The sequence below is a fragment of the Vicugna pacos genome, chromosome 7 (genome assembly GCF_048564905.1).
Source record: "Vicugna pacos chromosome 7, VicPac4, whole genome shotgun sequence".
Lineage (NCBI taxonomy): Eukaryota > Metazoa > Chordata > Mammalia > Artiodactyla > Camelidae > Vicugna > Vicugna pacos.
In genome coordinates this window covers 60,560,085-61,131,172 of record NC_132993.1, presented here as the reverse complement: position 1 = coordinate 61,131,172, position 571,088 = coordinate 60,560,085, and the positions used below count along the sequence as shown (strand labels likewise).

General features: G+C 36.4%; 7 protein-coding genes, 1 long non-coding RNA gene and 1 other non-coding gene across 32 annotated transcripts; 5 read left to right on the top strand and 4 right to left on the bottom strand.

The window, feature by feature from the left end:
- Nucleotides 1-13,514: 13,514 nt before the first annotated feature.
- SGCE (sarcoglycan epsilon) lies at nt 13,515-140,844 on the bottom strand. 9 transcript variants are annotated; one of them, XM_072964977.1, is made up of 14 exons: nt 140,604-140,844; nt 114,429-114,575; nt 107,994-108,091; nt 87,299-87,401; nt 52,048-52,170; nt 50,225-50,382; nt 44,586-44,658; nt 40,096-40,294; nt 30,813-30,975; nt 28,245-28,456; nt 27,275-27,301; nt 26,348-26,536; nt 16,601-16,644; nt 13,515-13,805 (listed from the first exon to the last, which is right to left on the bottom strand). In XM_072964977.1, the coding sequence occupies exons 4-14, from the start codon at nt 87,309-87,311 to the stop codon at nt 13,789-13,791; spliced, it is 1,218 nt and encodes a 405-aa protein (XP_072821078.1). In that variant the 5' UTR covers nt 87,312-87,401; nt 107,994-108,091; nt 114,429-114,575; nt 140,604-140,844; the 3' UTR covers nt 13,515-13,788. The 9 variants fall into 9 exon arrangements, with proteins under 9 accessions (XP_072821078.1, XP_072821077.1, XP_072821076.1 ...); XM_072964976.1 differs by lacking the exon at nt 140,604-140,844 and adding an exon at nt 117,253-117,336; XM_072964975.1 differs by lacking the exons at nt 87,299-87,401; nt 107,994-108,091; nt 114,429-114,575; nt 140,604-140,844 and adding an exon at nt 78,042-78,223 and having other exon boundaries at nt 52,048-52,116.
- Nucleotides 78,441-91,400, top strand: PEG10 (paternally expressed 10). Of its 2 annotated transcripts, none has more exon segments than NM_001291337.1 (2): nt 78,441-78,662; nt 85,035-91,400. In NM_001291337.1, coding segments are annotated over 2 exon segments (2,379 nt in total). In that variant the 5' UTR covers nt 78,441-78,657; the 3' UTR covers nt 87,408-91,400.
- On the top strand, nt 110,490-110,596 carry LOC116281370 (U6 spliceosomal RNA). Its single transcript, XR_004190817.1, has one exon. It is a non-coding gene; the product is annotated as a U6 spliceosomal RNA (small nuclear RNA).
- LOC102544246 (NTF2-related export protein 1-like) lies at nt 140,733-141,032 on the top strand. The gene has a single exon (XM_072964030.1). The coding sequence runs from the start codon at nt 140,733-140,735 to the stop codon at nt 141,030-141,032; it is 300 nt and encodes a 99-aa protein (XP_072820131.1).
- Nucleotides 141,033-173,527: 32,495 nt separating this feature from the next.
- On the top strand, nt 173,528-433,144 carry PPP1R9A (protein phosphatase 1 regulatory subunit 9A). 5 transcript variants are annotated; one of them, XM_072964969.1, is made up of 19 exons: nt 173,528-173,601; nt 175,791-177,405; nt 311,570-311,702; nt 319,711-319,831; nt 332,873-332,977; nt 348,390-348,525; nt 371,371-371,526; nt 385,919-385,972; nt 387,958-388,187; nt 389,705-389,801; nt 389,921-390,092; nt 406,761-406,918; nt 407,468-407,708; nt 414,969-415,056; nt 415,153-415,236; nt 421,245-421,443; nt 423,414-423,533; nt 425,437-425,619; nt 426,991-433,144. In XM_072964969.1, the coding sequence occupies exons 2-19, from the start codon at nt 176,011-176,013 to the stop codon at nt 427,189-427,191; spliced, it is 3,873 nt and encodes a 1,290-aa protein (XP_072821070.1). In that variant the 5' UTR covers nt 173,528-173,601; nt 175,791-176,010; the 3' UTR covers nt 427,192-433,144. The 5 variants fall into 5 exon arrangements, 4 of the variants coding, with proteins under 4 accessions (XP_072821070.1, XP_072821069.1, XP_072821071.1 ...); XM_072964968.1 differs by having other exon boundaries at nt 407,414-407,708; XM_072964970.1 differs by lacking the exon at nt 426,991-433,144 and adding an exon at nt 426,461-426,541 and having other exon boundaries at nt 407,414-407,708.
- Nucleotides 433,145-435,066: 1,922 nt separating this feature from the next.
- On the bottom strand, nt 435,067-461,390 carry PON1 (paraoxonase 1). The gene is made up of 9 exons (XM_006207622.4): nt 461,261-461,390; nt 453,164-453,234; nt 451,628-451,683; nt 450,187-450,355; nt 447,050-447,176; nt 443,784-443,984; nt 442,405-442,486; nt 438,467-438,595; nt 435,067-435,466 (listed from the first exon to the last, which is right to left on the bottom strand). The coding sequence occupies exons 1-9, from the start codon at nt 461,332-461,334 to the stop codon at nt 435,308-435,310; spliced, it is 1,068 nt and encodes a 355-aa protein (XP_006207684.1). The 5' UTR covers nt 461,335-461,390; the 3' UTR covers nt 435,067-435,307.
- A 4,086-nt stretch (nt 461,391-465,476) lies between these two features.
- On the bottom strand, nt 465,477-501,858 carry PON3 (paraoxonase 3). 11 transcript variants are annotated; one of them, XM_072964964.1, is made up of 12 exons: nt 501,447-501,587; nt 499,934-500,004; nt 492,939-492,994; nt 487,961-488,126; nt 483,209-483,335; nt 479,838-480,038; nt 478,800-478,881; nt 478,419-478,547; nt 473,591-473,698; nt 472,161-472,220; nt 465,921-465,994; nt 465,477-465,576 (listed from the first exon to the last, which is right to left on the bottom strand). In XM_072964964.1, exons 1-11 carry the CDS (start codon nt 501,518-501,520, stop codon nt 465,959-465,961), a joined length of 1,110 nt encoding a protein of 369 aa, XP_072821065.1. In that variant the 5' UTR covers nt 501,521-501,587; the 3' UTR covers nt 465,477-465,576; nt 465,921-465,958. The 11 variants fall into 11 exon arrangements, 7 of the variants coding, with proteins under 7 accessions (XP_072821065.1, XP_072821064.1, XP_072821067.1 ...); XM_072964963.1 differs by having other exon boundaries at nt 465,921-465,990; XR_012074484.1 differs by lacking the exon at nt 465,477-465,576 and having other exon boundaries at nt 472,161-472,218; nt 473,597-473,698.
- On the top strand, nt 501,816-570,184 carry LOC116281285 (uncharacterized). The gene is made up of 8 exons (XR_012074486.1): nt 501,816-501,949; nt 502,386-502,509; nt 527,739-527,810; nt 529,948-530,097; nt 535,799-535,890; nt 543,444-543,626; nt 567,551-567,595; nt 569,250-570,184. It is a non-coding gene; the product is annotated as an uncharacterized lncRNA (long non-coding RNA).
- On the bottom strand, nt 514,619-539,903 carry PON2 (paraoxonase 2). The gene is made up of 9 exons (XM_006207619.4): nt 539,713-539,903; nt 531,126-531,196; nt 525,290-525,345; nt 521,688-521,853; nt 521,021-521,147; nt 519,362-519,562; nt 516,706-516,787; nt 515,853-515,981; nt 514,619-515,234 (listed from the first exon to the last, which is right to left on the bottom strand). Exons 1-9 carry the CDS (start codon nt 539,784-539,786, stop codon nt 515,076-515,078), a joined length of 1,065 nt encoding a protein of 354 aa, XP_006207681.1. The 5' UTR covers nt 539,787-539,903; the 3' UTR covers nt 514,619-515,075.
- Nucleotides 570,185-571,088: the final 904 nt, after the last annotated feature.

The window sequence follows — 571,088 nt, the reverse complement described above, 5'->3', positions numbered from 1 at the left end:
ATATAGCAGTTAGTATCTGCTGTACACCAGAAATTGACACAACATTGTAAACTGACTATACTTCAACAAATTTATATATATATATACACACACACATATGAAAAAAAGTGGAGTTACAAAGAAAAATTGCAGTAATACTGGTTCTTAAATTTGCCCATGTATTTACCTTTACTGGACATCTTTATTTCTTTATATGACTTTGAGTTACTGTTCAGTGTCCTTTCATTTCAACCTGAAGAACTCTCTTTAGCATTCTTGCAAGGCATATCTAATGGTCAAAAACTCCCTCAGCTTTTGTTTATCTGGAAAGGTCTTAATTATATCCTCATTCTGAAGGACAGTTTTACTGGATATAGAATCCTGTTGGTGGATTTTGTCCCCCTCCAGTGCCCCGCAGGCTGGAAGCATCATGAGGAAAATGATAGGAAAAGCCTAAACTGCCTGGAACTGATTTTTAGTAGAAATATGGATTCTAAGGATGCTGTTGGTAAGGGCTCAAAAGAAAGTAAGAAATCAATTATATGAAATTGTAGGAAGAGAGAGTCTTACTGTGTAGTGGCAGAAAGCTTAGAGAAATTATTTTCTGCAGTAATGAGGAAAATAGGACTCATAAGTAATAAATCTGCACATATAAATAAGGTATTTTTCAAGGAAAATTGTCAAAGATACTCCTAGTTTGCTTACAGTTAAACGTAGGAGGAAAGAGAGAAATTGAGGGAAGAAATTTTACACAAGATATACAAAAAGTTAACTTTTAAAATTCTAGCCTCTCTAGGTGGCAAAATAAGCCTCGAGTTAGAAATGGCTACGAAAGGCGTGGTGTAAAGAAAAGGCTGTTACCAAAGGGGAAAGGGAGTGGGAGGGATAAATTAAGAGTTTGGGATTAACAGATATACATTACTATATATAAAATAAACAAGGTCGTACTGTATAGTACAGGGAACTATATTCAATATCTTGTAGTAACCTATAATGGAAGAGAATCTGAAAAAGGATATATATAAGTACATTTATATATATATATATATATATAATAATCACTTTGTTGTATACCTGAAACTAACATAACACTGTAAATCAACTATACTTCAATTTTTTAAAAAAGAAATAACTACATTTTATAGTAATGACAAAAAGATTCGATCAGTGTCCCAGTTGGAAAGCAGATGGCACACTGAAAATGGACCTGTGAAGAGAGTTCAATAAAGGGACTATTTACTAAAGAAAGGAAGGAAGGAAGGAAGAAAGGAAGGCAGGCAGGCTGGGCATATGGACTGTACAAATTTTAGCTAAAACCTCAAAATAATCAAAAGGTCAGATTCTCTGTGTGTCTCTGATTGACACAATTGGTCCTCTGAAGTTGGCATTATTGGTTTATCCTCTTGTCCTTCAGATATGAAGGCTGAGGGCACATAGCTAATATGTGGTTGAGCTGGGATTTGAACTCAGGGAAATCAGGTCCCAGAGTCTATACTCTTAACCACTACATGACACTCATACTCCCTCCCCACCCCAGAGGGTGTTCATCCTGCCCTTTTTACAGTTGAGGAGACAAGAGTCCCACAACCTATTGCATAGTAGCTCACACAGCTAGACAAGGGGGCAGAAACAAAATGAGTTAAACCTACGGGTCTACTTGCAAGCCTTGAGCTCTTCTACATGTTATACCATCTCCCTTTGCTATCCTAAAAAATATAAACTAATCAAAATTTTATTTAGTCACATAAATGGTCATTGCAAGAAATTAAGGGTGTGCCTCCCAGATCTTCCCAATCAAACCAGAGGGCCTCTAAGAAACATAAAGGTGCCTCCGTCATCTCAGCAGGAGGCAAAGATAGAGAAGGTGCTATCTCAAAGAAAATCTAGGGCTGTGGCTTTTGTCTACTGACGTTGATTTCCATGAAATCCACAGAAGGCCCATAAAGTTCTTGAGAAAATCATTCCAGTGGAAACACTGCCAGCTTGGACCGAAAGAGAGAGCAAAAGTACAGATTAAAGGAAGTTTCCAATACTTCTCACCCACCTCCAAATTCTACAGGCAGGAATCAGGCTGATAAAACTACTCAGCTGTAGATACACGCTACCTTTCCTGAAAAAGAAAGAACAACTCAGAGGATGGAACCAAGGGTCACAGAAGATTATTCAAGGCCTTGAAGCCTAATCCAGGTAAAAACATCAGCCCGATGGGGTTTCAGAGCTGTTATAGACCAGCGTTTCCTTTTTATCTGCCATTTCCCCCACCTTTGGAGCCAGACTGTTTGTAACTGTTGTCCTATACTTCTCTCACTGTCGTATGCAGGATGTGTTGAGGAAAAATAACTTGTCTCTTTAGTTTTGCAGGTCCACAGGTTAAGAGAAATCAAACTTCAAGAACTGCACTTAATAGATGACATCTAGGAGCCTTATCTGCACCAGATTTAAATAATGTTGCAAATGAGATTTTGGACTTGAAGCTGATGAGATAATGACATTTAAACTTAGATGATGAGATTTTCTTTTTTTTATTTGAACAGATGCCATACTAGGATGATACTGTCAGGGGCACTGGGAAAGGGACAAATGTTTGGGAAGGACATGAATCTTTGGGAACCACAGGGAAGACGGTGATAGGCAGCATTCTAACATAGCTCCCAATATTCATACTTGTGGTATCATTATGCCCTGTATAATCCCCTCTCGTTGAGTATAGATGGGACCAAGAAATAGAGTGTGATTAGGTTTCTAATTAGTTGACTTGAACAACTACGTAAGGGGCTACATGGCAAGAAACTAAGAGCAACATCTAGGAGGTGAGAGTGGTCTCCAACCTACAGAAGCCAAGAGAGCAGGGACTTCAGTACTATAACCAAAAGGAACTGAATTCTTCCAACAGTCAGTAAGCCTGGGAGAGGACTCTGAGTCTCAAATGAGATTACAGCCCAGGATAACACCCTGATCTCAGCCCAGTGGGATCCTGAGCAGAGAACTCACCAAATCCATACCCAGACTCTTGATCCATGGAAACTGTGAGATTATACATTTGTGTTGTTCTAAGCTGCTAAGTTTGTGATGATTTCTGTATAGCATTTGGAAACAAATCAATAACTGTTCTGTACCTCCAATGAATCCCTCTTTTAAAAAGAAGTATCTATTGTGTTTATCAAGTCCCTGTCTCACCATTCTATATGGAATTGGGGAAGCAAGGCAGATTACTCACAGTTTAGTACTTGTCTCCTTATCATGAGGGGCTACAACCAAGGAGAAGCATCTGAACCTGATGCAGATCATAAAATCTTCTACTTTAAGTTTGTTGCCATGTTTAGATGAGAATGGGGAGTCTTAAAAGGGGTTTAGTGTGTTCTGCACATGGGAGGAACATAAACAGACTGTGGTAGACTGATTGCATTAATGGCCCCAGTTAATAACTGCCCCATATTCAGTATGCCCTGTAATCTTACATCCTTCTCCTACTCTGATTTAGGACTCAGTCAATTTACTTAATAGCAACTATGTCACAAAGAGTGGCTTGAAAGAAGATGTACATTTCCTGCTAACCCTTTTGTGTTTCTGCCATGCTATGAGAATATGTCCATGCCAACCCAATTAAATAAAATAATCTTGGGGGAAACCATGTTTTCCCACCATACCAACTGAGGCCATTCTTGATCAGTCTGTAGTTAGCCATTTCCAGGACAAATGAGGAAATTTAGCTAAGACTGGAAGAAACTTCTAATCAAACCCAGCCTAAATAGTTGACCCACGGTGAGCTAAAAAATGCTTATTATCTTGGGGGCAATTTGTTACACAGCAGAATTATAGCAGTAGATAAATGACATATCAAGAAATAAGCTACATGGCATAATCTTGCTGAAGGCTACAACTTCCATCCCATTTTTAAAATTTTTATGAACTTGGCATTTCTCATAAAATAGACTATTTCTCTCAAATAGGCTTGTGAGTTACTCTGAAGCAGAGTTTGTAGACATGATAGATCCAAGCTCTTTTAAGAGTGATCTTACACGTTTAATCCATGATTATCAGCTATTAATTTATGTCATCAATGGCATTGCTATGTCTCACCAGAAATTCCATGTACAGTCAATAAAGAACTCTTCTATCACAACGACCCTCACTGCTTGGCTTGGCTTGGGAGTTCATGATCTTAACACCCAGATCACTGAACACAAAGAGGAAGCAATTTTAATTATTCATTTTAATACTCCAATAATTTTCAGACATGAGGAATCACCACAGATAAATTAGGCCATAACTCTATTTACTTTTGAAACATGTTTGTTCCTCTTTAGGTTTGTCTAAGATAGCCCTGTGTTACACATTCACCTGAAACAAGAACCCTGGACTTCATTATCTGTATCCACGAGAGAACCTTTGAACACTGTGCACTGATACAGACATCACCTAGCATCAGTATACATGCCTTGTTAACGTTTTACTATCTGTTGTAGCCAATGAAATTTGTTTCAGAGACTTACCACAAACTTATATACACAAAAATTTGGCAAGTGGCACTGAAAATTCCTGAGATGGCACGTCCACCCTGCTCTTTGCCCTTTTAGTAAAAGTGGGCCTTTGTAACTACACAAAAAAACTTCTAAACTAAACTCTTGCTTTTATCCTTGGTATGTATACTTTGCTCAGCTTTCTCAAAGTCAGTAAATAGATCAAAAATATGCACAAGAACTAAGGCCATAACTCGAAATCATTTTCTTTCCTCCTTTCCCCACATTTCCAAGCCATCAGCAAATCCCATCAATTCTATACACAAAATAATTCTCAAAGACACATAGATCTATCCATTTCTTCTGCCTAATTCTATTCCTTAAAACTGGTCTTCTTTCTTCTGCATTACTCTTTGCCCTTTTATGCATTCTTAATATTTTAGTTATAGTGCTATTTTTAAGAATTTAATTTTGGGGGAGTGAGGGATAAATTAGGAATTTGGGATTAGCAGATACAAACTACTATATATAAAATAGGTAAACGACAAAGTCCTCCTGTACAGCACAGGGAACTATATTCAATAGCTTGTAATAACCTACACTGAAAAAGAATCTGAAAAAGAATATGTATCTGTATAACTGAATCACTATGCTGCACACCAGAAACGAACACAAAATTGTAAATCAACTATACTTCAATTGAAAAAATTATTTTTAGGTAATTTCAGATTTGCCAAACATTTTAAATATAGTACAACTATTACCATATACTCAGATTTACCAAATGTTAATATTTTACCACACTTGATTTTTCATTTCTCTATCTGTATATCCACCCATCTATCTATACAATTCATTTTCTAAAAGAGCTGAGAATTCCAGCTCAAGATGACACATTGCATTTGCAATGTCTTTTTAGTCTCTTTTAATCTGGAGTTTCTCAGTCTGTATCTCCATGAGCTGGATATTTTTGATGTCAAAGCAGGACATTGAAGAAATATTTACACACCCATGTTCACTGCTCTATTATTTACAATAGTCAAGAGGTAGAAGCAACTGAAATGTCTATCAGCAGATGAATGGATAAAGAAGATGTGATATGGATTTACAATGAAATATTATGCCACCTTATAAAAAGAAGGAAATCCTGTCATATGCTACAGCATGGATGAACCTCAAAGGTATTAACTGAAATAAGCCATTCATAAAAGAGCAGATAGTATATGATTCCACTCATATGGAGTAGCTAAAGTATTCAAAATCAGGGAAAAAGAAAGTAGAAAGGTACTCACCAGTGGCTGAGATGAAAGTGAGAAGAAATTAGTGTTTAATAGGTATACAGTTTCAATTTTGCAAGATGACAAAGTTCTAGAGATCTGTTGCACAACAATGTGAATATGGTTAATATTACTGCAAACTTAAAAATGGTTAAGATGGTAAATTTGATGTTATGCTTGTTTGTTTGTTTTATTACAGTAAAAGAAAAAGGAAAATGGCCAGAACACTAGGTAAAAAGTGTTCATCCTCAAAGGTACTCAAAGAAATACTGATTAGAACCAGTAATGGCAATAAATATTATTTTTGTCATCTTTCCCAACCCATCTTGGCACAGATTTTCGCCTTCTTAAAGCATTTTGGCAATAAATACATGAAACATAGGGAAGTAAAAGGCTATGTTGAAGTCCAAACTGCCAGTACCTCAGAATGTGAATTTGTTTGGAAATAGGGTTGTTATCAGTGTAATAGTTAAGAAGTCACACTGAAATAGAGTCAGGCCTTAATCCAATTTGACCAGTGTCCTTATGAGAAGAATAGAAGAGACACAGATACACAGGGAGAGAATGCCAGGTGATGACACAGATTGGAGGGCTGCCATTGCAAGCCAAGGAATGCCAAAGACAGCCAGCAAACCACCAGAAACTAGGAAAAGGCAAGGAAGGATTCTCCCCTAAGCTTTTCGAGGGAGCATGGCCCTGCTGACATGTTGATTTAGACTGCTGGCCTCCAGAACTGTGAGACAATATATTCTGCTGTTTTAAGCCACCCAGATTATGATACTTTATTACAGCAGCCCTAGGAAACTAGTACAGAAATTAATGATTACATTGTCTGGAGATATTTTGAGACTATGTAAATGTCCTATTTTACTATAGAGATAGATAGATGCACGTGTGTGTGTGTGTGTGTGTGTATACATATATACACACATACTGCTGTATATTTGCTAGTTCTGTTTGTTGGAAGGACTTAGAAGCAATGACACCCCAGAATGTCTAGAACTCAGGTCTTGGTTTCTACTTATCTATTTATGGTTCTTGAGTTAATCAGTTATCTCTGTGGTGGTTGCAAAATGATGACTTTTCTACCTCCATCATATCTTCTACATTATATGGCATTCTACTATGAGGAAGCACTCATTCATTCATTCATTAATGCATTCATTCATTTATATCAGTAGAGATTCAGGAACTCTAATTTTATGTAGAGTTTATAATGTATTACTACACTTAATTTGTTAATCAAGTTGTTCTATCCTTGGGCAGTGTGAGCCCCTTCTAGCTGGCTCCTGAATTCTTTTGATAAACCTCCATTATTTGAGCATTTACAAATTTTCTGGCAAGAGAAGATGTTCTGGGTCTATGCTCATGCTCTTTCATCTGACAAAATCCCTAAGTGTGACTGGCATGTGATCATTTTTCCAATTTTGCCTTAAGTGTTTTCTCATAAGATAGACCTAGTTTGATCATTTAATTGAAGCAGCTCCCTTTCCCAGTCCCTATTACAACACTCCTTCAACTTTCATAGTGTTTACTTATTGACATTAGATTAACTCCCTCAACAAATATTTATTTAGCACCAACTAGTGCCAGACAGTGTACTAGACTTTATTTATTGTCTTTCATAACACATTATGTCCATTTTATTTACTGAGCATAATTCAATGCCTAGAACATAACAGGCTCTAAGTAAATATTCACTGAACGAACGAATGAAGCGACCGGATACTACATCCAACAAGATATTTTGAGGTGGTTTGGAAAAGAAAAAAAAAAGAACAGGGATATATTATTCTGTTAGACCAGTTTATCTCAAACTTGCCTCATTGTTTTACCACTTAATTTGCTTTGGGCACACACATGGACCCCCAAATTTAGGTAATAAAAAGAAGCTTGTCATATAAAAGTCATTACATATTTTTTTTAAAATGACTAGTATAAGTCCATACTACATTACTGGAAACTCTTGGGACCAGGTATATTTTAATATTCAATCATTTGAAGATCTGTAAGTGCAATTATTATAAGGTATGTTCCTTTTATTATGTAACACATTCAGTAGGGTAAGGGCAATACCCTGTAATAAATATTAAACTTTATGTAGCAAAATCTCACACCAAGTGGGATTAGGAAAGACAAAATATGCATCCTCCTTTTTGTTCAGGTCAAGTTCTATCATTAAATGGATATTCTATGAAGCTATGAAAGAAACTGAGATCTCTGGATATGGAAATTGCAGATAAGGGACCAGGAACTTAAAATCATGTATTTTTCTATAAGAATTTAATGCAGTATTTCCCCAAAATGTGTTTACCTAGCTTGATTACTATACTGAGGCAGTTTCTTTCTTGTTTTTATTTCCACTGACTTAAAAACTCTGACAAATTAGGTCACTGGGGATGATAGAACTACTGATTTGCATAATTATGTCCTTCATTTTAATATCAGCTATTAGTCTGCAGGCACTGATCACATGTTTTGTCCAGTCCACACCTGTGGCAAAGATAATGCTTGTGTTTACCACATCATTTCCTCTTCCCAAGTACACAGGAATACTACATTTCTCATGTCTGCAGCAATTATGTTGGGGTAATAGGACATTATCAGCCAACTGAACATAAATGAAAGTGAGAAAAGCTATTTCAAAGCCCATCTCTTAAAAACATCCCACACGACCTTTCAGCTTTAATTTCCTTTTTGCATAGAAATCCTGCGTATCATGTGTCCCGAATCACATAGCATACAAGATGGAGGAAGGCTGACATAATTGCACTGGACTGCGATATGAGTGAGCAGTAAACTTACTGTGTTAAGCCACTGTGATTTCAGGGTATATCTGTCACACCTACACAGCTCACAAAACAGTTTCTCCCTAATGCAAATCAATCCTCCCATGGCATGAGACTCCAATGATGGAGCAAAAGACTCATCAAGCACTTCTCCCTTACACAGGAATCTCACGTATATCACAAGTTGACTTGTATGCTGTGCATCAATGATTTTATCTCACTGCAGACTGAAACGTCAACTAGTAAGTACAAGTGATAGCAACTGCCTTCTAACATTGTATGCCGATAATACTATACAGAAGCCAGCAGTGTCCCCGGATCAAGACATTCTGCTAGTAGCTTATTCAACTTTCTTTCTCAGTTTCTCACCTCAAGTTGTCCACAGTATCTCTCAGATTCTCAGCCCTGGGCTTGTCTCCAGGACACCAGGATCCCTCTCATTCTACTCACAACCAGAGCCCACAAGTGCAGGAGGGTCAATGCCCCCAGGGCAACTCTCAGCTACAGGATGGAGAGTCAGTGAGTGAAAGTCTAAACCTCCTGTCACTTGGAGGTTTATTCTACACAGTTATTTAGAGGATCCCCAGTAGGACTGAGCTCTGCTTTCCAGAATGATAGCCAGATCAACGGCATTCCCTCTGTGGTCTTTCCTCCTAACCTCTCCACTCATTCTGTTTCTACCCTCTGGCTTCCCGGAAGCATGTCCCAAACGAATGACCTGTTTTGGGGGTAACCAAACTAATTCAATACTCCCGTGGCAATGCTACCTTTCGTGAATTTATCTAGCAATTTCATTTCCAATTGGTTTATTAAAAAGGAATTGCACAGTTTGAAAATGATGCAAAAACAAACAATAAACTGAGCTACTGAGGTATGAGTGAACAGATTTCTGATCCAATAAAATCCACTGTTAAGATTGGTACTTTTCTGTTTTGGCTTCTTTTATGTAAAACTCTAACCAAAAATCATGTATTCTAGTACAAAGAGACTTATAGTCTATATTTGTATGCAGCCCTAATCACTCCTTATGTTCACAGCACTATTTGGAATTCCAGTATGTGTACCTGTTGGCATAGTGTGTTTATTTTTTTAATCACTTTTATCCTTCAGTGAACCATTTTTGAACCATCGATCCACATTTGTGACTGGGAATGTAAAGCGATACTGAAAGGATCAGCTGGGTCCTCTGGAAAGCAGATGCTGAAATGCAATTGGAAGTGCACAGGTCTATTGGGGGAAACAACTGTGAGAGAGGAGACAGGGATGGATGCAGGGTTGGGCAAGGAAAACCTTCAATCCATCATGGAGACCTGACGTCTCGGAATGGAGACAGGGAGGAAGCAGGACTGGGCAAGGAGGTCATCCGACCATGATGCACACATGACAAAGACACAGCCAACCCGACAGAAAGCTCCAGAGGAAAGACTGCCCATCAGAGGAGTCCCGGGCCCTAGCAGCCAGACCATGCTCCATCACAACTGGAGGTGGCTGTCCAGGAAAAGCGTCCCTCTGCTCAGAGGCCAAGGCAGGTCCCGAAGTTGCGAACAACTGGAAGCTGTCAGTTAACCATGCTCCTCACAGCTGAATGGCAAATTCCTTCTGAAAGAAGATCCAAGCAGCAAGCCAACGTGGCTGCCACAGTTTTAACAACTATAAATACCAATATGAAAAATACATGATAAATTACCTAAGATGAACTGCAGCCTATTAATGAAATGTAAAGGGAGACAATCCAACCACAGAAATCCCTGTAGCCACGTACAACCTCCATTAATAAAGTAGTAAAGTTGCAGTAAAAACATAAGTAATATTACATTTTAATTTTGTGAAATATAAATAAAACATCATCCCTGCCTTTCTCTGCACATTAGATTCTGGCAAATACCCAACTTTCTGTATCCTACCCTTTTTGCTAGCCACTGTAGGAATAACTGTACCACAAACTGTGGCTTATTCATTGAGCGTTCTGGTGACATACCAAGGACCAGATTTCTCATCAACTTTCAAGGCTTCAATGAACATCTAAACTCAGATGACTTACCAATCATATCCCCAGTCCAAACCTCACTTTGAGCTTCAAATCCATGTACCCAACCGCCTACTTCTCTTGGTTTTCTCAAAGGCACTTCAAGCTTACCTCACACACAACTGGACTCATACTGCTTTCCTCAATCCTGGTCCTTATCTGCTATCTTCTATCACAATGGACAGCATGACCATATGCCCAGCCCCCCAGCCCCCACCAGAATCAGCCCCTTTCTTTCCCGTAACATCATTTCCAAAGTGTCAGTGTACCCACAACTGCTGATTTTCACCTCCTGAATAGCTCTTCAATCTGTCCATTTTTCTCCATGTCTTCCACCCCTAATCAAAGATATTTCTCTAACTGCATCTACAACAGCCTCTTAACTAGTCTATCCACACTCTGCTCATCTACCCTATCTCTTCTCTATGTTATAGCTGGCTGGATTGTATAAAAATGCAAAATATGACATCACATCCTTTGTTCTTAAAATGCTTTAGACTTCATGTTTCTGCCTTGAAAGTCACGCATGGTTTGATCCTACCTATCTCTTGGGTCTCACCTTCCTTCACACTTTCCCAATACCCCTTCCCTATACTCTGTTCTCTTGCTGCACTGGAATTTTTGATAGAACCCTAAACTCATTAGAAACTCTTCTCTCAAAATAACTTAGCAATACTCTTCTCTCTGCCTCAAATTTTCTTTCTTACTCCAATTTATCTTATCAGCTTTTATGCATCCTTTTGGTATCAGAGCAAACTTCCTTAAGAAATCTTCTCTGACCCTGCTGACGAGGTCAATTCCTCCTATGGTAAGCTTTTATAGCACTAATTACTTTCTCTTATAGCATTTATCACAATTGCCATTTGACATTTATTTGTTTTACTACTTGATTAATATCTGTCTTTCCTAATATAATGTAAACTGCACAAGGGCAGAGCCTGTGTTCTATTTGGCCCACCACAGTGTCCTCAGAACAGGACTTTACTCATATTAACATATTGGGCATGCAATAGATAAGCAGCTAATAGAGTGTTCCACAGGAAATTCCAAAATATGTATTTGTGAAGCTGCTTCGTCTTAGAGCAGTTTGCTTGAAAGTTTTCATACATCCCCTCAGTTGGGTATAGTTAAGACATGGGAAGTGATAGCTCAAATCTTGGACAATGAATCCCAGAGGTCACACATCCTACCCACTTGCTATATTTGTTCCTGGAGGCTCCAGACTCAATGTTGTTTTCTACTTAATTATCTTCTAAGTATTCTCTTAGTCTGAAATTTAGCCTTAACATTTTTACTGAACGCTCTTTTCTACTAGCAGTGTTGACCTACAGATGTGAACTTCCCCAAAGAGAGGTCATAAATTACTGGGTAGCCATACCTCAGAGGAAAGAAAAGTCACAAAATTTAGGGGATATCTGGAATCTAGATCTGAGTTTTCTTGAGTTCCTGAAGGTACAGACAACCAGATGTTTTTTAGGGAAATGGCTTACTGAAAAAGGGTGTTCTAATTTCAGTTCACCATTGGGACCCCAAACTCACCATGCACTTACCTGCCTACTATGAAGGTACTTAGTTGGGAAAGAAATTCTCAGCATGAGGCAGAATCTTCACACTTTTTAACCCATAAAGTAAGGACTATTAAGGTAGCAACAACCACTGAGAAAACTATTTGGACCTTCTTTCCCACCAAAATATTAAGTCAGAGGCAAGATCACTTTTTTTAGAAGGAACTGCAGAGATTAAGGCAATTATCGAAGAGCTGTGAGATGCTGGCCAATGATCTTTATCCCCATTCAATTCCTTAAAGTGGGCAGTGTGAAACTAAGGCTAACTCCACTGCATTTCCCAATCACCATAGCAGTCTCTTTTCTAGAACAGGTGAAGAAAGTTTCTGATCCCTGATCTGCAGCTCCTGCTTTGTGGATCCTGTATTACTTTGTTCTACTCATGTGGACTACCAGGCACCATCTGACTTCACCTGGCAGGAGCAACATCTTGTTAACTCTCCACCCTGTGCCACAATCTAGTCGTCTGGAGTTGTGGCAAACTTTCCTTCCTCCTAGCTCATCGTCCTGACACAATACATTTACAACCTCAAGCTGATCAGTTCTGGAGAACAGCAAGTGGCAGCAGTGCCCTAGTTGTCTTGGAAAGGAATATGAGATAAATCTTCAAGAAATCAAAAAACCTACATCCTCCATTAAGTTCTAGGAAAGAGTGTGGTTGGAAGTGGGAGTTTCAATGTCAAGGACATGATAGAGTATTCGCCCCAAGAGGAAGACAAGTTGCTGCACACAATACTAACAGGGAATCTTTTTGGATTCTGGAATCATATTTAGACAGCACTTGTGTACCCTCTGGCCAATTAACAAGTAACACAGAAATCTGCCCAAAGCAAAGTCAAAGGAGGTTTTCCAGATGGTTGAGTCTGTAACAAAAGTGGCTTGCTAGTTGCCTGATGGCCACATTCATCTGATAGTGTCCAAGAAGCATGAGACGGACCAACATGGGCTAAGGAGACTCGGCTAAGCCTTGAAAGCAGTGTTACCACCAGGAAGCCTGGGGGTTTAGAGCTAATCACGTTGCCATCAGCAGGTAACTATTCTCTTTTTGAGTAACAACTCCTGACATGCTTCTAAAACCAAATATCTGTGTATAGAGTCAAGTTCAGTGTGCTGCCTGGGCTGCCCTTCATGAACTGGGGATCATTGGCTCCACAATCCAGAAAACCGGGTTTACCCTAAAACACTCCAAGAAGTGTTATATAAAAGAACAAGCTTTATAGGTCACAAGGATAAAAGTATGTAAATAGATTGCTCACCTGCAACAAAGAAGCACAGACAGTTTATATATTATAAGAAATGCTTAATAAAATCTTATTGAATAAAGGATGAACCACGTGAACCTCTTCCTAGCAACGAAAGATGCCTGCTATCTGGGAGGCAATCCAATAAACTTTCTCAAGTAAATTTTGCCAGACATCAGGCTTCATTAATAATATTTATTTTAAAGATCACTTTTCATTGTAACAAATATAAAGTCATCAATGTTTTACAAATTGTCAAAAATGCCTTAAGTACAAAAAAAATACATTAGTAAAATGAATGTTATATTGTATTATTTGGCATATACTTAATACTGTCGACATGCATGCCATATGTCAGAAAAGCTCATGCATTATTGGAAGAGAGGAAAAATAAGATATAAGTGCTATACTGTCTGATTACAAATTCATTGCTTCGGTCAGTTTTCTTTCTTCAGGGATACCATTTACCTGCAATGTGTAAGAATGAATATGGGCATGAGTTAGGGCATGGACACTTTGAGTTTGTGAGCAAACAAATTAAGGCAAGGTGTAATTTTCTCTCTTCTTAGCATAATTTAAAATAATTATGTTGCATTATTTCTCTGCATTTGGTTTTCAAAAACAAAAAAAAGTAAATTCTAAATTAGTCCTCTCCTTCTAGGGCCAAGGCTATAATGTATTGTATTTCTCAAAAGGTACGCCCTGAAAATTCCTCCCACAATGAACAAAAGGAGTGAGTCTGACTGTGGGATGTATGACTGTGCTTTTTAATCGTGGCTCTTTAGAAAATACCATGTGGGTTGGAAGGGCAGAGAAAATGAGACAACCTGAAGAGCATCCAACCGAACGGCTTGGGCCTGGGCCAAAAGGTAGTACTACCGTCAGCTTGTAACTGCTCTATTAGCTCAGCTAGCGCTTCAGTTCAGGATTACAACACCAGCAGCTAGGTCACTTCTCCAACTTTGGATGATCATTCAAAAGAAAACAACTAACTAAATAAAACAAACTTCAAGACATACTCTCTCTTGACAAATTCCATATAGGAAGCTACCAGTAAAATTACTTGATATCCACGGGAAAAACTCTGTACTTAAATTACCTTCATAAAGAAAACTGTGGCACTAGCATAGAGCTTTGAGGTACTCGGAAAATGCAAATTCTGATAATGATGCACAAATGCTGTTGCCTCTTCGTGACATGAGAATAACCAGGATGGAGGAACCATGAAAACACATACACAGCACTGAATCCAAGCATGCGCAGACAGAAGAGAATACCTTACAGATCAAGAAACAAACTTTACTTTTTCATTCAAATGAATTGAACGGGAATAAAGAATGTAACCTGCCCATTTAGATCTTCTCTCCAGGAGGCACGGCTCTACTTCAGAATTTATCAGAGGCAGAAACACAACAATATATCATAATTACATGAAATATGAGGGTGGTCTCTCTCCCTTTGCACTTAACTACTTTGGGGGCTCACCGAAAACAAGAACAAGGAGAAAACAACCAAGATGAGAGAGAGTGCACTTTTGTCAAAAATATACTCCATATTACAGAAAAATGTAAGAAAACAAGAAGGTAATAGGCTGTAGTGTTAACTAAAAGGAGATCAAAGCTTTCCTAACTTGAGCAAAATGCTCCCCAAAACCTGTTCTAGAAAAATAACTTAGAAAATGAGGTTGAACAACCTAAAGTCCCCCTATGGAAATTCCTGGCTCTTATAACATTTGCTCAGGCATAAATTGTCCCTGTATTTGGAAATGCCACCTATTACTAAAATGCAGCACACTAATGAAGTCTACCTGCGGCAAATTTATACAACTATCAGGTAAATCTCCCTAAGATCATCTACTTAGGTTTCCTTATTTCCCCCAATGGGAGAGGGAAGAAGTAAAACCTGGATTTTTAAAGTATTTTTCTTAAAATATATTTACTATTTTTCTAGATACTGTCTTTCTTCACCTCTTTTCTGAAATAATTAAGAATCAGAGGAAAGATTATTTTAGGAGAGAGAGAAATCTCTGAGGTTAAGGAGGAAGAAGTTCCAGCATTTCCATTGTAGAAATATTCTTTAAATACTTTTCCTCTTTAACGAAAAGTCATGAAATTAGTGGTAGCAGGGATTCATTTATTTCTTTGCTCTTTAGATAACACAAATTTATAACAGTTTTTTCCTTCATCAATCTCCTGAAGGCAAACACATAGCACCACCGCATCAATATATGGAACAGTCTTGTTGAAACATGTTAGCATTTAATTAAAACAAGCAATCAAAATTGTGGGGGAAAATTCTTACAAACGTTATCTTGTAACTAAAATCTGATGAACAACTTCATTATACTTGCCTCAAATCTTTGAAAAGTTGTCAAACGAAAATCTCCTTAAGTTCCCGAAAGCAGTAATAGAGAAGATAATTTTTTGAATGAAAACATGTAATAATTTTCTATATGTGCCTAAAGTTTTAAAGAGACTTACTTAATAGCTTCCCTACCACAATACCACTATTCATACTCAGAATTCCACATCCAACTTACATTTTTAGAACTGCTCTTGCTTTTCCAAAAGAGCTACAAAGGCATTACTGGTTGCTCGGCAATTAGAACCAGGAATCAACCACTAATTAGAAGACAATCATGAATAAGTCATCTACTCAGTGGTGAGATGAATGAAATAATTGGCTGTGGAAATTTTTAAGGAACACTTGAAAGAAATAGATTTAAAGAAAGCAAGTCTTAGGGACATAGAATAGTCCAGGGAGAATTGTGCGCCATCTTGTTGTCACTGGTCATGTTATAACAGCTTTTTAAAGTGGCATTAAAACCAGGCCAACCATTTCTCATTTAGTCCCCTGAAGCCTCAGTGATTAGTCACAATGGTTTCCTTTTGTAAGAGTCAGTTTCAAGCTGCTCACTTACTGAGACAAATCCTGGAAGCATCCAAGCTAAGAATCTTTCATACCAAGGGGAAGAATGGGGAGCTTCACTGAAGGAAGGGGATTTTATTCAGCCCTCCTTAATTAGACAGGACCTCCATGGATGCTTTTGCTCTAAGATCATTTACTCTGTGTTTATCACACTGACACCAATGTATGCAATAATCTAAGCTATTATTCTGAGGTTCTAACTCTGATTAAGAAATGACACAACTGTTTTGCCTTACTTGGTGAAGCTACAGCTTCATAAACTATATAGCACTATAATTATCTTTTAATCTATTAGCTTCACCCATAAACTTCGACGTATTACTTTTAGTACTCACCTGTAGTCTGCTGTTGGGGAATCTGAGTCTGATGTGGCAAGTTCCTGGAAATGATTAACATTTTTAGTAAAAGTATGTTTGTCCATGCACATGTAAACACAGAGCAGGCACAGTAGGATGAAAAACTTTGCAGCTAGAAAGGACCCCAGAAATCACCTAATCCAGCACAAGCATGCCCCACCCCCATTCCTCATAAGTTTATGGATGAGGAAACCGAGGTTTGAGGAAGGTGAATTATCAACAGTTGATAATATTCAGAGTTCCTGCTACACCTACAACAACACTAGGAGGCAGGTATTATTTTCCCCAATTTACAGATGAGGAAACAGGCTTAGAGGTCTGAGGCTACATAACCAGGAAGTGGTGAATAAAGATGTGAACACAGGGGCTCCAGGGCTGTGTTTATAATCTGCACACTGTCAGATCCAGGTCTACACACATATACACACTCACAGAACAACATATATCACCATCTTCATTCACAGTTCCAAACCTGTGCTCCTCCATCCCCATCCGAGGGAATGACACTGGCTATCCACCCAGATGCACCAGTCAAAATATAGAAGTCATCACTGATCCTTCTCTCTCTTTCAGTCCTCACATCCAGTCACTTGGGAACTCGTGACAATGCTCCTCAATCTCTTTAATATGTTTTCATCTTCCCCATCTCCACTGCTACTTGGCTGAAGCCATCATCATTTCTCACTTGGAACTTTGCAACTGATCTGAATTGTTTCCTCATCCCCATTCTTCCTCCCTTATAATCCACTATACACATTGCTGTCAGATGATCTTCTAAGACACAAACCTGATTATGTCCTTCAAATGAACATGTTTCATTTTTTCCCTTTATCTCCCTGCAAGGTAGGTTTCAAGTTTCTTAGTGTAGCCTAGAAGGCCATCGATAGATCTGGTCTGTACCTGGAGCTGTCTCTGAACTGCCTGAAACAACCACCACCACCACCTTGGCCACTACCATCTCTTGCATCCAACCAGCTCCCATCTGTCCTTGCAAACTCAACTCAAAAATGGTTATAGTGGACTCGATTACTTCTGCGATTTAAAACTATCCCACAAGGAATGTTAATTAAACATTAACTTAACTTAAAGTTAATTAACTTCTTATTTTTAATTAAAAAAGTAACATCTCAAGTACCAACTGTTCTATGCCTCCTCACTCTCTAAGCACCCCTTCCTCAAACAGTTACCATTTAGCATGCTTTCACACACATACTGACTGTCATTGCATTTCTCCTCATACAAGGTTTAATTACCCCAAAGTGTCTTAACAGTAAAATCATCCTATTTTGTTTAGTATCCCCAGTAGTAAGCATGCAGTAAATATTTCTTGAATGGGTACATGCAAAAATGACGATATTTACGAAGATTCACATAACACACACATGTTTATTAACACTCACATACACCCATTTAGTTTCAAATTTGGATGTTAAAATTAGGATACAAACATGGACAGTATATATTCTGTGCAGAAGAAATTCTAAGAGCCAGCCCCTTGCTACAGAACAGGGCTTGATCCAAGCCAGGGATTTTCAAGGTTTTTTGTTTCTCTTCAGCAATAGAATTCCTTTTAATTGAAATCCTAAGCAGAACTCTTGATGTACAAAAGAGATAAATGTGAGTTGCCCGGGTTGAAACCAGGGAGCTAGGAATCCAGCCTGCTTTGTTTCCTTTGCCTCACATGCTGGCCCCTAAGGCATTTCTAAGAAACCTCCAAGAAACAGAGTTTGAAAACCACTGATCTGAATCATTTCAGCCAGGCAAATATTATGTTCCAAATACAACGATCTAAACTGGAAAACAGTACATGCTAGTTAAATACTGTTTAAACGCTAGAACTAATCCATAGGAATGTTAATGACTCCAAGTGATTAAATTAAAAAATCCGTTCCATTTTAAATATACAGTTAAGGAAATAAAAGCAATTCTAATTCAATTGGAGGAAGTTACTTAATAATTCATCTCAATAATTACATTCTTTTCTTGCTATTACCTTTCAGTCCTACTTATCCTTGTGTGGTCTCTAGGAGTATTTTTCTTGGTTTGTTTATTCTTTCAGTATTTCAGACAGTGTATTTATAGGTGGTTTCGATCATGAAAGTAAAAAGAGTTATTTATAAACCACAAAAAGGAAATTAAGTTATAGATTTAAAGATTGGAAAACAAACATCTGTACTACCAAAGTCAAAATGCAATTTCATGGGTATTTGGAGGGGGAGATGAATTTTGTTTTAACTTCTCAGATACAACTACTTTGGGTCTATTCTACATTAGCAATAAATGCAGCATACATACACACGCCCACACACATTTCCTCATTTCCTGTCATCCTAGCTCTACCTAGTCTATTAATGGATTAAATCAATACATTTTGACAAAATAAAGATACCAGAGAGGACAAAGAAAGCCCTTCGAAAGCCCTCGACAAGGATAACCAAATTCAAAATCAATATGTGCATGAAGTAGCTGGAACCCCCTCTCCCGTTGGCTAGTCCAGCTTTCCCTTCTATGCAACACACCTTTAAAAACCACTGATCAAAGTCGAGCTCATCTATGCCCTGTCATTTCTTCCCTAGCCTTTGTTTTTTTTCCCTCTCCTGCTGAAACCGCTGAACTTTCTAAATAGCAATGGGTTTCCTTAGGTTCAAAGAGAAATGGTTGGTTGAGAAAATACCACACATAAACTAGCAAGAAATTTGGAGGAGATACATGAGCAATTGTGTGTATTACACTGGTTTAGGGATTTAAAAATATCTGCAACATGTATCCCAGCTGGTTAAGTCTGAACGACATTGCTCTTTGCAACTTCAATGGAAACTTAGATGAATTACATACAAGTGCTATGTGTACAAAAAGGTGCTCAACAAAAAAATATGGGGAGATTCAACAACCCCATAGTGTCCAAGGTGTGCACACATAACTCTGATTTTGTGGTTGCCCAAACCAGTGTCTACATGTGAGCCTGCGAGTGTCAGAGTGTTAATATATCTATGATGAGCATATTTAAAGTGTGTATTTCATTTAAAAGTTGAAGGGAGGCATCTCATAAGAGCGTTGCTTCAGGCATAGTGGAAAAATGCCTACAACTGACTTTGCTACAGTTAAGGAGGGAATGCAATAAGAAAACGGAAACATTTCCATCTTTGGTTGAAAGCAGGCTGCTGAAGGCAATTAGACAAGAAAGTGGGGGTTGACTTCAAATAGAAGTCTTATAATCCTTCAAAGAAAGGACCTTTATAAAGTCATAGAACTACCTACAATAATTAAGTCATTAACGAACTAACTGAAAGATTATTATGTGTAAACCACATTATGTTGAAAAAAAGGTTTACGAAAACTGCAAATTCTCTAAATTATTAGCATTAATTATTTTCTAATTTTACTACCATTAATTACAGGCATTTAAGTAGAAAATTATGTGAATTAGCCATTGCACAAACTCTACCCTTTAAGAAAGCAAAGGTAATAACTTGCAAATTAATAAATAAGTGATTTGGAGGGAGTACACAATTATTTATTATTTGTACAACCATTTTAAGGTAATTCGACATTCCTGCATCTCCTGTAGAGTAATGCTATGAGTAAGGTTGATGATTATCAACTCATTATATTCCTACTTGCTTGAAGAGTCAAAAGCAAAGAGAGGTTAAGTGACTTCTATAAGGCCACAAAATCTGTGCCAGAGTTAAAAACAAATGACATTAGTTTAGTCATATGGAATACAAAACACTCCCTTTTGAATTTGTATGGATTCATTTAACAATGTGAAACAGTACTAGCTTTGTGGAATTTCCCAATTATCAGCAAAATTGATTACCCAAATCTTGAATTTTCTACAGATTTTTTTCTACAAAAATGCTGATTTGGACCCTATGACTACTTTTAGTAAGGAACCAGGCCATTATTTGGGCCAAGGAAGGAAGGACACAAAGAAACTGGAAACATCACCATAATTTTAAATTTCAAAATCTAATTTTAATTAAAATCAATGTAGAATATATAGAGAATATAAAGAAGAAAAGAGACATTCATTTCTTTCTTTTAGTTTTTTCCCCTACCTTTATAAAGCCAAAAGCAAACCTACCACAGCTCTAAACTGAAGTCCTAACCTCCAAGACTAAACTCCATCAGAGATATTCCATCTATCGCTTTTAGTGTATGCTCGCTGATTTTTTTTTTAAAGTCAATGGCTCCAAAATCTTTGGCTGCTTGACACTTCTTGTCAATAGTAAATCATTATCGGGGCAGGGGGTGGGAAGGGATAGACTGGGATTTCAAAATGCAGAATAGATAAACAAAATTACACTGTATAGCACAGGGAAATATATACAAGATCTTATGGTAGCTCACAGAGAAAAAAGTGTGACAATGAATATATGTATGTTCATGTATAACTGAAAAATTGTGCTCTACACTGGAATTTGACACAACATTGTAAAATTATTATAAACCAATAAAAAATGTTAAAAAAAAAACCCAGTAAATCATTATCTGATCCCCTGCAACATTGTCTTCAACTGTTACTAACTTTTATTGAAACTTAATTTTTTATTTATGGAATTTTACCATGAAGTTGGTTCTCACTAGTACCCAAGGGAAGACAAATGGAAAAATACTTTAGATAAAAGCTAAAATGATTAATTACTAAATATCTATAATTAGAAGACTTAGTTCTACTTTTATACACCTTAATTTGTGAAAGATTAAACATGACCTACCTCCTGTTTTGAGGGAGACCCAATCTCCCTGGGTTAAGTACTATTTTTAGTATAATGAATAAAGAAAATTTTTGTGAAGCCAATTAAAATCTTCCTAGAAAATGTCTCGGTACTTTCCCCTATTATTCCTCATATAAATTCCTCTATGAAGATGCTTCCCATTCAGGAAAAATCAACTGATATTGATGTCGGTATAAGAAAAGAATAATGAGGCAGATCTACCTCCTAAAAGACCATACTATACATTACAAATTTAAGAATAAATTGTTTTTTTAGAAAACTAAGTATTTAGGAATCTGCCAGTCAATGCCTCCCATAAAATTGCAAAATGAGTACAATTTTGGGGTGGTTTTTCGCTTTTCATTTTTCTGTCCCATTCAGACATTACTCTCTAATCAGCACTAATCTCTTACTTCTCCACCCATCCTCCTCCAGCAGTTTAGGAAAGTGTGAAAGTCTAGAGGCTGACAAGCAGAAACACACAAGCAGACCTAGCACTCTGGACTGCCCCCTTTCACATTTTATTCTGCACAGATTCCTCAGGGGGAATTAGGAGAAACCGGTCCCCCTTTAAAACTCTACGGGGAGGAGAATGAATAACAATCCTTTCTCCACCTCCATCCCCAGCAGAAATGCCAGAAATACTGAATCCTAAAACGCAGGTCCTTTAATTTATTTAGATCTGGGATTTCCAACCTTTTTTCCTGCTCCCCCATTATACATATATCCACCAGCTCCCAAACCCTCCGAAGCAGGGCCCTGGGATCTGGATTGCAAAAGCCTTACAGGTGAATGCGACCCACAACTTGGTTTGACCTACAACCAGACTAGATCATCTCTTGACATTCCTTTTAGGACCTCAAATGCTACACCTTGGAATTTGATTTTCTTAATTTACATCATTACAAAGGCTTATCTCTGAAGTACTTCAGTCAAATATGTAATATATTTTTGATGTTAAGTCTTTGGTCAAAAACATAACCCCTAATCACAACAATGATTCTTTCGGCAAAGCAAATTTACTTTTAAGAATTACTTTAGAATGTGATTTTTAGCAATGAATTGTAATAAATCAGGGGACTGAATAGAGGAACAAATTTACTTCCTATTAATGGTAACATTTATTCTCTGAGCTGCAAAGATAACTGATTAAGTATAGACGCAGAAAGCCTGACTATTCTGTGGGATGGGGGACATCCTACAGGAGACATGACTAGTGCTCCTCAAGACTATCAAGGTCATGGGAAACAAGGTCATAAGAAACTGCTTAGACCAGAGTAGACTGAAGAGCTATATGCCAATTATTATGTCCTGGACAGAATCCTGGAGCAAAAGAAGGACATTTGGAGAAAAACTAGTGAAATCTATTAAAAAAAAAAAAGTGTGGTGAATATTAAAGCACCAATGCTGGTTTCTTCGTTGTGACAAATACACCGCAGCACTGTAAGATGTTAACTATGGGAGAAACAGGGTGAGGAACACCTGGGAACCCTGTATTATCTTTGTAACTTTTCTATACCTTGAAAATCATTCCAAAATAAAAAGTTCATTAAACAATAAATACATTAGCAAAGAGTAAACTAAATTTACCTTTTATTTCTATACTATGTGATAATTTTAAAAGCTTGTTTATATTGTCTCTGTAATCTACAAGTAGAAAGAACACTGCACAAAATGAAATCCCTCCTTTCTAGCAGGTGTTCTGTCTCCCAGGTCTACTCCAGTTTCCCTTTCCACTATCTGTTCATCCACTTTGCCTGTAACCTGAATCAGAAATCCTTCGGGGTCAATGACCACATTATCTATCTGACTTGATATCAAGACAGGTAAACAATCTAGTCTCAGTTTTGACTAATTTAGCTTTGTTTCTTATCCATGTCGGAATTTTATTAATTGCAAATGATTAAACACTTTTTTACTGTCTAATTGAAGGTGCCAGTCTGGAGTCCTATGAAGCATTCTACCAAAAAGAAAATACTACTGTCAAATTGACTAATAACTATGGCAGTCTCCCGTTACACAACTGTTCTGCATTCTCTTCTCTGACCCTCACTGTTGTGAGGTTCACTATTCCTCGTGGATCAACCTGTTTAAAAGACCCAAACAAGTTTCTATGCAGCTGTTAAAGAAAGCTTTGAATGTTCTTGAGTCTTGCCTAGAAGCCAACATAAACTTTCAGCCGTATCATTACGCCTGCATATTTCTGATGTCAAGTCTGAGGAATAAACACCAACTGATGCAACTAGCCAAATTATTTATGAATGACAAATTCAGTACAGTTTGTATAAATAAGTGAAGATGAAATGCATGCCCTTTTAGGAAGGGTTAATTAATAAATGCCAGGCAACACTAGCCAAAAATACACCTGGTTATCAGGTACTATGATGTCTCATCAAATAAAATATCTCACTTTAACACTGAGAATTCAGTTTGATCCAAATGACCAAAATATTTACATTATATGTGTACTTGGTGCTGAAATAAACCTTTAAAAACAGGTAAGGAGTAGAAGTTGAATTTGCGTAAAGGACAGCGGTGATGAACCTGATACAATAAATTCCCTATTATCTGGTATGGCTGGAAAATGAGGTTAATCACACATTCTGGCTTATAGGGAGGGGAGTTATAATAGAGACCATGCACATATTATCTGTTTCCAAGAATAAAAGATAATACACACTCAACACTGAAACTACATCAAATGTAATTTAATTTTCCTCTGATGATTCAGATGCACTTGATGATCTTGCAGTGCCTCAGAATAATCATTGTGAACATCATCAATTATCTATGTACCCTATTTATATAGAAGTGCTAGTTAATGGACTTTTTCCATTAGCAGAAATCTGAATAATATAAAGGTTCTCTGGACTTAAAAATACATATATGGTCAAATTGTTGCAATTCTATAAAATAACCTATTGCATTTGCAAATAGAGAGATCTGATCAACACAATGATAGTCTTGATGGCGTTATGGAGGGACCAGGAAGATGCATTTGGTTATAAACTAGAGAGGAAATTTTATTTCCCTTGTATATTAGTAGCAACATTGCAAAATCCTAGCCACAGAGAATCAAAATAAATTTTAAGGAGTAATTTTTAATATATATGGTTAGAAAGCATATCTAAAAAATGACCCAGCCTTTTTTCTTCCCTTAAACTTCACAAGCAATAAAATTTTACTGACTTAAAAATGCATTCAAGTTACCCTACTTATTATAATAAATATTTCTCTTTTCTAAAATTGGATAACATTGTCATTTTGTCAACAGAAGCATTTCCCAAACTATGTTCTTTAAATAGAGTTATCTCTTCTGAACTTTTCCTGTGGATTCACAAAGCATGTCAACACACTAAAGGATCTGAGAACCCTTATAGTTTAAAAAAACAAAAACAAAAAAGTCCTGTTTCTCACATGTATTTGACCATTTCACTTTTGAGGATATATATCAAAATTTGAAGAATATGTATCATCATTTCACTAGCAATCTTGAGTAAAAAATAAAGGAAATGGTAGCCTTAAAGGATTCTTTAATTCTTTTCATTTTGAAAATGAATGATAAGGCTATTCATAATTTACATCTAAAAAAGACAAGGCAGATTGCTAAACTGTATAATACTCTTGAAATTTTCCTCATTTTTCTCATCAGTATCTCATTCTGGTAAAGTGGGTTTTACAATGACCCACTCACTAACCATCAAACAACATAGAAATCCATCCGTTCCATTCAGTACAACTAAATTTTGTGAGACTTTCATATTTACATCCCTGACAGAATATTAATGTTTCTAAAACTCAAAATTTTAAATGTATGCAATTTTCCCCACTGCTAATAGAATTTGATTTAATTACTCACACACACATACAAACACATACCTTGGCCTATGCAACAATAAGTAAATGATGTTAGAGGACTTCAGGAAAATATTCATAATATTTTTAGATTACCAAATTATTTTGGGCAAATTTATAATCTGACTGTCCATACTATTTATATTAATTACTGTTTAATCTTCAAATTACCACATGCATTTTGCACGGTTACAAAATAAGCATTTGCAATAGGAAAATGTTTGCACTCAATATGGTTTCCACATAAATGTTTAATCAGTAAGAGGCTACTCATATCCCATCCTATTTGTTTGGGGGGAGGTGGGGAGGCATGATAGAATTTTCTGTATATCCATTACTTACAGAAGTAAAGTGAAAAAGAGGAGGATCTCAAAAGCAAATCTGTGACTTCTTCAGGGAAAATGAATTTAATCCATTTCAACATATGGTTAAAAAACAAAAAAAGAGCCATGTTCTTTGAAACAAATGACAGTTTTCCCTACAATTTCCTTGTATCAAAACCAAGCTTCTGGACATATAACATGGGTTCTCAAGAGGAACTTCTTAACCCGTCTCCCGCATACCAACCCCTGACAAAAGCCTCTTCCAGGCTTCTTGATCATAGTCCTTCCAGCACTCCAGAGAAAGTCGGCACTCATAAACTGTGCTTATAGCCAAAATTGGAACTACTCATTCTGATACACAAGCAAATCACAAAAAACAACCTAAAAATCCTGAAGCAAAAAATTTAGATTAAATAGATCTATGGCACTAACATTCAAAAAATAGCTTAACAGAACCAAGTAATTCTAATAGTAGCCCTAAAAAATAATCAATTTGTTATGCTTTAGGATATGCTTCTCTTTTCACAATGAAGTCATCCTTGAGCAAACATATGTTAGTTTACCAGCAGCGCCAATTTCTTAAATATTAAGGTGAATGTCATCTTCTTTGGATCAGTGAAGGAAAAAAAAGTATTTCCTGAAAGTAATTCTATCTATTTGGATCAGCAAAGTGGGGCTGGGATCTACACTTTCAGTGTTCTTTCGGTATTTTTTTTTTTCAGTTATAAACAAACAAACAAACAAATGCAATAGTGAGGAACTCTGGTCTTTATAGACATTAAGTAGATATATTCATGCATTAACAGTTATGGTTCCAAGTGGATACTTACTGCTGGGTTTGCATCAATGGCATGTTAGTGCTCTCATAATTGTCTGCATGTAGAGGTGGTATGATTTCCCCAGTCACAGGGTGAAATACAGGAAGTGTTGACAGGGGCCATGCTATCTCTCTATTCTTGGACATGTCACGAAGTTCTTTGGTAGACTTCTGAATAGCACTATGATGGACCAGTTGGATGCTAGGTCAAAAAGAAATAAGACAACATATATTTAAAATCATACATTAGTCCCATGAGTCATCAGTTTGAAAAAGTAATGAAACCTTTTTTCCTTTTTAAAATAAGAAGACATTATTGCACTTTGGGCATTCTACAGGTTAACCCAGAAAAAGATACATTTCATATACTTTTGACATAGCAAAACTGAAAATTATAAAGTAATTTTTTAATAAGTGTGTCTCTCATTAAACTAAGCTATAAAGCACTGTGTTAATATTACAGCCCTAGGTAAGAAACTAGTATTCTATTTAATTGCTATGATTAAGATAGAACTACCATAGCTTTTATATTGTTGCTTCTGACGGGGCATTTATAAATACTCACAGAAATTTCATTTTATGGTAGGTTATTACTGTAGAGTCAGGAAAACGTGTATGAAAGATCTTTTCATCTGTTCTCTGGTTTATAGAAATGCAGATTGGGAAATCACATAATATAAATGGCAAGTTAATATTCTGAATCTAAAATATTTTAGGTTTAATTTTTATCTTTATAATTTTAGTTTTCAAACCCTTTTTAGTTTTAGTTTCTACCCCTCCTAAATATTTCTATTTAGAAAGCAGCTTTCACATTTATGAGATAAACTATGAAAGATGATGAACGGGGGAAAAAAAGCATGACAAACATGTATGGAGCATGATGAGCAACTGAGAAGTGAAAACAAATGATAAAGAAAATAACAGGAAAGAAGACACTTACTCTGGTGTTTGCATGTTTCTCTTTTCCCTAGAAACAAAACAAAATTTATGAATTAAATAATAGCATTGATATTTGGAACATTAAGACTATATGCGCATGGATCTTGCATGAGGTGGAAATGCTGACATTGCTACTATTAATGCAACCAGGAAGCATTTGCCACCAGGTTTATGACATTACTTGGATGAGTATACATACAGAGATGGAATACTGATGAGAAACACAGAAAAAAATGAAAAAGAAGTGGAGATTAAGAATCAAGCTCTTGGAAATAAATTCTATGACATAATGAAATTAGGCTACATGTAAAAAATGGAAGAATCTGTTACTTGCTGCTTTATTAATTTTTTATCCTTTGCTTTGTTCCCCTGACTTCCAGATAATCTTGGGAGATTGTTTTAATTGACATAGATGCCCCAGAAGTTCTATTCACAAAGTGAAGACTCATTACGCAAATTATCATCTTATTTTCATTAATTTACTCCTAAGTGTTTATATATCTATCTGTACATATATTTAAAAACATTTAGATTGCATCATCCTGTTTAACGACAGAACAATTTCAAGAAGAATTCTGACACTTGTTTCTGATCAAACTGACTGAGATAATTTATTTATTTAAAGTGCAATTACCATGTCAATAGATTCTGCAGTCTCTACTTACACGAGATGACTTGTACAACCGAAATATCTAGCCTCAATTATTCTTGGGGCTGTTTTGCCAGCATGAATTTACATCTAGCCTTTAGAACTTTTGAATGAAGTAACTATATCCCCTAATTTGATTTCCTAGACTCGAAACTATTTTAATTCATTTAAAGAAACAAAGTGCTGTAGTTTGACTTGCACATGATTTCAGTTCATTTATAAAGTGTTTTATGAACTAAATGAAACTTGGCTTTTAATGGAATCTTATATGTTGTTATCTTAGTAGGCTCTATAATTTTTATTAGTGTTTTAAAGTACTCACACTCCTTCCCGTCGGCAGCACATGATATAAGCAAGTATTAGAAAAAGGACCAATGCTACTGCCGAGGGCACAGCCAGTGTAATTAGGAAATCCGTGTAATAGTCTCTGCTTTTCAAAGAATCGGAAGGGGGTTTGTACTCTCCACCATCAGGTAAAATCCCCTCTCCACGAATCACTTCCTGATAGGTGGACACTTGCTTTGTTTTATCAACCTGATACAAAAGAAGACAATTACACATCAGATTAATAGCTGCAAACATTATGAAACTTTAAAATTTAGACATCAAGACAGTCTTTGACACATTTCTAAATAGCAACTTTTTCCAATTACTTTATAACCTTGATCTTGCAATTTCTGGAAGGTAGGAAGAAATAATGAATAAAAGCAATAAATTAAAGAGTTTATACCGACCTACTTTCTATGTCCCTCCCACAACATATATGCATACACAAAGGTATACACACATAAGAAATATGCATGCATGTGTGTGTGTGGAGTTGTTCTTTTTCAGTTTACTTCCCCAAAGCAGAAGCCCTTCATACTACCATGGAAATTTCTTATTTCCTAGTGATAAACCTATGGTGCAGATATTAAACAACCGTGAACTGGCTGGCTGATAACCAGTATGCAGGCATAGTTTCTAAGGTTAGCAAAACAGAAAAGAAGAAAAGAGAATTTCTAAATGAGTACAACCTTAATCTTTCTGCCATCCAGCTGACAGTAGTTGTTTTTTGGAAAGACAATATAAGAAACAAGTAATCCATCCAATTCTATAGTTTTATTAAACGCTATCCTGGGCTCAAAAAAATGTACAACACTTGCACTATATCAATTTACTTCCACATTAACTGAACTGCTTTCACTGAGTTGCATTTAATTATGCCATGATTTGTATTGAAGGGCACTACAAAAATAGCCACGTGAAATACGTCATTACATTTGCTCCCTCCTTAAACAAATGCTGGGGAGAATTATTTGTGGCATTTCTCAGTAATCCTCTCCCATAAAACTCCACCTAAAGAATTTTGTTCACAATATAGTGCTAGTAAAAACTTTATTTTCTGCCAAAGAATTGATGTTCCTTTAAAAATGAAAACTAAGTAACAGTTGAGTTTCCTCATTTAATCCTGGACATTGTGGGGCTTGTTGTCAAACTTGACCTTAGGTTTATTTTGGGGTACAGTTCAGGTCCTGATTTTCCATTTCTTTTATATTTAATATATTATGTTCACTGACCCTTTTATTTAAGCCTCCTGAAATACTCAGTGGTAAGATGTGACCTATAAATAAATACATGTAAAAGAAAAAATGAAAATTCCCAACATTTCTACTTAGGAAGTCTCACCACCAAAAATAAAATCTTCAAAGCATAAGTCATTTTTAGACCTTGAGAAATTAGGTAATATTCCTAAACACGAATGCTGGACAGCACAAGTAAAATGGCGTGGTCAGGGCCCACTGTCTGCTGGCTCTGGTGAGTATCTACATTTATCTACGTTGTGACTTAGCCATTCAGACTTTTGCACCCTTGTACGCTTAGCACCATGACTGAAATACTGAGCTCTGCAAATTCAACATTAATCTGTAATACACATCCACCACCGCATTTAAATGATTTTACTCGATTTAAGAAGACAAAGAAAGAGCATCATTTTTCTAAGACACAAGCGACATGGAAAGAGGAGTCTGGGGCCAAGGGCCACAGGTGCTAAGTGCTACAGTGTGAGCAGTATGTTCTCCCGTCCTGGATCCGGGAAAGGTGCCTGCAGCTGGTTCTCTAAGACATGAAGTGACAGTTGTGTTTATGTGTCAATAACTTTGTTCAAATGTCAACTTTAAACTTAGACCTGATTCACTCACCACCAATCATCAAGAGTTGACAGAAGTTAAATCTAAAGGTCACTAAAGGAATAAAATAACTTCCTATCTTACAAAAAGTAGGAACAAAAATATAATATTTTATATAAAATTATACATATGTATATATTACATATATATAAAATCTTACCCACATTTTATGTTTTTGAGTATGCTAATTAAGAGGTAATTTAGAAAGAAATATTTAATATTTATTGGGCTGTCAGTAAGATTCTGACTTTCCTCTTCTTTTCTTTGATTCCTTGATCTTTGCCTACAACTTGAGTTTCCAGGGCATTGAATCAGAGTACAACATTGCTTTATTTTCTGATTTATTATTGCAGTCCAGTCTCCTTCCAAAGTGGAATAGTAGCAGCATATTTGAGGCTTCCTTGCACACGTCACACTGACTCCAAAATCTATCTGGACTTAGCAGCCACCTGGATGTCCAGGGCGATCACTTGGACCACCTGCAAAGCTAATCTGGCCCCAACAACTAATCAAGGGTGGACTGAGTACAAAAGTGGAGGTACTATTTCTTAAATGGATGCACTGTCAATGAGCTTGCTAAATCCTTAAAGGCAAGGGAAGTCAGTTGCAGTTAACAAAGTAAACCCAGGATTTGTTCCTAAAAGCAATTCAAGATAGCAAATGCTATCTCCAGCCACATGACTTTTAATTACATTTGCAAAAACAAAATAAAAACTCACCAGTGAAATTTTGCACCAGTCAATGTAAAATTGAGTACGAAATTTTTTATCACATGTTATTACAGGCTCCATCTCTTGACTGCATCTCAATTGATTCTGTGGATTTTCAACTTCTCGTAAACAAGAAGAAAATGGGACGTCGGCACCAACCATGACATAAACGCTGCAAAAATGTGAAACTCTCAGGTTATCCTTTAAGAAAATTGGAAGCACTGAAAAACAATCTACCCTGAAAGCAGGATTTATCCTTTTGAATTGAGGGATTATCTAGAATCATCCCTAAGGTAGGGGCCTGGGCTTTAAAAGCAGTGATTCATGTAGGGGCTTCTTTTCATTCTTTCCTTTATTCAACCAATATTTACTGAGTGCTCTGGTGCACCAGACACTCTCTTGAGACTCTGTTAATTTCTAAAAATTCTTTTCACCTTATTTAATTCAAAATAATCATGTATCATATTTTGAGAGCCTATTTCCATTCAAAAATTAATCTTAAATTGTTTATAAAATAACATTATCACCAAAATATTACCAAAATAAATCTTCATCTGACTGCATTTTAATAAGTTTGTGGTATTACATCCTGGAGGTGTGGAGCTTTAGGCAGACTTATCTATTCTACCTAAGAGTTCTGTCTGCCAGCTTTTCTACTGCACAAACCCCTACTGTTAGTCTCTCATTATAAGGTCTCTCAATTTTTATCTAAGAAGTTAATGTAAGAGAAAAACTATTGTTTGGTAAATACAAATTAGGCAAACAAAATTTATTTTCTTGATGTGTATCTTAGCAATAGGGGGAAAGAACTCTACAATTGGCCAATAAGATTTTCACAATAAAAGAGAAGATGGTGATAATAGTATTTAAATCATCTTGGAGCAGCTTGGGAAAGTAGGAATTTCATGGGTTTTTCAAAAGAAAAGGGAAAACCAGGAAATTACTCTAAATAACTATTTTTTTCTTTTTCCTAATGACAATTATATAATTACTTACAAAATGGAATATAGCCAACAAAATTCCAGCTGCCTTTTTTGCAGAAATTGACAAACTGATCCTAAAATTCACATGGAAATTCAAGGGACCCCCAAACAGCCACACGCACACAAAATTCTTGAAGAAGAAAAACTTGTAAGACTCACCATGCCCAATTTCAAAACTTACTATAAAGCAATATTAATCAAGATAATGTGGAACTAGCATAAGGCTAAGCATGTAGATCAAAGGAATATAATTCAGAGCACAGAAATAAAATCTTTTAGTAAGTTGATTTTGCCACAGGTGCCAAGATAATTTAATGGGGGAAAGAATCAGTCTTTACAACCAATGGTACAGGGACAACTGGATATCCACATGCAAAAGAAGTTGGACCCCTACCTCACACCATATAAAAACTTACTCAAAATAAATCAAAGACTTACATGTAAGAGCTAAAACTATTACACTTTGAGAAGAAAAGAGGCATACATTTTCATCACCTTGGATTAGGCAATGGTTTCTTAGATATGATACCAATAGTTTCAGAATTAAAAGAAAAAAAATAAATTGGACTTTATCAAAATTTAAAACTTCGTGATCCAAAGGACACCATCAGGAAAGTGAAAAGGCAACTCACAGAATGAAAGAAAATACTTGCAAATCATATATTTAATAAGGGACTAGACATAGATATTTCTCCAAAGAAGATACACTAATGTCCAATAAGTGTATGAAATGATGCTCAACATCATTAGCCATCAGCAAAGTAGAAATCAAAACCACAATGAGATACCACTTCATACCCATCAGGATGGCTATAATGAAAATAATAGCTAACAGAAAGAGCTGGAGACGATGTGGAAAAATTGGCACTCTCCTACTCTGCTGGTGGGAATGTAAAATGGTGTAACTGCTTTTGAAAACAGTCTGGTAGTTCCTCAAAAGGTTAAATACAGAGTTACCATATGACCCAGTAATTTCACTCCTAAGTAAGTGCCCTAAGAGAAATTTAAACATATGCCTATAAAAAACTTTGCACATAAATGTTCTTAGCAACATTATTTGTAACATCAAAAAATGGAAACCACCTAAATGCTCATCAACTAATGAATGGATAAAAGATGGAGGATCCATACAATAGAATATTACTCGACCATAAAAATGAGTGAAGTACCAGTACATGCTACAACATGGTTGGAACTTAAAAACAATACGCTAAGTGAAAGAAGCTGGTCACAAAAGACCACATACTGTATGATTCCACTAACATGAAATGTCCAGGACAGGCAAATTTAGAGACAACAAGTAAATAAATTGTGGTTGCCTAGGGCTGGGGGTAGTGGTGGTGGTGACTGCTAAAGGGTATGGGAAGGGAGTGCTGGGAGGATAAAAATGTTCTAAAACTGACTATGGTAATGACTGCACAACTTTGTCAATAAATTAAAATCCATTGAGCTCCATATACTTCAAATAGGTGAACTGTATAATATGTGAAATATAGCTCATTAAGCTGTTTTTTAAATGAAATGAAATAGAAGTGTGGCATAAAAATTCAAAGCTGTGTTAATGTAAGTACGAAGTCACACTGTGAGGTGACAACTGTGTCCCAGAGTACGATTACACAAATTTATTTGGTTCTTTATGTCAAATTTATATTAGGACTTACAATTCATTTGAAAGACAATTTTTTAAAAAATTTAAAAAATGGTGTCTTTGGGAGATAAAAAGTGTATAAGAGACTGAAATTTAAAATCAGGTTAAAAATTTTAAAGTTCAGAACAAAAGTAGATGTAAGAAATCATTGGTAAATAATTTAGATGATTAGTGAACAGATACATATTTCTTTTATAACAATTTACTTGTAAGCTTCAAGTAAAGCCAATTTCTATCTCCTTATTAACTGCCTAGCAAAGACCATATTTTTCCTTGATAATTATGAAATACACTTTGTAAATATAGAAACGAAATATTTAAAAAACTGTTAAAAGTCCTCTTGCTTTTACATAACATTGATTTGCATTTATAATTAGTAAGATTTTAAGTTAATTCACTTCAAGATAATATAAATGTGCATAAGTTTTAGGTGTTTTGAAATGCTTTATTTTTTTCTCAAATTATAAAAGCAATATGAAAACATTACATAAAACCTGGGATATTAAAAACAATTAATTTCTATTACCAAGATCACGATTTTAATTTTCCAATGTACCTTGCAGAATATTTTTCAAGTGCATATATTTTAACCTAATTGCAATCATCTCTAAAATACAATTTTGCACCTGCTTTTTCACTTAATGTGCCATAAGCATTTTCCATATTGTACAGTCTTTGTAATTACAGTTTCATAGCAATATAATTTTTAAGTACACATGATTTAGTCAGTAATTATTTCAGAGTTGGACATGTAAGTTGCTTGCAATTTTCTGATGTTATAAATAATATCGTAAGGACTATCTCTGTGGATATTCCTTAATGTTACTATCTTAAAAGAGATGCCTAGAAGTGGAAACATTTTTATGACAGTTGACACATACTGCCAAATTACTTTCATCTCTACTTGGATGATCCAGAAGCTTCACAAACTTAATATGTTCCGAACTGAGCTCATCATCACCCCACCCCACCTCCACCTGTTACTCCTTCGATCTTCTTCTCTCTCGGTGATTGGCATGGCCAGATGCTCAAGCACCATCATCTTTGACTCCTGTCCTTTTCCCTACATATTCAAACCATCATCAGTCTCTGACGTTTACCCTGAAAGAACTCTCAAACACACCTTTCCACTCTTTTCCATCCCACTGCCACCACCCCAGTGCTGGTCACCATCACTTCCCACAGAGAGTGAAGCAACAGCCCCTAACTGTTCTTGAAACCAGTCTCTCTCGCTATCCTCAGGGAACCTGTTTACAGAATGAAAGTCAGTTTAAAAACAGAAACAACTGTATATTCAAAAGTTGCTAAGAGAGTAGTTCTTAAAAGTTCTCATCACAAGAATAAAAACTGTTAACTATGTAAAGTGATGGATGTTAACTAAACTTATTGTAGTCACCACTTCACAATATATACTTATATCAAATCATCATGCTGTACACATTAAACTTATCCAATGTTATCACAATAAAAAGGGGAAAATAAATAAGTTAATAAAATGCAACCAGATTACTCAAGAGAAGCTGGTACTGGACTTGCCTTGTAAATCAAAAAAAATGTGTATTTTTCTTGTTAGCCAGTAAGTTTCAACATGTTGTCTTTTAATTTGTATGAGGTTATATATAACAGTAATAATTCTATGCTATACATGCTAAAATTGCATTTTTCATAATCTACTGTTTTCATATGCAGCTTTTTTTATCTGCTGCTATTTTTATAGGCTAGCTTTCTGATATGCAGAAATTTCAAAATTTTATGAGTGAAAGGAAGATTATCTTTTACCTTTATGACCTTACCACATGTTTTCAAACTTTTAAATATACTCAAAGAGATGAAATGGGAGTGTATTATCAAGTACAAGGCTCTCAAGCAATGTTAACAAAACATGATAACTCAAAATCTTGGGAATTGAGTACACTGAATAAAACATGTTCCTTATAAAGGATTTTTTTTCTTCCAATTTGAACAACTCACTTTCCTTTAAGATAAAACACATTTACTGAGGCCTTTACTCATACAATGTGGAGAATCAAGTAACAGGTAAAAAAATTTAAGTCAAAACTCTGCTTTTTTCAGCAACAGCCAGAAAGATCCAATGATCATATTTTTTACCTCATTTTCCAAGTAATGAATGCATTTTATTATTTTGTGTAAATAGGAGATAAAGGACAGTTTAGACAAGAAAGTGTCCATACATGTTACACATTTTCTCAGAACTCTTGAGCTCTATATAAAAATGCTTCATGACTCTTGCCCGTAGCCCATCGCGCTTCTGAATATCAATCAAAAAAAAGATGAAAAATAAAGAATAAACAAAACTAAATAGATAATCTAATTCAGAGTAAAAAATAAAATAAAGAATAAAGGTCGCTTCTAGCTCTAGTTCTCCTGCTTGTCGCTCCTCTTTCCAGAAGAAAGGATGAATTATCAGAAGAGGGAACTGGCGCACAGAGCTCAGATGCCTGTAGGTTTTTGCGGGGGCAGTTTTCCTGCCTGCAGAAAGAAGGCATTTGGGTTTGGTCCACTCTTTCAACCATGTGGTGGGGCTTTGCAGGCCTACTCGAGAAAATGAAAATTTTTTTCTGCAAAAGTCCCTAATACTTCCAAAAGATATAAGCCCAACAGTTCTTCCTGGTGCCCAAGGCTTTACATGGTGTGGTCTTTGCCTCCTTGGTCATTATCACTCCTGAATCCCTCCCATTTCTACAAAAAATAGGTTCTCAAATCAACCAAGCTTCCCCCCACCTATGGCTTTTGCCCTAGATGTTCCCTCTGCCTAGACTCTCCCGTTCTCATTTTTTCAGCAGGTTGCTTTGTATTCATATTGTAAACTCAGATCAGGCTTCATCTCCTCTGTGACACTGTTGGTGTGGAGCAGAAGTAGGGGAGGAGCCCTCTCCATGAATATCTCAACTGTGATAAGGACAATACTGTTTTTTAATTATCTGATTACTTGCCTGGTCCCTAACAGACTGGGAGCATAGATTATATTCTTTAAGTCACTGTATCCTAGAGATTAATAAATTGTTTCCCTATAGAAATACTTAATAAGTGCTGAATAAATGAAAGAAAAAATGAATCTATGAACAGAACCAAGAACAGATACTAAAGACATACAGTTTAGATATATAGTTGCATTGATTTTATTTATTTATTTTCATACTTAAAAAAGTGGAGTTATACTGGTTTCCAATTTTTATTTTATTAAAGGCTTTTTCCAAAAATTCCAATCTCATATCATGGCCATTTCCTAAATGACAGAAGATTTGCATAAAAAATATAGGAGGCATGTTATTAAGAATAAAGGACTACCTTGTAAATCACCAAACATGGGGGCAGATTCAGCACAGCACTACAGACTGGCCTAGAACTATGACCTTGCATCAGAGCAGTCTTTGGCAGCCACTGACTTACATTCTCTTCCTGAAATGTAACTTCTCACCAAGGCCTTTACAGGGCAAAAAGCAGACAATTAAATTAGAAGGAGCACTCTGTGAGACTGTCTAGAGAATAAACTGGGATTCTCTGTTGCTGATTGAGGCTAGATCCACAGGCTTTGGTAACCAGAGGAAATAGTGGTAGGTTTGACAATCTCTTATGAAAAGTGAGCATATTCTTTAATCCTCACACCCCATCATTCCCTTCACAACTACCATTTACACCACATCACTCACCCTGGGCTGGCAGCTCTGCCATGGCCAGAATGAAATATGAACCTGCTCTTCTTTCCACCAGCTTTATCCCAGGCTAAATGCATCCACAAGTCCTTAGCCTCTGGCTCAGTGTCAGGAGCAAAAGCGGCCCGGCCACCATGCCCAGAGACAGCACCGTTACCCTGGGGTTACAGGTCTGGAAAGTGAAAGGGAATCTTTTCAGGAGGCTCACCCTTCCTTTGCAGAGGCTTACTCACTTTGAAGTAAATCTTTATAATTATTTTCTGTTAGATTCAGAAGCAGTTTGAAAGTTGTCAGTGAGGTCTGAAAAGATGAAGAAAATAAGCAGATCAAGAAGGATGAGGAAGGAGCTGGGGTGCTGCAGATGGGGCTCTTGATGATTGACACAATGGTGCTTTGGGCTGTGGAAGGGCCGCAGGTTTACTCTGAGGTCTACTACTGAGAGCTCTTGGTCATCTGCTGTTGGTTTGACTAATACGGAAAAATCTGCAGTTAGTAAACTATGGCTGCCATGTGTATTAGGAAATAATTTCATGGAGATTTTTTTTTTAATCAGAGATTAAGACTTACACTAAGTATTAAGTAGAACATAGTTATTAGGTGTTTAATTAATACTTCCAAAGTGTATGAATATAGTTTTAAATACAATTTTAGAAAAGAAAGGGATGCAATTCCTTTGCCATCTCTAACCCTTCCTCTCGATCTTTTCAATATTTCATTTTTAAAGGGATTTATAGTCTATGTTATTTTCAAAAGAAAGTACAGAGTCAAAAAGTTTAATAAGCGAATTAAGAATCACAGTTTACACCATTAAAAAGAAAGGAAGCCACAAGAGATGAGTTAAGTACTGGATTTATTTCTAAATTTAAGGCAATCGAGTAAAAAAAAAAAACCCTATTTTTGTTACCATGACATTATACAACAACTAAGGAAAATACGCAAAATCATCCCCAGGGACAAATTTTTCTTCTGGAACTATACTCAAGTAGGATCTTACTTCACTGCTGCTTGTATAAGGATATTGGAGTAATAGAGTTGGCATTGGGTACAATTTATAGAAATTCTATTTTAAAAGACTTATCATATAAATAGTTTGTAAAGGTTACAGCTTAACATTAAATTAAAACTCACGGAAAGCATTTCAAGTTGGGAAGGGATCTGAGACAACAGGGTCCAAATAAATGCCACGGGACTGACTCTCTCAAATATCTGACAGCACATGCCACCCACTAGCAGGTGTTGGGGGTCACTCAGCTAATGACTGAATTCTCTAACAAGTACTTGTAGGACAAAAATTCTGTTCTTAATTTAGAGTCACATACTCAAGCCCAGCCTTAGACTCAAAGATCCAGAATCTCTAGGGGGAATCAGAGGACAGGAACCTAGCTACATTTTTAATAAAGCTCTACTGGTAATTCTCAGGCTAGACATACTTGGGCAGCACTGTCTTAGGACAAAGTTTGGTTTAGAGAGTTATTAGTTCAATTTAGTTTAGTTATTTCTAAAAGTGCCTCTACTGGTGATGCCTACACTACTGATTAGGGAAGGGGTGAGCCCAGGAGAAAGCACAACTACGGAAAACTCTACCAATGCTTGGCTTTCACGTTGCTTCCTCCAACATCTTCTGACCACTGTTTTAACAGTCATTGTGGAACACATTACTTTAAGTACCATTGGAAACATTCCTTACTTTTCAGGGGTGATACCCCTGTTCATCTCTTTCCATGGTTCTACTTTAATTACTGACTGGGAAAGAGAACCACGTTGTACTTGTGAAGTAAAATTTTAAGCTCCAGAATTATGTTTTCATAGAGAAAGCCAATCAGCAGATGGTCAAGAGATAAAGCAACGATTTTCCTCGAAGCACTTCTATGTGTGCTTGACTGACTTCAAAATCCATTACTGTACCATACAAGGTATAGTTTAATTCTGAAATTTGTAAGTTGGACTTTACAGCTCACTGCTTATCCCTTATCCCCATTCTGCCCGCTCCCTCATATGTCATCCATGCTATTTGTGATCTTTTCCATTATTTCCAACAAAGTCCTCCGTTAAAGGTGCCCTTAAACTTAATTCTTATTAATCCAGGTATTTTAGTTAATCTCAGATATCATCTGTATAAAAATGTTACTGAGACCATGGACAGAGGAGGAGATGGAAAGAGGTATGTGATACAAAATGTAATTTATCCTGTATCTCATACATTTATGGGATTGGTTAAAAAAGAAAGAAAAAAAAGGCAAAGCTGCCTCAACTTACAGATTAAAAATTAAAGAGTAAAATTTAATTTGACAGGTTCATACAATCTATCAGTTTACCCAGGCATAAGGAGTGTTTCTTAACCTCTTCAAGGGTGTAAATCATACTTCACATCTGTAAGTCTTGAGAATAGACAAGTCCCTTTCAAATGCATGGTATCATTTATCATTATAACAACCCTGGGGAAGACTCCCGTCCCCATTGGAGCAGATGAGGAAGTTGAGGCCCAGAGAGGTACAGCATTTTGCCCAATGTCACCCAGCTTGTGAGTGACAAGGCCAGACTTTAGGAATGGATTTCAAATCCACCCCAGCCATCAATCACCGCCACATGGTGGAAAGAATGTTAAAGGCAAAGAAATACTTTCCTAGAATAAAGTTACAGAAGTCTGCATGTCCTGCAGCTGATAACTGGGGCATCAATTTCCTTTGAAATTCAGGGCCCTAAATAAGCAGCTTCTCTATGGAAGGTACAAAAGATTTAGTGCTATAATTTATGATGCTGATCCTGATCTACAATTAGATTTCACAGCCTGGAACATCAGATATAAAGAGCCATTAATGTAACCTCTTTGTCAATATAGAAAATTGCTAGTTTTTTCACGTCTTTACAATACCTATTTCTTATTAAAAAGAAAAATGCAACAGGCCACCTTCCATCTATAATAAGTTTGATAAGATCATCATACTTAAAAATCCATATTGAAGGCAACAAGATAAAGGTCTGCTTACCCCTCCTTCATGTCATTAATGGGAAGTGGAACCCTGCCACCCCTGTCCAGGGCCGACGTGATGTTTATGGCGTTCAGACGCTCAGGCTGCCACACATTTTTCACTGCCCCAAGAAAGTCTCCAAGAACCTCGCTGGCCAACATTTCTTCTACATTCATATTTTTAATGAAGAATTCTGCTTGGTATGGTAACGGGAAGTCTAATTTTGGTGAAAAAGGGTATGCATATCTTTAATGAAATAGTTTTTTGAAAGGGAAACAAAAGAATAATTTGAGATTTATTGATTTCTGTCACAATCCTGGCTCTGAGGAACAGTATTATTACTGACTTTAAAGGCTTTTCTATATAACAGAGGATGCATCTAAAAACATAACATATATTTGACCCAGAATTTTATCTACAATATAATCAAATCCAGCAAACAGCAGGGCAATACACAGTTAAGGAAAAAAAGCAAAAAGAAAAGATGCCCTATCTGTCTCTTTCATCTGCTGGCCTCTTGACTCTGCCAATGCACCCAGGTAGAAGGTGCACTTCTAGAACTTAGAAAAATATTTTGTATTTGTAGTGTTTTAAAACTCACAGATCTTTTTCAAATACATCATAAATTTAATCATTACAATCCTTGGTACTGCTATTTCCATTTAGACAGGGGAGCAAGCTGAGGCACAGAGCAACATCCTTTCCAAACAGAGAACACATTATAAAATATCTGTACTTTCTTGTGGGTTGTTTACACATGATATGAAATACTGTATTTTTACAACATGCAGTATTATTGATCTTTTGGGGTATGCTAAAACATTACATTTTACTAAAATAATTATTGATCATATTTTCATTAACAACTCTGAAATCACAGCAATTTCACTCTTTTCATCACTCCATAATTAAATATTTTAGAGAAATCAATTTAAATTTCTCATGAAATTCTGTATCTCATGTTGTTAGAGATTTAGTTAGCTTTTTTCCCCTCAATGTCTCATCATTTCCCTCTAAAGATTCCAGAAATAATACTGTAAGCCAACTCGAAGTCCAATTCAGATTCTCAATATAAGAAGCTCTAAATAAGTATAATTTATTTTACTTTCTCAAATATTACTTTTGAATTACAAACTATAATTTCCTATATTCTGGTTGTCCAGAATATAGGAAAATATTATGACGAAAAATAGTTTTCTTTTTGTTTAATAGTATTTCTGTAATAATAAAGGCAACATTTTTGGAATGCTTACTATGAGACAGGCCAAGCTAAGAGACTGAGGTAAATTACTATATTTAATACTCGCAACCACTAGATGAGCAGGTACTTGTACATTTCTTCATACTTTCAGAAGCAGAAGCTGATCTCTAGATCATTTGAACTTACCTCATATGACTTTTATTTAAGCTAAAAGAGACTGTATTTATAAAGAGCTCAGTGGAGCTCCCAATATAGAGTAAGAACTCAGAAAATATTAAACGTTAACAATTATTGTAATAATATGCACAGGTTGATTACTTGGATTCTGCCCTATAAAGAAAAAACATTTCTGGACCATACACAGATTTAACGTCCCCAACAGTAATTACACTATATTATATATATATATATATATATGTATGTATACACACACACACACATACTCTGATTTATTTCATTAAAACTCATGTACTATCTGTAAAGTACTCCACTCTTATTTAATAAATGAAAAATAAAAGTTATATAGTGAGTAACTGAAATCTTGATGACCTCATTTATTATGAAGCTCCTTTAATATTAAAGGACATTGGATGCCAGAGTTGAAGTTAGGGAGATATTCTGGCTTTCGAGTTTTCAGAAGAGTTTCTAGAGTGTGGTGTCTCTTCCCAGAGATGAAGTTTTTTAAAGCCCTAATGACAGAAGGTTCTTTACTCATCTCCTACACTGTAACTTATTCTTCTTATGATTTTGTTAGATTTGTTTGATGTATAGCCCATCTGCAATCTTCTAAAATATGATGTTTATTCTTTTATGTGGATAAGTTTCCTGTTTTATACAGACACATTTCCTGCTTTAAACAGATAAACAGCAGCTTAATCATGCTACATTTTCCCCCATACTGAAAAATAGTTATGCAAAAAAATGTCATGAAGAACAGTTTCTTGACAGTAAATAATATTTATAAATAATACCAAATAGCTTTTGAGTATGCTAGAAATCTATCATCTATTACTGTCATTCAGTGTTTTTCTATCTACTTTTTCTAAGAAAGCGTGCAAAACTTTTTCCTTATTACCAATGCTATTCTTTGGAGAACTGTTTTTTGGCTTCCCTAATCCATGTGAGCCCCCCCTTCACGGCTCCTTTCTGAGACCCGCTGCCGCCACACCCCTTCGAGGCTCCAGGCTGTGCAGCTGCCTGCCGTCTACCCAGCCAAGTGCTGCTGCCAGGTCTCCCCGAGATGACTCACAGTAGCTTTCTAACTTTGGGGAAATCCCATGCCTGCTATATTTGGACATCACAGAGGCCAAGGGAACAGTAGGCCAACAGATTGGTGGCAGGCCTCTGAGGCACTAAACCCAATTTAGAGAATCACTCTATGTACTTTCCTTGAGCTCCATGCTGTGTGATTCTACACGACTGATTTCCCATTAGGTCTCCCAGAGCAGGAGGCAGCTGGGCAGGGAGTTGGACTGAGCATGGCTATCCTAATATTCAACTCTTGTTACTTCTTTTCCTAACCTTATCTGGGAGAAACAACATGGGTAGGCCATGCTCAAAGATTTACATCCTACTGCTCATATAATTCCATCTACACGAGCAAGAAAAAATGCCTCCCATTTTGGTTCACTGCTTTTCAGAGTTTTGGCCACTGACCCCTATGTGAAAGGAGGCTTTCAGAACCCGTGTATTCATCCTTCCTCACCTCTCATTTAGATAAATAGCCCCTAATACCAACTTACAGTCATCTAGCAGTCTTCCATTAGTATCTGCTTGAACATGGGTCCCCACATGTCAGTATCTCCTGTTAGGATGCCTACGTACGCTGTATCAATAGGACTGAGACCAGACTTGACAGGGAAGAGGTTCAAACTGCACACCAGGCTACCTTTCAGTTTGTACGGACTTCCATACTTGACATAGGGTTTTGAGTCCCCCTGAGAGCATAATACTGAGGTAGTGGTCCAAGCCCACTGTAATGGAAGCATATAATCATACTGGAAGATTCTCAAGGAGAAAGGAAATTTCATAGCCATTCTGCTCACTAAGGGTATTTCAATTCTATAAGAACAGCTTGGACTAGATGCAGGTATCCAATTACAACTGGAGACAAGAATAAAAATCTCCATGATCCAAACATGGATACCTACCAAAAGTCCTTAGGAGGTGGAAAAGTGGGTCTTCCATCCAGGCCAATGGGACAGGTACTTGAATTTTCTTTTCATATATGAAGGTCACTCTAAATTTTAAATTAGCACATTTGTTGTCTGCAATTTATACAGCTAAAATGTCTGGGGAAAATCTCATTTTAAGGGGTTCAAAAGCTTCACGCATTCTCCCCAATTATGTGTTGTGTCATCAATTCTACAGAAATTGCTTTCTTTCATATAGTGTAAAGGCAGTTTTTAACCCAGCCTTTCCTAAGTCACTATGAATTCCAAATTAGCAGGCTCTGATAAAATGTGTTGTATTCATTCATTTGTTTTTAATTGTACTAGTAAATAGAAGTGAGAATTTTCCTATCCAGGATGCATGATTGTGTTCTTGTATTTTGGGGGGTAAATGCTGTACTAGTTCTTCTCCTGTTACCCTAATAAATGATATCTGGTATAGTATTCCATGATCTATAAATTTTAACTACAAAGTTTTTAGTGGTATGTACTTTTCCCAATCAAATGCCAAAATAGGGTCAGAATATTTAAGAGTGTAATTCTTGGAGCATCTTCTGTGTCCTTAACCTTTTACATCTTGGTCATCACTTACAGTTTGGGTATATGTAAGTCTAAACCGCTGATGGACTCCAGCAATTATTGATGCATGATTAGCTATTCTGAAAGGAGCTTGCAGCCCAAGTTGTGGTTTATTTCTGTCTGTGAACAACTCTGTCTTGTCACATACAATTGGACCACCTATGCAAGTATTAAAGTAAAATAATATCGATCACGTGTTGCATGTTCAGCCCTCTGTTAAGCACATTTTGAATCTTAACTGATGGAATCCTGATCCTAGACTTATGAGAGAAATGGCACTCTTAGTCCCATTTTACAGATGATGCAATCATGATCTGGAAATAAGTGACATAGATATTTGGCTCCCCATCCTGAGCTTTTCAGCACCATAATACATCATGATACTTTATAATGAATTAAATATTGCTTAGTTTCTTTTCTATATTTTACTATTTCATTAGTTATAGCAGGTTTGTGGTACTTTAAAATCCTTCACTATGTTTTACATACATATAAAACATAATGAAATACTTCTTACAAATAAGGAAACAATCAGTGACGTATTTTTCCATACCTACCTTCTGCTGACATTATATTAATTATCAAATTATGCCTTGCAGTCTCAAAAGTACGCCTATTGTAGGCAGTTATCTATTGGAAAAAGAAAATCATATTAAAGAAGTGAAATGTTATTTGGAAAATGAAATTCATTAAGGAGAAAATGAAAACAAATTGTCCTTCTCTCCATTTTCATTATTTGTTTATTATACTTACAAAATATTCCTTCTCTGAGCAACAAGGACTCAGAGCTTTTAGCAATATTATGGGAAAATAGATAATTAGTCAGGTCTATTTAACATGCTAAACAACAAGTTAAAATCAGAAAAATCCTTTTATAGAAGACTGTTAAGTGCTAGTAGTAATGCAGATGCATCATTAGTAAATGGATTAACCATTATGAATCACTTACCAGTGCCATTCTAAAATCTCAAAAAAAAACCAAACAATATATTTGTGTACTTTTAAATGGAACTTAAGGATTATACCAGAAAGTACACTTTGAAACAAGCACATCTTTGTGTCGTTTGCATTCAGTACTAAACTGCACACCAACCACTCAAAAAATGTCATAAAATAACAGTTTGGAAATCATATCTCAAAATGGAAATAAAGCAGGAGGAATCACAATCTATGCAGCTTATGGCACATGCTCAAAACAAAAATCAATCCCTTTGCAGAGTCCAATATTAGTAAATGTTTGCAGAGCCAATGAACTTACATCAAAGTCAACTCAGAAACAGCCACTGCAAACAACAAACAAAGCAAAGGCCAACAACAAGATATGGCTTAAAAAAAAAATCAAGGAATGATTAACTTAAAACAGGTATTAAATCATTCATTCAGACCTTCAGTACCTCAAAAAAAAAACCAAACCAAGAAAAACAAATTGATTGTGTAAAAGTCTTAGCATCCCAGCACTAGCCTTCTGGCAGTCATTGCAGCTGTAGTTTGACACTGAGACGAGAGTGCAGGACAAAACTGATTGCAACTAAAAAAGAAATATCTTGCATATTTAAGAACAAGTATCAAAGACCTTAATAGCATCACATATGAGCTTTAAATAAAATACATTACAGCCATCAGAAATATTATTTGAGAGAAGAGTGAAAAATCTGAATTTTGGAATAAAAAATCCAAACTTTAACAATATTTAAAAGTATATATTCTGAAAAACATATTATTCCACAAAATTAAAAGACCTCTCTCCATAATCTGTCAAATTTCTTTTGATTTTAAGGACTTCTTTGCTGCTCTCTGTTGGGACACATTATCAATTAGGTTCTCACTGAACACTAAAATTAAGACTAGCCACTAAAATCAACTAGGCACTATTGCTCACAAAGAGCAAAAGAAAAAAAATGCAGAAAACATTTGGGAATTTTCATGATTTTAGAAGTTTACCCTGGAAAAAACTTAATAATATTCTCTACGGAAAAAAAAAATACTAGATACTATTTGAAGTAATATCTCAAAGTTAATGCTCAGAAAGATTAGGTATTTTCAAATTAATGGTAATATTTTTATGGTGAGCCTTCCCATGATTATCACAAATTTCATTATTATAAATTTCATAAATTCTAATAAACTTTTTTTTTTAAATCACAGGCTACACAAGAGAGTGAAGAACCTTTCATAAATCAGGAGGAAGAATTTTATTATCTGAATTTATAGTTAATGTTTAATTTTAACAGCTATAACAGAATGCAATCCTTCTATCACTTCTAATGAGATATTTAAATACTGTAATATCCTCAATCAAATTTTACTTGTCGTCATGACGTGAAGCCCTTCACAGCAGAGGAGTGCATGCATATGTGCTTTTTTTGATCCCCTATTTCTAAAATAGTGGCTGATCTTTTTTAGATGTTTAATAAATATCTACTGAACAAATTGTGGATTTATTTGAATAAATGTATTTATAATTGTGGATTTATATAATTAAAATCTTTTAATTATATTATTAATGGAATACTTTTAAATACTGAAAACATTATTATACATGGATGTAGAAATCAGTTATTTACAGATAAATCACTACTTGTGTTAGATGAAAGATATGTAAGTTTTCATCATCATCTCTTTAGCATACTACTTGATACATATTCATAATATTCTATGTTGGTATTTAGATGTAATGAACCACAGTGAATCCTGGCTCAATACATATGTTTCTCTTTTATCCTAGCCCCTTGACTCTCTCCAACCAGAGCAGCCATTTTGGATTTTGTGTTTATCATCCCAGCCATTTAAAATATAGTTTTATTATAAATGCATGTATGCTTAAAATATATTGTTCAGTTAGCTGGGTTTTGAGCTCTGTCAAAATGGTAACTGTTATGTAGTCTTCTGGGAATTTTTTTTTCAACATTCCATTAAAAACATTCGTTCATGCTGCCAGGCACACTTAGGTTCATTGTTGCTATGAATGTTCACTGTGTGAATACTCCACAACATAGACTTAGAGACTCCTGGGTCTCAAATGCTTTGTGGGTTTCCAGTGCTTTGCCATACAAACATTGCTCAATGAACATGACTGTGCATGCCTTCAGGTGGACATTTGCAAGTGTTTCTTTTACGTGTATACCTAGAAGTGGGGCTGCTCAATCACAGGGTACAGTGATACTCAGCTATGTGAAATACTCAGTTTTTCCGAAATGGTTATGCCAATTCCCACGTCCACGGTAATGAATTTTACTGTTGTAAAATTCTCACTGCAGTCTTAATTTGAATATTCCTCATTACTGATGAAAGTAAGTGTTTTTACTTAATTGGCATTTAAGTCTCCTTTTCAGTGAAATATCTATTCATGTCTTTTTCTTATTGAAACTGTAGGAGTCCTCTTTTATATTTTACATACTTATAATTAGTCAGCTATATATATTTAAAATATCACCTTCCAGCTTGTGGGTTTTTTTTTTTAATGTTTTCTTTTGATGAACAGAAGTCCAGAAGTTTAATATGGTAAAATTTATCAATCTCTTCTCTTAAATAAAAATATTTAGATGTTATTTAAGAAATCCTTCCCTATTCTCAAACTCAGAAAGATATTCTTCTACATTTTCATAGAATAGTTTAAAATTTTGCTAAATCCTTAACCTACCTAGACTTGAGTTTTGTATTTACTGTGAAATAAGAATTTAATTTTATGTTTGCCATATGGCTGAGCACCAGCCAATGAACAGACCTTATTTTCCCTAATCTGTGATCGGTGGCACTATCTCTTTAGACATATGTCATTACTTTTTATGTAGATGGATCTGTTTCTGGGCTCTCTATTTTATTCACTGGTTAATTTGTTTATCCCTCTTTCAATACAACCTTAAGATTAATTACTACAGATTTATAATAAATCTTGATTTCTGGAGAGGAAAGAAATCTTTCCCCTCGTTTTTCTTCTTTAGGAGTGTCTTGATTTTTCTAAGCCATTACCTACTTTATAAATTTTAGAATTAGTTGTCAAGTTTCATGAAAAACTTATTGAGATTTTTGTTGAAATTGCATTGAATCTACAGATCAATTTGGGGAGAGTGATGCCTTTATGATTTTGAGTCTTCATATCCCTGAACCAATAATCTTTTCATTTACATAGGAATTCTTTAATATCAATAAAGTTTTATAATTTTCCCCATACAGACCTTGAGTATCTTCTGTTAGATTTATTCTAAGTATACTGTAATTTTTGTTGCTATTAAAAATAGCATCTTTTAAAAACATGTATTTTCTCAATACTTGTTATTCTGGTGTAGAAATGTAACTAAATTTTTATATTGATGCTATATTTTACTGCTAGGCTTTCTGAAGGTTTTAATAATCTATGGACTCTTCATATCATTTACTATTCTATTTCTTCCTTTCAAAAACTTTTTTTTAATTTTTATTTTTTTTAATTTTTAAGAATTTTAAAAAATTTCTTTTTCTTTCTTTACTGCCTTGGATAGGACTTCTAATATATTCTGTAACAGATGTTGTAGAGGGGGTCACTCTTGTTTTGTTCCTGAATTTAAATGGAATTCTTCTAGAGTTTTTTCCCATTAAAAATGGTATTTGCTATTATTTTTGGTAAATAACCTATCAGGTTAAGGAAGTTCAGCTCTATTCCTAGTTTGCTAAGAGTTGTTTTTTTCTTATCAAGAATAGGTGTTGAATTTTATTAAATGCTTTCTCTGCATCTTTCAGGGTGATTGTGCTATTTTTCTTTTTTAATCTAGCAGTGTGATGACTTACATTTATATATTCCTTTTATAACTTCCTGAATATTTTTAACAATCATTTTGACAATAACTCAAAATAACTTTTTTCTTATAGCTACACATATTTATATCTTAAAAAAACAGATTTATAGACAGAAATCATTGAAAAGTCACATTAATACAAACTTCAGCTCAAAGGAAGAAACACCATCTTCTCTTAGCCAATATGGAAGCTCATATCCACAATCCATGACTGATTAAGACTTTGGAGAAAACCTCAAAGGATGTAATCCCTTGAGAGTTTTTATCAGGTAGAAAACATGCCATATAGGACCTGTACAAACTCTCGACAATTTCACTAACAGTTCCTATGCTGCTGTCCTGGTCAGTACCAGGAAATCCTTATGGAATTGAACAGCTAAATTCCAATTTAAGATCCTGAAGCATCCGGGCCTAAAACTATAGTAGGACTCTCCTGTCATTAATCGCCATTATAATTCTGATTTTGCTGGATATAGTAAAGAGTGAAACATTTTTAGCTTTTATATTCATTCATTTTTTAAAAAGATTAATTCTCATTAAAGGGTCAATGTCATCATCGCCTTTGTTGTTGTTTTAATTTCTAATATCTTCCAAGTATGATACCAGGTACTGATAAAAATCTGATTACTTATTAACAACACCATCATTTCCAAAATAAAGGTTAAACACGCAGCATGGCTTACAGAGCCCTCAAAGATCTGCCCCTATCAACACTGACACCTCTGTTCCCATCACTTGCCCTCTGGAGTGCATCCTGTCCTCTAGCCACACTTGGAGTTCCCTAAGATCGTCTGGTTTTGTTTATGCCTCCAAGATTTTGATGTGCTGTATCTTCTGCCTAAAATAGCCTTCCTTCTACTTTGTGAATTTCTATTTACCCTCTTACAACTCTGCATCAAACAGCACCTTCTTATTATAACAGTTATGTCAGTGTTGGCTAAGTGTGGCTTTCCATTCCAGTGCTTCAACCCCTGGACTGAAGACATGACAGGACACAGCTACCATTCATCTTTCTCCTACCATCACCTGTCATAAAGCTTAGCACATCGGAGGGGATCATTAGATGTCTGCTTAGTGACTGTATTTGAATGAACATGACATAGGACATTAAAATTCCGTGGGAATCAGTTTTTAAGTTTGTATTCATTTTCTTCAATAGAATTTGTATTATAGTAATCTGTTTCTTTTAAATGTCTCAGTTGTTTTTTTCACTAATTTAGCCCCTTTTTATATAAAAGCTGAAACAAAAAAACTTTGTAGATGAATAGAAAGGGATGGTACATTTCCAAATGTTATCTAGTGTGTTTCCATGCAAAAATACTGACTCTCACTGCCACATAACTGTAATTACAACATTTGAAACTCAAATTAATATATATAATATATACACATTTATATAATTTTGCTCTTTCTAAGTAAATTACCTCAATGACTGTTGGTTTCCCCACATTTTCAGCTGTTGGAGACCCATATAGGACTCCATCACTATATGGTGTCCTTTGGATATATCGAAGCCATCCAGGCCGGTCTGGGTAACCCATTAAATTTGTGTTAAATGTTATGGGATCATTACTAATCTCACCTAGACAAGAAACACAGAAGTAAGTTATGAGACAGTTGTTTTCACATGTTGCTTTGATAGTTCCAATAAAAATACGTCTGTCTAAATTTTTTTCTTATATTCGTAGCAAATTAAATACACACCAAAATAAAATCCATCTGGGAATTTAGATTAGGGCCTCATGTAAAGAAAACAATCCTTTTGGTTGTTTAGTTTGTCTAGAAATCTGATGAAACAAAGAAAAGTATATTCATACAATTTTCCTTCCTTTTCTCTCTTTCTTTCCTCTTCTTCTTTTTTTTTGGGGGGGGGTCACATAGTAGTGAAAAAGTTCTGACAATAAGACAATTACCTTTCAGGAAAATCTCCCAGTCATTCTGGTATATTCATTCTTTTGAGAAATCTTCCTTTCATGAAACTCTGAACACTAGCAAACTAATCTTAAAGGATATCTCAAAATTTTTAAAGTGTCACCAAAACAAAAATAATGCAATTTAAAAACATTGGAGGATGAGTTGAAAAAGATGTTACAAATTCAGAAGAACTGTAATAATATGACATTTATTAATAATAAACAATAATAACAGCATCATTTGACTAGCATGTGCCTGGCCCTGTTATTGTGCCTGGCCTCTACAGGCCTTATTTCATCTGATTTTCAAATATATCAATAAAAGTAGTACTATTATTAGCCTTGATTTTATTAATGAAATACGTAATTTTCCATGTTAATTCTTCATGGTCTTATTAAGTGCTGAAATAGAATTTAATCTTGGCTAACTCCAGAAACTATGCTCTTAACTACATGTTTTCTTCTCCAATGTTGAAACAGCTGCTCAAAAAGTTTAGCTGTATAGTTTTGCAAACATAGAACGCCTCACGAGGAAACAGTTTTTAAATAATTGATGAAAAGACCACCTTTTTTTCTTGAGTGCTGCTGAGAACATGCTTAACTATATTTTATGAGTGTTGTTAGGTATGCTATTCATCATCTAATCCATAAAAATAATCTTTATATTAATTCTAATGCTATAATTTTCAAAAATTCACTTTTATTTGTTACTTAAATAAGAGTTATAATAACAATATATTTTTCTCTTGTTATCCTTTCTATATCCTCATTAATTTGTTGGCTTTTGTGACAATCCAACATAACATAATTTAAACCAATAGTAAATTAAATAAGACTTCATAATTGCTATTACTTTGAAGAAAAATTAATCTCCATTATACTATTATTTAGTTGTATAAAATTATCTCACATTGTAAAAGCTTTCTTGAGAACCCTTTCTTAATATCATATTTCATAATCTTCTACAACATACGTAGTTTCCTAAAAATCAAAGTACTATGTAAGACTCTAAGTCTTAATATGTAAAAATCACAATTGTACAGCTACAATTATTTCTATGAGACTATAGGTAGATCATTTGTCAGAAGCACAAAACTCAAGACTGGGAAATCAGAAATATGCTTTTTTTAAAGTTCAAAAATGAATTATTTTCTTCTGTAATTAAATTTCTAATTTTAAATTGGAAAATATCCTGCAACAACCAGTTTATCACACATCCAGACCATTTCAATTAATGCTACAAGTATCTGATCATGTATCATCTAGATGATGCACACTGAACAAAAAGAAAATTTAGTACATTAACCACTTTTTTTTCCCCACCAAGAACATACCAGGCTTTGGGTAAGGTGGAAATTCCCCCTTAAAATACTCTCTTTCCAAAACATGAACAAAGAGGACACCTGCAGATGGGTAGACATTCCGGTCAGAGTGCACCCTGGAGAAAATAGTGTACACTGAAAACAAGAGGGAAGATAAGAGACAGAAAGACAAATAATGAGATCTGCTTTTGATAATCCACTTACACTCTGAAGAAAGGTTTCACTATGTAGAAATTTCTGGGAAAACTGAAGCAACATGCAAAATATTGTTAAGAAGTTTGTTTTAAAGGGAAGTGGTTTTAAGACAAAACATGGAACAACTCTCTGTGTTTATAGACTTTTCAAATACTGTGTAAGCAGAATTAGGCATATTTAATATTTTTAATTGTTATTATATAATAAAGACATCCATCATATCTTTTTTGGTAAGTTTTTATGGAAATTATTACCAACAAAATACCTCATGAGAACTGACCAACTATATGATTGCTACAGTGTATTTTTTTTCCTTTTTTCAAAGCAAGGTATAAAGAGTACTTTTTAAACGGTAATAACCTCCACTGTGTTTAACTGTTTGCCAGACAAAGCACATCAGACTTTAAACCACCACTGATTTATGTAAGGTGAATTTCATATATTCTTATAAAAATGCACTGGATACTCTTTTGTTGAGTATTATTCCTCATCGCTCTCCTAGAAGTGATTTTTTCCACTCTACCTGATCTTGACAATTAACAATTCACACATATAATCTAGTCTATAATGCTACTTCCTAAATAAGCAATAACAGTTACATAATAAAATTCAGTGCAAATCATTTCTTCAAGTGAAATGGGGCAGATTTCATGATTCACTGGTTACTTAAGATATATGATGTGAGTACATTAAAATGACCAAATTGGTTTGATTAGTTTCAACCTATTGTTTTTCCTCTGATATCATCATCTCCACCAACACATTACTGCCATTACCCTTGCCACTTCTACAATCTCTTTTCGGTTTTCTATCTTCCTGTTTGGCTAGTGGCTGCAATTTTTAAACAGATAAACTCTAGCAGGCAAGTTCTTTCTCTTAGTCACTGATGGATTTGTAAATGTAGTCATTAACCTTAAGAACTCAAGGTTGCTCACTCCAAGCTCACGACTAGCTAAAAGCCCTGGATGGCAAAATCACTGACAGTAAATTTTTCAGCATAAAAATAGGAACTCCCACAAAACGTTTCTTTATCTGTGAAAACTTGTCCCTGCAGTTCTGTGGATGGCTGCCAAAAATGGGAAATGGAACTAAAATATTTGGCTTGGAGCTTCACATAACCATAGCTTTACTACTAAAAACACAACTTCAAAGGCTCTGTAGCAGAGGAAAGGAAGCCGCAAGTTAGGTTTAAACCAGGTATGCAGGGAGACTCGTTCTTTCCTGACTTGTTTTGTACTAGCATCTGAAAGCAATCTTCCTATGGCATTTGGAGTACCCAGCTTCTACCTTAGAACAACTTACTCACCTGTGAAAATGGTCCCATTCAAGAATGAACGGATCATAGGAAAATAGTAAGGATGAGAATTGGAGATTTTTCACCAGTTGGGTTCCATGGCATCCCCTAAACGCTAGGTGCTGTGGAGAATGTGAAGATGAAGGAGACCCAATCCCTGTCTTTCATGAGTTCACCATCTGGTTTGGGAGGCCAACGCCTACCTAACTAGGTATGATCCCAGGGATACAAACTGCTCTGGCAGTACCTGCAGAGATGGGGAGAAGCAATGGAGGCTGGAAAGATCTGGAAAACGAAGTAGAATTCAACAAGGCTTTTAAAGTACTAGCAGGATTCTGAAATGCAGAGATGGGCAATTTCACTGGTGAAATACATGCAAGATTCAATCATGGGATCCTGTCGAGCCCTTTCAAGAAAGGGAATTAAGTCAGTGATGCTTGACACTGGGCTGTATTTAAGGTAGGGGGAGGAAAATTGGGAAGAAGAGTCAAATTATGGAGCACTGTGAACTCCTGCTGAGAAGTTATTTCATTCTATACATAATCATGTTTAAATTCTAGATCACAACCCTACAACCAAAGCACAGGAATATTTTGAATAATGTAAAGGAAACTCTTCGGAGCTTATCTAATTTACTCTTTCTAGGGTTTATTAAAAACACCTTGAAGTCCAGCACTAAACTTTATTTACTTCTGTTTATTTCCTTGGCACCTAAAAGGTGTTTGGCATCTGTGAATAATTTTATAAATGCCTACTGAATGGATGAATACATTCTAGTACAAAGCACTGGAGAAGGAAACACAGCTCTCATGTTTGAGGACTAAATATATATAATACTTAGCTTCAATTTCAGTTTTGTAACTTAAATTAATTCTCATATGTGTGTAGCAGTTTCTGGGTTATCCTCTATTTACATTATAAATTACTAACAGTCTCCCTTCATTTTTGCTGCCATAAGGTAGTAACAGCTAGCTTATAAATCAAAAAGAAACGTTGTTCATATTAAATAATATTGAAATGATTTTATTTTCTATACGGCCCATAGCAGGGCTGATATGGAACCAAAAAAAGGTACGTGTCACTGCTTATCACCTCACTTCAAGGACTAGCATAGAACATCTCACTTTCTGTTTTTATAAAGAAAAATTTCTACTATCTACAGAGCCAAACCACAGTCTACCATGGCCCTCCTGGGCTTTAAGATGACATGCACATTTCTTCATTCATGTGTACTCAATTGCCTTTCTGCAATCTGCTGAACTGCATACTTGCTGGTCAGTTACCTTGGCAACTCCACAGTAAAGCCTGCTTCGCTTTAAGTATAGTATGCTATTCACTTTAAGAAAAACATGATACAGATGTATGACACGTTCATCATCTAGAAATGGAAAATGACTAAGCCACTATGTTTTGTTTGTGAAAATAATATTTCCTTTCTGCAGCATCAGTTTAAATTATAAGCACCCACACAACATTTTAGAGAAGTACCCTTTGCCTTACCTTTCCCATTTGTTACTTGGAAAACAAATAGTTCTTCCACAGCGGCTATTTGGGCAGTATTTCCACCTAGCTTCCTTTTGAAAACAACAAATGCCAGAGAATTCAAAGTTATAGGCTCTTGTTCTAAACATGAGTTATATAAATAATACTAATAAGTTTGCACTAACACCAACAAAGGCTGATACTAAACAGAGAACACGTGTTGCACTCACATGTGTCTAAGTAGTATTCACAAACAGTAAGCTTGAAGCATATTGCTTTCCCTAAAAGCAAGTCTTGAAAATCAAATTTAAACACTCTAAAAATCTCTGAAATACATATCTCTGAAACAGTCTCTGAAATATACATGTGTACATCACCATGCTAATCAAGCTGAGGTCACATTGTCTGGCAGCTCTGTGCATCACATGGCTCTGCAATCGTCTACGGCTGCAAATCCATTACCTCTGCAAATACATGCCACTGGATACAAATGAAACTGGAAACCAGTGTGTGGCTAAATCCGTGAAAATCCATCACCATTAATGGGCAAAACAATTAAACCAAAAAGTCCGACCCACAGGGGGTCAAAGACATCATCTTCAAACCACAAGGGTAGCTAGATTTGCAAAGATTAAAAACTGCAGACAGGTAGTCATAAATAACAGAATTTTTAAGGAAAAATTATATATCTGAGTTGAGAACAGCAAAAGGGTATGTGGGCAAGTGGCAAGGAAAATATTTCACCCTCCCTAAATGCAGCTCCAATGCTCGTTACCATGCTACCAAAATCTTTTCGCAAAACTGTTCTCTCCATGTTTTAGTCATAAGGCATAAAAACTGCAGACCATTTCAACGATGTACATTATGTGACAGCAGAGAGCCAAGAACCAAGTAACAGACGGTGATGGCTGTGCAATAAAATCGGACCTCATGCTAGCTAAATAGCATCCTATCTTGCTTTATTAATATTCCATTTGAAGTCTCCTCCCTATGGGAGATGAAAATATGAGGGTGTGCATTTGTATGCTTATTTATAATTACTTAAAAACAAAACCAAATCTGGATGTATTTAGTAAACATCAAATTTTGAAAGGATTGTGGTGGTGCATTGCTAATGAGTCTATAGCATATCACATCACAATTACTACAATGATTATTTTTAATGGCATACGGACGTGCACAGGCACATACAGTCCACTCTCTACAAAAAAGTCCAGAGAACACTTACCAGCCCTTTTTCTGCATCAGCAAGAACAAGTACATGACTATAAAGATACACTGGTTGCTGAGTGTGAGACCCTGCAGGTCTCAGCTAGACTTATATCTTAAAGCCTTCCTCCTCTGAAATCTTTTAAGTCATGAAGTATTGTCGGTATTCACGTCAAGGGGACCTTTACTAGGTACCTATAATGTGTATCTCTCTCTCATAGATGCTTTATCAACAAATTAATCACTTTAAAAGATCTACTAATATCATCATCTTCTAATTTTTGAGATTTAAGAGTATACAGTAAAATCTTAATTTACTAGGAAGCCCAAGGAAGGAAACATTTCAGAAAGCTTAGTTTTCTAAAGTACTCAGCGGTCGATCCTTTTTCATGATGGTTTAAGATCATCGTTTGGCATACCAATTATTGCACCCTGCTCTATTATACAGTGAAGCCCTTATGGACTGTTTGGTCGCCTTGTCTTTTACCGATCATAGTAGCGCTAGCAGGTCGCCGTCTGCTAACGCTTTTTAAGGTTGTGTGTTTTATAGATTTTCTGTTTTCTCATCTGTAGATAACTTGTCAGCTGTCATTTCTCATCGCTATCAGTATGTTTCCTCTAACAGCTTCTCTTTCCCTTCTAATTTGCTGCTATTAATCTGCTTCAGGTTTAGAAATGAGACTACCAAATGAGGTAGACTGGCATGTTAAAGTAAGAACAAATCTGTGCCGTCTTAATGCATGCAAGGCTCTGCTAGATGTGAAGAACAGAAGCCTACATTTGCCACATCTATTTTGGCTACCCAGAGACCCTCTTGTATCATATTTTCTGATTCCTAGTTGACACAGTGTACTTCTGAAACGATGATCTTACTATAACTGGGAGACAGCCGTTACTTGAAGAGATGGCAGCATAAGCTGTGTATGAAACACATTCAGAAATAAATAAGTGTACCATGGAAAGTCTTATTAACTTAACCCATATGTTATATGGATTGTCAAATCAAAATGAATAGATTTAATGTGTTGTGTAAAACAATTTCTAACATATTTCATGTATGGGAAATATACTGCATAATTTAAACAAAGAGATCTATGGACTAAGAGATCTACTACCCTCAGCAATAGCTATATCAGCCTAAGAATAAACACACTAAAATAAGTAATTCATTAATAAGAAATTGAAGCCTATTTCTAAAAGCATTTCAATTTTGTTAATTTGCCTCTTATGTTCAGAGTTTTAAGACGTAAGCTACTCATTGGGAAACGTGACAACGGTGCTTTAAATGAGGGCAAATTACTTAAATAAGATAGTGCATTATTTCCCAAATGTTCATAGTACTGCCTTAATAAGTATTATATGAAAAAAATTTTTGGATAAGAATGATGAAGTAGACTTTTAAATATGTTTAAGATATAAAGACAATACTGAATAGCCACTTACCTGGTACAGCTTTTAAAACAAACTTTGGCCTAAGCAACTAGATATCCCCACTCCTTAACATCCTACTTACAGAAGAGACATCATCCCTCTGCTAAAGTTAAGAACTGAACTATTATTAAAAAGAAAGTTACACAAAAAATACAATTGCTGAAAATTTATTTTACTATGTGATTATCGCTGATCATTAAAAATTGTTAGTACTGACAGGAAAAATAAGACTTGTCTTTTCTTTTATAGTTTTAACAGCTAAAAACTCATTATGAGTCTCGGAGCCCCTGCATATAGAACACTCCAAGAATCTGCTACCGATTCATCAGAATTGATTACAAGAGATAAATCCCATTTGCTACCTCTGCATCAAGAGAACACATTTCAGGGTTTTCAGAGCCTGATATATTTATGGTTTCCTTCCTAATTTATTTTTCAATGTGTTACTTCTGTAGTCTAATTGAAATTTAATTACTAAACCAGATAATGGCTATAGAAAAATATTTTGAGACATCAATATCCAGCCAGGTATAGAACCTGTGTTGGATTTTTTTTTCCTAAGATTTATCTTTTTATCAATTCAGCTTTATAAATCTTGGCTTAGAATCAAAAGCTTTTCTCAGCAGTCTGCCCTTCACCCTTGAGTTTACTCAACATCAAAGTACTGAGGGCCATTCATTTAGCAATGGTCAGCTATTGTTTTTATTTCAGTCACAGACAGTCCACACCAGGGCTGTAGAATTCATCCCAGGGAAAGCATTAAATTGCCTTTTAAAACTTCATTCCTCTAAGAGATAGGACCACTTTTCTTTACATGAGGTAAAAGAAAAGCCACTACTTGGATCTTTTTCTACAAAAACCAGAAAGGCTTCTTCGTGAGCCCCCCCCCCCCAACTAAAGCCACTTACTAAAACCATTTTTCTAAAGTGAAGGTAAATATCGTGATTTTCCATCGAATGATCACATGTTTGTTTTGTTTTGTTCTTTTCTTAAATGTCAGTTGGAAAGTGGTTGCAAACCATTGTTTACTGGTAATCAATTGGTCTCATAGAACTCTACAATTGAAAACGGCTTTAGATGCCATCCTGTCGGGGCATGCCAAGTAAGTTTCTCTGCTAAGAGACAGATCACTGCATTACTTCCTGCTTGGATATGGTCTCAGCAATCTACTCAACTCAGGATTCCTGACAGATAATACCAATCCAAGTTGGCATGCATTTGTTTTCCTGGAGGGTTCAGTCCTTTGTTTTACAGATAACAAAATTGAACCAAGAGAGACTAAGTGAACCTACAGGACTAGTAAGTAGAAGAGCTAGGACTTTAAGCGAGGATAGTCATATATTTTGTTGATTGAGGTTATATATTTGGTGGCTGTCCATTATTTATTATAATCCACTATAGTAAACACATTACATTGCATAACACCATAACTTTCTTAATTATCTCTCTTGTTTTACGATGAACCAGAGCTTGACTAGATAATCTTATTATTTCATGAAGTTATCTTAATTATACTGCACAACTGGAAGAAGTGAGTTAACAATCACGACGTTAAGAAAGAAACCAACCAGAAGTTTCTTTAAAGAAAGAAACAAACCCAAAGCTTAGAAGGAGACATTTCAGCCTTCATAGCCAGAGTCTAGGAGGAGAAACTCACAGCTCTGGTAGATAGTCTTTTTGAAGTCCTGGAACTCTATGGTCCTTCCTCCTGACTTTGCCACCTTTCAGAGGCCAAGAAGAATACATATTTTCAGCCTTATGGGCACTTCCTGCTCATCTCCAACAACAGAGGAAAGGAAATCATCTAGAGAGACATTTCTGTCTTCGATCTATGCAGTCCCTTGACCATCAGTAAGCTAAGAAAGAGCCTCCTTTGAGACGGCAGAAGAGAGTTGAAGTTGAAAATAATTAGGAAATCTGGTCACAATCATTTATACTTTCTCTTTGTTTCTCAGAAAAAAAAAAACAAAACAATGAAAGCTTATCAGTAGACCTAAGGCTGACCCATTTTAGAACATGAGTTGTCTTAAGTAAGAAAGGAGAATTTGAGGATGTTTATCTAAGTGAAGTATATAAATAAATAATATGAAAGCTTATTCTTTTTCTATTTAAATTATTCCAGGGGTAAATTTTAAGTTCTTCTACTTTTACCTGAGTAAAAAGAGAAGGGAATGCATATTTAGCCTGCTCTTTATGATTTTTGTAATCACTTAACGCATGTTGAGGTAGAATGATGCCAAATGTGTTGATCTGAAAGATTCAAAATTCCTCAAAATACCATTTCTAGAAGAGACACCATCTCACTGCTAAAGCTAAAAACTAGAATATTATTTTAAAAGAAAGTTACACAAAAAATACAACCGCTAAAGTTATTTTACTATAGAAATGCTCTTAAAATATTTTGTGCTCTCTTGAAATTATTGAAAAGAGAAGACTGAGATTCATGGCCAAGAATATTTCAAAAAACATTTAATATCTAAGATAGCATTTTAAATGGCCTTGCTATATAAGCCACTAGAAATAATTCTCTTCATACAGTTGATGAAATGTTATCACTCTGTATGAGATATTTTAATAATGCAGAACTATAATGATAGGATTTAAATTGGATGAGGAGACCAGGCAAGGAAAAACTAAAGGATGAGTTCAACAGAAACTGAGGCAACAAGAGAACATGGTAACCTGAAATGATTACCTCATTAGATTCAAGATGTATTACTGATCATTTCTATTTTGAGAGCTATATGTATTGCTCAGGATCCAAGGAGAAAATCACTTTGAGGTCCAGTGGGAATCTGAACTAGGGAGAGACAAGTGTCTCTTGGAGAGCCTAGAGAAAGCTGTTAAAGGACTTGGAGCTGTGCATTTCACTAAGAACAGCACCATAGTAGATGACTCCACTGGGCTTAACCACTGGTTAGAGAGAACCTTTATGGAAAACCAAATAGGAAATGGAGGGACGTGCTCAAAGAGGACAGAGGTCTAGGAACTAAAGGTAAGGAGAAGACCGAAGAAAAGGGAAAGAATGACTGCAGTTTAGTGCAAAATGGCATGACGTCCAGAGGAAGAGTCTTTAGTGATCTTATGTGAGGCTGCAGGAATCAGAGCAGGTCCCAAATCCTTGGGTGATGACAGAACAGAAGTACATTGCAGATGGTAACACTGAGGGCCATCTGGGGCCATAACCAGAAAGATTAGAAAACAGGAAGAGTGGATATGCCAAAGCAGCTGAAAGCCCTCAGCTTAATTAAAGAACCAGCCAGATGAGGTAGGCAGGGGTGATTCTCCTGAAGGAACTCGTAAGAATATCTGAGGAACCTTGAGAAAGGACTACACAATGATGGGCTTAGAGCCTAGAATAAGTATGTCAAAAATTTTTGTGTTCTTTTCTTGGGAAGTCATTGCTATAAAACTTCACTTTCTTAAAAATATTAGTGATGAAAATTCCTTAAAAATGCAATGATGTTTGTGGGTTTGTTTCAAAGACAGCAGAGTAGAAGGGATGTCGGTCTTGATCCTACTGTGAAACAGATCTGGGAGCAGAAGATTCCAGCTGACGAATAATTTGGTGCTAGCTGGAAAAAATTTAGTGACTCCAACTCAGGAATGTATGAAGAAAATGAGGTAAGCAAGGAATCACTCCTAGAAGGGACCTAGAAAGTTTTATCTGGCAATGAGGCCATTTTAGCACATCAAATTATTGTTCTTTTAAAAATATTTTTCAACTGCTATTATTTTTATGGACACTTTGGTTACCTCAAAGTTATAGAAACTAGGTTACTATTCTACTAATGCTCATGACCACATACAACCAAAATTGTGTACGTTGTGGGTGGGGCAGTTAAGAGGGATTGTAAAGACAAAAATAATCCAGAAATATTAAGTGAAGTTCATGATGATAATTGATATTTTTAAAACAACTAATCTTTCGGTTATTAAGTTTTTTTCTGCCTGATGAAATGCATTATTTCAAGGGTCCTGACACATTGCTAATGGACACATTAAAGATAGGGAAGAAAAATTTAGAAGGACAATCAATCATTCAAGGGTCAGGTCATCTTTCAATTGAAAATGAGTGCCATTAATTATCTAATAGCAAAACATATCAATTTGGTTTTTCAACAAAAATCATTCAAAAAATCATCCACAATTAGCCCAAATATTTTATGACCATTTTCCTAAGGTTATGTAAAAACTGTTTTTAAATGATTTATGTTAAATGTACTTCTTAATGTGTTTCAATATTACAAGCAAATTGTTACAATAACCACACTGGGACAATTTTTATAAGTGGCAAGCTAGTGACTGGATAAGGGCAACGATAGGTTAAAAACGAGAATTATTTTTTAGTTAAAAAAAGAGGCAAAACTACAGCAAAGAAAAACACCTGGAAAATAATGAATTAAGAACATGGAAGATCAGAAGTTTTAGAAGATTAGGAAAACAAAATTTGATTTTTTTCCAGATTGATTTATCAAAAAATCCACACACACAACTGAAAAAGCAAAAGGAATACTGGAAGCGAACATTTAATCGACTCCCCCAAAGGGAGTTAGAGTTACAACCTAAACTCACCATCTTTCTTCCCAGCAGTCATTTTTCTGCTGATAATAAAATTGTTGGCCTGTTTGGTCTTCCAGTTAACTGTTCCATTTATGCCATCAGCACAGCTTAATAATAAAGCTTTTCAGAATAAAACAAATGCACAAAAAACGAAATTAATGTCAAATTAAATGACTATCGCAGATCACCTACTACATTAACTGGGATCAGATTCCTTCCAGCCAAGCTAGCTGTTTAATTACATTCAATAAATATTTGTTGCATGTCAATACGAGGAATATATGGGGATATAAGGTAAACAGGACACAGTTCCTGCCCTCTAAGGAGCTTACAATCTTAGGGATTGATAATTCATGTACAGAAAAAGATATATGTAAAATACAAAATAGTGTATTTATAATAATTAAACATATACACCCAATGGTAGAAGATATAATGCTACAATAACACAGAGGGGAAGCAATTTTCCCCAGCTAGGAATGTGATAAGTTCAGTGTCTTTTAAATTCACAGTTGTTTTGGAAACATTACACTGGCAGCAAGGAACAGAACTGGGGTTAGGAGATACTAAATAGGGGGCTACCTCTGGAGTATAGGGTATCATTCAGCCCATAAATCAGGGGTTGAAGCAAAAGGAAAGTAAAGGTTGGGCCAGCTACAAGACAATACTGACAATACTTTTCTAATTACTGGATGTGGGCTAAAAAAAGAATCAACAATGGCTTTGAATTTCTGATCCAGAATGACACAGAACAGTGATATATTAGGAACCCCCAAAAGAGTCCATTCCAGAAGAAAGATGATAAATTTAATATTAGATATATTACATTTGGGGTACCAGCTGGATATCCACATGAAACCATCTAAAAGGAAGATGGAAATATAGCTCTGGTTCATAAGAGAATCTAATGCAGGCTTCACATGCAGATTTGAAGTTCATACCCAGAGAAATGATTGTGGAAGCCAAAGCCTCAGTCCATTTCCTTAAAGAAATCATACTTTCGGGGAGCATGCATTAGACTCTCAGGTACAAAATGATCTGGAGAAGATACACATTCATATTCTTGACCATCACACAAACTACTAATCTTACTGCTTACTCTCCCATTTTTGATCCTTCACCTTCCAGGCGTAATATCTGGGTACCATTTCCCTAACTACAACACTGGGTCTCCATCTCATTCTCCCTTCCTCTAGCCACTTCAGGTATGCTCCCTTTGGGTTCACCTCAATCCAAAAATTCTCCAGGGTATACCCCATAGTTTTTTCCTGGGTCTTGGAGCTGAAATACAGCAAGAAGGAAAACACAAAAGTGGGTGGAACAACAAAGACAGGAAAACATGTTAATAAATACATTTAAATAGCCAAAGCAGAGAAATAAGAGACATGGCAATCAGAAGGGTTGGACAACAGAGCCTAAAGTGTCTCATATATATATATATACATATGTCATATATATCATATACATATATATGTGTGTATATATATATATATATATATATATATGTCAATGGAAGTGATGTCAAAAGAGAGAGTGTGATCAACATCTTCACTTACTGCAAAAAGGTCAAAAAGAATGAGAGCTTAGAAAAGATTGTTAGATGTGAAAAGTGAGAAGTTTCTGTGACTCCTTGAAAGTGAAGTTCCAATAAAGTGATAAGAGTAGATGCCAGACAGCAAAAGGTCAAGATGCAGATGCAAGAAATACAGTTAATCTTTCAAGAACATTGGCCAGAATTGTGACACAAAGAGATAAAATGATATGGCAGACTGATGAGTAGCAAGGAGAGAAAGGTTGGTTATTTTAGTGTGGGGAAACAGATTTGGCTTATAAGCCAAGGAAAAGGCATCAGAAGAGAGAAAGAGACTAAGTATAAAGAAAAGGAGCACAGCTGATGAGACACAATCCCAGAAAAACTACAATGAGTGGGCCCAAGCATATACAAGTAAATACTTCATGAGTCAGAAAGTAAGGACAGGTGAAGACAGAAACATTTGTTGGGTTACATGAAACTTAATGTTGAAAGGGCTACTCACCCTAGTGAATCAGAGATGAAATGCTTATTTCCTTTTCAAACTGAATTTTGAGTAAAATTCTAAACTTAAACTAAATTATGAGAAATATCAAGTCCCCTTCCAAAATGCGAAAAAATACAATTCAGAACCCAAGTTATTAAAAACAAATAAAGAAGCAAATAAAGCCTCAGGATCATTTCAGTGATACCTGGGAGTGGAAATCAAAGGCCCTACCACCCCAAGCAAATAAATGACTTGGTTGGTAATCAATTTTTAAAAGTAAACTTAAATATACTACTTTTATGTCTATTAAAAGACCAGTCTTATTGATGATTCACCTAATAAATGGTTGATTCACTTGAGAACTGAAATTATATGCTTTTAAATTCTAGCTGGAAAATACAGTAGTCATTTCCTAAATAATTAAAGCTAACATAGGATCAAAAATGTTCCTAGTCTCTTACAGCAAAATACCCCATCCTCCAGGTTTCTCCTAAATGATGGATTCCAAAGACAACATTCTGATTATATATGTAAGAATCACTCAGGCAGTTCTCTGAAAATACATATTCACATACCCCCCCAAAAAATAATAAAAAACTTAAAACACATATTCATGACTCCACAATGGACAATCTAGGTAGGTGGGTTACACAGTTTCATCAGGTGATTCTCATGCACAAATATGAACTCCGGAAGACCAACAAGAAGACTTCCAGAACCCAAGGAATATGGGATATTCAACCGAATCACATCATGTGTGTCAAATGTAGCGCAGACCTTACAACTGAAAACCTCACCCACTCCTACCTCCAACAGGCCCACTGGTGCAGACTTTCTGCAAGAATATGTAAGTCTCTGCTGGACAGTGGGAAATCTCAACCTAGAAAGACAGGAAGCAGGTAGCCAAATTCTTCTCCATAACTGTTCAAAGAACAATGTATATATGCAAACCTGACAAGTAATATTTACATTTAAATCCACTACATCACCTGTTCCTGAGAAAGGTGCTTTCATGTAGATTGTCTAGTTCAATCCTTATAAAACCAAACCACCCTATTCACGTGTCTGAAGATTACAGAGGCTTGATCCTACAGCAGAATGGAGTAAATCCTGCAGGCAAGTAGGCACTCTTTAGAATTCTCCACTTTTCCACGGACTGAGGAGTTTCCATAAAGAAAGAATGGTCTGAGTGTCCAGACAGCACCCCTTTTGTTCCTTTATTCTAGCCCAGTGGTTCTCAGACTATGTTGAGCATAAGAATTATTGTTCAGAGTTATATACACAAAACTATATGTACTGTACTTCATGGGTGATTTAAAGGACTTCCTAGAATAATTTAAGTCTACGGAATTTTATGTCTTACACTCTGGCTTTTAGAACCTCACTAACCCAGCATAAGATCTAATGCTACTGCACGTCCTTACCGAGAGAACCACCGTATCACTGCTCATACTTTCTAGATCTGATATAAGGGTGGTCTAGTTGGCTTCTACAGACAAATTTCAATATTCAAAAGTCAAATCTGATTGGTGCTTCAATTGTTAAAAACTAAGCAGGGCAAAATAGTTTAAACACATCCCACATATATAGCTCTGTTTTAAGGTTGGCAATGCTTTGAGTATACCATTTCTTTAAATTTCATACTAATCCATCCTACTAAAGTCCTACTTGACCACAGAAGACCACAGTCCAATGAATCTAAATAAAAAGACAACTTTTTATGGCTCTACTCACCAGACAATGTCAATAAAGGCACAACATAACACCACAGATAATGTGTCTGCTTAAACATTCAAGCCCCACATCTTGAGGGAGAAATCTAAAAAATGTGGATATAACTATCTGCTTGTGTGCCCAAGATCATGGATCCATTCAACTAACTTCTTGTATAGAAAATCTGTACAATGTAATCTGTACAATGTGTAGTAATCTGTACAATGACAAATGCAGAATACTCACTGGAAAAAGCTAGTATTTTAAAGTTTGGTTTTCATTAGAATTTTTTATATGAGAACAAAGTTCCTTAGGATGGGAAAATTGACTCAATTTTAAAAATATTTATTCAATACGTAACTTTTCAAGATTAAATCTAGTGTGTGAAAAAAACACACGTCAACCTGTATAGACTGGTTCTTGGACTCTTTCCAAAGACAATGGACCATCCTCAGAAATCTTGAAAGGAACTCCACTGTGCTCACGGGGCTCGTGATAATCTATCTACAATTGTACCTGGATGTGAGTTTTGCTCTAATTCATAAACACAAAAGCAAAGAATAACAGCACCTTGTGTTTACAGAGCCCAAATTAAGAAGACATTCATAGAATTAGCTAGCATAGCAAGGTATACAGTTTAACCAGTTCCTCAATGCTTCCTCTCAAAAATCGTCAAAGCCTGAGTTAATTCAATGTTGGCTGCCATGCCCTTAAATTCCCTAGAAACCATTCAATACTTAAAGTTTGTCTTAAGATTCCATGATTCACCCAGAGTCTTGTAGCAGCATGACGACATGTCATCTGGCCTGGGGCAAACACTCTCTGAAGAGACATTACTCTTTCCCAAATCTGAATAATTTGCTGACTCGGGGAGGAGGGGGTTGCTATTTAATAAAAGCAATTGAAGAGCTGTGAATAGTGACTGATCACTGATGAGCTAATTGGAATGTCAAGAGATAGAAATAATAAATAATAACTTAGTCTGACATCACTGTCCAAGTAAACAGCAGGACATGCCAAATAAAATTTAATCTGATTAACACATTCAACTTAGAACTAAACTGTTGTCTTTCTCTGTCCACTGTTTCATCTGTCTCTTTTCCTACCTTACTCAAAGGGGACACAGACTTTGTTTTCATAAACCAGACAGAAGGCTCATGTCCTCTACATCTCTTCCCTTCTCACCACCCTCCATGTCATTATGTTGCTCCTTTGTCTTCTACATTTTTTTGGCTGCCTGCAAGTCACTGTCATCTACTCACCAATGCCACCCTCAAAATGGTTACATGGGAAAGCAATTTGTAAACTATGTATTTCTAATGTAATCTGAGGTGTTATTATTATTACTAGTAGGTCAATATTATTATTATTACTAGTAGGTTCTCTTCAGCTTCTTCTTCTTTCTAGAAAAAGATAAGTTTCCTCTAACTGCCAGATTAGAAGTAGCTAGCAATGAGGCAACGACCATGGAAATTAGTCCTATGTATTATGTACACACACACACACACACACACACAAACACACAATTGTTAAAAGAGGAAAGCTAAAATGTTAGTTGGAACCCATGGTAAAAAAAAAAAAATGGCTTTACTGAGGAGGACTGTCCAGCCCAACCTGGAAGGGAGTCAGGGAAAGATATTCTTGAGAGAAGTGTAACAGCAAGACTTTAAACCATGACCATGAATGCCAGAATAAGAAGTCTCTAAACTTCATTAAAACAAAAGAGCCTAGCAGGGTAGAACATAAATAATTATTTATGTTAAAATTATTATAATTGTATAATTTTAGCACAAGTTAGGTAAGATTTTACACTTGAGAGTGAAATAAAAATTGGAGTAGGTGGTATTTAAATCAGAGTTTCTGGAGGCAGGCTACTGGGGTTCAAAATCCAAGCTTTCGTCCACTGGGCAAGTTACTCAATGTCTCCGTACCTCAGTCTCCTCATTTGGTAGTGACAGAACGTTGCCCACTTCATAGAGACACTGTGAATATTAAATGAGATAATGCACTTAAAACCCTTAGAAGAGTGCTTACCACATACTGGTGTTCTCAAAAAATAGAACTATTAAAAAAATAGAGCTATTATTACATTGAATCTTCAATTAATATGAAGGAAATTTTAGATTTCTTTAAATGTAATTTTTTTAGAAAATAGATGTTCAAATGAAAAAAACACTGTCACTACGGTTGGCATTATAGAATACAGCACTCTTTTTTTTTTCTTCACGGTCATGAGATAAATGAAAAATGGTATTTCTATGGCAGAGTGAAGTAAAGGCTAAAGGCTGCTCACCAGAGGCTCCAACCACCCCAAACTCCACATGGCCTCCCAGGGGGCTGAGAAGGTGACATCTTAGCAAGTCTTCTTTCCCAGCACCGGCCAAGGCAGGCATACTGGTTAAGAGCTGCAGTTTAACCCTTTTGAGGAAAACCAGATGTAATAAGAAGCAGGTTGTACTGATATGTGTACTCTCTGGCTCTCAGACACTCTTAGGTATTTATTCTGAGGAAATCATGTAACAAAAGCAAAAACTGTATGGGCACAAGATTCAACTTTGTATTATACATATCAAAATTGGAGGAAAAATTAAATGTCCAATAAAAGAAGCATGGGTTTAAGAAAGATAGTTCATGGAAAAGGAAAGGTTATCTATTTGTGTTTGTAGTTTTACTCCTTTGCTCAAATAGCCCAACTAAAGGATGTACTGGTTTTCCCTGCCTGGAGACAGTACTCCCTGTATTCTATCTCAGAAATACTAGGTGAATAAGGAGCACCAGTGGGACCCTTAAAAAATAGGATACATAATATAAGTAGAACTTATATGCACCATTACAATTTAATGTCTTCATCTGCAAAATGTTGGACTGTTCTGAAATTAATAAGATTAGTGAAAAGTAGAATACAAAATAGTACGGAGACTGTGAAATCTAGCGGAATAGTGCAATCTAGTGGGAAAGGATTAACAGGCAAAGCAGTAAGAGCTACCGGGTTAGGGAAGGAAAACTGCAGAAAAAATTCTGTTCCAGATAAAATACATAATAATCATGTAATAATGGGTATTAACTTGAAACTGTCATTAATTTTCTTTATTATAGAAGCCATATATTTTCACTGTAATACATTCAAATATATTGTACCCCAGAAGAGTGTACAATATAAAAGCTCCCTCTCACATTATCTATTGTCGTCCCTCCAATGCCACTGCCGAGGGTATTTAGTCTTAATAGTCTTTGCATCTTCCCGTATTCTATGCACACAAACATGTTTGTACACGTACACATATGAACACACATACACCATGCTCTTCTTTACATGTGATCACACTTTTTTCCCTTAGCATGCATCTTGAACATGTTTATATGGTATCACATTTTAAGACTGCTTTGCTTTATACTGTGTGGGTCAATCATAATTTATCATCACCTTGTACGTACTCAGCCTGTCCAAATGAGGACTCCTGATCTTCCCATAAAGTCTGGTCCTCCTCCAGCATCCCGAGAACGGCACCAACGGTCAGCCCCATGAATATGACGGAAAGCTAGAAATCATCCTTGACATCTCCTGCACCCTAAATTCAATCCATGATCCACTCCTGTTGCTGTTTACCCCTCAAACTGTCCCTCTGAGCTTCATCTCCCCATTGCGACCCCAGCCCAGGAAGTCACCACCTCTGTTTCGAGGTACTAGAGTAGCCTTGGCACTGCTGCAGCAGTCTGTTCAGACCCTTCCAATCCTTCCATCACAAAGCAGTCAAAGTGCTCTTTTTGAAATGCAAATCTGATCTTGTCCTGCTTAAACCCCTCCAAAGACTTCCCGTAGGTTTTAGGATGAAGATTACACTCTTTCAGGCAGTCTAACAGGTCCTGCAAAATTTGCTCCCTGACCTCCTATCTAGCCTCCTTTCACATTGTGCTCCCTCTTCTCTCTCGGCTCCAACCTCACTGGATTCTTTCCAGCACCCTCTATTTGCCAGGGCATCCTACCCCAGGCCCTCTATAAAGCTCTTCCTTTTACCTCAAATATACCTTTCCTCTTCACCTCACTAACAGTTACTCATCCTTCAGATCCAAGTACCTTTGCAGAAAAGCCTTCCTTAATCCTCCGGTCTGGCCAAATCCCTAGTAGTGTTTGTAGCACTTATTAAGGGCACATTCATATGTGTGATTAATTGATTAATCTATGTCAAACCACAAGTGTAAAAGTTCCCTACAGCTGGGACAGTTTTTTTACCAGCATCTAACACGGAGACTCAAAACCAGTCAATACTCAAAAAATAAATGAGTAAAAGAAATATTAGTTAGTAAGATGACCACTATTTTTTTTCCAGCTTTTCACTGTCACAATTAATACTATAACATATATCCTTATACTTTTACCTTTCATCATTTAAATGAGTATATTTGTAAGCTAAATTCCTAGAACTAAAACGGCTAGATAAAAAATAATGCACACTGAAAATTTTGATATGCACATGCAGTAACCTGTTCTGCTTCCACTTCCGCAGCAGTTGCCTTCGATCGGAATCAACTCCATATAACTACAGAAAATAAAATGTTAAAGGTGCTACATTGATTAACTATTTCATAGGAGAGAAAAATCAGTGTCATTTTTACTGCACAGCGAGAAACACCAATTTGTTAAGATAAAAAAAAAATCCTTAGGGCTCATTATTTCCTCTTCTGGGTTAGGGAAGGAAAACTACAGGAAAAAATTCTGTTCAAGATAAAATACATAATAATCATGTAATAATGGGTATTAACTTGAAACTGTCATTAATTTTATTATAAAACCCACACATTTTCACTGTAATACATTCAAATAGTGTAACCAGGAGGGTGTAAAAAATAAAAGCTCTCTCTCACATTATCTATTGTCCCTCCAATGCCACTGCCGAGGGTATTTAGTCTTAATAGTCTTTGCATCTTCCCATAATCTACGCATACACAAACATGTTTGTACACATACACATATGAACACACCACACTCTTCTTTACATGTGAAACATCCTAGGAAAAAAGATCAACTTTACTTCTATGCCTGTTGCAAAAGAAATCAGGAACTAAAATATTTCACTTTAACTGCTATAGGAAAATTAACTGTGGTCCCTTCTTTCAAATTCACAGTGAACTCCAAATCTCCATAATAATCAAAGTGGTGACCAGATGAATGAATGAAAAGCAAAAGAATGGGAAAGAATTTACACCGGAGTTGCCTAACTCCTAAACATTTTTGAAATGAATGGCTTCATTTGTTAGAAAAGAAGTCTACCTTCCATGTCACAACATATGCTGTGGCGATACCCGTGGTCCAGAATGCCAAAAAGCTATTTCTAAAAATCTGATTAGTCTGAAGCAATTAGGTAGAAAATGAGATGTGCTAAAGATGAGTGCTTTTTAAGTGATAAAACACATTTAAACCACTATTACATAAGAATTCTTAAATGAGGATACAAAAAAACAAAAATTCTACCATAGTGACCCAAGAAGAAAACAACACTTGAGCTTTACTAACATGTTAATTTTTTCAAGAATACAATTAATAAGCATGCCAGCAACTCGTACTTCAAGGCTACTTATTTACTCCCTAAGATAACTTTCTGAAGTTTAAAATTTAAACATTGGGCATTATTTACTTCTCAAACCCAGAAACAACAGGAGCGAGTATTGCATTCAAGGAATTGCAAGTAGCCGCCTGCAGATCAGGTGAGCGAGCGTTGACAAGCCAGAAGCTCATCTTTGAGCATTTCTCTCTCGGAAATATGAGCTCAGCTCAGGAACGCCTGTGGCATCTTCAACAACTGGGAACCCAGCCATCACAAGTAGCCCGGTACTTTATTACAATCCCACAAAAGTGCATGACACTTTTATAAAAGATAGAGAAAATAAGCAGAGGAGAAACTTGCTCAACATTAAAAATACACCTCACACAGTCAGAGTTAGAAAGACCATTTTTCTGAGCTAACAATGAGTGGAGGAGAAAGTTCTGCATATGGGGAGATGAGGCAGGAGAAAAGAAGCAGGAAAAAGTTGGTTTAAAAAGATAATTGAAGAATATTCTCTTCTTTCTTCACTTCTCTCATCAGAGTCCCCTTAGTTTCTAAGGGTCAGAGGCATAAAAATAGTTTCTGTGTAGTCAGATGTGTTACGGGTTATCACTTCTTAGAAGTGGGGTTCTGTGTGCGTACTCCACAAATTAATTTTGAGCAATCACATTTTCAAAGTTAGAGATGGTAATCAAAACAAACAATCAATAGGCAGATGGAGAGAGGAAAGAAAAATCTGCCCCAACACATGTTTCAGACACTAAGACCGTGCCACTGAGGCAGTCAGAAACCAGCCTAACTTGAAGTGAAGAGAAGTTAAAAGAGTACATGGTCAGCAGTTACTTTTGATTGAAAGGTTTTATCTTCTATTGAAAAACTATAAAAATTGTAACGCTAAGGATTACGAGGACATAGAAGTGGGGGCGGGGGGGGGGCAGGTACTAGAGAAGGGCGAATAGCTCACATTCCCCTTGTAGGGTAAGAGGCTCCAGCAGCCTAGGACTGAGCTGTCCTGGACCAGCAGCTGAGGGAGTCTGCTCCCCCTGAACCCAGGGTGCCCCCAGTATCTGCAGCCACTCTGCCTGAGAAGCCTGTTCTCGGCGAGCAAGAAATCCCAGGAAAGGAACAACTCTAGGAAGCAAGATAAAGCCAGGATACTTTGCAGGGGAAAAAAAAAAACTTTACTTCTCAGATTCTCATGTTTGAAATGGAATGAGAAGGGAGGAAAGAATGTGTTAAAACTGTCCTGTTGTGAGCTATTTTCGAGTTGTAAGAAAATCAACCTGCAACAAACACACAGGACTATTATTTTTAGACAGTTTATCAGAAAAAAATTAAATGTTTCCATCACAAGTATCTTTGCTGTCCTACACTAAAATGTTACCATGGCCTTCAAATTAAAGTCATTGCAATAAAGGTGAATATTCCTGATACTTTAAAAGAATAGACCAAGTAAAGGTATAAAGTTGATTTCCTTGCTGAGCTGCACAGTTAGAAATGTCTCAAGTTGAAATCCATCTCTACCTTTCACCCAGCGAAGCTTTCTGAAGCAAACAGAAGAGAGTTTATGTCTACTTTTAGCCTTCAAGCTAAATATTTCCAGACCCTCTGAGGATACCTCCTATGACAGGTTTGCCAGACCCCTCACCATCCCCATGGACTGTTCTGGAAGTTGTCTAATTTGTCAGTATCTCTCTTTCAATGTGACAGCCAGAAATGAACACAATACTACAGATGTGGTTAATTAGAGCAGGGTACTATTAATTTTTGTGACATATGGACACTATACTATTACCGGAGTCTAAATTTGTTTTTTTTTACAGTCATATCATGCCGCTGGTTCATATTAACTGTCTTTTTCCTCAAAAATTGCCACCATATAAAGTCACCTCTTTCCTTACACATCAATGAATAATGATGCATTTACTGCTATAAAATATCTTTTAAATTGGCACTGCAGCCTACTTAAACACTGTTAACTCTAAATTCTGTCATCTATGTGTAACAGTTGTCCCTTTTCCAAGTCATCCACGGATTTTAAAGCAAGCATCTTAGATCTACATCCAAGTTATTCATAAAAATGTTGAAGCAGAGAAGACCCAGGTCTTGTGATCCTTCACCAAGGACCACTTCCTGACCTAAAGCCCGTAATCCACACACCTGGCGGGTGCTGGTGCAGCCTGCCTCAGGATCACAAAGCAATCCTGCTAGTCAACACAGCATCTCATACACAAGAGCATTCTAAAGCCTTGACAAATGCTTCACAGAAAGCAAGATTCACTTATCTTTCAAAACAAAGTGTAAAAAAACTACATGTATTAAAATTACAGTCATGTAAAAATATATATGCACACAGAACAAAGATTAGAAGGGAAGGAACATCAATGGAAATGTTTGTTCTAGTGTCAGACTGTGGAAATTGTTTTTTATTCAATACTGTCTTTACTACAGTTACATTGTTTAAAAAATTGAAGACACCAGAATTTTGCTTAGAGAGAATTTTGCTTGGAAGCAGTTAATGTGAAATAACTTTAAGAGCACTGAGACTATCTGATTCTAACAACCTGAAAACCCCAAAAGGAAAAACAGTCATTTGAAAAGACTTGTTGATCTTTAGAACCACTTTTTAATGTTTTGCATTGTTGCTTTTGACTTAATACTTCTAGAGATCAGGGAGATAGCAAACTGGAGAACTGGATCCTGAAGTTTACACAAAGTCTCATGTTATGCATGTGTGTGCACGCACATGTCTGTCTCTCTGTCCATCTGTCTGTCTATCTTTCTGTCATGTCTGTCTCTCCGTCTCTGCTGGAGAGGTTAAAAAGGATCAAAAGAAAAAAAAAATTGTGTTAATGTTTCTGTGAAGCTCTGGACTAAAACAGAGTTCCAGCCCAAGAATCTCTAATGGACACAGAAACCCATATCATCTCTTCACCTAGAGTCCTTTTTCACACCAAGAGTAGGAAATAAGATAAACAGCAAAATTTAGACTTTGATGCTTAGAACTGAAGTAAGGGTAAGTTTTCAGAAAAGGAATCAGAGTAAGTGTGGACAGTTAGTGAAAAAGAAAAAGAAACAAAGTAGCTGGTTATTTTGGAGAAAATGTGACCCACAAATACCGCACTTACTACAACTCCAGACGTTCTGAATATTTGTGAATTTTTTACCCTGCCAGTGTTTCTTCACTGCTTCATCATTTTGTCTGGAGTATGGTTTTTTTTTATCAGTGAAAACCAGTGCTAGAAACTGGATATGTGTTACCTTTCTCTCTCATCAGTTTTCTCTGTTGCTGTCCCTTGCTAATTTTCAGTAACTGAGAGAAGAGAAAATTCCACTTTGCTTAGAAATACAATTTTTCCACTAGAATTTAAGCTAAATATAAGAGGTAAATCAACAGTTTTCAGATTTATGGCAAAACTCTTATAACAAATGGATAAAATGGTCAAGTACTAAGTCCAATTAATATTTGGCAACTGAAAATTTTACTTTACTTAGAAATAAATTTTTCCTACCATACTAAAAGTTAAGTCAAATGAATGTGGTAAATCAGCAGGTTCATAGATCTATAGCAAATTGTCATTTAAAATAGGCAAAATGTCCAACTAGAAAGTCCAGTTATTATTTAACAAGTGAAATTCCACTTTGTTTCGAAAGACAATTTTCCCACCACCCTAGAAATTAAGCTAAATATATAAGGTAAATCAACAGCTTCATAGATACACGGTAATTTGTCTTAAATAAGTAAAAGTGTCCAATTATAAATTCTATTATTTGACAAGTGAAAATCCCACTTTGTTTTGAAATACAATTTTCCCACTACACTAGAAGTTAAATACAGGTGGTAAATCAACAGCTTCATAGATCCGCAGAAAATTCTTATAACAATTGGTTAAAATGTTCAAATACAATAGGCAGTTACAACTGATAAAGTAAATAATGCACATTAGCACCTTTTTTGCTTTGTGGGAAATCTTGTCAAAAAGGGTAAGAAACAGTCAACACTAGAAACAAATACCTAAGAAAATCCAAAATTCACTTATGATATTAAATGTCAAAAAAGTGTTTTAAAATTCTTGTCTGTTAATTTGAGGGATGGTTTTTTAATATTGTTTTGTTGTTTTAGGTAACACAAAAATGTCATCTAAAGTATTTATCCATTAACATTGAATCTTTGTTTTTATTTCTAATGCTATTTTGTTGCTTTAGGTTAAAAAGTTCTATCAAAACTACTTATCTATTGATGTTTTTTCCTTAGGAAAATCTAAGCAAAGTAAAAATTATTTCACATGTATGTAGAGGAGTGAAAACGCAAGGAAATATACTAAATGATTACTATGTGTATGTTAGCATAATGAGATCAGAGGAAATTCTCAATTCTTCGGTTTTAAATGTTTATGTACTAACATTGTCCATTTAAAACTTTCATTAGAAAAAGGCATTAATATTATTTCCTTTAAAAAGAACCCTACAAATATAATGTTATTTTGATAGCTAAGGCTCCTCAGAAAGAAAATAATGGAGGAAATTAATTTGATCACATTTTTAATTTTTAGAAATTATGTGCAACTCTATGAAAAAATATATTATTTAGGCACATATATATGCATAGAGAAAGTAGAGTTCATAAATGTTACTGGGGTTATCTCAGGATGAAGAGGTTACAGGTGATCTTGATTTTCTTGTCGATTTTTCTTCCAGTTCTCTGGAGTTTTTTCCTCTAAATTTTGCACAATGAATAGGAATTTTACTTTTATTATGATAAAGATAACACTAAAGCTATTCCAGTCCCTCCCCTCTGCCCCCAATCCTGGCTAACATTTTGAAATAAAAATTCAAATAGGTTCAAACTTGTTCAAACTTTAAGTCTTGGGATAGATTTTTAAGCCTGAATTTTCTCTATCATCTATGCTGTTTTCTTAATCTCACTTCATTCAGTCAACAAACAACTAGATGAAGTAATTTTCCTGAATTTAAAAAAATGCTAAGAATTTGACAGTCCGACGGTTACTAGAACAGTTCTCTAGCTAACATAAGAAATTCTGAAATTATTCTATCTTGCAGAAAAGGGTGAACATTCTAAACATTAAAAGGCACTAGGTACTTCTAAAGAGTATATTGTGCTCACCCAACTTCCTAGAAAAATACCTTTCAGTGTTGGAAATCTGCACTTCATGTATCTAATGGTCAACACTTTATTTCTGACAAAAAGCAGAATCTCAGTAAATGTGCTACAGTCTTGTTTATTCCTAGAAAGGCTCGCGTTAAGTGCGATCCCTGCCACCCTGTCATCTACAATGGGTCAAATTCTTATTTATCCTCTCTATATAAAATAATCTGTAGCAATGTTACCTAACTATGCACAATTTTAGCCTTCAAATACAAATGTGTCCCAACTGTATATCATGAATCTCACTCAGCTGTAGACAATTGGTTTTTCACTTTAACCTAAACTTCTTTTATTAAGATCATCAACAGATTGTCCGTTTTCTCAGTGCCTAACACTTTGTGGCGCTTAAATTGAAATCCACGCTATGACTTTTTTTTTTTAGCATCCTTTCTCATCATTATTTTAGTCTTACAACTCATTGCAATTTTCTCTAACCTAAAATGTATGTTTATACGTTTAAATATGCACAAACATTTGTGACCGAATCTCCGCAACACGCTTCAAGGATTAAACGTGCGGTTACGGTAACTAAATGTTTTCATTCACCCTACAAGATTTAGAAAAATGTAACGTTGCAGGGAGAGCTAGGTCTCTGCGTAAACCTCGTAATCACCACCAAAAGGCCGTAGCTGGGAGCCTCCAAAGCCCGCCAGATACATAGAAGGCATCCACAGCTGTTTTTAATTGTTTTTGCTTTCTCAAAATTGTGCACATGGTGGGGCAAACCGTTCTGTTTTGGCGCCTCTGGCCCCTAGCCGGGGTTAACCCTGACCTGAACGCCTTGTTTAGCTCCTAGCATTTCATGATTCCGTTTCCCTACTCCGTAAAACCTAAGAAAAACGAGATTTCCGCCGCTAAGAAATTCGCTTAGGAAGAGAGAATTAGGCGTTTCAAATACACATTTTTGTGTTCTCTCCAGATGGGATTCAAGAAAAGGAGAAAAAGATGTGTTTGTGTAGAGGGGGGCGCAGCCTCACACATTTCCTACGGCTCGCCTCTGAGCCGCAGAGGCCCACTCACGGGATAACGCCCCCCCCACCCAAATGGGCAAGACCCCCCAGCTCTTTGCTGCAGGGATCGGGAGATGTCCACCCAGGGCTGGCGTGGGGTTGGGGGTGGGAATGGAAACTGGAGATGGAATTTCGGCGCCTCTGGGCAGGGAGGGGCCCGCGGGGGCGCGGAGGAAAAAGGCCAAGGGTCAAGCCTGGTAAGGAACGCAAAGGCCCGGGAAGTGGGGTGCGGGGCGTCCTGGAGGAGGGGTGCATTGAGGACTCCGCAGCAAGAGGGGCTGACGCCCAGAAAATGCGCCCGGGTACCCAAAACCCGGGCGGGGGATGGGGAGGCGGCGGCCTGTTGGCCCCAGGACCTCCCGTCGCGCGCAGCCCACTAACCTGTCAGTAAGAAGGTGCCAGTGGTCGCGGGGCTCATCTTGCGTGTCCCCCGACCCTGTCCCGTCCAAGCACAAGGGTCTCCCAGCTCCCACCACCGGGGCAATTGCATTCTTGGCCTGGCTAGGCCGGCCGTCCTCGATTCTCCCCTCCCCTCCCTTTCTTCTTTCCTCCCAGCTTGGCCAGTTCAGCATCAGCATCCTGCACCCCCTCCTTAATCCCGTACTCCCTCTAGCGGCGGGCCACTGTAGCGTGGCCATCACCCCCACCCCCATCTCCCCCATCCCCCCATCCCCTCCGCCCCCGCTCCCCCTCCGCCCCCCTAACCCGCGGAGCACGCTGGGATTTGGCGCCCCCCTCCTCTGTTCAGCCTATATAAGGCTCCTAGTCCGCGCTCCGGGTACACGCGCTTCAACTTCGGTTGGTGTGTGTCGAAGAAACCTGACCACGACCTCAGGAGAACAGCGAAGAGGGTCCACCGAGCCTCGCGAAAGGTCCGCTGAGCGGGCTCGCGTCCGGAGCCACTCCGGGCTGCCGAGCACCCAGCGGAGCCCACGCCTGGCACAGGTGTGGGACCCAGTCCCTCCTGTCTTCGCAGAGGAGTCCTCGCGTGGTGAGTATGCGGTGAGGATGTTTCTTTTTTTTTTTTTTTTCTTAAGATCACGTTCATTCCCGGTTCTTATCGGGAGTTGCGGGAGATGGAGTAGCGCCCCGAATGTCTCCACGCACACCGTGTCACGCCTTTACTGGCTGTACCCCCAAAATGATGGAGAAACCAAGCCTTCAGGGCTTTGATTTCCAGAACCCAAGTCCAGATATGGGCTGTAGAGATATGAGCTGCGGACAAACATGAGCTGCAGACGGACATGGGCTACAATTTGCAAACGTGCTGCAAAGTGATATGCGCTACAAGCTAATTGGTGCTTCAATGCGCTACAAACTGATAAGCGCTTTGAATATGCCGCAAACTGATGAGCGCTTTAGATGCGCTACAGATTGATAGGCGTTTCAAATGCACTACAAACTGATGGGCGCTTCATTGCACTACAGATGGGCGCTTCAATGCGCTACAGACTGGGCACTTAAATGCGTTAGGGATTGTTGGGCGCTTCATTGCGCTAAAACCAGTATGAACTGCAGCGATATATGAGCTGCAGACTGATGACTGATTTGCGCTTTAAATGCGCTACAAAATCTGAGCTGCAGAAGATTGGCGCCACAAAAATGATATGACTACCATTCCAACAGCGCTTCATCGCGCCACAAAACACAGAAACTGCAGAGGTACATGAGCTGCGGAAAATTTTACCCCTTAAATGCACTACAAAGTAATAGCAACTGCAGGGGTACAGTAACTGCACTGTTTTGCGCTACAAAGAAACCAGCTGAAGCGGACATGAGTAAGATTACTCTCTTATAGGAACCCCACCCTTTGTCTCTAACACACCTTTGGAATGGCTCCCACTATGTTTTTCTACAGGACTGTTCTCTACATGATGGTGCTGTTAGACAAAATGGAGCCCTGGGCAAAAATTAGTGTTTAACATTCTGCCCACACCATTCCTGCTATGGCAGTGGAGTGGAGAGGTGTTGACTTGAGTGTAAAAGGGAATCTTTTGGTGGTGGCAGAGTGGACTGCCATGCCTAGTTGCGTTTAATTGAAGTGGCGGTGTAGTTGTAGTGGTGGCGCAAATTGGCGTCCAGCAACAGTTTGTGGAAACTGTTGGTCCGCTGAGTATTGAAAGCGGGGGGGAGGATTGGATCTGGGGGTGATTGCTCTTGTAGCATGAAATGAATCTGGCTGTTGGAGGCTGGTGGGAGGGGTTTTGGGGGGGGGATCCTGGGAGAGGCTTGCAGCCAGTCTCAGACCTGCCCCGCCCATTCTAGCGCGCCTTCTCCGCAGTATCTGCTCAGAGCAGGCTTAGCGCCTCCCAGCGCCTACTCAGAGCGCGCCTCCTCGGCCGCGCGCCTCCTTGGCCGTGCGCCTCCTCCTCCACGCGCCTCCTCGGCCGCGCGCCTTCCCAGAGCGCGCCTTCTAGACGCTGCCTCCGCAGTCCCCGCCTCCCCCTGTGCCCGCCTCCTCTGAGGTGATTCCCCAGACCCCGCCTTCCCCTGAGCCTGCCTCCTCTGATGCAGCTCTCCAGACCCCGCCTCCCCCTAAGTCTGCCTACTCTGAGGCCACCCGCCCAGACCTCTCCTCCCCCTGAAGCCCCCCTCCTCTGGGGTGGCTTGCCCAGACCCCCAGACCTCCTCTCTCTGAGCCTGCCTCCTCTGAGGTGGCTTGCCCAGACCCTGCTTCTTCTAAGCTTGGCCCCTCCCTGAACCAGCCTCTTCTGAGCTGGCCTATGGCCCCACCTCCCCCAGAGCCCACTTGCGCCTGCGCAGTGTGAGCCCCCACCCCTCCCGTCAGGTAGCCCTCCTTTGCGCCTGCGCACCTTCACTGTCTGAGCCTGGCTGCACAGCCCCGCCCTCCTGCGGTTTCTGCTGCGCCTGTTTTGCTTGTTATCCACTGGTGTCTAACAAATATAAGAGTAATAAATAAGAATAATTAATCTAACAACAATATTAATTAGACATGACGTTAATAAGCATGTTTTCTAAGCACTCTGCATATGTTAAATAACATAACCCCGTAATTTAAACTCTTATTAGGGGTTATGAAGGGTGCTTCTAAACTGACATGTCTGGCACCTGTAAGAGCAATCCAGCTAAATGTTTTTACTATAAATGAAAAATAAAATATTATAAATACTTTAACATTTAAGACTTTTTTTGACACACTAGTGGACCTTTGAGATGGGATCTACTGGAATCGGATGCTTTTGTGAATACGAAATAAAGAACAACTTGAACTTTGTTTCATAGGAGTTTTACGTGGCCTTATTGATGCTGCAGCTTGGCCTCTGAGGGAGGATGAAGTGTTTATCTGCATGCCTATGAAGCTGGATTTTTTTCTTGGAACGCTAGAGGATTAGCCCTGGCTAACTTGCCTACATATTTATTAATTGTGCCTGGCACATGGTAGGCATTCATTAAATATGTGCTAAATGACCAGAGTAAGTTGGTTTATTCCTTGTCTTCCTTGGTGTCTGCAGATGTTTTCTGGGTTTTTGCACCTGGCTCTTTCCTATGGTGCTTTGCTGTCCTGGGATGTCCAAGACATTGCTTGCCTTATCTCTCTCACGTTTAACAGGATCTTAAAAAAAAAAGTATGTATTTTTAAACTCCAATAATGTAAGCTGTAATTATAATTTAAAACAACTAAATTAATTCAAAATATTCCAGATAATTAACTTTTTTATAAACTAAAAAGCAAAAGCTAATTATTTAAATTTGGGGCAGGAGGATTATTTAATGGTCCATAATTGTCATATTTAAAATTTGTGTAATGTAACAAAATGGCTACATTACAAAATACAGACTGAGGGTTTTAGCTGGCATTTAAAAATATATACATAAAACAAATTTACTGACAGTCAGATGTTTGTTTCTAACTATATGAAGAAATTATAAAACCTGGTTCCATATATTATAAACCATGAGCCAGGACTTCGTTACAGGGGGGTTTGGAAGCATTGGCTCCAAAAAATCTGTCACACTCCACCAACACGCCCCCCCTGCCCCAACAAGTGTACAAACTATGGTATCATGTGCTTATCATAATTACAGCTTTCAGTAAGTCCCCAGGCCCCTTTTATGCACCATGTCCCCCTGACCCCCCCTTCTCTTTGGAAGTTATATGTCTGCATTTTAAAAAGGTTCAAAACAATGGTAAGAAAAAAATGTGCACATTAATAAAATTTGCATTTCACAAATAGCATTCATAGTTCTCAAAGAAATGTGGACATTTGCAAATGTAAAACAATTAAGCATTGTTTAATGAAGTGTGATTTCCTAATGGGATGTTTAATGTGTGGCAGTTTTTGGCTACTATTTTACTTTGCTATGTTTGGGGGTCGGGGAAATAGAAATTTTCAGAAGTCATTGTGAAGAGTCAAAGGTTGAATCAAATGTATTTAATTCTTAAATACAGTAATACTGAACTCTTTTTCATATGTAAAGATGGCATCTGTCCCAAGTTGCTTAGCTTTAAGCTGTATGTCCTTTCAGGTTTTAGGAATGGGGCCTCTTGACCCCACCTCCCTAATCCAGCCCCTACTAAGGGGGGCGTTTAAGGAGCCATAGTCCTGTAATTCAAATCAAGTCACAGTGCTCCTGTTCCCATGTTAATTGGTGCTCCAGTTGCTGTTTAAACATTTGTAAACTTACACTGTTAATTTGCCTGCCCACTACCCTTTCACTTTTAATGTTAAATTTCTCTGCTCTGGGCAGTTATCTCTTTTAGGGCTTAGGGTCCTACCCCAAAATTACAAACCCCAGGGATGGGAGCTTTAGGCCTGCTATTGATATAAGTTAGGAGCCTCAAACTGGTGACCTTGCAGGCTAAATAAGGCCATTAATTTGTTAGACCAGCACTGGATTAAAAAATTTTTACAAGAATTCAATGTTTGGGGAGGGGGGAATGCATCCCCATGTTAAATAGTTGCTGCCCCTCCCTATTGTCCTGTTTCCAACCTTCTCACCTCTATATTATCTTCCTTTCTACCAACAGCATTTAAATTTTAAACTCTTACTGATTTCTTGTTTCCATAAACAATGCAGTGACTATTTGCTGATTTCCTAATGTACTGTTATTTCTGTCCTATCATTGTGTTTTGCAGATGTTAAAACCATCAGACCTGGGCCTCAGTAAAGCCCACCCCAGTGACTGTGACTGACATGTAGGCTGTTAACCTTCCTGACCTGGGTCAGGCTACGCCAGACCATGCTGTGAATGCCTTTTCAGAAATCTTGTCTCTAAGTTTTGAAAGTATTAATTAATGTCTTGATGACAGAAGTGGCACCTGAGTCACCTGACCTGTGCTTATTAGTTGCTTTTCTATGGGACATTAAAACTCTTAATTTAATAAATAAAAGTTGCATTATTTTGTAACCTCATAATCTGAGTGTCACCAATACAGTTGTCTTTAGGCAGTTGGAAATGAAACTGAATGTCACAGGTTATGATGTGTTAATTACACCTTATAATTTCTTCTAAACGTGAATATCTTATCTTAAATATCAATTGTTAATTGTTTTTGTAGCCTAAGTTATTAAAGTAATTAGGTAACAGTTTAAAACTATTAAAACGGCACAGTGATTCTGTCCCTTAAGGACTCTGCTATCTAGCTACTCCTTGGAGAGGCCATACCAACAGTGCAGGGCATAGGGAAAATGGCAGTGGGTGGCAGGGTTGGCAAAGGGGAGGGCCTAAAGAATTAGGAGAGGCCTTAGAAAAGGAGGAAGGGCTATTTCTCCACAGCCAGGCATCATGTTTGATTATCATCACCTTTTTCCCTACCTTGTACCCTGTTGGTTGAAATATTAGCTATTTTTCACCAAATTTCTCTGAATAATACATGTTTATCTTTGTGGTTTTATTTTATGTAATTAATTTGGTGTCCATTTTTGCCTTGATAGATCAGAGAAGAACAGGTGGCTAGGACTGCCAAGTTAAAATGTAGTGAATAGGCAGTCTGCCTGCTTTATATATTAAGTTTTTAAACTTTTTGGCCCTTTCCTAGAGTTTTCCAAATATGAGAATTTAAGGTCCATTTAAAAAAATTATTGAAATGTTAAAATAAGTACTCTAAATGCATTTAACCTTATTTTCAGGAAGTATGCAAGCAATGTGTGCTGTTATTGTATGTGTGATTTATTGCTACCATACCCATAATTAGGACATTTAATCCCCCCTACCCACGCACATACATCTACCCACCCCCTAAGCATGAAGCCCTATCCCACTTTAAATCACAAACTTTGGGGTGGGGCTATGCTGACAAATCTTGCTTAAAAACCAGGGATTGCAAACTGGTGACCTGCAAGTCTAATGAGGCCCTGGATTTGTTTGACAAACAGTGTTTTTGTTGTTGTTTTTTAAATTAGTATCTTTTGGTGGGAGGTACATATCCAGGTTGCCATAGTTGCAGCCCCTCCCTATTTTAATCTCAGCCTCTTTACACACAAAGTTAAAGTTTGTTTTTTAATCAGTGACTTTATTAATATTAGCTAACAGTTAGTGAATATTCACTATGTGCTTTACCTGCATTATTTAATTAAATCCTTACCCATAAGTTTGAGGTGTGCTATTATTGGGCTTCTTTGAATGAATGCCCCATTTTTCAGCCCCACTACTCCTAGGAGGCATCAATGAACATCTGTTAATTGACTGTATAATAAGAAAGGAAACTGATAAACACATGCTGCTGCCTAGTGCCATTTCTGTCCCAAAGGAAAAAAGTAATATAGACAGTCCTGTGGATTTTGTGGTGGTGGTTGTTTGTTCTCATAACCAGTTACTTTCTTTCTAGATGTGGATTAGGGCTGGCCAGAGTGCCCCATCCCCCAGGGTTGATGAATACAGGCATCATGATTTTAATTCCTCTCTTCTTTTTCTTGGTTCTCTATTGGCTGAAACAGTAGGCGTTTTCAGGTAACTTCTCTAATAACAGTTACAATTTTGGCTTCATTTTGTGTAACTTTTCTGGTGTCAGTCTTTGTCCTGAAAGTTTCTTGCTTTGCTCTCTGGATATAAAACTTCTTGTTTGGAGTGTTTCCACTTTCTTTATTAGCCAGTAAAAGTAATTGTGCTGTTGATACAGTGATGTATTGTTGAATCATAATGAACAGGTGATTCTTGAGGATGAAAAGGACATTTGGACAAGAAAAAGTAGGGTGCTTTTTATTATCTGTTGTCCTCATTGATTAACTGATTTCTTTTTTTGCAGGGTTTTTGTCTGTTTATTAACTACCGATGTAAGCAAGTAAAGCAAAGAGATACTTTAAATACTCATGTATTTAAGGTACTTTAATAGATATTTTAAACGCTAAAATCTTCTTTGTATTGTGCTGCTTTGAATGTATATGTTGAATTTATGCTTCTATTATTTACAGAAACAAAAAGCTTCTGAAAACCAAACGCCGAAAGGGTGGAAGAGGAGGCCAAGATCCAGGCCTCCATCCCCACAGGAGTGAAGCGACACCTGGGAGGTCTCCTCCCACCCCAACTCTCACCCTGGGGCCCGACTGCCCACCTCCTCCTCCTCCTCCTCCCCCCAACGGTCCCTCCTCCACCTCCTCCTCCTCCTCCTCCGCCTCCTCCGCCGCCTCCTGCAGCGGCCAAAGGGGCCAGTACATCCCCAACCTGGCAGAACGAAGACGGGACGATCTCTCTGAAGAGATCAACAACCTCAGAGAAAAGGTCATGAAGCAGTCCGAGGAGAACAACAACCTGCAGAACCAGGTGCAGAAACTCACAGAGGAGAACACCTCCCTCCGTGAGCAAGTGGAGCCCGCCCCCGAGGACGAGGAAGACGACATTGAGCTCTGTGGTGCTGCAGCCGCTGCTGCCCCAGCCACTCCGATCGAGGAAGAGTGCCCAGATGACCTTCCAGAGAAGTTTGACGGCAACCCAGACATGCTGGTTCCTTTCATGTCCCAGTGCCAGCTCTTCATGGAAAAGAGCACCAGAGATTTCTCAGTTGATCGCGTCCGTGTCTGCTTTGTGACAAGCATGATGACCGGCCGTGCTGCCCGCTGGGCCTCCGCCAAGCTCGAGCGATCCCACTACCTGATGCACAACTACCCAGCCTTCATGACCGAAATGAAGCATGTCTTTGAAGACCCTCAGCGGCGCGAGGCTGCCAAACGCAAGATCAGACGTCTGCGCCAAGGCATGGGGTCAGTCATCGACTACTCCAACGCTTTCCAGATGATTGCACAGGACCTGGATTGGAACGAGCCTGCACTGATTGACCAGTACCACGAGGGCCTCAGCGACCACATTCAGGCGGAGCTGTCACGCCTTGAAGTTGCCAAGTCACTGCCCGCCCTGATCGGCCAGTGCATCCACATCGAGAGAAGGCTGGCCAGGGCAGCTGCCGCCCGCAAGCCGCGCTCTCCGCCACGTGCACTGGTGATGCCTCATGTCAGCAGCCACCACCAGGTAGATCCTACCGAGCCAGTGGGAGGTGCCCGCATGCGCCTGACCCAGGAAGAAAAAGAAAGACGCAGAAAGCTGAACCTGTGCCTCTACTGTGGGAATGGAGGTCACTACGCAGACAACTGTCCTGCCAAGGCCTCGAAGGCTTCGCCGGCGGGAAACTCCCCGGCCCCGCTGTAGAGGGACCTTCAGCGACCGGGCCGGAATTAATAAGGTCCCCACAAGATGATGCTTCATCTCCACACTTGCAAGTGATGCTCCAGATTCATCTTCCGGGCAGACACACCCTGTTCGTCCGAGCTATGATCGATTCTGGTGCTTCTGGCAACTTCATTGATCACGAATACGTTGCCCAGAATGGCATTCCTCTACGAGTCAAGGACTGGCCAATACTTGTAGAAGCGATCGATGGACGTCCCATAGCATCGGGCCCAGTTGTCCATGAAACGCACGACCTGATAGTCGACTTGGGAGATCACCGTGAAGTGCTGTCATTCGATGTGACTCAGTCTCCATTCTTCCCCATCGTCCTTGGGGTGCGTTGGCTGAGCACACACGATCCCAACATCACGTGGAGCACCCGATCGATCGTCTTCGATTCCGAATATTGCCGATACCACTGCCGGATGTATTCTCCAATACCACCATCGCTCCCACCACCAGCACAACCTTCATTCTATTACCCAGTAGAAGGATACAGAGTTTACCAACCAGTGAGATATTACTACGTCCAGAATGTGTACACTCCAGTAGATGAAAACGTCTACCCAGACCACCGCCTGGTTGACCCGAACATAGAAATGATCCCTGGAGCACACAGTATTCCCAGCGGACACGTGTATTCACTGTCGGAATCAGAGATGGCAGCTCTGCGAGATTTTGTGGCCAGAAACGTAAAAGATGGGCTGATTACTCCAACAATCGCACCAAACGGAGCCCAAGTTCTCCAAGTGAAAAGGGGCTGGAAACTGCAAGTTTCTTACGACTGCCGAGCGCCCAACAATTTCACCATCCAGAATCAATACCCTCGACTCTCTATTCCAAATTTAGAAGACCAAGCTCACCTGGCAACGTACACTGAGTATGTACCTCAAATACCAGGATATCCGACCTACCCTGCATATGCCACGTACCCAACCTACCCAGTAGGATTCGCCTGGTACCCTGTGGGGCGAGATGGACATGGACGATCGCTCTATGTCCCCGTGATGATCACCTGGAATCCACATTGGTACCGCCAGCCTCCGGTGCCCCAGTATCCGCCGCCGCAGCCACCTCCGCCACCGCCGCCGCCGCCACCGCCGCCCTCTTACAGCACCCTGTAAATAAATACCAGTCATCCTTCAGGATCTCTGCCCTCAAAATGTACTCCTGTTCAGTTTCTCAATCAGTGACTGTGTGCTAAATTGAGCTACTGCACCTTCAGACCAACCTGAGGCACAGGTTTTCTCTGAAATGGTTACAGAAGGTCAGGGCCACCCTGGACTGGCACACATCTTAAAGCACCAAGGGACCTCCACTGTTTGGTGGGAGTGACAAAATATTTACCAACAAATTAACTGCCAATCTAATTAGAATTCGTAGTAAGTTTACTTCCCAGCAAACCCTGGAAGCCTGGGTTTTACCTGCTGAAAGTACTGTCACCATCTGAATTAAAGGCTGCCAAAGTCCTCGTTTAACATTTACAGAGAAGCTGATGCAAACACAGGAAATGCTGTTTTCTTTATGGAGGGGGAGACAAGGAGGAGGAGGACATGACTTTTCCTGCAGTTTCGGTACTCTTTACATCACTAGAGGACCGAGGCCTTATTAAGGAAGCCAAAATTATTGGTGCAGTATGAAATGGCTTCCGTGATCTTTTTGCTGCACCTTTTGAAACTTCACCATCTTCAGACTCCACACTTTCATGGCTCAAGGAGCAGGAACTCGACCAGTTCTCCCAGGAGCAGGCAAAACCCCTGCAACAGAAACACCTCAGGCCTCAGAAGGAAGTGCTCTCAGATGGACATTTGCATGTTGAGTGTGCCTTCACATCCTGGTGCAAATCACATGTACCCAATAACTCTGGCTGTCACAACACCTTACCATCATCATGCCAGCAATGGCTTCCACACAACGTTAATCCTGGTAACCAGAGACTTTGATGGTTCCAGGTGTGTTAGATGTTTGTGAAGTGTGATCACCTCTCAGTCATGTATGAGGGCTAACAAGTAGCAAGTCAAAAGGACTCCTAAATCCCATACCCAACTCTTAAAAAAAGAGACTCTGAGTTAATGTTATCAACTTGTCCTGGAACTTCAGAAAGAATTTTTACAAGCTTTGTTAATTGGCTGGAAGAGCATGACCTGAAGTCTTGGGAGCATCTGTCCATGTCTCTGCCTCCATATGCACCTGGGCATTTCATCATCAGTCCCCTCACTAGACTGTAGCACTAGGATGCTTAGGGAGGGGAAATAATTTTAGCACCCGGTAGGGGATGGAGCTGGTAACAAGCTGCCAATGAATGGAAGGCCTCAGAAAGCAACTCAAAGCAACAGACAACACAAAAGAGTTGTCTTCAATTTGGTGACATCAACTGATGTCTCCTAGATGCTTTGTGCTAACCTGGGACTGCCTGACTTCCTTTAGCCTGGTCCCTTGCTAATACCTTGAACTCTTTGTCTAACCTCTCTCTTTCTGTTTACTACTGCCATTAACCCTGCTGCAGGATTTGTGTCATCCTTCCTGCCTGGTTGCCGAGACTCCGTTTTGCTGCCATGCAAGGAGAAGAAAGAGGCAGGCTTCTTGGGGCATCTGTTTCAACACACAGCCCCCAATTGCCAAAACAATTTGAGCAGTAGAAAACAACGTGGTATATATTTCAAATTGCCTGTCATGAAGAGGAGTCTAATGGTGAAGTTTCACTTTTCATCAACATCATCTTTCACATATTCATTATCACCCACCCCTATTCTTGCATGTTTAAACACTTAAAAGTTTTAGCTGTAGATTGATAGTGTTCTTTAACAGTGTTTTAAAGTGGTGAGTCTGCTTTCAAAAATTATTTCCATTGAATAACGAAGTACTATCCAATTCTTATTGTTAAACTACTTAAAATTGATAGGTAACGTAGTGTACAATATTTCCTTACTGTGAACTTCTCTTAAAACACTGTGAATGAGAGGCTCCTCAGAACTGGAGTATTTGTATAATAGTTCATCCTGTTCATCTTCAAACCTCTATTTTAATATCATCTAATTATTTTCTAATTGGGCCTTTAAAAATCACACAAAATGATACACAAATTCAGAGAAGACACCTAATTGGCTACTTAGTCCAAAACAACTTTTACTTTTTTTTTTTTTTCTTTCAATGGAATCAGAAAGCTTGACAGTCACTCATGTGTTTGAGTAATTACTTTTTAAATGGTGCATTTGTGCTTTTGGACTTTTTGAAGCGTTAACTTCAGTTTACCTCAGATATCAACCCATCCTCCATACATTTGAATTCCAGTTGTTTTGTGTCAAATTTACAGTTGTCAGTTGATCTTCAAGCTGCAAAGGGCCTAGAAATGGGCTATTGTTTGCAGCCCTGGCATGTGCACACGAACATTTGCCATCACTGCAAGTGGAAGTCTGGAGATGTGAGCCAACAACAACAATCATCAAGGGAGTATGGTGGTGTGGGTTAACAACTCACAGATGAAGTCCCTGACACACTTTTGGCTGTTTTGTAAAGCTTGTGAAAAACTTTGGCAGTGTGTGCTATGCTCTATAGCTATATATACTATCTATAAGTGTAGGTGTTAAGGATAAGTAATCTCAAATTTATTCTATAGTATCAGAATTTTATTAAGTTTCCTTTTACTCGATTTATTTTGTTGCTGTTGATCAATTTTAATTGAATAGTTTAAATTTTTTTTGGCATTTTCCGAAAAAAATGCCTTTATTCATAAGAAAGGGAAAAGCAAAGGAATTAAATCTCTAAAGAAGGTGGAAAGGGAGCAAAATCAAAACAAAGAAGACATATAAACCACAACATCAAAATTATTAAGCAAAATCAGTAGTCTACCTTTTAAAACAAATTGGCAAAATTGATTGACTTTTGGCCTGAATTTTCAGTGTTTAAAAAAATCAGTGAAGAAGATATAAGCTCCCATTGTTAGGCAGACTTAGAACTAGCTAAGGTCACCATGCTAGGCTGTTGAAACGGAGGCAGTTTACATACATTTCTGAAGGGTCAATTCAGTTTGAGCAATGAGGTATTTATATTAGATACTGGAAAATGGAGAATACGTTGGATTAAATCATGTGAGCTAGCACAGTAAACTTTCAGGTGCACAAAATAGGAGGGGCACATCTACATAGTGCAGTCTGGATTTCTGTTTAAGTTTGCAGGTACCTCTTGGACTCCTGAATTGATCCAGTTGTCATCTACCACAGACATTTAACATCAGACAGAATTCCAAGATTGGCAACAGAGAACACTGCGGGAAAGACCTGGGCAGAAATGAAGGACCATGTACAGAGATGAAGTGGCTGATGGGAACCACACGACATTTTCTTCTAAAGAATGCACATCTGTTGGGATGGAAGGTTCTTTGTTGTTTCAGATTGTAGAATGCTATTGAATTGGTCTGTGGAAAATTGCATTGTTTTTATTTCTTTCTGTAATCAGTTTAAGTAATTGGGGATATATATCATAATCATAAGTATTTTAGAGTGGGAGGGACTATTAAGTAATCTTAAGTGGGTGGGATTAGTTAAAAAGCATGATATTATGTACTAGGTATCTTTATAAGTGGACATGTGTACTTACTTGTGATCCTTTACCCCATGATTGCTACCCCTAATGATTTCAAATAAACTCGGAGGGAACTGCAGGGAGATCAGTCTTTTTTAGGGCTGTTGGACGTGGATAAAACCCTAGTGGGAGAAAGTTCAAAGATGATTGGGTAAATAATTTAATAGAGGATCTTTGCCCTGGGTGTTAACTCCAGGGATTGAGATTGTAAGCAAAGCCTTTAGAGAGTTAGGATAGATTGATGCCCTTTGAGAAATTGTTGCTGGAGTGAAATTGATAATGATGGATGGTAAAGATTTCATGGGAGTTACAGGAAAGTGATGGATAAGAACTGTTGCTTACGCCCCTGTCAGTAGCCCTCCTCCTTACACATGCCTCTTCTCCCTAACTCTACACCTCCTACCTACCCCTGCCTTACCTCCCCACCCTTCCCCATTGCTTTATTCTCTTTACTCTGTATTTCTCTCTATTTACTAATATTGTATTGATGTTATAATAAAAATTCAATTAATAAAGATTTAGTGGTTAAGTGAAAACTGTGTCTTGATCATTTCAGTGTTCACGGGCATTAGTGGAACATGGTGAGGGAGTGGACAGGGTTGGGGAGGAGAGAAGGGGAAGCAGGAATGGGGGAGGTCGGAGAAGGGGGAGAAAGGAGGGTAAAGAAAAATAGACGAGTGAGGAGGGGACCGTGGAGGGGACGGGACAGTGAGGAGAGGCCGTCGGGGGGTGGGGAATGGGACAGTGAGGAGGGTTGGGGGTGGGAGGAGGGAGTAGGGTGGGAAGGGTAGGGGTAATTTGGGAAGTGGTGGGGGTGGTAAAATGAATACATCAGTCAAGCAATGCAGTATCCATTATTTACCCAGAATACTTCAGGAAATCAATGAAATCATTCCTGCTGTAAAAACTTTCAACACATCAAATAAAGCCACACAATTAATAGTGACTCTGGGCATAATATAAAAATATTTTTAAACTACAAGCTTTAACACATGAAGTAAAGCCACACAATAAATAGCGACTCTGGACATAACAAAAAACTTCTTAAGCTACAAAACTTAAACATAAAATAAATCACACAATTAGTGATTATAGGTGTAACATAATAAGATGCAAAACTTTAACATATAAATTAAAGCCACGCAATAAAGAGATTCTATTGAAATAAAAGATAACATTTTATTTTTAATATCAATTTTACTTGGAATACTTGAGATTTATTAATAGAAAATTAAAACACCAGTGAGGACAAAAAAGAAGATACATAAAATGTAGTCAGATATGATGTACAGGGAAATGAGCATACAGATGTTTTTAATACCAATTAACACTAAAACAGTATCATAGTGATTGTGAGTCATCTAAAGAAAAGCGACAAATGAGGTTCATGAGACACTTAACCAGATTTCAAAACATAATAAACATTGGAGTTGTAGAATGATAGGCTGCGTATAGAAAGCCTGATCTAAACTTAGAGTAGTAATCATGTCACAATATATGTAAGTCAAAACATTATGCTGCACACCTTAAACATATGTATGGCAATTATTTCTCAAAAAAAACTGAAAGAAAAAAGATTGCCAGCTTCCCGCCCCCACCCCACCTTAGAAAAAGAAAACCTGTGATATGCCGGTTTCAAATGGTTGTTGGGTTCGTGTGACATGGTGATGGCATAAACACAGTGTTTTATTGGGAATTATACTTGGGAGGCAATGACTAAACGGAAAGATCTGGGCTAATGATGGAAAAACACAACCTAAAACCTCTCACCTTAGAAGCAGGCTATATGGAATGGTTGCCCATCCAGCCCAGAATTTACAGGCTTCCACAGTGTGCCAGGTGGTGGGTGGAACTGGTGAAATTGGTAGTGGGACACAATCCAGGGTCTGCTGGGGATGGAGAGGGTTACTTATAATTTAAACAATACAGTGTTAAAGCTATTAACGAAACCACTTTGAAAGGAAATTGACATACCCTGTAAGTCTCTGTTCTGTTACACCTAGACTCCTCCCTTTCTGACCCCCACCTCTCTTTATAAACCGCATAATTAAACAAAACTTAAGGAAAACAAAAAAGTTGCTGCCCCTCAAGACTGCATTAAATTAGAGTATGCCGCTGCGTCACAGAGCTAATCCAGAACATTAAACTAATTTTACACAGCAATGGCACTATTTGTTGAAACTAATACCAGTTTTACAAAAGTAGCTTCCCAGAGAGATATCAACAAGGTCTATTTGTAGTTGCAGAAATTGTGTAAAGAATCCCTCTTATTCAATGTAGTTGAGGCCAGTCGTTAATCAAAACAATTGTTTAAAATGAGAACCACACTATTTTAACTTAAAACATAAATGTACCTTCATTGGTCAATCAATTGATAAAGGCCTATTTTATACTAATTGGAACTCTGAGTTATCTTTTTGAATAAATTCTATCAGTAACACAAAATATGCAACACAACAATGGGAAAATACACACATTATAAAAACATATAAAAGCAATTAAATAGTAGAGTGGAGAAGAATTGCTTTTGATCTATACCTCAAAACATACACTAAGGAATTCCAGATAAATCGAGAATTACAAAAAGGCTTAATGGTAAGAGAGGGTAAACAAAATTATTCATAGAATAATAATAGCAATCTAACTAAGACCAATGGTTTTGAATTCATGAAGAACTACACAACATAATGAGTAAATATTTGATACACACCTATAAAATATGTGATGACTAACTTATTATCCAAGCATCTAATATTTTCCTGGAGAAATTAAATACCCAACCCCTACCCTTTACCCATTTTCTGGGTTCTTTATACACACACACACACACGCACACACACACACAGAGAAATCTAGATAGATAATAAATAAGTAAATAAATGTGTGTGTCCTGGCATCTTTGAATATACATAGAGAGAATCTAGATGGATAAATAATAAATATTTAAATAAATAAATACTGAATACCCAATACCCAAATAAATATTGAATAAATAAATAAATATCCAGTAATTACTGATTTCTTTAATGTGCCAGATTCTAGGCAAGGTTTGAGGAACACAATGCTGAGCACAGACCTTGCACTGAGATACCTAATGCAATTAAAGGATGAGTACCCAAGGATTCTCCAGCCAGGGTACCCCAACTTTCTTACCCACTATAGTTACCCAAGTTATTTGTGACCAGGTACAATTTAATCATCTAGTGCAGATGAATCTTTTTTTTGGCATTTGATATTTTTTGCAGAATACAGTACATTTCTCAAGTGTTTGTTTTATTAGTGTTTAAATGAGAATTAGAAAGGATCAACAAGAGAAAGGGAGGCTAGAGGACTCTTTCCTTTCAAATTAACCTTCCAAGAACCCTTTTAGCACACAATAAACCTGCCTAATTCTATTCCCAAATAATTCCTAGAGATAGATGACACATATATATCAGAAATCCTGTTCCTGGAAACTCAAGGTAATTTACAGAATAACATTTTGACCCAGAAAAATAAGGATCATTAATTACTCTGGAAGACCATTATTTACTCTTTTATATTTAGCATTATAGTCCTTAAATAAGAAAGTCACCAAATTAAAATTAATTATCAGTTATATAACTTTTTATTATTGGCTGGTTCTTCTCAGCAGTTGTCATAAACCAAGAAAGAACTAGAAGGAAGATATACCCAGAAACAGCCCTCCTTATGAAAATTCATTATAGATAAAATTCTTTTAAAAAAATAATAAAAACATTTTTTCTAAGAGTTTCAATGTTTTTGAAATCTCATTTACATGAACCTCATGTCAGAATAAGTGTAATAAAAAGCACAGCATCCTACCTTCTTAAGCCTAAATTGACTTCAAAACTATGTATTGTTCATTTCTGTAACCTTGAGTCACCTGAGTACAGTCCCAAGTTTCATCACTGCCTACAGTCCTTAAGATTAATCACAAGTGAAGTGATGGCATTTTACTAGTGTTGAGACAACAAAATTGGTATATCAAATTACCAATTTTGTTTCAGTCCAACATTAAAAAAATGCCCAATCGTGAGGACCAGGCTTAAGTCTTGTTACTGGGTGCTAAATCTCACAGAAATCAATGTTGGGGTTGGGAGAGTGCTCACTGATAACCTCTCTCCTCTTTTGAACCTACTTGAGAATGAACATATACCATCCATACATATTTTCCTAGCATATGACATAATGTTATATAATTATTGCATTACATACTAATTGATTTTTTCCTATACAAAATATTGATCTTAATGGCAAAAGCTATCTGCACATCTACAGTCATAGTACCTTGCCTGTAATTTATCAATTTTACAAATTTTTATTGAATGCATACTGTCAAGCACTGTTTTTTGTGCTTTAGATGTGTATTTTTGTAGAATAAGATCACTGACCTTTTACTGCATACAGTTTTGGAAAGTCAGTAAAAAATATTGTTCAAGTAAATGAAATTCAGATGTTATCCTTTGGGTAGCAGTCTGTAAACAATGGGTTAAACTTAAGAAACTGATATTTAACAGGTATAAATATAAAATCTTGAAATTTGATTTAAAACAAAAACTTTCTACAGAGTTTAAGTATGGAAAAAAATGGCTTAATGGGAGTTTATGTGACTTTTTTATTATTGAGGTATATTTGGTATACAATATAAAAATTTCAGGTGTACAACATAGTGATTCACAGTTTTTAAAGTTTATATTCCATTTATGGTTTTTATAAAATATTGGCTGTATTCTCTGTGTTGTACCATATATCCTTGTAGCTTATTTATTTTATACATAGTAGCTTTTACCTCTTACTCCCCTACCCTATCATGCCCTTCCCCCTTCTCTCTCCCAACTGGTAACCACTAGTTTGTTTTCTATATCTGTATTTCTCTTTTTTGTTATATTCACTAGTTTGCTTTACTTTCTAGAGCCCACATATAAGTGACATTATACAGTATTTGTCTTTCTCTGTATGACTTATATTTCACTTAGCACAATACCCTCCACCCATGTTGTTGCAAATGGCAAAATTTCATTCCTTTTAATGGCTGAGTAATATTCCATTATCTATCTATCTATCTATCTATCTATCTATCTATCTATCTATCTATCTATCTATCTATCTCACAATCTCACATCTTTATCCATTCATCTGTTGGTGGATACTGAAGTTACTTCCCTATCTTGGCAATTGTAAATGTTGCTATTAACATTAGGGTGCATGTATATTTTCAAGTAAGTGTTTTTTTTTTTCAGATATACATCCAGGAGTTGAATTGCTGGGTCATACAGTAGCTCTATTTTAAGTTTTTTGAGAAACCTCCATACTGTTGTCCACAGTGGCTACACCAATTTACATTCCCACCGATAGTGTACAGGGGTTCCCTTTTCTCCACATCCTTGCCAACATTTTTTATTTGTGTTCTTTTTGAAGACCATCATTCTGACAGGTATAAGGTGATAGATAACTCCTTGTGGTTTTAATTTGCATGTAATTTGCATAATATCATGATTAACAATGTTCAGCGTCTTTTCATGTGACTTTCGGCCATCTGCATGTCTTCTTTGGAAAAATGTCCATTCAGGGCCTCTGCCCATTTTTAAATCAGGTTGTTTTTTATGTTTTTTTGCTGTTGAGTTGTATGAGCCTTTTATGTATTCTGGATATAACCCCTTATTGGGCACATGATTTGCAAAATTTTTCCCCATTCAATAGGTTGTCTTTTCTTTTTGTTGATGGTTTCCTTTGCTGTGCAAAAGCTTTTAAGTTTAATTAGGTGCATTTGTTTATTTTTGCTTTTATTTCCTTTGCTTTAGGAGTCAGATCCAAAAACTATTGCTATGATATATGTCAAAGAGTGCTCTTCCTATGTTTTCTTCTAGTTTTATGGTTTCCAGTTTTACATTTAGGTCTTAAATCCACTTTTAGTTTACTTTTATATATGATGTTAGAGAATGTTCTAACTTCATTTTTTTTTCACATATAGCTGTCCAATTTTCCCAGCACCACTTATTGAAGAGATTGTCTTTTCTCCATTGTATATTCTTGTCATAGATTGGCTGACCATACACGCCTGGGTTTATTTCTGGGCTCTCTATTCTGTTCCATTGATCTATGGGTTTGTTTTGGTGCCAGATCTGTACTGTTTTGATTGTTGTAGCTTTGTAGTATACTATGAAGCCATGGAGTGTGATTCTCTTTCTAAGAACATTTTGGCTATTTGGGGTGTTTTGTATGTCCATACAAATTTTTAAATTATTTGTATATTATTATTTTGAAAGAGATTCACTGAATCTGCAGATTGCCTTGGGTAATATGGTCATTTTAACAGTATTAATTCTTTGAATCCATGAACACAGTATATCTTTCCATCTGTTTGTGTCATCTTCCGTTTATTTCCATTGTTCAAACAAATTTTGTCTACCTTCATCAACTCAAGTTGAGTAATTTCACAAAGGATGTTCCCACCAGTCAAACCACATAGTCCAGGACTAAACTCAACCTTTATTGTCAACCTAGCATGTTTACAATGTTCCTTATCTTCCCTGTGTCCTTCCTTAAGAGTCCTAATTCTATTACATGTTATTCATGCCTTGCACAGACAATAATTTTGTTACCCTAAACCTCATGATCTGAACTCTGACACTTGAAAGTGTATTTTTATGCATAGTGTTGTCTCAAATAAGTTCAAATCTTATATAGCCCCTGGGTATAGTTGCTTCAGTTTTCAAAGCATAAATAGTAGAATTCCACTTGTTCATTGTTGGAATATAGGAAAGCTATAAACTTTTGTACATTAACCTTGTGTCTTAAAACTTTGCTGTAATTGCTTACCAGAGAAAGAAGTCTTTTTGTTAATTCTGTCTAATTTTCTACATAGACAATCATGCCATCTACAAACAAAGAGTTTTATTTCTTCCTCCCAAATCTGTATACATTTTCTTTTCTTTTCATGTCTTACTGCATTAGCTAAGAGATGCAGTACAATGTTGACAGAGTGAAAAGAGGGGATAACCTTGCCTTGTTCCTGATCTTAGTGGGGAGGCTTCAATTTCTCACAATTAAGTACAATATTAACTGTAAAGTTCTTGTAGATATTCTTTATCAAGTTTAAGAAGGTCTTTCTAATCCTAGTTTGCTGAAAGTTTTTGTCATGAATGCGTGTTGGATTTTATTAAATGCTTTTTCTATGTCTATTCGTATGATCATGTAATTTTTCCTTTTTAGCCTGTTGATGTGATGGATTACAGTAACTGATTTTCAAATGCTGAACTAGCCTTGCAAACCTGGGATAAATTCCACTTGGTTATGCTATATAATTCTTTTTATAACTTTTGCTGAACTTTTTTGTTCCTATGTTCATAAGAAAAATTCATATATAGTTTTTATTTTTTGTAATGTCTTTGTCTGGTTTCAGTATTAAGGTAATGCTGGCCTCATAAAATGACTTAGAAATTATTCCCTCTGCTTCTACGTTTTAAAAGAGATTTCGTAGAGATTTGGTGTAATTTCTTTTTTAAACGTTTGGTAGAATTCACTAGTAAACAAACCTGGGCTTGGTACTCTTTGTTTTGGAAGTTTTTATTGATTCAATTTATTTAATAGACATAAAGATTGTCTATTTCTTCTTGTGTGAGCTTTGCCAAATTGAGTATTTTAAGGAATTGGTCCATTTAATTTAGATTATAAAATTTGTGGACATAGTTTTTCATAGTATTTCTTTATTACCTTTTTAATATCCATAAGATCTATAGTAATGGTACTCCTTTTATTTCTGACGTTGATAATTCGTGTCTTCTTTTTTCATGGTTAGTCTGACCATAATTTTATCAATTTTCCTGATTTTTTAAAGATAGATTTTGGTTTTGCTAATTTTACCTGCTGTTTTCTCTTTTTCAATACTATTACATTATGATTTTATTTTTATTATTTCTTTTCTTCTGCTTGTTTTAGGTATGAATTGCTCTTCTTTTTCTAGTATCTTAAACTACATTACTGATTTTAGATTTTCTTCATGTCTAATATGGACATTTAATGCTATCAATTTCCTACTAAGGACTGTTTTTCTTGCATTCCACACATTCTGATGTATTTTCACTTTCCTTTAGTTCAAAATTCTTATAATTTTTAAGGCTTCTTTGTTGTCTCATGTTTCGTTTAGATGTCTACTGTTTAATTTCCAAATATTTGAAAATTTTTCAGATCTAGAATTTTATCAATCTAGTTTAATAGCACTGTGATCTTAGAGCACACTGCATGATTTCTATTCTTTTAAATTTTTAAAGGTCTCCTTTTATGTCCCAGATTGTAGTCTACTTTCATGAATGTTCCATGTGGGCTTGAGAAGAATATGTTTTCAGCTGTTACTGTACAGAGTATTCTATATATGTCAATTAGATCAAGTTGATTGATAGTGCTGTTTCCATCAATTATATTCTTATTGATTTTCTGCCTGCTTGATCTATGCTTTACCTACAGAGGGGTGTGGAAATCTCCACGTATATTAATGGATTTAACTATTTTCTCTTAACAGTCCTATCAGTTTGGCCTCAAGTATTTTGAAGATCTGTTGTTAGGTATACATTCACTGCTAGGTTTTCTTGGAGAGCTGACAATTTTACCTTTATGTGATGCATGTCTTTATCCCTAATAATTTTCTTTTCTGAAGTTTGATTTTTTTCTGAAATATAGCTAGTTTAGGTTTCTTTGTTATTAATGTTGGCATATATATCTTTCTTCATCTCTTTACTTTTAATCTGTGTCTTTAAAGTGGCTTTTTTGTAAATAACATATAGTTGGGTTTGACTGTTTACCCACTTGGACAACATCTGTCTTTTAATTGGGGTATTTAGACCATTCATATTTCAAATTATTACTGACACATCGATTAATATCTACCTTGTTTATAACTGTCTTTTATTCATTGCACTTATTTTTTGTTCCTTCTTCTCCCTTTCTGTTTTATGTGGTTCAATTAAGCATTTTGTGATCACACTTATCTTTTGGCATATTATTTACACTTCTTTCTAAAAAATAATTTAGTATAGATTGTTCTGAAATTTGCAATATTTATTGACTAATCAAATGTTAACTTCAAGTAACAAGGGAGGTGGAGAAAGAAAGTATCTGGTTTCTACCTTAGTGATACTCAGATGGGAAATTCCTCAAATACTGGAAAGACGTTCAAAATTGCTGAGTAGCTAAAAGAATGAGAAATGTCTACTACATATTTTCTTAAATACTTTTTCTCATGTTTTCTACCTCTTTGCTTAATGAATTTTTTTTTCTACTGTATCTTCCAATCATTAGGTCATCTACATGTATTTTGTTGCTCTTCAGACTTATAATTGAAATCTTTTTAAAAAATACAGTGTCATGTTTTTAATTTCCAAGAATCTTCTTATTCTGATAATTTCATACTTTGGATATAGTAATCTTTCAAATATATTTGAAGGTATGAACTGTAAATTTTTATAAGATTAAATTTTTTCTGCATACCTGTGTATTCATTATAGTGTCTATCTTTCTAGTTATTTGTTTTCCACAAAATACCTGGTAATTTATTTTTTGCATTCAGATTTATAAATGAAGGACTTGGTTCATCAGTTCAGGTATCATGGAGTTCCTAGGTTATTTTCAAGCTTTCTTTCCTATTGGAAACTGCCCCTCCTCCCCACAAAAAGAAAAAAAAAAAGAAAAGAAAGCTTAAAGACTGCTTCTTGTCAGGGAATAAAGGACAGGTCTTCTGAAGGGCCCATAGGCAAGAAATAGACAGACAACCTATTGACCTTCCGGAAATGGTGAGATAAGGAGAGGATGACTGTGGTCCAATTCATTTCAACCTGAAGTTAACATGTCCTTGTTGTTTTCTTCTCGTCCTTTCATGTCCATTTGAGGGTCAGATTTTACACTTTTACCTTATTCCAGCCTAGAAGCTCATGGTGAATCTTCATTTTCCATGAGTCAGAGTTTTCACATTACTTAACTCTTCTAACTGGATTTAGCTGTAGGCTAGAGCACATTCAAATTGGGACTGTTTCAGCTGTTGCACAATTCTTTAATGAAGTGGCTCATCATTAATGGGCCTCTGGTCAGCTCTCATTGCCAACCCTGTCGACTCAATGCTTTGCATTCCTCCATGGTTTCCAGCACTCATTCTGCATCACTGTATATTTTTAAGAAATTCTTCAAATTTTCAGTATGATTATGGCATCCTGCTTTGTCTCTAGTGCTGTTATACATTTGTTAATTTTCGTATCACTCCTATTTTTCAAGGTGATTTTACAGATGAAAAAAATGTCTCTCATCATAGTGTTCTGGGCAGATTTTTTTTTCCACTTCACAATCGGTGAATATTTCAATGGGTAAAATCAGAATGAACAGGCTAGCTTAGGTTAAATATGCATTGGTCTTACTGAAAAGTCAGTTTTTTGTCAATATATTTGGAATTTGTGCTTGTGCCTAGATTATTGGACATGAGCACCTTTATTACTTTTTAAATGTAAAGAAGATTCCCTTAAAAACTAAAATAAGAGTTACCATATGATTCAGCAATCCCACTCCTGGGCATATATTCAGAAAAGATGAAAAATTTAATTCAGAAAGATATATGCACCCCAACATTCACAGTAGCACTATTTACATTAGCAAAGACATGGAAGCAAACCAAATGTCAATCAACAGATGAATGGATAAAGAAGATGTGGATACATACACAATGGAATATTACTCAGCCATAAAATGAATGAAACAATGCCATGTACAGCAGTATGGATGGATCTAGAGATTATCATCCTAAGTGAAGTAACTCAGACAGAGAAAGATAAATATCATATGTCACTTACATGTGGAATTAAAAAATCGATACAGATGAACTTACTTACAAAGCAGAAACAGACTCACTGACATAGAAAACAAACTTATCGTTACCAAAGGGGAAATGAGGAGTGACAAATTAGGAATTTGTATTTAATAGATACACACTACTATGTAGAAAAATAGATAAAACATCAAGGACCTACTGTATAGAACAAGGAACTATATTCAATATCTTATAATAACCTAGAATGGAAAAGAATCTGAATGTGTATATACTATATATATTTATATATATAACTGAATCACTCTGCAGTATATCCGAAGCACTGTGTATCAATTATACTTAAATAAATTTTTAATGCAAAATAGTATTTGGTGTTTGTACAATTCATTTCGGTATTCCTGAGAAATTTTTCTTAGTTCTTTTATGAACCACATGTATGTCCATTAACATAAAAATATATTAACATAAATATATTTTTATATGAAGATGAAAATATTTATTACAGTTATTCTGGAAGGTGAAATTGTGAGTGATGTTATTTTTGCTTCTAAATGTATTTTCTAAATTCTCTACAGTAAATATGTATATAATTAAAAGTGGCCATTTGAAAATAAATGTATTTGTTTTGTTTTCTTTCATTTTCCTAGACAAATGTTATGCCATAACTATGGCTACAAAAAGAATTAATTGCTTCTTTTTTTAGCAGTAAATTTAAGGGTATGGGAAATCTAAAAGTATTAACAGCCTTATATGTACTGGTTGCATAGAGTTTTTTGTGTGCTATGAAAGTTAAAACTTCATGAATTATTTCTTCTCTACTTTTTCCTGCCAGCTGCTGACCTTCAAAACAACATATTATTTAGATGACTCATGAGAATCAGTATGAAATAGAACGTGCTACTGCTGGAAGTCTTTTCCTCCTTAGACTGCTTAGTACTGTTTGGCAGTATTGTATAAAGGAAGAATCAAGTTATAAAAACAGATTAGAAATTAGTCCCGTCGGTACACCTTAAAAGAACTATAACATACAACAAAAGAATCAATGTTAACTGTTCATTTAACAATAATATTTATTATACAGAAGAAACCATTCATTACTAGCATTGGAAGATTAAATCTCTCCTAAAGTCTAACACGGCAAATACAGAACTTAGAGCTTTGTAGGCTCCATTATAATTTGTCAAAACCACATTTCTCAAATTTCTCTGTAAATTATATGAATCTATACGCACATAGATTGTTTTATTTAAGTATTATAACATTAGCATTGATCTTTATTTAGTATTTGGGACTCATCCTATAAAAGTACCAGAGCAGTAAGAGAAAAGTTGATTCTAAATGTGGAAGAGACATTGGAAGGCATTTTCAAAATGTGGGAAAGATAAAGGGCATGAAGTGTTAACATTTTTATTTGTTATGAAAAAATAGGCAAAACTTAAAAATGAGGTGAAAAGTTGGGTACCATATACCATGTCATACTGGGGTGAGAGTCATGTAAGGATTATCTAGGAAAGTGATCTTCAAACTTAAGTGTGCATCAGAATCATCCAAAGGACTTACTAAATTGAAGACTTTGGGCCCCACCCAGAGTTTCTGATTCTCTACATCTGGCATGGGGGCCTGAAAATTTTCATTTCTAATAAATTCTCAGGTGATGCAGATGCTCCTAATTCAGGGATTACAATTTCAGAATTGCTAACACAGCAGAAAGTCTCTACTTAGACCAACAGTACACTATTAATTAAAGTTTTCAGGCATTAATTTATGGACTGTTAAATCAATTAATCAAGGAGACTATTAGACTGAGGTGGCTCTAATGCACTGGTAGACTATGTAAGCAAACTAAAATCTAAGCCTGTAAATGCCTAATGGTTACAAAATTGAAAACTAAGGACAACCAATCACAACAGCCAACTAGGCATTAAATTATAGTCAATCAAATAATTTCCTTTCTTGGCTTCTGTTTGCTGAACACTTCTAATCACTTCCTATTTCACACTGCCTGATTTGAATCAATTTTTTGCTCAAATAAACCTTAAAAAAATTTTAATATGCCTCAGTTTATCTTTTAACAAGACTTTCATTCAAGAGAGATGAAAATAATTTCTACACAGTGAAACAGATGACACTAAATACTATTGCCCTGTAAGATATGATCAATTTTGTATCTTAACCAACATCTTATCTAAACATTTCTACATGAATGTGTGCATGTGTGTGTATAATAGCTTCTCAAATGTCCCTTGAGTTGGTTTTAATCTTACTGGTTCCCGCATGAACGAGTTCAATTACATTTTTGACAGAAGTTCATATTATATTTGTATGAGTCATTATTTCACTTTTGTATAATTATACTTTAATATATATGAATAAATGAATTTTGATTGAATTTTGGTGTTCTTCTGAACTTCATTATATAATTCTAATCAAGTTTTGTGCACAAACCGTCAAGATAACATCTTTAAAATTAAAACTTATTTTTGTGAAACAGTAAATTACTTTGAATTCCTTTCCTTACCTCAGATCTATGTGTTTTTTACATTTTCTTAAAGCTTTATCAAGTATTGCTACTCCAGCTTTCTTTTGATTTCCAGTTGCATTAAACACCTCACTTTCAGTCTGTTGTGTCTCTAGATCTGAAGTGAGTATTTTTTAGGCAGCCTATATATAGGTCTTATTTTTGTATCTGGTCAGCTGATCTGTGTCTTCTTGTTGGAGCATTTAGCCCATTTATATTTAAGGTAATTATCAATATGTATGTTCTTATTACCATTTTGTTCATTGTTTTGGGTTTGTTTTTCAGATCTTTTATTCCTCCTTTCTTCTTTTCTTCTCTTGTGATTTGATGACTATCTTTAGTGTTATGTTTGGATCCCTTTTTCTTTTTGTGTGTGTATCTATTATAGATTTTGGTTTATGGTTATGGTCAAAATCCATGAAGTTTTTATATAATAGTCTATATATACATATATGTGTGTATGTATATACATATATATATGATTGTTTTAAGTTGCTGATCTCTTAATTTCAAATGCATTTTTAAAACTCTGCATTTATACTCTCCTCCCCTCTTGATTATTGTTTTTGACATAATTATTTTACATCTAATGTTTTGTGTATCCCTTAACTGTTTACTGAGTTGTATTATATGATGATTATTATTAATCATAAATAATTTCTGCTTTGCTATCATATAAGTAGCTAGTAAGTGGTTTTTTTATGTTAGCGTGTGGAAACATACATGATTCTGTGTACGTTCTTCTTTAAAATTTGGTGACATCCATATTACATAATTAAAAATACATATTTTTGCATAGAGAAATAATAACAGAACATGGAAGCTAGGAGTTATGTGTGCTTCCAGGAATTAGGTAACTAGTTAGGGGATTCATAGCTACAAATTCAGCTCTCAATTTATCACTAGTTTCCTGTGAGACCTGGGAAATCACTAGGCTTTTTAGTTCTTTTGTATCACTGTTGGCAATACAATACTAAGTACTGTAGTATTTGCAGGTATATGATATAGTAATTTAGAGAAGCGATAGGTAACACTTATAAATTGGATGGTCTAGTGCAAAAAAGAAGTAGTACCAAAAAGTGTAAATCTTCAAAACCACCATGAGATATTATTTCACACTTCTTAGAGTGACTACTGTCAACAAAAAAACAACAGAAAATAACAAGTGTTAGCAAGGATATGCAGAAATTGGAACTCTTATGCACTACTAGTAGAAATGCAAAATGGTGTATTCACTATAGAAAACAGTATAGAGGGTCTTCAAAGTATTGAAATAGAATTAACATGTGATCCAGCAATCCCACTTCTGCATATATATCAAAAATTGGAAGCAGAGTTTGAAAAAGGTAGCTACATTCCTATGTTCATAGTAATATTATTGACAATAGCCAAGAGTTGGAAGCAACCCAAAAGTATGTGGTATATACATACAATGGAATATGATTCAGCCTTAACAAAGAAGAAAATCATGTCATATGCTACAACATAGATGAACCTTGAGGGCATTATGCTAAATGAAATAGCCAGTCACAAAAAGTCAAATACTGAATTATTACACTTATACGAGTTATCTAAAGTAGCCAAATTCATAGAACAATAGAATAGTGGTTCCCAGGGGCTGAGGGGAATAGAGAGATGGGGAGTTGTTTAATGGGTATAAAGTTTCAGTTTCGCAACATGAAAAAGTTCTGAAGATTCTGCATAACAATGTGAATATACTTAACCCTAGCGAACTGTATACTTAAAGAAGGTTAAGATGGTAAATTTTATGTATTTTTTACCATAATTAAAAATAGAAGAAATATATAAATCTTTTTGAATAGGGCTAACTTTATGGTTTTATAATAAGGCAGCTACAAGAGTGTAATTTAAAATCCATTAAAGGATTCTCTTTTCTTTAACCTGTCTTTATGCCTTAAATGCCACCCTTACAGCATCATTCCTTGTGGTTGTGAGCGTATTCCTTGTTGTGAGTAAATACCTAACATAATCACCTATAATTAAGTATTTACATTTTAACAATATTTATGTCAGATTTTTTGGAGTAAGTTTTGACAGAAAAAGGGAAGGAAAAGAGCAGGAGGGCAAGAGGTTTTGGTGAAGGGAGGAGCCTGGTGAAAACTGTTAGCCAAAAACATTTACCTATTTTAACACCTCAGACATGCAGAAAAATTTTCCCTTCCTGTTTCCTGTTGCTCTGGGAAAAGGTGCTGTTACCATAGTAAAGGGATTATACATATGTAACCTATGCATTCCTTATTAGGGGCAGACAAAAGAAACATTGTGAGGGAATTACTTTCACAACTCTTCACCTCTAGTCCATTGGCATGCAAAGCTTTAAGCAGTATTTTTTCCTGTTTTTGAACTTTAATTTCTTATTGATTATTTCTTCTCATTTCCACAACTTCCTTTCCTTCAGCTAAAGAACAATACATTAAGATCATTACAGAGGGACCAGAAGTATCAGTGCATTTTAAGGTCCACTCTAATACAGACAATTCACCTCTCAGCCTTGAGCTGTGGAACTTACCTCTGGAAGAAACTCCATACTTAACTTTGTAATTTCTACACATATACCACCTCCAAGAGTGGTTACCATGGAAACTGGGGAGTAAGTTGGTAACTTTAACAGAAGTGCTTAATTGCTATTGTCAAAACTGGAATAACAACCGTGCATTTACTAGGCAAATACAGAAACTTTCTATCATAAAATTGGCTATCTTTTTGCTAGGTGCTCCATAACTCTTCCACAAATGTATTCCCAACACAGGGACAATATTTTCTATATTAATGACATAGGCAAATGTTTGTTATTCTGATGGAGCAGTATGGTGATTAGTGAAAAAATTAAATTAATTAAAACTTGTTTTATGTTACCTTGTGCATCTACATCTTTCCCTTCTTGTCAGCCTGAAGCTTCAAAAAGGCATCCTTGAGGGTTTTGTAGGTTTTGGTTTCTTTTATTTTTAGTTCAACATTGAAGTGATTTATTATACAAAATTTTGAGAGCAGAGTAAATTAAAAGAAGGTTAAAAAATCATATTCATTATTCTGACTTAATTTTAGTTAGTTATTCAATCTATGTTCTTCCAGTAATTTTTTAAGCATTTTTAAAGCATAGTTGAGATTATTTAAGGCTTTAATTGCAATCAGTTTTGCTCATCACCTAGAGCTTATACTATTGGACTTCTAAATTAATAGTAATCCATTCAGCTATATCCTATTTTTCAGGTTTGATAATAGGATTTGGCTTGACTGGTGGTGGTAGGGGATGGGGAAGGGGGCATCAACAACGTGTAAAATTTCCTTTTCTATTCAGAGTATTTAAAAATACTTCCTCTTCCTGTAAAAAATACTCCTTGAAAATGTCCTATGTCCAGACTGTTTTGTTGTTCTTGTTTTTGTTCTCCAAGTATTTCCGCTGGTAGGCACCAATTTCAATGTCCATCATTCTTTTATATTCTTGTGGTAACATAAACAGCATAAATTGTAACCCAGAATTTCTGCACATAATCTGAATATACTGGTTTAAGACTGAAAAAAATAACTCTATGTAAATCCTTAGCCCTCAGAATGATACCTCAAACCACTGCTGGGAATCTAGAAGTCACAAGTAGGGGCAGGTAGATAAAGAGGTTTCCACAAATAAGTTCTGAAGCAGGCAGGACACCCAACTATTACCTAAGATGATACTGAAAGTATCCCCAAACAACCTTGTTTCCTAAAGTTTCTTTGACTGCACCCACAAAATTAGTAAAAACAATACTCTTTGAAAAGTTCAGAAGCCATCCCAGTACTTACCTAAGTGTCATAAAGAAAGGAGGCTTTAAAATTCTTGAAAGTCCCAGGCATAGTGAATTTGCCATTAGCAAAATATTTGAATTTATGAGGACCAGAAGCTGGAGAAAGAGAAAGTGGATTTATCCTTAAGTTGAAACTACAGAGGCTATATATGTTTCTGCTCTCAGTTGCCAAATTGTTATTATGTAAACATTTCTAAGAATGCCTCTTTAATTTAAATGCCTTATAAAATGGATAAGACACAAAAATACTTTTCTAATACAAATAATTTTAAAATTCAGTAAAATTAAAAAATTAAGCAGTGTTGGACTGCACCCCATGGGCCTGCAAGGCCTGTACTTGCCCAGCTTCCAGACCAAAGAAAGAACCTGGAGTCAACAACAGAGACATAAATAGTTTAATGTATAAGGGGGATCTTACATGTTGGATGCAAGGTCCTGGAGGGACACCCCACCTTGTGCTGCACACTGTGGGCAGGATATGGCAGCAGTCTTCACTCCCCCAGGGACAGTGGGAGGTTACCAATTATAAAGGGTATTGGCTCACTAGTTACCAGGGAAACCAGCAGAGGGGCACACCCCTCACCAGCCCTTTGATAAGCATAATGGAGAGTTTTGATCTAAAGCTAGAGCTGTCATTAGCTGAGGCCTGGAGCAAGAATGTGGGAAGGTCAATCAGGTGAGTAGGGTATAGGTGAAGCAGGCACTGGTCCAGCAGGGGAGATGTACAGAGAGCAAGAGAACAGCCATGTTGAGTTGCCTGACCTTATAAGCAGCTTCAAAAATTTTTAAATGGTACTTTACCACTGCTATAAATCTTATGAATACCTAGACACAATTAGAATTTATGTATATATCTATTAGAAAAATTTCCCTTTTTTTTTGAGGATTGTTTTATTATAAAATTGTGAGTTACTTTTTTCACTAACATAGATCTGTCATTATTTTTTATTAAGAAAATTTTCTTTAAAGTTAATAGGTAGCTCAATATTTTCTAACCTTTTTTTACTTATGAATTCTCCAAGTTTTTAAAAATCATTTTATCCATCTTTGTATGTATACAATAAAAAAGTAAAGTTAATAGTTTATATAAATATTTTATATTTGCATGTCAAAGGATACAATATAATATTCATACTTTAAAATACTTAAACTTATGATATCTAATAATTTAAAACATATATAAGGATAAATTTAGACTCCTTCCTTTTCAGTAAGAAAACAAAGATGCCAAATTTCCTTGATTAGCTATGTAACACAAAGCCTATTATGTAAAAAGTAATATTTAAAATAAAATATGCTTTCTTTGGGGACTGAATATGTATTTAAAAATATATTAATGTGTAACAAAATATTATAAATCAAAAAGAGCAAAAACATCTTTCATGAACTTTGTATTTTAATATAGTCTTCAAAAACTCTACTGCTTTGTTTAAAAAAATTTTTTTGTTGAAGTATAGTCAATTTACAATGTGATGTCAATTTCTGGTGTACAGCACAATGCCTCCGTCATACATGAACAAACATATTTGTTTTCATGTTCTTTTTCACTGTAAGTTATGACAAGATATTGAAAATAGTTCCCTGTGCTATATAGTACAAACTTGTTTTTTACTGGATTTTGTGAGAATCCTCCTGTATTTTGAAGCAAGAGACACTTTGCCAGAGTTCAGCAGGTGTTCTGTGTGAGTCAGTGGGTTTGTAGATGTAATTCCTGGTGTATTTGTGGGAGAGGGCAACTTGTGAGTCTCTCTACTCTGCCATCTTGGCATCTCCCCCTAAAGAATTCTTTTTTTCATTGACAAGGCAAAAGCAGTGTTTTCATGCTATTTCCGAAAATCTTTACAAAATAAAATAATTGCTTTGGGGGTATAGTAATTATTTCACAATACATGGCTTAACACTTTATGTTTTCTTACTTGAACATAATTTTTTGAAGTGCTTCTCTTGAAGAACTATTTAAGAGTACTATTGTTCCCAGATCTAGTAAAGAATAGTTTTATACTATAATCACCAAAGAAGCAGAATTGCCTGCTTTATAGTATGAGTAAATTGATGAGACTGATTCATTATAGTAACTAACAATATCACAACTAAATAGAGTGAGCTTTTCCACTGGGGTATAATAGGTACCTCTTTCATAAGAGTTTTATTAATATTTTTCCTTGGATAAGATTATATCACAGACAATAAAGGCATTAGCAAGTCTCTTGACTTTGTCAATTTATTTTGTACAATATATAATCTCAGAAAATGTCATCTGAATAATATTTTATTTGTACAAAATTATCTTTTTGTATAAAATTGTCTTTTCATTTGCTAATTCTTCTCATGAATTCCTTATATTAGTGATAAGCTAGTTCAGGAGTATAAAGTATATCAAAGCAACTTAAAATATTTATGGCATCTCTCTTTTTATAAGATAAATGCATAAATTGTGATTTTCCAGGGACTTTTGAGAAATATCAAAGATAATTTTAATTTTAAAAGATAGCTAATACTCATTTCCACAGCACATCAACTAAAACTGCAATGATACTTCAAAGATTAGTATGGCCCCTATACAAGTATAACATACAAGTTTGTAAAGCATTCCATATTCTTTCAGCAAATGGTGCTGGGAAAACGGAATAGTCACGTGCAAAAGAATGAAGCTGAACTCTTACTTATACCATATATAAAAGATTAACTTAAACTGAATCAAAGACCTAAACTTAAGAGCTAATACTTAAAAAAAAAACAACACTTAGAAGAAAACATATGGGCAAAGCTTCATGAGTTTGGATTTGGCAATGATTTCTTGGATATGACACCAATAGCACAGGCAAAAAAAGAAAAAAGATATATTGGACTACATCAAAACTTAAAACATCTGCACATCAAAGAACATTATCAAGAGAAAGAAAAGGAAACCCATGGAATGGAAGAAAATATTTGTAAATCATATATTTAATTTGGGGTTAACCTCCCGAATATTAAAAAAATTCCTACTATTCAACAAAATATACACAACTAGATTTAAACATGGACAAAGAAATTGAATAGACAGTTCTTGAAAGAAGATATACAAATGGCCAATAAGCACATGAAAAAATGTTCAAATCACTGATCATTACAGAAATGCAAATCAAATACACAATGAGATATCATTTCACAACCATTCGAATAGCTATTAATTAAAAAAACAGAAAATAAGTGTTGACAAGGATGTGGAAAAATTGGAAACTTTGGCATTGCTGGTGTAAATATAAAATGGTGCAGCCACTATGGAAACTGGTATAACATTTCCTAAGAGAAATTAAACATAGAATTACCATATGATTGTGCAATTCTACTTCTGGGTATATACCTCAAAGACTCAAAAGCAGGATCTTGAAGAGATATTTGTACACCTATGTTCATAGCAGCATTAATCACAATAGCCAAAAGGTGAAAGCAAACCAATTGTCCACTGAAGGATGAATGAATAAAGAAAACGCAGTATATACATACAATGGAATATTATTCAGCCTTAAAAAGGAAGAAAATTCTGGCACATACCACAACATGGATGAACCCTGAAGATATTCTAAGTGAGATAAACTGCTTACAGTAGGACAACTACGATATGATTCCACTTGTATGAGCTACTTGGAGTAGTCTAATTCACAGAGACAGAAAGTAGAATGGTGGGTGCCAGGGGCTAGAGGAAAAGAGAAATGGGGAGATACTGTTAATGGGTATGAAGTTTCAGTTGGGGAAGATGAAAATGTTCTGGAGATGGAGGTGGTGATGGCTGCACAATAATGTGAGTTTTTTGTACTTAATGCTATAGAACTGTGCACTTAAAAGTGGAAAAGATGGTAAATTTTATGTTACATATATTTTACCATAATAAAAAATGAAAAAGATATTTAAAAATTTTATTTTTTTGAATTTAGGATCTAATCTTGAGGAAGCAAAATAATTATCAAAAAACATTTGGTCATTTGATTGAAACAGAAGCACAATTACCTATGAGCAGGGATGAGTAATAGGCTAACTACACATAAATCAAAGTGAAAACTGTATTTTACAATAATACTATAAGAAGGTAATAAAACTGTAAGGAACTTTACCTGTTCTAAAGAGATGAACTTATTTTTAGATAATCAAGAACATAAAGTCAGCACAAAATACAGGAAATTATTCTGGTGATATACAGAATTTCTGCAAAACTTGCAGATTTCACAGAAGGTAAGGAATAATCTTTTATTATCCTTGCTAAAAGCAGACTAAATATTTCAAGGTCAATTAATATTTTCACAGAGAGAAAATAAAATTCTAATATTGCATTAATTTAGTCTTTGGCAATAAAGGATAGTACTGTATCTTTATGAATAAACCCATCAAAATTAAGAAAAACATGCCAAAATATTACAATATCTTGTCTATATTCTTTCAGATAGTCTAAAGTATGGCAAATAAAATTCACTTTCCTCAAATCTTCTACAACTTGCTATATACACTCAAGTTTTATCCTTTACTATGTCTTTAATATTCTGCAACAAACTGAACTTTACTCTAGAACAAATTTATTCTGTTTTCCTCAGAAAATATGCCAGGTTACCTCTCCTGATTGTCACAGGCTGTATTTCTTCTCATTTTGTATAAGTTCATTTTTTAATAATTTGCTGAGACCTGTTATATGACCCATAGTGTAGTCTATTCAGTGAGTGTTCTATGACATTTGAATGATTACTATTTTCTCTCTTTATCCTAGTTAATATTTCCTTGCTTTGATGTCTATATCATATGATAGTAATAAAGCTACTCCAAGTTTCTTTTGATTATTGTTTATATAGTATATGTTTTTAATCATTTTAATCCACTATTGCAGACAGAGTAATGAATTACAAAGGAGTATGAGGAAATTTGGGGGTTGATGGAAATATTCAGTATCTTGACTGGCAGTGATATCATAAGAGTTATATATCTGTTAAAACGCAACCTTTTCTGCTTGAATTAAGTACAGTTTTCGGTACAAAAATAATACCTCAACAAGCTTTATTAAAGACAGAATATAATGACAAACATATCTAGAAACTCGCCAAGTCTTTGAAAATTAGTACACTTCTAAATAAACAGGGGTCAAAGAAGAAATCACAATGAAAATCTAAACTATTTTGAGTTAAACAATAATGAAAAGACTTCATATCAAAATTTACAGAATGCAAGTAGAGCAATGTTTAGAGAGGAAATCTACTGTTCTAAATGTATATACTAGACATGAAGAAATGTTAAAAAAATGGATCTTCATTTCTACCTTAGTAACCTAAAAACAAAAGCTAAATCCAAAGTAAGTCAAAAGAAAGAAACAATAAAAATCAGAGCAGAAATCAATGGAATTGAAAATGGCCAATAATGAAGAAAATTAGCAAAACAAAATGTTTGTTCTTTCAGAATATGAATGCAATTGATAAATTCCTGGATAGGAGACATGCTGTTTGTTTTCTTCTAGGACATGAGCAAACTTATCAAAGAAAATTGGGTATCTCAGTATTCTAGGTAATTTTTTTTTACCCTGAATATTATCAAAACAACTATGGATATTAGTCTTAGCAAATTTAGTGTTAGAAAACAGTTTAGGTAAGATTTTGAAGGATGCTGTTTACTATAAAAACAGTGAAGGTAGGGTAAAGACATTCTCAGCATCTGTGCAAAGATGTCAAATTTTGAATAAGCATGTCATATTCATAGTTTATGGAAAATCATCCAAAACTTGGAAATAAAGCCAAGAGGGTATAGCATATATTTTCGATGTCACAGTGGATCATAATTTAATGAAAACGTCTGAGGATTATTTTTCCTTAAGAAAATTAAACTGGCACTTCTGTCTGTGTTTTACCATTCTCTTTAATCTTGATTAGAGCCCAGACAATGTAAAGTTTACATTACCTTGTAGATTTCTGCATGATAGAAAAGTTAATTCCCAGAATTATGTTGGGATTTTTTTGTTTGTTTTTTTACTGTGAAGTAACAAGTTTTGATTTAAAAAGATGGAAAAAAATTGAGTGATTATCAAAGAAACAAAGACCAGATGGAGGAACAGTCTTATTAAGTATGAACAGGCAGCCCAAGGCAACGTTGGTCCTATAAGGATGTGGGCCTGATGAGAACTTCTGAACTTGTCAGCTCTCAGGGATGCACTGAGAGACAAACTACTGAACCTATGCTAATCCTTTCCCCTCTGAATTTTCTCTTACAGACTCGCAACAAAATGTGACAAGACCAGAAAAAAGAACCCAAACATTGTGTTATAAATAAGCTAGGTTTTCTTTTAAATGTGAGTTTTCAAATCTGATCAGAAAGCCAAAGGATTCCTAAGAGGAATCCTCATTCCCAGAGCACACAATAAATTCAGTTTTAGAGGGCTTCAAGTAAATCTATTGGACCTGAGCACCAATGCAAGACCTACCTGATTACTGCAGAGGGAAAGACCCCTGAACATGAAGTTCAAGAAGTCTCAAGGGTCCACGTGATTTCAGAGCTGAGGGTCTCAATCAGATTTTCTTGTATGTCCAGGATTGTCAATGTCAGTTCCTCAAAGGAACATCAGAAAAACCTGTTGATCAAGCAAAGTTAAGTTTATTAGAGTTATTGTAATAAGGGAGAGCAACCCCATGAAAGTCTTAGGAGTATATCAGAAGGGAGATTTCCAGGAAAAAATATTTGTAGGGTTTAGGGACTGGCCTTATGAGGTTTAGAGCAAGTCTTTCATGGCAGGTTCCTACTGTAACATTTTTAACACAATAATTTGGGATTGGTGGACATAGCAAGGTTTTTTGATGAGTAAACTGTTGAAGGATAAGGAAGTCGTTTGTCCAAGTCAGCTATCTGTTGTCCTAATAGGAGAGCTGTTTATCCAAATGAGTAAAGTATTTACCTGGACAAAACTGGTTTGCAGAAATTCTCTGAAGAAATAGGAAAATTTACTGATTTATAATCTTATCTCCCTGGGCCAGAGTTCTCTAGAACAAACAGTTGTATCAGGATGGCACAGGTGGTCTGAGGTCTCATACCATTTATGTTCTGTGACCTCTACCTTCTACTGTAATTTGCTTAGTGATATGTCTAGAAAGAATCACTGCTTTCAGATGATTTCCCACATAAAAATCAGTAAATATCTTTCAGAGGAATAATTTTCTTCTGATTCTTCAGAAAATACCCTTTCTTTAGAATGGTATTAACTTTTCATCAGTCTGGTAATGTTTCTGTTTCCATTTTCTTGCAAGGGTACAGGCTGTTAACAGATTAGAGTTAAAAGAGGTTCTGTCAGGGGTTGGATCTCAGAGTCTTTCCAACTTCCTAGGTACAGTTGTCTATCCATCCTTAACCTGATACCATTCATAATTAGCAAAAATTCATCAAACTTCTAAGGCTAGTAACAATTTTTTCTGACTTTAACATCTTAGAATTATTTCCATAAAAATCTAGGTTGAGAAAAATTAACAGTTTGACCTTATGACCCTTTTGTAAAGCACACAACTTCGACATTTTCACTCTAACATGACTGGTAAAATAAAAAAATAAGACTGCAGATGACAGAATCACTCTGGTAACTCTGTAATATGAACTGTTTCATTGTTTTGGACTAGAGCAAACATGTCTTTATCCATGGTAATGCAGTGAAGCAGTTTGAATGGAAGCCTCAAATACATATTTTACTGCCTGCATTTATTAAAACAGAGAATTAAAACCTAAATTTGATTCACTAAATACTAGAAACATTTCTATAATCCATCCAAAAGAACTTTTTAATTTGAGAAGCCTGATTAAAAGGCAGACACAGACAGGCAATATTGACACATAAAGAAAATGATCATATTGTGTTGTCCAAGTGTCAATAGATTTTAGAAGCCAAGAGTGCAAAAACCAAAGCCATAGGGATGGCTGGAGTTTAATTAGATATTTTCTAATACTTAAAACAATTACAGTCTTAGAAGATGGAAATAACATGAAAAGAATGGAAGATATGGTCAAGTCCAAAGGTTTCTGACAGGAAGATATTTAAGCATTTTAGGAGACAAAGAAGTGAAATCTAAATAAGTTAATGAAGCAAGTGGCAACAATCTTAGTGGGGGCTGCACACTTCTTCAGGAAGACAAATGCAGGCATTTCCTGATTAATGTTAGTAAACTGTTCCTGACAATAGGCACTTACGCACAAAATTGTTAACAGAAGCCTAGGTCCAACTATTTTAAACAGGAAAACTTAATATGTTAACCATCAACTCAATGCCTCCAACCAATTTTTTAAAATATAGAAAACAGTTTCATACAAGTAACAGACTCTAACATTAAGATGTGAAATTATTATAACTAAATGCTTTACTGTGTGTAGTAATACTACTATGCCTCCATTTACACTGTGGACATCATAAGAGTCACAATAAAGGAGTTTTTATTGATGTTATGGTATGCTTCTCAAGGCTTCCACAATGATTCTGTCATTCTGTTGATTGTATTTGGATCACAGCTCAAGGCTTTTCCCTCTTATCATTTTGATTAAAAAATATTGCATTGAGCTTTGGGGACATAACTATACATTTGTTCCCACATAAACTCTAGCCTAAAATATTGTTTTGAGAGATAAATATGTTTTATGAACTTAGGGGTATTAAAATCCAAGAGGCATCCTAGTGGGAAAATCTTAACTGAGGAGAGAATCAGCAGCTTCTGCCTATATTAGAAAATTTGTAACTTATTTGTGACTTAAATTCATGGACATGAACTATGTGAAATTCTTCTCTATCCCCTTTTTAAAGGTACAGTGATTATAACTAAGACTTAGTTTGAGCCCCTCACTGTTGTCATGAATATCCATCTAGAATGTTGCCTTAAAAAGGAAGGAAATTCTGACACACTACAAAAAGGATGAACTTTTAGGGCATTAAGCTAAGTGAGATAAGCTAGGCACAAAAAGACAAACACTGTATGATGCCATTTATATGAGGAATCCTGAGTGGTCAAATTCATGGAAAGAAAAAGTAGAAGGGTGGTTGCCAGGGTCTGGGGGGAAGGGAGAAATGGGGAGTTGTTTAATGGATGGATATAGAGTTTCAAGCTTTTCAAGATGAACGAATTCTGGAGATTGGTTGCAAGACAATGTGAATATACTTAACATTACTGAAATAATTACTGAAATTACTCAGAAATGGTAAGGATGGTGAATTTTATGCTATGCATTTTTTACAATAAAAAAGAAATGAGGGGGAAAAAAGAATCATTGTAGAAGCTCACCTTACTCAAGAAGGCACCTCTAAAAGTTTTTAGTATGACGTAAGTGTCTCTTCAGTGATTCAAGCATCTTTTCACCCAGGAAAAACTAGGAGTATGTACAAAAATCTTAAGACAATAAAATCCATAACGTTAGTATTTTACATTAAGGAATACTGCTTATTTGCCACTATATTGCCTTATATTGTTTGTCTTAATACCTTTGTAATTCCATTTCCTAAAGTGTACTTATATAAATGATTAAGGCTTGTGGTATTCAATTCTTGCTAAATTTATGTACATTCTTAACAATTTTAAGATAATCTGAGGTATTTATGAGTTTAATTTATGAGATTAAGGGTTAAGTAGCCAAGAAGACCATATTTAAGTCAGACAATTGTTTTGCTGAAAAGAAAATCGAACATTTTAATGTAAAATATTGAATGTAAACGGAAATTCAATTAAACTGAGATGTTTAAGGGAATTTAATAAGGTTCTAAAATCCCCCTTAAAAGCAACTGTAAAAATTTGCTAGACTTTTAAAAAGAATTCAAAGACTATAAAGTACATTAAAAGCTTAAGAATCAAGTAAATAAAATATTCATTTAAAAAGAAGCCTAAGTAAACCTCTAAATGGTCTTTTCTACACATAAAAGGTGTCCTTGAGGGCATCAAAAAACTCACTTTCACAGAGGCTATAACACCGAATATAAAGAAGACAATGAGAGCTGGGTTGCAGCAAGCTAACAAGTAGTTAACAGCCACTGGCAGTGTGACCAGGTCAGGTAGCATATAGAAAAGAAACAGAACTAAATTCAATTCAGTGATTGCAGAGAACCACGGCTGAAAATGTAGATGCAGAGTATTTGTTTTCCTATTTAAATTATATTGAACCCTTCTTGATAATTTTTAACCTCAAAGCCTTTACTCAGTTTCTTATTCATTAACTGCCTCACCAGCAGGCAATTTGGGAGTTCGAGGGTCGGCATGAACCTGTGGGGCCAAGACTACCAGGAGCCTTGATAATAAGCAGCTTAATTCTCTCCTCCTCTCCGGGACAGAGTAACTTATAATTCTGCTCAGGTGCAAAAGCAGTTTGAAACTGTCCATGTCTCTGGTTCTCAAAGATTTTCTCACAATCAAAAATAGATTTTCTTTTCCTTTTAAGTAATCTGCAAAGCACCCTGCTCAGTAACACGTACTTTTAATAATTTAGGGGGAAGGTAATAAGGATGACCTGGTGTGATACCATTTTAATGAGCCAGTTTCTCTCTAAGGAAGCTCTGAGCTTTGGTGAATCTGAAGTACATTTTTAAATGAGTCAGAATCACTTATTGATCACCCTCTCTGTGTAGATGACTGTGTTAGTATTATTGACAATTTAAAAGAATAACAAAAGGAAAAGGCTTGGACTTCAAAGAGTTTCTAACAGCCTTTTTGGAATATGGAACACTTCTGGGCAGGCAAGCCCAGGGCGACAAGCTGCAGCCAAATGTCACTTAGGGCAACAGGTCACACAGCAGGATAAGAGGAAAGGAAATGAGGACTAGAAGTAGGTTATAAAAATGAAACTGCCTCCAAAGAAATCCTCAGACCAGTGGTCCAATGAAACATGTCAGGCAGGAACTAGAGAAATTCACCCAAAATCATACCTCCTACTAATTACAGGACTTGGTCCAACTATCAGTTCAATGAAGACGTTTCACATTAAAAAAAAAAAAAAGTTACTGCCGTTGTGGAAAGCCTAGAAATAACAAACAGATAACACCAGAACATTTATGTAAAACTCTGCCCCACAACCTCTACAGTAATCAGCCCAGAACTAGGACTTGGTCAACGGCTGCCAGCTTCCTCTCTTTTTTGCCCCAGCTTTTGGCTCAGGACCAACCAGAGAAGCCATCCAAGATTCCCAAATCAGTCCTGAAGGACGACCCACTTCTAGTTAGCCCACTTCCAACTTCCCCATGCCAACATCCTCCAATCAGAGCACACCAGGGGCCTACCGCCCACTCTTCTTTTTTTTTCACCATCAACCTTCCTTGCCTGTCTTATAGTCTCTGCTGAAAGCAAGTGACTGGGGCTGACTGCCCCACTGTAGCAAGCTCTGAATATACCTGTTGTCTTTTAAAATTCTAACTTGAGTCGTACTTATTTGTTTCCACAGTTCTGCTGGAGGCCCCACATAGATATTGTCTGCTCTGCCTGTGGCCACAAACCCAGGCCTTCGACCAGACACTACCCGCTGAGGCAGACCCAGGTGTCTTGCTGCTTGAGGCCTGTGGTGTGCACGCCAGTGTGGTAAGTCAGCACTGGGTCTGAACTCTGCTGTCTTTGCATTGAGTTGCTCTGCTATTTATCTCCAGTTTATTAGGCAGGCTTTGTTACCAGTTCCCATTTGTTTGGTATCCTTGGTGGAATCTAGAAGAGTATGATACAGATGATACATTGTTTCCATTGAAATACAAAAAATTTTTTTGACATAATTATTGAAAAAAGTGGTCTGTAATTTAAATTTTTTACACAAAAATTTTATTGCATTTTGGTATTGGAAAAAAAATTTTTTTTTCTCCAACCCTTCCATTAAAGAATTTCAAGACACATGGGCGTCAGTGAAAATGATGTGCTAAGAACCTCCAACGGCCTATCTCTCCCAAGAAACATCAAAAAACCTAGCAAACACTTTAAGAGTCAGCCTTTTAGACACTCTGGAGGATAGTTGCAACAACGAGGAGAAAGGCCACAGATTAAGTGGAAGAGAATTTTGTGACAGTTAATTTAGCCTTGCCTTGCCCTTCTCCCCAGTACAATAGCATTCTTGAAGATAGTAACCTGTGTTCTTGATGTGGAAACATGGTTCCAGAGCAAGCCAAGCCGACTTTGTTCCTGGAAATTGTGTTTTTTTCTTTTGGCCTGTCCATGGGTTTCCTGAAGGACCTGCCTTTGTTTCACCTAACTTGGAACTCTCTCAAAATCAGCAGCTACATGGAGGATGTTTCTCTAAAACATTGAAAGTCAGAAGAATGAGCTTCTACCAGGCGAAGAGAAAAAAAAATCAGTTGAGACAAAGGATAGACACACATAAAGCCAAGAGTAAAAACCTGGAGAATGAGAATCTTTGGGGAATAAGGGCTTTGAAAAATTCTTGCCTATAATGGGGAACCTAGAAAGCTATGTACATGCCCAGGGCAGGATGCCTGCTCAGGAAAGAACTGAGAAGACCATAACCTTTCACTTCTGGCTGATCTTTAGGTTCAATGAAAGAAAGCAGGAAGTAAAGGCTAAGTAGGAGTTGTAAACAGACTGGTTAATCAATGGAGAGCTTTAACAGTGTCAGTCTTCAAAGACCTGGAGAGTATTGTTCTTTGTTTCCTTTCCCCTCCTTTTCTTTTCTTTCCATTTTTCTTTTTTCTTTTCTTTTCTTTTCCTCCTTCCTTTCATCCTTCCCTCCTTTCTTTTTTTTTTTTTTTTAGCTCCAGGAGTTTAAGGAAATCTCTGTCAAGAAATTAGCTAACAACTAATGGAACAGAGACTTTAAAGACATTCATGACAAAGAATACAGTCTTTACAAAAGTAGAAAAGTCACTAAAACAAACAAGAACAAACCACAGCAATTAAAAACAATAAATCCTGGAGAAAGGGGAAATTTTAATTTCCAGAGTTACCACCTCATATTCAAAATGTCCAGTTTTCAACAAAAAAGTTATGAGGTGTACAAAGAAAGAAAAAGCCATGAGGCTTTCACAGGAAAAAAAGAAATGAACAAAAACTATCCCTGAGGAAGCATAAACATTTGTACATAAGTAGACAAATATCTTAATAAATAGTCTTACATATGCTCAAAGAACTAAAGGAAACCATGGACAAAGAAATGAAGGAAACCAAGAAAATGGTATTTCAATAAATAGAAAATAACAAAGGTAAAAATTATAAAAAGGGACCAAATAGGATATTTGGAGTAAAAAAATACAATAACTGAAATGAAAAATTCATGCAATAGCAGATTTGAGGAGGCAAAAGAAAGAATCAAGGAACTTAAAGTCAAATGAAATTATGCAGTCTGAGGAGCAGATAGAAAAAAGAACAGAGCTTAAGACACTTCTGGGAAACTATCAAGCATACTAACAAATGCACAATGGAAATCCCAGAAAAGGAGAGAAAGAGGCAGGCAGAATATTTAATATTTCAAGAAATTATGGCTAAAAATTTCTTAATTTAAAAAAGACATGAATCCATACATTCAAGAGGCTCAACACACCCAGAGATTGAGCAATTTTATGTACTTTTCATAATTATTTGTTTTCTTTTCTGTTAACTGCCTGTCCATTTTTGCTCATTTTCTCATTTCTCTAATATTTTACATTTATATCATCCATGTCTATTATTTTGTTTATATTGTCTTAAATGACAGATGGTTTAATTTTTATAGTAGCAATTGGTTTTTTTGTTGTTTTATTTATAGTCTGGGTTTCCTGTACTGCTTAATAATACTTTCTTCACTTCAAGATTATTCTGTTACATTTGCTGCTAATATTTCTATAGTTTAATTTTCAACATTTAAAGTTTTATTCCATCTTCAATTTACATTTTATATGTGAGAGACTTGGGGACCTAAAACTTTTTTCTTTCAAAGGTTTAACCAATTGCACTGACATAATTATCGAATAATATATGCTTTCCCCCACTGACTTCTAATATTACAGAACTCCCCACCTTTAGGATTTAATATATACATGGAAAAGTCTGTAGACTCTCTTCATCTATTTCTATACCAGTATCCTACAATTTTAATCAAATAGCATCAGGATAATTTTTATATCTAGTAGCACAACATCTTCAGCACTACTCTTTTTCACAAACTTCTTCCAAGTTTCATGTGTTTATTCCTATACATGAACTTGAGAATTATTTTGAGTGTCAAGGTTTAATATCTTTGGGAATTCTGATTGTAATTACACTAGATATATATATTATTCCGGAAAGGTTGGCTATGAAGTCTTCTTATCCTAAAAAATGATGTCTTTCTATTTAGGTTTATAGTACTAAACACTTAAAAAGTTCTTTTTACAAAATCTTATTTTTCTTATTAAATTCATCCCTACATATCATATAATTTTTTCATTATTATGAGTGAAGGATATTTTTCCATTTTGATTTCTATCTGGTGATTTCTAATATTAAAAAACCATTTTATATATTCATTGTTAGCCATTTATTAAATTCTCAAACTAGTCAGTTTTCAAAGTTGATTCTCTTGGATTTTTTTTGGTATAGATTTATAATAACTATAAAAAGAATTTTTCTTTTTATAGTTTTACTTATGCCTTGTATTTTTGCATTAGCTAGAATCTTGAGGGGAAAAAGTTATATAATAGTGGTGATAGCAAATATTCCAGTCTTTTTTTCTGGTTTATAGCAATGCCTTTAGTATTTTTCTATTTTGTATGATATTTATTATTGTTGTTGGTTTCTGATAAAGACTTTCTCTGTCTTTAAGGAATTTCTTTCTGTTCCTTTTTGTTTAGAGTTTTAAGGCTAATGATTTTTACCAAATTAAAAAAAAAATCAATTGATACCACATATTTTTTTTTGTAATTGTAAATATTACATTGATAAATTACCTAATTATAATTGCCTTTCTAGTGTAAATCCTACTGCTCTTTGAGTAAAATCCAGACTTCTTCCCATGCCCTGCAGGATCTGGTTCATATCTACCTCTAACATCTTTTCAAACTGATTTTCCCCTTGGCCCTTGCTTACTACTATTCCACCTCAGTAGCCTTCCTTCTATTCATTAAACCCTTCTTACATATCGTTATCTATGCCAGGAGTGCTCTCTCTCCCAAGTTCTTCACATGTCAGACACATCTTACCCTACAGACCTCAGCATCTCCTCAGACTAGCTTTCCTTGACTAATCTATCTAAAGATTATTATTCTGGGTACTCTCTGTCTCATTAACTGATTTAATTTTCTTTACATCAGTTTTTAAAAGCTGTATTTTGATGTTTCTTTGTGGTCTATTTCAGGATCAGCAAATTTTTTTCCATAAAGGGCTAGGTAGTGAGTATTTTATACTTTGTGGTCCTTTTGGTCTCTGTCATAGCTATTCAACTCTGCCAGTTGTGTGTAAGCAGCCACAGGCAATACATGAAGAAATAGACGCAGCTATGTTCCACTAAAACTCTACTTACAAAACAGACAGCAAGCCAGATTTGGCCCATAGGGTGGAATTTGCTGATTTTTGGTTGTTACTTTAGTTGTTCTTTTCTCGGGTTACTAAATTGAGTATCAAGTCTTCTACTTGAAGCATTTCATCAAGCAGAAGTTGAGGAGTGTTCCTTTAGGTTTTTATCCAATATCTTCTTTACCTTTATTCTCTTGGTGATTTTACATTTCATTTTAAAATCATTTCTTCTTGGGATCATATTCAAGAGTGTTTCCAATTATGTAGCAACTAAATTTATACTATTTCTTTGTTATTCATTTTAGTTTTTTCACATTTTAATGAAAGAATATTACTTACTTTCTTCATTTAAAAGTTTTATAAGTTTTTTATCTGCCCAATTACAAGTAATTTTTTATAATTGTTCTATGAGTGTAATAAAATAAGAAATATGTGTAGTGATAGAGATAGAATAAAAATAGATACACATATATGTTGGCAATTATTCTGATCAAAATCTCTATATTCCTAGTTATTTGATAAATATTAGTGATTATCATATCAACTTTTATATTTTTATCAGTCTCTTTTGTTGAATATTTTTTAATTCTACTGCATCTGATATTACTAATACCATCCTCTGATTTTTAAAATGTTATTTGCCTAAAATATCTTTCTCCAACCCTTTATTTTGATCCTTTGTTATTTGCAGTCAGTATGACTAGATTTTATTAAACCAATCTGAGAGTATCTTTTCATAGGAGAATTTAATCAAATCAATTGTTCAGTTTGATTTTATTTTATCCAACCTATTTTACATTTACTCCTTTGTATATTTTGTTACAGCCTTGTTTTCCCTTCTCGTGTGCTTCTTGCATTGACCTGCTAAAAATTTATTTTTTCCTGAGTAACTTATTCTATTATATAGCTCTATTTTAATCAACTATTTAAATCTCTATTGGTATGCCAAAATGAAATAATACTCATTGTACTGCTGTGCCCCAACTCTCTCTTCTGTCATTCTCTGCTTTTTCTGATGCTGGGAATTGCTGGTCTCTGACTGAGCTACAAAGTAGAGCCGAGGAGGCAAAATATCCACTCAGATAATTCTCAAGGTCTCTTAGATATTTTAACTGAATGAAGAAAGAATGACCTAATGAGGAGGGGAGACTAGGGAGAAGAATTTCCTCCCTCAGAAAGTACCTACAATGAGAAGGTGGTGTCCTGCCAATTTCCGGTTGTTGACCCTCTTCCTGTCAGGGCTGCATCTATCCCCTACTGCATTGTTTCAGGGCAAAAAGTCAAGCTTTCATTGGCTATGATTAGACTTGTTTAAACATTAACATCTGCTTGTAATTAGTATGAATCCTTCCAACATTCTAATATATGATGAGTTCTAATCCTTAGTTTTCAGAGTCATTGCACATGCTTTTCTAATGTGTTTTCATAGATATTTCATAAAATTTTTGAGGGTTTTTTAATAGTTTTTGAAAAAGTTACACATAATATTGCCTAATATTTAGAAAATGCAGTAAAGTCCCCAGAAAGAAAATATCCACAACCATTTATATAGAGATAATCTGTTATCAGATGTTTTTATACATATTATTCTAATTTGGATTTTATATCATTTTTGGTAATGCAGGGTCTATATATAAACTGTTACATATTTTAAAATTTATATATCATGAACTTATTTTCATTCCATTTAGTGTTCTTCAACATAATTTTTATTGCTATGTAGTATTCCATCTATAATCTCCAAAGAGATATTTTCAAATTTATTTGTAGAGCTGTTCTAGTATTTTCTTTTTACCTTTTAGTATCCTTTTGACTATGCAGATATCTATTTTCTTATTCTTAAATTTGTTTATTTGTATTTACCTTCTACTATTATTTTTTTTTTCTATTCCAGGACTTTTTTTTTTTACATTTTTTATTGAGTTATAGTCATTTACAATGTTGTGTCAAATTCCAGTGTAGAGCACAATTTTTCAGTTATACATGAACATACATATATTCATTGTCACATTTTTTTCACTGTTAGCTACCACAAGATCTTGTATATATTTCCCTGTGCTATACAGTATAATCTTGTTTATTTATTCTTCATATGCCTGTCAGTATCTACAAATTTCGAACTCCCAGTCTATGCCTTCCCACCCCTCTCCCCCTTAGCAACCACAAGTTTGTATGCTATGTCTGAGTCTGTTTCTGTTTTGTATTTATGTTCTGTATCACTAATTATCAGAGAAACGCAAATCAAAACTACAGTGAGGTATCACCTCACACCAGTCAGATTGGTCATCATTCAAAAGTCCACAAAGGACAAATGCTGGAGAGGCTGTGGAGAAAAGGGAACCCTCCTACACTGCTGGTGGGAACACAGTTTGGTGCAGCCATTGTGGAAAACAGTATGGAGATTCCTTAAAAGACTAGGAATAGACTTACCATATGACCCAGGAATCCCACTCCTGGGCATATATATAGAAGGAACCCTACTTTAAAAAGACACCTGCACCCCAATGTTCATAGTAGCACTATTTGCAATAGCCAAGACATGGAAACAGCCTAAATGTCCATCAACAGATGACTGGATAAAGAAGAAGTGGTATATTTATACAATGGAATACTATTCAGCCATAAAAATGACAACATAAGGCCATTTGCAGCAACATGGATGTCCCTGGAGAATGTCATTCTAAGTGAAGTTAGGAAATCAGACATTGATACATTATTGTTAAATCCATAGTTCATATTCACATTTATCCATGCCTTAATAGTGTCCTTTATAGCATTGCTTTAGTTATCATATTTCTTTAGGGTTTTTTTTTTTTCAGTCTGGGAGAATTCTTCACGCTTATTTCTTGATGTAGGTACTTATTGTTATAAACTTTCCTTTTAGTATTGCTTTGTTGCATCCCATAACTTTTGGTGTGTTGTGTTTCCATTTCCATTTGTTTCAAGATAGGTTTTGATTTCTCTTTTGATTTCTTTGACCTATTGGTTGTTCAGTAGCATGTTGTTTAATCTCCACTTATTTGTGGATTTTCTAGTTTTCTTCTTATAGTTGACTTCTAGTTTCATATCACTGTGATCAGAAAAGATGCTTGATATGATCTCAGTCTTCTTGAATTTATTAAGATGTTTTGTAGCCTAACATATGATGTATCCTCAAGAATGTTTCATGTGCAGTTGAGGAGAATGTGTGTGTTCTGCTGCTGTTGTATGGAATAGTCTATAAATGTTAGGTCCATCTGATCTAGTGTGCAATATAAGTCCAATGCTTCCTTATTGATTTTGTGTCTGCATAATCTAGTCACCATTGAAACTGAGGTATTAAATTCCCCTAATATTATTTCATTGTTGTCTATTTCTCCCTTCAGATCTGTTAGCATTTGCTTCATATATTTAGGGTACTTATCTTTTGGGTGTATAAATATTTACTGATGTTATCTCTTCTTGAGGAATTGAACCCTTTATTATTATACAATAAATTTGTCTCTTTTACATTCTTTGGCTTAATGTCCATTTTTTTCTGGACCAAGTGTAGCTACTCCTACTTTTTTTTGGTTTCTATTTGCATGTAATATATTTTTTCCATCCTTTCACTTTCAGTCTATGTGTGACCTGAAAGCTGAAGTCTTGTAGGCAGTATATAGATGAGTCTTGTTTTTTTTTAATCTTTATTTTGTTTTGTTTTTGTTTTTTTTAAATCCATTCAGCCACACATCTTTTGATTGGAGAATTTATTCCTTTTACATTTAAAGTAATTATTGACAGGTATGGACTTACTATTACCATACTGTTAATTTTATTCTGATTATTTTATAATTCCTCTGTGCCTTTGTACCTCTTTGCTCTCCTCTTTTATGGTTTAATGATTTTCTGTAGTGGTATGGTTTGATTCCTTTCTCTCTCTCTTTTTTTTTTTTTTACTGAAGTATAGTCAGTTTACAATGTTGTGTCAATTTATGAATATGAAAGTGAATATATGTATATTCATGTATGATTTCTTTCTCTTTATCTTTGGTGTGCCTACTATAGGTTTTGCTTTATGGTTACCATGAGACTTACCTATAACACCTTACATTTTTAACAGCATGAGACTTACCTATAACACCTTACATTTTTAACAGTCTATTTTAAGCAGATAACAACTTTGAATGCATATAAAAGCTATACATTTTTAGATGGAAAATTATTTTGCTAGGATGTGGATTATATGTATATATACTCTTGCCCAAACTTATCAATTGTAGACTTGGGTTTTGTGCAGCTAACTGTATTTAAATTTTGCCTAAAATCAAATCTGTGAACAAGGTTTTTATAGAAGGCTTACTTTTCTCAGTGATATGAGTTAACAATTCTGAAACTAACTTTTGTTTATTCTAGACATGTGCAAATAAATAAAAATACTGAGAATAATGGAATCCAGATTTCCCGCTGTTTAGGAAGAGTGAAAGATGGATAAAAATATGAAAAGAGAAGAACCAATATGTGCCCTGTGGTATTGAATTAGAAATGAAACTCACAGTAAGTAATTCAGATAAAGAAATAGAAAGATACAGAAATAAATAGACATATATATTGCATAGATATAAATAGACAGATAAATATTATTTCCTAGCTCTCTTTGCTGAAAGGGACTAGAAACAATGACACATCAGTAGAAATGATCATATCTAGCATACATATCTTAGTGTCAAAATGCCATTCTTGATTAAAAACAACCAGATTTCCTTAGGAAAATAAAAGTAAAGAAGTGTACAAATAATCATAGAGATATGCCAAAAGAATAGAAAGGAACCTCACTGGAAGCATGGACTGCAGTCCCTGGTCCCTGCTGAGGAGTAGAGAGGAAGACAGGCAGAGGTATTAATTAGGAACAACTCCAACAAATACTGGCTCTTTGGTCTCCTTATAAGGCTCACCATTATGACATTTAAGTAACAAATAAAAAACTCACCAGGATGAGTCAAAACTAGAGCCCAAGGAAGAAGGAATCCCAGTATATGTTCAAAGAGGGTTAGAAAAATTTAAGACAAAGAATGATAAGCAATAGAGAACTTCTCTTCACAAATTTATAAAAGCATGTCTGGACTCTTCTCTACTTCTTCTCATATACCTAGGCAGAAATTTTTGAGGAAATTACATCATCTTTGTACCCTGATAAAGACACTGATCAACTCAAAGAGCAATCCTGTCAACATTTTTTACAAACGAAAGCATGGAATACATACAAAATAAAGATCTACAAACTCTTTAAAGTGGTTACTGAAAATAAAAAGTTTATGGTGGATGATACAGATACTTAGTCCACATACTAAAGTAGTCTTATTAGAACATTAACAAATCCAGTGAGGTCTTCCTTTCATGTCATAACAAGAAGATTGTTATTCTAATGATAAAAACAACAGATGCTTTCCCACAAGTTATTGGATTAAAAACTAAAATGGAGAAAACCAAACAAGAGAACGTTAGTGTTTGACAACCAATAGCATGTTTTGTTTTACCAGAAAGTTATTTTCTAATGCAAAAAAATTTCTTGCCAAGTCAAATGAAATGGTTGATTCTAGGAGGGGGAATGAAGGAGAAAACAGGGGATTACTGTATTTTGAGGCCAACTTTGTAGAATCCTTTGACTTGCTAAACTGCACATGTATTACTTGGATCTCAGAAAGAGATTAATACACTACGATGAGAAATGATGAGGAAACGGCCAACCACCCATTCATTCAATGAGCATTTAATGTGTGCCTACCAGTTCCTGGAGAATCTTGTAGTACCAGAAGAGTGGAAGTGCTAAAAAAGAAAAAATAATAATAACCCACATGACAGAGACATGTCAAAGGAACACATAAGCAAACTGAAATATTTCCCAGTGGTCAAAGCTGCAACAATTTGAGCAATGTAAAAAAAGGGTTAGGGTTATAACACAAAGTATAAAGTAAGTATCTATGAGTCCATACTTATAGAACTAAGTGACTGAATAAATAAATAGAGCAGAAGATACAAATTTCCTATGCTGAATGTTTTCAATAATTTGTGTAGATACTCTGCTGTCAAGAAATGGGGGCATAAACCCCACTCATTTAATGTGGACTGTGCATAGTAACTTGCTTCCAAAGGATACAATATGGAAAGGAGGGGAAAAAGTCACTTTACAGTAGAGAAATCAGGCAAACGCTACCTCAGCCAGTTGATCAAGGTTAGGATGAACAGAAGTCATGTTAATAGTATGTACCCTTGATAGAAAGTGATAGAAATGGCACTGCGGTCTTCCTTCTAAAAATCAATAACCCAAGTCTAGCAATGAGAAAAATATTAGACAGATTCCAATAGAAGAGACTTCTACAAAACACAGACCAGTACTCCCTAAAACTGCCAAGGTCATCAAAAATGAGGAAAGTCTTAAAAACTATCAAGGCAAGGGGAGTGTAAGGAGACATGATAACTAAATGTGATATGGTACACAGGATGAAATCCTGCAACAGAAAAAGGACACTGGGTTAAAACTAAGGAAATCTGAATAATATATAGCTTTTAAATAACAATAATGTACCAATATTAGTTCATTAATTGTGACGAATGTATCATACTGATATAATGTCAATAAGGGAAAGTGGGTGTGAGGTTTAAAGGAACTCTATTGTCATCTCAACTTTTCTGTAAATCAAAAACTGTTCCAAAAATAAAGTTTATATTTAGAAGTATATATTGAAATATAAAAAGCCTAGTTGGTTTGGGAGTGTATGTATAAACTCTTAGCAGTCTAAAGGTCAATTATATTGAGTTATTACTTATTATTCTTTCCTTGGTTTGCAATGTTAACTTAATTTTTTTGATAAAATGATTCAAAGTTATTTACTTTCATTCCCTCAGGCGAAAACATCCCCATATGCTCTTCAATATGCTAGCTACTCTGTAACCTCTTATTGCAATATTTTTTAATAAAAATTCTTTTCAGAAACAATACATTGTAGAGTTGGGTTTTCAGCTTTATTGAGTGAAGGACGTTAGTTCTTCCCATTGTAAGTTCAAATGAATCTTGCATTTAAAAAACAGATCTACATATATTACATTTACTTTGAAAAGGAAAATGTGCCTTGTGATAAACAAAATACAGTGCAATATGTGTCAACTGTGGATCTTGAGGGCTGAAAGTGACCCTGAAGTGAGGAACTTCAAGTACAGGATTGTACAAATTATTCCAACAATGACTAAATTATGGCAGCCAGGGCAAAAAGAACATAAATAAGCAAAATAAAATAAAAAAACTCAAAGCACATCATAAATTGAAGATATTTATAAATATTAGAAACAATATTCAAATAATAAAGGTCTTTATTTTTTTCAGGATTTCTCAATATGGCATAGGAATATATGTGGGGGCCTACTTGCCATATTTACATAAATATAGAGTGAATTCCTTTTTCTCTGTTATGAGCAGTATTTGTTAAGGTCAAAGACCCTTTCCTAATATTACAATTCTGCACAACTCCAGAAAAATTCCAGAAAGTTGTCTTTCCCTTTGTGTAGGACTGCATATTCTGTGATGTTAAGGGGGAGAATTCAGTTCAAAATAGAGGGCTTTTACTAGAGCATGATGATGTTACAAGTACAGAAAGCAGCCTTTAGATACTAGGGAAAGAATCAGGTACCACTAAAGAAAATGATACCAATTCAAAATAGGACAAAAACATGACTGTATACCCTTTCAATATCCTATTGGAACACTGTTTGATGGGACCACCCAAGAATTATCTAATTCTCTAAGGGATGTACCTTTGTTTGACTTACTAGCTACCTTTGATCAAAGCCCAGATTCTGTGAATTATATGTCAATAATATAGATTTCTTTTCTAGTAGAGACGCAAACAATTTATCTCTGGCAGAAAAGATAATCCAAAGGGTTATAGTTTATTGCCCTGTAGTATATTAATCAGTTTCATCACTGAGCAAACTAATTCAGCAAGTCTTTTTTTCCTGACTGACTTAATATAAATCAATTTCTCTCTCTCTCCATATACATACACACACATATATATTCACACACATATACATAATAAGTATGTGTAATGTATATTAAATTATGTATATATATATATATATCAAAATTTTTTGAACCAGCTTAACCATTCTATTGGCACCCTTATTAATAAGTCAAATACGTCTTTGATGTCTTTATTCTATATCTGTAAGAGTCATGCTATAATAAAATGATTCAAAGTTTTACTTTTTTTCGAGGTGAGAACTTCCACATCCATTCTTCAACTCTTAAAATAGGCCACTGAAAAAAATGTTTATGCGTAAATTTGTTAGTTTAGAGATACATCACTGCCACTAGAGTTCCCTCTTCCCTACTGCTCCATATGTCCTCATTCATTCATGACTGTGGCTCAAGACAGTATTTGTGACTACTATTAGTGGTGACAGAACATAGATGGCTTAACTTATGCAAAGAACAATTTGACCTTGTGATAGATGAACAAGTTGAATGTACCATAAGCTTTCAGAGCTTTTATGCATGTATCAGTTGAAGAAAATGCTTTTAACATTTTACACTTAAAAAAAACCCCACTTCATTAATGAAAGTCAGTATTTACTCATCTCATTAAAATTATCCTGAAAGAAACAAAATAGATTTCAATCTGTGGGTTATATGAGAGGAAAGACTATATTAACAACTAAACAATCAATTAACATTATTATTTATCAAGCAGACACGTTTTATAAATTGTCCCTTTTCTGATACAATCACCACAGGATCAAAGGACATTATATAAATAATGGAAATACATACAGCAAGGGCAAAATAACTACTATGTTAACTTTCATGCAGACATATTAATGAACAACAAATCATCTGGCTACTCAGCCTAGGAATAAAATTCCACAAATTGACAGTCATCCTTGAAACTCTCCCTGTACGTAGCTTCTGGGACAAAACAAGCATCAGCAAAAGTATTCATGCTGGTGTAACCAGTACTGATGATGAGAAAGGCCCTAACTGTTAGACCTTTACATAATACAGTCAGCATTTTACAAATAAATGGTCATGTAAGTACAAAATCCTATTTCAGTGAAAAGTCTTTACTTCTCCTGCTTATGTTCAGCCATCAGGGTTCTTACTGAATCTGTAATTTACAAGTCATTTTTAAGAGCCAGTAAGCCACATGGTTAGAATTTGAATGCAAGACTTTCAACTCTACACCCAATACTTTCTCCAAAAGATGACAGTATCTATATTCTGTACATCCTGACCTTACATTATTTCAGATCAGGGTGTAATTAAAACCTCGCTTTGTTTCAGCATGGGAAAAATATTTTCAAGGTTTCACTCCATAGGAACAGGATGTGTGCATGTATAGTAAATTCTGAATAAATCCTGCCACTAAAGAGCATTAGCATAACTAATGCACCACTTCAAGTAGATATCAATTTCACCTGCAAAGAGGTGAATGTGTGTTTCTATGTCCATTCACATTTATGTTTCAGAACAAACACCATATAGTCAATGCCTAATTGTTTCCCACATATCTTCTGTCCAAAATATTTACTTAGTGCCACCCACACTGAGGTTTCCCCAACACATATTTAGAAAACTTGAGAGTTTATCATTCTTTTACTGAAGTATTGTCTTTATTACTGAGGCAAATTTTACTTGTGACCAAAAGGCCAACAAATCTAGTAATCTTTTGGGTTTTTCTACTACTTTAATAGACATACATAGCACTACCATTTGGACAGTCTTCAAATATAAAGGCGGCTTATGAGTAAGTCAAGAAGAAAGGCTAACCACACTAGACTGGGGACTAAGAACCTCAGGTTCCAACAGAATTCACACTAGAGGTGTGATATGATGTAAGTTGGAAATCACATGGGAATGTTTTTCTCAAATGGAAAATCAGAGGGCTGGGCTGACTTCCAGAAAATGTCTAAGTACTTTCTCTTCCATTTCATAATTCACTGTCAACTCTAATTTTTCCATCATGAAAAATAAATTCCAAATAAAATTCTTGCCTTTATGAACCATAAACAAGCATCTAAAATTTAAATAGACATTTCTACCAAGGGGAAAAAGAAAATATGTGTCATAATAGCATCTAGTTTTTACACTTGACGAGAAAAGCTAAAATGTCCTTTATAATACAACTATGAATTTCTGTTACTGGAGAAATGTTTGATTTGCTGTAATACCTGTAACTGTACCAAGCAAGACAAAATTGTAAATATCTCTTAAACCTGGACATTCTGCAGTACTTTGATATGTTGACTAAAAATGTAACTATATTAAATGCTAAGGATTATGAAATAATTTTAAACATAAACATCTCACAGACTGTCACTTATTTGAGGACATATAAATACAAACTAACATGAATCATTATTGCATTTACTTTTGAGTGTGACTGCTGAAATCAATAGTAAAACCTACACAACTGAAATGCCCAACTTTGAAAACTAAAAAATCTGTCAGTGTGTATTCTATCAGGTTTTGTTTTCCAACTCTCTAATTCTTCTTTACCTATCAAAAAAAATTTCCCACTTAAGTATTATTTTCAGAATCATTAATAGCCAAGTCAAGTCAATGTGGTCTGATTTATTAATTTGGCACCTCAGCTAAGATGGAAAAGGAAAATGCAAATAATTTCCAGAAGAATTAAAACATGGTTCTTTCTATCAGTGCTGGTATTTCAGTTCTGCCCAGAGACCCTCTCAAATTTAGCTGGAAATAGTTTCCATGGTAACTGAAGAATGTGCTCTGATGAATCTTGAAAGAGACAAATGAGAATCTTTGCGTCTTACAAGTGGGAAACAATTACCCCTCTAACGCTTAATGGAAGACACTGGAATCTATTTTGGTTTCACACAAAAGCTGGAAAAAAGCAAGTTCTGTCAATTACACAAAGTCTGAAAGGTAGATACAGTAAAGTTGAGGATACTGATATACATCCCAGCTCTTTTAGCCTTCCTGAGATTTTTTTTCCCAAAAACAGTAATATGTTATTATCTGATGTTAAATATCTTACACTACCATGAAGAACCTTAAAAACTAATTTTCTTAATCCAAGCAAACATATCACTTCCCATTGTCATTGATGAATTTTTTTTACTATCATTGGTGATTTTTTAATTAATTACTTCCTGCGGAATATAAAATGCAAAGTTGTGACACTGCAAAAAATGATCTTTAATGATCTTCAATGTTTATGAGGTTTTTTGGTGGAGAAAAACTTGGGATGGATTAATGGGAATACACAAGTTGGTACGTGAAGGAATGAAGCACTAGCAAGGCACTGAGTTGATAAACAGGCACAACCTTTCAAAGTCTAAAAAAATCCCCATGAATGGAAAAAAAGAAAATTGGTATTACTCAATAACAAATCATGACCCTACTTGCCTACTTGAAAGTATCTCTACATAAACTTGTATAGAAAAGATAATAAAAGCAGATAAATCCATCCCAATCTCAAATCAAAATCAACAAAAAGACAGTAAACTCCCTAGAGAGGAATCTGTTTTTCTTGGTTGTGACACCGGTTACCAAGGCAGTGACTATATCTGAGAGGCCTGTGGATACAAATCCATTCTCTTGAAGACCTTGAGTAGAATTTAAACAATCTCTTATACTGTACTAACTTGTGCTCCCTAGTGCTCAAAAATCTGAACCTTAGCAAATGAAACTTCTCTTGTTACAAAGAAAGGCAAAAATCAAGGTAATTATTGAAAATTTTGCTTTAAAACTGCTTTACCTCAATTCTTCAGGAAAAAAAAATTAGAACATGTCCATCTGGTCTCATTTAGAACCCTGTAGTCCAGGCACTGTAACTGGCAGGATAGCAAGTAGCCCACATGAGTATTTGTGTGATTTAGAGGATATGAATGCTGGCTTTGGGGCTCACAGCATGTAAAGTACAAACTGGATTTAAGCTCTCCTTCACCTCTTCATGCAGAAATATTTGTGCAGTATATAAACTATATAAGGCAGCCCGAGCATTGCGTCTTGAGAATGCATGATAAATAGAAAAGGCCAATCAATACCAACAGAAAATAATAACTGAAATCTGGTTATTAAAGAAGTATTAGTATTTAAACTAATTTGATCTACATCTTAAGAAACTACTATGTGCCAGGAATACTTTACAAGGAATACAAAGATGGGAGCTAAGAATTACAAAAGAACTCTCAGCATGTAAAGACTCTTTCAAATCCCTGCATTAAGAGACCTTACCAAATCAATTATGGCTTTTGGCAGCATAAGGTTACATACCTGGGACTACCCAACCCTTCTTAAGTTCTTGCCTGAAAAAGCTCAAGGCTATCAATAGAATTTAATGTTTATTCTATCTAACATCTGACAGAAAGGTCCTGATACCCCTTCTCTTAGACCATTTACTAAAGAGGAGGAGGGGGAAGGGAGGGGAAGGGAGGGTGAGGGGAGGGAGGGTACAAATTGGAATGGAGCTCAGCTCTTTACCCTACTGTCAGTAGTTACTGAAAAGAATGTGTTTTCACCACTTTAACTAATGTTTGGCTTTATCTTAGGCAAGTCTAAAGAAAATATTCCAGTGTGAAAAATAAATATGTTTCAAAATGGCCATAAAATACAGAATAAATATGCTATGAAAGTACACTGATTAATTAAATTGAGTGTGTGATGTAAACCTTACACATTGGTAGAGATAATAATATAACATCTGAGAAGAAGACATCCATTGGGCAGAGGTGGAAAGCAATATGGAAGCAGAGGAAATTTACCTGAGCTTTTTGAGTTTGGATTTGAATAAGGGAAGTAAAAAGAATTTAACTTAGCATTGATATAGGTTCATATTATTTCAGAAGACATAAGCATTATCATAACCATATAAACAAATTCTAAGATCTATAAAGGGAAAGATCTTGTCTGATTTTTTTGTCATATCTGCATAATCAGTGTGTAAAATACAATGGTCTCAACAAAAATTCATTGAATTAACAAATAAATGAAGTATCATTTAAAGAGAAACTAGATATGAGAACTAAAAGGAAGCAAACTTAATCAGAAATGAAAGAAGAGATAGTACAAATGATAACCACAAAAGTAAAAAGAATCGTTGGACTAGTATGAACAAAGATATACCAACAAACAGGACAACCTAGAAGAAATGGACAAATTCCTAGAAATACATAATCTACCAAGACTGAATCATGAAAAAATAGAAAGTCTGAATAGACCTGTAACTGGTATGGATATGGAATCAATCATTAAAAACTTCCCAACAAAGAAAAGTTCAAGACCAGATGGCTTCACTGCTGAATTCTACCAAATATTTAAAGGATTAACACCAATCCTTATCAAACTCTTCTAAAAAACTGAAGGAGAGGGAACCCTTCCAAGCTGATTTTACGAGGCTAGCATTACCCTGATACCAAAGTCAGAAAAAAACACAAGAAAATTACAGGTCAATATCCCTGATGAATATAGATGCCAAAATTCTCAACAAAATACTAGCAAATCAAATTTAACAGCACATTAAGAGCATCATACACTATGATTGAGCAGGCTCAGTCCTGGGATGCAAGGATCATTCAACATATGAAAATCAATTATTGTAATATGCTACATTAACAAAATAGAGTGTAAAATCACATGACCATCTCAATAAATGCAGCAGGAAAAGCATTTGGCAAAATTATATGCCCTTTCATGATTAAAAAAAGCTCTCAGAAAAAATAAAAAATTATAGCTTCCTTGGCCTCCACAAACTTGAAAATCTGTATCTTCTACTCACTAACACTAGTAGGCTATACTTTGGGTATAACCTGTGTGCTACTAAATGAACACTGTCTCCAGGCAGTGAGCTATAGGGTGCACCTTCTTTGTTTCTTTACTCTCAAAAATATACGCCTGCTTATAAATAAAGCTGGAAAACAATAAAATGACATATTTAAAATATTGAAAGAAAAATACTATCAACCCGAAATTATACACACAGCAAAATTATCTTCCAAAAATGAAGCTAAACTAAAAAAAATTCTGACAAGCACAATCTAAGTTACCAGAAGATCTGCACTACAAAAAATGTTAAAGAAAATTTATAGAACCAGATGGAAACCTGGATGTACAGAAAAAAATAAAGACTTCCAGAAAGGATAAATCAAAGTACACGAAATACAAAAATGACAGAACTATAAAGGAAAATAGACAAATCTACTGTAATAAAGAGATTTTGACAGCTTTCTCGGTAATTGATAAAACAAAGACAAAATCAGTAAGGTACAGAAGATATATACAACATTATATAAACCACCTTGACCTAACTGACATTTATGGAACACTTCACGTCATAACTGCAGAATACATATATTTTCAGGCATAAGTGGAATATTCACCAAGACAGAACATTTACTATCCACATAAAAAGGTCCCTATAAACTATAGATTACATTCTCTGATTACAACTAAATTAAAGTATAAATCAATAATGAGAAAACACCTAGAATATCTTTCAAATATTTATAAATTAAATAACACAGGTCTAAATAGACATAGATCCAAAAAATCACAATGGAAACTAGAAAATGTGAACTAAAAGAGAATTTAAAGAGAACATAATAAAATTTGTGGGATGCAACTAAAGAAATTAGTTAGAAGAAAATTTATAGATTTAAATCCTTAGATTAGAAAAAAATGAAAGGTCAAAAATCTATTATCCAAGATTCTCCATTAAGAAGCTATAAAAAAGTGAGTAATACTAAACCAAATGTAAATTTAATATAATAAAAAGAGCACAAATCACTAAAATAAAAAACAGAATAGAGAAAATTAATAAAACAAAAAACAATTTTCTGAAGGGTAGTAAAATTGCTAAAGCTCTAGCTGAATTGAACAATAACCAAAGAAAAAAGATAACTCAGATACTGATATCAGGAATAAAATAAGAAAAATGGCTAAAGATACAACAGTCATTAAAAGAATAAGAGATTACTTTTAAAATGTACACCAATAATTTCAATAACCTAGGTGAAATGAGCAATGTGTTGAAAAACACAAATTACAAAACAGACTCAAGAAGAAAGAGAAAAGCCAAACCAGTTGAGAGCTTTTTAAAGAAGAAACACAAATTTACAGATTCCTGAAGCCAAACAGTCAGAATGCCCCATATTTATCAATTAAATTAAATTTCCAATTAAATAACATTCCACAAAGAAAACTACACAGTGCAAAAAGGCAAAAAAGGGGCATATAGTTAGGTTATCAAGAAGTATTTCTTCATTCACAGATAACATGATCACCTATACAGAAAATCCTAAGGAATTAACATGAAACTAATAGAGCTAATAAATGAAATTAGCAAAATAGTAGGACTCAAGTCAAGATACAGCAATCATATTTCTCTATACTAGCAATAAATAAAAGAAAAATAAAATAACATAAAATGATACCATTTACAATACCATCCAAAAGCATGAAATATTTAGGAATCAATTTAACAAAATAACTGAAGGACGTATAACTGAAAATTACTAAACACTGGAGAGAAAAATCAAAGGAAACCACAGTAAATAGATTATCTGCTAATGGATTGGAAGACTAAATATTTAGATTCAGTTTTGCACAAATTAATAAATAGATTTGATGCAATACCAATCAGAACCACAAGACTTTGTAGAAATTGCTAAGATGATTTTAAAATGTATATTAAAAAACAAAAGACCTAGAAAAGCTAAAATAATTTTTTAATTACAAAGTTGGAGAAATTAAACTGCCTGATATCAAGAGATACTATAAAGCTATAGTACACAGGCATATATAGATAGAGCAGTGGAACTGACAGAGAATCCAAAAATAAGCCCATGTGCCCATGATCCTTGGATTACTACAGATAGCAAGATAATTTAGAAGAAAAGCAGTTTTTTTTTTTTACAGAAATGGTGCTAGAACAACTAGATTTCAATATTTTTTAAATGAAGCTATTGACACTTTACAACAATCACAAAAAATAACTCGAAACAGATCATAGACCTAAACATAAAAACTAAGCTATAAAATTTTAGAAGAAAATCTTAGTGACTTTGAGATGTTTCTTTGACAGAACACAGAAAAGCATGACTATAAAAGGAAAAATTGACAAATACACTTCTTTAAAATTATAGATGTCTGCTTGCATATAACTGTGAAGGATCTGACATTTTACCCAACTAGCAAACTAATGAGTTAGCCTGCCACAGTTTGATGGATGCTGTCATCCAAGACTCCTGGGTCAAACCTTTATTACTCATGGCACAGCAAGTACCATGACCATTAGCATATTTCTACCAATTTTCTTTGTCCCCTAATCCCACAGAGGTGAGGCAGATGGGCCAGATAGATGTTAGAACATGCGCAGAGCTGCATTATAGGGGAGGACTCCTGACCTCAGGGAACTCAAATATTTATGATGTTCAGTATGCATGGCTACCCTTGCTCCAGAAGAAGACATTATCTTTTATCATACTGGACAGTCAGCATACCTGCCTTTTGCTCTAGAGGGAGACATCATCTAATCCAAAGCTACCTGCTATACAAACATCCATTAAAAGGTAGTCCAGAAAAAAGTTCAGGTGGTAACACTGCTCATAATAAATGAAGAAACATGAGAAACCGATGAAGAACTGTCTTCCCAAACTGTTCTCACAAAGATACTGTTAAGTACATGAAAAGAAAGGCACAGACAAGAAAATATTTACAATATATACATGTGACCCACAACATATAAATAAAGTCAACGAATGGATAAAAATACAAGTAACCCAATTAAAAAATAAGCAAAAGATTTAGAGATATTTTACGAAAGTATCTGAATGACCATTAAGTATAAGAAAAGATGTTCAACATCCTGAGTCATTTTAGAAATGCAAATTAAAACCACAATTTGATACTACTATACACTCATTACAATGGCTAAAATTGAAAGCACTAGTAACACCAAATGTTGACAAGTGTAAGGAGCAGTCAGAACACTCATATGTTTCTGGTATAATAGTATAAGCATTTTGTAAATCTGTTCGGCAATTTCTAGTAACATTAAAAATACGCCTACCCCTGCCCAAGGGACAGGGGGCTCCAGCGAGCCGCGGCCCGCGTGACCCAAGCCACCTACCCCGACCAGGGTCACCGGAACCACCCACAATGACCCGGGGCCCCACGCCAACCCGCTGATTGGGGTCATCCCTCCTGGGCTGACCTGCACTGACCAGGGCCACCGCCCCGCCGGCACTCTGGCGCAGCCAGGCTCTCTCAGGTGCAGGAAGCACAGAGCGGAGGCCTCCCTCAGCCGGGCCCGAGATGGCGTCCGAGGACTTACGAGACCTACATGGACCAGGCCCGACGCGCCTCTGACGAGTTTGTCAGCGTGTCCTACACCACCACCGACACGCGGTGGCGCCTGCTGTCCTGCGTGTGCACGGGCACGGCCACCCTTATGTGGAAACGGAAACACCCTTTCAGAACAAGGGTCCTTCTAGAGACGCTGCCTTCTAGAGAGTTCCAAATCAACACGGTAAACTGCCAGCCCGTTCACGATGAAGCCACCTCCAGCCAGACCACTGTCCTCGTGGTGATATGTGGGACAGAAAAGTCAGAGGTCACCAAAGAGAGGCACTTCAGAAGTTAACCCTGACGGCCCAGGCCTCGCCCAGCAACACGGCACGCCGCGGAAGACAGCGAGCGACTACTTCCGGTTCCGGGACCTTGCTCGCTCGGCAGCTCGAGCTGCGGGAAGGACGCGCCTCAGCCCCAGTCCCAGCCCCTGAGGGAGATGCCACCCAGCCTGAACCCTGCATTTGCTTCGTCCTGGCTGCCTATTCAAGGTAATAAAAATTCTCTATTTTTCTACTTGCCCAGTAGAGACCCTGGTTCTGAGAATTCTGACCAAACAATACAAAAAAAAAATTTAAAAAACATCTACCCAGTGACTCAACAATTTTATTGTTGAGTATGTAGTTAAAAGAATTGACATGTCCAATAGAAGACATACAAGAACAAGACTTGTATAAGAATATAAATAATTTTAATAGTAGCCCAAATACGGAAGCATCCCAAATCGTGATATATTCATACACTGGGATACTACTTGGCAATTAAAAAATATGTCAGTACTACTAATATATACAGCAACAGGAATGAGTTGCAGAAATGTGTTGAGCAAAAGAAACCAGATACGAAAGACCACATACCGTATGATTCCAATTTTACTAAATTCTAGAAGAAACAATCTATAGTGACAAAAAAGAGATCAGTGGATGCTTTGGGGTTCAGGATAGAGTCTGACTTCAAACAGAGAGCTCAAAGGAATAATTGAAACATTCTGCATCTTGATTATAGTGGTGGTTACCCAGTTGTATACATTTGTCAAAACTCATTAAACTGTAGACTTAAAATGTGTGTATTTTACTGCATATAAATTATGCATGCATAGAGTTTATTAAGGATATAGTCCAGTTATATAAAAGATGACTTGAAATAACAAACTCACAGGTAAAGACATTGTGAATGAAAAATGTGTTGACTTTGAATACAGCAAAACATAGATTTAAATATAATCATTTGGTATAGATGATTATGCTAGATTTTATACAAAATAGAATGCAGTTTTTATAATCAGTGTTGAAAAGTATTAGTAACTATAAAACAATTCAGTAAGATAGTTGGACACAGTTATTATTTAAATCTTAATTGTTTTGCTTTACAGTTTTAAAATGTAATGGTGAATATTTCACTCAAAGCTACAACACAAGAAAAAACACTTGTGACTACACTTGAAAGAAAATATAAAGGATATATATACATATATATATAAATATTTTGTAATCCCACTGTGGAACACAAGATATACTTGAATAATATAAGACTATTATTGTTGACTGGTGCTGTATAACAAACCACTTCAAAACTAGGTGGCTTAAAATATTTACTTATTTGTAGATTTGTTAGGATTTAGCTGGCCTGAAAGGAGCTTCTCTGGGCAGCTCTGCTTCTCCCTATAGTTCTTCAGGCTGGCTGGGGTGCTTCTTCACGTTATAGCAACTGGGGTGGATCTGCTCTACACATCTCTTATCCTCTGTTGGGACCCTAGCAGATGGATAATGTTCTCCTAATGCCAGTGGCAGAGGCAGTCCCGTGATGCAAGGTCATATCAAATTCTGCTTATCTTACCTCTGCTTATATACCATTGGCCAAAACAAGTCTGCATAATCATGGTCAAAGTCAATGAATAGGAAAAAAGTATTTCTCCTTATGGAGGAGGAGAAAGGACTGCCAAGTCACATGGAAAGACTGTACTATGGATGCAGTGTGCACTCCCCCCAATTCACGTATGGAAGCCCTAACCCCCAATGTAATGGTATGGGAATGAGGACATTGGGATTAGGGAGGTAATTAGGTTTAGATGGGGTCACAAGAGTGGACCCCTGTAATGGGATTTGTGCCCTTATAAGAAGAGGAAGAGATATCAAAGCTTCATCTCTCTGCCTTGTGAGGATATAGCAAAAATGCAGTCTCCTGCAGGCCACGAAGAGAACCTTTACAAGAACCAAATCTGCTAGTACCTTGGATTTCCCAGACTCCAGAATTGTGAGAAATATATATCTGTCTGTAGTATTTTGTTATAGCAGCCCAAGCTAAGACGACAGGTTGTCATTAAAGGGATGGGTAAAGAATTGGGCTAATAATACCATCTACCAAAAAGACATACCTGGGTTTTGGATACAGTCAGTAACTGTGGTGACTTTTAAACATTTACACAAATTCTTTGACACCAACTAACTTGTTGACTTCTCTCTTGAAGAGGAGTCTTATGATTTCTCCACTTGAACCTAGGGAGCCTTTGTCAATAAGTAGAATGTTCCAAGAAAGGTGCTACACGGCTTCTGAGGCTTTATTAGTAAAGGCTGTGCTTTTTATAAAATGCCTCAATACTTCAGAATGATTATTGTTTTGCTAAATAAATTTGTTAATTTACATAATGTGTTAGTACTCATGTTTTCATTAGCAGACTAAAATGTATCCAATAATTAACACCTATAATTGTGCTTACCTTTACATTAAAAAGTTGTTTTACATAAAATCTATAAACAAATTAAAAAATAAACAAATAGACTTTTAGATTTGCTTACAGCACTCAGCTTTCAAACGATATGAATCACACATAATTAAGAATAAAAATAAAACAATTATATAAGACCATTTTTTCCTGATTATTCTACAAAGAAGTTGTGAGGAGCTGACTAGTGGCTACACTGTTGATACAAGGCAAAGCTAGGAATAGATGAAGTTAAGTAAGAAGGAGTACCTTACTACCCAGCAGAGATAAATTCACTACATCACAGATTACTGAAGGTGGAGTCCATGTGGAACCATGGAGCTGAAGCTGCCCTGTCCTAGACTGAAGCCCATCAGGAGTCTTCATTTCTGACTTAAGAAAGAACTACATTTAGGACCTGAGATGCAGCCAGTCTGCTCAGAGTGAAAAGCTGAATTCACAGCACCATAAGTCAGCTGACTGGGATACGTGTGAGAAGGAATGAGGCGAATATTGCTAAATAACGTTTGTATGTGGCATAGAATTAGGGCAGCTACAAGCAGAAAATCCATAACCAAATTGATGGAACACATAAGCAAAGCTTGAAGTAAAAAATGCTTAGCAACAGAATGTGAAGTAAGTGGGTAGAAATGGACAAGAGCAATTATATTTGCAGGAATCATAGTAAATGTATTAGTTTTGTTTTGTTTCGCTTTTTTTGCCATTACCATGACATGCTGTTTATGAAATGGAGAGTAGTAATATACAAGTGTTAAGTGCAGAGACCATAGCTTCCCAGGAGAACAGAATGAACTTTCTATGTCTGCTTGTTCCTTTAAAACATAACATGAGAATACATCTACCTCCTATCCTCTCTCTGTTCAAGCTCTTCTTCAATTTTGAACTAACTTCTTCATTCCTGCTGCCACTACAAGGGCTTCCTCTACCTCAATACCTGGTCCACATCTCCTTGATTGAGCTCTGCTCAGTTTAATCAAACTCTCACTTGCTGTAACATTTTCCACCAATTAGCACCCATTTTGATGTTGCTTTGTAAGTTTGCCTGATGGTTATTAATGTGTGGGTTCTATAATTTTGACTAGACTATAAACCTCTAAAGATGAGCGTCCAGCTTTATTGAGATAACAGTGTATATGTTTAAGGTGTACAATGTGTTGATTTGGTACATATATATGTTGCAATATGATTGCCACTGTAGCTAACACCCACATTGCACAGCATAATTACCGTTTCTCTGTGTGATTAGAACACTTAAGATCTAGTCTCATAGCAACTTTGAGGAATATAGTACAGTATTGTTAACTATAATCCCAATGCTGGGCGTTAGATCTCCAGATCTTACTCATCTTCTAACTGGAAATTTGTACCCTTTGACCAATATCTAATTCCTCCATCCCACAGCCCCTGCTAATCAGCATTCTACCCTCTGTTTCTGTGAGTTTAGCTTTTTAAAATCTCACAGATAAATGATATCACACAGTACTTGTCTCTCTTCTCTGTCTGACATCTCACTTAGCATAATGCCCTCAAGGTTCAAAAGGCAGGATTTCCTTCTTTCTCATTCCATTTTATTTCAATAAATAAATAAATAAATAAATAAAAATCTTCTTTATCCATTCATCTACTGACAGACACTTGAGTTGTTCCCTTATTATGATTATTGTGAATAATGTTGCAATGAACATGGGACTGCAGCTATCTTTTTGATCTTCTATTTTCATTTCCTTTGTATATATACCCAGAAGTGGGACTGCTGAATCATATGGTAATTCTACTTTTAATTTTTTAAAGGAACATCCATACTGTTTTCCATAGTGGCTGTATCAATTTACATTCATACCAACAGTGAACAAGGGCTCTCTTCTCCATATCCTTGCCAACACTTGTTATCTCGTGTTTTTGTTTTTTTTTTTATGTTAGCCATTCTAACACGTGTGGGGCAATATTTCACTGTGGTTTGGATTTGCATTTCCTTAATAATGAGTGACATTTAGCATCTTCTTTTTTTGTATCTCTTGGCCAGCTGTATAACTTCTTTGGCAAAAAAAAATTGTCAAATAGAACTCAGCAGCACATCAAAAGGATGATACATCATGATCAAGTGGGATTTATCCTTGGGATGAAAGGGTGGTTCAATGTACACAAACCAATAAATGAAATATCCACATTAAAAGAAGAAAAAGAGTGAGGCAAGTATGGTTCAGTGGGAGAGCACATGCCTAGTACCCCCATTAAAAAAATAAAAAAATAAATTTATTTTTAAAAAATTGAAGGAAAGATAAAAATCATATGATGATCTTAACACATGCAGAAAAATACAGCATCCTTTCATAATAAAACCTTCAACAAATTGAATATAGAAGGAATATAACTCAACATAGTAAAGGCCATATAGGATAAGCCACACACTTTATACTCAATGGTGAAAGACTGAAAGCTTTTCCTCCATTTTATGTATACATACATAATTGTTTTACATTACAAACAATTGATTTTTATTTCAGGGATGCAAAATCAGTTTAATATTTGAAAAGCAAAAAATATAATTTGCCACATTACCAAAACAGATTAAAAAATCACATCATTATTTCAGTAGATGGAAAAAACAACTTTTTGAAAGAATTTAACTTCTATTCATGTTATAATTATTCTTCTCAGGAAACTAGGAATCAACAGAACTTCCTTAATCTGGAAAAGGTTATCTAGAACAACCTATTTCTATCATCATACTAAATGGAGATATATTGAATACTTTGTCCCTAAAATTCAGAACCAGACAAACTGAATATAAGCAAAATTCTATCCAATATTGTGATGGAGGTCTTGGTCACTATAGCAAAAAAAAAAAAAAAAAAAAAAAAAAAAGAAAAAAGAAAAAAAAGGGCAGAGAAAGGGGGAAGAGGAAAGAAAACAAATTGAAACAAATCGACAAAAAAACTGTTTAATTAATAGGTGAATTTAGGAAGATTGATGGATACAATCAATATACAAACATACAAAATATACAAAAATCAATTAGATTTCTATATACTAGCAACAAATGATTGGAAAAAGAAATTTGCAAATATCATTTATATTAGAATTTTTAAAACATCAAATACTCAGATATAACCTATTGAAGATGAGAAAAGCTCCTTTACTAAAAAGCATGAACTATGACAAGTTTTTAGTGTCTATATTTATTTGTATTGTTTGTAAATAGGCATGAGCCTTTTAGAGCAGGGACAAATTATAGACATATAGCAATAACCATATCAATTTCCATTTGCCCCATTTCTTTTCTCTTCTCGAAAAGAGTCAGATTAGAGGTCACTCTACCAGTATTGGGGTTTGTACTGCAGGCTAACATACCATAAAAATATGAATCTGGAAGCTTAACTAGGAGACAGATAGCTGTGTGACTTTCCCTTCTGAGAGAAGTTGAGAAGACTTCGTTCCCTATTGTAAACATTCCTTGAGAAGAGAAAGGGAATGATCCTGGACTGTTAGCTTTTAGAATGTAAATAAATTCTTCAGGGGAAGATAAGATAAACTTCTTTGAGTTTAAAATCAACTTTTTATCTCCAGGGCTCCAGGACCCTTGAAATAAAAGCCCGTACCTCTGTAAAAGTAAATCTCTTAAATTTTCATTATCTGTTTGGTTATCATTTCACGTTCCAAGGCTTAGGTTTCAGTTTCTTTGCTTCTGGAAGCCCTAACTGCAACAAACAAACAAACAAAAAATTCTGCAGCTTTCTCAATACTACTCAAATAAAATTTTTGGTATCTTAGTAAATATCCACAGACAGTATTTTTTTATTTTTAAAATTTATTTTTTATTGGAGTGTAGTTGATTTACAACATAGTTATTAGTAAAATTATCTAAATATTCAGTTCAATTCAATACAACTCCAATCCAAATCTCAGAAGAAAATTTCCACAGGAAATTAAAAAGCTGATTTTTAAATGTATGGGAAATCACAGAGGACTAGAAAAATTTGAAGAAGACAAAGATATAGGGCATACAGTACTAGATTTTAAGACTTACTATAAAACTGTAAAAGTTCAGACTGTTGTATTTGTGAAAGGGATAGACAAAGAATCAAATGGAATAGAAAAATAGATGGAAATAGACCATACATACATGACAAATTGATTGAAGACAAACAGATGCATTTAAATTTCATAAGTGAGTAAATTATTTTTCTAATAAGTAGTGTTGGAACAATTATATATCCATATCCATATTGGAAAGTCTTAAATTTTCAAAGATAAAACAGTAATGCTTCTGGGCTATAACATAGGAGAATATTTCATGACATTGGAATAAGTAATATTTCTTTAACAACACAGAAACCAGTAAACTAATTAATTAAACTAATAAGTATTATTAAATGACCAATATGTTTATTAGTCTTTAGGAAAAAGCAAATTAAAACCACAGTGAGACTAGTTCATACTCAATAGAATGGTTAAAATATTAAAAAATTGTTTAGCAAAATTTGGTAAATGTGGAACAACTGGAAGTCTCCTACATTGCTGATGGGAGGAAAATTATTTAACCTTTTGAAAACTGTCAGTGTAAAGCTAACCTACATCTACCCTATGATGTAGGAACATCCAACAGTTCCAGTGCTGGGTATGTATTCATGAAAAATATGTCCATATTTCCACCAAAATATATACACAAGAATGTTCAAAGCAATTTTGTTCAGCATAGCCTCAAACTAGAAGTAACTCAAGTGTTTTATCAACTGGGGAATGGAGAAATATATTTTGATTAATTCATACAATGGAAGACTACACAGTAATACATAGTGAATGCATTACTACTAAATACAACTGTTAACACAGACATTCTGTTGAGAAAAAGATGCTGGACACAAAAAGGTGCATACACTGTGATTCCGTATACATGAAGTTCAAAAAACGGACAAAATAGATGGTGATAGATGTCGGAAGAATGCTTACCTCATGTTTTGGGGATATTAGCTGAAAAGGGACACGAGTGAACTTCATGTGAATATTCTATATCTTGATATAGTTGGTAGTTTCTCAAGTGTATACATATATTTAAAAATTTAGCTCTTCGTTTAAAATTAGTGTACTTTGTAAATATCATTGAATATATGTTACAAGTCGAATGTGAAAAATGAGTATTTTTATCTGCTGAGAAGTGTGTGAGCTTTTTTGAGCATGTTTTGTGTGAGCCACAAGGGGATTCTCAGATGGGAATATAGTTGTTTCTCTTTATTCATGGTAATAGTCTATAAAGTCCTCATGAACATTGCATTAGCAGATATTGAACCACTGCTTTTAGGAGTAATGTAAGATTAGGTATCTGCTAGCATCTGACCACAACATTTTTGTCAACTGATGAATATGTAACATTGTAATATGCACATTTGTGTTTAAAGATACCTTATTTAATATTTGTTGTTGACTCATTAACATTGAACTCGCAGCCAACACTACTATAATTCATGCTTGAATGAAGCTTAACTAAAACATATATGTTCACCATAAGGCACATCACAACCATCTTATGCTTAGGAACACTAGACAGCACTTCAACACTATGCCTAGGGGCTATTTGGAAAAGCAAAATCACCAAGAAGCATAAAAGAGCAAAAGCTATGGCATCAAATAGACTGCATAAACAAGAGTTGAAGCAAGAAAGCAGTTGTTTTACCTCAGCTGAGAGCATTCATTTTAGACAACTCAACGTTTTAACCATTCTGTGCATGTCCTTGAATGGCCGCAAGTATTGATGATGTGGGGGTCACAAATAAATGTTAATGAGTAGACAAATTTGCAAATATAGAATCCATAAATAAGAGGATTGAGTGTTACTAGGAGGCTGTAAGCCCCATAAATCTTTCATGAATTCTCAAATTTAGGAATCATGTCCCTTATGGGGAAATTGATTTGGAGGACATCTATAGCTATAGAAGGAAGTGTGTAGAAATTGATAACATATTGAGGCAGAAATGAAAGTGAGAAAAATAAAGTGAAATTGGATTTTTGGGCAGTGGTTACACAGAGCAATAAGGAAGAACAAGAAGTGTCACTGGAAGAAATATTAAGAAGGTAAAATGTATTATGTAGTCTCCCAGAATCAACTAAAAATGTAAACTTACCTCTTTTGCTCCTCCTAAGTGTTCTCTTTTTTTCATTTCCAATTGCTTTTATTTGTTATATTTTTATTGAGGTATATTTGATGTATAATGTTATATAAATTTCAGGTGTACAACATAGTGATTAACAATTTTCAAAGGTTATGGTCCATTTATAGTTATTATAAAATGTTGGCTATATTCTCTGTGTTGTACAATATATCTTGTAGCTTATTTATTTTATATAGAGTAGTTTGAACCTCTCTATCCCTACCTTGCCCCTCCTCCCTACTCTCTCCCCACTGGTAACCACTAATTTGTTCTTTATATCTGTGAGTCTGTTCCTTTTGTGTTACATTCACTAGTTTGTTTTAATTTTTAGATTCCACATATAAATGATACCATATAGTATTTGTCTTTGCTCTGTATGACTATTTCACTTTGCAGAAAACCCTCCAATTCCATCCATATTGTTGCAAATGGCAAAATTTTATTCTTTTTTTTATGGGTAATATTCCATTCCATACCTTATTTATCCATTCATCTGTTAATGGTACTTAGGTTGCTTCCATATTTTGGAAATTGTAAATTATGCTGCTCTGAACATTGGGGTGCATATATTTTTTTGAATTAGTGTTTTCATTTTTTTCAGCCATATACCCAGGAGTGGAATTGCTGAGTTATATGGTAGTTCTATTTTTAGTTTTTTGAGAAACCTCCGTACTGTTTTCCACAGTGGCTACACCAATTTACATCACTAAAAACAGTGTAGGAGGGTCCCTTTTTCTCTGTATCACCAACTTGTATTATTTGTATTCTTTTCAATGACAGCCATCCTGATAGGTGTGAAGTGATTTCTCATTGTAGTTTTAATTTGCATTTCTTTGATGATTAATGATGCTGAATATCTTTTCATGTGCCTGTTGGCCATCTGTGTTTCTTCTTTGGAAAGTTGTTGATTCACGTCTTCTGTCTATTTTTTAATCAGATTTTTTTTTTAATGTTGAGTTGTAAGAGCTGTTTATATATTTTGGATATTAATCCTTCTTGGTCATATCATTTGGAAATATTTTTCTGCCATTCAGTAGGTCACTGGTTTCCTTTACCATGTACCTTCTAAGTGTTTTTACCATGTCTTTGGGGAGTCCAGATCCAAATGACTTCATATTGTACTAACTTAGTAGAAATTTAGTTACAATATATTAAAGCTTTGATAACACACTGTAATCACATTAATATAGGTATAACAGAATTGGCATTTAAAATGGCTATACATACACATTCCATAGCTAATGATCCAGGATAGGGTAAGTTATGCTGCATTAACAACTCCAAAATCTCAATGGCTTCACACAGTAAAGGTTATTTTTGTTTTTTGTTTTGCTCACATAACATGTCCTTTGTAGGTCAGCTGGAAATTCTGCTTTAGCTACAACCTCATTCCAGGAAATAGCTCCTGCATGGCTGTTAGCATAACTGATGCCATCTTGGACCTGTACAGTTCCTTCTGTCCTTCTGCTGACCCTATCCAGGACTGTACCATGCAGTAAAACACTTCTGTGTAATCAAGAGCTTTGTAGCTAATAGATATTATTTAATAATCATTAGGACTGGGTGGCCTCTGTGCTCTGTTAGTCCCCAAACAATGATGAAGACCTTCACTTCTCTCTTGAAAATATCTAAAGTGGCTAGAGGCTAGCACCAGTGCCTGGCAAATACTGATGTTTATTAAATATTTGTTAAATAAATCCCCAAAGAATACAGATGACCTGGATGCCTAAGAGAGGGCATGACCAGGAAATATTGGGCTGCACCAGCAGAGGACAGTATAGCCATCAGGAACCCTACAATGACTGTCACCAGGGTGAGACAGTGGAGATAGATATTGCCATGAAATCAAAGGGATTAGGACAGCGGGTCATTGTAGCTGGTTAAGTGAGACATGGCCCAGAACATGCTAAAGATTTCTTCTTCTGTGGTGAAACATTGGAACAATACACTATTGTTATTATATCTGCTGAATCTTTCTAACTTTTAATAAACTTCACTTTGTGGGCATTGTGCTTGCAGAAGAGGTCATCAATAACAATACACTGGTATCAATGCAGATACTTAAGTCAGCAGAAAGATTTTTCTAGGGCTTTTGGTAGGATTCAAATCAAGTGCTTGAATCAAGTGGTTGATAATTTTTCCTGTTTTTATCTTATCTTCCTAACCAGAATCCAGAATATTACACTCATTTGTATCACCTATAATGTAACCCTGGCTCATTGTGTTCTGGGCAAGTATAATATTAATACTAATATTTGAATATACACACAGTTTATCATCCTCCTTTCTTTCAGCCAAGTTCACAAACTGTCTCATTTCATTGTTTCTTCAGACATTTCCTCCACATGGTCCTATAGGGCAAAATCAGAAAAGCATTAAGGCTGGGTAAAGATGGATGTTGTGTTTGTTTTGCGTTGAGCGTTGAAGTGACAATAACTGATACTTTTAGTTCTGAATCCTCATTTGTTTTAAGATAATAGTGTTATTTTTCTGTAATATTATTGTAGAAAATGTGTAGTGACTCCTTTGTGAAATAAAAGGAGAAACTAAGCAAATGCTGTAGGGGAGATATTTAATCAATAAATTAACAAAAATCAACATTGTAATAAAGCTGTACAAATATTTAGCTAAATTAGAAAACTGTTATGAGTATTCCCAGCATGCAATTTGGCATCACAACAGATCACAAAAAGAACCATGTCTTTGTGAAATAAGCAAATGTGAAATGAGTAAAACTATATATACAGGGTTGTTTGCTAGCTCTAAAACAATTGTTCACTTGAATTTTTCATGAAGGTTGTTTAATTAAATATGCTTGATATCTTGGGTTGCATGTTATTTTCTATTTTTTAGTGCTGAGGATGTTTCATGTTTGAGAGCTATGTACAGCAGTTCTGAAAATAAAGCTTGGAAGATCATTTTGACTGATTATGAAAGATTAATTTTATTGCCAGAACTGCTTCACTATCTACCAAATGTTCTGTCCAGTCACCTGTATCCTTCTAAACCATTTTAAGGGAAGAATTGGGACCTCCACAAACTTTTTGGACTGAGATTGCAAAAACTTGGTAATTTAATAATATTTTGATTGTATAACACTACTTATACTGATACAAGGCTTAGAAGGACAGAGGGGAAGAAAAGGTTAAATATAATGTTCATGTTCTCATAGCAATATGATGATATTGAAAGTTAAAAAATCATTAGTTCTGTTGCCATTTTTTTCTTTTAGCTTTGTCTTATCATTTCTCTACATAGCCACAACAAGTCTAGGAGGTCTTTTATCCTGTGATCAGTTTTTAACTTAGAACCCTGGTTACATCCATCAGGTTCTGTCATTCTGAGCCAATTTTTCCAGTCTTGATTGAAGTTCCCACTTTCTTGTCTCTGTTCTTTTACTCAGATTTGAATATATGCTACATTTGAATATATGCAATATATGCTATAGGTGCTTGTGAGTTTTTGTTTTTGCCTTTTTCTTTTTGTCCTTGAAATCTTAAATTATTCTTCAAACTAGTATGGGCATATAGACTTACTTTTGTTTTGAAACATGTAAATCTTACCACTTCTCTCTTCAGTTTCCTAACAGCCAACTCCAGTTCTATTGTGTTCTAATTGTCTAAAACTTCCTCTGTAAATGCCAATTTGGCTTTTACAACATGTTGGCTTTGTGCCTATTAATGTATTACATATTTCCCTTCTGACCTGAGGTATGCAAACAAGAGGGATAGTCTAATATCTGGTTAGGGTGAGAGGTTATACACAGGAAAAGTCGTTGATCCATATTGAATATACAAATGAGGGTCACAGACAATGCTATAAGAATACAAATGATATTTAATCACTGGTTGCTGAACTAGAGAACACTTTATTTTTGAAATTCAGAGTAATAATGTCATTTTTAATTGCCATAATTATGGAATTCAGTAAATTTCTGAATCACACAGTTTCAAAGTATAATTATGAAAAAATCAGAAGTCATTCTCATGCAAATATAGAATAAATATTTGTCATAGATATATTAAGTCATTAATGTTGGAGCCAATAAGATGGTAAAGTTTGTTCAAAGATCATTTTGAGAAACTGGTTACTTACAGGCATTCTGGTAGTAGTTGGGGGAGAATATTAAATACAAACTGGTGAATTTCCAACACACCAATTAAACCACAGCCTGTGTGGTTATCATTTCTATCAAATAAAAAGCTAAAAGTTAAACCTGTCATTTACAGTGTCTGTACTCTAATCAAATAGCAAAGTCAAGCACAGGTACATTCCCTTAGAGAATTAAATAGTCCTTGGATGGGACTCTGACACAATGGCCTGTATTACATTGGAAGGTGATACTGCTCCATCCACCATTTTCAAGGTTTGGATAAAAAAATTTTAACACTAGTTTACCCTCCTGGTTGCTGTAAGTAGATCATATAACTTCTTGGCCTCAGTTGTCTTGCTGTCTGTTAAAAGGAATACAAGATTTATTTTTCTCACAGTGGAGTTAACAAGCAATGTGCAAAAATGGTCTTCAAAAGGTAACATACTTAATAGTTACCAATTATTAGTACTGTCCCACTTTTGACTTTCTTCAAGAAATATTTACATATTTACATGGCATTCTAGTCTTATCTTTTTTCTGGCATGTTTTTTGAGATTAGGAACCTGTCTCTTTCCCATCTGAATTTCAAGTGCTCTTGTACATTCTGACTCACAGTAGACATCAAATAAATGTTTGCCGAATGAAGACTTAGTTTTTGTGAACATTGCTCTTTGTTAATAAGGAATACACGGTGTTCAAATTCACCTACTAATGAATTCTTTTCTTATGGCTGTTAATGCAGTAGTTTTCCTCTGTAAGTGAGCATCCAGGTTCTTTATTCCAGCAGCTCTAGTTCTTTGTGAAAACATTAAACTAGCCTGGAGAGGTATTTTCAATTTAGATGTCATACGTATCTTTGAAAGTGGAGTGGGGGTGTTGTTCTTTTTTATTAATAGCCTTTTAATATGTTTTATTAGCCAAAAATAAATAATAATTTATTCATCCATCTTTTTCATTAGCCTTTTATGGCAACTAAAGTGTCAACACTTTTCATGACTAAGTATCGGATTATTAATCTTTTTTCTCCTCATCTGTAAAATAAGGAGGTCCTATTTTATTATTTTTAAGAATCTTTCTAAGTCTGTAATTCTCTATTGAAATGTTGAAACAAATCTTTTTTATAATTTTTTTCATGAATTAAATTCTTGAAGTTTAATTTGAATTAAATTTCTTGAACCAAACAACAGCAGCAGCAGCAACAACTTAATGGGCCTTCATAGTTGTAGCTGTTTTTAATTCAAATACCGTAACACTATTTTTATTTGGCGTATCTTTACTGTTGTTAAAGATGACATCATACAGTGGAAAAAAAAAAGTATTAATCCAGAACTGAGTTTAAATTCTGTCTTGTACCTCTTGTCAGGTTTAAGAGATCACACATGATAACTGAATCACTTTGCTGTACACCAGAGACTAACACAACATTGTAAGTCAACTATACTTCAAGCTCAGGGTGAGGGTCTTAGCTAGGGCTATCATAACAAAATACCATATACTGAGGGGGTTTAAACAGATGACAGACATTTACCACCTACAGCTCTGGAACCTTGGAAGTCTAGGTCAAAGTGCTAGCAGATTCAGTTCTTGGGGGAAACCCTCCTCCTGGCTTGCAGACAGCCACCTTCTTGCTGTATCCTCCAGTGACAGAGGCAGGAAACTCTGGTCTCTCTCCCTCTTGTAAGGGCATAAATCTGTCATGGTGACTCCACCCTCATGACCTCATCTAAACCTAATTATCTCCCAAAGACCTCGCTTCTTCCTAGGATCATCACATTTCAGGGTAGAGCTTCAATATATGAATTTTGGGGGGACACAAGCATTCAGTCCATAACAATAGATATTTAAACCAAATCCTCTGAACTTGGGGAAAGGATGGGAGAAGGAGGGGCCTGGGTATTCCATCTATAAGTTTCCTATGATGTCTGCAAATAAGGAAGATATTGTATACACTTAAAGTTAGTAAACTGCTGTGACTTCTCTATGAGAGATTTTGATTTAGCATGTTTGGTGCAGTTTCTGACCAATTCTGACTCAGGTAGTCTCTGGACTACACTACTACTAAATGCTAGATTATATGATCTGTGAGGTCATTTAAATATCTAAAATGCTTATTACAAAAGCCTAGAAATTCATTAGAATTCCATCTGATTTTTCTGTGTGCTGTTACAGATTGTCAAAGAGAAAGAATTCTACCTGTGAGTTATGATAATTACCTGAGGAAGATTAATACATTACCTTTGAGACTTTTTTTTAAACTAAATTAAAAGAAATAATTAAGATCTCTTCTTGCCCTTTGCTTGGCACAGTGAACTTATTTTGCCCTGAGAAGAAGAGATATTCAATGCTAATAGGTCTTTCTTTTCATACTTTCTCTTCTTTCTTCTTTCTTTTTCTTAATTATTGATATTTTCTTTGGGATACTGAAAATGAAACTGCATAATTCTTCCATAACTGGTATCATTGCTAAGTATTCATGTACCCCTGTACATACTAGTCATTATTTTCCCTTCTTTTTATATTCAGTTTCATGAAGCAGTCTAGGCCACTGTATACACTCTTTGGTTTGAATTGTTTCTAATTAGAGTATCAGCTTCATTTGCTTTTTTATAATGCCCTTGAGCTGTTCAGTTCCATTAGTGATTTTTTTTTTAAAGGGGCTAATATAGAGGAAGAAGTCAGAACATCTGACAGTCTTTTACAGTCTGAAAAGCTACTTTACTTCTCAAATAAGAAGGACATGTTTGTGTTATTGTCTACTTCCATGGTAATATGTGCCCAGCATTAACATCTACAGGACACATAATCTGGACCAATAAGGCAATAAGTACTTAGTGTTAGTTTTCTTTTTGCTCTACTTCTCAATTGTACAAGAAATAAGCGTTCTTGTTGTAGTGGCCACTCTGTTATTAAGAGCTCTTGGCCAATTTCCAGGTCAAGGCCTATTAAAAGCTTCTGAGAAGCCAAACAATGTAAATACCCTGCAGTTAAACTATGGAGCTCTATTCAAGTAGATAGCAGCAAAAGTGATAGTGCTTCCACAATTCCATTAACAATTCATGAATTCTCAGCAAATGTTCATGAGTTAATCCAATCACCAGGGTTAAAACAAATGGAGTTTAGAGTCTACTAGTTTTTCTTCTTCATCCACAAAACTTTAATTTGCCTTTTTTTTTTAAATAAAAGATATTAAGGAGGAAAGAGGGCTTTGAAATTGTTCTAGGCTGGTTCATATTCCAGCCCTGCTCCTTTGTAATAGATTCAGGGAGATTATGTATTGTTTCTGAGTTTTAGAGGGTTTTTCTCTCCCACAAGCCTACCTATAGAGTTAGTGCAGGAATTAATATGAGCCTATGTAACATGCTGAGTACAGTGCCTACCATACACACTGCTGTTAATAAATAAAAGTAGTCAGTCAGCAAGAGGCCAAATATTGATGCAGGTGAATGTGCACATTTTTCTTCCCTCACTTCCTCCTAATCCTTTTTATTCTTTTCCTCCAAAGTGTAACAAGTGCTTCCCTATCTGCTACCTCCCCTATCCCCATGACTTCCACGCCTTTCCCTGGGTGTCTGATAGAGACCAGTATTTCTCACCTGGTCTTGCTCTTCCTGTTGGCTTGCTATTTTTTAGAACATCCTGACTCTATTGTTATCTAAATACAACCTATCTTTTAATTGGATTCCATTCCTTTATTTCCACATCCCATGTATTTTATAGGGAATGCACCAAACAACAGTGGTGGATAATAGTGACAATGACTTACTTCCAGGTAACATACTGGCATTTTTACCTGTATTTGGGGAAGAGATCCCTTATCTTAGGAGTGAGTACAGAATAGAAATTATAATCACTATAGCTGGTCTAGTAAATGAGGTATTGGTGGACAGAGAAGCCTCACATGTGAACCTTGTCAGGGAAGAAAAACTTCCTCTACTCTCTTAGATTCAGTACTAGGGGCCTGTGAATTAAACAAATGAAAGCCAGATTAACAGGAGAAAAGGCATACACTTTTTATTAATATTTACATGCATGGGCATTCACAGAAAAAAAAAGTGAAACTCAAAGAAGTGATTAGACCTGGAGGTTTATACACCATTTTAACAAAAAGAAAGGGGATTTGGGCTTCCAAAGGCAAAGAACGCTTCTGCATTTGTTGATTCTCAATTGCCTTCAGCTCAAAATAATCCTTATGCCACAGTGGCATATTTTGGGGTGGCATATCCTGATATTCTTCAGCCTCACACAACATCATAGAGCGAGTTAGATAGCTATCCAAGCATGAACTTACTCAGCCAGCTCTACTTTCATGGTATGCTCATCATAATCTCATAAATGCTATCAGTATCAACTGTGGGTCTTCTTAGAAATGCAGACTTTTTCCAGCCTATCTCTGGAGATTCTGATCTACATTGCCAACAAGCAACCCAGGTGATTCTTAACGCAATTTAAAATTTGAGAACTCCACTAGTGTACCTTTGGCACATACATAATGAAACAAGTAACAATGTTCTTACAAATAACATTCACTAGATTTTCAGTAAGACCTGAATAATGAGTCAGAGATTATGTCTTGAAAGCAAACCAGAATCCTTTTCCCTAATGTGAAAGGGATTGCTAGGCATCCTGCTATTTTGCTTTGACCAATCCTGTAAGTTGGCGTTAGAAACAGAATCAAGCTGAGTTCTACTTTGAGATACATTAGCATCCCTTAGAGAGCTGTTAAAAATCCTGATGCTCAGGCCACACTCCAGAACAATGAAGTCAGGACCTTTCGGGGTGGGACCCAAGCATATTTTAAAAGCTCCCCAGGGGATTACAGCATGTAGACACAGAAGAATCAGTGTACTAGAGTCATGATGCTCAACCCTGGCTGCACATTAGAATTACATAGGGAAAGTTTACAGAAGACAGCCACCCTTGCTCCATTCCCAGAGATTCTCAATTGTTCTTAGAGGTACCCAGGGTTGAGATAGCCCGGGTTGAGAATGAAGGCACTTGAGCCAAAATTCAAAGTGAGAATGAGGAAGGGTGGTGAGAAAGAAAACTTACTTTCAGATGTGGAACAGAGAAGAAGGGGAAAGGAGAGGATCAAGTTTAGAGTTTCAGAGCAGAAAGGAGGCAAGTTTATAGCAAATGATCCAGCATAGGCCCTGTAATGTAGAAGTGAGCCAGCAGTTTGAATACCCTAATCCTGAATGTACTGTCCAGGCGTAGGTTGTTTCTACTTGAAAGACTAAGCAATTCTATACTCTAGGCTTTATAGAGGCAGCTATTCTAACCATTATCAACACTAGGTGTATTTTAAAATAGCACAAGAAATGTTAGAAAATACTGATTGCTGTTCAAGCTGTGTGTTTGGCTGTGAAGACTGTACAGCTCCTCCTGTCCCTGCATGAACAGGGCATTAGGATTTACCAAGATCAGTGGTCTATACTTTTGATGTACAAGGTTTAGTCTAGCCTATCAGCAGCACCAGCAACAGGAGGGATTTTGCTCCAAATGCAGGATCTCAGGCTCCATTCCAGACTTGCTAAATCAGATTTTTGAGTTTGTTTTTTTTTTTGAGGGGGGTGGGATTAGGTTTGTTTGTTTCTTTCTTTGTTTATAATATAGGTACTTGGGATTGATCCCAGGACCTTGTGCATACAAAGCATGCATTCTACCACTGAGCTATACCCTCTCCTCCCCCTAGATTTATGCTTTTAACAAGATTCACTTGAACAAGATTTATATGTACTTTAAAGTTTGAAATGCACTGAATGACACTCTAAACTTAATATATTGAACTGGTCCTATATTCAATTATATAACTTAATTTTTTGCCCTCTGGCTCCTAGAAGAAGGTTAGTGGGATCCTGCCGCTATAATATTGTACAGTATCCCCAAGTGAAACTTTCATACAGAGAGCTTGTTGGAGTGTCTAAAAGAACAGAACAAATAACTGGGACTTCTCTGAGCTTACAGAATAGCTTGTGTCTGCTTGTTAGTAAGTGTGTGCCATATGTATTGGAATTTAGTCTAGGACTTCCTTCATTGTAGTATGTCTCACCCAGTAGCAAGGTTGTGCTAGCCTTTACTTCTAAATGTTGGTGGCTACATATAGTTATCAAAAAGAACCTAACTGTAAATCACAGAATTGCTTGAAGTCAGTCATAAACCTAGTCCAACCTCTACATCTGACAGACTAGAACAATGGTGTCCAGAGAGTCTAGGGACTTAGAATCCCAATGATTAATGAAACCTAGGACTAGGATTCAAAACTTCTGACTCTGAAGTTTAGTCTTTTTTTAAACTTGTGCTACCCTATTTCTTTAAAAAAAAAACCCACTAGATCCTTTTATATTTGCCTAGAAGTAGAGGAATGGAAATAAAGGTGAAGGAATGAGTTTCAAGTTCATCAGGCTTAAAAAAAGAAATCTCAGGATGGCTTGCTCAGACATTTCCTCTGGGCCAGTCATATGTTCAGGCAGACCAAAGGCCATGTGCAAGATAATGCTTTAAGAAAAATAAAAGGCTTCTTCCTCAAAGCATAATTTTATTAATTAATAAATGTCACATCTCACGAATCATTTCAATTTATATATGGCACTTTAAAAAATCTGGCAAAGAATGTTAGCTGGCTAACATCATGAATAATTGTTTTAACTATGTTAAAAGATAATTCTCAATAATGACTTTCATATAGATATAAAAAAATGACTCATACAGTGTTAAAGATTTTATTTTACTTGTTAATCTATGAGGGAACCAGATGAGTGTCAAAGCTGGTTCAAAGGAAAAGTTAAAAAAACAAAAAAACAAATTCATATGGAATAAAGGAATTGGATTACAGAAGGAGGCAAAATTGATTTTTCCACGGGAGTTAAAGTCAAACAAAACTCTCCTGGACAACAGAGGTTGCATATCCACTAGTTATCTGCAACTTAAAAAGAGGTGCCAGATAGCTCAAAGACAACAAGCAGGTCTATTGTGAGAAAATCTGGAAGGATGTGTAATAGACAATGCATAGTTTTTTATTAAAGTCCAAAATTTTGTTTCTACAACTGACTAAATAATTCATTATTCCTCATTTTCCCATAGCTATTACAACGACTGTGTTAATTTTCCTTAAAAATAGTTCAAAATGAAAAAAAATTCAGAATAATAAAACATGATCACTACTTACACTATAAAAACACTGCAAATGGACAAAAGGCCTAAATATGAAAAGCAAAACTAACGTGTTAAAAAAGATAATGTAGAGATAAGGAAGTATTTCTTAATGAAAACCCAAAAGGCACAAATTGCAAGGCAAAAAAAAAAAAGATGAATATGAGCACATCCAAATTAAGGTTCAACTTGAGCAAAGTTAGAGACATAACTGATTGGGACATGTGATATTTGCAATGTCTAGAATCAAAGAGACTAACATGTAAGATACGAGTAATTTCTGCAAATCAACAAGGAAAAAGCATGCACCCCAAGAAAATAACAGACCAAGAATTTTATCTAAGACTTTCCTTCATTGTAATTATCTAAGACTTTTCCTTCACCTGGTCCCAAGGTCCAGCAAATCTTTAACTGATGAGGACCCCTAATCTTTTTTAACAAGAATTCAACAGTTGTTGAATTAGCTTAATTGGCAATAACAGCCAAAAGTCTCTCTGATAGAAACACTTAGACTGGAAAGTTTTGACCATAGAGGGGAGGAAGCCAAGAACATGAAACACTGCAATGAGATATTACAATGGGGAAAGGCGATATTTATGGGCAGGAGAAAACAAGGTGACTGGCACCTTGGGAGCTGAAGAGCAGTAACAGAACCAGTGGGAGGTCTACATAGATGAATCCAAGACACAGTTTGCCATCTGGGCTGGTCTTTTGCTGCTTTGCGTCCCTTCTCCTTACCAACCTTAAACTTGAGGAGCTGCTGCACTTACAGACCAAGAAAACCAAAGCGAAAATTATTCACATACATACGTGTATTTATATTTGTGTATTTGGTCACTTACATATGTTTATTGTACTCATTGATGATATACTTTGCTTTATGCAATGAACATAAATCCCCAGGAGATAGAGCTAAATTAAAATGTGTATGTTGATGAATATCTATTGAATGCATATATGCATATATATGTATGAATAGGTGTATCACAAAGATCAAAGGAAGAATATTAATTAATTGATTGATTTGGTACAATTTATGGATAAGGGTTCTCAGTGTTTAGCACAGTGCCTCACATATGGTAAATGTTCAGTAAATGATTGTTTACTGAAGGGACAAAATGTGAGTATTCTAGGTCCTTATAAAATATTTTTATTGTCAGTGAACTAATTATTACCTCCCAAATCTACTCATTATCTTTTTATTAAATTGTTCCCAGAAATAATGGCTTAAGAGCAACCAGTATTAAATATGAGTTATTATTTGGGGCAGATATTTGCCAATATTTAATAAACTTACATCTAATGACCTTATATAAGAGATCAAGTCAATATCGCTAGGGATATATTTTGCAACCAGTTCATCTTGGAAGGTTTACTAGACTATTACATTTTTAAAAATCAGATATTTTATGGGTGCTTTATTGAGTTATTTTATGTATCACCTCCTGTAAATATTCCCCTAGGGAAAAATAATTATGGCAATATACTGTTTCTTTCCAAAGTAGGACACTGAGGTCTCCCTCATCCATTTATATACTCAGAAGATCCAGAATTACTTTTGGAAGAAAATCTTGGCTTTGTCTAAAAATAGGCCCTTGGCCCATCTCTGTTGGGAGCAGTCTGGCCTTCTATTCAAACATGTGCCTCCTTGATGGCCTTAATTTTTATAAGAAGGAATCTTCCTACTTTGACAATGAGTTGATTGTCAGAGCATATCAATCTGTCTCTACTTGGCAAAATAGAATGTATTCATTTCTACCAAATTTCTACCATAGAGTATGTCCTAGATTGCTTATTGCTCAATTCTTATAACACCTGTAGGGGAAAATTATTGGAAGGCTAACAGAAGTATTTTAAGTATATTTTCCCTTTGTATTAGTGAAATTTTTTATCTTCTATAGTCTTGATGCTTCAGAGAGTTCAAACAGACATTGAAGTCTTCTCTGGCTCAAGTTCAGGGGATTAACTTCATAACAGAGGGACCAGAGAACTGACAGCATGTAATTCATCAGAGTAAAGATGAAACTGAGTTAGGCTGGACTGGCTAAAATCATTCCTTTTCAGACAGGAAACAGTGTCTTCACCTAAATCCACTGGCCTAAAGTGGAGTGAGAATCAAAATGGCATCAGGCTTCATGAGAAATAGTTGTTTGACTTTTTGTTCTTCATAATTAAAGTAAGAAGTCAGACCTGCCATTACAAATACAAAAGTCAAGTTGAAAAGAGCTTAAGCAATTATATACTTTCAAAGTATACATATATGTATATAAACACACACATATATATACATACATACACACAGCACTTGGATTTTATAACACAGTGAAGTAATAAAGTGCCTGAAAAATAAGGAAGCAAACTCAATACCTTCTGAGATATTTGTGAAGCTGAAAATTTGAAACCTGGCAAAGTACACTTATGTATGATTTACCTTCTCCTGCCAATTAACTTTGATTTTGATGATTCTCCAGAGATTATCATACACATAAAATTGATTTTCTTTGTTATAGGTTCACCTTGTGGCAACGAAAAACACTTTTTCCTATCGTGATAAAAAATGCATAATGTAAACTTTACTATCAACTTTTTAAAAGTGGACAGTAGAGTAGTAGTAACTCTATACACATTGTGCAGCAGGTCTCTAGAACTTTTTCACCTCGCAAAACTGAAACTCTTTATCTGTTGAACAACTCCCCTTTTCTCCTCTCCCCCTCGCCTCTGGCAATCACCATTCTACTTTCTCAGAGTTTGACTATTTTAGATTTCTCATATAAATGGAATCATAAAGTATTTGTCTTTTTATGACTGGCTTATTTCACTTAGCATCAAGTCCTCAAGGTTTGTCCATGTGGTAGCGTATGACAGGATTTTCTTCTTTTTAAAGGCTGAACAATATTCCACTGCATGAATATACTACATTTTCTTTGTCCATTCTTCTGCTGATGGACATTTAATTTGCTTCCACATCTTGGATATTGTGAATAAAGTTGCAATGAGTGTAAGTGTGCAAATATCTCTTCAAGTTTCTATTTTCAATTCTTTCAGGTAAGTACCTTGAAGTGGGATTACTGGGTATAGTAATTTGATGTTTAAATCACTGAGGAATCTCCATACTGTTTCCATACAGTGCATAATGGTTTCAACTTCTCTACAATCTCACTAACAATTGAAATTTTCTTGCCTTTAAAAAAAAAAAGCCATTCTAATGGGTATGAGGTAATATCTCATTTGTGATTTTGATTTGTATTTCTCTGATGATCAGTGATATTAAGCATTTTTTCATATGCTTGTTGGCCATTTGTATGTCTTCTTTGGAAGTATGTCTACTCAAGTCCTTTGCTCATTTTTAAATAAGACTTTTTTCTTTTTTAGTTGGAATTCTTTACATATTCTAGATATTAACCTCTTATCAGATATGTGTTTGCAAGTATTTTCTCCCATTCTGTAGGTTTTCTCACTCTGTTGATTGTTTCCTTTGCTCTAAAGAAACTTTTAAGTTAATGTAGTCCCATTTTTCTGTTTTGGCTTTTGTTGCCTGTGCTTTTAGTTTCATATCCAAGAAATCATTGCCAAATCCAATGTCATGAAGATTTTCCTATGTTTTCTTCTAGGAGTTTTATAGATTTGGTCTTATATTTTTATCTTTAACCCATTGTGAATTAATTCTTATATATGATGTAATATAAGGGTCCAACTTAATTCTTTTGCAGCTTTATATTCTGTTTTCCCAGATCCATTTGAAGAGACTATCCTTTCTCCATTGTGTATCCTTCGCACCTTTGTTGAAGATCATTTGGTCATATATGTAAGAATTTATTTCTGTGTTCTCTATTTTGTTTCATTGGTCTGTATGTCTCTTTTTCCCAGTACCATACTATTTGGATTACTGTTACTTTATAATACATTTTGAAATTAGGAAATGTGAAGTTTCTAGATTTGTTTTTCCTTCTCAAGATGAAATCACACTTTTAACAATGAAAATTGACTATGATAACAATCACACTTTTAACAATGAAAACTGGCTTTGAGACAATACTCTGTATCAGCTTCTTATACATTTTTATCTAGTGTGCTCAGTACAACTTCCTATGTGTAATACCTGCTACATCATAAACAGTGATTGTTGTAATTTATAAGTATAATATTTGTTGTATGAAAAAATAGTAGAACATTGCTAACCTGTAGCTGTGACAATAAGGTGTGATTGAAATGCAATAAAAACAAATGCATAAGTTAGTCATCAAAATGAATGTTACTCTTTCCAAGAATATGTTTTTTTTTTTTCAAACAATGCTAAAAACTATCCTTTAGAACTCCTCTTTTGTTATGAACTGGCCTATGGTCCAGTCAGTGAGATAATTAATAAAACTGGATTCACTGCTTCCATTTCTCATACCATATTTAACTACAAATGACTTTAGATTTTAAATGTCAAATTCTACTTCAGAGAATGAAGATGTTCATTATTGAGTAGACTTGGGAGATTGCTTTGAGGTGAAACTGTTGGACTGCAAATTTTAGACATATTTGTTTAAAAAAATACTCATATTACCTGACATATACTTATTTATGTATAGAAAAAGTTTTGACTAAATGTGGTACTTCTTAGTAAATAAATAAAACAACAAATAAGCAAAACCAGGAGTTTAGAGAGGTTATCTGCCCATGGATACTTAACATATTACCTTCTATTTTTTCAAATATGTCAAGTCAGGCTAAAGAATTACTTCTGTATAGTATATTTACTTATCTTCACTGATTCCAAAAAGGATTTCAAGCAAGGTACAGTTCCTAAGTCACAGAGACTCTGTAACCCCCAATACAGAGTTAAATAACTGATCTAATGTGTTGATATTTACATGAAACACATTTTTCATTTTCAATTTTGTTTCCTCACTATATGCAGACTCTCACATAACTGTAAAAATCTGATTTATTCCATTCAGTTTTAGCTTAGCAGTTTTTAAGCCATTAGTGAACTATTCCAGGCCTATGTATCTGATACCTTAAGAGGACCATTCAGTGACACAACAGGTTAATGAATAAAGTTGACTTGACTTTAAAAATGGGAATCATACTATATCTAGGCAATTGGCTATGGAGCTGTGGAATTCTGCTATGAACATTCCTGTGTATAGTCCAAAGACTGTTAATATAAGTGTTTGGAAATAAAGAAGAGAAAACTTACGGGGGCCTTGATGTTTGAATTTTAAGAATAATGTAATGCTTCAAAGGAAAACTCTGCATTATTTAGAACACATTCTTCCAGCTGATTCTAGTCTGTGTTCATCTTCCTAAGGTGTAGATGGCTGATAGCAATGCAAAATAATTCCCATCTCTAGACCTATATATTCTGACAGGTGGAGGTTTACTTGCCTTCCCTCTCCAACTGAGGAAGAGGCCAGTTTTACTTTCATTTACACATTAATGTCAATATTTCTGATCTATAAATTTGTGTTAAAAAAAATCTCCATTAACTAGTTGTAATACCTTGTCAATTTCCTCATTAGTGAATTAAATAAAATCATTAACGCATTTTCATTTTTAAATCTGCACGGGAGTTATGATTTTGCTTTTTTGAAAAAGATCTTTTAACCACGTGCTCCATATTTGGCTGCCTCTAAAACTTCACCATTTTCTTGTGGAGTTAGAACTTCAGTGGCTCTGAGAAGTATCCACCAGCTGGTGGAGAAACTTCTGAAATCTCAACAAAGGTAGCTAACGTATCTCTGTACTGTCAAATTTAAATAACATTCTAATAGGCTCTTTTTTTTTTTTTTCTGGATAGTCTTGAAGTTAGAGGAAAGTTTTGAGCAGAGGAACTCAAGAAGACTTCTCAATTCCTGGATATGTGAGTATCACATTTTAAAGTTTTCCTAGCCTATGTGGATCATTTTAGAGAGCTAATAAGGATAGTGACTATAAAGCTGTAACTATCGACTTAACCAAAAAGCCAGGAGTAGACCTCTATAACCAAAAATGTAGCAGGCAAGATGGGGCTATCATGGTTTCTGATAATTCCTACTTTTCTCACGCTTCCAGAAGCTCCCCCACATACATGACAATGCTACTATACAGGGTTTGCCAAATAGTGAAACAGGAATGAGAACTTTAAGCATAGACTAGGCATTGGCAACTTAACTTGATTCTAATATCTATTACAACATCTAGTTAGTGTTTTTTCCAAACATCTATCTGCTGTCCAGCTGCACAGCAAGATCACCTTTGGATCATTTTGGAGTTTACTGGATTCCATCCCAGAGATTCTTATTCAGGAGGGCTGACTTAGAACCCAGGAATTTGAATCTGATCAAGCTCTCTAGGTGATTCTGATTTTCACACAAGGCTTGGAGACAGTTGATATGATACTACTAACAAAGAGAAATGTTTTGTAATTTAGCAATATAATTCATGTGTTTTCTTATATTGCTTTCCAAGCATCTTCTACAAAAACAGGAATAGCTAACTTTCACCTTTCATGCCTCACTGTGCCAAGGCATTAAATCAAACTTTCTATCAGCAAGGAACATCACAGAATCTTAATAACTTATTTAATAAAGATTCCATAAGCCATCATGGTTTCTTTTGAACCTAATATACAAGGCAGTTTCCTTTTTTTAAAAAAAGTTCTAAATTCTAACAAGAACTACTCAAAATCAATTGTGCATTTGATCTGTACATGGTGAGCCTACCAGATAGTAATTTATTAGAAACATTTTGTGTTATTTTTATTGATTCCTTGGTCAGTTCTGAATTGTTTGTTCCTTATATTTCCTAGGTTTTATATACCCAAACATATGGCTAGAATCTTGCAGAGAAGTCACATTATCCATAGTTGGAGACAATTTCATTTAAAGCAAAATAAAAATCATTATAGTATGCATTGACCTTGTGATAAAAAAAATCTCACCGAAGCAATCAGAAGGGTTTTAACAAGGTGATGATGTACAAATATTTTGGAAAATGTGCCTATATGTAAATATGTAAGTTTTGGGTCAGCACTCAAGAGTATCTTAGTGGCAATTTTAAGCTTAGTGTTAGATTTTTGGGGGTGCATTTGTTTTTCAGAAATAAAACTACATCACATAATAAATGGCTATTTATGCCTTTAAATGCCTCACTTGGTCTTGGTCCAACTCTCCTTTGGGTGAGCATGTGATAGTTTATTATTTGGTTCCATATTGTTGGCCTTGCTTAATTTCTGAGACTCTTGAGCTCAACTTAGGAATTTGCAAAATATGTACATTTTGCATAAATTATAGCACTCTGTACTCAGACACACATAATTTATTATAAGAAAATTTTTAGGCTTCACAAAATATCAGACTGGATTGTTAGATTCTAGAAGAAAATGAACATTTTTTAAAAATTCACAAAATTCAGTTTCCTTCCCTTTAAAGTTATACAAGGTCAAATTTACATTTCTGGCCAAGAGGGCATCTTGTTTTTGTTTTTGAAATTATACTATTTAACCCTCTTCTACAATTTTAATTAATATCAGCTCAATTTCATCTTTCATTAATGTGTTTGTTTCTATTCTCAATATCATAAAATGTGAATTTCACTTCCTTTAAGGACCCAGGTAGGTATTATTTTCAAATGTTCACTGAATTGTTTCTGTATTCACAAACTAAGTAAGATGTTTAGATTATTGTTTAAGTTTTGTCAAACCTCAATAAGGAGATAAATAGAATTGTCTTTATGGATAAACATGTACCATTTTGGTGCCCTTGGCTTTCTTTTAAAAGTAACATGGTATAAGGGAACAAGCACTTAGCTTGTAGGCCAGATAATTATTAATACAGAATTTAATAGTGTTTTGCTCAACTAAACAAAAATCAAGAGCAGGATTAAGACACAGTATTTTCTAGACTAACTATTCTGTTTATTTTAACTTACATAAATACATTTTTAGAAAACTAACACCTTATAATTTAAGTTTGAAAGGCTTTTTTCTTCTAAGAACAATACAAAGAAAAAAGCCCAGAAAGCATGTGGTCCATAGATACACTTAGAATCTAATCAGACATACTGTTTGAATGAAGAACTTTGTAGTGGCTAAATCAAGAAGAAACTAGCTCTAAGGCCAGTAACATTTATAAATATAATCACAGTGTTGGATACTATCCTAGGACAAGAACAAGAGGGTTGGTTGCTCAAGATCTGCCCACTGATTAGGATAAGTACTTGTTCATTATTCATCCAATTCAAAAATTTAATAGTGTATAAACATGTAAGTCATTCTGATATATTTTCAAACTTCATTTGAAACTATTGTGTTAAACTAGTGGTAACTGACAAGACTCTATGCTGGACATCGGGATTATGGCTAAGAACCTAGAGAAAATGTACTGGCAACTTCAGAGCAAATTTTTTGTTATTTATAAGAGCAGATGACCACAACTACAAATTAAATACTAGTTTTTTTTTTAAATGCAGTGTATAATAATTTGAATTTTGTAAAGTGGGACTATAATGGATCTCCTGAAAGAAGTTTTATTACTAGAACTAGACTGGAAATGGAGTTAAATCACAAAAATCTCCTGTTTAATTGTAAACAGAGGTGTTTATTTACTTTAATAATTAATTCATCAAGGTTAGTGTCGTGAAATGGATAAGGTACTGAGATACTTTTGTTATTCTTTGATTTTTTCCCTATATTTTCACAATTAAGAGTGTTTTGTACATCTATTTCCCCCAACAGTTGTGTGCAAAGAAGAGATATGCTATTATATAGCTCAAGAACTAGGCTTAGCATCTCTAGGATAAAAATGTACTCAGTATCAATTCCAGTAAAAGGTTTTGAATCTCAATTTGACAGTTTGCTAACTGTTCTTTCAGTGAAGGATCGCTGTGTCTCTCTCATTTGTTTCAGTCTTGAAATAATAAATTATTCTGAAGCAGAGTAGACAACGTGCCAATTCCAAGGATGCCAGAGTTCAGGTGCACCCTGTGGGTAGAGGACTGGCAGGTTGAATACCACTTCTAGAGTCCTTCTACCAGAGGGGCTAATCTGCTGAAAGTAAAATGGGTTTCTGTAGAGACAGATAAATACCTAACATTTGTTTTGAAACATGCAATTTGCAGCACTATAAAACTGAAAACTGAAAACCGAAAACCAAAAAGAACGGCTATAGCAGCTATTGTTTCAGCCTGATAAGCAGTGACAGTAGTGAAAACATCACACCAATATTTAGTCCAATAAAACTCTTGGTTTTCTGTGTTTTGGTTGTGTTTACAACCAAGTAAAGTAAAAATGTGGAAAAAAGAGAAGCTGTATCGCTTTGGCCTAAATGCATTGTGTAAATCTACTGTGATTTATTTGCAGTTAATATATTAACAATAATTTAAAAATGACTTTAAGGAATCTTAAAAAGTTCTACAGTTTATTACTTGTAGCAAATAAAAGTAAATATTCAAACCTATCATAAACTGTTTTAGGCTGAAAAGCCAAGACACTGGATGTATTGTAGAATGAGAAAAGAACCAAAATGATGGTGTAAATTTTTAATGGCATGCCCAAGCCATTAATGTAGGTAGAAAGTCATACTGAATCATTATCAATTTATTTAAGCAGAAATAATACCTTCTACATTACAAAATCTATTTATTGATTTAAACTTAATTTTATAACTAGCATCACAAAATCAGACTGATCATAGATATCTCTGATGTATTCTGAATGTAAGCCTGAGGACTCTATCACTATTATAGAGAAATATATTTTATCTCTACAATGGAGTGTGTGTGAAATACCCTAAGAATAAAAGATATAAACTTAATTTTTTTACCCATTTATTTTAAAACACAGACCTTTTAAGATGCCTGAATACCAACATTCACACTTGAAGGTGACAAAGCACTCTGATATTTACAAACGTAAAATAAGCAGTTAAAACTAAACTTTTTGGTAAACAAGTGCTTCATTACTGTCAACACACTTTTCTTAGTACTGATAAAGAAACAGTAGTATGAGTAAAATACCCTTTTATGCTAAAGTTACGTATACTGTTACCTATAGGAATGGCTCTTTCATTATTTTGCCTGCTCTGTAAAGAAATTATTCTAGAGACCTCCAAGTTTGTTCTATTCTTTTCTTTCCCTTTATGAACTTCTGTTAACACACAGTCAGCCAGGTGCCTTTAAGCAATAAACCAAGGAGTGATAGGCAGTCTTTAGGCTCAGTTTAGTCAGTTTTCCCTATTTTTAAAATTTGATTCAGGCTTGATTTAGGCTTAATTTCACAACTGCACCCAATTTCACTTTCACCCAATTTCACCACTTTCGCACATAGTTTAATTCTTTGAATAGATGCTCAGAATATCTATTATGAAAACTTAAAAAATGTATTGAGAGAACCCCTAAAACATTGTAGAATATATTTTCTACTTTTTATTGACTAATCTTATGGTCCATTCTTTCTAATATTATTGACACTGATATTATTGGTTACAAAGGAAATAACAACCCACAATATTCTACATGATGTATAAAAGAAATCATATATGAAAATCAAACCCCTCTCTTCCCCAAATACATTTTGGATGCCTTGCACGTTAACACTAAACTTCACCTCACATTCCCCAGCCCCTTTCCAATTAGAACATGCAAAATTTATGACCTCTTTATCCCCAATGCATTAATGATCTATTGAACTAAGTTTTAACCCTTATAAAGTCAAAATACCTTTCCTAATTTATAGAAGTACAAATGTTGTCTAGGACAGTACTGTCCAGTAGAAATTTCTGTGATGAAAATGTTTTGTACCTACATTGTTCAGTAGGGTAGCCACTAGGCACGTGTAGCTACTGACTCTTCCAAGTGTGGCTGGCTGGTGAGACTAACAAAGTTAATTCTGAATTGCAGTTGATTTTAATTTAAAGTTAAATAACCATGTGTATTGAATTAGTTAATGCTGGCCTGGTCCCTTCAAACCTCCAGGTAAGAGAAATGGAAGGTAGATTATGTGCAATCCAGGAATCTTAAATCAGAAATAATGTTTTTAAAACTCTTTCATCTCTTCTGTCTGAATTTTTCCAGAAGTTTCACATTAAAAAAAAAAAATGAAGCCCAAACCAAATACTTGAGACTGCTTTTCTGTATGAATCATCTTTTTACAACGAGGTGTAAGACTGGTTTTGTTGCCAGCTCTGCCCCCTCTTCTACAGATAGAATTCAGTGATTAGGTTCCTGAATTTATTTAGATTATTCTCCTTAAAAACATGGTTTCCGTACTGCAAATAAATGACAGGAACTTTTCCACTAAATTACTCCAGACAGCACAAATGTTCTTTCCAAAAGTAGAGGCTGGAACCACAGCCCCCTCACATTGCCTGTTACATCTGTTTATGCTTATAGAAGTGACATTCATTTCGTAGACAGAGAATGCCAATTTCTTGAGAAAGCACCCAGAATTTGGTGAGGCTTGAAGAAAAGAAAAAAAGAAAAGAAAAAATTCCACTGTTCAAAATAAGAGATACATAGAATTGAGTAACTACAAAGCCCTTTTGAAATTATGTGAGAAAAGATTTTGCTCCCAGAGTGTAGATTCTGTGCATAGACTTGCCCGAATTCATATGTGGCCCAAATCATTTACTACCTGATAAAACACTAGGTAAGTTACAAAACCCGAACCTCAGTCTTCCTATCTGTAAAATGCAGATAATAATAGTTCTGTTGGGAAAACTTGTGTAAGACTTCGAAATGGGCAAAAGATTATTGGTGTCCTTTCAGTGGAATGCAAGATGTTATCTACAGGACTCTGGAGTTTTGTGGTTCTTCAGTAGTTTGCACCTTTACTTGCCTTTGACTAGGCTTCTTACTACTTTATAAGCCATAGTAACTTGATAATGTAAATGGTTCTTATCTATAGATAGGCAAAATTATTTTGTTCCTTAGAGGTACAGTTGATTACTGCCCTGTATAGGAAATAATTGAATACATATTTTAGTGCCTTATGTAATATTAACCAGTTTTGCCTCTTTTCTGACTTTCCGTGAAGGTTTGTTCTTCACATTCTCATTTGGATGGGTTGCAGTGTCTTGGCGTTCCCTCCCTAATTGATGTCAAATAATACTTTTGACACATCTTCATTTTACATTTCTACTAGAGTGTTTTTTACCTTCTTGAAAAATTATCCTTTTAAGAGTGTCTACTCTGTAGTTTTGTGAGGATTAGTTTCAAGGTCTTCAAGGTCTACCATGACGGTTATTATTCCTTTTATATTTTTGCACTAAGACTCTAACACTTCAGGTATGTTTGATGGGGGGAAGGAGGGAGTACTAAGCATTTATAAAAGGGTGGGGGTAGGAGGGGTCTGAAAAACTCTTTCCTGACAAGAAAGTTAGATTTCCTCACCTCTTTCCCTTTAGCAGTGGGGCCTTACGGTCAAGGCGCGTGTTAGGTGGAGCTCAGTGGCCTAAGCGGAAGCCACACTGTATCTGGGCCTGGGTGTTGGCCTTCCAGGCTAGGATGCCCTGGGGTCATGAAGTTAACCGCGGATTTTGCGCGGCCCCAGCAGCGGGCAGCCAAGGAACCCAGTTCTCGCGGAACAGAGACCCCAGCTTGAAAGGCAGGCCTTGCCCGGGGCCTGAGAGGCCCCTCGCCCACGGCGGAGGGGGTGGGGCGGCCTCGCCTCGGGCCGGTGCTTTTCGCCCTCCGTTGGCCGCCAGAGGCTCCCTCTCTCTCCCTCTCCTGGGATTTTGCTGCCGGGCTCCCTCTCTCTGCGGCCCTAGAGTTAATCCCATCAGCCGAGGTGAGGCACCTGTTACCCCAGGCCTTCCTCAACCCCGCGGCCTCTCCCCCATGACAGCCTGGCTCCGCGGCTGGCCGACAGCCCGGCGCGGGTGACCGCACGTGGGTAAAGCCCCTGCCCGGGCCGGGACCCCCGCCCCGGGCCGGCCGAGTATGCGAGCGCGCCGGGGCCCGGGCCGCCGCCCGCCCGCAATGGCGTTGGGGAGCGCAGCGCGCCTCCCGGGGCCGCCCGCCGCCAGCCGGGCGCGCGTAGGGGCCGCGGCGCGAGTGGAAGCGGCCGCCGCAGCCGCCCTCGGTGCTGCGCCGTGAGGAGCGGGTGGAGGGGCAGCGAGCCGGCCGGCGCCGAGCCGCGGCCACCGTGGGGCGGGGGGCGCCTCAGAGGAGGGGGTGGGAGCCGCGGCCGCCCGACCCTCCCCGCCGGCGGCGGCTCCCTCTCGGGTAAGGGGGAGGCTGTGCGCGGGGCGAGGAGTTGGGGAGGGTGGAGAAGAGGAGGAAAAAAAATCGGGATGTACAAAGGCTGAGTTGCAGGCTGGGGGTGGGGGTGGGTTGCGGTTGAGGAGCGATAGGTTGAGGAACGGAGGCATTATCTGTGGGATCTATTGTTTCCTGGCACACTGGGAGGAAAAACAAAGGGATTTATTAGCATTTACCCTGTAATTTTTTTTCTTTTCCTTTTTTTAATGTGGTCGGGGAGCGCGGCTCTCCCCGTGCCACACTGGGATCCGCCTGGCAGCCGCCGGGAGCTGCAGCCAATGTGTTAGGACTTCAGGTGCTTCTTGGCACAAAGCTAGACTGCGACCTCCTACCATAGCGCTTGGCGTCACCTGCTCTCCCGGCCCTGCCCCGGGGCCAAGGGACTGCGTCCCGAACCAGGCTTGGGAATCGGCTGCCTCTCAAGTTGGTGTTATTTATGTTTGTCTTTTGTGAGGGCAGGTTTTGAATCCCCCGGCGGCCGCATCGCCCCCGCCCCCGCCCCCGCGGGTTCGAATTGGCGGGGGAGGGAGTGGGGGGGTGTGTAGGGGGGAGGGGAGGGTGTGTAAGGCTTAAACAAATGCCAGGGTAAGAAGGAGATTGTCGATGCTTGACAAAAAAAAAAAAAAATAACCAAAAAAAACAGGCACCACACTCTAAAGCTTTTCTTGTTTGTCTGCATGGGCCATGCATGCGTGCTGGGCCAGGAGCCGAGTTTGGAGAGGGCTTAAGTGAAAGTGTGCTTCCTCATCGGATGGTGCGTGAGGGTGATAGGGCTCAGCCTAATATTAGAAAACAAAACAAAACGAAAACAAAATGAAAAATCTTTAGAAGTACATTGTCTGCTCCTCAGCCGATCTTGAAGTATTTGATTGCTGGCATATTGATGTAATATCCAGCTGTGGGCTAGAGAGGACCAGCAAGCATGCATGGCGTTGTGTTTTTGAGCTGATAGTAAGTTAGAGGCAAGTATAATAAACAAATCAGGGCTATGAAAAGAGGTTTCATGGTCTGTTTACTTTCTGATCGTCACATTCTCATACATTTATTCCCATGATACTCTACATCCCACTCTGGAGTTAATAATATTCACTCTTAGGAGACTTCCAAATATTTGATATGGTTTTGAACTGAGAGTGAAACTTACTGCCATTTAAGAACTTTATTCTGCTTGTTTTGGTCTGAAATTGAAGTAGTGTTGCTTTGGGGATGCGGTAGATGAGAATATTGGACTAGAAAGAGTGAAATAAGCCTCTGTAGGCATGTTTTGAAGTTTGTAAGCATAGGTTCCAAACTTTTAATTGTACAGAAAAAATAAGTTCTATCTGATGTGGAGAATCTCAAATGAATTTCATTTTCTCTGGACAGTTTGATGATTTCTTAAAGATCTAGGAACTGCTGGTTTCTTTTAAGATCATTCACAAAACCAACCAAAACTTGGGCTAAAGTATTGCTTTCAAGCGTACTTATGTGTCACTTGTATGTGTGCATGTGTGTGATTTTGGTAAGAGTCTCAAGTTTTCAAGTTTGAAACAATTGTTACCAAAGACCAATCAGAGTTATATAAGTTTGAAATTCTTGACTTTGAAATTCCAATTTCAATAAGTAATTTCTTCTGTTTGACCTGTGGCCAAGCCACTTTGAAAAGTGTGTATTAGTTGACTAAACATAAATTCAAATAAGTAAATGAAATCAGAAATTCATTCTTTTCTGTTACAGATGAACCTCTAGTCTTGCTTTGAAAAAGCCATTTTGTGTAACTCTTGACTGAATAATTTCCTAATACACCTGTTGGGAGGATCACTGACACAGTATGCCATTTGAGAGGTACTTTTTCTTGACCAAATACTGGTGATTAGAGAAGAGAGGTGTTCTGTTTTTTTGTTTTTGTTTTTTTCCTGATCATTATGAACATTGGCTTTTCACTCCTGAAGTAAAAATGTTGAAAACCGAGTCTTCAGGTGAACGTACCACTCTCAGAAGTGCCTCTCCTCACAGGAACGCATATAGAACTGAGTTCCAGGCACTGAAAAGTACCTTTGACAAACCCAAGTCAGATGGGGAGCAAAAAACAAAAGAAGGTGAGGGCTCCCAGCAGAGCAGGGGGAGGAAATACGGCTCCAATGTCAACAGAATTAAAAACCTATTTATGCAGATGGGTATGGAGCCCAGTGAGAATGCCACAGTCATTGCCAAAACAAGGGGGAAAGGTGGACCTTCATCCCCTCAGAGAAGAATGAAGCCCAAAGAATTTCTGGAAAAAACAGACGGCTCGGTTGTTAAGTTGGAGTCCTCTGTTTCAGAACGAATTAGTAGATTTGACACAATGTACGATGGCCCTTCATATTCTAAGTTCACAGAAACTCGGAAGATGTTTGAGAGAAGCGTGCACGAGTCAGGACAAAACCACCGCTATTCCCCAAAGAGAGAGAAAGCTGGAGGGAGTGAACCTCAGGATGAGTGGGGTGGTTCCAAGTCCAACAGAGGCAGTACTGATTCCTTGGACAGCCTTAGCTCCCGAACAGAGGCTGTCTCCCCAACTGTGAGTCAACTGAGTGCGGTATTTGAGAGCACCGATTCCCCCAGTGCCATCGTTCCTGAGAAGGCTGAAAACAACGACTACTCAGTGACTGGGCATTATCCCCTGAATTTACCGTCTGTTACTGTTACGAATCTTGACACCTTTGGGCACCGTAAGGATTCGAATTCTTGGTCTCCTCCACGCAAACACAATGATGCTGCAGAGGATGCTCAGAAGAGTCATACAACTCCAGTACCAGAAGTAGCTTCGAAGAGTACCTCTGTGGCTTCCGTGCCTAGTGAAGAGGCACAGCAGAGCAAGGAAGCCGAGGACTCCACATCTAACCAGGAGACTCCTGACAGAATTGACAAAGACACTCCTGAAGAACCTTGTGCTGAAAACAAGGCAGTGTCAGAGCCTGAAATCGCTTCACCACAAAACGAACCTTTAGAAGACGCAGAAGCTAATTTGGTGGGGAGCGAGGCAGTAATGCAACAGAAGAAAGAACTTGCAGGTGGTGATTTTACCTCAGCTGATGCTTGTAGATTCAGTTGTGGAAAGGAAGCACCCAGAGATTCAAACAATTTTGAGAGCTCCCATGTTTACATGCACAGTGACTATAATGTATATAGGGTAAGATCCAGGTATAATTCAGACTGGGGAGAGACAGGCACTGAACAGGATGAGCAGGAAGATAGTGATGAAAACAGCTACTATCAACCTGATATGGAATACGCAGAAATCGTTGGATTACCAGAAGAAGAAGACATCCCAGCAAATAGGAAAATTAAGTTTAGTAGTGCTCCAATTAAGGTAAGTATGTTTTCTAAGTTTGTTTTCAGAGTTTTTTCTAAGTTTTTATAAAGTATTTGGGCCTAACTGTATGCAGAATAGATTTAACAACTATAAAGAATTCAAGGTTGTTGGTATACATCTGTTGTCAGGTGATTTTAAAAGTTTGGAGTTGGAGAGAGAGAGCCATATATTTACTGATGTGCTTTATAGTTGTATGTATAAACCAGTGCTGAATAATATTAAAGTTGAGGAAGCCTGGGGATTGTGAGATACATTCCAATGGATTGGAGTATGAATAACATGAACACTGAAAACCAGGAGTGTTAGTTCAAAGAGAAATTACTCCTTTAACTAGTTTTGCCTAAAATTACCCATAAATAATAAAATTATCTGAATCTAAATACTGTAGGATATGAGGTATAATGTACAAAGGGAGAGCTGTGATAACCTTGAAGTAATATTCTTTATTTACTTGCTTAAAAATTTGGGTTATCCCTTACTTAAGTATAAGTGAACTGTAAAGAATGTTGGAACTTCTTTTTTTGTACTGCTTCTTGGTAGTGAATGTTTGATTCATGGAAATATATTAGCGGACTTAAATACTTTAATTGGAAAGCTATGAGTCTAAATAGCTTTGAGTTCAGAATTTGTTTTGTAGCTTTAAAATGAAATTGTGTGAAAGGAAGTTAAATTGATTTGCCATTCATGGATTTATTTTTACCCCTAAAAAACTGGATAAATGCCAATTGAATTCAGATGCTCTGTTCTAATGACTTCACTTAGTTAACATTTGGAATAGAAGAATAGCACAAAGTACATCCACAGCGGGTGGTGAAACGTTATTAGCTGGTAATGGCAATGGGGCAGGAGGTGTTTGGTTGCGTATCAGAATCTCCTGGAGTGCTTTTTCACAGTGTACTTGCGCACAGGCTCCGTCCCAAGATTCTGGCATGCCCTCCTAGGGGAATCTGGAGGGTTGTGATGGCAGAATATGTAGTTTGAAACTCCTTTTGAGGGGCTTCTAGCTTGCACAGTGTGTGTATATGATAGATTTGGAATTTGATGTGGTGTCTTCTTAAATTTTCTCCTTAAAATCTAAAGTCACCGTCTCTTGTTATTGCCATCTTATAAAACTTTCAAATAAGGCTGTAAGATATATAATTTACAGAGCAAATAGAAATAAGACCTTGCTTTAATCATGAAATCCTTTTTTGAGATAAAGCCATAATCTATGAAATTATTTACAGGTGTTAACAAGCAAACTATCCTTTCGTTAGGGTAAAGGAAAAGCCCTGGGTCAGAACGGGCCATGTCAAGTTAAACTACGTTTAAAGTAACTACTAGAGACGTGAATCTGGTTTCTAAGTAAGCTAGGTTTCTCTGCTACTGTTTCCCACCCTCCTTTGTTATTCTCCCCCCACCCCCTAATAGTAGGCACTCTCTTTAGAGGTGCCTTTCTCTCAGGCCTGTTCAGCGAGTTCCTAAATTTCTAAATTTCACCATTCATGTCCCATTTGCAAGTGCTCCCGTTCATTTGAGCGTCATCTTTTTACCCCTTAGGAAGAAAGCAATCAGATTAAATTGTTACACATCTAGCAAGGCAGGAATAACTAAAATGAACTCTTCAAGGAGTTTGTTAAAACCAGTGACTGACTCCCTAATGGGGGATAGCAGCTTATGAAAATTTATCAAGTAGAACACTACTCACTCAACCAAATGGGGCATCAGCCTTGTATTTGGGTTCTGTGCTGCACAAAACATAACTGCACAGTAATAGGTTTAATGGATTTTAAAGGATTTATCTTTGAAATGTGGATGTTCATATGTGAACAAATCAGGTTTTGGGGTATGATATTTTGAAATTCAAGTGACTTTTTTCCTACCATTGCTTATAACAATAAACATTTTGCCTCTTAATTTTCACATAGTAGAGTATTTCATATAGCAAAGAAAAATAGATTATATGCATTTAAGTTTAACACATTTCATTAAGAACATGGATCAAACATCAAATTTGTGAAAGACAATGCACTGTATTTTAGTGGGCTGTTAGCGGTACTAGTTGGAGTGAATTAAGTTTGCAAACAGAAGATTCATTCTTAGCCCTTTGTAATGAATAAGACAATTACTCTTTTTTGCTGTTCCCATTGTTTAACTTGTAAGTGGATTCACTTAGAAATTTTGAGAGCTACTTTTCTACTGGTGGTGGTGGTAATGATAGTGTTTAGATTATTCTCCAATTAAGATTTTTGTCTCAGAGAGTGGTAATAATTAAGTTCAGTAAGTGTTTATTGAAGGCTTATCATGTGTCTGTTCTCATGCTGTTAGCTGCAGAGGACACAAAAATCTATAAGGTTACCTCTTTCCTGTGTGAGCTTGTAGAGTCAGTTCTTAAACACATGATATTTAAAACCCATGAAACACAGTGTAAAAACCTGTGCTGAAGTGTCTGATGTCCTACGAGTACTCTACCTATTCTTGGCTGCGCAGAGTGAACAGGATTTGATAGATCATTCGGAAGGGAATACACTCAGCCATTCCTTATATGTGTTTCCTTATTCTTTTTATGAAGATTTATTTATGGAATGAGAAGTTATGATTCCAAACCTAAATCTTTTCCTTTGAAGCTTAAACATGTTCCCTCTTTCAGAAGTAATAGGGAGCATATTCCTTACAGAAGTGATCTTTAGACTTTTACTTTTCCTGTTATTCTCATCTTATTCTTCACTAGATTAAATATTCTCAACACTTGTGGTCTGTGTTTTAGATCTTGTTTATGATCTTCATGTGTGTGTTGAAGTCTTCAGTTTCTATTTCAGTTCTTTTATAGATGTTTTAAATAGTTATTTCCCTAAAATGTTAAATATGGACCTAGAAAAACATCAAAATAATAACTGATCTTTCCTGCGCTGCATATTCTTTATATATAATTGTTGGTAACTTTCAGAAATGGTCAGATTGTTTCCTAATAGATTTGGTTAATGTGTTTCATAGTGTCATGGAAAATTAGAATGGAATTAATAATAGAAAATATAAAATCCAACTTCAAGATATGTAATGAGTGCATATTGTGAAGCGTGCTAATTTGAGATGGGAATTATGCTTTCAGTCTCAGGAATTTCTCAAAACTAAGGGATCAAATTAAATTTGTCTTAGATAAATCAAAGATAGAAAGGGTGACATTTAAAATTATTTTCTCTATTGAGTCAGAATATTTACTGAGTCCTTACTATGTGTCAGGAACAATGTAAACGTAATAAATACATTAGATGACTGGAGCTGATCAAGTCAGCAGCCCGTGGTGGGTGGGACATGTATAGCCCATTAAGGTCACTTTTTAAGTGGTTTTGCTCAACTCTGATCTTGGGTGATCTTTCTGAGATCATCATGGCTACCTTGTTGAGGAAGTCATTACCTTTCTCTGTTTCTGGTACCCTTATGTCCCTTGGATTGGTGTTCTTGAAACACTGCATATCTGAAAAAGGTTATTTTCCTATTTCCCAGCAAGATGAGATTGCAGGGTTAATGTCGAGATACATCATGCTGTTATACTTTTTGGAGTGTTTTTTCAAGTTGTGTGGAGCTTTACAGAGCTAGGTTTCAAAGGTGAGTCACCAAGGGCAGCAGTGCTTCTCTAAGCCTACATGGTAGTTGTTGAAAATGGGTCCCTTAGTATTTGCTCCCTCTTTTGGGGCCCTGAGTTGTTGTCTGGGGGTGCATGAAGCCTTTTATTCAGGATGGCATTCCGAGATCCAAATTTCTGTCTTTGTGCAGCTTTCCCTTTCTAACAGTCCTGCTTCTTAACTTAGATTTGCATATGAATCAGTTGGGGATCTTTTAAAATGCGTATTTCTGATTCAGTAGGTGTTTTGTGGGAAATTACCTTGATGTAATGGTTAGCCTCCAAGTACACTGCCAGCTATCCCGGAGGTATGGAATAGACAAGCCCAGCAACCAAATTAAAATGCTTGAATCAAAGGATTTATCAAATCAGTTTAAAACACGCAGCCAGAAGCAAGAAGAAAGCCGTGGTGGGGGTGTGGGGTAAGTTAACATACTTAAGGTGCAGACAAGGTTGGAAGGAAGGAGCACACTACCTGAGTCCTGGGTCCGCAATATTCATGTGTCCTGCCCCTCTCTCTCTCACACCAGCCTTTCCCATTGATGATGTGATTATGAGGACTAGAGTTGAGATTTTAGCAGGAACTCCACGGACTAATGACACCTGGGCTAATGATACATAAGTGCCATGTTGAGGAGAGCAGAAACAAGTATACTTGGTACAGCGGTAGCTTTACCAGTTTACCTGCCGATCAGCCATGAGTGTTGTTTGCGTTTCTGGGGTAGAGCACCTGTGGGTCCAGAAGAGGATCATACTGGGTGTCCTCAGTGGGTGGCTGATGTGGAGATGACATAGCTGTCAGTCCAGAGATGGCACGATAATGACTTGGGCTTTCTACCCCTTTCTATCTACAAGTAGACTTCTTATTTCATCATATTTTCAATTTTGGAATGTCTTGCAGGTTACTCACCTATTTTTTAACATATCTTATGAATTTTTGTCTTGGTTTTAAAAGCTCTCATTATCTTTAGTTAGTTAAGTCTCTGAGTATTAGCTTATTTATTTACCATCAATGATTGTCACTTCTTAGAGTTTCATCCAGTCGATTTATTTATTGACCTAACAGATTCTGAGGTTCTCAAATAATACAGCAAACTTACAAAACAGTGAGTCTGGGTGAGATTTTGCATTTCTAACAGCTTTCAAATTGGTGCTGATGCTGCTGGGTAGCAGTCCACTATTTGAAATATGATTTTGAAGAATAGTCTGGCTTCTGAAAGGAGCTGGACACAAAATGTTGGGGAAGCTCATTTAACAAATTTGCTTTACAGATGGGTCTGCTGTAGCTGGTTGTGTGGAATAATATTCTCTGAAGACGAAACAGGTGTCAACTTGTAAAGTGCATGAATTGCTCTGTTTCTGGATTCCAAAATGGATTATGATTCCTAAATTCACAAGGAGCTTGTGTCATTAAAAAGTCATATCCTAGACTTTCTGTGTGGTCTACGTTTGTAATTATAAACGGATGAGAGGAGTAAGTTCTTGGTAGATTCAGGAATTTCATTTTTCTCCTTCTTTTGGAAGCCTAAATTTAAAAGCTTCTTGAGAGAATATAAGAATTGTCATCTTATTTAGCTTGTTTTTATTTGGGTAACTTTGATGTCATAGCATTTAAACTGAACTTCCTTTCAAAATTTGATGTTTTATAAATTACGGTTCATAACCAGATAAATATGTCAAATATTTTAATATACTGTGTAAAATCAAATGTGTGTATACTAATACCTCTATCTTTTTCACCAAACATTGGTCATTTAGTATTTAAAAGGGATTCCTTTCTATAGCAGACCATTACAGATGTTTGCTGGCATTTATTTGTAGTATAAAGATTTAAAGTTTCTTGCTTTTTGTACTATCAACAATATTTTTTCATTCCTCTCTAAATTTTCTTACAAAGGATGCTAGTTGTTGGGGGTAATTGACTTTAAAAATAAGAGGCTGAATTTTGGGGAAAATAACTTTCTATTATGTTATCCATCCACTGTTTACTTTGTTAACCCGGTCACATACCCATAGCAGTAATTTGACTTAAATCTCATCTGCATCATGTAATTTTTCCTAACATCTTACTTCTTTACCACTCAAAAGAAAAAAACGCTTTAGAATTTCTGTAGAAAAATACAATTAGATATAGGATAAATTCTGTATAAATAAAACAAATATTGTTCTGTTAACCTCTGAATATCATTTCTTGGTTTTTGTGCTGCTGGCTAATTTACTAAATGTTTTTTCTTAATTTTTTATACTCTTCCTTTTTGGATCTATTTCATTTTTATTCTTTTGCTTCATTATATTCTACAGTTTTCGTTTTGAATAGAGAACTTTTCAAGCAGTGCTTCATATTTTTTCTTTCTGGTCACTTTAAAAAATTTCCCCTGGTTCTAATCTCTTCATCTTGGTTTGTGACATAGAAATTTAAAGATGAAAAATACTTAAAGGTAATCTAGTGTAATTTCCCACTCAGTTCAGTTAGCCCTTCAATAGCATATTGCTGACAGATGATCATTCAGCTTCTGCTTGAATAATTCCACTTATGGGGAGTTTATTATTTTGCAAGGCAAAAGGAAAATTAGAAGGAGGGACATGCTGTATGTGTGTGTGTGCATGCAGATGTGTGCACGCCTGTGCACTCACATATTTGCTTATTTACATTTGTTTTTAATTTGGAATTTTTTATTGAGATAAACTTCAGATAATGTAAAATTCACCATCTACAGTGTACAATTCAGTGGTTTGCAGTATATTCACAATGTTCTGCAACGGACACTATTATCTAATTCTAGAGTATTTCCATCACCCCAGAAAGAAATTGCCTGTTAGCAGTCACTCTCAATTCCCCTTCTTCCCGCATCCTCTGACAAACACTAATCTACTTTATGTCTCTATGGATTTGCCTCTTCTGGGCATTTCATATAAATTGGATTGGGGCATGCTTTTTAAAAGGAATGTAGAAGACGTAATGAGTGTGGCTTGAGATACGTAAAAATTAAGATACCATGAGGACAGCAGACTACAGGAAGGTCTAGAGGGCAAGGAAAAAACTTTCGGATGGTGACCTGGTCTCAAGATGACGTGGCAAGACGTGGGGGTAACAAATGCTGCCCACTCGTGAATGTGATTTCATGGGGAGAAATAAGACAGGAAGCTGAGGCAACAGCAGGATCAAGGAAGGGATGAGGATATTTGTTAACGGAGGAAGAATAGTGTGTGCAGCAAAGAGGATGGTCAGAATCACTTTCTTCCTTGGGAGACTACACTTCTCTTCATGAAATCTGAAATTGCTGTCGATGAAGCTAAGTGATTACTTGAGCAGGTTGTCTTTAGAGGCACAATAGCGCTGATGCTGATTTTCAACTTGACATTGGTCTTTTCTAACATGAGGAGACCCTTGTCGTTTTCTTAATAATCTGATGCTTATTTCCATCCTTCTGTTCTTATATTGTTGTTTTCATTATTTTATGTTTGGAGTTGTTCATGGACAAACTTCGCTCTTTAAAAATTCTCCTTCTCTTCAATATTTCAGTATAGATTTCATATGCCATACTTGCTGTATCTATACTATAACCATCTATGAAATAAGTGATTTGGGGCAGGCACTTTTAAACTTTATTGCACATTGTCCGCTAAAGCATAGTTTATATTTTACAATTAAATATTATTGACTGGTAATGAAAGTGACACCAAGAGTTAGTTAATATTCTGTAAACTTGGACACATCTGCCTCTTCTTTGGTTTTTTTATTTGTAATTGAGGCTATCTTACTTGTAATTTATCAATAAGATTCCTTCTCAGCTTTAACCTGTGATTCTCTGATTATCTCTGAAACATTTGTACAATATCATAAATACTTGTGCTATTTATTTCAAAAGGAAAAATTTAAACATTTTTTGTTGAAATATCAAAATGAAGAAATTATATTAAATAGCTCTTGGGAATGTTATTTATGCTGTAGATTATAGTAAAAATTTGAAGATGATTAAAATATTAAATTCAAGGAAGTATATTTTGATAGTGTGGCTTTTCAGATGAAGAGTTTATAGTAAATTGCTCTTGAAAATGTTTATGCTATAGATTATAGTAAAAACTTTAAAATGATTAAAATATTAAATACAAGGGAATACATTTTGATAGAGTGGCTTTTTACAGCAACTTGACTTTTGAAAGTATGGCTTGAACTATATATTAAAACATCTTGCTGAGGAACCTAAGAATAAAGAAAGAAATGTTTTGTAATATAGTTGCTGACATATTAATTGCTTCACTCACTTTTGTTCTGGAAATAGCTTCACAGTGCAGTTCAGCGTGATTGAGATATTGATAATTTTTCGCACATTTCCTAATTTTTTAGCCTAACTTGCTCTCTCTTTCTCATACACCCATCCGTACAAGAAGGACAATGAAATAGGCAGAGTATGAAGATATTTTGAAATTTTATATTTTAGGAGGAGCAAAGCTTTGTTCTCATTTAGTTTATTTCAGAGGGATTTTAAAAAGCATTTGTGAACTATTCATATATTTATGTGTGAAGAAAAGTGGCTTTAAATGAAACGGTTCATTGACATGTTAGTCTCTTTCTCTCCTTATTGAGTCGGATAACAAATGAGTTTTATTCCAGTGAAAGCTAATCTTCCAAATTATTTTCTATGCTGGCTAGGTTGGGACACATAGTGGCTGACAAGGGTCAGAAGGACAAAAAGAGTCATGACCACGGAGGCTCCCTGGGGCGTGACCAGGTGAGGGGCTTCCAGAGTAGGTAGGTGTTGGTGTTTCTCCCTTGATGCTCCTGGATTGGCACGGCCCTGAGAAACTGCATGGCTGTGTGCCTTGTGTATGTCACCATCCAGTGAGGCGGACCTTTCTCCTTCATTCACTTCAGATGTCTCCTCCAAAAATTGCTCCTTCTCTTCTTTCAAAAAAATATGCAGGATAGAGCTTCATGGAGGATATACTCATAATGGAAAATTTGTCTAATCTTGATACGACGATTTTAAATAGAACTCAGAGTCAGAGATGCCTATTCAGGCTTTTGAAGAGTCTTCCTTCCACTGGAAGGGACCTCAATAGGGGAGAGAGAAAAACAGGTTTATTGGTTGATTTTTAAGATCACTTGTGGATCAGTGCTGTATTGATGGGTTCTTTTACTAAGCACTTGTTTTAGATAATGTGGATGTGCAAAGTTGTTTCATAAAGGAATATAAAAATATAAATTCACACTTTTCATTATGAATGAATACAAGTTTTTTTTAAAAGAACCTATTCCTATAGATAAAACTACTGTGTATAAAGTAAATAAGCAATGAGGATATATTGTATAACATAGAGAAATATAACCATTATTTTACAATAAATTTAAGTGGAAGACAATCTACAAAAATATTGAATCACTATTTTGTCCATGTGAAACTGATATAATATTGTAAATGAACTATACTTCAATAAAAGTTAAAAGGAAAGAACCCATTCGGCAGAGGCAGTGCAAAACTTATAACAGGGTGTTTGACTATCATCTTGTGCACTAATACATAAAATGTGATTATTTTTAAAAGTTTATTCTGTAGGTAGAAGAATAAAATGTAGTAATTTAAGCTGTGCATCAGTTGTAATATATGAATGCCTGAGCACCGATTTCCTCTTAGAAAATTTAAGATTGAGCACTAAACATTAAAACATAACACAAACAAGTCTTATGAAAAATAAAAGTTGGACCAGAAATGAAAATCTTTTATGCAATAGAAAAAGCAGAATACAAGAATGATAATAATATAAATCAGATCTTCATTGACTTTTGATACATGTGTGTAACTAAAGTAACATAAAAAGGGAATTAACCCTATGTATAGTTTTTTTGGTCAACATCTAGAATTATCTATGGTTATTTAGAATAGATTCCTAAAATAAAGTAATTGGCTAAAATATTTTAAAGCTCTTGATACATACACACTGAATTAGTATTCAGAAATATGTTATTAGTTTATAATTGGCACTGCATTTGAATGGTTGTCTCACAGTCCCTGTACTAGCATGTGATATTATTTGCATGCCTTATAGTTTTCAGTTTGTTAGTTCTCTCATAATTTCTATGTATTATGTTGATTTATTGGTACGGTTGAATGTTTTCATGTGTTCAGGCATTTTTTGGATATGAATTCTGAGTGTTTATTGCTTTTTTTGGTCAGTGATTGTCAGTAAGGAGTTAATTGTCTTGGCAGAAAGTTGAAAGAACTGACATATTCAATAATAGGGAAATGGTTAAATTCATTATGATATATATGTACACCTATAGTGTAATAAGATAAAGCTTTTATAAATCATGTTTTCTAAAATTTTTAAAGATGAGAAATATTTACTATATATTTATATATATATTTTATATATATATAAAAGACTGGTTAAATATATGCATTTTTTGGTCACGAGTTTGGTTTTTAAAGTAAGTATATTTTGCACCTAGAACAAAAATTGAAAGTGCGTATAGCAAAATGTTAACCCTGGTAATTACTGGATGCAGAGAATAAAGGTGATGTTTATGAAAGTTATTTTTATTTTCTAGATTTACGTAATCTTCTACAGTGAGCATATATTACTTTAATTATATGAAAAAAGAAATGAGGGACACATTTGTAACAATTGGCAATGACAACTCTAAAGTTGACAAAAACATTTTTAAAATACTGCTCAGATTCTAATAATTAATTTTTAATGTAGTTTTCTTTGGAGGTCAGTATGAAACAGAAAAATATTTTGGAGTATAAATTCATGGAATACTAAAAAAGGTGTTGTTTTAAGAAAATGGGTGAACTTTCGACAGTTGAATTTGTTAAGTGCATACTTTTTAATCCTTGATAAAATTGATCCTGTATTTGTGGCTGAGCTTGCAGGTATTATGCGGGGGAAGACTTTCTAATGAATTTTAAATTATGATAATAATACTTGTATGGGTATTAGATATTTTCCTTGAGTTGCTGTTATGTGTGTGATATCCTAATGTGTTACTTAAAATGTACTTTTAAAAACTGGGCATGTACTCTGGATTTGAAGTGAAAAATATTTTAATGAGTGGTCTTACTAAAAATAATAAATATTTGTTTAAAGAAAGCCTAACAGTTCTCCCATGTGAGATCATGTCTTTCTTTTGGATCTGTTAAATTACTGAACCTCAACAGGCTCTGTCTTTCAGAAGCTGAGCGTATAGATGTCAAGTTTAGTATCTTGCCTATATGTATAATCCTAGGAAAACACTTGCATGCACTCAGTTAAAAATGGGATTTTTGCATCGTAGGCTTCCACAGCATCCTTTTGAATATGTTTCCTGTTCTAAAACACCAGTAGCTTCCTGTTGTTCTTCTGAACAAAAGTTTTAGCTGAAAAGAGATTCATTTGATGTATGATTAGAGTATATGGTAATGTATAATATTTTTAGTTAGAGTCAAAAGGTCAGTTCCTCTCATGCATTGGATAGTGCTGCATCTATGAAAAGCTTTGGCAGATAATGCTGGAGTATATAAATGATGAAAAAAATATTTTTTTGTTGGGTGGCAGAGTTTTCTGAAATTAGAAGTTTAAAGTGTTGCTTTTGGCTTAATTAGATAATTGATAAATCCTACAGTTTTAAGCAATTTTAGCATTTTATAAGCTCTGGTGAAGTCCTTTAAATTGCCTTACTGTATAATATGTTGCTGCATTATCATTTTTCATTAGATATACTTAAACCTTACTACAATATGGCTAGTGCATTCTATTTGTATTTTATTGAATACTGAGTTTATAATAGTACTACATAGGTGATCATACATAATCATAAGGATTATTTAAAGGAAAAAAGGCAACATTATTATGTACCCAACTAAGTTTGAGATGTGACTTGTGTTTTTCCACTGGGGACTGAGATGCTTGTGAAATTTTTATATTGTCGGTTCCTACTCTGAATAATGAGTGCTATGAGTAATATGTTTAAGGAACTAGAGAGCTCTCAGGAGATTGCTCCATTTGCAGAAGGAGCAATTACAAGTTTTAGTTTGAAGTTACATGGTTTTGGCACTTATTGTTTTGTGAAATTTTTACCCTTAATCTAGAAAGGAATCATTGACTGAGTAGGGTTGATCCCTCTCACTGGGAGGATGGTGGAAATAAGCTGTAAATACTGATATAAAATACTTCTGAAGATGCCTTTTTTCCATGTCTTATATTTAATGTTTAGGTAATATATTAGTCAGGGTTCTCCAGAAAAACAGAGCCAATAGGATATGTGTGTGTATGTGTGTGTGTGTAGATATGGATATCGAGAGAGAGAGAGAGAGAGAGAAAGATAGATACCAAGATGTGTTTAAGGAATTGGCTCACATGATTATGGATGCTGGCAAGTCAAGATGTGCGGGGTGGGCTGGCAAGCTGGAGACCCAGGGAAGAACGGATGTTGTAGTTTAAGTCCAAAAGCTGTTGAGCTGGAGACCTAGGAAAGAACTCAGGCTGGAGACTGAGTCAAATTCAGAGGCCATCTGCTGGAGAATTTCTTCTTGCTCAGGGGAAGTTAGTCCTTTGTTCTGTCCAAGCCTTTGACTGATTGGATGAGGCCCACCCACATTATGGAGGGTAATATGCTTTACTTGAAGTCCACTGATTTAAATGCTAATCTCATTCAAAAAACCCTTGCAGAAACATCCAGAATAACATTTGGCCAAGAATCTGGGCATTGTGGCCCAGCCAAGTTGACAGATAAAATTAACCATTACACTCAGGTTTTCTTATTTGATTGTAACCTCTGAAGCTGTTTCAGGGAAAAAAAATCCTGTTTTCCTACATATCTTAGTGGAGTTGTTGTTCTGCCCACGTCATTCTCAGAAAACCAGCTGAAGGGGTTCTCCCTCTTGGGGCAGTATGTTTTAGTAATAGTAATAGTAGTAAGAAAAGATCCCATGGTTTGGAATCAGACCTGGATTCAGATCCTGCTGACTGACATAAGATCTTCTTAAGAAACTTTGTTTAAACTTTGAAGGCAGGGACTTTGTTTTATGATTGTGTCTCCAGGACTGTCACAATGCCTGGCGCATAGTAGGCACATGATCAGTGTTATGGTGTCCCTCTTCTGTGCTCCTTTCCCTGTTCACTCTCCCCACATCTGAGGGTCTAAATTGGGATGATGGGCTAATATTTGTACGTGTTTAATGATTGTATAATTTATTTATAGGTAAAATCCTTTAAGTTAGCAGTTATAAATGAAAGCTGAGCGATTCCATTACAGATTGTGAACTTTTCCCCTGTTCTGGCTTGCTGAAGCTGTTGTGCTCTCTTTCATTTAGGGAATCTCAGTCTATTGCCCAGTAAGGTATTGCAGTTTATAAGTAACCAGAAGCAGTCATTAAAGTATGGTTGCATGAGATATGGCTGTGAGGGTTGAAGAGGGGGAGTAATCGTTTTGCTTTAACTTTATTTCTGCTTTCAGTGATCGCCCAAGCTTGTAATTAGTTGCAAGATAACATAAAAATTGAGGCTCCATATGAAAGTTGTAAAGCTACTTACTTAAAAATTGCAGTAATTTGCCTCAACTTTGGTAACTTGAATATGTGAATGTATTTGTATTCTTACGTGAAAATTATTGAAAATTTAATTAAAGAAGGCAATTGAATTATTTCTTACAATTTAGTCTCTTCCCCACCTTTTATTTCCTGACTTATTTGTTAAAACTTATTTCTTTCATTCTTTTAGTGATTAGATAGGAGTTACCTTTTTCGATCACTTCTACCCTCACCCCCTTGATACTGATTTTAGAAATGTCCTTGGGTTTAATTCTAGACCTAAATCATAATTTTACAACTATTTTGGTAGTCAGTTGTCTCATTCTTTGATCAGGCTCTTGCTAAGTATGACTTGTTTATCCAGAGAGCAGTTTTCTATTTTTCTCAGTGCTTTTAAGTAGTTAGTAATAAATTGCTTAGGAACAAATAATCCAATGTCTTCAAATCATATTTTTTTGTCCTTATGTTGCATGCATGTTTTCGTTATGAATTATATTATGTGGAAGATGTCTGACAGTTGTTATTAGGCTAAAATATGAAATGACTTTGCTTGTTCATGTAAATTTGTTTATGTACAAAATGTATATCATTTTCCCCAGGCAGAAATAGCTTTTTATGGCTCTCTAAGGAAGAGAATTATTAAGCTGTTTTCTGTATTTTTCTTTTTAAATAAAGATACAATAACTGTTTTTGGGGGTTCATGTGCATTTCTGGAGATACAAAAATGTGTTCTATAAGAATTACCTTTAAACGTTAGTGATATTGTTACAGATATCTGATAATATGAAAGTTCATCATGTTGTGTGAATGAATTGAGCAAATATGTCAAATGTAATGTTACTACTGGTGATATTTTTTGTTTTGAGATTAATCTGATGTAACATTCTACTTACATAGTAGATTATATAGTTACAGTTAGTAATAAATAGTATGTTACAATGTGTACATTGTACATTGTAGCATGTAATTTCTATGCAGGCATTACTCAAGGTTAGTAAGTCACTTATTATTTAGCTATTTATAAATGTCTGTGCTGCAGCCATTTAGAGAAGCATTGTGTTCTGAATTGATTGATAACAGTCAACAAACATTATTGAATATACTTAATATGTGTTGAGTTTTGGGCTCTGCTGTGTGGATATTAAGATAAGTAAGACAACTTCTTGCTCCTCAATGCATTTATAGTCTTGTGAAGGAGATAGACAGGAAAACATTTATAGAATGATATGAGAAGTGCTGTGATCTAGGTATATACAGAAGACAACCATATATTTATTGTCCAAAATGTGACTCCTTTCAGAATAAAAAAGGGGTGAATAACAATTACACATATTTGAGAAAATAGATAGTTTGAATGTGTGTGTGTTTTTTTTTAAAGAGCATAGACCATTGCTTAGTCTTCTTTGTATTGTACAATGCCTAGGGTAACCATATAGTTTATTGTCAAACTGACACTTTTTAATATTGAAATGAGTGCTGTCAGTACTTATGCTGAGACAACAGGCATAACCTAGGACTGACCCAAGGCAGCCAGTACACAAAGTCGCTTGCCTATAACAGGGTGCAGAGGTGCTCCTGGACAAGGATGTCTACCTTCTTTGGGAGGAGGGGAGTCATAAGGGAGAGCTTTTAGAGGAAGTGATAGTTGACACTTTAAAGATGACTAACAATTAATTGGGTAGGGAAATTGGACATCTTAAGTCCAAGGAAAGCATGTTTGAGATAACTGCAAATAAATGAGAACAACTGGAGGAACAGTAGGGGTGTGTGTGTGTGTGTGTGTGTGTGTGTGTGTGTGTGTGTTTGTGGTGGAAGAATGGAGGCAGGTAGTATTTGTATACTAAGGTGTTGGAAATTAAATACAAACCCAGGGTGCAGAGGTGCTCCTGGACAAGGATGTCTACCTTCTTTGGGAGGAGGGGAGTCATAAGGGAGAGCTTTTAGAGGAAGTGATAGTTGACACTTTAAAGATGACTAACAATTAATTGGGTAGGGAAATTGGACATCTTAAGTCCAAGGAAAAGCATGTTTGAGATAACTGCAAATAAATGAGAACAACTGGAGGAACAGTAGGGGTGTGTGTGTGTGTGTGTGTGTGTGTTTGTAGTGTAAGAATGGAGGCAGGTAGTATTTGTATACTAAGGTGTTGGAAATTAAATACAACCATGGGAAGTTGAAGAACATTGAAGAACTTTAAGGGATAGATGACCTCATCATTTTGCTGTGGTGCCTCTGTCCTATGAGTGGTTATGGAAGGTTGTAGGAAATACATCAACAATTCTCCATGCTTTCTCTTTCAGTCCCTGTGTTCTTTCAGTAAACATTATCTTAGAAGCTTTCAATCAACTTCTGTTTAACCAACTTGTTGGGTTAGCTGATGTTTTCCATTTGCTGAATAAAACGTACTGACTGATGCCCATCTAAATGATTCTGGCTTGAAGACTGTTCTTTAGAGTGCCCTCCTCATCATCCTGCCACATTGAGTTGTAGGCTAACTACGAGTGATTATGTACATTTCTAAACTCCTGTATTTTGTCTACTTCTTGTCTGTCTAAGTGCGTATTTAACTGAATATTATATAAATTGATGGAATATTAGTGTGAAAAGAAAGTGTTTTTTGAATAAAAATGTAAATTGAATTCTTTGGAAAGATTTGATAAAGAGATCGCTTAAAAATCTTGCTGTTGAGTCAAGTGAGGATAATATGGGTGAATAAAACCGAAAAAAATCTAAAAAGATTGACCACTCCAGCTGTTTTTCAAGTGTCTTTTAAGTTTTTGGTCCACTTTAAGAAGGCCAAACTGGCCATCATAGCTAGTGCATTATGCAGAAAGGTAATGTTGATTGTTGCTTATTAACCTGCAGACCTAAACTCAAAGGAAGGTCCCTGGCCTGATATCCAAAGATCAGTGAATGTATGCACTTTGAGATGTCTTATGTTAATATAGATCTGATAAAACTTACATCAGTTTTAATGATTTTCCGCTTTATCTGCCTTTTTCAATTAATTGGCAAATTCTTAGTTCAATTTGCTTTGGCTAAGAGGGCATCTTCTTGCAGGGAATGTCTGCTCTAAGCTAGGCACTAAGTTAATCACCTAAATTATGTTAGAACATGTCCTCTCTCAAGGAGCCTGCATTCCAGTGGGAGAGATGAAGGCCAAAGGCCAAAGTCAACAGTTACAGTGAGAGAAGCAGTGTGATAGAGGTGTGCGCAGGATATCATGAGTGTAGAGAAAGGACACCTGGGTTCTGGATACAAGTTAGGGAAGCTCCTAGGAGGAGATGAGGCTCTAGCTAAGTATTAAAGGTTTAGTAAGAGTTTGCAGAGAAAAGGGCAAACGTGCAAGGTATCAGGAGGGCACAGAGAAGAGAAAAACTTGCTTGCTATCTTTTGTGGATCTTAAAGTAGTTTAATATTGTTGGCAAGGGCAGGTCAGGAAGGATTCTCTGTGCTAGGACTTAGCATGCTTTTCTGAAAACTTACCAATCATGGAAAGGAATTTTGAGCATGGAAAGGCATGGTTGAATTTGTATATTAGGAAGACCACTCTGATGGAGGGTGGAAGATGGATTAAAGAAGCAGATGTGGAGATGGAGGGGGCGGAGTGGGTATGCAGAAATTCATGTGAACAGGGATAAGACTGTAAGGGTGGAGGTTAAAACAGGCACAGGGCAATCTGGGGCAAGGTGAATTAGACAGAAGATACCAAGAGAGAATACAATGAGAGATACAGTTTTTTTTTTTAAAGAAAGTTAACTTTTAAATATAAAAATCATATTCTACTGTTATTCATGTATGTGTTTCTCCTTCTGTCCCCAGAAATGACCTTCCTAGTGCTTGGTTTATACTCAGGTACTCAGCAAATGAGAGGTAGTGAAGGATTAGCTGTATATAAAGAGCAAGTTCTCTTCAATACAATAGCTGCAAAATAGGATGGATGAGCTAGTGGAGTCCTTTGAGCAAAGTCTGTGGATATGAGTATTGGATCCATGGGGTGTGTCATTGGGGTACTGTGAAGAGAGATGAGAATAAGGGGTAAGACCTAATGAGAGTGTTGGGAGGCAGCATGAGGAGGCAGGTCCACATTTTTGAGGAACAGAGTTAGAGAAATTGTGCTTTGGAGAAGTCTCAAAAGAGAAGATTAGGAAGATTTTAAGAATTATAAAGGTTTATCAGCCTTCCTGATCAGTTGGTAGGTAAAGTGTGGAACTCTGAGTATTTCCAAGGAAAGCTGGTGGTATTTATGGATTGAGACTCGGTGAAGAGCTCTTCAAATCAGAGAAAGTAAAAGAGGTACAGAGATGTAAAGATATTGACTAATACTTATTTCTGATAGAGTAGGTGTTATTGTACCATTTAAAATATGTAAGTCAGGGCTATGTACTAGATTGGTGGCTGATTTGGAATCAGATTTCAGGGACTAAAGGAACTGTGCTTAGCTGTCAGAATCTTGCAGGTTAAGCCTAGATTGTTAATTTATCCATTCAAGTAGTCAGGTATGCAGGTTGCTATTACCTTGTGTAGAATTACTTTGCATGGTCAGCTGAAAGTTTTTATTTTTTTCCTTTCCAGATTTTCCTAGCTGTAGTATTTTGTCATATGATATATTGGACCTGCAATGATCCCAAACAAAGACTCCAGAGTAGTGTATATGAATATTATTCTAAATCAGCAGTAGACCAAAATAGTATTTCTTTCAGTCTTCATTTCATTGCAAAACTGAGTGCTCATCAGTATGTTGTTGTGTTTGTTTTCTTTTCTGAAGGCATATGAGCTTTAGATGGTATTCCGGTAACTCCTAATTTATGACCCAATTGATTTCAAGCAATAACCTTTTGACAGATCATTGTAAATTAAAATCCTTTTCCTATTGGCCCAATGTCATACCTTGGGATTTTGTTCCTGGAAACAGATGTCACCTTATAAAAATACTAAAATTAGTTACGAAACTGAATAAAGAGAACATACAATGTAAGTTTATGCAAATACTAGGTATATTAACTAACACAATAATTATATAAATGTTCCTTTTAAGGGATTTTTCTGCATGAATTAGACTCTCTGTGGATTCTTAAAATAACACTTCTACATATGAATATGTGTCTCTGAGAGTATTTGGATGGGAGTGTCTGTTTCCATGACTGTTTCTTCTTCAGGGAATTTTTATTGCTGAATGTATGCTAACCTGGCTCTTGAAATTTACTTCATTTGAAGTAGGTGTTAGGTTGGGCATAGGCAGTTTTAAGGGCAAATTTAGTTTTCTTTGCTGTTGTATAAAATAAGCTGGTAAATGCTTGTGCTTGAGCCTTTCTATCCCAGAAATGGCTGGAGAGAGATCTGCTTAGTGTTGCCCTTCTTTAGAAAGAAAGGATTATGATTATTTTTATGTTTAAACAAAGCAGTATTTACCAGATGAAAGTTGCTTTGGGTTTTGTATTGTTACATTTTGCTTTATGATTTTGTAGGTTGGGTCAGCAAGATTGAATTGGTACCAGCTCCATACTTGAATTCTCTGAAATGAAGATACTAGACTAGATCTTAGTCTAGAAGTCCCTTGCAACTATAAAATGTCAGGCCTTTATTATATAATTCTTAATTTGCTATGCAAATAGTTAGACCCCTTACTTTTGTGAATGTCTTTTTGTGGTGTGACTTTAACATTTGCTGAATTTATTAGACCTGAGACAAAGTTTTATAGAGCTAATTCTAGAGGTTAAATTTAGGCCTGTGTTAAAATTGAGAGAATATGTATTCATAGAATTTGACCTTGAAATTATAGGTAGGAGTGTTTGAGAAGATGGGAAAGCAGGATGGTGGGACTCATGACAGTTCATGAATTACATTAACCACCTACTCTACCAATGATAATTATGATACATCTTTTTTTATGCTCCTATTCATTTACAAAGATGGAGATGGAGATTCTGATCTACCTGGAGCATATGCTTTGTCAGGAAAGGTGATAGAGTTTTGATTCATCTACTTTATATCATCTGATCTCCTGTGTGACTGGTATCACATAACTGAAACAGACAGTCAGGAGTATAGTATATATCTATAGAATAGCAGTATGTGACAGATATGTGACTATATGATTAAAGATCAGGAAAGAATTAACTTTGACTATAACACACACACACACACACACACACACACACACACACGTAGATTGTCTTTGGCTGTATATGTATACCCACATCTCTGTGCATATGTGTGTATATATCATATATAGTGCCCTGCCGCCAGGTAGGGAAATTGCAGTGCTTTAATTATTGAGTAGTTACATTATCAAACTTCAAAGCTGAAAGAAATTCTCTAGGAACACAGTTTGCCATGATTCCACTAGAAAGGTGCAAATTTACAAGGAGATTAACAGAGAGAAGTTTATTATGGTTTAGTTTTTAACTACAGGCTACTCTTTTTTTCTGAAAAGTCAGAAACACAACAAGGTGAAGTTAAACTATTCTGAACCATTTGCAGAAATGCCACTGAAGCATGTAAAGTATCAAAGTGCTTAAGTCATCACTGAATTTAGGTAGACAGGCAGAGAGATCAGAATAGAACGTGAAGTGGGAGTCATTCTCCTCCCTCCTCTCAACTATATTGCACACAGCGCCAGCATGGCAAATGCTCTGTGCTTATATTTGAAAAGCAGTGTGGCCAGGTCCTCTGCCTTGAGGAACTCGGATGAGCTGAAGAGTAGCATCACAGGGCAAAGCAGTGAGGTATAGTGAGATTAGGGTACTCATAGCACCCTCCCCCCCAGGTAAAGTCACCTGTGTAAAATTTGGTTTAATTACTTTGTCTCTATTCTGTAATCACCTAGGGATTTCTTCATAATTGGAGGAATATTTCTTTTTGATTCCTAGCCTCTGTAGGTTCTTGAGCATGTATGCTGTACGTTACCAGTGGATCAACAGTTAAGTGTTTGTGTGTCCGCTCATCCTAGCCCCTAAGATGTCCAGGGTCTTTGTACTCCATCTCACAAACTTCTTTTAAAGATCCTTTTGTTACTCTGCTTCAACCAAGTAATCTATGTGACTGTGAACTCCTTAAAGGCAGGGAGCTCTATGTCTGTAATTTTTCTGTCCCCACTGCCTGTGACACAAATTAGGTGTTCATTACTTAATTGTGAGTGAGTGAAACTTTACAGCCATCTCCCCATAATTTAGTTTTATGAGCATATGTCCTGACTTCCAGAGCTCTTAGACATTAGAATTACAAATATATAGCACTAAGTGGTTTGGTTTCATAAAGAACTATATTCATCTCATATAAACTGCTTTTTATAGAAAATTGGAGAAATAACAATTTCTTTTTTTCTTTTTAACTGACTTTTGAGAAGGTGAAGCTCTTCAAGATGTCTGATGGCCTGGTTCCTCAGCCAGGCTGTTGGGTAAGATGGCCCTGATGATGGATATTAGCTTTTTCTGTGAGTTGGTATACAGCATTTTTGTTAGGTTGCCAAGCCATCTCATTTCTTTGTTTAATTTGGAATAACTTTGAAAATTAGTTTTCTTTCATAGGTTGTAATAATCTTACATATACTTATTTGTTGGGTGTTTACTTTGGACATGGTGATAGTGTAGACATCTCTCCATATGCTTATGGGTGGAATTGTTCTTCTCTTGCCATTATCTCAAGAAGATGATGACAGTGCTTATGGGAGGGGAGCAGATATTTGAGGTGTTATTTGTTTAAACAACATGTTTAACTCCTTTTGTTAGTGGAGGAGGTGCTTTGAATTTCAGGCATCTTCTTACTGTACCCTTGGAGAAATCTGGGAGTACGTAGAAGTGGTGTTTAAATTTCTTATTTATTTGGATTCTGCTTTTTATTTAAAGTATTTACTGTGAAATATATTGGTTAGACTTTTATATCATTATAACTATTTTATATGTAATTTTTCTTTTTTTCCCACTGCATTTCTATTTTCAGTTTTTTCTTTTTATAAAATGTAATTTTTCCCCTGTGAGAAAGTAATTGGAGCCCTTGAATTTGCTGTCTTGTCTTTTGTAGCTCATTATGTATAAACATCATATGGCTGGAGGTGATATGACCAAATAATTTTTTCTTTTAACAGAACTAAATTGTAATTCTGTTTCAGCAACAGAAATTTCAATCTGATTTTATTTCAGATATGATTTGGTTATAATTTTTGTAAGGTTCAGACTGCCTAGTTAATTTCATATATACTACTTTGTTATTAAATTGCCATTTTAAGGCTGCTTTCACCCATAAATCTCTTCACTGAAACCCCACATTGCCATCTACTTAATATTTGGATTTCTTGTCCCTACTTCTAGGGTTTCCCATCTTTATTCTTTTTCATTAGATCCCTTTTCTGCCAACATTTCCTGCTGTTTTCCATTTCATTTTATTTTGCTTACATGAACACATTGGTTTCTTACTTAAAGAAGTATTTTAGAAGTTTTTTGGGGTTTTTTTGTAATTTTGTTCATGATATTTCACAAAGGATTCCAAGTGGTTTACAAGAAAACTTATACACAAAAAACCCAAATGAAAATAGAGAATCAGGAATAAAGCAAAGAAGAGCCCAAACATGGAGACTGTAAATCAGCAGAACTGGTTGCTTTGTTTGTGCTTCGCATCTAATCTTGAACATCCTGTGAATCATAATGAGAAGGAGGTATACTCAGTTACATGTTTCTGATGTTAAGGACAAGCAGCATTTTTTTTTTTTACCTCAGATGCAACAAAGTTTTTGTTTTATTACTAAAGATAAAGTTTTTACATGGGGCGTTGTCATGTGGATGATAATAAAAATAGCTAACTTTTACCAGGCTAAGCACTTCTTCAAGCGGTTTATTTCTGTTAATTCATGTAATCCTTAGGATAGCCAGTCACTTTGCAGCAGCAGAATCCTAGACACAGCACAGCTGAGCGTGGAGCCCACGGTTTATGGGTGGACTCAGCATGTGGCCGAGGTGGTCCGGCCCCAGAGCCTCTCCTTCTTCCTAGTGTAAGATTCAGTCTTTAGAATAGACCCCTCATGAATAGACCCCTGTCTTCTTTCCATTTTTAAAAATCCCATTTGGAAAGTAGTTTTCCTATTAATGCTTTTAAATTGAGTTTAGAACTGACATAGCATGATCAAAGTAAATTCAGGTTCTCAATTTGAGACAGATAAAACTCTAACATTATTAGCTTTTCTTTGGTAATGTTATTTTACTGACTAGTCTGGAAGATTTTTGTGAGATAGTTCATATTTAACAAATGGGGAACCAGAGGCAGTTAAATTCACAAGATTAAGATAAATTAAGAGATGACCCAGGAGTAATTTGAATATAGAATTCTGTTTGGGCAACATTTTACTAAGATGTACATTTTATTTCCGAGTAGAACAACTGACCATCAATCATTATTAAAGTGTCTTTCCTGTACCAGACTCACTGACAGCTGTCTAAGTATAATTGAGTTACAACAACACACCCTTAACAATTTAGGCATCAAACACTTGCTTTGAATGTATTGTCCTTTGTTTAATCTCTTCTAGTGTGACCTTTCAAAATCTCTAACGTGTGGTATAAATTTGAGAGCTTCTCAGTCATAACTGCTGAGATCTATCTTGAGTTTTATCATCCAAGTGTTATCCTGCATGTTTATAAATTATTATTATTTTCTTTGTCAAAAAGATCTGGTCTGTAAATTGAGAACACATTCAGCGAAGGATTAAGAAAATACTTCACAACGAATACAGTCAGCAATTCACAGTACCTTTGTATTGTTTAGTCTATTATCTGAACCTTCATCAGTTTTTGGCCCCTTTCTTGTTCTGTAAATTGTCTTTTTTAAATACATTCATATTTTGGAGTAGTGAATATAATTTTTGGATTAGCAACAATTCTAACAGAATATTATATAATAAAATATGAGAATAATAGATGCATTGGCTTGAACTTTATGACATGTAGAGTGTGAGCTCATAATAATAATGTACTTTGTGTTTTCATACATGTAAAGAGGTCATTCTCACTGCCTGAAATTGGTCATCTTCAGTGCTTTCTCTTCTCTCTGCCAAGGTAATAGAGGACCTGATTGTTATTCGTTTCCTTCCTAGGGCACCAGTGTGCAAGGACTTGGTATAGTCCAGAGGCAAATGACAGGATGTGGTGGCATAACACAAAGACGTGTTTTACTGAATATCAGTCCTTTAGGGAAAACTGTGAAAAAATGGTTTTGTACTTAAGTATATTTGAAAAATTTTATACCATAGCTCCTGCTTAGGGAGTCAGGAGACGATCAGCCTATTCAAGGCTCAATGACTACACTGTCATACTTTTTAAAAAATTACCTTCATGCCTTACTCTTTTTCATTTAGCATTCCATAATATCATTTAGCATTCCATGACTTCTGGAACACACTTTGGGAAAAATTGTACAGTTTTTAAAACAGAATTTTTCTTTTAAATTGCATTTCAAAAATTCAGTTGCTCTTACTGCCTTCCCCTCCCCGTACACATTCACTATTCCAGAAATCTGAAATTTTGTAATAATGAATGTTGGGTTATGATAAAGTGGTTTCAGATTTTCACTAGACCTTCTTAGGGGATACAGATTGTGATTTATTTATTGTTGTATCCCTAGTACTGAACACATAGTGGTTAAAAATAAATTTGAACTTAACTTGAAACTTGAAATCAGTATCCAACTCCTTTATTTTAAAGTTTTGGCCTATCTCTTACAGACTTCTTTAATTCTTCAGTAATTTCCTTCCATTGCATTTAGATCATGACAACACAGCTCCCTTGGTATGTGTAGCCATCATAAGAAATTCCTCTGTTCTTTGCAACTTAAGTTGCAGAAGCTTGGCATGACCCAGTTACACAGGTGTGGTTTCTTATAGAATGAAATGTTTTGCACGTCTCTTGAGATAATTCTCCTAATTAGAAATCAAGGCATGCGAACTCTTATGTAATCAGCATTGTGGTAAAGTGAAAAGAATACAGGTTTGGGAGTCAGATTTTGAAAGCATCTTCTCTGTGGCACACTATAGTCGTTTATTTAGGGTAAGTTTATTGATCTCTTTGGGACCCTGTTTCCTCATCTGTAAAAGGAAAATAGTCCTATATATTAAGACAGAGTGTTGAAAGAATTAAAGGAGGTCTTAAGTATGAAATACCTTATGTGGGACTCGGCCGTCACAGGCACATGAGAAATGTTAGTTCCCTTTCCACTTTGAGTTTCCAGCCTTGAGGGGAACTGACCTGACAACACATCCACCATGGTTTTCAGTACCCCCGTGATGTCTGGTAGAGTAGAAGACTGTTTCATGTGTCAAATTTTAGACAATTACTGGCCTTTTTTTTTTTTTTGCCATTCAGACATATTTGGTATTTAAAGAATTTTTTTTCCTTGGGATGAATGTATTGACTGTGGCATTGCTATGTCACCAGGAGAAAAGTGCTCCTAATTTACCACAGTTAATGATTTCATATTTTTATTATGAGTTCTTGTCTTTTTTCTCTGTCATCCTCCTTAATGAGGTTTATTTGAAAAATTTCCTTGATTGGTCCTGTTTGAAAGTGAGTTAGATTACATTTGTCAAAAGATCGGAAATGGTCCTGGTTCTCATTATTCTTGATCAAACCCATTCTAAAACTAATCTGTAAGTTTCATCAGTCCAGTTTGTGAACAAACAGTAAAACTACTTTCAAGAGCATATACTAGTAGAGATAGAATCCATTGATTCTTTAAGTAAGTTCTCCTTTTTGGGATACAAAAGTGAAGTATGCCTATGCTGTATGTAGCTCTGGGGATTGAAAGTTCTGGCAGTATTTTTAAATGTAATATAAGACAAGTATGATGTGAACACACTACTCCTTTTTTAAACGGAGAGATAAATGGTGATTCTGCCCCCTCAACTGTGAAAACATGTATATGAATTTTATGAGCAAGTATGTTATTTTTTGCTGGAACAGGGATTCTAAGCCAGAATTCATGGTGTGTGATGTAGATGAATCACTGTGGAGGCCTTGTGGTGTGGTAGCTAGGATGATGGATTTGGAGGGAAAGATCTAGGTTTGGGATTCAGCTCTGGAGATTACTAGTTGTACAACTCTGTGTGACTCTCTTCCCAGTCTCAATTTCTTCATCTAGAAAAGGGCTAATACTTTTTCACAATGTTGTTCTCAGAACTAAATAAGTGAATATGTGAAAGGACTTTCTAAGCTTAAACATTCTGTCTACAATGATGGATTGAACTATTACTACACCAACATTAACTGCAGTGCTGGTAGGTAGTGGGTGTGTATTAAACACTTGATGAATAAATGAACCAGGGGAAAATTAAGCTGGAACCATTTGCTTCTTAACATAAACATTCAGGTTATCCATTTTTATTTTCTTCCTTCTGTATGTTCCAAGTCAAGAAAAGAAATATTTATCTTCTAAAACAGATTTTTGGCAGAGGTGTGATTTTGATAATAATAATAATACTAATAATGGACTATTCATATTATTATTAATAATAATAATTGCATTGGGTTGTAGAGCACTTTAGTCAATAAAATGGAGGATACAAACTATTTATATTGTTAAACAGTTTACATAACAAATAAGTATTTATTGAATATGCACTATGTACTGGGTATTTAATCATCTAGGTAAACACTGATTGGAGCATATCGTGTTCAAACCCAGCGAATTATATAGTGGCAGGGACAAGACGAGCTTGCTCACCCAACCCTACAGCCCACCAGATATACTGTCTCTTTACTTTATTCCTTAACTGCTCCTTGACCTGCCCTGATTGCTTATGCCAAGCTCCACAGGTGCAGGATTGTGTCTTGCTCACTCCTGTACCATCAGTACTTGATACGGTGCCTAGAACATAGCAGCTGCTCAATAAATAGCTGTTGAACGATGACTAGGTGAAGGTCCTGACTTAGCAATGTTTGTACAGAAAAGAACTTGAGCCATAACAATCACAGTGGCTCACCTTAAACCCTACAGTATGTCTTGTCCTGTGCTAAGTGGTTTATAGACAAGAACTCATCTCATCTTTTCACAATACCTTGAGGAGGCTGTTACTGTTTATATTTTACAAATGAAGAACCGGCATTTCAGAGAGGTTAGATAATTTGTCTGATGTCTTGTAACTCTCTCCTATTTCTTCCTTTCTTCGGCTCAAGAGGATCAAGTATAGCATAAACTCTCCTTTTCCTTTTCCTCTCCCTTCTGCTGAGTGAACTTGAACTTAGCCTGTTTCATCCAGATGTGCATATCCCCTTAATACTATTTCCCTTCCCTTCTAACTCATTCCCAGTTACTCTGAGGAATCTCTCCCTTTCTTGGTCTGTGAGCCAGAGATGATGCTAATCATTGCTCATAAACATGAGGCTGGGATTAATGTTATATTTGTAATAAAGGAAAAGGAAAGCTACAAGCTTTAAAGTAAAATGAGCCAATTCTGTTAGCGTCTAGAGTTCTTGAAAATAATTAAAAGTCCGTTCTGAATCCCTCCAGATGTCTTCATCCACTTTTTTATCTTTCTCTACTGAAACTAGCTGCTTTTCATGACCAGAATGCAAAACTCAAAAAATAAAGAATCATATACAAGATTTTTTTTGTAGATTATAGAATTTTAAAATTGGAAATGGGCTTATTTTATTTTTTAGGTTGGGAAAATTCTTTTATAAATTAGAAAAATTAAAAAAAAAAGGTTAGGAAACTGGAAATCTTATAGTATTAGCTCTTCCCATAGCACCTTGCCCAACTCACATCTTTCTGCAAGTCATAAAAGATCTTTGATAATGAAGAACATACCTCTTCCAGCAGCAGTGAAATCAGAGAAGAGCTGAAAATTTGTAGATTACATTCTGTACATTGTCACTGTGATTCTTCATTTTACCAGAAAGAATGAAAGATAAGTATCTTCCAGTTAATTTGTTGTTGTCTATGAAAAACCAACATTGTTTAAAAATTGAGAAATAGCAGGACAGACAGAAACATAGAAGGAAAAAGATAAAATAGGAGTAGAGAAAAGAGGTTAAAAAAAGGTGATGGTGTTTAGAAGCTATTGTAGAGATCAGATGAGACAAGCATGTAAAGACAGTAATTAAGGAATAAAGCAGAGTGGGTTTTGCCATGAACAGGTGCTGTGATGAGAGTGTGTGAGTAGTGAGGGAGAGTGTATGTGAGCATTTGCAGGTCACCTGAATCTCAGTGAAGATGTGGACTTTAGAATTATCTTTAGATGGATTGTTCGCCCTCATGACTAGTATATGTACACCTGCATATGTGACAGTATGATTTATTGGTAATTCAGACCTCTTCAGTGTGCTCTTTTGAAGAAGACATGAAAATATGTTTGCATATTTCAGAAAGGAGTTTCTCTGAAGGTTCTTAAAATACAATTTGATTCCTAAGTGGTCAAGCCTCAATTGTCACTCCCCCCACCTCTTTTTTGTCCTAGACTGACCAATTTCCCAAAATTAAAAGCTACTCATATTTGGGGGGGGGTTCTGATAAATTTTTGTGGGCTGGCAAGTGTGGGAACCTAATTTCAATTTAAATCTTGATTTTTGTACAGCTAAATTTTAATCTCTATGCATCTTAAAAATCTCTTAAAATCATCTTGATAAAAGTTGGAGTGCTATCTTTATTTTTAAAGTAGTCAAGGAAATGAGGAAAAAATCATTGAATTTTTTAGCGAGACAACATAATATAGTTCATTGAAAAAGAGCATCGACTTGGTTGTTTAAGTTTCAGTTTTCACATCCTTGTGATCTTGGGCTGAAGTTATTTTCTTTGATCCTCGATTTCATCACATGAAAATAGGAATAACTTCTTCCTCTTATGGTTTTACAGGAAATGTACATAAATGACCTAGTTTGTGTCTGATACATAGACTCACTCAATAAATACTATTTTTGCCATTTCTATCTTCTTTTCAGTCAGATAGAATATTTCTCTCTGATTCTTAATCCTTGAACCAGTCAGTCAGAAGCCCGAATAGCGTACGAGTCAGTTCAGTTTCCTAGGCTGTAGACTTACCTAAGAGTTTAATTTGAGCTTCAAATTAGTTCTCCTTCTATATTGTACAGCAGGAAACAGACACTTTCTAGACTTCGGTGGGAGCATGAAAAAGAGTATAAGCTCATTTAGGAGTAAGTCAATCATCTCAGTTAAAAGGCAGTAATCCTAATTGAATAATTTAGAACAGAGGTTGGCAAACCATGACCCCCAGGCCAAATCTAGACCTGTGTTTTTATAAATAAACTTTTATAAAACACAGCTGTGCCTATTTTAAAAAATATTATCTATGACTGTTTTTACACTGTAAAGACCACAGAAGTAGCTGCATTGTATGGTTAGCAAAATCTAAAATATTTATTATCTGCTTTTTTTGTTTCAGAATAAGTTTGCCAAACGCCGACTTAGAAGATTGTGATTGTTTCTTTAGATGAATATTTCCTGACAAACTTTGGCTGAAATGTTCATGTTTGAATAATTGTGTTAATTTTCTCATTAAAAAACCTGTCTCATAACTTCTGAGAGTTTGCTGCACTGAGTCTAGGTGAGCTGAAATGTGATCTGGAATCCATAGATCTCATTATTTCACTATTCTTGGACTAGTTAGATGTTTGGGGTACAACACGTAGTTTTTATTATTAACATTTCATGTATTTTCCCCAAATTTCAAGAAACTTGTTTGAAGGTTACTAAAACTTAGTAAACTGCTGATTAAAATAATTTCGTAAGCATTTTAAGTTATATTATCTTGACATCTGTTTTTGGAAGTAAAGCTTTTGTCTGTATCTGCTTCATCTGATAATGTATTTTGAACTGTCATGGTACTAAGCAGTATGGTAGATCCTGGGAAATAGCAGTGGGAGTGGAAATAAAATTTATCAAGTATATTTTAGACCCAAAGGTAGGCCTTATCCATATTGACATTTTAAAAGATAGGTCTGTGATTTATCATCATTTCTATGCATGGTAGATAGTGATAACTTACAAAAGAGGTTAGAATCATGTGTTGAAATTGGAGATTTCTTGCAGTAGGATATGATTATGAGAGAATCAAGGAAGGCCAAATTGTGACCTACATCTTAGTGAAACTGGAAGATTTGTTTCTTAAATGTTGTCAGTTTGCTCCTTTCTGAGTTTGTTCCCTTTGTTTGTAAAATGCTTATTACCTCCGTCTGTCTGTATGAGCGTCCTGCCTGCATTTTAGATCTGTTTCCAGCAACACCTCTTGGTTAAGCCTGTCCAGCCTTCCCTGCCCTCCCACCTCAACATGTATACCCTCTTTGATCACCTGCCCCTTTAGAGCTCTCTAATGATATTTGGATGAAATCATGTTATCAGCAATAGCACTCAACATTATGTCCTCTACACAAACGTTTAACATACAGTTTGTGAAGTAGTTCGTGACTATAGTAGAAATATGCTCTATTTAAAAAAAAAAAAAAAAGGACCATTATCATTGTTCCTTGGAGTTGATTCATGGTTCTTTAGATCAGCTAATTTTTACTCAAATGGGAAGAGGGCCCCTCATTTCCTAACCCTGTACTTATAGTTAGACTTAGACCAAAAGCAGAGTGATAACCTTGTGTTCAAACACATTTCTTTGACAGATTTGTTCATTTGCAGAAATCCCAATCCCTTTTCAGAGCAGTTTCTATAGCTGCCACTTTTAAGGACTCTGATTCTTTTTCTCAAAATAGCAGATAGTCTGGATTTGGTATTCCAGTTAGGTTTGAAGAGAATTTTGAGAGCTACTGTAGAATTTTAATTGAATTCCATTATTTCAGTGCATTGGAGGTAAGGCTTTTCAGATGTATGGCTGGTCAGATTGCAAGGAGTCAAAAGAATTGATATTCTTAACCATATTTTGGATTCTAAGTCCAGAATCTCTATCCAGTTCTAGTGGGTTTGAGGGAGTAGTCTATAATGTCTTACCTTTCATAACATACAAATGAATATTAAAAAATCAGAGCAGGATGGTAGTAAAAGGGTTTAGGTTAGGTCCCCAGCTCATTGCAAGCTTAAGTAACCTCATGTAAGTTACTTATCCTCTCATGCTTTTCTTTCCTCTTATAAAATGACAGTGATTGTACCTTCTTAAGTGGATATTGTGAGGCTTATTTTCATGACATACATAAAAGACAGGGATTCTTAAGGTCAAATGAACATAGGGTTATCTGGATAATTTAAGTCTGAAACCTTGAGAAAACATTTTATGAGGGTAGAGGAACGTATTTTACGGAGGCTATCTACATAATTTAAATTGATTCATTGTATTTGTTGCAGTTCGCTGAAAAATTGCCAATCTTTTATTTTGTTTCATATGAAGTTGGCATAAAACTGCCATTTTAGTTACTTCATGTTTATGCCCAATTCACAAACATCCTCTGACTCTTTAGTCACAGTGAGAAGACAATAACATTCTATTAAAGTATATCAGTTGAAATAGGCTAAAATATTTACGAACATATGTTTTGAAATTTGGGAATGTTGGAGGAAAAAATAAAGATGTAAATTTGTTGTTAAAACAGTTTAAATATGCTAAATATTTTCTGAGTCTGCTTGACATGCACAAAGCAGTAAAAATAGAAATAAAAGAACTTGCAAACAGAGAAGTTTGCATGAACATAAAATTTAGCTTTTGGGTTTTATTTCATTAGTCTGAATATTAATTTTAATTGATCTTACTTGATCGATGGCTCATGTAGCATTAATTCTGGGGTCTCATAGTCATCGTAAACCTGTTATGATGCCAAGAATGTACAGAGATTCTTAACAAAGCCTGAATTTATACATGAAATAGATGTATTGAGACTCTTCTCAAACTAAAGTGACACTTGTACTATAGCAAAGTTTCTGAAAGCGTCTTTTCCCCTGTAGAACTGGCACTCTAAAGCTCTCTGGGAATACCCTGGGTAACTTACATCTTAATGATTCTTAGAAAGCTCTGGCCTTAAATTATTAAATACTGAGGGAGAATGGTAAGAAAGTAATTTTAAAAAGAGAGAAATATATTACAAGTTTTGCTCATCTATTTCCAATTTTGATTAGGTTGAGCAGAATCAGCACAAAGAGATTGGGCCTGTGTGAGAGCTTTGCTGAATTTCGATGGGGCAAACTCAAGGGCTAGCATTTACCAGTTGCCTTTTTGTTTCTGCCCACCACAAGCTCCCACCATTCACCCACTTACACAAGGACAAGGAACAATAAAGGGTGAATTTCATGAGGACCATTTTGTTCAGTTATTATATTAAGAAGGGTACTACTCAGATTTCTTACTGGTTCTAACTCTGGTTGGAAGTGTGAAGCAGGGAATGGGACACCTATCAGGTTAGCTCAAGGGAGGTCTTCAGGATTGGGAATGCTGTGGCTCTTAAATAGAACAAGAATGGGATTTACCCAAAATAAAAGGCAATGGTGACTTATTTTAGGGACTTTGAGGCCTGTATTACACCCATTAGTGGCTTAGACAGTGATGGGAATTCATCAAAGTGTGCCAATGTATGTAAGGATAGAAGTATAGCAGGAACACAACTCTGGAAAGCTTCCTAAAGGGCGGGAGCCTCACTTGGGGGCTGATGGGTGCTGATGGGTGAAACAAGTTTAGAGTAAGGTAAATCACAGAGTATCGTGTTCGGGCTTTCGCTTCTCTCTTCACTGGGGCTCTTCTCTATTAAGGTTATGTCTTACGGTATTTTAGAATGGTTCATGCTTCAAAATGACATGTGTTGCCTCTCCCCGACCAAAAGTACTGTTCTTCTAAGAGGTATCTCCCCCTCCCCTTTTATTGAAAAAAAAAGGAACTATCAAACATTTTGGCAAAGACTTCTTTACCGAAAAGTCACTGAGGATCCCAAAACATTTTTGTCTGGGTGAATTATGTCTATTGTACAGTGAAGAGTAAATTAAGTTTCTATGGAAGATATTTGTCTCTACTGTTTTCCTTTTGTTTACTTATCTCCAATCATTTATGCCTTTTTTTGTAAATCACAAATTTGACTTAAGAAGGTAGGATGAGTGAGGTTTCCACTTGTCATTTTTGGAGTATGAATAGTGGATGTTGGAAGTTTTACAGTTTTACATTTTATATAGTTTAGTGTAGTTCAGAGAGCTGGATGGCCAACACAGGGATAATGGTCTAGGCCATCTTTCTCTGTTATTCATTTCTGTGTAAGTAAAGTTCTGTTTCTGGGGTCTTTTTTTTTTTTCTCTGATGATTGATTTGTCTTTATTTCTATGTTAATCACAAACTCATTTTGTCACTTGTTCCTTTTTTTTTTTTTTGCTGTTTTTCTCTTTCTCTTTTGTTTGTGAATTTTTGAGTTTTTCCTTTTGACTTGTTTTGTACTCTACACTAGTTTGGAAAATACAGAGTCTATTTTTTAACTGGCTGCTCTAGAACTACAGTTGACCCTTGATCAACAGCAGATTTGAACTGTGCAGTTCTACTTATATGCAGATATTTTTCGATATTAAATACTACAATACTATGAGGTCTGTGGTTTGAATTCACAGATGCCAGGAACTGGAGATATGGAGGACTAACTATAAAATACACGTGGATTAATCCCTATGTTGTTCAGGGTCAACTGTGTATGTTTTTGTGGATACACATATATATGTATGTATATGTGTATATGTATATCTTAACAAAGTTTAAAGTTATTCAATATTTTTACTCTTTTCCTGAATCATAAAAATAATTTTTGTTACTCCTCTTTCTGTGTTTACAAAATTGTCCGTATCTTAGGTCTTTTTAAGAAGTCGTCAAGTTAGACAATTATTATTAACACAACTATTGTTCATTTAATACAATTTGTATACCTGTTTTTCATTTCCTTTTTTCATTGTTTGTTCATGTATTCCAGGTTTTCCTCTGGATTAGTTTCCTTTTTCCTGAAGCATACCTCTTTTTATAACAGATTATTGGTATTAGCCCTCTCATATTTTTTGTCTGAAATTTTACATTTATTTTTAAGCAACCTTAAATGGCACAATATCTGATTCTTATTATTGTAAAATTAATTTAGTGTAAAAATTTTACTTCATAATGTATATATCGTAGTATAATCTAGTATAATGATTTTTGTAATATTTATTGCTTTGTTTTATCCATATCCCTATACTCTTCCACTGGTATGGATAATTAAGAATAACTTGTAGGAGATTCAGAATCTTTTTTCTGTTACAAAATTGGCCCAAAATAGTTCTCCTATTTCTTTTGATTCCCAAAAGATAGTACTTTCTTTTTTGCTCTAATTGCTGTCCTATAAAATTATCTGAACTTGACTTGTGTTAATTTTCTTTAGTTCCCTTAACTGTCTGGGCCCAGAATTTCCTCATAAAGGGGAATAGCTGTTGTCAGTACATTCTCATTTATTGCAAGTGTGTTGTTGCTTATGGTTTTAAAATTCAATACTTTTTTGATGGAGAAATAGAAATTAAAATTTCTTCATTTTTGTATTTGCAGTTCCAATGTAGTGATAACCTGCATGGCTAAGTGTCTCCAAATGCTACCAGTCTCCTATAAACTTGCCCCACTTTCTGAATAAGTCCTAACTTAGTTAGGCTTTGGAACCAGTGTTGTTGTAAGTTGGGGAAGATTAGGTGTTTTATGCCCGTGTTGTAGGAGGGGAGCCCCTGTTTTGCTTTCTGTGGTTGATTATCTGCCTTCTTGATACCTTGGCAACTTTAGCTAGAATCTTGCTCTCTGCTGCCAGGCCTGCCTGCCTGTCTGCCAGCCAGTACCTGTCACAGTGTTGCTCACTCTGTCCTTTGCCTGAGGCTGTGTTCTCCAGTTACAGCTGGCCCCAAGCTTGACTAGATTCCTTCCACCAGTGAACGCTGCTGGATAAACTTCCAAGCCAGTCATTTCAGTAGGCGTGTCTAATTTCCCAGGGCAGCCCATTTTGTTGGTATCCGACCCCTGTTCTAAAGTACCAGTGGGCATTTCAGAATGGACAAAGTTGGTTTGTTACACAAGCTTTCAAGAGAAAGTTAGTTGCAAGGAGAAACCTTACTGAAAACATGTTGAGTGTTAATATTCTTTGTCTTGTTGTAGTTTATTTTCCAACTGAAATATAATTGCCACCTATGTGCCATAAGAGTAGAACTTTAAATTGTTTATTTTATACACAAAGATTGATTTCTTAATTTCATGTTTTATTTTGCATTTAATATTATTTTGTCATATTTAATTTTACTGACCAAATGGATTTTTTTACAGTAATGAAATATTACCTGATTTCTGATTTCTTTCATTTTTAGTTACTACTCAGTGATTAATTTTTGTAAGTTAGTAGTAGTTGCACCATAGTATGACAGGTTAAAATTTAGCAGTAGGAAATTTTATAAATTGATACAGCAGTGGTAAAAAGTATTTTCACAATGTGCATTTTTCTCCCTATGAGCTATACTTTGGAGTATGTTATAGTAAATGAGAGTAAATATATTAGATTTTTTTTTTAACTGTCATCAAACTGATATCTTTATTTTTCTTTCTTCCGAATTCTCATGCCTTTTGGCTTATATTAACTTTCTGGGCAACTGTCCATTTTTTACTGAAAGTCAAAAATTGCGTATGTGTAGACTGCCAGCCCCCTGAAGGCAAATCTTACCTTGCTTTATTTCACAGTCGCCTGGCTCAGTTCTTGTCCACAGTACGTAGTAGGGTTTCAGTCAGTGTTTGAATAGAAATCAGTCAGATGAACTAGCATTGAAGTTTAGATTCAGAATTTTCATTTGTCAATATTTGCAAAGATGTAGGTGATTGTAAAATAACTACTTTCCTGCAGTTCTTTATATCCAGATATCAGTATGCATGATCAGCTTTTCATAAATAAGGTGTGAAACATCAAAGTGGTTTCTACCATGGTTAAATGTGTCTTTCAGAATTTAATTATCATTATACAGTTTATTTCTTTTAACACATGAGACTTATGGAATCACAAAGTTCTCATGTTTTATCTTATTTTGGAAAAAAATAGAAAATTCAATTTCTTGTGTCCTTTTTTTACTTTAAAACAATACTGCACTGAGTTTTATCTTTTAATAGTGGTCTTATTACCTATTCTTGGCACTGCATCCGATAGTTGAAGCATAAAATATAGCTGCTTTCAAGGAGACTTACAGTGATTAGCTTTGGTACAGTTAAAAATTGGCACCTTGGATATCCTGCTTAGCTTGCTTTGTTGAAACCCCTCATCACACCTCTGTTTGTAGTGAGAGGTAAGTCATGCTAAGTAAAGCAATTACAATTTTTTCTTTTTACCTTCGGCCAAGTAGTTATGAGAAAGCACCTGTAGATTTGATAGGCCTGTTATCATGATTTCCAGGTAGAAATTTTACAAGTAGCTAATATTCCTGTTTAGGTTGGAAAGTGGCTCAGTGGGTGAGGTGTTGGTGTTAGACCCTTATTCTTCGTTAATCATCAATCAGCTACAAGTGTGAATTATAAGTGCCCACCTAAGGCAAGGCATAATGTGTACTTTGTTTGCAGAAAAGTTTATGATGTGGTTGCGGGTCTCAGTAGATCTAGCAGTTGCCGAGAATGTAGTGGAAACTAGGTAAATTTTGTGAATAATGTGCCATAAGGAGTTTATACATTTGGCTCCAGATTCTGTGGCCTTCATATTTGCACTGTTTTCTGCCTGGCCTGACCCTCCTCCCACCTCCCACCACCTTTTTCCAGATATTTGAATGGCTGTTTCCTGATATCCAGGTCACTGTGCCGAAACGTTACCACCTTAGAAGTCTTCTCTGTTTTCTAGTTGAAATTAGCCCTATCATATCACACCTTTTGTTTCCACAATAGAAATTTATCAATACCAAGTATTTCTCTCCTTTTAGAGTTTTTGCTCTAGGACTTCAGAGAACTTGTCTTTCTCAATTACCTCTTTATCCCCAGGGCTTAATGTTAGTGCCTTGTACAAGACAGATGATTAAAAATGTTTCCTAACTAAATGTGTACATTTTCTCATTCAAACCTTTTTTGGACCATTGTTGTTACAATGGTACTGTGTAAGTTATTAAGGGAATAAATGATGATTTAGTCCTAAAATATAATGAAAAACCATATCAAATTTGGGCCCTCAGGTCAGTATAGTTTCATTAAGTCATAGCAATATTAAATTAAGTTTTGCTATTGTATTTGCTTTCTTGTTGTATTGATTATACATTTATTTCCATTCATAAAAATTGAAACCTGGCTAAAATCCCAGATTATATGATCAATTTCCTTTTTTAATTGACTGGTTATTTTCAAAGAAAAGAGACATTTTCTGTATCACTGCCCAAATTCCCTTTAGGGCTTTTACAACAGTATGGCTTAGAATTCCAAGGATGATTATAATTACGTATTTTTACCAATTACAAACTTGGAGAAGTAGTTAATGAATGATTACTACAAAGTTAGTGAAAATTAATGAACAACCACTAGAAAGTAGAATAAAAGTTTTCATTTATATCCACACTGAATCTAAAATGATAATGAAAGGGCACTCTGGATTTAGTTTGCATATAAACAAAAAAGCACAAAGTGTTTCAAGATTAGTAAGTATTTCATTTTACTTTTGGAAAGAATCATTTACTTATACCTTCAGTATTTAGTAACCACCTATAGTTGAAGAAATTCTCTGAATTCACATTCTGTAGAAGATTTAGCCACTTTTAGAGCCTATTATTAAATTTACTTTATTTAATATGATGTTTTTGTTACTCCTGAGCATAGTAGTTGTATAAAGAAAAAAATTATCCAGGGATTATATTGATTTTAAAAATTAATATTTGAAATTAAAGATTTAAATGCCTAGTTTTACCTTTGGTTTGTCAGTCTAGCATGTAAATTATATTATTATTATTATATCAAATTGTTAAAATTTTTGAAATATTGGAGGTTTTGAATGATATTTAGTCACATTTACAAACTTAAACACTTTAAACCATTTAAATATATTTATATAAAATTATTGTATTTGATTTAAGTACTTTTCTGAAAACCAACACAATTCTTATAAATCTCACAAATTAAACTTATCTATATGTTGACTCTGGTTCCCATAGTATGTCAACACTATGTATCAAGCTAGTGAGGTTTCTACTTACAATCATTCATTTAAGTCAGTTACTCAATTTTGTATTTTAAATGGAATTATAAGGCTGACCTTTGATAGGTCAAACTGTCTTAAAAGTTATAAACACTTAAAATATAATTGAATTTATCATAAAATAATAATATGAGTTTGACTCTCCTAAATATTTTTACATTTAATTCTGAATCGCCTCAGGATTATATCATCCCAAGCAGTTTTCTCAACATACGAGATCGCATGAGGAATTTGAGCCCCATGCTTATCAGATTCTTGTCAATTCATGTCACAGACACATTAAACTTCATTTATAGATGACAGAGAAATGTTAAGTTAGTCTCTTCTTAACCATATGTCCATAACCCTGTTCTAGTCATGTATAGAGTATTCTGTGTAATAGTTGGTTGGACTTTGTATTTCTTTGGTTTGTTAAATAATTAAATGTCTGTTCACTAGACTTTAAAGATCTTTGAAGTTAGTGGAATTTTTGAAATATTCTTCCTGGCTGGAGCAAAAAAAAGTCTTACTGATATTAAAAGTATCTGATTGAATGCTGGCATTCTGTCAAGACTTTGTTCAGTCACAATGTTCAAGGTCATTCCACTGATACTAAGTGAAAATGATCAGTGTACTTTGTTAGTCTCTTGACCCTTCTTCAAGGGTTTGTGGATATCTGTACTAGGGATTAAAAAAATACTCTTAAAAGGTACACTGATGCTAATCCTGTGATATCTTTATATTATAAATGATAGCCTCTGTTCCTCTTGGTTTAGGTCAAAATAAAATTAAGAACTATAAAATCCTTTTAGAATGTAGAGGAAGAAAAAGGAAATAACACTAAGTTCTACACTTTGCCAGGTATTTTACATATATTTTCCAATATAAATTCATTTCTCACCATAGACCTGCCAGGTAGTATTATTAGTTCCTCATAAAATGATTTTGTTTATAAATAAAGAGATAGTGGGTTCAGTGAGGTTACCAACTTGCCAGAGGTCATACAAGTGGCTCCATATTAAGTGATGGAGCCAGAATTTGATTCTAGGTCTGTTTGTGTCCAAATCTCTTTCCTTGCCTTGTCAGAAGATAAATGAAAATAAAATGGAGATGTGTTCGTTTGAAAAATATGTTTCTTCCTCACATTTACTTGTTCTCCCTGCCAGTGTATTTAGTAGGAAAGCAAAGTTCAGTGCATTTCCCTAAACTGCTACTGCTGGTTTTGTAGGCTCAGTCTTCGGCACGGAAAAATGCACATTCTGTGGAGCTGGCATCCACTTGCAGGTATCCATAGCCTTTTCTCTATGTAAATGGGTTTGATTTGGTAAAAGGGAGAGCTGAGAAATGATACAATGCTCCTAGAATGGAAGGGGAGCTCCTGAGTTCACTGCCTTTCCGACTCTGGTTTGTTGTCTTGTCCTTCTTCTGTTTCACAGGAAGGAAACAAAATTCACCAGTAAAGTGACACATTTGCTCTTGAAGGGGATTAAGATATGCTACCTCAAAATATGCGACTTTGGCATGAAGATTATTTTGAGCTGAAAGAAGTAGAGTCAATAGATGCAGGAAGAGTTCTCTGCCCTCTCCTTACCTGCCTGAAAGCAGGGCATAAATTTCCCTTGTGACAGTATCCCCTCTCCTGTACCATGAATAGGAGAGGACTCTTACCACCAGATTTGGAGAGTTGGCACTGATGTGAGTCTGCATAAATAAATCTTACTAGGATAGTCCTAATCTTCCATTGGTTTTCCCCCATATATTTCCCAGTCACTTACCCATAATTTATTATCCTTGAAGTCAACCTCCTTTCTTTTGTTGAAATAGTATATAAACCCCTGTGTTTAACCACTTCTTTGAGTTTCACTTCTTTTCTGTGATCCTCCCATGCACCTAAAATATTAAAAATTGCATGCCTTTTCTCCTGTTAATTTATCTGTTGTTACTTTAATTTCTCACCACCAATGAACCTAAGAGAGTAGAGGGAAAGTTTTCTTTTTTTTCCCTTAACATCTAAAAGAGAAATTTGAACCTTACAAGGGTAGTTTATTTTTTCCATATAACTGGGGTATCCTTGACTATATCAAATATTTATGCTTTTCAGAATGGTATCATGACTAATAATATCAGTATATTATTCTAATAACCCAGTGGGTTAGATAGGACAGATATTATTCCTATTTCATTAATAAGCAAATTTTTAAAAAATGAATAACCTGAGTCACTTACCTCAGGCTGTCTCAGAGCAGAACACCTGTACTTTTTTAAACAAAGGGGAAGAGTATGAGGTTTCTTATAAATATAAAATTAGATAGATTTATGAGTTCTAGATGGTGCAGGAAGTTGGAGCATCTAAGGTATTAAGGTTCATTTTAGAAATGCCTGCTACCCCATTTTCAAAAACTATTTAGAAATATCTGTACCTACTGTGGTAGCAAATAATGCCAAATTTGATTGTAAAAGGCTTGTTATTTAAAGTTTGAGTTAAGGTGTTCAGAAAATGTTTGCCCTCATCCTTTAGCACACTCTTGTTTTACTTGTGATTTGAGCACTTACTCTAGAGACTTATTGGTACAGCCAATGTGTCTGGGCACAGCCTGAAGGTCAGTGTCAGAGGGTGCTCAATTTGCCTTCATTTATGGATATTATTGATTATTACAGAAATATCCGAATACTCATATCACTTCTGTGCATCTTGTGAAAGACATAGTGCATCAACTTTTTGAATCCTCAGTGGGCTTTTGGATGGAAACTTACTTTAGATTCAAATGAATTTCCTGGGACTCACTGCAGATCAGCTAATCCTGTAGCCTTAATTTAAATCTTATCAACTGTCAGGAGTGTCAGAACTCATTCTCCTAGAATCAGTTTTTTTGGGGGTGGGGTTTGAGGGTGTGGAGTCTACCTGGGTATCCATCTATATAGAATGAGTTTTTAAAAAAAACACTAGTTTATGGTCAGTTCATTCTCAGATTACCTCATGCTGTATTTCTGTGCAGTTTACTGTTATTAAAATTTGTAAATTACAAAAATGTGCTACTGCTCAGATACCAGTTATTAATTAATTTCTTAAAGTACATACTGTCAACTCTAGTGGCATAGCTGTTCTTAGGGTTTTAAAGAACTTCCTGATAAAGCAGGATCATGAGATATTATTATATTGGTTGGGAGTTGAAAATAGTGGGTTTAAAAAATATTCCACTGAATATTTTGAAATATTCAAAAGAATTTCCCCCACCCCGTGTTGGGGGTTTATTAACATATGACCCTGAATTGCATTACTTGAACCTCTTCCCTATTAGAAAATCTTTTCTATTTAAGCAAATGTAGAATTTATTACTCATAAGGAGAAAATCTAGAGTTTTATTTATAGGCAGATAATATTCAAGAAAAAAAAACTCATGTTGAAAATTCAGATAAATAGCTAGTAAAATCACCCTGCATTAAAAATACATTGAAATAATGCATGTAAAATCTAAAAAATAAATATATCTTAAGTGCAATGAAATTCACCTTAATTTTAGGCTTTGGGAGTCGGAGTTACTACGATGTCATTGACTTCAGCAAAAAAGAATTAAGTGTATTCTCACTGCAGTCAAGGTTGCATATTAACACAGGTCCCTTTGAATTTGCTTCTGTGAGTTTCAGTGTAGGTAGAAGACTTGCCATAGAGTAACAGGGTAATAAGTAACAGCTCTTAGAGAAATAAATTTCCTTTCCTGGATTTGCTTCCTCTTCATATATGCTTAAACAGTGAAGTAATTTACTTTTGAATACATGTGAAGTCACAGCATTTAACATTCCAAATAGGAATTATTTAAATACAACAAAAATCTCTCTATTTAAGGTGCTTGGGAATCAAGCATTCAGATTTGTGGAACCTTTACATGGACAGCCAATTCTCAAAATATTAAAATACAATATACTTAATATCAAAACTCCTTTGAGTATTTTTAGGTAGTATTTTTTATGACTTAAACAGGGTACTTTAGACATTTGAAATGCATTTTGGGTTTACCAGTTAAGCAGTACTTAACCTGTATTAGTGAAGCATAGAATGAAAGTTTATGAATGAGAATTTCCAAATTCTTATATGCCAGATGAATCAGTTTTCAATTATAGTTGCCAATTTTAATAACAGCTTTATTGAGTGATAGGTAATTCACATATCATCAAATTGTTTGCAGTATATTTATAGTTAGTCAACCATCACCATAATCAATTTTAGAAATTTTCATCAGCTCTAAAGAGAACCTTCTATCAAATTAGTCCCCATACTCCTCTCATCCCAACCCTAGGCAACTGCTAATCTACTTTTTATGTCTTGATTTTCCTGTTCTGCACATTGTATATAAACAGAATCAGTAGTATGTGGTCTTTTTTGTCTGGCTGCTTTACTTAGCAAAATGTTTTCAAGGTTCATCCATGTTGTAGTATACATCAATACTTTATTCCTTTTTATGGCCAAATAATACTCATATAATGTATGGATATGGCATATTTATTTATCCATTCATTAATTGATGGACATTTTGGGTACTTTCCCCTTCTTGGCTATTAGTGACTATTCGTATACACGTTTTTGTAGGGACATTGGTTTTCATTTCTTTTGGATAGATACCTAGAAGTGTGTAATTGAAAACGTTAATTTTACATTGTTAAAAGTAAATAACGTTCTGTGTGAATGAGCTAACTTAAGGAAACATCTTTAAGTAGTGGAAATGGGTTTTTTAATTCTGACTCTGGTAGTTAAACTTTTAATACCTCTAATTTCTTACTTGACAAGTAAGAGTTGTATTGGAAGATCCATTTAAATTCAAACTCTGTGTGTGTGTTTTCTCATTCAGCAAACATTTGTTAAGTATCTACTCTGGCATATTTGTGCAAGGACATGGAGATAATGAGTTTTCAGGGGAGCTTAGAGGCTAGTGGGAAGTTGGGGAGAGGGGCAAAAAAAGGGCAAAAATCATAGTAACAATTAGAAGCCAGTGTTGTTCATGCCCAGAGGAGGATGCAGATCACTGAACCCTGCTGCTGGACCGCTGAGGAGTAATAACTCACCCATTGTGGCTGTGCATGCGAGGAGGGGAAATCTCTTGGTGGAAATGATGCTTAAGTAACTCTCAGGAAGTCAGCCAGGTGGATGAATGAGTAAATGGCTTTTTTTTTTTTTAAACAAAAACTGTTTGGTAATTATTTCACACTAAAAATTTTAGGTGAATGAATTGTTAAACTTGACAAGGCAAGAAAAACTGCAACATTTCTTTGATGCCACCATTCATTGCCAGAGTTCATAGTTATTTTTCTCATTGCAAAAAAACACCTGCTGATTAAGCTTAAAATAACTCTTACCTCTCACTTGAACTCTTACTTGAACTATTTTAGTTGCCTTCAGAAGTATTGGTGATCATCATGAGAGAATTCAACTTTTAAAATTTTTTTGGTTACTTTTGAGGCTCCTGGCCCCACCCACTCCTTCATTTCTCCCTCCTTCCCTCCCCCTCTTTTCTGTTTTCCTTCCTTTCTTCCTCTCTCTCTGTTTTTTTTTAAATTGAGATATAGTTGACATATAACATTGTATAAGTTTAAGAGATACAACATGCTGATTTGATACATTTATATATTGCAGTATGATTACCACAGTGGTGTTAGCCAACATGTTCATGTCCTGTAATTATTGTTTCTTTTGTGGTGAGAACATTCAAGATCTAGTTTATTAGCAACTTTGAGGAATATAATATGGTATTGTTAACTATAATCACAATGTTGTGCAATAGATCTCCAGATCTGTTTTAGTTATTCATGTTCTAACTGGAAGTTTGTTCCCAATTCTTTACCCCTCTGCCCCTGATAACCACCATCTACTCTCTATTTCCATGAGTTCGACTTGCTTAGGTTTCACGTATGAGTGATGGCACATATTATTTGTCTTTCTCTGTCTGACTTACCTCACTTAGCATGATGTCGTCAGGGTCTATTTATGATGTCACAAATGGCAAGATTTTCTTCTTTCTCATGGGTGTATAATATTCTAGTGTGTGTGTGTGTGTGTGTGTGTGTGTGTGTGTGTGTGTGTATAAATTTATGTATACACACATATATATCTTCTTTATCCATTCATCCATTGATGGATACTTAGGTGGTTTCCATATGTTGGCTACTGTGAATAATTCTGCAAAAATCATGAGAGTGTGAATATCTCTTTGATACTCTGTTTTCATTTCCTTTGGGTATATACCCAAACATAAAACTATTGGATTATATGGTAGTTTTATTTTTAAATTTTTGAGGAACCTCCATGTTTTCCATAGTGGCTGTACCAATTTACATTCCCACCAACACTGTGGGAGGGTTCTTTTTTCTCTACATCCTTACCAACGTTTATTATCTCTTGTCTTTTTGATGAAAGCCATTCTAACAGGTATGAAGTGATATCTCATTGTTGTATTGATGTGCATTTCACTGATGATTAGTTATGTTGAGCATCTTTGTATGTACCTGCTGTACATTTGTATGTCTTCTTTGGAGAAATGTCTCAAGTCCTTTGACCATTTTTAAATCGGATTGCTTATTTTTTTTTTGTTATTGAGTTGTATGAATTATTTATATATTTTGGATGTTAACCCTTATTAGATGTTTTGCAAATACTTTCTCCCATTCTGAAGGTTGCCTTTCCATTTTGTTGACTGTTTCTTTTGCTGTGCAGAAGCTTTCTAGTTTGATGTAGTACTGCTTGTTGAGTTTTGCTTTTGTTGTGAAAATTGAGTTTTCTATTCTTTTTGTAGCTAGCAGGTGAAGTGTATGTAACTGTATGTAATTCTGTTTGTGGTAATCTGTAGTAATTATGGTGGTGTTCCCAGAGGATTATTTGCAAGTAATTGTGGGTCACTGGAGAAAAAAAACAAGCAAAGAAAGGTGCACTGAGAGTTGTTCTAACCTATAGAAGCAATAATCTACTTAAAGTATTAAAAAATACTCTTTAGTGTTATTAAAAGGAAAAATACAATGAACTTTGTTCATAAATTGAAATTTCCAGGGTTTTAAAATTAGTCAATATTTAAGAATTCTTTCTTCCCCTCCCCAGTTCTTCCCTGTCTTTTATAACCATCATTTCCTTTGAAGCCTGCTGTAAATCGTGCCTTAAAGGAAGCCTTCCATCATTAAAAGCTCTCTTTATCTTATTTTCTTGAATACTGATATGTAATTTATTACCTAGTGTTTTTTCTCTTAATGGATTGATTTAAAATAAAAATACAAAGATATTTCTGCCCTGGCCATGATGACCGAGGCACACACAGAAGGTGACCACAGGACGTGAATGACAACACTTAATTTGAATTGATAAATGCAGTTATCTGTTTTTTTGTACATCTTTGGGTTTTGTACTGGACATATTATTACAGGGACTTGTTGTTTTAATTAGGCAGTTTGTCTTTTCTGAGTTTTAGTTCCAGATCTATACATGGGAAAGATTCATATTGAACTCAGCTTTCATGATTTATTATGTTGATGCAAGTGAAACATAGAACAGAGAGAAGAGAAACGACCTTTCTTAGATGAAGCAAGGCATTCTTATGCTGTTAAGACTTTTTTTTTTTTTTTTTTTTTTTTTTTTGCTACAAATGTGACAGGCTGCTCATTCTCTGGCGGTGACCTCTACCTTGGCCCTGACTCAGCTGGTATGGTGGCTCTTTGTGCAAATATTTTCTCAACCTTCAGTTTGTCACAAGTAGCTAAGCAGTATCCCATGAACAACAGATTTATGATTTTCCTAGCGTTAGTGGAGTGGCTAGGATACTAACTTGTTCCAGCTGTGTTTCCTGGATTTGGTTTTTCCTCTCAGGAACCAGCCTTTTTGAGCAAGAAGAAAATGAATGGTCAGTTACATAGATTTGCAATACATGTGTACTGGCCTGGCCCTGAGGAAGAGTAATCTGAGGACAGGTTGAGAGCACCTAGAACACTTCAGGCTTTTGATGATCTAAATGTTAAGTGTCACCAAGTTATGGGGCCATGTAGCTACCATGATATAGACGGGGAGACTGAATCTTAGAGAAGGAGGCACTTGCCAAAAAGTTGTTCCATTCTGAATTTAATATACACTTTCTGACTCTAAGTTCCATGCTCTTTTCATTCCACTGTAGTGTATAAAGACCAATGAAATGAGTAGAGTTTTAATGGTGAGAAAATAACTATTTCCTGGACAGAATAATTTTTTTAAAAACCCCTACAGAAGTAGAAATTACTTACTACATTTCCTGAATGTTCCAGTTCTTTAAAATAATGCTGAGGTTTTACTCCCTTCACTTTTTGCCTTATGAGATTTTTATCCCTTTTCTTAAATGCTGTGAAAACAAGGAACTGCCACAGAAAATAAAGTAAAAAATACATTCACTGCATCATAAAGATAATATATGTGTTTGTGTATTTTGGTTATTGTTACTAAGGTATTTTCTACCTTAGATTATAAATTCCTACAGTTAAAAGGGCCAAAATGTTTAATTAGTTGATGCTGAGTCTGGCACTGTGTATTGAAGGAAGTATATGGTTTTGGATTGAGAAGTGGGAGAAGATCCTTCTAGAGAAGAACAGCTTGAATAAAATCAACTTCTGGGGACAACTGGCATTAATAGATTTAGTGTAGTTGATGATGTCTTGTGTTCTAGCACTGGGATTTGTACATAATTGAAAAGATAATAAAGACTAGTATTGGTTATTGTTGAGTAAGGGAGGAAGTTTTAAAAAATGCTTTAGTAGGATTGTTGTTTAGGAGATAATAAAGCAAATGGAAAGCTAGAAGAATGTCTGAAAGCAATTGAAATAACATGATTGTTAAGAGCCAAGAAAGGAGTTTGGAACTTAAGCTTTCCTTGGAGGGACTGATACGTAGATAAGAGAGGAGTGGACAGTATAGATTTGGGAGAGTTGAGTTGTGTGGTGGCGTATGTCAGACTAGGATGAGTATAATCAAATTGAAGTATATTTTAATGAGGGTTTATAACTGGACTAGAGTGTTCACGGGGGACAAGAGAGACATAGCTTGGGATCAGATTATAGAGTCTCCAAAATTGGGAGGATGAGTTTTAATTATGGTGTGTAAGTCAAGACAAGTTACAGAACAGGAAGAACAAAAACGGGTAGAAACTTCAATTTGAAGAATTGTTGACACCATTTAGGAAACTGTGGTTTTAGGATCTTGGACTCTGGTAGCAATAGGATTTGGTGGGCAGGCGGGGTGGGGGGTGGGATGTGATATTAGATGAATTGAATGAGTTTAGGATGAATCTAAGGTAGAGATTCTTAAGCTTCAATGTGCATTTGTGCATTAGAATCACCAGAGGAGCTTGTAAAGCCATTCTCAGATAACACCCTTTGAGGCTCTGATTTTGAAAGGATGAGGAAAGGGAAGACTACATTTTAAAAGCACTCTAAGTAATTCTGATAGAGGCAGTAAAAAGAAATTTCCAGCCAGACATACTGGGATAATCACAGATTAAAACATGGAAATTAGGGGAGTAAAATCTCTGAGACACATGGTGAGTTTGGTTTTGAACAAGCTGAGTGTGATTTTTCTATGCTACGGTGAGTTAGATGGCAGGACATCCAAGAGGAAAGGGCTGTCCTGTAAAAATAGGTCTTTGCATTGGATGGAGTGCATCTGTCTGGCTGTGAGAGTGGATGGCATATCAGGAAGAAGGGTGTTGGACAAAGAGCAAGAACATGACCTTTTCCTGATTAATTTAGCTCAGAAACACTAGGCACTGATGGATCTCTTTCGTTAAGTCAGCTCAACACAGCTTTATTCTTATTTTTCTTCTAAAAGAACACTGAGATTTCTTGTTTTGTTTTCTCAGCTCTTGGGAAATGTACATAAATGTCTTCGGCAGAGTCAAGCTGGTCTTGATATAGCTCACAGTGTTTTCAGCCACTGTAGACAACTGTTTGATCTATTCAGTTGAATCACATTAAATAATTCATAAGTAAATAAAGCACTGTTAATAATTACAGCACTAATCTGTGACATTATGTCAATGACTTATTTGATTCTATGCCTCTTCTACTTCTTACCTATTGTAGTGCAGGCATTGGCATCATTATTATGTTACGAGAATCTGAGATAGCCCTGTTTGTAAGTGATCTTAATTCATATTTTTCAGGATTTCCAGAAAGGTTTGCAGATAATTTTAGCTAGTGTTTTGAAATTCTCAAAAATTAATTCTAGTTTTTCTTAATTTGGGAATCAAATACTGTGTTGTACTGTTTAGAAGAGTCTAGGTATATAGACATTGCCCTGGTCTCCAAATCAGATAAGTAGTGGCATTGTACTTCAACCCTCAGATTGATATGAAACACTGTGATAAAGGAAGTTTAGTCTGACCCATTCATAGAGGAAGGAAAGTAGCCTGGTAGCTTGAAGCCCTTCTTTTGGCTCTGCTTTAGATTTTATAAAATGTTAATATGCAAGCTCATTCACCTCTGGACAAGGTGGACGTCTTTCAAACTGCACCATCTGAGTAGAAGAGGCCTAAGATAAAGTGACTTATTCTTAAACATATTCAGAAATGCTATGGGCCAGATTGAATCCCATGAAACCTAACCTCTATACAGATAGTTTCCAGCATATGAGCCAGTTGTGTTTCAGAAGTTTATGTGTAAGGCAGCTGTTTGGAACTCAGAACACATTTTTTCCCCTCTTACTGAAACAGTATAAAAATACTGGCTATGTTCCCAGGCTAGCCTACAAATCTTTTTAACCCAAAATATACCCTAAGTTTTATCTGTACAGTTTCACTTTATTAAATTAATATTTTTGTTTCTGTGGGAAAATACATTCCAAATCAGTTGTAAAGAAATAGGTTATCTTTTCTTAGCTGGGTTAGGGTGTTTTCAGGTGTCACTGGTCAAGCTGGGAACCAGTCATCTATTAGCTTGTGCATTTGTAAGTGGCTACCCTCTCCCCATTATAAAAGTTCATTTCTGGGTTATTCATTCTCCGAGTGATTACTGTTTCAGAAAGATGGCCTCAGTTTCTCACTCTGCTTTCTTTCTCTTCTATTCTCTCCACAAGTGTGGGCCAGAAATTAAGTACATGTTACTAAATCCGGGGTTGCCTGAAACAACAGATTGGCTATAAAATGTTTAGTGCTAGGTTTAATCACTTTGTCTTAAATGAGGCTGGTGAGGGCTTATGATGTAAAGCTTATTTGGGAAATTATCTGTTAACCTGGCAAGGGTGGTGACGATTGGTGTTGTCTGGGATAAAAAAACTAAAATATCTACTAAGTTATCAGTGACATAAAATTATATGAAATATTATTATAGCATTGCCTATTATATTGTATCTTAATGCTGTGAAATTTAGTGAGCCAAGTGTAATAAATTACCTCTATTATAATTAACATGTTCTTAATCCATATTTCATTTTGACTGGTCATGGTTGGTGAATATGTATTCATTAAATGAAAAGGGCTCTGTAAAAGAGTGATTAAGGCTGTTTTGAGTTGAACCTTAGGGAATGTTTTGCCTTGATGGGATTGCTATCGTTTTGAGTGGAATTTGGGATCTGGAACCTCTCATTCATTCATTTAATCATTCATTCCACATATATTTATTGAATGTCTATTATGTGTCAGACTGTAGTCTAAGTACTGGTGATACTGCGGTGACCAAATCAGACATGGTCCCTTCCCGTAGTGTATAGCTTACATTCCTGCTGGGAGTACAGAGAATAAATAGTAACTGCATAAGTAAATATGTACTGTGTCTCATGTGTTGTGAGACACAGTACATATTTGTACTGTGTTGTGAGGGTAGATCCAAATGGGACTGGCTGTGATGTATGAGAGTTGGTGGTATCAGTGAAGATTTTAGCCTAAGCAGCTGGAAGCATGTAATTGCCTTTCCTTATGATGAGGAAGACTGCAGGAGATTGGGGCTTGGAGCACTGGGGTGGGTCAAGAATATGGTTTTATGTATTAAATTTAAGGTACCTGTTAGGCATTTAAACTAACATATTTAATATGCAATTAAGGGGAGAAGTCTGGGTTGAAGATGGAAATTTGGCAGTTGTCGCTCAAAAGTGAATGTAAAAAAGGAAGAGGTCCAAGCAAAGTATGAGCCCTGGGGCACTCCAGAATTAAGGGATTGAGGAGATAAGGAGTCTGCAAAGGAGACAAAGAACAGTCAGTGAACTTTAGGAAGAACCAAACGAATTGGTGGCAAATTAGAAAGTGTTTCAAGAACAAAAGGAATCATCAATTTGTTCAATGTTGGTTATAGTTCAAGTAATACTTATAGTTCAAGTAATAATGAGAATTGACCATTGATTGAACAGCACTGAGGACATTGCTGACTTCCAACAAGTCATTTTCATGGGAGGTGGAAACAAAAGCCTAATGAGGTAGGTTCAGGAGAGAATTTAAAGGAGAGAAATGAAAGCCAGGTTCCAGCAGGCAGTGTGTAGGAGCTGAGGAAGGACAGGAGATGGGACCAAATCTGGGAATACAGGGAATATTATGAAGATGAGAGACCAGGGACTGAATGGTGATTTGGGCTCCTTGGGTGTCTTGTGACTAACATGAAGTGGGATAAAGGATGTCATGCGTTTACCCTTAATAATCTTCAAGGTAGATTGTGATGCAAAAACAGTGAATGTGGAGGGATAGGAAGGGTGCCTGTCTGGCCAAGATCACCTAGGGCTCTAGGTTGCAGCCTTGATTTTGGCTAATAAAAATATTTATAGAACGCTTTGCCAAGGAGTAATTTAAGAAAGTAAGTTGCTGCAGTTTACCTGAGATTGAATTGTACTAAGAAGCCAAACTGTGGCTATCGACTAAATATAGAGCTTATGTTTTTAATCAAGCTATTACTATAAAATAGACTAAATTTTGGCATGGCATGTAAATGGCTATTGAAAGAATAAATGCTTGAAAAAATGAATGAATGTTACATCTTCTCTTTTCAGTAAATTTGTGAAGGCCTGATAAATAATTTTAGGTGTGAATGGTATCTTTCCTATACATTTACTTTTTTTCCTCAGAGGTTACTTAAAAATTCTCCGTCACCGTGTCATTCCTCACTATTTTTTTCTGTCTTGGTCTTTTTCTTAATAGGGCTGCACTCACTTTCATTCAGCTAATTTTTGCTAAGTGCTTTTCTCTGAAATAAACACCAGTCGTATTTAGAATGAAATTGTGACCCAGTGTAAATATTCTGAATACTGTTTCAACTTTTCAATCTTTCTAGAAATTCTAGACTAATTCACTTTTCAGTATCCATTTGATTTAGGTGTTCAGAGCAGTGCTTCTTTCTAAAACATCAGAATTTTAAATGACAAAGTGAATTGTTTAAGTCAAGTTTATGGCGCTTTCTGGGAAAGTCCTGAAGGAAGAGTGATTCTTTTACTATTAGAATTTGCTTGCTTGAACAAACTCCTACCGTCTTGTAAGACAAATCTGTCATGTATATATAATTCTAGATCATATTTTTAGGTTTCAGTCATAAATTGCATTGATTTCAGTTTAATGATGGCCAGGTATGTTTCATATCTCCATCAGTGAGTCTTTATAGTACAGTACAGCCATGAATCAGTGCTGTCTTATATGAATCTGGCTGGAGATCTCTCAATGGGATGTGTGATTGAGTATCACCCTTATATTTTTACGGAAGGTAATAAGCACTAATGTTAAATGCTGTTTAGCAAATCGATGCAAGTGTTGACAGTAATTTTAGGTTACTCTAGATAATGTGGACTTAAATTTTTTTATTTTGGAAAGCTGTTTTCAGTTGCCTTGCAGTTACTTGTAATCTGTTATTATCAAGGTCACGCCATAGAAGATCTCTGAATACTCACTGAACCGTGTATGATTATTACCTCTTAATTTTCCCCAGAGGAAATATCAAATTCTGTGGTGGCTTAGGTGAAAGAGGCTCATTCCTCAGTTTTTTTGAAGATAACTACGCAGCTGTCTTCTGTATCCTGTGGCTAGTTATCTAACAGAGTGGAAGCCGGTTCTAACTTGATGTTATACAGACATAGCTCTCAACTGTCTAATAAAAGGAAGAGAATAGTTGTATATAATTCATACTGGTTGACAGTGTAAAAATCATTATCTTTTGGCTTTGGAATATCTTCTGATATTTACCTCTGTTGATTAGATCTGAAAATTAATACTTGGGAAGGACCACTGGTGTAATTGTCTAGTTCAGTGTTTTTCTAAAAAATTTGACCACAACTCAAAACTCATAGTAAGAATTCATTCTACACTCTAACCCAGTGCATAGTTCTGCACATTTGTGTGGACATACGTGTATTGCATGTATGTGTTAATAATTAGTTAATAATACATAGTATGTGAATATATGTTTCATGAAATAATACTTACCTTTAGATCATGCAGTACATTGGAATGTTTTCTATTTTAATTATTTTTTTTAAATACTGTACATAAACTAAATAGATTTCATAACCCATTGCTGGCTCATGACAGGCTATTTGGATAATCTTGGTTTAGCTGATCTCCAATGTGCACCATAACTATGGAATGTTTTACTGTACTAGTGTACATAAAAATAACTTTTTTTTTTTGGTTTTGGTTCTTAAGAGAAAGGTGATAAAAGTATTGAATATTTTCTTCAAACATGCTGATCCTAAGAAAGTGATCTTCACCATCAGATAATTTAAGAAATGCTTATGACAGTCATTTATCCAATACAGCTAATCTTTATTGAGTGGTAACTGTTTGTCAGGCTCTGAACTAAACATTGTGTATTCTAAGGTGAAGAAAAGAGGCTATCTCTAGCTTTGAGGAACTCCAGTGTGGTGGAAGAAATAATAAAGGAGCAAATATGTGTTTATAAATTGCTATGCAGCTGTGATAGAAAATAATGGAGGATGGTTGCTTTCACAGTTTTTAATCTCCTCAATGACATGTAGTTGAAAGAAGGAAAATGGAAACTAGAAGCTTAGGTTTTTGGGCTCAGATGTCAATTCATATTTCTCAAGTAGGGGCCTCTCCATATGCCCTCTTAGGCAGGAGGTATAATTTAAAAACTTACTAGAGATAATTTTCTTTGGGGCACTTTTTTCACTTTGTATTAGAGATAATTTTCAGTCTCTAGTTTCTCTTTAGTATGTTCAGGTAAACTCCTCATCTTAGGTGGTTTACCATGGTTAACCAACATTTATAGTGATACACATATGTATATATATGTATGTGTGTGTATGAATATTCTAATACAAACAATTTTCAGTTTTTAATTTGTTCACACTAATGTCTATATTTCCATAGCAGTCAAGATGAAAAATTGAGGTTGTTACAGATCATTGTAGCTATTATAGAGGGTTTCTCATGAATATTTACCTGAACTCCTTTCTACTTCTGTATATGAAATGGAATTGTAAAATTTTCACATTTTCTAATTTAATTCTAATAGATGATGGCATTACCATGTATGGATGTGTATGAGAAACCCTTGAGAAAAATGAGATATTAATGAAGATTTGGCAGACAGGAGGAGGGGTAGTGACAACCCTTTTCACATTTTAAATGAAGAAGGACTGCACAGTTTTTTAAAGATTTGGAAAGTAGCTTGAGATCAGCAGGTATAAAATATAATGGGGCAAATTTTGATGGATAGAGAGGAAACTTTATAACTTTTTAAAAATTGAATAATATTGGATGTATTAGGTTCTTTCAAGGTTGCGCCTTACTTTTACCACTACTGTTACTTTCTTTTCAGTTCCATTGCTCAAGTTCTAGAAGGATTTGGTCTGTTTTCTCTTCCTTCCCCAGCGTTTTTACCCACCTGATTTTGTGCTTTTTTATAATAAAATAATTAAAATTATTGTCACAGATGGATTAAAATATTCAGAGATGAGATTCATGATTCTGACTTTTGGATAGGATGTATACTTTTAAAAAGATGATGCTTCTAGTTTTAGATAATTTTGATTGTCTTTCTAGAAATTAAATTAGTTATATAAAATCTTTAATGTTCTAAAAGTAACTGCTACTTTCCAGCCACATATAAGATGGCCCATTTAGTTTGAGCAGCCAGCAAGCAGCCTTTGGCTTGGAGCTGTTTTGTTGTTTGGGTGTCATTGAGCCACCTTTCTTTTAAGCATGAACTGTAATAATCGACATCGTGAACAGTCTGGTTCCTCAAAATAAGAGGCAAGTGATGTTTAGGGAAAAAGTAAAATATTTGCAAATGGACAGAAATTGATAAAATATCAACCAAAAGACCATACCATGTGGCTGACAAAATAAGGAATATTTATCTTTTAAAACTTTTTTGTCTCTTAAACTCATCTCTGACGGTGCCTCTGTTGTGTATGTTAATAATAATAAATAGTTCATTCTATTCAGCAACATCTCAAACTTGGTTTAAAAAATGTAGATTCAATGAAACTATAAAAAATAAGTGAAGATTTGGAAATTAAATGCTATTAGGAAAACAGTATTTTTGGCTGTAGAAGAAGAAATATTCCTTTTGCATAAGTATGACAGCAGGAGAAGAGCTATTTTCGCCAGTAAAATTGACATGTTCATATCCTTTGAGCCAGTAGGCCTACTTCTCATAGTGTATCCCACGAAATAATAAAAAGGAGAGACATGTTCTTTGTAGGATTATTTATACTAGTAAACATATATATCCTTACACATATATTGCCTTATGCTAAAGTATAAAATTTTAGGTATCTTCCCTGAATGCTGTAGTATGCAATCTTTTACTAAAAGGGTTATACATGGAATTATTATAGCAACAAGAGTCATGTAAAAATGTTTTACAGAATGAAGTTTGTACCACTCATACCACTTATGTAAGAGTCACTTTTTAAATTCTCAAAAAGTGCCCTTACCTTTGGAAAACATGTTTAGGATAATTTTTTCCCCTTTTGACTTATTTGCTAACTTACTTTTTCTACCAATTGCTCCTTATCCTATTACATACATTTGTGTTGTTATTCAGATTTCTAGCTTTCTTCTTGTAAAATATTCTCATTTGAAGTGCAAGCTCTCTTGTATTCTAAATTATTTGATATCATAGTTTAAAAGTGAGAAAACATCCTCCTGTGTATAAGTTTTGGTTTGTAGGATTTAAAAATAAGTAGCACAATGAATACTTGCTATTAGGTCAGAAGTTCATTACCCTGGACATTTGTGGGCAAGAAGCCTAGGAATTTGTAATCTATGTTTCCAGATGGGGAACTCTTTCCTTCTGATATTTGGTCTTCTTTACAACTAAAATACCAGAAAATTTTGTTAGAAGCAGATGTTGGGAATATGTAGACATAACCCAAATGTGTATATTGCAACTCTGGAGGAACTAACTCAGTTAAAACAAACAAACAAAGTACATTAAAGCTGCTTTATAATTTAATAGTAGAACTTTGATATCTCTTCATACTCTAGTATTTATTTTAGACATTTGTAATTTGACTACTTAAGAAGAGACCTACCCAGTTTTTTAAAATTTGCTGGATAAAAGGCCAGCTCAGCAGTTTTATGTTAGTTTTTTTTTTTCTTAATGTTTCCAAACGGTAACACTGTATATTTAAATAATTAGTGAATTCGAGAGATGAGCCAGTTTCCAGCAGATCTGATTAGATTAGAAAGCCAGGCTAAATAATTGCTATTGAATATTAAAACAGAATTTGAGTATCTGAATTATGTAGATAATTATTTGTTACATTTTCTTAACCTTTGTTGAAAACAGTGGAAAAGTAGAGTAAGAAACTTCTACTATAATACTTTATCAAAAGTGAGGAGAAGAAGGGAGAGATGAACAGGCAGAACACAAAATTTTTAGGGCAGTGAAAATACTCTGTATGCTATTATATGGATATATGTGATTATACATTTGTCTAGATACCTAGAATGTACACCAAGAGTAAACCTTCAGGTAAACTATGGACTTTAAATGATTATTATGTGTCAGCGTAGGTTCATTCTTGGTAAAACGTACCGTTCTGGTGAACGATGTTGATGATGGGAGAGTCTATGTATGTATGGGGGCTGGTGGTATATGGGAAATCTTTGTACCTTCCTCTCAATGCTGTTGTAAATGCAAAACTGCTCTTTAAAACTAAAGTTTTTAAAAATGAAAATAAGGAATTGAGTCAAAATATATGTTGAGAGGAAGCTGTTCTTTAGGTGTGAACTACAGTATAGAATAGCTGTAACTCAAATCCATGTACTTTTCCTTAACCCTAACATCTAGGAGTGATTGACACACTGCCTTCCCACCTCCACCCCTTAGATGGTGGTGCTGGTGGTATATTAGCCTGTCTTTCTTACATTGCGTAACTCCTGATTTAGACAGATTTTTTCAGTGCTTAGCTGTTCAGTACTTTTAAATAAGCATTATATCTTTTAGGTTATTTACTTCTTTATAAAACTAAATATGGCGATCCCTTTGACTTTACAAGGGAAAACAAAGTAAATGTAATTAACTCCTAAACAATGATGACCTCAATTTTAAGGAATTTTTTAGCCAGGAGTTTTCAAATTTTAAATTGCATTGGAATAACCCGGAAGGCTTGTTAGACAAGATTGCTTACCCTTATCCCCAGATTTTTTAAGGCTGAAAGTGGCTTTAAAATGTGCATGTCTGACAAGTTTTCAGGTGATGCTGCTGCTGCTGGTATGAGCACCACTCTGAAAAATCCTACCGCTTTCACATGTGTACTATCTAACTCACTCTTAAGGTTTCAAAGAAAGGTAAAATCATCACTCTCAAGGAAGGTAAACAAGGAGTTTTACAAATTTTGAACACATGATGAATCATTATTTAAATCCTTATTAACAAGGGACCCAGGCAGATGTTATAACTGATTCAAAGGAGAGTCTAAGAAATAAACATTTGCATGGTGTAGGGAATACTGAAATGAATATATGGTCAGGTATATATGGTCAGGAAATTGGCCTTTTTCATTTCAGGGACCCACTGAACCTCCACTGGACAGATTGTTTATAGCCAAGGATAATTTGCATTGCTCTTAGTTGTCTTGACCATCAGTTACCTACAACTTACTTTGGTAAAATAGCTCAACAATAACAGAAGACTAGAATCAGGTAACAAGGAAGGGTGTGTACTACAAAGTTCATATTTTTCCATTGGAGCACACTGTAACTTTTTTTCTCATTCCCATTTTCCTTACAGTGATTTACTATAGAACTTGCTCTTAAGGTAGTTACCGTCTTTTTAACAAAGCGTCCATGTGATTTTGATGCACTCTAAAGTTTGAGAACTATTTTTTAATGTAACAAGGTAAAAAGCTGGTATGTCTATAACAAATACTTACTAAATCATACATTTTATCCTCTCATACAAATTATTTTGTATGTAGCCAGTTTATTATTTGGAAAATCTAGGTCAGATCACTCCCATTAGTTGAAAATTTTAACCTATTTATTGACCGTAAAGGAATTTAGCATGCATTTAGGTAATAAAGTAGTTGTGAGTTTTTTGAACATAATTAGAAGAAGGCTGTTTTGATTCATTTTTAAAATATGCTTTATAAAGCATTTGATTAATCAAAATATTAAAAATTTTAGTGAAGATCTTTTTATAGAGTATATCTTTATATATATATTTATTGAAGTATAGTCAGTTTACAATGTTGTGTCAGTTTGTGGTGTACAGCATACTGCTTCAGTCATACATGAACATACATTCATTTTCATATTCTTTTTCACCATAAGTTACTACAAGATATTTAATATAGTTCCCTGTGCTATGCAGTATGAATTTGTTTATCTATTTTATATATATTAATTAGTATCTGCAAATTTTGAACTCCCAATTTATGCCTTCCCTCCCCCTTCTCCTCCTGGTAACTATATGTTTGTTTTCTGTATCTGTGAGTCTGTTTCTGTTTTGTAAATAAGTTCATTTATCTTTTTTTTTTTTTTTAGATTCCACATATGAGTGATATCGTATTTTTTTTTTTTCTCTTTCTGGCTTACTTCACTTAGAATGAGTCTCCAGGTCCATCCATATTGCTGCAAATGGCATAATTTTATTATTTTTTATGGCCGATAGTATTCCATTGTATAAACATACCACAACTTCTTTATCCAGTCATGTGTTAATAGACATTTAGGTTGTTTCCATGTTTTCACTATTGTAAATAGTGCTGCTATGAACATTGAGGGGCATGTACTTTTTGAATTACGATTCCCTCTGCATATATCCCCAGGAGTGGGATTGCTGGATCATATGGTAAGTCTATTTTTAGTCTTTTGAGGAATCTCTGTACTGTTTTACATAACAGCTGCATCAAACTACATTCCCACCAACAGTGTAGGAGAGTTCCCTTTTCTCCACAACATCTCCAGTGTTTATTGTTTGTGGACTTTTGAATGATAGCCATTCTGACTGGTCTGAGGTGATACCTCATTGTAGTTTTGATTTGCATTTCTCGGATAATTAGGGATATTAAGCATTTTTTCATCTGCTATTGGCCATTTTTGTATGTCTTCATTGGAGAATTGCTTGTCTAGGTCTTCTGCCCATTTTTGGATTGCGTTGTTTGTTTTTTTCTTATTAGGTTGTGTGAGCTGTTTATATATTCTGGAAATCAAGCCCTTGTCAGTCTCATCGTTTGCAAATATTTTCTCCCATTCTGTAGGTTGTCTTTTTGTTTTGCTTATGGTTCCCTTTGCTGTATAAAAGCTTATAAGTTTAATTAGGTCTCATTCATTTATTTTTGCTTTTATTTCTATTGACTGGGTAGACTGCCCTAGGAAAACATTGCTGAGATTGATGTCAGATAATGTTTTGGCTATGTTTTTTTCTGAGAGGTTTATAGTGTCTTGTCTTAAGTCTTTAAGCCTATTTGAATTTATTTTTGTGTATTGGTGTGAGGAGTATGCTAATTTCATTGATTTATATGTAGCTGTCCCGTTTTTCAAACATCATTTGCTAAAGAGACTGTCTTTATTCCATTGTATGTTCTTGCCTCCTTTGTCTGAAATTAATTGACCAAAAGTTGGGTTTATTTCTGGGCTCTCTATTCTGTTCCATTGGGAATAAATCTGACCATGAAAGTGAAAGACGTATAGGCAGAGAACTATAAGACATTGACTAAGGAAATTAAAGATGACTTAAAGAAATGGAAAGATATCCCATGTTCTTGGACTGAAAGAATTAATATTGTTAAAATAGCCATACTACTTGAAGCAATCTATGGATTTAATGTGATCCCTATCCAATTACCCAGGACATTTTTCATAGAACTAAAACATATAATACTAACATTTATATGGAATCACAAAAGATCCAGAATTGCCAAAGCAGTACTGAAGAAAAAGAATGAAGCTGAAGGAATAACCCTCCCAGACTTCAGACAATACTACAGAGCTACAGTAATCAAAACAGCATGATATTGGTACAAAAACAGACATTTTAAGGTATATCTTAAGTCAGTCTTTTTACATGTAATAAAATGTGTCTCATAATTCTAAAAGGATCCAGTTATTTTAAGAGGCCAAGCAGTATAATATAAAGAACAATAATTTTAAAACATCAAGCTTGGTTTGTTTCTCTTTTGTAACTAATAAGTTATAGAATTTGTATGTGAACATAAAGATAAATGCATCATGGCTGTTGTGATGACAAGACCTTGCTTCTGGACCTCTGTTTTCTCAAGTACAAAATTGGGAGGATAGAGCCAAATGAGATCCAAGCTCTTCTTAAACTCTAACAACACACGATACTTTGCATATTGCACAGTGAAAGTCTTTACATTAAATATGTACTAAATTGTAGTTATTCAGCATTTCTCTTTCTCACCTCCCCCTTTGCTTTTCAGAGCCTGGTTGGTTATATAGTTTCTTCTTTTAAAATAGCTTATTGAAAATATAGTTGACATCCAATTAACTGCACATGTTTAAAGCTTGCTTTTTGGTAAATCTGGACGTAATATATACACTTATGAGATAGTCACAGCAGTGAAGATAATGCACATATCATCACATCTGAAAGTTTCTGAGTCCCTCTGTAATCTTACCCCATCCACTCCAGACAACTCCTGAGACTCTTTTTGCCATTATAGACTAGTCTGCATTTTATAGAATTTTATATACATGGAATAATTGAGTGTATACCTTTTTTGGTGCGGTCTGGCCTTTTGTTCAGCATAACTATTCATGTTGTGCTCATATCAATTCTTCATTCCCTTTTATTGCTGAGTAGGATGCTATGTTACGTTGTATCACAATTTGTTATCCACTTACCTGATGCTGGGCATAGGGGTTGTTTACAGCTTTAGATAATACAAATAGGGTTGCTGTGAAATGTATGTATGCAAGTTTTGTATGAACATGCACTTTTCTTTTGGATAAACACCTAGGAATGAGTTGATCACATGCTAGGTATAAAACTTTTTAAGACATTGGTAAACTGTTTTCCAAAGTGGTTGTACCACTTTACATTGCCACTAACAGTGTGTGAAGGTTCTAGTTCCTTTACTTCTGCACCAACAGTTGATGTGCTGTCTTTTTAACTTTAGTCATTCTAACAGTTGTGTAGGATAACATCATTGTGGTTTTAATTTGAATTTCCCTAATTGATAATATCAAGCATCTTTTAATGTGATTTACTTTGCCATTCACATCTTATTTTGTGATGTTTGATAAAATATTTTCCCAGTTTTTAAAATTGTTTTCTTGTTGAGTTTTTAGGTTTTTTTTTAAAATATGTTGTAGCTACAAATCCTTTATTAAACACATGCTTTTGCAAATACTTTCTCTCAGTCTGTGGCTTTTCCTTTTATTTTCTTAACAGTGTCTTTTGGATAGAAGAAGCTTTTAAATTTTGAAGTCCAGTATAACAGGTTTTTCTTTTATGAATCATCTTTTGGTATCATATCTAAGAATTCTTTGGTTAACCCAGGGTCACAAAAATATTCCCCTATGTTTTCTTCTAGATTTTTGTAGTTTTTGGTTTTATTCTTAAGTGTACCCATTTTGAATTAATTTTATGTATGTTTTGAGATATGGATCAATGTTTTGTTTTAATATGCATATCTAGTGGTTCCTTTCAACCTTTTGTTGAAAAGACTACTCTTTTTCTACTGAATTGCCTTTGTTAAAAAAATCAGTTGTCCATATACATTTGAGTCTATTTCTGGGCACTGCTAATACCACATTGTGTTGACCACTGTAGCTTTATAATAAGTCTTAAAAATCAGAAAGGAGTTAGCCTTCCAATTATGTTCTTTTCCAAAGATATTTGGGTCTTCTAGGTACTTTGCATTTCCATATGAATTTTAGAATTAGCCTGTCAGTTTCTACAAAAGAGCCTCCTGGTATTTTGATTTGAATCTATATGTCATTTGAGGGAGAACTGACATCTCAACAATGTTGAGGTACAGCTCTCCACTTAAATAGGTCTTCTTTAACTGCTCTGAGCAATATTTTGTAGTTTTCAGTGTATATTCTTGCACATCTTTTGCCAGATTTGTCCCTAAATGTTTCATATTTCTACTTAACTTTTTGACCATTTGGTACAGTTATAATGATGGTTCCATGTCTTTATATACCATTTCTAAAATTTGTGTCAGCTCTAGATTGATGTCAATTGTTTTATTTTTCTCAGCATTGTGGTTCAGATTTTGCTGATTCTTTGAATTTCTTAGAGTCTTTGATTGGATGCCAGACATTATTGGATACTAGACATTTTTATATTCCTATTAATATTTTTGAGCTTTTTTCCTAGGATGCAGTTAAGTTACTTGGAAACATTTTGATTCTTATGGATCTTGCTTTTAAGTATTTGTTAGACAGGACAAGAGCAGCATTTAGACCATGGCTCATTATTCTTCACTAGTGAGGCAAAGCCCTTCTGAGTACTCTTCACAATACCCCATAAATTATGTTGTTTTCCAGTCTGGCTGAAACAACTGGTTATATGTTTGGGGAAAAAAATGTACCTTGACCTCTAGCTCCTGATGTATATATAAACATTAATTTGTGATGATCACAGGAGATTATAGGAGAATATTTTCATGGTGAAGATAGGAAATTATTTATTATATAGGCTATAGAAAGCACTAAACCTAAAAGAACAATTGATAAATTGGACTTGACAAAAATTATAATCGTCTTATTAAAAGGCACTGTTAAAAAATGAGTAGGAATACTAGGAGCAAATATTTGCCATATGTTTACCTGATAAATCTTCTATGTAGACTAAAGTACTCCTACAACTGCTTTGAGATTTTCTCTTTATCACTGATTTTCAGTAGTGTGATGTTGATGTACTCTGATGTGGTTTTCATTGTGTATATCCTATTTGAGCTTCTTCTATCTGTGAGTTTATTATTTTTATAAACATCTGTAAAATTATTGGCCATTATCTCCTCAAATGTTTTTTCTGATCTTTTCTTCTTTCCTTCTTGATTCTAATTACACATGTGTTGAGACTGTTTAATATTGTCCCACAGTTACTTAGACTCCAATCGTTTCTAATCTTTTCACTTCAGATAGTATGTTTTTCATCTCCGTAAGTTCCATTTTTATGCCTTCCATTTTCCTCTTATTATATTTTGTTTTAAACACTTGAACTTATTCATATAAACTGTTTTAAAGTTTCCTTGTTTGCTCAGTTTATTGTTTTTTGCATTTTGGAGTCTGTTCTGTTCTGTTTTCCCACCTGTTTATGGATCATATTTTTATCTTTTTACTCACACCTGGAATTTTTTGATTGCGTGTCAGATATTATGACTATTACGCTGTTAAGTGTTTGAATTTTATTGTGTTTCTTTAAATTTTTTGAAATTTCAGGTGATGGCTAAGTTTCTGTGCATTAGTTTGGTTTTTTGAGGCTTTTTTCAAAGCTTTGTAGGGTGGGTCTAGCAACACTACACATTTATTAGGCTGTTAGCCCTGCTACTAAGTTGTGACCCTTCTTGGGTATCTATTCAGTGTCTGGGGTGTTGAATGTCTTTCAGCGTATGTCCATCAGAACTCAGTCTCCCAACACCATGAGAACACTGGAAGTTATTTAGCTTACAGCTCTCAGATGGTTTGCTGAACATTGTGAAATTTTCTCTTTACATGTAGGTAGCTTTATAGTCAGTCATGGGCTCAAGGGACTTCTGTGCAGATTTCTGGAGCTTTTTCTCTGCCAACCTCTCAACTGTGGTATTCTGCCCTACAAATTCTAGCCTCTTTAGTCTCCCCAAATCTTTTGTCTGTCTCCTCAGCTCAGTAAGACTTTCATGATCTCCTTTCAGGAGCTTCCCCTCCCTGCAGTCTGTTGTGGAAAGAAGAGTTTCACTGGAAGAAGAGTTTCACTCGTTTTTCTGTTTTTCTTTATTCACGGATCATAAGTCTTGGTCTGCCTATTGTCTGTCTCAATGTCTGAAAAAATATCTTTTCCCAGTTTTCTGGTTGTTTATGGTGAGAGGACATGATCAATTCTACGTATGCCATTATGGCAGTAGAACAGTTTCTGTTTTCAATAGAAGTATTTATTACAATCATGATTTTAAGTAACTGTTATTTGAGGTTATTTATTTTTGTTGTTTTCTAAGTAATTCTTTTCAGCAGCAGGGCCCTTCTCCCTTTTTTCCAAGTGAAATTCTACACAGGACTCTAATACAGAAAATGGTTAAAACTTCATCTGCTCTCATTTAAGTGAGGTTGGAGCTGGCTTGGTTTCCACCTAACCCTGAAGCAATCTGGTACTCCTGAAAATAAAATTTGAAGACCAGTGAACTATTTACCCCTCTCATTTTACATATGAGGAAACTAACTTCTAGCAGGGTCAAATGTTTTGTCCGAAAGTAATGAATCTTAAACTATCTTTCTCGTATGGGCTTTTCTGGCACTTGAAATAAGATCTTGTATCCAAACTCAGTGTCTTATTCTCCTTAGGTCAGCTTGATTGGGGAAAAAATAAGGAAAGAAAAAAGTTGCTTTTGATTTTGAGCTGCTTCAGCACGAGATTCTTAGAGAACTCCAGTTCCTATTAACCTTTGTGTAGTGCATTGAGCTCACAGGGACTGTATTGTGACTTCTAGCTGTTTAAACAGTCTTAGAATAGTTTATTTTAAAAACCAGTCCAGCACTTTAGTTTATTCTGCTTTCTCAGTACTTCTGTATGATAGATTTCTGCTTTCATTTTGTAAGAGCTTTGTATGAAGATGGTTACATACCCTTGTTTTATGTGTCCCTCCTCTTCACTTATTGTGGTTATGTTATTTAATCTCCTGGAAACTGCTTGGACTATATTCTAAAGAATGCTGTACTTTGAACTCTAAATAGTACATCATTGGTTATGACCTTGAGTTGTTGGGGAAGTTTTCATATTGAAGGAAGCAGAGTGTCAGCAGCTTGCACTGTATTTCTTGGCAAAAATCTGCTTTGTGTGCACCTGGGTCTGTCTGCAATCAGAATCTAAGAGCTTACAGTTGAATTATTCCATCCTGAAAGCCATCCCGTGTTTATTCACTGCTTTATTAGTGTATAATGTAGAAATGGGACAATCACCATAGATGGTTGAGAGGTAGACAGGCAGGATACATGTAGCATTAGTGTACTCTTTCAGTCTACTGGTTTTAGCTAGAGTTTAATATTGAAGTATAGTGTTGCTGCTCTTTTGTTGTGTTTTTTTTCTTCTTACTGAAAAAGGAAACCAAAAGAAAACAACAAATAATTTAGTTATGCATGATGTCCATGTTGTATAGCTTTAGAGTTAGGATTTCCTTTGAGACATATCTATAGTGACTATTAGAGGCCCAGTGACTATTTGTCCAATGAACAAATGAACTAAACTCAATAAAACCAGTAAATATCCCGAGAAATTGTTGATGATGGGACTCTTTGAGCTGCATCTTTATAGAACAGGAAGAATGTGATCACTGTTTGGCAAAACCAGTCAAGTTACCTTATTTTTATGTTAAGGCTAGTCATGCCATAGTGGTATAGCTCTTTGGTGAGTAATGAAGGAGAATTTCCTCTTACTCATCTTTGTGCCCTCAGTACCCATCATTGTGTTTTTCACAGGATAGGTGTTCAGGAAATGTTTGTGGAATGAGACAGTAAGTCTGCTCTATCACATTTCATCGCACTCTTGGACAGGCCCGGCAGATCTTGAGAAAGCACTTTTTTCATGACTGTAATAATCTCATGTGGATTTTTGCATATACACTGCACATATACATACGTTTACTCTATTTATGGTGCCTAGTGTAGCCATTTCCTTTCTATCATTGATAAGAAATTTTAACTTTTAAAAAATCTAAAGATTTCAGTGTAGTATTTGATGCTTTTTCTGTGTACTCTTCTTACAGCCTAAATAACTTGAATTGATTTGACTTTTTTTTTCCTTTTCCCTGGTGAAAACTTACCACCTATTAGAGATAAAATTTGTAGCTTTTTGACTGATTAATAACATTTATAGGAGAGCAATTTAGGAAAGGTTTTCATGCATGTTATCTTGTTCACTCCCTCAACTTCATTGTAAGATAGGTAGGCAGGTAAAATAAGTGATGCAGATAGATTAGTCGACTGTGTCAAAGTTACACAGCTAGTTAAGTTACAGAGTTAGGACTCTGAGGCCAGTATTCTTTTTGCTGATTCTAAACTGTCTCTTGATATTATTTATTAAAAAGTGACACAGTCTATTTGCTTTAATTAACTATTATTAGAATTGACTTGCAATTTTGATTAAAGAAAAGGAGTAATAGGGAAGTGACACTGTACTCAGTAGACTAATGTAATTTCAGAGGTTGATTTTGAGATATATATATATATATATTTTATATATATATATGTGTATTTTTTTTTTGGTCTTATCATAATTCTTTTTTCTAGGGCCCTCTGTCTTAACATCCTCAATTCAGTAATTTGTTTCTGATATAAACAGATGGTGAGAAAACAGTGATTCCCAGATCTGTAATTACTGCTGTGATAATTTGATATTTTACAGATAAGAATTTTGACTGGTGGGAGGCCAGTCTGGAATTCACATGTCTCGGGAGGCCCATATTGTTTAGATTGGAGGTGTACTTGCACTTGAATTCAGGAAGACTGCTGTAAATAAGGATTTGACCTGCATTATAATTAAAATTTGAATCTTTATGTAGCTATTCCTTTGAACTATTAAAAGAAAAAACTTTACCTTATTTTAGAGATAGGAAATTTGAAGTTTTTCAAAATGGTCTTTTCCTCTCTCATACTGAATAACCATCACAGTGATAAACACTCATTTGTATATAAAGATAAAAAAGTTTAAAGTCAAAAGGTATTAAATCTTCCAGTGAATATGAACTTTTGTGTCATAATACAGTGAAAAGAAGTAAGTTCTGAGGTTCTTAACAGATCTAATTGCCATGTGACTCCCACAATGAGCTCTTTTATGAGGAGAATAAAATGATATCTTGAAGGATTTTTACAGCCTTTTAAATCAGTTGAAACACAAATTTTATTTTGATTTGTTAGCCTTATTTATGATTAATGATCTTTCGTTTTCCATATTCCTTATCTTTTTGATTAGTGTTTTTTGTCCATCATTTCAAAAGAAGTTTATTCTTACTGCTTCTGAAAGCTAAAGTCTACATCAGAAGTTTTCTAAATGTATTAAAGACAGAGAAATTCATTAAAATCTGGTATTAAGCTTTCCCTCTCCAGAGGCGTATTTGAAAAACAAACAAAGGAATACTTTAGTATTCTAAGTGGCATTATTTAACTTATATCTACTCTAAAAGTTAATCATTGACAAAGTTATTTGAAATGTTTTAATGTTTGTCTGAACATCACAAGCCATTCTTTTTAGAAAAGAGAACATTATAATAAGTGCCCTCTTTGCGGTGATTGTAAGTGGCTTCTACCTATGGTAAATGAGGAAAGTGCTCTGTTCTAGGGGAAATCCTTGGAGTGAAAGTTGCCTTTCATACTGAAACCATTGGAGAATGGATAAGGGGAGGCTTCAAAGTGTTCAGAAATATATGGTTAAAAGATAGTATTTTAAGTATATGAATATTACTACAAAAGTTATAATATTACAGAATAGGATTTCTTTATGCATTGTAAGTCTAATATGTTGATGTGAATAATATTCCACTAAAGAAGACTTTCAAAGCAGAAGTCAGGATTTATGAGCATTCCATGTCCTATTTATGAGTCTCTCCATGTCCTGCTGGTTCCAGGAAGGAAAGAAAGGAAGGAAGAGTTGAGAGGTGGTTGGAGTGGATGTCTAGGTAAGGCACATGAAGATGGGAGTAAGCTTAGCCTTAGGGGACCTGAGAAAGGTGCTAGGTGCCTGCAAAGGAAAGTCTAGTTACCCGGGGATATCTGTTAGAAAAATCCAGGGATCTTCACTGAAAGAACACTCAGGTGAAGGCAAGGAGAACAGCTTAGACCTCAGGATGTATCTGTGGCCTTGAAGTTCAAAGTTAGAGAAAATACACAGAGGTGATAGCTATTACATGACCTAAGACCAGAGGTAGAATGATTTAAGAGGAAAGAACAGTGAAAGAGGAAACATCCTCTCCTAGGTAAAACAGAACAGAAACAGGGAGAAATCATGTATGTTTTCAGCCTGAGATTGGCTAATTAAATGGCATTTCGGGTGTTGAACTTACCTGTATATAGTTGTTGCTCTTCTGGTGTCCTTACACTGTAATCAAAGTGTTCATCTGAGTATATTCTTTATTTACATTCCATCAGTGATAGCTGTAATACTATGTCTAGAAAAGAGAGAGCCAGCCTCATAATTCCTTGAATAGCCACACTGCAGCAGTATTAGTGGGTGTTCCATGGGAACCTGATCATGGGGCTTTCTGATTAGAGGACTGTCAGTCATTGTAGCTTATAAAAAAGCCCCATCAGATACATGTAAAGGAAGTGTATTTAAAAAGTGTACAAGAATAACTCTGCAGAAAATTGCCTTTAAAAAATAATCAATTATTATTTACCTTTTCTCCTTAGGATTCATTAGTAATTATATTAGTGAGGTGTTATTCTTAGTGACTAAAGATAACAGTTGTTTTCTGTTCACACTTGTCTCTAAAATGAACAAGTAATATACTTTCCTTGTTCCGTTAGTTGTTACAGAACATGGTTACTCCACTATTATCCTGTACTTTGGGGAAAAAATTCTTCTTTACTGATCCCAAGTGAAATCATTTAGAAATTAAAATCTGCCATGTGAATGTCAAAACATATTTTTAAAGGGCATATTTCTTCAATCTGAGAGCTCTCTGATTAGGAAACAAAAATATAACATTTGTTTGGTCCCTCAGTACTCGAACACAAAGTTTCTCTTTTGATGAGAACCCTGGTTTTAATCTTCGTATGAATTTTTATAGAAATAATTTATGAAGAAGGGAGAGTCAACTCTCAGTCCCAAACATAGGCCAAATTATCTCCTGGTGTTTTTCATCTGTAACGTTGGCTCTTGGCCTTGGCTGCTCTTTAGAATCACTTGGGGAGCTTTTTAAAATTGCCAGTGTAATCTCACCCCCAGAGATTCTGATTTATTATTGGTTTGGAGTGGGGCTCAGCAAAGGTTGAGTTCCATAGGTAATTCTTTTTCTGTTTCTTTGTTTTTCTTCCAGGTTTCTTGAGACATAATTGACATACAGCACTGTATAAGTTTAAGGTGTACAGCATAATGATTTGACTAAGGTGCATCATAAAGTGATTCCCATAATAAGTTTAGTGAACATCCATCATCTCATATAGATACAAAATTAAAGAAATAGAAAAAAAATTTTCCTTGTCATGAGAACTCTTAAGATTTACTCTCTTTCATATGCAGTGTATAGCAGTGTTAATTGTATTTATGTAATGTTGTACATTACATCCCTGGTACTTGTTTATCTTATAACTGGAAGTTTGTACAGTCTGGCTGTCTTCATCCAGTTCCCTCCTGGTACCTCCCAATGCCCCACCTCTAGCAACCACAAATCTGATCTCTTTTTCTGTGAATTGGTTTGTTTGTTTTTGAAGTGTAATTGACTTAAGACTTGTTTAAGTTCCTGTTACAGAACATAGTGATTTTTTTTTACATTTTTTAATTGAGTTAATAGTCATTTTACAATGTTGTGAGTGATTCTTTTTATATACATTTCAAAATGATCACAGAAAGTCTAGTTGCAGTATGTCACTGTACAAATATATTACATACAGGATTATTGACTCATTCATTTTACAACTAAAAGTTTGTACCTCTTAATTTCTCTCACCTATTTCTTTCGTCCCTGACTCCTCTCCCCTCAGGCAACCACCTGTTTGTTCTTTGTATCTATAACTGTTTCAGTTTTGTTATGTTTGTTCATTTGTTTTGTTTTTTTAGATTCCACATATAAGTGAAATCACATGGTATTTGTCTATGTCTGACTTATTTCACTAACTGTAACACTCTTAGGTCCATCCATGTTGTCGCAGATGCCATACTTTCATTCTTTTTTTTTATAGCTGAATAATATTTCGTTGTATATATACACCACATTTTCTTTATCCATTCATCTATTGATGGACACTTAGTTTGCTCCATATCTTGAAATAAGGTAAATGGTGCTACAATAAACATAGGGGTGCATGTATCTTTTCTAACTAGTGTTTTTGTTTTCTTCAGATAAATAACCAGGAGTGGAATTGCTAAATCACATGGTAGTTGTATTTTTAATTTTTGGAGGACTTTCCATGCTGTTTTCCATAGGTAATTCTAATGGATAGTCAGAGTGGAGAACTACTGCCTTGGAAACATTCAGTTGAACTTTTTACATTTTCATATGAAGTCAGAAGGGGAAAGATAAAGAAAAAGGATGGGTGACCTGTTGCATTAGCTACCCACCTGTGCTTATTTTAAGGGGTCAAGGTAAATGAACAGGTGAAGGCCTGGATTTTGCATCCTGTGCAGCAGGGCACATGGGCTATTATGCAGTACTGGAAGTAATGTTCTTGAATGTTGCAGTGTGGTGGCACCTCTTGCCAGGAGTGAAGGAATGATAGGTTATTTTGCTTCTCTAGTTTTGCTTGACTTTGATTAAAAGGTTGATCATCTTCTGCTTTTTTTTTTTTTTTAGCGTTTTAGGAAAAAAATTATTGTGCCAAGAGTATCAGATAATCTGTCAGAAAAATAGATGAATGGAATAGATTGGTGTGTATCACTTCAAACCAGTGAAATTAAAAGCACTCCTTTTTGCCTTCTGGTTAGGCTGTGGCAGCGCAATCACTGGTAATTTTGTAAAGAAATTTATTTCAAAACAGCATGAGAGTCAAAATAAAACTATTAGAGGGAGAGAGAAAGAGAACACACCTAGGTTATATTGTGTCTCTTAAAATCTGTGAGAGGGGTTTAAAGTCTTTAAAGAAAGCTCACTTTGTCATTATCCTACTTCTGTATACTTTTTGTATAAATTGAATTATATACACTTCTAAATTAATTTATAAATATATATTTATTGAATGAGTTCCATGCGTATGGAACTGTTTAAAAGACTCTGAAAAGAGGAATAAGAATCTGTCATGTTAATAGACAGTTCTGGACACTATATGCCTAAATTAGCTTCTTTCCTCCCAATCCAGAGGGGTACATAATATAACTGGTATACTGTTAGATGTTGCTACCCTGCAGTCATTGGTTGAACACTCATTTCACCTAGCACTTGCTGTGGTACACTGCCATGGTGAAGGGAGAAACACAACACCAGAAATGATGATTCCTTCCCACTGATGACAGTTCATATGCTACCAAAGATCTGATGGCTGTTTCTCTATGGAAAATAAGAAATCTATTTTTCTGTCCATCAATTGGTAAAGATTTTTGGTCATCCTAAAAGAGAGTGGTGGAAGTAATTTTTATGGAAACATGTATTCTTTTGTTAATAAAGTAATGCAGAATTTGCATCCTGTTGGTTGGGTTCCAGGCCACCAAACTGTAAGCTGCATGTAGGCAGGGATTTTGTCTGTTTTGTATCCTCAGTAAAACTTGAATGTTTTATATTTTGATGAAGTCATTTATTTACTTTTTAACTTTTTCATTCTTTGTTTTGTTTTGTTTATTTGGTCATGTTTAATGACCTCAGTAAACCTAAAAACAGTTTTTTGATATTTGTCATGTACTCCTTTTGTTAAACTTATTCCTATAAGCTTTATTTTAACTTTTTCATTCTTCTTGTTATTTCATTTTGTAATTATACGATACAATCCACTTACAGTTTTCTCCACAGGACTAAATATGGTAATCATTTACAATTTATTAAAGATACTTAGTAGAACTAATGATTTGTGAATAATTCATGAGTTAATTTTATAGAGAATAACAGTTAAAAAACTAATGATTAACATTAGTGTTGAGTCTTTCTCTTATAATAAGCTTTTATAAGAGTTTAAATAAGATTTTTAAACATTCCAATACATGTAATCACAGATATGAAATGTATTAAAGAATTCCATTTGGAATCATACTAGTTTGTTCACATTTCAGAACACTTAACTGTGTAAAAATTTTTTACAGAATGGTTTTAGATTACTCACCTAGTGAGTTTAAACCTAATTTTATTTTTAAAAAACTCAAATTTCAGGTTATTTTAGGATCATATACATTGTAAAACTGTGAGATACACTAGCATCTGGTATGGTCAACATTTATCAGAGAAGTTAATACAGAATTTCATTAAATCTGTGATTCAGAAAAATGTCCTGGCTATATTTATAGCAGCCTGTATGAATAAATGCTGTAAACTTATCAGCTCACAATATTCTTGATTCTTTTACCCCCATGAACAAATGCTAATAGAAAAATTAATTAACCTTTTTCATAAATTATTCTCACCTAAAGATACACAAAAAAATGGTGATATCCTAAGTTGAGAAAGGAAATAGTCATCCAAGTCCAGGAAGCACAGAGTTCCCCACAGGATCAACCCAAAGAGGAACACACCAAAGCACCTAGTAATCAAATTGACAAAAATTAAGGATAATGAGAAAATATTAAAATTAACAAGAGCAAAGCAACAAATAGTATACAAGGGAACTCCCATAAGGTTATCAGCTGATTTTTCAGCAGAAATTCTGTAGGCCAGAAGGGAGTGGCACAATAAGTTTAGGGAAGTGATGAAAGGGAAAAACTTACAACCAAGAATACCTTATGTAGCAAGGCTCTCAATCAGATTTGATGAAGAAATCAAAAGCTTCACAGATAATCAAAAGCTAAAAGAATTCAGCACCACCAAACCAACTTTGCAACACATGTTAAAGAACCTTCTCTAGTCATCAAACCATAAGAAAAGAGAGCAAAAAGAAGAAAGAAAAAAAAAAGACCTACAAAAGATTGCTTTGGCAGTTGGGGGTCTTTTATGGTTCATATAAGTTTGGAATTGTTTATTCTAGTTCTGTGAAGAATGTTGTGGGTGTTTTGATGGGGGTTACACTGGATCTGTGGGTTGCTTTTTGTAGTGTGGCCATTTGATAGTGTTGATTCTTCCAATCCAAGAGCACAAGATATCTTTCCATTTCTTTGTATCATCTTTGATTTCTTTCATCAGTGTTTTGCAGTTTTTGGAGTATAGGTAACCTTGGTTGGGTTTATTTCTAGATATTTTGTTGTTTTTGATGCAATGAAAATGTTTATGCCAGCAATAAAATTCTGGGTTTTGAAATGAAAAAAAAAAGTGAATGAAGGGCTGCAAATGGCAAAATATCCCTTTTTGTAAGTGAGGTGTGTTCCATTGCATGTATATGCTACATCTTCTTTATCCATTCATTTATTGGTGTGCAGTTAGGATGCTTCCATATCTTGGCAATCATAAATAATGTTGCTGTTAATAGTGGGGTGTATGTATCTTTTTGAATTAATGTTTTTGTTTTTCTCGGATGTATGTCCAGGAGTGGAATTGCTGGGCCATATAGTGGTTTTATTTTTGGGCTTTTGAGAAACCTCCATATCGTTTTCCATGGTGGCTGCACCAATTTGCATTCCCACTGACAGTGTACAAGGGTTCCCCTTTCTTCATATCCTTGCCAACATTTGTTATTTGTGTTCTTTTTGATGATGGCCATTCTGGCAGGTATAAGATGATATCTCATTGTGGTTTTGATTTGCATTTCCCTGATATTGGTGGTATTGAGCAACTTTTCATGTTCCTGTTGGCCATCTGCATTTCCTCTTTTGGAAAAATGTCTGTTCAGTTCTTGTCATATTTTAAATGGGTTGGTTGGTTGTTTGCTTTTTAATTGAAGTATAGATAACTTAAATGTTGTATTAGTTTCTGGTGTATAGCATGGGTGGACTTGGCATTTTGCTAAGTGAAATAAGTCAGACAGAGAAAAACAAATACTGTAAGATATCACATGTGGAATCTAAAAAAACAACAAACTAGTGAATATAACAGAAAAGAAACAGACTCACAGATGTAGAGAAGGACCTATTGGGAGAGGGAGGGGGGAGGGGGCAAGATGGAGGTGGAGGATTAAGAGGTATAAACTATCAGGTATGAAATAAGCTACAAGGATTATTGTTCAACATGGGGAATATAGCCAATATTTTATAATAACTATAAATGGGGTATAACCTTTAAAAATTGTGAATGACTATATTGTATACCTGTAACACATAATATTGTACATCAACTATACTTCAATTTAAAAATGTGATATAGTAAAATAAATACATATGTTTAAAAATTGATGATGTGCAGAATCATAAAATTTAGAAATAATCTAGACTTATTTTTTTAGCATCTTGATTATAGATTATAATTTTGTAAAATGCTTAGTGGTAGTTTTTAAACGGAGGGGTATTTTTATTAAGCTTTTGGTGCCTTAATAATCTTGCAGTAGCCTTATTTGTTAATTTTTGCCAGGAGTTCCACTGAGAAATCTGAACCACTTGCTCTGATTTGTAATTTACATTAGAAAGAAAATAAACTGAGATCTTAACATTTTTGATGCCTTTGATTTCAGAAAAGAAGACCCTAAATTAGGTATACAACCTGTTATACTGATGTTTAAAAATATTTTTATGAAACAAGAAATTCACTTTTCATTCAGTAGGATAATGCCTTCTAGTAACCTTTTGAGAAAAAAATGAAAGTGACTACTTTTTAATTTTAAAGAATAGTTTACCAGAACCCTTTCCCTTCTCAATCTTGATGTGATCTGCCTGAGATCAGACTGAGTTTGTTCGCCTCTCCAGCAACTTAGTTATCTTATCACTGTCTCCTTCTGCTATCCTTTGAGAAACACAGTTTCAAGGTCTAATATGTTTGTGTGTATGTGTGTGTTTTAAATACCCTTCCATCTTTTGGAGCAATCTTTTTTCTTTGAATGATCATCCTAAATTTTAGGTGCTTCATTGGTATGTAGAGTTTTGCCTTAGAATGTAAATCACTGTAGGGCAGGGTTTCTCAACCTATGTACTATAATGTTTGAACCAGATAATTCTTTATTCTGGGGGCCTTCTTTTGCATCATAGGATGCTTAGCAGTGTTTCTGGCTTCTATCCACCCATGCCAGTGGCATCTTCTCCCCCCGTTTGTGACAACCAAAAGTGTCCTCAGACATTTTGCCAAATGTCTTTTGGGGGAGCAGAAGTCTAGTTGAGAACCACACATGTGTCCCTCCTAATTGTATATATTTTTTAAAAACCCAATAAATTTTTACTGAATCAAAATAGTAACTTTATTTCAAAGCTCAATTATACTGTGTCAAAGTGTTTAATTTATAGGTTATGTGTACCAAAAAATATGTAAAAACTTGGAGAGGAAATACAGTGTAATCCAAGTATAATGTAAACGAAAGAGTTAGCTTTGGGTATCAGATCAGTTTTAAATTCTATGTTTAGTTTTCCATTTGTAGCTGTGATAAAGTTATGGAAACTGAGTTTTTTCCTTCTGTAAAATGGAGATAATATATATTTCACAGTTTTATTGTGAAGTTCAAATTAGATGATTAATAAATAGGCTAAGCCCAGCTGGAAAATCAGATGTCTTTGGCGGATGTAGTTTGATGGTACCCTTCCTTCCATTTTACGATTTGCATTTTCTGATTTACATGAAGAATTTCTAAGGGGGAAAGTCTACTTGAAATCTCCTCACCGGTGACATTTATAAATATATATATGTATGTGTATATATATTATATATATATACATGCACATATGAACTTTTAAATGCATTATAGAGACTCCTTATAGATTTCTGTATATATTTCTTTACAGAGTAGATTGCAAGAAGGTATAATGAATGAGAGGGTACCAACCTTACTGTGGGATCCTGTTTCAGTTAAGATAGTCTGTACTAACAAATCCAAATGTTTCATAGATAATTTCAGTCAAGTTTACTTCCTACTTACATAATAGTTCTGAGTGCTTCAGATTGGCAGGCATTCATTCAGAAAGGGAGGCTCCTTGTATCTAATAGTGTCACCATCCCCACTGTAAACTTCTTGTCTAGATGGTAGAAGAGAAAAAACTGTGGAAGAGTTATCTGTGCTCTAAAAGCAGTGCTCTGTTAGTGAACATAAAAATTCTGTTCATATTCTATTTGTTCTTCCTTTAGTAACAACTTGGTTTAATGGCCACACATACCCCTGTGTGAGAATGGACTTGGCTTGTGCTTTAGACTCTTTTCCCAAAGAAAGGGGATGACGCCTACTGTCGTGACAAGAACTATATAACATTGTTTTCTTGGAATTCTTACCTCTTGGCAACAAGATGTGGTGGCTTTTAAATGCTACCAGTGGCTAGGCATTAGGGAATTTATAAGTGCCCCATTGATTAGCACCTGTTCTGACCCATAAGGCCTAGATCTGGATGACCTGTGGTGGGAAATAGAAATTATGAGCAATCCATGGACTCCTGCGAGTGCACCTTTTGATTCCTGAGAAAACTGGGGAGTTGTGCCACCCTGCCAAGTGGCGAGCTTCTGAAGGTCAAGGAGGTAGGGTTTAGAGTTGTTGGCAGAGTGATCATAGTATTTTACATATATATATACATATATATATACACATATATATGTGTGTGTGTGTTTGTGTATATATATATACATATATATATATATATATGTATATATATATACACATACATATATGTTTATAGACTAGTGAAGTTTGAAAAATTCTGGTTACTTAGGTGTAAAGAGGCTGGAATAGTGTACATGGCATATAGCTCCTAGTGTAGTCCAGCTAGGGGGAGAGGAGAATGGAGGGCAGAATGACTTAGCAGGAAAGCAGTACTCCTTGCCAGATAGGGCAAATGACTCTTCAGGTTTTACAGGCATGATCAGATGGGCAGCAAATTGTTTGACTGTAAGAAACACAGAAGACCTTTGTATTAAATCATTTGTTTAATGAATTATATATCCTATTAAGGACCTGTTCATGCCAGAAAGCTTATAAAAAACATTTAGCATTTTTGGTATTATATGTACTGTAACAGTTCTAAGAATGTTAATATCAAAGACTATTTACAGATAATAAATTTCATACCTTCCTCTAAATGTAGTCTAATTTCTGAGCTTCTCCCACCTTTTTTTTTTTTTGCAAGTTTGTTAATGATCTCTTCTTTTAAATGAAAGGGAATTTGATCTTTTAATTTTACTCTGTCTTTTTTGGTTTCTGTCACTGAATTCCACTGATAATACATTAGTAGCAAGCAGCATGGGGTGGTAAGTTATATAAGGTGAAGTTTACATCTTTTAGTGTAACTACTCAGTATAAATACTGTATCTTGAGCAACACAGATGAATGAATATCTTCTGTAGTTAGTAGGTCTTGTCTTCTCCTTTGGTTTACTTTAAAATATATAATCAAAATACATAGTTTGAAAAATTCTATATGATTTTCTTTTAAAAATTAAAACTATTTCAACCAGGAAGAAATTCATCAAATTGCAGAGTGATCACAGTATTTTACTTTAAATACCTATCATTAATAGAAATGTTGTATATATGTGTGTATGTGTGTATGCATATATATATGTATGTATTTCAGAGACTTTGAGGGAAATTGCTATAACAGGTAACATTTTCAAAATTTGAACATAGTGGGATCTGTTAAGGGAACAATTCTTGTATTGATGTTTTATGTTTAGTTTTATATGTTATTGTCCATAAAAGTACACAAGTTCCACTGATTTCAGTATTGCACATAGCAAGTGGATAAAAATGATGAATTGGATGACCTGCCTGACAGAAATGGAGTCTGAGAAGAGAATTTTCCTCTTTGAATAGAACTCGCTTTACACTTGGCCTGAATTTTAAGATAACAATACTGCCTTTCAGAATTCAGCCTTTCTCTAAAGATATTTTTCATGTCAGCATATTACATTCAAAATACCTCATTCTAAATATTATGTTAAATTAAAAATGAGAATTATTACTATCTGAATTAAGCACATAAAATTAATTTTATACTTTTAAATGTGGAATTACAATAGAGCATTCTTTTATAAGGTTGATTTTTAGATTATGTTACAAGTAAAAGCATCTGAAAAATCTTGGCAAACTTGGTCTTTTTCAAAGTGAGTATGACTTTCTTTTTATAGGAGAGTTTTGGCAGATTGTGGTCTTGTTTTGTGAACTACTGATTGTAGGGGAAAATAAAGATACTATTTTATTTTTTGATTTTTTTTAAAACTGTGCTGTCAAGTTAAAAACCTACAATAATGTTTCAAAAGTAATCACCATATTTGTGTTCTTATCCTTTTATCTTTATTTTTTCTGTAAACTGCTTCTTTTTTCATTTCTTAATGTTTCTTTACTTTATTCAGTTAAAATTGATTAATCACACATTTACTACTAGTCAGAAATTATCATGAGACATTTACTACTAGTCAGGAATTATCATGAGGGCTGACATTTAAAAACTACTTACTAGAGGGAACAATCATTCAGTTAAAATAATTCGCAGCTGGTTGGCTAAAGATTCTGAAAGAGAATGGACTACATGAATCAATGTCAGTTTGGAAAGAGAGCTCTTTCTTTAACTCTATTCCACTTTTTTTTTTTAATGAGTTATGTAATCCCCAAATCGTGGAGTCTATGTCAGACTCTACTCTTTGCATAGAGTTCAACTTGGCCAACTCATGGAAAGTTGAAAGGAATAGCTAATATGTTGAGTGGAGAAATTGGAACCAAAATTATCTCAATGGGCTGATATGCTGTTGTAAAGAAAATATAATTTAACATGGATAAATGTATATTTCTTGCATTTAACAATACGTAAATAGTAAGTTCAAGAAAACTCTGCAGAATGGTTTTAGTTGACTATATGTTTTATAAGAACCAACAATGTGACAAAGCTGCTAAAGTTTCCACAGTGATGATGGACTCTAGTAGTTACAATCTTTCCAAAGGGCTCCCTGAACTCTTGTTTTCTGCTCTTCAGGAGTATTTGTTCCATCCTAGACTTTGTCTTTTAAGGAATAATAGGACATCCATATGAGCGAATAAGATCGTGCTTTGAGGAAGAGATATTTTATTTGGAATGGCATGGGAAGTTTGAAGAAGGAGAATACTGGGGAATTTGATCTGAAGGAAAGATTTTTAACAAGGGGCATAATCTGTCTTACAAAGGCAGGACTAGGGTCATGAGGCTGGAATAAATCTTAGGGAGATTGTTGTTAATGTAATAATTTCAAAAACTTGGAGACAATCAGTATTAGATTGATTGGGCTGCTTCACAAAGTGACTAGAACTAAAAATTAATCCCCATGATTACAAACTACAAGATTAATATTCTAAAATCAGTTGTATTCTTATACGCTAACAACAAATGATTAAAAATAAATTTAAAAGAATTTCATTTATAGGAATGCCAAAAGTCATAAAATACTTAGGTGTAAAGACAACAAAAAAATGTCCAAGACCTCTACATTTAAAAATACAAAAGATTGCTAAAGAAACCTAAATAAATGGACATATTAAATTATGCTCATGAGTTGGAAGACACAATATTGTTAATATGGAAATCCTCTTCAAATTGCTATTTGACATAATCCCAATCAAAATTCTAACAAGCTTTTTTTTTTTTTTTTGGATGGAAACTAACAAACTGATTATAAAATCTATATGGAAGCTCAAAAAACCTAGAATGACCAAAGCAGTTTTAAAAAAAGAACAAAGTTGGTGAACTTACTCTACCTAATTTGTGAAGTCTTACCATATATAACTACAGTAGTCAATACAATTTTGTGTGGTAAGATTATACAGGACAGAGAATCCAGAAATAGACCCATTCATAAATGATCAAATGAATTTTTTAATTGAAGTATAATTGACATGCAACATTATATTAATTTCAGATATACAACATACTGATTTGGCATTTGTATGTATCGTGAAATGATCACCACAATAAGTCATTACCATCTGTCATCGTATAAAGTTAATGCAATATTATTGATTATACTCCCCATGTTGTACTTCATTTATTTTATAATAAATAAAATTATTTTATTTATTTATTACAAATTATTATTACAAAATTACATAATTTTATTTATTTTAATAAATAAATTAAATTTTACTTACTTATTTTATAACTGGAAGTTTGTATTTTCTGATCCCCTTCCCCCATTTTACATGGTTTGATCTCTCCATTTATTTAGGCTTCTTTAGTTTCTTTTAGCAATATTTACTATTTTTCACTTTATCTACGGATCTGGACTTTGTTTTGTTTGTTTTGTGTTCAGATTCCACATATAAGTGAAATCACATGGTATTTATCTTTCTCAGTCTGCCTTTTTTGACTTAGTATATACTAATATCCTCAGGGTCTACCCATGTTGGCACAAATGACAAGATTTCATTCTTTTTTAATAGCTGAGTAGTATTTCATTGTGTGTGTGTGTGTGTGTACACCACATATTCTTTATCAATACATCTATCAATGGACAGGTTGTTTCCATATCTTGGCTCTTGTAAATAGGGTGCATTGAACATGAGGGTACCTATATCTTTTCAAATTAGTGCTTTTAGATTCTTTGGATAGATGCCCAGTAGTGGAATTGCTGGATCATGTGTTAGATTTATTTTTATTTTTTTGAAAAACCTCCCTATTGTTTTCCATAATGGCTGTACCAAGTTACATTCCTACCAACAGTGCACAAAGGTTCCCTTTTCTCCACATCTTCACCAGTAAGTACATGTTATTTCTTGTTTTTTTGATAATAGTCATTCTGAAACATGTAAGGTAATATCTCATTGTGGTTTTGATTTGCATTTGTATTTCCCTGATGGTTAGTGATGTTGAGCCCGTTGGCCATCTTAATGTCGTCTTTGGAAAAGTATCTATTCAGATTCTCTGGCCATTTTAAAATCGTATTTGTGCTTTTTGTTACAGAGTTGTTTGAGTTCTTCGTATATTTTGGATATTATCCTTTTTCAGATATATGATTGCAATTATCTTTTTCCATTTGGTAGGTGGCCTTTTCATTTTGTTGATGGTTTCCTTCATTGGGCAGAAGCGTTTTAGTTTGATGTAGTCCCATTTGTTTATTTTTGCTTTTGTTTCCCTTGCTTTTGGGTTCAGAATGAAAACAACATTGCTAAGATATAAGCTTATTGCCTATGTTTTCTTCTAGAAGTTTTATGGTATCGTGTCTTAAATTTGTCTTTAGTCCATTTCGAGTTAGTTTTTGTATATAATGTAATATGGGAGTTTAGTTTCATTCTTTTGCATGGAGTGTCTAGTTTTCCCAGCACCATTTACTTAGAAGGCTGTCCTTTCCCCACTGTATATTCTTGCCTCTTTGGTCATAATTAATTGACCGCATATGAGTGGGTTTATTTCTGTTCTGTTTGATTGATTTTTACTAGAGGTTCCTTTTGTGAGACAATTTCTTGTGCTTCTCTGAAATTTCTACACATTTTTGAGCAAAAGGCATTGACATCCTTGTTCCAGACTATCTTTGCAAAGATGTTTGTATAGCAAACAGCTGAGGAGAGTGGGATAGTGCCTATCTATGGGACAGAATCTGGATTTGTTCTCTCCCAGGATGACAAACAATGTCTTCTACTCAGGCAAAGGCTGGGCAGGTTTCTAGCAGCCCTCTTGTAAGAGTTGGTGTTTCCTAAGTTATAGTCGCTCAGCTGTGACCCAGACCCACTGTGTGTGCGGCTTTCACCTGAATTTACCTCAGTGTGTCCCCTGTAGGACTTGAGGGACGGGGTGAGCCAAAGTGAACATGAAGCTCATGCTGCCTAATTTGCAAGAGGAATAAAGTGCTTTTATCTCTGACCCAGGAGTCCTGAGTCTTCTACTGGCATCCGGGAAATGTAGCAGGCTAACTTGTCATCAGAGAAATGCAAAATAAAATCACAATTTTATGCTACCCTACACCCATTAGAATGGTGAGCATGTGGAGAACTGGAGCTTTTGTAAATTGCTATACATATGAATGTAATGTAAATGGTGTAACTGCTTTGATAGACAGTTTGGCAATATCTTAACAAGTCAAATATACATGTACCTTATAAGGCAGTCTTTCTAATCCTAGTTATTTAAACAAGAGAAATGAAAACATATGCCCACACAAAGATTTGTACTTGAATTTTTGTAGTGGTTTCATTTGTGCTAGTCAAAACTGGAAACACCCCAAAAGTCAACAGGTGAATGGATAAACAAACTGTGTCATACCCATACAGTGGACTGCTACTTAGCAGTAAAAAGGAACAAACTGCTGATACATGCAATATTACGGGTGAACCTCAAAATAATTACATTTAGAGAAACCAGACAAAGAGTACATATCATATACTTCTATTTAGAAGCCCAAATGAATATGTAATGATATAAAGCAGATCAGTATGAGCCTGGCAACAGTGGTAGAGTGAGGGATGGATTATAAAGGGTTGAAAGAAAGTTCTTGAGGCTGGTAGAAATGTTTCTTATCTTGATTGTAGTAATGGTTTCATGGGTGTATAAAAGTCAGAACTCACTGTACATGTTAAATATATATAGGTCATTGTATGTCAATTAAATCTCAATAAAATTGGGAAAGGAAGACACAATTTCAAATTAAATATTTTTTTTAGGATGTTCAATTTCTAAGTACAGCTTTAACATCCAGAAATTTACACTGTTATTTGCTTCATATATTTTTGATTGTGGCCTCATGAATTATTTGTCTATATATTTATTTTTAGGTCCATGTGGTCCCATGTAGGATTGGGGATAACATTAAAGTAACTTAATTTTCAGTTGGCTTCACTTTTCTCAACTATAGAGTTGTATCAGATCACCAAAGATTCTTCTATCACTGAAACTGTGTAATTGTAATTGCAGATAAATTGGTCTTTTGAGATTCAGAATCACCTCATAAGAGAACAGTGTACAGGGATCAGAAATATCTAATCTAATCATAGAGTCCATGTTAATTCTTTCAGAGGATATTTTGGATAAATTTAGACCAATCTGGTAATGCAAAGTTGGACAACTAGAAAATAATTTTCCAAAGATGAAAATCCAGTCTTTGTCTGGATTAGCTAGTATTTATAATCAGAAGTATAAATGAAATGTAAGAAAAATGAATTTTTGTTATATAAAGATGAATTCATATTGCTTACTATCTTTGGAATGATTTAGAAGAACAATCTCATGCTTTGCTCAGGAAATCTTAATTAACACAAACATTTTATTAATATATTGTTAATGCAATTGCACATGCCAACATATAGTAATCTGTTAAGTTTTTATTAGAAATCTTATGATGGGACAAATATTAGATAACCTTCTTCAGACTGGGGGAAATAATGTGTGTTCACTTGGTTGAGTAGAATGTGGAGCATAGATGTGAAGAACTAAGGAAAGTGTTTTTTTTTGTTTTTTTTTTGATGTTAAGAAAAAATGTCTTTATGAAGTTTAATGCTCTTAGAATATGCTTTTAAGTTTTACTCTAATATACTTGTTACATAAAGAACATCCTGTTTAATATATACAAATTCCGTAGACAGACGTTCCCTGGTGACAGAAATGAAACACCTACAGAAGCTGCCTTGTCCCAGAGTGGCGTTGATAGAATAGCCCTCTTTGAGTGGAAGCTGAAGCAGGAAGATAGCCTTACTGACCACACGTTGTGGTTTCACTCTTTAGGCCATACTTAGACAAACAAGGAGGTCAGTGTGAACAGTCTATTTGTGGGTTGGTCTCAGAAGACATTCTCAGAAGTTATTTTTAAAAAGCCAAGGAAAATAGAGCTCCTGTTTTTGGTGCATATGTCACAGCTGAGCCTCTCTGTTTGAAGAGCCACATTTAATATTTTTTGCCTTTTGGAGGGTAAGCTCTGGACTACTTCCTAGACACTGTAGCATTGATAAAATGTTAATATACAGAGGCTCTGTGTATTCTTTGCACCAAATACTTTCCTTTTTCACACTGCTCTGCCACAAATCTTTTCCATAGGGTGAGGAAGTGTTTAATGGATGGCCAAGCCAGTTTTTAAAAGATGGTGTGAAAACATCAGTTAAAATTTATTATTATTATTATATTTGTTGTTAGTGAGTCTTACATTAATGGAACTTTCTAGTATTCTGAAAATGTAAGCAGGTTTTGAGCCCATAGAAGTAGGCCAGATTTTATTTAAAAAAACAAATTAGGGAAAATTAGGAAAATTGTGATTGAGATAATTGATAGCAGGCAATAGCTTATGATGTTAAAATTCTAAGCAGTGTGATAAAGAGTGCATATTTAAATGATAACTATTCAATCGTCAGTGATTTTAGGGAGCCCAAAAGTCCTGCGTAGTTTTAAGAAATTACAGAAGATGCCATGTGTGTATATGTATGTAAAATCAAGTAGTTTTGTTTTCCTTTTTAAGTTCAGTAAAGAACTATTAGGTATAGCAGATTTATAACACTCTACATGACAGTTCTAACAAGTCCCAGGGAGGAAAATCCTGTTTTGAAGCATGTCTTTTGTATCTTTCTCATTAGTTACTTGCTTTTTGGAAAATTGTTTAGACATGTGTTTGATTTCTGTTGCATGCTTTACTGAATCAGAACTGACATACATTACCATTTTAGTTGGTATTTAGTGTATTGAATGATTGGTATGTGTCCTGTAGTTTTTGTGTTACAGTCTTAAAGTGACAGTTGGCCTAGCCTGAGCATCAAGGCCTGTACATGCACTAGGGCTCCCTCCATTGTTTCTCAGGAGCCTGAGTAGCAGGGTGAATATGGTATTGACAGTGCAATGCAAGAGAGGTCCCTTAGTCATATATACCCTCTTAAACTCTCCTTTATGTTATCTCTCTGAGCTTGTCCTTTAGTTAGAATTTTTTAAGTTTCTTTAGGAAACACTTTAGGCTTCTTTTGTACTGTACACTGTGCCTAGCCCTGTGTTAGTGCTCTTTTTCCAGATGTCAGTGTTTCAGTGTTCAGACCCAGCTGTCTTACTAGGTGAGTATTGGGCAAGTATCTCAGGGCATCAATTTCCTCATCTGTGAAATAGAGATAACAACATATATCTCAAGATAAATGGTCAGATCCAAATGAGATAAGATTTAGAAAAAGTGTTTTAAAAATATTCAAATGTTGTTTATCTTAACTCACTGTTTAATTAGTAAACTGAATCGTATGACAGCCTTTTTGAATTTGATGGTATGCCAGATAGCCAGTAGGCACTATTCCATTAAGTTCCTCTGAGAGTGGTTAGAAGAAACTGTGTATTTTAGAAATTTCATCAAAAGCTGTTTTTATAACCATATATATACATATTATATATATATTTTTTTTTTGCACAGATTAAGGGATGAAACTGACATATAATTTCAGCTGTCTGATTTCCTAGCGGCAAATACTTTATGCTAAGTCTAGCAGAGTTTTCTTGCTTTCTTTATTCCTGAGTTTCTTACTATTGTAATGAAGGCAAAGCGGAAGGATGTGGTAACCCAGAAAAGGATAGAGTAACTCTGGTCGTCTGTCTGCAGAAAGCTGCCAGTAATCTGACCAATTCAACCAACAAAATAGAAAAATTTGATATCAGACCACTTAGCCTCTTGTTTTCCCTTTAGAATGTAAAATATATATTTTACTTCCAGTTTACTCAAGAGGGATTTTCCAAATATTTAACACACAGTATGGCATAGATGCAAGGAAGTTGGGACTGGAACAGTGTACTGGGGACACCTTGTTATACTAGGATTTAGATCTGTAATTATGGAATTGTGAGGAGGTTAGGGCAAATGGCCAAGCAGGGGTTCTGGCCTAGGGAACTGGCCAGCTTGTGTGGGAGAGTGGAACTTGGGCCCTCTGTTAAACAGCAGCTCAGCTATTGGCCAAGTGGTACAGAAACCTGTATGTAACTATTGAGTATAACCTTGAGTTTACCTGAATTTGTGTATCTAAAACTGGATTCGTTATACATGATTTTTGATTTTGCTTTGCAGAAAATTGTCCTTTTTTTTTCTTTAAAAAGCTGTAGGTGATAGATGTGGGTATAACTTACTATAACATTAACTGCCTTTTTAAGAAGGTGTATGTAAAATGTTAGCTTTAATAAATGGAAATATAAGCTCTAAGAAAACTAAAGAAACGTTATTTTAAATCCTTTCATGAAGTGATGATTTTAATTTATCTTAGTAATAATATTGATTTTTATTTATTAGTTTTGGCATACAAGCAGTATTAAGAGAGCCTAGAACCCTAGATGGTATATAGTTTTGTAATGGCTAATTTACATATAATCATAGAGTTGGGGAAAAAACTTTACGTGATTTTAACTGGTTTGGTCCAGCTCATCTGTGGTTAGTCGCCCAGCTGGTAAATAAATGCCTGAGCCAGAACATCTGATGCCTGACCCCTGTTATTTCTAGTGCACCCAATTTGTGTTCAGAAGCAATGACTCTCTCTGCAGTTTTTCTTACTCAGATCACTTTATCATTACTTTATTTTTAACAGTTATTTTGCTTATTTAGCAAATAATTATTTAGCAACATCTTTTTAAAAGTTCTATAATTTTGGAAAGGGTGGTGATTAATTTCAAAAATACACTTCAGAGTCCCACCTTCCATGCAGCTCCCTACTCACAGCCCTTTGGTTTTTCAGACAAAATTTAAGAGCCTTCATAAAGCCAGAAGTATTAATAACCCCTCAACGCACCCAAAAGTTCACTTTGGTCCTTCAAGATATGTAGCATGGAAGTTACTGTTTCTAATTGAAATTTGAGGTAACTGAGGCCGAGAATTTCTTGGTTCCTAATCTGTCTAACTTCATTATTCACAATGATTGAGTCAAAATGTAGCTTGTCATTTTTCCTGCACAGCCAGTCACAGGTATCCTCTGCCTTCTTTTGGTTGCTTAAGATCACAATGAGAGTTAATAGATGGGGCAGATTTATGGACTTCTTCTCAAATATGCATGTTGTGAAAAGCTTATCACCAAGGGGAGAGAACTTGATGCTTAAATTTTTACTAAGGCATAATCCTTTTTTTTTTTTTTTTTAAATTTAATGAGAAAACTGAGATCCAGGGAAGCAAACTGACTCAGGAGGATTTACTCATCAAACTGACAGTAGGATTAGTAGAACTAATTGAATCCCTTCTCTAGTCTACCCATATCTAAATCTTATCCCCTAAGATCCAGACCAAATGACACCTCTTTCATGTAGCCTTCTCTGGAGTAAGTAATATATGACCTACAATGGTCAGTCTGACTCTAGAACAACAAAATGGGGAAAATCTGAATCTAGAAATTACATTTTTAAGAAGAATCTTTATTTTGGGGGATATAGCTTGGGTTATCTGGAAATTGTCATCATCTGGTCTGAGTTCTTTCAGTACATTTAAGAAAATATGGTTTTATTACAAAATGTACACAAAAGTGTACAAAATAATTGTACAGCATGTAAAATTATGAAAAATTATAAAATAAACACCCATGTAACCACCTCCCACATGGAGAAATAGGATATTGTCATCAACTCAGAAGTCATTGTAAGTTTTGGAGGTACCCACTATCCCTGACTTTAGTGGTAAGCACTTTGTTCCTTTGAATAAAATTATTTTAAAAATTCTTGTATGTATCCCTAAATGGTACACTTTGCTCTCTTTACTTTTGCCTATTTTAAAGTACATGTTCAAGTCCTTTGTTCATTTTTCATTCTGTGGTCCTGTCTATCTTATCAATTTGTAGAATTTTTGCATAGACTTTGGAAATCCTTTGTTGCCTGTATGGGTTACAATATCTCGTCTCACTCTGTACTATGTCTTTTCACACATTATTATGGTTTTTGTTAAACAACAGTTTTTTAATTTAGTCAAGTGTATCGATTATTTCCTTTATGGTTAATGATTTTAATATGTTGTTTAAGAGATTTTTTCCCTCCCCCAAGATCATGAAGATAATCTCTATCCTAAAAGCTTAATAGTTTTGTCTTTCACATTAAGGCCTGAAAATTAACCTGAAGTTGTTTTGTTTTGTTTTGTTTTGGTTTTCGTTTTTCTGGGTAGTGTGAGAGAAGGATCCAATTTAATTTTTTTCTAATTAATCTAATGGACATCTAATTGTTCCAGCATTATTTACTGAAGAGGCTTTCTTTTTTTCTACTTCCATCAAGTATTGTTTTTCTCCTCTTCATATATTATGGATCTGTTTCCAGCTTCTCTGTTCTGTCCCAATTATATTTTGTTTTGGGGTTACTATACCAGTATTGTGCTGTACTGTTACTATAAAGTGATTAATTTATATATAATTATGTTTTTATATACAAATAAATTGCTATTTACAATAACTCTTCGTAGCTGATAAGTTCTCACTTTGTTTTTCTTCAAGTTTGCCTTGTCTAGTCTTGATTTTTTTCATTTCCATATAAATTTTAGAATTAGCTGGTCAATTTCCACACAGGTTCTTTTGTAATTTTAGTTTGTGATTATCCTGAAACCATGGAACAATCTGGGGTAAATTGATCATTTAATCCAAATAAATGATATATCTCTTCATTTATCTAGGTTTCCTTAAATGTCTCAAAAATTTTATCAAGTTGTTTTTAGATGTTTGTAAATATTCCTATTTAGCAAATTTTCTGGTATACAAAATTAAAATAAGTTGTATGTCTATGTAGCAGCAACAAACAAGATAAGATTTAAAAAGATATAATTTGCAAAAACACTTACTCTAAATATATTTCAACATAAAATTTGAATTTACTACCTTATTTTTGTGCCTTCAACTCTAAAAGCTTATGCTGTTTGATTCTACAAAGACAGTAGTTCCCCTCTTACTCACCAGTTGTTTGTACAGTTGTATCAGTTATTCAGAATTAGGAAATATTTTAATTTCAGAAGTGACATACTTGATTTTATAGTGTTAATGGCATTACTATATTCTCTTGCATATGCTCATTTAATCCTTCTAGAAACCTTATGAGTACAGCATTATGGTTCCTGTTTTATAGTAGATGAAACTAAAATGTAGCAATATTAATTAGTTTGCCCATTATCACAGAGCTAGAAAGTTGTGAGTACCTTGATCTGAACCAAGTTGTCTAACACCAACGTCCTGTGTTTTCACTTTTAACATACTGTCACGTTTCAGCAACTCCTGAGGGCAGCACAGTGTATCAGAAAAGGATGGTAATTGATTATGATAATGAGAGCCCTGATTATGATAATGAGAAACCATTAAAATACTAATTAATATTCATTTAATTTTGTTTCACCAAGCAAGAAAGAAGATAATACATTTTGGAAGATTTCCTTTCAAAGCATTAAAATTAAAGTATAAGCCTACTGAGCTTTATGATTCAAGTTAATTCAAATCATTTTTTCCTACAGAAGGGAGGAACATAATGCATAAATATAATACTCATTAATGCTATTATCTATTTGATAAAATAGAAAAATATTTTATAGTTAAGAACTGTTTTTCACATGAAGCTCAATTTTTTAGGATAGAAAAATGTGAAACTAGCTTATATTTATATATCTTTTCTCCTTCTGTCAGTGACTGCCACCTTGCCAAATCTGTGGGAGTTTTATGATCTGTTATCCTTTGAGATCTGTGGATTCATTTAACATTTTGCTGTGATTTTATTGGTTTTGGAATCAAGAACTAAAAACTGAATATAGTTCACTATTCATATAACAAGATTTAAGGATGCTTAGTTTTTAAAAGTTCCTTTGGTCCCCATTAGATTTATTTCTGTTTGACTAATGAGTTGATGGAGGGAAAAAAATCAAACATTGCATATGGTTTCTGGAGGTATGTTTTAATAACAAAATCAAATCTGGTCAATGAAAGCTTTCAGAAAATGATTTTATGAAAAACTTACATTCTTTTAAATCGAGAGCAGTTTTCCCCTAAACCTAAATGTCAGTCATACCTACTTTTTCCCTTATTCTCTGTTCTCTGTTTTTACCTATCTCTTTAAAATATTTCTTAGCTATGTGGAGATTTGCTTGAGAGCTATCTCCTACTTAGGTAAAGGTCAATGAAATGATAGCTGGAAAAACTCCTTACTGTCTACCATGAAGGCTGGGGTGGAATAAAAGAAAGATAAGTAAATGCTGTTGTGATTTTCTACAATATACTCTTAGCTTTTTAAATAAGACAATGGTGTGTAAGCAGTGTCTTTTAAACTGAGGCTTACAACCCATTGGTGGGTCATGAAATAGATTTGAAGCATTGCAGTTGACATTTAATGAATAGAATAGTATGGACATTTAAATTTTAAAGTGAGTATAAGTTTAAAGGAATTTTAAATGGGGCGAGTAGGATAGAAAAGTTAGTGTACCAATGAAGTTAAGTATTAATTCAGGAAAATTTAGTATCAGTTCCACAGACACACAAATTTGTCAAATAATATATGTCAGAATTTACTCCAGGAAACAGAAACAACATGGGTTTTAAACAGGAAGATATTTAATGCAAGGGAATTAGGTGCTTATAAAAGGCTGTTCCTACTGGAATGACTGACAGAGATTGTCAGACTGATCCATCTATGAGCTGTTTACATGTGAGGCTGTTGCTGGAGCTATGAGTTTAAGAACATACCCCCATAACTGCAATCCAGTAATCATGAAGCCAGATTTAAACTGCTGCTGTGGCCACAATTGCCTCTTGGCACACAGAAAATTGGAAAATGCCACTATAAAGCACTGCTGTAGAAAACCTCACATTTCCTTGTCTCTGTTTGCAGTTGAAATAGCCGAAAGGGTGCAGGAAAATGGCCTCTGCTGAACTTTTGCTTTCATCATCTTAGATGAGTTGCTTTTATTTGCAGAACTAATTCTCATCCAAAATTCTGAGTACAAGAGAAATGTTCTTAGCTTATTGATCTGTCCAGCTATCAAGATGGAGGGTAGAAGGGCAGATGAGAGAATGGATGTTCTTATCCAGTAGAGATGCATACTTAAGTAATTGTATGTTATCTAGGATTTGTTTTAAAATATTCTGGGGAAAAAAAAAGTGGAAGAGATTGATGAGGCAAGACTGGCAAAAATTTTGCTAAGAAGTTGAGACTAGGTAATGAGTACATAAGTGGTCCGTTATTTGTCTCTATTTTTGTATGTTTGAAAATTTCCATAACAAGAAATTAAAATAATGTATACAGTAAATTTTTGCTCATAATTGACTTTAAAAATTGAGAAGAGTAGCAGGCAGAAGCAATAACAAAGAAACTGAATCACAGCAATAAAGACCTATACAAAGGAGAATATAGATTCTCCTCACTTTCTGAAAATTTTTCATTAGTGTTTGCATGGATAAATTTAAAGCACTGTCACTCTCATCTTTTTACTTTAAAATGAAAATGCTACCTAGGGTTATGATAATAATTAACACCCACATATGTTATGACCAAAAAGTGATTTCAAATCTATTTGACTGAATTAAGATTAGAGGAGTTAAAGGTAGATGTGATGTATTACATCTGAAAAGCCTCCAGAGCTTCTGACTCTAAAATACCAGGTTTACACCATGTAATATACTTAAGCTGTTATCAGTCATAAATGTCTTTGCGCTCTGTACACATACATTTTCTTCCCATACCCTTTGCTGACAATAGGGATCTGAAAGAATGGGGTGTCTGTGTATTTTAACTCTGATTAATATGAAGAGTGAATATTGAAACTTCCAATGTCAGCTCTGACATTTAAAGATCTTGGAAGTTGTCACTCCCGTTCTTACAAAAAGAAAAAAACTGGACAAACTAAAAAATCCATGTCTCCCATCAAAGAACTGAGGTTCTAGGGCAGATTACCACCCTGAAATCTGGAGAGATGGGTGTGTCCAGAGGGTGTCAGCCATGATCTGCTTACCTGGAGCAGAAGCTGCTGATGCAGTAACACTTAAGTGATAATTTTGAATAATTGCTGGAGGCTGAGTATGCACTACTGAGGGTTGGAAACTCCTGAGGCCACCGTCTTAGTCCACATGTTCATTGGCCTCACCTATAGGAACCCCATCAGGTTCTCACAGTGGAAATCTGAGAATGATCCCTTCATGACTCTGATAGGAGGTGTAGACGAGTGATCATCGTAAAATATACCCAGAGCCTTCTCCATAGAAAGCCTGGTCTTAAGAGTAAAAGACTTTATCAGAGCCTTGTACTAGAGCTGTGGGAGAAGGGCATTCCTTTTGTAGCCTCCTACTGCCTTCCTGTCTCACCTGAAGGGAAGAGCTGTTCAAGAAGAAACACTTATAACACTCTGATCAAGAAGAAACAGAGCAAAAGCCTGCTAAAAGCTGAAATTTAATCAGAAAATTATAGAATGCTACCTCTCACCTGAATTTTATAACTACACCAACAGGTCTCTGGTATAGTAAGTCAGTTACAGTTGAATGAACTAGGAGACACAGACTCCCTCTGAGGAGGAGTACCTAGGGAAGCCCAAAGTCAAGAGGTGAGACAAAAACAAGGACACCAGAGGAATTTGATGCCGCTGGCTCCTGTAGCTATAGCGAACATTAAACGCAACCCAGTGCATAGCCAGGTGAACTTAAATCCTCACACTGAAAGCCTATTTATTTAGTTTCTGTTTCCTAATACAACATGCCTGATTTTCAGCAAAAAATTACAAGGCATGCCAAAAGGCAAGTAAAAACAGTCTGAAGAGATGAAGCAACGATCAGAACCGGACTCAGATATGACACAGATGTTGGGCTCATCAGACAGGCAATTTAAAATAACTATGATTAGTGTGTAAAGGGCTCTAATCAAAGAAACAGACAACGTGCAAGAACAGATGGGTTATATAAGAATGGAGATGGAAACTCTAAGAAAGAATTGAAAGAAGATGCTAGGAATCAAAAACATTGTAACAGAAATGAAAAATACTTCTAATGGGTTCATCAGTAGACTTGACATGGCCTTCTGTTTCATTGAGAAAATGGTGACAATAGAGAACTTAGGCCATCTTCATTTCCAGCCTTTTCTTCACACCACATCCAGTTTTCACAAGGCACTTTTCATTCTCCGCAGAAGTTGTTTACTGTGCTCCCTCCTCTCTATTTCTACAGTTACAGCCTCACGCTAGCCTCTTGCATGATTGTTTTGATCAGATTTCATTCTTCTCCACAATAACATCTTTCCAGCATCCTGTACATTCTCCATGAAACATGAATCATCTCTCTCCTATGCGTAAACTCTCCCGTGCTTCTCATTTTGCCCACAGAATAAAATGTACCTCTCTAGCCTGTCTTTCAAGTATCTTCATATTCTGCCTCAAACTATATTTTGTGATTACTGAGAGAAGATATCCTGTGATATATTTTCCAAACCAATTTGACAGAAACATCCATTTAATGTCTCCTGGGTCTCTCATGTTTTGCAAAGTACAGTTTGGGAAATGCTAGGACTGAATGAAGAATGTGAACTTTGTGGAGTGGGAACAGGGGGGGAAAGTATGACTGAAGTCATCCTGGTAGTAATGAGCGTGGAGGCCAGCTGCATATGAGGTCATGACACACATCAGTACATGATTCTCAAAATGCCGATTTCTTCTCCAAGATTTTTAGGAGTGATCCTCTGTGTCTGTTTATAATCTGGGAAGACTATCACGCAGAAAAAAAAGGAGGAAAGACCTTTCCGCTCTTAATCTCAAGAGAAAAGATTTTAACCATGTTTCTGGAAACTTGCATTAGCAGAATTTAGTCTTCCAGACAGCTCAGTTTTATTTCATTTGTAGTTGTACTTCATTTTAAAAATGTGAGTGTAGCCTTATTTGGCAGATTTGAAAAGAATAATGCATTTTCATTTCTTACGAATTTTTGTGCTGCTTCTTTATAGCCTTCCTAAAATATTATTTACATGTATCGAATCTTCATTCTAAAATCCAAATGTTCTTGATGATGTTCTTATCACAAAAGCTCTGGTTCATTAAGTGTTCTTTTATTTGCAATTTCTTATGACTGAAAATTGCTTGCTTTACTGAAATAGGAATCATTATTTATTGTCATATCCTTAAGGAGTACTGAATCACTCTGAAGGGACTTAAAACACATCAAAAATATTCATTATAGTTTGTTAGTATATTATATATTATGTTTTAGTTATTATATTATGATAATTTAAAAATTCATTATTTCCTCAAACTATTTTCAGTGAGACTTCCAGGACCTGGGTTGGAGGGCTGTACTGAGAGGCTGACCACCTACACTGGGTGCTACAAATGGATACTTTAACTCTTTACATAGGACCTTTATATAGTTGGAGGGCAAAACACATGGCAAGTAATGTAGTTCACCCTTAGGAACAGACTTTTTCTAGGTCTCACTAATAGGTGGAGAGAGGGTCCTCATAGCCAGCTGGTTTCAGGCCTGGGTGTGACAGGGCCTGTGGTTAACTGTGGGTGTGGCTGTCAGGGATGGCAGGAAGCCAGGTGCCCTCTTACTGCCCATGGAGTTCCCAGTCTAGTTGTGCATGAAATACGCCTTTGCCCAAGCATCTGACTTTAGGATTATACCATAAATATTGACTTTTTCAGAAGTTGTAGAAATAGGAATGGAGAAAGAGGAAATAGTGCTTAGGAAATCCAGTTACAGATGCATCCTGACAGTGAAATGGGTTTCTTTCTAAGATTTTGGCTTAAAACCTGAAATTCCTACTTGTGTTACTACTTTTTGAAACTGATATGCTTTTATTAGAAGAGGCAAGTGCATGTCTCTTTAGATAGAAAGCATTTTACATCAGCTGAATTTAAGAATGCTATTTTATGATCCTTGTTTTGTGTTGAGGTATCGATACCATTTTTAGTTTCACCAAATGAAAATATCAAATTTTGGTAAACATGCTTCATTTATGATTCCTTGAAATATAAACTATACACTGTGATTAATTTAAGTTTTAGGCCATTGGGCAGTATGTCAGTTTTCTTGATTATGTAATCTCTAAATATCTGCCTGTAAAACATCCCTGTTCTTAACAAGTGTATGATAGTGGGAACCTGATGATGTCTTGATCTAAAAGTGAAATTTCACATTGATGTTGAATTTAGTCAGTGGGTTGTCTAATGTTATTTTCATGATCAAGACAAAGATAAAGATATCAAGCTGCCAAAATACAATGCTTTTAGTATCATCCACATGCTGAAATAAATTCCAAATTGTCTTAGACTTTTAGATGATAACTCTCATTTTGGAATTATTATATAAAAGTATATTTTTGCTGAAAAATGTTCCATTAAGACAGATTTTAGGTATTCCATTTGCTGTACAATTTCACTAACTTAGAAGCATTTTAAAAATGTTTCCCTTCATAGCTAGAGACATGGAAATTTTGCTACTGTAAAGTCACAGTAACATGTATAAAAAATGAGATTGCTAAATTAAGTCTTTTCTTCCTTACTTTCTTTAAAACTGTATTATTGTATTCCTTTGTGATATTTTCATCGCTTAAGGGAATGAGATTTCAAATTAAATGCTCAAGAGATTTAAATTCCCCTTGGGTTCTCTTTCACTGGAGGTATGTGTGTGCTTTGAGATAATTAGTGGTGCCTCATTAGGATAATACCGGCTGAGTGGTAAGACTTACTTCTACCTTGAGTAACTGTGCTGAGAAAAAACAGGTTCACACCACTAAATGAATACCCTTGCCTGTGTTTTCTATAAAATTAAAATACTTTGGACAGTAATATGTAACATATAGCACAAATGAATTTTAAAAGACTTGTGAGTGATGTATTTCTCTAACAATGAAACTGTTACAACAGCATTTCTAAACATGAACTTAACTTTCTTCCTACCACAGGCTGCCTGAGGCCATTTGTTTGCTACTCCTTATTCTACTTTTTGCTTTAATAATTCTCCTCAGTTCTGTCCTTAAATACCTAAGCCTCTTTTTTCACTAATTTTCTTAGGTTTTGATAATTCAGAGATAAGATTTGGGGGTTCACTCTTTAGCTTGGCCAAGATTAAAATTCCACTTGTTTCAGAAGAAGAATTAAACATTGGAAGTTCTGTATTTCAAAATTTGACTGAAGAGGAGAAACAGCAAAATGAAGCCTTAGGCTAAGTGAGGGGGAAATGAGGCAGTTATTGCTTTTTTAACTGTTTGTAGTTAATATCCAGTCACTGTCCCCCAATAGCTATTCTAAACTTCCTCTCTTCTCAAGTCCTGAAAGCCACACTTTATCCACCATTCTCACTTCCTGCTTACCTGAAGTGGATTCCGCCTACTTCCTTCTCTTCCACCTTAACTGTTGCTCCTCCTCATCACTCATACTCTCTTATTTTCTGTCTCTGATGTATGAAAGTAATAGAAGTTTAAAAGAAAAAAATGAGTGTTTTGCCCCTGTGGTATCTTTTGAAGGACAGAAATATAGTATCCACTTTCTGTTTTTTAACTTAAAAGGTTCTATTCTAATGGGTTCTAAAAGAGAAAAATAAATATCAAAAGTAGATTGAAAACTATAAAGGGCTGTACAATAAACAAGTTGTTATTAATAATCTTTTCCATTGTTTGAGCTTCCATTGATATAGTTTGACCCAATTTTTTGTTAGAGAAATAGATTTTGTTTTAAAGGATGCGGTAAAATTTGAGTGGATTCAGTAAGAAACAAGGATGAAAAGAATAGAAAATGAGTTCTAATAAATGAGTTCATTGAAAAGGCTTGGGACTTTATTTTGTCCTTATAAAAGTAGGTAAGATATCCTATAAAATTAGATAACTCCGTCTAACCCCTTAAAGCATTTGAAATATTGTTATACTGATATATACTATATTTTATCTCTTCAAAAATCAAATGGAGAAAATGGCCTTAAATTACAGCAACAGAAAATAATTATAATTTCTTAACTAAGGTGTTGTTAAACACTGAAACAGCCTACTAGAGGAAGGTGTAGAATTCTCAGCATTGAATATCATTAAGATTAGGTATTATTTCTATTAAATGTTTCAGGTACTTTTCCTACAAGTACATGACCTGATGATCTCTTGTATTCCCTATAACCTTTTGGACTCTACTATTTTATAACATTGGAATTCAGAGTATCATATGATGCACTGCTTTTTCTCTTCTGTTCTATTTAAATTTTTCCTTAATATGTACATTTTTAAGAGAATACTTTTTTTTAAAGAGAAAAGATGGCGGCTTTCATGGCTAATTGTTGAATTGAGTTCTTAGGATTCTCTGCCATGGATTCCAGATAATGGGACATGAGCTGCTGTTTATTTGCACTGACTTTGCACCTCCTTCTTTTTCATACCAGTTTGAAATCGCTTGTCTCTAAACAACCCACCATTTGTGATTAAATTAGACCAGAAATAAAACTCCGCGGATCCTCAAAAGCAAACATTCAGGTCTTCTTGACCCTGCAATTCCAAAAGTATTTCTGGATGTTTATAACCAACTTGGTCGATCAAGTCTTTTTCTCTTGTTGCTTCTCAGAGGAACAATGACCTGCAGCCATCTGTGACTGCCAAGCCAAATGTATTGTGACACTTGTAATCGAAAGCTTTTTGTGTGTCTTGGTTTTGGTGCTGGCCGGTCTCCTGGATTTGTTGATTTCAACAATGGAGTAATTCAGGAGAGCAGAGAGGGGCTAGTAAGAGCCCTCCAGGTGCTGTGTAACATACACCATTGTTGGCAGCAGCTGAGAGTTATTTCACGGTTACCTCCACCTCACTGTGTCCTTCCAGGCACAAGACTGAAGTCCTGTCTGTATTATTTTTAAGCGCTTTTTTACTTCTATACTGTAAGTGAATAACTTATATCAGTAGAGACTATGAAGTGAGTTTTTCAGAACAAATGTGTTTCATAGTACAACTTTTAGTTGTGAACCATGTCAGTTATAGAGGGCCATCAGTATAGTTCCAGTCTTCAGTGACACTATCTTTTTCCAACTAACTGTAAACCTTTTAAAAAATTCAGTTCTTGACCCACAATTGCTTCAGTTCTCCAGGATTTTTTTTGTGCCTGTTTTGAATGAGCTCATTGTTTATTCACAGTAAAGAATGTTTATCATACTCCGCTTTGTTGTAAGTATAGTGGAATGCCCTTGCTGACATTCTTGTTGAGTCTAAAGCATCTATTCTGAGTACACTTTCTCTCAGCCTCTACCTTTGCTGAAATGGAAGAATGAGATTTTAAAGAATTCCCAACCTCTTTGGGTTAGCTGCCTTCAGTTTTCCTTTTGGATTTGCAATAACTTTGGAGCTACAGAGATTGATTCTTTGGGGATCACTGTATCTTTTTGCATTGTAATATGAGGTGTGTATTTAAAGGGGACAGACACATTGTTGAGGCAGTTTATCCTTTTAGGAATGCAGTTGGGAGTCATCCATATGGAAGGTGTTTGAAGGTTTTTTAAAAAATGTATGCTGTATGCTAAACAGATAGAACACAATACAAGTATGAAAGCATGCTGCTTAATAAATGTTTTCTGTTTTTCCTTAGAATACAGTTTTACTTGTATGATCCGATTTAAAGACTTTAGGTATACTGTTCCAGATTGAATATTTATTTTAAAAAGGAACAGCTGGAAATAGAATAAGAAAGAGAGCTTCATTATGTTTTTAATTTCTCATCTAATTTTACATAAAAATGTGTATTAAATGGTAGTACAAAAATTCTCATGTAAAACCTGATGTAGTACAAATATTTATTTTCTTTTTCATTGACTAAGATGATAATTGAGGAGCATTTTCTTACTTAATAGTTAGCATCCATTAAATCTACTTCATGACTTCTGTTTTATAATGCATTCACTCATTTATCATTTTGAAGTGTTCATCCAAAAATATTATGTGACTTGGTAGGATTTTAAAATAAATAGGATAGTATTTTTCTCAAAGCTAACTTCAGAAACTTGTATGTGAAAGATTAATATTGTTCAGGAAATACAATAATAGAAATATTATGATGGTACTTTATTTTACACTATCTCCACTTTTTAAGAAAACCTCTGGGGTGAGCTTTACCAGGCGTTGCCAACTTGTGTGTGTATGCTGGGTGATTTTATGAGTTCTGCAAATCCCAACATCAACAGTAGGTTGAATTAATAATATATGACTCATATGTATTGCTATTTTCCAAACGTATGTAGAAGCAGTACTAATCAATGGAGTGTGAATGTATTTATACAGTTATCAGAGTCATGGTAGCTTTTTGGCATCATGTGCCCTTTTAGTCAGCTGATGTTACAGGTGCATCCACTGTCATATGATGGGTCTGTGGAAGTTGCTGATTTTGAAAATGAATGTCCAGACTCTTGCTGTGATTCCAGGTTTTAGAGACCACAGGTAGCCACTCTCAGGGCTCAGAGTTTGAAGGAGAAGTTGCTGAAAATGGCTATTTAGTTCGGCCTCCTTTCTGATGATCATATCGTTAATTGAATGGCATTGTCAACTCTGCATAATGCTTTAATTTGGATCCACCTTCTGCATTTCTGTTAAGCTTCTCCTAGGAAACTACTCAAGAGTTTTCTCTGAGTACTCACTACTAGGTGCCTGTTCTCTTCTTGTGTGAGAATATTATCTTTCCTTAAAGACCTAATTATTGACTTCCCTTTCAGAACATAAGTTTTTTGAGCATTGCTATGGTGACTAGTTGCTTTTGACATGGCCCTTTCTGCCTTTCCATTTTCATCAAAAGGATTTTCATTTCACCATCTCAGAGTAGTTTGAATATGATACTAGCCTATGTTGTCTTATTGATGTTAATTCTTTTCGCTTTAAATAATTCAAATCCCTTTTGAATGATTAAAAATTAAACATGTGTTACTGACTGAAAATTAATAGCAGTTCATGAAACTATAACAGAAAACTTTTTTCTAAAAAAGATGCTGTTTAATGTTTCTGAAAACTTGGCACTGATTCATTTTCTGTATGTATCAGCTTTCACAAAACTTTGCAATAGGTTTTAACTTTCTTAATTGTTTTATGTGCCTGAGTTGCCATTTGGGGAATTAGTTGTACTCATAAGAAATTTTGGGGAGAAACATTTTGTCAGAATATGTTATTTGTTGATGATGGATAATTAGAGTATCCTCTTTTTAGTGAAGAAACCTCTTTGCTGCACTACTCTTTCTACAAAATATAGTAAGCTTATATTTCTTTCTTTGCTTAGACAATGGAAAATGGGTTAATGTTTTTTAATGTTTGATAAAGAGCCAAATTAAAGATATTAAAATGAGTAAATACCCTTTCCTGAAAGCCTAGAAACTCAACTGTCTTGTTAAGTATAGTGGCTCACTGAAGACCATGCCAAGGAATTTCATATTTTAATTATTGTATTTTTTCCCATTTTGTTCTTTTTATGTTGTAATACGCTGAGCCAATAAAATACCCAGATAAGTATTTCACTCAGATCAGTGTGAAAGTTCTCATTCTTGGGCTTACTCTGAAATTTTTACCTGTTTGTAGCATTAATGTAGCTACTTACTGCTCACAAGATTTAACATCCATGTTTTTTTCACCTCTATTTTGAAAGTATTATGCGGCATATAATTTGCTAGTGTGTTAGAAGTAGGTGAAGATGTGGATATACTGTAGCCTTTATGTCCCAGAATTATATAATATTAAGTCATTCACTTTCCCTCTTCCTGCTGGATGTCTCTACATGGATGGCCTGTCAATGCCTCATCTTTTCTCCAAAGCCTAATTTTTCTTCTGTGTTCCCAATTCTACTTACTGGCATCAACCCACAGTTGGGAATTCAGGGCATCAGTCTTGAACCATTTTCGGTTTCCCTCTTCCCTCACTTCTGTGTCCAGTCAGTTGCCAAGTGCTGTCGCTTCTAAGTCAGCAGTGTCTCTTGTACCTCTACGCCTTTCTCTCACGGCTGCTCCTGCTCTACGTCATGCTCTCATCATTTCTATTCTGGAGAAGCACGAAAGCCTGCTTGCGTCTTGTTTACCACTCTGCTTACTCTTTATTGACTAAACCCTTAGAGCAATATTCATGTGTGATAAAACATGCCACCTTCACAGAAGCTATTTCACTGCTTTTTAGTGGGGTTGGTGGGACTGTTCCCCTCTTTCCTGATGCTCTCATTAAAATGTTTTTCATAGTTTAGGTCTCTATATTTGAGATGGATGTGATGGATCTTATTGTTGAAAGAAGATTACGCAAAATGACTGAAGTTTTCACAATGTCAAATCTGAGGGAAGGTGATAAAAATGGGTTATGGCTCTTATGAATAAGACTCTGCACAAGTTTTAAACTTTTTAGGACCAAAAAAAAGAAGGATAGAAGACAACAGTGAAAACAATATTAAAACTACATAGAAGTATCAGGCTAACCTTAGATGTAACTTTGCTTTTAAACTCTGCAGGGAGAAAGAGAGTGGAAGTTGAGCCCAGCACATGCTTTTTGGAGAGAGCTCTTAACTTGGATTTCTAAAGCTGAGGAAAAGATGGCAGCTCAGTCCAGAATCTCTTTGTGAGACACCTGCCACATTGTTCAGTGTGGTGGTTTGTAGTGTAAGCCATGGCATCTTTCCTCTTTTAGATTTCTGCTTCCCTCACCAAACTTTGGAAGCCTCATCAGCTGCTCCATTTGGGCAGTAGGCAGTAGCACAGAGAAATGGAACCACACTACTTTGGAAAGGCTTCTAACAAAAGACCTCAGAGGCTGCTCTGCTCTCCAGAAGTGTAGGTAGTTCAAATCATTTAGGCACGTTGAAGATAGGGAAGATTTGAATTGTTATCACAAAACTATGTTTAGCCTAAAAAGATAAATCTGATGGAGGAGATTGTTCAAAACAGCTACAATAAGCCTACATAGATAACTTATGTTGGGTAAGTACAGAGACATGCCATTTTAGAATGGATATAGTGATCATTTTTTATTAATCCACAATGGCTTTCTCCAGTGGTTTCCCATTGTATTTAGAATTTAATTCTCAGTCTTTACAATGCATTTCCTGGAACTAGGGTTGCTATTTAATTTATCATCGAAACCAGAACTCTTGAGAGTGAAAGGAAGTGCTATTAATAATCACACCTGAAGAACAGGAGTACCTAGCCCTGTCCCAGGCAAATTAGGATGTATGGTTACCTGAACACAAATCCCTATAGGTCCTGGCTCCCTGTCCCTGCTTACGCTTCCCACCTCATCTGCCACTTTGCCTCATTTCCACACTGGCCTTTTTTTTTGATCTTCCTTGACTAGTTTAGGTTTTTACTTTATACTTTCTCTTCTTCTGCCTGAAACACTTTGCCAGATCCTCACATGGCTAACTTCTTGTTATTTAGGTCTTGGCACAACTATCATTTCATCACTGAGGACTTTCCCTGTCCATCCATCTAAATGAAACTTTCTCCTTCCCAGCACACCAGCCTTTATTTTACATGGCACTTAACAGTATCTGAAATTTGTGTTTGTGTATTTGATTGCTTAGTTGTCTGCCATTTCCCATAAAATTAAGAGCAGGGATGGTGTTTATCTTGTTCATTATTGTGCTTCCAGTGCTTAGAACAGTGTCTGGTATGTAAAGTTCAAAAATAATTTGTTGAATGAGAAAAAGCAAGTTAATTATTACAACTTAAAGATTCACTCCTGATGAATTATATATCGTGATGTTAAGGGAGAAAAGAATCTTGGTATAGGATGCAGAAGGGACTTGGATTACCTTAAGTTTTAATCAACTGTCCTTCCCTCCCTGTGCCTCGAATCTGGTAAGTGGAGATAACACCTGCATTGCCCATCTCACCATTGTTAGTGTAAAATGAATATTTGGAGAAGGAATATACAAACTGTTAGGGGCCTTTTATAATTAGAAGAAATTACTATATATTTCCCATTTCTCGCCCACTTAAAATAATGCTATTTTCCAACTTCCCCATTTTTATTAAGACCTCCAGGTTAGAAACCTTAGAAATAGTCTTAACTCTACCCACTCTTTTGTTCTCAATCTGGAGTTACGTCTCTAAGCTCTATTAATTGTTCCTTTGAAACATCTCTAATTTCAGTTTTTATTACCACTACTTAATACCCAGGTCTAGTGCCTCATCACCATATTCCTAGATTACTGTGATAACATTGAACATGTTTGTGTTCTCTTCCCTGTCTGGCCCACCACCGTCAGATTAATCTTCCATGAAAGAGGTGTTCTCCAGTAACCTGCAGTGATCCCCAAAGCCTATTTGAAAACATCCACATTCCTAAGCCTTGCCTTTGGAGTCTTCTATAGTAATACTCTTGATTTCTGCTTCGTGTCCTTCTCCTCGGATTCCTATAAATACACTCATTTCTGTGTTTTTCCCCCACTTATTTCTCATTCTGACCTAGAATGCCCTTCTACTCAATACCATATCCTCCAGGAGGCCTTTCCTGTCAACACAGCCCACATCCAGTCTCAGCATACTTTCAAAACTTCTTGCTCTTATTTTCTGTCGCATAGACATTGCACATATTCTAGCTCTCATTTATGGAGTACCTACCTACCATAAGCCAGAAATAATATTACAAATGTTTTACTTAATAATAACAAAAATCAATATAAAGCAACCCAAGATAGGTGTTAATGCAGTTATTTACTAACTTGTGTCGTTATTTAGCTGTTGTGTTTTCATACTAAAAAATCAACAAGCTTTCGGAATGCAAGACCCATGCCCCATACTTTACTTGCATATACTATTAGCGATGTTAAGTTCTCACTTATGCTTGTTAAAATTGCACATACGTTTTATATTTCCTAAAGGCTGACTTTTCTTATCGTAGAGCACACTTGATACCTGTGAATTTGTGTGCTAAGTAACTTTAATGGTCCAGGAAGTTCTTATCTAAACAATTAAACTGGAATGACAGAAGTTCAGTGAATTTACTAATTGCCTTGTAATCATTCATTATCCAGGAACAAGTTTATAACCTTGGGATTTATGTGGTATTCACCCTTCCTCCTAACAAATCAACACACTGGTTTATAATCGTGCAACGATAATTTCCGGACAGCAGTGGAATACTTTGAGCAGCAGAGCAGATTTTTTTGTTGTTGTTCTTTCTTCTAATACTGGTTACTTCAAACCCTGGAGCTCACAGTGGTCTGAGGTTAATGAAGTGTTGCATTCTTATTAACCATAGTGAGCTTACGATGTTAGAAAACACCAGGTTTTTCTTGCCATGTAATTTTGCTGCATTTTTCAGTTTGTGAATACTGCATGCCTTATATATTACCATATTCCCAGAAATTACTTAATGATAGCCAAGTATGCCTGAAGTAATACTCATGGCATTTACAGCTGTATATATTATCAATTCACCTCATGAAACGTATCGCTGATCTGTTTAAACCAGATATTTTAACTAGTATTTTTTGCAGGTATTTGCTTTAAACAGCAGCCCTTAAGAAAAATTGAATTTATACACTACTGAATCTTGAAAAGGCCAAAATCTGAGTCGAATATTATATGTGGATACTTGCTGTGTAATGCAGGCCAGGGCAATCCTAAAAATAATCAGACACTTCATCACTAGAAGTTGTGAGACAACTTCAAATTGCATATAAAGTGATTAAATTATCAATGTGATTTACTGCTTTAAAATTGTTGTATTTTTTTTCTCGCTCTCTCTGTGACACATGTATTGTTTGGAGACTTCACTTAGAAAAGCAAAAGAGGAATCTATGACTTCATCAAAAGCCTCGTTAGGGAATATGTTTGGCCTTCTTGCTGAGCTTTTTCTTTTTTTCTACCGTTGCTTGTTCCCAAGAAATTCAGTCTTTGCCCTCACGTATTTTGGAGGATTTCAAATACTACATCGTTCAGCCACAGCTGTTTTAGATATGCCACAAATTGTAGTTGTATGAAATTGATTTTTTTTTCTGAATGTGGAGAAAAGCAAAGAATACAGAAAACAAAACAGGGAAAATTTAAACTGTCTCCATAGTAATTGAATAATTCCTTCAGCCAAAATGCTATAGTTTAGTAAGTAACTACCTTGCTTTTGATGCAGCATCAAATACTGGTGGTTTGTTTCTCACTTAGTGCAAATGTGGAATATTCTACATCTCTAGGGTGGTTTATAAGAAATTATAGTCATGGTAGAGAGGTTTAATTTGGGTTCCTTCCATGAACTTGAGGCATTTTTCCCAACAAGGAACTGGAAGATGAATTTTAGGTACATTAAAGAAATAAATACAGACAGCTTGTACAACTTCTAAAACTTGGAAAACCACCCCTGTGTTTTATTTTTTTATAATCCTCTCTGAGCTCATTTGTTAATAACCCTCTTCTTTACTTACTCATTTTTATCTCTTCCCCTTACCCAGTTGTCTGCTTGGAATAATTTTCTGTGTAACAGAATCCATTTGTCTCCTTCCTGTGCCCTTTCATTAGAATATTAAAGATAAATTATTTATATTGAACAGTTGTTCTTAAATGTATTTCATTTACTTCCTCCATAATCATCTTCTTTTCTTCTCATATTGAACTGTAGTTATGAGAAGTAGGTCAGGATCTGGAAAGACCTTTGTTCTGAATGGAGCGACCATACTTGCCAACTAGAGAGATTCATGCTATTGGAGAGAGCAATGATTATAAACCTGTCTGAGTACTAGAGATTCATCAAAAACACTAGGAACACATTTTCTCAAGTTTGTACCTAGAAATTCTGACTTGGTAAGTCCAAAGTGGTCCTATAAATACGTGCTAGAAATAATTGACAACAGTGTTGTTCTTAAGTCACCTTAAATGATACTTCAAGGATTGATTTAAAAAGGAAAAAAAAAGTTCTTTTGTTCTTCTCTAAATCTTTAGATTTACCTCCTGAACTCTTTAGCTGAACAGTTTAGTTCAGATGTTTTGATGTGGGGAGGGGTTAAGGTGCAGGAGAAGCTGCAGTCTGAGGATGATCTGGCAGACATCTTGGAAATGGTCATGGAAATGGAAAACATCCAGAATATACACTGATAATCGTTTAAAACCTGCCATCACCAATTCTACGACAGTACAGAGTACAAGTCTGACTCTGAAATACCAGCTTTATAAGTGCTATAGTGCCTTCAGGCTTAATTAGGTTAACTCCCAGCCTTTTATATGTCCAGGCTGTTAAGAAACTAAAATCCAAGTATCTGAGTTCTTGCTGCACACTCATGTGAGGCTGACAAATAAGTGTCTGGGTAGTGGACACCTCTGACAGTGGGAGTTTGAGGCAGTCTTGGGATTTGGCGAGGAGGTGGGGCAAAGTTGGGGATTTATATAAATTGGCTTTATGGAGCAGGGATTAAGGGATACATTAGGAATTGAACTTGGACACTAGCTAATAAAGAGCAGGTATGTAAAAGAAAGATGAAGTGGTCAAGACCTATGATCACCCAGGCTACACCCCCATCACCAGTGCTCAAGGAGAGGATCCTTCATCAGTAGTACTATAAACTGAGAGCAGGTGTTTATATAAATTAGGTAATGGAATCACTCAGTTATGTACCACGAGTATAGGGATAAGGTCACAAGCTCCCAAACTCTTACCACAAGTTATAATTAGATTTAGATCCTGGCATGACCAAAGTGTGGCTTTGTAGCCTCAGAAAGTTGACTCTTTTACCTCACCCAAACGTCATTGGGTCAGATTCTAGCAATTTTGATATGACTTTAACATAATAAACTTGTACCAGGTGGCAGCAAGCTCATATATACACTACCTGCTGTACACCCTCCAGATGGTTCCTCTTAGTAGATATAAATGTTCCATTATTCCCAGTGTTATTCAGACTATAAGTGTACAGTGGTTGAGCTGGAGATACTCCTTGTTTATGGGGTAGATGATCTAGGAAAGTTGGGAGCCAATAGTAATGGCTAGGATATGGAGCGGTGATGGAGAGCAGAGACAGAAACTTTACCTTCAGCTTTAAATACATTATGTATATCGAGATATAAATTTATTAGAACAGAAACCTATTACAATATGGAGTTGTGAAAAATCATTTGCCTTATAAGGGGGAGTCCTATGTCCAGATAATGCAAACACCTGGACAAACAAAACACCTGGAATTTTCTGGCCTTCTTGTCTTTGTGGGCTTGTCCTAGGCTCAGTACAATGCCACCAATAGGAAGTTCTCTGTGGAAATCTATAGAAAGTTTTAAACATGTACATGTATAAGCGAACATCTATAAAAAATGGTGAGTAGATGGGCAAAAATTATGTAGGTGATATTCTAATAACTGAAGTTTGGAATGTTATCACTTATGTGATAAAGTAATTTAAAAAATTGCTGCAGGCCTTTAAAAATACGAGTTGTCATCATTGTTTGGCATTTAATAAGCTGTGGCTTTGTCTCTGTTAGCAGCATGATGCAGGGTAATGTCACTGTTACCCAAGATAAAACAAAACTTTATTAATATAGTGCACTGTACATGAAAATGGCTTGTAAATTAATGTTCTTAAAATAAAAACAGTGATATACTAGGCTAGTGAATATAGAATTTGCTTAAAATACCTTAGTGCTTTGAACCAAACTGAATTACCATGCGAAGATGCTGTAACAGGGTCCCAAATTCTTTTTTAAATTGAACCACCAAGTTTCCTTGGACAAGAGCAATTGTGTACATCCTGAAGATAGAAGAGATCCTCCTTTGCACAGCTGACAGATGCCTGGAGGCAGGGGAATGAATTTGGTGACCCTTCAGGGTGAGTGGAATAATCTGCCCCACGCTTTGTTACTGTACAGATTTAGAAGTCAGGGTCTTCAGACTCAAACGCTCACTCTTGTTTTTGTGAAAAGCACGTGACAGTTAACATTTGAGAGGGCATGAGAAGGGAATTGCAAACCCCGACTTCCCCAGGCCCCTATGTGCTGGCGTGAAAGAGAGCCAAAAGCGTTCTGTGCAGGTTCTTCTTGCCCCTGCAGGTAGAAGCAGCTCAGCTCGCAGATGAGTGACTGTTCTCCTGTTCAGCTATGATTGTCATGGTGGGACTAGGAACCTATACTTTTTCTTTGCCCTTCTTTTTGCTTCTAGCAGAGCCACTAAATGTTTTAAAGAATACCCAAACAGGCTTTGCTGTCATAGAGCACTTATGTCTGTGTTTCTCCTCTTACGAAAGGAGGAGTGTTGCTTGGTAGCAGTGGCGGCTGTGGGTGTTTGATGGCAGATGGGCGACTGCAGGGCTGCAGCTGCAGTCTTGCAAATATTGTTAAAATAAACTTCCACTGCAAATTGGCTGGTCAAATAGAGTGTCGTTGTGATGAAGCAGAGTTGAAAGCCCAATCTGGAAAAGAGCAAAAGCATTTATCTGAGCCACAGAAACTTTTATGCTGAGCCATGTGGGTGAGGTTTCTTGGCTGTGACCCTAAGAGGCCTCTTGGGAATGACTGGAGAAAGTGTCACTGATAGAGTATTTTGATGAAAGAGAAAGCAATTCCATTTTTTATTTTAAGAAGATTTCACTGCACAGACTAATTTTGTACAACACTGTAATAATGTGTGTCTTACTCAGTTGAAGGTATATTTTACCTGTATCACAGATTCTCATGTGTACGTAAGATGAAGTTTGGATGTGGTAGATTTGCATATTACGTGTTACTTTGGCCTGCACTGGACATTACAACCACAGTTTTCTTAAAACTGCAGAAGAATCAAATGAATAAATGGATGGTTGTTATCAGGAGAGTTATGGAAATTCATAGAGATTTATCTTCTAGTGTAGTTGAGACAGGTATATTTGTAATGAAATACGTGTTAGTTTATCATATATTATATTCTTCTCATTTTTCCTTTATATTTTAATTGGGTCATAATACTTACTATTTTGAAATTATGTATAGGATAGTTTTTATCATATGAGTTCATTTCAAGCCAGTAAAGAGGACATTATAAAAGTTACTATAAAATGGGGGACTTTGAGGTTTACTTACCTTGGTAATAGTTAACTTGGATTTCTTAAATTCTTTCACTTTATACATTCAGCAGAATTCTTTGCAGTAGTTATGTTCTATAAAGTTGCTGCAAACACTGTGTTAGGAAATACCGAATCTTTGCTCCTAGGGAAAGTACAGTGTTAGATTCCTATGAGCCTCTAGTCACATTTTTATCAGCCAATCAATACATAACTTGTTTCATATTGTGTTTTTCTGTTTAAAGACACTTTATTTAATATTGTTGATTCATTAACATTGAACTCATGACCAATGCTGGAAATTCTTTAAAAAGTAATAGAGATGAAGTATGCCTTCAGTGTGCTTATTTGGAGACTTGACTCAGTTGAGGAAAGAATCAGTGGACTTGAGCATAGATCAGTAAAAATTACCCAAACCAAAAAAATAAAGAGAAAAAGAGAGTGGGGGAAAATAGAGGGCAAAGTTTCTAGGACTTCATAAATAATTCTAAATAGTCTAATGATTGTATTTTGGGAATGGGTGGCACCAAATTTCTCACAACAACCAAAAACCCACAAAACATAGTAGAGCAGTATCTTAAATATTTTGAGAGAAAGCAATTTCTGTCTTAGAAATCTACACCAAAATTGTCAATCATATATGTGAATGGAATAAAAGTAGTTTCATACATACAGTGTTTTAAAAATATTTTCCTCTATCCTTTTTCCAGAAGCCACTGTATTGTACACCACAAAACTAAGGGAATTAATAGAGAAGAAGAAATATATGGAATCCAGGGAGTGGGATCCAGCAGGGAGAAATAAAGGGAATTCCCAGAGTGATAATGGAATTTTAGGAAAATAGTTGATTAAGTGCCTAGAGAGTATACAGTCCAGATTAGAAAACTTTAGGAGGGTGTCTAAGGGAAACAAACAGGCACGAAACTGATACATTATCTGTAGTGTTGCACTGGAGTAAGGGAAACTTTGTTTTCCTTTTGGAATGTTTTGGGCTGAATTAGTAAAAATATACAAAAAGGTGCCCCCCAACCCAAGGCAATTATAAAGTTTAGAGTTCAACAAAAAGAAATGGTAATTATATACACGAAGTGGCTCAGGTGTAAACAAATGTTAAATAATAATAATAATAATAATAATAATAATAATAATTAATAATAATAATAATACTGAATATTGACTTTGCCCAAAATGCGAGGAGAGTGAGGTATATGTGTGTGACTACCTAAAAGGAGGTGAGAGTGGACAAGTAGGGGAGAGGATTACTCTTTGTTATAAACCAAACCTAACAGTATTATTTGGCTTTAAAATTTTTATACTTACATTCTTTTGGCAAAAATATTAACATTAGTAAAGGAAGCAGAGCTACATTTTAGGCGAAGAAAATACAAGATGAAGGGAGCAGGTAAAGTGGAGAGAAAGTGAAGGAGGAGGTCCATCGACTGCAAGATGGGATTTTTAAGTACAGTTGATGCGTTGAAACTGCATGAGTCCGCTTACACAGATTTTTTTCAATAAATGTGAACTGCAGTACTACCTGACCCACAGTTGGTTGAATTTGTGGATGTGGGACCACAGATAGGGAGAGCTGCCTGTACAGTTATATGTGAATTTTCTAGTGTGTAGGGTTGGGTGCCTGTAGCCCCTTCTTTATTCGAGGGTCAGCTGTACAGTTGTGCTCGGTGTCTGTGGGGGATTGGCTCCAGGACCCGCCCTGGGATACCAAAAGCTGAGGATGCTCAAATCCCTTGGAGTTGGCCTTCTGGGCCTCTGGCCGTTTGTATCCACAGATTCCTTGTGCAGAGGACCGACTGTACTTTGGGGAGAGAGAGGAAAGGAAAAATCATGGCACCTTGGAGACTCTCCATTAGGTGGCTCAATTTTATTTAGGTTATGTGTATGAAAAGTAACATGCCCCAGCTTTTTTATTGTTCTGTAATTCTGTGCTCAACAGTAAGCCTGCATGCTTTTCAGTGTTGAGACATGTAGATAGTGCAGCCAGGGTTCTCCACTTATAAGCCTATTTTTACTTGAAACCTCTTTTGTTTGTATAGCCCCCGCCCCCCGGGGAATCCTCTTGTCAGAGACAGAGTGAACAGAAGACAGGAGACAGCTGAAATAAAAGAGAGTAAAGTTGACCATTATTTCTTACCTTAGGTGCTGGGGTCCTTCAGCTTCTACGGGCAATGCAGGGAGTCTTATTTTATGCTGTTTTTAACACACAATGAAGTGGACTCTTCTTACCCTCTGAAGCTACAACCATTAATTCTTTTCCATTTCATATTGTCCTCAGGTACCCTTTTTATAGGAGATGACATCACTTTGTGGGTAGAAATATGTTATTGCAAAGGAAACTTTTTCCAACCTATCTTATATCAGGGTTTCTTGAACTTTTGGCTTACTTGGTTCTCTTTGTTAACTTCGATGTAACATATCAGTGGCATATAGTGTTTTCTAGAAATCATTCCACAGTGTGTAAAAAGCATAGATGTCAAACTCATATCTTTGCAAACCTTATTTCTTTCATAATATGTCATGGAAGGATATAGTTGTGGGACTTTTTATGTCAATTAGAAATGCTTTTGATTTAATTATATTCGAAAATAATATTGTTGAATGAGGTACAGTTTAAGAAAGAGATATTGAAGTTATTTACTTGAATAAACATAGACCACCATGATCTTGTAACAGTTTACCTTGAAATCATTCAATGAAAGCAAATTTAGGGAGTTGCTGAAAACCATCTGTCAGAGGAAATGAACAGTAAGTTTTCTGTTTCATAGAAGCAGAGAAAGCACCACACTTGGCTAATGCTAAAATTTAAATTTCAGTCTTTTTCATTTCTAGTAGTTACATATAAAGTGTCATTTTTGTTTATCAAATAAGACTATTTTGTCCGAGTTCATGTACTTATGAAATTGTAAGTTCAGCATCTTGATGAATAATACTTTCTATGATTCCTTGGAGTATTTTGTCAGGTCATGCTCTCCCAAAGCCCCCCACCCCCAACCCCAGTCATTACCTAGTTCTAGTTAGAAGTATTTAGCATCTTCGTTCTTTTCAGAATATTATAAAATCATTATTTGAATTCTACCTATGTGAAAAGAGGGACTATCAGTGAACAATGGCTTCTGCTTTAAAACTTTGAACAGCAAGGGAGGAAGTCTTCAGGTGACCAGGATAATGATAATTGGCAAAAGAAATTTGTGAGAAAACGTTTTTTAGAATGTCAAGGGAAAAAGAAGTAGCTTTTCATTAACATACTAGGAACATTTCTTTACAGTTCATCTCAAACTGGAAGCTGACCTTCAGTTGTAACTATAAATTAATATTTTCACTTGATTCACTTGTTTTTGGTGCTCATACAACTATGTGATCATACTTGAGATAATTTGCTACTATCTTAGTATCTGGTAGGATTAGCAGGCAATATCTTAATTAAAGATATAAGTGATTCAAACAAAGTATAAAATGATGAGATTTTAGGACTGGGAGAATAACTACTTGAGTCTGTCCTCTTTCCTGTGGATTAGCAATGACATAGTGTTTGTAAAATAGTGGGACAAACTAGCAAACTAGGAAGAGGCTGAGACTGGGGACGTATAATACAGATAAATCTGCTTCCAGAGTTCCTTGCAAAGATAAATAGTATCACATCCTTGTTGAGGAATTTTTGAGTTTTTAAATTTTGTATTTCCTGGGTACAACATCTAGTTGAATGTCTTTTATGTGGCAGTTCATAGAATGTGGCAAAACGGAAATTGTGAATCGCTTGGTTCAACTCCCCTCTACTTTTGTTAATTTTAAGTGAGCACAAAATAGAGCATACAAAAAATGTTAGCTATCTAGGACTATTATTTTGAGTAGCCAAGATTTTCAAATAGCTTAAGATCAATATTTTTTTAAATTGAAAGAAAATATTTTATTATAAGAAAAATTACCGTAAAAAATACAAAAGTAATATAAACAAGAAGGAAATAAAAATTTTGTAGCTCTGTTACCCAGTGTTAATTATTATTACAATTCGAAAGTAGATTTTCAGGCTGATTTACTCTGAGTACATATACTTTTATTTTTTAAAGGGTCATATTTTATCATCTTATCTTTTCCCTACTTTAATATATTTTAAATAGTAGTCCATTTCATTAAGTATTATTCTGCAGTATGATTTTAATTGCTACGAACTATTATATGGGTCAATCCTAAGTGCATGTTTAATTTAAATAAATTAATTTTATTAACTAGGTTTATTATAAAAGAAATATGAATGTTCATGTTAAAGCCATACTGTATTAACTCTTATTTAGGTTTTTAATTTCACATTAAAAATATTTATATAATACACACAACTTTTGCCTTACTAAAAAGAAAATTTATAATCATTTTGATGTTTCAGAGTTTATATTATGAATTAATATTATTTTAATTATAGCTTCATATAAAGATACAGGTATATATAAAATATAACAGGATTAAAAAAACAAAAAAGATAGGATTAAATTTGGATTTGGCTTTCTTTAAACATTTCAGTGTATGTGTTTCAATGGCAGGCTTACTTTAAAAGCCTGGATTTTTTTTCCAATAAGAGGATGGCAGAATTCTTCAAAATTAATGTCATTTTCTGTGTTTGACTTTAAACGGTATCTTGTACATAGGAAACATTTGAAATTTCATTTAAAAATGATTACAAGGTAAAAAGGTCTCTAAAGTGTAGCCTAATTTTATATGTTCCCATAAAATTTCTTTCCTACTTGAGTGTCAGAATTTGAGCAATACCCTAATTCAGTAAGAAGAATTAAAAAGGTAACTGGGAGGACTAAGGCAAAAGAGACTAAGACTATTAAGTCCTGCCCTGACTTTGGTAATAACCATTGCAAGGACAGATCATCACCATCTTTATGAAAGCCCCTGAAATGGTCTGCCAAAAATACAAAGGCATGTTCCCAAATAATTTCATCCTCCTTCAGAGTCCATTCTCTGTGTAAAGTAATAAAATAGAAGCTATTGTGAAAAAATTTAAGGATATCAGAATTAAAATTGTCTAAATATTTTTCCTAAAACTTAGTACACTTCTTGTTTGGAGAGCCTTTAACATGGAAGCATATACCAAGTCAACCCTTTTACCACTTAAACCAGTTTTGAGGGCTGAGTGGGTTAAGGAAACACGTTTGAGGATCTGCTATGTTTATTTTGTTGTTTCTTCCCACCATTCCCAGAATCTCATAATGGTAGTGATGGGTGTGAGTTGTTATATACATAGGCTAGGCAGGAGGACATCACCAAAACCACATTTGGTTACAATTGTAAACATTACAATTACAAAAATTACAAAAGAACCAGAAACTGTTTGAAAATGCAATTTACTCCTGATGGCTCTTCTCAAGCTTCCCACAGTGATTTTTTTTTAATCTGTAAAATTCTTTGTCTTCTTCAGTAAAATTATATCATTTCTAGAGGCCTGTACATAAATGTCATTACATGAAACCACTTTTATAAATCACATGGTAGGTAACTCAATCAGGTGCATCATTTCTGGTGGCACAAATTTCACAGAGAAATTTATGCCCTGTTTTTAGGAGGGTAAGGGGAGGACAGAGAACTCTTCCTGCCTCTCTTGATTCTCAGTTGCCTTCAGCTCCAAATAATTCTTTCTCCAAAGCGGCATATTTTGGACTGGCATATCCTTCAACCTACTGTCTCATAGCGCATGGTATAATTTTCTTATACAGAAATCTTTTAATCAACTCCAATGAATTCTTAATTGAAGGTTAACATGATACATGCAGATTGTTGTGGATACTAGTTAAACACTAATTACATACTAGGTCTGCTTGTGTAAATCTCAAATTCAGTAACAGTTTATTTCTAAGAATCCTAATAAATCTCAGATTAAATAAAATTGAAGTGATGTAAGTGAAAGCACGTATCTCTGTACTTTGTATATAATAGTTTCATTTATTGTTGTACTTTACTGGTAAAACATTAATCATGTCCTGTTAATCTATTTAGTACCTTAGGATTTTTAGATATTTAGTTTTCCTCTAATGTTGAACTATAAATATTAAAAGTGTCAGATTGAAAAGACTAGTGGGTAAGGTAGATAAAATTTTGATTTCTTAAAAAAAATTCACATTTATCAAACATTCAAATAGGACAGAAAAGTATAAAGCAAGAGATAAATTGTTTTGTTAAATCTCATTTTCCAGAATAACTACTGATAAATTTCCTTTGTATCCTCCTAGAAATTGTATATGCATAGGTAAATACATATATGTACTTTTTAATATAAAAATATTATACAAACATTCACATACCCACACACAGTTTTTGGCAACCTGAGCTTTAAGGTATATTGCAAGAATAGTCATTTGGTTAAAATTAAGCACAGTATCTCCAGCTTTACTGCCTAGGATTGAACCCCATTGCCAGCATTACTATCTGTGACACCTTGAGCAAGTTATTTATTTAACATCTTGGGGTCTCACTTTCCTCCTGTTTAAAATTGTTGACAATATTAATATCTATCTCATAGAATTTATGTGAGCATTTCGTAAGTTAATGATGAAAAAGTACTTAGTATAGTTCTGGCAATACAGAGCCATAGTATATTAGCTATTACTTTTCCATTTCTCAGGGTATAAAAATTTATTTTATTCTTTCCAATATTTTCAGGTTATCCCATTTTAATGTTACCATAATTTATTAATCTGTCCCCCATTATGGGCCATTGAACTGTTTCCCTGTTTAATGTTAGTTATTGAAACAATGCTGCAAAGATTGTCTTTTTTTAAATAATTTTATACATTTGTAATATAAGTATATAAAGCCCTAGAAGTGTAAATCCTATGTCAAAGACTATGTATTTTAAATTTCCTTGGATATATTGCTAAATTGTCCTTCAGATTATGTGACTGCTTTTCTCCTATCTTCTCTAATTCTAGACATTACTGATTTTTCAATTTTTGCTAATGTGGTTGGTGACTGGTGATGTTAATTTTTATTTTAATTTATATTTAATAAGTAGACTTGAATACTTATACATATTTTTTGGCTATATTTTTTTCCATGAAGAACATGTCTCTGTAGCTGACTCATTTTTCTATTGCTCTATCGACGTTTTCCATATTGCTTTGTAAGAATATTTTATCTTTAAAGGAAGTAAATATTTGTCAGCCCATTTGTGCTGTAAATAATTTTCTCAGCTGGTTATTGACTTTTGGCTAATATGTTTATGTTAGTGGCTTCTTCTCTTTTTGCCCATGATTATTCTTTTTTTTAAATTTAGTTTATTATTTTTAAATTTATTTATTTATTTGGGGGGGTAATTAGGTTTATTTATTTATGTTTCGAGGAGGTACTAGGAACTGAACCCACCATTACCCTCTATGATTATTCTAATTTTGTATATTTAGACTTACATATTTTTGTTTTGTTACTGTGATGAGTATTATGTCATTCTTAAAAACGTCTTTCATAGCATAGGATCACATTTTAGAAGATTTATTTATTTATTCCTTCAGCGCTTTTGTAATTTTATTTTTACCTTTAAATCTTTGATCTATTGCAAACTTACCTTGGTATAAGAAATGAAGTAAAGATCTAGCTTTATTTTTTTCTTGGATGGTTAGCATATTTTACAGATACCATTTATTAAACAATCCATTCTCCCTTTACTATTTTGAAATACTATGTTTCTCATATACTTTAGTTGCATATATATATGTATACACACACACACACATATATATGAGTTGGAGCTTTCTGAACTCTATTTTGTTTCATCAGTCAGTGTACTATTTTACTAGTTATAAGCAATCTTTATTATTATACATTTGTAATACTTTAAAATTGCTCTTATATCTAGCTACCCTTCTCCAACACTATTTTTACCTAGAAGTTTCTAATTCATTCTTTAATGTGTATTTTTTCCTGGCAAACTTAAACATCTTTGTCATAGATAAAAATAAAAGTACCATAAAATTTGTAGGTTATTTTAAGTGAGAATCCATTGAGTTTATAAGTTCAGTAGGAATTAATATTTTAACATTCAGTGGGACTTAATTCCTGAGATAATCATAAATGCAGTATTTTCTTCCATTAGATTTTCTGTCATTACTGTTTATAATATGAGAAAGCTTTCAGTTTATACATATTAGTTTTTAACCTGACTCCTTAATTCTAATGTAGCTAATATTTTCCAGTTGATTTTTTTGTCTTAGTTATATCACTTGCAAATTCCATCTAATAATCTTTCTAAATTTCCTTCTAATATTTATACCATTTTCCAATGTTTATACCCTTTATTTCTTTTTCTTGTCTCATTTCACTGGATGATTCTTTCCAAAGTGCCATTTTACTTTCAACTTTTTTGAGTGAGTTTATTCTAAATGAACCTTTTGTGTAAATATACAGTTGGCTTTTAGCTTTTAATCCAGTCTCAAATCCTTATTCATTTAAATAGCTGAGTGCTAAGTAAGCAATTATGGTTATGACAAAAATGTTTGATCTTAATTTTACCAACTTAATTTGTTATAGTTTTTGTTTCCAGTTCTTCCTTTGTTATTTATACTTACTAGTGGTCTTTAAAAATTCAAATTATACAATCTATCTTTTTTAATCAAATAGACTATCTATTACCAACTTGTTACTGATATGAGGATATTAGTATACTTTGAAGGGTATCAGAATATGCTGTCCTCAAATATGCCATTTTAGCATAAGGGTTATTTTGAACTGAAGGCAAGTGAGAAACAGCAGATAAAGGAGGAGATCTTTGCCCGCCCCCTTTCTTCCTAAAAGCAGGGCATAAATTTTCCTTTGTAAAAGTGAAATAAATATCCTTTTGTACACATGCCCTCTCCCCCAACTCCTTTCTTGTACCAAGAAGAGGACAGTGATTTTTATCACTGGAGGTGACCTGAGTCTGCATAACAGACCTTTCTAGAGAACTATACCTTACATTTCTTAGTTACCTTTCTGCTATTTACCACCTCTAGGAGCCCTGAGCCCTTTTTAGTTTGTTTAGTCACTTCTCACAATTCATTGCCCTTTGGTAAAACGGTTTATAAACCCCCAGGTGTAATCACTTCTCTGGGTTTTCACTTCTTTTCTGTGAAGGCCCTAGGATTTTAAAGACATCAGTAAAATGTGTATGCATTGTCTCCTGTTAATATGTCTTCTGTCACTTTAATTTGTCATCCCCATTGACAGAACTTGAGAGTAGAGAAAAAAATGTTCCCTCTCCTACATCTTCCATTTCCTTCTTCTTTGACTTCCTTGTCATTTTTTAAATTTTTATTTACTGTGTTGAGATAATTTTCAGAAAAAATGTAAAATCATGTCTTTTATACAGATTTAATAATAAATATGCATTAAAGAATGTAATTTACTCGTATGATACAAGGGAACCAAGTAGATGTTATAACAAGTTCAGAGAAAGCGAACATAACTTATAAAGTAGTTAATACTTCAGAAAGAAGCCAGTGAAATTCAGGAAAATGCTATTTCACTTCAGAAAAAAAAAAGTTTAGAATATGAGAGGGCCAAAAGCATAAGGCTGATCAAATTATTGTCCTTTCATTCTGTAAAGCCACTTAAACACACTTATTGTAGTTGTGCTGAGAATGTGAGTTTGTCTTCTCATTTCCTGACTTTTTAAGACATAGAAGTAAACATAATTTAGATGTGAATGTATAGGACCCAGTTAGAATGTATAGTTACTTTTATCCCACTGAAAAATTGGTGATGTGTTTTGGATTTCTTTTTCTCTAATCAAGTATGGCCCTAATAATTTATTTAAAGATAAATACTGTACTTCTTTAAATATAACATTCATTAATTGTAGCTCATTAGAAAATTTTATTCTCCTTATTATAATTTTAGTTGAAACTACAAGTAAAATAAATGCCCTTTGTTCACAATACTATTGAATCTCTAATGTGGCAGTCTCTTTGCTAGATCATGGACTATAATGCTTGAATGACTCATAGTTTCATGGGAAAAGTGAAAGAAACATGGTGAAATACTTATGGTAAAGGGGTAGGTGATCTAATATATTTGTGTTTCCCTTGGAACACTATTCTCCAGCATGGTTACAGGTGTGCTACCAAAAAAATAAAATAAAATAAAGAAGTTTCAAACAAGTTTAGCCAATCCTGGGCTTTGTTTTGTTGTTGTTGCTGTTGCTGTTGTTGTAGTCATTATTATTGTTTTGTAATCCCAGGTCTTCTTTGTGGCTTTATTCTGATAATACTCGTCATGCATGTAGTGTTTGATTTTTTCCCAGTTGTATTAGCCAGGAAATCCTTTTTAAGGCAACACCTACCAACATACCCTGGAACTGAACCAAAGTCAACAGTTTGTAATAGAGAAAATAGAACTTACGTGGAAGATGCTCCTAACTCCAGCTGTGTCAGTCAAGAGAGGTTCATAAATGAAGTAATGTCTACATGGAATCTTACAGGTTAGGTTGTTTGTAAGACAGGTAAAAGGATCATAAGGGAATTCTGGCTATTTTAAATAGTTTGAGATCTTGAGATTCCTGGCGATACTAAGAATGCGTCAGGGAGAGGATGAGAAGTGAAAAATTTTAAAAGTCTTTTAAGATCTGTTATATTGTTGGAACTTTTTATCTCATGGCTTATAAGAAGCCTTGGAGGTTTTAAATTTGAAACAAACAAAAAAATTTTGACTCTTTAAGCAGAGGAGAATCCTGATGAAATTCAAGTTTTTAGAAGAGTACTCTAGTGACAATTGGGGTAATTAGAGTGCTACCTGAGTAGTAGCTGAGAGTTGAATTGATATGTAATTGTCAATGTAATTTATCAATGAGAAGAGCTTTTGTCGCTGGAAGGGAGGAAGAAGCTCAAACGTTTAAGGAGGTGGAATATACTGAACCTATTTCTCTGATTTTTCCTTAAGAGACTTAAATGGTGATGTCCTTATAAGAGTCTCCTTTTTTTTTTTCTTTTATGAGCCATGGCATTCTGTATTACATGCTTTCTAACTTTAAATTTTGGAAGTTTTACTAAAATTTGTAAGTACTCAGAAAACACTTTGCAATTTGGGAACCTTAACATTAAAGAGGATAAGCTACGCCCGTAATTGCCTGTGTTCATGACCAAACTTCATTTTTTTGAGGATTAGGATTTGAGGAACCTAATGGACAGTTATTCCTCTTCTCTGATAGAACTAAACCACTTGTGAGATAACTTGACAAAGTTACAGCTGTAGAGATCAAAGTTCCCATAGTAAAGATTGGGTATGAAGGTGTACCTGAGGTTGTGGGAACATCGGTCTTCCTGAATTCTGAACTCCAAAATTAGACTTACCCACCCAGTTCCTGCTGGCACTGGAAAACAGCAGGTCTCTCCACCCAAGAGAAAGCCCTAAAAATTACAGCACTGGGGAGCAGACCAGAATATAGGTTCCTGCTTCCAAAGGAGAAGAGCAGATACACAGGCCTTGTTTTTATCCCTAAAGGATCAGCCAGATAAGTAAAACATTTTTATCTGAGTGGTGTGAATGAATGAGGGGGCCTCATTTTGATGTCCCTTCCCAAGAAAAATAAAGCCAGGGGAAAAGTGGTTCCATTTCTCCCAATCAGTGACCCTGCTAAGACTGGAAACCATTAATGGAATGGTAGTATTCTACTTTCAAATAGCAGATTTTTGTCAGTGTAGTTTTGGAATTTCAGAGGTGAAAGTGATCTTGGAGACCATTTACTTCATTCCACTCGTTTTTACAGATGAGGAAAATGTGGACCTAAAAGATCAACTTTCTTAAGATAACACAACTGAAGGGCATATCTTCTGAGTCAGCATACTGACATCAATTTATAAGCAGGAATGCTAATGTATTGCTGTTTCAAAAGAAAATTAAGTGAATTTCATTTCAATTTTTGTGCAGAAAACCAAAATATGAAAATAATTACAACAGTAAAACAAATTCGCAGTCCAGCTACCTTAAAACAATTACTGTCATTTTTACATATATTCTTTTCAAAAGCTTTTTAATGCATAAAACTTACATGTGAAATATAACTGCAACATCCAGATTGGAATCGTCTTCTGAGGAGGGCACATTTTGGTTCATATGAAAGGACTTGTATTTTGGTCCTTGGGCTTTTTATAGAAAACTGTTCTGAAGGAATACAAGGTAGTATCAAGAATACTCTATAACACATCTTGAAATTACTGTTTTAGTATCAGGCTTGATTAACTGTGTGGTCTTGGATTGCTTCCCCTGAAACTAAAGTAAGAGAGTAGATCAGATAGGGCAAATGTTTCTTTTGTCCTTCCCCAAACTTGATCAGCGAGCACTGATTGCCTTCAAGGTGCTGGGAGACGGCTGAACTTCGCCAGCATTATTCACCTTGTTAGTTCTCCAGAGAATAAGGGGGAGCATCCTGTGTGGTGTTTATTTGTATCCCCATTTGCACAAATGCCAAGATTCCATCTGGTTGTAAAATTCTGTATACTTTAGAAGCTAATTTTTTTTCTGAATTAAACTTTTAGAAGTTGTATACTTTAGAAGCTAATTTTTTTTCTGAATTAAACTAACATAATTTTACTGAGTTTTAAATAAAGTTACATTATTCAGACTGATTAGTATGCCATACTTATCTAGAGGTGTAACTCAGGGGACCAGTTCTTCTGTTTTTCACATGATGAAAAAAAATCATTCCACATAAACACACAAACAGCCCAGAAAACTTCAACCAAAGCATAGTATTTAGTTTTTTCTCAGCATGAGCAGTAATTTTCCACTGAGCAGACCCTCAGCCAGATGTCTGAAAGGAGAGAATGTACAGCCGACTTTTCCTATAACATGTTCTCAGAACTAAAACCAGAGTGTTCCAGTAACTAAGCTCTCTTGCATAAGAAGTAGAATCTATATCTTTGTTATTGAGGATCAAGGCTTCTGTAGTGTTTTAGTATTGAAGGTCAAAACTTTCAAATGTTTCTTTTAGTCAGTGATACCTTAACTGTAAAGCATAGTTTCTAACTGCTCAGCACATACATGCTTATTATATATTATTGTAAAAATCTGAACATGATTCTATTTTGCATTTAAAATTTACAAACCAGGTGGTCTTTTTGTTCCTCAGTCTCATCATCACAAACATCAGTTATCACTATATAAATTAATGCTGGAAGTGCTATGAAAATATATTTTAAATTAATATAAAACCAGATAAACTTGCTTCTGCAGTATGTGGAAACACTTAGGCTTGTTAATCATTAAAGAGTTGGTAATGAGTATTTTTTAAATGGCATTTATTATTTTTCATTTATTTGCTAACTACATTTTTTTAAAAGCTAAAAAAATTTAAGGAAAATAAAAGTCATTCATAATTATAGTACCCTCTATAATTATTATGTCTATATGTATATACATAATTGGGATCATTTATATTCTGTGTATGTATATTTCTGTGTTTATATACATATGTGATTTTATAACCTTTTCACATACCATATATTTGAACACTTTTGTGTGATTAAATAAACTTAATAGAACATGTTGATTATGGTTTATCTGTAAGAATCCGTGTATTCCACCTTTTGGATATGTCATTATTTATTCATTCTTCCTTTTTTGATTTTAAATTGCTTTGATTTTTTTCTACTTTTGTAAATAATACTGTGATTAATGTCATTGTACATACATTCCTGGATAAATATAATCTATGATTTTATTAGATTAAATCCTTAGAATCTTTTAGGTCAGTTGATACTAAAGTTTTCAAGGTTTTTAACATATTGCCCTCTAGAAACTTATACCAGTTTACTTTAGCCATAGTGTATTAGAGTGACAGTTTGTCCCATTGCCTGCTTTTAAATATTTGTAGATAAAAAAAGGACTTTCATAATTTTCATTTCTTTAGTTCCTAGTAAGTTTGATTTTTTTCTGTGTATTTATCGGACCTTTGCAGTTGTAGAGTGTATGTGTTGTTTATTCTACGTAGGGGTGCTTATTTTATATTTTTGTGTTTTTAATCATGCTTCCTCTACTAAAGCTGTATGGCATGAGGGAAGGGGCATGTACTTTTAATTCAGCCAGACCTGGGCTTAGGTTTCAGTTGTCACATATATTTTTCATGTGTCTTTGGGTAAACTACCTGTCATCTCTGAACCTGAAGTTCACTGATCTGCGAAATAGGACCATTATGGGATTCAGATGATCACTTACCTCAGAAGAGTCACTCAGTGATAGCTACAATTATCTTACTCTTTCTCATTTCCCCATTATCACTTACCTGTCATTTCTCTGTTTAGATATTTTTGAGTGCATTTAAAGGAGAAGTCCATCCGAGTCTTCTGTTTACCTGTAAACACAGTGGGTCACTTCTCCTCATGGTCCACCAAATGGTCACTGTTAAAATTTTCTTTTCATTTCTTGTAATGTGGCTGATAGGCAGACATTTACATTATGTATATTGAGGAAGAAGTGGAAAGAGCCAGCAGTGGAACAGGCCCAACCACCAGAGGACCAACTTTTTCTGTCCTGTGTCTAATACTATTTTTGTGAAGGACTGGTTCCCTGTGTTGTATTATTATGCTGCCTGTAGCTGCTGCCAGAGTGTCAGTGCCTTAAATGCCAGAGCTTGTAGTGGAAGCCAGCAGGGTAGAGCAGAAGAGTGAGGAAGGCTCTTTGCTCATGTTGCCAGCTTATCTGGAAAGCTTGAACAACTGAATGAATGAATGGAGAACCTGTTCAAGGAGTTTAGTTACAAAATTTCCAAATGAAATGCATTTGTCAGACAGGCTCCCTTATAAGGCACTTCCATCAGCAAACATCTGTTGAGTAGGCACCCTGTGTCAAGCACAATGCCAAGTGAAGGAGATGTAATAGAGAATAAGACTTTTGTGTTGAAGATGCCAGATAGTGATAAAATTTAAATATGTAAAATATTATTAACAAATAAAAGGCGGGATATAAACACTAAGTGATTGATAGAGGGTCAAGGAGTTCTGGAGAAATAAGTGATTGCAATGTTGGAGGACATTGTCCTGATGAGACTTCAGAATACTCAAGAAATTGAGTTCTATACTTTGAAACAGTGTTTTTTGTTTCTTCCAAAGTCTAAGGATGAGGTACATTCTCCTTTGTATTAAACTTTTCTTCTAAGCCTTCAGTGAAGTCAGTTGATTCGTAAGAGACAAATGTTTGAATACATGAAATTTAGGCACATGACACACACATTTACCCTCTCGACATTGGTATGGCAGGTGGAGACAACATGGGAACAGGTTTTGGTAGACTTGAGCTCTTACACACTCTATTTTTGGGTCTTTCTGGCTTGAGAGGGAATAGGCATCAGCAAATGTAGTTTCTCGTGATAGACCATCATGACCAGAACACAAAACTGTAAGAGTGACTGCTGGATTTTAATCAGCGAGTCTGCACAGTTATGAGACATTAGGACCTTAACTGACCTTTTACCACTTATGGACAGATATTACACTCAAGGCTACCAAAGGAGCCAGCCACCTTTAATATTTTTATGTATTTAAATCCACTGTCTAACCACAAATGAAATAAATATTTTTATATTCTTCTTGCCAGTCTCTCATTTCAACCAGAGAACCTGATATTAGATATTATATCTCTCAAATGTTACACTTTCATAACCAATAACATTTTTTTACCCTTGATTGACCTATTCCTACCAATACACTTTTAAATTAGCATTTCAAAATACATTTAAAAAGCAGTCGGTTCTACCAAACTGACTTCTCTTGTTAATCACACTAATCTGATCAAAAGGGGAACATTATAAAATTTCTTACCAGGAGCTAACTGGCGTTTAAAATAGGAGGGCAGTGGTCTTTTTTGGTATTATCCTCAGTAGGATATAAAATTAACTTTAATAATAAATATTCATTTTTGGTAATACTTGATCTCTGACATAAATAATCACTAAGACTATGTTATTAAGTCATCTCTTCTAGAATACAGCCTTGCAAATGATTATGCTAACTGAATTTTATTGCAGGTTTTTTTGGCTAATGAATGGCCACTAAAATAATCCCAAACTCTGCATATATGAAGAGTTCTTTGTTTTGAAGTTGTAAGTTTTATTTTAAAGCTTTTTATAATTGGGGCTCCCTCTTGCTTATGAAGATCACTTTTCACTTGTTCAGAAGCAGGCCTGACTTACGATACTGTCCATATAGAGATCACTGACGATTACAAAAGACCCATTGCTTTTAGGACATTGTACTGCTAACAGTAGATGGTATTGATTGTGGTAAATATTTCACAAGATACACTTTCATCAAATCATCATGTTGTTAAAAAGATATAGTTTCTATTCGTTAACTGTACCTTAATAAATGTGAAAAATAGAAACAAAACTAGTAAATGGTAGAAAGAGGAATAAGACTACTTACTCTATTTGGTTAGAAAATGTGATCATACACATATACAATAAACAATATATAGTATGTGGTAAATTCTAAAGGAGAGACCCCAGAAAAGGTGAAAAAGAGTTTTGCAGACATGTAACAAAGTAGTAGCATTTTTTGTACCATAAGGTGAGTGAAAGGAAGTAGTGCTAGGTGAAGGCTGGCAGGGTAGGCCGGAGTCAGATCTTAGAAAATTCTGCTGTCCTAAAATATGTGAACTTTATTCCTGAGGGAGTGGAAAACCCTAGGAGACTTTTAAGCATGCCTTCCGTACTCTACCCCCCGCCCCCAGAAAGTAATATTTGGTCATTATACAGAATTGGAAACCACAGAAAAGGTATGCAGAAGAAATATAAAATCACTCATGGATTCATTCTCTGTTTCTGTTCCCCACCCCAAGCCCATCTCCCAATTCCACTGTAAAGGACAGGAGACACTACAGTTTTGCTTTGAGGCCCTTTGAATTTGAGGTGTTGTGAAGGCATTAAACTGGTCCAGAAGTGTGGGACCAAGGACCAAGTAGCATCAAGGACCCAGGCAGCAGTAGTTACTGCATCCTTTTCCCTTTGCAGAGCAGTCACCTATTTTTAACAAATTACTGCTTAGCTTTGCTGGCATTTCTTTTGTATGGACAGTTGTGGAGGTTGTGGAGGCAATGCTTAAGAAGCATCATGGTTAACATAGTATTTACAAAGTCATCATTTCTATTACAATATATATGAGGTCAAAGTTAGTGTGATTCAAGGGTCAGTGATCCCCCGATTGACCATTAATCCTATGATAATGGAAGTAATGTCAGTGTTCACGTCAAATACACGAAGAATTAATGTGATAGCACTGTCCTCCACATGTTTTGACAAAAATAGCCCATTATCTTGTTTCCTGTAAAGCACGCCTGCCCTTTAGTTTTGCCTATAAATAAGGGAAGAATGGGACAGATACCATTTGTAGATGTTGCGTATGTTGACATTTTCAGTGATGATCCAGAATCGGTCAATTACATTTGACTGTAGTTCTTGGAGAAGTCTAAATGGAAGGGACAATTTGTTTGTAAGAAAACAGAGTCTTTTCTACTTTGTGGGGTAGCATGATTAATTTAAACATTGGATCACAGCTGTGCAGACTGTAGTAAAGTTTCTGTTGCATCCAAACTGAGGTGTACAAGCTCAGCCTTGTACCATAGCATCAGTGTCCTCATATATATATATATATGCATTCTCTAACAATTACTTATTTGTGTTTCAGTCTTGTTTTTCTGTTTTTTTTCCACTATATGATGTCTGGCCTCAGCTTGCATAGTTAAAAATTAAGCGTATTCTACTCATGACCTTTACAGAAATTAAAATTTTCAGTTGATTATGTAGGTCTCAGTTGGTGCTAAAAATGCTTGGTAAAACAATTTTTTAGCTCTATTAGCATTTGAACCTGTTGGAGATTTTTAAAGAATTATGCAACCTTTGCTTTTATTATTTGACCTCTGGTAAGAGGGGGTAAACCTCAAGTATAGGTTCTCTCATCTAGAGACCAGCACACTCCTGAAGTTTAGGACTTCAGACAGGCCTTTACTTTGCATGATTTCCACATAATTTCACCCCAGAAATTTAGCAGAGGTAGGTCTTATTTCTGTTGTCATTCGCCTGCCTCTGTTGTCCTGGCTGACCTTGGAAAAGGAGCTCCAGCTCTCAGTGCCTTGGTTTACTCAACGTTCCTTCTGAGACTGATGATGCCTCTGCTCTTGTTGCTTCCCAGCCCCTGTGCAAGGGCAGTGCCTTCTGCTGTCATGTGCACAACTGGCCGCTCCACCAGGGGCACTTTGGGGAATGTCTTTTAGTACATTGCAGGCCGAGGCTCCCTCTAAGTCCTCTCAAAGGGGTGAAGGTAGAGGATTCCTAGGACTTCTAGCTCATCTCTCCTTCCAGTTTTGGTCCCCTCTGATTCTCTTCATAAACTCCCATTCTCTTTCAAGTTTAGAGCATAATGAATTTTATTCACACAATAGACCATATGTCACAAAGCTGTCCCCACATGCTTTTATCCCACCTCTTAGCATTCATTCACTACTCCAGCTTCAGCCATATCACATTACTTCTTGGTCCATAATTCTGTTCTTCTCTCTCATTCCTTCCTTGCACTGCTGTTCTTTTTCCCAGCGTGCCTTCCACATGCCTTCCCTCCCCCACTTATTATTTGCTGATGGTAACCACAGCTGGCTGAAGTCTGTGCTTTTAAGATCTCTCTGGAAATCCTTTGTTGCTCACACTGTTTCTCCCCTCTTTCTCAGGCAGACTTAGATATCTCCACTGTATGCTCCTGGAGCATCGTCCTCATCTCCGTTCCAGTTCTTATGCTGGTTAGGGTCACAGGTGTGAGATGACTGACCACAGTGCCAACCACTGAGCTGGTGCTCACTAAAAAAAATGAAATAAGAATCAGTGGCTCAAGAAGGAGAGGAAGAGTGAAGGGTAATTTTTTCTGCATCTACTGTCGTCATTCATGGACTCAGTAGTTAGAGAAGCTTGTATTGCCAGTTTTGATTTTTAGAATAGAATGTAAATTAAATGGAAATTCTCTGTGGATTAGATTTTTTAAAAAGATCTATTGCTGAAGTATCCTGTTTTTTAGTCTCTAAATCAACCATTTTACATCAAGACATGGTACATGCATGTGTGTGTGTTTCAATAAAACTGAAAGTTTTAAAGTAAATGTATACTCTTACTGATTGTAATGAACACTGATGTTTTCTATTCTTTTCTATTTAACTTTCTCAATGCTATTCATGACCCATTAGATTGATTTTACAACCCCTATAGGTCACAGTCAGCACTTTAGAAACCACTGCTCTAAATAACTGCAGTTTGCCCTGTGATGAAAACTTGGAGTGTTGGTGTTATCAGTCAGAGTTCAACCAGAGAAACTGAACCAGTAGGAGACATATATTAAGAGATCTATTGCAAGGAATTGGCTTATGCAAATACAGGGACTGGGCATGCAAGTTTGAAATCTGTAGGGCAGGGCATCAAGATGGGAGGGAGGGTGGAACTCTGGAATAGGCTAAAGCTACTGTCCAAAGGCAGAATTTCTTCTTCCTCTAGGGAGCCTCAGCTCTGCTCATAAGACCCTTCAACTGACTGAATGAGGCTCAGCCCGATTATCTTGGGTAATCTCCCTTACTTAAAGTCAACTGATTTTGGACTTTAATCACATCTACAATATACCTTATAGTGACACCTAGATTAGTGTTTGATTAAATAACTGGAAACTGTAGCCTCGTCAAGCTGACACATCAAAAACCTGTGACAGTTGGTGTAAGGAGTCTGGTTTTCAGGCCATTCTATTATCTAAGGAGTAGGAATCAATTTTAGTTCACCCAGCACTGGGATGCTTTACATCTCATTCCTTTCTTCTGCTGTATTAAAGTTAACCTTCTTGAGATCCTTTCCCACTTGTTTGGCTGGTAATTTTGCCTCATCCATGTTTTCACATTTTCTTTCATCACCCTGGGTAAACGCACAACTTTTGAGAGGATTACAGAGTTCCTTGTGTTAGGAGGCCTTCTGCTTTTAACCTGCACTGTTACTTCTCATGGTATCCTTGAACAATCAGTCAAGTTCCCTTTTACTTTGTTTCCAGATAAAACCTGGGGCGTACTCCTCTCAAGGTTTCTAAGACCTCATTAGTGTTGAGTTCTCGTGATAACCCTTAAGCCTCCCATCAGAGATATGATCTCCATTGGAGGCTTTGCACAGGGAGTGTAAACTGTACATGAAGAACTTCTTTACCCTAGGAAAGCCTTTCTCTCTCCAGCCTCAAACCCTGTTTGGCGTGGCCAGTGGTCCCCTTTCTTTTCTTTAACTTCACTCCCCACACATGCCGTAGAACTCCCCTCCATTTTCCTATTTAGACAATTTAGAATGATCTCCCTCCATGGGCTGTTAGAAACACAGTGCTGGCACTGGTAGTGAGAAGGAGCGAATCCCAACTGCCAAGACAAATGCTAGAACAGACTCTGACTTACTAACTCATCCTGTTGGATCTATGCAAGAGTATTAACTTCTGTAAATGGGAAGTCAGTTATTTCTCTAAGGCGATTACCCCCCCACACAAATGGTGTCAGTTAGTGCTAATTAGTTAAGTTTTTCTGTGATGAAGACATCTGTCCAGTGGGAACTGGACCAAGGCCACCAATTTATTTCATGCTGGCCACCAGTTGTCAGTTTGTAAAGCATATGTCTCCGATTTAACCTAAAAGTCTGGCTGAGCTGAAAGAGAACATTGCTGATTTCTCATGGATGTGTTGAATTGTTTATTATAATTTGAGAAATACTATGAAAAACATGAACATCAGTAGAATTGGCCAGTTTTCTGTTAAACTGTCTCCTGGAAAAACTCACTAATTTAGACTTCACTGTCTTAGAATTTGTCCAAGTTTAGAATGAGCTGTTTGTATTTTATTTATGATGAGATTTCTTCCTGATTACTTTAATGGCATAAACTGCTTTTGCAAGGAGATATTAAACTTACTTTTAAAAGTTTTCAGGTGCTTTAACAATATATACTTGCAGATAATTATACTACTTATAATTGAGTTCTATTTTGTCAAAATGAAGAGATACAGGACCTTCTAATCTTTTTATTTCATTGATAATTTCTGTTTATGCGACCTTAATGAAACTCCACTTACTTTGAATTATTCTTCCATAAAAAGTTTTCTTATATTTAATTATCTTTCCACAGAGTCAACCATAGCTATTCTAAATTTGAAGAGCTTTTTCATCCTCCATATTTGGTTGTTGATTAGCTGCAAGTATGAAGTGGTTGGTGCCACTGACAACACAAAAATATGTTTGATTTTATCATGGGTTTTATATACATCCTATGTATATGTCTGGGGACATGAAAATTTATAACACTCCAGTGATACAAGAAAAACACTCTCTAGATATGATTATCTTCGTTAGATGTCAAAACACTAGTTTTTGGAGCCAGAGAATATTCTATTTTAAGGGCTTTGTGGTAGTTAAGTTCATGTATCAGTTTGGCTGGGCCATGATGGCCAGATATTTGGTCACATATTATTTTAGATGTTTCCATGAGGGTGTATTTGAATGAGATTAACATTTAAATTGGCAGACTTTGAGTAAAACAAACTGGCCTCTGTAATATGGGTGGGACTCATCCAACAGGTGAAGAAGGCCTTTGTAGTAAAAGACTGACCTCCCCCAAAACAGAGAGAATCCCTTATGCTTGAACTGCAACATCAGCTTTTCCTGGGGTCTCCAGCCTGTCACCCTGCAGATTTTGGACTTGTCAGCCTCTCTAATCTCATGAGCCAATTCCTTAAAATAAATCTAGTTTAATATAAATACAAATACAGGATATGTTTTATATTTTATTCACACACACATGCACGCACACACACCTCATTGGTTCTGTTTCCCTGGAGAACCCTGACAAACATAGGCCTCTTTGTGTTGCCTTTTGACTAGTCTGCTCTCCACCTCCCATTATGTAGAGTATTTTTTTTCACTTCCTGTTCTTTAGTTATCCATGAAAACACCAGACTTACAATTAGTGAAATACACCTTTTGTCCTTATAACTTCGTCTTTATTAGTTATTCTCATATATACCATGTATATTGTTCTCTGTGCTTCAAAATTCCTCATATTAAAATATGAAAAGAGGGTACTCTCCTCACTCTTTTCTGCCTTACTTACCGGATCTGTTAGTACAAGAGTGAAAAATCACTTGTGTAAAGTTTTATGTTGTCTGTAATTTACTTCCAATTATTTCAGCATACACATCATAATATTTATGGGTATAACTTTGTTTTAGGAGCCTTTAGTTAGCATTCCAGGTACAACAATCATGACTTATCACTCTAGGATTAGTATTTGAAGGACCTTAATTAGAAGTCCCTACTCCAGAGATATGTACTTTAAATCTGCATAGGAAGGTTTATTAACGTTAGAAATGTTACAAATAATTGGTGAAATGAGTGATGTTGAAAATGTGTGGATTGGTTTCAGAAATATTTTATGTTAATGGACTTCGAGTCAAGCAAGCTTAGTTTTTGGAGTAGCACTTAATTCTGGTACTCATTTGGTCCTGTTTTCTAAACTGTAGGATTCTGTTGAGGGATCCAGTTAGGTGGTTAGACACATCCTACAGTAGAATATTGTCACAACTGCTTTTAGTATACCTTCACACAGGTTACTTCTCAGAGGAACTAAGGGACAGAAATCTGGGACTTTACCAAGCTTGCAAGATAGAGCTGTAGGTCTGTCTTTTCACTTTCCTGCTCATCAATGTTTTTATATGCAGGAGAAGGCCTATTTAGAATCTCTGGAGACTGCCAACTCTTACCTCCGAATGCCTGATGATTATGAACTCCAGTTTGGCTTATGTCAGTTTGCAATAAGAACCTAACATACTCCCTGACACACCCTAAGCAATCAAGAAACTGTAATTCTTCCTATTATAAATCAGCGGAGGAAGAAAAGGAAACTGAGGTTGTATGCATCATTCTAAGGCTGTCAGGATCCTCCTTTCTGAAGATGGTTTATCACAAAATTTGTTTTTAAAACTTTATGATATGAACTGTCTTCTCCATACTTTCTTAGTTTCAGTTTAGAGTCTCTTTAACCAAGCCACTAAAATCATGTGAAGGTGAGTTAAAGTTCTGCCAAGGAAGCTTGAGATAAGTGGGGCCCAATTGTGGAAGCCTGTGAATGCTGGATAATCTCCAGGAGCACGCTGTGCCAAGTCATCATCTGAAACACAGCTTGCTAGAACCTGGAACATTTTCCATCTTTGATGTGTCAGGAGATGAAGCAGAACCCAGATGACAGGCAGAACTGAGACCTTATGGAAGACTTGTGGGAGATTCCTTCCAGTCAATATTTACAGAAAATCCTGAATTCATTTTGACCTGCATTGATTAAAGAAAATGTGTCATAAGGAAGTAAAGGAAATAGGGTGTTGTTTTTGTTTGTTTGTTTTTTCTTATTGTTGAAAAACGTGTTGCTGATGTTTTGTAAAAGTGCTTTAGCTCAAACTACTAGGAATGTGAAAAAGAATGATTCTAGTTGAAATCTTACAATAAGCTAATTTTAACTTTATTTGTTTTTCATAGCCTTGGGTTGCTGGGTCAGAAATGTCATTGCTAACTGTATCTGTAAACTTGTTGCCCCCTAAAAGCCTGCTTCTGCTGCAAAGCAAGGGATAAGGTCTTGTTTTGTTTCCTTTGATCATGGAATAGAATATCGCTTGTTGGCTCTGAAACAAGAAGTCTTAAATTTAAACATCCTTTTGTTTGCTTTTCTCAGTGAAATAACACAGGAACAAGGTGAAGGTGACTGAACATGCATATATATATATATAGACATCTTGAATGGTGTTGAATATTACGACCCAGGATGCTGTTGGCCTTTAGTTTTTGCATTTTTGCATTATAGTAGTATCCATGAAGGGACTCTGATTGTTATTTGATTAATTAACTATCCTTATATTTGCAAAGCAATTATGGTAATATGAATAAAAATAGAACAACTATTTTAAGAATATTGAAAGAATCATGACCATGTTGGCAAATGAAGAGGCCTTTATGTAGGTCAATTTTCCTTTCATCTCTGAGGTTCTTCCTGGTCAAGGCAAAACAAAGCCTGGCAGGTGATGAGCCATTGTGTAATGATAGTGCATTGCTCTGGACACAGGAAGGGATTTTGGCAGGCCAGTCTACAGTATCATACCTAATTAGTCTTGTAGATTTTTGTTCCAAGGGCATTAAGCATCATAGTAGATGACGTATTCAAAAAATGGGAGTATGAGATATGTGTAGGTATCTGGGGAAATATTGTTACTTCTCATATTACCCTGGGAAAGCTTTCCCTCCCTCCACATTGAACCCAGCATGATTATATAGATTATTTCATTTCATTCTCAAAGCAACCTTATATGGTAGGCATTATTATTATCATAGCCATTTTGTAAATAATGAAACTTAAGCCTAGAGTGGTTTTATAATTTGGCAAGAGCTACATAGCTAGAGAATTTAGGAGATCTTAAACTAATATTGGGATCATACCAATTGAGAATGTATTTATACCTATATGTGTGTAAATAGAGACCCGATAGATCAATAGATACATATGGATATAGATCTGCAATGTGCTTTTTTGGTTTAGTAATATATATATTTCAGAGCCTTTCATGTCAGCAGAGAGATCTTTTTAATCATCACATGAAATTACATGTTTGAATATATCATAATTCAGTAAGACATTTTCTGTATTATTGAACATTTAGGTAATTTCCCATCTTGGTCTATTACAGGTAGTCTGTAATGAACTTCTTTGCACATGTATCTTTGTACACACTTGCAAGTGTCTCTGTAAATACTTAGATATAGCATTATTGGATGAAAGGCATTTACATTTAAAATCTTGATAGCTATTCTCAAATTATGACTTTTTTCCTCCTTTTCCAAGAGTATTCCTTTTCCTGTATCTTCACAAACATTGGGTGTTGCAGTTTTTTTCTTACTGGTGAATGTATGGTATTTCCTTGTTGTAATTTACATTTGCTTAATTTTTAATGAAGTTGAGCATCTTTACCTCCTTTATTGAACATGAGTATTTCTTTGTTGAATTCTCAGTTTCCTTTTCCCTACTTTATATATGCAATTGTTTAAGTTGATAAAGCCCTTCTATATATGATAAATATTCATATTTCATCTTATATTTGGCAGTATTTTCTCCTAATTAACTTTTCTTATAATTTCATTATCATAAATATTGTGACCTAGAAGTTTTTGGCATTAATTTTTAATCAAATCATTTATTCATTTTCTTCAGAATGTCTAGGATCTGTGGCTTTTTAGGAAGGTCCTCTCCAGCCTGTTATACATTGTCCCATATCAAAAGGACTGTCCAAGAGAATACCATAAGCCTAAAGATTTAAGAAATATATTAGAAGTTTCTATGGAAGAGGCATAGGAAGCATATTTTATGAAAAGGTTAATTAAAAAGGTACAAAGCCCTTTGAAATGTACCCCTTAGAAATGTGTATTTTGAAACAGAAATGCTTATTGTGTTGGAGAAATGTGGTAGAGACCAGTGAATGGCACAAGGCTATGAAAACATGTTGAGAGCCAGGAAGAAAAACAGTTACCTATTCTGGTACAAAATCTAAAAATGACACAATTTTGAGAAATATGTACCACTGGGAACCACACTACATCTGCTTCTATATATGCAATATATATTTCTGGTTTATAGTTGCCATTTATAGCATGTAAGAGTTGCCAGTTTTCCAATAATATGAATGTAAAGCACATCTGGACTAGCAAAGCCAGCTTTGGAGGCAATAGAGTTGATTTCTTTCATCTCTGACCTTCTGTTCCGCTTTCTATTTTTAATCCCTTTTTATGTGTGTGTTTTTTTTTAAACTGCTCACTCATAGATTTTAAGATTTTGGAGGACATGACAAAGTTTTGTCAGGCACAGTTTAGATACTTTAGAATCACTGAATTTAATTGAAATGTCAGTTTTATTATGCAAATTAATTTGGCTTGATGAATATTACATTTCTTTTAAGTATTCTTCAGTGTATTAAGTGAGGGACTGTATACCTATTTCCAGTTACTTTTCAAATAAAATAAACATTTCAGCAGAAATAAGGACAATTAAATTTCTTACAGCTATATCTAAAAACCACATTTAGCAGTCTTTTGAATGATTTATGTCAGAAAGAAAGGGCTAGCAATATACTATTCTTTCTGCGGCTCTTGAGCAATATTTTGATAGTTGTTTCATAGAAAGGTTCAGTGAGAATTTAATTTATGTCCAGTGAGAATTTAATTACATCCAAATAAAATGAACAATGACAAATGAGAGGGTAACACAGCCCAGTACAGTATAGAATAGAAATCAGTGTCAGTGGTTCTGTGTTTGAGGTATAATTATGGTACCAACACACTACAACATCAGGGCTTGTATACTTCATAGCATGAAACGGCTTCAGTGTGGGTATTTGCTTAGGTAGCTTCAAGGTGCTTTACTTTAGTTTCATTGCAGCCAATAAGGTATACTCTGATTCTATAAAAAGTGATGAATATTGCTATCCAAATAATGTATTCTGTTGCTACTTTTGTCTCCCAGATTATTAAAGTGGTAGAATGACTCATACATTTTTAAAATTAATGTTATTTTTCTTCTGACTCAGTTTTCCTTTTCTTAACATCTCAATTGATTTTATGACAAAATAGTTGTTTTGAAGAAATTCATCATATAAAATTTTTAACTCATGTAGTTTTGTAAACTTAGAAGATTTTTTTTTTAATTAAGAAAGCTGTCTTTTCTGAATCATCATATTTTTGTTGACCTCTTACTGCAGGTCTTCAGCACATATTCCAACGAAGACTATGACAGGAGAAATGATGAAGTTGACCCTGTGGCTGCTTCAGCAGAGTATGAACTTGAAAAGCGTGTAGAAAAGCTGGAACTTTTCCCGGTGGAACTAGAAAAAGGTATATGAGCTCTACGGTGTTAATAATATGATATTGCTATGTTAATAATATAGAAATGACCTTAGTTTTCCTAAGCATAGCCTTTTTCCCCTAAAGATTGAGTTAAGTTTTCATTCTCATGGAGGATTTTGTTTATGAAATTTCAAAAGTAGTTTCTATGGTTTCTATATAGATGGTGGATAGGAAGATACTTCCCTTACCCTCCCCACTGAAACCCATCTGCTGTAGTTGGCTGGGTTGGTGAGTATCAGTAGGGAGGTATGAGTGAAGTCTGATGTTTCCTTGGTATTCCTACAAAGCATTGGTGCAGTTAGAGTCCAGAGAGAGCTGCTGTGAGAGCTTGAGTAGGTGGCTGTTTTGGTTGGTTTTTTCTTTGGGGGGCGGAGTAGAGAGAGAGAGTGGTCATGGTTAGAATCCGAATATAGTAGATATGGGAAGTGTTGGGCCTTTAGAAAACGATGGATTTTGAAATGAAGGCAGTGGAATCCTCTTCATCTCTGTGGGGAGAATGCTAAAAGAAAGTGGGGAGGACAGACAGGGCAGGGGCATAGGGACTTCCTCCTGATTTGTCTCCCTAGAATCACAGCCTTCCTGCTTCAGTAACTGGGGACTTAGAGGACTAGAGACTGCCACATTTATCATCATAAATCATCACCCAGGAACTGAGCAGAACAATATAACATCTCAGAGAGAGTTGGAAAAAAGCAGAACAAACAGATGACAACTTGAATAACAAAAGAGAAACAAACAAACAAAAAACAAATAAAGATATTTAAGTATGCCTTAAAAAGACATTCTTAAGCAAATTAACAACAACGATGTTAATTTTAAACCTAAAAATTTCAGTAGAGGAATTGAAGAGGAAAGAATGGTTGTTGTTGAGACTCAAATTGGTGATCTAGAAGGTAAAGCATAAGAAATGCCCCAAACTAATTCCAAATGACAGAGCAAAAATCCAAGAGAAATCATGAAGGAGACCCAACATATAAGTTGTGAAAGAAGAAGAAAAGGCAAGAAAAGATGAGAGACATATTAGACAAAATAGAAATTTTTCTGTACTCCAAAAGGACCTGAGCCTCATATTTGAAAGAGATTAGCCAATTGGTTTTGAATGACAAGACTTAAAAAAAGTTTCCCATACTCAGTTATATAGCCTGGTAAAAATGCTAATCTTCAAACATAGAGTGAAAATCTTAAAAAATACAAGGCCAAAATCAAAGCAAACAAAGAAGCAAACTTGCTTGAAAATGTAAAATTATTAGACTAGCATCAGACTTATCATTTGTAACACTGGAGTGGAAAGGCATAAATACCATTTCATCACCACTGAGAAGAAAAAGGATGATCCAAGGATCCTGTATGCATCCCACAGAGCATTTACCTATCCTGGTAAAAGAAAGAAATTTGCTGGTATGTAAGGATTTAGAGAACACATCCCTCACATACTTCCCAATTAGCAGGGAGGAAAAGAAACAAAGAGCAGTTTGTTCAAAACAGCAGGGTTGAGGGAAAAAGAGTTGAAAACTATGTGTAAGTATTAAGCATAAAATTGCTTGGATGAAAAAAATATTAAAAATACCAGTTATTACACTAAACATGACTGGCTAATAATTGTCCCTTTCATTTCATCAAGACACTTTCATTTGAGGTAAAGTGCACGTAAGAGTGATGATGAATGAAGATGTTGACACTTTTCATACATTTAAAAATGTAAAAAACATTCTTAGCTAATGGCCTATACAAAGACAGTTGGATTTGGCTGTGAGTCATTGTATTGCTTATAATAACAAAAATGAGAATAGTCTAACTATTCATCAATGATAAAAAAGAATATATAAATTGTAGCATATCTGTTCCATAAATATTACTCAACAGTAGAAATGAAGGACCCACAGTTCCATGCAGCAGTGTGTATGACTCTTACAAACAAGAAATTAAGGGGCAGGGGATGGGTAGTGGAAAGCAAGTCATAGAAGCCATTCAGTACAATTCCATTTCTTTAAATTTCAAAGTCAAGAAAAATTAAATAGCATATTGTTTAGAGACACACAAATACGTGGTTTTAAAAATAGTATTAAGAAAAGGAGGGAATGATTAACACAATATTTAGGATAGCAGTTACCAAGGGAAGAGTTATGGTATCAGGGAGGCATACATAGTGGGCTTTTGGGATATTGATAATGTTCTCTGTCTTTGTTAGTACATATATGTCTGTTTTATTTTTGTTTAAATATAATGTTTTGTCTATAAATGTTTTCATAAACTCTTATTTGTATGCTATATTAAATAATAGAAGTTAAACTACAAAAATTTGACCAGAAGAGGACTAAATGAAATACAATTATTTTTAATTTTCTGGGGAACCTTCATACTGTTTTCCATAGTGCCTCCACTAATTTACATTCCCATCAAACAGTGCACGATAGTTTTCTTTCCTCTTCATTCTTTCCAATGCTTGTTATCTCATCTTTTTGATGATAGCCATTCTAACAGATGTGAGCTGATATCTCATTGTCATTTTGATTTGCATTTCCCTGATGATTAATGTTGTTGAACACCTATTCGTGTACCTGTTGGCTATTTGTATAACTTCTTTGCAAAGATGCCTATTCAGTTTGTCTGCCCATTTTTAAATCAAATTTGTTTTTTTGCTACTGAGTTTAATGAATCTTTATGTATTTTGGATATTAATCCCTTATCAGATATGTGATTTGCAAATATTTTCTCCCATTCCATAGGCTGCCTTTTTATTCTGTTGATGGTTCCTTTTTCTATGCAGAAGCTTTTTAGTTTGATGTAGTCCTACTTGTTTATTTTTGTTTTTGTTGCCTTTGCTTTTGATGTCAAATCCCAAAAGTCATTGCCAAGACTGATGTCAAGGAGCTTATCTGCTGTGTTATCTCCTAGGAGTTTTATGGTTTCAGGTTTTATATTTAAGCCTTTGATCCATTTTGAGTTGATTTTGTGTAGTGTCAGATAGGGGTCCTGTTTCATTCTTTTGCACGTGGCTGTCCAGTTTTCCCAGCACCATTTATGGAAGTGGCTATCCTTTCCCCATTGTTTATAAGATATATACAGTATATTGGAACCAAGAGCCTCCTTTGTCATAAATTGATTGACCAGATATACATAGGATTATTTCTAGGTTCTCTATTCTGTTCCATTGATCTTCCATTGATCAGTTTATCTGTTTTTATGGCAATTCCATAAACAGTACCATACTGCTGATTACTATAGCTTTGTAGCATAGTTTGAAAATCAGTTAGTGTGATACCACTAGCTTTGTTCTTTCTCAAGATTGCTTTGACTATTGGGAGGTTTTTGTGATTCTGTATACATTTTAGGATTATTTGTTCTATTATAGTGAAAAATACTATTTGAATCTTGATAGAGATTGCATTGAATTTGTAGATTGCTTTGGGTAATGTGGACATTTTAACAATATTAATTCTTCAAATCCATGGGCATGGAATATATTTCCATTTATTTGTGTCATTAATTGCTTTCATCAGTGTCTTATAGACTTTATTGTACACATCTTTCACTTCCTTGGTTAAGTTCATTTCTAGGTATTTTATTCTTTTTGATGTAATTGTAAATTGAATCATTCTCTTAATTTCTCTTTCTGATAGTTCATTGTTAGTGTATGGGAATCTAAATATGATACAAACTATATATAGACCATAACGCTAACAGAATTTTACTTTTAAATTGAGGAAACACTAAAAATACTTCAATTAAAACTAGGAGTCAGATTTGCAATGCTCTTTAAATGTAATAATCAGTATAAGCAATAGAAAATAAAAGATGAAAAGTAATCTTTTTCTTATATGCACTATACTATACTATAATATAATATATAATGCATATTATAATTACAGTTGGCTCTTGAACAACATCAATTTGAACTGTGTGGATCCACTTGTATGTGGATTTTTTCCAGTATTAAATACTACAGTACTACATGATCTACACTTGGTTGACTCGGTGGATGTGAAAGCATGGATATGGAGGAACCACATGAACAGAGGGCCAACTATAAGTTACTCAAGTATTTTGGCTGCCTGAAGGGTTGGCACCCCTAACTCCTTCATTGTTCAAGGGCCAACTATAAGTTACTCAAGTATTTTGGCTGCCTGAAGGGTTGGCACCCCTAACTCCTTCATTGTTCAAGGGCCAACTGTATATATATTGTATATGTGAAAAGCCAAATACATATATGAAAAACCAACTTGATTCTAATTTAAAAACATTAGAATTAATAAAATTATTTGTAAAAGAGGAGGTCAGGTTCCAGATTCATGTAAGAAAATTAATAGTTTTTTCTCTATATTCACTTTAGGAAGCTAAAAATGAAAGTGGAAACAGTATTTCATTTACAATGGCCCCCAAACAACAAAATACTTATTAAATTAATCACTAAGAAAAACATAGAATTTATCTGTGGAAAATACATTTTTTGAGAGATATAAGATCGAGGCAAATAGATATTCCATATTCTTGGATGAGAAGACTCAGTAGGAAAGTCTCTCCTATGCTGTATCCCTTATACTTATAAGTTAATATATAAATTTAATGTTGTTCAACTAGAACTGCCTTCAGAGTTGGGTTGGGAGAGGGGATTGCATAGTATAATACTGAATTTTATATGGGAAAGTACAGACCTAAGGGAAGTATGAAAAAGAATGTGAAAGGGCTTGATTTCCCAAATACCTGAACATAATATAAAGCCTCTATAATCAGAACAAATTGTATTCATATAGCAATTGATCAGTGGAACAAGATACTAAGTCCAGAGAAAGATGTTAGTATGCAAAGAATTTAATAACATGACACATATGATACTCTAATTTAGAAGCAACAGGCTGCTTTTTAATGGTTCTGAAGTAACTGAGAATCTGTCTAAAAGAATCTGAAGTTAGAAACCTTTATTATTATTATGTCGTATATAAAAACAACTCTACATGAATTAAATCATGAAATATTAAAAATAATAAGGATATATGATGAAAATTTATGAGTACATATATTATCTGGTGTTGGGGAGAGGAAGGGCTTAACTAAAATGGAAAACCAGAAATTAGAAAAGATTGACCAGTTCATTCATCCAAAATTTTAAAACTTTTAAATTATCAAGCAAAATATTGTCAAACAAAACCAGTAGATAAGTGATAAATTTGAGGGGGCAGAATCTTCATTATAGATGACATGGAGTTAATACCTATAATATGCCAAGAATCTTCTCAAATTATCAGGAAAAAGAGATAAAACTCATTAGAAAAATTGGCACTTTACTTTAGAGGAAATGTAATGACCCATGTTCATATGAATACAAGCTCAAATCTCACCAGCAATAAGGGGAATGCTAAACCAACATGAGCTTTTTTCCTGGTAGAGAAAATAAGCTCTGAGCTCCGGAGCGTGGTGATAGCATCTTCCTAACACAGCCTCATATTCTTTTCTGTCTTTTCCTGACTGCTTCGCCTTCTTAGTTTAGTGCTCTGCCTGTCCCTAGGAGAGTATATACAGAGGAAGACAGGGTGACTATCGGGCTCTTTCTGTGCAACCACAAGAATTGTGGCCTTCCAGTATATGACTCTTGACTTCACCTGTGCTTGGCATCTCAGAGAAGCTGTACAGAGGTGAGATCAGTCATCGGGCCTCTGTGGATTAAGTATACTCTTCCTTTATGTGCCTTCCAGTTATCACCATGTCTCTTAGGTTTTGTCTGCACTGAAATTGAGAATGCCTCAAGCTAATGTAGTTTTTTCCCATAATCGGGTTTTCAGCTTTACAAATCTGAATAATTTTCCAGTTAGAGCAACAAGAGGAGCTGTGGAAGGAAGGAAGATAATTTTACTAAAGCCTGAGTCCAGGTAGGAAAAATGTATTTAAAAACCAAGACGTAATTTTCATGCAGAATATTTGCAGGAAGAAACTAATGGTATATAGTACAGAGAATCCACATTTGAATAGAGCGCTTTAAATATACTGCGTATGGGAACTCAGTATTGGCTTGATACGTGATAATTCATAGTGAAGAAAAAGTCCTATAAATACAATGAATATGAATAAGAATCCAGCTAATACTTAATGTACACCAGAGATTTCATACAGGAGAGAAACCCTACAATATTATTCAATGTGGAAAAGTCTACAGTGCTCATCTCTTAAACAACACAAAAGCAAACATACTGGAGAAAGAAAAACAACTTATGTGGATGTAAACACTGTGGGAAGACTTTGTGTCATCATTCACTCCTACAGCAACAAGAACAAATTCACACTCTAGAGAAAACCTATGAATATGGGCAAGAATTCAGCAATACAGCTAACCTTTAAACATACAAGAACATTCATATGGGAGAGAAGAAACTTTATACGTGTAACCAGTGAGGAAGAGCCTTCAACACAGATCTAACCTTCTTGTGCACAATCAAACTCATTCTGGGGAGAAACCTTAAAACTGTAATAAATGTAGGAAAGTTTTTAGCAAGAGGGAGCCTCTAGATGGACATTAATATCTATACCAGAGAAATAATTAGAATGAAATGAATACGGGAAATGATATGTGTGCAGATATTCTAAATGTAAGGAATGAAGGAAAGTGTCCAGTGATCACTCATTCAGTCAACAGTTCTCACACTGGAGAGATACCTAATGCCTAGAATCAATCTGAGTGTGTCTTCAGCTGAGGGTCACATCAGACATTTCCTCCAGGAAGAATGCTCTGTAAGCTTTCTTTAGCATACAGCTGAACAAACACTTCACACTTTTGCCAAATAACATAATTTTAAACATATGTAGAATAAAGATGTAGGATGATGGGTTGTACTTAGAAATACTTAAAGCAGAAGTTGTAATAAGTAATAATCAGTGAGGTGAACTATATTCAAAAGATTACTGATTAAATACTTAGTAAATTAAAGGTTATTGCTAAAAAGTTTTTTAAAAGCATCAAGCATTCTATTGAGCACATGAGCCAGTTTTCCTTTAACAATCTGCAACTGTTGATTAGCTAATATCTATTTTTATGCAGCTAATACACCATTATTATAAAAACTTTGAGGCTATCAGAAAATAACTTTGTTAACCAAAAAATGTGGAATGCAAAATAGTGTAAATTTTATTTTACTGATGTTTGTATGTATATATTCATAGAAAGGAGATATGGAAATATTTATAAGTGAATTAAAAAACAACTTGTTTGTCAGTGTTGTTCACTTGGTGAGTTAAATGGAAACCAAAGTGAATGCCTGTCAGTAGAGAAATGGTTGGATAAGTTATGACACCATCTCACCATGAAATATTATGCATTACAACTGATTTAAGTTTAAAATGAACAACTGTGTAAGTTGTTATCCATGAGGTATCATTGGATTAGAAAAGTAAGCCTCAGAGAGAAGCAGGTATAATATGATCTTCTTTGTGTAAAGGAAACAGAGAGGAAAAACAAGCCATATATGTATATTTAAGTATATGCATATATATATGTATCTACTATAGTTGGTGATATGTTTATATGCTTGTATAGTATGACAGAGAAAAGTACTGAAAAACACAAACCGTCTTGTTTAACATGATCAGGGATTTGGACCAAGTTAAAAAGAAAAGGAAGACCACATAAAGAAAGGGTAGATTCCAGATATATTATTTTCACATTTACTTAAAGTACTTTATGTATGTTTTAGTATACTCTGTGCTTAAAAATATTGTATTATTTAGAGAGGCTGTGTTTTAAGGCAGATTAATTGTTCAATAACCAAATTATTACCTTTTCTTGGGATTACAATGAATAGCCAAATGCTAGTAAAATGAGACTAAACTCAAGAGCCTTTTGGTTGGTCTTATCTGACGTCCTTGCTCCTCAGCGTAGAATAAAAATTATGTCAAGGCGAGCACGTCAGTACGGTTTGCAAAGAACAAAATTAAGAGCAGCAAATAGATCTCACTAGCTAATTGCAGACTAGGGTAAAACTTTGTTGCATCTTTTTTTCCTTTTTCATAGATGAGGATGGACTTGGTATAAGTATTATTGGAATGGGTGTTGGAGCAGATGCTGGACTTGAAAAGCTGGGAATATTTGTCAAGACAGTAACAGAAGGTGGTGCTGCTCAGCGAGATGGCAGGTGAGCCAACTACTGTTGTAAATAACTAAAATCTTCTAGGAAACATTTCTGGGAGTTTCTCTCAATGGTAGTTTTCTTTTGTTTTTTTTTTTTAGGACAAAATTTCAGAGCGTGTCTCAGATGTGGAAAAAAGTTAAAATACTTGAATTAATTTATGATTTGTAGGTAGAAGACATTTCTTTAATGTGGGTAAATAGGTGGATGGGTCTATTATCCGTATCTGTCTACCTTTGTATCTATCCGTTCATCTGTCTATCTTGTTAGAAGTGAGTAGAAACATGAGTGTATATCATTTAAGAATATGTACTGTGGAGATCACCATATAATTGCACTTCAGAAGTACCAAAATAAATGATAATAGTTCTGACACTTTTGAATATGATGTAGATAGAAGGGAAAATAGGAACTCTAAATCTGCAGTATGGTAATTTTGGAGATCAGTGTATATCTAAATATGTTCTGTCTGAAAACACAGGTTCTTGAGTGCCACTAAAACCTGTGAATTAAAATCTCTAGGAGAGTATTTAACGTCCACCTTGGGTAATTTGGATGCACACCAGAGCATCAGATGGTCTTTGTTTTATGTCTTAGCTTTCATCATCTCAAGCTACAAGTATCTATAAAGATTTTGATTAATCCCAATCCTAGGCTCCTGATGTAACAAGTTGGGAGAAGGTTGGCAATAGAAATAAAAGCAGACCCAAAAATATGAATGCAAAATTTTGATTCTTTTTCAAGGTTTAGGTATCTGTCACTTAACTAGCTTATCCAGAAATAATAAAGCATGTTGAAAATCATTTGTGGACTCAGATGAGACCAATAGTAGCATTATTTCTTTTGTAGTTCTAAAAACATTGATACACACAGATACTTCCCAATGGCAACTAAATTGACTGATTTAAACAGAAAGCACACCTTCAGTAGCAACTCTTCCTATGACGTTAGGGACCACATCTTAGCCAGTAGCCTTATTTATATTCTCATAACACTTGAACAGAGAAGGTCTGAAGTGAATCTTTTGAACAAATGTTCAAAGTGGGATATTAGTATTTTGTGTTTAAAAGTAATTTATTAGTCTTCCTCCTTTTCAGGGTAGTTAAGGAAATAATGTCTTTGCCTCTCCAACAAATTATATAATGGTAGTAGTAAATATATCCCATTTTTGTCTTAGAACTTTTCTTCCAGGTGAGCAAAAGTTTGTAAAATCTGCATCTTTTAAGTTTCATGAAAAAAATTTGTAAGTCATTCTAAAGTTAAAGGAGGTAATTCTTATTGTTAGTATTCAAACAATACAAAATTATTATGAATCATCTCTCTTAAGTAAATGGACCACAGAGCCAAACTAAAATATTAATTGATTAAAAAAGTAGAAAATTTCTCATTCATCACTTAGTCAATTTCCACTGTTCTAAACTCAAACCTATTTGTTTTCCATCACTCATTTTTAAAATTTGGTTTGTTTTCTCTTAACCTATTTACTGATCTGTTCTTCTGTGTAGTTTTAGTATTTATACTGATACAAGAACTTTGCTTTATCAGTCCCAGGGTGCATTTCCTCAGTCCTTTTAGATGAGTGTTTACCTAGTACATTTAAATATTGTGCTGTATAATATTAAATATATTAACCATTAGTGTTTGGTGCCATGAGTTTATGAATGTACACAGGATATTTTAATACACTAATTATTTCTCCAGTTCTCTTTAATGAATCTGTAAAGCAAAATGAATTGTATAATAACAGAACTGAAAATGCTGATAGTAGAATGAATTATATGGATGTTAACTAACAGAAGACAGTAATAATGCTGGGCTAAAGAGGCAAATTAAAAATGCATTTTAGATCTGATTTGTTTTTGGCTCCTATGTTTGTTTCTCAGGCTTTTTTCTATTATCATTTTAGAACACTGTTCCTTTCATTTTTGGTTTTTTTTTTTTTTGGAGAAGATATCAAATGTGAAATGACAGTGCAGTGTAGTTTATCCTCTCATTCAGGTGTTGGTTTAAATGATTTTAATTATTTTTTACCATCTTTTTGGTAACACCAACATATAAAACTGATGAAGAATCCTGTTCTGCTTACCCCGCAGCAAACTCTCTCACCTGCAGGACCCGTGTGACCCCCTGAGGTACCCTTAAGTCTGAATGGAAACTTCTGTTTTCTTTGTGTCCGTCTGTCCTAATTCCTTAGTGGATGGTTTCCTCGCTGCACATACACTCTTGTGTCACTCTTACAATCAAATTTTTTGCTTGTTTACTCCTTAGAGAGTTGAAATATTACTGCTATGATATGTATTTTCATATACATTGAACACTTTGCTGTCAAGCATTTTGAGGAAGACTCGGTTGTTCAGAGTTCATTAATGTTGCTCCAGCTGGTCTCCCTCTCATTCATTGTTGGTGGCTTTGTTGACATAAGCCCTGTGAGGTAGGACTTTTGTTTTTGTTTCCCCTCCCTAGATACATCATGTCAATAAATAACTATCCCATAACATTAAACAAACCCTAGAAAACTCCCACTTAGGTATTTTTACTAGCCTTACCCTTGTTGATTCTGGTTTTTAGATTAAGAATTGGGGGATTTCAGAAATACCAGACTGAGGCTGGAGAGCAGTTGTTATCGCACACTTGTGTTTGTGAGCACATGGAAATGATCGAGGAGATGGCCAGGGCTAAATGCCTTTTACAAACTAGCCAGGTACCTTCCCATAAATTCCATTCCAGTAGACAGCGTTTCCAGGGAAAACAGGCTATTTCCTCTGCTATTCTGGAAAATTTTGCAAAGCCTCTATTATCTGTATCCTTTCTACTCTGGGATGGTCTGATGCAGAGAGCTGTGTATTTAATTGTTACCGTAAGGACTTATCCTTTGTCTTTTCTGTGCTTTTAATTGTGAGCCAAGATTTGACAGAGATTATCAGTTATTACTCTGTGAGGTTGCATCTAAAAGTTACCCTCTCTCAGGGTAAGGGATTCAAGCAAAGTGGGTATCAGATACCAGAAAACTTTTTCTCTACCATAATAACCGTTTATGTGGTAAATACCTTATTGGCTGATCATCTTGTGGGCTGCAGGGTCAATCTGTGGTGGCAATAACCCTGGGCACCTGCCCTTTTTTGTAACCAGTGCTATTTATTCCTCTTCTCCCTATCCAGTTGTTTTTACCTTTCTTCCTTCTCCTGCTCATGCTTATAGTTTCTTGTGTTGGTCTCCGCATTAATCACCACAGCCTTCCTCTAAAAAAGGTAAAATGACATGCCCTTCAAATAAAATAGCAGTCTGTAGAACTTCCCTCCTTCCCTCCCTCCTTTTTTCTTAATTAAAGGTGGCTTTTACTTCCTTGTTTTAATTGTGTATCAGATTTTCAAATCTTTTCTTTAATGAATGTATCACTTTGAAATGAGAAAAAAGTTTTTGAAATTAATATTCTTTTAATGAAAATAATAATCAAGTAATATTGAGCTCTCTTCATCTCTTAATACTCTCTGTATTGAGGCGGGCAGGAAGAATTATGTAGGATCAGAAACCTGCATTTTAATTGTGGGATGCCTCCTTCTCACACTGGTCTCTGAATGCAGATAGCAAATCCAGCCTAATATCTGTTGTTACTCTTCCTGTTGCCTGGAGTGCTTTATAGCTTTCCTGTCTTACGTCTTCTCAGTGACCATTTCCAGTGTTCTTTATTCCTCTGTTTTCCACCTGGCATCACTTTTTTTCTTCCTGAGGGGCTTCCTTTCCCATTTGATCACCAGGTCTGCTGGTGATGAATTCTTTCAGCTTTGTATATCTGATCAAGTCTTTGTTTCACTTTTGTTTTTTAAAATACATTTTCTCTGTGTATAGATTTCTAGGTTGACAGGTTTTCTTTTTCCATTTAGGAGTTTTTCCAGACATTTTTCTAGTTTGGGGCACATGGTGTGCATGAACAGAAGGACATGTACACAGATAAATTAAAAAACTAGGAAGTGCTATAATATAAATATAAATATTATTTTATCTTATACTTAAGTTATATGTATATGATAAGCATTGTAAAATTTCTGTTGAAACACAGAAGCTCAAAACCATGTGTATGAATTCCCCATGTCCCTTACATTTTTGAGAAAATGTCTTTTTGGCTTTAGGTTGTAGACTCTAGATCTTTGAGTCTAGAACCTCATATGCATCTCTCACATATGCACATATTTCACATATGCATCTCTCATGAAAAACAAGTAATTGTAGTGCTTCAGTCTAGAGGAAAACTTTTCAGACTATTTCCACAATCACTGTAAAATGCTGTCACCAGTTATCAAGTCAGCATGTGCTAATATTTTAGAGAACATTTTAAAATTATAAATGTAATACATCTTTATGGTTGAAAATTTGGAAAATATAGAAAAATGTAAAGAAGAGAATAAAAATCTCATGTAATCCCACCATCTAGAGTTAGGACTCTGAAACTCTTCCTGGTGAATTCCCTTCTAGAGTTTTTTCTGTGCATATGCCTTTGGTTCCTTACTTAACAAAATTAAAGTCAATTGAATATATACTTTTATGGGGTTTTATATGTTTTATTCATCAAGATACTATTTGTTGAGTGCTTACTATATATCAAGCAGTATGCTGTGTTCTTTATATTTTGTAACTTATTTAATCCTGCTAATTGCCCTGATTAAATACATTAAATTATTGTTATTTCTGTTTTACTTGAAAGGAAGCTGTGGTTCCTCTTATATAGTCACAGCAAGAATGTGTCAGAGCCTGGCGGTGAACTTAAGATATCTGATTCCAGACCCTATAATTAAAAAATACATTATATCACATTATTAAATACTTTTCTGCAACAGACTTTATTATGCTGTAGTATTATATATGTGAACCATTTACATGTTGTTACACTAGTATGCTTTTTCAAGGTATTGATAAGGTTAGCATTTTATGTAAAAATTATTGTGAATATCTGATTATTTCTCTGACAGTATTTCTTTGGCGTAGAATTAGAATGTCAAAGCATTACATTTTAAATGCTTTACTGCCCTTCAGAAAGGTTATTCAATTTGTTCTCCCTCTGGCAGTGTCGAAGAGTAGTCTACTGTACCCTCAGTAAGATTTTTAAAAAAGAAATATAACTGTTAAAAATCATGCTTCTCCAGAGCAATTTCTCAGAGTAATCTTGGAAGCTGGCTTCTGGGCTATAGTCTTCAGTTTGGCTCAAATAAAACTCTTTTCTAGTCTTGAAAAAAAGATTATATTGTATTATAAAATCTTGAATAATTTGACTATTTCTTATTTTTGTTTCTTTTAAGATGTTTACTGGACCCCTGTTTTTTTTTGTTTGTTTGTTTTTTGGGTTTTTTTTTTTGTAAATTATTTTCAGTGTGCTTTTTTCCTGCTATGTTTTTTACAACTATTAACATCTGTTCTTTTGGTGCTAATCTCTAAAAATAAATGGTTCATACCAACTGCCTTCACTTCTTACCTGTAAGGAGCTTTCTTCTCTACTCCCCCCACTTTGATAACAAAAATGATCAAGTCAAAAAACAGAATTAAAGTGCAACTTTAAACTTAAATATAGTAAAATTCCATATTTAGTTTCTACCCTTAATTTTCTGTCAAATTTATTGTTTTGAAAATTATTTACCTACTTTTTGAGACATCCAGTAATGTTTTTTGAGACCTAATCTTCTTAAACTTTTAAGTGTCATTATAATCACTTATTTCTAATGAGATCCATTTCCTTTTACTTGTTTTTTGTTGTTGTTGTTGGAGTGTGTGTGTGTGAGAGAGAGAGAGACTACAGATTCTCCTATATAGATCTCTTTTCTCTCTTGTTTTGTTTTGTTATTTTTTTTGAAGTAGCCCCTTTAGGTCAGTGCAGTAGAATAAAATGTAAGGAATAGATTGAGATAGTTGACTTTCAGTAGAAGTGCCGTGATTTTTCAGTGGTAAAATGTAGAATCTTTTCAACAAATAGTGATAGAAGAATTAGATAGCCATATGGAAAAACAAAACACTGAATCACAGACCTTACCTCACATCATATACAAAATTAATTCAAAATTGATCCATAGATCTAGACATAAGAGTTAAAACTATGAAATCTCTAAGAGGATATACCTAGGTCAAAGTCTTTGTATCCTATCGCCAAGTAAAGGTTTTTGAGACAGGACTCAGAGCATGAGCCATCACAAAAAAAACTGAACTTTATTTAAATTAAAAATTTTGTTCTTTGAAGACACAGTTATGAAATGAAAAGGAAGCTATAGACAAGAAGAAAATATTTGCAGAACATTCACGTGAGGACTTGTGTCAAGAATATGAAGTCCACTTACAGCACAATAACAAGAACCACAACCTAATTTAAATAATATGGAGAAAAGATTCCAACAGCCATTTCAAAGAAGAAAATATACAGATGGCAAGTAGCATATACAAATGTGTCTGACATCATTAGTCATTAGATAATACAGGTTAAAACCTCAGTGAGATACCACACCAGTAGAATGGCTGGCAATATAAAATGTTAGCAAGGATATGGAGAAATGGACCACTCATGCAAAGCTTGTGGGAACATAAAATTTTACAGCTACCTAGGAAAACAGTTTGGCAGTTCTTTTAAAGTTAAGCATATATTTACTCTTTCAAGCCAGCAAGTCTACGAAAATATATGTCACATGAAGGCTTGTGTGTGACTGACAACTTTATTCATAATAGACAAAATTGGGAAACAAGTCAAATGTCTATCCTGTGCTTTACTCCATATCTTCTGAACAAAAATTTTGGAGGAGATGTAACTCTAAGGATCTTTAATTTTGAAAATTCTCCATATAATTCCATTGCATGTAGGCAGTTGGTAACGAGTGCCCTAGGCTCTGTTGTATGGCATGGTAGGGCCACTGCAAGCTCATAGTGTACTTTTGTGCAAATTTGAAAAGTGTCTCTCTTCCCTCCTCCCTCCACTTTAGGCACTAATCCACTTTCTGTCTGTAGAGACTTGCTGCTTCTGGATATTTCATTTAAATGGAATCATACAACATGTGATCTTTTGTGACTGGCTTTTTTTTCACTAGCATTATATTTTCAAGGTTCATCCATGTTGTAGCACCTATCACATGTCATTTCATTTTATTTCCAAATAATATTCCTTTGAATGGATGTGCCACATTTTGTTTATTTTGGTACCAGTTGATGGATATTTGGGTTGTCTTTACTTTTTGGCTATTATGAATAGTGTTCGTGTGAATATGTTTTCTTTTCTCTTGGGTATACACTTAGGAGTGGAATTTCTGAGTCATGTGGTAATTATATGTTTAACCTTTTGAAGAAGTGCTGGGTGGTTTTCCAAAGCAGCTACATCATCTTATATTGCCACCAGTAATCTATAATCTACACATCTCATGAAAACTTGTTATTATCTATCTTTTTTTAAATTGAAATATAGTTGATTTACAATATTATACTAGTTTCAGGTGTACAACATAAGTGATTCAAAATTTTATAGATTATACTCCATTTTAAATTATTATTGGTCTTTTAATCATAACCATCTTAGTAGGTGTGAAGAGGTATCTTATTTTGGTTTTAATTTATACTCCCCTGATGGCTTAATGATGTTGAGTAATTTTTTCATGGGCTTACTTGCTTTTTGTTTATCTTCTTTGATGAAATACCTATTCAGATCCTTTGCTCATTCTTCAAATTGAGGTATGGTTGGCATATATAGCATTATATTAGTTGCAGGTGTACAACATAATGATTTGATATTTGTATACATTGTGAAATGATCACCACAGTAAGTCTAGTTAGCATTCCTCATCATATATAGTTATAATTTTTTTTCTTTTTTTTTTCTTGTGATGAATTTTAGGATATACCCTCTTGGCAACTTTCAAATATGAAATACAATATTATTAACTATGGTTACCATGCTGTACATTACATCTTCATGTCTTGTTTATTTTATAGCTAGAAGTTTGTACCTTTTAACTCCCTTCACTCATTCCTCCCACTCCCCACTCCCTACTTTCTAACAACCACCAATCTGTTCTCTGTGTCTGTGAGTTTGTTTTTTGTTTTGTTTTGTTTTATATTCTAGATTCCATGTATAGGTGAGATCATAAGGTATTTGTCTTTCTCTGTCTGACTTATTTTTAAATTGGATTGTTTTTCTTTTATTATTGGTTTGTAACTATTTTTTAGAATATTCTAGATACCAACCCCATATAAGATACATGATATGTAAAATTTTTCTTCCAGTCTATGAGTTTTTGCAAATTTAAACATTGAAGAGATACCACTACACACCTATTAAAATGGCCAAAATCCCAAATGCTGTCAACACTAAATGCTAATGAAAACGTAAAGTAAAAGGAGCTCTCATTCATGATTTTGTATTGTTATCATTTCAACATTGTACAAATTGCAAATAGCTTCTTAACTGTCTCATGATTTCAGTCTCTCCCTTCTTCAACACCCTTCTCATCCTTTACGCCTAATAGCAGCATAATAGCAGTTTTCAAATGTCTAAAGGACTATCATGGAAAAAGGAATTGACTCATTCAATGTAACTCTAGTAGTAGAAGAACTACACTTTTTTCTTCTAAATTATGTTATGAATAAGTCCTTCAAAACTGAGTGTTTCAGTTTGGGCCTAAATGCTAAATCATGGCAAACAAAAATCACTTCTTTAAACCTTCCTCAACTTGCTATGCACACTTGAATATTGATCTTCATTATGTTCTTTCATATTCTGAAACAAGCTGATTCCTTCAGACTAAACTGCTATTCTTTCTCTTGAAAAACAAAAATTCCTTTACCTACATAGTTTTATTTTTTTCTATCCCTGTTGTTGTTAGGATAGTCTTAATTATCCATTTTAAATTTAACTTGTAGTCTACTGAACTAACTTCTAATAAAAACCCTCACTGGTAGATAAGAACTTCATAATAATAATTGTCTGTCATACGTAAGCAATTGAGCAGACTAGGAAATATCATTTTCTACAGCCACACATAGTATTTTTGCATTTCTTAAAGTACAAGGACGAAGACATTAACATGATGCAAAGTTATGGTAACTTTATAATATTTTAACATAAGCAGAATTGTATATATTAAAAACTATGCTTTATAACCAAGATTTTGGAGATAACTAAATGCAAGTTAACAAAGTAATATCAGGTCAACTAATCTTTGACAAAGGAGGCAAGAATATACAATGGAATAAAGACAGTCTCTTCGGCAAATGGTGTTGGGAAAACGGGACAGCAGCATGTAAAGCAATAAAGCTAGAACACTCCCTTACACCATACACAAAAATAAACTCAAAATGGATCAAAGACTTAAACATAAGACAAGATACAATAAACCTCCTAGAAGAAAATATAGGCAAAACATTATCTGACATACATCTCAAAAATGTTCTCCTAGAACAGTCTACTCAAGCAATAGAAATAAAAGCAAGAATAAACAAATGGGACCTAGTGAAACTTATAAGCTTCTGCACAGCAAAGGAAACCAGAAGTAAAACAAAAAGACAACCTACGGAATGGGAGAAAATTTTTGCAAATGAAACTGACAAAGGCTTGATCTCCAGAATATATAAATAGCTTGTACGACTTAATAAGAAACAACCAAACAACCCAATCCAAAAATGTGCAAAAGACCTAAACAAGCAATTCTCCAAGGAAGACATACAAATGATCAATAGGCACATGAAAAAAATGCTCAATATCACTAATTATCAGAGAAATGCAAATCAAAACTACAGTGAGGTATCACCTCACACCAGTCAGAATGGCCATCATTCAAAAATCCACAAATGACAAATGCTGGAGAGGCTGTGGAGAAAGGGGAACCCTCCTACACTGCTGGTAGGAATGCAGTTTGGTGCAGCCACTGTGGAAAACAGTATGGAGATTCCTCAAAAGACTAGGAATAGACTTACCATATGACCCAGGAATCCCACTCCTGGGCTTGTATCCAGAAGGAACCCTACTTCAGGATGACACCTGCACCCCAATGTTCATAGCAGCACTATTTATGATAGCCAAGACATGGAAACAGCCTAAATATCCATCAACAGATGACTGGATAAAGAAGAAGTGGTATATTTGTACAATGGAATACTACTCAGCCATAAAAACTGAGGACATAATGCCATTTGTAGCAACATGGATGCTCCTGGAGAATGTCATTCTAAGTGAAGTAAGCCAGAAAGAGAAAGAAAAATACCATATGAGATCGCTCATATGTGGAATCTAAAAAAACAAAAACAAACAAAAAAGCATAAATACAAAACAGAAACAGACTCATAGACATAGAAATCAAACTTGTGGTTGCCAAGGGGGCGGAGGGTGGGAAGGGATAGATGGGATTTCAAAATTGTAGAACAGATAAACAAGATATATATACAGAAGATCTTACGGTAGCTCACAGAGAAAAAAATGTGACAATCAATATGTATATGTTCATATATAACTGAAAAATTGTGCTCTACACTGGAATTTGAATAACACTGTTAAATGAGATACAAAACCAGTTAGTATTTTATAGGGAAATAAACCATGACCTATGAGACTATGTTTTTTAACAGAAGAAATGTATCTGATTATATTTAGGACAAAAATCTACAAATTAACATTCAGCTTGAGTATGTCCAGGACTTTTAATCAATTTTAAAAACAGTGGATTCATTAAAATACATTCCCCCAAATTATCTTGGTTTGAGCCTGTTTTAACAATGCACCTATGTGACATTGAAAGGACAGTTAGCTCTCTTTTTATTTGTATTTCCAAGCTTTAAGTGATTTCTTAACATATAGCAATAACATATGATACATACATTTGCCCAGGATAATTATAGTAGCATTTAATTTTTATTGATGGAAAGAATCAAGATGATAAAGATGTCAATTTTCCCTGAACTAATGTTAAAAATCAGTATAATTTCAAAAAAAGAAAAAAAAGAAAAAAAATGCCCCCCTCCCCAAATCAGTATAATTTTATTAAAACCCCATTAAGTGTTTTTAGAGAACTAGGACATAAACCCAAACTAGCTGTGAAGAGAGAAAGCTCAAGAGTAGCTCAGAAAATTTTGAAGACAATGAACTAGGTGAAGGAATTACCCTATAAAATGTCACATGTGAAACCTGACAGAGGCAGCGCTATAACTTAGGGGAGAAAAAGTGGACTCTCCAAGCCATTGTTTATAGCCTTGAAAAATACCAAAAAGATTGCTAACAGATAGAATAAAAAAATAATTTCCAGGCGGATAGCTACCTAAAAATGCAGAAAAGCAAAATGTTAAACTCTTGGGAAAAAAATATAGAATGTTTTTATAACTTGAGGCAAAAAGGATTCCTCAAACAACACAAAAGCTACCTTATATAAAGCCAAAATTACAAATTTGATTATATTTTTCAAAAACTGCTCTCTTTAAAACCACTGTTATCCCCAAAATTGTGAAAACAGAAGCTACAGATTGGGCAAAAGCTATTTGCAACATATTTAATTAAGAAAGCTTTAGTATACAGGATATCTAAAGACAACTTATATAAATCTCTAAGTGAAAAACCCTCAAGCCAACATCAACAAAGATAAGTAAAAGATAGGATCTAACAGTTTTCAGAAGTGGACGGATGACTCATCAATGTATGAATAAATGTTCAACCACAAGGAAATGCAATTAAAATCACAATGTTAAAACTTTTTACACTTGTAAAATCAGCAGTATTTAAAGGATCTGAATATACCAAGTACTGGTGAGGGTGTGGAGAGGGTCAGAACCTCTCTGCAGTGCTGTTGAGAATATGTGTTGGTATGAGCATTTTGAACTGAAATGTGTCAGTTAAAGTTGAAAGTGCCCATGTTCTCTGACTCAGAAATTCTACTTCTAGGTATATATCCTGGAGAAACTCACACATGCGCATAGGGAGATGTATGAAATTCATTATTAATCAGTATTCATAATAGCTAAAATTCAAAACAGTACAGTTGTCCATTTGCAAAATAATGGATACATATATTTTGGAATATTCATAAAAGATAATACTATGTGCTTGTTAAAATGAACTAGCTAGAATTGTATTTATAACCACGGATAAATCTCATATATAATGTTGAGTGAAGCAAACGAAATTGTAGAAAAAGAGGTACATTTTATAATGTTTGAAAACTGCAAATGTACACATATGCATATTCATGTATATGTATTCTTTCTATTTCAGGATTTCAGTAGAAAGGCTAAGCATCAAAATCAGTAAGATGGTTACTTCTGTGGAAGCAGTGAAGGGAATAGAATGAAAGCAAATAATAAAGGGGCTTCAGCTTTTCTGTAATATATTTCTTTAGGAAAAAGTCAGGCTCTAATATTGCAGTGCTGAGATTTCATAAAATTGGGTGTTGGTTACATGAGCATTTATTATCTAATTCCGTCTGCATTTCTCCATGATTGAAATACTTCATTTTGAGGAATAAAAGATGGCATATATAAAACATGTATATAAATTTAAAGGCATTATACAGGAAACAATACTAATACTATATATACCTCCTGAACATAAATCCTATATGTGTGTGTATATGCATTATATACATGTGCGTTATACACACACTTACGAGCCTTATGTATTTCAAGTATACAGCTTGAATAGGAAGGAGTCCCTGCAATTCCTGATGATATTTTTCCTTGGGGAGGAGAGATGGGATAAAGGACTAGATGTGAGGCCCAAAAAGATATTTCAGCTAGATCTGCTATGTTTTATGTAGTTTGTTGAGAACTAAAAATGATTTCATTATGTCATACATTAGCAGTTATCAATTCTTTATAATACAAATATGGATGTTTGGTAAACTGAGTCTCTCCATTTAGTATTGCTTATTTCTGTTTTTCAAAGCAGTTTTTTTAAAACATTAAACATTTGACTAAGATCTGGAGCTTGGAGACAAATTTTGGAGCAATAAGAGTATCTCAAAAATCAAGTATTTTGTCAACTCATTTATTGGGAATGGTAATGTGTTATCAGAAAAACTAATGTGGGTAATTTTTTCCCTTTTTCCAAAGAATACAAGTCAATGACCAGATTGTGGAAGTGGATGGAATCAGCTTGGTGGGTGTTACACAGAATTTTGCTGCAACAGTTCTCAGAAACACCAAAGGCAATGTCCGGTATGTAAAATTTGGTTACTTGATATTTTGTTGAATTTTAGTTTTCTATAATTGCATCTACAAATATATGTAATTACAGGCAGAATTTTATGTAGATATTAAAAACTTATCTTTAGTTGTACATTTTTCCTTCTTTATTGTAATTCATGTTAATGTAATTTAAAACTAAAAATTATAGTATTTTGGAAAAACGTGAAGGTAAAAAGTTAGTGTTAATTAGTGTGATTAGTTATTGAGCTATGTTAGTGTGCCTTTTTGCTAATATAGCAAGAATTTCTAGGAAGATAGAATTTCTAGTTATATCTTTAATAAATATGAATTTAAGATCCAAATCCTTTTAATAAAACCAGTTGTACAGTAAATCAAAATTGAAATGACTATACATATATTCAGTGATACATGTTATCTAGACAAGCAGGCTGAATGATTTGAGGTTAAGAAGTGCATTTTTAAAAAAAATCTCTTCATTGTCTTAAAGAATCAGGCAGAACTAATCTTTGGTAAACTATAACTTTTCCAACTTAATAAGATAGATGGTACATTATTTTGTACTTAAAATTTGTGTTCAGTCCTGGGGTTCTGAAATTTTTAGCTCGGAAAAACAAGAAAGTAGTCCTGAGCCAAATACATCAAGGTCTGAAATCCACTTTATTTGGTCATAAGGTACTTATTTTTAATACAGTATTGCTTATGTCTTACACTTTTCCATAAATTTTATGAAGGAACACGTAAGGGAATATTATTTATTATGTGTAATTATGGAAGTGTTTTAGTGTTATCATCATCAAAATGAAACTGCCAAATATTCTGAAAATATTGATGAGTTAATATTGCTATAAAGAGAGTAACATTAGGATTTTATTGCCGCATATTTTTTGTTGCACAAGCATGAGTTTAAGATTTATAAGTCATACTTTTTCAGTTGGAAAACACCCCTTAATGCTGAAGGGAATGTTTAAGGAATGCAACCTAAATGACTTCTATGGGTGCTGTGTTAATGCTTCAAGAATACCCATAATCCAAAGAAAATTCTGTAAAATAATTGGAAGGAGCACAGGAAGAACTGTCAGATGCCCTCTCAGAGCTGCACGGCTAGGCCCCTCAGAAAATGTGATTGTCTCTACAGATTGCTATCTGTTCTTGAGAAGACACTTTCCTGTATCAGTGTAGAACTTGATTTTGAAGCTGCTCCTTAGACTTTAAAGTGAATTTTGAAGTGAGATAAGTAAAATATACATTCATCTTATGAGAACATTTCTCACAGACTCATAGACATAGAATACAAACTTGTGGTTGCCAGGGAGATGGGGGTGGGAAGGGACAGACTGGGATTTCAAAATGTAGAATAGATAAACAAGATTGTACTGTGTAGCACAGGGAAATATATACAGGATCTTGTGGTGGCTCACAGTGAAACAGAATGTGACAATGAATGTATGTATGTTCATGTATAATTGAAAAATTGTGCTCTACACTGGAATTTGACACATCATTGTAAACAACTATAACTCAATAAAAAAAAACATTTCTCAGTTGGGGGAAAAGGTTTGTAGTTACATGAACTCACAGCCATCCCTTTCTTTCTCTTCATAATTTTGTGCTGCTATCATTTCAAGCTTTGTTAAAATTACAAATGGCTTCTTAACTGTCTCATGATTTCAGTCTTTCCCTTTAATTTGTCCTTTTCATCCTTACCCCTAATAGAGGAACATAATAGGAGTTTTCAAAAATATAGAAGAAGGAATTGACCAATTCTATTTAATTCTCATAGTAGAAATAAGACCTATGGGTAGGAATAATAATTTGATACCCAGCGTGTCCCTCTCTTATTTAGATACCTTAATGGCCCTCCATTCTGGGCAGAGTCTAAGTTTTTATCCTGGTATTAAAAATCTTTCATTACCTGATCTTATCACTTACCTCTTTCTATGATTCATGAAGCTCTGGTACAGTCTTACTAGTGTAGTCATCATCCTTCACACATGACTTATGAATTATTGTTGTTGTACCTTTCTCTATTCCATTTTTTCTGTTTAAAATATTCTCTTCTGGTTATAGCCTACTTATCTTGAAGAACATATTTCAGCTCCTTTGCCCTCCAAGAAGTCTTCCTTGATCCCCTATCCCCTAGTGATCTCTTCTTCCTAATAACATTCATCATTCATACCACTTTTTTGACCTGTAGGTTACAGAACATTCTGTTTTCATTTCTTAAAGGTATACATCTTATTTTCTCATTCACTTTGGAAAAATCTTGATTTTGAAATGGGACCTTTGGCTTCCTTTGCTCCCTTAACTTATTTAACCCTGGGTCCTAATTGATTGAAATTTTATAACCCAGGGTCTTAATTAATTGAATGTAAGGAAAAAAGTCTTTTGTCAGTTTTAATTTATTAAAAATAACATTAGCATCTGTTGAATATATTTTGTAAGATATTAATACAAAAACAGGATCCAAAACCTAGACCTGTATTTTTAGTGAACTTTTTAAAACTGAGGGTTTAAAGTATGTATGGTTCTATATTTCTTATTTATTGATGACCTGGCTATCACATTTAGTGGTTACTAAAATTTATTTTTTTAAAGGGATATCTGAAAAATCACTAAATTTAGTTTAACTTAAATTGACTACTAAGCACAAATCTGGAAGGAATGTGTGAAGAGCCAGGAAGGGGAAAGATAAGAAACTAGTAATGATGAGAAAATTGAAACTGAGATTTGGAAGGTGATTACATTTTGAATATTGGAGATCAAGATTTTTATTTCCTGGAAATATATATATAAAATTGGTGCCAGCATTTGAATATGTATCACACTATGAAGTTCTGTGACTTCACCATACTTTTAGAGAATCATTTTTTATCTCACTTGTTGTTGTTGTTTTTGTCGTTTTGGGAGGGGGTATTTACTTATTCATTCATTTTAGTAAAGCTACTGGGGAATGAACCCAGGACTTTGTGAATGCCAAGCATGCACTCTACCACTGACCTATACCTCCACCCGCCCTTATCTGACCTCTTAATCTGCTTTATTTTATTAAACTTTGAATTGCTCTACCTGAGTATATGAACTCATAGTACTAGCGAAATCTTATTAATGTGCCATTTTTGACACGCCAGAGAAATCAAAGACAAATATTTTAATATGGCAACTTTCAAGGGCATATATGTTTTTCAACCCTACATCATTTATTTATATGAATTACAGCGTATCAGACCACTGTGAGGAAGTGGTTCAGCTCAAACCAGGCTGTGTTCCTGGGGGATTGCAAACCCAGGCCTGGGTTAAAGCATGGGAAAACCATTTTAATTTCTTCAGTTTTACTGATAGTACTTAAAACTAAGTAATCCCAGTGACTACAATGGTAATCATGTTAATTACTTTAAGTAATTGGTTAGGTAAAGGACTTACAGAACTCAAACAACTGATCCTCCGAAATGATACAACAGCACCAGAAGGAAGATGAGCATTGAAGGGCGGGTCATGGAGGAGTCAGATACAGTCTTCTACATCATCCCTCCACTGGGCCTCACAGGACTTGCTGGTCTCCAGATTTTAAACCACCATGGGTGTGGGTGTGATACCAAGAAGTCCCAAGTCTGTGTGTAGTAGGGGCCTCTCATAGTGAGCTGGTCATGTAGGTACATTCCTACTACATGACCAGCTCAACTATTGAAAACGCCAGACTCCATCAACTCCAGGTACAAATTAATAAATCCAATTATTATTACTAGTCAATTCAGAAAGACTAGCATGACTTGCCTTGAAACATTTCATGAACCCATATTTGCAAAACATTATTTATCCTTGGTTAGTACATTTCATAGCTTTGACCAAGGGTCAGTTCCATGCTCAAGGCAACTCTAGAGATGAACACTTGGTCAGTCTGGATTGACTCTAGACTGACTCATTGCTGTATAATACATATTGCATAACACATCTACTGCTTTCTTTTTGACTTTAGATTCATACTATTTAGTATGTTTTTATTGTATATTTCAGTGTTACCTGGCAAAAGCCTAAAAAGAAATTGTAACAGTTGTTCAAAAACCCATAATCAGGGGGAGGGTAGAGCTCAGTGGTAAAGTGACTGTTTAGCATGCACAAGGTCTTGAGTTCAACCCCAGTACCTCGATTAGTAAATAAATAAATAAACCTAATTACCACCCCCCCAAAAAACAAAAAAAGATTTAAAAAGAAGAAAAAACATATTTTAAAAAAGAATAAAAAAGAACTTAAAAAATTTAAAAAACCAATAATCTTTTGGTTAATAGAATATAACTTGCCAAATGTAATGTAGTTAGAAAGTTAGAATAAAGTTCTGTTCTCATTGTCAGATCCTGTGTTATGTAAAAAATAATTTAAATAGTTTAGATTCAGTTCATTTGAATCAGCAGGTTTATCCACCTATTCACAACTCAGTTTTATATTAGAACATACTGAATGATGCTTTTCTTGGAGATCCTTAGAAGATCCTTATGTTTGTCAATCCATGTCCAGTTATGGGAAAAATCATTTTAAACTTGAAATTACAAAGTCATTAGAAAAAATAATAGAAAGTAGTTTGAAAGAGATAAAAATCCTTGACTGCTTACCTATGGAAAGAAAGTAGGGATCACTAGAAATTAACAGATGAATTCAAAGCTGTTCAGAACTATCTTTCCTTAATTTTTGGATATAGAGCTTAGTCTTCTGTGATGTTGCTTTGCCAGAGATGCCCCAAATTTAGACGTTTGACTCAATCTCTCTGGAAAAAAGGAAGAATGTATTTTGAATTATAGTATAGCTAGCAGGTAGGTAAAATCACAGAACTGATTCTGTTACAAACTAAAAATAATATTTATTGTATTCATTGATATTTCTCTTTGCTCTTAGTGCCAGTAATAATTGTCTTTCTCTAGCAAGTGCCTTTTTTCACATGAAGCCAGACCTCATGGATTCAGATTCTGGATTAGCCACTTATTAGGTGTGTAAGTTTACAGAGGTTTTTAATCCCCCTGTGTCTCAATTTCTTCATAGGCAGCAAGATAATACCTACCCCATAGATTCGTGACGAGTATTAAATTATTAAATGAGTTAATACATGTAATGCTTTTAAATGAATGTCCAGAAAAAGCTGGAATTCAATCAAATATTATGATTTTCTTGTAAAAATTTTGGTCACTTCTTGGATGTTCCTGTAGATTGCCAGAAAACCAAGAGTCAATTTTATAGCCTTTTCTAACAAAGGCACAGTATCTTATAATATGCATTTGTATAATAACTTTATTTTTGGTTTCTAATCTTTGTGATTTTTGTCTTTGTAATTTTCTCTTTGTGACATTTCTTTCACTTATTAAAAGAATTTTGAACTTTAAAAAATAAAAGTAATGAATATACATTAACAGAAATACCAAATTTTTTCAATAATAGAAAACTCGACTGTCCTTTTCCTCTTACCCTATGTCCTAGTCTGCAGGCAAACCATTGTTAAGTTTCTCTCTTTTTTTCTTTTGGAAGTACTACTGTAAGCCTTGTCCTCATTTCTTGATTTTTCAGTTTTAGATAAAAATCTAATGATTGCTTGCTATAGAACCTTCCCCAATGCTTTTTTTTAATTAAAAAAGTTTTGCAACAGTTTATTACATTTACTTTTTATTATACAATTACAGTTGTCTTGGATACTTTTTGTATAGGTTGATTCAAAAAAATTAAAACCAATAACCAGTACTTACAATATTATGGTTATGAAAATATTGTTCACTGTAGAATCAAGTATTATGACTGAACTGAAAGAAAATGAAATGTAATTTTATGTCATTCAATCTTTGTCACTATATGAGAAGCTCTTCAAGGCATGTATGAAGGTTCTAATGGAACCTGACATAATTTATTTCTAGCCTTTTTGATTTCCTCTGGGTCCTAAATAGCTGCTAGGTCCTTGCATGTTTGAAAATGCATTATTTTGCTCTCAGATATGGCTAAGTACAGTATTTGTGATTCAAAATATTTTTCTGTTAGTATTATGAAGACATTGTCCATTGTCTTTTAATGTCTATGATTTGTAGTGAGAAGTTTGATGTTAATCTGATTTGTAGTCCTTTATGGTTTTCTCTTTTGGATTTTTTCCCCTCATAATTGGGAGTTTGAAATTTTTACCGGCCTGTGACTAAATTTGTGTTTGTTTCTTTGTTTTTATGTAATTCTGCTTGGAACTCAATCTGAAGACTTGGGTTTGAGAAAATTTTTAGGAGTATTTTTAAATTTTCTTTATTTCTTTTTCATTGTCTTGATCTTCTCTTCTCAAACCAGTGTTAAATGGGGCATGTCCTTTAGCATCTTATTTTCTCTAAGAATCTCTGTCTCTTTACATTTTTGCTTATATAGCCTAAGAGTTTTCTTAATTTATCTTTCAGATACCAATTTATTTGTACACCATGGCTTTTTTTTTTAACTATTCTGACCCCAAGTCTTTATTTCCCTCTTGTGTTTAAAGCTTTGTCCTCTTGTCTGAGTTTGAGAATTACCCAGGTTCCTACCTGACATCTTCATGTGGCTTTCTAAAGGGCACATGAAATTTAATATCTTCAGAGTATTATTATTCTTTATTTGTACCATTTCCTGTCTCCTGACCTTCTAAAAGATAAAACAAAAACAGCTGTATCATATGATCTTTACTTGGCTGATTCCTTCTTGTCAGGTCTCAGTTTAAAAATCACTTTTGTAGTGAACAAGTTCTCATACTATGCTATTTATGTTGTTCAAATCTCAAATCAGTGTCTATCACATTACCATGTTCTCTGCATAGCTCACTCATCTAATGACCCTCTCCTCCTGTTATTGACTCTCTTGTTTAGTCCACTACCATGTAGACCTCTCTCTAGCCTGTGTGGTGATTAGGGTATGAAGGGAGTAACGACATGTGACTTCTGAGGCCAGGCTACAAAAGGATTGTGACTTCTACCTTGGTCTTTTGGATTACTAGCCCTGGAGAAATCCAGCTGTCATATTGAGAAGACATCCAACAGGCTTCTGGAGAGGCCCACACACAAAAAAACTTAGGGCTGCCAATAGCCAGCACCAAATTGCCAGCCATATATTCTTTTTCAGATTCTTTTCTATTATAGGTTATTACAAGGTATTGAATGTAGTTTCCTGTGATATAAGTAAGTTTATTGTGTTTATCTATTATATATATATAGTAATGTGTATGCTAATCCCAAACTCCTAATTTATCCCTCCCCACTTCCCGTTTGGTAACCACAAGTTTGTCTATGTCTCTGAGTCTGCTTCTGCTTATTTATTTACAAAAAAAAAGTTCATTTCTATCATTTTGTAGATTCTACATATAAGTGATATGAATATTTGTCTTTCTCTGTCTGACATTACTTCACTTAGTATGATAATCATTTTTTAAAAAGAACAAAGCTGGAGGGCTTTCACTGTCTGAAAACTACCCTGGTCGCAGCAGTCTGGTTTATGCGTAAGGCTAGAAATACAGATTAACGGAACAGAATAGAGCTCAAATGTAGACCCGCACAGACATAAACAATGGATTTTTGACAAGAGCAGCAAAGTGATTCACTGGGGGAAATAATAGTCTTTTCAACAAATGGCGCTGGAACAACTGGATAGCCATACTTAAAAAAAATGTGTCCTTCATCCTACAGTATACTCAAAAATTAACTCAAGATTGATCATAGGCCTTAGTGCAACAGCTGAAACCATAAAGCTTCTAGAAAACAGGCAAAAATCCTTATGATCTTAGGTTAATCAAAGGTCTTTTGGGGCACAAAAGCAAAAAATATAAGGAAAAGAAATGGTAAACTGCATCAAAATTTAAAACATTTATTCAAAAAATATTCTTGAAATGAAAAAGCAAGCTACATATGGAATATTTGCAAAAGTTACCTGATAAATGACTATTATTTAGAAGATATGAAGAACTCTTATAACTCAATAAGATAGACAACTGTATTCAAAACCTGCAAATCAATTAACAATACACTTCACTGAGGAAGATATACATTTAAGCTCATGAAATGCTGTTCAACATCATTAATCATTGGGGAAATGCGAATTAAATCCCAAGTGAGGTACTACTGAACACCCACCAGAATGGCTGAAATTTAAAAGACTGATAATATCGTGCATTGACAAGGATGTGGAACAACTTTAACGTCCATTCATTGTTAGTGGAAATGCAAAATAACACAGCCACTTTACAAAACAGTTTGGCAGGTTCTTATACAATTAAACATACACTTATCATACCAGCCAGCAGTTCTACTCCTAGCTATTCACTCAAGAGTGACAGAAACACATAAATACTCAAAGGCTTGTACTTGCACATTCATAGGAGCTTTATTCATAATAGCCCCAAACTGGAAACAACTCAAATGTCCTTTAACTGATGAATACATCTACAGATTGTATTATGTTCCATACAATGAAATACTTCTTAGCAATACAAAGGAATGAACTGTCAATATATTTAATACCATGAATACCTCTTAAAACTATTATATTGAGTAAGAAGCCAGACACCAAAGACTTTACACTGCTTGACTCCTTTTAAACTACAAAGAAGAAAGAGGGAACATTTTTGAGGTGGCAAAATGTTCTGTATTGTGGCTACTGCATTTGTTACACAACTACATATACATTTGTCAAAACTCACTGTATTATACAACTTAAATTTGGTAAATTTTGTTGTATATAAATTTGACCTCAGTAAAACTGATTTTTAAAATGTATGATAATAGTTATGATTAACTTAAAAAGGGCAATGCTAACTAATATTGATGGTGAGGATTTGGAAAGGAGGATCATGTTTCTTTAAGAAAGGCAGATGTAGTCAATTTCATTAGCAATATGTAGATTTTATTGTGTTGTATACTTTTTATTTTAAAAATACTTTATTATTACTTAATTTTACCAGAAAAAATGTATCTATGTAAAATTCTTTATGTCTGAACCCTTTTCCTTATTCAAACATGGACTAGCAATGTAACTTTTAAGAACACATGTTTTTGGGTCTGTTGCTTTAAGTGGGACCTTGCCTGTCTTGTTTACCATTACGTGCCTGACACAGTTGGTGTACCTATTGTTGCATAACATATTACCCCAAAATGTAGTGACTTGCAACAACAGATTTTTATTATATCTCACAGTCTCTGTAATCCATTTCCCAGCTTTCTCATGAGAGCCTCTCTACAGGGATGCCTCACAACAAGGAAACCAGCTTCCTCAGAGGGAGTGATCCAAGGGAGTAGCCAAGATGCAATCTGCCATCTTTTTACATAGCCAAAGTGACATTCCATCAGTTCTGTATTTTATTTGACAAAAGTGAATCAACAGGTCCATCCCACACTCAAAGGGAAAGAATTACACAAGACAAAAATATGAGGAGCCAGAGATTAATTGGATTCATCTTAGAGGCAGCCTATTATGTAGTGATCAGTAACTAGTTGAATGGATGGATGGACAGATGGATAGACAGACAGGCAGACAGATTAATGTTCTGTGACAGTGTAACATATGTGTTTGATGTTGCATAGCCTTTCTTAAGAAGAACCCTGAAAAACTTGAGACTGACCTTCAGATACTGAGAGGTCTAAGCATGTTTCCTTCTACATATAAAAGTAAAAGATTCCACAAACTTTTGCCTAAAAAATAGAAAAAAATTTTAAATATCATAACAATTATAAAGTATTTGCAAGAGTGAACCTGGAAGAAGGATTAGGTATTCTTTTTAATTCCAGACAGCCTTCCCAATACTGAGAGGCAGCTGTTACAGGGAAGTGATGCTATAGAAGAGCTTGTGCTTCTATATGAGAAATTTCTAATTAATTATATGTTTGCTCTTCAGTGCCATTCACATTAAATTTTAAATGCTTTCTGGCAAGTACCTGCTGCTACTTATGATCAATCACTATGCATTCACCATACTTATATATATGTATATACATTTAACAACTTTTGACATCAAGCCATGTAACACTTCTGGAGGTCAGGATTTTATAGGAACTATAGTTATAAACAATAGAAAATAAATTAATCTAAGGGTCTCAAATATTCCTCTGTCCTTTTTGGAAGAGGTTATGATACTCAAAAGAAAATAAGTGAATAATAAATGAGGTTTTTATAGATATGCCCATGTTTATTTTGGATTCACCCCTGGCATGAAATTTCTACGTACGGAAGCTTGAAAACTTTTTTTTTTTTACTTAATATCATTGATGTATCTGAGATTTCTATTTGAAGTGCACTGAAAATTTTAAATGTTAAATATATGATATATTAATTTAGAAAGGAAAAATATGTAAGAGTCTGCAAGTACAAGAAAGAGGTAAAAGCTTAGTTGTGTAGAACTTCAACCTCTGAATACAATCAGGAAATTTTAATGAAGGGGGTTGGATATACTTTTACCACTGGAATTAGATTAAATATTTTCAGCGTTATCAAGTTCAGACCATAAAATATGATCAGACATAGAAAAAAATGAGATAGCTTTTACCAAAATGTTTAAAAGCACCATGTCATCTTGTGATTTAAAATGAAAATAGATGTCATGCATCTATTTTTCTTTCTGTTTTTTAAAGATATATAGTTCAATTTTTGGTGTGCATACAATGAATATCTGTTTAAAGAATATTTGAATGAAAGAATTGATTTTATAAGAACAAATAACTATATGCTGGTTTAGCTTTCCCTTTCTTAGATTAGCTTAATTAATTCCACATTGATAATTATAAAATGTTGATGTCATGTAAGTGCCATTTTTGACTAATATATCACTTTTATTAAAATAGCTTATGTCTGAAAATCAAAACGTTCATACATAAATCATTATTTTTCAACATAATCTCTCATCCTTCACACAGAACATGTAGGATCTTTATGACTACAATTCAGCAAATTGTAAATACAATTTTATAGTTGTTTAGTTTTTGTTTGACAGTTCACCAGAGAATTCAATAAACTAATCAAATGAATTCCATATAATCTCTTCATCTAAACTACAAAGGACAGAATATTGACATTGCTTTGTCTGATAATAGATGAAAAGGAAAGGAAAAACTGATTTATCTGCTTTTGCCTATTTTATTTCAGTCTGAGGAGGAGATGGGGCAGTTCTTAGTGAAATAATTCATGTTGAAACAAGATGACTGTTTTAAAAACTAGAAACAAGCCAAGCTAAAAACATATACCCTAGTTGTAGATTTTTTAAGTATTGCCATTATTTGTCAATCATAAAGCTTAGAAAATACCTAATTTTAACTTAAACGCACAATACATCTTTTTACCTCATTGTTTATCACTAAAAAAAGAGCACACCATTCCTTATTGAAGTAAGGAAAAAACATTTAGAAAGTAACAAGAAAAAATGTTTTTCTTTTAAAGAAACTTTAAAGTTTACAAACAGGTTGATTTAACTGCATGTGTTGTCTTTCAGTTGGGGATAATGTTTAAAATATAAATAATAATTGTGCAGAAATGTCAGTTAACTTGATCACATATTTTACAGGGGCTGATTGTTGCTGACCTTATTTTTATTTGATGATTTTTAAAATTCAGTATAAAGTGATCACAGTATCTGTAATTTTCTGTTTCAATGCAATTTTCTATTTCAGAGCACATGTCAGTGCAAGTATTTTATCTTTTTCCTGTGGTTGACTCACAAAAACCTACTCAGTTTTCAAAACTAGTGTGAGCAAATAAGAGGTAATTGGGACAATGTATACATTTAGTACTTTGAAATGTACTCAGCCCTATGTAGATATTAATATATTATCTAGATTTACAAAACAGTAAGTATATATTAAATACTCTCTAGGCACCAGGTGTTTAGTCACGCTTTTTATATGGATTTTATCTGTAATATTTGTTTGTTATAGTTATTATATATGTTTTGCTAATATGGGAGCTAAGGATTAGGAATATTCACACACTCAAGGTCACAGGGCCAGTAAGTCATATTTATGTTTCAGTGGATTTGTTCTAACAAAACCATCTTTCACTTTCACATACACTTTTAACCCCTAAATTATACATACTGACACAATACATCCATACTCTGAATCCATGCTTGAAATAATAATCTTACTTTAAATTTTATATTTTCCACTCAATTCTGTATATGCTAGATTATGCACATAATATTTATAAAGACAGCATAAGAATAGACCAAACATTTAGAACTTATAGAAAGGTAATTTGAGTGTTATGTATTTTCTAAATGGGAGATACGGGAGATTTTATTAGTTTTATCATCATAATAATAGTGCCTTAAATCCTTTTACGTCTATACCACATTTAATTTTTCTGTCACTCCTTTAGACATATGAGGTAGATACTAATTTTCACATGAGGAAAATAAGACAAAGAAAATAGTTTAGTTCCACTTCTGTGTACTTTCCCTCTGGACCATACTTATCACAATGGCATCCTATTGTTGCAAATCTGTACTATAAATTATACCAGATTACAGGGCTTTAAGGATGTCAGTAGCTGGGTGCTATAATGCTACCCACATTTGCTGCCTGAATGAAGAGATATATGTACTTCAACATAACACTTTTAAATAAATGCAGGGAGATCAATGAACTCGAAGACAGAGTAGTGTAAATCGCCCAAGCTGAGCAGAAAAAAAGAATTTTAAAAATGAGGATCCTTTAAGAGATCTCTGGGACAACATCAAGCATACTAATGTCAGTATTATAGGGGACCCAGAAGGAGAAGAGAGAGAAAGGGGCAGAGAATTTGTTTGAAGAAATAATAGCTGAAATCACCCGTAACCTGGGAAAGGAAACAGACATCCAGGTCCAGGAACCACAGAGAGTCCCAAACAAGATGAACTCAAAGAGATCCACACCAAGACACATTATAATTAAAATGGGAAAAATTAAAGATAGAAAGTCTTTAAAATAGCAAGAGAAAATCAACTAGTTATGTATGAGGGAACTCCCCGAAGACCATCAGCTGACTTACCAGCAGAAACTTCAGCAGGCCAGAAGGGAGTGGCACCATATATTCAAAGTGATGAAAGGAAAAATCCTACAACCAAGAAAACCAAGAATACTCTTCCTGGTCAGGCTATCATTCAGATTTGAAGAAGAGAGAAAGAATTTTATAGATGACTAAAAGCTAAAAGAGTTGAAACCAGTAAATCAGCTTTTATAGGAAATGTTTAAAAGACTTTTCTAAATAGAGAAGAAAAGATCACAACTAGAAAAACTTTAATTACAAAAGAAAAAGTCTCACTGGTAAAGGCAAATATATAGTAAATCAACCACTTATGAAGCTAGTAGGAGGGTTAAAAGACAAAAATAAAAATTTCAGTATCCACCATAAGTAACTAAAGTTTACAAAACCCAAAAGATGTGAAATATGATGTCAAAAACATTAAATGTGGTTTGAGGGGAGTAAAATGCATGGTTATTAGAAAGTGTTCAAACTTAAGAGATCATCAACTTATAATATTCACATATATATATCCATATATATATGTTGTTATGGATGAATCTCCAAAAACTTATCACAGATAACACACACAAAAAGAGAAAATGGAATCCAAACATAACACTGAAGACAGTCATCAAATCACAAGGAAAGAGAGCAAAAGAAGAAAAATGAAACAAAAAGAACTACAAAACACCCAAACTATAAACACAATGGCAGATAGTACATACTTATCAATGATTAATTTAAGTGAAGATAGATTAAATGCTTTTATCAAAAGACATAAAGTGGCTGAATGGATTAAAAAAACAAGACCCATATGTATGCTGCCATTTCAGATCTAAAGACACACAAAGACTGAAAGTGAGGGGGTGGAAAGATATATTTTATGCAAAAAGAAATGAAAAGAATGCTGGGGTAGCAATACTTGTATCAGGCAAAGTAGACTTTAAAACAAAGACTGCAGCAAGAGACAAAGAAGGATGTTACATAATGATGAAAGGATCAGTCCAACAGGAAGATGTAACAATTTTAAATATGTATGCGCCCAACATAGGAGTACCTAAATACACACAGCAAATATTAACAAACATTAAGGGAGAGATTGACAGTAAACACAATAATAGTAGGGAACTTTAGTAACACCCCATTTACATCAATGGACAGATCATCCAGACAGTAAATCAGTAAGGAAACACTGGCCTTAAATGACAAACCACATGGACTTAATAGCTGCATATCTAGAACATTCCATCCAAACACAGCAGAATACACTTTCTTTTCAAATGCACATGGAAGAGTCTTCAGGATAGATCACATGCTAGGCCTCAAAATAAGTTTCATTACATTTCAGAAGATAGAAATCGTATCGAGTATCTTTTTCTATCACAAAATAACTGAATATATTTCTAAAATGATGTTTAATTACTAACATCTAAGTATAGAAATTTTGACCTTTAGTGTTTTTGAACAAAGGTAGAATTGATTTTAAATTATCATTTAAATTTCATTTAAAATTATAATTGAAAAAGCAACATATTATAATCAGAGGATAGTATCAATTAAGTGTAGAAGCAAGATTAAACGGAATTACATCCAAAATAATGAAGTTAAATAATATATAGGAACTGTATCCTGGGGACATTATGTTTATTTTTAGAAAAATAGAACCATATATTAGTGTGAAAAGATGTTAAAAAATGAATATCAATTTATTGAATAAGAATCATGGTATTGATAAGGATGTATTGTAAATGACTAGCTGGCAATAAATACGTCTTTTCTGGTTTTTTTTCTTTATACTTTCTTTCTTACAGGGATTAATATCAACATATATTTTTCCCCTTGATCCTTTATTTCTTAGAGCCACATCCTTCCTCATGTCATCTCTTTCTCCAAAAGAAGTGAATTAATTTACCACCTCTCCTTATTTTAGTGTCTTATTTTAAAAACAAGCACCAAAAAACCCTACATTTGCTTCCCCTTCTTTTTTTATCCAGAGTGACAGTAACTTAGCAAAAAGCCAGTGCCTCTCTGTTTACCCATCTAGGGTTATACTATACCTCAAAATGTTTTGAAGTCATTTTTGCATTATAAAGAGGACATAATGATTGAAATGATTCTTAAGTTCAATGGTACAGAAAATTATGAGCTTGCTTTCATTTTGTAGGGCATCAAAAATGTGTAAAGTACTATAGAATGGATTACATCTGCTTTGTTTCTCTCAAAGTAATAATTTTTTATGGTCCTTTATTTTTTCCTTCTTTTCCTTTGGGTTATATCTGCAAAAATCATTTTAATTGCTCAGCTAACCTCTCCTTCTACCCAGGCATATCTTCTAAAGACTAGAGGTGATAATTATTTTTTATGAGACTTGATGGACCGATGAGATATGAAATTTGCTTACTTTTCTTAGTGTTTCTTTTTGCTGGAGAGTCTAACTATGTTAGTCTTCTGAACCTTCCTGCAGATTTGTTATTGGGCGAGAAAAACCGGGACAAGTGAGTGAGGTTGCCCAGTTGATAAGCCAGACGCTGGAACAAGAGAGGCGCCAGAGAGAGCTGCTTGAACAGCACTATGCTCAGTACGATGCCGACGATGATGAGGTAAGTGGCACTTGCAAACATTCTCTCTCCTACATTTCTTCTCACTACATCTCTCCTTGATAAAACTCTTTACCATGTAGCAGTATGACAGGGCTTTGCAGTCTCTCAAGGAGAATGTGTTGATGATCATCCTCACAGAAAAGAAATATTACTTGCGTTTGTTATTAACTTACCAATTAGGTAATAGTATCCTATTTACAGTATGAAGACTTCGGGATCCAGGAAGTCACCTCTTATTACACTATTAAGAGAAATTCACTGAAACAAAAAAGGGTAAAAATAGCAAAATGCAAATAGTGGTAGCTATCTTTGTTGTTAGAACTAGGTCTTTTTCCCTCTCTGCTTTATATTTTTTCCAATTTTATCCTAAATTTTCCACAGTAAGTATGTAATGCCTTTTCAAAAAACCAGTAAACACTGAGTTAAAAAACACACACATATATACACGAACATAGACAGAAAAGTACTGAAAATTGCTGAGTGTTTTCAGGTTTTTTCCCCCAGGAAGAGAAAGTTCTTTGGATCTGCTCAGTATGATTTGTGCTAACATGATGCAGAACAAAGCTTTTCCACCAGCACATATTCCATAGAGTAGACACATACTGGAATAATTTTGCACCCTGCTCTCTGTAGAAGATCAAGCAAATGAATAGACTCTAAGCCCCAAGTGAAAACAGCTCTCTGAAACTCTTGTGTATTGTAATGTAATACAGATGCTGTTCTATTTCTAATGTAAATACCAAATGTACATTGATATAATGGGACAACACACTTTATTATAAACATTTTTAAATATGCATATGTTTCATACTGGCATGGCAAAGGATCCATCAACAATTTAGTTGCAGTATTTCATGCTCCATAAACATAGTAAATATTTAGGTAAAAATCTTCTTTATATCAGCTGATACAAGGGCAGTGCAACTTCACATGTGCAACCTCTACTCATCTGAATATATTCTTTTTCCAAAACATTTTTTGGTTTCTAGCCAGGACCTAGTGAAGATTTATAAGAGGCATTCAAATGTTTTTTCGTGTATTTTTAGGATGGAATCTTTTAACCTAAATATATATTGATTTTTCATCTCTTTATAGTATAATGAGGATGTATTCTCTCTTTATTATGGTGCTTCAGTTAACTGTTGATCTGAGAGTAAATATTAGAAATTCTTCATGTGAATGAATTAGTCTCAAAATTCTATTTAGTTGATTTAGTTTTTCACATGCAAAATCCATTTGAAATGGCAAGTTGTTGTTTTTTCCATTATACTGAGATATTATACATGAAAATGTTAATTTGGATTTGGAAACCAAAAAAGCAATTCCTACAAATATTTGAGCTTTCCTCTTACCTAATTTTCAATTCTCTGCACTAGTATTTTGTGTTTTATCAGAAACACTGATTAGCTTTGGCTGTAAATCTGAATTAGGATTGTAGACTCGTTCTCTGCAGGTTTGGCTTTTACCTGCTCACGCTGCTAGAATTTGGATCTGAGGTTCAGGGGCATACGGGTGACATCAAGTGGTGGAAGGTGAGGAGGCCTAATTTTCCAGTTTCTATGGGTTCCCTTGTCTTTGCTTCAAAGTGCAGATATTGGGCTAAATCTCTAAATTCCTTTCAGTTTCTAATATTCCATCAAATCTAACAAGGAAAGATGGAAAATAGGATAGTTCTCTAAGTAAAGCTCCCAAACTGAAATTTTTAGATCACATACTACATACTTCCTCCAGTTATTTTGAGAAATTGATCCAGTTATTTGAGGGTTTGAGGAATTGAAAACCTTCAGGTTTTCAACTCAAGCAGCTAATGCTTTTTTTAACGTAAAATTTTCTCTGATTTAATAACTTGAGTAAATGCGAAAGGAATATTTGTCATTCAACGTTTATACTTAGGAGCACATCATTTGGATTTTTGTTTGTTTGTTTTCCTGTTTTTGTAAGGAAGGCAGAGTTGATTGTCACCTGAGCAAATATTCTCAGGGTAAGGGGGATAAATAAATAGTGCTAGGCACTATTTTCCTACATAATTCCATGTAATCTTTACAGCAAACAGAGGAGATTCTTTTTTTTTTCCCTAAAAATGCAGTAATTGAGGCTTTTTCTAGTGGTACAGCTAGTAGTTGCCAGATTTAGGGTGGGAATAGGGTCTTCCTGGCTCCAAAGCCTCGACTCTGCAGCACGCTGCTGATTTTTGAGTGGAGTGGGCTGATGGGCCTGTCTGAGTTCAGGCACATACGGAGTAACTGGAACAAGAGCTGTTGGAAGGAAGATTCCTGTTTCAGGTTATGGAGTTTCTTGTAATACTTAGGTTTGTAGTTCTTTGTTCTTTATTTCTAATAATAGGGGGATTGAATCCATGGAGAATTATTTTACTCTAGGTAAATACTTAATCCATAGGTAGCCTGTGAAGATAGTGCTTAAAGGGAAGAATAGCTGAGTATACAGCTATTTTACGAAAAAAACAAAAACAAAAACAAAAACCAGAGTTTAGCTTTAGGTTAAGCTTTTCTTCTGTCTGAAGTTGTAGAAATAGAAAGCAGGTGCTTGCTATTTTGCTACTCCAAGTAACCTTCACTTTTTTGAAAAGGTCAAGGAGCCTTTTCCATTGTCTTTCTCTCATGTTCCTCCCTGACATATATTTTTCTGTTTCTTATGTGTTACACACTGCCTCACCAAAGCATGCCCAACTAAAACTGACCGTTAATTTTCTGTGCATAGCAGTGGTGAAAGATGTATAAATAATAAAAAATCACTTTTGTGCAAACCCGTTTATCTACTTAGATTCATTTTTTTTTTACTAATGCTACCAGATATTATTAAATTGATTGATTTGAATGTTATGTCCTTATTTTTTATCTATTCTCTCTCTGTTAATGAAAAGTAAATGACATAGTGGAAATGAGAAGAACCAATATTGGTTACCCAATGAGTTAATGGTCCTTGAGTAATTGATTTAATTTTATATGTAATTGAACAGTTTATTGATCCCGAGTTGTGTAATCAGTCGCTTGGTTTCTCACTTTTCTTTCACTTATAGAATCATCTTGTGATTTCAAAGTTAGAATCATTTTTATTTGACAGTATCCCCTGTGACATTCCCTGGGCCAGCCAGGAAAACCTCTAATGAAATGCAGAACAGCCAAGTTCATACAACTGATTTCCAGAGCCAGCACTTAGGTCAACATTGTCTACTGAAGGATAGATAGCTCTGGTTTTGGTCAAATCATACAAGGTTGATTCTAACTTGGAACCTGTCACATTGACAGAGGAGAGTTGCTTGCTTGAATTGCCTACAGGGAAAACATTGCAATGTGAGAAATATATCCCGAAATTGCAAAAGTACAGTGAGCCTCTTATCAGAACCATATTTAGGATTAAGAATACTACCATGTATTGTGTGTGCTTACATATAACTATTTTAATGCTTTAAGAAATTCTGTCATACTCTAATAGATAATCCCCAAACTCTATTTAAATTTCTGCATTTCCTGGCTTTTTTTCCTTCAACTACTTAAACTAGAAGAGTTTAAAATAAGCAAACAGCTAATTCAATTTGAACTGCATTCCTGTTTCTGTTCTTTCTCTGTTAAACAGTCTGATTTTTTTTTTAAGTTGAAATGGCTCTGCCTAAAGACTAAAGTTTAAAGGGAGGATCCTACAAAGAAGAGGGTGATGTAAATCCGAACCACTGAAAAACTTTAAATGCAGTTCTGAATGTATCTTTGATTAGGTGATTGTACTTTGGATTTGTAGAATAATTATTCATTTCTTTTTCTTTTCTTTCTTTCTTTGTTTCTTTTTTTTAAACAATCTAAAAGGTAACCAAGGAGGATTTCAGTAGACCCCTCAGGCAGTCAGCACTACCCCACGAAATGCTAGGGGTATGGTACATTTTTCAACTAGATTTTAATTCTCCATAAGAAATTTAATCTCCTATCATACCATAACCATCAGTGTCTAGCCTTTTAATGGTGACGTCATGTAATTCTGGTGTATCTTTTTGTGTACCATGGGTCATGTATGTATATTTTGGTTATCTATTTCTATCAAAGAGCAATATGCAATGTGAAACACTGTAGGCTCAGACTAGAAATAAGTAGGAACTGGTACTGTGTCACTTTTTTGAATTGGAAATTACATACGGTCATTCACATTGAAATGAGTTATTTTACATGCACTTTTAAAATTATATGATTATTTTGCTTTTGCTTCTTTAAACATTAAAATATAATATTTATTACAGTTTTAAAGTCTTAGATTATAGATGGCATTTCAAAGCCTCTTTGGGTAGTAGTTCATAACAAGATTAATCATCACTCCAGAAACTGAGGCCCCTTATCTTAAAATAAAATTTAATCTTTCTTTCATAATTTGTTTTTCTTATGAGAAATTATTATCACTGTAACTATATCATGACAACATTATTTTAAAGAACCTTTTAAAGTATTGAATACAATTTAGAGCAGCTACCTATGTGGATATACATTTTTATTGCTTGTGTTAATATGTAATAATTAGAGGCAGAAATAAAATGGAAGCTATAGTTTGCTTAAGTGTTAAAGGTTTACAAAAATGTAATTTTTATGTGAAAAGCATTGAAGGGATAACATTAAATTTGACTCATACTGTTTACTGTTCCTGTTTTGAAACAGCTTCTGTTGTGTGAACAAGAGATTGCAGTTATTATGGATGGCCTCTTAATAATGTGAACTGGCTTTCTCCTGTGTTTATAAGATTGAGAAACTAAGAGTTGGGGGTATTCTCTTAGTCTTCGAAAGTTTGTGTTGCAGCAGGCACCAGAACTTCAGTGTTTTTCCTACCCTTTATCATTAGGCTGCTCTCTCTAGTGGGGAAAAAGCTTTCTTTAATTTTTATTGTCAACCATTTTAGAACACTGTGGCTGAATTGCAAGGAGTGTCTGGCAACTGCAATAACAATAACAACTATTTCCTTAAGGTTTGTTTTTTGGTGGAAAATAATGCTTATCTGCACCTTCCTGCTTCATGTGTGAAATGAAATATTCCGTCTTATTAACTAGCTCTGTGCTCAGAAGAACTTCTCTAGTGCCGTGTATTTTGTATGTTGAATGCTAGTTTGAACATAATCATTTGAAAAAAATTAATTCTGAAACATAGAACATATTTTAGGCACAGATTCTGCAGTTTGGACTCACTTCATAATATTTAACCGTGGATGTTTTTAACCCCTAACACTTGCAATATTTTGTGATTCATTTTAAAGGGCAGAAAAAGAGAACCAACCGCGGGGCTGTGTGATGTTTATAAAATATAGTGCACACGGTGATTTATATTGTCTTTAAATCCACTTTTTTTTTTAGAAAAGGATCATTTGATACAAAGTTCTTAATATTTCAAAAAACTAAATGTATATATCTTTAAATTGTAGTAGTACTTGTTTGCATGATTTATATGGTAGACAACTAAAATGTCTAAAAAGATGTAACAGTTTAAATAATAAACTACTTCTCTCTATGTTTAGCTACCAGTAACAGAGACAGAGTAACGTAAAAATGGAAGTCAGGTATATTTAAAAGGGAGATTGCTTAATGGTGATTAGAGGAGCCAGAAGAATAGGAGAAGTATGAAATATAAAACTTTTTAACAACTTGTTTATAGACTCCATTTTGACCAGAACTTTAAAATTATTCAGTTTATTTATGTCCTTTGGTTTCTGATTCTCAAATCTACAGTAATGGTCATTGTCATTGAAACCCAAAATCATAAGGTGCTTAGAAGATATTCAATTAAAGACCATATCCATGCTCAGTCTAACCTAAGTGTACACACACACACACACACACACACAAAATCCCCAGGATGTGGAAATCCTCCTCTGTTTGAAAGGTCCTCTCAAAATATTCTTTGTATATAGAAATGTTAGTATTTGTAACACTGAGGAGAGACATAAAGATGGATAGTATCTAGGGGAGATAGAGGTTAGAACGGAAACCTTTGCTTAAATAATGCCATCTTTTTGTTGCTTATTTTCTTTATTTTGTTTATTATAATGCAAGTGATTTGAATATGTTTTCTTATTTTCTTTCCACTGCCACATTGTGATATTTATTTACGAGCCAGATACAAAATACCAAGTAAACTTTATCAAATACTTCTAAGCCATTAAATTCTTCTGAGAAGATTACAGACTTTGTACTCTCTAGAAACCATGCTAGAACATTTCAGTGATGAACCACAGAGTTTGCAGTGTTAAAGAGACACCATAGAAACAAATACAAATGATTGCACTTTTCCTACTTTAAAAATATTTATAAGTTGATAAAAATTTTTTACCAAAAAGCTATAAAATGCTAAAATGTACAGTGAGAGATGGGACTGGGAAGCCGACTAACTTTTCAGTGAACTGTAGGGATCTTGTGGCTCCCCATGCCTTTGCTCTTTCTGTTTTTTCCTACCTTGAATGCCATTGCCTTTGACTCTTGGTTGCCCTTGTATGCCCACTAATCCTGTTCACCTTACAGGGCTCTGTTTAGATGTCATCTCTCTCCTCCACAAAGCCTTCTTGGACTCTCTCAGCGGGGCTGAGGGCCCTTCTTTTCACTGAGTCAGTAGTACCTTTTGTATCTCTATCATTATTTACCCACAAATTTCCCCCAACTAGCTTGTAATCTCTTCAATGACAAGTTTCAATATCTGGTTGATTTTTAATATGTATAGGGATGAGCCCAGCACTGCAGATTAGAAGAAGCCAAGAAATTGAACTGAATTGAATCACTCAAAGGATATTAAGATGAAAATTGGAGAGTAGAGTTAAATGAGAAGAATAAAATTAGAACATTATCTGAGATAGTGAAGGGAGACTGGCATAGAATACAAGGGTAAAGGAAAGGTCAGACCTAGTAAGACTAGAGAGTGAAGATAGGGAAAGGACTGAAAAAATAAGCTATACTTGTCTGTTGGCACTTTGAGGTTTAGCACTGTGAGCTTTTGCTACAGCGTTCTAATTGTTTTGAGGGACCGTGAATTTACAAGAAGACCCTATCTCTATCACACTGCACCAAAATCTTCTTTCTGCATGTAACCCCCCCCCCAAAAAGAAGCATATTTCATTTCTTGAAAACCTTTGGGACCTTAGAAGTAGCAACTGGTGACTCACATTGACATGATTTCTTTTTAGTCATAACTGAATAAACATGTAATAGAAACAGGATAGTTGAAATGGCCTAAATTTAGATGCCAAGATCAATAATACGTAGATAACCATCTTTTCTTGCCCATTGTATATTAACTTAAAAATAGCCTTCCATTATAGAACTACATTTTCATCAGCAGGAAAAACTAAATGGTGACCTGACCAAGGACTGCTGTCCTAAAGCTGCCTTATTATGCAGATTTGCCAGCTCTGATAAGGGCTCCATTAATTTTAAATTGATATTGATGCTAGTAAGGGTGGTAGTAAAAACTCTTAATCATTTTTTAGAATTCAACTTCCTAAGGAGTTTTTTTAAAATTATTTTATTGACATAGAATACGTTGTGTAGATCTTAAGTGTATGATTTGGTAATTTTATCACTGTATATCCATATTTCAGACATTAAAATCAACATTAATGAGAAATAATTTGGATACAATAAAATGCACCAATTTCAAATGTGTTCAGGTTAACAGTTTCATGAATAATTACCACCAACCACAATTAAGATATAGAACACTTTCAGTACCTCAAAAATAGTTCCCTTATAGAACTTTGCAGTCACTCTGAACCCAAAAAAACCATTCAGTCTGTTTTCTGACGATATAATTTGTTCAATTCTAGAATGTCATTTGAATGGAATTATAAAGTTACATACCTTTTAATGTCTGGCTTCTATCCTTTCTCTATCATAATGTCATATTTATCCTAAGTGTTCTCTATATTATGACTATACTGTAATTGGTATTGCTTTAGGTTACGGTAGGCAAATCCCAGGGCCCACCCAAAGTGGCTGTCTAATTGGCAAACTCCATCTTAAAGCTAGAGCCCCATGGGCTACCCTGATCTATAAGGTAAAAATAAACCTAGTCTTCCACCTGAGGGACCTCATGGGAAATTGCTAGTGTCAAACCTTGGTGCTGAGTGGAAGGGAAGAAAAAAAATTTTCTCTGAGAAATTATGATCACAGCAGCCTGATCATTATTGCTGTCTTTTACAAGGAAAAAAAAAAGCATTGAGGCATTCAACTGCAGTCAAAGCCTAAATGAAAGTTAAAGTTTCAAGAAGGAGAAGCTTACAATTTCAGAGTACAAAACTCACAGGAAAATAAATCACCATGAGTAACAAACAGCAGAAGAGGGAGGAAAGGAGAAGGGAAGGGAGAAAGAAAGAAAAAAGGAAATAAAGATAAGATCCAAGATTTTATCAATTATGCCAAACTGGAACAAATCCCTCCAGTCGCATATTATATATTTCGGAAGACAAAAATGGAAGTAGTACAGCTCTGACACGAGGCATACAGTAAAACCTTGAGAGTGTGAATGTATGAAGTAATGAGGTATACAGCCTTTGTACCAAAACCAAATAATGAAGAATGAGGAGATGAATAGGCTTATCCTATTTATAAAAATAATGCAAAAAAGTCCTTAACAAAATGCTAGCAAACTGTAACCAATAACATAACAGAGATACCAAGCTGAGTTTAGCCAATAAAGCAAACATGATTTAACATTTGAAAATCAGTTACTGATTGCATCTGACGTTGTCCTGGAAGGCAGGAAGAAGAAATAGAAGAAATAAATTGTAAAGGAAGAAATAAAACTCTTATTATTCACAGGTGATGTGTCTGTCTATTTAAAAAACCTCAAACATACTTACAGATAAATTATTAGAAATAATATAAGATTTTAGTAAATTTGCTAGATATAAAATTAACATAAAATATAACATCTATTTCAATGTGTCTACATAGAGAAAATATAATTTACAAGTTATTTATTTTGGTAAAGGCAAGAACTTGCCTAACAAATTTAGGCATGACCTCAGTGGAGAAAAATTAATTTTATTGAAATATATTAAAGAAAACTTATGGAAAAGGCAAAGAAACCTCTTGTTCATGGATTAGAAAACTCAGTAGTTTGCTTAATTGAGTATTTTCTCTGAGTTGATTTATACATTCAGTACAAGTCCAGTAGAAATAATTCTAAGGAATTTTTTAATGGAAAAAATGTTAAGCTGTTGCTAAAATATATATGAAGGAACAATGTACCAGAAATAATCATGACATCTCATGCCTTAAGAAAGAGGTATTTATTATTAAACTGTAGCAATTTAAACCCTGGAGGAAAAGAATGGACAAATTGGTCAGAGAGCTCAGAAACAGGCCCTCACATACATGAAAATTTGATTTGTGATGTAGATTATACTCTAGATGAGTTGAGAAATATTAGGCTTTTTAATTAAGGAAATATGGTGAGATTGCAATCCTCATCTCAAAAGTTCACTCCAGGTGGGTTAACTACTCAAATATGAAAAGCAAAACTATAAAATTTAGAAGACAGTGTAGAAGAGTATCTTTATGACCTCAGTGTAGGAAAGGGATAGACTGGGATTTTAAAATTGTAGAATAGATAAACAAGATTATACTGTATAGCACAGGGAAATATACACGAAATGGTTTCTTATACTTAAGAAAGCAAAACCATAAAGGAAAGGATTGAGAAAATTGAGTACATTAAGATTAAGAACTTCTGTTCAGCCAGAAAAAAAAAAAGGCTTTGTGAAAGCATAAAGACAAACCAGAATCCATAAGAAAATATTTGAAAAATAAATTACTGAAAGAGAATTACATAGAAAGTACTTCTGTGAGCCAATGAGGAAAGACTACATATGGGCTATTGGCTTGAATAGGAGAAGAAATTTCAGTGACTAGTGAACACATGAGAAGATGCCCAACCATATTAGTAGTCAAAATATAAAAACTAAAAACCCAAATGAAATACTGTTTCCTATCCACTAAATTGATTTGAATTGGATACTTTAAGTTTTGATGGGGATGTGGAAAAAGGAACTCCTATTCTCTGCAACAGAAATATAAATTGGCCTATTCACTTTGAAAAACAGTTCGGCATTATCTAGTGAAGTTGGCTCAACAATTCTATTTCTGACTAACTACCTTAGTAAAATTCTTAAATACGTGAGGTTCAAGACATGTATAATATTGTTCTTGTAGTAGAAAAGAATTGGATATAGCTGACATCTCTGTCACCATGAGAATGGGTAAATATATTGTAGTCTATTCCTACAGTGGAATGATATACAGAAGTTGTTTCTGCAATCCACAAAAATTAGTGGAATCTTGATACATTTTTAGTAATACAAAAATATGGTAAAACTAAAGAAAAACTAAGAATGATAAAATTCATCAGAATTATTCTGAAGTTCAAGTGGCTGAAACGGAATCAAAGAGGCACACACAGAGGATTATAATTAAAATGTAGTACCACTGCTCCTTTCTTAAACTAGATTGTTAGTCATTGGCGGTGATTGTGTCATTATGCAGTATAATTTTTGTATGTTTCATAAATACTCTTTATGTCAACTCAGTATTTAATGAAAAATTAAAATCTGCCATGCACAATTGCTTATATATAAGTTATGTGGGTATAAAATGAATATGATATGGTTCCTGATCTCCAAGGACTTAGAAAATGATTTGATAGTCTGTGTCATCTCATAGTACTCCTTTAAAATTACAGATTTCTCCACTCAGCCTCATACCTGCTGAAACAGAATATGCATTATAGGTGGCCTACGGTTATAGGAGTTTGTGGTAAAGGTTAGGTACAGCCACAGCTGGAGTTGTCCAGTTTAAAGGCAACAGCAAATCTGATGTAAAGACCTTTGAGTCCTGGTATTGCAGACACTGCAAGATGAGATTTCTACCACGAATCACCAGGTAGCCATAATGAGAAAAGGAGTAGAATTATTTCCCCTCAAAGGAAATTGTAAGTAAATTGTATTTATTATTAATCCATAGATAATCCATAGAAATACCATCAATGATTTTTTTTGTTTTACTTTTTTGTTTACTATAAATTCTGTAACTATAACTTCTAGTTCTGTTTGATAATCTGTTAGCATTTTTGTAATCATATGAGCCAGTTTTTCTATGAATATACCATATTTTCCAAGATTCAATTAGTTATATAATTAAAGAATTATTAAAATAATAATAACTTGTGCCACTTTGGTTAGTATAGTTGTTCTCTTCTGCAGATTAAAGATTCAGGGAAATACAAATCTCTTAGTCTCTTCCCACAGTTCTGCTGGCATCAGAATAAGTGCTTCATTGTTTCCTTGGCAAGTAAAATGAAACTCAAGGAAGGCTGCCAGTTTGAAACTGCAGTGTGACATTTGAATTACAGAGGCCTACTTTGGTCTGTTGACTGTTTAGTTCTGGATCTCAGTGGGAAAAATAAGGATCACTGGTTCCCTCCTCATATAGAATATATTTATCAGAGACTTAAAGACAATGGCACTAATGTCTCAGTAAGTAGCTATCTTTTATTAAGAAGAATTGAATTAGGAATGTTGAGTCATGGAAAAATATCGTTTATACTCCCAAGAAGCTTGCTATTTTGCTGTGGAAACAATAAATATATACGGTAAAGAATTTAAATCATTTCCAAGGCAATCTGTCAAAAGGCCAGATAACCATAGTGTAAAAGAATCATTGCAATGAAGGACATATAGAAGTAAAAGCATGAATTTGAAATTTGTGATTTCAGTTTTTATTTGCAAGAAGTTATTTGTTGTTATTTATTTGTTTTCTGTCACCAAGAAGCTGGGTCAGTATTGGGTGTGCTCAAGTAATAAAAAGACCAGTTTAACTGCAGAGCAGAGTATTAGAAAAAATTGTTGGAAAGTCTTTGAAAAGGTAAATTGAATAATATTGTAGGGGCTTTATCAGTCAGCTGAATTTCTAGATATTTTTTCCATTAAATAGTAATTGGGAAATAATTCTCCCAAGGCTCTCACATTTCTGAAGCATTGACTACCTTTTGTTCTGGACTACCTTTTCAAGTGTTTACGTAGTGAACAGTTTTGGAAGGTAGAGGTAGACTTTCCATCTCAAGCAAGGACAGTAATACCTACTGACTATTATAAAAGATGTAGGTAATCAGGCATGTGTAGGTCTCTCTCCTGACATGCCTACCTGTGCTAGTATCCTCTGGCCCTCTTTCATCATTCTTTGGAAATTGTGGCTTGAAGTACCAGCACAAAAATCACGATACCCCAGTATTAACTAGTATGAAGACCTATTCTGGGTTAAAGGAAGGCCTTGACCTTATTGAGAAGATAGTTGCAGGGTTACATACCTACACTGAGCTTGGAAGGAAGGAATTTGTAATTGTCATAGTCAGAAGCCTGGTAAATCCTTAGAACTTTGGCTGGTTCACTGGGGAGATCATGGGGCAAGGGACGTAATGCTCATTAATAAGAAATAGCAACAGTTGAGCTACCTTTTGACTCAACCCCTCCTGTAGTTTATCATGCCTACTTTAGATTCACTCACACAGTAAAATGTCTCAGAGTTTTTTTGCAGTGAGTCTTGTCTACTATGAGGAAATATTGGACCTGTTAGGGAGATTTCTTTCAGATAGACAAACCCCTGTGGGAAACCATAGAGAAGTATTTGGGTCCTAACTGGTCTGTAATGCTGATACAGGTAACCCACTGGAGAATAAGAAACTGTCCCCAAACAATCTAGATAAATTCTTACGGTCAGCTTCACTACTTCGAAAATTTCTCCATCCCTTGTGTTCAGCCACACTTATGATTGGGCTCCAGATTGAGCTGGACTCCAGAAGAGAATCCCTGTTGTAGGAGTCAAGGGTAAGGTGCTGAGTCAGAAACTCCCCAGAGCTGAGCTGGCTGTGTCCGTAGTGATGACTCATCTAATACCAGGCTTTAGGGGGACCATAGACTTTGGAAGTTTGGCTAAAACGTAACCAGTGCACTGCTCAAAACTAAAGATGAACTATTACTTATTACATGAAATTGAGTTATTGAATTCAGTTGAACAGTTGAAAATGAATTATTATAGCACCTTATTATAGGCACAGACCTTCTCTTTGCCTCTAGGCCCCTCTCTCTCCCCTGACCTCAGCTGCTTTAAGGAGAAAGATGACCAGGGGCAGGCTGAGATGGATCTCTTTGTCTTCCAGAGAGACCAAATGCTGTATGAACCCTTTGAACATGCTGGGAAACTTTGGGAGGAAAACACTCAAACTTGATGGTTCTATGGATACTGACTCCATAAATCACCATGTCACGTGATCCCATAGTGAGAAAGGATATTCCAATTCAGCTGATGTGGTTTGGGCAGAGTCTGAAGCAGGAAGGGAAGCTAAAATGACCTTTAAAGGGTTAATGGAACCCTTTGGACAGATGGAATGTAATGCTGTTACGGCTTCCATTGGTAAATCTGTAGTGGATTTGTTGTGAATGCCTGCACTTTTTCGTCCCATTCATGCCAGTGGAGGTTCTCCCATTCAAAGACTGTCACATGTAGAGCAACGATAGTAGGATATATAGATCACGCTCCCCGTTTTCTCCCAGGTCATCCAGCAGAAACAATATAGAGTCCCATGAAGAGAAGTGTGAATCATAGTTTATTTAAACACTTAATGGCTACCAGAATACTCAGGGCATTTCCCATCACAAAACTGCATGCCTGATGCAGCAACCAAGAAAGGGGGAATGGGGCAGCTATTAACCTTCCACTAAGCTCTTATGGAAACTGAAACTGAGGGCTTGACCTGTGGAGACCTTGTCACTCTATGGCCTCATATTCTCAGTTTGAGTTACGTAGGTTAGCTTGTTTTCACTGACCAATAAGGTTGGAAGGGCCCAACGAATCTTGCTTGTCAAATGGAAATGATAGATTCAAGAAAGCTGCTAGGCTGGCCCAGCAGCATCATAGATGTATGTGAACAAGTAGCAATTTTTTATTTTGGGTAAACTTTCTCTGCTACTACACCTCCTGAAACAAGGCCTCTAGATCAGTGAAGCCTTCGTTTCATAGAGATTTTCTTAAATGCCTGGACTGGTTTCACTGATGGTTCAGCTAAGCTGCCCAAGTCTGCCTGCTAGGCTTTCCAACCTTAGCAGCAGCTCTGCCGCCCCCAAAATGGACATGGTCTCCTTGCTCAGTGGGCAGAACTCAAGGTCGTACTTATAACTCTGGCCAGTACTTTCCTTGATGAACCTTGTTACATTTTTACTGATTTTTGAGCTGTTATCAATGACCTGTCTGCTCTGTCACTTGGAAAAGTACAGACAGACAGATTAAAGTTTGATTTGCAAACTATAGAAACAAATTATGGCAATTGATCAAACTCTTAGAGCTGTTCATGTAGCTGCACCTTAGGGGTGGTTGTAATTGGCCTTCATGTATTTAAAGAAACACCATAATTATTAGATCATGTAGCTCTAAGATGACAGTAGTGATCCCTCCAAAATGCAGCTATTCTTGGTTACTTAGGGTTGCTTTCCTGAGGGTTGCTGACTGACTTATATGCATTCTACAGGCAATTATTCTTAGGTTTGGAGTCATTTAATTAGATAAGGTGATTCAAAATGTTCTGGACTTTAGGTGATGGGATCAGTGACACCAGCTCAATCCTGGAAGGCATTCAGATCAGCCTCAGCTTGTTGGCCAGGGTTGTTATGAAAGACAGAATTGCCCTAACCCCAGATTTTCTCCTTGTGGTCCAATGCCTAGCCTGTGTGACCACTGATTCTTCATGCTATACCTAGATTAATGCCTTACGCAAAGTGGACAACTCAGTAAAGTAGCTTAAGGAGAAATGTACTTGGATTTCTAAGGTAGACTCTGATGGTTTATGGAATTTGTTTAGCCAGTAGGGTCTGAAAGCCTTGGGAATACGGTTGATCTTAGTATTGCAAGTTGGACTCATTCTGCTGCTTGGAGTTCTTTTAATAGTAGGGGTGTGTGTGTGTGTGTGTGTGTGTGTGTGTGTGTGTGTGTGTGTATTTTTTTTATTGAAGTATGGTCTGTTTACAACGTTGTCAGTTTCTAGTGTACAACATAATGCTTCAGTCATACATGAACATACATATATTCGTTTTCATATTCTTTTTCACCATAAGTTACTACAAGATATTGAATATAGTTCCCTGTGCTATACAGTATGAACTTGTTGTTTATCTGTAGCTTTAATTATATGCTGAAAGATAGACTGAATATATTGGTCCTGGCAACCCTGGGCAACACTGATCAGTGTAATCAAGGGAATGTCATACTCATGGGAAAATTCCTCAGATGCCAGAATCGTGTAGAAATAAGGGTGGATATTGTTGAGAGACAGTTCCCCCATAGGTCCCTCATTTCTCTGCATGTCTTGTGAGCAGAGGCACTGATGGCCTTTGTTTCAGATTATTTTTCAATAATATTTGTATAGTGACCAGGTATGGAAAATAGAGATAGTGTCTGTCTTTAGGGCAGGTGAGAGACTTGCTTACTGCTCATTACAAAAAATTTGGGTTTCCCAAGCTTAACAAAAGATTTTATGGTTACACTCTGCTTCATTTTTAGACCATAGCAAATCCTGAATTTGAATCCTGTTTGGAAGCCATTTCTTAATTTGAGAATCAAGACTTTCAGAACCAGGAAGTCTTGGTTCCCTTCTGTTTAACAGTCCTCTCAAATGATCTCTATTCATCAGATTTTACTGTAAGCAGCAGGAGGCAATCGGGCAGCACCTTCAACACTGTGTTTGGAAATCTGCTTAGCTAGTTCAGTCAGTTCACTCTGGATATTTCCTTCTCCTTACAGAAGGAGATAATGTCGCTAAGCTTTCTCCACTACAAACAAGGATTCCCCCTTCCAGATTTCCATTTACAGTCTGTTCAAGGCATACGCTTCAAAATCTCCCCAGCCTTCATTCACTGCCTGTTTCCAAAGCCACTTCCCTATTTGTTTATATTTCTTATGGCAGTACCCCCGTCTCTTGCTGTGTAACAAATTACCACCAAAACTTAGCAACTTATAATAAGAAATATTTACACATTACAATATCTGTAAGTCAGTTTAGCTGGATGCCTCTGACTTGAGATCTCTCACTAGGCTGAAAATGAGGTTTCAGCCAGAGCTACAGTCATATAAATGCTCACCTGGGGGAAGATCTGCTTCCAGGCTCACTCGCAGCTGTTGGCAGGACACAGAAGATCCACTTCCAAGCTCCCTCATGTGACTTCTGGCAGGCCTCAGGTCCTTGCTGGCTATTGGCCAGAAACATCAGTTCCTTGTGATGTGAGCCTCTCCATAGGGCCACATACAACATAGTGGCTTGTTTCTCGAGAACAAGAGGACAAAAGAGATGCCAGTCACAGTCTTTTTGTAAACAGATTTCAGAAGTGACATCCCATCACTTTTGTTGTATTCTAGTTATTAGAAGGGAGTCTCTAGATCCAGCCCACATTCAACGGGAAGACATTATACGAGAGCATGATTACCCAGAAAAAAGGGATCTTAAGGGGTCACTTTAGAGCCTCCGTATCATAGTGGTAAATAGTCTCTGCTTTTGACGAGTACACTTTTGAAAAGGAAGGGTGGAGCGTAAACTAAGGAGCTTTAAAATTCTGTAAAATTAAATTCTAATTTATGAATAGTCTACCTCAATTGTTAGAAAATTTTAAGAAGTGAAAGGTGAGTTTGAATTGTTACAAAAGATTTTATAGGTGAATCTTAAATCTCTCTGATCAGAATTTTAGGAAGAATAATTTGTCAGCAGTATTACCAGCGACCTGAGGGCAGAGAACACTAGAGGCCGTATCTGTAATCTAGATAGAGATGTTTAGATGTTTCTTGATTTGGTGACTAGACAGTAAGAATGAAGCAAGATATCAGAAAATATTCTGAGAACAAGAAAATGTTAAATGACTTTATAAACGATGAGAAAAATGAATACCTTGGACCAACTATCATGCTGGACGTTTTACATATTTTATTTCTTTGAATCCTCTCAGTACCCTATTGGAGATTGGTATCTTTTGTACTACTTTATAGGAGGAGGAGATCATAGAAGAGACAAGCTAAATGACTTGTCTGGTATCCTACAACTGTGACATTGTTTTTTCTCCTCTGGGGCCCTGGTCTCTCAGTGGCATTGTCCCAGAGAAACCAGGGATGTTGAAAATAATTGTAGTCAAAAGTCATAAAGTCATCTGGTCATTTAGCATATCCTAGGCAAGTGATGAATACGTTGAATATATCACTACTGGAAATTCTCCCAACACCCTTACGAAGAAGGTGCTGATATCCCCGGTGACATCAAAAGAGACTGAGTGGCCTAATGTGACAAAACCAGGACACATAGAAGTCAACTGATAGAAAATGGAAAAAGAGAAGGGGGTGCTTTTGCTGAAAGCCATCTGGATGGTTGGCACAGGTTTAGGAATTTTAAACATTGAAGTGTTAGTTTGAGGTCTTTCTCCTCCAGAGAAAAAGCAACTCTCTTCTTTTCTCCCACAGAACTGAGTCTGAAAATACATATAACCAAATTCAATTCCAGTAAACAAATTCCAACAAAAACTGCATAATTAAGGCTATTTTTATGATTAGCACCATTTAGTTTCCCTGAATTTACCAGAGCAAACATTGCTACAGCAAAAATTACTGCTAATGGTTGAACCTAACAACAAGAGAAAATCCCCAAAAGGGTCATTTAGGCCCCAGCTGCAGCTGTGCTTCACTATATTTCTTACTTGAAAGCTGAGAATTAACAGGAAAATCAGGCTCTGCTATGCTGTGCAGATGTGGCTAAAACTGTATTAATTTATTCAGCAAAGATTTGTTCAGTGCCTACAATATGCCAAGCAGTGTGCTGGCCACACTGGGATAACAGGGAGAGATTATACCTGGCACTCTGAAGGAGCTTAGAGTGAGAAGAAGTTGTTGGGAGGAGGCAGATACAGGAACAGCCAAGTGTTACGAGTGGTGTAAGGCATGTCATGGAAACACAGAGGAGTGGATTAGAAGAGCCTTAAGGCAGCAGCTTCAGAGGATGTGCTAAGTAGATGGATGCTCATCTTGGACCACTGCAGCAGGAGGGGGGTCGAAAAGCTAGAGCAGAAGCCTGGAAGTTTTCTTGGTCTTCAGTAAAAGCTGGTACCTACTCTAAAACTGGGAATACAAGAAGAGCAAGTTTAGGGAAAGGAAGGGTTTTACTTCAGAAATGACCATTTTGCTTATACGGTCTTCTAGGATATTATATGTATGAAACCGAAAGTTAGCAAATGTCTGGTTACACGATACAGATTTGGTGAAGCTGTAGCATATTGCTGTTGTAGTCTGAGTACCAGCAGTGATCTTGTGTTAACACTCTATAGCCACCATCTAAATTAATCTTATGACAACCTTGTTATACTAAGGAACTATTTTTATCCTTACTTTATAGATGAGGAAACTGAAACTTAGATCTGAAAGCTAACTTTACCACCATCAAGAGCTGGGAATTGAACCCAGGCCTAAATGACTTCAAAACCATGATTGTTTAATTGTTCTCCACTTAACTCACCACCAGGACAGATACTATCTGTTCCTTCTGTAAACCCAGTCTGAGATCTACAGCCCTGCTGAATATTCAGGGCCCTAATCTGTCTACATACTTCTGCTTCCAGCAGAACCACCTTTCAGGGCAGAACTTGTCAGCTGCACTTATTATTGCAATTATTTACTTTAATAAAATATTGTATGTTCTGATGGAATATAAGTATAAAGGAAGTTGTGTCTATGAAAACAAGATAAAATGCTTTATGAAGAATCCGTAAAGACTGGTATCTCAAGAAAATTAGATGTGAGAAGGAAATGTAAAAGAGACAAACCATAAAACCCTAGAGGAATTTTGCCTTGCAAGTATCTTTTTCATCCATTTTAAAACACTATATTAATTCTATAGATTATATGCACTGGTCTGGTTTATGTAAGAAAGAGTGCATGAAACATCAGTCAGCGTACCTGGAAGCCAAACGTTTTATATGAGACTTCTGTGCGCTTGCCCAGGGTGAGCATGTTATGAGAGAAAAGAAAGGACAAAAACTTTGGAGCTCACTGCAGGCAGGTGCAAGTCTTCAAAGAGAACCGAATGATAATGTTCAAAGAAGTCGAGGGTGAATCTCAACACAACAGGATTATGCACCAGGGTTTTTGGTTGGCGAAAAAAAAAGGAATGTATTTCCATCTCTTTTTCAGCGAAGCTTTAGTTCTGTATACTGCAAGCAGCCTAGGATGGAGAAAAGAGCATGGGCTTTAAAAGATGTTAGATGTGTAGCTTCAGCAACATGTCTAATTGACCTGGGTACAGTCTCTGAGCCTCAGTTTCCTCAAATTAACATGGCATGGTAATACCTGTATCAGACAGTTTTTAAGGAATGTACAGTGTTGGGCACATAATAAGTTACCAGAAAATTACTATTCTTTTTTTACCCTTTTTAGGGGGCTATTTAAAAGAACTATTCTTGCCTCATTTAAATTGTATTTACAGGTTGGGACAAAGAACTTTCAAAAGTCTCTGTTTACTTGAAAGATACTGAATCTTTCCAGAATGAAGAGACAAAAAGAGAAGGATCCAGATAACAATGGAAATACTTTGTTGTAGCAATGTTTTTTGTACAACATTGCCCATCTTCTCTGTGAATGTCAGATTCAATCCAGTTTAATTCTGAGGCCTATGAAATTCTGCTAACATATCATTCCATGTAATTTATTTTATTTGCAGATTAACCATCAAAGTAATGTCCAAGAAAAAAGAATCAGAAGAACATATATTCTAAATCTACTAAATGTAAAATTTTAACCTCTAGATATTTATGAGGGTCTGTAGCAAATGCATCATTTATTCTAAAGCCTACTTAGGATGGGGATGGTAAAAGATCAGCAAGAGAGAATGAAACAGAAAATTTCTAAACACTCTATCCAGAGCCTCCAGTAAGTAGTAAGTAGAATTAAGACAATGAAAGACACATGTTGTCCTCAGGATGCTTGAAAGTCTAATTAGAAAGAGAAAACATTACTAAATGGAAAGATGAAATGAAAGATGTAAAGAATTTTAGCAAAATTGCAGGTAATTTGGGTATCGAGGAGAGAGACTAGAGAAGTAAAAAATAAAATAATCAAAAGAATTCTGAATAACTTAAATTTATGGAGATAATTTTGATAACTCGAATGGATAACAAAGCTAGAATTATGCTTAGAAGTAAGAATTACTTATATTGTATATACCCTAAGCCTATTTTCATTATAAGGAGTGTTAAAAACTGTGACAGAATACTACCTTCTTAGCAAACGACTTTGCAGTGCATTTTCTTGATGTTCCTGAAAACTTCCTTAGCAGGTTATAAATATTACCAAGTAAATGCAGTTGCCATTCTTGGATTTCTAAAAAATATTTCTTAAGATCCTATTATATGTCAGGCCCCTTCCTAGGCACATATTTATATTCATTCCCTTAGATATGGTGAAGAGGTATCTATTTTCAAGTTGGCAAAGGAAAATCATCAAATTATTGGTTTCAACTCTTACGTTTCGAAAGTGCTACATTGTCATCAGACTTTACCTTAAGATTTTGTTGTCATTCATGTTACTCATCAAATTGATTCGATATAGAAGTGAATTTTGTACCCCTGGCGTAGGCCTTCGTAATAAAGACATGGCTTTGCTGCTAGTTAAAAACAAGCACATAGTTTTATATCTCTAAATGGAAACATTCAGCAAAGTGTCTTGAGATTGTATACCTGCCAGCCTTGCTACATTCCTGTTAACATCACTGGGATTTATAAAGTACCCATTAGTTATAAATATATATATATTTATATATATATATTTGAGATGAGTTAATTTATATATATATATATATATATATATGATGAATTAATTTACAGAATATCACCAAAAAAAAAAATACCAAGTCTGGAATCAGAGTCCTTTTAAGATTTGTAGGATCTAATCATACCAGCAAATGGAGGCGATCTGGAACCAACCAGCCCCTGCTGTTCAGCTACCTTCCCCTGCCAGTGCCAAAGGCACTCAGAATGGTGTTTACAGTTTAGACATATTCATACTGGTTCCTAAGGACTCCTAGGGTTCCAGGTACTGAGGAGCTATACAGGATCAAGATGGAGGCCATCTGCCTCTTTTCCTTTTGGTCAGTGTCTCTGATTATATTTGGGGGGAAAGGGAGTTCTAACTAATGTATAACCAGTTTGGAAAATCACTGCTCTGTATGAAATATCCTGAGCTCACTCCTATACACAGATGCCCCCAGAATCACAGTCTTCATGGTAATAGTCTCCATGTGGGGAAGAAGAGTCTGAGGATGCTGAGGATCCTTTGTTCATCATGGTCAATGGCCCCCAAATTCCTTACTAGAAATTGTGTCTACTTCTGGGCACTGCAGTTTAGGAGAAATGTGGAGAACTTGGAGAGAAGTCAGAGTCCAGGCACAAAGACAATTACAGAGAATAAGACCTATGAGGAAACTAGAATTATTTTACTTTGAAAAAGAGAAGTTGGATTGGCAATTTGGTAATGGTCTTCCAGAGATTAGGAATTATGGCATTGAGGATAATGACTGGATTTCCTTCATGTGCAAACAGTCAAGGAAATACAGTTTCAGCTTTAGCAAGAAGAATATAGTGTGGAACCAAAAGAAAAAGTAGCAACCAGGTGTTTAGCCTCTTTAATCAAAGGAATAGATTACCCAGTACACTATTTATGAAAATTTTTAAAGGCAATATGAATTCCTCTGTGTTATGTATTAATGTAATTCTACCTGAAAGAACAGGGGTGAATTAAATGAACTTTGTTTTCCAACCCTGTGAATCAGTGATGTATCTTTAAATTATATCATAAGGTATAGAGTTCAAACAACTATTTTGAGTTACAGTCTTACAGCCTGATGTTGCCAGGAGAGAAGCTACTTTCTAATAATGTTAAGGAAGTGAGGAGTGAGGAGGAATATTTATTCCAGGGGTCATGAACTCAGATACCTACAGGGCATGAAGCTAGCAACAGAGAATGATGGAGTTAAGGAAGCTGTCATGTATTAGAAAGTCCATGACCCACGTAAAGGGGCAGCCACTGCTGACTCTGGCCAGTTGTTATGTCATAATGTACCTATGTCCAGCAGATCTTTGGCTTTCTCAAGAAAAACTGGAAGTCTGGAATCTTAGGTGAAAAAATTTTTAACAGTGACAAAATGCTGAGATTTATCCAAGTAGTACTGTACAGGCAAAGCATACACCTGTGTTGGCTGTATGTTAGAAAACTTCGGTTTAACCTTTAGGTCACTAGTTAACCACCACATTAGTTTACAAAAAAAAAAAAAAAAAAAGCAGATCTGATTGAACCCTAAAGCTTAGGAGAATTAATCTACTCTGCCTTTGTAAGGCTTAATTAAGGTCCTTTCCAACTCTGTGAATCTTTTGATCTCCCCTTCCTCCTTCACCACTTCTCCTTATTGGATGACTTATTCATTACAGGTGGTGGGAATTTAAAGGAATTACTTATTTCTCTTAGCAACATAAGTATCAAATACTTAGATTGAAAATAACTTCTTTACCAAAGATACTGCTGAGGCTGTTAGACTTTTAGAAATGCACTTACATACAGCATAAATGTGTCACTTTGGATCTTTGAACTAATGTTTGTTTATAACATTGGCTGCATGAGGCATGCTTGACTTAAAAGCCTACTTACCCTATTACCATTTGGTGTCATAGTTTATTTCTCTTTTATAAAATATTGTAAAATAAACCACCTCCACCTGGGTAAGGACAGCTAGATTTCTGAAATCCCCTTCCTTTCAGACAGGAGACTATGCCACAGATGAAGAGGAGGATGAGGTAGGACCTATTCTTCCTGGCGGTGACATGGCCATTGAAGTCTTTGAGCTGCCTGAGAATGAGGACATGTTTTCCCCATCAGACCTGGACACAAGCAAGCTCAGTCACAAGTTCAAAGAGGTAGGTTGCTAAGCTGCAAAATATTTTTCTATAGCTGTCCATTTCATTTAATTAAGCATATACTTTTGTTTGAAAAGTGTATTAAGAATAATCATTTTTCAAAAGAAATCCTTTTAATAAAAGATTGTCTTGAATCTCATTGAATTTCAAGGCAAAAGTTAAGTAGATCTCATTCCATAATCATTAGTTTAAATGCTTATTTGTCATAGTGATAGTCTATAACTTGTCATTTCCATAATTTCAAGCTGTAGTTTAAAGGTGCAGCTTTCGTGACAAGTTGAGGTTTTATTTTTAAAATTTGATAAAAGTTTCCAGACCTGGTGATAAGCTCTCCTCGAAGGCAGTGATTTCTAAGGTTTGTTTTTTTTTCCCCAACATAGACAAGGTTCCAACAGGAATTAGATGATATACCCAAGTGGTTTAATTGAAGAAAATTTAATAAATGAACTTTGAACAGAGTTAACAGAACTACCAAGGGATGGTGCAGTACACAGGGACCGGCAGCAGCCGGAAGCTGTTACCATCCTTTGGCTTAATAGGTAAAGAGGGAAGGAGATTACCTTTTTTGAAGGAGGGCCATTCAATGTCTGCAGCTTTGTAAGATGCAGCCACTGCTAAAAACTGTAGCCTGAGGGCAAGGGTGATAATTTACCAAGACCCTTCCCTCCTGCTGCTGAGGCATGCCGTCCGCCTGACCCACCTGTCCCACCTGTCCCACGCAGGGGAGCCCGAGAGGGCAAATGCAGACAGCCACACAAACTCTTCTTCCAAATTAACTTCTCAGAACCCCAGCATGTGAAACAGCAACAGTGATGAGTGGGTCCCCAGGCATTTTATTCTTCATTGTTTTATGCAGCATCCTCCATTGTTGAAGACAAGTATGTCATTATTTACAACCTGCCCACAATAAACCTAAAGTATGGAGGCTTGAAAACCACTGTTCTGTGGTTGCAAGTCTCTTAGGGACTTGACCACTTGGAAACAGTATTCTCCTATTCATGAGAAACAAGGTTGATAATTGCAGATTTCTAATTTCTAATTTTATTTATAATTTCCAATTTTGATGTATTATAAATAGGTCAATTCTATATGTTCTGATGTTATACCTAATATGCCTAATATATTGACTTACCTTTTTAATTCCCTGTGACAAATTTATATTTGTGAAACCAGTGTCAAGGTGAATGTACTTTTCAAATAAGTTTTTATTAAATAAAATAACTTATGTTCATTATAGAGTTTTGTAAAATACAGATTTCTATAAATGCCAAGACAGTACTAATTATCCCAATATTATGTTATTTGGAATTATATGGTATATATACTTTTAAATTCCTAGTCTTGATACTTAAAATTGTATTATTAGGATTTTCCCATGTCATCAAATATTTTTCTATAAATAATGCTTATTCACTGTTTCATCTTATGCATCTTTTATAATTTACTTAATTCCTGTTTTGGAACATTTCCTTTGTTTCCATGTCTTTTTAAATTATTAAAAATAATATTGCAGTAAATATCAAAACAAATTCTCTTAGTAACTATTAGATCAAAAAATATGAATATTCTGGGGACTTGTACTTAATGGCACATTGCCACCAGAATGGCTTTTCTTGGTGATATAGAAATTTATGTCACCTAGTGTGTTGAGAGTGCCCATTTCTCTTCCATGTATTATTATTAGTCATGTTGAACCATTTCCATTTATATAGTTCATAGAGTCCTTGAGGCAAAACACATGGGTTTTTCATATGATTTATGATTATTCCTCATTCTAAATCAGATACAAACATCTTGGTGGCAATGAAGTACACTATTATTTAATGGTCAGAGTTCCCTTACAGTAGAAGTAGCAATGCATTAGGACCACTTCTTTAAAAGACTTTCTAGATTAACTGATATTTTCAAAGAGCAATTCAGAAAAAGAAAGTTCTTCTGCAGGAAGTGGCTGGTGGGAAGAAGTGGTGTAATCTAGGTACCTGTTTCTCTGCGGCTCTGATTTGGCCCAAGAATACATACTATCTAGAAGAGTAGATGAACTGTTTGTTCTTTAAGAAATCTTCCTTGAATATTAAAACTCTCAATCCAGCTTTGAGGGAGTGAGGACAAGGTTGTATACCCTGGCAGAATCATATTATGTAGCTCTTCCTTGTTGCCAGGTTAAGTATGACCTCCACTCCTTGGTAGATAATTGAGCGGGAAGGATGGTACACATTCTTTTATGGAAGCTAAAGAACCCCCAAAGCAGAAATAGTATATGGAAGGTTATATCCTCCATTTTCTGAATTGAGCCAAGAACTCAGTTCTCCATAAATAATTGTTTCAGGGGGGACACCATTATGTAGGTAGCTGCATGATCTAGACCAGGGGTTGGCAAACTATGGCCCACTGGCCAAATCTGGCCTACTGCCCTTTTTTTGGGTAAACAAAGTTTTATTCACACATAGCCATGGACATCCATTTATTTATTGTTTGTGGCTTCTTTCATGCTACAGCAGTAGAGTAGTTGCACAGAGATCATATGGCCTCCAAATCCTAAATTATTTGCTGTCTAGTCTTTCACAGTAAATGGTTGCTGACCTTGGTACAGGCTGCTGCATGATCTGGATCCTTTCTATATATCATTTCTCATTGCTTTTTAGCCTGAGTAACCAAATCTGTTGTTTTAATTTTGGCTTTTAAGAACTGACAGTTTGTCATCATCTCTAAAGCAGGTAAATACCACACCATTTCTCTTCTAATTCTTTTATTCTCCTTTATTTTGTATTTAGCATATGAATATATTCATTTCTTTAGGAGATTGCCATTGCTTATCAACTGTGTGGCACTCTGTCACAGCATTTATATCTTGTACTCTGTCACCATCAGTGTACAAGCAATTTGTTGATGTGATTAGCATACATGCCTGGTTACTGTACAGTACTAGATATTTTTCACAGGATTATGCACAAAACCTGAAGTGGAAGTGGAAAATGATTTTGTGTTGGACTGTGTAGAAAGTCTTGTATTACAGAGGCTTCTCATAAATACCTTATTTCAAGTAAAAGTACTTGTTATACTATTATGATACTATACTATACTATAAAGATACTATTATGTATCTTCATATTTTATGTAGCTACTAGACTCTAAGCTCTTCTGTATTTGCTGAGTATTGTATCCATGGGCTGCACAGTTCTTGGAATACAGTTAGTAGTTAAATCTTTGGTGAGTGAATGGTATCAAGCATATCCTGGAATTTGTTGTATAATACAAGCCAGCTACCTAATTTAATTTTCCCAAGTGGTTGCCAAGATGGCTAACGCTTTTATTAAATGCTCATTTACCCCTTCCGTCTGGTTGAGGTGGCGTTATTACCTACAGTATTTGTGCCTTTACACTCTGGACTGCGTCTGGCCTTCATATTCTGTTCCTTTTCTCTTTCTTTGGTGCAGTATTGTTAGAATATATATAAAACATTGGTGGAATAAATCAGATCCTTCTAACTCTTCTCTTCAGAAACTCCTTTACTTTTCAACTTGTTCAAGAAAACATTTGAATCACTTTAATTCCCTGAAAAAAAGTATTTGCATTTTTGTAATTACATTAAACTAGTACATTAACTTGCAGAAAACTGGCATTTTTATCACATTGACTCATAATATGAGTTTATGGAATATATCTGTTTAATTCAAGTCTTTTTTTCTGACCCTCTCTAAAATTTTATAATCCCCTCTATTATATGTGTTCACCTATAAGTAATAGGAAATCTTAACTAGAGTGGATTAATCAAGAGCTGCCACAAAGGTTATATTAGTTCCAATATAAGTAAAGAAGTTTCGTCTATTTTTTGATTTTTAGGAATGACTTATAAAAGAGACTTAATGACTTGCTTAAAATCAAAATCTCTATTCCCTGAAAGTTTATTATCACTCAGCTTAAAAACATCTGCACCTTTGTGGAGGAAGATTTTAAATACTTTTTGATAGCTATTACTCTTTCCAAGTTTTTAAGTTTATCTTGGGCCAATTTTGGTATTTTGCATTTCTCAAGAAATTTATTTCCTCTAGGCATTCATATTTATTAACTTATATTTTTGATACAGTTTTTAAATACTGAAATCTTTAATATCTATAGTTACCTTTTTATTCTTTTCCTTGAGTATTTTCAATTTTTTCTTGTGTTTTCTAGAATTTTTATGTATCATGTTAGCTTTCATTTCTGTTTTTTCTTTTTAAATTAAAAATACTTATTTTATTATTTCCTACCAATATCTTTATTTTTCCCCCCTTTTTCTTTTTTGGTATTAATCAGTTACACTTAGTACATTTATTTTTGATAACTTTTGCATTCTGATAAGTGTATTTAAAGCTATAATTTTTTCTGAATATTGCTTTAGCTACATGTCACAATTTTTTACATTTAGAATGCCACTGCCAAAACTTCTTTGGGGATTCCCTCTTTAACACAAGGATTATTTAGTGGTGTATTTTACTTTCCAAACATATCAACTTAATTTTGCTGTCCTTTTGAACACTCTGTTCAGAAAACATATGGTAGCTATTTAGAATTCTCATGACTTCTTTTGTAGCTTAATTCATAAACAGTTGTATTTAAATATCCCTCATGTATGCAAAAAGCACAGGTATTCTGTGCTTGGGTATGAAATTTCTGTGAGTGTTAAATTTATATAAAAAAGACTAATAATACAAACACACATGTCTTCTCTGTAGCATGGTTTAGATGTTGTCTGCTTGATACACTAATTCTGAAAAGCATGTGTTAAAATGGGAAGCTACAGTTATTCCTTTCTTCCTATAATTCTGTCAGTTGTAGTTTTATATATTTTAAATCTTTGTTATTACCTGCATATATGTTCAGGATTATTACAACTTCTTGATTTATTGTAACATCTCTCTTGTTCCTTAGGATGCATTTACTCTAAATTCTGTTTTGTCTGATAGTAAAAATTCAACACTGGCTTTCTTTTGCTTCACGTTTGCTTCACAGCATCTATTTCTTCTATCTCTTTGTTTTTAGCCATTCTGTATCCTTTTGTACAAATCTCTTTCCTTCAGTCTGTCTATTCTTAAGTCTTACTTTTATACTATTCTGGGAGGATTTGTCAGTTAATTGGTGAGTTTGCACCATTTATATTTACTTTAATATTAAAACTTACATCTGCCACCTAATTTCATATTTTACAATTTCCATACTTCTTTTTTTTATCATTTTACTTATTTGCCATTAAATACAACAAAATTTCATCTGCTGCTTAAAAGTTATACAATTTTATTCTGTTCTTCTAGAGCTTACCCTCGAGTAACTTCGATTCAGGCTTAGGAAATTTCCTCCCAGCAGTATAGAAAGCAGATCAATAGCTATGTCTTTACCATTTAACAAAATAGTAGCCACAGCATATTCTCATCTACCTCTTTTCGCCTCTCCAGGTTTTTTGTATCTCAGGAGTTCTAGTTAAATGTATTTGTAGGTATGCCTTTTACAAAATAATTAATTCCAACTGAACTATACTTCTTTCTAAGTCTTAATGGGGTTTTAGTGCTGCCCTGATGTGAATTCACCAGCGTTCTGGGGTTGCTGCTTTACCACAGGGCACCGAAGTTTAAGCTAGTGGCCAGGATGTCCAAATTTAGGGGCAGTGGAATAGATTGTCCTTGGTTTACCTCCAGATGCAGGCTTACCTAGGTCACGTGTGAAATATTAAAAATTAAATAGCCTGCTGTCTCTCATTCCTGGTTGCTGACATTTTCCTGCTTCAGATCCTCATTTTTTCTAAATATATCTGGAAACACTCGTGTTCTGTCTCTGAAGAGTTTCTCACAGGCTTTTTTGTTAATCGTTGAATGAGAACCTGAAGTCCATCTCCTTTTTCTCTCTTTTGGAGTCTCCAAAGTTGAATTCAGGAGAGGCAGAAAATAGCTTTTGTTAGTTTGTTAGTGGTACTAAACTGGAAGTTTTTCCCTGCTTAATTCAGTCGTTTCCACCGTTGTTATTTTATTAATTCCATCATCCTGTAATCCTGGGGAATGTTTGATTTGTCTTATTTTAAATTCTTGCAGCAAATGCTTAATTTATTGTAATACTTTATTGTTTAAACACAAAAGCACTTAAAACTATGACTCTCCCTGATTAGACCTTTGGCCATGTATTTTAGTTTCCATGTGCTTCTTGTTATCATCATTTTGCAAGTAGTCCATATTTTTTTAATTTTTACTGTTTCTGTTTTCTCTTTGACTTGAATAATTGAGGGAACAGTTTTTAATTTATAACTTTTGTTAATGTTTTATTACATTGTGGTCAGATAATGTCTTTTCAAGTTGAGTTTTTTTAAGTAATGCTTTTATTGTAGATTAATAAATTATTTATGATAAAAGTGATATTATGTGTTTCGTACCTTCTGTATCCTTATTCATTTTTCCTATTTAACCTAGTAAACTGAGAGCCATCTAGTAAAATTTCACCTCCTAATTATATTTTGTCTCTAACAGCTTTGATTATCTATTTCAATATTATATTGAAAGTACATAAAATATGACTTAAAGATTCTTTAAGTATGCTTTGTCTAATGTTAATAATCTAACTGCTACATTTTAAAATAGTTGCTGGATAAACACACTAGGACATTCATGTATACTTCCTTTTAATATGAATATAATTGTAGCACTTTATTTTATTGTAAATTTTTAAAATATCATCTTGCAGTCTGCATCTTTTAATAAGAAAATTTAGCACTTTAAATTTATCAGTATAATTTTCAAGGTATACTTGATCTCACCTTATTTTACGCTTCTTTTTTATGTTTATTGGTTTTTACTGAGGATTATCTTCAAGTTTTTAAAAAATGTTATCTAATGATTTCTATAATTTTTAAAATTACGAACAAAAATAATGCCATCTGAATGTTCCATATAGAAGTTTTGATAGAATCTTGGTTTCTATGACAAGATTGTTGTTTGAGTTTCTCACAGTTTAAAAAACTTAAATTTTTGTTAGCTTTATAATAATATATACAACAGACAGATACATTCTCAATTTACTCAGCTTCAACTGTTATCCCCTTTCGACCAGAGTTTGCTAATTAATTCTTAAGTTCTGGATTTTTTCTCATTTCTCAGAGTAATCTTTTTAAAGATTATTAATTTATTACATTAATTTTATTAATAATTAGTTCATTAATAATCTTTAAATCTTTCTAATTTATTAAGTATTCATGGAGAATAGAGTTTTAATGAGCTTCCCATCCTGAGAATGGGTTGTTCTAATTATTATGACACAGGGATGATTATTAGCTGGGTTTAGTATTTTGATTCACAACCTTTTCCTCTGAAAATGTTGTAGGGCAAGCTTCGTTGTTTTGAGCTAACATTGCATATTGTAAGGAAAAGTCTAATGACAACTGACACTTAGATGCTTGTGTAACTTTAACCTTGTACTTTAAATTTTTTATCACAGCTTCTTGAAACAGGCCTCCTTTCATTCATTTTTTTCCCTTCTAATCTGTGTTCCTTGTTTTATGTTTGTGTTTTGTTTTCATTTTGGTCTATGAATATTTCATTCAATTTTTGTTATTTTTTGGGTTTCTGTTTCTTTTCTAGAAACACTGTCTTCAGTATTATCTTCTTATCTTTTTTTGTATTTTTTTTTTTAGTGTCTGGGATTGTTCTCAAATGGATCCTCTCGTATCAGTGATTCAGTTTTCTGTAGCATTGTGTATGCTTTTAACTTCAAATTCGGGTATGCTCTTTAGCACCTCTGACATGACTTAGTTCTCTTACTACATTTGTAGTTTCCTTTCTCTGCACTCGTTTCTTGTGCTCCGTCACTTTTTCCTCATCCTGGTATTCCATATAGATGCCCTAAAATATCTTTTTGTTTGTGGGATACATCATTTTCACAGGTTTACTTACTTGAATTTTGTAGCTGATATTCTCTTTTCCTTGATCTTAAGTGTTTAGTACTTAGGGTCGGTTTTGCCTCTGTCTCCTTTATTTATCTTGAAATGAGACAAAGAACTTTTGTGTATTTAGCCATTTTTTAAAATTATGAATCCCATTTCTAGACCTTCATATCAGGAGGACATATCCGTGTGCCTAGTTTCCAGCCTGGTTACTACTTTCTGGCAGCCTGTCATCTAAAGCAGTTCTCTATACTAAGGTGAGATACTTCCAAAAATCGCCACTCAGTTCTCTGAGTTAAAGGGAAGGGAAAAAAGCCTATTCCCTGCTCTTAAAGAACTTACTACGACCACCATGGTCTATATTTTGGGGTTCTGCCCCTGAAAGCAGGCAGCGTGCCACTCTCAGCCACCTTCCTACATTTTTTTCCTCATCTAGCAGTTGCTTTCTGAATGAATACAGAATACCGAGATTTAGAGAAACTGATCTAAGGACAGCTCCCGGGAAAGACAGTAGAGGGTACCCAACTTGCTTGTTGGATAGACTTTGTATCTCAAGCAATCAGTGAGAGGGGCACAAAGCATCTCCCTGTCTTTGGGGTGAGGCTTGGATAGGTTTTCCTTAATCCAACTTCATGAGTCTCTCATATTCTAGTAAGAGTTGTTTTTAGTTTCAGTGTCAATTTTGTTGTGAGTTTTTCTTTTTGAAGTGATTTCACTGGAAATTTATAGGGAAGAGGAAGAGGCTGAGTCAGAAGGGCCTGTCCAGTGCTTCCCTCCACTGTTCCTCCTGAGGAGCCATGGGTATTAGCTCCCAGTAAAAATAGTTCTATATTTGTCTTGAGGGAAAAATAGAGTCTAAAAATCATGTCCTTTTACTTACCTAAGTTATAGAGAATCTATGAAAAATAGTCTAGAAAAAGTTATTAATGCATTAGATAATAAAGTTATCTTTATGGAACTTTCCATTAACCTGTAGAGAAGCTAAAAAATGTTACATACTTAACAGTAAACAGACATTTATTAAAAAGGAACTGTAATTACAGGCTGTCCAGCACCTTCATCATTAATACAATTTATGAGTACCTACTTAGAGAGGGTCTTTTGGGGGATATCTCACCCTATGCTGCATATACTACAATCAGTGTTGTCATTCAGATTAGATTATGATATCATTCAGTCAGCTGATTTCAGCTACTTTCGCATACACTAGTATCTGAGAACACCACTTTTGTTAATGTAAAGACAGGTGCCACATATCTGAAGCTTTGAGCAGAAATGATAAAGCAATATGGCATCGCTTCATTTTAACAGCACCAAAGTGGAGGCAAAAAGCAGCCCTGATTTCTTTTGTAGAACTTGCCCTGTCCTGGGTAAGACAGACTGCAGTCAAATGATCACAAAGATGATGATAATAATAATAATAATAATAATAATAATAATAATAATAATAATAATAATAATAATAATAATAATTGGAATAATTCTGATTCCAGTGCTGAAACTACTTCATAAAGTTGCATGCAAATATCAGTTATTATTTTTCCCTTGTAAAGGAAGAACGGAGAACAGAGTCTTAACTGATTGTAAAATATCTAGTACTAGAGCACTCTTAAAATCTTTCCTGCAAAGATAACCATCTCCCTTTTTAAAGAAAATGTTTTCCATATTTGTACAAGATAAATAAAGAGAGTGCAGAAGTTCAGACTTACAATGTTTATGCATAAGGATGTTTCTATTTCTGATGCAGTTATATTTGGATTATATTGATTCAGCAATATAAGTACTTGTTCTGTATTCATCTTTTTGAAAGAAATAAACAGAAAATAAACACAGCAGGTACACCTGCAGAATGTTACAGGCGAGCTCCTGTTCCCCGTAGGAGTGTGTGTGTTTATTTGTGCTGTGACCCTGGGGTGGATATCGATGGCATTCATGTTAAAGATGACAGAAGAGATGAAAGGGATTGGTCTTATAAGTTGAAAGACACTGACCTACAATCCTTAACTTTTTCTTTTCATTTATATCCTCCCTTCCCAAGTCTTTTGTCCAAACATAGATTCTCAGAAGCCCAAAAGTTCCAGCAGGTCTCTCGGGCTGTTTCTGTTGACCAGTCCTGTAGACCCCCGCTCCCTGCAGTCAGCCTGACCAGTCTCGGGGGTTATGTGCGAACCCCTGGACCTATATGTACTTTGGAAGGAGAACTGCCCTAGAATAAGAACACTCAACTTTCTACAGACTCTACTTCTTTTGTCAAGTCACTTCATCTCTTTGAAAAGCAGTTTCCTCTTCCTCGTGACGTGGAAGTCATTGCGCCCACTTCACCTGGGAGGTAGGGGCCGCGGTTAGAGAGACAATACGTAGACCAAAGCCCCAAGTCCTCTGACGTTTCTTCCGGGTTTCTCTCAGGGATCTGAGACCTTCTCTCAGGAGGTCATGTTAGCCTCCCTGTACTAAGTGTTTTAAAGGTAGATCCCATGTCATGTTCTGTGTCCTCAGCAACTAGCACGGCACCTGGCACATAGTCTCATTCAGTAAATGCTGGTGAGTAATGAGAGAGAGACCTCTTCCTGAGTTCCATGAGTGACAACAGAGGCTGATTGAGCGCTCTTTTGTACGTAGTGGCAGAATACTCAGACTACCAGAAGTGATCCATGGTTTCCAGGCAGAGTAGTGTTTTCTCCTCTGGGAGGTGACATTGATGACATATGCCTCAGGGTTTTTGTGATGATTAAATGAAAAAGGTATCTCAAAGCTGGTTCAGATTAGGTGCATGGTGAAGGGAGGAACAGAGGCATGTAGAGTCAGAACTGGGATAATTTCCACTCCACCCACCTGCTTCTGCTGGGGACTTGAAGAAGCCATGTAACTTCTCTGAGTCTCTTTCCCTATTTGAACAGTGAGGTACACAGTGCCTGTCCAGCCTCCCTCACAGATTCATTTGCAATGAGGAAGGAGATGGTAAAAAAGATAAAAGGTCCTACAAATGTAAGAAATTTAGTATTAGTGGAAAGGACTGTGGACTGAAATTTGTAAAACCTGGCTTTGGCACTTATTAGCTGTACATCTTAAGCTACTGAAATACCGTTTCTTCCTATATAAAGTAAAAGGCTTCAGTTGGTTTATTTTCGGTACTTTTCCTGTTAATAATAATGGATTGTAGACATTCTCTTAATGTGCGTGCAAGGTTGAAATAATCAAGAACCTGTAAATTTAGGTCTTCTGAGTACTAAGGAAAATCTTGCACTAAAACGTTTGTCCATCTTCTGAGTCATGTCTGAATTTACAGACTTTATTCTGTTTTCCTGTGTCTAAAGAATTTGGCTGTACTTAGTAACATTCCAACCTTTTATCAGTGTTCTCACCTCGCTGCTTATGAGGTCAGCTCTCTTCTATTGTCTCTTTTGGTGAGGTGGGAGGGGTGGGATAACTGAACATCAAATTGACTGCTTCACAGTTTTGCTTACGTTTGTCCCGCATATCAGTGGATAAATCTAGTATGTGTGTTCGTAGGAATGAAAATGCTGGCTTGGGACAAGAATTTCTAGACTCTGCAACCATGACAACCATCTCTGGGCTCCTCATTTCATGAATGTCACACCTGTAGTACTTGCAGGGCCTTGCAGCTCTTCCCACCTAGCCCTCTCGTTTTTCATATGGGAAACTGGGGCCCAGAGAAGTAACTTGCTACAGAGCACAGTGATCTGAGCAAAGAAAATCCAAAGTCCCAGCAAGTTGCACTGCAGTTTACTTGGTTACCCTACAGGGAGGTAACCACTGAGAAAATAAAATCTGGCACTTCCTCCTGGCTGCAGTATTCATCATAAAATCTGCCCTTTTGATTTCTTGCTACTCTTCAAATAGAACCAGAGGTGTTCATTTTATTTCAGGTGTGACATTTTATAGCATTCAGCACTTTTAGCTGAGAAGTGGAATTAGGGCAGTCATACCTGAGTTCTTCAGATCAGTCTTTCTTAGTCTTGGCTAACTTTACAGAGGACTTACTCTATGTTAGCCACTGTGCTAAAAGCTTTTACATGGCTTATCTCATTTAATTTTCCAGTAAGGAGATTATGACTAAGAGTAACTATATTTGCAGGTGAGGAAAGTGAAGGTAAAAGAAGTTAAGTAATTTCGCAAACTCAAATAGCTAGTACATGATAGGCCTGAGATGAATTCCAGCCATCTAACTTAACTACTCTGCACACTTGGCACATGGTAGAAAGAACAAGGAGTCAGTCGTGTCAGTAACGATTACAGATACTCCAAAATCATCTAGGCATGTGGATTTGCTGGATGCCTGAGTGTGTGCAAGATCTCCATGGAAAATAATTCTTCATAGCCATATGTGTGTGCATCTATATCATATCTGTATGTAATGTATCATGTCTAACATCTAAATGCTTTTACCATTTTTGGTTTGTTTATATTGGTAGGGAGATTAGCACTACTGTTTACTAGAAGGAGAGTTATCTTCATAGCATCTGGTACGTGACAGCTCTCAATAAATGTCTTTTTAATTAATCCTCATTTTCCAAGGGAAATTTTATCTATGAGCCCTGGATTTCCATGTCTGAAGTGAGTCTAGCAGTGTATGGATCTGTGATTCTGCAATAGTGTGTTCACTGTAGGGCCCAGAGTTGAAGAGTCCACAGTGCCACAGTTGGACATTCCAGTCTGTCAGCCTAGGTTGCTTGGCAGTGTCAGGCCCCGAGAAATTCATCCAGACCAGGGCTCTGGGTGAGCACAGGCCTCAGCAGTGAGGCGGAAGGGAGATGCCATGAACTTGGAGTGGCGCTGGCCAGGGGCATGGGTGCTCTTCTTAGGGCAGGTAAGTTGCACATTGTACCACTGTGGCTGTGGTGAGAGACGGAGGGGGCCAGGACTGCCTGTGTGGCCTCACAGAAGAATGACAGCTGCACAAGGAGTGCCTCCTCTCTAGAGACCACGAGAGCACAGGAGGCTCTAGAACAGTGACGGTGAAGGGAGCAAGAGCCGCACATCATGCAGGGCTGCGGGAGTGACCAGGACCGAAGCAGGAGAGCAAGATAAAGGGCAAATCTGAGAGTTCCAAGCTCACCCCGCAGGAGTGTAGCAGTGTAGTCTGCAGAGCCCTGAACTTCACAGGAGAGCTGCAGCATCACCGAGGGGGCATTTTGTGAGGACCAAGGGGCTCTCAGTTTCTGGGCTTTTATCCACCAGCATCTAAGGGTGTTGAAAGAACCTGTCCTTGTTCCTAATTTCTTCCCCTCTTTGTCTTTCCCATTTGCCCCTGCTGGCCAAGTGAAAACCAAGGAAATGGAGATTACAAACCAGAGAGAGCGAGCTGAGGTTTTCGGGGTGGTGTGATCTCCAAAAGTTCTATCTTCCCATCAGCCGTCTTTCCAATAAGAAAAAGTTAGACTTATTTGATTACAGTAATATAGGACGTTTACAGTCCCTCTTACAATCCTAAGTCCAAAATGCTCTGAAAACAGTTGTTTTAAAATAATTTTGGGGCAAACTCATTTGGTGGTAAACCTGACCAAAGTCTTTATGCACCTCTCTTAGTGAGAATAGTCACATGTTTGGTGGCAGAAATATTCATGTGTTTGATTACAGAGTGCCTCCACAAACCCAGCTGTGGGCAATAAGCAATTTAGGGAAAAATGCATCTTACTACGTTTCTGAAATTGGAAGAACTCTGAATTCCAAAAACATCTGGCCCTAAGGATTTTAGAATAGTGACTGTCAGCCCATACATTGCTTTCCGTGAATTTTGCTGTACTTATTTATCCCTTAAGGAATGAATGTTCCCTTCATTCTCTTCCCTTGTGGAGAAAACAAAGTCGGGGGAGGGGAGAAGCAAAACAAACAAATGTAAATGGTGGCTTCAGGCTAGTAAACTGTAGTGGAAACTTTTGGGGGTCCAGTCCAGGTCCTCAATAGGAGTAGATCTTTTAAAGGACAAAAATCTAGATCTGTACTTTTCCTGCAATTAAAAAAAATTACGGATTTCACCGTGGAACCGCATCATCCTTATCTCCAGCTTTGTAGCAGGCTGAGCTGTGAAAGAGCTGCTCAGCCTAAGATGCCTGCAACTCACAGAACCAGAGCGCCACCTTTCTTCCAGATTCAGAATCGAAGCTTCCCACAGCCACAGGCTGAGTTGCCTGCTGAAGCTGTTGAATCCACAAGACTGCAAGGAAACAATTCTTGACACTCAAATCATAAAGGAAGAGCTGCAAAAAGGGAAGAAAATGTATTTCCTTCTCTTTGGTCCCTTAGCAATTAAATTCGTAACCTAATCTGATGTTAGGGAGTGTGGGCCATAAACCCTGTGTTTAATTAGTTCGCACCTAGGAGTCGTTTTACACACTAGACATTTTAATTTACAACCTGCTGCATTGCAGCACTTTTCTAGGCTTTCAGCTGTGTAATAAGGCATCCTGTTAGCTGCTTAGGCTTTAAAAATATAGATACACTTAGTTCAGATTTTTCTTTCTTTTTCATTTTCAGTTGCAAATCAAACATGCGGTTACAGAAGCAGAGATTCAAAAATTGAAGACCAAGGTAAGCACCAGTACCTGGTGTTTGAATTGTACTTTTTAAACTTAAAATAAATTCAACTCTAGGACTAAAGGATTTATTTATGTGCACTGGAAAGAATACAAATGTGAGAGATTCATTTCCACTGTTACTGGAAAAACCTCCCAGTGCATACCTCGAGGGGGTCTGCACCACCATACCTCTCAGTAAAAATAGCACAATATCTTACAATTACAGATTTACATATTTGCACATATGTGGCCAGTTTCCTCTGAGCCTTCCTCAAAAAGTAAACGTGTTTAATGGCATCCGAATTACATTTTATCCACTAATTCCTTAAGCACAAGCTATTATAGTTTATCTTTCTCTTGATTTATCTTATTTTAAATAAGTTAAATCATTTATTTATTTTTAGACTACTCATTAGAAACAGTGTATTTTAACATAGCACATTAATTACTTTTCATGGAGAAAATTTCCAATTTCTAATAATTAAATATTATGAAATTTAATATAACATATGAATAATTTATTTTAGGTACCAGATGCGACCAGAAATCTATAGACAAATTTAATTCACATTATTTAAATTTGTGGGAAAACACAGGTGTTGATAAAAGGGGGTATGTATTTTTAGTTTACATATGAAATAGTACAAAATTCAAAAGGGCATTTTTAATTGGTAAACTATAGGATACTTGTAAATTTCTTGAATTGTGTCTGGTTTTATCAAACGTGTAATTTCAAAGATTTTAAAATATATTTTGAATTACTTTTAAAACAGTATCTTTTTTCATAGTCTCCTAAAAATTGAGACATAATTCCTCTCCCACCACTAACAATCTGTTTTCCTGATCACACTGTATACTTGTTTTGGTTTTTCCATGTGTTTTAAATGGAGATGAATTAGCAAGGCTATTTTGGTTAAAAGGTATTTTCGGCTAATCACTCTGTAGCTCTTTAGTCAAAACATGTCTGTATATCATTCATGGTGTCAGCCAAGCTCTGTGAATAATAATTTTTAAATTAGTAGTGGTTGGTAAATAAACAACTTGAACACAAAACATTAAAAGATGCAGTAAAAACCCAGTCCTGTTTTAAATTGCTATTGTTTCTTGGCATAGAGTGGAAGAATAGAAGATTTTTTTTTTAATTGTTGGTTACAATCATGGAAAAAAATTCCTCTGTGATTGTAAGTGCTTAACAAAGCTTATGTGTTAGACAGTTAATTTAGAAAATCCTATAAATCAGTACTTTGTATTTTTCTCAATATTATATTGATAGATAATATCCATAGATTAGTTTAATATGACTTTTTATATCCATGTTGATAATAGAATCCTTAATTTTGAAATGTTTTTGAGTACTTTTTACTTTGTAATCTGTCTTATCAATGTATTTATGCAAACCATGCATAAAAACTTGTATTTCCATTTGCTGAATGCTGTATGCTTTTGGAATACTTTAGATTTTGAACATTGATAGTTTATAATGACTATGCATCGTTTTGAACTTTAAAGGTGGCATGCAAAGTAGATGAAGCACTAGATTAAAGGTCAGACAGTTATTGTGAATAAATGACCTTTGACCCCTCACCTAAAAGATCAGCTTTGACTTTCTATAGAAATGAGGGGGTTGGACTAGTAAGCTATCTGTTCCTAAGCTTCCCTGGGAGCAGAAACCACAAGAAGCTGCCCTTCTGTTCATTGGAGAGATTTCAATTAATTCAACAATAAGGAATATTTTTACTTACACCATCTTTTATACTTCTATGCAAATTGGGGTGTATCAGGCTCTAGAAACTCAGAACAAACCATTTCACTTTTCAAGGCTTCCATTAATAATCTATGTAATGACAAAAGTAATACTTGCTTTTCTCATCTCAGGGTGTTTGATGATTGAGTACATGTAACAATGAAATTTAATCTAAAATGTCCTATAAAAATAGCAGAGATTTTTTGCTATAGAAGTATCCAGATTATCCTTGCTTTGACATTTGCTTTGTCCAGCTACAAGCAGCAGAAAATGAGAAAGTGAGGTGGGAACTAGAAAAAACCCAACTCCAGCAGAATATAGAAGAGAATAAAGAAAGAATGTTGAAGTTGGAGAGCTACTGGATTGAGGCTCAAACATTATGCCACACGGTGAACGAGCATCTCAAAGAGACTCAAAGCCAGTATCAGGCCTTGGAAAAGAAATACAACAAGGCAAAGAAACTGATCAAGGATTTTCAACAAAAGTAAGCAGTTTCTAATAGATAAAGAATAGTTGAGTGCATCTAAAGGTTTGTATCCAGTAATTTTGTAACATCTAGTGGCAAAGAAGATGACCTCAGAGTTATCCCTCTAAGAAGCGTAGTTAAAGCATAAATAGGTATGTTTTAGAAATCTCATCCATCATTTTTTCATATGAGATTATATATTGTTTATAATTTTTGGCAATTAGTTACCTCCTGTTTTTTGTTGTTGTTACGTTGTTATTGTTAGTTATTCATTGATAGTTACCGTTAAAACATTTAAACCACTATCCTTTTTGAAACATCTCTATAATTTAGAAGCAAGAAGCCCAGCTGAAGTTACGCAGAATGAGGACTGGACATAGTACATGCAGCACAGCAGCTGGGGCCTTGATGAGGCTGCTTCTGTCTCTGTTCTTAGAATCAGTAGCTTCAGAGTTTTCCCATTACAGATAGTGTAAAAATTGACTCGCAAGCCCCCCTGCCCTGCCACTTTCCTTTTCTCAGTGTTGAGAGAATCACAAAGTTCACAGTGCAGTAAGAGAGACCATCACCACACTCTGCTTTTACGTTTCAGCAGCTCTTTCTGAGCTAACGCTGCTTTGCTTCCATCTGTTGGATCTTGGTGTAATTTCAGGGAGACTGCCAGGGAGACTCTACTGGATTTTTAAATCAGTCACTTCTTGGCCAGCCAGAACAATAGGAAGGAGCACCAGTATCTCTTCAGGTCTTCATGTCAAGCCTTAGAATCTAAGCATTCACTACATCTGTTATTTCCTGTAACGGGAATAATGTTTTTAATATTTAAAAGAGATTGTTATAAAAAGTTTATTTAAAAAGGGGAAATTGCTCTATGGCCATGAATTCAGTACCTCACTATTTTAACTCTTCTTGCCAAAAATATTATACCTAATTCTGTTTCATGTAATAGTATTCATAATAAATATAATAAATTCTGCCAAATTTTCATATTGCATTCCAGACTCTCATAATAGAGGTATTTCTTCTTCTCCCCATATTACCCTCGGGTGTGTAAAAGACAGCTCCCCCTCAGTGTTTCTTACCCACCCAGTCTGCCTCTACTGTCATTCATAGTAAACAATCTTACTTTATCTTTTTTAAACTCTTACCATCCAGTTCCATCAGTTTACTAGGTATAAGATTTTGCAAATGTGGAATTATATCTACTCGACTTGTGACTGTCTCCACGAAATTACCCAATGTGGGTCATTAGTTTGTTGCTTCTGTCTAAATATGAATGGATGCTCTAGAATCAGGAGCAACAAATAAAAATCATAGCAGAATCAAAGCATTTTTCTTTACTTTGGGATCCACTAAAATGTTTTATTTGCTTTCATTACTAGATACCTTTTCTCTAACTGTGATTGAGTTTTATTTATTTAAATGGCTGTCTAGATATTTATTTCACTGTGCAGTTTATTTCATCAGATAAGAATTTTTACACGTTTCCTCATTTATTGAATGTTTGATTCAATGAGATCTATTATTTTTTTCTTAAGAGAACTTGATTTCATCAAAAGACAGGAAGCAGAAAGAAAGAAAATAGAAGATTTAGAAAAAGCTCATCTTGTGGAAGTTCAAGGCCTGCAAGTACGGGTGAGTTTCGTGCTCAAAACCGCTAAAAAAAAATAGGGTCATTTTGCCTAATACTTGAAGAGGAGTGCTGGTTTAGGAGTTTTAGGAATTCTACGAGTGGGTATTTTCTTCTCTCTTAGATTAGAGATTTGGAAGCTGAGGTGTTCAGGCTGCTAAAGCAAAATGGGACTCAAGTGAACAACAACAACAACATCTTTGAGAGAAGAACATCTCTTGGTGAAGTCTCTAAAGGAGATGCCATGGAGAACATGGATGTTAAGCAGACGTCTTGTCATGATGGCCTGAGTCAAGGTTTGTTTAACCTAACTATAAACGTTGTTTTTAATGACTGTGAAATGTGGCCTTACATTTTTTCTTTTTCTTAACCCAGAGATTTAAAAGTTGAAAAAGCCTTCCTGCCCTGGGCAAGAAGAAAGGGCTTATCAAAATATAAACCTATCATTTCACTCTTGTCTTATCAAAAATAAATCATTGATGTAAAGACATAACAAAATTCCAGCTCAGACAAGCCAGTCATTTTTAAACCATCATAATATTGATAGGCTTAATAAACTGCCTTGCCCTGATAGCTCATCCCATCTAAGGTGGGACACGCTACCTATGTACTAATGAGTGAGGCTTAACATTTTTAAATTACTAGAATGAAGAGCTTTTTCATAACATCAGAAGGCTGACTGCATACTTCTAGCAGTTGGAATTCACCGCATCAAGAAGCTTAGTTAGTTTTCTGCTTTTACCTTGATGTCCTGTATACGCTTCTCATTCTTTCCTGTCAAAGATCAGATCAGACCAAAACACTGGGAACATTTTCAATTGTAAATGGTTATCTTTTTTCATACACCAGTTATAAATAAATCACTTATTTTCTTCTCCAACACATCCATACAAAGACTGTGTGTATAAGAATGTGAATGAATGTTTTAATATGTATATTTATAAATTAGAAAATATATAAGAATTTGTAAAGATAAATACACAGGAGAATATAAAACTTTCTATTTCATCTCTTAAAATGTCTACCTAGTAGTCCTTAGAAAAAGTAAAATAAAAGAATGTTGTCCAGCAGCATTGTCGTAAAAGGACCGACACCTCACAGGCAGTGATTTGACATGTAGTGAAACTGTTCGCTAATGAGCTGGTTAATCCTTTGATGCTCATTCGCACATATTAAAATGTCTCCAGTGAGATTTTCCTGATAAACAAGTGTTTATATCGTATTATTAACTTTCAGGACTAAACTCCTAGCTATTCAAAATGAAAAAGATACTGGAAATTTTCATTTTAAGTTAAAGTGGTATTTAGAGATTTGAATCTGTTCACTAAATTTATACCCTTTTGCTGGATTCTCCTTTACTATGATATAATCTGTAAATAATACCTCTCGGGCAGCCTAAATAGAGTCTTCAGCACCAGTGTTACTACTAAGTGAAGGGGTGTGTGCCTTCAGGAAGGTCATTCAGCTTCTCTGGGTTGGTTTCTCACTGTGTATAGTATAAAAACAGCAACACTTCTTTCTTCTCCACCCTAAAGTGTGTTTGGAAGCTGACTCAGTCTCTGAAGTGGAAAAAAGCAATTTTATTAGAGCTTTTATGGAATTACAGTTTTTATATCTGAAACTCTGTAAGATTATTTTCTTAAAAGAAAGTCAGAAATCAAGTCAATGTGTTTTTTTCTACCTTTCTGAATATTTTAATTCTTCAAATGCATTGTAGTTTGTAATACATATGTGTTCCTGCTGTGCCGTACACAAAATATGATCAGTAACCAGGAGCTTGCCAGAGTCTGATTCATTTCTTTTAGTTCAGAAATCTGTATCTTGTCAAACATCTAATTAATGGTATTTATTAAATTATAATGACTACAGAAGACCAACAAACTATACTATAAACATGCTGATTTGGATCAAAACCTTACATTTCTTCTGAACTCTTTTTCTTCTATTCTACCCTCTCCATTTTGCCACGTAATTATCAGTTTCCCTGGCAACACTGTTGGTTCACGGTGAGATGCAGAGACTACTAATTCTTCCTGAAACCAATTCATGCTTGTGCAGTAGAGGTAAAATCAGTCATCTTAGACCTTAGTAGCATACATATCAAGCGGTACTCTTCCAGTTTTGCTGCTGAGGACAGTCAATGTTAAATCTCCTTGAATTTCAATTGCTTGATCACATAAACTAAAATGGCTTGGTCAGTAGCTAGATAGGAAGGCTCTGGGAAGCACTTTTCTAAATTGATCCTTTGCTTCTGTTGCTAGGGAACGCTGAAGGCCTAGAGGTTTAGAAAAAAAAGTAAAGCAGCAGACCAAACACAGACCATTTAGCACTTAATGGCCCCACCCACCCACTCTCTCTCTCTCACACACACCTTTTTGCAACAGGATGGATACAGTGGTTGAGGTCAGTTCTTCTAGTTCGTGTCCTTGAGATGCAGTGCTCTGCCTCCCCTACTCTGGTGGGCTGTCCAGTTCTGATTTGTTTTCCAAGCACTGGAGTGTTTTATTGATAGGGTGAGTGGTTTAGCATATTTTTAGGCCTTGAGGCAGCTCAGTGAATCAAAAAGATAATCAATTATAGGTCAATGAAAAACTGTGTTAGAATGAAATAGTGAAAGAAAGAAAAAGGAAGGAGAAAGAGAAGGAGGCAGAAAGGTAAGAGGAGGAAAGATGTAAACAGCCATTTCTTCACGTGGACTCATGTTCTTCTAGGAACGAGCTTCCCAACCGGGGATGGATTAATTATGTGTCTCTGAATATTGAATCAGTTTACATGTTTAGAGTGATAAAACCATTTTTCAAGCCATGCAAAAATTTAACACAGCTAAATTTATATTGGAGCACCGTTTGTGTGATTCTTCCTATAAACTAAGCCTACTCAAGTATCTCGTTGAAATGTTGATATGAGGGGTTGTATAATATGTTTTATTACATGTAAAAATTTACTATTTTCTTATAATATGTAAAGCAAATACAATATTTTTTCTACCAAGACCCATAAGAAACTCTAAATCCCTTCTAGTTTACACCAGTATGCTGGTCAGATATTATTAACTTGTGTTCCAGGACGTGAAAAATGACACCATGTTTCATGTCTGTCCTTTTTCAGTGTCTGAGTGACGCTGGTCTATCTTGTATCCAGAGGCCCTGAAGTGACTAGAAATGTCTGTGGCCGTCCAGATATTTAATTCAGCATTAGAAAAAAGAGCAAAGAACAGGCGTATTAGAGAGATCCTGGTAGGAAAAAGGGTTGTAGCCTTAGTTTGATTAAGTTCCCTAGAAAACTCACTTAATACACTCTTCCTGAGCTTCCAGATAATCCAGGTGAGGAAGGTGAGGGTTTGGTATGAAACAAATAGATGACATAAACATTTTAAGAGATGAGAGAGAGTTTGAAGAAGAGAAAAAAGTAAACAAGTTTGGAATAATTTTTCCTGATTTATAGACCTTATGTTAAAGGTGGGAACTTATGTTAAACGTGTGGCTTTGGATGCCTGAAGAAGAGTTTATACTTAACTTTGTAAACAGTGTGACCCATGAACAGTTTTTTGGGGTTTTTTTCCCAGAAATTAAAAACTCTTTTAATGTAAAAAGATAACATTTGCAAAGTTAACAATAATGATAACTAACAGTAATTTCCAACGCAATATTGTAAATCAACTATACTTAAATTAAAAAAAAATTATTACTGGGAAATGAGATAGTGCTTCTATGGGAAAGGCAGTGTTTTAAGTTATAGTAATTCATTTAATCCTCACAGCCATCCTAAGTAGTAGCATTGCTGTCACCCATTTTACAGATCAGGAAACTACAGATGGAGAAATTAGGCCATCTGTCCAAGGTCACTCAGTGAGCAAGAGGCAGAACCAGGAGCTGGACTCAGGCAGTCCAGCCCCACAGCCCATTTTCTTGACTACTCTGCTGAACCATACTGCTTTTCTGGAATGTGCTGCCTCTTCTGTACTCTTTGCTCCCTGGAAAGGCTGAAATCACAAGTCAGGAAGTCCAAAGTGATTAATAGTTTTGAGGCATAACAGGAACTTGGTCACTTGGTGGTTTCTAAGTGCAATTCAGGGATCACTTTGAAGTTTGAGTATTACTACCAAGTGCTGCTTTTTCACACCCATCTACTCAGCCGGTGGGCCACAGTTAGATTTTGCTGTAGTTATCTTTTGCAAAATGTGGGCATGGAAGATTAAATAAAGCATTTTATCCTTAGTTCTCTTAGTTACTTACTATTCTTTAGCTCTAATGAGAACTGTGAAAGAATAAAAAGACTTAAAGCAAGAGAGCAGATTATAGGGAAGTCTCGGCTGTGGCTGGAATTAATTACTCAGTCCCAATATCTTTAAAAATAATTTCTTAGCAACTTCTTAGGTAACTTAGGTAACTTCTTAGATATTAAGAATTTCTTAGTGAAAGGAGCATAATGATAATGAAAATAATACCTTCTTGCTGTTTCTCCTCTCCTTTATTCTTTTCCACGAAATGGTTTGGCTGTTGCTATAAGGCGCCAGATTTCCCAAAAGGGAAGCCCTGAAATAGTTGTCTGTACCCGAATCCTAAACCCAGCATGTATGGTCCCACACCTGGGATTTCTGGACCTGTCAGTAAAACTCTGAGCCTGCTTAGATATTCAGGTCAGCCAGTTCTCTGGTCATCAGACCCTGTCCGCATGGTGTTTGCTTGTTATGACCCAGTTGTTAGCTTATTGGCTTATGTTGAATGTGAGTTCTCTGAATTGAATAATTTCTTTGTAATTTACTGTTTTAAATAAAGTCTTTATGAGGAGAAGCAAGGGAAAGTAACCAGCTGCCATTAAGGGTATCTGCCTTTTTCGCCATCTGTGTGTTTCTAAATTCTTATACTTAATTCATTCTTGCACTGTCTAGAAGTAACATGGAGGGACAGCTTTATATGACAGGATAGGGTCAATTGAAAGTGACAAGATGAGGAAGAACAAGAAGGATGAGAACAGAGTGGAACCAGATGCTACAAGTATATATATCATATTTACACTGTTTCTGAAACCGTCTTTAATTTAGCTCTAAGCTTTCGAATCATCAGAAGAAAATGGAAACCCTTGTCCATTACATTATTTACAGTGTTCATAAGATTTAAAAAGCCTGCTCAAGAGAAATACACCTATTGGTACAAATAATGCATGATTTGGAGCAAACAGTGATATTAATATTGATGACATCCTTATAGTAGATCCATTGATGATCGTATTCGGCATTTTTGCACAGTGAGCCTCAGTGCAGACTAATGACTTCACATAAATATACAATGTAGTGTTCAGTAAAAGCAATTCAAATTACTAATGGGAGAGGATGGATACAATATGATGGTACTTAGCTCTCTGTTGACCTAGCTTGGTGCTCAAGTGCTCTGTCCTGTATGTCAGGTCAAACTTGTTAGCTGTGTTCAAAACTTCTAGAATGTGTTACTGAAAGACATGTGTTTAAAAAAAAGCAGTACTAACACTATAATTGTAAATTTATCTTTTTCTTCCTTTTGATTGTGTCAGTTTTTGCGTTACGTGTTTGAGGTAATGTATAGGCACATACAATTTAGAATAGTCATATCTTCTTGGTAGATTGGCCTCTGATTATTAGGAAACGTCCCTCTTTATTTCTAGTAATTCACCTTATTATCTACTTTGTGAAGTATTTGAAGAGCTATATCAGCTTTCTTTTAGTAAGTGTGTGTGGTATTTTTTCCATTCTTTTATTGCAAATTTTTCATATCTTTTATAAGTAGTGGATAGTTGTTTATTTTTATTACAATCTCAATTTTGTTTTTAGAAATTTTTTCTCAGTCTTTAAGATGCATTTAGAAAGTTGCTATTAAATTTATTTACTGGTATATTTAGTTCAAATCTCGCATCTTATTATTTATTTCTAATCTAACAAAAAAAAGAGCATCTTTCTTTGTTCTTTTTATCTGCTTTCTTGCCTTCTTTTGGGTTAATCACATGGGGATTTCTTTTCTTATTTATTGTTTCCTATTAACTTTTATTCTTCTTTGTGTGGATACCTACAGATTAAATTTAGAATATGTGCTGTAAAGGATGGATTGACTATTCATTAAGATGTCCCCATTCAACTGTTGTATTGTTTGTTTATTAACAAGTTCATTAGCATGATTAAAACATTTTTTGAATAATGGCAAAGAATTTCTAAACATGAAAGAATATCAGTGGCTATACCTTATAACCAGTGTTTGAAATTGAATGGACAGGCTTCATGGCCAATCTTCATTTTATTAAAAATAATTCATTTATCAATTCTGTGTGAAGTATGATTTGCTTGGGAATGAATCCCTACTGCAATTAAGCATAAAAAAAATCTTCCATAGTTGGAGTGTGACACTGCAGATTAGTGAAGAAAGGCTGCACTAACAAATGGTGCTGGGAAAATTGACCATTATATGGAAAAAAATTGGATCTGATCACACACCATTCATGAAATAAATTTCAAATGAACTAAAGTCTCAAATATGAAAGGCAATATTTAAAACTTTCAGAAGAAAATGTGGGAGAATGTTTATGTGTTTTCTTAACACAAAAAAATTCTGAATCACAAGAAAAATTTGATAAATTTGACCATAGTAATATTAAGAAAATCTGATCATCAAAAAGCACTGTAAAAAATGGAAAGAGAAGCCAAAACTTAAGAGAAGATATTTGCAGCCTATGTAACTAAGAAAAAAAAATTATTATTATTATCCAGAGTATACTTAAAACTTACCCCAGTCATAAGAAAATACAAGCAACATAATAGAAAAATGGACAAAACATAAGCAATCCATCCACAAAAAAGGAAACCCAAAGACTGGTGGACATAAATAAATGTTCAGCCTCAGTAAGAAGAAAGAGATTGGCAGTGATAAATTTTCACAGTAATATGTGATAGCCAGTATATAGGGGGGAAAAGGAAAACTCTTACAACTATTTTATTAAAGCAGTTTTATATTATCTAGTAGAATGGAAGATGTACAAATTCTGTGGTCCAATAAGTTCACTTCTGTGTGGATATCTGCTCTCCAGAAATTCTTGCCAATGTATACCAAAAGACATGCTCAAAAAGCATCATTCATAATAGCTACAGTAAAAAGTTAATCCTAGTCAAACCTTTCAACATCATGTTGAGCAACAAAAACAAATGATTTGAAGAATATTATGTACAGTTCATATGTGTATATAAAGTTTAAAAGCAAGCAAAAATATATTCTTTTGAGAGACTTGTGGAATGACAAGGAGAAAAAACACGGGCTACAACTAGGAATGGGACATAGAGAAGGTTTCAAAACTACTAATTTTGTTTCTTAAGCTTAATAGTAGGTACACAGGTGTCTCCCCCTTCTATTTCTATGTGAGTTACATAAATAGTATACTTTTTTGCATAAATAAAGTATTTCAAAATAGAGACATTTTAAGTAGCATAATTAAAAGATAAGAATGAGAAAACTACAAAAGATTTCTTTCAGGCTTAAACTGTTAGTTTAATATTTAGTAAGAAAAAGAAGCCAGCATTAGGCAGACATTTACATCAATAAGGAAGTTCCTGAGGTCTTTGGACTCCTCCAAGAAATCATTTTCTGCTGAGGCTGTAACCATGTATTGTCTCTGTCTTCTTTGTCTTTCCCTGAGCCCTCAGTGTTAGCAGCTCTTTTCCGAGCTGTGGATATGGGACCAAACCAAACCCCTACCATTGCATCTGATTTATTTCCTGATAGAGTCTGAGTACGTTAAACATTCACTTTTAGTACTGGAACCCAGAATTTTAAAAGAAGGTTAAAGACATAATTAAAGCCAAAATTCATGAACTTGTAAGTTATTAAAAGGAAAGTGAGTGCTTGCACGACATTATCAGGAGTGTCTTACAAGAACATGAGATGCAGAGCAATGAATTAATTATTCCGTTCTGTTGTGGTGTTTAGTTCTAAATTGGGGCGGGGGAGAATTCTTGACTAGATTCAGACTTTCTTTATCATACACATAGACATAATTTCTTGGTAAACTTTCAAATTTTCATTTTTTCCTGAACAAATTATTTTCATTAGCTTTTAATCCCCAATAAGTAATTCTGCCCATGAAATATTGAATTGCACTAATTAAAGGGTGAACATTTCCAGTAAATCACTGTGGAAAATTTTAATGAACAAGCCAAATGAATGAGAAATCAATACTTATTGATTGTTTTCTGGCATATCATTAAAGCCAAAATCTGTTCTCCTACTCAAAAAATAAAGCACCTAAATTGCCTGTCAGGTTGTGTGCAAGTTTTGCATCTGTGTGTAAGCCATTAAGACTTTTGTTGATAAATCAACGAGGCATTCAAAAGGAAGTATTTAGTTGCAAAATGGCAACTCTCATTGGCTCATATTTCTCACTGCATCTTCATAAGTTCACAGAAGTCACCAGACCCTTCAGTCACAATGAGATATGCATTAATCCTAGAAGATACCTAAAGTTGTTTTGATAGGAAGCAAGTTATTTTGTCAGAATGAGCTTAAGCTTAGTAACTTTCTGTTCATTTTAGGAAAAGTGGACTGCTTCATATTTTATTTTGGCTTTTGAATATTTTGACTGTTGAATAAAATTCAAACTATAAGATAGGTTATGATCTTCTGGAAGTAAAGACAGCTTTAACCGAGGTGTGGAATACAGCCCCATTTCAAGGAATTTTCACAAGATAGCTGTGCTCTGAAGTGTTTCTTACGTTTTATAAATATACTCTGGTTCACCATGGAATCCTCATTATATAGATTGGAAACGTGATATAGTTATGCTAAGGAAAGTTGGCAAAAGAATAGACTGGGAAATCAGGGTGGAGGATATAAAAGTAGGAAGAAGGTGCTGCACAGAGTGGTCTGTATGTGAAGTGCATGCTGGGGGCTCCTGCAGATTGTTCAGCTGGGCCACGGAGTTCACCTAAGATGCCGACCAGCCAAGAGGGAACCACGATCAGTTATGGGGTCCCAGCATCCATAGAATTAAAATTTGAACAATGAACAACTGTTTCTGAAATTAAGACCAGAAAACTCTTGTGTGCTTGATTCTGAACAGTCTGCCAGCCATGTTGTTTCAGTAGTTACAGTAATGAGATCCTTAATGTTTTTCTGTTAATATGGGGCACAAATATCAGGTTATAACTGAATTCTTTTAGGTGGACTTGAAGTAATGTTCTGCTTCAATACTGTGCAATGATTGTTTCTGAGACCTATAGGAAATTCCACCTATCAGGAAAGTTAAGAAACATTAGAATGTAGGTACACTGAAAACTGTAGCTTGTAGGGTTTTCTTGATGAAACAGAAGGGTTTGGGGGCACCAAAAGTTTATTCTGATTTTTATTTTGGTTTTAAAATCAGTGTTCGATTTATTTAAGTTATGTTATCAGAATCTAGTTCTTTAAATTTTAACATTTGGTTTGCTAGTCACTATTAAGTGATCTTTGAATACCATTTAGTTCCTGTTTATATCCTTAGCTAGTTGAACATCTCTCAACATTTAAAATTGCATTTATAAATGTGTTATGTTTGATTTCCTTTTCAAGTGCTATTGTTAGCAACTGACAGTCTTTGCAAGTTCTTAAGGAATTCTTATGCATCTGTTATATTAAACATACAAGTATTGTGAACCTTAAGTTTTCTTAAATCTTCTAATGCTGTGCAAAACTCAATCTTCCTCTAGTTGAAAGACACGTTCCCATTTAGGAAGCCAACAACTTACAGTATTTTCTACCAAAGGCGTCAAATCCGAATTCTTCTTACACTAGCCGAGGAAGCTGCTATATCACAATATATAATTTGGGGAGTTGCCTAATTAACATGCTTGGAATCACTAATACCCAGAGATTTTCTTGACAGAACTGACTAGATTCTTGTAGGGATCTGTGAGTGAGAATGCAGAGCTTATTTATTGTTGTCACGAGAAAGACACCATAGTGTTAAGAAGAGGACTTTCACATAATCCACCTTCCAGACCCAAGTTCTGCACATGACTTCATGGTCCTGCTCACAGAAGTCTGCAGTTCCCAACCAGTTTACCCATTTGATTTGATTTTATATTTCCTCAAATTTTAGGCTATGCAGATCTTTTCTATCTGACAATGAAGAAATCCTAAGATTTTTAGATGTCCCATTGTCTGAATCTAAATTCTGTATCCCTTTATATTCTCAGAATCAAGCAAGTCTTCGAAGTGTTTGGAATGATACATGATGGAGTTTAGGATATCTCACATAGTTTTCTTCTGACTTGTAGGCATTTCCTCTGTGGGCAGTCTAGGCTCGTGACATTACTGGAGAGTCATTTCTGAGGTATGGATAGCAAAATTTGGACCTCTCTCCCCTTGAGAATAGGAGTGTGGGTTGACCATAAGTTGAAGAAGGCAAAGTTAAATATCGGACTGCACTGGGGAAGCACTACATTAAAACAAATAACCAAATTATGTTTCAAAGGCCATACAGATAGTTTTGAGGTTGCATTTATTGATAAAGAGGTAAAAAGAATTCCTCAATACTTTTCAGAGGTTAGCAAATGATATGTTTAGTTCACACAACAGTGAACTCAGGCCTAATTGAAAGATTAGGAAATAACTATAATCTTCTGCGTGTTCTAAAACGGTAAGAAATCAAATCAGCCTCCTAAAATGTCATAAATTTTCATAAATACCACATGGGGTACAAAAGTTATCAGATTTGGGGTAGTTATAAAGAAACCAACTATTAACAGAGTTCAGAGTGGGAATTGCCCGTGAATGGGTTCCTAACCAAAGTGCTGTCATAAGATGAGTTGAAGTTGTGTAACTTGGTCTTAAATGACCGTATCTGATTCAGTACATCTTCCCCATACAATCAGTACCAGGACAGAATAGTAACTGGAGGGAAGCTAAGCTATAGGACCTTATTTAGGCCAATTCATCTGGCAGTAAAATAGCAAGACAGGCAAACCGTCTCCATAGATGTCATAAAAGGACAGCTTCCTCGCCTGGGGCAGGCTGACAGTCACAGTCACAACGTATTCTGGGCTAATCTCAACATCTGATAATACCGAGTCCTAGAACACCAGAGCTATCTATCAGATTAGAATAGAATTAAGATGTCTGTAAAAGAAAATGTACTGAATATATGTTTTTTTTCTTTTTTTTTTTACTAATTTTAACTACGTAAGTAGTGTATAAATTTTTTTAAATACCTAATGCAAAAAAATTTTACCATTACAAATAAAACTAAAGTACCTGTTGAGCAACATCTCCAAATCTAATACCTTCTTTGGAGGTAACCAGCATTATCAGTATCTTCCCAGTTCTCTTTCTATGCAACTATATGCATATTTGCCATTAGAAAACGTATTTTATGTTGCTTTTTTTTAAATACTTAAAATGAATATACATGATATTCTGCAACTTGTTTTAATCACTTAAAAGTATCTTGCTAACCTTGTCATACCAGTAAACAAAGACGTTTACTGAGTGCTTATTTTGTACCAGTCACTTTCCCAAGCACTTGTATATCTATTAATGCATTTAATCTTCAGGACAATGCAGTTATTATTGTGTTATTGTTATTATGCCCACTTTGCAGCTGAGGATTCTGAGGGAAAGAGAGGTTGGATAAATTGCCCAATTGAGTAACACTGTTTTGGATTCTATTCAAGGAAGACTAACTCCGGGTTTCCTCTTACGGTAACTATTTTACATTGCCTCCCTGAGATACATAAACCTACCTCTGAGCACAGTATGTGTCAACCCAAAGCCCCACGGGCCTATCTTTTGTGAACTTAGAGTGACTGAATGAAATACAGATACTGCTCACATTTAAAGATGCCGCCAGGTGCCTCATTATGCTGGGCATTTCTGCTGATAATAGCCGAGCAGTGTGGTGGTATAAGGGATGACTGCTTTTGAGGAGAATAATGCACTGAGAATGCGGAACAGACCCCATTGTTATGCTGCTCCATTCCCCTACTACTTCCTACTACTTCACTTGCTGCCTATATCTGATCTGTGGGCAGCATTCCACTTACGTCAAAAATAACGTCAATCTCGAGAAAAAAGTGAATGACTCACAGCATTACTGGAGGGAACTAGTCTCTGCGTAATATGATATATAACATCCTAATTTCACAGAACATTTTTCACAACAGCTGCTAAAATCATAATCATAATCATAAATCCATTAAATTCTTCTGAAGTATCCAATGTGAAGCAGTATTGAAGCTAGTTTTAATATGCAGGTATATTGAGGTAGAGCCCCACCCACTCAAAACTGCATTATGATTAGCTATTTCATATCTTTCCTGTATTTTCTGTCTGTATTTATTGATCCACTCGTGTCTGCTCTTCTTTTGTATTTCTAGCTGCATTTGAGTCAGAGATAGGTTATTTCAGAGTCTGAAGCGTTTGAAAGAAATAATAGAGAAGAAAGGAGAGAAGAAAAGGAAATTTTCCTTTAATTCTTATGGACAGCAGAACAAGATACACTGGAGGGAAGGGGTAGAAGAACCCAGGGTCCTGGGTCATGAAAGCAGTGCTATGCTGTTGATTAAGGTCTTTGTAGAGCAAGAATGACAGTAAGAGAGCATGGCCACCTCAGCCCTTGTACTGACTTAGGAATGTTCGGCCAGCTGGATTTCTCCTGCCACATCCACAAAACTGACAGCTAATTTTTTATGTAAGAATTCTATTTCTTTGATAAATACAAAGTCAAATAAAATCCATCAGCTTTTTTTCTTCTCATGCTGTATCCTTCTGGGAATTTGCAGTTAGCCCTTGACAGGTGTTTTTGTTTGGAACACAAAGTAAAGCTAAAAAGAAATTTCAAAGAAGGCAGAAGATTACTTTTAAAGTTTACTTTCAGATTTGAGATGGACCTTCTAGAAGGAGCGTGGGCTTCTGAGAAATGAGCTCTGTCCAGTCTTCCAAAGATTGTGTGATACAGTTGGTGGACAAGTTGGTAACCTGTGAGCCTTGGTTTTCCTATCTGAGAAAGAAGGCTGGGCTAGAATCCCTAAGGTTCGCTTGAATTGTAATATTCTGATTCTTATGTGACATGATAGAAAAAGGTAATTTCTAGTGGTCTTCAGATTACCCTTCTAGGTACCCAGCAGCGTTAAGTCCTGTATGCATTTTCCTTCTGTTCCACACATCACCTCTAATAGCTGCTTCATCTGGACGGCCATTTCTTCCAGCTTCCTTCTGGTCTAAGAGCTGTGAAGTGAAAGTTCTCAGTTCCATTCCATTTGTCTGATTCTTTACTTAAAAAACAACTCCCCTACCTGCTCAGGATGGGAATACAAATTATAGATTTGTAATCCATTAATTACTATGGTACAGTGGCCCTGAGATCTTTGTTTTTAAGCCCTCAAAAATTGTTAATTGGATGTGATGTGTTTGTTGTTGGCCACTTGGATAATGAATTTAAAGCAGTGCTTTTCAGACTCTGGCTGACTTCATGTTTAATAGACACGGTTACGCGTGTGTCCCAGCAGTTTGCGCCTAGTCAGTGCTCGCTGGTATTAAAGCAAACATACCAGATTGCCATTTTCGTGGTGTCCAACAGCAGCACCCAGGCAAATTACTGAACAGTAATGAGTCCAGAGGTCCCAGAATAATTCTCTGTACTCTAAACCTTGCCAATAAGCACTTCTCGTGTTCCCTCACTTTATTTGTTCAGTACCTAGTGATGAGGTGGCTACTGCAATCCTGGATGTCGTGGACTACGCTAGGTCCCAGGCATGGGGTTCTGTTACAAATGAGCCATGTTTACAAAAGTGGAATGGGCTTCCTCCTTGGGTCTTTTTGTCACCAAGTAACCAAGGCTGTTATCAAACCAACCAAACGAGAAACCATCTGAGAAATAATTTTTCTATAGTTTTCAATGTCTTCCTGTTTTATGCTCTCTTAACATGTATGTGGAAGATTAATAATATTCCATTGGAGAAGTGAATTTCCTAGACTAGTCACATCATATATGAATGTACAACTAAAAACACTAGACTGTATGTGCATTAAAATCTTATTCTAATCACTTGTTCAACATGAGCTAAAGTGGAGTGCACAGACTAGTGGCCTAGGAGTCAAAAAACTAGAATGATCGTGGCAGCTCATCAACTACCTGTGTGGCTGAGGACAGGGCACTCAAGTTCTCTGAGCTTCAGGAGAGGAAAAAGCATACTTGGCTGCTCTGTCTCCTGGAGTTGTTGTCAGGACGAAATGACATGGTGTATATGACAGTGCTTGGTGTTATAGATGGTACAACCCAGATACGAGTTAGATAAGCCGTAAGATGTGTGTACGACAGCGTATCTAATATATTATTGCTTTCCTCCATGTGGTGTTTCCACGTCTTATATGTAAAACAGGAACTTGTAAAGTTGATTCTCTCCCGATTGTCACAACTCTGAATGGGCAGCTGCAGGTTTAGATTTTATTGGAAGGAGGAAATTAAAGTGATCAGGAAAATTATTTTTTCTCCATTGACATGTGAAAAGTAAAGAGACTACTGATTAGAAAATATTTATCTGTCCTTTAGATATACCTGAATAGTGTGACTTTTCTGAATATTCGCTTTTCTTTCAAATATAGGAAATGAAAAGGCAAACCTTCTGTAAATATTGTTATTCAGTGGATGTGTCTCTTAGGGGAAGATATGTTTAATTTTATGTGTTAGAACCATATGCCAAGTGCTAAGTTCCATAGAAAGGGAAGTACAACCTGAGGGAGGTGCTTCCCTGTTTTGTTTTTTCAGTACATTTAGAGCACACTTTCATAATAACACTGTGAAAAGGAATTTCCTGGGGTAAGGTTATTGTGAGGAATTGTTTTACTCTATTAATATCAGTACATATTAATTTTCTGCAACTAAGTTTATTTGCTTTTCTTTTTCATAATTTAAATCCCCAAAGCACTTGATTATTAATTAAGTGGCTACACATGCAAATGTAAGGGAGTAGTATTCCAAATAAATTCAACCTGAGAACACCTCCTCACCTGGTGCCTAGGTGTGTGCATGGGTAACCTTTCCTCTTTCCTCTTAGAATGGTAACTTTTGAGTCCTGACTTAGACTGTGGGCGGCAAGATTAAGGGTGGGGAGAGGCAGACTAAAGAGAACCGCGTGGACTCTCCCCTTCAGCTTTTACCAGGTCATTTTGTGTGTGTGTTCCACGTTACTCTCTTTTTTCCTTTGAGTCTTCTTATTTAAAGACTTAAACATTTTCCTCTGGAAAATCAGTGTCGTTTCTGGCTCGAAGAGAAGGTGTCCAGGAAAAAGAAATGAGGCAAAGGCATATACAAATAAATTTGGAATATAAACTTAGAAGTTTTTTAACTAAAAGAAATTGAGGGGATTTTTTTTTTTAATTTTTAATTTTTCTGCTCTTCTACTTTATTTTTTTCTCTTCTAGTTTTATTGAGATACAATCGACATGTGGCACTGTGTAAGTTTAAGGCATACAGCATAATAATTTGATTTTACATACATTATGAAAAGATTACCACAATAAGTTTAGTGAGCATCCGTTATCTCATATAGATACAAAATAAAAGAAAAAGAGAAAAAAATATTTTTTACTTGTGATGAGAACCCTTAGGATTTACTCTCTTAACTTTCATGTATAACATACAACAGTATTAATTGTATTTGTCATGTTGTATATTACATCCCTAGTACTTTGACCACCTTCATCCATTCCCCTTTTCCCCATTCCCCCACCACTGGTAACTACAAATCTGATCTCTTTTTCTGTGAGTCTGTTTGTTTGGCTAGGTTTCTTTTCTGTTTTTTTGTTTTTTTAAGTGTAATTGACTTACAACACTATGTTATTTCCTGGTGCACAACACAGTGATTTGATATTTTTATACATTACAAAATGATCATCACAATAAGTCTACTTACCATCTGTTACTATAAAAAGATATTATATTATTGTTGACTGTATTCCCCACTCTGTACATTTTATCCCCTTGAGTCTTTTATTTTGTAACTGGAAGCTTGTACTGCTTAATCTCCCTTACTTATGTCATTCATTCCCACACCTACATCCTCTCTGGCAACCACCTCTTCGTTCTCTGTACCTAAGACTCTGTTTCTGTTTTGTTATGTTTATTCATTTTGTTTTTTAGATTGCACATATAAATGAAATCATACAATATTTGTCTTTCTCTGACCTATTTTGCTCAGCATAATACCTCTTGGTCCACTATGCTCTTGCAAAGATTTCATTCTTTTTTATGGCTGAGTAATATTCTTGTGTATATAGTAAATTAAGTACTGGCAGTTGTTTACCTTTTTTTTTTTTTTTTTGCTTTATAGACTGTCTTTGTTTTATTTCCTCAGCTATCAAAAATTTGCCCTTGGGATAAATTCTTCTAGAAAGTTCAAAGAAGAATAAGCCAAATTTTCAGAAACCCTGTTTGGGGTGGAAAAAAAATGTATTAAGACCAAAATGGTACAGTCCTTACAGCCTATTGGTAACTTTTACTATAGAAAATTTATGCTGATGGTCACCTTTTGTTATCTTTCTTGACCTGGTACCTTACTTTTGTAGGTTTTTTAAGTTGGTTTCTGAGATCTCCCAGCTTTGATACACCTTCCTCCTGAATCTGTGTCCATCCACCATTCCAACATGCATTCATGTAAATAAATAAATAAATACAAATGAGTGCTTTTTATAATTGTGTTGTAGAAAGGTTTTATGCTCTTTGGATGTTAGATTTTTATTGTTGCTTTGGTCATCTTTAGTGTTGATTTCTTTCCTTAGGCTTTGTACATTTCTCCTAAATCTCACTGATTTTTTTGGTACCTGTGGGATACCAGACAGGCTGCCATGGTTGTCACCTGTTATTTACCTGGCGTTAGTGATAATCTTGAGATTTTGTTATCCGTTCCTGTGGCCTCTGTCCATACTCTCCAAAGGTTTCAGACTCTCACTGATTATTTTGCAATATCTTTTTCTTAGACTTTAATGAAGCCGTTCCAGAGACAGAGCGCCTGGATTCAAAGGCATTGAAAACCCGAGCCCAGCTCTCCGTGAAGAACAGACGCCAGAGGCCCTCTAGGACAAGACTCTATGATAGTGTCAGTTCAACAGATGGGGAGGACAGTCTGGAGCGAAAGGTGAGCACCCCTGACCGTATTCTGACTTGCGAGGTTGGGCTATCTGCTTGTTCCCACAGCTTACTGAAGAAAATGATTTTCCTGCAACCAGATTCTGTGCTCTCGTTGGAAACAGGTGGAATAGTTCACTTCTTCGTCTCGCAAGTTCTTACTCAGCTCGATGTATTATTGTAATTCAGATTCTTTCTGTACTCATTCAATGAACTAACCAAGAGCATTATCCATATTGTCATTTTTCATGATGGTGCTTTTGATACTCAGCTGTTGATTTTACCTGGTGGAAAATAATGAATGTACAAGTAATTGTTTCTAAATGTCTTAGGTGTCTATGTTAGCTGCAATAGTAATATGTTGAAATGTTGTGAACTATGCAATCTCAACTGTAAACCAACAAAAGTTGGTGACTAAAAAAAGGTCAATCTGATTTCAAAGTAAGTATTATATGGGACTGATGCTCAGTGGCATAACCTCCTTTATAATCTCTTATACCAACAGCCTTCAAACAGTTTCTGTAACCACATGCATGTTACCAAATCACTTCTGCCCAAGGGTTTGCGAACTCCAGAATCAGGTTCTAGTGCTCCATCCCTCACTCCAGTGGCTGGCAGTGTGCCCTTCTCACCTGACCTCATAGCTGAATTTCAAGAAGGACCGCTGCACTCAGAAAGGGACCCTTCCTCCTCTACTGGGGGAGACACTTCACTCTCCTCACCTTCAAAATCTGATCATGATATGGAAGAATCTCCTCGCCACCGTCAAGCTACCATCAAGAAAATACTACAAGAAAAAGGTACAGTTAATTTTGTTGTTGTTTTTGCTTTTGTTTTGTGTAACTTCACAAACACCTCAATTTGTGTAATTAAAAAAAAACAGCTTTTTCCGTCATAATCAAGGGCCTGAGTCTTTCCACAGCTGTTAATTAACATTGCATTCCTTTTATATTATGAGAGACGCGAACATCCTTACCCCATTTATTTATTTTTTTTAAATCTTCTTCTACCTGATTAGTGTTTTCACTTCTTCAGCTCTCAACAAGTTTACTATTGAAGGAAATTCTTCAGGAGGCCTTCTAGAGATTTTGTATAATAGCAATCCATAGTTTCAATAAGTATCAACATAATCATATAGAAAAATACATGAAGATGAAAGCAGTATAGGTCTTAACCTATTAATTGGCTTGTACTTAGAAGAAATTTTCACAGTAATGATTTATATTGCAAAGAATGTGATAGAAAAGCTATGGTAAAGATAATACAGGGAGATTAGTCAATAAATTTTAAAATAGGCTCCTAGAATTAACACCAGAATTTCAAAGTAGTGTCAGTAGACTATCATCTTTTTAATTGTATGTTTCAATTTATAGAAGTAATAAATTCTTGTTTGAACAAGTTAACTGATGCAGAGATGTATGAAAAACAGGTTCATTCTCTTCTTCACCACGTCTGACTCATTCCTTGAAAATAACCAAGTAGATTTGGTCATATTATTTTTCACATCTGAAATGCACACTACACACACACACACACACACACACACACACACAAGTGTATGTATATATATGAACAATAATACTTCCTGGTGTCTGTTTTGTTTTACGTACTTTTTTTTTTCCAAAAGTGAATTCTACAGATGACTTTACTCTGCAGTTTTGTTTTACACATTTTATGAGCATCCCTCCAGAGCAGTACACACAAATTTAAATGACAAGATAATCTTCTATAGTGAGCCTCTGATATACCTGAGTCAACCATTGCAGTATTGATGGACATCTAGGCTGTACCCTGGGGGGGGGGGTGTTTATTTGCTTGTTCCCTTACCACTATGAAAAAAGCTATAACAAGCATTCTGGTGCTTTACATTATTGTATGCTGATGCTTTTATTTCTGTGGAGTAAATTTCCAAAAGTTGAACTGGCAGTCAGTATATTGTACTCAGAGGAAAATGTATGGCTTTAAGTACTTTTATTGTTAAAAATAAATACTGAGAATAAATAGGTAAATATTCAAAATAATAGGAAAAGAACAACCAAAATCAGAAAATAGAAAAGAGAGGATAATGAAGATAGAAGCTGAGTTTAATGAATTTTTATTGAAATGAAAAGGCCTGTTCTTAACACCCCCACAAAAAAATGCAGTAAAAGTGTATACATGTGAGTAGCCTCCTGGAAGAACAGGTTTAAAAAAACCACAGAAACAGAAAATACCCATAGCATTAGAAATAAGAAAGGAGATAGAGATTTTAAAAGAAATTTTAAGATAGCAGGCAAACTCTATGCAGATTTGAAAATCTAGAGGAAATAGAGGATTTCTTACCATAATAAAAGTACTCAAATTGGCCTAAGAAAACCTGAATAATCCAATAACCCAATAATCACAGATATATGAAATATATTGTACAGCTTCCACTTAGAAAGGCACCAGGCATAGAGAAATAATCTATTCTGCATAACCTATTAAAATCTGCCTAACCTATTAAAAAATATCTGTAGTAAGCAGAACCAAGAAATAAGGGGTGGGTAATTTCTTCTCCAGAGACCAAATACTTGAGCTTACCCATTTTTAATTTTGCTGGATTGACCATGCTCCTGGGTAACTAGAAAGGAACACTAAATAGAGCTTTTATAGAAGCAATAACTTTATAGTCAGTTACTAGTATGATAACCATTGCTAGGTGTTAACTACGACCAGGTGCAAGCAGTGCCTCACATCCTCTCCTTCCCTTAATAAAAGTTTCCAGGCTTGAAGCACTTTCTATGCCTTCCATGTTCATTAACATTGATCCATTCACTCATGTACTTATTCAACAAATAGTTACTGAGCAGCACCTACTCTGTGTCAGGCATTATGCTAACGGCTGAGTAAGCAATGATAAGATTCTATCCTTTCCCTCAGGGAGTTTGCAGACTACAGACTGTGCTTCTCTCTTTGATTTTTTGCTTGCTTGTTTGGTGATGGACTGTGCCTGACACCCCGCAACCACCACCACCAATAACTGGGAAGGCTTTATATATTCTTGCCTTCTGCTCTCAGGCTCTGTTGCACCTTGAAAGATATCAAAAAGAATGGTCAGCCAGCTGACTCTCAGGCAGTAGCCTGCTACCAGCTAGTGTCCTGGGAATCAAAGTCCTTTGTTTTCTAAGTCCAGGAACCCAGTACACTCAGATTCAGTCAAGTTCAGAGTGACCAATTCATGCTGTTTGAACTTGGAAAACACTAATTTCTAAACCAGAATACTAATTTTCTGACTTAGTTTGGGAGGAAAGATGACATAAAAACCAGCATCATTCGTTTTCCTGGTTGGTAGCTTCCTATGTCAGAAAATCGCTCAGTGAGCATAGAATGGGAGTGAAGTGGATGTGTGTATGGAATATGCTCAGTAGACTGAGCTGACTGATGAATTGCCTATCACATTGCAGCACTGCCATTACCACATTTTCTCCTGTCATTCCCAAGAAATGGACCTCAGTATTGTTAAAACATTAGAGAAGTTCCATGCTTCCATTGTAATGATGTTGCAGAAACTGGTACAGTATAGGTTAACAGAGTGGGATCTGGCTTCATGGTCCTCAAAATCCAACTCGGAGAATAACATTCTGTAAAATCCTTAATTTCCTTGCTATGTGATACTAATCCACAATTTGAGACCTGGACTCGGCAGACGTTAAGGATGGTTGACCTGATTTACCTCTGTGTGTACGTGTTTATATGTGTGTGGTCCTTACAACTCATTGGTTCATCAATGAAGGAACTAGAATGGGGGTTAGCAGTACTCACAGGTACAAACTAGGCTTCACGTTTACCTTCTTGCCTCATACTCCACTCCAGGAAATTCTGGTCTTTCAAAGTACAGCTTAAATCTCACCTTCCTCAGTGGACTCTTTGTACTTACACCCTTCACGTTCCTAGGCAAAGTGAATTATTCTCTTGAATAATTTTCACACCATTATTTCTGCTTCTGTCACTTTGTGTATGATCATAACTAATATGGTTGTCAAATGTGAGCCAGAGTGTTCTCATGTATCTTATTCATCTTTGTATTTATGGTCCCAAGCAAAGAATATGGCATGTGATTGATACGTAATAGGTTTCTTGGACGAATTAATAAGTATGTCTCAGTAGATAATCAATGCAGTCTTTTAGAACAGAGGTCATCAAACCAAATCTGCCCTCTACCTGTTTTATAAAGAAAATCTTAACAGAATGCAGGCACACTCATATAGTTCTGTATAGTCTGCTTTCATACCACCGTAGCAGAGCTGAGCAGCTGTGATGGAGAGAGTAGCCCACAACCTAAAATATTTACTCTCTGGCCTTTTACAGAAAAAGGTTGCTGACTTGTGGTCTAGACATATATATCCTTCCACTCAACATTGCTGGATAAACTCTGAAAATGTCTTAGTCATTGGTTGCCATTTATCTAGATTTTTTTAAAATTAATATACCATTACTTTTGGTCTAGCAAGTTACTTCGAAAGGTAATAATTAAGTTACAGCTATAGCTGATTGCTATCCTGAGGCTAATGCTCTGGTTTTATTGAACACCTAATTGAAGTTGGGTGTTTTCTAAATTGTGTCAGTACTGCATTCACACGTCATCATTTTGCTATCATACTTGTAGGACCTCACTAGAAACTAAGATAGAAATAATGCATGGCTAAATGATAAACATCTGACCCCATTTCAGTTAAAACTAGACAAAGTAAAAGATTATTCCCAGAGGTTTGTAAAACAGGTTATATGGCAGGAGAAAGCATGAAGATAAGTCGCATCATGTCTACTATTTGAGTAGCCTAATACTAAAGTTTTGGTCCCTAGATGTACATAGCAATGGGCCTTTGTTCAGACAATGTCAAGTAAAGTAAATTAAGCACTATCAGTTTTCTCCTTGTGGCTTGGTCATTCTTTTAAGTTTATATTTAGCCATTAGCACATTGCATGACACAGAACATGCCTTCAGAAATATTTGTTGAATTAATGTCCTGGCAAGTAGAAATCTTTACAAGATTATTTACTATTAATATGTTGCATTAGGCCCTTATATATAAAATAGTAAATTTTATCATTGCTGAGAGGAAGGCAAGTTTACCTCTAGCTGAGATTGGTAAATAAGACTCGACAGAGAATGTGCAATTAGAGTAACCCTTGAAGGACTGAAACAACAAAAAGGATAGGTAAGGCAGGGAGGTGGTGTTGGTAGAGACAGGCAGACCTAAGATGGAACGTAAGGAACGGGGCTGCCCCAGCCTGCCAGAAGCCATTTGTTTATTCAGGGTAGAGTGGTTGCATGGAAAACTGAACAGGTAGGTTAAGTCTATAGCTCTAGAATTTAAATACCTTAGATACCTCACCATATAGCTGGGGAACCACAAGGTGTTTGAGCAGAGGAGTAAAAAGGAGAAGACACTAGGTACAGGAAAGATGAGTTAGGAAACACGGTGGGGTGATAACCTCTGAGGAGCAAGAGACAATGCAGGAAAGAATGATACGAGAACCTCTGAAACATAAGTTGACCAGATACAGGGGGAGAGAGTGAGGAGTCAAAGCTGATCACAGGGTTTCTAGCCTCAGGAAACATGGTCTTGTCATTAATAGAAAATAGGAAATTAGAAACATTATGAAGGAAAGATGATTAACTCATTTTTGGTAGAGGAAGTCTTGAGCCCAGGAGAGATGTCTGGGTGGAGAGGGAGATTTGGGAGTCCCCATAATAAAAGAAGAGGTAGTCAAGGGTCTTATTGCAGTGATACTAAGAAGAATGCAGTCCCAGAAAAGGCCTTAGTATTTAGCTATCAGGAGGTCAACTATTACCTTTGAAAATGAAGACCATGTTGCCAGAGCTTAAAGCTGAGGCACCTGCCTTGAGAACTTGGACTTCTAATTGCTTGTGGAATACACAAGCAATTAGTATTGGAGAGATTTCAAAAAGCCTGATGGAGATTTTATATACAGCTAAATAACTAACAAAACCCAAAAAATGTCACATTTCTTTTTCTTTTCCTGAAATCATACGAAACTAATGTTGGTTTTTATGTGGACTAGAAGTTCTGATGTGCATTAAAGATGGATTTGGTTGATTTAAAGTGGGGAGGTGCATTATTACTTAATCTTGTCTCTTTGGCCTTTTGAAAGCATTCATTTAAGTGTTCCTTGGAACACACTTTGGCAAATGTGTCGAGATAATGATGTGAGGTTGCCTAGCAGCAGGCTCTGATGGGCAAAAACAGGCTTTTAGTCCCAAGATGTCCAAATAAGTGCCACACTAATAGGTTACAGAGTGTCGTCACATACATTGTCTCATCTGGTCCTCTCACCCCTTGTTAAAACATCTCCCAGCCACCTTATTTCCGAAAGTAATAAGGCACTCTCCTTTTAACTGTGCATAGTCTTAGCCATTAAGAGTTGCTCTAGAATTGATTTGGAAGAATCTGGTACTTTCTTTTCTTTGTTAAGAAAAATTGAAATCTGCCTTTTTTTTTAATGTCCATTAGCAAAATTATCTTATAAGGAGCTTGTGCCATGTCTGTAGATTTTTTTATGTGAATGTGTCACATCTTTGGCTGTTTAATTCAGTTAACCAAAGAGTAATGATGCAGATAGCCATAATAAATAAATATTTGAGGCTAGAAATGGATTTTGACGTGGACATTTCTGACTCTTCTATTTCATTATGTACATTTCAAGGAATTGTTTATTGTGATCTGAATATCATTAACTAAAACTATTGCTAAAAATCTTGAGTTTTTCAATATCCTGTGCTTCCTCAAGAGTTTTGAACATAGACTCCTAAATGAGAACTATGTGCACTTCATGTGTAAGTTGTATCTGTTTAGAAATTTCCCCTGAAACAGACAAAAAGCGTAAGCAAAATTAACCTGCAAGGGTAATTGAACACTTTCTTGGGAGAACTGTTTTCTATACTCCATGCCAGTAAGTTGTTGGGATTGTATTGTTTTTTCATTTTTAAAAGATAGAGACAGACTGACGAACACCAACAGACAATTAGGAAAGAGCAGTTTCATACACAAATATGCATCAATGTTAAGACACCAGAGACAGCAAAGTTAATGATCTCAGATAACTGGATATGCTGAAACACAACACCAAATAGCATTCTTCGCTAAATAGTTCCAAGTAGAGCCTTAGGATTTGTCTACCTTGTCCCGGATGGAATAACTGCCACTGGTAGAATCTAGTTCCTGCAGTTGACATTGAATTCCGCTGGCAAAGCCTCTCCTCTGATGGGTTTTTGGCATCATTTCAAGTGTCCCCATCTCCCAGCAGCTGCTGCGCTTTAGAGGGCCAGCGTAATTCAGAGAGGCAAAGATCATTCAGCTCCAAACGCTGAGGAGGTTTTGGCTTCTTCCACATCACAGGAGACCAGCCAAGTAGTGCTCCAACCCAACTTCTGAGAAAGACCTTTCAAAGATACAAATGTTTTATAGCTGAACTGCTTAAGAAGTCTCCCCCATGTTCCGCCTCCTCTATCCCAGGGCTGGCCACAGGCCATTAGCAAGGGGCAGCCCAGAAGGGAAAGCTTTGAGTCTCACTTTCTTCCTAAATCTCCCAGATTCTCAGGGGTGACGTTCTTTACTGGACTTGGGACACATGGGGAAAGTGGGCTGGGTTCCTGTCGGACAGCACTATAACCCAAAGGCAAGAGAGGCATGGAGGACAGAGCCCAGACGTTTGAAGCAAACAGTTGAAACTAGAGAAGGAACAAAAGGAAAGTCCTTTGGTCCCTGTTTTGAATGTAAAGGATGATTTGATAGTGTTTGTTCTTGCTTTTGTATTTTCATTCTAATATGTTTAAAGCTAAAACTCTTTGTGACAAGTATTGGGCTTCTGTCTAACAAACCTCTCCTGGCTTAACTGAATGTTCCTCTACATACTCGTGTATCCTGTATCTTAGAAAAAGGTATCCATTATTTTCTCTTACAATTAGGAATTGAGGCAAACCCCTTAGATTCAGACATGCACTGACTTTTCACTCATGGTTTTTCAGAAATGATAATAGTTGTTTTTTTTTTTTTTCACGTATGTGTATATCCTAGACGTTGCCAAAGGTCCCAGGTCACTGAGGGCATCCAGTTCATTGGTGGTGCGAGGAGGAAAAATTAAGCGGAAGTTTGTGGATCTGGGGTAAGCACTTCATGAAGTAAAAAGCAAACTCTGTAAGAGAAGGATTAAAGGAGAAAATGTCAAATTCCTCTTTCTGACTGTGTGCTGTCATTATAGGGCACCTTTGCGAAGGAATTCCAACAAGGGAAAGAAATGGAAGGAAAAAGAGAAAGAAGTCAATAGGTTTTCTCCAGGTAGCAGGTATGGGTGGGTGACTGAGAACATTAATGTATCCCTGTATCTAAACTTTCGGCCCCCTTCCATTGTTAGTCAAAATCCGTGGTCAGTATCTTCATGCTGAGTGATACACCTAGAGGTGACATGAAAGAAAAATCACACGATTCGTATTTGTCTTACTCCAGTTACAGCCTACACCTGGCCTCAGGTATATCCATTGGCTTAACTTAGAATTATGGTCACATCAACAGTTTCAATAGATGTTTATCTAAATAGAGCTTAAATATATGTGATATGCAGTTAGGTATATTTCAGCTTGTTTGCCTGGCTACCCAGAAGACTTGTTTCTTCTCTTTCTGTTAAGTTTGGAAGGGTAATTTTGCATTTAAGTACCTTGTTGACTTTCAAGGCTGTTCTGCCCAAATGCGTGTAAGAAAGACCACCCTCTCTCACTAGACTCAGCTATTAAATGGACTTTTACAGGCGCCATCAATATGCTTACTGTTCAGTAAAGACTTTCCTGCAGAGAAGTGAGCTCTGGATAACATGTTGTCAAACTTCCGCAGTTTTATTCTGAGATTACGTAATTTTAAACTTAGGTTTGTATAGGGAGACAGTAATGCATAGAGCTCTCTCTGAATGAAGTCTGACTGCCTGGGTTTCAATCAGTCCTCTTCAAGTTACTGTCTTTAAAATCTTGGACAAATCTTGGACCTCTGTGCCTTTGTTTTCTCATATGATATGTGAAATGAGGATAATAAGAGTAGCTACCTCATAACATTAGTGTGAGGATTAAATGAGTTTGCATATAAAGCATTTAAAATGGCACCTAGCACATAGGAGGCATTCAAAAATAGTAATGAAGGTAACAATTTGCTATTATGATGATGATGATGATGATGATGATTACTATTTGCAAGTTACAGAGGAGTTTTATATTTGTCATTGTATTTAATCCTTACAGTAAGATTGGGAGGGCCATACTTTAGTCATGAAGAACTTCACTTTCACAGAATTTAATTGATTAGCCCAGGACTATGCAGCAGACATTAATGTCAATTAGCTGGGGCTTGTGCCGCTGTCCAGATGTCTTTCTAACACTGCACATTACCTCCAGTTACTTAAGCGCCTAGTGATGTTTCTTTACATGTCTTTATGAATTTGGGACTCATTCCAAGAGCATAGACTAAGGAAGAAACAGACAAAATGCTAAGAATAAAAGAATGTAAAATTATTTGGGGACCATTTATCCATTTTATAGGTTGTGCCCAGATGTTTCCCTTTTTATTTTCCTCTTTTCTGGCATACACCTCGGTAAGAAATTCTGCCCTCTCCCTAGGGTAACAGGAGAACGGGGAGAAAGGTGGGCGATGAGAAGAGAGAATTCCAAAGTTAATTATTTTTTGTTAGCACGGGTTTCCTTTGTGCTGTACAATGGAGAAAGGGTAGAAAGCTCTGTTTATATTTGAGGACAGGGATCTCAGGAAAAATAAGGCCATAATGCAATTCAAAAGCAATTTTTAACTTTGCACAGTTTTGAAGTGAGAAATATAAACCTGTCTGCTTTGTGCCTTAAAATTAAGAATAGAAAACTCTCAAATATACTCAGGGGAGAAAAACGACAAGTAGTGAAACCGTTTAAGGGAGAGAGAGGTGCCCAAATGCACAGTGGGAGAGAAACTTGGATGCTTCTGAAGTCGCACTGTGCTCCCCCTACGAGGAAGTAAGCACAGGCACCCCGCGGAGGGCAGAGGAGGAGGTCTTACTGAACTTCGTCCTCTTAGCTAGAGTCATCATGTCCTTAGATAAATTCGAGTTGAAAATCAGGCAAACCTTGATTGTGTTGGTAAGCCCTAACCTCACTCTTGGCAAAATCACAGACAGCCGAGGGTGGGCTGTCGTCAGCACGTTAACCATGGCTCACGGCAGCTTTTGAACCAGCAGCCAGCCAGGTTTCTCGCCTGCCGGCCCAGCCAGCTGTATTTCAACCCATTAACTCTGCAGACTCTCTCCTTCAGTAGTCACAAGCAGTTTCCAGTGTGAAATGTGGCAAAATAGTTTTCGATTAGAATCATAATTTTATAATTATTTGTAATTACAGTAGAATGTTGACAGGACCAAAAGGAATGAATGTAATTGAAACAGCAGGAAAGAAGGAGGAGTTTTTCTGTTTCAAAAAAATAATTTTTTGAGCTATTGCAGTAGTTGGTTAACACTAATCAAATCGAATGACGGTCTCTGTTCTCCTATGTAGACTGATAATGGGCCCAGAACCTCATGAAACATATTCCAGGAACACAGTTACTGCCCAGTAGGAGCTTAACGCAGTGGAGCTGGTCTCCCAAAGCCCGAGTGCAGGCGGGTGGTGCGCAGCAGCTGCTGCAGGGTCCCACTGCTGTTGTGGAGAAGGACTGGGAACAAACTCATCACCCTGTGAGGTTTCCTCAGAAAAGGGAGGGAGTGATTCACAGAGTCAGTTATCTCACCTCTTAGGCTTCTCATCCAGTTCTTGCAAGATTGTAAAAATCTGATGAGGTCACTCAATCAGTGATAACCTGAAGCTGTTAGACTTTAAAGAGGCCAGACATTTGCTAAAGTTGGTTTTGGTTTTAGTTTTTTCCTTCCCAAAGAGTAAAGAGTTTATTATACTCCTTGTGGAGACATAAATACGTGACCGGCATGAGACAAATAAATGAGGGTAAAATCGGAAGAAGAAATAAACCCTGCAAAGAAATACGGTTTGGTTCTGTCCTTTTCAAATGTGTGCTCAGTGTTTAAATGGGAAACATAGCAGATTAAAAAAGCAGGAAACACTTAGTTGTCGGAGCTTGTTCGTCCCTTAAAGCACACACCAAATAGCAGGATAGAATTGTCTCCTAAATTCTAGAGTAAGAGCCACTGGTGCCAGGGGAGTGTCTGCTTTGGAGCCCTGTAGGAGGAGCTCCCAGCTCAGTCACTGAGCGGAAAGCCCTGTGAGCGGATATGTGTGTCTCAGAACGAGGCTAGGTGGTGGCGGGTGGGAAGAATGTGGGGACGGGAGATGGCACTCCTCTGTGGAAGTGAATCTGCGTTCACCTTAAAAGCGTGAACAGTGGAGAAAACACTGAGCTGGAATCCAGTATCCATTCTGACTTTGCCATAGGTAAGTCTCTGAATTCCTTGGGCCTTGGTTTCCTACCAAAAAATAAGTGAGGTGGATTAAAACTCCATAGTCTGTAACTCCCCCGACCCACCTCTACTTGCACCATCCAGTATGCTAGCCTAGCCTCTAGTCAAACATAGTGTTGAGCACTTAAAATGTGGCTTGTCTACACGAGATGCGTTGTAGGAGAAAATGCATGCTCAGTTTCAAAGACTTAGTATGGAAAAAAGAGAATATGAAATATCTTATTAATAATTTTATAATATTGATTATGTGTTGAAATAAATATTTTGAATATTTTGGGTTAAATTATTAAAATTAATACTACCTTTTTTCATGTGGCTAGTAGAAAAGTTTAATTTATATATATGGTTCATATTATATTTCTGTTGGCTAGTGTTTATCTGTATGATTCCATGAAAAACAAATACTCTTATTTCTAACATTATTTAGTTGGTCTGTAAATTAGTACGTATTCATTTGTTCATTCTTTTTTATCTATACGTATCCCTCTTTGTTCCAAATATTACTTGTTTATACACAAAAATACATATGATACAATACAATTTATTTTAAAAAGAAATTAGATAGAGCAAAATAAGATAAAGCAAAAAGATTGGTTCTTAAAATAGGACATCTTCAACAGTACCTTCACAGAAAATAAAACAGTGGTAGACGTACCTGCAGAGATGTTTACCTCCCCAGAGGTGCATGATTACATTTTCAAGGAATGGGGATGGGGAGAGGGGTTGAGACCCAGCTCCATGGGGACGTTCTGGGGCTGTAAAGCAGGAGACGTAGTTGTATCTCCCTCTGACATATATTACTTTCCAAAGGGTAAGAACCCAAGATTCGTCCCCATTTGAATTTGTTCACATTAAAGAGATAAGTTTTCTCTCCCTGTCTCAGAGAGAGGGACAGCCGTTCTTCTCCTATAAAACCATTCATAGTCGTATTTTTCAGATTCCTCCCCTATAATGTAGACCAAGTGTGGGATGACAACTGGTTCTCGTGTCACCCTAGAAAGGGAATTAAGATATGGGGAAATCAGTGCAATAATTTTCTGTAAATAATAACCTGTTTCCACTCTAGCAATTTCAGATTTGCATTCAGGTAATATTAATAAATATAGATATTAAAAACTTTAAGAGTAAGCTCAGACATGTATTTTAAAATATAGTTGCTGGATCATCTCTTCCCTCTCCCCCAAATTCTAATTCGGTGTGTCTGGGTGCCCCAGACTCCACATTAGAACAGCTGCCCCAGCTGATCTGTATCAGACTTATTTGGGACCACTATACTGATCCATGACCCAGGAATAAAGTGCTTCTTACAGAAGGCCAGCCTGCCTTTGCTAGCATGCTTTCTTAAGTTTAGTTATTATACCCCCATTTTTTGACAGTAAGTAAGTGGATTTAAGGGTACAAGTTTTTGTTTGTTTGTTTTTTGTTTTTTTAGTTTAAACTTTAGGATGAAATTGAAGGTTGACACATCTCTGGTTGGTCTCTTTTATCCTTTCAGACCTCTTTTTTTTTTTAAGAGATACACTATTAAAACCATCAGATATTCTGGTATGTTTAGTGTGACATAGTTTTACTCATCCAACCTATGATCTCAGTATTCTACCAAAACTGTGCTGACTTCTCCATTCTCTTTAGTTATCATTCTCATAATCCTTTGTATATTGCTTTAGAGTTTACAAGATGGTTTTTACATTAATTGTCCCACTTGAATCTCACAGTAATTGTTGGAAAGGAACAGGAATTGTTAGGAGTTGTATTATTTACATAAGTTTGAAATGTATAATGTTTCAAAATAATGTGACATGAGATGGGAGAAAGCTGACACTCAGTGTATATGTGGGATGTAAATGTCCAGCCATGGTGCTGAGGCACTTTTCATTGAAAGAGAATCTCTTTGTTGTCATGACATCAACAGCTAACAAACAACAGGCATTGCTTCAAATATCACTCGGACACATTGAGGGTGACTTCCTCCAAAATGCACAGAAACTACTTCACATTCCTGCCTCAGCTCTATGAAGGTATCTGCATTACGGAAAACAATCTGTTTTCAACCTGCTTCTCAAATGCCTTTGAATCCTTTAAATGTTAAACAATAAGCATAGACCTTTATATTTTTACTGTCTTCAAAGTAATTTCACACACATCTCATTTAATTCTTAACGACCATGTATGAGATACAGAAAATATCCACCTTTTATAGATTGGAAAATAGAGGCTGAGGGAAGGTCCAAGGCTATGTACACAGGAGGTGAAAAACCCTGGACCCCCAAGTAGGGTGTTAGAACCTCAGGTCTGGTGCTCCTCCTCTAATAAGGCATTAAGATTATGATGAAAAACCAGTAAGGTGTGTGTTCTGCTGAAAGTATCATGAGCCCAGAAACTTTCGTATTATTTAAATATATCACTTTCTAAAGTCTCAGACTCTTGGGAACATGTGTTCAGAGGAGACCAGGAAAGAACACTGATTATGAACTCATGTCACTAGTGGTGAGGCACTGTTAGGTGGCCAAAATACAGGCAATGCTGTGGTAATTAACTTAACAGCAGTGCCTCGACGACTGTGCCCCTCCCTGATTTTAATTTATCCACATACATTTATTAGGCACATTTCATAAAATTCACCACAGCAATAGCGATACCAAAATGTTGACCATTGTTATAGAATCCATTTAGATGCAAAAAAGATAACCATTAAGATTAGTGTTCTAGTCAAAAAGTGCAGAATTTTTGTTCTTATCTGCTGTGTAGAATAGTTTCTCAAACTGTTACTTTGAAATATATTCAGAGTCCTTTCAGAATTCAGTTCACTGAGTTTTACCTCTTTTCTTTCTTTGTCTGACACACCCATTCCTTTCATGATCCAGGCTCTTCAGAGGCAGGCTGGACCACTGGAAACCGAAGCCAGCCGCCACCGCTCAGGCCTCCACTCGCTCAACTGGCCTGCCTTTCTCGTGGTTTAACGAAAGCCGGAAAGGATCCTATTCCTTCAAGAACCTGCCTTCGACTACAAGTCCCCTTCAGCCTTCTCCTGAAACTCTAATTTCAGATAAAAAGGGGTCCAAGGTAGAAAACACATGGATTAAAAAAGCAAAAACAAGAAAGCCCCCAACCCTTCCTCCTCTTCAGTCTTTGGAAAGCACTCTCTACTTGTGTGTGTACTCTGGATCCGCGAAACCAATGTGATAACACTGCAATAAACGATGCATGGTGTTTCTTGTGTGGGGGAGAAAGCAAGCCTCATTTAACCATCACCTTCCTTAATACTGTTCCATTCTAGATTGTACGTTAATCTTTGATATCCTCGTCTTTTCACATACTGCTATTTAATCTCAGTTTGACAGTTAAGCCATGCTGGGAAAGATGCATTTGAATCATGGAACAGTATGATAGATCTGTTTACCAAGTATTCCACTTTAAATTACATTATAAACCTATTTTTGCTGTGCTCTTCAAGATTTACTGGAAAACAAATAAATTTGGGGCTGAATATGTGTTCAGTATATCTAAATGAAACTCTGTCAGACAAACCGATGCTGACATAGCACCCTCACTTACTTCTTTTAAATCAAACTTCTATGTTGAAAAACTGTTATAATTCTATCACCAAAGTTCTTCAACTTCAGCAGAATTAGGAATTATATGCTGATTTGTTTTTAAATGCATGATGGTTATTTCCAGCATGACGCTGCAAACCTTAACCTAACATTTTATTGAAACATATGGTGGCTAACATGTTGTTTGGTCTCCTTTTATCTGTGTTCACTTTTCATTCTCACAGAAACGGCTAATGAATGTTACTTGATTTAATTCTTTTCTTGAGGTCCACAGCTCATAAGGTTTTGACAGAGTTTGGGGTCATATCTCCACTGACAGTATCAAATGGTAATGTTCTGTGTTAAGTGCTCTCCTGCTGAAATGTTTTACTAGCCTAGCTCCGTGTGCTCTGATTTAGTCTCCTTTTCTGAAGTTGTAGCAAACCTTGGAGTTTGGGACTGAATTCTGTAGCCTCTGGCATGGTACTTATTCTTGACAACCGACTAAACCCAATGCAAGGGGACCTAACAGAAAACTAACAGTCCGATTCCTAAGGAAGTGGAATAGGAAACAAGATGGTGTTGGTTAAGTGCTTTGAGTTCCTGGGAAGCCAGTCCTTCTAGAATGATTAGCAGAAGTTTTGGCAGCAGTAGGCCACTTTGGTCTTGAATCGGTTTCAGTCTAGGATCTGAGAAATCTAAATGTTGCTTAAATCATTCTACCACTATCCTGCACTGGAGACTCCAGGTTTGGTTTAAAATGTTTTCACAGAAGCAGCTATGTAGTCATTGGGAATTTATTTGACTTTAACACCCACTGAACATTTTAATGAAGTTCTGGGGAGGTTTCACTTGCAGACCCCCTACCCCCAGGTGATTATTTGGAAAGTGTGTCTGTTCATGCTGCAGCCTCTTTGGCACTCCGCTGGTGTGTTGTATCGTAGCGTGTAACTACTAGGGTACTGTTAGACTGTGACCTCCCCAGAACTCATCGTCTTGAAGGTTACATCCAGGAGAGGATCTGCCATTTCTCACAGTATTTATCACGGGCAACAGCAAGCGATCCTTCCCAGGGGGTGCTCAAGCTACCTTTCTAATACGGATTGCCATCTGTTCCTAATAACTCAGGCTCACCACACCATCTTGTATTTTTACTTACACTGTTACTCATCACCATTAGGGTCAAGGGAGATAGGCTTATTAATATTACTCCTCTGAGCAGTGGCAGAGGATAATGAATGCTGTACCCTTGAGGAGAGACTGAAAAATCATTTCTCTAATGCACCTATCCTTTCATCTGATGGAGAAAGTGCCCAGAATTCCCTACCAAGCACAAAAGGCGCGGTGTTCTCAACCACTGCCTGGTTGAAGGTCACCACCAAACCAAACATGAATTTCTTCTAAGATTACTTAAAAAGAACCTTTTTAGAGCTTGCAAACATACCTACCTCTGGTTCACTCACTGCTCATTTAACACCAAGCTTTATTTGTTTTTTTCAGAACTTTACCTTCAACGATGACTTCAGTCCCAGCAGTACCAGTTCAGCAGACCTGAGCGGCCTGGGAGCAGAACCCAAAGCACCCGGGCTCTCCCAGTCCTTGGCTCTCTCGTCAGATGAGGTACGCGCAGGCATTTAGGACAGAGCTGCCTCCTTGGCTCGTATGTTCTACCCGTGAACTATCTCCAGGAAAACAGTTTTAGGTAGACTTTGCATGTACATCATAGGGACTGTGGTTTGATTTTTGATACGAAATCTTTGTGATTTCGCTCCCTCTCTGTCTCAACATGAGAGCGAAGCATTGTTTCTGGGCCTCTTTAAGCTGTCCGGGGACCTCCTTGGCCTTTCTTCGATTTAAATGGGATGACTCTAAACAGAGGGGTGGGGATGGGAGGCCCAGAAGTCACGTGGGAGTTTGCAGAACTCCCTTTCCTTTCTCCTGAACCTCCCTCCATCCCTGCCCAAGATTCTGATTTTCAGCCCCAAATGAGAATCACTGCAGTGGTGAGAGGAGAGGAAGGAAAACGAGGAAGAGCCACTTATTTAGAAGCTAGGATCGGATGAGCACTGAGACGAATTCTCAGGAGATAAATGTGGACGAAAGAGGCAGGAAAATACATTAGTGATCAACTTAGTGCCCCAAAAGACAAGCAGAAGGGAAAAATACCAGTGTTGGGAACAGGAGTGGGGCTGGGGGAGAAGCAGTGCAAGTAAAGACACTTTCATCATAAATATTCATTCTTAATTAACTTCTTTCTAACATGATTTTTGCTTTATAAACTTTTTTCCCTCTTAAACGTTTCTGCCCAATTCTTCAGGCTTGGCATGATTGTAATTGTACTGAAACTCTGTGCTGAGATGTGTATGTGCTGTTTCTGTAACACTTCTCTTTTTGGTTCCTTTGTTGCTCTCTCACTCAGAGCCTGGATATGATAGATGACGAGGTGAGCGCTCAGTGGGCTGTGTGGTGGCTTCCGTGGTATCGTCTGAAGCTTCTGTTCTTTCTTGGCCAATGATTTACAATCAGACAATACAGGAAAATTTCCTCTATTGTGGAGGGTTTCCTTGTATTCAGTAGTTCATGTCTGTCTCTCACTGAAAAGACATTCCTGAGTCCAGAGCATCTCCGAATTCCACCTCTGAGTCCTCTGCACATCTCCCATCACCATTACCCTGACACAGCCCATCGCGTTTCATCTCCATTGCCTTCATCTCCGCCTTCCCCACCCCCTCTTCCCTGCTCCCTGCATGGTTAGAGGTGACTCCCGTCTCTCCTCCGGATTTATCATTGCCCTCATCTCCTCTCAGCTAAATGGTTCTAGGAACCACGCTGCCCTCTGCACTATTCACAGTGGACAGGGCCTGAGATTTGGAACAGACCACTAAGTGCTGAGTGCTACCACTTACTAGCCTCGTGATCTTGGACAATTCTGTAGACTTTCTGAGCCTCACTTTCCTCATTTATTCAAAGTTATTCTGGAAATTATCTGCCCTGCCTTCCTCACAGGTTTGCTTGCTGCTCAAATGAAATAATGGCTGGGAAGTTTCCCTAAGAATGCTTGAGGACATAATGCTCTCCTCTTCTAAGTAAAAGATCTATCTCAATATTTTCAACTGTATTTTGTATTTACATATCTCTGATGTCTTATGGGAGGATCAAGGCAGAGTGATGCATTATAGAGATTAAAGAAGTATTTGTTTTCTGCACCTGATAATCTTTCCAAAGTGTTTAAATGTGAAAACTTGCAACATTAGAGTGTGTTTTTCAGTCTTAAACTTCCTACATTAATAATGCTGCTTTATTTGAGGGAATTTTAAATTTTCCAAGTACCTAAAAAATGTAGAGGTAATAACTACGTGTGTGTGTGTGTGTTAACACACACAACTAGAACCATTAGCTTATTCAGTGGTTTTAAAAATAAATGTGGCTCTGGTAGGCAAGAAATGGCTTTTGATAGGATCACATGCCACTGAGCTACAGCATGCTGGTCCTTTAACAACCCTGCGTAACGTTCCTACCTCAGATCCTTGACGATGGACAGTCTCCCAAACACAGTCAGTGTCTGAATCGGGCCGTTCATGAATGGAGTGTGCAGCAGGTTTCTCACTGGCTAATGAGCCTAAATCTGGAGCAGTATGTCTCTGAATTCAGTGCCCAAAACATCACTGGAGAGCAACTCCTGCAGTTGGATGGAAATAAACTTAAGGTAAAGAATTATGTTTGTGTTAGGTTACCAAGTATAACTTGTGTTACTCGTTAACACCTAAAATGTTTCCATTAGATAAGAGCATTCTGCGTATCTACCAGGTTAATTCTCATCTACGGTCAGCAGAAAGGACACTGAATTATTTCTGAGTAGTAAATGAAGTTTTGGAAAGTCGTCAGGAGTTCTAAATCAGACAGTGGCTGCTGAGTAGGAGAGCTAGAGGCTCACTCCATTGCTTCCGCCCAGCAACACTCGGCCCATGTATTACCTCTGCTTACTCCCCATGCAGTGTGAGTGTTAATGATGGCCAGTGTGGACTCGCTCATCACATTCCAGTTAAAAGCCAGATCCATGAATCTTCCCTTTTTGACTCGTTTCTCCTCCACCCTCATCTTTCCCTGCATACCGCTGCAAAACTGGCACCGTGTTCTCCCGAGAACTTTCCTCCCCCACCAAGTCCAGGCCATGTCTTCTGTCCCCTGCCATCACACTCTCATTTTCACCTGTCCAGTCCATCTCTTTTAGAGACTGAATTGGCACCTACCCCCATGGAAAAAGGGCAAAAGGAGCTTCCAGCCAACTCACCACCCCCAGCCTCAGCCCCCTGCGGGGCTGACGGGCAGATGAGTGTCTCCTGACAGTCTTGAAAAGGTTAGCGCTCAATCAATAGCCTGTGAATATGAAGGCCCCATTGACAGGGCTGTCCCTGTTGGGGAGATGGATGCATCCCGCTGTTGATTCTGAAGGTCATGAAACATTTAAAGTACATAGCCAACTCCCCTTATTCTGAATTCTCAGCTCATCGAGCAACCTCTTCATTATAACCAGGCTTCCTTTATAGGTCTGCCCACAGGGAGAGAATGGCCAGTCATGCTGACACGAGCATTCCGGTCCCAAAGACTTTTTCGGTCTTCACTGTAACGCACACACTGGCAGAAAGGAAGCCATTTCGATTCTTCCCGCCCTTCTCAGCGCCCTCTGTGCCAGCAGGTGCCCGCTCCGATCTTTTGAAAATATTGAGTTTAGCAATACTTTTGCCTGTAAATGTCTACAGCCCAAAGGCTGAAGAAGCAGAATTGTGCCCTTTTTTCATTCATTTATGCGTTAATTACCAGTTCAGAAGGCATTTACTTAATGAGGTGTAGGTTGTACTGTGCTAGGGACTTCAAAGAACAAAAGAACAGATAAAGCTCAGCCCCACGGTGTGTTTGTAGATTTTTGACAAATGAAATCACCTCTTGCTCAGTCTCTACCTCTTCGATTGTTTTTAAACAACTTTCTTGAGTTTGAGCATACTGTGATCGCAGCCTCATCGTGAGCAGAGAGGTCACTGGTTTTAAAATTCAGTTTGTCTCTGTGTTTCCTTCTTAGGCTCTTGGCATGGCTTCGTCCCAGGACCGAGCTGTAGTCAAAAAAAAACTCAAGGAAATGAAAGTGTCTCTAGAGAAGGCTCGGAAGGCTCAAGAGAAGATGGAGAAACAAAGAGAAAAGCTGAGGCGGAAGGAACAGGAGCAAATGCAGAGGAAGTCTAAGAAGACAGAAAAGCTGACAGAGGGGGCTGGTGAGCAGTAAGGCCCCCGGAGAGACGCCGCCACTTCCTCCTGCCCGCTCTCCCCGAGGATGCAGGAACTGATGACGGGTAATGTGCTCTAGGCAGACTAGGGAACCGTGCGTTCAGTAACTGCATTTGCTGCAATAATAGAATACACTCTTCCTTTTAACCTCCTGAGATAATCCCAAGCCACCTTTGGTTTCGTAACAAACCAACGATCCCATTTGTGAGAGACGCCAAATAGCGGTGTCTCTCTTCTTTTGTGTTGGGTGGGTGGTGTCACTTGGAAAACCAGCATGAGCCTGCCCAGCAGGAGCACGACGCACCCTGGTGGTGTCAGTGGAGCCGCCATGAATTTTCAGTCTGGTTGCCTGCAGCTGGCCAGTGGCACACATCTATATGGCCGAGAGCACCACTCTGCCATGAGATCTGGGCTGCGGAATCTCCTCCAGAGTGTGGGAAAAGTGCCCCCTCGTATCTGTGTCTGGACAGTGAGACAACCCCACTGCGGAAACGTGGGGGCTCTGCCACATAATTACCTACCATGGCAAAAAAACAAGCAAACTGTTCTGCTTGCTGGGCATCAGGAAGAGAGAAAAGAATTAATTATTTGTTAACCCCAGAAGGAAGCAGAAGCCTTAAGAATGTGAATGTGGGTATTACCTTGGGGTTCTGAGGGTAACATTTATCCTCCAGATTTAGCCAAACAAAGAAAAATTTAGACATTAACGCAGCCATGGGATACTGGGATCTGTTGTTTACTTTGCTACTTCTGCGTGTTCAGTATTTCAGCAACACTGACACACACAACACAGTTCCTTTTTCCCCCCAACAAATTGAACAGGAAATTGGTTTTTAAGGAAACCAACATTTTCAGGTTTCCTCTCCTGGCGAACATTCTGGCTGGTCTTCAGCCTTACTGTGACACAGTCAGGAACTCGTCACAGATTTTCTACTCAAGATTTCCCCAGTGGGCTCGGTTAGTGTATTAACAAATGTCCTTTTAAGAAAAATAAAAATACTAGTTAGAGAAAAGTTAGATTTGACTAACATTCAACCAGAGAAGCAACTATGTTGAGCACACAGAACGTTCCCGTAAAGGAGAGCTGTCAGTTCTATTCTAGAGATGTTTTGAATGGTTTCCCTGCCCTTCTCTTCCATTCTTAAGAGAGTTCCACTTCACAATTGAAGTTTGTTCAAGACGGTACCCAGGATACAGTCTAGCAGTGCAGGCAGTTATACCTGTTTTAAAGCCAGTATTAAGGATTTCAGTATTTCAGCAAATGAATTCCAGCACAGGCGACTGGGGCAGAGGAGGAGAAGATGGCTTGTTTTGGGGTTGTTGCTGCTGCTGCTGTTTTGCTTTTTACGCTCACGTATCTAGTTCTCTTTGCTGCACTGGCTATAAAAATGAGGTCGTCCACTTTCCTGGAGACGAGTTTTAAAATAAGAGTTGAGACCAGACAAATCCCTGGACAAGCATTTTACTTCCTTTACTCCATGGTGGGGGTGGTCTCTGTCGTTATCTCCCGCTGGAAATATTATAAATGCAGAGCTTAGGGGACAGTTTTCGATGGTTACAAGTAACAGGTGGTGTAAAAGGGCTCCTGCCTATGTAGCTCCGTCTCGTATTTTGAACATTGTGATTTTTCTTTTTGCTTGTGTAAATATCGGAAATCTGGAATTGTCTAAACTAGAAATTTATAATCCTTTTCTTTCCCTAAGGCCTGTTTCCGTTTCAGTGACAGAGTACTGGCAGTTAGCTTCCCTTCTTTTGTCACTAGGTATAGACATCATTCATTCCATCCTTAGAAACATCCTTAGAAAGTAACATTGTGTTTTACAAGGATCAAAATCCCTACCTACTTTTTTCTGTCTCCCTTCATCTGGGGTATGATAAACTGCCATCCTGGATACTCTTATTATATTTTGAGATGTGTGGTGCTTTGCTGTTTATTAATACCGTAAGAAACAAGGACCGACTCTTGATGGACTACAAAATTCAGCAAATCTTTTTCTAATACTAACAGACTAAATTAGTCAAAATCTAATTATGCCAGTGCTTGCTCTTGTAAATTTTTGCCATTTTTGCTTATTTTGGGGGGGAAAAGTCATCTGGATCACACTGGAAGTTTCACTGTCTGCATTTTAAGAGTGGAAATAGAAGGACGATTATCTTTTGTAAAGTTTACACTTTAGGATTATTTGAAAATGGATGTATATACTGGAAATGTCTATAGTCTCTCTGCACATAATTTATGAGCTATTATATTGCATTTTCTTAAATGGCTTAGAAGTATTCTTTATTTTAACTTTATTTGTACACTTCCAATGCTGAGATCAATGACCAACTGACAATATTATAAATCAGATTCTTATTCATCAAATCATTTAGTTTGTATTATAGCTGCTTTGATTTTTTTAAGTTAAATTATAGTAATTTTAGGTTTTAATGAGTTATTTTAATTACTAATTAAAACTGCTGAAATTGTAAAAGGCACTTGATTTGATTGTCCAACAAAGGGTAAGATGTAAACTGCCTGAGAAAAGGGTATGAAAACAAAGTGAAGGACCTCAGACCTTGTGAACGTGTTTTCCTGTTTTTCCTTTCCTGACGCTAGTGCATGAGGCCTGGCTGAGCATCTTACACGATTCCTATTTTCATGCTAGTGGTTTTCAGTGTCCTTACAATTTAACACAGAATTGTTGCTTCATGAACTTTAAGGGCTTTATAGTTTTTTTTAATTTACCAGAAGTGGACAAAAAAGGACTATCTGGTTATTATAAGCTGTATTCCCTAAATGACAGCTCAGTACAACTCTAACAACAGCCACAAGCATTTTGGGGAAACAGGTAATGCTTTGGGGGATGGGGATTGGGATTATGGTGAGGCCAAGCTGTAGACCGAGAGCATTGTGTGGGCTGAATGTCTGGGGCAGGGTGTCCATGAAAGGACTTGGATCACTTTAGGTAAGACTATCTCCCTTCAAGTGTCTCAGAGTTTATGGGAAAGTTTTCTCCTCCTTTCTTTCCTTGCATCAGAAGTTGACTGTCGCGTGATGTGTTAGGGTAGAAACCTAACTTTACCCATCCTAACACGCTGATGGCGTCCACTGTTAGTTTCATGACCACAAAGCTCTTCTGTGTGGTTCCCCTTCAGCTGGGACTGACGTGGATTTCCCGCCCTCAGCATCACGTAAGCATTTTTAACCCACAACGGTTCATGACTGCAGTGTGACAGGTGCCAACTCCACACTCTGCTTCTAAGGGGCCCGAAAGGGGAACAGCCCCCTAGTGCTTCTTTGTCCTTGTTGGGAACAAAGGGGCAAGAGGACAAGGGAGAAACCAAATGGCTGCTTACCTCTCATCCTGTGGTTACCGCCACCCTGAAATCTTCAGGTCTCCCAAGGCCCCAGCTGCAGCCCCAAGCTGGGTGGTTGGATCTAGCACCTTAAATAGCCTTCATGGCTTTTGCTGAAGACAGCTGCTTTAAAATTATATTTTAAAAGGGAAATGAAAATTCACCTTTATATGGTGATTCTAACTCATTTGGAAGTGTTAAACGTTGCACAGCTCAAGCCGCAGGAGAGGAGGCTCATGTCTGAGCACAGGATTCAGGCAGCTTCAAAAGGGAAGTGTCCCGGTGATGGGGTCTCTCTGCTGCGGATGTGACGCAGCCCCTCGTCACACTGAGATAGTTCAGAGGTACCAACTTCCACTGGAGTGACTGCATTTACTGTCCCCACTGGAGCTGCAGCTGAGGGACACTTCAGCTCATGGACAGCAGCCTCTAGGGTTCACGGCACCTGCTTAACGCCAAGAAGTCCTCAGTGCTTTCTAAATGAAAAGGTAAAATGGAAAAGAAGCCCAGTTTTTAAACTATCTTCCCCAGTTTACCTTTAATCAAGGATCTACCAGTACACTGTCCTGAAGCCAAGTATTTAGGGAGAAAGTCCAGAAATAAAATGTCTATATTTTCTATTAGAATTGTCTTCCTTATGATGACAGAGGTGGGGAGTAAATTCTCGAAAGGAAAGAGCATTGTAAGAAATGCATACGCGCTTCAGTGATTCACTCCTGGAGAGCAGCCTGTGTACACGGGCAGATCTTATTTATATTTGTCTTAGGCGTTTGAAGTCTCAGGAAATTTAGTCTCAGCCCAAAACATTTGGGGAAAAAGTAACACCAGACAGTACACAAGTAGCACTTAAAGCAGCAGCAAAGCACAGACCCTACCAAGAAGCTGTCAGGCCAAGAAGCAGGCCCAAAGAAACAACTCCCCTGGAAAACGCCAACATCAGGTTCTACCTTACAGGACAAGAGGGTCCTTACGTGCTAGTGGCTGGTGTCTGTGTGGATGTGCTGGAGAATGGTGGTACCTTGAAGACTCACATATGTGAGTGTGTGGACCAAGTGTGCCATGGGACCTGCTCCCAGACCTACAAAGTAGGGAAGGAAAGAAACCTGATGATCCCCAAGCCTTGGCCCCACTCCAGCCCCAACCTCCGCATCATTAGGGACTCACGAATGAATAGGTAAGGAGTAAGAGAACAAGAGGCAACTTCCCAAGCATATGCATGCCGTTTGTGTAGATGTACAGAACTGCATACGTGTGACTGCATCTCCCGCCGTACATACACACACCACAATCACATGGCATTAAAAATACGTATTGTACATGGGACTTGGTAACGTCAGATAGGACTCCGAGCAGTATCATAGCCTTATTGCCACTTCGTGTGCGTGTGTACCTTGAATGGCTCATGAGATGAGATTTTAAGAAATTTTTTTAATGTATTTCTACTAAATGCACTTATCCTTCTACTTGTTTATATATTTTGGTAAAATTCATTTACTAAATTCTTGGTATTTTAGTAAGATGACATTTCCTCACATGTTTGGTTAATGCATTGATGTCAAGATTGCACATTGCTGAGTGGAAGCTCAGAGTTTATGCAGCTTTGGGTGTTTTCAACTGCAGACTGCAGTTCCCTTGGATAAAAATTGCACTGTGTATTCTTGTGCATTTGCGCAGATTCTAAAATGATGTATTTGGTCGCTGTGATGCTTAAGCCACTAACGACTGGCTCTCTGATGGCAGCGTTGCCATCACGTGACCATTTCTTTACTTCTTTTGTGGAGTGATGACTGGTTAGGTCATCACCAAATACATCCAAGCGGATGTGAGCATGAGTATGTTGTTGGAAGGTGTACACTTCTGTCTCCTTCAGCTACCCGATTCACACACCCAGGTTTTCTGTTAAGAATTTAATCTTTCATCCTTGAAAGGACAATTAGCCAAAAATAATCAAATTACCTTAAAAAGTGGGAATTAAGAGGCACTCCAGCTAGGTAACACCTCCCAACAACATCAGATTTAATTAGTGCTTAGTGAAAACCCTTAAATATGTCTGTATATGTTTTCCTTAATATTTATTTATGGTCATCATGACTGCTTTTGTACTTTTTAATGGTGTTGCAATTAAACCACTGGTACACCTGCTACATATTACTAACAAAACTGGCCAGCTAAAAAGAGAAAAAAGAGAGAATGAATTCTATTCCATTGTTGAGAAGTTGATTTATTTTCATCTCTCTTTATGTGTCACTAAAGGAAAAGAGTTGTTTGGAAACCATTTTAAGTCCAGTGAGTATGGACAGCATGTTATCTGAAAATTTTAATTTGTACCTTCTGGTGTCTGGTCATTTGCATGGAAGAGACAGCAGTGCCTCGTCTGCATTGTTCTCGTGTGCTTGGTTAGTACGTACTTCTCTAGATTGTTCTGTTTCAAACAACATTTCTTACTCTTTGGTTTTCAGAGGCACTCAAAGCAAAACATCACAGTGGCCCTTTGTTTTCTGATCCATCTAAAAATACCTGTGATTCCATTTAATTCGTTAGTGTAAATAAATTTCTTGCCAATGAGTATTATTGTTGTTAGACAACGAATGCAATAAAAAGAGAAATACTAAGATCTGTCCCAAGTAATTTTTTTCCCTCTTCCATTTTCACCTTCAACTAAAACAAGCCTTGACTGGGTAAACCTGTATTAACTGTCAAAATATATCTGTCAATCAAGAGCAAAGTGCACATTTTCCATGGAAATGAAACTGAAAGTAAGCTTTAGCCCTGGTAAAGTGTAAATTGGCAGCTAGAATTACATTTGAAAGCACAATTACGGGACTGGGCATGGAGTTAAAAGATCAAAGCTTCAACTAGAAGCTCCCTCACCCATCTTTCTGCTCCCGTTGTGGCTCCACCGTCATGGCTCCTGATCCCCGTCAGCCAGAGAGGGTCTGTGACAAATCCACCAAGCAGTGGGCCTCACACAGCATGGGGCAAGCTCGGAGTCAGGCCATCCCAGAGTATGGGGTTCCTTTCAACAATTTTATTTCTAAAACCTTAAATATAACAAATGGAGGATATTAATTTCTCTCTTTCTCACACATACACAAACCATAATTTATCTGTGACTAAACCTTTGGTAATGCAAAAATTTAGATCTGAGCATCACAGAATAAATGCATTAAGCTGTTCTTCTCTTCCTTGGAGGCTGTTATGAAATTCCTAACCAGGGGCTAGCATGTGTCCCTTTTGAATGACTGAGTATAAGCTATGTCAAATTGGGTAACTTTCTGTTGGGGGCAGAATTTGCTTATTCTGTCAATAACAAGAAAACAGAATATGGACATTTTACTGATGATATTAAGTGATTCTTGGGACCACATTAAAGGAAGTCACCTGTACACCAGAAATTGACACATTGTGACTGACTATACTTCAATGAAAGAAAAAGTCTCAACCTAAGTGCCACAGCCATTGATAGTTTCAAAACGATATATCAGAGACTCCAGCCCCAAGGGCTGTGAACGGCATCACTGAATAATTGAGCACCCATAGGGCATGTGATATGAAGCTCACTGAGATCGTGACTAAAATAACTCTAATCCTGAAGTGAAGACAGTATCTTTTGATCCAAACAAAATGTTCCTGTTTATTACTTTAAATCAGTGGTCTTAAATTATTAGCAGTTGGCAGATCTCAATTTATCTGCAAAGTATTTTCCCCGAAATTCCAGAGCATCGTCAGGGCAAATGCCATAGAAAAACTTTGTTTCTAACAAGGCATCCCAAAAAAATACTCCAGCCTGCAAGACATACCTTCGAAACAGACACATAAATGAAGATGGATAACCTCTTCATACCAGCTTTTGTAAGATAATGACAAAGTCATCTTTTCTTCCTAGAATATAGCCAAGGGGTTGTTCTTTTCTTTTTTCCTTTTTCTTTGGAGGGGGGTTGTTTACCTTTTCATCGCTCTCTTCTTAATCTCCAAGTACGTCAGAATAGGGAAAGGAAAACCTACCGTCACCACTTCAACAACAATAATTGCCTTTGGGACAGTTAGCTCTCCCTGAATCAATTATGGGCTTCCTTCTGTATCCAGTCGTCGAAGTGAACAAATTTCTTCCTTTCATCAAGTCAGAGAAGCTGAAATGTACACACTGAGATAACAGACACTCATCATCGTCAGGTATGATGACACTCCCAAGAATTTTAGGATTTTCCTACAGGCCGTTCCAGAGGAGCAGTGAATGTGCAAGAGTAGAAGGAGAGCTGGGGTCGCAGGTCTCTGTTTACTAGGAGCATCATATTAGAAGGGGGAGTGGGGATGAGTCTAAGTGTACTGGTCAGGAAACTTGCCCGGAGCTGAGGGCCACTCCTCAGGGCACGTCTGCTCTTTGGGCACGGGGGCCAGAAACTCCGAGCCAGTGCGGGGCTCTGAGGCAGCAGGAAGCTCAGGTGCTCTCAGGGAACACGTGTTTAGGGAAAGTGCTTTCTGCGTCACATACAGTTAACTTAAGGCCTGACAACTGACATGACAGTTCTAGCAATTTGATTGAAAAGGATCTTTATTGATAAATGAGGTTTTCAAATATCCCAAGACTGATTCGATATCATACTCTAAAAGGCCTTAGGCATCATATCTGTTCCCAGTTAAACACACTTTCATCTCTTTGATGTCCAAATTTAGGGTCAGCAATCATTGGATGAGATCACTGTGGTCTCTTAAATGGGGCAGCAGGTTGAAATGATGAGCTCACAGTTGCCAGGGCCTGGGTGCAAATCGGCCTGTTAGAGCTTACAGTAAAGGGCTTTGTGGAACACAGTACCAGTCAGCAGTTTCCCTTTGTACACAGAGGCAACTGAACTTCCTTGTAACACTGTTCCATTTTCCGCGTAAACCACTGTCACTTTGGGTTCCTCTGTTAAAATGTTCTGGATTCGGAGTACCTATCAAAAAATAACATTAGATGAGTACTTTTTAAAGTCACTTGAAACATAACTGTAAATGTGGGATCATTTCTCCATAAGAAGCAGCCTTTAGGTAAACCGTATTTTGTTACAAAATTACTATCTATAAAAGACACTGTTTCCTCACTGGCAAAATGGCAGGTTTTGATCAGGTGATCTTTAACAGAGAGAGAGACTCAGAGGCCTGTAGAGGCCAGGCATAAGTCAATAGCACAGCCTGGGTGTGAGACATTAAGGAGCCATGGAGACTATGGTAAATGAGGGATAGGGTTAACTCAGTAATAGTCAAATTATTTAATTATCTCCATGCTGGAATTTAGCCAGTTTCTGTGTGGTTTCAGATAAGCTAGGAATTTAGATATTTAGACTTAATTCTTGGTTTTTAAAATGTGGCAATAAAAACAAAAAAAAAAGAGTATTGCCCAGAAAAGAACACATCTCTATACCACACTTACCATTCCTCTGAACTTAAGGTCCCAACTCTAAATGTATAAGATAAGTTGTTTCCTTCCATATTTGCATATTTCATATGAGTTATCATTAGCAACAGTATAGTAGTATTTAAGTTGACTATATGTAATAGTCGATATTTGATCATTTTGGCCAACAAAGAATTACATGATTCACATACTATAACGAGCACACCGTAAGGCCAGAGCCCAGGGTCACATTTTGGACCTTCCACTTAACTGTTTGTTTCCCACTTGTAGAATGAGATGGATGTGACTAATCTAACTCTAAATTCCCTTTCAACTCTACGTTCCTGTTATTCTTAAGCCTTTACGATAAAACTCAGTGACTTGAGGAACAGACCCCTATACACAAAAACACCAAATATGGCAGAGCAGGCATGCTAGCGCTTGTGTATTAAAGGGTCAGTGGGAGCATTTAAAAGGACCTCTTCATGAATAAACTAGATGTTATCAACTCACCTGATTCATACTTAGTACATACTTGCTAGTGGTAACACAGTATTTACTTTGGTTGCTATTTTTGTTATCACAATTGTTTTAACTTCACAAAAGTAACTCTCTTGTAACTAGTGATAACTAGAATATTCTGAAAACAAGAGAATCTATGTTTATGCATTTGTGAACTCCCAATTATCATGCAATGTAGTACATTCACTTTTAGTGTATAAATTACATTTTGTAACGGCGTATGTACTAATTTAACTGAAAAGCATATCAAAATAGTTTTCGTGATAACAGATGTCAGAAACTAATACAATAAGAGGAAATAAACCATATTGGAATTTAAACAAATAAATAAAAATAAAAGGACCTGTTCAAAACAGCTGTCACCAAAGACAGATGTTTTAGGAAATTGCTATAGTATTAACAATGTTGCAGTTACTTACTGGGAAATAGCGGATGGTGCACCTTGGCTTAAGTAAGCCACTTTCTAATAAATAAAATCACTCTTCTATGGGGCAGTGCATTAGATAATGAATTGTTATTACTTTTTGCTATTCCTTATGAGATTCATCATTAGTAAGGAAATATTTTTTTCCCAGAACAGCAAACCAAGTTCATGCTGTAGCAAATGACCCAAGTTCACCAAATGAGCTAACAAGCAAGAACAAATTAGAATCTAACATTCTGCCCAGTTGTGAACAGTGAACACGCCACAGCGTATCTTTCTTCAGTTCTATTCAGCATACCATACAGAAGTCCTAATAGCTATGAACCAGCAAAAGGCACAAAGGATTGCCATTCACCATGATCAAAATTGTCCTGCAAACCTAGCGATAATGGGTATGATGGACCAACATGTCACTGCAAATATACATTTGGTTTTTGTTTTTTATCCAAGAGACACCAGCTTTTAAAAAAAAATCTTTTTTCAGGGGTGGAGGGTGGGATGAGACTGACTCGTAAAACTCAGCTTTAAAAAGAATACATAGCAGTAAACTATGTCAAAAATTATACCATGTATTTGATGTAAACAAGTATAACTAGTACATACTGAAAACTCCAAGTAGAAAACCCCAGGTAACTCATAGTAAATGTTAAGATGCCCATGGCTGAGTGAGTTTCAATTTCTCTGTTTTGCCAAAACAGTCCACCGAAAAAAGACCATGGACACGAATAGGGTCTTGGGGTACTATAACTACGATGGAAGAGGTCTTTTGGGCCCAGATCATTCCAGCAAGTGATCTATGTTCCCATTCTGCTGGGAAGGTTTAGAGAAGATGGCCAGCTCTGCTTCAGGACTGGTCCGTTCCATGAACGTGTGCATGTACTGACACACAGGAAGAGGGGGCTGAACAGGAAGGCAGGTAACACAAATGATTAGACCATAGCAATGGCACATCACATTTTTTAAACTATTGTGAATTCTCAAGCTGGAGAAACTCACTATTGAAATAAAGATATGGACCCCAGTCCAGTACTGGCTAACCTAACCGAGCTCTCCAGGCCCACTGTCTACTCTGCTCAGCCTGTACAAAGCCCATTCGGGGCCCCCTCGCCCTCTGCCTCCTGCTAAGGGTTGACCAAGGAGCAGCAGCAGCAGTGGGGGATGGGAGGCCTGAGACGGAGGTGGGGTTTTACTCCAGGCTCCCTCCCTGGGGGGGCCCTGCTGGTTGGCTACATCCCTCAACAGGAGGGGAGGCTCTTCTCCCAGCATCCTCTCCACACACAGCTCTCCTCTTGTTCTGGCTTCTGGTAACCATTTCCTGCCTCCCGTGCTAGCCCTGGGGTCCTGCATTATCCCCTGTTCATCCCTACCTGTCCACAAACCTTTGAACGTAGTGCCCTCATTAAATCCTCTCAAATTACCCAATTTACATGTCCCATCTGTCTCCTGCCTAGACTGACTCAAATGCCTCCCAAAGTCAAATTCCTTTTTTTATCTGACCATTTGGATCATCTATCTATGTCCCCCTTTTATTTGCACACATAATTGAGATTTATGTTTTCAACTGAAAAACAGCTGGGAATAAAGTCACTGATATGATTCATTTTTCAAACTAACCTCTGATCCAGGAGGATTCTCTGGGTCATAGGAGAAGATTTTCATGCCATTGGGGTGGCATCCAATCCAAAGGTCCCCTGTCACAGGATCCACAGATATATTATCCACGAGTGTATCAAAGTCCAGGGACTTTCAGATTAAAACCAAGGAGAGAAGGACAGAAAGTGAAAAAAAAAATGAGAGGTGGAGGAGCAACATATCAGGGAAAACAATCATTATGTCCTTGGTCACCACACTCCTGGCTCCAGGGACATGACAATTCTGCCCCATTTCACTAGCACTCAGGGAATCCCTCTAGCTTTCCATTCATGCTAGTATTCTGCCAATTTCCACGACAGCTGAGGGGGATGATCAGAAAATGAAGAAAGACTGTTAAGAAGTCAGATGAAAGCATTTGGAATAACATCTGTGCGATGAACTTAAACTGAAAGAAAAAAAGTTTTAAGGGCAGCACAAAACAGTTCCTTCTAAAACGGCATGTGCAAATGATAGTTTTATAAGCTTTCCAAAAACAACCAGGCAATGTAGATTCGTTTCTGCTGAGAACATCAATGAAAGGTAGGCTCTTCTTTAATGGCTAATCACAGGCTGTGCAGCCAGAGAAGAAACGGTCACCTGGGGTCTAATTTTTGCCTTGGAGTTGAGGAGAAGTTTCTTCTTTAGCTCCCTGATGTTATTCAACTCCCTGTTCTTCTGCTGTTTATTTTCTAAATATAAGCCACAAGCATGTGATGACTGTACAGATTGCTGCCGAGGCTTTGTACCGGGATCATAAATAATATCAACGATTCTTAATTCCATCATTCATCATCGTGGCTGCCTTCTACCGGGGAGAAATCACATCTATTTGTTTACCTCTAACTCTCAGTTGGAGAAACAATATCTCCCGCCTACCTCTAACAGAGGCCAGCATACCTAAGCGCCCAGAGACCTGGTAATAACTGGTGGTGACTCATCACAAAGGCCAGCGCGTGGGCAGACACCGGCGGCGAGCCCGCGCTGCCCTGAGCTTCCGACTCAAAATGAGAACCATCCCCCCGTGGCCGTGGAGGGACTAGAGGGCTCAAGCACTGAGGCAGAGCCATCACTCACTCTCCCCCCAGGAACAGGCAAGGTTGGCCAAAGGAAGCAGCTGAGCAAACGTCCTCTGGCCAAAATCAACTCCAAGTCTTCTCCATCCCCCAAACCCCGGCTTTCTCAGTGTCAAGACACTGTAGGCTGACGTGTCAAAGTCTTCCCTGAGGAAAATGTTTTCTCAGGGCTCTGCTATTATCTCTGGAAGGGGCCATCGCCAACTGGTGAATTTTAATGCAGATGAAAGCCTGCAGAGATGAGAGTCGGGTGGGAAGGGGGCTGGGAGGAGGACACAGAAGCCTGGGGTCCCATTCATTCAACACACAATTACTGAGCTCCTGCCACGGCCACCTGCTGACAAGGGGCACGCCTGGTTCCTGCCAAGCAAGAGCTGGCAGTTCAGCAGGGAGCCCATCTTGGGCTCAGTAATGAACCCTTCCATTGCAAATCTGTAATTCCTAGTGATGCTAACTCACCACGATGCTCATGCATACCATGCTTCATGCTGCCACAAAGCCCAGTGGAAATATGTACACTCCATGGTCAGGGAAACAATGGTTTATTCTCTTTGGGGAAAACTGTATCCCTGTTAATAAATAACCCAATTTTTAGAGAACTGGAACTCACTGAAGTGAGACTCAATCACTGGCTGTGTCTTGGAGGTTTTTTCCTTTTGAGGAGGGGATTATTTTTATTGCAATAAAATATGCAAAACATTTAAGTTTGTCATTTTAACCATTTTTAAGTGTACGACTCACATTTCAATGTCCCGTATCTGTCACCACTACCCATTTCCAGAACCTTTCATCAGCCCGAGCAGAAACTGCACCCAACAGCTCCCCTAGTCCTCCCTCCCTCACCCCCTGGTAACCTCCGTTCCACTTTCTGCTAATGAATTTGACTATTCCGGGTCCCTCATACAAGTGGAACCATACAATATCTGTCCTTTTGGGTCTATATTATTTCACTGAGCATAGTATCTTCAAGATTCATCCATGTTGTGGCATGAATTAGTACTTCATTCCTTTTTAAGGCTGAGTAATATTTCACTGACATAAACCCATCCACGTCTCATTACAAATTCTAAGAACAGTCCCAGCTAGTTTATCAAATTTCTTGGCACTTCAAATATTAATTACCTGGCCTTAATCAACATGACCCTTCAAAAGAAAGAACAACATCATGGTCAAGGGCGGGGGTCTCAACTGCACCATCAAGTCAGGAGACGGGCACGATCTGCTGTCAGACATGGGAGCCAAACCTGAAACAAGCCTTTGCCCTCGATCTCCTCTCGGCAGGAACTGCGCCTTTATCATTCTGTGATGAATGTATATTGGATTGGGTTCAATTCTTATAAAATCTTTTAACTTTCAATTTGCAGAAGCGCCTATTGTTATAACTACAATTTGTTCTTATTCCCTCAGCCAGTATGGGTGTGTGAAATTCCATTTTACTTCAGCTAATGCCAAACCAGCCCTGCCAGTGATTTTGAATGTCAAACAGGATGTTACATTTGATGTTGCTTCAAGGTAATTTTCCTGGAGTGAAGCCCCTCAGGGCAGTACCTGAAATGTGCTGACGGGCTCATCACTCCGGGCCTGATGACAGCGCTTCATGCTCTGGGCGGTACGGCAGGGGAGCGATGTCTTTGTGCCTTTGGGAAGCATTACCTTCGTAATGCTCCACTTTGCTTTTACTTTTCCTTTCCTCTCCTTTGTGTTTTTACCCCTTTTGATCCAAACTTTCAGGCTGAATCAGAATTGGTGCAGGTAGACAACAAACCCCTGAAGAATGCCCAGACCCGCCACGCTAATTTAACAATTAATTCGTTGAGTGCCTACTAGGGGTGAGAACTCTTCCAGGAACCTATCAAAAAAAAAAAAATCTGTCCTGTGGAACTTATACCCTAGTGGGAGAGGCAGATAATGGAGAGGATAAATAAAATACAAAACATGTTAGCAAGGGGAGGGTATAGCTCAGTGGAAGAGTGTGTGCTTAGCATGCACAAGGTCCTGAGTTCAACCTCTAGTACCTCCATTAAACAAACAAACAATAAATAAACCTCATTACCATCCCCCCAAAAAACCCCTGAAAATTTTCAAAAAAAAAGTTAGCAAAGGATGCTGAAGGGAAAATAAAGCTGTAAAGGAGACAGGAAGGGGTGTGTGTGTGTGTGTGTTTAGAGAGGAGCAAAGCTGCAAGTTTAGATGAGGTAAAGTGACATCTTAGTGAAATCTGGAAAGATACAAAGGAGACTGCCATGGGCACCGGAGGAGGCACACCTGAGCAGGGGAACACATGCCCGGTGCTGAGGCAGGGCCTTGCTGGGTGAGCTCCAGAAGCACTCAGGCTGGAGAGGCTGGGCGGGGGGGAGGGGTGGGGGTGGGGGGTGGGGCAAGGGCCGGAGACACAGGTAGCTGCGTGACAGGCAGTGGGGGCACCTGGCAGCCCCTGTGAGTACTCAGGTTTTATGTATACTGTGCGGAGTGCTGCCCTGTTAAGTACAAGTTGATGCTACTCTTCTTGTCTGTTCCAATGGAGGGAAAAAGAGAGAGAGAAAGTGGGGGGTGAAGGGAGGAAGGAAAGAAGGAAGCAGGCTGAAGAACACAATGCCAAGCTTGAAATTCACTAGAGCAGAAAGACTCCAATTTCACAGGCAATCTGTGTGGTTTGTGGCTTCCCGCTCTGCAGCTGAGCGAAAGTGAACAACACACACACACAATGCTGATGACTCTTAATACAGGAGTGAAAAACCGGTTCTCACCCTCTCCAGTTAGACAGTCTTTTCCCCCTCACTTTTAATTTCGCAAATCAATTAGAATCTAATTATCACTCTGCCAACTTACAGGGTTAATACATCTTACCTTCAATGGAGTTAAAGTCCAATTAGCGTGCTTTTCATACACATGAATCTTATGCGCCAGCAACTCAGCTACATAGACGTACCTTCAAAGAAGAAAGAGCTACATCAAAGCTCGTGAAGTAAAGTGATTCAGAAGGTCACCGCGAAGTTGTAATAACTCTTCCTAGCGAATAACTTTGCTTAGAGACTGAAAAATGGAATCCAACGCAAAGCACACCAAATTCTGAAAGAACTCAATGACTTGACAGTGAACAAAGGGGTTTTAATCTCTGAATAGTTATCTCTAAAGGTGGGAAGCTAGTTGGCCCCCATTAGTAGGGAGGGAACTGAGCTCTAACACCAGCTCTTCATGTCTGGGAGCCAAAAGCATCACAGTGCTTCTCTTGGTTTGCCCAGACGGTGGCAAGCCCCAGATTCTCCGTTTCCAAGGATACTGAGTTCTCTTAGGTGGGCCGCAGGGAAGCCCCTTGGCCACCAGCCCCTTGTTTTAGGCCAGAGAAAGGATGAGAGAAGACAAGGCACTTGGCCCGGATCTGCGAGCAGAAGACTTCCTCCCCTCTGCCCTGAGTCTGGTCCTGACCCTGCGGATTGATTGTTTTGCACACAGTACGATGTCACATTCATCATAAGGATGTGTGGCCAATCTAAGCACAAGGCATCCCAGAACAGAGAGAGAAACGACTGCTGGATTATCTGCTATTTCTGAAGACCAGGAGATGATATGAATCCCTGAAAGCTGCCCCTGTTGCTTTCTCTAACTATGTTATTAACCCTCTAAATAGTCTAAGTATGTCACAAATCCTTGATGATACAAGATGAGGAATATGTGTGTGTGTGTGTGTGTACACATCACATATACACATACAATGGGATCCAGTGCTGGTCTGTGAATTGTTTCAGGGCCACCACCAGATAATAATGTAAATCAGCTGCATCACTAATCATTCTATTTAGTGAAACTGACTTTTCCCCCGAAAGCAACACTTTCTTGACAAGGAAGCAATGCCTGGATTTACATTTTGGTATAAGCTCTTTGTCTTGTCACAGACCAGCACTGCTGATATACACTTACTTACAAACCGTTAATCCCATTCAAAAAATCTTCCCTCTAAGCAAAGCTGTATAGTAATGCTAAATGATTATTACACTCCCCCCTGCTTTGATATGCCCTTTTCTTCCCCAAGAAAGAAATTTAAAAGAGTATGTCTTCACAAAATAGAAAATTTTGATTTGATCTATTTTACCCCCTGAAAAATTAAGATAGTTCATATTCTGTTCCAGTTTCCTCTTACTGGGATGACATATTTAGGAAAAGAATGTGTTCTAAAGATGTCTGACGAAATCTGGGGACACGCATGACGTTTTAAAGAGTTCACGTACTTGCCGTCAGGTGAAACGTTGATTCCATTTGCAAAATCAAATCCGTCGGCCACCACTCGAACTTCATTTGGACTGTAGTAAACAACATTTGACCACGCTAGACCCAAGTATATCTCCCAGGATCTCAAGTATGGGTCAACAAAATAGTGATCATTGGTGGCATAGAAGTGTTCAGGCCCCACAGCGACAATGTCATTCACACTGAAATTCAAACACATACACATGACACATGCAGGTGAAGGCAGGTACATTACAAGGCTGGGTCCTGGCATTTATTAATGTCGACTCCTAAAATGAAGATGTGGAATGGAGACATCCCCACAGCTGTTATGGCCCAGAACTGTATGAAATCATTCCCACCTACACAGTCCTCAAAGCCAGTAATCCCTCTAACAAATCCTAAGAGGTTAGTATAGCAATGGAACATAAAAATCCCATTAACTGTATCTTTAAAATAGTGCTATTGTGTGTGTGTGTGTGTAGACAGACTATATTCAGTAGACGTTAATTAGGCCAGGAATCATTATCAGGGCAACATTTCTTTATGCTCATGTAGAACCTCCTCTCATAGAGAACAGTCCAAGGCAGCATCAGGCAACGGAAAAAACCCTGGCAATCTGGAGACCTGTATCTTAGTTAAAGGTCTGCTACTATTAGCTGTGTGATTTAGGGGAAATTAATCATGTCCTAGATCTACACAGGGAGGATGAGATGGGCTGGTCCACCTTTCAGCCCTACAGGGTCACTTCCAGCCGTAAAGTTTCATGATTCTAAACTGAGTGAAATGTCCCTGAGCAGGAACACTCAGAAATAGGATGCTGTGGTTTTTTCTGTTGTTGTTGTTTTGATTCTGATTCTGATTCTCTCTGTGTTACTGAAAACCTAAGATATATGAGTCTATTTTTCTGCTTTAATAGGTACAACAGCGAACACATAAGTGAGTCATTCTTGGCTGATTGAGGTGACAGAAGTTCCCGGGGCCATTATCTGGGAGAGAATTATCTCCGCTCCACTGAGGAGGGCAGCGCGGCCAGCATCGCCTCTGACGCAGCTCTGGGCTCCTGGGCGAGTTAGATAAGCACACAGAGCCTCAGTTTTCTCATCTGTAGAGAGAGGTTAAATGATTTTCCCAAAGTCACACAGCTCATTAGTAGAAGACTAAGGGTCAGAATCTTCATTTGTGGAGCTGCAGTGGGAATTTCAATGAGACAATGCCTGTCGTCTGCTCTGCAGCAAGCCTGCCTCCCACCAAGCCCTCCATCGACGGCAGCCACTGTCACTACACGAGAGAAAAAAGGTCTAGGAATCTGGGCTTAGTCTGTACAGGCTCCAGGCGCAGCCTGCAGGCTGGGTTTTCCCCCTTTTTAAAGGTGAATTTCTGAAATTTCTATGCTTTGTACCCTTTGCTGTCTCTCCTAAAAAGGAGCAGAGCAGCATGGTTTAGGGTATTAACTGTGAAAGCTGACGGACTCTATCTGAAGCCTGGCGTTGCCGGCTATCATCTGTGGGGCCACAGCATGTCACTGAACTCTGAGCCTCTCTATACTGTGAAAGGTTGAGGTAAGAAGAAAAGGAAATAATCAAAGACCTTGGCACCATGCCTGGCATAATGGCCACTGTGTTGTTATTAAAATCATGCTTAAATTATAATAGATTAGTCATTGGACTATTAATGCTATAAACAACCATATAAACCACCATCAATACAAGGCAGAAACTATCCATGGCTAGTCCTTGGGTTGAGAGAGCAGAATTTTAGTTAATTGGAGCACTATGGCTATTTTCAGTTTGGTCCTAACCGCCAAAGACCAATATATTTGCAACCGCCCAGAAAAAAATACACTAACCCTGGGGAATTGGACAAAATTGATTCCCAAGATTAATTGGTAAAACAGAAAATACGTTTTCACTATTTCATAGCGGCTCAGAGCATAAGCGCTGGACTCAAGCTACCAGGGTTATAATCCCAGCTGCACCGTCACTGACGGTGTCACCTGGGGCAGATTAAATACTCCAGGCCTCAGTTGTTTTTTTAATCCAAAATGACATCATAATAAAACCTAATTAAGAAGGTATTTGTAAAAAATTACAAAATAATCTGTTATTTTAGTAACATCCTGCCTACTTTTCCCTAATTTAGATCTTGGTATTTGGCACATTCTCCAGATACTCAGTGGCCTCATTCTCTTCCCAAAATGTACTTGTTGAATGATTATATGAATAACCTATCCCACCAAAAGCTGTTCTCTGAAATACCAAGCAGAAGATGACCTGGACCACAGTTTGTAATGGACACTAACTGGTTGACCTGCATCCAGTAACTCCATTTCTCTCCAATCTCAGTCTCCTCATCTTCAAACCCACCAGGGAAGAAAGGACAGCAAAGAGCACGGGTAACACTGAGCACATACCACTTACCAGGTGCTCTGCTGGGAACCTGCATGCAAATAACACACGATTTAAAAGAAACCTAGATTTACAAATACTGAGATACTTGAATTCTGCAGGTAAATTATTCATATAGAGGTCGGGATTCTAGAAAATCATAATGATTAGAGGATAAAAATCACGTAGGAACACAATGCCAGAGCATTGTCCTAAATCCATCACTACCTCATAAACCAAACCCTAAGGCAAGTGAGGATGTTAACTTTGTGCTGGGTTGGCGGGGATCAGGGACCCATGGGTGTTTTCCTTCCCTGTGTGTTACATTGTCAAGGAACCTTGGATGAAGCTGATGGTTACCCCAGATCTGCTACTTCCAAAATCGTGTGCAAACAAACAGCAGTAGAAGCAGCACAGGGAGGTCTTCAAGGCACCGGATTTCCTGTCTCCTCTTAGGTTTGTGTTTCTAATTCACAGAAACACCTAAGATTCTATTTTTTAATATAAAAATAAGTAATAAGCAAATCAGCTCAAAATGCAAAATTCGTCTATGAAATCGGTTTAGGTTTGAAATACTAAGCCTGGGTTTGGAGAAGAGCTGAATTTTTTCGTGGTAAAAGCTCAAAGGAATGCTCTCTGAGGCCAGGAGCCTAACTAGCATCCAGCCAACCTGGGAAACAGAGGAGGAAGAGGATGGGTCTTCTCGGAGGGGCCTGAATCCTCACAAGTTTCTGCAGAACATTTGGAGAAGTTTGTGATCATTAGAAAGGAGAGTTGCCATTATCTCCCTGTCCCCCCACCCCCTGAGCCTAAAGGGAAAACTGTAAGTGGATTACCCACTCCCTGTTAAAGGAAAATAGGAATAAGACATATCCCAGTACTTAGGGAGAAGCTGGTGTTTGATGGTTTTCAGATGCAAAAGTGACTTTTCTTCTTCTTGAAATTTAAACAACTCAACCGTGGACTTCAAATATGGATGGTTCACCACCAGCAGGTACACAGTATTATCTGAGAAGAGATTAAAAACAAAAATTGACACATTAACTGGGCTCTCAGCTGTCAGCCCTGTCTCCAAAAAGCAATTTCAACCCACCTCCAACTAGTACTTAGGGTGTCAGGCAGATGGAATATTTTCATTTCTTTTTAGAGAGAAGCATTTGTGATTGCTGCAAAGAAAAATGGCTAAAGGAAGAACCTGTGGCAGTCTCTAAAAACTCCAGACTCCAGAGCTGGAAAAAATCCTCAACTTAAGAATGAGCAGCCCTTGACGCTAAAACTCCAAAGAGCTTGTTAAGGTTTCTATTGCAATGGTCTCAGCAAGATGCAGTGTTGAGATAAAAGAGATAAAAGATGTGAAGAATATCAACATGAAAAGGTGTGCGCAGGTATAATTTACACAGCGTGAGATGATAAATTCCATAAAAAGAACACCTGAGAGAGAACATCAAAGGGGAGCGGCTTCCATGAGTCAGCTCGACTTCGGGTCATGAAAGAGACCAGTCTAAGTGGTCAAGAAGGTGTGATCAGAGTCAGCAAGTGCAGTCAGACTACAGTCTTCACCTTTGGAAGCAGTGAGTCTTTAAAGAGCTTTGATATGACCAGATGGGGGTTTAAAGGAAAACAGTGTCAAGTTTAGTAAGTTGAAATGAAGAAAGTTGAACAGAGAAGTCAGCTAGGAGACTCCTCTTTAGTCCATTCAACCAACGAGTGTTTACTTTAATTGGTATTAAGTGCTACAAAGAGGAAACAAACCCAGATAAAGAGATGGAGAGTAATGAGATGTCTTCTTCATGGGAGTCAAGGAAGTTCTGATGAGATGATGTTAAAGCAGAGATCTAGAAGAAATAAGAGACTGAACTATGTGAGTATCTGGGGGAAGAGTGTCCCAGGCTGAGGGAAGAGAGTGTGCAAAGGGCCTGAGGCAGCAGCTACCTTGGCACATTCACTTAATAGTGAGGCTGTGGTTGGAGTAGAAGGAGTGAAAGAGTGGGACAGCTGAAGCCAGAGAAATAGGAACCACAGCGAGTCCTGTTAGAGCAGAGGGTAAGGATCCAGGATTTGCTTCTAGGAGGCTTTCAGCCAAGGAGTAACATGACCTGTGGGTCTGTGGTAACCCAAGCGTGTGGAGAGAAAGCACTGGACCAGGAGGAAGGCACTGACAAGAAAAGGCAGGAAGGGCACGAGAGGTACTTGACAAGAAGGATCAAAAGTCCCTGATGATGGCTGAGGAGTGAGGGAGTCGGAAATCAAACATAAAGGAGGATTAAAACCCGGATTCACATTGTGCACAGCAGAGTCCACCTCTAGGAATTTATCCTAAGCAAATATTCACAGAAGATGCATGTATAAGCATGTGTACCTTGGCATCGTTTCAATGAGCCTAAAGGTGGGAACAGGCTGAATATCCATTGACAGATTAACTATCTCACGGTACTCCCACACAACGGAATTCTAAACAGCCGTTGCAAAGCAGCTCTAAATGCACTGTCAGAGAAAGGAGTCCGTGATGTCGTGTTTAACGCAAAAGCAATTTATAGAAGGCCCTGCGTAATACTTGTGTGATTATTTCCCCATTTTAATTTAACAGAGTATACACATACCCAACACTGTGTTTCTTTGCCCTTAAAAATATTTTTAAATTAAAATACCATGTTGATAAATGGGTGAAGAGACTATTGAAGGGAAATATATCTAAATGTATATTTCATATATATATGTGTGTGTGTGTATATATATGAAAAAAGGGAAGTCATAAGGGGTAGACATGAAGAAGGGAAGACAAAAGGATTGAGAACAGTTTTTAACATTTTGAGTTTACTGGGGCTATAGGAGGGAACCCAAAAGAAGTATCTGCTAAGCAGAAGGGAGGGAACTGAAGGGCTGATTAAAATAACAACAACAACAATAATAATACCCCATATTTGGGGGTGTTCTCCTAGAAAGCGGGTACAGTGACAGTTGTGACGTGACTGAACTTCCTGAAACAGAGAAAAAAAGAGGAGGCAAAAGATCAGTCCTTTGGGGAATGCTCAGAGAATCTGAAATGAGTGACAAAGCAATGAAGAGGGGAGAAAACCTGCAGTACAATCAGGAGGAGGGCAGACACGTGTATCCGGGAGGAGAGACTGACTTGAAGGATGGAGTGGTCAACAGCATACAATGAGATGGAGGAATGAAGGAGGGAGGGAGAAGGGGAGGGGGGAAGGAGAGGAAGAGAGAATTGGTTAATAAAGACATCGCTGATGATTTCCAAGGCAACGATTTTAGCTCCCCACAATGGGAAAGTACGGAAGAAGGACCGAAGGAGGGACTGTCTCATGAGGAGATGGAGCCCATGGGGATAGACATGGCTCTCAACCCTGCTCTTACATCTTATCTCCTGGAGAACATGTAACAGGTACTGCTGCCCAAGCCTCCCTCAGACCGACTGAATCAGAATCTGTGGGGCTGCCGCCTGGGCATCAGGCTGTTTAAAACTCCCCAGGTGCTTGTGTGTGCACCTGGGGTTGAGGGTTAATGTAGAGCCCAAGGACATGGCTGCAAAAAGAAGGGAAGAAATGGGATGAAGGCATAAGGGAGGGGGGCAACATGTGAAAATGTGGAGAAGCAGTGCGAAGACAGAGGAACCAGTGGTTAGGGGCGTCGACGGTGACTTTCCGTCAGGATCTACAATTTGCAGGTGCTTTACATTAGAAAAACCTATTCCTGTAAATGGCTGGACCTGCAAAATTGTTTAAAATGGAAAAACCGGTAACGATTAGGGCTGAGTATTATTACTATAGTAATTATAGGGATACTGTGAATGTTGGTATTTTCAAAAATTTGGCGCTTTACAAATCTCAATCATTTAATGGTTATACTCTTATATTTAATTAATATAGGGGAAAGTTTAAAACCCAGAATTAAGAACATTATTCATGATTACACTGTAGCTGGATGAAAAGAAATATTCATTTTTTTTCTGTTTTTCTTTTTTTTCAATTTGGTTTTTTTTTTAATAAACATTAAATATTGTTACCTTCATCTGTGAATGTGCTAATCCCATGAGGGTTAAATGAAAACAAATCAAAGTTACTTCCATTGATCTTCAATACCAAAACTGTCAGCTCCTCTTCGTTCAGGTCCATCAGAAGTATTTTTCCAGGCTCATTGGGTTCAAAGCTCTTTATCTGAGGATATTTTAATCCCTTATAAAATAATGGAGGAGAAAACACAACCACATTACAAATACTTCAAGTGCTGATGAAGGTGGTAGATGGCAGCTGGTTCACACTGTCTGGTTCAGGCCACAGGCCCACCTAGGAAGCCCCTTATCTGGCTTGTGCAATAGACCCACGGGTTTTGGAAGCCACATACTCAACCAGACGACCCCACAAAACAGGCACAGACCCTTCCATCACCAGTTGCAAAGCCATGTGTGTTGAATGTCACACCTACCAACCCATGAGAAAGACTGAAAAAAAAAAATGGAAGAGCAGACCAAAGAGGCATTTACTAAAAGGCTTCACTAATATAAGTAAGAAACATGGAGAGAACATTGGTTTTTGATCCATCCCTTGGCAGGTTCCTTGGAAGCATCTCAGAGACAGAAGTTTAGGGGAAGAGTCTAGTGAGTTCAGGGAACAACTCCTTTCTTAGCCTGTATTCAGAACAACACAGCTGCTATTGGTTTTAGATCCTGGGGTCCCCTGTAAGATTTTGCTTGAAGTATATATTCTGTGGCTTAAAAGAAAAGTTTATAAAACACTTCTGCAGAGGATGACTCACCTTCCATCTCCATAGGAGGAAACTGGATAAAGTAAATTTCAACAGGCAGCAAAGGGTTTTCAATGACTGGGTGACTTGTATGCTGTATCATATCAACTGTTGTCCTAGACTAGGTTGTTAATTTCTTCTGTTTTGAGCTATATCACAACGATCTGTATGCAGGAGAGGTTCAACAACATGATGGCTTCTCTAAAGTTTAGAAATTATGGAATGACCTATCAACAATTTTAAACTAAATGGCTTATTCTGAAAAGTGTGGGGAAAAAAAAGGAAAAAATCTAAATGACATGTGAAGGGATACATACACACACACACACATATATCTCCACTTAATTCAGCAAATATTTGAATACACCACTTAAAGACTGCAGGGAATAGACACGTGAATGGGAAGCCATTCTTGAGCTCATCAGACTCAAATTGCCACAATGGAAGATAAGGGAATGTAAGAGTTCTGTGTACACAGTAATATGTATAGAACATATATAATCATAGAACACACATATGCATAGAACGCATATGATCATAATCATAACACCAGTGTGAAAGCATACACAGTTTGTTTTTTAAACCATATGTCTGCTCATTTTGCTTGAAGATGGGCATTGGTGTATAGAAGGCAGAAACGAAAGGCTTAAGCTGCTGGTCCTAGAAAATGGTTCAGAGAACAGTATATGAAAGGAAACACTCACGGAGCTAATGAAGGCCAGACCGTTACGAAGTATCTCCAAGTCTTCAGAGCCAGCTTCTGTCAGAAAAGAGAACAGAAAGCACAGATTATTTCCGGCTGCTGCAGGAAGTGAGGGGTCTCTTTATCACCCCTAACTTGAAAATGCGGCTACATATGTAGCTCTTCTTTGATAGAGTGAGAATACTTATTCATTTATTTATTCAAATTGACCAATATGATTACTTAAAAATTAAAAGGCATTCATATAAATTAAGTGTATTTAAAATTTACACTTAGTATATTTGTTTTAAATTGATGGACTAGAACTTTTCCTCAGAGTTTGAAACCTCTTAAAGTTGATGGAAATTCATGAAATGCACAGAAGATGGTTATTTGAAAATAGCCTGCTGTTTTCTTAAAGATAAAGAATAAACTCCCAATATATGTTGATACTTAATAATTCCAAATCAAATAAACTCTTTGAAAACCATATTGGAAACATAAACAAATTCCAAATGTTTTGGTTAAAATGGGGGTACAGTTCAAATGCCAAATGTGCATTTACCATTAATTATAAACATCAGTAAAATATCACCAAGTTAGTTATGCTTTAAGTACACATACTTTGTTTTGAATTTCAATCTTGAGACAAATTAGATTTTTGGTTTGGTATGGATACTCTTAGTGGAGATGTTTGTTTTTCAAATATCCAAAGATATTTAATTCAATATCATATTTGTTTTTCAGAAAGAAATATTGAACTATAAGATATCTGACCAAGCTTACTGAGGTTAACTGCATTAAGTCATCTGGTCTAGCCTTTCCAAGCTCAGTTAACTGAGATAAATAATTGCTTAAAAGAACCTTCAAAACATAATAAAAGCATAAATCGCAAATAAGTTGTTCTCAAATAACAAAGCTGGCTGGCTGAAGTCAGATGGAGACTTGAGTCCTTTGACACTGCCTGTGAGTTGCTGATCAGCTGCTATTCCCTGGCCCTTTTATCTTTGCTCATGGGCCTGCCTCCCAGAATGGAGGCCCCATAATTACTTTCCCAGCTTCCTTTGCAGCTAGGGCGGCAGCCTGGTGTCTAGCTCTGACTAATGAGATCTAAGAGGAAATCTGCTAAGGCTTCTGGGAAAAACTGTCCTCCCAGAATTAAAAGAGAGATCCATGGGGAGAAGCCTTGAGGTGACTTCAAAGGTGTATGAGGTCTTTTTAAAACTTTAGCCTTTACTTACTGCTTTTTCTCCCTCTTCTGTCCCTCCTCTGCCATCTGCTCAGGTTATATTACCATAAAATCAAACACTGTCTGACTATTGTTTTTGCTAAACTGACGGAACAAAAGCAAATGATCAAAACACGCTCAAAACCTTGGCAATAGGTTGGCAAAGTCAGAAGTCAAGTAATTTGGTATTCATCACTAGCTACTGTCTTATAATATGCTCCTGGTTCATAATTTTATTTTTGAACAAAATTAAACAGGTGTATTAATCAAATACACAGCAAGATAATACTGCAAGTTCAAATGAGATACTCCCTCCATTCAAAGACTTACCTATTCCTTTTACTAATTTACAGTTGGGAAGTTCTACTGGTTTTATTTCTCGGAAAGCAGCCATTCGTGTTCTGGAAGAGAAAAAAAGGAATAAAACATGCATAAAACTAGTCAGAAATAATAATTAAGTTGCAAAGGTAAGCAGCCAATAAAGTTCTCTTTAACTGAACTTTGCCTGGATTTCAATCCCAGGGTTGGTCCCTGGAACCTGAGTGATTCTACCAGACAAGGTCAGAACAAGGCACGTGGGGCCTCTGGGCACAGCATTTTCAGTATTTATTTAGCAGAGCTGGAGAGGTACAAAAAGGAGTTTCCTCTCCAGGGCTCTGTGCACTTTGGCAGAACAGGAACTATTTCATCAGCTGTGTCAGGAGTCCTAAGTGGAAATTTGGGTTAAATAGCAACATGGTTCCAATTTATTCCACCGATGTTTTAGGGCTGCTGACAGAAGGGCCTCTTGCCTGTCTGCCCAATCTGGCCCCAAAGCCTGGACTGGGCATCTGCTTTCGGGTGTGTTACTTAAAAAATGCAGGTGTGCTTAAAGGATTTATAACTTCAGAAAATCATACCCAAGGCCAGCATCTAAAAAGGCATTGCACACACACACACAAAAGTAACTTATTAAAACTGAGTGCATAAACATCCACTGTGGGGAACATGTAAAGGAAGGACAAAGGGAAAAGCAACAGACGTGAGAAGGAAGTATCAGCAGGCTGCCTGCATGAAGCAGAGCTATTGATGGGGCATTTGAAAGAAATGGACCACAACATTAGCACAGCCAAGAGATTTAAACAATAAACAGTTTTTTTGAGAACTAATGATATAATATAATCACAGTGAGTAGCAACAATTATCCAATAATCCCTAGAAATCTTTTTTGGCTAAAGATAGACAGGTGGAGAAATTCTTCACTTGCCTTACTGGTACTTGGTCTCACAGGAGGAGGAGGATGGGTTGGGGTGACTGCACACTCTGGATAAAATTCTTAACAGCATGATATAAGACAACAGGAATTTGGGGGTGACTGACCTTTCATCCTTTCAATCAGGAAAAAATGTAGCACGTTCCTACTACCACACCTTTGACTATCAATTCCACCTTCTGAGAGGGTCTGAGCTAAGAGGCTAGGAGTAGGGTCTAGTAATCAGCCTTGTTAAAGCACCACAATTCATCCTGAGGCACGGAGTGGAGAACCACCAGTTTGGGTGCTAAAGACCCAGAGACAATGGATAGACGAGGAAGGCCTGGCCTGCCAGGAGAGGATGAAGGATGGAAGTGGACTTAGAAAGCAGACTTCAAAGTTGGGATCTGCTCCCATGACCTGAGACACTGAAAGATATGTCAACAAAAGAAATCTGATATTATCATCATGAAAGTTGGCAATAAAGAAATAAAAGGTAAAGTTATGGAACAGCAGTTTGCAAACTTTTCCAATTAAGATACACATTAGTAAAAGCATTTTGTATGGTAGAAACACACATCTCACACACACACACACACACATACACACACACCTTAAACCTGATTCACAAAAGAATACTCACTCTGATACATGTCAAACATTCTTAACTTTTTACTCAATTCTATTTCATGTATTTAAAAATGCTAATCATACAAATAACAAATGTTGGTGAGGATGTGGAGAAAAGGGAACCCTCATACACTGTTGGTGGCAATGTAAATTGTTGCAGCCACTGTGGAAGACAGTATGGAGGTTTCTCAAAAAAAACTAAAAAAGAGAACTATCATATGACCCAGCAATTCCACTCCTGGGTCTCAAAAAAATGCAAACACTAATTTATAAAGATACATGTACCCCAATGTTCACAGCAGCACTATTTACAATAGCCAAGATATGGAAACAATCTAAATGTTCATTAACAGATAAATGGATAAAGATGTGGTAGATATAGATATAGATATATAGATATATACACATACACACACACCACACACATACACACATACACACAGGAATATTACTCAGACATAAAAAATGAAATTTTGCCATTTGCAACAACATAGGCAGATCTGGAGGGTATTAAACTTAGTGAAATAAGTCAGACAAGAAAGACAAATACTGTATGTTATCACTTACATGTAGAATCTAATATCATATATAAAATCAAACAAAAAAATCAAACAAATGAATGGCTATAACAAAACAAATAGATTCAGAGATACAGAGAACAAATTAGTGGTTACCAATGGGTAGAGGCAAGAGGGGAGGGGCAAGATAGGGGTAGGGGATTAAGAGGTAAGACAAATGAGCTATAAGGATATATTGTACAGAATATAGCCAATATTTTATAATAACTATAAATGAAGTATAATGTAGAAAAATATTGTATCACTACGTTGTATGTCTGAAACTAATGTAATACTGTAAATCAACTACAGTTCAATTAAAAAAATAACAAAATAAAAATAAATACTAGATAGAACTACTAAGCTGATTTTGTGACCCACCATTTTGAAAAATAGTGGTCTAGAGAAAGCTCAGTGACTATTCACAGAGTGCCCCAAGGAACTCAGAGGACGGATACAAGATGCTAAGGATGGCAGTCATAGTCAAGGACAATACAAAGAGTGACACAGAAGAGATTCAATGACATGAAATCACTGAGTGGGTCAAGACTTGTGAAAAATGCCAAGGGAAGCCAGATTAGCTTTTTTTAGAGTCAAAATCACACAGGAAGAAGAGGCATGCAGCCTGGTTTGCAAAGTTCATTAAAAGTGATGGGTTCACAACACAGCATTGTAAACTGACTATACTTCAATTAAAAAAGAAAAAAAGATATATATGTATGTATGTGTGTGTATGTATGTGTGTGTGTGTATATTATGTGTGTATGTTTGTGTGTGTGCTTGTGTGTGTGTTTATATGTGTGTGTTTATGTGTGTGTGTATGTGTGTGTATGTGTGTGTATGTTTGTGTGTGTGCTTGTGTGTGTGTTTATGTGTGTGTGTTTATGTGTGTGTGTTTATGTGTGTGTGTTTATGTGTGTATGTGTGTGTATGTTTGTGTGTGTGTGTGTGTATGGGCAGAGGAAAGCAGAACTGATCAGCCCCTATTCTAACTCAGGCTTCTCTCTCATGGAAGGTGATCTCTAACCTGGAAAGAGCAGAATCATCAGTCAAAGGGAGCCCAGGGTAGGTAAGGAAGCATTAAAGTCAGCACTGGGCTCCCTTTGACTGTGATTATTCTGCCCTTCCCAGGTTAGAGATTATCTTCCATGAGAGAGAAGTCTGAGCTTCGGGTTCAAATCTGTGGCCAAAACAAGTCAAATCTCAACAGAATAACCACTGTTGCCACAGTTCAGGTACTATATATACTCTTGTTTAATCCTCAAACATCTCTTGGAGGTATTGTTTTCCCTGTTTTACAGATGACTAAGATGCAGTGGCTTTCCAAGGCTACAAAATTATAAAGTGGCTGAGCTGGGGTCAGAACTCAAGTATGAATGCAAGGATCACATTCAGTCCTCTGCTCAAGCAAAACTTACCAGTATCACTGCTTTCAGGAAGCTGGAGGACATGCCAAAAGACAATTCAGCCTGTGTTACTATAATCCAGCTCATATTTTTCTATTTTATTCTCAATTATCAGGAAATATCTTGTCAAGGGCTTGATTAAGTCCAAATGTTCCAGGTCTAAGGGATAAAGTTCAATGTCTGAGATGTGTGGCTGATTTATAAGCCACTGAACTCTGGCCAGAAATCACATACTCCCTGCTGTGAATTATTTTTTGCAAATACATGCCAGCTCCTTACAAAAGAAAGTAAGGATATTTAGCTATACATTAAGAAGTCCATTCTGGAACCTTCCTTGGAGCCAGACATACCCTCATCAGTCTACTTTCTGCCACTGCATACTCCTCATTCTTCAGTACTCCTTACTGGGTCCTACTACGTGCCAAGCCCTGTGCTGAGGGCTCTTACAGATACTTTCTTAATCTCTTCAGCCACCTCTGAGGCAATGATTAATACTTTACCTGTTTTAACTGGTAAGAAAACTGAGGCCAGGGAAGCTACGTAGGTTGCCTGCGGTCACTTATTTAAAAGGACAGAGTTGGGATTTGAAATCAGGTGCCATGACACCAAGGACCCTTTTCTCTGTATCACTTTCTCACCTCTTTCACTTGCTCATGCAAGCTTTCCCTTCACTTGGTCCTTTACCTGCTAATCCACCAGGAAGATTCCTACTCATGACAGTCTATTGCTCCTCCTGATTTTCTGTGATAGGATTAATAACTCCTTCATTTATCCTCCTGAACCTTCACAGATACATCTATGGAGTCTTTTACCATATTGTTTTATAGTAATCAGTTTTTGGTCCTGTTGCTCAACAGTAAACTCTGAAACCTGTGAGTGGATACTGTATCCTAATTCATCCCTCCAGCAAAAACAGGACATGCAGACAGAAGGTACTCAGCTGAATTGTTTTGTGGAATTAGCAGTCTGGTGCATCAGATGGAGAAGATGATGTTGGTTGCATGGATAGGGGAGACCAGAGAGTTACTGTCCTTAGCCTAGAGTCTCAGTGAGGTATTATCACGATATATATTCAAGTATCACTCGTTAGGTGGATCATTCATAGGTAGATTTTTGAGATAACATACAGCGATAATAAAAGCTAACATTTACAGAGTATATTCTTTGTGCCAGATGTGTGTGTGTGTGTACATGTGTATGTGTATACACACACACACACACACACACACATGTATTCCAATGTGATACATACCATGATCCTGTAATATTTAGGTGGAGAAACAGGTTCAGAATGGTAAAGTGACTTGAATGTTGTGGAATTGAGATCCAACCCAGGTCAGCTGGAATCCCCACTGCCCTCTTCCCACTAGCATGTGTTTCTTGGAGTGGGCATGGGAAAAGCAGAAATTAGTCTTGACATTTCCTTCTAATAAAGGGAAACACAGTGGTCTCACACATTACAATGGACATTTTGGAGGAAGTTGCCACAGAGATGCTGGGCTGCAACATTCCATACTCCAGGGGGCGCTGTTCATACCGTAGTCCAAGACATTCCCTGGACTTGAGCAGTGCACACCATGCAAGGCCACCAGCAGCCGAATACAAAGATGGGCAGAGAAGAATACTGGTCGAGGGAGCTCCCTTAGTTTTCCTTAGTTCCTTCCCCTGTGCTGCAATCACCTCAGAAGCATCAGCCTCCCCAGTTGCCCTCCTTCCCCACCCCAGGCACATATAGAATCTTTTCACAAGTTCCCTCCAGCCCTAGGCCTATATAACTTCTTGTGAACCTGCCCCACTCCCATATACGCCATCTCTGAAGAGAAAAGGATGTATCCACTCTGGGAATTTGGCTTGCCCCTGATGCAGGTCTCAGAACGTAACTGCTTCCCTTCTCTCCTGCAGGCAGATTCATGATCTTCTCTGGGATTCAGGGGCCTTATCTTTAAAATGGGAATAAAGGTAATTTACTGATCGCCTAGGATCTCTTGATCTGGTTCTAAGATGGGTGATTCAGGAATGAGTGTCCCTTGGAGACAGGCATACAAATCCCCCGAGGAGCTTGTGAAATAAGGCTAATTCTGCTTCAGTAGTGTGGGGTGGGGCCTGAGATTCTGCAAATCCTGGAAGCTCAGGTGATGCTCGTGCATCTGGTCCACAGTCTCTTTGGGTAAGAAGGCTTTAGAGCCTTTCCAACAGCGGGTAGAATTTCCTTTCCTCCACTGACCTGGGCTGCTCGAAGGCTCTGCACCCATCCTCTACCCCCATAACCACCCATCCTCCCAGCTTTGCATGGCCCTATTCCTGCTGTGGCTGTTCTGTGCCTCTTTTCCATTCAAAAATCAAAGGTCCACCCCACTCCTACTCTCCTTTTCCCTTCTCAGTCATCTGATTACAGCCTGAAGTTCAAGGACTGAGGCTTGCTCCCCACTTGCTGGATCCAGGTGCTGAAAGTCAAACAGTAAGTTACTAATGAACAAGACCAGGTCTTTCCACTGCAACAACCCCATCGCAAAGTGTCCCCTGCAGATACCCTATCCACAAAAGGAAACTACAGGCAAGGCCAACAAGAGGACTCACAGAGACTGACATTATGCTAAGCTACGACCACAGTCTACTTTGGTCCCTTCAGACAAACGAGAATCAGGGCTCAGAAACTAAGGCCAATTTTCCCCTGATGACCAAACTTTTTCATCTGAAATTTAAGTCTTAGTGCAAATCAATGGTACAGAATAGTTTGTCTCAAACTATACACCAGTGTTATACAGGATGTTCACAGATAGGACAAAAAAAAAAAAAGGAGTGAAGGAGGTGGGCAAGTAAGTCTGTGAAATGATTAAACAAAGCAAAATCGTTTTCTGTTTTTGTTTTGTATTTTCTACTGAAGGACTTTTCAAAGATTTCAATATGCCAGAATGCATTGTCAATCTCTGGGAAAAGGCTATAACAGACATTTACCGAATATATTTGTCCAAGGAGCCTATTTTTTTTATGGATCAAGTCTTGTGACTTGTGTTCCAGGGAACAAACTTGAGGAAATATTAATGTTGGATCAAATAAGCTAAGACTTCATGTTGAGAGAGAAACTTTTTAGGGTGGTGGTGGTACAGCTATACTTTTACACAAGAACCTATACAAAATGCCTAGTTTCCATTCTTAGAGTAAATTATGGATGGTACACTCGAAAGACCCTCACTCCTTCCTGGCAGATCTGTAATTCTTTAGAAGATATCTTGGTGTGGGGCAACTTGCAGAATGTGGGCAGAACAAACCCAGGGATAAATGCAAATGGAGAATCAAAAGGAGAAAGCCTAGAAGGGGTGTTATATACTCACATCTCATTTATTTTCATCCCAGGGTAATACCACAAGCCGTGTGTGTGTGTGTGTGTGTGTGTGTGTGTGTATAATGTATTTATATACACATATTTTACATATATATACTTTGGCAACAAATAATACCATGATTAATGAAAATCCACAAATTGTAATTTTTACATGATTAAAAACCCCAAATCACCATTTCTTACTTTTTTCTAACAGTTTGTGATTCCAAAACAACCAACAATTAGAAGGAAAAATAAAAAGCCCAATAGTTACAAAAATCTATTCTGAACGTAAATTTCCAACCAGTCCATAGGGTCATATGATTTTTTTTTAATCCAGAATGTTCAATTTGATTTTTAGTAATATTTTACTTCTAAGTAAATATTGAGAGATTATTGATTAAGCCTTAGGGATGAGGGTGATCTCTTGACTTTGAACCTCTATGAACAGTTATTACAAAACTACTGATACATTCCTAAAACCTTATTTTCCCTTTGTCTAGTAGCTAACGGTTTACACGTACTTTAAGGGAAGCAGGGTAGGCACTAACATATATTGAACAGTTACTATGCCCCAGGCAAACTGTTAGGTGATTTGTATGTGAGTGTGCCTCGATTCAGGCTTACTGAAACAGCTGATATTAAGAGATGTAAAGTGATTTGCCCAAGATCCCACAAGGGAAGGGACAGAGCAAGAGCCAGAACATTAAATGCCAACGCCAGGGTTCTTCCCCTCAGCCCCCAGTGGGAGCAGGTGAGCCAGCACTCACCCATTCGCTCTCACCTGCTCTGCTCCAAACACAAGTTTTCTGTCTCTCTCTGTGTGGCCTCAGATTGAGAGTCTCCAAGCTGGGAAGGTTTGTGCCACCGCCAGGCAGCCAAGGCAGTGTTTCTTCCCTAGTTACACAATATAGGGGCACCACCAGCCTGGTTATCTGTTTTGTAGTGACGCTGAAAAGTGAATCTATAGCCAAAAACCGCGGGTCTACATGAAAAATTAATTTGTTCAGGCCAACAACTTGGCCACCCACACGGATGAAAACTGTGTCCCTAACCCACCTCCCAGGCTGTGAGCAAGGGTATGTTTTCAGGTGGCTCAGGAAAGTTGGAAAAATATTTATGAAATCGCTACGGGGGGATGTGTAACCAGCCCTTGTCAGCAGATTTTCTAAGAGCCTGGGCCCTGCTTGGGGGTGGGGTGGGGTGGGGGTGCTGCTGGGCCTGGCCAGGGCGTGGGCAGGACAGGACCTGGGCTGCAGGCCTCACCACACCCCAACTTACTGGTAAGAAGACCGGTGGTCCCTGAAGAGTGCCAGTCCCACTCCCAAAATGGTGAGCACCAACAGCTTCGCCATGGCCTGGGACAGGCGCCAGAAAGATGGACGGATGCACCGACAGCCGGAGCCCCTGCCTGCTTGCAGCCTCCGGCCGCCCGGATTTAGCCCCACCCCTCTGCGTGGGGCCGCCGCTCAGCCCGCCCCGCACGAGGACGCGGGGGCTTAGGGTCAGCACCTGCGGCCAGGAGCTGCGTGCTCCTGGCACTTCAAAGAGAAGAGATGAAGAACAGCTGTCTAGGCCCGGCAGGAAGGTGAGAACAAGCAAGTGAGGGGAAGTGGAGAGCTGGGGGAAGTGGAGAGCTGTGCGAAGGGAGGGCCAGGCTTTGAGGAATGCTCACTTTGTACTAACAAAGTCCTAATCCTTGTGGCTCAGAGGGGTTCAGCAACTTGAGCACCATGACTCAGCCAGAAAACGCACAGAAGAAAAGGAGGGCTATGATTGGAACGCCTAAGATGTAACTGTTCTCACCTGGCTACTACCCTGTGTCACCTTGACACATTTGGATTTCAAGCATCTCATTCTCTCAGCACCACTCCTGACCTTACAGCTGACCAAGTACATCACTCCGGTGTTCATTCATTCCCAGATTTTCATTGAGTACCTGCTATATGCCAAAAATCAGTGCCATACACCACTATTGCTTGTATAGTTCTATGGATAATGCATGCATGCATTATGGATATGCATATAGTCTACGGAGAAGAAAGCTGGGGAGGATACAGGGCATAGCAGAGGTACCTTTTAAGGAAAGGTACTTTTTAAGAAAGAGGAGTCAGGGAGGCATCACTGATAAAGGGACTTCTGAGCAAAACTGGAAAGGAGGTGCCTCTGTATACCCATCTCTGCCTTCTCTCCCGTTACCACAAATGAAGCGCTTCCTGCAGCCCTTCTCTTTGCTCTGGGTCCCCCCCTTTTTTTTCTTTCCCTCTCAAGAATTTTGGTCTCAGTTCGACTTTCTCTGTCCTACAACATCCACCTTTTCCTCTTCTCTGGAATATTGCCATCAGATTCCAGCATGCTTCAGTGTCACTTAGTTTTCTAGGGTAAATGCTCTTTGACCCACATACTAACTACTTACCGCTTTCTTTCTCTGCTCCTTCTGTAAAAAATAACATCTCTTTGAAAGAGTTGTCAACAGTCGTTGCTTCCATTTTATCACCTGTTGTAACAGATTAATGGTGGCCACAAATTCTTCGATACTCTTCCCACTGAGAAGTGGGGCACAGGATCCCTCCCCTGAAGTTAGTGCTGTCTCTGTGAACACCTTAATTCATAAAATGTAGTGATGCTATTCAAGTTTGCAGGCATAGCCTGCTGAGCCCTACCCAAATTCCTTACTCATTGTTTATGAGTGTAAGAAAATGACTGTTTGCTTCAGCAACTAATTTTAGGGGATATCTCTAATCTCCAATTCTCCACTTAACCCATTCGAATAGAGCTTGTGTTCTTTCAGCTCAACTGTAGGCTTTGCTGCTATTAAACCACTCATAACATTCATGTTATCCAATCCAGTGGTTGCTTCTGCCACAATCATATTCAACTTGTAACCACACTGGGCACAGATCACTGCTTTTTTCTTTTTAAATACTTTCCTCTCTTGGATTCACGATTTCACCCTCTCCCAGGCTTTCTTCTCCCTTCTTGGTCTACTTTGCAGGATCCTGCTGTCACTAATCTCAAAAATGATGAAGCCCTAGGACTAGTACTGAGGTGTCTTCTCTTTCTGTATTCTTTCTCAAGGTGATCCCAGCAATTCCGGTGGATTTATATTACCATCAGTGTGCTAGTGTCTCCAAAATGTACACATCTAGCTCAAGCCTCCTATGTGGCTCCTTGAGGTCAGGGTTTTTGTCTTTTCCCCACTATGACCCCAGGGCATAGAGAAGAGGCTGGCAAAAAGTGGTCCCTCATTAGGTATTTAATGATTGGTTGGCTGTTGAGAACTCACTTTGTGTTCACTAACTCGCTGCCTGGTTGATACTCCCACTGGGGTGTCTAACAGTCTCTTCAAAGGGTCTCCAAAGCAGAACTCCTGATTCCTCCACCTCCAAGCTCCCCACATTAGATAAATGGCACCCCTACCATCCAGTTGCCCAAACTCAAACCTAGACATAGTTGTACCTCCATCCCTTTCTCTCACACCTCCTTGAAACAAACATATCAGTCATTGGCTCTATTTCTGTATTACTGTCTACTGCTGAACAACAAATTACATAAAAATCTAGCAGTTAAAAACAACAAACTTTTACTATCTCGTAGTTTCTATGGCTCAGGAATCAAGGCATGACGTAGCTGGACACCTCTGGCTAAGGTCTCTCATGAGTTGGCAGCTGAGCTGACAGCCATAGTTGCTGTGATGATTAATTTCACATGTCAACTTAACTGGGCTCAAGGATATCCAGATAGCTAGATAGCTGGTTAAACCTTATTCCTGGGTGTGTCTGTGACAGTGATTCCAGAAGAGATTAGTATTTGAATCAGTAGGTGAGATCAACCCTCATCAACCCAGTCTGCTGAGGGCCTGAATAAAACAACGAGGCAGAGAAAGAATGACATCTCTCTTCTGACTTCAGCTGGGACCTCCATCTTCTCTTGCCCTTGAATATCAAAGCTTCTAGTTCTCAGGCCTCTGGACTCTGGGACGTACACCAGCAGCCCCTCCTTTCTCATGCCTTCAGGCTGGATTGAATTATACTACTGACTTTCCTGGTTCTCCAGCTTGCAGACTGCATAGCATGGCATATATCAACCTCCATAATCCCCCATGACACCGTAACAACAGCCACTCCCCTCTTAGGTCTGTATCTATATATCTGCATCTGTATTTATATCTGTATCTATACTATTGGTTCTGTTTCTCTGGAGAACCCGTACTAATACAGCTGTGGTGTCATGAAGGAACTGAGATGGGGTGGAGAAGGTGAGATCAGCTTCCAAGATGACTCACACAGTTCTTGGCAGGCTTCAAGGACTTGCCTGCTTCATGGACTTCTCCCCAGAGCTGCAGGAGAATAAGGTAGCTGACTTCCCCCGGGGTGAGCAATCTAACAGAGCAAGGGAGCATCCCCCCCCACTCCAATGGAAGCTGTTAATAAGCTAACTACAGAAGTGACATCCCTTCATGTCTGCCATCTTCTGTCTGCTAGAAGCCAACAACTAATTCCAGCCCACATTTAGGGGAGAGGAACTAAGCTCCACCTCTTGAGGGGAGGCAAATCAAAGAACATGTAGGCCTATCTTTAAAACCACCACAACTTCCAAATAAATCTTGAATCAGCCCATGTCTCCCTATTTCCACTGCCATCACTCTGATCCAGGCTACCGCTATCTGTAGGCTCAAACAGCCTCTTCTCTCTTCTTTCTGTAACCCTTCAATCCATTTTCCTCACAGCAGCTAGAGTAATTTTTTTAAATGTAAATCAGATTATATTGCTTCCCTGCCTCAAGTCCTCCCTATCATGGCTTCTCATCTTACTTTCTCATCATGGCTGAAAAGGCCTCACGAGATCTAGCCTTGTGCCTTTCATCTGACCTGATTTCTTATCATTCACTCAGCATAATGTTCCAGCAACATTAGACTTCTTATCACTCTATAAACATGCCATGTTTATTGCACTCCATCATTTTTTCCCTTTGCTCTCCCCATTCCCTTACCTGTACCCTGAGTTTCTTTTTCTTGTCACTCAGGTCTTACCTGAAATGTCACTTCTCCTAAGAGGCCTTTTCCAATGTGACTGTCTACAGTAGGTCTCCCTTGCATTCTCTGCCCACCAGCAGTCACTAAGACCCCAGAGCTGATATGAAAGGGTCAGCAGCAGTACAGAGTTACTGGTTGTTAGAATAGAGATGAATAGAGATGTATTTCTGTACTGGTTGGTAAACCTCCTCAACCCCCCCAGGAGGCCCCCCATAACACCAGCCATTCCTCTTCTTCTGGAAACCACCTCGTCCCTGCCACACACTCACACTAGACCATGATCCAGCAACTAAGACGTTATTGCCTGGCATGGCAGAGTCTCCAGGATTCTTCTCCCATATAGTGCCCCACTTAATTGTGCCTGACTGAGAATGTGTGATACCAGTCGCTAAGGACTCCATCACCCTTGCCTTCACAGCACTCGTCAGCATATGAAATCATCTTGTTGACCTATTTACTTACTTGCATGTAGAGTGCTTTCCTTCATTAGCACGAAGCTTGAGGAGGGCGCAGACATTGACTAATTTGTCATCTACCGTCTCTTCAACTCCTAGAGCAATTTCTGGCACACAGTAGGTATTCAAAATTTGGAGAAGACATGAAAGAATGAATGAATGGCAAAGGGTGGGGGATAAAGGAGGCAGGAAGAGCAGGGACTGAAGGGTGGGTGGGGAAGCAGACAAGAGATGCTACTCCCTCCTCATCTGACCCAGTTGATATATTCACTTACTAATTTATTCATTCTATAAATTATATAATATGTGAATATCCTTTCCAATTTGTTCTCCTCTGTGAGAACTTACAGTGGTGATTGTTAACTTTTTTTTGAAGGGACCAACCTACTTTGAAACTCTGATGAACGCAGTAAACCCCCTCCTTGGAATCACATATCCATAAAACACTCACATTAGATTTCAGTAGTCTCACAGATCCATCCCTGAAGCTCATGATAACCAGGGCCAGATCTTAAGAATCCCTGTCTAAAAGAAAAGTGAAAATTCTTAAGTACTTAATGATATCCAAAGGGCTATCAATTCCTATGAAATGGTCTACTTTCTGTCGAACTCTTGATCTGGGCCTTTGCACTTACTCTTTAAAAAAAATTTTTTCTTTTAACTGAAGTACAGTCACAGGGAACTATGTTCAATATCTTGTAATAACCTTTAATGAAAAAATATGAAAATGAATATATGTATGTATATGCACCTACTCTTCTGTCTGAAACACTTTTTCCCATAACCTCTTTGCTCTCCGTTGTTGATACGACCACATCCTACTTGCTCCTTCAGGCATCAGTCTGGAATGTACTTCAGCTAGTCTCTCTTGACCCTTAAGTCTTAAATACCCATCCCGTACACACCATGCTCATTCTTTATTATTCTTGCCACTCTGTATTACTAATACCTTATTACTTTTCAGTTTTTCTCACTAGGCTATAAACCTGTATAACAATGCCTAGTTTATGGTTATGGTCCTGATGCCTGGTACAGCACCTAACACAGGCGAAATGCCCAGAACATAGTGTTGAGTAAATAAATGAACGACTGAATGTTTGACAGCCATTACAGGAGCCCCTGGGATACCTTAATATGCCATATTTTATTGACTCTAAAATGCCATCAATGTTAAATACATAAATTATTTTAGTACTTTATTGTATTATTTTATGTGCCACTAGAAAAGAAAAAAAAATCTATCAATAATCTGTAGCGAAATGCTTAAGAAACTACCAATTATACAGTAACTTCCTATTAGAGTAGTTGAATGTTAAAACTAACAGCAATTAGAGTTGTTAAAAATGTGTAAAAAAGATTATCACTGAATCATGAAATATGAAGATTTAAAATTCATGGGAAGTTTTGGAGGTTTTTTTAAACTTAGAATGTCTTTTTATCACCAGCAACTTATAATCTAACATTTTAAAATATCCTATAAAACACTCAGATACCACCTTTACTTAAATTTTTAAATTCATTTCCTCTCCTCTCTCAGTCCTCACATGCCAAATATTAATTTGCACATGTTAAAAGTTTAGTTCCTAAATATATTTGGTAAAAAGCACATCTACTAATTCTTTTATCTTCTCACACAAACCTGAATTCACTGGATATTCAGTGAAAACCGTCAATGCATTGGCAGAGAGTCAGGGCCAAACCCAAGGAGTTCAATTCCGTGCAGGCACAGAGGGCTGATTTGGTGGCTGCACTTGGCATTCTTTCTCTAGAGGCTGTGGAACCTTGCTGGCAGTAACTGCAATATTCTCAAGTGTCTGAAAGTATGAAATTCCAATGTCCTGAGAACTCCAATAACACTATCCTGCATGAGGCAGCTCTAGTAAAAATAGAAAACATGAAAAACCCCCAAAACCAACCCAAAAAACCACCGGACTTTGAATACTGGATTCATGGTCACTTTCTGAAATTCTATCGTAGCAGAAAAAACGTCTGTAAAATGAAGATAATTCCTGTGGGTTTCCTGTATGAAGTGAGTGGAAAAAATCTGTGAAACTGCTGTGCAGATGTAAAGCAACTGCAGTGCAAATAATAAAGTGTAGAAATGAGTTTAAAAGTGCTTGCACCCACATAATCTCACAACATCCTGGTAAGTGGGATAGGAACAATGTTATTATCCCCATTTTATGCAGTCATCTAGTTAGGAAGTTTAGGAAGCCCAAATAAGTATGTGTGGCTTTGGTGATCCTAAACTTATTTGCACCTAAAAACAGAACCTCAAAGTATATAAAGCAAAAACTAAACTAGTATATTAAGCAAAAATTTATAGTATAGCAGAGCAGACTGTATCTAAAACATTACCAATTTGGGGGCAAAGAGAAAAGGGACACAGTGAAACACAGACTAGCTCTTAATACTTCTGTCTGGAAAAAGTGACACATGTTACTTTACCAACATTTTATTGACCAAGGTAAGCCGTGTGGCCACCTCTGAGTTCCACAGCACAGAGACGTGTCACTAGCCCACTGAGAGCAGGGTACCAAGAAGAGAACAAGGATATTTGGGCAACAGCTACCCAACCTACCTTGGAGCTTGAGAAAATGAGTATCTATCTAGCTTCTCTCTTGAGCTAATGAGAATAATGGTGAATGTCAGTGTCTGCTTCCCTAGAAGTAGGGGATTTCAGAAATAGAGAGTGCTCATCAGGGAAAATCCTGGAAAGGAGTGAGGGAAGCAAGATAAAGATAGGGAAATGACCAAAATATTTAAACCTCCTAATGGTAGGGCACATCTAACTTAATTGTTTCTATTAATGATATATGGTGTGTATGTGTGTTTGTGTGACTTTCAGCACATGATTTGATTGTTTTGAATATGAGTGTGCTTCCCTAGAGTACATACATCCATGAACAATCTGTTTTCCAAAGACCTTGAATTCGCTACAGAAGCCACTATTTTTTTCCGTCGTGGAAACTCCTAACAGTCCACAGAATGCTCCACCTGCACCTCATTTAGGTTTTACTTCTTAATGGAACCAATGACATTCTGCAGGTTTATGTGATACACCCAGTTAGCTGTTAAAAGCCACAGGGCTCCTCCCATGGGCAAAACCTAGAGCTTTGAACACAATGAACACAGTTTGTGGTAAGTGTTCATTTCACCATTTTCCAAAGTCGTCCCTGATGGACTGAGCTTTTTCTGCTCTGACTGTTGTAGAGACTATCAAGTTGTGTGTTAAGTGTCCATTACATTCTCTGTTCCTACTTAAGCACATTCCTCTTGGTTTTCCTCAATTGAATGACTTGCCCTTTACTGTGCTAATTATGGTCTTTGAAAATCGCTTTCCAAATAACCTCATTGCATGGGAAAAATGAGTTTTGGCAAAAAGTAAGTGATTTGTTTTCTTGTTCTAGACAATTTCCTGCAGTACTGTGACCAACAATATGAACACAAGTACATCGGTAACACTGAGTGTGCACCCCGGTCTTCTGTGATAGTGTGATGGAGACACTAAATCAGCCCCTTCCACCTCTTTTCCAACATCCTTCAGATGCAGTGTGTTAAAATCTTCGCTACAAACTAGAATGACGTAGGGAGATTTTATAAAATACCGGTGCCTGAACTTCACCTGGGGCGTGGGTAGGAGGGTTGGGGGCGTCAGATACCACTCTTCAAATGTGCCTTCCTGCTCTGCAGAGGTGGAAGAACGTATACTTCCACAACTCTCGAAAATACAGTACAGGATGTAATTTTGTGTCTTAAATCCAAAGGGCTTGAGCAAGACTAAAATTTGAAACCTTGAGGCAGTATAGCAAGCATCTGCTTTGCTAGATTGGACCTTGGCTGCAGGTGCGGCTCTGGATTCTACAGTTCTTATGATTCCTTGAACTCTGGGTTTTATTTATTGTGGCCAAAATTATCTATACTCCCACCAACGGGTGCACAAAGTTCCCTATATCCTTAATTTCCCATCAACACTTGGCAGTACAGAGCCCTTTAATTTTGCTAGCCTAATAGGGATAAAGTAATTTAAGAGTGCTGTTTTAATTGGCACTTCTCTGATTACTAAAGACTGAGCTTTTCATGTGCTTCATTTTTTTCCCTCCTTTCCTGCAAATTGCCTCTTCACACCATTTGCCTGTTATTCCTTAGGGTTACTATCTCCACTTTGTTATTCTCAAGAGTTCCTAATATATTCTACTTATTCATACCCTTTCAGTTTAACATTGCAAATATTTCTCATTCTGATATTCATCTGCTATCTTTGTCGGTCGTGTCCTTCTCTGATCTCTGATCAGGAATCCTAAATTTTGATGATTCAAATTCAATCAAGTTTCTTGTTTTAGGGTTTATATTTTTGAAACTTTGATTCAGAAGTCCTTCTCTAACCTTACATCATAAAGATACTCTCCTGTATTGTCTTCTATTAACCCTAAAGGTTACAGAGTTGATGGTTGCTTGCTAGGTACCTAGTGTAGGTAGGACATAGTTTTATTTCCTTCCATGGAGTGAGTTCATTCTCCCACTTTCATTTCCTAAACAAATACCCTTTCCTTATTAATTGATGCTGCTAATTTTATCTCATATGAATTCTCCAGACAGAAATATGTTTCTGAGATCTCTGTTCTATTCCATTGGTCTATTTGGTTTTTTCTTGTACAAATACTAAACTGTTTTTATTATTAGACCTATCCCTGCCCTTCATTTTTATTTTCCGAAGTTGACTTAGTTTTTCCATATTCATGAAAATCTATTGTGATATATATTGTATATACCTCAAAGTGTATGAAATACATGTATATAGTTTTAGAATAATTATAAAGAAATATCAATGTAAACCACCATCTAAGTCAGGAAATGTAATCTTGCCAGCACTCCAGAAGTTTCTCCATGTATCTTTCCCTGACCACAATCTCCATCTTCTCCAGAGGCAACCGCTATCTTAACCGCTATTATCACTTCTGTGATAATCTTAACTTCTGTGATAACCATCATCTCCCTGTTCTCCCTAACGTAACCACCTATGCATGCATCCCCAAGCAACATTGTTTAATTTTGCCTTTTCTTGGAATTCCCCCCAAATAAAACCATTCTACATGTATTAATTTTTATTTTCTCTAGCTCAACATTATTTGTGAAATTCATTCATGTCGCTACAAATAGCTCTAGTTGTGGCATACATTGCTGTATCCTGTTTTCAGTGTATGAATTTACTGCAGTGTATTTATCCATTTCAATTTTATTAACATGTGATTGTCTCTGGTTTTTTAGTTTCTTTTAATGTGAAGTTTTTTTAAATTCTAAACTTGATTTCTTTAATGATAATAGAATGAAAATAATTTACAAACTCTTCATGAGTCAGATTAAGGAACTATGATAGAGGACACTCCCTACCTACCCAAGCCCTTCCTGTCTGGTCACAAGACTACCTAGTTAAACCAAATTTCCCAGCTTCTCTTCCAATTGGGAATAGCCATATGACTATGCTGTTATTAAGAGAATGTTAGTAGAAAAGGTTTGTGCCATTTCCTGGTTGAGACTCAAACTCAGTTTCCCTTTTACGTGGGATAGAATCCAATATAATGGAATCCAATATGATAATTGAACATAAAGATGATTATGATCTACAAAATCCATGCTCCTACATGAAAACTACTAGACCGCCACAGTACCACAGGATCAGAATTTTCACACTGATCTGTCTCAGGAATAGTCATCTGAGATCTCTGAAGTGAAAGAGAATATAAATTTTTTTTAAATTAGGAAGCATGTATATAACACTGGCATGTACAAGCACTGTTCTAAATTTTATGTATACTAACTCTTTTAATCATCTTCCAACCTTAAGTGCTGGTTACTCTTCTAATCTCAGTTTTAAAGAGGAGAAAACTGAGACTCAGAGATGGTCCAAGTTGCATGGTTAGAAAGTGACTGAACTGGGACTCAAATCCAGAAAACTGTGCTCCCCAATCTGCGCTTTTACCCACTATATGTACTGTCTTTTAGCAATGTCTGTATTCTTTAAGTTGCTATACTTGAGGTCACTTTGTTACACAGCTTAGCAAGACCTTAAAAATACAGGAATTTGAACCTAGAAGTGGGGTTCTAAAAATAACCTTAAATATGTGGTTAGATTAGAGTTGAGGAAACATATCACAGGCTGCAAAGGTGGAGACCCTTGTAATGTCATCACAAAAATATTTAAGAAAACCATTTCCTGTAGTAACTTGAAAGGCTGGCCATTTACCCAGAGAGCAACCAGAATGTTGACGTGTATTGGTTGTTCCTTAATGTTTTTAGTAGAGAATGGTAAAAAAAATTATGTGTTCAGGTAAGAACTAGCAAGCATAAAGCTGAAGGCTATAGAGAAGGTCTAGAAATTTGGTTCTATGCCCCAACAGCAGGGGGTACAATTGCTACAGCTCATAGCCTTTCCCTCCGTTAGGATAGCCAAGCAATCCAGCACAGTGGGAGATTGTACTAATGATGTTGCCTCCTTATACCCATCCATTCAAATGGCCTCAAAGGAGACAACATTTAAGAGAGGAAGAGAGAAATGGGTAGACATGGAAACCAGGAAGTAAAGTTGGCTTAAAAACTACGCTCCAGAAAGAAATCTGAGTGTTGTTGCTGACTTGTGGCAATTATGGAAACAAACAGAATCAGAAGCCTATCAAATTTATAAGGTACTTACATTTCCAAAGCAATCAAACACCTGTCCTGGAAACGTCCTCAGATTCTCAAATCTATACCTGTAAGAAGGAGGCCACTAAAATTACAGTCTTTCCAGGACATACTGCAGATGTGGCCTTAAAGCATAATGTACTAGAAAGAATTCCCAAAGAGCAAAATTTGGACTCATAGAGGACATGGGAAAATACACCACTGCCAAGACATGGAACCTTCTCATTTCCTCCATGGTAGAATAATCTCATTGCTATGGACCAGAGACTGCTAAGTGTATTCTTTCTTTCTCTCTTTCTTTCTCTCTTTCTCTTTCTTTCTTTCTTCCTTTCTCTCTTTCTTTCTCTCTTTCTCTCTTTCTTTTTCTTTCTTTCTTTCTTTCTTTCTTTCTTTCTTTCTTTCTTTCTTTCTTTCTTTCTTTCTTTCTTTCTTTCTTTCTTTCTTTCTTTCCTTCCTTCCTTCTTTCTTACTAGGAGTATTGATTATAGTTATTCTGCTCATACTCAACCATTGTAATTGGATGTGTCCTGGAGACAATCATTTTATTTTCACATTTGGACCAAGTGCAGAGGTCAGAACATCATCTGGAGAGCCTGTGCTTTGAACTGGATGCAGAAGTTGGATGGAACTTTGGGTTATATTCCTTAGTGAGGGAGTCAGTCTGTGAGAGAAGGATGCAGATGGGTATCTGATGACCAAAGGGTGAACTGTAGCACAGACTAAACTGTGGAACAGACTATTGTTCACTAAAATTTATTCTTTTTTGCCTCCTGAACATACATTTCTTCAGTCATATTAAGTCACCCATTTTTCCTTGCAGTTAGCTAGGTGTGCCCATGTAATGAGTTTTTACCATCAGTAAGGGAGCAGAAGTGATGACTACCATTTCTGGTTCTGGGCCTCAAGACATGGGGTATTCCTCCCTGATGTTCTCCTTCCACTTTGATGAAACTCAGACGTGCTGGTGACCTAGCTTCTGCCATGCAGATAAATATGGTCATTCAGGCAATGGTGCAACAACATAATGAAGCTATCTGCTGCTCAACACCCACTGTCCATGCAGCTCCCCACTGCTCTGTGTCCCGGAGGCTTTATGGGCTCCATTAATAGCTCTCTGTCTTCTGGATTTTCAGTTGGGAAGGTGGAAGGGGAGTTTAGTTACGATATTTATTCCCCCTCTGCTGAGCTATCACAGGTTAACTGCCTCTTTCTACCAATGGCCAGAGCATCTGTTAGGAGAGTCTCCACATTATCTACTCTCTTCTGGTTTTAGTAACTGCTTCCACCCCTTGTTCCTTCAAATCTAGATTTGGAAGGAGTCCCTGGCCTCCCCGCACCCTCATCTCTCTCACTGCTAACAGTGGAGTGTTGTACTGTGCCTTGTCAGTTTGCCTGAACATTCCCACCCTTGTGTCAATAGTCCCCTTAAAGCACTTCCCTCAGTACCCTTGTTTGAGTGTGCTTTCTCTTTCCTGCAAGATCCCGACCAGTGATGTCTCTGGATGGCCCCATCAAGGGAAGCTGCCCCATCAATTGCTCTTCTGAGAGCTGGAAAATAAAAGAGAAATAGATCATCCATTTTTTTAAGGCATTGTATTTTTTGTTTTGTATGTTACTGTAGGTTAGCCTTGCCCCAATAATAGAGTGTTACACGTTTTCTAGGAGTTTGTTCTTTTCATAAATTTCAAATATGTTGGCATGAAGTGGTTCATTAATTCCTCTTTTTCTCTCTCTGATGGCTATAGCATCTGTATGTCATATTTTTCATTTCTGACATTGGATAATTGAGTCATTCTTTTTCTTCATAAGTCTCACCAGATGTGTATTAGTTTTTATTAATCTTTTTAAAGAATGAGCTTTTGGATTTTGTTTAATCTCTACATTACATATAATTTTCTGTTTCATTAGTTGACTAATTATCATTAAAAACTACTCCAGAACTTAGCATGTTAAAACAATCAGAAACTTTTATCATGATGCAGTTTTTTGTGTGTGTGAGCGAAGTAGAAATGGAAGTGTTTTTGTGTAACCTAGCCTCAGCAGTCACACATATCACCTAGAGAACCCCACTGATTACACAGCTCAGCCATAGCTGATGAAGGAATGAATATCAGAAAGTAAGGATCATTGGGGACCTTCCTGGAGCTGTCTACCTTGTTGGTTCCTGCTCTTATCTTTACTGTTTTCCTTCTGAGCTGCACTACCCACTAATCATCACTCTAGCATCCCCACCTGCATCTCTGACAATTTAAACAGAAAGACTGGGGAAGAGAAGACAATAAATTATCAAAACGCAGCATTTATTATGAGGGGCAATCCCTCTCCTTCCTAAGCCAAGCTCAAGATAAAAAAAATTGGGAGTGTCTACACGAAGGGGAACTTCAGAGCACTGTAAATTTCCAAACCCCCTCACTGTGAAAGGACACATTGGTCCCTAATAATGAGATCCCCAAATCTCTCAGGAGGTTTTATCATGCAGCCTTTCCTAAACTGGCCTGGGGAGAAGGCAGGGCAGGGCAAATTCTCAGGGATCTGCCAGCATCTAAATACCCATAAGTTTCCCATCTCTGGCTCTCTGTGTTCTTCTGAGTCTGGTAAATTTTATCTAATCTGTGTTGTAATGATTAGGGACAGAAAAAAAGACCCATTTTTCAAAACTGACTGTATTTATGCTCTTAGTTATTTTTTTCTCTGTCCCACTAATGGTTAGGCTTTTTGAAATTTAAAATCTGAGAACTGACTATAACATTATGCTGAGTCATTCCTCCCCTGAAGCAATGAAAACTACAATCTTATTGTCTAAATCAGAAAAGGGTCAGATGGGCTAAATAGTAGAAACTTACCTGGCTATAAAACTTTTCAACAAAACTTACATCCAACTGAACAAAATTCTTTAGGAAATAAAGAGGCCATGCCAACACCCCATCCCCAGAAGAGAGAAAAAAATTAACTAACAACTTCCCAGTAAAAGTCACAAAAAGGGAAGGGGGTCAGGGGCTTGGGTACACTGTCTCACTAATGATTTGCTAAAGGTTGACTTGGTTTTTGACCAAGAAAGAGACACTTCTATTCATTCTCATCAAATTAAGGTTGAGTTGGTCCTTAAGACAAAACTACAAGCCAGAACTGTGTTATTTATTTCTGATTCTTTAGGGCCTATGGAATGTTGCTTAATAAGCATTTATTGAATTAATCAGGAGAGCAAGGTTAAAGCAGCCAAAGATAATGACCCTGTCTTCGGGTTCAGAGCCAAGCTGATTACAAAACTTCAGATACAGATTTCACTACAAATAAAAACCTACCACAAAGGATCAGATCAGCCCTGTCCTGCCTTAAAATAGCTGATGTGGTCTGTCTTTATCAGATTTTCCAGAATAGGATTTCCTGTGTTTTCTGCACTGGGTGAATGCACGTTTAAGGAGGGCTCTGGGCAGTCTCAGGATGCCAATTCTTGCTTTTATCCATGAGCTGGGCACTTGATTGTCAGTTTGTGCCTCACGTAATTGGAGGAAGAGAAGGGGAATTGTAAATATTTGAATGTTAGCTTTTCTCCTGGTCTGGACTGCAGAAGGCTCAGAACATCACATTTGTAGGAGGTTATTTACCAAGGAGCCCAAGGTGAGCTGGACACCTCAGTCATCACAGCTCACACATCTTATTGTAGCAAGAATACTAGTGGTGGTAGATTAAAAGAACTGAGCGGTTTGGTTTCTTGTTGGACTGTCATTAACTTGACTTGCAATTAGTTAGACGTTATATAATCTCTCTGCTTCTTTATGTCTACCCATGAGAAAAGCCAGACACATTTTTGTCATTGTCATTTACTTACAGTTCCACTTATCATATAATTAGGGGTTTACTTTTACCAAATGTGTAGATTTTTCAAAATAATGGGTGTCTAGAGTACACAGTACAGAGCTTTGTGAAATATGGTGCCTATGAGAAGTTTCCCTTGGTACACAGAAGCCACCGAGGAGCCCTGGAGCACAGAGCCATTGTTGGCATACTCCGTGCTTATCTCGGGCTTTTCAGACAAAATATTCCGGATGCGAAGTACCTGTCAAGAAAGGTTATTCATTAGTAGACTATGTGAGCAAACAGCCATCAGAGACATTTTCCTTCCCAAATACTCTAGGACTAATACATTTCTCAGAAGTCAATAAAGCTAAAATCTGTACATCTCCAATCATTTTTTTCTTCTTCTGATGAAAGTGTTAATGTCCTAATGATGCCTAGTCAGTCTAGTGGACTAGTGATCTGACATTAGACAAATTTCTCAACAGCTGGTTTACACAAGTGTGACAGGTATCTCTGCAGAGAGAGGTAAGACCCGTGGATACTCTTACCTACCTCTTGACGAAACACTGTTCCTCTCCCTGACCCTTTGACGAGGGGTACAGCGTGGGGAGGGAAACACGGGACAAAATGATGAGGGTACACCCAGTTAGCCAGCCAACCCAACCCGTAACCAGTAGGACGGTAGCCGTCACAGCTGGAGCCCTCCTTCCCCTTCACATTAGAGAAGCGGCTAGGAAGCCTAAAGAATGCCTACTTTGGAATTCAGTCTGACACATCACTGCCTGGTACTGTTATTGATCCCAGGATTAACACACTTTAGTATGCTAATCAGTAAACATATAAGCGTTCAGGTTTCCAAACAGCCTGGACAAAGTTCACTCAAACAGGACATGGTAGGAATGAAAGAAAACCAATTAGAAATCCATGAGTCATGAGGCTATATTGACATCTCTTACTAAAATGGAGTTTAGCTGAGTTGTTTTTTTTTTATCTTAAGGAAGATCCTACAACTTTATCTCAGGTTTGTTACATGAAAATACTCAAGCTTGGAACTCATGGAAAAAACATTCGCCTCCACCAACAGTAAAGGGTGTTGGTGATTGCGATGAAAGAAGTCTTATCTGAAATAAATGATTAAATTTGAAAATGGAGACATGAAAAAGAGCCTAAACAATTTTCAAATCATCCTATATGTCATATTTTCATTCTCTTAAAGCAGACGATGTTACTGGGCATTTGTAGAAAAGTTGCATGTGTCATTTTTGGGGGCACATATCTGAGGCAAGAGTACCTTGCTAGCTTAGGGTAACAATTCTTCAGGCTTTAGGCTTGGGTAGGACTTTTATTTCTTTTTATATCTTTTGATTTTTTTTTTAACTGAAGAACAGTAATCTTAGAAGCAGAATCACTATATGTTCTACTTTACCCACTGGGCCAATTACCAGGGTAGGATTTGAATCTCAATTTCCCAACTCCTCAAACCTACATTCAAACATTCCATCTTTATTCATACCTGACCTTCTCAATGAAATATCCTGATCTCTGGGTTTACCAAGACCTGCCATCTCCCTGTTCACAGCAATCCTGATCCCTTTTCACTGTTATGCTTTTACTTCCCATAGCACTTCCCACCTTCAAACTTACTTCATAATTTACTCATTTCTTAATATGTATTGTTTATTGTCTGTCCCCTACCCTAAGAGCAGGGATTTTTGTATGTTTTGTTTTCTGATATATCCTAACCATTAGAACAAAGTCTGGCACATTATAAGTGCTCAATAAATATTTGTAAATAAATCTCTCAGAGTATGTGTGCCAAGAATTTATATCTGTATTTAAATTCACTAGAGATTTTTTTATTCTTAAACTTGAAGTGCTGTAGAAATTGCAATGCTTTACGTTTTTAATGCCATAGAAAACTCAATGGCATATGCTATTGTTTTAGAAGAGATTTTAAATAACACAAATAACATCTTAAAAATGATACATCCTTCAACACTATCATATATATTAGAACCTGCTGGCAAAAACTAATTTTATTTCGAGATTTCAGTCATTGAAACCCTTTCATTTGAGCTTCCTATTGGAGAGTGTGAAAGATGGTTCCACATAGGGCTCCCCCTTTGCCTAAGAGCCTGCTCAGAGCCTACATCCTTATTGGAAATATCATATGGTAATCTGGGTCAACAGGAATAATCAAGCTCATATTTTCCTATTATTCCCAATAGCAAGTATAGCCTTTGCAAGGATGGGATGTGTTGTTTAGCACTGATGTTAAACTGGCACCTGGTGACCTGAAAGGGTCAATGGGCTGTTTCTCCCCATCCTGCCCCAAATCTCTACTCTTTCCATTTATAGAGTTGTTCAGTTCTGGAACATCACGTATGACCTGCTAAATTCTCCCAAGTCACCTCAACAATGTTTGTTCTTGTAGCTTTTCCTGTGAGCTCAGAGAATTATAAGAACTTACTTCTGACCCTGGAGGATCCTCAGGGTTATAGAGCAGCAGCTTGTTGGCATTAGGATGGCATCCTGCCAAAATGTCTCCCGTGTCTGGATCAACAGTTAAGTTATCCACTAAGGTGCTCAACTGTATGACCTTCCAACAAAGAGGAAGTAATGAAGACATTGTTTTGACTTTTTTCCCTACCTCCTCCCTCTCACCACCTGCTTCTGACTCCTGAAGGTATTTTTAAGGGGCTTTGCTACTGAATTTTAGAAGTGCAAACATAATCTCACCAACATTCTTTTAAAATGGTCATGTTTCCTTCGTTTAAGAAGCACATAGCCAGGCCAAGTTTAGGAGCTAAGATAATAGAACAGGTTGTGTGGGAAGCCAGGATTCTTTTACCTTCAATTGAGTTAAATCCCAGTTGTCATGTTTTTCCATTACATGAATGTTCTTAGCCAATACATCAGCTACATAGATATACCTTTGAAGTAAATAACATTTACATTTAAGCAAGTAGTAATGAGAGATGACACAAACTTTCATTTTGGAGAAGAGGTATAAAAATTCACGATAAGTCAAAGTGCCACTGAAATGTTTTTCTAAACCACAGTAAAGGAAGATAATGGAATGGTATTTTTAATACGCTTGAAGTGCTTTAAATAAGCTTTGACTATGAGATATCACCATAGAGTAATGGAATTGGTGTTTCTAGATGACATATAAACTCAGTCTCATTACTTAGGAGTCACACTTTATTCTTTAAATTGAATGGAGGCAAGTGGGTAAGTGGACCTCTTATACGGCCAAAAGAGTCTATTCTTCCAAAAACTAGTATCAGATGACCATAAAGCTGAATCACAATCATTTTTAAAAAGAAGAACACTTAAGAGTCATTTTCCACAGGAATCATCTCTGTTTATTATCTCCCATTTACATGTCAATATTCATGGTACTTTTATTTTTAAAAAACCTTTCATTTTAAAACACTGTAAAGAATGTTTCTCATAAAATTTCATTTTGCATAAAATAGTGTTTTCTCATAGAACAGTCTGCTGTACTTACACAATCACAATGCCCAATCCAAGTTGGGTCTCCCCATCTAATGAGAACTTTTGAGTAATTGTATAAGTAAAGTAGTTAAAGACCTTCTAGCCTCATAAGGGGAGATGTACTGTGCATTTTTTCTCCTTTTTAGTCACATAAGGATTTGGAACAAGGACCTCATATCCTTGAGTCCAAATCCGTCATTTCACTGGGGCAGCCTGAAGCGCAAGAGGGCAATGGTTGGCTTAAGATCACATGTTTAGTGTGAACCCTGGCCACATGGGCTCCCTCCACACATCTATTGACTATTTAAGCCTCAAGAAGTAACCAGTTCTTCAGGGAGTCCAGTAAAATGTCAAGGGCAAAGGGTTGAAAATTTATAAAATAGCTTACTTCTTGTCTGGTGAGACTGTGATCCCATTGGCAGAACTAAATCCTTCGGCCACCACTTTAACCTCTCTTGGACTGTAGAAAACAACAGAAGTCCAGTGAAGGTCCAGGAACATCTCTAGCTGTGCCAAGAAGAAGTTGGTAAAATAGTGGTCTCTGGTAGCATAGAACTGCTCTGCTCCAAGAACCACAATGTCATTCACACTAAAATGAAAAAAGAGAGAGAGAGAGAAACTTCATGGACTATTAAAAAATCATTAAATCTCAAAGATCAATAAGTTCATCAGTTTGAAACAGTATACACAAATTAGTATGGATTAAAATTTCCGTAGAAAATACATGATTTTTCATTGTCCTGATGGATTTTCTTTTAGTCATTTATTTTCTCACTCCTCCCTTCCACAGAAGTCAGTGAAAATGAACAAATATACAAATAAGCCTCAAATCTAAGTCTGTTGGCTCATAAATGTTAATGATAGTTGTCATGTTGGCCATAGTGCAGCTCACCAACAGTTCTGGGTCTCTTCCTTCTTGACTAGGCTTCTCTGTGCCCCTGGAGTTAGGCACAGCCATGTGACTTGCATTGGCCAAGGAAATGAAGTAATGTGTGTGGCTTCCCAGATGGGAGACTTTAAGAGCCAGTACAAGATCCACCATCCTTCCCTCAGCTTTCCACAGTAACCAGCAACTTTTCTGATAATAGATTGTCATCCTTTTAGAGCCCTACATGAGGACAACATAACACTGAGTGCCTGAATCACCTACACTGGATATGCAGCATGAGTGAGAAAATGAAACAAAACTTTGTGGTTTTGAGCCTTAACGATGTGAGGTCTTTTTCTTTTCTGTTATTGTAGCATGACCCAGTTCAGGCTGACCTTTATGTTTTCTCTGTGTAGGTGGGACAATGAGTGTTATTCTTTCTTATTTACATTCTTCAGTACCATTAGAATTTTTATATGAAGCAAATCTTACTCTGACAACAATTAAAACAGTCATTTCCATTTTGGAAAAGAAAAAAATGGTGACTTGACAAAAATATTTTAAAAGATTGAACTTTTAAAATTTAACTTTGGAAAGAAAAATTTGGATGAATTAGGAAATACTTTGAGGTTTTGATGTACAATGACTTTTCCAAGGTCATTAGGCTACTTTTCTTTGCCTAAGGTTCAGCTTAGGCATTCCTCCTTCCAAAAATTATTGCCTGGCAGCATAGATTAAATTAAATTCCCTTATAATTTGTTCCATAGTACCTTGTTCTACCCTCTTGAAATGCCTGGTCAATGTGTATAATCAAGGTACCTCTCAGGGTCCTCTTTAGATCCTCAAAGCCACTCCTGCCCTGTTCCAGGTGGCACTACTTCGACCAGCTGTGCATGGGATCTGACAGACTTTCCACAATGCAACCTTATAGCACCTTAGCTCATGTCTGTTATGGGCCTGTTGCTCCCACTTCCACGCTTCCATGTCGACATCATAGCACAGGATGTCACCAGTTTACCTTGCATGTCTGCAGCCAGGTATGTGCAGGAGTTCACACACCTTGAGGCAAACCTTTGACTAATGGGAAATGGGGCTGAGAGATAAACTCTTCTCCCTTTCTTATCTGGGCCAGATTGTCCTGAAATGAGGTTTCTGTTTCTTGTTGGAGGACAATTCCATGATTTCAAGTAGTCAGTTGCACTTAACAATGGCTGGCTTCCTAATGCATTTGCTATAGACTCTCTCCTGTATGAGTTTCCAAGGGCTGCTGTAACAAGCACCACAAACTGGGTGGCTGAAGACAATAGAAATTTATTGTCTCATAGTTCTGGAGGCCAGAAGTCTGAAATCAAATTGTTGATAGAGCCATGCTCCCTCTAGAGGTTCTACGGGTGGATCTGTCCTTGCCTCTTCCAGCTTCTGGTAGCCCCAGGCGTTCCTTGGTTTGTAGATGCATCACTCCAATCTCACTCTCTGTCTTCACATGCATTCTCTCTGTGTGTCTTCTTACAAGGACAACAGGCCCACCCTGCTCCCCCCATCTTAACTAATTATATCTGCAATGATCCTATTTCCAAAGAAGGGGTTAAAAGTTCAACTTATCTTTTTGAGGGGACACCATTTAACCCATAACACCCCCAATCCCTGCCTCAAGCTGGTCTCTGACTTCTGCTTCCTGGGCTGGTGCTCCCTAAGAAGGTAGTTGTGTCTCACTTTTCCCTGGGGCTGTGCTTTCTGAGGAACTCTTCCCATGGGGTCGTGTTACTGCATTTGATCCTCACATCATCAGGCCAGTGAGAGAATCCCCATTTTGCTGAGGAACACTGAAGTACAGGTTAAGTGACTTGTCACCAGTTTCTCGGTCACCCCGTAGCAGTCCTGGTCCCCACTGTGCCTCAGAGCCCAGCACACTGCCTCATGTGGAAAGTCAACAACTTCCACTTCTCCAACTTCTACCTCTGCTTTTGTTGCCCCCAAATTCTGCAGGGAGAAATTCATACGGGTTGTTGAGAAAGACAGCAAAGGAGAGAAGATGGACTTTCTTTCTTTTCTTTCCCTGCTCTTCTCATGGAAAGGTTAACCTCCACTGTTTTAGAACCAGTCTTTCCGCATCAAGTCCATTTTATAAAAGATTCTTTATTGCTTGTTACAAGCTTGAAATACACAACCTAGCCAGTAAACTTAGTTTTCCTCAATACAGTAAGAATGATGTTCATCTCAGTGATTAAGAGCCCAGCTTTGAATTCAGAGGGATCTAGGTTTACACCTTGGTTCTGCCACTTACAAATTATGTAACTTGGCAAGTCACTTAACCCCAAACTGCTCAAAGTCTCTGTTTACTCTGGCCTATTACTAAAGGCAGTTGTGAGAATGGAATGGAATTAGGTATTTTGGCACAGTGCCTAGCACATGGTCAGTGCTTAATAAATGTGAATTTTTATATGTGCCTACAGGCCTTTTTTTTCAAATTCTACTTTAAAACTTTGATTGAACAAAGGAATGGCCCATCTGGAGGATGGTTATAACAGCCAGTGGGTATGGCTTTCAGAACACGACCTACCAGGACAACTAAAGGGTGTAGGTGTTTAAAGAACCCAAGAGCAGGAACTGCATTGTTGTGGTAGAGAGGATGGAATTAGAGCTGGGAATCTAATTGAGCACCTTTATGGAATTAAAATGCTTTCAAAAAGTTGGAGACTATAAAGCTATTCAATACCAAATACAGCAATTTCTAGTGAGATGCTGGGCAGTGTCACCATGGGAAACTTTAGAAAGCTTTTGAAAAAAATTCTACAAAACAAAACTTTAAGAAAGGTTGCTGAACTAAAGAAAACAAAGCTCACCGCAAAGGCGTAAAATAAACTGAAGTGCAAAATATTTTAATTCCATACCTTTTCAAAAGTTCGTGTTTTATAGTTTTCAGGTGTACCAGAGAACGCTGCTGTTCCTCAAATTTAAATATCTCCACTGTGGACTCCATGTGGGGATGATTCACAACATAAAGATACACAATTTGGTCTAAAGTGGAAAAAAAGGCATAATTTCCAAGAAGTTTGCTTCTGTTGCAATTATTATTAGACTTAGTGTAGAACTTGGTCATGTCCGAGGATTTTCCTTATACATCTTGCATTTGATCCCCACAACCCATCTGATAAGTAAGTCAGACCAATGCCAGAATCCCCATTTTCTTGAAGAAACTGACACTCAGAAGGTTAATGACTTGTCAGCAATTTCATCACCACCCAGTGGCAGAGCCAAGCCCAGAGGTTTCTGCAATGCCCTCTTCAGTCTCACCTGCACACCCTCACTAACAGGAAGAAACAGAGCTACAATGGTGCATAAACACGGATGTGGTATCTCAGGGTGGCCCTTCAGCAAGAGAAGTAGGTACAAGCAAGCAAAGCTTTGCTGAGAATTCTTTTCTGTGGGAATTGCCTACATTGCAACACATGTTCAAGAGTCAGGCCTGTGTAAATATCTTCAAAGAACATTTCCCCGCTAGAGTATGAACCCCTGACACAAGTCGACTACCTGAGGTTGCAGTAAAGATATTTAGTTTTTTGTGAACCCAACAGACATGGGATGTAAATATGAATGTAGGAGAAAATAGATTAGCTGATTCTAGGTTTGACCAACCTGAGGAATGCTCACCTCTCTGCTTTCGTTCTGGAATGTGAACTGCTGTAAACAGGATTGGGGATAGTACTCTGGCATCTCAGAATACTGTTTCCTGACCTAGTAGGAGCGCTAGGTCAGATGAGCTCTGGAGTTTTAAAGAGCCTGACCCCATGCTCCCACTGCAAGGCTTGATCTGCATTTGCCTCCCTGGATGCCCTTCTTGATTGGGTTTCCAATCATACAATGGTGCAAGCTGGAGCTCTGAGATGTGGGACTCATATGTAGGGCCCCTGAAAACATGCAGGCACCTTAACCCAACTAAGGAAAAGTACACCCTCACCAATGAATCTGTCTTTTGATCTGACCCAATTCTGTTCCAGGAACTGGCAACTCTTTTCCAGGGACCTGGCAAGCAGAACTGGAGTAGGATTTAGCTCCCAAATGGCCCTTCAACCAGACATTCATGCTGGACACAGCATGAAAAATATACATGCTGCCCTGGCTTTACGCTCTTCTTAAGACGTCTTTTCATGTAAGATATGCTTGCTGAGAAGACTTTTTCTCTGCCTTCTCATTCATGCCAATTTATGTGTAATGTTTTGGCCTTATGAGTTAAATATATAATTAAGGGAGATCACTAACAAAATAAGATGTCAATCATAATGCACTCAACTTCTGAAAGCCTGATTATACGCCTGAGGGTTAATCTGTAAACAGATCCCATCTCAAAACCAAAAACAAACAAACAAAAACCCCCAAACAATCCTCAACGCCTCTATCCCCTTCTCCCCAACAGACTCTACCTCTAACACCATCCCATGCAATAAAATAGCTCCAGGTTAATCTGATCACTCATTACACTCTCTCCAAAAAAGCATGATAAGTCTAGTTGGATGTCAGGCAAAAAGGTGGTGACTAAAATTATTTAAACAGAGCCAGGAGCACAAATTTCACCTGAGTAAAGGACGTAGGATTAGAAGTAAGACAACTTGGGTTCTATTTCTAGTGCCATTTCCTAATGATAGAAATGAAGTCACATTGCACCACATTTCTCTGAACTCCATTTCACCATCTATAAAACTGAGTATTAATATCTGCCCTGCCTGTCTCGTAGGGTTCATTCATTCATTTATTTAACACATGTTCATAGAGCCCCTAATTTGCAGAAAATACTGTTCTAGACTCTTAGAATCCAACAATAAACAAGTCACATTGTTCTAGAGAATAAAACAGGGAGAAAATAATTAGTAAATAAGAGTAAATGGTAGTGGGGAGACATGCCTTCTTCATGGAGTTGTACGCACTTGAAAAGTGACAGTTAAGCTTGGATCTAGAGATGAGAAGGAGCTCTCTATAGGGCAACAGTGGGAGAGGGGAAGAAGGTTGTTATCTTTTAACATTAATAAAAAGCATTAATTACCATTTTGATGAGTGCTAAAAGAAAAGTATATTGGAAGAAATATAACAAGGTTCACATCCTGACATGAGATGGTGGGAAGACTTCTCTGAGAGGTGACATTTAAGCTGAGGTCTGACTGATAAGGAAGAAGAAGCTAGAAGTTCCAGGCAGAGGGAACACAGATGCAAAGGCCCTGAGGCATGCAGCATTATATAAGGCCAAAGGAAATCCAGTGTGGCTGGTTCAGAGAGTCAGGCAGACAATGGTGTCCAGTGAGGCTGGTGAGAGTACCCAGATGCCAGAAGGTGTGGGGAGGGTAGCACCTAGGAAGTCAGGCCACTCTGGAGATTTAGGGTTTATCTTCAGAGTATAGGAACAATACAGATAATTTCAGAGTAATAGGAACAATAAGGGAGTGACATGATCAGATTTACATAAAAAAATCAGGCTTGCTTATTAAAATGGATTGGTGGTGTAAGAGGGAAAGAGCACTGTAGAATCCAGGAAAGACACACTGGGGACTTGAAGTGGATGGTACAGTGAGGATGGAGCAAGATGATGAGCTTAGAGATATATTTGAGGGGTAAATTGGACAGAACATTGTAACTAGTTGACTGAATGGGGCAAGGAGAGAGGGAGAGTCAAGGTTGGGCCCAGGGTTTTATTCTGAGGAGTAAATAAATTACATATGAAAATGCTTTGTAAATTGTAAAGCAGTGCAAAACTGTTAGGTACTATTATCTTTTAAAGAAGGGCTTGCTAAGCAAATAAACAGCATATATTAGATTCCAGGAGAATATTTAACCTACTTAGTAAAATAGTATTCAAGCATTTTGAAAAGTATCCACTTATTTAAAAGTAAAGAAGTCTGTATTGGTGCAGACCAAAGCAATTAAACACAGATTGACTGGATAAGTAGATTGAAATAATTATTAATCATTCCTTTTTACATTGAAATCACTCTGCAAATTTATACTCAACAATGCATGGTAACTCTCCTGTGTATTTGGAAGAATTAAAACACCATTTCTTTAAAAATTCTTTAAAAATTTCTTTAAAAATTCTAAATTGCAATACTTCCATTTGGCCCTCCCTTCATGGAGCTATTAGTGAGGTTTCACTGTTCTTATTTCTGCATGATCTATGGACCCACGAATATTTAAAAATAAAGTTTAGTCTGAAATGATAAGCTATAAAGTAAAAAATAATATTGGAAAAAATTTAAAGCATATACAATGTATTAATAACTGTTTTTGTTTTTTAAAACAGCTTTTTTGAGATACTTCACTTGCCATTAAACTCACACTTTAAAAATGTACAATTTAGGGGGTTTTAGTGTATTCACAGAGCTGTGCAACCATAACCACTATCTAGTTCCAGAACATTTCCACCACCCCAAAAAGAAACCCCATATCCATCAGCCACCACTCCCCATTCCCCACTCCCCAAGTCCCTGCCAACCACTAATCTACTTTTTGTCTCTATAAATTTGCCTAATCTAGACACTAAACAAAAATGTAATCATACAAAATGTGGCCATAGTGACTGAATTCTTTCACTTAGGATAATGTTTTCAAGGTTCACCCATGTTCATCCGTGTAGCACGCATCAGTACTTCATTTCTTTTTATTGCTGAACAATGTTCCGCTGTATAAACTTACCACCTTTTGTTTATGCGTTCATCATTTCATGGGAGTCTGGATTATTTTCACCTTTTGGTTATTAGGAGCACTGCTATGAACACTGGTCTGTAAGTTTTTGCATGGACCTATGGTTTCAGTTCTCTTGGATACATACCAAGGAGTAGAATTTCTGCATCATACAGTAACTCTATATTTAACATTTGGAGGAACTGTCACACTGCTTTCAAAAGTGTCTGCACCCAATCCTACCAGCAAAGTGTGAGAATGCCAATTTCCCTACATCTTTGCCAACATTTGTTATTGTCTGGTTTTTTTTTTTTATTACAGCTACCCTAGTGTGTGTGAAGTAGTAACTTGTGATGGTTTTTATTTGCATTTCCCTAATCCAACCAAAGATATTCAGTATCTTTTCATGTGTTTATTGGCAATTTGCATATCTCTTTGGAAAGATGTCTACTAGAATCCTTTGTCCATGTTTTAATTGGGTTATTGGTATTTTTGTTGTTCAGCTGTAAGAATTATTTATATATTCTGATACAAGCCTCTTATCAGATATCTGATTTGCAAATATTGTCTCTTATTGTTTGGGTTGTTTTTTCACATTCTTGATGGTGTCTTTTGAAGTTTTTAATTTTGATGATGTTTATCTATTGCTTTCTTTTATGTTGTTTTTTAATGTCACGTGATTATTTTCAGAGAGCCTTTAGTTCATATGTTAGATTTCTGAGAACAATATTTAAACTGGTTTTGATGGTCAAATGAGAAGAAAGGTGGGTAGGAGAAAAAGGGTGTGACCACAGTCTAGTCTCCTTTCTTTAAATGTGATTTTAAAAAATGTTTTGATACACGTTTATTATCTTACAAATATATATCCTTAGGGTAAAATAGCATCTTCCCTCATTTCACATACATGTTGAGTAGTTGAGGATGAGTCATTTGTATTTCTGTCATTTCCCCCTTATTCTTAAGCATTCAAGCTTTACCTTTGTCGATGAAAGTACTGATCCCATGTGGATTAAATGATGCTCTGTCAAACCCATCACTGATGTTTAGTGACTGGGCCCTTGGGTTTTGCTCATTGAGATCCATCAAGAAGATTTGTCCTGGCTCATCTGGTGCAAAGTCTGGCATACCTGGATATTTTAATCCCTTTAAAAAATAGAGAATAAGGATGCACATATATAATATCAAAACAAAGTTTCATATAAAAGCTAAAATCTCAAGGCCTAACAGAAATGTTTAAAGCTCTAAATTTCTTTTGGATTTGGGGGATTTTTCACTCTATTGGGTTCTGCCAGGAGGGATTACCAATGCGATCTGAGCCATTGGAATGAGAATGGGAATATGGGATGATCCTATATTCAATTTTTAATATAGAGAGAAGGGGCTAAGCCAAAAAGTATAATGCAAAAGACTAAGCTGTGTGGCTTTGTTGGAGTCCCTTGGCCTGCCTGTGCTTCCAGTTCCTCATTTATAAAATGAGGAAGTTAAAATATGTGATCGCTAAGATTCTTTCTAGTCCTGATATTCTATAAGTAACCTTCCTCAAAGCAGAGAGAGGGGTACATAGTTCCATTGCATTCTTCCACTCTTACATCCATTATATTATGTAGTGACAAAGAGCAGAATCAGCTAAGAATTAACATAGCGGAACCAGTTTCATAGAGTTGACTATTTCTGACCTATTTTGTTTCTATAGATATGTCTGAAGATTTGGATGTGAATCCTTTTCTCCAAATTGCAAAAAGTTCATTCCAGTATAATTTGGACAGTGGCTCTTTCTATTGGAAGGACCAAGTGTTTATCAACCAATAACAGGCATGCTGCATGTACTGGGTCTTGGCTGCATCCCAGGTCACTGTGTCAAAACTTGGGGTCGGTTTACTTTACACCAGTTACAAAACTCAGCCCACTTCCTCTCTGTATCCATTTCCCATCACTCAGTATCAACAACCTTGCGTCTTTTCTTATATCCCCATTTCCATTTATAATCAATTTAAATTCTCTCTTTATCTTCCTCCGTCTTCCTTCTTCCTACTCTACCTTCTCCCTGTCTCCCCCCTCCCCTTTCTTTCTTATAAACACACACATACACACTTATAATTATACTATCCTTGGCCCTTCCACTGCCTACCCCTGAGGGAGTCAATTTTCAGTTTCAAACAACCCCACCTATATCTGCAAGCTTTTCTTAGAACAGTTCTTCTATACCTAAATCTTATGGAAAAACTCGCTTTCCCCTAGACAACAGGGGCACTGATTCAACTCATCCAAGGAAGAGCTATTCCCTTTTCTTGAGCCACCACAGGTAGAGGAGAGATCCTCATGCCCTGAGACACAAACGTCTGCTGCCAGACCTTGAATCTGCCATCATAAGTCAAGAGCCCGTCTTCTAAGGACACTGAACTCTTCACTTACTGCTTCCTTATCAAATTCCCTGGCAAGTGCCTTAGGCCTGTTCTAGCTCTTATATAGGGCTAGTCTAAAATCAGGTTGAAAAACACTACGAAGTTATCCTCCCAACTTCAACAATTCAATACCATTTGTCAATATCTGTGTTCATTCTAACAGGTAATCTATTGCATATCTCCAAGTATCTCTTCTAAATTTATTTCATTATCTTCCAGAGCCCACACCATCATCCTCTATTCTCAATGGATAACTTCACCTCCTGTTTCTCTGGAGAAAAACGCCACACCATTCAACATGAATTTCCTCTTATTGATTCTTCAGTTTTATCAATGCTCTTCCTTTCTCCATCTTTTCTTAAGGGAAGGGTATCCTTCTTCTGTTCTTAAGTTGACTCCAACACTAGTTTATTTGGTTCCCTGTTCCCTAGGGCCTATCTTTAGAAATCATATCCTCTTTCACTTGCTTTACCACTCATTCTTCATCAATGCCCTCTTCTTTTGCCTGAAAGAGTGCTCATTTCTCCTTCCTTGCAACAAATCTTCTCCAACTTTACTACTTCAACCAGGCATTTTTCTCACCTTCCCTTAACTGTCAAATTTCTTAGAAACATCACTTGACCCGTTGTCTGATTTGAATTGCTCCAACTCTTAATTCCCTGGAGCCAGTATTCTACCAGTTTATAGAAATGCCTCCATTAAAGGTCATATCATTGGCCTCCGAAATGTCTTATTTGATAACTCTTCTACATTTCCTTATCTGTATCTGTGTGGCATTTGACACTACGATAGAAATTTTTTTCTTGTCAAAAAGCTAGAAAGTAGGATTTCCAGAAAGAATTCCTGCTTCTCTTCATGATTTTTCCTCCTTTTGTCCTCATCCATCCTTCTTTCCTTCTCATTCTATACTCTTTCCTTATACATCTTATTCATAAAGTTTCAGGTATTTCTTCAATACCAGTAATTTTCAAACCTGCACATTTTCCTGGAACCTCTCTCTGGAGCCCTAGCTTGCATCTCTGGTTCTTCCTAAGGGCAGCTCACAATCAAATGGTCAAAACCGAAATCAACATTCTTTCCTCAAATCTTTGTTTCTTCTCAGTTAAGGGAATCACTGCTCTCCCTAATATCAGGCCATAAAATTCAGTCTCCAAGACTACCCTTTCCTCCACAGTCACTCTGTCATCAAGCCTTGTGGCACAGATAATGGCAGCACACGTTAAAAAAAAAAGTCAGAGACATCTAATCCTTCTCTTTTTCATCTGAGGAAAATCTCCCCTTTTCACGTAAGGAAAATTAGGCTCAGAGAAGCGAATTGACTAAATAACTCAGACCACTAATTGTACAGCCTCTTTCTGCCACACCATAAAGACAGACTTCACAGTAGAGAATATTGCTCAGGAAGGCAGCTCAAGGCAGGACCCCACAGCAAGTACCTCGGGGGCTTGGGGGAATGTGAGGGCACTGCCAGCTAGAAGAACCGGGTGATGTAGAAATGGAAATGATTTGATAGGGAACTCAGGGTGGGGCATGGAAGACAAACCTGGCCTACATTATGTGTCATGATGAATGAAATTCTTCTAAGGAATGGCTTCATATTCACCTGGTTTTCTGTTTAAGGTAGTTTGTAAAAAATCTGTGGCAAGTGATTGCAAGCAATCCTTTTGATACCATTCACCACTGAAAATCACCCAGAGGTGCAGGCATCTTATTTCCACCAATAGACTATAAGTATGTGTGGACAGGCACTGAATTCCCCCCACTGCCCTCATTCACCAGTACATACACTCAGTAAACAGTCAAGCACCTGTGTATGTCAGGTAGTGTGTTAGGTGCTAAGTGTGGGAACAAACATGCCAAAGTCCTAGTCTCAAAAGGATTGAAATCCAGGGAGGCAGCAAGCGCATCAGACATAGTGTGGCATCTAAGAGCCTAAGCACAGGGAATGTAAGGGACCAGAGAAGAGCCACCTCGCCCAGAAAGAGAATGTTAGAGATTTTCCTGAGGAATTTGAGTGCCACCACAGCGAGCTCTCATAGAGAACTAGGAGTTACATGTGAAGAGTAATCTTGCAGCAAAGAGCATGCCAAGTTCCAAAGTAAGGACGTAAATAGCCTGCTTGCACCACTAAATAGACTAAAAATATCTCTTGCACAGAATTACTTTCTAAATCAGCAGCTTCCAAACATGTTCTAGGATGGCAAGAACCAAGAACAAGGACTTGAATTTATCACAGTACAGAAAGATTAAAAACAAGCAAAGAATATTATCCTTATTCTATAAGGATGAGTTGTTATTTTACAAGAAGAGCTAACATTTCTCATGGAATTATTTGTGATAAAAATCTCTACTTTCTGTATAGCAAGACTTCAGAACATTTAGTTCTAGTGAAAATAGAAAAGAAACATACAGTAGGAACTACAAATATTATTTCCTAATGGCAAAGAAATCTCCTAGCTATAAGTAATTCTTTTTAAAGGTCTATTTGGCATAACATTAAAAATCTAAATTGACAATAGATAATTTAAGCCAACAAAGAAAAAGGTTTCTAGACAGCTTTGTTTTACTTTTGGTTTTGGAGGAAAACTAAAGAAATAAAATTCCTCCCACCCACCCCCACATATACCACCACCAGCAGCAATTTAAGATCCAAATGAGACCCTGATTATACTTAAGAATTTAGAAATTAGGGCTATTAAGGATTATTTTATGTGCCCCCTTTTTGGCCAAAAAGATACAGATTTTTAAATTTTATGTTATTTGGTAGTATTTTATTGGCCAAAATGGACTATTAAAATACTCAACTCCAGTGATCAGAATTCACATTGGAAATGCAGTCAATCTAGTTTTTTTCAAAATCCTAGGTTCCATTCCAAATGGAACCTTATTAAAGTTCATTTAATAAGTACACAATAACTTTCAACATCTTCACAACATATACATTTTAATTTATTGACATTCAGTCCTTGCCTAGCTTCCTGATCATCTCAAACCTGGGAAGGTGGTATTGGTAATAAAATGTAGGTTTCCCCCTACTTCTCTTTGAAAGCGCTTCTCTTTGAACAGCAAGGAACCCAAGATGGAAAATGCTCATGGTTCTGAATCGAGTACCATGGTTAACATTTCAATCCACAAACATTTACTGAGCCCAAAACACAGGTAGGCCTTACGAGAGGAATGCTAGTTAGTGAGAAGATGACTCCCAGAAGCTAAGGCCCAGCCAGTAGGGCAGTGATGAGGGCAGCCAACAGCAGAGCAGATCTGGAGCCTAGTCTAGGAATCGAATGGAATTCAATATCCATTTATTGAGACCCTACTGGGCATGTAACTGCTGACAGGGAGCTAGCTGCCCACCATGGGGCAGGCAAGCCTGGGCATTCCTGTGGTGTCCTAATCAGCCCTCCGGAGTTCTTTTTGGCTTTTTCAGTTGACTGGTTTACCCATGGGTGGGATGAGTGTTTAGGGGTCCATCTGGCAGCTCTAGTTGGCAGCATTAATGTGCAGTCTATACAGCTATTGATGTGAGCATCTGAGGGGCATGGAAAATACTCACAGTGGAGATAAAAGCCAGCCCACTAGGAAGTATGTCAATATCTTCAGCGCCATTTTCTGCAAAAGAAGTGAAGGATCAGAAAGATGCATGTACGAAGGCTTAAAAAAAGTAAATCTCACACACAGTCAAGATTTTGAACTTCTTTTGGAAACTACCTTAACTTTTCAACTATTTACTTGGGAAACTATATTAACTGTCAGGAATCCCACAGGCATGCTACTCTACAGTAAAACCTGAGCCAGACACCTGAAATACTAAATTCTCTTTTTAGAAGTCCATTTTCAGGAGACAAAGGCAGATGATTATAAAATAACTTCATATACTAGATTTATTATTTAAATAACAACCCCCAGGGCATGTCCTGAGGGATTCAGCCTTACTTCCCACAGAAGATTGATATACAGACCAAGTGATAACATTTGTAAAGTCATCATTGTGAAGGTCTCTTAAAGGCCTGTCTGCCAAGCATTTCTCTCTTCCAGCTTGTTCAGGCCTACAAAAATCTATCATTCTTCAATCAAATTGGGAAATTACTAATTGTTCTCTGTTATAAAAGCAGTAGGTCTTAGGATGAACTATTGAATATACATGAATTTGAAAGATTTTAGTCAGATCTCTTTCTCATTGAGGGCTGGCTGTGAGCATTTTTCTATGGAAAGAAGCATATCATAAAGGACTGAGAACAGGATGAAAAAGGGGATCACGTGGATCCCAGTAGAGAGATAGACCCACATGTGGTGTGGTCCCAAGCAGGCAGCACTGAGGGTGAAGGCAACTGTGGCCAACTGTAATTTACAAATATGGTAGGAACATTATGGATCAAAGCCACATGCTTTTCTTAAAATGTGATGTTCATACTTTTCCATCAAGAGTTGAGGTCTGTATTCTCTCCTCCTGAACCTGGCTGGACATTTGTGACTGCGTTAACAAATAGAATGAAGTGGAAGTGATAACACCTGACATACAAAGTAAAGTCATAACCAAATCTCCCATTGCTCTCTCCTCTCTCTCTCAAGACATGTACCTTGGGATCCCTGAACCTAAATGCAAGAAATCTGGCTACTTTGAAGCTGCAGAGGAGAAACTATGGAGATACAAGGTAGAGAATGATCGTGGAAGAGTCTCAGACGACTTCAGTTCCCAGCCTTTTAAGTCACCTTAGTGGATGCAAATGGAAAAGAGATGAACTGCCTGCATCCACAGAGCCCTGCCAAAACTGCAAACTCATTGGCAAAATAACTGTTGTCATTTTAAGTTATTAAGTTTTGAGGTGGCTTGTTGCACAGCTACAGTAAGTGGAACACACGGAAAATGGTTACCTGGGGTGATGGGTTACTAGTATGTCAAAGGCAATCAAGGGAGGATAGAGAAGAACAGGTGAAAGAACAGTAGAACAAAGCCAAAGAAAAGACAAATTTGAGTCAATGGAATAATAAGCAATAGGCACTGAAAACAGGACAGAGGACAGAGAAAGATTTAATCACATTCACTACACTGAAATTTGAAATGAATCCCCAACTAGTTACCTGAAAATTAAATTAATCAGAGCTTTCTATTTTCTAAGCATTTCAGCTAATCAAGATTTACCTATATATGGTATTTTGATGGCCTGAAAGATTTAGTGTTTTTTCTACCATAGACATTGGGAGAATCCAGCAAATTGAATAAAACAATTTTAAAAATCATATTCAGGGTGGGTAAGTTTTTTGAAAAAACTTTTTTCTCTCACTTTTTTCTCTGAACACCCTTTCTTGGTTTCCTTTTGCCCTAATCTCCTTCCCACCTCTATCCTGGATGTGGCTACTCCCCAGGCTCCACCTGACCTTGGCTGTTTCTCATAGCAAAGAACCCATTCTCCCTGCATAATCCACACTAGTGCCATGCCTTCAGCTTCCACCCACATGCCCTTGACTCTCCCATCTCTAAATCAAGCCCAAATTTTTCTCCCAATTTCTAGACCCCTGTAATCACCTGTATATGGGACACTTCTACCTGGCTTTTTCATTTCTCATGTTTGACATGTCTCAAACTGATCTGGAAATTTCTCTCTTAAATCTCCATTTTCTACATTTCTATTTCAATGGATGGCACTTCCATCCCCCAAGTACCAAAGTAGGAACCTTGGAGTTATCTTTGATGCTTTTCTTTTCCTTACTCCTCAAATCCAATTGATCCTGAGTCTTTCATACTCTAGAACTCTCTCCTGGATTTCTAGAATAGCTTCCTAATAGGTCAACTTTGTTCCACTACATTCTCTGCACTGCTGACAGTCATGTTTTTAAAATGGAAAGTTGACCTTGTTATGCCCCTGCTTATAACCCTTCAAAGGTCCCCTAGGGCTGGCAGTATAAATCCCAAGCTCCTTGGCCTAGATCCCAAATTCTCCACATCTTGGCTCCAGCCTCAATTCAAGTCTTATGGCTCCCACTCTTCACTCTTCATTCCAGGTGTGCAGCAGTTCCTGAAATGTGCCAGACTCATTCACCTGCATGTGGAGCACATGCTGTACCCAGCTTCTTGGCAACACACGACTTTCCCATACCACCCTCACCTCCGCTTGGCTGAGTATCATGGGCTCTTAGAGATGACTTGGGTCCTACCCTCTCACCCTTCTCAATCTCTCTTGGTTCCAGTACCCATTTTATGTACTAATATGGTCACCTGTGACTACCTCCACTCTGATGTTTTCCACACTTGGACTGCAACCTTCTGTTCATTTGTCCATTTCCTACTAGAAAGTAAAGTTCCTGGGAACAAGGATCAGGTTTTATTCAGTATAGTATCCTTGCACACAATATAATACCTGCCTTTTAACTGTAGAATCTTTCAATAAAAGCTGGTTGGCTGACTAAAAAAGATAAACTGCTTTAGTTTCTGGAAATTTGTCTTGTCTTGAGGTTATAGTATTAACAAGTGACTGTTTTCTTTTCTTTTCTTTCTCTCTCTCTCTCTCTATCTCTTTGTACTGAAGTACATAGTCAGTTATAACATGTCAATTTCTGGTGTACAGCATAAAGTCCCAGTCACGCATATCCATACACATATTCATTTTCCTATTCTTTTTCATTAAAGGTTATTAAAAGATATTGAATATAGTTCCCTGTGCTATACAGAAGAAATATGCTTTTTAATCTATTTTTATATATGTGGTACAAATCTCAAACTCCTAAATTTATCCCTTCCCACCTCCTTTCCCCTGGTAACTATAAGATTGTTTACTATGTCTGCGAGTTTGTTTCTGTTTTGTAGATGAGTTCATTAGTGTCTTTTTTTTTGTTTTATTAGATTCTACCTATGACTGATATCATATAGTATTTTTCTTTCTCTTTCTGGCTTATGTCACTTAGAATGACGATCTCTAGGTCCATTCTTGTTGCTGCAAATGGCATTGTTTTATTCTTTGTTATGGCTGAGTAGTATTCCATTGTATAAATATACCACATCTTCTTTATCCAGTCATCTGTTGATGGGCATTTAGGTTGCTTCCATGTTTTGGCTATTATATATAGTGCTGTTATGAACATTGTGGTGCATGTATCTTTTCAAATTAGAATTCCCTCTGGATATATGCCCAGGAGTGAGATTGAGTTAATTTCTGAGTAGAAGATACCCTGAGTTGTATGCTCTCTGGTTTGGTTCTCTTATCTTCCAAAAACCATCTCACATGTCTCCTATGACAGCATTAGCCTACTTCAGCAGTTCACCTGCAACAGGAATGGGCATTTTCCAGAGATGCTATGCTTGTCTTAATTAACTTGCTTCATCCAGAACATAGGGAAGCTGGGGTTCCACTCAGATGTGGAAGAGAATTACCAGCTGATATACATTATTCCTGACCCTCCTTTCCCTCCCCTCCCCCACCTACACTGCATCTGCATGATAACCCAGTGCATCTCAGCAACAATGGCACTAGTGGGAATGAGTCCCCAGGACACTGTCCCCTGAGTCCTCTCACATACTCATTAACCTGTGCACAACTAACAGTAAAACCCCACTGCTAAGTCTAAAATCAGTCTTACAAATAGGTAGCTACTGCCTTTTAGTCACTCAACCCTATTACTTGTCATAACTTCATTTCTTTGGCCTCCGATGATTGTCTACAGACATCCTGAGAAAGGGTAGCACCAAAACATTACTAACAATTACTATTATCTTCATTTCACATCTTGGAGAGAAGGTTCTGACAGCCAGCTAAAAGCCAAATGGGAACTACCATGGAACAGAAACATATCCTAGAGACACGGGAAGCTACTGGAGGGGAAAAGGGATGCATGGGAGAATAGGAAGAATCCCATACAATGGCTGTCTGTCTACTTGATAATCCTGCCAAGGGCAAGCTAACAAAGCTATTCACATTTCAAGTGCATCTTTGATTAGCCAAATACTTCCTGGTTAAGATAATCACTGACCCTCAATGCCTTGGAAAAAAGATGAACTTCACACAAAAAGGTCTTGGAAATATGATTTCTGAAGGTTAGAATTATTTCACCTTTCAACCTTTCTTCCCAGAAAGAATACTAGGGAAGGAAAACAACAAGAGGAAGAGTCTGTTTTGCCAACAAAATTAACCACAAAAGTCTACCAACAAAATTAACCACAAAAGTCTAGGTCTTGAAGGAAGCACAAATCAGATTTTTTTCCCCAGCTCTATTACTGCCTACCATAGCCTGCCTACAATCCTTTAGTGTTGTCCATTCCTTCCTAAAGCTGTTCACTCTTGAATAGTTAAGTTTGGAGAGTATTATCACATTAGTGAGCTTTATTTAAATATCCAGCCTGCCTTATCTTGGTCAACCTTATTTATTAATATTTCATATTTTTTGTATCTCAGATTTTCTGTTTTCTGCTGCCATCACACTTTCCTAAAGTTGTGTAATCAAAATGTGCTGTCAGTAGATAAACAAGGCCATGTTATGTAACACAGAGTACAAAGGCATGGAAGAAAACCACCCTGACTCATAATCTAGGCACATCACCGTCTAGTTCTGGACCACTGGGCAGGTAACTTCACTCTTTTGAGTATTAGTTTCTTAATCTTCAAGGACAGATGGCTGCACCCAACTTACAGGGCGGCTGTGTGGTTGACGTAAATGTTTGCAGAGGACTCAGCAGAATGCTCATAGATGCTAGGCCCTTGATAAGGCGGCATTATTATTTTTAGATATAAATCAATATTGTTTTATTGACAAATGACCCTTGATCATTCCATTTGTTTAGTTCTGTCTATATAAAATGTGCATATGCCAATAGACGTGGTGTTTTTTTTTCTTCTGCTCTGGTTTTAACTTCTCGAGTCTAATTATCCATCTAAATTACTTGGCAGGCTCTTATCTTTTGAAAGAGGTAGGTGTGTTCAACATAAATATTACTCCACAAGAGGGTAAATAAATGAGTGAATGTCATACTTCCTTATTTTCTAAAACAAATTAAATCTGACCCTGAGTCTACATTCCACTAAACTAGAGGGAAATTCAATCTGAATCCTTATGGGGGTCTCTCTGTCAGGGTTCTGCAAAGATCATAGGTGGTGGATTTCAAAACTAAGCAGAATATTTGGGGAAGCCCATCTGGCCTTTATTCTGCACTAGTCACCACTGAACTACTCACTGCCAAGCCCACGTGGTCCCTTAATTTAGAAAATTCTGCCTCTTCCATGCCCTGCGTGCGTGCACATGACCTTTGCTCAGGCTGTGACACACACACACCAAGGATCCAGCCTCCCAAAAGATACCTTGTCGCACTCCTTTGTGGGTCTTGCTCCTCCCCCAGAATGGGGCAAGGGCCCCTGTTATTCAAAAAAATCCACATATTCTTCTCCCATCTCCATCAGAATCCCTTGAAGGAGCTCAGGTTTTTGAAACCCAGAGTCAGGAAGGAGTCTGTCCTCAGTTCCTTTTGCTTCCTAGCCCCCAGCATTGACCTCGTCTAAGACTGGGGAGCACAGGGCTGGGCTACTTCTCTTTCCTTTTTTTGAAACTGAGAGGGAAAAAAAGAGAAAACTACAATCAAAAGGGCTCTTATTTTTTTCTGATATATATATATATATGTGTGTGTGTGTGTGTAACAGAATATATACACATATATACATATCACATATATATACACATTATCAGAAAAATATATATAAGTAACATATCTTAGTTATATATTATATATCATTTATATCACAATGAACTATGCTGCCATCCTGTCACAAACTGAAATAAATCACAGTCTTTGACCCTAGGAGGTTTACAATCTGACTGTGAGAGAGTGAGAATATTGAATGTGGTAGGTGTCACAAGTGAATCAGAGTGTCACGCGAGTTCAGAGGTAGGAGAGGAATTTCTAGCTTGTTATCAGCAAGTAGAGATGAAGAAATCAGTGGAGGTGATTTCATGAGCAAAGGTGAGAAAATGAAAGAACAAGTTTCCAGAACAGTGAACAGAATCTAGCTAGAATCTTTTTTTCTAGTACTGTTGTCAGGGAGAGTGGAAGGTTTGGTGCCAGAATAAGCAGTCTTGGAAGTTAGAGGTCAGACAGGATCAGCCCCATGCTGGGGGCCTGGGGGGGCCAACATGTCTCACCTGAAACAGTGAGGGACAAGGGGAAAGCAAATGGTTCCTACATTTTGAACTGAGTCTTTGAGAATGTGGGTACCATGCTTAGGAAAAGTCTAGAAGAAGAGCTGGTTATGGGTGGGGATCTAAGGGAAGTGTAAAGAAGATTTCAGACTGGAAAAGAAGGCCTGCAGTTTGAGAGATTAGAGATCCAGCTATGGATTTTCGATTAATTAAAAAAAATACATCCCAGGAGGTTGTGAGAGTCTTGAGAATAAGAGCCAAGTCATAGTCCTCTTAGTGTTTGCAGATCAATTTTGAAGGAAGTGACAGTTGGGTAAAGCTGATGAGGCTGAAGCCCCAGTCAGAGGGTATAAGGAGTAGCAGTGAATTAAATTAGCTGTCAGCCCCAGTCAGGGGGATGCTGACCAAGAAATTGTACTGTCACATACATACCAAGTCCCTCAATAAGGTGGCAGTTCTGGGGTTCTACTGGCTCCACTTCTCGATATGCATTAATTCTTTGTCTGTAGAAGACAAAAACACTGGAGGTCAATGCACAACATCCAAAACCAAAGTCTAAACGTGGTCTTTAATCACCTTCATATTCATTAATTTGTTTCTCATCATTTATGGATGATATGATAAATAAGTAGGGGTCTCATTTTACTTACATTTATTTATATAATGTGGACATTGTGGGTAATGTGCCTATTTTATTTATTTAATAATAAATATCATTAATTTAAATGCACAAAATAATATTATTTAATATGCTAAAGTATTGTCTATTATAAATCTGCACTTCCCCTTAACCCCCTATAGTCTTGCCTTTTGACCCTCCCCCCACAACTGCTTTCCTCAAATTTAACAGGGTCTCCTATTAGGTAAATGCTGTAGCTTTTACTTTAACTTTATTATTTTAAAAGAATTTTACGCTAATTTACTTTGCAAGTATGTAAATTCATTAAACTGATCACAATTTAAACAATTTGCCGAATTATTTTTGAATATAGTGTTCTTGTTTCCACAGTGAAGCATACTACTAAATACCAGGGACAATTTTACATTTTTATTAAACTATATTCAGGAAGACTCGACACTTAGAGTTATCTTATTGTCACTTTAAAAAAATACTCCTTAGATCTGGTTTATAGTTATTGTTGTTTTATGATTCTGTCATTTGGGTGCACTGGGAGAAAGTGTAGCAATAAACTTTGTCAAGCTAAACTAGAAAGTATTATCAAAAGGCACCAGGATCATCCGTAGATTCTAGTCGTGAACTCGGGGGAGATCAGCTTCTTCTTAGAGAAATAAAAACTCAGACAACTGAAGGGCAAGCAGAGACCAACAGATCCACTCAGAAATGCATACCATCACCTAACATGTCTTCTTACCAGCCCAGTATTGACTTTTCCCGAGATTATTTCTGGGATGGCTATTACCCCCAGATCTTCCACTTCAAAAGGTCAGGTCAGGTACCTACAAAATGCCAGCTACCCCCTGCAGGTTTCAGCTCCTTTCCCTGCTGTTCGGCTAACTCTTTTAATGTGCCGAGTTCCGTAACCCAGTACTCCTCAGTGTTGAACTGACTGACCTTGGGCAGCCTCTGGGTCAGCAATAAACATCCAGCCCGGTAGCCTGGTCCCCTCCCCCAAGTCCAGGGCTTCCAACAGAGTTAGTTTGTTCAGGAGCAGAATGCTGAGGGCGACCTGGCGGAAGTGGGTGGGGGGCAAGGCTTTCAGAAAATAAACCATTTCTGCCCCACCATCTTAGGCAAGGCAAGAAGTCAGCTCACCTTCCACATCCCTTTGCTTCTTTAAAGATAGTTTGCTAGGTGGAGCTGAGGAGAGGGGTCCCCAGACTGCTCGCTGCCACCGGGCTAGGAAGGCGGCGCGGGACAGCCCTTAACCCAACTTGGAAGAAGAGAGAAAGAGCCGAGGACGCTCCCCAAAAGATGCCAACTCACCTAAACGCCACTAACCTCTCCCCTATTAGTGCCAGGCCGGCGCCCAGCAGGGTCAGCACCACCAGCTTCCCCATGGTCTCGGGCTCTGGCGAAAGCGGGTGCGGAGCGCTGAGGCGGCGCGGCGGCCAGGCGGCCAGCCCCGCCCCGCCCCGCCCCTGACAGAGCTCGCCCCGCCCCCGCCTGCCGCGGGCCGAGCGCGCTGCCCCGCGCGCTGCCCCGCGCCCAGCTGAGGTGGCGCTCGCGCCGCCCCGCCCCGCCGCCGCCCCCGGCTCGAAGCCACCTGACGCGGGAGATTCAAGGTACCTATACGCACGACGTTCAGGGAGACCACTACTTGCGGGGTTCCTTTTTATCTTCAAGGCTCAAAGTACAGAGGGAGGACTCGGAGGCGTCGGTTAACGTCTGGTGTTCTCTCGGTCGCTGTGGCAAGATTCCCACCCGTTGGTGGGAAGTAGGAGGGAGTTTGCTGACGAAAGCTGCGGAATTCTACCTCAGCGCCTCAGGTGAAATGAAGGGGGAACTGGAGGGGCGGGGGAGCGCGGGGAGCCCGAGTGCAGAGCCCAGAACTTTGCGTTTGTGGAAGGGGAGGCGTCCTGTGAGGCGGAGAATTGATCCCTGTGCACCGGGAGGGGTGAAGAGCATTAACTCACCCTCTCTCCAAGAATGGGAGCGCGGGACCTTATCTCCTGGCTTCCTGTCCTGCCTCTGGATGCCGGCTATGGTGGGTGCCCAGTTCGAATTAATGACTGCGCGGATTTCTGGGTATTAATCTCTGACCCCAACGCTTGGGATAGAGAAAAATCGGGAGAAGTGAAGGAAAACAAATATACAGAATAGGTAACAAGAAAATGAGCAGAATGAGGGGAAGGGAAAAATAGTTTCTTTGGAAGATTAGACTTTCAAAAGACTCCTTGATCCTTCTCTCTTCTGGGTCTTCAGATTCCGCCAGGCAAAGAATACACCTTCCCCTCCCATGATGACAACCAGGTTGGAGGGAGAAAGGCTGAAAGTGGGGAAGAACTTGAGGAGCTTGGGCTGAGGCAAAGCAGCACCTTCAAGCACGGTATGGTTTTCTTTACCAACAGAAAGAAATAGTACTAGTTCTCTTGAGTTCAGCTGAGCAAATATGTGTTAAGAGAACACAGACCTGGAGAGATTCAGAAAAGAAACGGAGGTTCCTGACCTATGGGATACATAATTACGGTATGAATAGCAAAACCTACCACTTATGCAGTGTCTACCATGTGCCTTGGGTTGTACTTAGAACTTTGCCTATGCTAACTCTTTTAATTCTCAGTAATTCTTTGAGGTGGGTAACATTATCCCAATTTTATAGGTGAGAAAACCAAGGCACAGAGTAGCTGTGTAAATTGCCCTAGGTCACACAGCCAGTGAGTGGCAGAGTCAGGTAGTCTGGCTCCAGAGCCTGTATTCTTCCTTAACTGTGCTGCCTCTGTTAAAGCTGTAGAAGAAGGGCTACTAACGAACATTGTTACATCTGTAGTTGTACTGATAAGATACTTATTTTTAAGATGATTAATTTTAAAAGAGTTCAAGTGGAGAAGGAATTGAATGCTGTTTTTTATGAGTACGGAGGAAGAGAGACATGAAGAAGAGAGGGTGCTCCAAAGCTGAGGAGCCAAGAGGTGTGATGCAGACACGCGTGCAGGGTTTGGGGCTCAAGCTGCCTGCTTTGGGTCCAGCTTGGATAAGATGCTCCATTTTCCTACCCTGCAGGATTCCTCTCCTGTAAAAAAACATCAGCCTCACAGGTGGCTTATAGTCAAATGTTATTACGAGTGTTAAGTGCTCACCACTGTGCTTGGTACATTGTAAGAAGCCAATAAACATTAGCCATCATTTAAATCTTAACCTTCACGTGAGAATGTAGGCTAATTGTGGGGAGAGACTCCCACCCCACTGATCACTGGGTCTTCCGGTGCCAGCCACAGAACTTTGCACCTACTAGTTGCTCTCTAATAATTGATTAGATGGATGGATGCAAGAAGTGGACTTAGGAGAAGGAAAAATTGGAAGAATAAAAGAAATGGAGTGGATAATGAAATAGTAATAATTGTCCTGTGTGCTAACCATTTTGCATGATTTATCATGTTACTTCTTATTAATCTCACTTTACAGATAAGGAAAGTGAGGCTTAGAGGAGTTAAGTAATAACTTGTATAAAGTTACATAACTAAGAAGCATCAGAGATTCCATTTAAATTCAGGTTGTCACCCTGAAATAGGTGTTCCTATATTGCTGTTTGCTGCTTCCCAGCATAGCATGAAGAAGTGGGTAAGAAAAGAGGCGTATTCTTGGGTAATTGATCACAGATGCTGCATCATCTATAATTGGTTTTAAATTTCTTCACGTTAGGCAGAGGAGTGTGTGTGTGTGTACATTAACTTTAAGCCTTAGAGGGGGTTAGTTATCACTTGAATACCATAGACTAGTTTATTCAAATCCTCCCCTGGTTAGTCAGCATTAAAGAATTCCAGACTATGGAGACCACTGTATCAAGTGTCACCATCTAAATCTGCACCTGGAGGGTTCATTTATTAGCTCAAGAGATATTAGAGATAATTATTCATGGTAATGCCAGTTTTGTCCAAAGTTTGTGGATTTAGAAGGACATATTGTATATGCAGCTCCAACTCTGTCTAGGGTATTAATTAGAACAAGGAAACCAGTATTCTCAAACCAGTGGAGTGAGTTCTTGGCTCTCTTAGTTCATTCAGTCTGCTGTAACAACAACAACAACAAAAAAACATAAACAGAGTGGCTTATAAACAACAAACACTTATTTCTCATGTTCTGGAGGCTAGGCAGTCCAAGATCAAGTTGCTAGCAGATTCGGTGTCAGGTGAGAACTGTTTCCTAGACTGCTGGGTTTCTGCCGTGTCCTAACAGAGTGGAAGCGCCAAGGTAGTTCTGTAGGGTCTCTTCTAAGGGCACTAGTGCCCTCATGAGGGCTCTACCCTCATAACCTAATCACCTCCCATAGGCCTCACCTCCTCACACCACAGCCTTGGGGGCTTAGGATTTCAACATACGGATTTGGGGTGGAGGGGATGTTCGGACCGTAGCTCTGACTCTAGAACACTGTCGTGTTCTGTGTCTACTCTACTGGCAAAGGAAGATTCTGCTCTGTGATCTGAAGTGAGCTGAATCTTCCCTTCAGAACTTTGTCTCAGACTGAAACTTTTTGTCACATGCTTGTTGAAATACAGAGGACATAGCTGGGATTTCACTGAGTTTACAGAACAATGGATCACAGGATGATTTTCATGTCCCCCTTGGTAACAAACATCTGTGTGTAACAGATTTGGGTTTGAGCTTAGTGTTCATTGAAACATACCGCCTGGCAGTGAGACCGTGGGGAAAGGGACTGATCACCCCTTGTCCACATCTAATCTTTGAAGTCTACTAGTGGTCACTCAGACCCTGTCAAGAGGCCAAACTGGCTTGGACAAGAGACCACTGAGTACTTCAGTGTCATGAAAGGGAATTATTGTCATTAAAAGAGCAGGACAAATAAATTCAAAAGTCCTGAGGTCAAGTTCCAGTTCTGCGTATAACCGACTCTTTAATCTTTAGAAATCACCTATTCCCTCTAGGCGTTTCTTTTCTCATATGTACAGTAGGATTTCTCAAAGAGTTAATAGGACCAAATGGAAGAGCATATGACTAAACAATAACTTCACTATATAGATCTAGTTAATCCAGCACCTGGGGTAATCAATGCACCTTTCAGGGCATTGCAGAATATACGTATGTTATAATCCTATGGTAGAAAAAGCATGGGAATTAATATGTTTTGCATGTGTATGATACACATAGAAACAATCTAGACACAAACTGAAGAGTAGATACATGAGTGGGACATTGGGATCATGGAGACTGGGGAGGTCAGTGACTTTGGAAGGAGGCTTTGCTTTTATTGTGTGATCTTTTATGCTGTCTGAACATTTTATGTCAAAATTTTTAGTTTAAAAAGATTATTCATATCAGTGAATCTTGCCCAGGAGTGATACAGGGAGAGAGCACCAAATCAAAAAAGAATTTGTGATTATATCTCAATAAAGCTGTTTTTAAAGAAAAAAAATAGAGATTTTATTTATTATTTGTTGAAGCATAGTTGATTTACAGTGTTGTGTTAGCTTCTGGCATACAGCATATTGATTCAGTTATATATATATATATAATTTTTCATATTCTTTATCATTATGGATTATTATAAGATATTGACTATAGTTCCCTGTGCTAAACAGTACAACTGTGTTGTTTGTCTATTTTATATATAATAGTTAGTACCTGAAAATTCCAAACTCCTAATTTATCCCTCCCCTCCTTTCCCTCTGGTAACCATAAATTTGTTTTCTGTGTCTGAGACTGTTTCTGTTTTGTAAATAGTTTCACTTGTGCCATTTTTTGATTCCAGCTAAAGTGATATCATATGATATTTGTCTTTCTCTATCTGACTTCACTAGTATGAAAATCTCTAGGTCCATCCATGTTGCTACAAATGGAATGATTTCATTCTTTTTTATGGCTGAGTAGTTTTCCATTGTATAAATATACCACATCTTCTTTATCTATTCATCTGTTGATGGACATTTAGGTTGCTTCTATGTCTTGGCTATTGTAAATAGTGCTGCTCTGAACATTGAGGTGCATGTATCTTTTTGAATTAGAGTTTCCTCCAGATATATGCCCAGGAGTGGGATTGCTGGATCATGTGATAAGTCTATTTTTAGTTTTTAAATGAATATCTATGCTGTTTTCCATAATGGCTACACCAAACTACATTTCCACTAACAGTTTAGGAGGGTTTCCTATTCTCCACACTCTCTCCAGCATTTATTGTTTGTTGACTTTTTGATGATGGCCAGTACTGACTGGTGTGAGATGATACTTCATTGTAGTTTTGATTTGCATTTCTCTAATGATTAGTAATATTGATCATCTTTTCATGTGCCTCTTGGCTATCTATACATCTTCATTGGAGAAATGTCTGTTTAGGTCTTCTGCTCTTTTTTTGATTGGGTTGTTTGTTTTTTGGTTATTGAGTTATATGAACTGTTTGTATATTCTGTAAATTAAGTCTTTGTCAGTTGCACCATTTGCAAATACTTCCCCCCATTCCATAGGTTGTTTTATTTATTGTTTCCTTTGCTGTGCAAAAGCTTATAAGTTTAATTAGGTCCCATTTGTTTCTTTTTGCTTTTGTTTTTGTTGCCTTGGGAGACTGCCCTAGGAGAACATTGCTGTGATTTATGTCAGAAAATGTTTTGCCTATGTTCTCTTCTAGGAGATTTATGGTGTCCTGTCTTATGTTTAAGTCTTTAAGCCATTTTGAGTTTACTTTTGTGTATGGTGTGAGAGAGTGTTCTAACTTTTACATGGGCTGTCCCGTTTTCCCAGCACCACTTGCTAAAGAGACTGTCTTTTCTTCATTGTATGTTCTTGCCTCCTTTGTTGAAGGTTAATTGACCTTAGATGTGTGGGTTTATTTCTGGGCCCTCTATTCTGTTCCATTGATCCATATATCTTTTTTTTCATTTGAAATATAGTCAGTTACAATGTGTCAATTTCTGATGCACAGTGCAATGTCCCAGTCATGCAAATATATACATATATTTGTTTCCATTAAAGGTTATTGCAAGATGTTGAATATAGTTCCCTGTGCTATACAGAAGAAATTTGTTTTTTATCTGTTTTTATATATAGTGGTTAACATTTGCAAATCTCATACTCCCAAATTTATCCCTTCCCAGTAACCATAAGATTGTTTACTATGTCTGTTTTTGTGCCAATACCATGTTGTTTTGATTACTGTCACATTACAGTATTATCTGAAGTTAGGGAGGGTTATGCCTCCAGCTTCATTCCTTTTCTTCAGTGTTGCTTTGACAATTCTGGATCTTTTGAAATTTTATATAAATTTTAGAATGATTTGTTCTATTTCTGTGAAAAATGTCCTGGGTAATTTGATAGGGATTGCGAGAATATGGATTTTAGAATATTGGGACATACTAGTCAGCTATAAAAAAGAATTAGAAAAGTTCTCTTTGCAATGACAGGAAAACATGTCCAAAAATTTAATTGAAAAAATGGAATATGTAGAACGGTATATAGTCTGCTACCTCTTGCAGAGTAAAGAGGAAAAATAAGAGTATGTGTTTATATCTGCTTGTATTTATATGAAAATATTGGAAGGATACACAAAAAACTAATACATTGGTTTCCTGTAAATGGGGCAGATGAGATGGGAAGAAGAGTTTTCAATATACCTTTTTACATCATTTTGATCTTTGAAAAGTGAAAAGAAATGCCTGGGAGAACAATGACCCATATTTGAAAAGAACATGAGTAAATGCATGCCTGTACACACACACACACACACACACACACACACACACACACACACACACAAGGTGTGGATATTCTGCCAGTGCTATTGCTTCACATTTTTTTTAACTCAGTCAACATTGTGCACATTTGTTTCAAAGAATAGCAGACCACACGATCTGGTGATGTGTGGTGATGATTTGCCAGCTATGTTCATGTCCATTGAAGTTAAATTGTTCTCTGGAGTGGTGTCTGGGTGAGGCTGCGGGAGCTTGAGAGGTGGGGAAGGGATATTCTGGTCATTCCCTTTTAGCATTATTTGGTGAACACTTACAGCTACTTTCTCAGCACTGAAGACATGGTGCAAACAAGATACCCTCACCTTCAAGGAGATTACATTCTAGAGGGGAAATATATTTCAAGGAAGGAAGGAAGAAAGGGAGTGAGGAAATAAAAGCAGGAAAGAAGCAGGAGGGAAGGGGAAGCAAAAAAAAGAAATACGAAGTAAAAAAGAAAGTTGTTTCATATTCTTTTATGAAATAATTGGTCATGTGTGGCCATAAGAGGAGAGAGGCTCAGGAAAAAACAGTTTATTATACTTACAAGTCCTAGAGATAGGAGGCATGGAATGCCATGCAGGCCCACATGGGACAGACACCAGGGTGGGCAGGAGGCATAAGACAGGAGGGGGAGTTTAGGCTGCTGCCTTTATTGGAGTTTCTGCAGTAAAGGCAACGTAGGCAGGCTGAACTGTTTAGGCTAATTGGAATAATTTTGGCAGGTTTTGGGCTCTCAGGATGGTCACTAGTTGCCTGCCAGCTGGCCCCAGGATGATTACAGCAGAGGAATACTGTTTCCTGGGCTGTATGGGCCAGAGAGTGGGGATGGCTCTGGACTGGTCTGTGAGTCAAAGACCTGCTCCTGGTGGAACCCTTTGCTGTCTCTAAAAATTGGAAAGGCCTCTTTCAAGAGGTGACATTAAAGCTAAGACCTAAAGTAAAAGAAGAAACTAAGTTTGTAAAGAATGGGAGGAGGAGATTTCAGGTGTGGGAAAGAGCTTTGGGTTTTCTGGGACTTGAAACATCAGGTGTCTCAAGACATTGCAGGGAGGAGAGTGGTGCCAGATGAAGCTGGAGAGGGAAGCCATGCCCACATCCCACAGCACCTTGCAGGCCCTGGCAAAGAGGCTGGTAAAACAGAAAGGTTTTAGTGGGAGATGCTGTGATTTGAGTACCTTGCTGCTGAGTAGGAAATGGATTGGAGAGGAGAAATACTGACAGAGAGGAGCCCACTTGGAAAACTGTCTTGGGTAAGAGATATTAGAGGGCTCAACAACAGAGATGGCAGTAGAGATAGGATGAGCACAGATCTGAGATATCACTTGGAGACAGAAACAGGTAGAGTTTCTGATGGTTATCAACAAAGATGAAGTCCACGATGACTGCAAGATTCAAGCTGGTAGTGTTAAATTTTGGAGTAATCATCATACAGGCAGTATGTAAACCCACTGGAATGAATGGGAGGAACGAACACCCAATTCTAGCCCTAAAGAACCATTACATTTCTATTTGGATGAGGGAACCAGCAAAGGAGACAAAAGGGATAATGAGTGAAGTAAGAGAATAGTGTGAAAGCCAAGAAGAGTGTTTCAAGTAGGAAAAAAAGAGAATGCCAAATGCTGCTGAGAAGTCAAGTGAAATGAGATCAGAGATAGAGGTCACTGGATTTGGCAACACAAAGATCTTTGATGCCCTTGGCAAGAATAGTCTGTGTGGTGAGAACAGAAGCCAGACTGTAGTTGGTTGAGAAGTGAATGGGAGTAAGGAGACAATATGTATCTCAGAGAATTTACTTATGATGGGTCTATTAGTTGTGTATCATGATGCACTAAATTATACTCAAACATAGTAGCTTAAAATGTATTATCTCAGCATTGTAGTAGGTCAGAAATTGGAAGCAGCTTAGTGAGGTGGTTCTGGCTCATGGTCATTCATGAGGCTCCAGTCATCTGAAGCCCTTTGCACTGTGATTCACTTGCATGGCTGTTGGCAGGAGGCCTCTGTTCGTGGCCATGTGGACCTCTCCATGGGGCTGTCTGAGAGATGTTCCTCACGTTAAGGCAGTTGGCTTTTCTCCCCCAGAGTGAGATCTTAGTGAGGGAGTAAGGAGGAAGCCTTGATGCCCTTTATGAGTGATACCGAAAAGTCACATGCCACTCTGCCTTATTCTTTTGGTTAGACATCAGTCACTAAATCCAACCCACTCTGAAGGAGCAGTGCATTAGGCTCACTTTTGAGGAGGAATGTCAGATTTGTGGGCGTATTTTAAGCTGACACATTCAGAGAAGTGATGTAGTGGTTAGAAATGTGGGGCCAAGGGAGTATTATTTCTAAAATAGGAGATGCAGTTAGTATGCCTTTCTACTGATGAAAATGAATGAGTGCAGGAAGAGTTTGATGAAGCAGAAGAGAGAAGGGATCATAGAAAGTGAATCCTAAGGACCATGGGAGGGATTGGACTTTCATAGCAAAGACGCCTTCTCCACTTTAACAGCAGGGTCTTCACTTTAACTAGAGTGAGAGGTATATCTTTGAGGGGTGGGGGAGATGTGAGGGAGCTCATGTCTGGCTGCTTTCCTTTTCTCAAAATGAGTTAATTATAAGGCAAGGCTTTCAGGCCAAAGTGTGAGTAGATGAGAGAGTGTGGACAGTTTGAGAGAAAGGAGGAGGTATAAAATTATTAACTCAAGGAGTAGAAAATCTAATCTGCTAAAGAAACTGAGGATTGCTCTGTATTTTGAGAACCAGATCTGAGCTTTCATGTTCATTTAAGAGAAACCATTCAGTTGTTTGGTGATTTTTTTCTCAAAAACCGGATAGCTGCTCAGGAGCACATGTGAAGTAAAGAAATGATTTGACTTTTGCCACAGAAGACAGTAGGAGAGAAGTACAGAGGGGTTGAGAGTGTATTCAAAGAAGTGATCAAAGGATGGAAGCTAGACTGGAGGAGGAGAGATGTTACGCAGAGATGGGGCTGTGGGAAGGGGAGAAATTTCTGGAGCAGAGGTTGGTAGTAGATTTGAGGCTGGAATAATTTCAAATATTTTAGAACAATAGCACTACCTGAGCAAGGGACTTGGAAATGCAGGATGTGGTTGCTGGAGAGTCTGAGACTTGAAATAAAGGTTTTAGGGATGAGAAAGTTTCTGATACAGAATATGGCTGTGGGAATGGATGGCTAAGGTAGGGAAAGAAAAGGGTATTGAAAATGAAGAATCTAGGCACACAGAAGCTATATGTTAGTGGATTTATCCATGAAGAGTTTTAAATCACTGGGAAAGAAAATGGGATAGAGATTTTCAATTTTATTAGATAATTTTTACTAATTTCCTACAAAATATCCTGATTTTGGAGGTAGAAATTAAGGTAGAAATTTGTTAAAAAGAGTAAGGAATATCTCTCAATGATCTGATAGAAAATAATTTCCAGGAAAAAAAAAGAGAGAAATTGTAGGAGAGGGAGAAGGTGAGATAAAGAACAAATAATTTTTTAAAATAAAGAATGCTGCCCACCGATATTATTACTAGAAATAATAGAAGAAAAATCCACCACTTTGCAACTCCAATAATCATAATTTAGGCAAGAATCAATAATGGATCCTAAAACCAAATAGAGGAAAGGTTGTAGGGAACAGAATGTTCACTTGGATTTATAAATAGAAAGGAAAAGTTAACTTAACCCTGTTGATCTGGTGGTCATCACCTTAATCAATTACTCAGCTTTACATCACAAATAGTGGAACAACCTGTCATTATATTCTGATGCAATGCAATGTGAAGTACTTGTCATTTATTAGTATTCTTGTCAAAATTGTTTAATCTGGATCTAATCAAACCTCAAGTAACTTCTAATTTAACAAGACATATAAGTGCTACTGAATTATGTTCTCCAGGAAGAAAATCAAATAAATTCAGAATGTAAGTCATTCCAGAAGGCATCTTGTTTGTATGAAAAAAAGTGTCATGTATAACAGAAGATGATAGAGCGATTTGTTCAGATTTAAAACGATTGAAGAGACATAGGCAAATGTGAATTGTGATCCTTGACTAGATCCTGGATTGTAGGGTCAGTGGGGGTAAACAATGAGGGAGTTAGCAGCTATTAAAGGCATTTGGAGACCACTGAGAAACTTTGAATTCGGATCAGGTATCAGATAGCACAATAGAAGCATTGCTAATACTCATAGGTGTTATAACATTGTGGTTATGTAGGAGAATGTCCTCATATATAGAAGATGCAAGCTGAAGTATGCAGAGGTGAAGTTTTATGATATCTCCAACTTGCTTTCAAATGGTTCAGAAAAAATAAAAACATCTATACTTGGAAAGGTAAAGCAAAAGTGGCAAAATGATCATTGGGATTTGTGCATGTAGGTGAAGGGAATAGGGGTAGTCACTGAACTACTCTTTCCATTTTTCTCTAGGTTTAAACATTTAAAAAGTTGTGGAGGTGGAGAAATAAGGTTTCTCCAAATTATTCTCTAATCACATTTCTTTGTGTAGTTCCTTCTAATCACTCCGTTTATCCATCTCTTGCACTCTCAGTAATTCAACCATCATCTATTTTGTCATTTGTTGAATCTTTTGCTAGAACATAGGCATTATATCTGCTTCGCTGTTGTAGCCTAATGCCTTACTCAGGCCTGATTACAGAAAAGCCATTCAATATATCAAAAAAAAATTCAAAACTGAACTGAAAGTTATTCTCTTTGCAATTATAAAAATTAGACTGGGCTCTATTTTCTTCTCTGCCTTCTGCTTTATGGAATAAAAATCTTGAAAACTAGGAGGAGAAAGCTTTGAAAGAGCTACTGGGATTCCCCCAGTCCTCCTTCTCTCACACCCAGAAATCCTTTTGTGGAAAGCTGAGTGAGTAATGAAAACTACAGGTAGCAAAAGAAAAGTGGACCTGGGTGGTGTGACTGTGGGTGCTAGTAATTCTTCCTTGTTTTGCCGAGTGAACCTTCACCAGCCTAGGTGAGCTGTGTCTCCACGAGAGGATTCAAAGTGAGCGATCAGGTCTAGATAAGGATCAACCTTACATTAGTTGTCACTGATACTTATTCCATACACAAAATGAGAAAAAAAAATACTATAGTATAGCTTATATTTAATTTTTCTTGCTCCCTGTATTAGGTATCCATGTTTATATTTAGCTGTTGTAAAAGGGTTGAGGTTTTGTTAAAAAAAGAAAAAGAAAAAGAAAAAAAGGATATTTATTGTCACTGGACAGGATCTCAGATGAAAAAAAATTAAAACATACACACTGAGACACACACCCCTATGAGACCTAAACCCACCTAGTGGTGGCATATCCCAATTGCAGTTCTTTTGAATGACTTGACCTCTTAATAACCAAATTGTTAAACTCAATACATCATCCCAGTAAGATCACCATAAATAAATGCACAATATACTTATGAATCCCTCATGGCCCACAGAGGCCGAAAACCAGAATTTACTTTTAAAAATTCTTTTTTTATTCTAAGATAAATAATACATATGCTTATTAACTTGTATTCACTTTTGTCCAAATAAAATTTCTAATAAGTACAATAGAAAACAAGTCTGTTTTATGACTACTGTATTCTGGTACTTTTTTTTTTTAAATGAATGTAGCTTTTTAGATAGTCATTGCTGTAGTCTAAAATCTAAAACAGATGCTTCTTGGTTTTGGATCCCTAGTGAACAATATTTAATCTTGCTTTATTCATCTGTGACTTAATGCTTTTTCCCCACAGATAATGAAAACAGCAAAAAATAGTATTATTTTAGCATGAAATACATCCAGCATACATTAGTAACAGACTATTTTAAAATGTAAATGAAAACACAAGCCAAATGGACAGTGGCCAAGATTAAGAATACTTCTTTACATTTAAAAGTCTTGAAATGATTCATCTCAAAGCAGAACTCAAATTGATACCTATAAACACAGAAAAAACTGTATATTAGGAAAAAGAGTAAATAATGACACCCTCATTAGTTCCATGGCAGAAGCTTCATCTAGTGGGTAATGGTAGAGCCTCTGACATCAGAAATAGATTGAGAGCCGCCCTTACTAGGTGTACGACCTTGAACATCTGTGAAATGTTAACAGTGACATAATATCAATACCTACTCCCTCAGGGCTGTAATTAGGATTAAATGAGATAGTGAATGAGCCATTTTTAGTACATTGTCTTTCACATTATAACTGACAAATATTCTGATGATAGTGAGGCCAAAGATGGGAAAAAGTATGAGAAGTGAAGTGTTTTGATAAGTTACAATGGAAAGAAACCCGTGACAGTCTCCCTCCAGGGCTTAAGGAGAATTTACAGGAGGAATAGCAAGTGGAAAGAGCGCTCCCCTATGAGGCAGACACCGTTGGTCCTGATCCTAGCATTGCTAACTCTGATTAACCGTGTGGCCCTGCACAGCTGACTTCATCTCACTTGATGAGTTCACAATTGTATTCAATGAGGAGGTGGCATGACTGACCTTCCAGCTCCAACCTGTTATCTCCTCTTTGTATGCAAGGTGGGTGCCCATAAAGGAAGAGAGTGGGTGGAATACTCCATGTTAACTGAGAATTCCGGTTGCCATATTTAGTTGATTCTTTGTTTTATTTTATTCAAATAAAGAGCTTATTTTTTCCAGCTTTCAATGAGAAAAGTTAACACTGCCATGCCTGCCCATCCCAAGGAGACCCCACAAGGAAGTGGCCACTTTCCCGTTCTCCCCCTGAGGCTATGCCTTGAGAATTAAACACAGACAAAGCTTGGATTTTAGTTAGTCTTTAATATAACTCCAACTCTTTAAAAGTAAACAAAGATGTAAGTACAAAACATCAACACCTGTTATCTGTCAGTAGTTCTGAGTCACAGTGGTCACACTGGTGGAGCTGAGGTCACTCACATTTTAAGGACATATAATCTACCCTGTTTCAGTGGAATTCATGCTCTGGCAGTTGAAAGACAGACATGAGGCTTATTTTGTGTAAAGTATATTCACTTTATGGAAAGCAGCTTTCTTCTCTCTCCTTGGCATTAAAAAAAAAACCTGTTCATTTTCCTTTTGTTAAAAGTGCTATGTGAACTGAAGGGGGCCTTTCCTTACTGAAATAAAATTAACTATACATATTATGCATGCTGCTGGTTAAATTCCCTCGGAATTAGCAATTCATAGAAAATTAATTGTTAAGAGAAGCCAGAGCACTTACAGACCAAAAGGACAATTTAGAGTTCACAATACAGGGCTCTGTGATATAAAGTGCCTATGAGCAGCTTCCTGTCATACACTGAGGCCACAGAACTTCCTTGGAGCACAGATCCGTTGTTGGCATAAACTGTAGTCACTGTAGGCTTCTCAGATAGAATATTCTGGATGCGGAGAACCTATTCAGGAAATACAAAGGATTAATATAGAACCACCGTCCACCCAAGACACTCAATCGCCAATAATCTCTGTCTTCCACAAAGACACAATGATTCAGAGGACATGCTGTTGAAAATAGCAGTTACCAATTTTTTCAATGTTTAAATTACTTTCTTAAGCCTTCAAAGAAAGTGCTTTCTTAAACCATGTAGTTATTGCATGCCAACACAGGATTGAGTGTTATTACAGTAATTGAGCATTAATAGTAATACTTCCACAGTAATGTGCCTACTTTATCACTACTTTTGCATGAGCAAAAGTCATGTGGTGAGCTGACAATAAGCCAGGTATTTAAAAAATTGCCACTATACCACACAGCGCATATCTTTATAAAAAGGTCTTTTGACTAGTTTCCACCATAATTTAATACATCGAAAGATTACCTTTCTAAGAGTATTTGAACAAAGTAAAATTCTGCCAATTATTGGCTTAACACAATTACAAAACCAGCCACCACATAAGTATATTGTATTATTGGTTTAAAAGGACTAAACAAACCATCTCTGGGACAGTTTCCTATATTATTAGTTCCAAAGGACTTGAATAAATAAGGTTGAAAAACTGAAAAATATAAAAACCTCTGATGAGGGAGGGTTGTTTGGGTCATAAACGAAGAGCTTCTGGCCATTAGGATGACAGCCTACCAAGATGTCCCCCGAGGAAGGATCGATAGATAAATTATCCACCAGTGTATCCAACTTGAGTACCTTCCAAATGAAAAAATGTCAATATCTAAATGACATGAGAAACTTGATTAAATAATTTAGAGCTAACCTTTCCTGTCACTATGAATATGGGGAAATTATACCCATTTCCTGCTCCTACCCCATTAACACCAAAATTGCTTAAAATAAATTTAATACATTGGTTAAGAGTCACTTCTCATTTTTCCTGAAATTAAGAAAGTTAGGGTGATAATCAATCTCTCTGAAACATGAACTCTTTTTCCCTTAAAAGATGCACAAGGATCAGTTAGCTCAAGGAACTCATTCAAAGCAAAATAGGAAATTGTTAATCAATCTAAAATATGTGTTGTCAAGCAGGAAGAAAATAATAATGGTGTGGAACCCAATTTCTACCTTCATTTATTATTGAAAGAACTGACAACTTGCATAAATCTTCATTTCGGAATTCATCTATCAGTCTTTTCAATTGTGCAGATTCTCATTGGAATTCATAGGGTGCCATCGGTACTTCATGGAGTGGGCTGTAAGTCTGATGCAAATATCCCTTCCAACCCACTGCTGATTACAGAATCAGTCAGTCCTTGTGATTAGTAGGAAACAGGAGGTATAGGGAAGTAACAGTGAAAACCCAGAACAGCAACACTGGCAACCATATTCTGTCCTAAGTGAGGTATGGTTATAATATAGTATAACTATGCAATTTCAAGATTAATGTCTACTTTATACATAGAAAGAAATATTTTACCTTCAACTGAGTTAAATTCATATTAGGGTGTTTTTCCAAAACATGAACTTCATGAGCCAGTATATCAGCTACATAAATGTACCTTTGCAGGAAGGACACACTGGTTAGAGCCCCAAGCCAATACAAAGCTTCATTAACACAGTATGAAAAATAAGTCTTAATAACTTGCCAAGGAACTAATCAATGATGCACCCTAAAGGAATGCTTGATAAAGGTCAATTTTTATTTAAAAAGTAGATTTTCAAAATCAATTCAGTGTTGCTACAACAATCATAGAACTGTTAAATTATTTTTCAAGAAGTTTGTAAGGAAAATAATATAGGACATCATTTAAAATATAAAGTCAGTGATCTCTGCCATGGAAAGGACACTGAAACAAATGTTTGCTTCAGAAAAAAAGCCTTTACATTTCATAATATAATTTGATATTTCAAGGGATCATTTACATGTAGAAATATGTGGTATAGAACAGAATGCATTTTATCAGAATTTTAGTACTCATTAATATTTAATAAAATATTAACATACTGAGAAATTTAAGAGTTAGAGATAAATATCTATTCAGAACAATCTGTGTACATCTAAGGAGTGTGAATTAATGGACTACTCTACAGTCATTTTCCTCATTGAATTGACTGTTCCATGGCAACTGTTCTATTAAGCAATTATAGTGTGTAAAGCCATGAACTCAGTATTGTGACAGATATAAACATGAAGAAGACACAGCCTTTTCTCCTGAAAAGTTTATAGTGTACAGCAGTGATCAGATGGTTTGTACACTTTAAACAAATAATACAGTATGATTGGTACCATGAGAAATATTTCAGGTCTACAGACTGAAGAAATATCTAACTCCTGAGAAGACAGAAGGAAGGGGCATCTGCAGTGGACTTGGACGGAGAGACTGGATTTGAGGATAGGAGGACAAAGCACCTTCTAGGTAGAAAAGAAAAAAAAAACTTGTAAGCAAAGGCACAGGGCAAGAATGAGAGAAACATGCTTGTAAAATAAGGAGTTTTTGTCTAAAGCATGGTAAGTATGGAAACAGTAGAAGAGGGAGGTTGGAACTAGCCTATTAAAGAAAGTCCAGCAGTTTAGCCTGCCTTAATTTGATAAGCAGTTGGGGTCCACTGAACTTTCAGAATAACAGAGTGGCATAATAACAAATGGTCGGCTCTGTTCAACAGTTACTGAGCCTGTGCCTTGTGCCTGGCCATGCTCAGGGTGAGGAGTCAAAGATGAAGCAGACAGAGGTCTCTCTTTAGGCTTTGAAAAGGCAGTGGAATTTAGAAAGACAAAATTAGCAATGGTGCAAAAAAACTGAAGTGGACTAAAAACAAGTGGGAAGAAAGGTGATACTCCAGCCAGAGACGGTGAGAACCTGGACCAGGCAGGTATCAGTGGGAAGGAAGAGGGGGTTGGGGTTGGGGACGGAAGCATAGGCAGTACTAATGTGACTCGCTCAACAGCTGGATAGGAATGGTGAAAGAGAAGGAGGTAAAGCTGGATCTCTTATTGTTATTATATTTAGCTTGGGTGACTGGAAAGTTTTCTCCCCAACTCTCATAATTGCAAGATGAGAGTCGGGGAGAAAAACAGATTTGGTGGGAGAGGTTGAACTGGGTCAGTTGTAGACAATTTAAAATTAAGTGATTCTACATTCATTTTCTGTGATCAACAAGAAAGAAGAAATTGTGTCATGCAAATAAAGACATTTAGTTGTCAAGGAGTGCCAGATTTATTTCATATTATATTTGTAGTAGTTTAAATTGTTCAGTGTGCTAAGATAATAAAAGGCAACGTTAATAAAGAATTTAATATCCTTTCTATAGGCTATAGTTTGACATATTAAAAGTACATAATTTTGGGGGGCAATTTGGCATTATCTATTAAAGTTAACATTTAAAAGGATCACTCTTTGAGTGAGTAGTACTGTTTTGAGGGGTTTGTCCTACAGAAACACTTGTACAAATGTGCAAAGAAGAGGGGCTTATAGCACCACATTTAGCCAGTGCCCAGTGGGCAATGGAACCCAGGTCTGTATGACTCCAAAATCTGAAGATTTAACCATTATGCTGTAATCCTCCCTTAGGGGGTTTTTCCTTAAAAATATTTGGATAAGTTTCAATGGTAAATGAGAAATAAAAAATGATTTTTATACAGAAAAAAAAAACCCCTACATTTCCATCAACAGAGAATTGGTTAGTTTAAGATCATCCTTATAATAGAATAATATGCACCCAATTAAACAAAATATATTTATTTAAATGGGAAACACCTGTCTGATACTTTAATATGTATATGTAAACATAAATCCATTGTATAAAAATTTACATTTATAAATTAAATTCTACAATGATATACATATCAAATTTAAATATTATATACAAATATATATTTATATATTATATGTAAATATATGGTATATATAATTTTATATTGTATATAAACATATATATTTTAAAATATATCACATATAACATGTACTATATATTATAGTATTATACTAATATCCATAAATATTATGTATATTATATTGACTAGGCCAAAAATATAAAGGAAGCTATACCTACAGTGATTAAAAAAAAGCAAAGTGAAAAATTTGGGCCAGCACTATGACTGAGAGAAATGAAGATATTTCTATAAGAGGTCATACTTTTTATCAGGTGAAATATTGATTCCATTTGCTGAATCAAATCCTTCTGCTACCACTTTAACTTCATTTGGACTGTAGTAAACAACATTTGTCCAGTGTAAGTTCAAGTATGTTTCCAAATACTTTAAGAAAGGATCAGAGAAATAGTGGTCATTGGTAGCATAGAAATGTGCTGGTCCAACAGCTACGATATCATTTACACTGAAAGAGAAAAATAACATGTGAGAGAAAATAAAAAGCCAGTTGGTCTCCACATTAAAGATGAAGGATCCAGGAGGTTTTACACAATATGTGCTTTAAACTTTTCGTAAGAGGTTTCCCGGGAAAAGCTCAGCTAAAATCACATGGCTAGAGTCATATGTAATCCACTATAATATCATTTGCTGGAGAACAATTTTGTATGGTACCAGGTAATCTGAAGACAGGTCACTTAGTAATTATGGCGAGATTATTATAAAAGAAGAAAGAACTTGGTGCCAATGGGATATGTTTTTGACAGCAAGAAATGTAGGGTTTAACCACAATATGAAAGGACACAGCTGTCCATACTGTGGAGCTCAGTGGAGCCTCATTGGCTGGTGAGCTAGTTGGGCTGTCAGTAACATTTACCTAGCTTCCACTTTCTCACTTGCTGGATTTTCCAGAGTTCCTTTGCTTAGTTACTAGTGAGACTAAGGTTGACTGTTTGGTTTCTACCTGATTCACAAAGCCGACCTGCTGAGAATGAACAGGCACTCAATAAACACTTGTGGAGAGATGGATGATGAAATTGCCATAGTACAAAGCTTCAGGTGAGAGATTTATATGCTAAAAACAATTACATTTTTAAAACCAGTTAGGCAAGGGTGTTATTAAATTTAAATTCCAGTTACCCTATGCAAAAATTTCGGAAAGAGCTACTTTCTCCTTTGTTAAATGAAAACCAGAGCTCCAGGGAAGGTGGGTTCCCTCTTTCTGAAAGAGTTCCTGAATGCAGAGACTGCCTGGATGGTACTTAATGCTCCTACTTATTATGAAGTGAATTTTTGGAAGAATGATTGGAAGTTACATGCTTCCTAGATAGAGAAGTAGAAATTTAAAATATTCATCAAGTCCAAACATATAAGAAGCAGCTGAGCTGGGGAGGGGTGCATCATTCTCTTTTAGCCACATTATCAACCAGCTTTATGTTCTTGAAGTGTTAGTGACCCACTTCCAATTCTGTAGAGTCATTAGCCCATAGCTACCCTGTGAAAACACTTGGTGTTAGTCCCATACTAAGCATACAAACTCCATAAAAGGCAGGCTACTCTTCTTTGGCAGGACAGGTATTATTATTTGGATGATGGGTCATCTGAAATGGAAGGTGACAGAAGGAAAAATGGTGAGGTGTGTCTTCTACTCTCCAGATGGCCCTGAAGAGCAATTCCCCTGCACCCGGCATTTCAACATTTCTCAAGGGAACCCACAGAGAACACTGACTTAAAATGAGTGACACTGACTTTCCCTGCTCTATAAGGACACTATACACATATAAGTACATGTATTTGTTTATGTGCATTATGTGTGTGTGTGTGTATCTATATATATTTTAGCCCTCTTATAAAAGATGAGAGACCATCAGAGGGAATATTTGAAAATGCTAGAGATAAATTAGAGAATGAAAAAAGAACTTATTACCTTGGAAGGAGCTCATGTTTGATTGTTTTTAGATGCAAAAGAGAATTTTCTTCCTCTTCAAATTTAAAAATTTCCACTGTATTTTTGAATTCTGGGTGGTTTACAACAAAGAGATAAACTGTGTCATCTAAAGAATTGAAAGAACAGAGTTAATTTACAAGACATAACCATAGGACCTCTCTGGGCAGACAGTGACATTTAAATACCACGGGCAAAGAAAGGTTGAATGTTATAAGCTGTTAGAAGACCTAACAGATCATTCTTCTTCCCCGTCTTTCCCTTCGCTGTCTGGCTGGTGTTATTTCTGATCATTGGTCCCCTGACCTTTAAGAAAGAGTGTTTCCTACTCCATATACAGAATTCATGAATAATCTGTTTATAGTTTAATTCAGAAATATAGCTCTTTTTTCAATGCAATGATAATAGATATATGAAAAGGTTATAAAAATCTAAACATTCTTTCAGGTGTTAACTGTTAGAAATTTCAAAATGTGATATAACTCACTGCCAGCTGAAGAGGCAAATGATCAACTTGTTTGTATGAAGAATACAGAAATAATTAATGAGTTAGTTGTTCTCTTACTACAGACATGACTCAAATCTATTTTCCACAGTTATTTGCAAGTCATTGTAAGTTTTTTAACATTGGTACCTCATCGATTCTTACCACTGTCTATGAAAGTGCTGATACCATGTGGATTAAACAAAGCCAAATTAAATCCACGGCTGATTCTTAATTCCAGTGCCCTTGGGTTTTCTTCTTTTAGATCCATCATTAGTATTCCTCCGGGCTTATCAGGTGCGAAACTGTGGAGTCCTGGATATTTTAGACCCTTTTTAAACAGAGGAAAAGTTAAATATGAAAGTTTAAGTATTTTTGTGGACTGAAGTGGCAACTATAAATAAATGATGGAGACTTTGGCTAATGGTGGTGGCATAAAGCTACAAACACAAAGCAGGGAGGAAATGATAGAAAAAATAATTGGGAGCTGGAAGGCCGAAAGAGGAACAATAACTGGTATTTTTGAGTTGAGGCAGAAAACTAGGGGTTTAGTCTCTTCAGAGGGTAACCAGAAGGTTGGTGAACTGGGAGAGGGCAGGCAGAATCAAGAGTGGAGATAAGCCTCTATCTGATACACATTCATTCTCTCCCCATTGGGATGGGAGATGGACTTTGTCTCATCTGTTCACTGCTAGACCCCAGGACCTCGATCAGTGCTGGCATGCAGTCAGTCTGTCCCACTGATCCCTCATGTCTCTTATATCATGTACTAAATCCCTGTTTATATATTGGCCTGTTGGAGGACTCATGCCTATTCCTGTGCCAATATGCTACTTTTTAATTACTATAGCTTTTTAAAAGATATGGTGTGTGTGTGTGTGTATGACAATTCCCCATATCCCACACCAAATTGCTTTACCTTTTACAAATACACAGTCTTAAATATTTCTCCTCATTTATTTTTCTGTATAAATTTCAGAAACTAAGTTGCTGTTCTGAATGGAACCTTATTATTATTACTAGTAGTAGTAATGTATTTTCGATTTGGTATTTCCTAGAGCACAGTAAAGTGATTGAGTTTTATATGTTCATTTTGAGTCCAGCCATTTCACTGAACTCTCCTATTTGTCCAAGAGTCTGTTAGTTGAATCTCTTGGACTGTTTAAAAAGCAGGTAATTTCACTGTCTGAAAATAATAGCAGTTTTTTTTTTCTACTTCATATTTCTTTTTCTTACTTTATTGGGTTATTAAGAACTCTAGTAGCTTGCTGATGGTTATAGTGTTTTGGGGCATTGTCTTCCTTTCCTGAACATTAATAGGAAGGCAGCTAACGTGTCACCACTAAGAATGATGTTGCTGTAGGTATCTGGAAGTTTCTTTCTATGTCTAGTTTTCTTGGAGCATTTAATCAGGAATGACTGTTGAATTTTATTTAATGCTTTTTTTGGCACTCACTGAAATAATCAAGGCCTTTTCTCTTTTAAATCTTTTAAGTCATATTTTATGCAAACTTAACAGAGTACCAAACAAAATAAAATCTCACTTTATGCACAAATCATACATAGTAGAAATTTTCTCCAATTAAAAAAAACTATCAAAATTACATAATTTCAAGGCCCAGCAAGCAGAATAAATTGGAATTATTCTATTGTTACATGGTAGTGACAATTCAGTGGTTAATAATCTCTGTTCTTTATCAATATCCCATAAACAATTGGGCTTCAATGGTTCATTCAGGGATGGTAGTAACTCTTCACAGTTATTTCAATACTCCCTATCATTTAAATCTGTTTTTTTTCTTTTAAAAAACTTTATTTCCACTTGTAGTAAAATACACATAATGTAAAACTTACCATTTTCACTATTTTAAAGTGTACAGTTCAGTAGTGTTAAGTATAATCACACTGTCGTTTAAATTTTTTCTATTCTATTCTATGTCATTCAGTTCCTCATTAAGTGTGACATTAGTTTTGAGGTGACCCTCAAGTCTTTACTTATGGAGTAGAATAGGTTAATGGGCTAAAATGCGTGGAAAAAGATCAAACAACTGCCATGATGTAGGAGTTGTTCATTTAGAAAGGAGCGCATTCTGGCAGACATTAGAGTCAATGCTGAGTAAATTTAAAAACATCAGTAAAATAGAATTGTTTCTAAATTTGGAAAAAGAAAAGAAAAGCCATGTAACCAAGGAAGGATAAGAGAAGAACAAGCAGAAGAAACTCTGTTGACATGGCTACAAGATCATTGAGACTGTGTTAAGTCCCTCAGCTAAAATGGCTATATATCCGTGTGCTTGGAGACCTCACCCCAGCTAATTGATTTATTCCTGGGGGTAAATTCTTGAAATAGGTGAGTTTTGGATTACACAAATCTCTGAGAATAGCTTCTTTGCCAAAAAAAAAAAATCAACTGCATTCTACTTTACTCTGGATTTTTGCATCCTTAGTTATGAATAATGTTGACTAGGATCCCAGTGTTTTTTCCTAAGACTATAAGACATATGAGCAAGCATGTGCTTCTAAACAAACACACAGTCCTACTAGAAATACTGTTTAACTCATGGTGTGTAGGTAACTAAATAAAACTTTTCTTTTAAAACTACATTTTAAAACTTTAATATAAATGCTGGCGTTTCGGCCAAAGCCCACAGTATTTCTCTTCTCCCTCTGTGGTAGCAACCAGCTGCTCACAGTCTTTCGTATAAAAACCATCAGGAACCTGAAGAGTGTTCTAACCCTCATTCTCATCTAAGCTGAGTTCTCTCACCTTTCTCATAAGTCTGACAACTATTTTATTAGTGTTGCAACTCCCTTTTAAAGCATCTCCAAGTTTTTCACATCTTTCCTGAGTCTCCGAGCTTAAAAATAACAGCTGCGGAGAGGGAAAAGAATAATTACAGGCCACCTTCAAAGTTGGATACTTCTTCCTCCAGGAAACCAGAACTGATGATGATGCTAAGGACCCTCACCTCGGCCCACACTCAGGGAAGAGGTGGCAGAAGCTGCTCATCGACTCACACGTACAGTCTTCTAATTAGAATGCGTAGTGGTGTAGGCTAGCATCACACAGGCCTATCAGTTGTAAAGTCTTTTCTACTGTTTACTTAGAATGGTTATTGTTTTTCAGCTTATAAAAATAAGGCCAAAGTCATAAATAAATAATCTCAGTCAGTGACTTTCCACTTATGATAGGCTATTCAGGGATAAAAAGAAAGACATTTCTCTCATTAGCAGAGGTAAAACACTTGGGATTATATATTCCCTCCTTAAAAAAACAATGCCTGCTTGTTCTCATAAGCAAAGAAAGCTTTCTGTTTAATCTTTAAATTTGGGCTTTAAATTATAGGGAGGAAAAAAAAACCTAGCAAAAGAAAATGAATGAAAAATACTGTGCCAGCCTTGATCTGGGAAAGTTGGTATATTGTTTCAAAATAAACAATAATGACAAGAACACTAGCTTCAAATTGAATATCTAATAGGAAGCAAGATAGATGTATTTAAAACAGCATGATGTAGTATCAAATATCCACAATAATGCCCCAAATACCCTTTTTAATAATGAACTTTTAGAACATAGGTTGCATTGGAATATTTTAGTGCAAGGCTTGAGGAAGATTTCCAAGATCCTGTTTGAGCTGTCTTTTTTTTTTTTTTCCCCAGAACATGTTTTTGAAAGTGAGGGACTTTAAAAACAAGTCACTACTCTGCAGGCCTCATCAAACTTCCTTGTACCTCCTTCACTGAGACTAGGGAAGGAAAATACTTACCACACTAAAGAAAGCCAGACCATTGGGAAGTATGTCAATATCTTCAGAGCCAGCTTCTGTTAAGTTCGAGAAATAGATAAATGTCACGTTCAAATTCTGTGATTTGCTGGGTAGAGCTTTGTTTACTTTATCAGTGTCTGTATCTTTTGGAATGCTTTGGATTTTTTTTTCAAGGAACCACTCTCTTTAATAAACGTCAGTCTAAATCCCTTCCTGCAGTGAACTTCTGACTTTAAATGTTAGATATTTTATGTTTACTCAAATCAAAGTCAAGTAATCACCACATTTCCAGCTATAACACAGGAAAAGTTGACATCTGTACACTCTTATGATAAATATCCAGATGTCTGTACAAAAGTAATTGACATCAGGGGAATATTACTTTCAGAATGAAGGGCTTATAGTCACTTAACCATGCAAATATCTTTGTCCCTTTCTCGGCTCATTCAATTTGAAACAAACGCAGACATTTCTCTCATTAACAGAGGTAAAACACCTGGGATTATATATTTCCTCCTTAAAAAAATAATGCCTGCTTGTTCTCATAAGCAAAGGAAGCTTTCTGTTTAATCTTTAAATTTAGGCTTTAAATTACAGGAAAAAAAAAAACCTAGCAAAAGAAAATGAATGAAAAATACTGTGCACCTAAGCCAGTTGAAGCTTCAAACATGGTCTCTGAGACAGGCTACAATTACTATTGATTGTTTATTGATTGTCTGCAGTACACTCAACACAACACAGCAAATAATTAGACATAAGATCTTCCCAGTGGTCTCACTGTGTAAATTCCACAGACAGATAATAGACCCAACGTAAGAAAAGAGGAATAAAAATGGCTTAGATTAAGCCAAATCATGACGCATTCTTTGAGTCCACAAAATCCAATCTTCCCCTTTAAGCCCTCTCCAAAGGATTTCTCCAAGATTATTTCTAGGTTGTCAAAAACAAATAGCATCTATCCAGCTATTTAGGTTTTGATTCACAAGTTTGTATTTGGCTGGTTGCCTCCAGTGTAGCCAGCTCTGTCATAATGGAGAAAAGCAAAAGCAAACAAAAGCCAAGAAGTTCACTTTGTAATGCCATCTGCCTGTTCCTCAACAAGAAGAGATATGCAATCTTAAGCATAGTATGGTGGAGGAGCTCTTAACCTGGGGTCTGTGGATCCCCAAGGAGCCACAAGTGGGTTTCAAAGAGCCTATGAACCCTCTGAAATTCTATGCAATGCAAAATATCTTCTCTATGTACAGATAAGAAATTTTCTGTGAGAAGGGTTTTTGGCTTTCAGCGGATTCAAAAATGGATCTGTGATACCCTAAAAGAGTTAAGAACCACTAGACTTTAGTCCCATGGTGGTTCTCAACTGGTAAAGAGCAAGGTCCAAGGAACCCTGTACCACATATATATATACACAAACACAACACACAAACACACATATACATGTGCACACAGAATTCTAGTCCAAGTTTTGCTTTCTGGATCCATTTAGTAGGAGCTCAATTAATTAAAATTTATTGTTTCTGAAAAATTATTTAAGACAATTTAATTTCATTGTGTATGCACTTACATAGGAAAAGAAAAAGATACATAGAATAAAACAGTTTCTTTGGGTGGTAGGATTATGACTGATTTTCATTTTCTTCTTAATACTTTACTTTGTTTTAAAATTTTCTACAAATAATGTTGTTTTAATAATCAAGAAAAGAATGATGTTTTTAAAAGATATTTCATTGCAATTACATTATAACTTCTTTCTGTTTAATCCCATTGCCTAATTCTAATGGAAAAAATAGTCATATCTTAGCTTTCTTTAGAATATTTTTCAGATCTACTCCCCCACCTTCATTTCTATAGCATTACTACATTAGGCTTTTAACATCTCATAAGACCTCTTTGGTGTGATTACTACAAGAGTAGTCAAAGCTGGAGAAATTTTTTTCTCCTCTAATTCAATAATAGAAATAGTAGTAGTATTAGTGATAACAATAATAGTTACTAGCATATATTAAGTGTTTACCAAGTACCAGGCTCCTTGTAAGTACTTTATATATGTTAATTCATATAATTTTCATAACCCTGAGAAGCAATATTATTATCTTTTATTTTAGAGTAGAGAATATGGAGCCTTTAAAAGATTAGGTAAATTGTTCAAGGTCACAGACTGGGAAGCTGGGACTCAAGTCTTTTGTTCTGACTTAAAAGCACACAGAAAAAATACAACCTAACATTTAATGAATTTTCTTTGTCAGAACTATCCCCTGGTTCCTCTCGGAAGACACTTTTCTTTGTAAATCCAACTGTGGTCAATTCCATATGTTGGCTTTCCCCCTAAAACTTTTGCTTCCATACCTCTCACCAAGATCTTTTCTTTAAAATCTGTTTCAAACTGTCTTTCTCGAGAAAGTCTTCTAGCTCAGCACAATTTGATTCTGATCTCTTCTTATTCCTTCAGCAATTATCTGTGTCAGAGATGGCCAATGGCTCTCCAGGATCCGGACCCCGCCTCCTTCCCTTTCAACTGCAGGTACGTAGCAGTATTTCCTACCCTTTCTTGCTGAGAGATGTGGCCATTTGTCTGAGTTCAGGTTAATGGGATGTGAGAGTACAAGATGGATGCAATCACTGAGTAAAATAAAGGGAAAATCATATCCATGTAGATTTTCTTTCTACCCCTTCCTGCTGGGAAATGGCAACAACTGGAGTTTAGTCTTGGACCAAGATGGAAGCAGTATGTTGATGATAGCTGTGTTGCTTCATCAGCCTTTGCTCCAGAATGACCACATGAAGCAGAGCCACCTAATCACCCTGGGCCATTTGCTTGTCTTTGGACTGTCACATAAAAGAAAATACTTTTCTCTCTCCTCTAAGTTCCTTACTGTGACTTTATGACAGAAGATCAGTCCTTGCCATACCCAACAGACTATCCAAAATGCACCTGTCATTCTCCACTTTTTTGTTTCTTTAGTCAGGTATGTGTGTTAATCACTCTGGGAGAAGATACTATATTGAAATTTTTTTTCAAAAGTTATTTAACATTTCTGAGCGTTGGGTCATTATCTGCTATTTAAAAACAGAAAGATAAAAATATGTCTATATCTCACATAGTGGGTTTTCTGTTTTCCTTCTCATGGGTAGATTATAAAGGACTTGATGACAAGGGCTACAAACTGTAATGCTTTTTAAAAACTCTCTCAAGCAGCAGTTATTATAAATATCTTGATTGCCACAAATATAAAACCATATATTAACTAAAGAGAAAATAATCCATTCAAAATTTTGTTTTAGTCCAGGACTCTGAATACCAGCATTTTCAAAGACATTAAGCAAATGTTTTACACTTTTAAGCCTCAAGTAGAGTTAACAAGCTCTTTAGTTATCATTTTTGTTATTGAGATGTTGATATTATAGCAAATCTTGGTTCCTGTCTGTAAGATACAGTGGGCAAGAGTATAAAAAATGGAGTAAATAGAGCTTACTTTCTGACCCCCAGAAGGCACACATCCTGAATGATATATAGTAGATGATTATTTATTAAGACAGAAAGATACCAGATGATATATATAAAGCACCTAAGAAATACATAGAGTTCATTTCCTGGTGAATGTAGCCTTGGGGTGGGTGTGTGTGTGTGCGTATGTATGTGTGTGTGTGCGCATTGACGGGGATGGAGAGGAAAGGGGATGTAGTCTTACCTCTTGGAGGGATTAGTTGGCCTCAAGTGCATGGGTGTTACTGTTTCTAAAGTTGAAACTGGAAAACAGAACCCTCCTACTCTTGCTGCCTACCATGAGAAGTTGCTTTTGCCTATATGGGAAAAGCATATGCCCCATACACTCATATTCCTTTGTAGTCAAAGACCACTGAATAAGCAACTGCTGTTAAAAACATAAAACCACAAGCTATTATTAGCCATTATGCATCACTGATATAGCATTCAACAAATGTTCATATAGTGTATGTTATCCACAGAGCAAAAGCAAAGAAGAAAGAAAAAAAAAGCACAATTCTAATTAGATCTAAAAATGTATCCCAAATGGGCTTCTAATCACTCATCGTCTTCGCTCTGTTGCCTTTTGAAGTGCCTCAGAGGCATTAAACACTTCACAAGAGAGGCCATAGGTGACATATTTCCTCATTCTTCCCAGTTCTAGACAGCAGCTCACACACATCACAACATAAAGGTCACAAACACAGACAGATGCCTGTTCAGAATACAAATGTTGTTGGACTTGTTTTTCTCCGAGGAGCCCTCTATCCCAGTGAGTTGTAACAGCAATACGGTTGGCAGTTTGTCCTGTAATGTGTCTGGCAGTGCCCTATTGTCTACTCTGAGATTTGAATTCACACAAGGTGGGCTTCACAGGACCAAGGACTGTTTAATAATTTGACAATTAACTCAGTAGCAAAAGTAGCCTTTGAGATCACCGACTCAGCCTCCCAATTTGTACCACGTCCCTCACAGATGCCATCTGGCTTGTGCTTGAGTGACTGGTTCCTAGGGGGCTCTTTGTGTTTGCAGCCAGAAGGCAGGAGGCAGTTGCTGAGTTTCTTGGGACTCCAGACAACCTAAACTCTAGAACTGTCTGCATTAGCTAGCATGGATAATCTGGTCAATCTGGACAATTTGGTACTTGACACTGAGTTTGTATCTTCCTGCTAAGTGTCTGGGCAACTGAAACTAAGTGAGGACACCCCAGGAGAGAGAAGTCAGGGAGTCCGGTGAAGGGGGACAGGACTGGGAGAAAGCACAAAAGCAGCAATGGAAAGAGAAGACGAGAACACAGAGGAGACAGATGTGTGGAGAGAGAGAGGTGAGTAACAGAACCAGAAAGAAGCTCTGATGTAAAAAAGGCTGCTCTGAAAACTGATAGGTTCCAGGAAAATGAAGTCTTCTTGTAGGTGATCCAGAAAAGGCCCACTACTTTGTTTTTGCTAAAAGAGCACTGTGAACTGGAGTGAGTGTGGTTTCAAATATAAGCTGTTGTGTTTATTAGTGTTGACAACTCAAGGGCAACTTAGCAGTGACTATCAAAACTTTAAACATATGTGCTAACTGAACAACAATCCCACTGTTAAAGATTTATCCTTCAGATAAATAAAGGCAGAGCTCTATGTACGATGACGTTCAGTGATTTGCTTGGAGTTGCAAAAACTGCAACCACTCAAATGTGCATTAAGAAGGAACTGGTAAAATAATCATGGTATGTGCAAATATTTAAAAGAATGAAGTAGATCTACATGTGCTGGTGTGGAAAGGGGTTTGCACTGCATTCAGAATAAAGCAGGTTGCAGAATATAATCTTATACTAAGATGCCATTTGTGAAAAATGTAGATAGAAATGTATGTGCATATATTTGTTTGCATTTGCACTGGAAATATCAGAAAGGATAAAAAAAGAAACTCTATCTCTAGAGTTATTTTTGTTGGGGATGGAAATTTTGTTGGGAGATTTTAATTTTCCATTTTATAACTTCTCTTCCTTCTGACTTACCTTCACCAGCTGATTGCTGGGGTAATGGAACACAGAATTCACTGGCCACACATGACAAAGAATACAGACTTGACAAAAATAGTTCAGCAAAGTCACTAAACAAACAACAAATCTAACAATAAACATAGGATTGTACAAATAATTAATAAATCAGTGAGAGTAAGAAAGAAGAAGAAATACAGGGTGCATGAAATCAAAAGATACTGACTGAAAATGTTTTTTGCTGATATAATGTGATTTTTTCCCTCCAATAAACTGTAATTGTGTGCCAAAGTAGCGCTAAGGGGTTTTTCAGCATTGGTGGTCAAACAACCGAAGGTGTATAATGAGCATTTTCTCAGACTTACCAATTCCTTTAATCAGGTGGCAGTTTGGAAGATCTACGGATTCTACTTCTCTGGAGGCTTTAAGTCGATTCCTGTTTAAAAAAAAAAATCTATCTGTTTATGTATTCCCTGCTTTGTAGCAGAAAGGGTTTAAAGAGGCTTACAGCAATACATAAAACACAGCATAAATCTAAAGCAGATAAAAGAGAGAAGATGGAAAAGCAAGGATAGGAACATAAAATAGCACCAGAAAGTTAAAATAAAAATGCATATCACAAAGTTTTATATGTGGACATGGGTCCTAAAAGGAAGCCAATAACTCAGAAAATACAACGTGGAATGCAAGTTCCTAGGCAAATGTACACATGGCACCAGGTCCCATTTCACAGCTCTTGTGTTGTGGGAAGAGTTTCAGATGTAGAACCAGAGCCCTGTCTTCCTTTTCAGGACCCAGAGGAGCTGAAAAATGCTCAGAGCTTCAGCAGAATGACATGGTGACTGAAAGGAGGCTAAGAGAAAATGGCAAAGTTCAGAGCCCAGCTCACAGAAGACACCCCATAAAAAGTTATTAAGAAATCAGTGGAGAAGGTCCCATCCCCATCACTATTTATTGGGGTAAGAAGGCTGGAGAGCAACAACTACTCTAGCAAAACTACTTGCTGTTGCTGTCTCAAAAAAATGAAAGTGAAGAAATAATGAGAAAATGCTGAACTCTAATAAATCATCTTCCCATCTCCTTCCCACCCTGGAGTAGAGGGCCACCAAGCAAGGTGGGCAAACACATCTGGGTTCTGTTGTTCTGAAGGCTCTCCCTCCTCTCATTGTCTCACCTTCTCTTTCTGTTCTCTACATCCATAAATTATGACAGTTGTGCTTGCGGGGTAGTTTACATTTTTCGAAGTGGTTCACACATACCACATATTTAAGAGACAAAATGACAGTTTGCCACTTGGCCCTCTCCTATACATATCCTTGCCAGCTTCTGACTTCTAGATACTGAATATGGGGAGGGCTACTGGTTTCTCTGCAAAATGGAAGAAGCCTAGGCCTAGATTACCCAGAATTACCAACAGGTGGTGGCAACTATATATTTTGGCAATTCGTACGTATATATGAAAGTTTCTAATTAAAGTGTTAGTCATTATGTATTTGGAATCATATAAATCAAAGTGTTATATTTCTTGAAATGATAAAGGAATAAAGCAATAAAACAAAAACAAATGAATAAATATATAGATATAAAATATCTATATAGATATCTAGGTTAAAATATCTACATAAATATATAAACATAAATATATAAACTATATAGATATAATAGAAAATTAAAAATTAAAATTAAAAACAAAGCAATAAAAAATACAATAAATCTTACATCTATGAGTCCTTAGAGTGATTTAAAGGGAAAAACAAGTAAAATTAGCCTAACATAAGTCAGATCAGTAATACTAGAGATGAGGATGCTGCTGCTGATACTCATGGGTGGTGAAAGGAAACCAATAATAAGAAGAACTAAAATTGTTGAGCCTGCACTGTACTATGTGATTTACCTGAATGAATTCATCTAATTATTAGAACAACTCTAAGAAGTGGGTATCGTTCTCGCTATTTGAGAGATGAGGAAAACGACTCTCCTGAAGTCCAGCACACGGCTAGGAAGTCCCACTCTGGCATTGACTGACATTGTATGATTTTAGAAACAGATGTAAATTTAAGTCAGTAGGTCACAGCTACGTTTCATCAACTTTCTGTATCATGTGTTGGTTTGGGTGTCAGTTCCATTCAGCTTACTATGATGCCCATTTGGCAAAACAAAGTAGGTGTAATGAGGACTACCATCTATCTTTTTCAAAGGTAAACTGTATGGATGAAATAAAGTTCAGGTGTGTTTGAACACTTTGATATGGAGTGTTTTTCAGAGTCAACTTAGGTTTGCATCAATGACTGATGATTACACTTTGTTAATAGAGCAATCTTCATCAGCTAGTTTAGTTGCACAGTATCATCTCTAGATATGCAGACTGCCTACTATTAAAACTGAAGAGGAACACAAGGACTGTGCATAACTTTCAGTTAATCAAATCATTTTTTCTTGTCTTTCCTTTATGATAAAAGAAAGAGGATTTTGCTTCTGTCCTTTATGGCCCATCAAGACTTTCAAAGTCTTTTGTTAGAAAACTACCAGGCTTTTTGCCTGGCAGAGCTATCAGTTCTCCACTCATTAGCAGACTTCTGTGTTCCAGAGTGGCAGACCCTATTAGCTAACAAACCTCAAGCCATTCTCATCCCCTTCATTCTTACTCCTTTCCACTGCAGAGATGGGCAAGCCAAATATCTGCTTCCAGCCTCCTCTGTATTTAAGGGGTAATCATATGACCCAGCCTTTTGGGAAAGATAAATTTATTCCTGATAGAAAAGGCAGACACAAGAAGAGAGCTAACTGGCATCACTCCTCCCTTCTTCATGATTTTTTTAAATTGAAGTATAGCTGGTTTACAATGTTGTGTTAATTTCTGGTGAACAGCATATTGATTCAGTTATACAAATATATATTCTTCATCATTTTAGATTATTACAAGATTGAATATAGTTTCCTGTGCTAAACAGTAGGACCTTGTTGTTCACCTATTTTATATATAGTAGTTAGTATCTGCAAATCCTAAACTCCTAATTTATCCCTTCCCACAACACCTTTCCCCTCTAGTAGCCATAAGTTTATTTTCTGTCTGTGAGTCTGTCTCTGTTTTGTAAATAAGTTCATTTCTGCCATTTTTTTAGATTCCACATATAAGTGATATCATATGGTATGTCTTTCTCTGTCTGACTCCACTTAGTGTGATAATCTCTAGGTCCATCCATGTTGCTGCTAAGGGCATTATTTTATTCTTTTTTATGGCGGAGTAATATTATATATATATATATATATCTCACACCTTATTTATCCAATCCATCTGTTGATGGACATTTAGGTTGCTTTCATGTCTTGGCTATTATAAATAGTGCTGCTATGAACATTGGGGTGCACGTATCCTTTTCAGTTGGAGTTTTCCCCAGATACATGCCCAGAAATGGGCCTGCTGGATCAAATGGTAAGTCTATTTTTAGTTTTTAAAGGAATCTCCATACTGTTTTCCATAGTGACTGCACCAAATTACATTCCCCCAACAGTGTAGGAGGGTTTCCTTTTCTCCACACCCTCTCCAGCATTTATCATTTGGAGACTTTTTAATGATGGCTATTCTGACTGTATGAGATGATCCCTCATTGTACTTTTGATTTGTGTTTCTCTGATAATTAGGGATATTGAGTATCTTTTCATGTGCTTCTCGGCCATCTTTATGTCTTCATTGGAGAAATGCCTGTTTACATATCCTCATTTTTTGATTGGGTTGTTTGTTTTCCCTTCTTTATGATTGGACCATACATGTACTTAGGACTACAGTAACCATTCAGCATCCTTAACGCAACAAGTATGAGGACATAAAGCCAAGACTGGAAGATAAGGAACAAAATATCAGAACTTAGTTCCTTGATATGATCACCGACTCAGTGGAAAAGCTTTAGAGCGACTCACCTGCAGAGTGTGTATCACGTGAAAAAACCAAGCTCCTATAAGTATAAGCTACCATTAACTTGATGTATGTTACTTGCAGCTGAAAGCACTCCTAATTGATAACAGATTTTTAGAAGTTTGGAGAATATACAAGAAAAAGTTATACAAACAAACTCTTTGTAGTAGCAGATCAATAAGCCTAAATACATTCATGCCAGAAACAGACAAATAAAGAAATGGTAAAAGCACAAATAAATGATATTTTTGCTGCAGCCTATTTGCTCCCTAAGACTATGTCCACAGTATACTTATGAACATACTAGATCAGAGATGGCATGGCTGTTGCCACTCTGCTGTCACACAGACATTGCTAATCAATTACAGCACTCTCTTCCTTTAACCCAGGGCCAGCTCAGACACAATGTTCCAGGCCACCAGTACCAGTTTATTAAAATGGACACTCAGAACGAAAGCTATTTGCCTTCTCTGTTCTAGATTCCTTTTGCTTTTCTCACTTTCTTTTTCTTTTTCATTGGACTTTGGTTATTTTCCTTTTAGTTATAAGTATATCATATGATAGATATAATACAGGAAAAAATGTACACTGTCTTCTTTCAACCTAGCCAGAAATCATTCCTCCAATGACCCCCACCAGAAATATGTACGTCAAGGCTCTTAGTCTGGGGTCCAGTAACCTTCATGGAATCCATGGGTAAAATTCAGGGATCTATGAACTCAGATGGGGAAATAAATACATCTTTACTTAAATGTCTAACTGAAACTGACTATTTCTTTTGATGATAAGTGTAGGCAACAAACCAGAGAGCTTTCTACTGGCAGCACTCGTGACTGTCACTAACAGAAATCACAGATATCGTTTCACTACATTTTAGTTGTTGTAGATATCTCAAAATACCATTTATACTCATCCTTGCATCACAGTTTCTACTGTGAGGTATTCAACTACTGCTAGATCTATTTAAGGCTTTAATAAAGAAGGTCGTGTTATTATATCCTATATTAGATTTTTAAAAATAGTCTGGCAAAAGAATTTAAGTATTAAAATTAGTATTAACTTGAATAGTATTTAAGTTTGGTTTGTAATCCTATTTATTTTATTTTATGCATTTAAAAACATGAGGCTGAGAAGGAGTCAAAGCTTCACCAGACTGCCAAAGGAATCTATAGCACAAAAGTCCAAGAACCTCTGCTCCAACATCATTGTCATCACAGGTAAGTTTTATTGAGCACACTGTTCTAGCACTTTACAGGAATGCATTCATTTAGTTTTTACAGCCCTGCTATGGAGCATATAGTATTATTATCCCCATTCTATAGATTAGGACAGTGAGGCATAAAAAGGTGAAATAAAAAGTCAAGGTCTCAGGTAAATAATGGAGCAATTCAGGCTATCTGGCCACAAAGCATGAACCCTTAACCAACACTCATTACCATGAAATGAGTAATCTCTATTACTTTCATTCTGGAAAAGGCATTACCCAACCAGAGCAGAATGAGACAGGGGTGGTTAGTTATTATTTGCCTTATTGTGTGGTAACAGTAAGGATGCACCAGTTTGGAGTGGAAACATGCCTTGAGCAAACTGGGAACACAGTGTTACTGTCAGGTTTGTGCAATATCTCACTGCCTTTGAATTTACATACCACTGATGGGGCTTTATCTTTCCCATACAGACTTGTAAAACCCCTTGGAATTCACTCCTTGGGCCCCTGTAATGCTCTTACTTAGCTAAGAATTTGTGCTTAGGCTTGTAAAGCTGAGGAAGATTTGCTCCAATAGCAGAGAAGCGAGGAGGCTGTGGGGAAGCTGGAGCAAACTGCATGGGGAGTCAGAAGAACAGGCTTAGAGGACAGGCTCAGTACTACCTATTGAACTAGTTAACCGCTCCAAGTCTCAGTTTACTATGTATAATATAGGCAGGAAGACATATATGAAGACTGAATGAAGGCAGAAACATAAAAGGGCTTTCATTCCAAATGTCAGTAAATGTACGTTTTAGTTTAATATAAAGATATATATATATAAATATATATATAAATACATATAACACTTTGAACATGAAGACTAACACACGGTAGTCACACAATAAATGAGGAGGATGGTGGTTGAAAAAAGAGGCTGCCCCTTCAGAGGTGCTCAAAAGCAGACTGTCTAGGTTCTTGATGGAGCAGTCATAAAAGGTGGTAGGCAATAAGCAGAAAGCTCAGAAGCTTGTTTTTGGGGTTCCTGCCCAGATACAGGTCTCTGAAGTACTTAAGCCTCATGATTCATTCAAGGGTGTGTGCTTTGCAACTGGGAGCACTGGCCTGGGGATATTTGTATATTTCTATTTTCCCCTTTATTGTTTAACTAGGGAGGAGTGGGAAAGCTGGATGTGATTCTCCTCTGGGAACCTTAGCCAGTTGCAGTTCAGAAGGGAAGAGACAACTTTGATTCCACTTATCCATCCAGGACGTGCTTATACTAAAAAATTATTCATCGTTCATCTGAAATCCAAGTTGCAGTTTAAGTGGGCACCCTGGGGGAGAGAAGTATCTTCAGCGCCAAAGTGCCATCTCTAAAAATAGAATAATGAAATAGCAGGCACCAGATGAGAGCAAAAAACAAACTAAAAACCTGTTTTTGAAGAGCCTTTCCTTATGTAGAGGTGAGAACATGCTGCTTTTCAAAATATTCTATGGGTCTGAAAGGAGAAATGCTATGCATTTGAGCACTCCACCAAACTCCGTAGACAGCAGACACTTGATATTCTGCAATCATAGGGTTGCCAGATAAAATGCAAGACGCCCCATTAAATTTGAATTTCAGATAACTAATAAATGATATTTTAGTACAATTATGTCCCAAATATTGAACAGGATATGCTTATAATAAAAATGATTTGTTGTTTATATGAAATTCAAATTTAACTGGGTTGTCCTACATTTTTTTGTGTTAATCTACCCACCCATCATTCATTCCAACATTCTCACATTAGCCAATATAGGATTTCAACTGCCCGATGAGGTTACCACCCTATGAAGTCACTGCTCAATAAAGCTTATTATAGTCAAGACATTATAAAGAAAAGATGCATTAAATTATAAATTACCTATCAGATGCGTTCTGTGTAAATAAACTTTATTTACTTTTTCTTAGGTTTGCAACTACATTTATCATTTAAAGGGACTTAAATTTAAAACCTTAAGATTAGTAAGAAGAAAAAGTTGATGGTTAATAGAGAAAACTTCACCTTATGGAAACACTGTGGTCTGAACTTTAGGGAAAACTTAATAAGCTTGAGAACTTCAGTGGTCTTACCTTTGAAACTGAGAGCTGGACAAATCATACAGTATCATCCAACTCAGGCATGTTCCACAGAGCAGGATGGAAAATATATACATGACAATTAAGCTCAACATTACGTTTCTTACTGGTAAATGTTCCTCCTCCAACTCTAACCCTTCCTGCCACACAGACACTGTTCCTCCTCTTGGCATCCCTTTGTCAGCCGATGAAGCTACTGCTAAGACAGCAGAGCTAGAAATGCTAGTGTCACTTTTGACTTACCCTCGTCTCTAGGGTTCCAGAGTTTGGGCCCCAGTTCGTCTCTCCCAACCACTGCAATACTTTAGTTTCCCCAGGTCTATTTGCTGTCTATCCTGGTACTTGTCAACTCTAACTGCATATTACAATTATCAGGAGAATTTTTAAAAATAAAAATTACTCATGCCTGGGCCCCACCCAGACCAACGGAATCAGAATTACTACGGGGTGCAGCACAGACGGCAGCCCTCCAGGATACCTTAAGGTATAGCCAGGACTGAGAACCACTGCCCTACCCTAATCTAGCCTCCCAGGTCATCTCCACACAGCCCAACTGACTTAGATGGTTTCAACAGATTACTGTTTAAAAATTAAAACACACACGACAAACATCAGTGGTTCCCTTTTGCCTAATAAAGCAGGCCCCAATTTTTCAACTTAACCTTTAACCATCTCAAAACCTATCCTTCCCCCATCCCTACTGTTCTCATCCCCTAACTTTATGCTCCCCGGAATCCATCTATCGCTAGGAGCCAGACCTCCCCGTCCTTTCTCTTTTTTCACCAATGCACTATCCATCTGGGATGGTCTCCTTCACCCCACACGTGTTTCACGCATCCTTCAAGGCCAATGTCAATGTCTCTTCCTCCTAAACTGCACCTTCCGGAGTTGTAATTTTTCCTCCTTAAGCCTACAGGGGTTCGTTTGTAACTCTCCTGATCATCCTGATTTGTTGGATTTCACTCCTTCCTTGCAATAGAGTAAACTTCTTAAGGGTTAGACTGGTGTCTTACTCTTATTACAGGAGTCTAAGAGAGCACATTTCTGGAATTCTTTTGCGTAAGGCTTACAAAATTTGAGTTGATATAGACTATGCCATCTGCCTACCCGCGTTTTTTTCATTATAACTAAAATGTGATACGGAGTAGGCTTGTCCTGTTTGGCATTCTGGCTTCAGGGTTCCCGGGCAGAGAGAGAAATAAGGAAGTGATGTAAAAACAGTGGCTGAACATCTCAAGTTTCTTTCATCTACCGCGCCAAGATTGGGGAGCAGTGGAAGTTCCTCAAACTGCAGGGGGAGAGATGGAGAACAACTTTATTAAAGACAGAGGCAGGTTTGGGCAACAAAGAGCAGCAGCACTAATGACCTGAAATAAATCTTTATAATTAGTTTCAGTGCATGAGTAATAGTTTTGTTTTTAAGTTAAAGTACTAGGTTTGTCCTTGATTAAATTACCAAGCACTTTCGCCTGTCAAAATAGGTAGAAAAGAACTCTGTGAGCACTAAAGGTTTATAAACTTTCTAGTAAGTCTCGCGATTCAGCCCAAACTGTGCGGGGTTTGCTGGAAGCTGGGGGTTGGGGTGGAGGCGCTCCGTCGGCCGGGCAGAGCAATGCCGGATTCCTGCCCAGCTGCGGCCCGGGGCGCGAGAGTTCCTGCTGGGCCGGAGCCTTTGCCCGCAGCCCCGGCCGCCCAGATCCTGGGGACCCGAGAGGGCCCCCTACCTACCTGAGCGCCAGGAACCTCTCGCCCAGGAGCGCCACGGCTATCCCCAGCAAGCTCAGAGCCAGCAGTCGCCCCATCGCGCGGGAGCCCCGCCGCCTGTCTCGGCCGGGCCGGGGAGCACTGTGGGCGGCGCCTGCGGTCCCGCTCGGTCTCGCGGGCAGCGCTCCGCCCCGAGGCGGGCGAGCCGGGCTCCAGCTCCCGGCCGCGGCGGCTCCGCCCTCGGCCCGGGCCTTGGCCTTTGTCACCACAAACCTACCTCTTCTGACACCTTGCCTGGACGGGGAGCTGACTTCTCACGCCACATTACGCTCAGGGTGTGACACTTTGAATTCCTTCACTCCCTTTTGCAAGCAGACAACCTCACAGGCATCTCCAGCAGCCCGCATGCCTTTCTCAGTTCTCTAAACGTCAGAGACATTCCTTACGCCGTAGTCTGGTATGAAATTTCGGGAGGACAGTTTTTAAGTGTTTTTTTGTTTTTAAATTACAAGAAAAAATACTGGGTCATGTCTTGTACAAGTCATGTTGGAATCACTGCTTTTTATAACAGGATGTAGATAGGAGGAAGGAAACATCCTGTTTCTAAGTAATGCTTCATCTAGACTAGAGACCTAAAAGCTTGGACGCTGTTTTTAATTTAAATTCAGTTTATGGGGATAAGAGCAAAAAACAAACAACAAACAAACAAACAAACAAATCTCTTTAAATTTAACAACCATGATATGAATAAAGAGAGAACTGTGAAAGAAACTTCCCCATTAAGATTGAGACAATTACAATAAATGAGTATGGCTGAAATAAGCTTCTGATAGTTGCCAGTACTTAATTGCCACTCTACAGTATGTAGGCAGAAATGGTCACAATTGCAGTTTTCAACAAACATCAGTTTATAAACAAACAGTAAATAAAAGCAGATGCCAGTTTCTTACCTGCTCTGTACCCAGAAAAAGGGGAGGAAAAAAAAAAAAAACGACCGCTCTGCTTCTGTATGTGTGTGTCTCTGATCTGGTCCTAAGGGATATTAGGTTATATTGCATGGTAGACAGAGAGCAAAATAGTTGTCCTTCGAAAGCCCAGGAGGCTTACCTTCTGTGTCATGGACCCTCTGGCAGTAGTGAACCTACAGATACCTTCTCAGAATAGCATTTATAACTGCATAGAATAAAAGGCATAGGATTGCAAAGGAGACCAATTATATTCAAAATCAATCATCAAAATATTCTTTTAAAAGTTTGTAGTATAGTAATGTAGTAGTTTAATATATGCTACATTATTAACACATTAAATAACAATTTCTAGCACCATTCTTTCAAATAGTGATGAGTCTAAATGTTATTTCAAGGAATCTGCAAGACTGTAATGAAGTAATGAAAATAACTGTTATTTCCATTAGTAACAAAGTCACAAGCATTGCTAATGCTTCTGAGGTTTGTTTTCTACTTTCATAATTGAAGGAAATGCTAAATTCCATTGGAAATCAAGTTTTTTTTTTCCTCGTTCAAGGTCGTCAAGGCCATGAACCTTCTGGAGTTCTATCCACGGACCACTTCAGTTAAGAATTTCACTAGTTACGCTATGACTTGGTACATATGGATGAGATCTCTTCTCTAGGAATTTTTTTAATGTCAATCTTTGGGGAAAAGAAGAATCTCACATATGAAATCAGAATTTATAATGAGCACCTAAAAGAAAGGTCTTGGGACTATCACCAGGGCTTCTGTCTTAGACCTGAGAGTCTTGTTCCAAGACTTCTGGATAGTGACCAGTACATAAAACTATGCCTTGTGGACTCTAGGTCAGGAACTAGGCTCCAATGTCTTCCACATGTGTCACAACATGAATTGTAAATAAGATTACCTTATTGTGTCCTGTTTCCCTTTTGCTATTCCTAGACTTCTTAAAAAGTCATGTTCTTAAAAATTCAGCCTGGTTTCAGCTGAAATTAAAGGGTTAAAAGTCTGTTTCTTTCAGGATGTACTCAGGATAGCAAAACACAGCTCTTCTGCTGACTCTCCCTTCTTACCTGGCCTGTGGCAGACGTCATTAATTGACTCTACCAATGTTTCTCACTAAACCTAGGCTTGTCCTCAAATCTTTTCAGAAAACAGCAGAAGAAAAATTAAAGTCCCTGAGGTAGCCATGACAGATCTCAATTGAGGATGAAGCCTACTCACCATCTTGGGCACCAAGGAGACCAATGCCTGGGGCTTGGTATGGAGGCATTTGTGGTAAAAAGCAGGCATTCAAGTCTGGTAAAACCTTCCAAACCTCAGTCTCAGAAAAAACACTTGGAGATGAATTAAATCTCAGTTTAATTTTATTAACTTGATCAGTGAGTTTATCAAACTTGATCTTCTAATTCCCCTATACTCTGTGAAGCGTACTATAGCTCCATTACTCGTTCTCTGAGTGTTGCCCTGGAAGCAACTTCTGCAAAGACAGCCCCATTCTCATCCCCATCTCTACTGCCATGCCTGGGCTAGGAAGCACCTTTACTGACAGATAGGTGGGGAAGAGATACATTTTCTGATTTGGAAATCAGAACCCTAATTTCTCCATTGTAGGAGGATGGAGAAGACTGGCCATGACATTTTATAGTATATATGGGTGGTTGTATTTTATAGTACAGTTTAGCAATCTTTTGAGATAACTGGGATTTATAACCTACACCAAGAACCTAACCCCACACTTATGTGTTTCATGGGAGAAACAAATAGCCAAGTTACCCAATACAAACAGATTTGTTTTGGAACTTGTTTGTAGACTGGCAGCTCCTTACACTTGGTATGAAAACAATATTGCTCAAATAATAACATATAACTAGTTTATAATTAGAAATCAATGGTTGTTAAGCAAAATTTCAGAAATAATAATAGCTTTTATCCATGCTTCTCAAACTGCATGTGAAGGACAGTTTTCTTTGCCTTTGTAAAGTACAATGAAAATGAATTACTAGAAAATGAAGTAAAAAATGAGGCACGAAAAAAACAAACCCGAATTTTTTATTATTTGATTCAACAGATGTAAAATTATGTTGTAAATTTCAATAACAGTTGCTAAATGCTTACTTTCAAATTTTCATACTTATCTCACCATGGACCAGAGACAAAGCATTCATTGACCAAAAATGCTTTTTGGAGTACATAAGTGGACTGCCTTTCATAATTGTACATTTAACTCTTTAAACTTCTTTGCAGTATATTATCATGTGTTATATTCTCAGTAATTTGTGAAATAGGTTTTTCATGATTATTGTCATTTTATGTAATATATGTTGGGGAGTTGGTCCCTCCACATCCTTTTTATTTCCCTCATTTCCTTACCTCTTTTTTTAAAAAAAGGAAGCAGATTCTTAGATCTTTTAACACAAAACTACATGGAGAGATGTTATAAAAGATGACTGTTATCAGTAAGCAAAAGAAAGATTTGCTTTGTAGATGCTTCACTCTAGGGGTTCTTGGAGGGTAAAGGAGACCTCCCCATAACCAAGCCACTTCCTGAGAATTCCAATACGTAAAAAAGTGAAGAAATGCCATAAAATAACAGAAAAATGGTTGTATATATTTTAAATTATTTATAGTCAACAAATTAACATTCTTCAAGTATTAGGTTAAACAATATGAACTTGCTGTTTGTAGAGGTCAAAAACAACAAATGTAAAATAGTGTTGTAATGTGTTAGTCACAAAATAATTACACATTTTGTAAAAAATAATTATTCCTGGTTTATTACAGGAGGAGTGGTCCAGTAATGGAATTCAAATTTAAAATGAATGAGTTTTTTAAATTCTAGATAAGAACAAGAAAGAGGAACAAGTGGAACCTGTGTTTGCATCCTGATGTTCTTGTCTGTGAAGAAAGCAGAGATATTGGATAACTTTAAATTTTCTTAAGATGCTAAAAGAAAAACAACACTGGGTAAGTTAAAAAAAAAAAAACACGAGTAAGCTTTTTCAGCTGTGTCGATGTATCTCTAGGACATTTGAAAAAGCAGTTTTGTTGGAGATAATGTTGGAAGTCAACCAGGTCGCCCACTAGACCCAAGCCTCTTTCTACAGAGAGTTGTAGCATTTACTACCTCTTTTCCAAGAGCAGTTGGTCCCTGGTTGGAGAGGACAGAGGGGTAGCAAATCCTGGGAGAGAGAAAAGCTGGGGAGACCAGCAACAAAAACTCCCAATCTCCTTCAGAGGCTGTGTATGGTCTGGACTCTATGGAGGAAATCAAGATATGTTCTGCCCATTCTAGAAAATGCACACATGTTTTCCATTGTCTAATAGCAATAATGTTTCTGGTTATCTATAAATAAATCATAGGGAAACCTCTTTCAGAGTAACTACCTCAGCTATTATTTATTGAACATTTCCTATTCCAACACATTTTTCATACACGACCTCATTTAATTTCCATAATAGGCATTTAAATTAGTTACTGTTATTATCTCCAGTTTATAAGTGATGAAACTGAGGCCAGAGGTTAATAACTCATGCAGGGTTACATACCTGGAAAATGGTGAAACCAGGGTCCAAAATAAGAAAAATTCGTATTAAGACCCCATTGCCACCCCTGATATATCTTTTAATTGTCAAGTTAAAACTTTTTTTGTTCATTTGCTATTTATGGTAAGAGCAGAGATGAGTGAGCTGTAGCAAGAGTTGTACAAAATGATCTCACGTCAGCTTTCCTGAAAGAATGTCTTTAAAATTGGGTTACCTTTTATACTTTTCCTCTGCCTGCTAGCATTACTTCACTTCACATTTATTGAGTATGTTCTCCATCTCCAGGCAATTACTGGAAATTCAAAATAAAGGAAGCGTACAGTCCTGCCTTGGTGGCAGTCATAGTCTAATGGGAGAAGAAGGCACCTGAACAAACGTGCGCAATGTTACGTTTCAAGGGTTAACAGCTTAAAGCCTTTTAAGGAAGGGAGAAACAGTCATGTTTCACAAAGGTCACTGATGGCTGTGGGAGAGAGATTTGGGTGGAGCCTACTTCTCAAGTGTCCTTGAGAGAAGCTGTGAACAAGGCTGAGGCAGTGGGGAAGGAGGACAAGGAGCAGATTTAAGGAATTTCAGAGACTAAGCAGGTGGGAATGAGTGACTGATAAGATGTAGGGGGAAGGAGGAGTTGAGGATGACTTGGGTGAATGGAGATAAACTAACTGGGATGGGAGAGGCACAGATTAGGGTGGCATGGACAGGGGAAGATTGATGAGCACATCTGATATGCTCCAATCTCAGAAGGCAATTGCAGACTAGTTTCTAGTGCTCGGGAGCGAGGTCTTATCTGGACACAAAGACTTGATGTTCACTAGCAGAAGAGCACAGCAGGCTGCCGAGAGGACCCTCAGGAAGATTTGAAGTTGCAGCCTGAAGTGCAGTGATGTATGTAAAAGTCCTAAGTGGCTAGGAAGCAGGTTGACAAGTGGGAAGTGGGATGGAGAGCTAGGAATTGAACTGAGCTTTGGGGATCACGTTAAACTAGGGAAGGCAGGTACTGGCATAGAGGTGGCCATTTCCTTTTCTCCTGAATCTGAATGTGGCCTTGAAGTTCTGCATATCCCCTTGCTCCAGGCAGTCATGCCCTGACCAAAGAAAAATGAAACCTGTTTGCTATCCCTTTATAGGGACTGGGAACAATGGATGGTGGAGGTGGTGGAGGATTAGAAAGAAATCTCCAGAGTTATCTGTGCTTGGCTTAAGACAGCTTTCTCCTGGCCTCTGTACTTCCACTGGCAAGAGTGACAAGGGAGCCCTGGAGAAACCCACTGCCTCACTTCTAATATCTGTACAATCTCATTAGGCCTTTGATCCCTATGTTATGTGGTCACTGTGAGAAGCCCAGGCTCCCTAGTCAACCTTCATCCTCCAGATTCTTCCCATATGTCTGGATCCCTTCTCCCATCTCCCTATCTTCTCCCACCCCCAAATAACAAAACACTTAAAAACACTTATGTTTTGTCCTCTGAAACTCATAGTCAATCATTAACAAAACCCCCTATATTCTCAAACATCTTCTTTAAATATTCTCTTCAACTTCCTGTGTGATCTATAGTCCTCCAACTGCAGGACACTTCCCATCTGTCCTAGATGGTTCTAGCTCCTGGCTCACAATCACCCCCTTTTATGCTACACCGCCAAAATGCTTGGTGATTTTAACATACTCGTGTGTAACCTTTCCAGACTCACCTTTTCAGCTTCTCCATCACCTTTCCTCCAATGACCCTGTCTCCACCCTACTTTGCCGCCTACTCCTATAGCTATACTTTGAGGTTTTGCCATTACCAGTAATCACATCGACTTCTAAAATCTCAGTTTTAAGATTTTACTTTCCAGCCACCATCTCTGATCTTTTAGTTCATACCTTTTGGTGCTCCACTTTTTGACAACTCTTTACCTGGTTTGAGGTCTGACACCTTTTTAAAACGGTTGCCTTTCACCCCACACACTCTATTTAATTCCACTTTGCATAGTGCTGATTCTCAGTTTTACTGAAATTGCATATATATAAATCCAGCTTTAGTAGATAAGTTTTTGCTAAGTTCTGAGGGTGACCATATACTCTTATCTAGTAAGAACGATTGAAAACAATTTTGGTAATTTCTTCAAATCGGTGAGTTTTCTGAAAAAATGCATGATTTCTTTCTTTGAGTACCCTTTCCTGCCATTTATTCTTTGTTCTGGTGAACAGCTTTGACTCATGCAGGCTGACAAAAAGGAGTGCAAGTGATAGAACTGGGCCTGCCACAGGAAACAAAGCAAGAGTCTCATGGTGGATTTCGGTTTCAGACGAGAGACTCAAAGCCCTTTCAAGGAAACATCCGAGGAACAGAAGTAAAGATTAGCAGATAATCAGATCCGGAGGCTAGTCCTTGACATTGTTGGGGACATCATGAACCTGACTGCAGCATTTTAACAAGTGGAAGCTGAAAGCAACCGCTGCTAGGGTCAGAGAATGGACAGTGATGGGCGGTGGGAGAGGTCAAGAAATTTCTTCACAGGGGTAACGTTATAAGGACAAGGAAACTTCTCACTCAGCTGATGCTTCCGTTTCCAGGGACTCCATCCCCTTTGCTAATGAACTACGTGTGTACAGCACAGACAAGCAGGAAGAATTTAGATTTTATTTGATATATTTTATTTTAGGAGAACAGACATGAGAGTCTTAAGGAATTACTTTTGGAGACCTGTTTCATTTTCTGCCTCTCATTTATTTTTCCTGCAAGCGGTGTTTTATTATTATTATCATTATTTCTTTTTAAGCCTGTGCATTTTCTTTTCATTATTGTATATTTCACAGAAGCTCTGGAGCTTTAATTTACCTGGGTGCCTTAGGGGAAAGATGAGCTCACTTTTGGTGTGGGAGTTATGGGCAGGTCTATTTCTTATTTCACGCTCAGATAGTGCTTATCATCTGTGTTTACTTAATATTTTATGACTTTAAAACATAATGACTGTTTACATGAAATATGATTAATTGCGGAGGTGGAAAGGGGGATGCTAAATTAAGTCCTCAGTGTTCTTTGTAGCCTTATATTTCATTTCCAAATACTTCTTTTACATTCCAAAATTTAAAAATAAATCTTGTGACTCTTCTAAGTGAGAAGAAATTGAAGTTACCTGAGTATCTTAAAAGTATAAAATGAAGCCAATTCTTGCAACATGAGGCACTGCATAGAGGCCCGTAAGTCATGAGAAATCACAAGAGTTTGTCTGGCAGGCCACTGGAATAATCAAAAATTCCTGGTGGAGGAAATTAGAATTGACATTGAGGAGCACACAGGAGGAAGAGATGAATGGGGACACTGGGCTCGTGGGGCCAGAGCCTCTGTTCAGACTCCAGCTTGGTTGATTGTCCATGAGTGCTGACAGCTGAACTCCTCCAGACCCAAGGGTAGCTCTGGAGCTGACCTGGGATGGCAGTTGTCCTCATCACCCCAAGGGTTACAGAAGAACTCACATAGGCTATCTCCTAAACCTTTGGTAAGCAACTTCTTGACACCACCAAAGAGGGAAACAGCAGTTTCCCTGCTTACATGAAATTTGTGTGTTTTGTTGATTTTAGGTTGGTGTGGCCACATATTGCGTTAGTGTTTGCTAATTCTACCCCTGTTATTAACTAGAAAAGAAATCATCTTCAACATTGAGGAAACCATTCAAAGTTTGAAGGAATTAGAGAGTGATACTGAGGAAAATTGGGAGTGAACAACTTAGATAAAATCAGTGGTAGATAGATGGCTAGAGAGATGCATGTTTAAAGAGGTAGATAATGAATCTCAGAGTCCACTGGAAGACATAGAAACATCCTTAGAGCTCTTCATTTGTTCTTCATGCCTGGGTCAATAGTGTGTAATGCACATGATGGCCTCCTGGGTGTCCCCAGACCTCCAAATTTTGGGGTTATCTTTCTCTTTAATATGTTTTTTAACTTCCTCAAACCCCGTCTCGTATGATCTACTGCTCCAAATCTTTCCAAAGATTCCTTGGCATGAAGTTCAGGGGCTTAGATCAGCCTTCTTTCTTGCTTACTTGGAATTCTCCACCTCTGCTCTGTGTCTTATTTCCTGTGTCTCTTCCCTTCCCTCCACCCTATATTATGCAACTCTCTTCCCTTTCCTTTAATGATCTACAAAGAACCATTAAGACAATTAACACACGTGCCACTGAAGATTCTGGTAGATGGGGGATGGAGGAGAGCCAATCACAGCACAGTCAAATAAACAGTATAAAAGTAAGTATTAAGTATCTTTGTTCTCCCTCTCCTTGTTCTAGCTCCCAGTCATCTTCATCACTGGATTTCTTTCTGGTCCTTGTTCCTCCTTGTGCACAGTTGTCTCACTATTTTGCTGGGCCATCGATCCATTTCGCCAGCATCTCTTTTCCTCTGGGGTTTCCAAGGGCAAAACCAGAATTCTCCATGTTTTCTTATTGTTCCTGGAGATCATCAGAGGATGTTTCTCTGTAAATAATCCCAACTGGCCTTTCAATAATTAATTGTACCTAACATCCTAACTGTGTGGAAACAAGTGGTCTTTACTGCCACCATCCCTAGATACTGCCCTCTGGTGTTGTGTCAGGAGAGAGCCACTGCTCATCTGGGGAATCCTGCATAGTTCAGTTATGCCCAGCCGTTGGGCATCTCACCTGAACAGCCTGAGGCTCTCTTTCTTCTGAGGCTTAACATGTAGGAGCAAAGGAGAGTTGGATCATATCATTCAGCTCCTGGTTCTGGTTTCCAGGTCTCCTGTGCTTGGCATGAAGTTTTGCATGTCATTTTAGCAAGGAGTTTTGTAATCCTATCAGATATTACTAAAGCCTTCACTAGGGAAGACAATATACATTACTGACCTATTTCTTAAGAAAAATAGTAAGAAATAAAATTTAAAACCCCATAATTTTACAAGCTAATAAACTTTTCTAAGCATAAGTTTTTAATAGATAGCAATAATTTAAATTAAATATCTCATCTTCCAAAAACCTTTGTATACAAGCTCCAGTGATGCCACTTTATTTTGCCTATTGTTCTTCAAGATAGGATGATAATTTTGAAAGGACTTTGAGCCAAGGACACTCCACTTCAATATTAGAATCCTCCCAGTTTTGCTCTAGTGTGAAATCTTAATGCTAAGGATTTTAGCTTTCTCTCTATTCTGCCTTCTCTTCCAGGCCATGACTCAATGTCTTGTCATTTCACACCCAACCGGTTGCAGGTTCTTTTCTAGCAAACAAACAAGAGTCTTAACTACTCAGGAGGAATTCTACCTTTTGCTCTTTGAAAATAGCAGGTTTTTTTCTCTAGGCTACACTTGGAAAATATGGCCTTGTATGTCAGTAGCTCCCCACCCCAGAGCCCTTTTTTCAAGCATGCTTTCCTACTTTCATTGATATTCCCTAAACTGTTATAGGATGTTTTACCCCTTGCCTTCATAATATTGACAAATACAACAAAACTCTCAACATGAGTACCAAAATTATATTCTGAGTCTTGTTTGTATTTTTTTAGTTTTACCTTTAGTTTATATAAAGCCTCTCAAGTAAGAACGTGGTTGGAAACAGTAGCGCTAGGAAAATGACTCTGTGTTAGTATGAAAGGGACAAGATTAACTCCTTCTGACAGACTCCCTTTGAGACACAATATAGAGTCAAAAGTATGTCAACCCCTGATTATTGAACCCAAATGCATACATATGACCTGACAAAGGATTTTCTTTAATTCATTTTTACTTATACAAGCGACACATGAACGCTCTCACACACAAAATACTTAAAAGTTACTGATAAAATTCTCTTGCCCTTTTTCCAAGGGAAAACACTTTTCTTAGTTTTGTATATATTCTTTTTGTTGTCTATTATTTTCTTATATGAGAACCTATAGAAACTTATGGGATTATTGTGTGAGTATGTGTTTACTAAACAATATTGTCAACTAGGGTTTTTTTTTTTCACTTTAATTTTTTTTTTACTGAAGTATAGTCAATTTATAATGTGTCAGTTTCTGGTGTACACCATAATTTTGTCATATGTGAACATACATATATTGATTTTCATATTATTTTTCATTATACGTTACTACAAGTTATTGAATATATTCCCTGTGCTATACAGAAGAAATTTATTTATCTATTTTATATATAATAGTATCTGAAATCTCAAAATCCTAATTTATCCCTCCTCGTTGCCTCTTCCCCCTGGTAACCATACGTTTGTTTCTATGTCTAGGAGTCTGTTTTGTAAATAAGTTCACTTGTACCTTTTTTTTTTTTAAGATTCCACATATGATTGATATCATATGGTATTTGTCTTTCTCTTTCTGGCTTACTTCATTTAGAATGACAATTTCCAGGTCCATCTATGTTGCTGCAAATGGCATTATTTTATTCTTTTTATGGCTGAGTAGTATTCCATTGTATAAATATACCACAGCTTCTTTAGCCAGTCATCTGTCAGTGGGCATTTAGGTTGCCTCTGTGTCTTAGCTGCTGTAAATAGTGCTGCTATGAACATTGGGGTGCATGTGTCTTTTGGAATTAGAGTTTCCTCTGGATATATGCCCAAGAGTGGGATTGCTGGATCATATGGTAAGTCTGTTTTTAGTCTTTTGAGGAATCTCCATACTGTTTTCCATAATGGCTGCACCAAACTGCATTCCCACCAACAGTGTAGGAGGGTTCCCTTTTCTCCACATCCTCTCCAGCATTTATTGTTTGTGGACTTTTTAATGATGGCCATTCTGACTGGTGTGAGGTGATAACTCATTGTAACTTTGATTTTCATTTCTCTGATCATTAGTGATATTGAGCATTTTTTCACGTGCCTATTGGCATTTGTATGCCTTCATTGGAGAATTGCTTGTTTAGGTCTTCTGCCCATTTTTGTATTGCATTGTTTTTTTTTTTTGTTGTTGTTGTTATTAAGTTTCATGAATTGTTTATATATTCTGGAAATTAAGACCTTGACAGTCTCATATTTTGCAAATATTTTCTCCCATTCTGTAGGTTTTCTTTTTGTTTTGCTTATGATTTCTTTTACTTTGCAGAAGCGTGTAAGTTTAATTAGATCCCATTTGTTTACTTTTGCTTTTATTTCTATTGCCTGGGTGGACAGCCCTAGGAGAACATTGCTAAGATGTATATCAGAAGATGTTTTGTCTATATTTTCTTCTAGAAGTTTTATAGTGTTTTGTCTTATGTTTAAGTCTTTAAGCCATTTTGAGTTTATTTTTGTGTGAGGGAGTGTTCTAACTTCACTGATTTATGTGCGGCTGTCCAGTTTTCCCAACACCACTTGCTGAAGAGACTCTTTTCTCCATTGTATATTCTTGCCTCCTTTTTTGAAGATTAATTGACCGTATGTCTGTGGGTTTATTTCTGAGCTCTCTAGTCTATACCATTGATTCATATGTCTGTTTTTGTGCCAATACCATGCTGTTTTGAATACTGTAGCACTGTAGTATTGTATGAAGTCTGAGAGGGTTATTCCTCCAACTTCATTCTTTTTCTTCAATATTACTTTTAAAATTCTAGGTCTTTTGTGATTCCATATAAATTTTAGGATTATTTGTCCTAGTTCTGTGAAAAATGTCTTGGGTAATTTCATAGGGATCACATTAAATCTATAGATTGCTTTGGATAGTATGGCCATTTTAGCAATATTAATTCTTCCAATCCAAGAGCGTGGGATATCTTTCCATTTCTTTAAGTCATCTTTAATTTCCTTAATCAATGTTTTGTAGTTCTCTGGGTATAAGTCTTTCACCTCCTTGGTTAGATTTATTCCTAAGTATTTTATTTTGGGGGGTGAGATTTTAAAGGGAATTGTTTGTTTACTTTCCTTTTCAGAAATTTCATTGTTAGTGTAAAGAAATGTAACTGATTTCTGTATGTTAATCTTGTATCCTACTACCTTGCCAAATTCTTTTGTCAGCTCTAGTAGTTTTTGTGTGGAGCCTTTAGAGTTTTCTATGTACAGTACCATGTCATCTGCATATAGTTACAATTTTACCTCTTTTTTTCCAATTTGGATCCTTTTAATTTTTTTTTCTTGTCTGATTTCTGTGACTAGGACTTCCAATACTATGTTGAATAAAAGTGGTGAGAGTGGGTGTCTTGTGCTAGATTTTAGCAGGAAGGCTTTCAACTTTTCACTGTTGAGTGTTATGTTGACTGTGGATTTGCCATAAATAGCTTTTATGTTAAAATATGTTCCCTCTATACCCACTTTAGTAAGAGTTTTTATCATAAATTGGTGTTGAATTTTTTCAAATGCTTTTTCTGCATCTATTGAGATGATCATGTCATTTTTGTCCTTTCGTTTTTTAATGTGGTATATCACATTGATTGATTTGCATATGTTGAACCATCCTTGTGTCCCTGGGATGAATCCAACTTGATCATAGTGTATGATCTTTTTTATGTGTTGTTGGATCCCATTTGCTAATATTTTGTTAAGGATTTTTCCATGAATGTTCATCAATGATACTGGCCTGTAATTTTCTTTTTTGGTAGTATCTTTGTCTGGTTTTGGTATCAGGATGATGGTGGCTTCATAGAAGGAGTTTGGGACTATTCCTTCCTCTTCAATCTTTTGGAAGAGTTTGATAAGGATTGGTGTGAGTTCTTTATATGTTTAGTAGAACTCCCCAGTGAAACCATGTGGTCCTGGACTTTTGTTTTTAGGGAAGTTTTTTTTTTTTTTAATTGCTGATTCTATTTCACTTCTGAGTGAGCTATCTGTTTAAATTACCTATTTCTTCTTGATTCAGTTTTGGTGGACTGTATGTTTCTAGAAACTTGTTCATTTCTTATGGGTTGTCCAGTTTGTTGCCATATAGTTGTTCATAGTATTCTCTTATTTTTTTTGTATTTTTGTGGTGTTGGTTATAATTTCTCCATTTCCTTTTTTATTTTATTTATTTATGTCCTCTCTGTTTTCTTCTTGGTGAACCTGGATTTGTCAATTTTGTTTACTCTTTCAAAAAACCAGCTCTCTCAGTTTGGTTGATTTTTTTCTATTGTTTTTAAATCTCTTTTTTATTTATTTCCTCTCTGATCTTTAGTATTTCTTTCCTTCCGCTGACTTTAGGTTTTGTTTGTTCTTCTTTTTCTAATTCTTTTAGTTGGTAGATTAGGTTGTTTGAGATTGTTCTTGTTTTTTGAGGAAGGCCTGTATTGTTATGAACTTCCCTCTTAGGACTGCTTTTGCTGCATCCCATAGATTTTTGTGTGGTTGTATTTTCATTGTCATTTGTCTCAAGGTATTTTTAAAAATTATTCTCTTATTTCATTGTTGACCCATTGCTTTTTTAGTAGCATGTTGTTTAGTCTCCATGCAGTTTTTTTTTTCCCTGTGGTTGATTTTTTGGTTTCATGCTATTGTGGTCAAAAAAGATGCCTAAAATAATTTTTATCCTTTTAAATGTGTTGAGGTTTGTTTCATGTCCTAGTATGTGGTGTATCCTAGAGAATGTTCCATCTGTACTTGAAAAGAATGAATATTCTGTTTTGGGGACAATGTAATGTCCTAAAAATATCAACCAAGTCCAACTATTTTATTGTGTCATTTAGGATCTCTGTTGCCTTATTGATTTTCTGTCAGTGAGATATGTCCAATGATGTTAGTGGGGTATTATAGTCTCCTACTATTATTGTGTTCCAATCAACTTCTCCCTTTATGTCTGTTAGTATTTGTTTTATATGTTAACAAGTGTAATATCCTCTTCTTGTATTGCTCCTTTTATCATTATATAGAGTCCTTTATCTTTCTTTATGGCCTTTATTTTAAAGTTTATTTTGTCTGATACAAGTATTGCTACCCCGCTTTCTTGTAATTTCCATTTGCATGAAATATCTTTTTCTAGCCTCTCACTTTCAATCTATGTGTATCCTTCACCCTAAAGTGACTGAAAAAATGTTCAATTTAAAATTTTTTTTTTTTGCTATTTATACTTTGTTTTTTCTGCCTCTTTTGTTGTTTAGGCTTGTAACAAAATATTGAATACCTTTTGATTTATTCAAGTCATCTTTAAGGTAAAGTTTTATAGTTTCTCCACAAGGATCTTACACATTTAAAAAAGTCAATGTAATGGTGAAATACTTTATGATTTTGCTGCTTATATGTAAAAGGCTTTTTAAAATTGTATTTTCTACTTTGTTTTTACTGATATATAGAAATATTTTAAGAATTGATCTTATATTTTATGCCTGATTGAATTTTCTTTGTACTTCTAAGATTTTGTTAGTGTATTGCTCTGGATTTTCTATTAGAAAATAATATTTTATGCAACTAAAGAGAGTTTTCTCCCTTCTTTGCCAATATTTATATATTATATTCCTTTTTTTTGGCATTATCTAAGCCCTCCAAGATACACTGAATATTAGTTGAAAAAGAAGAAATGACTTTAACTGAGATGTTTCTAAAATTCTATCATTAAACATGGTTTAGGTTTTTGGTAGGTAACCTCCTGCACATTTAAGAAGCTCAGAAGTCACCACTTTATCCTAACAACAAGTAAAAACATGTACAAACTGAGAAACCACAAACTCTATTTAGATCCATCAGAGAAATGAGGTCACCAGGCATATTGCTGCTCTTCAAACTGAAAAGACAGACAAGTGGATACAGAAAATTACAACCTACTGGAGCAGAAACCCATGAGGACAAACCTCTTCGGCAGCTAGTGCAATGGTAGGGAAACATGAACTGTAATCGTTAAGGACTTGCTAGAGCCTTAGTACGGACAAGTCCAAAAGTTAAAAAAAGCTCCAGGGGGACCCAGTCATGGGGGCAGCCTCACATTTTTGTGAATTTTATCATTAGGTGCTCCACCAAGTTCTTAGAGTGAATATCAGAGAAAAATTCCCTTTTGTTTCTAGCAAGGAGAGGGGAAAAGTAACCTTGAAGTATAAGACTGCCTTTAGGAGAAACTATTTTATGCGTCTAACCTGGTAGAGTTCTATCAGAGCCCACCCTACCTGGGGGAAGAGAAATACTCAACTCCAGCCCCCTGAAGAACAATCTTAACATATGGGGATTAACTCTATTTGGTCATTTTTTAATACACTGCCAGATTTGATTTGCTAATGTTTATTTAGTACTCTACCTCTGTGTTCTTAAGTGAGACTGACCTCTAATTTTCTTCTTGGGCAGAATTTTCCTTGTTTACATTTTGAGATTATAATAATCTTATAAAATAACTGTCCATCTACTTCTTTTGTTATGTAGTATATGGTCAAATTTTGTAATGATCCATGGATATTTGATAAGTATTTACATTTTTATTAGGTGCAGAGTTTGCTCTGTTTCATGTACATTGAAGATTCCTAATGGCATTATTCAAGTGTGTATTTTTATTTATATTGTCTCTTCTTCATTTTTCCTAAAAAGACTTTTCTAATAGTATTTTCCAACACTTCTATTAGATAAAATTTGGATCTTCTGGATGGATTGTTTGAGTTTCTGTTTTCCTCTTCTTTCTTTACATCTTTTTATTGTGTGTGTGTCCTGTATTCTGGAAAAAAAGTATTTGGGTTTTTCCTCCAGTTCACCAATTTGCTCTTTTTTTGGGTCCCATCTGCCATTCTACTCATCTATTGAATGATTCATTTCAAAGATGAAGCCTTTAATTTACACGATTGCTGGCTGATTATATTTAAAGAATTGCTGGTTAAAATACTCTATTGTGTGTCTTGGAACATACTGTATCAATTAAGCTTAGAATAAAGTCACAGGTCCTTAAGATAGCCTAGAATGTCCTAGATGATCAGGCTTCTGTGAATTCTCTGAACTTTTACCCCCTGCCCAGCCTGCTCCAAACATTTTGGTTTTCCTACTGTTGTCAATGTGTCAAACCCTCCAAACACAAACACCTGTTCCTCCCTTGCTTGCCCTATTTCCCACTGGATGTTATGACTTCCTCCCACTCATCATGTAGATCTCTGCTCAGAGGTTACTGCCTTATCAGAGAGATCATTCCTGACTACCTTATCCATGGCAGCACTTAATACCATCACACCACATTCTCTCTCTCCCTTACCTACTCTGCTTTATTTTTGTCCAAAACATATTTTGTTCTCTGATACTTTCTTTTGTTTATTGTTTCATTGTTTGTCTTCATCAGTAAAAATGGAATGTCCATCCTTGCCTGTTGTGTTTCCTGTAGTATCTCTAGAAGTTAAAAGAGTACCTGGTACATATCAGAGAGGTTCAAAAAATATGTGTAAAGTAATGATGGTGTCTAACATCCAGTGCTGCCTGCTCTATTAAGTATTTCTTTCATGCTTGGTGCCTCTCTCTCATGTTGCTGGCTTATCTCAACTGATCAGTGGTTGTGTGTAGATCTTTGTGCTTGTGATGCCCTGTTAGGCCATCCTGGGAAAGCTCCATCAATGTACTTCCACCTGCTTATGGGGGAGATTCATGAAGTGCAGAGTTTGCTCTGTTTCATGTACATTGATGATTCCTAATGGCATTCATTAGGGAGTGGACTGGCAGACTGCCTCCAGTCCCTTAGGGGGAGAGGCAGAATAGAACTATTTATTGGGGTGTACCTATAGCTACAGGAGAGACAGGACACTCCTCATTCCTCCTGACTGTGACCATTATTCTAAAGCCCTAATCCTTCCTTTCCAAGAGAGGCCTCTACACATGTTGTTGCTGCCTAAAGGCAGGCACCACTCTTGCTTGTTTCTTTACGCAGGGAGAAGTGTAGACTAGTTGACCTTCTTGGCTGTACCCACTGTAGTGTAACCCTATTATCTTTCTGTCAATTGCCCCAGGGTTCCCTCCTACTTCAAAAGTCTTTCAACCAAGTTCATGGAGCAGCATCCTTTTCTTAAAAATATCTTTTTTTATTTTGAAATAATGTAAGACCCACAAGAAGTTGCCAGATAGTACAAAGAATGCCCATGTATCCTTCACTTAATACATTGCACATAATACATTGTCAAAGGCATGAAATTCATGTTGGTACAGTACTATTAATTCAGGTACTGACCTCATTCAAATTTCACTAGTTTTTACATGCACTTTTTTTGTTATCAGTTTTATGGGTATTATGATTCATGAACCATATGCCAAACAATTCATATGCCACAAAATATACCCATTTAAATTGTACAATTACTGATTTTTTTTTGGATATTCACAGAGTTGTGCAACCATCAGCACAACCTAATTTTAGAATATTTTCATTACCTCTGAAGAGAAAAACCAATATGCATTAGCAGTCACTCTTTATTCTCCATCCTCCAGTGCTAGGCAATCACAAATTTTCCTTCTTTTTCTGTAGATGTGGCCAATGTTTTCATCCATTTTGTAGCACATGTCAGTACTTTATTCCTTTTTTACTGCCAAATAACATTTCATTGTATTGCTATACCACATTTTGTGTGTCCATTTATCAGTTTTGGATATTTGGGTTATTTCCACTTTTTGGCTATTATAAATGATGCTGCTATATACTGTTTTTCTGGGGGGGGGTAGCTCCATAAAATTTTATCATATAAATTCAAATAGCTAAATAACTATCATCACAACCAGGATACAGAAATGTTCCTTCATTGCACATAAAGTCCTTCATGTTACTCCTTAATAGTCACACACTTGCCCCAACCCTAACTCCTGGCTATCACCCATCTGTTCTGTATCACTATAGTTTGTCACTTTGAGAATGTTATGCAAATAGAATCATACCTATTCAACCCCTTGAGATTGACTTTTTTTCCCCTCAAAACAATGCTCTTGAGGTCCATCCAAGTTGTTGCATGTGTCAGTAGTTTGTTTCTATTTACTGCTGAAAATTATTTCATAGTATGGGTATACCACTGTTTCTTTATTCATCCACTGAAGGATATTTGGATTGTTTCCTGTTTTGAGCTATTGGAAATGACACATTGTTTTGCAGGTTTTTGTGTAAATGTTAGTTTTCACTTCTCTGGGATAAATGCCCTGGAGTACAATTGTTGGCTCATGTGATAGTTCCATGTTTAGGTTTTTAGGAAACTTCCAAACTGCTTCCCAGAGTAGCTGTATCATTTTACATTCCCCCCAGCAATTTCTGAGAGATTGTTTCTCTGCATCCTCTCCAGTGTTTGCTACTGTCAGTTATTTTTATTTTAGCTGTTTTAATGGGCCTGTAGTGGTATCTAATGGTTTTAATTTGCATTTCTGTAATGACTGATTGTATTAGTTTTCTATTGCTGCTATAACAAACTACCACCACTTGAGCAGCTTAAAACGACCTGAGTTTATTGTTTTGTGGTCCTGTAGGTCAGAAGTCTGGCACAAGTCTCACAAGGCTAAAATCATGGTGTGGGCAGAGCTTCATTCTTTTTCTAGTTTCGAGAGGCCACTAGCTTTTTTTGGCTCCTGACAATTCTTCCATCTTCAAAGACTGCAACATCACATTTCTTTGTCCCTTCTTCTGTTGTTATATATCTCTGACTGTAGTCCAGAAAAGATTCTCACTTTTAAGGACTCATATGATAAGACTGAGCCCATTGGGATAACCCAGGATAATCTCCCTACATCAAAGTCCTTAACCTTAATTACATCTGTGAAGTCCTTTCTGCCAAGTGAGATCATATATTCACAGGTTCTAGGGGTTAGGAGGTGGATATCTTTTGGAGGTCATTATTCTGCCTACCATATTAATGGCATTAAACATTTTTAAATGAATAAATTTTCCATTCATATACTTTCTTTGGTAAAGTGTCTGTTCTAATCTTTTACCCATTTATAAATGGGTTGTTTGTTTCACTGTTGAGTTTAGAATGTTCTTTCCATATCCTGGATATGAATGTTTTATTAAATACATGATTTGTAAATATTTTCTCCCAATCTTTGTCTCGTCTTTTCATCTGCTTAATAAGGTATTTTGCAGAGTAAGCATTAAAATTTTGATAAACTCCAATCCAGTGATTATTATTTTTTTTTATGAATCACACTTTTGGAGTCACATCTAAGAATTCTTCATCTAACTCTAAGTCACAGAGATTTTCTTCTAAAAATTTTATAGTATTACATTTTACATTTAAATCTATGATGTATTTGTCCAAAAGCAGCTAATATTTTTGTCTTTATGCACCACGAGGGCTTTCTGAGCAAAAATGACTGGTAACATGGGCTAAAGATTAAATATTTCATTCCCATAAATTTTCCTGTAGCACCACTTTAGCTACATACCACATATATTTTTAATTGAATTTTTTATTGAGATAATTGTAGATTCACACGCAGTGGTAAGAAATAATATAGAGAGATCCTTATATACTTTACCCAGTTTCCCTCAATAATAATATTTTGAAAAATTATAGTATAATATCACAAGTAGGATGTTGATATTGATAAAATTCATTGATTTTATTCAGATTTCCCCAGTTTTACGTGTACTCATTTGTATGTGTGTATATTAAATAGTATACAATTTTATGACCTTTGTAGGTTCGTGTATCCTCTACCAAGTCAAGACCCTGAACAGTTCCAACACCACCTCCACAATGGTCCCTTATGTTGCCCTTTTACATCCATACCTCCTTCCTTCTCATCCTTTCTTTTCCCAGCCCCTGGCAATCACTAGTCTCTCTTCTTTTTCTAAAACTGTCATTTTGAAAATGTCATATAAGTGGAGTCATACAGTATGCATTTTGGGGAGGATTGGCTTTTTTTAGCATAATTCCCCAGAGATTCATCCAAGTTGTTTTATGTATCAATAGTTCATTTTTAAATGATTGCTGAGTAGTTTTGCATGGTTAGTATAACCATAACAGTGTAACAGTTTGTTAAACCATTTACCAATTGAAGGACATCTGGACTGATACCAGTTTTTGATCATAACGGAAAAGCTTCCATGAACACTCATCTATAGGTTTCTTTGTGTGTGAGCATAACTTTTCATTTCTTTAAGATAAATGCTCAGGAGTGCAATTGCTGGCTCATGTGATAGTTGTATGTTTAGTTTTTTAAGAAACTGCCAAACTGCTTTCCAGAGTAGCTGTAGCATTTTACATTCCCACCAGAAATGTATGAAAAACCTAGTTTCTCCAAATTCTCAACAGAATTTGGTGTTGTCACTGTTTTGTTTTGTTTTGTTTTGTTTTTTTAATTTAGACATTCTGTTGATATCTCACTGTGGTTTTCTACAGTTCTGATATGTCATATTTTCACTTTAATTCAGTTGATTTAAAAAATTTTTTTCAAGACATCTTACTTGACACATGGACTATTTAGAAGCAGATTGTTTAATTTCTAAGTGGTGATTTTTTTCCTTTTATTTCTGTTATTGAATTGTAGTTTGATTCCATTTTGATCAAAAAACATACTTTATATGATTTCAGTTCTTTTAAATTTGTTAAAGTTCATCCTATGATCTAAGAAATCATTTTTTGGTGAATATTCTCCAAGCACACTTAGAATGTGTATTCTACTGCTGTTGGATAGAATGTTCTTATAAATATCAATTAGATTTCCTTGGTTGATGGTATTGTTTAATTTTCTTAAATCCTTGCTGACTTTTTTTTTTTTTTACTATTTCTACTGATTTCTAACAAAGGAGTGATGAGGTCCCCAACTATGATTGTGGATTTCTCTATTTCTCTTTTCATTTCTGTAAGTTTTTGTCTCATGTATTTTGCAGCTCCCTTTTTGATATGTTTAGGCCATTTAAACTTAAGGTTATTATTGATATTTCAGAATTTATGTCTGCCATTTTATTAATTACTTCATTTATTCTATTTTTCAACTTCTATTTCCCCTCTCCTGTCTTTCTCTGAGCTGCTTGAGCTTTTTTTTCTTTTTTTTTGTATTCCATTTTGATTTAGCTATAACATTATCTCTTGAGTCTGTCTCTTCATTCAGTTATTTTTTAAATGGTTGTTTTAGGGGTTACAATAAGTATATGTAGCATATTATAGTCTACCATTATCAATATTTTACCACTACTGCTTTTAAAAGTTCTTACCAATATTTTACCACTACTACTTTCAAAAGTTCTTCTCTTGTCTTAAGTTTTCAGAATTTTGAGTATGATGTATTTAAGTATGGATTTCTTTGGGTTTACTCTGTTTGTGGTTTGCTCAGCTTCTTGACTCTGTAGATTTATATCTTTCATCAAATTTGGGCAATTTTTAGCCATTATTTCTTCAGAATTTTTTTCAGTCCTGCATTTTTTTTCTTCCTGGGACTCTGATGACATGAATCTTAGATCTTTTGTTATTATCCTTTAGATCTCTAGGGCTCAATTTTTTCAGAAATATTTTCTGTATGTATTTTTGATTAAATAATTTCTGTTAACCTACCTAAAGTTCACTGATTCTTATCTTGTCATTTCCATTCTGTTATTGAGTCTGTCCAGTGAGGTTTTTATTTAGGTTATTGTATTTTTCAGTTCTAGAATTTCTGTTTAATTTTTCTTTACATCTTCTATTTCTTTGCAATATTTTCTATTTTTAAAAAAATTTCAAAGGTGTTCACAATTGCTTGCTAAAGCACTTTAGACAGCTTTTTGAAAATCCTGTTCAGACAATTCCAAGATTTGTGTCATAGAGATATTGTTACCTGTTGATTGTCTTTTCTTGTTTGAGCTTAGGCTTTCCTGGTTCTTGGTATGACAGTTTCATACTGTATCCTGGATATTTTGAGTATTGTGTTACGAGACCTTGGTTTCTATTTTCTCCTTTAGCAACCTATTTAAGTGCAGAATGCATATCATGTTACTCTTTTTGTATACTGTAGTTCAAATGTCAATTTAGTTTATCAAACCTCTGCCATGTTACTCTGATCTGCTTGGCTTGTGTGTTATCCAGATGACTGTATTGCATCCTATAGACTCTCAGCACTGTTTGGGTAGTTGGAGAGTTACTATCTCTTTATTGCATGGCAGAGTTTGGAAGATAAGGTCTCACCCTCAGACTCATGTGATGAGTGTTACCTCCTTGTACTATAGTGGGAAGGGTGAAAAACAGAGCTCCACCTCCTTTGTCTGCCACTGCACTGCCCATTGTGGTAGGAGAGGGCAGTGGTGTTTTTAATTAATGTTCATTCCAAAGAATAGGCAGGTACAGTTAAGGAGTTTGTGTCCTGTTGGATCACCTCTTCCTGGTCCTTTGGCTAGAGAAAGCAGACTTTTCTTGGGGCTATTTGCTGTCTGTGACTGTTGATGTTTCTGGGTTCTCTAGCATTCAGGCTGAGGTGTTTATGAGGCAAGAAAAAACTCAGGAAACTTATTGCCAGGTTGTTCCTCAAGTTCCAAGGTCCGTAGCTATTTCACTTTATTTTCTCCTTCCTTCAGAGTCTTTATCCAAGATTTTTCTGTTGTGGTTAGTGGGAAGAATAGAATGGAATGTGTTTACTCCATTTTATCTGGAACCAGCAGTCCCCAGAGCAGCATCCTTTGTAGTAGCTTGTTCTTATTTATGGTTTAGCAGGTTTTTTTCCTCATATTTAATTTGATTAAAAAAAATCTAGGATGCCTCCAAAATTACCCATACATGTTTTTTCCTGTGGTAATAGATTTTAAAATCACACATCTTTTCTGTTATTTCTAGTTAATCATTGTGAAAGGGAGAACTTCCACATGGGATCAGTCTGTCATCCAAAACCAGAGTATAAAGACTGGTTATTTCTGTGCACTTATTTCATGTAAAGGGCTTACAAAATAAAAAATTTAAATCATTTTAAACTCACTTAACAAATCCTGCTTATTGAGAATAACAAAATTACATGCAAAGAAATACTAATGTTAGCAAAAATATATGCACTGATTAATAAAGCATTTGAATGTTTAAAACTGAGATTTATTCCGCTTTTAAATATATATATAAAATAAATATATAAAGAAATATCACAGAGACAAACTGAGCTATTGGATTGAGCTACTTTTGAGAAATCAGTCAGCTATTGATCGGGGAATCGTTGCTATGGTTGACTCCATGACAACAGTTGACATGAAAGGTGAATAAGAAGGGGGAAGAGAAAGAATTTAGGTGAGAAGTCCCAAGGGAAACCCAGAGAAAAGAGAAAGAAGAGTCTCATGGGGACTTCTAAAAAGATTTGTCAGAGGTTTAAAAGGAGACTGGAGGATCATTGAGCTCTATTTAGCTACTGAGATAGAAAAAAATTGTACCATTTTGTAAAACCACCATGGATTGATACTTGTCTTCAACTTAATCATCCATTATAATAATTACTATTACTTACCATTTTACCAATGAAATTTACACGGACAGTTTGAGAAACAAAAGTTAATTATGACAGTTGTGGGCATGTAATGATTTTAATTAAAGTGGAAAGATGCCCTATTGCAGTAGAGAGCTTAAATTATTTTATCCTGATGAGTGTGAGTTTAAGACAGATGGATAAAATTTTTGTAGCTTAGTTTAAAAAAACACATTGACAGGTTTCAGCATGCTTGTAAGAATGTTTTATTTATTTACTTCATAGCAGTTTGATCCTTCTCAACTATACAGTTGAGAGTATGAATTTAGAGGTTGTCTGTTAAATCTTTTTTGAGTAAATTAAAAGCTAACACATAGCCTATACCAGAAAATGAAGTTTAATTACCTTAAAAATTCTGAATTATATTATTGGAACATGAACGCATTTATATAATTTTTAAGTAATTACAATAACATTAGTAAAAGATTACCAAAGATTCTGTTGGATCTAGATTAATAAATGAATTAAAATTATAATTGGCAGCTTGTGAGCAAATGGTGCTTGAAAACAGCAAATGCAAATAGTGCTTGAAAACAATGCCTTAAACATCTCCCATATTTTGTAATTATTAATTAGCAAACTACTCTTTTACAGATTGGATCAAGGAAAGCTTCAATGCAGCTAATGAAATTATCATAGATTTAAAATTAGTCTGGCCTGAATTATATTCTGTTCTAAAGCTAAAAGCTTGATTTACATTTTAAATTTTTAATGCTTTTCATTTTCTTTCTTTGGAACCTTTTCTCAAGTCTGATTATTTTGTTAATAGTCAACCTTTCTCTCCATGAGACACATCAATAGTAAATTGAATGAAATCAGGATTCTTTTCAACTCTTTGAGAACTCATTTAAATGACTGTACAGGAGTTCTGTGCACCAGCTTTGAAGACATTTTATGTAATCAATCTTGACTTAAAATGATCTCAATTTACACAAACTAGGGAAAGGTAAGAAGTTATATGTTTATTGTCAACGATAAGTTATTTTTCTCAATATTAAATTCTAACTTAAATCCTATAAAGGACATCCAACAAAATCTTCAGTTCACTTGAAGCCTGGATGTATGTAACCTTTAAAAATATTGCTATATTCTATGTTTTTTGTTACAGTAAAAAAAAATTAAAAGACACCTGAAAAGAATCAGAAAAAAGAATAATATGTATGTGTCAATTATATATCAGTAAAACGGGAAAATACTAAGTAGTAAAATACAATGTTGCATTCTTTTCTGTTCCATTTCAAATATTATTTCATGACTAGTAGTCCTGCACACAGAATCATTATTATTATATACATATATTATTCTGGCCATACCCAGGTCACAGCAATTGACAACTGCGGTGGGGGAGAGGGGCATCATTTACAATGAATACAATATGAATAGAGTCCCCTGGAGCTCCTGGCCTAAGTGCTCGCTCCTGTGCTAGACACTGAGATGTCAAAGATCAGTATGATGCTGTCAGTTTAGTTATGGAAAACAGATATGTGAAAACATAATTTTTATGGAAACCAAAAAGCAACAATGAAACATGTTCAAAATACTATGGTAGTGCAAAGGAAGAATTGATAAGCCTAAAGGAGTCACAGAAGACCTCCCAGACCTACGATGTTGTTCTTGTTGAAAGAAGTATCAACTGAGTTCAAGTCTTCACAATTAGAAGAGTGCAGCTTAATTATAACAATAAGCTACCATTTATTGAACTCTTATGTACAAGGTCCTATGCCAAGTAATTAATGTGCCCTGCTTTTGATATAATTCACACAACAATCTCATGTCATAGGTATTTTGATCATCCATATTTTATTGGTCAGAAATCTGAAGTTTGGAGATGTGAAATAACCAGTCAAGGCCACAGACTTCTTCTAAGAGGTGGGGATGGCATGGTAGGGACCTGGGTCTAACAAGTAATAGCACGCAGCAGGGGCCTCATTTAACATGTCAGCGTGTGAATGGTGACAGATCTCTGTATGGGGATTGGGTACATTATGACCAGATTCAGGGATGTGGATTACTAAAAGGTGGTTTTAGGAAACTAAGGAAGATAAAAGGAATAAAATTCAATCCTGAGGATAATGCAGTGGCTTTTGTGAAACAGTATAGCTTACTGCTGCCCCATGTGTGTCTAGATTCAAATCCTGCCTCCTTCAGTAAGGCTTGTGTGACCTTGAGAAAGTTATTTAATCTCTCAACCCTTACTCCTCTTCATAAAAAAATACATGAATTATTCTTTGTTAAACTCAGTAGTAACTGCTTTATAAAAGTTAAATTTCTTTTTATTGACCTCAGAGATTGGAGTAGGATGAATTGGAGGATGAAGGTCACAAATCCTCGGAAATAAGATTTGTGTAAAATTGTGTATAGGTACATAGAATTATAAAGAGAATGGGAACTTATGTCTACATACAAGTGTACAAAAACATCACGTTATACAATAAACATGAAATCAAGTTAAACTTGACCTCAGGCCCCATTCTGCCTTAGATGACAGGAAATCCAAGCTTGGTCATTACTGATATTCTCCCAGCCCCATCTTTGGGTAATACAAAGGTTCCCGAACTTTCAGGGAGGCCTCCCATAAATGGATTGGCAGGTTGTGCTCTGCACAACCTCAGGGGCACAATTCACATCTCAAGAGGCTTGACCACATTCTTAGAACAGGAGGGAGGAAAAAATAGAGCATGAAATGACCCACCAATTAACATTTCAATAAATTATCCAGCCACATGCATTTTTTTTTTTTGAGGGAAGAAGAGAGTCCATACCTTTCATTAGATTCTCAAAGCAAAGAGGGAGGCTGATTTGATCCAGCAAAAGAGATGGGTGTCAAACCTCTGTGCTCCACAAAGCAGGAAAACATCACATTTGCATTGATTATAGACCCTTTTCATAGTGCTGACACATCTATGAGCTTTGAGTGGCCTCATTATTTTTTTATTAAATTGGGTCAGGGTGGGGGCCCCCCATTCAACCTAAATGCAGATGGGGTCATTGTGATTGAGCCGCAACATACACAATAGGTAATAAATTCTGGGAAATGAAATCTGTCATCAGACCACTCTTTCACACAACAAAAACGAGATGGGGTATAACATTGGGACTTGAGGCAAAGAAAGTCTCCAAGATAAAGAGCCAGAATTGCATTCATTGAGTTATAAAGCATTTGGGGGGCCTCTTCTTTGGACGGAACAGGAAAGGACCAGTATTGATTCAGTAAAAAGTATGTAAAACTACTGAACAGAAGACCATGTACATAATGGAGGGAGCCTGTGGAATACACAATGATTTTGCAAATAAACGTGGACACCTGAACGGCTGCTTCATTATCAGCCTCATCTTCAAATACAGGGAGAGAGAAAGTGCTTTCTGAAGAGTAGTGGAAAAAAACACTCAGGTTAATGAAGAAAGCCCGAACTATGCCTTATCTGTCATTTTAAGTGCTCATTACAATGATGATTTTTACTGGCATTTAATTTTTTATAAAATTCAGTTGATCAGACCTAGATCCATGATTAATCACTTGGGTATCACTAGTATGATTAGGACCACAAGTGGGTCCTAATAAGCAGTAAGAACATAGTCTAAGTCCCATTTTTAGCATTGTTCTTGCACTCAGTACTGTCCACTTTCTACATCCTATTGCTTTCGGAAGAATCTGGAAGTCTCTATTCCGTGACAGTTTGATTTAGTCTTTTGTCACGTTAATTTCAGAGTTCTTTATTAGAAAAAAAAAAACCAATGCTTTCAGAATTCCGACTTGTCATACAATTGTAACTTCCATTTTTTTATCATCACAAAAAAATCGTCCATCCATCCAGAGGGCTGAAGATTCTTCTCTAGTGTGCATGGTGTAACACAAAGTACAAGAAATTTAAGTTAGGTGGATTCAAATTACACACCCTGTTTCTTCATTTGTTAAGTGGGAATGCAGGACCTACCTTACAGTGCCACAGGAAGTTTAAGCAAAATATCAAACACAGTGTCACATCCAGTGTCAGGAAAGTGTCAGTACTAGTAGTCTCCTTATTTCGAAGTAAAATTACTAAGCAACTCGTATACAGACTATTTTATCTTGTGAGTTCTGGAACTATGGAATCTTTGAGCTGGAAAGGCCCTCAGTACAAACTTTTATTTTACAGATGAGGAAACTTGAAGACCTGAGGAGATGAAAAGACGTGTTTAAGGTAAAATATCTAGCTTTCTCATTAAGTAGCTGTTGAATGAAGGGATAACATTACATCATCACCAGATGTGTCAAGTAATGATCGATTGTCTAGAAGCAAGGCCTGTCACCATGTGTGACAATGCGAAATGTAAAATGTGAAAAAGAATGTGAAGATTTGTATGTCTTCCTCTTCTTAAATATATTTTTCATTGAAATTATTGACACCTATGTATTAATTGTACTTCATATTTAACCAATTTAACTTGTTTTGTTTTAAGTTAAAATGGCATTGGTTTATTGTTCTAATCAGTTACTACTTATACCTTTTATAATTATTATATATTATATATTAAAGGAAAGGACTAAGTCACACATGACATTATTAGAAACAGTAAGTCATTTAATTGCTGGTTCCTTGTCTAGTCATAAAAATAGAGTTATTGGAAATAAATTCATTAGTATATAATACAGTTCATTTGGCATATTTCTGATGAATTTTATTAGTATTTATTAGAATTTAGTAAATTTTATTTTCTGCTCTATCAGTCTTACCAGATTTATATACAAAAAATACAAAGCGGTAGATTTCCATATAAAAGAAGAAGGCATTATGATGTATGAATTTTAAAATAGTGGTTTCCTAGAAATGGCTCTGTGGCAGTCCTGCCTTCCTGGGGTTGTTCGGCAGCATTTCGGCTTATGTCATTACCACACCAGCCTCCCTTACCGGGCCCACAAGGCACCCGGGTCTGTCACTATAGCAACAGATTCTGACTCAGATTAGCCCATCCTAATAGTGCACAGAGCCTCTTCTTGAAGAAGTTTTGTGTGCGCATGTGTGTGTGTGTGTGCTTAATTTTAAATACATTTTCTCAAATTATAGGTATACAGTTTCTGAATATTTTTTCTAATTTTCTTATAAGTGTAATCTGACCATTGAGCATCTGGGCACACATAATTTCTTGAATAGTGAAGGAAATATAATGTGAACATTTAAATGTAGATTGCTTTTTCATTCTGGGTACCATTTTGAAAAGAAGAAGAGGAAAATAACATTTCAGAATAAAAAACACCTGAAGAAATAGCAGAGGAAGGAAATCAACTCTCTTTGATCTTTATGCTGCAATAAAAGCTCTTTTATGCTGATTTTTAAGACTCAAAATGCATAGATCTGAACAAACAAGCAAATTTTTTCCATTAAGATTTAAAAAAAATGAGAATGTTGCAAGGGCCACAGTTATAAACCTTGCACAATAAAATAACCTTTTATCTATCAAGCAGAGAGTTCACAGGTTTGCTCAAGATGCCGCGTCTATCCCTTCCCCTCCAGGAGGCCAGTAAAGCCTTGTGGAGGCTGCAGTGGCAGCTGCTTTCTCATTTCCTTTTGGCTGTTTGGACAGACCTTGCAGCTGTGGTGACTGACTGTAAGAAGAAAGGCTGATAATTTTCACCTTACATGATAGGATTTCTCAAGTACTGCCCCAGCCATTAACTCATTTGAAACTAAAGTACGGTTTTCTCCCCTCCACCTCCCAATTAGGAAAGATATTTATGTTTTATTTAAAATTCCTTTCTGATCTATTACCAAACAAGAAAAAGAAATTTGCACAATAACTCACAGTATGGTACTCTGTTTACAAAGTAAGCTTGACTTTCTGTTTGTTTTCTTCTAGAGCCTTAAATTCAACTCCTATTTTATGCCGTATCTCCATATTCAGCCATACTTGATACCAGAGTGACTTGGTTCTTGATGACTTCTTTGAAACGTCTCCCTTTTTCCTTTCCCCTTTGGCTCTGTTCTTACTCTGTTTTCTAAAATATCTATCCTGCCCGAATGCCAGCAGCCATGTGACTTAGGGAGAAGGTACATTTAATCCATTCTACGGAAAAACAGATGCTCCCTTCAGCGGACGTGGCTGGCCCCACAGAAGACAGGGCTGGAGTTTGAGTCAGTTTTGATCCCCAGAGCTCTTGCTCCAGGGCCTATGTTATTTTCTCACCTCTTTCCCCTGGGCTTCCTCATTTGCAAAACAATGTGGATTCCCGTTCCTGCCTTTCTAACTAATGGAAAGAGGAGGAAGGTCAGGAGCCACTGTGCTGAGGAGGACCTCCTCCATTTCTTCAGGCTCCCATATTATACTTAACAATGAAAAAATGCCAAAGTAGGGTTGTACTAAACTTAAAATATTTACACTTAGCAATTACTTTTGTAAGAGGAACAGAGGCCCTCCAATGCTGTCAGTGTATCTCTGTGAATGTATGTATCTAGCTTCATTTGGAAATGTTTAGAAAAATATCTAAAATTTTGGCCCTTAATGACTTTGAAATCCTGGCCCAATGCCCTCTGTCTCAATAGAGGAATGCCCCAACATGAACTTGAGGAGTCCAGAGAACAGTGGTAGTAGCAACAGAAGAACTGATGCAATTCGGACAAAGGCGGCAGCTAATACCTGTAAAGCATTTACTGTGTACCAGGGACAATTCTAAATATTTGTAATGTGCTTACATATTATGCTTTTTTTAGACAGAGAACTCTTGTTATCCACATATTTATACATGAAGAAACCAAAGCACACAACTATAAAATAACTTGCCCAAGGTTACACAACCAGGAGTGGTACTGAGTCTGTGCTTTTAAGCGCTGTGCCACTTGATCTGTTACTGAATGCAAAGCAAAACCACAAGGACCAGAAGGGGAGAGTGAGTGTCCTCAGACTCACAGCAAAGGATGGTGTATGGGTGTGTGGTGGTGGAAAGGGGTACTTACAATATCAGTAGTAGAACTATTCGGGGCTTGGCAGCATGTGCCATTTTGATTCTGACTCCATCCTATGGGATAGTTGTTCCCAGGGCTGCAGGAGTTGGGAAAACAAGGTTGATATCTGCAAGCATATTCTCTCCCCGTAGGCCCGATGATGTATTCAAACTACAGTGTAAAGTGCCATTTTTCAGTGGCACCTGGAATCGGATCTAGCTTCATGGGCATGTGACTTGGGCAGTCAGTCAGAGCCCTGTGTTCTGAAAGATCCAGCACTTGGATTAATGCTCTGTTGTCACCATCTTGAAAGTGTTAATAATTTTTGAACAAGAGAGCCCACATTTTCACTTTACACTGGGCCTTGCAAATTATGTAGCCAGTCCTGTAAGGAATCCTGAGCAATATCTGGAGATGTTTGTAGCTCTGATCTACCAGGGGAGATAAGATTCTATTTCCATGTGATTCCTCTGGAACTGCAGTGCTATAAATCTGCAGTTGCCTGTTAGTGGATTTGCATTTTACTGCAATGTAGTACTTGTCCTCACAGGGGAAAGCAGTCAGCTCTCACTAATAGGGGCTTTAAGGATGTTCTGCCAAGTTCCACGTGCATAGCCTTGAGCAAAAAAGGCTCAAGACAGGCTCCAAATTCAACTACAGGGTTAACTACAAGGGAGCCTCTTTGCAGAATGATAAAACACAGTTAACCTCCGCTAGATTTGCAGCCTCAAGGAGTGCTCCTGCAGAGTCACACAGG

Bases quoted from the DNA above. Each gene is read 5' to 3' on its own strand.
- SGCE (XM_006207626.4), bottom strand. From the start codon at position 78,150: ATGCAATTGCCCCGGTGGTGGGAGCTGGGAGACCCTTGTGCTTGGACG. The intron at 40,295-44,585 runs GTAGGTATGGAA...CACCAAAATTAG, and splicing joins TAATATAATGTCAGCAGAAG to ACTTCCCGTTACCATACCAA. The intron at 28,457-30,812 runs GTGAGTTTTTAT...CTTTTGTATCAG, and splicing joins ACTGGTGCAAAATTTCACTG to GTTGATAAAACAAAGCAAGT.
- LOC102544246 (XM_072964030.1), top strand. From the start codon at position 140,733: ATGGACCAGGCCCGACGCGCCTCTGACGAGTTTGTCAGCGTGTCCTAC.
- PPP1R9A (XM_072964968.1), top strand. From the start codon at position 176,011: ATGTTGAAAACCGAGTCTTCAGGTGAACGTACCACTCTCAGAAGTGCC. The intron at 177,406-311,569 runs GTAAGTATGTTT...CTCTTACTGCAG, and splicing joins TTAGTAGTGCTCCAATTAAG to GTCTTCAGCACATATTCCAA. The intron at 389,802-389,920 runs GTGAGTTTCGTG...CTTCTCTCTTAG, and splicing joins TTCAAGGCCTGCAAGTACGG to ATTAGAGATTTGGAAGCTGA.
- PON1 (XM_006207622.4), bottom strand. From the start codon at position 461,334: ATGGCGAAGCTGTTGGTGCTCACCATTTTGGGAGTGGGACTGGCACTC. The intron at 443,985-447,049 runs GTACTGGGATAT...TTTGAATTTCAG, and splicing joins AAACACCAGCTTCTCCCTAA to TGTGAATGACATTGTCGCTG. The intron at 438,596-442,404 runs GTAAGATGTATT...TTAATCTGAAAG, and splicing joins GGACTTTAACTCCATTGAAG to TCCCTGGACTTTGATACACT.
- PON3 (XM_072964962.1), bottom strand. From the start codon at position 501,520: ATGGGGAAGCTGGTGGTGCTGACCCTGCTGGGCGCCGGCCTGGCACTA. The intron at 500,005-501,446 runs GTGAGTTGGCAT...TGTCTTCTACAG, and splicing joins GAGAGGTTAGTGGCGTTTAG to ACAAAGAATTAATGCATATC. The intron at 478,882-479,837 runs GTAAGCTATTTT...TTTACTTCAAAG, and splicing joins ACAGTCTCACCAGACAAGAA to GTATATCTATGTAGCTGATG.
- PON2 (XM_006207619.4), bottom strand. From the start codon at position 539,786: ATGGGGCGACTGCTGGCTCTGAGCTTGCTGGGGATAGCCGTGGCGCTC. The intron at 525,346-531,125 runs GTAAGTCTGAGA...CGAACTTAACAG, and splicing joins CCACCTGATTAAAGGAATTG to AAGCTGGCTCTGAAGATATT. The intron at 519,563-521,020 runs GTAATAAGTTCT...TTTCTCTTTCAG, and splicing joins AAACATGAGCTCCTTCCAAG to TGTAAATGATATCGTAGCTG.